The sequence below is a fragment of the Caretta caretta genome, chromosome 1 (assembly GCF_965140235.1).
Source record: "Caretta caretta isolate rCarCar2 chromosome 1, rCarCar1.hap1, whole genome shotgun sequence".
NCBI classification, from domain to species: domain Eukaryota; kingdom Metazoa; phylum Chordata; order Testudines; family Cheloniidae; genus Caretta; species Caretta caretta.
In genome coordinates, this window is record NC_134206.1 from 252,791,716 (window position 1) to 253,299,137 (window position 507,422).

At 42.5% G+C, this 507,422-nt stretch overlaps 4 protein-coding genes and 1 long non-coding RNA gene across 6 annotated transcripts; 2 read left to right on the forward strand and 3 right to left on the reverse strand.

Moving 5' to 3' along the window:
- Positions 1–12,641: 12,641 nt before the first annotated feature.
- LOC125627430 (tyrosine 3-monooxygenase-like) lies at positions 12,642–59,050 on the reverse strand. Its single transcript, XM_048831527.2, has 12 exons — positions 58,609–59,050; positions 57,933–58,107; positions 56,851–56,939; positions 53,910–53,977; positions 52,671–52,721; positions 44,915–45,060; positions 40,282–40,417; positions 37,509–37,578; positions 32,331–32,387; positions 27,338–27,433; positions 18,063–18,196; positions 12,642–14,696 (listed from the first exon to the last, which is right to left on the reverse strand). Exons 1-12 carry the CDS (start codon positions 58,864–58,866, stop codon positions 14,534–14,536), a joined length of 1,443 nt encoding a protein of 480 aa, XP_048687484.1. The 5' UTR covers positions 58,867–59,050; the 3' UTR covers positions 12,642–14,533.
- Positions 59,051–66,382: 7,332 nt separating this feature from the next.
- On the reverse strand, positions 66,383–130,050 carry PAH (phenylalanine hydroxylase). Its single transcript, XM_048845378.2, has 13 exons — positions 129,963–130,050; positions 116,155–116,262; positions 98,995–99,178; positions 89,022–89,110; positions 86,850–86,917; positions 83,644–83,840; positions 82,989–83,124; positions 80,377–80,446; positions 76,892–76,948; positions 75,248–75,343; positions 73,478–73,611; positions 69,433–69,548; positions 66,383–68,757 (listed from the first exon to the last, which is right to left on the reverse strand). The coding sequence occupies exons 1-13, from the start codon at positions 129,981–129,983 to the stop codon at positions 68,714–68,716; spliced, it is 1,320 nt and encodes a 439-aa protein (XP_048701335.1). The 5' UTR covers positions 129,984–130,050; the 3' UTR covers positions 66,383–68,713.
- A 13,052-nt stretch (positions 130,051–143,102) lies between these two features.
- On the forward strand, positions 143,103–145,441 carry ASCL1 (achaete-scute family bHLH transcription factor 1). The gene is made up of 2 exons (XM_048831540.2): positions 143,103–143,989; positions 144,254–145,441. The coding sequence occupies exon 1, from the start codon at positions 143,356–143,358 to the stop codon at positions 143,971–143,973; it is 618 nt and encodes a 205-aa protein (XP_048687497.2). The 5' UTR covers positions 143,103–143,355; the 3' UTR covers positions 143,974–143,989; positions 144,254–145,441.
- Positions 145,442–190,276: 44,835 nt separating this feature from the next.
- Positions 190,277–443,648, reverse strand: C1H12orf42 (chromosome 1 C12orf42 homolog). 2 transcript variants are annotated; one of them, XM_048831554.2, is made up of 16 exons: positions 443,296–443,648; positions 426,981–427,049; positions 385,884–386,067; positions 346,626–347,030; positions 344,737–345,006; positions 317,783–317,947; positions 310,931–311,149; positions 306,541–306,641; positions 286,843–286,993; positions 276,993–277,073; positions 267,997–268,263; positions 243,932–244,002; positions 233,990–234,100; positions 230,209–230,306; positions 217,842–217,911; positions 190,277–191,797 (listed from the first exon to the last, which is right to left on the reverse strand). In XM_048831554.2, the coding sequence occupies exons 1-16, from the start codon at positions 443,533–443,535 to the stop codon at positions 191,567–191,569; spliced, it is 2,733 nt and encodes a 910-aa protein (XP_048687511.2). In that variant the 5' UTR covers positions 443,536–443,648; the 3' UTR covers positions 190,277–191,566. The 2 variants fall into 2 exon arrangements, 1 of the variants encoding a protein (XP_048687511.2); XR_007354013.2 differs by lacking the exons at positions 190,277–191,797; positions 217,842–217,911; positions 230,209–230,306; ... (10 more) ...; positions 385,884–386,067; positions 443,296–443,648 and adding an exon at positions 405,832–407,448 and having other exon boundaries at positions 426,981–427,183.
- A 21,402-nt stretch (positions 443,649–465,050) lies between these two features.
- LOC125630487 (uncharacterized) lies at positions 465,051–472,976 on the forward strand. The gene is made up of 3 exons (XR_007354683.2): positions 465,051–465,139; positions 471,020–471,200; positions 471,479–472,976. It is a non-coding gene; the product is annotated as an uncharacterized LOC125630487 (long non-coding RNA).
- Positions 472,977–507,422: the final 34,446 nt, after the last annotated feature.

The following is a 507,422-nucleotide window of genomic DNA, read 5'->3' on the forward strand; positions in this document are numbered from 1 at the left end:
TATTGAACCTCATCAGATTTCTTTTGGCCCAATCCTCCAATTTGTCTAGGTCCTTCTGTATCCTATCCCTCCCCTCCAGCGTATCTACCACTCCTCCCAGTTTAGTATCATCCGCAAATTTGCTGAGAGTGCAATCCACACCATCCTCCAGATCATTTATGAAGATATTGAACAAAACCGGCCCCAGGACCGACCCTTGGGGCACTCCACTTGATACCTTTGGCATTGAAAAAACCCACAAGGGAAAGTCCTGAAGAATTTAATGGGATGAATCCAATAGATTTCCAGAGAAATTACTTTAAAACTATATAGAATTTAATAGAGTGATATTCTTTCTCTAGTTTTTTTAAAAAACAATTTAATAGAATTCTGTAACAGGGATATAATTTTTCAATAAATTCTATTGGATTGTTCAAAAAACCTACAGTACACTTTTCATGTTCTATTACCTTCTATACAACTTTCCTATAAGGGAAGGACCATTGGGTATTTTCAGCACAGTTAGGGCTGTATTTGAGGGTCTCACCAAAAATCAGGTGAGTCATTCACTTGATTCCTGACCTTATTGAGGGATGATGGTTTTGGGACTGCTTTTGCTCGGCCTTCTTAACAACAGCCATTGCTCTGATGGATTCAGCTGAAGAAGTAGCTCTTCCTCTGTTCATAACCTGCACTGACAGCAGTGACACCCCGTTACTGCTTCTTCAGTAGGACTACTTTCATGAGTGAGTGCTCACCAGCCTAAGTAAGAGTTGCACAAGGATATGTCAGAGCTTAGGTCCACCCCCTACAATGGCTGTCAAGACCCCAGCTACTATTTTGCCTACCCAAGCAACGTATCCCTTTTACTCACCCCTTTTCCTCTAGGTCACACCCTTGGCTCAACTCTTTTAATATTGATACCTGTGAGACTCATTGTAGCTGGGGATATTGGTGGCAATTTCCTATACAGATATAGTCAATGCTTCACTTCTAGGTTCATGACCCACAAAAGTTTCACTAGAAACCCCAGCTAATTTAGTTTCCATGTGATTTAAAGATGGGCAGAGAAGTCCGCCTAAGGAAATTCAGTTTGACATGCCATTTAAGGTGCTGTAAAAGAGGACACCATCTTTATTCCACTTAGAAGCTTACACATAAATAATTACAGCATTGAGCTCTAGGATTTATGTGTGTGGGGGGGACTTGTAGACTAACAGGGACCCCTGTTTCTTTTGCTGTATTATGCTATACTTATAATCTGCTTAGCAAACAAGTAACACTCTAGTTCCCCCACACGGCTATTTATGGTACAACTCAAAATCAGCTGAGTGTCTCAACAAAAGGCTAACCTAGCTCTCTATTGGTCAGTCCAGGAATACAAGATAAACATTCCATGGACCAGCGGTGCTCTCCATCTTCCAAGAAACCTGCTATCTGAAGGTTATTATGGTACCTCTGCTAGAATGACTTTTCTTCATCAATGACCATTCCCTGCAAAGTTTTCAGTCATGCTGTGCAGTAACTCAGACAACCACCCCTTCCCCCTCACCAGCATGAAAGTTTCTGTGCTGATAGCATTGCTACCGAGAACAAATCCATGCAGTTCCACATTTTCATGATAGCTACTCATGTCCTCTTAGCAGACCTAAAAGATGGTCTTTGGCAGCTCTGCTCTGGAGGAGAGTTCAACACTCTGTTGCTGGCAGAATTTTCTTTCTTCAGCATTCACCTTCATACTTTTTTTAAGAAAGGGAAAGGAGAAGATAACTTCTGAGCTGGGATGGCCGAAATATTTGAAAAGATCCATTTCATATCTTAAAATTATGCGCAAAGTTAGATTTCCAGGAGTTTTCAAGTTAAGGCAAGGGGTTGGTGCAGAGCCAAATATATATGCAGGCCCCAGTAACCCCAGTTGTTACGTGATTCAACCTGCACGTCTTTGTTTGCTTATTTACTCTGAGTGACTACAAGGGCACTTGATGTGATAAAACATGGTCAATGTCCTGGGTTCAGTTGGAGAGTTAGGTTAGGATGTTATCTTTCTGGAGATTTTCCCTGCAGCAGTGATGATACATGTTCTGGGGTTAACTTTCTGTTGAATAAGCAGGGCAAGTTTTAAGGCACGGGTCCAGATGGTAAACAAGTCTGTCTATTTGGAGCCTGCATTGGCAACTGTGCTGAGGTTGTTTGTATTAAAATATTTGCCAAGCAATTCTGTATAAAGCGAGGTATGTTTCTGTGAAAAGGAGAGATAACGCTGGTGCTTTGTCCCATTTCCAGCAGCAGTACTCTTGCTCCCTTTGTTACCACTGATTACTCGCAGCAGCTCCAGTGCGCTGAATTCGGTGCTGCTGCAAGCCTGGAACTGGTCTGGCTGCACTTTCTGATTGGCTGTCTGCCCAAGAGGCAGGAGCAGAATCAACTCAGTTGCAGAATTCCAGTGGCATCAAATTCAGTTCACCCGTGCTGCTGAAGCCAATCAGTGATAGGGAAACTAGTGAGGGTCTATCAGAATAGGGGAAAATCAGGATGTAGCACATATAAGTTCAGCTCATCCCATTCTCACGCATAAGCTCTATACAGCAGGGATTGTCTTTGTGTTCTGTGTTTGTACAGTGCTGCGAACAATGGGGCTGTGGCCAATGACTCGGGCTTCTACGAGCAAAATAAGTAATAATAATAATTTACAATACTTCTGTTCCTATCTGGAGAAAAATTGAACAGTCGGAACAAGACTTAGTGCAATGTAAAACTACTACAACTATTTTTGAGACAAGGCAGGTGAGGTAATATATTTTATTGGCCCAACTTCTGTTTGTGGAAGGTACAGACTTGTGAGCTACACAGCTCTCTTCTTCAGATCTGGGGAAGGAAGCAGAGTGTCTGAACTAAATACAAGCTGGGACCTATAGTTTGAGCAGAAAGGGTGAGGTAGTCCCTTGACGTGGGCAATTGGGGGTTAGATGATAATGCATAAAGGGTTTGAAATGGCCAATTAAAGGTTAGCCAGTGGTAAGGTTTGTTAAAATTGTTTTAAAGAGTGTAAGACCAGTGTCCCTATTAAGTCCATGGTTATTCATAGCAGAGTTATGAATTTAAGTTCCCAGCCTCACCTTTTGAAGGGATTGTGTAGATTTCCCACGAGGACGAGTATTAAAAGATCAAGTCTGGAGTGATCGCTTTGTGAGAAGTGTTCGCTCCTGGCTGCTAGGGTGGTTTTGTCTTTTTAAATTTTTCTGTGTGAGTTCATTTGAGAGCAGAGTGTTGGCTGGTTTTACCCATATCATTATTTTATTTTATTTATTTGGCTATGTTGTTTTTATTAGTTATGTATTATTCTTCATGTGGGACAGATCAACCTAAAGGTGCACAGCACTTTTCAAACAAGTAAAAGGCATAGTCCTGGCCTCAGATCTGGGTCCTGTCCTGCATTCCTCAAACACTCAAGCTTCCATTGCCTTCAGTGAGTCATGCAAAAATGTAAGGTTGTTCCTTATATTTTGATATTAGATTATGAGTGATAACAAGGGAAACGAAGGAGGGTATTGGAGAAAGGGGGATGACTGTTGCCGAGGCTGGTGTGCGCTTCCTGAAGACTCTGGTTTTGTTGTCTTTTGTTCATTTTGTTTGCAGTGGGTTAGGATAAAGCTGTTAGTGATAGCTGCAGTCCTTTTAGCTTCTCCTCATTTTATTCTCCATTTTCCCGGACTTGGGTCATGGGACTTACATTCAAGTTTCTGGCAAAGAAAAATGTGGAAGGACAGGGGCAGGGGCAGGGAGAACAAGGAACAGAGGTCACTGATAAATTAGATTCAGGGTCTTTTCAGTGGGTGGAGGATCATACCTAGGATGATACCTAGGTGCACCATACTCTATCATGGATGTTAGAAAGAACCTGTATATAGACATTTAAATGGTCTGTTTACAGTGCAGCTGTTCTCTCGGGGTAGAAAAGGAGCATGAGAAAAGGTAGCTATTGATTTAGCTGTAGGGAAAAGATCAGAGGACATGGAAGTTCCTTAAATCTCCAGTACATACCCATGTCTAATCCCTGGCAGGGAGCAATGGAAAGGCATTTGCTGTGCTGCTGACATGGTGGGAAGAAAGAGGGAGGAAAAAGAAATGCAAAGTAACAGGATGAATTTGCTGGACAATTTGAATCTCAGATCTAAGTGAGAGTGAAGAAGAGGGAGCCTGGGGTTCTTCTCCAGGAAAAAAAATAAATAAATTGAGGTTTACATGCAAGGTGGGATATTGAAATGGTAAAAATGGTAAAACTTCCCATAGACCAACAATGAGCACTTCTGAGAGCATGTTACTGTCAAGGAAATTAGGGATTATGCACTCTGGTGGCCAGATCCTCAGCTGATTTATCAGCTGATAAAAATCAGCATAGCTTCATCAAAGCCAGCTGCGGGTCTAGCCCTCTGGGGTGGAAATTCCTGCAAGTTATTCTTATCTTTATCCCAAAGGACAATGAGGATGCCTCTTTATCACAACTTCTTGCTGGGTGTCTCCTCCTCTGATTGTAGCCCTCTCTCTTACCATTTTTCATTCCTTTTCCCTTCTTTCCTTTCCTCCCTCTTCCTTTCCTTTATGATCCCTTTCTTGTCATCCCCACACTCAGCTAGCATATAATTTTTTTCCCTTTTATGGTGGCGTAGATGTGCATGCTGCACAAAAAACAAATAACTCTGCAATATCTTATTGTGTTTTGACATTTTTTTATTAGCATGTAATTATAGAATGAATTCCTTTGGTATTGGCCTGCTCCAACATTTTGTATTTTATTGCTTTGCTTACTGTCATAATTAACAATGATTTTTTTTAAGTGACAAACTTCACTTTTTTTCCTGCCAATTTCTCCTCCTTGTTTTCATTAATTTTTCTCTGCTGCAGGTCAGGTTAGGTAGTTTTGCCATCCCCTGGAGTTTCAGTTATCTCCTAATGTCTGAACAGGCTTTCTCAGAGGCAGCTTTTCTTATGTGTGATCTATGTTTTCATGTGGGGTGGGTTTTTATTCTGTCTGTCTTCTCTGTCTCTGCGTCGTGTCTTTTGGTTTGTCTTTGGCCTTGTGTCTTTCTGTTTTTTTGGCTCAACTCTGTAGTAGCGGAGGCAAAGCTATTGTTAGTTCTGGCTGAGAGTATATTACAAGATGGAGTGATGCTTGTTTCTTCCATAGTTAAGATCGATGCAAAGCCTTCCATTATAAGCCTGACTTTGAATTCCTCACTAATTTTGTCAGGATGAAATCAATCCACCTGAAATTTCACAGGCATGTTCCTACAGCTGGCTAGAATTGTCTTGGAAAGTTTGAGAAAAATAAGGCAAGGCATTTTGGAGATATTTAAAAATGGGAGTGATCTCACTTTTTTTACTTTTTCCTAATGTGTGTGTTTTGTTAAAGGAGTGTCATAACTAAAAACTGCCTTGACCTGGAAACTCCAAATTTGGTTATTTTGTTGCGTCTGGCAAGGACTGGTGCCATGGACTAGTCTTGGAAGGTTTCATGGTTATCATTTAAATATTAGTAACATCAATGTCTATGTACTTTTGGAACACAGAGATATTCTATATATAGCATGCTGGCTTTGTACTTTGTTTGGAAATTGCTATCAGCCAGTTATGTGCTCCTTAAGCAATGTATCAACAGCATGCACTTTTTAGGAATAATGTAGCCAAAGGCTACCAGGTGCCTAAATAGCTGCTGTCATGTGTCATGTGACTGGGAAGCACTCTACTTGTTCATCTTGTGTTCGCCACAGGAATTCTTGCAGAGCCTGTCAACTTTGCTATTGTTCCTCTGGACTTTACAAGCTGCACAGGGCCTCTCTTCCCCTTTAGTGCCTCCCTGAAGTCTCAGAAATTTCCTCTACTAGGCTCCCCCTTAGTGCCTTTCAGTGACCTGGGGGACATTAGGGATCCTTGAATGGACTATGGCAGAGTTGGCTTCAAGTTGATCCTAGTTTTTTTAAAATTTAATAAATACTGAAACATCAAACTTTGCTAACCTGGAGGTGAGGCCAAGAAAATAAAGTATGGAAATTCTGGTAAGCTGCCCATATGATGTCGTAGTTATGCCTGAATCTCAATACACAGAATGCCATTACTATGAAAACTCAATAAACCCTTTAAATGTCCAGATCCAGACTCCCTGGAGGCTCAAGGATGGCTCCTGGGTTCTCCGACCTTAGGAAAAACTGAAGTAAACTGAGAACATACATTGTAAAGATCTCCAGGTGGCCTTTTCAAGAGTGCTCATCATTGGCCTAACTCTGCTCCCATTAAAGTCTTTGGTAAAGCTCCAGTGAGTTCAAAGGGAACAGAGTCCGTCCAACTCTGAGCCCTTTTGAAAATTCCACTTTACACTAATAATTCATGTATTTATAATGTTCTCAGGCTGCTGTACCACATGATAAATACACAGTCAAAACATAAAAAGAAAAGGAGTACTAGTGGCACCTTAGAGACTAACCAATTTATTTGAGCATAAGCTATCGTGAGCTACAGCTCACTTCATTGGATGCATCCGATGAAGTGAGCTGTAGCTCACGAAAGCTTATGCTCAAATAAATTGGTTAGTCTCTAAGGTGCCACAAGTCCTCCTTTTCTTTTTGCGAATACAGACTAACACGGCTGCTACTCTGAAACCAGTCAAAACATAGTGAAAGCTTAATTGAAAAACCACCCACAATAATACAGTAAAACAAACAATACACAACACAAAAAGGAGCAGATAAATATGAGACCAAATATGTCGCCCGGTTGCTGGAAGCCTGCGGGGGGCCTCGCATGCTGCAACTCTGCTTCTTCCCCTGCCACCAGCCCTGCCTCTCTCCTGCGGGGGGCTGGCATCTTCACTCACCCCCTCTGCACCCCACCCCACTTTTTTTTTTTCAAAAAATTGGCATTTGTCCTGTTTGCTCTTGCCAATTGAGCAAGTCAGCAAGAGCAAACAGGACAAATGCCTCCTTTCGGAAAAAAAGTCGGGATGGCCAGGACAGGGCTTAAAAAAGGGACTGTCCCGGCCAAAACGGGACGTAGGGTTGCCCCAGTCTAGGAGAATGCAAAGCAGGTATTAGACTGAAGAATGGAGAATCTGGCAGTAATGTCCACAGTGAGGGTGCTGGCAGGCTAGAGCTCTACAGGTGCAAAGGTTCCACAATTAATGTCCAGGCAGAAATGAGCGTGAATGTGACAAGCCTAAACAAGAGTATGTGCTGAGAGCACATTAGCTACTGTCAGTGCTCAGCCTAGTTTGGGAAGGTGAAAATCTTTGCAGAGTTAGATTTCCCCTAGCCTTAAGTGTTCAGGTTTTCACATTTGGAAATTGTGCCTATGGTGACTGTTTTCACTAAGATGCCTGGTACAGGAAATCTGTTTTGTGACATGTGTTGGTGCATGGTGAGAGAATCCACATACTGTCATTTTGGTTGAGTTAGTGTATTTTTATAGCATTTTTTAATTTTGTGTTGGTTTTAAAGAATACCCTCACCCTGGCATAGGGCAGCCTACTATACTGGGGCAGAGGACACTTTTGCACTGCCCACTTCTGATGCTGATACTCTCCTGTAAAGATTGATCACTCTCTGTAATAGGCAGGAGGAGTTTGTTTGAAACACTGCATTGTGTTAGCAGATGTTGATCCTGCTGGGGAAGGGTTAAATGGATTGTATTGATTCACTGAAGCAAGCAGGTGATTCATTACCCGCACCTGAATATAAAGGGTGAAGGTGAAGAAAAGAAATGGTTTGAGGATGGAATCCAAGTAGTCCTGGCCGTCCTAAAAAGGCAGCTTATGCTGATTTTATAGGCCTAATCCAAAATCCACTAAAGTCAGTGGAAGTACTTCTGAACACCTTGCAGAGGTCATGAGTATCTCCAGGAACGGGGTAATTAAAAATCTGGAGGCCTACATTTCCAAAAGTGACTAGCAATTTTGATTCCTCAGTTCTTAGGTGCCCAACTTGAGACAATTTAAGGGAATCAAACACAAGTTATGGGGCTCAGTACAGGGGTAACTGGGTGAAATTTAAGGGCCTATGATATACAGGAGATCAGACTAGATGATCTAATGATCGCTTTTGGCCTTAAACTCTATGAATCAATAAAACTGAGGAAAATCAAAATGAAAGGGGCCTGACTTTGAGTGTGGGTGCTCTGTAGTTTTTGAAACCCAGATCTCTTTAAAACTGATTTATTAGATGAAATGTAGAAAAGATTGGGGGGTCATGGTGAATAATTAGCTGAACATGAGTTCCCAGTGTGATGTGGCCAAAAGTGTGAGGTGCTGATGTGATGCTTGGATGGATAAACAGGGGACTCTTGAGTAGAAGTAGAGAAGGTGTTTTACCTCTGTATTTGGCACTGATGTGACCACTGCCAGAAGCAAGAAAGATGTTAATAAATTGGAGAGGGTTCAGAGAGGAGCTATGAGAATGATTAAAAGATTAGAAAACATGCCTTATAATGATACACTTGAGAAGCTCAATCTATTTAGCTTAACAAAGAGAAGGTTAAAGTGTGACTTGATTACAGGCTATCATTACATATGTGGGGAACAAATATTTCATAATGGGCTCTTCAGCATAGCAAAGAAAAGTATAGCATGATCCAATGTCTGGAAGTTAAAGCTAGACAAAGTCAGACTACAAATAAGGTGTAATTTTTTAAAATTGTGAGTAATTAACCATTAGAACAATTTACCTTGGACTCTACGTATCTATAAATTTGGCACCCCAAAATTAAGGCACCTAGAATCAATAGTCACTTTAGAAATTTTAGGCTTACGGATTTTTTCCCCCTTTTCCATTATAATGTTTTAAAGATGAAATTCTGATCTTATTACAGTTTATAACAAAACTCCTATTGATTTCCATATGATCAAGATTTGGCCCTACAAGTAAGATGATATATGATATGTCCGGTTTCCTCAACTGATCTACAGAAAGATTTATGTTTACTCCAAATGTGCAATAAAAAATGGGCTCACACTATTTGATCACACCCAGATTTTTGCTCTTAACTTCATTAATGATGATTTGCTAAACAACAGTTTATTGTAATCACGTTCCACCCTCATTATGCTGTGTGGTTTGGAAACAGAAATATAATTAAGACCTCCTTTTAAATGATTTTCTTTTATGTCATTGCTTCTACAAATAAAAGCCTTTTAAGGGGTTCCAAGCTATATGTTTTTATCTCCAAACTCAGTACACTAGCCATGGATGAAGAATTATGGTCACACAGAAATAGCACCTACAGAATATAGAGATGCCATTGGGAAGCTAAGAAATTACATGGTTTTATTCAGTATTTATAATCTGCAGCATGCTCACCCTCATTATGGGCCGTATCCTGCAAACCCTTATTCATGTACATAACCATTACACATGCAGGTAGTTCCAGTAACGCCAAGAAGTTCAAGATTCGGCTTTCTGGTTTTGATAACTGTTAAAGAAAGTAAATCTCCAGCTGCTATGGGAGAGGAAATGTTAATGCTCTAGTTAACTGGGACAGCACCAGAATCTCTCAGACGCTGTAGTGGTCTGTGAAAAAACTTGATTAGTTTTCACGTATTCAAACATAGTGATATCAACAGTATATAAATCCCAGTGTAGAAGACTATCAGTTGGGTAAGAGGGACAAGCTAGGTGATTTCAGTGAACAGTAAACTCTTATTTCGGGTGGATTAGAAGATTGACTCTTCCAAATCAATTGGCTCTAACCTTGTGAACCAAGAAAGTTAAGTGAACTATGGGAAATCATGGGTCATCATGAGATGTTCACTATGCTCACTATATTACATAGCAGATTAATGGTGTTAAGTACTAATGTCCATACTTAATTATCTGATGACTTATGATGCCATGATCTCCATACTATCTGGATGCATTGCACATTTTAAAAGAACACTTTAATCTGTACTACCACGGAAGACTGCAGAAATAGCCATGATCCCTGGTAAGCAATCCAACCGACTTTAGGGAAACCAAGCGAGCCTTAGTCAAGCGACTGCTTAGCTAAAGGAATGGATCTTGCATACTGTCTTGAAAGTCGGTGAATTTAGGCTCTGGTGGAGGACAGCAGGAACAAGTTCCACAACTCAGGACCCTCTACCAACATCTTCCTCCCTCCAGTCTTCTGGAGTTTGATTCTAAGCATGATCAGCTACTGCCCCTCAGCTGATTTCAACCGTCATGAGCAACAGTTAGTAATATTTGCCCCCTTACTTCTCAAACCAAATCAAAATAGCAAACCCAAGCTGATTCATTTCAGTTACATGTTTTTAGTCCATGTTGTTCATGCTTCTCACGTAGCCTTCTTCTTAGGCTTGGAGTGGGATTTAGTATGCTTGTTTGTTTAGAAATATTTACTTGCTTTGGGATACTCTTGTTTGAACTTCACTTTTTCCCCTTACGTTATTTGATTATTAAAGTCTGACACTATCCCACAAAGCTTCTGGGGGGGTGCTGGACTGGAATTAAGAAACGTTCTGTCTTTACATTAAATATTAATGTTATGCTACCACCTTGTGGGCAAAATATAAATAACACTGAACTACTGTACACAGGTATACTGCAGTAAGGGTGGAAGTCACACCACCCAGGGAAAAAATGGCTGCATATGAGTGACCTAACTGGAAGTATATCAGAGACTGAATCCTCTCCTCTAACTAAGACAATACAGACTACCAGTGTGGCCAAACTCTGGTGTAGCCTATGGACTGTAAAAGCTGTTCCAGGCCACCCCCAAAGTCAGTGATCCTCAAACTTTTGTACTGGTGATGCCTTTCACATAGCAAGCCTTTGAGTGCGACCCCCTTATAAATTAAAAACACTTTTTATATATTTAACAACATTATAAATTCTGGTGGCAAAGCGGGGTTTAGGATGGAGGCTGACACTTAAAAACAACATAGTTTACAAAATATGGTTGAGAAAGTTTTTAATACTCTTGTTGTGCAAAAGAGAAAGTTGCTTAACTGTGTCATCTCAAGACATTCTTGAAACACAACACTGTTTAATTGCCACCTTAACTGATACTTGCTCTCTATGAGTTCGTTCGCTGTCTATTTCAGTGTATTTAAAGTGGGTCTATCCATAGCGCTTGATGAACCTCAATTAAATCCATGCAACTGAGTTATTATCTATTAATAAATAAAGGAACATGTCACTAAATGTTGTGATTTGACGTTACTGTAAATGACTTCTTTATGGAATTCTGATCCTGATTATGCACCACTGCAGTCAATGGGAATTTTTCTATTGACGCAGCACCACATGTGCTATAAATCAGTGTAACGTTACTAAAGTCAAAGGTCCCCACTGCTTTATGTCAGCTGAAGTGCTGGCCTCATGACTTCAGTGGTAGCAGGCTCAGGTCCTTTAATTTCCAGTGGTATCCCAAACTGATTTAAACCAGCTAGTTCAGCTTCAGTTTTAGCTTCTAAACTGGAAGAGCTTTTTCCTCACTTTACCTTGCCTGGTCTTTGCAGTCCTTTGTGGTATGTTACATGTGATGCGTGCTTCTACAATAACATCCCAATGAACAGTGCTGTAGAAGTGGGCTGCAGCAATGGAAGGGAGGGAGGGGCTTGTTTTGCTACTTAAAGGAGCACTTCCGACCACTTAGTTAAATGTATATTGTGAAAGTGTTTCCTCCTCTTTTATCCAAGAGTAATATAAATTTAATAGCAATATTGATCAGAAAACACCCACAGACACCAGCTGGGGACTGCTAATGCACATTGTGCTCCAGTCATCCCCTGCCCCACCCCCTTACCTGTGACATGCCCCTTGTGCTGGTAATGTGGTGAGGGAGGTGTATAGCTTGCCTCTATGCCTGCTGGGGACTCCCCCATGAATCCCCAGAAGGGGACTTAAGTGAAGTTTTCACTCCCTTTGTCCATCCTGAGTAGTGCAAGGCTACTGGACTGAGGGCTGAGAATCTGGCCCTTTATCTTTGCTTCCTGTCTTAACTTGCTGTGTAGTGCTTCAGTTAGCTATTAAACAGTTATAAAGATTCACTCTTGAGGGGAATCTTGGAGGTGGCTGCATTTCAGTGGTGGGTTAAGTGACCCCTTTGTATGTGTATAGACATCCGTTCATTACCAGTTTTAGGATCCTTTGGGAATTTATCATGTGAGTTTGCTTCTTTCCTCCTGGGTCAGTAGGGAGTGGGACTGTTGAGGATGTGATACTTTCTACTCATGGGGAAAGGGTCATAATTTTCTCCTGCACCTTGTTTGATTTTATTGGTCATGTCAGGATGGAGGTTCAGTCCATAACACATCTTCGCCCCAGTGTAAAGAATGAAGACGTCTCAGAGGGAAGTGGTTGAGAAATAGTGGTGTCCCACTGGACTGTGAGAGCTTTGCCTTGCAATGAAATACAGATCCTCAATGGAGGAAAGAGGAGGTGAGGTGAGAAATGGGGAGAAACATGGCCCAATTTCATGAAGACTTGAGGATACTTAGGACTCGTCTCCCTGCCTTGTCAAGTCCACAAAATCCTAAGAAGTGACCATGCTGGGAACTCCTTGTAAGTCCACAACGCAGCAATCAGGCACCTGGAGACTTCAGAGGGGTCAAAATGGGTAAGGGATGGAGTTGGCTAAGAGAAAAAAAAGTAATGCGTTCCCAAGAATTCTCCCACATATCACAGAAAAACACAATACAGATTTAATAAAATACACTGTTTTGTTTTACATGCAACCAATCTAGGAAAAATAAGTTTATCACGATAAGCAAAATATCCACCACAGGGAGTTCATCAGTAGTTCAGTTTCAAGTCACAAGACATGTTTTACTTGGCTTTCAAGTCACCCTATGAGAGATTAACATGAAACAACTCAAATGTGAACTATATATAGTTTTTTTCTGTTTGATTTGGTCTGCTGCTAGCCTCTATCACCCTCATCTGGCACCATGTGCTCGCCTTTTCATGGTTATTTTATGATGATGAAACAACAGCTATTGTAAGAGCAATGCAATTGGTCCACGTCATTTTGGGTCAAACCCTGCAGTTCTTGCTCTGTCCTTACACCAAATAAGGGTTAAAGAATTTAGTCCTTAAGGAAGTGTGATGACTGCTGCTTTTGGAACAGCCTTTGCTGGATCACATGAGACCCTGACCTAGGACTGCAGGTTTTGCCTCTTATGGAAAGAGCAATTTACCCCTGAAATCATGAGTCACATTAATCACTGTTGTAACTCCATAGGAGTTGATGAAGTTACACCAGGGATGAATCTGGCCAATTGCCATTAAGTCTGCAGTTTGTCAAAATAGTGTGTTGTTAAAAACACCAAAATCAGCTCAGGACTAGATTCTGCCACTGTTATTCCACTGCAATGAATGGCCTTATTCGAGAAGTAAGGCACTAATAAGCATGTGTAAGGGCAGGAGAAGCTGGCCCTAAGTTATTTCTTTTTCTCTCACTGCTCCAGGAACTGGAAAAGACAAGGGTGTGTGGGCGGCCCTGGAGTCCCTCCAAGGCAAGTGTGAGGCCTTGGACAAAACAAAGCCATTTCTTCCAAATATAGGTCTACTCTGAGCTCCAGCCAAACTCAAGACTAAAATCCAAATTCAGTCTCTCAGAGGGAATTCACGAACGAGACCCTATGGCCTGCAGAGTCCATCTATAGAAAATATTTTGATAGCTCTTCCTCTCTGGCATTATTCTCCACCTATTTTTTCTTGAGCACATGGTTCAGCCTACAAAGCAAAATAAGCAGCTTGATGAACATAATATTTGGTTTTTTTAAAAAAACTTGATTTATTCAAAAATGATTTATTATTAGTCATCAAACATTTTTGCCTTTGCCCCAATTGGCAAGAAGCAGACAGATATATTACTACAAGATGCAATGAAAAAAATGTCTCTAAAGAAAAATTGTGTGTGTGAGAGAGAAATACAGGAAAGTAAATCCATAGCAAACTTTGGGCCCCAGTGACTGGCACTAAATTATCTACCAGTATATGAAGGCTGTTAAATGAAGTGGCAGTCTCAAATAAATACCATGTACAAGTTCAAGGCCTGATCCTACAAACATTTTCTACAGGGCATATTGAGGGAACTATGCATGGTAACTCGTATTAGACGTCTTAGTAACTGTTTGCAGAACTGAGCTCCAAAAATTTATAGATGATGTTTTCAAGCAGTTATCAGCCCAGATAGTTTGAGGTCATTTAATTGGCAAACAAAAGTCGCGTGTCTGAAAGGTGGTGTCATTCAATGAGATAGTCCTAGAAAAGTGGCATGGGTTTCTATATATCAGTATAATGCAATAAAGGGTACAACAGTAGATAAATATACTCCACTCAATGCTAGCTTACATTGCCTATCAAAAGTAGAAGATTTTGTTGTTTGTCACTGAAACATACTATAACAAGTCATGAATGTGGCTAAGATTGTGTAGCTTGACCCACTGAGGTGATTAGACTGACTCAGCTACTCATGAGTTAGGCTTTTCCGACACACAGTTTCACCACTAGAAATCAGTAAGTTCTAGAGTTATTTGTACACATTTCAGCACAGCTAAGACGGGTTTTTAAGAAGGGTTTTGTTCAAGGGCAAAGCAGAGGTTTTTCAGCTCCTCTTTCATTTGACTGAGCGTGTTCTTGACTTTCTGAGGTGTATTCAGAACCTCTATGCTGCAGGTGAATGGATCATAGTGAAGATAAAAAGGCTTCTTGATCTTCAGAGCATATTTTCTATTGGGGGGGTGGGGGCGGGGGAAAATATAAGAGATAGGTAAATGACATTTGACTCTGCAGACAAAATTCTAAATATAAAACCTATAAGGCCTTATTTACCACTATGTTACTCCTGTTTTACACCATCAATGAGCTGGAGCAAGGCAGAAGTGTAGCACACCCTTTCAATTTTCATTTATTTCTATTTAGAATAAGAGGTAACCATTCTGACACAGAAGTAAAACACTCACAGAGACACATGTTGTGGGCCCTCTTCCCTTATCTTTGAATGAAGGGACTATCAGTAGCAGTCATTTATGTCAATGTTTCCATTTGGAATTTATATAATTGTACGGGGAGCTGGAAGCAATCCCTACATTTAGGTTACCTAACACTTTCCACCATGAAGGATTCTTGTGAAGCTTTTCTTTTTATTGAGAAGCTGCAAAACCTCCATTGCAGTCGGCTTTTGAAATTTGGCATGGATAAAGCCCTGAAGCCGGAAAATTGCCTTTTCATTGTTCCATGACATTCTCTTCAGGTTTAACTGAGATTTACACTTTTGAAAAATCACCATTTTTCTTCAGTCGGGTGAGTTGTCAGCAACATTTTGGCAGAGTGCGAAAATAACTGAACACTGTAACCTAAGGCGAGGCCTACATTGCTGCTACTCCGCAATAGCAGACTGTACACTGGGAGCCCTGGGAAAAGGCAGCCTCTCCAGGAGGTGGGGGAAAAGAGATTTGGATTGGGCTCACCTTTATAAATTCCCCACCCTGACCCAGCACATGGCCCCAGCAGCCTCTTCCCCACTACTACAACCAATAGCTGCCTTCTCCTACTGCCACTTATGTGCTGATGGTTCAGTGTTCAAACACTGCTGGGAGCAGGGGAAGGCATTGTTACACAATAGGATTTTTTTATTACCTTTTTTAAAATATCTAGGAAATTATCTCCCCCGCACACACTCTGATGAAGTGAGCTGTAGCTCACGAAAGCTTATGCTCAAATAAATTTGTTAGTCTCTAAGGTGCCACAAGTCCTCCTTTTCTTCTTGTTTTAAAAGAGCTACCAGCACTCCCAGCTATCTTCGAGATACCACTGACTTCCTGAGGAAACTACAATCCATTGGTGATCTTCCTGAAAACACCATCCTGGCCACTATGGATGTAGAAGCCCTCTACACCAACATTCCACACAAAGATGGACTACAAGCCGTCAAGAACACTATCCCCGATAATATCACGGCTAACCTGGTGGCTGAACTTTGTGACTGTGTCCTCACGCAAAACTATTTCACATTTGGGGACAATGTATACCTTCAAATCAGCAGCACTGCTATGGGTACCCGCATGGCCCCACAGTATGCCAACATTTTTATGGCTGACTTAGAACAACACTTCCTCAGCTCTCCTCCCCTAATGCCCCTACTCTACTTGTGCTATATTGATGACATCTTCATCATCTGGACCCATGGAAAAGAAGCCCTTGAGGAATTCCACCATGATTTCAACAATTTCCATCCCACCATCAACCTCAGCCTGGACCAGTCCACACAAGAGATCCACTTCCTGGACACTACAGTGCTAATAAGCTAATAAGCACATAAACACCACCCTATACCGGAAACCTACTGACTGCTATTCTTACCTACATGCCTCCAGCTTTCACCCTGACCACACCACATGATCCATCATCTACAGCCAAGCTCTATGTTACAGCTGCATTTGCTCCAACCCCTCAGACAGAGACAAACACCTACAAGATCTCTATCAAGCATTCTTACAACTACAGTACCCACCTGCTGAAGTGACGAAACAAATTGACAGAGCCAGAAGAGTACCCAGAAGTCACCTACTACAGGACAGGCCCAACAAAGATAATAACAGAAGGCCACTAGCCATCACCTTCAGCCCCCAACTAAAACCTCTCCAACGCATCATCAAGGATCTACAACCTATCCTGAAGGACGACCCATCACTCTCACAGATCTTGGGAGACAGACCAGTCCTTGCCTACAGACAGCCCCGCAACCTGAAGCAAATACTCACCAGCAACCACACACCACACAACAGAGCCACTAATCCAGGAACCTATCCTTGCAACAAAGCCCGTTGCCAACTGTCTCCACATATCTATTCAGGGGACACCATCATAGGGCCTAATCACATCAGCCACACTATCAGAGGCTCGTTCACCTGCACATCCACCAATGTGATATATGCCATCATGTGCCAGCAATGCCCCTCTGCCATATACATTGGTGAAACTGGACAGTCTCTACGTAAAAGAATAAATGGACACAAATCAGATGTCAAGAATTATAACATTCAAAAACCAGTCGGAGAACACTTCAATCTCTCTGGTCACTCGATTACAGACCTAAAGGTCGTAATATTACAACAAAAAGACTTCAAAAACAGACTCCAATGAGAGACTGCTGAATTGGAATTAATTTGCAAACTGGATACAATTAACTTAGGCTTGAATAGAGACTGGGATTGGATGTGTCATTACACAAAATAAAACTATTTCCCCATGTTTACCCCCCCCCCCACTGCTCCTCAGACGTTCCTGTTAACTGCTGGCAATGTTTCAGAGTAGCAGCCGTGTTAGTCTGTATTCGCAAAAAGAAAAGGAGTACTTGTGGCACCTTAGAGACGAACCAATTTATTTTAGCATAAGCTTTCGTGAGCTACAGCTTACTCACGAAAGCTTATGCTCAAATAAATTGGTTCGTCTCTAAGGTGCCACAAGTACTCCTTTTCTTTTTGCGAATACAGACTAACACGGCTGCTACTCTGAAACCTGTTACCTAGGTTGCACTCTGATGTTATGCCAGAACCTATGTTGACTGTGAATTTTAATTCTGTTCCCTTGTGCTTACATATTTGGGATAGAAGGATGGCCTTATGGTAAAGCCCCTTGACGGGGCTACAAGAGATCTAACTTTAATTCCTGATTGCCACAAACTTTCTGTGTGACTTTGGGAAAGTCATTTAATCTCTCTACCTTTCAGAAACAGAACCTACCTCAGAGAGATGTTGCGAGGACAAACGTGAGTAAGGCATCTTTTGGATGTTGGGTCTGGGGGCTGGATAGGTATGTAGATGGCGTCTTATTTGCAACTATTGCTTTTCAAAAGCAGTATTTACTTTTATTTATTAAACAAATGTGCAGATTGTGTGTGCTCTGAGTCAGCCATCATGTTTTATGGAATGAGGCTGGATCTATCTTGACACTGTGAAGGGAGCCCAGCTTCTAACCTTAGCTCAGCTGCCAGATTGGGCAGGGGTGTAGTAGTGCCTCCTATGACTTGGAGATTAGCATCTGGCCCAAGGTATTTGGCTCAATGAAAAGAATGGGCATTGGTGACATACTCACTGGAGTTTGGCCTTGGCATCTTCAAAATTTTCTGCGACAAAATAGACAGGTTGGAAGGTCTGATCCTGATATGGATGAACTGCAGTCAGTTCGGGATCAAACGGTTTGTGCTCAGGCTTATTTGATAACGCATACTTTAAAAACAAATAACACAAAAGGTTAGAATTTGTGCATAAAGACTTAACAAAATAAAGATCCATTGTACTGATTAAGATTCTAAGGTGCATTTGGGACAGGGCAAGATAAATTACGATTAGGATTCTACATTTACAGTTTAAAGTTTATTTTCATAACTTTTCACTAACACAACACACATGGAAAAGAAGATGTTTCATCCATTGCAACAATCCAGGGTGGGCATATCATAGCCCTTTTCTAGAATCAAATTCAGGGTGTGACGCTAATTAAACATTTATTCTGAAAGGTTAATAAAGAAGGCAAATGCAATTCATAGATATAAATACCAGGTAGGGAGTTGACAGAAAAAATGTCATAACAATAATCCCTTTTACCAAGGTGGGTAAGGATGGCAGGATCTGGCTCTCTAGCATTCAGAGATTGATGGTATCTCTGATTTTGAGCTAACCATCTAGTTTTGAATCACTTGCCTCTTATCAGATAATGATTTGAAATTTATTTCTAAATACGAGAGTTGGATGAAGGCTTTGACTATGCAGGTCTCTCCCAAGCAAATGAGCTGTGGGTGAAGCTCCTGGTTTCAGTAACACAGCTGTCCCTTCACCCCACAATCCTCTTTAGTTTTATTTTAAAAGTCCCATCAACTTATTTAATTAGCAATAAATTATGCAACAAGCTCATGGAGATGAAAGAAACAAAGCTCTATTAAACATATTGAGAGGCAATTTACGTTCTGAGGCATGACTTGTTTGTCTTCAAGCCACGCCCAGGTACAATCCTCATGCCTGCATTCCTGAGCCTCTAGTCTCACACCAGTGTATGGTCTTCCTGACATCTTATCCTCTTTCTCCAGTTCCACTTAGCCTGTTGCACAACCAACCTGTAGCAAAGAGGTGTGGCCATCCTTGGAGATTGACAGCAAGGGACAGCCAGATGCCCCCTAGTGGGCAGAACCAGGAAAGCCACACTCACCACACCAGAAGCAGAGGCGTGGGAGAGGAACAGGAAGTATAAAAGGTGGACCCTGTAGCTCAGTTGGGTTGCAGCCACAAAGGGAGATTAACATGTTCTCCTCACTGCTGATGCAGGAGACCGCAGAAGACTTCTTTTGCTTTGAGGACTCTCCCGAGCTACCCCCAGCTGATACTGAGAAGCTGCTGGGCTTGCCACTGGCAGTGTACCCTGGGGAGACGGAGGATGACCCCAGGGTTCAGGTAGTAGCCCAGGAGCAGTCGACTACTATCTGGCTATGTTGCTGGCTGACTCTAGGTCAGCATGTTGTGGCTGGATCACCCTGCCACTGTTAGGGCCCTGGGCTGGGACGTGGTGGAGTCAGGTGGGCCTGCGTCCCCGTACTCCCACCATCTCACCCCTGGGGTGGCAGCCTTCCCATCATAGGCCAGGAGGCCTGTGTTGCTCTACCGTCCACTGAGCTAGGATGCTAGACTGTGTGGGGCTCACCCCCCTCCTGAGCCCTAGACTGTGTGGTGCCCCACCCTGCTTGAGGGCCTGGGCTCATAGACTGTTCACAGCTCTGCCCTGCGTGAGGGTTTGAGATCTAGAGGCAGCTAAATTCTCCTTTGTATGACTGTCGTTCCAGGTGCGTGACAGCAAAGAGGTGTAGCCACCCTCTGAGATTGACAGTGAGGGACAGCCACACATGCCTACCCACTTACATAGCCATTTTATAAAGGATCAGAAATGTTTGGAGGTGTGTTTTACACTGCTGATTTCAGTCAGTATTGCTATAGGAAGTACCCAAATCCCATGAGAAAGGCTCTGTGTGCTCTGTTTCTGACTATGACTAGAAGCATCTAGAAACTTTCATTTAAAAAAAAAGCAGCTGAGAGTCTCGTTAATTCATATGCTGTGGCTTGAAGAACACCACCAAATATCATGACACTAGTGATAAAATTTCAAGAGGTAGTGATACTGTGTGAGATTTCCAGCCCAATGTGCTGACTTGAGAAAGTCAAACAAGTTCATTAAGTAAATTTTTAGAATCTTATCTGAACCAAACCAGAACTCTGAATATTTTGAGGTTCACCCTAACTTGTTCAGTAATGTAGCTTGCTGGGGGGAATGGTACAGAACTTGCCTAATTGTGTGGCCAAAAGAAATAAAAATAAAATGCAGACATAGCTATGGAGCTCAGGGGTAGTTATGCAGACTTAACCCCCATGTAGATGCAGCTAGGTAGACAGATGAATACCTCCATCGACTGAGGTACTGTTGCTTGGGGAGGTGAAGTTCCTACAGTGACGGAAAATACCCTTCCAGTGCGATAAGAAGCATCTGCACTACAGCAGCATAGTTATGGCACCATAACTGTGTTACTGTAGCACTTGTAATGTAGACATGGCCTGAGATACGTGTGTTAGTAATGGGCAATCAAAAGGCTGCATATAGATATTGCTAGCTTTGTGAAACAATGAGGACAGGTTTTAGAAATTCAAAAACAGTGGGAACACACTGTGCCATCAGTGTTTACACAGAACTCCCCACTGATTTTAGTGGGAAGTTCTGCTTAACCCGGATGGGCTGATATAACTCATAGAAGGTAAGGGCTCACTGTGCTACAAATGAAGCGTGTACAGTATTGAATTCTGCCGAACCAGTGTCTGGGCCTTTACAGTTTACTGTGTGTAGGAACAGAGCCCAGCCTGGATGTTTATTTTTTATCTTTTTTCTGGTGAGATTGCAAGTTTTGTTGATAAAGGGAATAGTGTTGATGTAATAGATTTAGACTTCTGTAAAGCATTTGCCTTGGTACTGCACAATATTTTGATTAAAAATTAGAAAGATATAATATTAACAATGCACACAAAAAAGCTGGCCAGCTGATAGGTCTCAACTGTAGGTCTGTCGGTCTGTAATTGTAAGTGGGGAATCATCTTTGAATAGAAATGTTTATAGTGGGGTCCAGCAGGGACTGGTTCTTGGTCCTTCGCTATGTAACATTTTTATTAATGATATGGAAGAAAACATAAAATCACTGATCAAGTTTGCAGATGACACAAAAATCGAGGAAGTGATAAATAAGAAAGAAGACATGTCCCTGCTACAGAGTGATCAAGATTGCTTGGTAAGCTGGACACAGGCAAACAATATGCATTTTAATATGGCTAAATGTAACTGTATATATCTAGGAACACAGAATGTAGGGCATACTTACACGATAGGAGATTCTATCCTGGAAAGCAGTGACTCTGAAAAAGATTTGGGAGTTGTGGTGCATAATCAGCAGAACATGAGCTCCCAGTGCGATTCTGTGGCCAAAAGGGGTAATGCAATTCTTGGATGCATAAATAAAGGAATATTGAGTTGGAGAAGAGGTTATTTTGCCTCTGTATTTGGCACTGGTCTAACCACTGCTGGAATACAGTGTCCAGTTCTGGTATCCACAATTCAGGAAGGATGTTGATAAAATGGAGAAGTTCAGAGAAGAGCCACAAGAATGATTAAAGGATTAGAAAATAGTGATAAGAGTCATGGAGCTCATTCTACTTAGCTTAATGAAGAGAAGGTTAAGGGGTGATTTGATTAGTCTGTGAGTACCTATATGGGGAACAAATATTTAATAATGGGCTCTTCAATTTAGAAGAGAAAGGTATAACATGATCCAATATCAGGAAGTTGAAGCTAGACAAATTCAGACTTAAAATAGGGCATAAACTTTTAAAAGTGAGAGTAATTAACCGTTGGAACAATTTACCGAGGGTCTTGGTGGATACTCAGATCAAAACTGGATGTTTTTCTAAAAGATATGCTCTTGGAATTATTAGTTCTATGGCCTGTGTTATACAGGAGGTGAGACTCACTATATGATCAAAATGGTCCATTTTGGCCTTGGAATCTATGAATTTTTGAACACAAGGACGAGGAGCACCTATATAATAAGATTCCATAAACGTCATTCTGAAGCCTAAAAAGTCTGAGTCTGTGTGAAGCAACAGAAGCAGCTACGAGCATGGCTGAGAGCTCTTTTTGTTCAGAATATCACCAGGTTGAGTCGTCACTGAGTTTCACAGTCTGTTACCATCCAATTTTTAAGTTTTAAGCCATTTTAACTTTATGAATTACACCCATGTTATACAGTTACAGTAAGGCATTTATCTATGCGATGAGATGAGCCCTAGGTCATTGTGATATCAGAGGTAACTCAACCAATCAGCACCAATACTCTACTGCTAATTTGCATGCAACATTTTCATTGGTTGTATGAGAGAGACTACACAGATGGTGGATTACTTGGTTCAGTTGCCACACCCATGCACCCAGCTACCAACTACATAAATCAACTCAAATCTCTCAGCACAACCTGCCACAAATCAACACAGACATCTACACAACCAACATACACAATAACCCTGAACACACATAGATCCTCATGGCAGTACATACCCTTCATTAGTCACCCAAGCAGATTATCACATCTCTCCCAGCACAACACAACCTAGCCCAAATCAACACAACCATGCAAATAACACCACAACCAGCACATACAATAACCCCAAACATCACTCAGAAGTCTAGATGATCTGTAGAGTCAATGTGAAGCAATGAGAACAGCTACAAACATGACAGAAAGCTCTTTTTGTTTAGAATATCACCACAATATTACACACATGACTTGATGAATTACAGCTGTCTCACAGCATGGGCTGTCAGCTACTAGTTTTACACAATGCTGAATGGCTGACAGTTATGGTATAGTGAACTTACAGTACAATACTGAAAGCTGATTTGTGATTATCCATACAGTTCGGGGAAGGCAAGTTTGGTTAGCAGACTCACCACAACTGCTACGCTTAGAGTCAGACATGGTTCTCTGGTCCCGTTCAACACCTACATGCAGCCACTAGGTCAGCTAGTCAGATAGCATGGACTCACATACAACAACATGCAGATGACACAGAACTCTAGCTATCCTTCACCACATAGGATCATACCACTACCATCAAGATGGCCCAGTGCTTGGATGAGATCAGCTCATGGAATAAGAACAATTGGCTGAAGCTGAACCTGAGCAAAGTTGAGGTGATGCTGGTGGGCAGAAGAAAACATTCGGAAGAGTGTACTGCTACAGTGAAGTCTCCATTAGATCCATTGATAACTGAATAATTCAATCCATAGTTTAGGAGGACTCTTGGATTCTTCACTGACACCAAGCTTTCATATAGCAGTATCCAGGAATAATGCTTTCTATCAGCTCTGATGGCTGAGAGACTCTGTCCCATCCTGGTGGACAGTGACCTGGACTCATTTATTCACACCTCATGTAAACTACAGCACTGTGATGTATCTGGACATGAAGCCTTCAGCACCTAGGAAGACCTAACTAGTTCAGTATGGCACAGCACCTCTCCTCCTGCAACATAGGCTACTGTGAGCACATCACATCTAGCTTCTGCTCTCCACACTAGTTTCCAATAGAATTTCAATTCAGGTACAAGGTCTCAGTCTGTACCTTTATGGCGCTCTGTAACCTGGGCCCAGGATACCTAAAAGGCCACCTAGTACTCTGAGATATAAATCAGGGTCAATAACTCCGCTTCTTTGACACAACGGAACTCTCTACAATAAGGCAGAGGTGAAATTAAGCTGGTACGCTCCGGTGCGGTGTACCAGCAAGAGCCGGTGCACCATCCTGGACCAGCTTCGCCAGGTGGCAATTTAAAGGGCCTGGGGCTCCCAGCAGCAGCTGGAGCCCCTGGCTCTTTAAATTGCTGCCAGAGCCCCGTTGCCCCCGGGTAACAGAGGTGGCCAGGACCCTTGGGGCTCCAGCGGCGATTTAATGGGCCCGGGGCGCCGCTGCGGTAGCAGTGGCTGGGAGCTCCTGGCCCTTTAAATCACTGCTGGAGCCCCGCCACCGCTACCCCAAGGCTCCGGCAGCGGGGTTCTGGTGGTGATTTAAAGGGCCCAGGGCTCCGCTGCGGAAGTGGTGGCCGGAGCCCCAGGCCCCCTTTAAATGGTCCCCGAGCCCCGGGGCTCCCAGCCACCTCTGCAGCTGATAGCCCCGGCAGTGATTTAAAGGGCCTGGGGCTCCCAGCCGCCACTACTGCAGCCGGAGCCCAGGGCCCTTTAAATCTTGATTTAAAGGGCCCGGGGCTCTAAAGGCCCAGTGCCTTCCAGTTGAGGCCCTGCCCCCAGCTCAGGAGTCCGGCGTACTGGTAAGTCCTTTAAGTTACTTTCACCCCTGCAATAAGGGTAAAGATTGCTGGAGCTAGAACTTTCGCCGGGGCTGGTCTGAGACTGTGGAATGAATCCCTCCATGCCAGGTATTAAGGGCCATCACAAACCTCACCACCTTTTACCCCAAGAGCAAAGTGCATCCCTTTGACCTTGCCTTCTGTAACATAAGTACACAACAACGTGTATATTTTAAAAAATATCCCCCGGGGATAGAGAATGAGAGAACACATGGGGATGTTAGTCGAGTTACTTAATGAGGTATTGGAAGGCATTCAGACTGCTGTGATGAGCACAGTATGGGAACCTTGATAATATGGAATAGAGTGGTTGATTTTAAAATGAAGTAGCAGCAGTTAGCAGGGAAGAGTTAAAACGTCTCCGACTGATTCTGCAGTTCTTAATGAGAAAATTAGGCAGCCCCAAGAGCAATACAAAGCACTTGCCTTCTACATTCAGTTAAACGGCAGATGTAACTTTAGCCTTTACAACCAAGGTCGTACACTCACTCAGTTTCTCTCACCACAGACCTAGCCTTAGGACTTGACTGGATTCCTCTATTGTGATTAATCACTTAAAGGGGAGATTTAAAGCTCTGTCAAAATCTCTAGAGGCCATGCTGAAAAACAACTAGTTAACCTTTACTGAGCTTCTGAACTTTAACCTAGGTGCCTCAAAACATATATATTTGGAGACATGAGCACCAGTATCCTTTATTACCCTGCTTAATGCTGAAATAAATTAGATTTAAAGCTATAAAGTATTCAGACAGATCTAGGGTGACCAGATGTTCCGATTTTATAGGGACAGTCCTGATATTTGAGGCTTTTTCTTATATAGAAGCCTATTACCTCCCACCCCCTGCCCTGATTTTGCTGTCTGGTCACCTAGATAGATAAGGGGATAAAACAAATGTTGATCCTTGCCTCATATTCAGTTTGGATAATGGATCTGACAGGTTTTAAAAGATAAATAAAATCCGCTATAACCTTATATTTGTTGACAGTGCATATGGTGAAGACAGAGGGACGTTTAAGAAAATATCAGTAGCCTGCAGACTTTATCCTAGAACAGGTATAAGTCTAAACCAACTGTATGGTAATTGAGCATAATTTGTGGAGATGGACGCTGATTTTTTGGTTCAACGTGAGAAAGTCCAGTATTATATATATATATAGGTGCTGTACCTCTATAATACAGGTTTTAAAAATGGTCATGCACAAGATCGCAATACCACATTGTAACAAAGACACACATACTTCTATACGGGTGTTAACGAGGGAAGCTTTCCCTGCATACCATAAAGGAAAGCTCTGCAAACTGTGCACCATTCAGTTTGGAAACTGAACCCTGCAGTTTGGTTTGCAGGAGTTAGGAGCACACCAATCCCAGAAGACTCACTGCCCTCTGTATGGGGAGATTTTGGCAAACCAGTAAAGTGCCTGAAACCACTATGGCTTGTTGCTAAAAGCAGCCAAGTCAGCAGACTGTAAAGTGGCCATGCAGCTTGACCAAGGCAGGAGGGGAGGGGGTTTTGGGTGCCACAGAAAGGGCAACTTGACTCCGTATCCTTCCTGATAAGATTTATGTTGAAGTTGCTGATACATGCATTTTCAAAGAGCAGGATGTTCCCCAGGAATGCCTACTGGGGCCTCAAGGCTCCAAACTCTGGAAAAACCCACACGTGGTTAATCAATAATCAGAAGGAACCTCTTGCTTGACCATTGAAACTGCTTATTTAACAAGTTTTCTTTAAGGGACATGTCATTCTATTACTAATGTATAAATAAGGGGGAAAAGTTTGAGGTAGTTGGACTCTTTTTGGCCTCTCCCTCTGGATACATCTTGCAGTCCCCACCGGCAGACAGAAGATTTGGCCACCGGAAGCCTGCCACTGTGTCACTCGAGAGCCACTCAGCTTCGGTAATTATCAAGGGTTGGGGGTGTTTTACTAACCTGTTGCGGATGTGTGTAAGTGCTTGAGACTAAGTAAAGTTTAGCTTTAATTGAAAGCACTCTTGTGTTGTCCTATTTGTGCCAGCCATCTATTGGTCGGACAGCCGTGTCTCCCCTGATTTATTTCCTGACACCACCTTGTACAGAGTAAAAGTTACCAAGAGCTTCGGGTTGAAAGAACCCCGGATAACACCCTCTAGTGAACAACAAGCAGCTACACTAGCTTAATGTCAGACAACCGTGCTTCTGTCTGCCAGGTTTTGATCTACCAAGGCATCTGTGGTCATCTCTACCAAATTCAGGGTCCATTATGGTCAATTTCATGGCCATAGGATTTGAAAATTGGTAAATTTCATGTTTTCAGATGTCTAAACCCAAAATTTCATGATGTTGTAACCGTGGGGGTCCCAACCCAAAAGGGGATTGTGGGGGTGGGGGTTGCATCCCTGAACCAGTTTTGAACAGGACAGGGCAACTGTGCAGCTAATCTTTTTAAATAGTGTTTTTCTAATGACCTGCCATGCAGCTGTGGTCAACTTCAGACTGTCGCATATCCTTGACAAGTCCTCACTGACTTATTTTGACAGCAGGCTACCGGCTCTCTACCTGGTTACTGCTGATGCCATCAAAGAGCTGGGTACATTGTGCATATGCTGAGAGAGACCAAGCTTGTACTGGTGAAGGTACCATGAGGAGACAGTCTATTAGTTCACAAGTATGGTTAGTTTTCAAGGCTATGTTGATTATTTAGTTGGAAGACAGACAAAGCTATAACTTTTCTATTCATATTTGTAATGTCTGTTGTAGGAGAGAAGGGAATATCTGAATTTCTCTAGGGTAGAAGGAGTAAGGTTCTAAATGTGATGATCAAGTGTTTTTTAAAATGATCCTCAGAATATTTTTATGTCAGAAAACATTCATTAACTTTCCCCACAAACGTTAGAAAATGGATCATAGGAATCCCTCAATAATAAATACATTTTACTTACCACAAGCTCCCCGTATGATGAAAGGAGTCCTGCCCCATAAGCTTTGATGGATCCATTTTGTTTGCAGAGACCAAACTCAATAGTAAACCAATAGAGCTGATAACCAAGAACAACTAATCAGTTTGTGAGAACCATAAACTAAACTCATAATCACCTCCCTTTTTGTTTCCTTGACTTGTTCCCTCTCTTTCTTTTGTTTCTTTTCTCCCTATTGCTTTTCTTAATTTCTGTTATCTTTAAGCATTAAGTTTGTATATTTTAAGAAAATATCCTTACATATTTATATATTTAAATTTTAAAGTAAATTATCCAAATCTACTGCCATTCTGCCCCTCCAAAAAGGAAACTCAATTTTAAAAAATGCTAACCACGTGGAGGAAACAAAAAAGTTTTGCCTGCTCCATTATCATTTGATTTGAAAGATGCTACAAATTGTATTGTGCCCTGTGAACTGTCAGTTACATTTTAGTCAATGGAGACGTAGAGATGTCTGTGGGGCCTCCACACAGGTGCAGCGAGCACCCGTATGTTCCACTGTGTAGGATCCATGCCTGAGATTGTAACACAAGTTATCTACTACTTGAGCAAAGTGAAATAGGAAAGGTCCCCTCCCCTCCATTCTATGTATGGCACTATTAGCAGAAATTTGAAATGATCCATCCCTTAGCTTCAACATCCACTTTAAAATGAAGGCAATTCCATCTTTTATCGCATTACAACAGACAACAAGGACAAATATCTTTTGGCTGCCCTTGCAAATTGAAGTAGTTCCACATTAAGTGCTGGATTGTGACAGAGCCCTACAGACCTGCTCTGGAGAGTTGGGGAATTAGGACACTTTCCCCCTCCGCACCCCTGTTAACCCTTCCCACATTGCAGTTTCAGACATGGGGAAGCTGGGGGAAGGAGGAAGCAGGGCCTATACACTCAGTACCTTTCCCCAGCAGAAGGACAGGGAGGGGTAGAACCTATACCTGCTCCAAGAACAAGAGAGAAACAATAGGGAAGGAAGGAATCATATTCCCAATGTGGCTCCGTGTCACAATTCATCTCAGGCCTCCTTCTGGGGCATTCAGCTATGCACTGCCCCTTACACAGAGCTAAGCCCTAAGTTTCAATCAAACCCTAAGTGATTTGTTTACAACACTCCACTTAAAGAGTTGGTGATACCTCACAGAATAGTATGAGACTATTCTACCTATATATCTTGGTTTCTTTGATGTATAGCATCATAGTTCTCTGACTTGTTATTAGCAAGGACGTATACAATTAAAACAACCCAAAAGCCAAACAGTCAAACAAAGAAACAAACACCCAGGATTGTTGTTCCTTTGGGGTTTTCTCTTCTAACTACTTTACCCACATTTCAAATGATAATACTCCATTTGTGATGTTCTAATCATCTAGGTCCTTTTTATTTTCTAATGGGGATCTTTTCCAATTCCTCATCTTTTTAGTATAGGATCTCTTTGGTTGGATCCTGAGGGACAGGAAGGTGGAATGGGGTGCCCCATTCTTTCTGAAAGTACCCCATGTGTCACTTCTGTGATGCTAAGTGAGTGAGGATCTTGGATCTTGACACTCACAGCTATAGTGTGATACATGCTATGATGCCACCTGGGCAGTCAGTTGAAGCATGAATGCTGACACCTTTCAATCTGTCCTGCTCTCACACAGTTGTGTAGAACTGGACACATGTTCAATCTAAATATTAAGAACGGAATAGACGAAGGAATCAATGGTGGTTCAGCGTTAGATTTAGTAAAATCAATCTCATAACACTTAGCAGCACACTTTAATTACATTAACTAGCTCGTCCTCACAATGGTCCTATGACATAGGTATTAATACCCCTATTACAGGTGGAGAGACTGAAGCAGCCAACTAAATGAGTTAACCAAGATCACAGAGAGAGAGAGAGAGAGAAAGAGAGGGTGGGGGAGGGAATGCAGATATTCCTGGCTCCCAAGACCTGTGCTCTGGCCACTAGACTTGAGAGGCATTAAGAACTAGATTGTGACAGCAGCACTCATGCATCAGCATGAGTCTGATTCCATAAGTGGTCTCACTGACTTCAGGAAACGTCTCATGGAGTAAGGTCAGCAGGAGGAGTCGGAATGTGTCTCTATGTGATTTGGTAATTTAGAGCCAGCTTGTGGACCCCATTCTTCCACTGATGAGCCAGGAATCTCAGGAGTTGTCCCATTGACGTTAATGGGACCACTTGGATGAGTCATACCAGGGGTTCGCAGTCTGACCCGTAGTTTGCATCACTTCGTTGGACAACCATAAAAAACTAAAGATAATTCATTTCCTCCCCCCCCTACCCCCCCCGAGCTGAATTCCCAAGTACTGGCGCAGATGGGATCTAGGGACAACGTAGCTCTTTTCCTCCTGTTTTTGCTCACCCATGAAGAGTCTTTCTCACGTGTGCCGTAGACTCCTGAGGAGTTTGGACGGGGGGGAGTGTGACTCCTGCCATGGCATTTTATGGGATACCTGGGCTCCTGCCTTTCACAGTAGGTGCCACAGAAGTGTTAAAAGGTTCATGGGGAACTTTGCGCTCAATCTGCATCCTGGCACACGTGGTTGAGCAAATCTTCTCCAATGGGTGACTGGAGAAAGGGAACATTAGACAGGCTCACAACCCCTGGGCTGTTACTGGCGACCCCCTCCTGGCCTGCAACAAAGAGACTGAGAACTGCAGGGTTTGCAAAGATATATGTGGGCTCATCAGGGAGGGGCTGCAGGAGCTGCTTGTATGTGGGGGGGCATTGGAAGGATTCCTTTGCCTCTGGCAGAGCTCTCCGTAGATGGATAATTCACCCCGACACAGCTGATTTACTCCTGGCACTCAAAAATCATCCTGATGAGCAAGCATGTACCTTTGGAATAGGCCAGGTTGCATGAAATGGTAGGTGTTCCCGAAAGCCTTTCACCCGGAGAATGACCCAGGGTACAGCTATACTGCAAAAATAGACCCACAGAAGCAAGTCTCAGAGCTTGGGTCAGCTGAGTCAGGCTCAGGGGGCTTGTGTGACTGGGCCAAAAATAGCAGTGAAGATGTTTGGGCTTGGGCTGGAGTCCAGGCTCTGAGACCCTCCCTCCTCACTGGGTTTCACAGCCCCAGCTTCAACCCGAGCCCAGACATCTACACTGCTATTTTTAACTCTGTAGCATGAGCCCTGTGAACCCAAGTTATTTGGCCCGGGCTCTGAGACTCGTTGCCGTGGGTATTGTTTTGCAATAAAGATGTACCCCCAGGGTGTTTCATTAGGGGTCAGAACTCCATTCAAGTCAGTGGAGTTATCCCCATTTATACCAGCTTGCTCCAGGTCTTCACACCACCTCACTATCCTCAAATTACACAGGTCAGTGTGAGGTGACAGTATGTTATCATATCAATATACTCAGAGTTTGCAGGCTCAAATTGCAAACATCTCCGGCCAGTGTAATTTAAAATGTGTGTTCACTAAGTGGTGATTCTCATAACCAAGGAAGGAGGAAACTATTTGTGATTAAATAGGAGAGCGAGTTAATAGGATCCTCACACAGTCCCCTACCCATTCTCTCCCAGAGGTGCTGGAACTAGGGGTCCTGGGGGGGTGCGACAGCACCCCCTGGCTTGTAGTGGTTTCCATCATATCCAGGGTTTACAGTTCGGTTCAATGGCTCTCAGCCACCCCACTATACACATTGTTCCAGCACCCCTGTTCTCTCCATGGGAACTTGCACTCCTGGTGCACAGATTTGATCACAGGAGAGCAGGGGATACCTTTTGTGGGCTCTCTTAAAGTATTGTCCATCCCAGGGCTAAGTGATGTAGTGTATGATAGTCCAGTCTTCCTTACAGTGGTCATACACAACTTCCACAGGCTGACATTTAGGGCCGTTGGCTTTGGGGGCCAGTAACTATTTTTGGATGGCAAGAAGCCAGGCGATCACGTTGCACTTTCTGTTCTGTGGGCCCTGCTCTACTCAGATTGCAGGACAGTTGTGAGCTGCTCGGACTGGGCAGCCTGGTAAAGTGAGGCCAGCTGTGAATTTGTATTGTGGTTTAGCCTTGGAGCTCGATTCTCCAATGACTGGGGCAGCTGGCTAGGGGGCAGCCACAAGAAAGACTTCGTGGAGCAGATCCTCAGCTGCTGAAAAGCTCCATTGACGTCAGTGGTGGTGATGTTGTCTTATTCCAGCTGAGGATCTGGTCATGTAAATGACGATAACTTCCACTGTCTGAAATGAACAGTGATGAAATAAAAACACCAGTTCTTATATCGCACTTTTCATCCATGGATTGCAAAGAACTTTAGGTAGTACATCAGTATCATTATCCCCTTTTCACAGAAGGGGAAACTGAAGTTCAGGGAGGTGAAGTGACTTGCCTGAGGTCACCCAGCGGCAGAGCCAGACTAGAACCCAGGTTTTTTTAGTCCTAGTATGGGTTCTATCTGCAAAGCCAGGCCGTCTACAGAGTAATAGCTACCCTGAGATTGCTTATGATAGTTCTAGTGTTTGCAACTGTAGTGACTATGTGGATCATCACAGCTAGTGGCTGGTTTATGCTCACACAAAAATAAACCTTTTTTCAACGCTGGTTTAGTTTAATAGTAGGATGCAGGTAATCTGACCTCGTAGCTGGTGTGACGTGAAGCTGGAAGTGACTGATGACTTTTCTGTGACTGAAACTGAATGAGGACCCTGATTCAGGAAGACATTCAGGTTCAGGAAAATAATTAAGCACTTGCTTAAAGTTACGCATGTGTTTATCTGCTTTCCTGAAGAAGGACGTATTTGAGCACATGCTTCTGCCCTTTCTTGATCTGGAGATTGTTCTGCCCTTTCTTGATCTGGAGATTCAGTTCAGAGGCAACATTTGTGATGCCTCCATTTTCGGTACCCAACTTGAGGCACCTGAAAGCGAACGCTCAGCATTTTTCTCAAAATCAGGGCCCTTGTATTTTCTCTCTGATGTTAAAGTATAATCTATACTTACTGTTGCCAGTTTTTCAATCTCAGCATCAGATGAGCCAAGAGAAGCCAGTCCAATAGCCTAAAGCAAGTAGACAATGTTATACTTGTGTTATTGTTTAGCCAACAGGAGAAAGACAGAGATAGAGGAGTACTATCTCATTTCTAACATGAAATAGTCATTGCTGTTTGTCAGCCGACATGTCCTACAGGGGTTTCCAGGATACCTTTGTCTCTCTGGCCCCATCTACACAGCACAAGGAACCAGATTTGTTGATCCTTAAAACTGTTTAATCACATGTAGTTCTTGGCCTCATGTTGACCAGTTCTTAGCCTAGTTTTGACCCAAGGCATATGCCCTCTCGCCCCAAACAACAAAGAAATCTTGTTATGAGACCAAGGTTTATATGGCTGGATGACACCTCCGGCTTCTCCCATTACATGGCCTGGCAACATACAAATAGTCTCTTTCTCACCTGCCAGACCCCTTTCTAGCTCCTATGCCAGCTCCACTCACTGTCCTTGATGCCTATCTGCCAGCCTACCCACCTAGCCTTGTCTTTTCAATTGCTTCCCCCTTGCCCTCTCTGCCTCCCTATCTACATTTCTGGATTCCCTCATACTTTCATGTTTTCTGGTACTCTTCCTGCCTCCTTACTGTCTCCCCTATTCTTTCCTTCTCCTCTCTTCCTAACTGTTCCTCTTTCCCCCTCTGCTACCATGCCCATCCTGGAACTCTCCATCTTCAACCCTGACTGTACAGAAAAGAATTCAGAAGCAGGTTACAGGTGAGAATGAGTGAAGTGGTTTGGATAAAGAAAGAACCACCATCCTCAGCACCAGAAAAATAACCAGAAACTTGAATCAAACCTTATCTGAGATTGAAAAAGTTCACTCCTTCTGTCCTGTATCGATGACGTGACCCTGCAAACTCAACTGTGTTTTCTGACTAAAGGAGAGAGAGCGGCAGAAATGGCTCTCACTACAAAGAATCTGTGTGAGTAAGGAAGTAACATGCCTCATGCCAGGCATGCCGCACAGTCAGAACTCCAATGGGCAAGGAAGCTCCTCTGCTGCTTCTTTCATGTCAAATTTACATGCAGCCACTCGGTAAATGGGTCAGATGGTGTGGACCCAAGATCCAGCAATATGCAAATGAGACACAGCTCTACCTATCCTTCCCCACATATGTCATAAACATAAAGGGAAGGGTAAACATCTTTAAATCCCTCCTGGCCAGAGGAAAAACCCTTTCACCTGTAAAGGGTTAAGAAGCGAAGATAACCTCGCTGGCACCTGACCCAAATGACCAATGAGGAGACAAGATACTTTCAAAGCTGGAGGTGGTGGTGGTGGGGAACAAAGGGTCCTGTCTGTCTGTGTGATGCTTTTCCCGGGACCAGAGCAGGAATGCAGGTCAGAACTCCTGTAAAGAGTTAGTAAGCAATCTAGTTAGATATGCGTTAGATTCGGTTTTGTTTAAATGGCTGATAAAATAAGTTGTGCTGAATGAAATGTATATTCCTGTTTTTGTGTCTTTTTGTAACTTAAGGTTTTGTATAGAGGGATTCCCTATGTTCTGAATCTGATTACCCTGTAAGGTATCTACCATCCTGATTTTACAGAGGTGATTCTTTTTTACTTTTTCTTCTATTAAAATTCTTCTTTTAAGAAACTGAATGCTTTTTTCATTGTTCTTAAGATCCAAGGGTTTGGGTCTGTGTTCATCTATGCAAATTGGTGAGGATTTTTATCAAGCCTTCCCCGGAAAGAGGGTGTAGGGCTTGGGGGGATATTTGGGGTGGGAGGGAGGAGACGTTTCCAAGTGGGCACTTCCCCTGTTATTTTTATAGACACTTTGGTGGTGGCATCGTTTAACCTAAGCTGGTAAGAATAAGTTTAGGGGGTCTTTCATGAAGGTCCCCACATCTGTACCCTAGAGTTCACAGTGGGGAAGGAACCTTGACAACATATGACCACACTACTGCCATCAAGAGATCCCAGGGCTTGGATGAGCTCATCTCTTGGATGGAGAATAGCTGGTCGAAGCTGAACCTGAGCAAGATGAAGGTGATGTTTGTGGGCAGAGGAAAGTATTTTGAAGAGCTTATAGCTATGGTGCAGTCCCTGTTGGTGGGAAGATATACAGCCATAATTGGTCAATTCAGTTGTAGTCTAGGACTACTCTTGGATGCCTCACTGACACTGAGCTCTCGTATAGCAGCATCCATGAGGAATGCTTTCTATCAGCTCCACTTGGTTAGGAAACTCCATCCCATTCTAGTGAGCGAAGACCTGCTCTTAGTTATTCATGCCTTCGTCCCCTCTCAGCTGGACTACGGCACTGCGATATACCCGGCCATGAAGCCTTTCTATGTTTAAGAAGCTCCATCTAGTTTAGAATGTAGCAGCGCCTCTCCTCAGCAACGCAGGCTACCATGAGCACATTACACCTCTCCTTCCCTCTGTCAGGAATCAGGACAGCAGCATTGCCAGTATGGAGGCAGGGCCTGCAGCACAGCCAGTCTCTGGGCAACCTAACGAGCGCGGCTTGCCGGTGGTAGGCTGACTGACTACACTGCCCAACTGGTTTGCAGAGTCAGCGGGCCGGCTCTTAAGCCCAGCTGCAGCAGCAGTTCAATGGCGCTCAAAGCATTTGCCTTGCCCACGGCTGTCATAGCTCCTACTTGTCCCGAGCCCTGGTCCTGCCTTGACTCCAGCCTTGCCCATGCTTTTCCTCACTCCAGGTAATCCAGTTCTGACCCTTGACTCCAATTCCTGACCTCTGACTCCGGCTCTGACATTTGGCTCTGATCCCTGACCCTAGGCTCTGGCTACTGACTCTGGCTGCGACCCTTGGGTCTGGCCCTGGACTCTGATCCTTGGCAATAGACATCTGTTCTAATTACTAGACCTGACTCTTGCTCTGATCATTGGGCATGACTCCTGCTTTGACCACTGGCTATGTCCCTATCACATGACACCCTCTTTACATTAGGTTCCCATAGAATTTTGAATCAAATTTATGGTCTCAGTCCTTATCTTCAAGGTGCTCTGTGGCCTGGGCCCAGGATATGTAAGAGACCATCTAAAAGTCTGCGGGCAACAACTAGGCTCCTCTGGTGCAGTGGAATTCTGGACAATCAGTGTCAAGCTCATCTGTGCGGGAGACATCTTTCTCCAGGGCAATCCCAATCTGTGGAATCAACTCCCTCAAGAGCAAAGGATCATCACAAACCTCACTACTTTCCGATCCCAGGGCATGGTGCCTTTCTTTGTCCTGTCTTCTCGAACAAACATCGAGTAACAGGTGTGTATATATATATATATATATATATATTTTTAAAGACATATGCTATCCAGAAAAGACACTCCACTACCCATGCATCTCCCTCTGGGGAGAGGAGGAGAGAAAAAACAACATATAACAGATGTGTAGTCACATGGCTTGCTGGAAGACTCTCAGATACTATAGTGGTGAACATGGGTATAAAAACGTGAATAGAATTGAATAGACCTTGGTAATAGGAGCATAATACACCTCCAGAATTGCATGAGACACAAGGTCCTTTATAGGTTTACCAGCCCAATGGAAATTTGAGCCTGTTAAAACTGCCATTAAAGACAATGGAAAGACTCCCATCAACTTCAGTGAGACCTCGATTGGGCCTATTGTCACTTCAAAAGAGCACTACTGAACTTTTCAGCAGCAGTGGTTGACTGCAAGAATCTGTCTCCTCCCTTGTATGCTCCCCATTAAGCTAATTGCATTATTTTTAATTCTCTGGAGCCTCCTTACAATTCAAGCCCTGGATACAGTGTCATAGTAACAGAAACAAAACAAGGGCATTTTTACCATTAATTTTCACATAGTGGATGAAATCAAGAAGAATTTCCATGACGGGAATTCAGCCATAAAAAACACTTGATGTCATTCACTTAAATTAGTGAGCAACAACAAAACCTGGTGGTTCTGAACTTACTAAAGGCCCCCATTTTTACATCTTTTAATGGTTTTTTATTTCTAGTATCAAGCAAAAGGGAGTGTTTCCCCTCCCCCCCCCCCGACCCCCACAGTGCAGGGCAGTCACAGGGCATTAGAATATTATATGATCCACTGGTTCGAATATGGTAATGACCAAAACTCATGACCCGGTGATAGCTCCTGCATGTTCCCAGCCCTGGTCCTGCCTTGACTCCAGACTTGCCCAAGCCTTTCTTCACTCCAGGTAATCCGGTTCTGACCCTTGGCTCTGTTCTCTGACCCTAGGCTCCATGTCATGAAACCAACCGGTGGTCTCTTTCCAGAACTACTGGACAAGTGTCTACATCACAGAAACACTGGCACTTTTGTTGACCGTGTCAGTAGAGGAAAAAGACTGATGGGGCTAGTGCATGAGGAACCTTTTAATCCCTGAGAGCATCCCACCAGCTCAAGTTTGAGGCATGTTAACAATGCAGGGTAGGGGAAGTTTGTGCTGCTTTTTCCTGTGCTGTACCTGTTCTGTGTTTAATTAGAGAACAGACTGGCAATCCCTAGAGATTGCAGTTCCCTAATTAGCCACAGAACGCAGTTTTTCAGAAGCGCTAAATCCACTATGGGACAGATTCTGATACTCTTACATGGAGTAGCGGCTTACTCCACATGTAAGTACCATTTACTTTAAGGAGACTGCTCATGAAGTAAGGCTCTAATCAATATGAGTAATGGTGTCAGAATATGGCCATTTATAAACAAGATAAAACTCTACTGAATGCCACAGTGAAGGACATAATAGAAGTACCCTGTCAGATTGAAATCAAAATGCTGGGACAGGATCAGCCTAAATTATGATGGCTCCTGTCTGTGAAACCCAGAGATGTGAGTTCCCATGCAGTATGATGGGTACCTAAAAGAAGAGCCTATTCATTCTCAGGCAGGCAGTTCTTAGGGGGGTCTCATTGCAGTAATGGCTGTAAACTGAAGCTTCCCTCTTCTTATTTCTGCCTTGGTTCTTATCTCCCCTAGGTGACACTGCCTGCCTGTCCTCAGGTATATTTTCTCTAGGGTGTAGCTGGCACCCCCCAGTGCAGGAGAGTACAAGTAACACCATCACCTATACAGGCATAAATGGGGGAGAATCAAACCCTCAAAATGAAAATAGCAAATCACATCTAGTCCCTTGAATTCATTGCTACTGGAATTACAGACAAGGTTCCTTACCTGTGAGAACTGTGCAAATTCTTTGTCTGCCAACATGGGAACATGGCCCAACAATTCGTGGCAGCAGTCCCTGGAAAACAAATCACTTTTCTCATGTAATAAAGCTTGTTTTATGTGAAAGTCCACACACCCCCTCCCCCGCAGTACAATTCTAAGCGGAGCATATCAGCTGTTTCACTGCTATTCTTTCCCTCCCAAATCTTTGCACAGAAATTTCACACGGGCTAGATTCTCAACTGGCCTAATCCAGTGAAGCTCCATTGGGGACATGTATAAGAATACCACTGGAGTCAGATAGACACCAGCTGAGTATTTGGCTCTAGGTCTCTGCCTTCATTTTCTCCTATCCAGCTGTCTGTGCTCTTTCCAAGCCTCCTACCTGTCCAGCTCTGTGTTATCTTCCTACTCTTGTCTTTAAGCCTTCTTCCATGCTTTGACTTAGAACTCCCCAGATCCAGTAATTTGCTCAGATACCTCCTTCTTTACATGGACATCTCTCCCCAAAATTTACTTCTTCCATGCAGCCTTTCATTGATAACCTTGCCAAGCTCTGAACACACATCATGAAAACAGAATTCAAATGGCCACAGCTGCCATTGACTTCATTCATACCTGTGGGTGCTCAGCAGCTCCTCCAAAAACCAGGCCACAACTACAGCAAAGGCCAGTCTTTTATCCAGTGCCTCTTGTACATATAATCTGTGTATGAACTTGATTTCGAACTGTACACCATGAGCCCAACTGAGAAGTGGTGTGAATGCTGGTGTGGAAGAGGATGTGCAACTGGTGTGGGACTTGGAGAGGCAGAAGCGTGGACTCATAGCAAGCAAAGCAACCAAGAAGAGGATGTAAGATAAGGCAGGGCAGGCCCTGCTGTCCCACTTACTCAATGTATAAGTTATACTCACTTTCATCCACTCTTACCGATGTGTAACTTACCCCCTAATCTTCCTCCCCAATTATGTCAACTCTGAATTTGGTCCTTGAGGACTCATCTTCAAAGGTGCTTAGGAATGCAGTTCCCAGTAACTTCAGTGGGATTGATGGGTGTTCAAAATCAAGCCAAGAGGCTGTGTCTAATTTACATTGTATGCTTCTCATGGCTGGGATCACATTTCCTGTGTTGTGGATGCAGCCAAGCATCTTTTCAGAATTCAACAAATGGTCAACATAATAAGTATGAACAGATTAAACCAGCTGCTCCCCAGTCTTTTCCTTCTCCAGACATCTTTGCAAAAGAAACAGGCTCTCTCTCGTGGATCACTTCCACCTCTGCTTGCTTCTCAAATTATTTCATTCTGTGGCCCATGTTGTGGTAATTGAGTCTACAAATTTATCCTAATTGCGAGCTCAACTGTAAAAAGTGACTGAAAGGTCTTAAAAATGTCACAATAGCTGAAGATAACACATGTTGATGGGCAAAAGGTAACCAAAGTCCAACTCAGACTGTTGCATAAGCTTGTTTATAAAAATTAGCACAAGTGAAAAAAAACAGAACTGAATTAGTCCAAGCAAAAAGAGCATCCTGACAGAACTCAAGGACTATGTTAAAATCACGCCTGGTAAACAAGAAAGGCCTGGGACTGAAAATTCATGAATCAAAATTGGTGTTGGAAATTAGGCCTAATTTGTAGACCAAATAATGAGGGAGTGGGCTCATTCTGTCCATCACTCCCTTTTGGGCTCCTTAAAAAGACAGAGAGACAGACCCTGGGGGAAAAACTAATGGACTGCGACACTGGCTGATATAAGATGAGAGAAAAGGAAGGAACAAGGTTTGTCATCATGGCTGCCACCCCCACCAGCTCCTGGAACCTTGGGCCACTTTCATCCTTATCCTAAGAGGTGTCCTGACCAGACTGGGCCAGAGAGAAGGGGGCATACCTTATCCCCTCCTCCACTAGCTCTGGCTGAATCCCAAACACCACCTGCCATGTGAGACTTGGTTTCCCCTGCACACCCCCTTTGTTCTTTTCCTTCCCTACCTTATTTCTTCTCTTTCCTATCTCTCTCCTTTTTCCTTTTGTTTGAGAAGAATCTGTCTTAGCCAGGCAAGACTGCATTTTTTTTAAACACTGCTATAAGCCTGTGACCAGACAGGGAGATAAAAACAATGCTCTGAACAGCCTGGTGATGATATGAGTTTGTCAGGTCTCAGAGTTGCTGGTAAGACTGTGTGCTGTGCCTGTGTTTTTCCAGCAATGAGGTTGCAAGCGATAATCAACCTCAGAGACAGAAGCTGCTATTTTCCATCTTTGCTGTTCTCTTCTGTCCCCTTTTGTGCATGTGCATCTTGTTTTGCCTTTTAAGAAATGGGATTGTACTTTAACAACAGCTCCAACCCATCTCAACTAACTTCTCTTCTCCCCAAAAGAACAGTTATTACCATCTCAAAACCTGCCAAACAAAGGGACTTTTCCTTCTAGAAACTCTCTTCAGCCAGAGGGAAAGGGAACGAGGGAGGGATGTTGTTAAAGTGAAAGCCTTACTTAATACTTTACATTTCAAATGCTTTAACTTTTTCCTTCTTTTCTGTATCTTTAATAAAAGGTTTAAAGAATGTTTAATGGTGTTTTTGCCATGGTAATAAGCAGACTGAGGTCTCTGTATAACAAAGACCTTGTCTAACACTGCTGAATGTTGGACAATGACTGGGTTACATTGACACCTTTGACTCTTTGAGCCCCTGTATTCCATCTAAATGAATACAACCACCGCGACGAAAGGCTCACAGACTGAGAACCGCTGGATTATGCCATATCATCCTACTTACGGTTCTGGGGAATGCATAGGGGAAGAGGAATGCCTTATATACTGTGTGCTCTGAAAGACACGAAATGCCAGGCTGGCAAGGAAGTCACGAGGAGATAGCAGCCCTGCAGCTGGCCTCAGCTGAAAGCCTGTTCTTTCTGCAAAACAAAACAGCCCAGCAGGAAAATCTACTGTGAACATGACAACTCTACACCATCCAAGCAGTTTGAAATTTCCTTTGCATTTAGTCCCAGAACTTTCTGGTACAGATGGAGAAGGAAAATGTCTGTCTATTTTAGGTACTAATATGGGCTCTATTACTGTGGTATCTGAATGCCTCACAATCCTTTGTGTATTTATCTCTCTAACACCTCTGTGAAGAAGGGCAGGGGTATAGTCCACACTTTATGGATGGGAACTGAAGCACAGAGGGGTTAAGTGACTTGTCCACAGAGCGGAACTGTGGCACAGCAGGAAATTCAAGCTGGATCTCCCAAATCCCACCTACTGCCCTAGCCACTGGCAGCCTTCTTCTCTTGTAATCATAAATATCAGAAATAAACAAGAGTTTTGGATGGGAAGCTCACCCTCTTGATTCAGGGCACAAGGTAACTTCCAGCCACTGGCAGCTCAGGAGGTATATTCCCTGGTTATACATTAGCCTGTAACTTCCTACTGCAAGATTCTTACCCCTTCCTCTGAAGGAGCTGGCATAGGCTTCTGCCGGAGACCAGGCACTGAACTAGATGGACCTCAGGTCTAAGCTAGCCTGGCAATACCTATGGTCCTGCATGGGCCTTTTATGACACAATCAACTTCAAGTAGTCGAGTTACCATATGGTGTTATGTTGTGTTTCATTTAGTTTGTATGCATGATTCAAAAGCAGGAACTGGAGTTACACTGGCAGGACACTGCCATACATTTTTGGAGAGGGCGTCTCTGTTTTTTGCAGTCTGTTGAAATCATTGGGGTGCAACAGCAATTGAATTTACATGGGATCCCTACAAGGTATGTAATAGGTAGGGTTACTCCTTATGGATAATTTGGCCCTTAGCCTTTCTACATTTTTATTTGATCATTCTTTCCAGAGCTGTCAACTCCCATTTTTCCATCTGCTCTTGCACCTTTGTGTTTTATTTGTCTAAGTTTAAACTATAAGCCCCCTTTGGCAAGGCCCATGTTTTCTATGTATTCAGAAAGCATCATGTAAAACTGCCGTGCTTTAAGAAGAGTAGATAATCTATTTGAAGTCCCGTATTCCAAATCTGTGTTGCATTCCTTGCTTTCATAAATACCGTTTCATCTCTTATTTTAATTACTTTTATTGTGCACAACTAAAAAATAAAAGGACAGAAATGGCTTTGTGCTTGCGTTCCTAATTTGTTTAAACAGAAATGTTTCCCACAGAAACCAAGCTGTTCACATGAAATGTTTTATGTTTCTTCCAGCACATTTGGTTTCGGTCTGTTTGGTCACTAGTTCTCTTTCTCATATAAAGACGATCTTTCAGGGGAAGAGGTAGAAGCCCCATACCTAGACACATTTGAAGTCAGACTAGACAAAGCAGGGAACACTCTTTCCCTGGCAGGCTGATGACCTGGAGGAAAGGTCCTTTCCATCTTGAATTTCTATGATTCATTGAGCCAAATCCAAAGACGATGTGTAAGAGGCAGCATGTAAGCTGCACTGTAGTAAGTACATGTGAATCTAAGAGTTTAGATTGTACTTGGGCTACATGCCTGTGCAGGGGTATCAGGAGGAACTGGGAGAACCTACACTGGCTAGTCAGAGGCCTGTCATGGCATTTAGGCCCTGGCTGTAGCACTCAGGACTAGCATTGCACATGACCACAGCTCCACCTACATCTGGCCAGCGATGGAAGAAACTGCACACTGCCTCCCATTATAGGATATAGTGGCTGGCATGTCCCCACCACATGCTGTGGAATTCTGGGAGACACAATGCCACCCAGAGTTCCTCTGGGACGGTGCAGCTCTTCACCACCCACAACATGGGTTGGATTTCACCCAAGATATTTGTAAATAAGAGGTATGCCTCATGCACCCTAAATCTCACAAGGTGGCTCACTGACATGGGACTGGCTGTTGCGGCTTCTGCAGATCTTGCAATGACACCATTAGCCTCTGACTTAGAGTGAGTTTGTGCCAAAGGGATCTGACAGTAACTGCAACTCTCACAATGCCCTATGAGGAATGCTGTGTGATAAGGAGAATCTAATGTTAGACCTATTGGTGACAAGGAGGTATCGATGAATATTGATTCAGACTGGACCCAAGTATCTTATCCACCACTATATGAGTCCAGCCACAAACAACACTGGTTTGTGGAACACTCTGAATTTCCCTCCCCCAGTAGATATTTGCAGAGTTTTCTAACTGATTTTTTTTGTCATACGTTTGCCCAGAACAACTTGCATGATGACACATGGAAATAACGTAGGACACAATCTAGAGCAGATGTGGATAGCCACAGACATCAGTAAACAAAATCTGACAGTTCCCATACAAACAGTGAACACCAGTAGATCCTTACTTTGCCCTAATCTCCCTGCTTCTGTTATCCCTTCTGACGTTAGCTAGGACTGATAAAAAATATCAATATCAGTCACATTCAGAGCAGTATCCCAAGACTTATTGACAAAGATTACTTCTAGAGCTCCCTGCTGGCAGTAAAACACACAGAGAAGACACCTACCCAATTCCTCGCCACCATCCAGAGATGCCCCGATATTCTAGTGAGTGCAGGAGGCAGGGTTGAATAGACAGGAAGGGGGGAGGGAGAATACTAAAACAAGCCCTAAACTGGTCAGAGTAGCTTGCCCAAATGGTCAGTGCAGTTATGGTTGCCATGTACACCAAGGAGAGGCTCAGTGGAGCAGAAAAGGAAGAGAGAGCAGAGAAGGAACTGGGTGATGGGTGAAGCCTGGAGGTTTGGCTCAGGGAGTTGAGGAAAGACATGGTTGAATCCACTGTGTAGGGTTTTCCAAAATGAACAGTAATCAATAAAACAAAATGTCATTTTACCTACACAGTGAGGTATGATGTTCCCTTAGTTGGGCTCAGGAGTGTTGTGATCCACTATTATTTTAAATGATTCTCTTTTTTCCTATATTAAATAAACTTCCCTTAGCTAAGGCACTTTCAAGTCTTACGCTTTTTTTTCAGGAAAATTTCACTCTGGCACGTTCTCAAAGGGAAACAGCCTCCGACCGCTGGTGAGAGGCAAATGATAGGAAAAAGACAAGTGACCTGGTCCAAGACATCTTCCAGACACTGGCTGGGATCAGTAGGGGTCTGGAAGAAGCCAGCTGAGCAGAGGCAGTGGCAGGCATAGGACATGACAGTAGCAACAACAGTGTGTTACGAAAAACAATGTGTATTATGAGCCCAGTTCTGACCACATGTTCACTAGTGTAAATCAGGAATAACCCCCATTGAAGTCAATGGAGTTATACTTGTGTATCACCAGTGTTAGTGATATCAGAATGAGGCCATTGTCCCCATGATCCACTGAGGAACTCAAAGGAAACCTACAATATTCCTAGTTATTTCTCACTTTCTGTTAGTGAGCAAGCTAAAATGGGCCAGATCCATAGGCCAAGCTGAGTAGTGTTCAGCTCATGCACAGGTGTGTGAGATGTCGGAAGTTGCCTCTCAGCCATCTTTCCACTCTCCTTATCCTTAACACACCCACGAGCTCCCAGCATAACGTAGAGCAGCCTAAAGGCAGCTCTACATTATATCAGCAACAGCAGCTCTCTAGGATTGCTTTGCCATCATGGAATCACTGGAGGGTATTGTTCTCCAGTTCCACCTCCTCCTAGCCCTGGCAATGCCTTCAATCCACCCAGGAATGCCTATTATGCCTGAGGTTCGGGGGGAGAGGGGATGGATGACATACTCCTGGTCATTCCCATTTACACCACTGAAGGATGTCTCTACATCTGGGGACTCCCTGGCTGCACTAGTAATGCAGCTGTCCAGTCTCTTTTTGCTGCTGGATCAACACAAGGACCTGGCCCAATATATGTTAGTCTCTAGTTAAAATGACAATGTACTGGAAATCTCTTCAGCAGTAGGTTAAGCCAATTTGTCTTGCATTTGTTTATTGGTAGATGGAGTGGATCACTTGACTGGATAAACATCCAATTTAAACTTTATTTGAAGTTAAATCTACAATTTATCTATTTATTTTGCCCTACTTTAGCAACTGTCTTTGGCCTGCATCTGGCACCCTTCCTATTGCTGGGAGAGCAGCAAGGAGGGTGTTTTCTTTTATTGCAGCCATTCCTTGGCTACTCCAGATTACAGTGATTTTGGCAAGCCGATTTGTCGAAAAGGCACACCCTGCCTTGGAACTGAATCTGGCCTGGGGGTTAGCAATACAGGATCTCAATCTCCACTGTCCTCTGTCACTCAAACGTCTGCTGACAGACTAACTTGAGCTTGCAGCCTCTCAACAGTGTATCTATTCCTAACCCCCCTCTCCTTGTTATTAGCAAACAGATCTTCACGGCCTGTGCAGTCACAGTTCCTTCAGAATGGGGGTCTACCATCAACTCCTCTTTCCAGCACACAGCATTGTAGATTCCCACCTTGGGAGTGCTAAAATACAATGGGCTGTAATGTCTTGCCTTTTAAAAATCTGGAGACATCCTGAAGCTGAGGTATACTATCCTCTTGGTATCCACAGCATTTCTCCAGCTGCTGAAAGGCATCCAGGTACTGCTTACAGGCGTGGGTGGGATAGAGGCTGCTCAGCTTCCTGTAGACTTCTCTCCTGAAAGAACAACAACCCTTAGTTCGTCTCCTTTACTAGGAGCAGCACCTCTTCTCCCTGGCTTCAGAACCACGGCTGTTCACACAGGCAGCGCAGAGAGGATATCTAAAGCCGAGCTGAGCTCAGAAAAAATGATGCTCTGAAGCCGAAGCCTGGATGGAGGCTGCAGGGTAGGATTTTTCCAGGAGATGGGCACAAAATGAGGAACCAGATATGGGCCTCGATCTTGTACTTGGCTCTGCTCAGGCAGATCTTGGTGCCTGTGTGGAACCCCGTGAACTGTTCAACTGTGAAGAGGCACCCAGAGTTTCCCTATTCAGGAAAGCACTAAGTATGTGCATAAAGTGAAGCATATGCTTCAGTGCTTTCTTGCATCAGGGTCATTGTGCAAGTGCAAGATACCACCCAGGCAGATCCAAATGCAAGATGGAGATTTCCATCATCTCAAATTTTGGAGGTGTTTAGCTTATTGTAAGGAAAGGTGCTATACGCTACTATATAAAAATATTTGGCAGTACTTGGAATCTAGGGCTTTGGTTTGGGCCCTTCTCTTATATTTTATTATTTCATTTTAAAGGCTTCACTTTTTAACTATATTTAGCTGTTGCAAAATAAACAAGCACTAAAGTGATGGCAGGGAAGCTTATAGAAAGAGTTATATTTATTCACACCCGGCTCTGGGGTTCTAACAAGTGTATAAACATTGTTTTATGAAAATTGAGCTCATTCTTGGAAATGCTGACTAAAGAAAATGACCTTCTCTTGTTTTTGTATTGTAGTTTTTTTGCTGCTATTGTTGCTATGGAGGTGATAGCCAGTATCTTGTAATGGTTTGTCATTCCATCACATAAACTTCTTATGTTAGCGTGGGTGTAATTGGGAAAAAAAGAAACAGCCTTAGACAGTGGCTGTTGTCAGTATTGTAAAAGCTGCATGAGCCTGGACCATCTCCATGGAGCAGTTAGGAAAAGTTCAGGAGAATGAGAGGCCAGATTTTGCCCTAACTTATTCCCATAGATTACCCCTGACTTTAATGGGATTGTATAGGGTATAAAGCAGGGCATGAGTCCAAGATTGCTCTCTGGACAGTCTTAGCTAGACTTGTGTGAAGAATCTGGACATACTTACTTCAAAGAGTGACTTTACTGTTAATACTAGTACCAAAGCTTAGGCAGGTTAGGAGACTAGAAATGAGTGTGACCCAAAACTCCAGGCCAAATATTCTTCTTCAGCTTTGGGAAAGTTTGTATTCTGATAAGAAGCTGGATGCCCTGTCCCTTATCTCTATGGAACTAATCTTGGTCATTTTGTTTTAAAACAAAACAAACTTTAAAGTCCAGGGGCCAGAGCCTCAGGCAGTGTAAATAGACACAGTCCATGAGTTTTATCTAATTGTCTGGATGAGGCTTTGGCCCACAGTGTATTTTGTAATCATGTCTCTTTCAGCACCATTTGTCTGCATAATTATCACCATCAGCATATAAGAGGAGAAGCCACTAGATACTGGCCTTCTACTATAGGGCTTGGAGGAGGAGACATGGAGGACAGAAGCCCCACAGAGAAACAAGTTGTTGCCAGGATACTCTGCCATTGGAGGAGCCATTTTTTGGCCCATTTCTCCTCCACATGGTGGTGTTCTGACTCCCTGGTTGGATGACAGAAATGGGGACTAACATAAAAGGAATGGGGACTAATGGATAATGAACACCAAATATCTTGTGTGGGCATAAATACCTCAGTTCACATGTGAATGCAGCTATTTGTACAAGGAACAGGCGTTCTCCAAACCATTGTACAGAGCACATGAATAAGAATGAACTGAGCAGCTGGAAATTCAAATGAATATTTGCAAACCCTGTATTCAGCCTGCTCTAGCTGTAGGGACCAATGGCGCTGAAGGGCCAGTGCTGGCCATCCCCACACTAACAAGAAGGGTGGAAAGGGCAGAGTGGGGTGGAGGAGTTAAGCCGAGGAACCTGATCCCATAGCAGCCCCTCAGACTGCAGTCCACACTCTGAGAAGACTAGGTGAATCCCCGCAGAAGAGTTTGTGATCCGGCCTTGGGATGCCTATGATCACCAGCAAAGGGACATTCCCTGTGTTGAGGCTGCTTTACCTCTAGTTGTCACAAGGGGGTGGGACTTCTGGGCACCCGTGTTCAAGAAAGATTAATTCACACTGGAACTGGTACAGAGAAGAACTGCTAGGACGATCAGGGGAATGGAGAGCCTATCTTTTGAGAGGAGAAGACAAGGAGAACTTGGCTTCTTTAGCCTAGCAAAACAAAGGCTGAGGGGGAATCTGACTGCTCTCTATAAATGCATTGGGAGTAAACCCCAGGGAAGGAGAACAGCTATTGAAGCTAAAGGACAATGTTGGCACAAGAACAACTGTGTATGAACTGACCATGAACAACAGGCTGGAAATTAAATGAAAGTTTTTAACCGTCAGAGGAGTGAGGCTCTGGAACAGCCTCCCAGTGGCAGTTGTGGGGCCAAACACTGTAACGCGTTTTAAGGTGGAGCTTGATAAATTTATGAATGGAATTATATGTTGTGGTTTCCTGTGATAGCACGGAACTGGACTTGACCCAGCAGATCCCTTCAAGGCCTATGTTCCTATGAATTCTGTTTACAAATCAAGTAGAAAGGAGCTGAGTTAGAAAACAGAAATTACAGACTTTTAAATATACTTACTTATACTTTACAAAACTTTTAAAATATTTTTAATAGACCAATACTTCCCTGTTAGAAAATGTAAAATTGTGCTTACACTTACAATAGAGACAACTTTAAAATTAATTTTACAGGTTGCTCTAAAACAAAGTTCAGTATTACATATGCTTTTACTGCAAACGGTTTATTTTTTTTAGAAAATTATAAGCACTGCAAATTTAAAAAAAATATATTTTATTCTTAGAAAATAGAAGAAACAGTGGTCTTTATTTAGTATTCTCAGCTGCTGTGCACTATTAAGCTGCACTGTTAAGCAGCTGCAGTGTTCCAGCCCAGAGGTGGCTACAATTCAGTCACAGGAAAACAGAACTGTGTACACACAGGATTCAATTCTGCAGTCCTTATACAGGGAAAATGCCCACTGCTTCAGTGAACAGCTTTTCTAGGTATGAAAGCCTTGGAAGGCAGCTCCATAGTAAGCTGTCTGAAGCAGAGGAAAAGTTAATCTGCTTTGAAGGCAGAACCTCCTTACGCCAAACTTCTCCACAGAGAGTTTCAGAGCTTCTCAGGAGGAGCAGATGGTGAGCTCAGGAACATGTGCTCCTCTCCTTCCTTCTGCACTGAACCTCTTCTCATTCTTTGGATTGCCTTCAAAGTACCCAGGCCATGAGGGGGAAAGCAGAGGCAGTCCATCCTGAGCAAGGCTGCAGTCACTTCCCTGTGTGATCAATGGTTTGTGGAAAGATGCACCATCCTTAGATGACTGGGATTGGTTTTTAAAATTACCTGGGACACAGAAGAGTGATGTAGTTGCTAGAGAAAGTAGAAAATGTTCCTTCAAAACATTTTTTCCACAGAAAATGGCTTTTTGAATCAATGAAAATGTTTGAAAAAATCTGTTTTTCTCAAAATTTGAAGGGATTTTGTTAAAAAACCTGAAAAACAATTTTTTATAAAACAAAAAAACCCTACTTTTTTTAATTATAAGCTGAACAATTCAATTGCTGAGAAAGAGAAATATATATCTATACACACTCAGTACAGACAAAATCCTAAAAAATGTACCATTTGTCTGACCCAGTATGGCCATTCTTATGTTCTCATGCTAGCTGCATTCAAAAAAGAATTTGATAAGTTCATGGAGGATAGGTCCTTCAATGGCTATTAGCCGAGATGGTCAGGGACAGAACCCCGTGCTCTGTTTGTCCCTAAACCTCTGACTGCCAGAAGCTGGAACTGGGTGACAGGGGATGGATCACTTGATAATTGCCCTGTTCTGTTCATTCCCTCTGAAGCATCTGGCGCTGGCCACTATCAGAAGACAGGATATTGGGCTAAACAGACCAGTGGCCTGACCTCATGTGGCCATTCTTTCGACCTTAATTTTTTTAAAAAATCAATGAAAATTTGATTTTCATCAAAAACATTTTGTGAGAAGAAAATTATTTCCTGACCATCTCTAGTATCATAGAATATCAGGGTTGGAAGGGACCTCAGGAGGTCATCTAGTCCAACCCTCTGCTCAAAGCAGGACTAATCCCTAATTTTTGCCCCAGATCCCTAAATGGCCTCCCTCAAGGATTAAGCTCACAACCCTGGGTTTAGCAGGCCAATGCTCAAACCACTGAGCTATCCCTCCCCCCATATAGCCCCTAGATAAAATTTATTCAGAACACTGAGGATAATACACCTGAGAAATTTAGGATCTGATCCAACTCCCATTACACGCAGTGCAATTATTCTTATTGACTTCCGAGGAGTAGGATCAGACCCCTATTTGGTGTGGAAGGAGGAAGGTAATAAATATTTTAAAAGGGAATATTCATTGTAAATACTAAAAGCTAGTAAAAATCTGGATTTCTAAAACTGAACCTTGATCTGAATAGTGTGGTAAATTAAGCGCATTGTAAAATGCACACATGCTGAGAGCATATGTGTGCTGTTTCTTTAAAATGACAGGTGAGGGCTGTGAAAGATTCTAGGCAGACTCTTGACAGTGAAGCAGAGGGAAAGAGCTGGGACAGCTTTAGGGCTAATACTATTTCCTTATTCTAATCAAGTTCCTTGTTCTCTGTTAGAAGAAGGTGACTGTCAGCCTTTAGTATTGTCACATGACGTATGTCTCAATATCTTTGTCCTCTGTTCTCCCTTTTCCAGGACTATTCAGTTTATGGCTCTGCAATAACTATGCCTGACAAAGTAGACTCAGATTGTCCAAACCCTGTTTTTGGAAGCTGAGATTTCTGTTCTTGTTTTCATTTTTATACACATGTTGCTACAAACTAATGGAATCCAACAGCTCTTCAGAGCTAACATCAAGGGAATTTACAGCATGTTAAAAAAATTCCCCTTTGGTTTCCCTGTATCCATATGAAGTTGTGCTGTAATGCAGCTGACCTCAGCACACAGCCCGAGGGAGCTACGGTAACAACTGTGAGATCTAAATTTGGAATTTGATGTTCACAACCAGGGACTTGGGTTGCTGGGGCTAACTGTGTTGAGGAGACAAATAGATACTCCCAAAAGGCCTGTTCCATTTACCACTATGGGAATAGTTCTAGGTGGAGAATGGCTTCCGTGACGGAGGTTGGCAGAAAAAGGGGAAAAACAGGAAAGAACACAAAATTTAATTTTCTTAAATACAACATTCCCACACACCAGAACATGCCAATATTGTTGGCTGGTGGGAGCTGTCATGAACATGACGCTAAGGACTTAACAGGCATGTTACTACTTTTCAAAGGTTATTTGAAAATCTAGCATTTGAGCTTCTGAAAATAATAGAAGCTGGATAAGTGGGATATGATGTTCCTTGGTGATTATCTGGTGCTCATTTTGCAAATTCTAAGGCCCGATGGATTTTATTTAAAATAAAACATTTCTTCAGAGAGGAAGGATGACCTTGTTGCTGAGGTGCTGGGTGGGGACTTGGGAGATCTAGGTTCAATTCCTGGCTGTGCCCCTTAAGACCTTGGGCTAATCATCTAATCTCTCACTTTCCCATCTGTAAAATGGGGATAATCATTTTTCCTTTCTCCCACCTTTTGTCCGTCTTGTCAATTTAGATTGTACACTCTTCAGGGCAGTGACTATCTTCAACTATGTGTACATGCAGTACTTAGCACAGTGGGGCCCTGATCTCAAGTAGGACATTCTTTAAAATTTTACATTCTTGTAAAACCAGTAACCCATAGCAATAATTATTGCTATATACTGTGATTTTTGAAAGGCAGCTAGGGATGATGGAAGGAGGTGGACAAGGAAATAAGAATTCCCCTTTCCTCCAAAACCTTCACCCATTTCTGAAGTTGGCAAACGTCTTCTAGGTTTAATGAATTTCTTGCATCATTTTTTTGTTGCAAACCCCACTGGGGTTTTTGCACAGGGATAGCTACAATGGGGAAAACACCGGGGAAAATGTGCTGCACCAGTGTGAAAAGTGACTTTCTCTAGTGTGGCTTGCCCTGGGTTCAGCTGAGATCATGAAGCTTTTATAGTGTAAGTTGAGACCATGTTTATTCAGAGAGTGAGTCAACTTAAAAAGGAACATTTTTAACGTAACGGGAAACCTGTGCTGTGCACTGGGGTTAGAAACTTCCCGCACCCCATAAATTGCTAGATAGATGCATTCCCTTGCACCTACTATCTGTCTCAGCATGTATATATTAAGAGCACACCTTTGCATCAGTTCTAGCATATAAAGGGGAGGAAAGAGGAGAAGAGAAAAATTCAAATGGAAAAATACACTCTGTGTGTGTGTATATACATTTGACTACACTGCTTTTTCTCTTCCCTCCCACTTTCACATAGTTTTTCACTCTTTTTGCTCCATTTTCACCCTTTTTTTCCACTGGATTATTCTTTCTCCCCTTCTCGCTTCTTTTTCACACTATCCCCTAAGTAGAACATGAACCAGATAATGTTCAATTTCAAGTTAAGAACATAGGAATTGCCATGCTGGACTGACCAGTGGTTCAAATAGTCCAGCATCCTTTCTCTGGTAGAGACCAGTAACAGATGATTCCAGGCCCCTATGTTTATAAGGACCAAACAAAAACCACAGACTCAAATCCAGATCTGGATAGAGATCTGAATTTTCTGGCGTGGGACCAATCTCTTTTAAAGATTCTGAAATGCTCAGTTAACATTTATTTGATCATTTTTCAGTCTTACACACTTCCAGGTTCTGGCCAAGCCAGGAGCTGCCAAAATATCTTGCAAGAAACTGTTTCATTTTATTTCCACCCAAACAGAAGCAAAAGAAATCTTAATAAAGCACTTGTTCTTATGAGTTTTCAAGACAAATTTAGCAGATTTTCAAGAGTTCTGGATAGTATGGTTAAGTAGCCAGACTTCTTAGTGTCTTTTAACTGAACCAGAACTCTGAGGGCTAGATCCACAGCCCTACTAAGTCTACTTCATGCTGCTTTGGTCCTAAGCTCCACACCTCCTACCAACATCACAGGGCATGTGACAGCCCCTTAGCGAGTGCAATTTAGAGCAGCCCCGAGGTTGTTCCAACCTGCCAGGGATCAAATTTGCCTCTGCTATCTTGGAAACTGGGTGGGGGCAGAAAGAGGGGCCACAAATGTAGCAGAAAGCCTTCCCTCACTTAGATGCACCAACCCTGAGCCTTCTGATGTATTCTCACCACTTAATGTAACCTGGAAGTAGACTCAGAAGTCTATTCACCCCTCAGTGCAGGTATGTAACTCCTCTTAGCAACACCAGGAGTTACACTTGCGTGGGGAGAATAGAATTCTGCAAAATGAACAAGAAGGGATCATTAAGACATCAATTAAAACTAGAGATGTCCAATATTATTTGAAAATGTAGGGCACCATTGTGCACTTCTTGCGCCTCCAAAATTTCCCTGGGTTTCAGTAGAATTGCCCCATGACCTGTCATGGGGCAGGATATGAAAAATATACTCACCAAGTAGAGGTCTCCTGGGCAGTGTACTCAACTCTAGGCAAAGGGTCTCCTCTTTAAGGAGAGAGAGAGAAAAAAATTATGTAGCTGATTTGAGTTCTAGTTTCAAATATAATTTTCTTTATATGCGTCAGGATTATTTGGCATACTAAAATAAATACAAATAAGAAATAATCATCCCAAAGGATTCTAAAGGGTTTTATGACCCAGGTGTCCTAGGCTCTACCGAATCCCCAGGGGTGGTGCAAACAGTGAAATACTGTAAAGGAAGGACCACTTGATGGAATGTAGAGGAAGCAGTGCTGTATTGTCACCTGTTCCCATTGCTTAGCTGCTGGCAGACCATCAACAACATAGCTGGCTAGCCAGAAGGTGGGATGGAGCTAGGAACAACTGCTCCACGTGACATAGTCACAGGGGAAAGAGCCCTAAATTATACAGCAAGTGGGTGCATAGGTATATTGTGCATATTTCAGCATTAACTTCCCCTCTGTAGTTGTATCTACCATCCGAGAAGGCGATCATTCACACTACTAGTGAGGGAGCAGGCTGACTAGCCACCATGTATGGAGGCTGTCATTAAGCAGAAATCTCCCAAGGTTCAGGGTTTCTCCTGAGTTCTTGGGCACCATGTGGCTCACAGCTCAAGGTCATTATGCATCTTGCTAATGCCACCTACAAGTGGGTAGAATGAATTTCAGTGTCCACAAGGACAACCCCCCAGACTTCTCTTCCACTCCCATGTGTTTTTACACAGAAAGGCAAGAAAGTGTAAATTGTTCATCTGAGGATAAGTCCATCTTTTTTTTTTATTATTATTATTTTCTCCATTTTCTGTAGGACATGCACAAGTCCTTGTCTACCTGACAGGTTTATTGAGGTACATGCCAAATCCTAGAAGGAAGATAGCCTCATCCTATAATTTAAATGAAAGAGTCATATAGAGACCATTTTCCCCCTAGAGTTACATGAAATTATGCAGAGCTCAGTGAGGCAGCCCTAAAGTTAAATATTAAATTAATTTTCATTGTATTCTGAAATGTTCCTGATTTGCCTGGGATGTGTGTTTCTGTGATTAACTCAGTTTTCCAACAGATGGCACCACAGACCATTGGCCTAGGATTAAGTTACATCAACCATAAAGCTGCTTACAGGTGAACAAAATCAGACTACTTACTGTGAGAGCACACAAAATGTGAAACTGACTTAGAACAAGTAGTTTTCCAGTGGTGATGCACTTACTCTCTGTAGCTGAAGGCCAGGTCTGTAAAGAAGGCTCTCCGTTTCCTGTACTCTGGGTCAGTGTAGCCCTAAATTGGGAAATAATTTAGCATCACTCTTACATCAGGACATATTGATGGGCTTGGATGGATTTGCTGACAGAAACATTCAAAACTAACAGGCCTGAATTTGGTTGTTTCTTCTATTGCAGTCTCTCTGTGGCAAGGCATCATGGGAATATTACAGAGTAAGCCAAATTCTGCACTTAGTTACACCCATGAAATCTCACTGACTTTGGACCTGTTCCTACAAAGGAATGTAAATTGTACTTAGGTCACAGCTAAGCATGAAGATAGAGTAGGCTTGAGTAGTGAGCATTATACAGAATGAAAGTCACAATTTAAGTGGGAGAGTTAGAAACTAAGCTCACTCCATTGATTTTCTGCTTAGCCATTGTGAAAAGGGACTATGTTAATATGGAATTGTATGCTAGGAGACGTTGCTATAGGATAAGAGTTGTTAAGTGAAATTGTAAGATGAGATGTGTCTCTGGGCAAAGACCAAAAGAACATATGCTACTGGGTGACCTGAAAGACAGGATTCCTGGATGGAAGTGTCGTTAGCCTGCTCATTTGGAACTTTGGGGGGTTCGCTGCTATGGGGAGAGGGAGCAGGATCACAGAGGAGGGTGGGCAACGGGACTGTGGTCAGGAAGGGAAGCACCACCAGGATCTTATAAGCTCAGGCTTTCCCTCTGGAGTTAGTAGGAGGGTTACTGAAAGCTACTGTTATCTTTAATTTGGTTAAATAAAAGTTGAGTAGTTTTTCACACGTAAAAGTCAGCAGTGTCGTTAGTCGGTGGGTTTTGAAGAGATCTACAAGGCCCACAAAAGAGAGTTAGGAAAAAGCAGACAGGATCTTCTGCTTTTCACTGGCAAGGGTCGTGAGAGTTAGGCAAAAGCAGACAGGATCTTCTGCTTTTCACTGGCAAGGGTCGTGACAGGAAGCTGAGGGATTGGGGGGGGGGGGGAAGGCTGTAGTAACAACACACAAACACCAGTGCTGAACAAAGTGTGCACCTAGGAAGGGAAAGGTCATGACAGCCATTTTAAAATATGAGACATTTAGAGCTAGACATATGATATTTTGCTCAAAAGGGAGCAAATTGAAATTTTGAGTTTCTTTTTTCTTATGTTTTACTAGAAATTCAGCTCTTCCAGTCAGGTCTTTCCAATTCTTCAATAAACATTAAAAACATGTGGAATCAAATCCCTTTAAGGTTTACATCACTTTTGATATAATAAGAATAATATCTGAATTCCAGCTCCATATTAACACAACTAATAAAGCATAGCTGATCGGTATCACTGTGCAAATATTTATTATTGTAAAATATTCAACATTTATTGGAACCATTTTTCATGTTAAGGGTCAAACTTTTCCTTTACGGTTATGATCATGAATACTACTGTAGTCCATGAGAGTTGTGCACATTTAGCGGAGGGAAGAATTTGACTCTGAGAGTATGTTATAATCTCTGTGAGCCAGGGAAGTATTATTATCTCCTTCAATGGGACTGCTCACATGTGTAAAGTTACCCAGGGGCTTAAAGACCATAGGATCAAGACCTAAGATAAGGCAAGATGCAGAAGGTTGGGGAACAGGAACACATTGTTATGTCAGACCAGCCAAGCACATGATTAATATGTTGTAATTTGGGGGTGGCAAATGAACAAGAGGTTTCTTGTCTAGAAAGTGAGATCTGATCATGTGCTAAAGGGCTTTTCTGAATAGGGATGCACGTAAGAGTGAGCTTTATCATCAGGGCTGCCGTCCCCACTGTCTCTTGGGACCCTGGATCTCCTGTAATATCTTTGGGCCTTCCTTGTACTGATCCTGAGAGATGGTTCTTACCAGACTGGGCCAGAGAGAGGGACCCAGATGACATCACCACCTCCACTGACAGTGGCTGAATCCCAAACCCCACCTGGGATGTGAGACTGTTCTCCCCCTTACCTCTTCTTGTGTCTTTTTCCTTCCCCACTTTATGTCTTCTCTTGCCTTTCCCTCTCCTTTTTCCTTCTGTCTAAGAAGAGTCTGACATAGCTGGCCAAGACTGTATATTGTGCACACTACTGTAAGCCTGTGATCAAAAAGGCAGCTAAAAGCAATGCCTTAAATAGCCTGATGCTGTACAGGTTTGCCACACCTCAGAGGGCCCAATAAGACCATGTGCTGCAAGTAAGAGTCAACGCCATGGACAAACGTTGCATTTTCTAGCTTTGCTAATCTCTACTTGCCCCTTTTGTGCATGCTTGTCTTCTTGTGTCTTCTAGGAAACAGCATCAGAGTTCAACAACAATGGCAATAACAACAGCTCCAGCCCAGCTCAACTAACCTTTTCCCTTTCCCCGCAGAAGGACAATTATTACCATCTAAGACACTGTCAGACAAGGGGGCTTTTCCTTCTAAAGACACTCAACAGCTAAAAGGAAAGGGAACAAGGGATGCTGTTAAAAGGAAAGGCTTACTTAATACTTTACCTTTCAAATGTTTTAACTGTTTTTCCTTCTTTTTCTGGATCTTTACTAAAGGGTTAAAATTATTTTAATGGTGTGTTTGCCATGGTAGTAAGCAGAGTGAGATCTCTGTATGCTAAACACCAGACCTTGTTTGACACTGTTTAATGTTGGACAGCGACAGGATCATGTTAACACTTAGCTCTTTGGGCCCATTTATTCCATATAAATTAATACAACAGGTCTCTATGATTTTTTATTATTAGGTTCCTTCATTCATTCCTAGTTCACTGATGTCCATTGTAAATCTCCTCTTTAAAAGACAAACGTTGGGCACAGAATTGTTTTGGAGGCTAGTTTTACAGAGAATTCATCTGGACAGCAGAAATAGCCAACGTATTTAAATAGTTTCAAAGGTAAACTAATGATGACCTCAAACTTACAGGATGATCGTGGTCCAAATCAGGTTCATACTTGGAGATCAGATGGTGGCACTTGTCAAGGTCTCGTATTTTCTTTGGAAACCATGGGACTGTTGGAGATAGCAAAAAAATGGTACATTTAAATGATATAGGCTTGGAAAGGGACAGAAAAAAACCAAGCCACTGAGAATAACAACCTCTGCTTTATAGGAGGAATATTTTACACCTCCACATTACAAATGGTGAATTAAAAATGAGTTGAAAAATGACAAACTTACTGTCACTGATCCAGTAATGCACTTATACATGCGTTTAAGTCTATTCCTATTCATACGTGAACTAAAAAATGTAGCTCGCATTAGCATAAATGAGTGTTATGCACATGCATGAAGCCCATATACCATTATGCTCTATCATTTCCTCAAGTTTTGATCACAAATCATTCACTCTTCACCAGCCAATGAACGTAAGAATTACCAGAATAGGCTGAGCCCCTGTTCTCTGGCAAAGGATATTTAGATCTCAGACCACTGTTAATTTCAGACTGGCTGGTGAGAAGGCTGTTTTTCTTCTAAGGGAACAAGTAATATTACAGGAGGAATATCCTGTCCTTTAGAAATTTAAAAAGAAGAGAACACTCTGTATTCTAATAAATAATAATAATAGCACTTCTTATTTATAGAACATCAGTTTTCCAGAATATTTTCTATTGCATAGAAAATATAATTACTACATATTGACACCCAGAGACAAAATGCATGGAAGTACTATGGAAAATATGAAATATTGATAAAATCAATTGCATATTTTATGTGCATTATTTTCAGAATCATCTAGAAACAGAAGATGTATGAAAAACATGTGGAACGCAATGCCGCAATGTGCTTTAGGAAGGCTGACCTCTGTGAGGTCATTGGAGCTATGCTTGAATGTGGGGTCTGCTCAGGAACATCACATTGCAGGATAGGGGGCCTAACGTCGCATACACAAAATGGAAACTCTGGACCTAATGAATAATTTAAATACAATTAGACACAAGCTAGTGCTCATTTGTGGGAGGAGGGGACTTAGCCATTAGGATACAGGTTCCACACATTGCATACCTCTCTCTTCTCTGATAGTTTTCACATCTTCTGCCACTTTCTTTAAGGAGTTTATAAGGACACTGACATCAGAATTATGAACTTCACATTTGACAAAAAATTCGAGGTCATCGGTAGTGTTCTTGGATATTTTGGCTTGCCTGGTTTCAAGGTGTTGGATTCCAGCTTCAGAAGCCTGCAAAAGACAAATGTCCACCTGGTGAGAAATCTAAAATCACTGAAAGACGGCTGGCTTTGACTGCAGCTGTTATATGTCTTTGAAAAGATAACTGGATAAAGCTTTACAAGAAATGCCAACCCCGATTTTTCTTAGGCCTAAAATGAACTATCCATACAGCAAGATGGTTCCTCTGAACAGCTGTTCCCATCCCTGTAACCCTCCATCCTCATTTCAAAGTGCCCCTGGCATCCCCCTTCAGCCAGGAAAGTCCCAGCTAACCCCCCTGAGCAGCGAGGTGGTGCTAACATAGAGGGGAGCAGCTGGGCCATAAGGTGGGGACAGGTGCAGAGGCTAGAGGGGGTCAGGCCCAGCAGGGTCCGAGAAGGGAGGGGAAGATTAGGGGACAGAGGCAGGGGGCTGCAATGGAGCACGGAAGGGGATGAGGCCAGAGGTAGGGCAGGAGGCTGCTGTGGAGGGCGAGGATTAGGCGAGAGGCTGGGATGAGGAGGTTTGTACCTCGAAGACTTTGGCTGTCTTGGACAGCCCGACCTTTCCAGCATTCCGGAGGGTGAAGGTCAGGCTCAGGGTGGCTCTTCCTTCCTCTTCCTCCCAGACCAGGCCCTCTCCCTTGTCCACGGGCTCTGGGGCCGGAGTTTCCTTCTCCGCATCTTCTCTGAGGCTTGCTCTCCTGCCTGGGGCGCCCGCAGCGTCGGTCTTCATCGCAAACCGGCTCAGGAAATCCAGATCCCCGCCAGGGGCGACACCTGTGCCCATGGGGGCGCAGCTCACCCCGCCCGCAGGCGCCGAGTTTCCGAGAGCCAGCCCTCGTCCTCGCCTTGCTTAGAGCCAGCCCCGGCGGAGATCTGCCATAGGCAGCGAAAGGGGTCTATGCAGGGCTGTGGGGCAAAACCCTCCCCGGCGTCCTTACAGTGCGAGGTGGGCTTGGGGTGGATGTAGGCTTCCCTGTGGGTCTGACAGCGCGGGAGACCAGCAGTGAGTGGGGACCCTTTATGGTGCCCGCCTCGGGGAGATCAATGGAAGGGCGCTGCCTACAATCTGCGCAGGAGACTAAAATAACCCCCCTTCTCATGGTAATTTCAAAGCAGGACCCTCCTGCTCTATTTCAAAGTGTCTTTATTTTCCGCCGCGTTGCATCTTTTACCGTTTTAGAAATAGGGGTCTTTTGTTAAGAGGCCCGTTGAAATCTGGATTCAGTTTACATCTCTGAATCTGAGCTTCTGTGCTTCGTGTGTGAAAAAAAGCCTCCCCCCACCCTCTGTGTGTGTGTGTATGTCTTTCTTTGCTTTTATTGTCTAACTGGACAGATCTTATTTCCATAGCTGAATTCCCTCTATTGGACTGGTCCGTATTCTACCTAATGCGGTCAATTACACAGGTAATTCAGAAGGTGGAAGTAGAATTTCTCTTCTCGAAGTCTTCGATCTGGGGAACAGGTGATCCTAAAGAAACCTCTACATTTTATTTCCCGGAGCCACAGTCCCGGCCAGGAGCAGGGAGGAGATGGGAGGAAATTAGAATGACCTGGAAAGGGGCAACTCTTCAATCTGGTAACTCTCGATGGGTTTCCAGCCCTGCTTAAACCCCGCTGCAAAGCCAGCTGTGAGTGTTAAGCGCTATTTTAAATACTGTCACGTAGAGATTTTTATTAGCTATGACTAAACCTATGTCGTGCAATATGATTATTTCTAACCGGTTAGTTTAAGAAGGTTATAAACCGGTGATTGATTTTTTAAAGCAATAAAGTAGAGGAGATACCAGTCAAGAACACCCTGTGATTTTTGCAAGGTGTCCGGAATCTTGCAGTCCCCTTTAAACTTTGCTTCAGACTCATATTTTACTTTCAATAGCCTTTTCTCCCAACCTGCCACTCAGGGGCTCTTTGCATACTTCCCTCTGGGGATAAATCCTGTTGTTCCAAGGGGCTGATTTCTGTTGCAGTGTTGTATGTTGTAACAGTATTTTGAACTTCACTCAGATTAATGCTACCTAGCAAACGAATTCAGCTCTGGTAGATAATTCAAGCCCCATCTCTTGGGAACACATGGCTCCGGATTAATGATGGACATTTACTAGATGACCAATGGCTCTAAAGCGCATGCAACTTCAGAGGAGCAGGACACTTGTTCCATTTTATTGATTTCGGTGAACGATTATCAACAATCTGTATGCGCATTTTATATACAGTGCTAGGGTTTCTAGAAAAACATTGCCCCTGGTGTATCTGTGTTTATGGATCCTGAATTAAATCCTGCCAGCATTTCCACTAATACAGTTCGTGATTTTTAAACCAATTTCAAGTCCGTGGCGTTTAATGTTTTGTTTTCATGCTTTGGGTTGTTGTTGTGGGTTTTTTGTTTTTGTTTTGTCTTCTTCCTCCCAGCACTCTGCAGTGTGGGACACGGTGTGGGACCTTTGTGTTGCTGTCCGTTCATTTCCCAGCTTTTAAAGCTGTATTTCGATTGCCCGAGTTACGTCAAGCTGCTACGTGTTAGCACAGAGAAATGTAACATAATCAGACACACCCATGACCAGCTGGACTATCATTTTCTTTAGCAGTCTAGGCTAACGTCTCAGCGATACAATTTTACTGGACAAACCTTTGGGCCAAACTGTCACTTAATAACAAGAGTAAATAATTCAACATGGTTGTATAGAAATTATTCCATACAAATGTACCACCAAATGCTCCACAGCTTTATAAAATCATCCTCCCCTGATTCCAGGGAGAACGCTACAAGGACACATGATCTACTGTGAGCCCCCTGAATTCCCCTTCTTCCCTGTGGGTCAGAGGAGGGCAGGGATGGGCGCTGTCCCAGGTGCTGAAACTCTCCTTGACCAGAAGCAGCAACCCCAGCTGCTTTCCCTGCTCCTGGATCCCTTGTAACGTCCTATCCTCTTAGTGCCTGGATTTCTAGGATAATCCAGTTTGTTGGCTGGCTCGGTTAGTTTGGTTCTGATTTTGGCTGGTCGCTTGGGAATAAGGATCCAGAGTGAAACACCTTCCAGCAAAAGCAATAACTAGGACAGAAATTTAGCGCCGAGATACCTATTTGTAATTAACACGAGTCTTCTGAGCTTGGATTGTTTCTGAGCTAGCCACGAGGGAAAAGCGAGTTCTCTGCAGTTCGAAGTGTTAGCGAAGGAGATCCGAGGTTGTCAGCTGATTTGCTTTCAGTGGGAGTACAGTAGGAATCCGCATTCCTTCGGCATTATTTACACCCACAGTGAAATTAAGACCAGGTATTTAATAAAGAACAAGATTCCCAGAATCCACATTTTCTGGAACTGACATTCCTTGGTGAGCTTTTGTAACCGATAACTGAAAGTGTGATTAGATGGTAATATAAACTAGAATGCCATCGATATAAACCTGTATTATTTCGCTCTGTAATCTATTATCTAGCTCTCTATAGCTATACCTATATAATCTAATCAGCAAAGCACCTCAGACACGAACCTATCACACCCAAATCTGCTGTGACACAGTGCAGAAGTTCACAACGAGATACCAAAGAATACAAGTTTATAGGGGTAAACCCAATAAAAATCTTCCCAGAGTGAAAAGCCAGTCAAGACAGCCTGGGGCTTGATTCTCTCTGAAGATAACGACCTCCTCATATGTACTTTTAAATCTGGACAGTAAAAGGTGTAAATATTAATAGTTTCCATACAACCACCTGTACTCCCAGTCAAAATCATTGGATCAAAATGTCCGGCAACATCCATTTTCTTGATGTTTTTTTTTCCTTCTGCAAAATAAAATAAAACCATGCTAAGAAATACAAAGTTGCCAGCGAATGGATACTTGACCTCCAGCTTCAGACTCAGATAATGCAGGGTTGAAATTAGCAAGGCCAATCTCCTTCGCGCGTTGTGTTCGAAGCCAGCTTCGGAGTTATAAAGTAGTAACAGCATCAGTCACCCTAACAGGGACAAACCACTTCTCCTTTTGTTCGTTCTGCTGCCATTTTGTTGAGCTGAATGAGAAAGCCTGTAGGCCGCGGTTCACCAGCTCATTCCCCTTTTTGAGATCCAGCAGGCGAGGCTAAAAGCTAGCAATAGAAACTACCAACAGAAGGGTTAGTGACACATAGAGGAAAAACCAGCCAAGTGTTTACTGGAGTGAAGGCACCTCTGATTTGCTTGAGGGGCAAAAGAACAGATTCACACCGCTTCCGTGGATTTCTGGCTGACAGCCTCATCAATTTTGAAGCGCGTTAAGCACAGGAATAATACCCTATAATGCCTTATTAAATGCAAAGTTATGCAAGGAAGTCTGATACAAATGTCATAACTGCAAAAAGTACATCAGGTAAATTAATTTGCAATCGTAATGCCATAAACTGCCAGCATTAAAACATAGCTGATGAAAAATGTGGTCAGGTAAATGCTTCTTTTTATACCATAAACTTCTATTATTTGCCCGCTGTAAATGAATATTTAAAATATGGCCCATATGTTTAATTGTAACCATTACGGGCCTGTTCTAAAGCCCACTGACTTATGTGAGAGTCTTTACACTGATTTCAGTGGGCTTTGGACTAGGCTAGGCGTGAAATCAGTGCCAAGATGAATTACATTATTTAAGTCTGCCTATACTATGAATATTGCCTGCAGTGGTTTTGTATGTGTTGGTCCCAGGATATTAGAGAGACAAGGTGGGTGAGGTAATCGCTTTTATTGGACCAATTTCTGTTGGTGAGCAAGGCGAGCTTTCTAGCTTCCCAGAGCTCTTCTTCAGATATTAAAAGACATTACCTCACCCACATTGTCTCTATACCATAAATACAGACCTTATACATTTTATCTATATAGCTACAGATATAGTTAAGTATTTGATCAAATAATTTTAAGGGCACAGAGTTACTGACTATAAGGCTAGTGTGAACATTGCCATCCATGCTCTGAACCCAGCTTCCCCAAAAATCACTCTCCGGAGTATTAAAAGAAAGCGCCACTGCATTAAAAGTGACGTTTGTGACATTTCAGAGAAGAATGGCTGAACTTTTGTAACACATGTCTGTGTTTTAGGGGTGCACCAGTGTAAGAACTGGGCAAGAAATAATTCCATGGACTTGATTCCATGCTGTCGTATGTAACATTAATTCCAGGTGGTTAGACAGTAAGCTCTTAATGGCAGGATGTATGTCTTACACTGTATTTATAGCTGCCTACCACAACTGGACTAGTCATGTGACAAACATTCTAGTTCCAGGTCTCCTTACCGGGACAAAATGTACCAGATCTTAATAAATTATTATACAGACAGACTTGCAGCAGCTTACAGCTAAGAGGGAAATAACTTCTAACCTCAGTGGTCAATATTTGAAGCTATAACTCCCCAAATAAGCTACATTTTCTAAAAGGTCTGGTCCTGCAGTCCTCGCCTAGACTCCCCCTGAGTCTCACATGCATAGGCACTCACATACCTGCACATAGTAGAGTGATCCATTGCTCACTGAAGTCAATGGGCGCCGTTCCCTTGACCAAAGCTGGGCTTTGACTCAGGTCCAGCTTGCACATTTGAATACATATTTTGTGTATGCAGTCACCAGTTGGCTGCTTGTGATTACATGTGATTGTACCTGCATCCAACTGCTCATTTGAACATGAACGGTTTATGTGCATCTAGGAAATCTGTCTGGCTATCTCCATTTTAGGGCACTCGCAGACACTCTATGAGGAGTCAAGAAGCAGTAGTAATGCATCAGGTGCCATAGATAAAGGTCAATATCCAGAGTCAGAAAGTAGAAATTAGGTGCCAAGGAGACCAAGATCGAGTATCCTGTGCCAAGAATTAAGTTTCATATTTCCCCGAATATAGAATTTGTCAATCATAGGTTATTTTTGGAAAACCTATTTCCCCTGCCCTCCAATTACTCTCCCTTTAAATGGGTATATTTAATTGGTTAGGTCCCTACTGAATGCAACAAGAACTGGGCCAAACTATGTGAACCTATTTCAGCCCTGGAGGCAATTCCATTGACATCAATGGAGCTGCGTCTGCTTACAACAGGACTGAATTGGCCTTCGTCTCTGTGTGTGTGTGTGTGTGTGTGTGTGTGTGTGTCCACATTTAATAAGGAGGATTAATTAAGGAGGATCCCCCCCTCTTCCTGCTCCAACTAACAGCGTAGGAGTATATGATTCCTACTTTGAATCGCCATCATCTCACTTTACTTGCAAAAGCAATTTGGTTTACTTTCATTATAGTGCTGGCCAGAGATATTGTAGACACTCCCATTTCCCTCTCCCTCCAGTATATCAGATTGCAAATTTCTTTTCTTTAACTAATTCTCAGTATGCGTTCAAGCAAATCTCTGGGTTGCTCTTGCTGGAGGAGATGAATTTTTGGTCTAAGCTAGTTATTTTCTTTATTTCCTGAAGCAGCAGTTATACAGCATTGTGAGGGCCCCTTGCTGAAGAATCTATGATAAGTAAGACTTATGTTTCTGTGTCAACCAGGCTTGGCAGCTTTAACTCAAACACAGGTCAAGGTTTCCATTGGACTCAGCTTTTAGTGGTGCTGACAGAGTCTTTAATAAGCCCCTTCTTTGAATACCTCAGTTTCAACTTATAAGGAAACTTAGGTCTCAGACACATAGGCTCAGATCCTCTAAGGCAGATAGGTGCCTAACTCCGACTCAAATCCCTTTGAGGACCTGGGCCATAGTCCTTTTGCAGGAAAATTCCCTTGGAAGTCAGCGAAAGTTGGCCTGTATAAAAGACTATAAGACTGAGCCCTAAATTAGTTTCCATAGTAAAAGAAAGTCAGGTCACAAAAGAGCTATGCCCATGCTTTATATTTTAAAGGGCACATATTAAACCAACAGGAAGGTCCTGTTGGTTTAATGGAAAGTTGTGGCATAGCCTTGGCTATGGAATGGCTAGCATGTCTCCATAGTAGTAAACCAGGTTACACAAATCCCATCTGGTTAATGGGTTTTATTGTTAGCAATTTTATTTGCATACAACAAAACAAAACTGTTACCTATTGCTTTTAAGACATATACAAGGATCAGTGTCTCAATCACTACATTGCCCAATACTGCTGAAATACACACTTAATATGTACTACACACTATATTTATTTAGCTCTGCAAGAACATGATAATCTGTTGACATAAATACTAACAGTGAATATATGCAATGTAATGAAAGTAAATGGTAAGGAAGTTAAATGGTTTGCATGCAGTGAGGCACCAAAGTAAGTGTTTGCTCAGCTGTGCATTTGTGCAGACAGCAAAACCTGCTAAAGAGATGCTACTCAACGAAGATGTATAATTACATCGCCCCATACTGAAGATGAAAAGTAAATGCTTCAAAATATAGAATATCACAATGCACTATATATGGCATCTTGTCACTACTTGATGTGCCCATGTAACTCATTATTAGTGTTACTTTATGGAGCCATAATGGCCTATGTGCTTAGAAGAATCTGGGTTTGCGGAAGAATGAAAAGCCACACCAATCGTATTAGCTATTGGCACTTTTAGGGAAAACAAACAAATCAACCTAAACCAACTAACTAATTTCAGCAGAAATCCTTTTCATACAGTGGCTTTTACATTGTATTTATTGTTGAGGCTTTGTTAATAATGGATTTATATGGTATTACTATTATTCATTTAGATTCATTTAAATGCTAACCAGGTCTTCCACCTATACACCTTTGACATAACTTAAAAATACAGTATATGCTAAGTGCAGCAGTATACTTTAAGATTAAACCATCAGCAGAAAGCAAGGTAAAATCTCAAGTCTCCCTCCCACTCTATTTCCGCATCTTTACAATAATAAACACCCTCATGATCAACTCTATTAAAGGCAGCTACCAAGACTAATAGTATCAGCATGGGCAGCTGACCTTCTGTCAATGCAACTAAGGTGGACTCTGTTTCGTAACCAGGTTGGTATCCAAGCTGAAAAAGGTCAAAGAGATCTGAGGCGACTAGATACTGCAAGAGCTGTTTCACCGCAACTTTTTGATCACCTTAGTCAGGAATGAAGGCACCATGGATATTTTAGCTTATTCTACAAGAAGCACTGAAGGAAGAAGCATGGAGGAAGAGGTTATAGCATGGGACTGGGGGTCAGAAGTTTAGTCATAGTTGAAAGAAGAAAAGGAGTACTTGTGGCACCTTAGAGACTAACAAATTTATTTGAGCATAAGCTTTCGTGAGCTACAGCTCACTTCATCGGATGCACATCGGATGCTGTAGCTCACGAAAGCTTATGTTCAAATAAACTGGTTAGTCTCTAAGGTGCCACAAGTACTCCTTTTCTTTTTGCGAATACAGACTAACACGGCTGTTACTCTGAAACCAGTCATAGTTGAGCATCCTAAGTACTTGGATAGCACTATGATGGGAACACTATAAAAGCCTAAATTGACAGAGCCGGAATGTTTATCTCAGGCTCGATAGCAGATCCTGGACATGCCAAGTAACCTATGCCTCTGTTTCCCTGATTGTAAAATACAGGTACTACTTCATGGATCTGAGACTTCTTAGTTAATGTTTTTAAAGCTTGCTGTTTTTTGATGTTCTTGCATGAATGATGCTGCAGAAGTGTAAAATAATATTGAGTATTTTTGTTTAATTTAGTCTTTCCAACACACCACTTAAAAGTACTATATATATATGTAACTATCTGTTTTAATACTGGCTTACTAAACATTTACATTTATTTAGTTTACATAGCAGAATGATATGTTTACCAGACAGAAGAGAAATTAAAAGATTTTTTACAAATTTTAATTTCTTTCTTGAGCTATCCACTAAAAATAGTATTCTAAACGCAACTAACTTAAAATATTTAAAAATAAATGCATAAGCTTATTTTTTAGTAAGAAAATCTAGTTGCTTTTTGTTTCATCCACTTCTAAAATCCCAAGGGGGCTAGTGCTCTCACTTCACTTAACAGTAGTTTGACACCAGTGTAATTCCATTGACTTAACTGGAGTCATTCCAGACTACACCTGTGTAAATGAGACAGAATCAGACCCTAAATGTGAAAGTTGTTTAATAATTCCACTTAAGTATAAAGGAAACCATGTATCCTGTGTTCCCAACAGCACCATGGATGCTGCTCTACTGTTATTCATAGCAGCAGTCACAAGAAGATTTGAAAGCCAGCAGGAGATTATTTTGAAAGACTTCAAACTTGTGGTGGAATCATCCTTTTGTGAACACAATCACCTTAGCGGTATCACTATACTAGAAGAGAAGGAACATGGGCTACTTTCACTTTTGAAATAAGTGCCAGGGATTAAAGGTTTGCACAGACATTACCACACAATAAAAGACCCAGTAATAAAAAAGGCATACTTCAAAGCACCAAAATGATGCCATTTTGTATAAAAATACTTCTGTTCAAAAAGGTCCCAGCTGGTATCCTTAGATTAGATTAATGTTATTATACTCTATAAATATAATAGAGGCAGTTGTAGTTTGGATCTCCTTAAAGGGCAATGTTTGAATGAAAGATCCATTGCTTTTTGAGAAGTAAATATAAAAGTGGTGCAAGACTAGATATTACAAAACTGATTTAAAAGTCCATAAAATGTAAAGCCCACAGTAGCTTTAGAACCTCTCATCACATGTTGAAACTTGTGTATGGGAAAGTTGTTAATGAGAAACACTGATTTGCTCTGCTTAGCTCTGGGTGGTTCAAATGTCCAATCTGTGACCTAGCAAATTTAGTCCCTGGACTATGAGCTGTGGGAACACATTGCACATGGTGTGAACACAATATTTTAACACTGAAGGAGAAATCTTCACTAATGAGTCAGAAACATACTGAAAACACAGTCTCCACTAGTAACATCAGAGCATCTACTCTTTGACTAAATTTGAAGTCACTTTTGCAGAACAAAAACTTTTACAGCAAAATTCACCCCAGTGCAGAGGACCCACACAAGGTACTACTTAAGCCCCATGTTAAGGTGGCAAACTGTGGCCTCTTCTCCGTGCAGCGTGCCCAGCGTGTAGTGGAAGAGGTGCAGATTTGCTATGTAGGGGACAGGGTTTGTGAGGACATGTAGATCCTAGGGATACAGAGCTAGGGATACAGAGCTTAGCTCTCCAGGGGAACCTGGCATGGCTTCAGGCTGGGGCAGATGGGAGTGTAGGAGGGATATGGCAGGGTGGGTGAATCTGCTGCTAGTCATTGCCACGTTGTCACCAGGACATGGGGGCAATACAGTATCAGGGCTGCAGTAACTCTGCAGGCTGGTGAATGGAGAAGGATTCCCTCTTCTGCCAGCTTCCAGGATTCAGACAGAAAAGATGTACAGGCCATGGACAGTCACCCAGGGCTGGGGTGAATTCTAAACAGAATTATGATATGCAACCAAAGAGAGCACAGAGTCACCCACAGAAGCCCCTTTTGTTGCTAAGCTATAGGGATTAAGTAATATATATGTGTATGTGTATGTGTGTGTATATATATATATATATACATATATATATATATATCATAAACATTCACACATTCAATAGAGTGATAATGTGAAATAGCTAGAATATTATTGGCATTTGCATATAGTCACTTCAGCAAGTTGCTCTTGGAAGAGAGGACTCTGAGAAAACCTTCATTCTATCTTCTTGAGGGCACTGCAAAGAGTTCCCATCTCACCTGCACATGAAATAGCAAAAATCAGTGTTTGTCCTGTTAGTCTTACAGCCTGTTCTATACATTTCAGTGGAACTTCAGCACAGCCATATTTTCATTCCCTGAAAGAATGAGACCAAAGAGGTGGGTGATAGACTGGGCACATTAACTTAAATGGATGTTTTGTATGAGCACAGACAGCAGGATCAGCCCTTATATCTGGAGTTTTATCAGCCATAGATGCTGTGTAAGATCAGGGATGCTGGCTCTGAGCAGTCCAGCCAGTCAATTGGAAAGAACTGCTCATCCTGGAACGATGAAAGAAAATCCAAATGGTCTAAGGCTGTGAATATCCCCTTTTCCTCACTGGGGGCAGAGAGAGCCACAACTTTGGTTTCATCCTCCTGCGTTATCACCAACCAGTCCTCCAAACTTTGCCAAAGCCCTCCAGCAAAAGGAATAACATCAAGATGTGATATTTCCAATATAAAAAGCAAACAATAAAGTGGGCAAACTTCTTTGGGGGACGGGTGAAATTAGGAAGCAGTTTTTATACACCATAAAGGAAATATTTAGGACCTGATCAAATTCCCACTGGAGTGAGAATCAGGTCTTTAATGGAGACAGGAGAAAAACACTTCTCCCCATTCAAGTCCTAGCTTTTGAGGAATCTAATATAACAAAACTGCAATTGCTTACTGCTGATGGACTCAGCTAAATTCTTCAACTGCTTTGCATTGTCCAAGACTTCAATTCTCTGGGTGTATGGATTGTAGCGAACCGAGAAAGGTCGAGGGATTGTTGAAGCAAATCTCCTGAAGGAGAAAAGACAAACACTTTTATGAAAACAACTGTTTCTTTTTAAGTAACCTGCTCCTTTGAGTTGGGAGGAGCTTTTATTGATGTGAAGGATAGGGAAGCCAATGTGGTAAAGTAACTAAAGACCTACTCCGTGACTAGGCAGCAACAGTATTCTCCAATGCTTTAGCAATATCCTTGAGGCTGACCTGGGAGGCTTTCCTATAGGTGTGTCATTTATTAACCACCCTTCATTTTTTCAAACAGACCCCATTATGCAGTATTTACCATGCTATTATAGGAGTAATACTGGCTGCTGCTGATTTAACCCAGTGAGCAGGTGTCAGCATTTCCCAGACTTTAAATCCCCGTTTTCCTATTACTAATGCAGAATGTGATTCACTTTTGCAGAATGTGATCCACTTTTGCAGTCCTTGGGGTTGCAGAGCTTGACATGCATTAGAGCAATCTCAGAGCTTGTCTAACTTCTGATAGCTGGTAGCAGCCTCCAAGGTGCTGGAAAGCCGGTCAGAGATCACTGGAGCGCAGTTTCATTCTGGCCACACTTTTTTCTCAGCCTTGCCAGGGGAGTCCTCAGCTGTGGGATTAGGGTTGCTTTACAGCCTCTTGGTCTGGCACTTATATACTGGAGCTGAAGATCTGGTCCAATAATTGTGGCAGAACACCTGTCATTTGCCAAAGCTCTCTCACTGAAGTTATACCAGATTAATAACTTGCCTTGGAAAATGGCTGTGCTTCTCAAGTCACCTACAGCTCTGTTACTTCAAAAAGTTTGAGAGACAAAGAATGGGAGACTCAAGGGCTAGGTAATAGGCTACCAAGACCGAGGGCCTCATGTACTCTGTGGTAAAGCTGGACCAAATTCTACAGCAGCAACTCCTGTGTAAATTTATTCTATCAAATTTATTCTATAAATAAAGTCCTTCATTCCCACCCCCCACAAATGCACACAGTTATGGCTCATAGTTGAATATTGACATAAAATTTGTTGATGATTATGTTCAGCCATGCATATTTCTGGGCATAGGTGTTTTCCTCTATCCTTTCCAGGTGGCCAGCTCCACTCTTTGGGCCGTGGCTTCCACAATGTCCAGGCAACCCAACTCCAGAGGCAAACACCTGCATGCGGCTGTGGTAAACGGGCACAAACAATGGAGCATGTCATATCTGAATGTCCCCGGGGGGTCTGAAGGACATTCACCAGCTCATTGCTGTGGCAATGTATTGGCAATCAAATCTAGATATAAATTTGTAGTCATTGCTACCTATCCAAGCCATAAAAAGAAGAAGAAACTCCAGATTGAATTCAGGCCACGTTAGTAGTGACTGAAGCCACAATCCCACCCGAAGTCTTTATGGGTTGCCCCCCTGTGTTCATGTGGAGCTCTGCACAGAACCGTGGCCTAAACATATTATTGTGTGATGGCTAGTCAGTGGTCTATAAGACAAAGGTTGGTGGTCCTTCTGGGCAAGTGTCAACATTCTAGGAAAAAGAATGTTCCTTCCAGATCTCAGTAAGAGGCCCAAGGGCTTCACTAGAAGTAGGAAACCTTAGCTCAGACACAGAATGCTGACTAAAAAAACAAGTCATTATGCAAGGTAGCCTGTTTCCTCTTGTTTTTTCCTACCCCCCCCCCCCCCCAGATGTTCTGGTTTAACTTGGATTTAAACTTGGAGAGTGGTCAGTTTAGATGAGCTATTACCAGCAGGAGAGTGAGTTTGTGTGTGTATGGGGGTGGGGGGGATGTGAGAAAACCTGGATCTATGCAGGAAATAGCCCGACTTGATTATGTAAAGAGTTGTCACTTTGGATGGGCTAGCACCAGCAGGAGAGTGAATTTGTGTGGGGGGATGGAGGGTGAGAAAACCTGGATTTGTGCTGGAAATGGCCCACCTGTTGATCACTTTAGATAAGCTATTACCAGCAGGACAGTGGGGTGGGAGGAGGTATTGTTTCATATTCTCTGTGTGTATATAAAGTCTGCTGCAGTTTCCACGGTAAACATCTGATGAAGTGAGCTGTAGCTCATGAAAGCTCATGCTCAAATAAATTGGTTAGTCTCTAAGGTGCCACAAGTACTCCTTTTCTTTTTGCGAATACAGACTAACACGGCTGTTCCTCTGAAACCTAAAAAAACAAAGGCAGTCTGTGACCACAGTCTCCCTTGTATTCACACTGTTCTAATTATTTTTGTACAAAATATGCCTTGTGAGGTACCATTTGAAAACTAAGAACTCACTGATCAATAATATCATGGGGAAAAGGCATGTAGCAACATGATATGTAAAGTTATGAAATTCCCCTGAATAAAATTATTGGCACATGTTCTAAAACACACAGCTCTGCCCAGGCAGAAGTATACTGAATAAAAGAAATGTGTGTTTACCTCAGTAATACATATAAGTATTAAATAAGGTCCTCAACACAGCAGGGGGAGGAGATGGCAGGCAACAAAGCAAATTAGCATTTCAGCAAACACGTTTGAGAAGAAAGTACATGGAGCCTCCTTCACCACCAGACTTAATGTCACCTTTTTTACTGTTTGAATAAACTTTGCCTTGAGGAGTAACTCTCAGAAGAATCCACTTCAAAGGTTAACTGGACTATGAAAGAAAGGGGCAGAAAACCCCAAGGTATCTCTCTCTTTCTCACCTAAGATGACAAAAGAACCAGACCATTGACATTGAGGGGAGATTCCGACCTGAGATTTTGGTCATCCATATTGCTGGGAATGTGTGTGAGGATTTTACTTTGAATGAAGTGTAGCTTGTTAAGTTTTAGCTACTAAGAAAGAGTTTTATTTTTATTTCTCTTCTAACCATAGTACTTGATACTTGAATTCACTTAAAATCCTATCTTGTTTTGTTAATAAACTTGTTTTATTTTTAATCTGAACCAATTCAGTGCTGTGTTTAAATTGAACTGTTTGGTAACTCCAGTTAAAGTAGCAAACTGTTGAATACTGACCCTTTACAGGGGCAATGGACCTTTAATATCTGAACTGTCCAGGAGAGGGCTGGACAGTGCAGAATACATGCTTTTGGGAAAATTTGGAACTGGGAGTGTGTTGGGGTCACCCTGAAAGTAGTAACCCAGACTGGCGGAAGCCACAGTGTGACTGGGGTGTTGCTGACAGGTTGCTGGGGTCAGAGCTGTTGGATCAAGGCTGTAGCTATGCACACACACACTCTGCGTGAGACCTTCATGCTGGCAGGCTGTTTGTAAGTGGCCTACTTTTGAAGCTACAACAGTAAAGTATTGTAAGGCACCCATGGTTACAGGGCAGGCAGTGACACAATCTCTCTCTGGTCTGGATTGTACCCCAGATGTGACACAGTCCCATGAAGGAAATAGGCAATTATCTTATTTCGGTGTAAAGCCCAATTTTGAAATATATACATGAGGCGTAAGATAAATAATAAACAATAATAGTTATTTTTATTATTAAGGGTTTCCATTGTGGAATAAAAGGGGAAAAGATTTGAGCAGCAGATGAAGCTACTGAGCAGAACCAGAAAAGAATAGCTGTTGTGAAAGGAGAACATGGCCCAGGGATTTTGTTGTTAGCCTCAACTACAAGAAGCCAAGGCTTGACAGGGCATTGAGACTGAACTATTCTCTCATCCCTAGAAGGGATTTTCCCAGGATGTGATTGGTAGAGTAGCATCACTGCCTACGTCACACTCTTCTGAGAAAAACTGAAGACTTCAGCCTTCAGGGCTATCAAGCTGACTACAGAACACATTCAAACAGTCCTCTTATGCAGAGCAAAAGCTGAAAGAAGCTTTTAAAAGCCAGACCAGAAGTCTTAAACTTCAAGACTTCAGAGAACATGCTCCTCAGCTGCAGGGGTCCACAAAGGCCTCAGGGAGGTATGTGTGTGTGTGTAAGATATTGCCTATAATGGCGAAATGATTATTTTACCTTACTTTTTCCTTGGCATTTTTAAAACTTTCAGCAACATAGTAAACAGGCTGGAACTCAGTGACTGGGTATTTCTGGACTGCAGTCTTCTCCAGGTTAAGGGATTGAATTTCAGGTTTATCTGATAAACAGTACTGTATGGAAAGAGTGAGAGATTTCTTTCCATTAAAAAGTGGTTTTGTTTGAATAACGAAGGAGGACAATGTTACTTAGATATGCACATGTTCAGTTATTCAGGACCTGCTCTTCCTCCCATTGAAGTCAAAAGGAATTTGACCATTGAGTTCAAAGTGAGGCAGAACAGGCCCTAAATGAAGATAATGATCCATTTATGAAATATGACTTCTATGCAATATAACAGATTCACAGATTCTAAGGCCAGTCCTCCTGTTTAACACAGGCCATGGAACTTCCCCAAATCTGTTTGAATTAGAGCCGATTTTTTAGCAAAAACATCCAATCTTGATATACTAATTGCTAATGATGGTGAATCCATCACTATCCTTGGTGAGTTGTTCCAATGGTTAACTATCTTCACTGTTCAGTTCTGTGCCTTATTCCAGTCTGAATTTGTCTAACTTCAATTTCCAGGCATTGGTTCGTGTTACACCTTTCTCTGCTAGATTGAACAGCCCACTATCAAATATTTGTTCTCCCCATAAATACTTAAAGACTGTCAACTCACCCCTTAACTGTCTCTTTGATAAGCTAAATAGATTGAGTTTCTTGAGTCTATCACTATAAAGCTGTGGTCCCCAAACTTTTGAGAGTCATGTCCACCTTTGCCCCTGTCTGCACCTGCCCCAGGGCAGGGAGCGGGGCAACGGCTCCAGGAGGGAGGACACACGGATGGGGTAAGGGGACCGAGGCTGGGGCTGAAGCTGGGGGTGGGTCTGGGGCTGGGAGTGGGGCCATGGACAGGGGTCGAGGCTGGTGGAGGTAGTGGGAGTAGAGCCGCAGACTGGCTGCGGTGGGGGCTGGCAGCCAGGCCCATAACTAGGTGCAGCTCTACTCCCAGCCTTGCCCCCAGCCTTGGCCCCAGACCGGGAATGGAGCCAGGGCCAACAGCTCACACTGGGGGCTGGCACGGGGCTGGGAGCACAACCATAGTAAGGTTGGGGATGGGGCCAAGTGCAGAGCCGGGAGCCAGGGATGTGGCTGGGGGTGGGACCAGAGGAGAGCTGGGGGCGGGGAGGGGCTGAGTGGTACTCCCTCCCATGTGGGGTGGCCCGGACCCTGCTGCACTCCCAGACATTTCTCCATGCCCCCCTGGGGATCCTGTCCCCCCTTTGAGACCCTCTGCTATAAAGCACATTTTACAATACTTTAATCATTCTCATAACTCTTCTCTGAATCCTCTCCAATTTATTGACTTCCTTCTTTAATTGAACTGAATACAGCATTTCAGTAACAGTTGCACCAGTGCCTAACACAGAGGTAATATAACCTCCTTACTCCTATTCAAGACTCCAAGCATTACTTTAGCCTTTTCGTTCACAGCATCACACTGGGAGCTCATGTTCAGCTGATTGTCCACCATGACCCCCAGTCTTTTTCAGAGTCATTTCCCAGTCCTCCACCCTGTAAGTATGGCCTGCGTTCTTTCTTTCTAGATGTATGGCTTCACATTTGGCTGTATTGAATTATAGTACTCCATTTAATTCAATCTGGATGCACAGCACTGGAAGATACAGTAACATTTACATAAGAAACACGTAATCAAAAAAACCCATGAATCATGTAGCTATTATGACGTTATTGGGAACAAACCTGCAACTCTCCAAATGAAGACAGCAGCCCAGCACCATAGGCCTTTATTGCATCACCTTCTTTACAGAGTCCAAATTCCACCGTAAACCAATAGACCTAACATGAATATTAGACAGAAATAGATGATTCTCTAAGCAAACACTATCTGACCATGAGGCACTGATTTTTAAGTATTTGGAACTTACATTTGCTAGATAAAGTTAGTATTTAAACCATAGCTACATAGATAAAGTTTTAAAATAAAGACTGTTTTAAAATGGTTCATTTTTACTGAACAGATCTGCTCTTCTTTCAGTGAAATTCACCCCTTTGAAGAGGGTCAGCACTAGGTCTACGTTTCACTTACATCCTACTTAAGCCATCCAAATAGCCATGTGTGTATCCAGATCTGCTTACTTTCCTGACAGAATAAGTTATTTTTTACAGCCTTTATATTTGTTGGCAGAACAGAGCCAGAGAGAGAAATGGATTGTAATATGGATTGTCAATCATTGACAAATGTTGAGTTTTGTTCCCTTAGTGAAACAAATTGTTTCCTGTTTCACATGTAGGGCACCAAGATATTACAGAGACAGGGGAGAGCAAAAGAGACTAAATTGTTAGCAGAACCCTGACAATTGCTTATGGTTCGGCTTGGAAGGAGCAGATTTTTATCAGTAAATGTTGGTAAACATCAATTTCACTGTACATGCACAAGGCAAAGAAAAAATATTTCCAAAGATAACAATTGAAATTTACAGATCGGTGGAGTAAGAAAAATGCTGCCTGAGAACTTACTAGAGTTTGATTTAAGAATATTTACTTTGTATATTTTGACATGTGATGTTAACACTTTGCATTTTTCAATCTTAATGTCTACTACTGTCATTAAATAATTGTCCCCCCCCCCATTATTTCCCACTTCTGTGAAAATTTAAATAGACAAAAAATGAAAAAGTTTAAAAAACAGAATTTTGTGCAACTGTGAAAATTTAAATGTTTAAAATGCTTAAAAATCAATATCAATATTAGCAGTCAAATTTATAAAAGAAACAAATAAAAGTGGAATTCTGCCAAACCTACTTATGCTGCTTAAGCTAGAAAGAACACAGCTTGACTTTCAGCTGGAATTCATAGAGCTCTGGGTCTCAGCTCTCCCACAGTAGGGCATGAGTAACTCCCATTGACATCACAGGGAGTTATTTGTACCATAGGGTGGAAGAGCAGAGTCCTTGGCCAGTAGAACAGCTGTCACAGCTGTCTCCTCCTGCACATTTGCAGGAGAAATGAAGTAACTGCAGTATCTCCTTACCAGAAAGGGTCCAGCTAGAGCAACTATACTCTGGCTTTTCTTGTTTAATCACAACTGTCAAGTCAATAAGGCTCTGATAGGATAAGCTTTCTTATTATCCATTAAAGCAAGTGTTTACCGGTGGGATTTTCCAAAGTGCTTATAATTGGCCTAATTTTGCTTCCATTAAAGTCAGTGGGAATTCCACCACTGACTTCAGTGGAAGCAGAATTAGGCCAGCCCTCCACCCCAGATCTTCAAAAGGTATTGAGGCACTTCACCCATTGAAGTCCATGGGAATCAGGTGCCTAAATAACTTCTGAAGATCTGGGCCTGAGAGCTTTGCAAAATCCCATCCTAATATATTAAATTACCGTAGCAAGTTTCTCAATGTATTCATCTGGCGCTCCCAAGGATGCAAGTCCAATTTCCTGCAATAATAAATCATTGTTCTTCAAGCTGTTTAGTGCAAACATTGCTTCTAATATGCCTTATTTCATTGTTCACTTTTTAATTACCATCTAGCACCACCACACACAAATGTTAACAGGGCACCTTACCCTAGTGCACCAGCAATTGTTAACCAGAAGTCCCTATGGAAGTTAATGAGGGTCTCTGTCTAAATTTCATTTGCATGGTGTGACCCATTGGACCTGGCATGTAGCCCATTTCCACTGACTTCAATAGGCTTTGGATCAGGCCAACAGTAAGCAACCAGCAGAATCTTACAATAAAAAGATGATAAGTCAACCACAAAGTAGATACTTTAAATATTTATCATTGTTCTGGTGGACCCTGGTGGAAAGTGAACATAAGAACATAAGAACGGCCATACTGGGTCAGACCAAAGGTCCATCTAGCCCAGTATCCTGTCTTCTGACAGTGGTCAATGCCAGGTGCCCCAGAGGGAATGAACAGAACAGGTAATCATCAAGTGATTCATCCCCTGTCGCCCATTCCCAGCTTTTGGCAAACAGAGGCTAGGGACACCATCCCTGCCCATCCTGGCTAATAGCCATTGATGGACCTATCCTCCATGAACTTATCTTGTTCTTTTTTGAAACCTGTTATAGACTTGGCCTTCACAACATCCTCTGGCAAGGAGTTCCACAGGTTGACTTTGCGTTGTGTGAAAAAGGAATTCCTTTTGTTTGTTTTAAACCTGCTGCCTATTAATTTCATTTGGTGGCCCCTAGTTCTTGTGTTATGAGAAGGAGTAAATAACACTTCCTTATCTACTTTCCCCAAGCCCGTCATGATTTTATAGACCTCTATCATATCCCCACTTTGTCATCTCTTTTCCAAGCTGAAAAGTCCCAGTCTTATTAATCTCTCCTTACACGGCAGCCATTCCATACCCCTAATCATTTTTGTTGCCCTTTTCTGAACCTTTTCCAATTCCAATATATCTCTTTTGAGATGGGGCAACCACATCTGCACGCAGTATTCAAGATGCGGGCATACCATGGATTTATATAGAGGCAATATGATATTTTCTGTCTTACTATCCATCCCTTTCTTAATGATGCCCAATATTCTGTTCACTTTTTTGACTGCCACTGCACATTGTGTGGATGTTTTCAGAGAACTATCCACAATGACTCCCAGATCTCTTTCTTGAGTAGTAACAGCTAACGTAGACCCCTCATTTCATATGTATAGCTGGGATTATGTTTTCCAATGTGTGTTACTTTGCATTTATCAACATTGAATTTCATCTGCCATGTTGTTGCCCAGTCACCCAGTTTTGACAGATCATTTTGTAGCTCTTTGCAGTCTGCCTGGAACTTAACTATCTTGAGTAGTTTTGTATCATCTGCAAATTTTGTCACCTCACTGTTTACCCCTTTTTCCAGATCACTTATGAATATGCTAAATAGGACTGGGCCCAGAACAGAGCCCTGGGGGATACCACTATTTATCTCTCTCCATTCTGAAAAAACTGACCATTTATTCCTACCCTTTCTTTCCTATCTTTTAACCAGTTACCAATCCATGAGAGGACCTTCCCTCTTATCCCATGACAGCTTATTTTGCTTAAGAGCCTTCAGTGAGGGACCTTGTCAAAGGCTTTCTGGAAATCTAAATACACTATATCCACTGGATCTCCTTTGTCCACATGCTTGTTGACCCCCTCAAAGAAGTCTAGTAGATTGGTGAGGCATGATTTCCCTTTACATAAACCATACTGACTCTTCCACAACAAATTATGTTCATCCAGCTGTCTGACAATATTGTTCTTTACTGTAGTTTCAACCAGTTTGCCCGGTACTAAAGTCAGGCTTACTGGCCTGTAATTGTCAGGGTCACCTCTGGAGCCATTTTTAAAAATTGGCGTCACATTAGCTATCCTCCAGTCATTTGGTACAGAAGCTGATTTAAATGATAGGTCACAAACTACAGTTAGTAGTTCTGCAATTTCACATTTGAGTTCCTTCAGAACTCTTCGGTGAATACCATCTCGTTCTGGTGACCTATTACTGTTTAGCTTATCAATTTGTTCCAGAACCTCCTCTAATGACACCTCAATCTGGGACAGTTCCACAGATTTGTCACCTAAAAAGCGCTTCCCCATAAGCTCATATGAAATGGTTCCAGATGCTAGGGACACAGTGTGAAAAGAACCTACTCTTATCTCAGGAGCTAACTGTGATTTTGAACCACAGAGACATCCACATGGGTGTAAAATACCCAAAGTGCAGAAAAAAATACAAGCCCAACTCAAGAATGTGTATAGCTAACTTGCTCTAAAACACAGACTGCATGCTGCAGAGTCAAAGGCTATGTCCTCACTGCAAAAAAAGAGGGCTATCTTGATGTAAAATCCTAGCAGGAGACAAGGCAGAGGCTGCTTTTGCCTCGATGTAGCTAGTCAAGGTAAACCCCAGGGCTGTGGGAGTGTGTGCACATGTGGGGGTTGGGGGACTTAGGGGTAACAGGGTTGACCTCCACTTACTACACCAAGGTAAAGACTATCTGTGCCTTGTTTCAGCTAGGATTTACACTGACTTAGTTATCTTGATGTACAAACACACCCCTTGTTGCAGTGAAGATATAGCCAAAAGCTCAGTCCCTTCCTGAGGTTTGGTGTGATTAACAGAGAAATTAAAAATTAACAACATACAATACAAAGTAGCAGCTCAAATTTTCTCCACCAGGTTTGACGGCTCTGAGGGTTCCAATCTTACCTCACCTCAGCTACTCTGACGCCCAAGTCACTCCAACTCCTGTATATCAGAGTGGGGTAACAAGTCATCTGACTCAGATACCATTTAACCCTTTCTAAGCAGGATTAACACCTGCTAAGAGGGTGTTAGGCGAACACTATCAGCCTGTTACAAGGGATATGGATTCAAAACCCAAAACTACACAACAATGAAATCTATATTTTGTATACACTCGGGTTTTTTGCGTGAACTAAGTCTAATTTTTTAAACAATAAATAAAACAGGTCCTACTTAAATGTATGTAAAGCAAAATTTTAAATCACATTACATACTTTGCATCACAGATAAGCCTATGTGCTTCAACTCTGACTGAAGGGATCACTTCTGGGAGACAGGGGAGTGCATTTTCTATGCCCATTCAGTTCTTAGCAACTTTGTTGAATCTGCCAATGCAGCTGCCAATTAATATTATGTTTACCTGTCCATAAAGAACTAGACCTTTTCACATAAATTGCTGAACAGCAGACAGACAATAAATATTTGTTTCTACATGGGAAACTGACTCACCTGACCTCAACTAGATTTGAAACAATAAGTTAGAAGTTGAAAGCTCCGTAACCCTTTACTAACTTTCTGAATTATCCAGTTTCTGGCATTGTAAGTTACAATGATAGAGTAATGTATGCACTTACCTGGGAAAACTGAGCAAAGCTAATGTCAGCAAACAGAGGTACATGTCCTAGGAGCTCATGGCAAACATCACTAGAGAAAATAAGCTGTATGAATTAACTTTATTTCAAAAAAAAGTGTAGACACACTAGTGTCAGAGTCTCTCCATGTGTACAGAGAAGAAATCATATTAGAGAGAAATGCCCAAGATCCAGAGGGAAAGGAATTTCTATCTCAGGTACTTCTGGAGCCCACACTACTGTGCTATCTGGGTCTCTCACAATTTATAACAAATTTATGCTCACAACAGCCGTGTGAGGAAGGGAAGTACTATTTCCCATATTTCACAGAAGAGGCGCTAAGGCCTGGGGAAACTAAGTGATTTGCCCAAGGTCACACAGGCACTTTGTGGTGAAGCAGGGAATTGGGAGCAGATCTCCCAAATCCTAGGCTAGTGCCCTAGCCACTGGACCATTCTCCCTTTTCATTTTTTTAACAATAATCACTGCTAACAGCTGAAGAAGGGAACAGTAAAGCAAATCTTGGCCGTAAGTAAAATATACCTTGTATATTCAGCCCTGCACAGAGAAGCAGCTCAAGACCTATGCACCACTTAAATCCCACACAATAAGTGCAGAGGCTTTATGCCAGCTCTTTGCACAGGATGAACATAACTCTCTTTGAATTCCTGGGCCAAGTTCCTGAAGCCAACACCTGTAGGTGTAAACTATACCTTCCTGCACCACCCTGGGCCCCTGCAACCCAGAGGGAATTCTCCCTGCGGGAGGAGATGCTGTGTTGGAGTTTTTACCCTCACATGGACTTTTCAGCCATGGAAGTAGGGGACAGCTTTAGTTTATCATGTGGCCTCACAGGAAGCAAGCTGACTGGGCTGTTGAGGGGATGCACTTTGGAATCTGCCTGGCCAAGCCTGCTTTGACCTTTGCCACTCACTTCTTGTGCTGCTGCAGCCTCCCGCTGGCAGACTTCCCTTCACACTCCTACACATGTGGCGGTTTGCCAAAGCTGCAATTCTTGTGCTTAAAGCTCCCAGATGGCCAGAGCATGTGTTTCAGGGAGAGCGGGACTAGGGGTTGCTGGTAGTTGGAAAGGCAGAGAAGAAGTTGTGTGGGGGTGTGCAGCTTTGCCATATCCCTGGCAGAAAGGATTGGGTGGGAGAGAAAAGTAGAATAGGAAGGAAGAAGGAAAGAGGGAGGAGGAGGAGATTCTCCAGGCAGCACAGGGGCTGTGGAAGACTCTCTATACAACTCTGAATGGACATGCAGGGGAACACGGTAAATTGTGCATAGCAGAGCAGGGCTCCACATAGATCATCATGGAGGGAAGTGGAGTAGTGCAGGCTAGGGACAGGGAGGTGGCCAGTGAGTCTGAGTTATGAGGCATCAGTGGCCCCAAGCCCCTGTGAAAGGAGAGAACAGGGTTCACATCCACTATTGCAGAGCCGGGACTGGAGTAATGGCTCTTGAGGGACTGTGAAGTTGCCTTCAATTTGCAGGTGGGGTTGTGTGGGAGGATAACACCCACTGCACAAAATGGTTGAACTCTGGTTTTGTGCAAGGGAAGGAGACAAATTTAACCTAGACTGAGAAGAAATGAGAGAGGGAAGAAAGAAGAATGAGGTGAGGAAAAATGGAGGGAAAGGAGGAAGTGAAGAGAGGAGTAGGAAGTAAAGAAATAAAGGGGAAAGGAGAAACAGAAAAAAACCCAGATTTTTTTTAAAGAAAAAGAGAAAGAAAATAAACACAAGGTAGAGTTAGCAAGACCAAAGGAAAAATGGAGAGAGAGAGAGAGAGAATTAAAGATGGAGATGAAAGGAGGCGAGAAAGGCATAAAGGAATGTAAATGTGGCAAGAAGGAAGAATAAGAGATCTCTGATAGTCAGTTAGTGATGCTGTTCAGTTCAAGAAGGGCTAGCAGAGGAGGGGACAGCTTGCAGAGACAGAGCTACACTCTCTCGCTAAGGAGACTAGAAATCCCTTCTAAAATGTTCAGCTGAGAGCAACAATATAATGTGGATACCTCAATATGGCACAGGGTCATGCTTTGCCATGAGGATGGTATGTTATTAATAGGGCCCTACCAAATTCATGGCCATGAAAAACGCATCACGGGCCGTGAAATCTGGTCTTTTGTGTGCTTTTACCCTATACTCTACAGATTTCATAGGGGAGACCAGTGTTTCTCAAATTGGGGGTCCTGGCCCAAAAGGGAGTTGCAGGGGTCATGGTTTTGCCACCCTGACTTTTGCGCTGCCTTCAGAGCTGGGTGGCTGGAGAGCAGTGGTTGTTGGCCAGGCGCCCAACTCTGAAGGCAGAGGCAGTAGCAGCACAGAAGTAAGGGTAGCCGTACCGCAACCCCCCCCCACAACTCCTTTTAGGATCAGGACCCCTACAATTACAACACTGTGGAGTTTCAGATTTAAATAGCTGCAACCATGACACTTATGATTTTTAAAATCCTATGACCGTGAAATTGACCAAAATGGACTGTGAATTTGGTAGGGCCCTAATTATTAACATTAGTATTAACTGCAGTTATTATTTACTAACCCAACTGCATAGTTAACCTCTGCAGTTTATGCAGCCCTGTTTACCTTCAGTGCCAAAGTACTTACGGTTCTGGTGTGTACATTGGTTTAGATCCATGGCGGATGTACTGCGTAGAGTGAAACACTCTAAATGCCAAACCAGCCAGGAAATCCCGAGAAGACAGCAGGCCAGCCACAGGGCGTAAGCGGAATCCAGTGCAGGCTTTAGGGAGAAAAAGGGTCCATTTAAAAAAGTCCATTGGACTTGGTTTATGCCTCTCCTTTGGGTCCTGGGAACTGGACAGAGCTTTGCATCAGTTTTCTCTCTTAATTATAAGCTTGGGTACCAAATAGTGGAGAACTCCCTACCTGCCTAAGGAACTTACATGGACACCGTCATCACAGTATCTCTGTGCCTCACAGTCTTTAATAAATTCATCCTCGTCACATGCCTGTAAGGTAGGGGAGTTCTTTTATCCCTACTCTATTATCCCTATATGGTCCTGCTTTGAGCAGGGGGTTGGACTAGCTGACCTCCTGAGGTCCCTTCCAACCCTGATATTCTATGATTCTATTTCACAGGTGAGGCCCTGAGGCAGAGAGTAACTAAATGATTTTCCTAAGGTCACACAAAGTCTGTGGCAGAGCAGGAAATTTAACCTAGGGCTCTCAAGTCTCAGACTAACACCCTAACAGCTGGACCATCCTTCTTCCCTATTGGGCTATTTTAACACAAACATACTTTGCAAGAATCTTGAAACGTCTTCAAGTTGTGGAATATTATCCTCCTGGTAGCCACAGTATTTTTCCAGTAGCGGAAACACGTGGTTGTGTTCATAGCAAGCGTGAGTTGGATAGAGAGTCTTCAGCTCCCTGAAGACTATGCCCCACGTTTTCTTTTCTTCCTCTGTGTAAGTCACTTTAGGAATAGGCTGCCCACTGTAAAGCAAAGAGCATTTTTAATCCACAGTGAAATGGATACACCTTAAACCAGCAATATAAAGAAGTGTGTTGTGTCACCGACATCTGTGCTTGTATTACCACCTGGAGCTGGACAGGAGTTGGTGCGAGTGACGAAAATCCCTCTTCTCATATACAGCAGGAGAGAAAACAATGTGATGGAATAACTCTACTGAATTCAGTTGAGCTACGCTGTCATTTAGATCGTACACTCTTAAGGGCAGAGGTTGTCTCTTCCCCTGTGTTTGTTCACTGCCTGGCACAATGGGGGCCTGATCTCAGTTGCAGCCTTTTGGTTCCAGTGTCGCAAAAATAAACTGTGTTTATTTTGCTGCTGCTGCTGATCTGCTAGCAAAATTCACTGGCTGCTGTCTTTCATTGATTTTCCTTCATTGATGTGCGGAAGGTTGTTGCATTTCATGCCTATTGATTTGTTCTGACGTTCCTACTGTGGTCAGGAAAACATCAGTTCTGAAGATGCACAGCTCTTACTGGTTTAAGTATCTTGGAGATGTTCCTAATCATCACTAAATGCAGATTTTGGTAAATTTGATTTAAAAAAATGAATAACCCCTGGGTCAAATTCTGCCTCAATCACATGTTCATGGAGCTCATGCTGATGTTAACAAGAGTTAGGCACCATGAACCATGAATTTGGCCCTATTGCCTTGGAATTAATCGGGGGGAGGAAGATTCCTTAGCAATAAAGAAAAGGGCCATAGGTGAATCCCCCAGCTTTTAAAATCAAAGAGTTTAAGCAACTTAATACTACTGGAATAATGCGAGGGCTTTCCAAGCCCCGAGATTCATTGTTAAACTCCAGTGATACCCCACCGCCTCCCACTCTCTCATTTTAACTTCGGCCTGGGGGCAGCTCCCCAGTAACTCTGTAATTTTCTGCCTGTGTGCATCAGTCCTCCTTGATCTATGGAGCTTTAAACATGCTCTTGAATTATTAAGATTGCTGGGGGACCACTGCTGTTCCTACAGCACTCATTGTTCCTAATTAATCTTTGGGCCACCTTCACAGGGCTGGAGAAGGAAGCAGAGGCTTAGCGCACTTTCAGATATCAATCAAAAGGTCCCAGAGATCAATAGGGCAGGGACTAGGGAAGGAAGCAAGAGAAAAGGGAGCCAAAAGCAAGGGAGAGGGAAGGCAGGGAAGTAGGAATTCACGCTGGGGAAGGATAAGAATAAAATGAAAAAAGAAAAAGGAGCAAAGGAGAGGAGAAAGTCAAACAAGCAGCAGATATGGGCAGAAAAGACACGCCAGGGGAAAGCAACAGGCTGGGGAGGGGGGGAAGAGATCAAAGGAAAAGAGGACAAGAGAGCGTGAATCCGTTCATTACATGGCTGTCCCACTTCGTGTAGCTGATTTTTAGAGGTAATGGCACCTGGATTTTATAGTTACCCTTTAAAGGCCCATCAACCTTCCCATCAACCCCAACAAGCTCCAAGTTCACAGGGGACCTTCTGTGCCTGGATCTGCCCCTTTTTACACAGATGGGAACTCAGCTGCCTTCATAGCACTGTTTCTCACTCCTCTGCTGAACCTGCAACAGGGCATCTCTGCAGGGCTCAGGGTCTGAGCGTGCGGTTACTGGGTGGCTGGCTGGCTGGCCCAGGGTGGGTCCAGAGGGGTCTACACAGTGTCCCTTCTTCTTTGTGAAGAATCCAAAAAAAGCCAAATTTCTTTGCCATCTTGTCACTGTTCTATTATTATTCTATTATTTAAAAGCATGGAGCTCAAGAACTCCTGATAGAATACGAAGTAAACGCATAAAATCCCAGCCCGGTCTGTCTCCCGATATGGACACATCTTAGTAATACTGTGGGGTCTCATCCTCCAAACTTGTTTCAGGTTTGGTAATAGCTATTTTTGATACTTGTTCTATCATTTTTATATAAAATTTGGCTGAAGTCTGCAAAGTAAGGGACAAATTCTGCTCTCAGTTACAAAGGCTACAATTCCACATATTCCTGTAAGTGGGGATGTATCTCTGTAACTAAGATCAGAACCTGGCCATATAGGCTTACCCAAACTTTCTAGCCAGCAAGCAGGTTCCTCTCTGATTTCTTTGACTCCTTTCAAGTAATTAAACAGAGAGGTTGCATCTTTTGTTTTGTAACTTAGATTGTAAGCGCTTTGGGGCAGGGACTGTCTTTCTGTTCTGTGTTTGTACAACAGCCTGCACAGTGGGACCCTAAGTGAAATTAATACAATAAAATAATAATAATAATAATAATGGTTTAAAAATCATGAAACACGTGGTCTAATCCTTTGAAGTCAAAGAGAGCCTTACCATTGACTGCAAGGGTTGGGCCCACTAGGTATAATATAAAAGCGTGAATGACTTTGGGGGAGAGTTTTAGTTCCTATTGTCATTCAAATTTGACCGTGAACAGAAAAAGAAATAAAAAGCAGAAAACAAAATGAAGTCTATCCTAGGGAAGTGGATCTGCTGGATTTGTTTATTTTGCTTGTGAAATGAGAACCTAAATTGCTCAATGCAGCTGGATCAGACATGATAAAAGTAGAGTAACAAGCACTGGATTAACAAGAGGACCATAAGTTATTCATTATTTTAATAGTGTGTGCAGCTCCTTTAATGTAAAATATATACACTCTCCCCCTCTCCACTGTTTAATATGGAGAATACCAGAAGCTGCATTATTCAGTGCTCAGGTCTTTGTAGTAGCATGTGATACTGTTGTACAATTAGACAACAAAGCTTGGTGCTGGAGTGCGGTGAGGGGACATGTTCTCATTTGAATGTCCGCCTTGAGCAATTTACTTTTGTTTTGCTGTAATTTTGGATAAATGCATTTACAGGAAGATTTAAACACACGCCAAGAAAGAAGGAGCCAACAGCAAAAAGGAAATCCCTGACAAGAATTTGTTGTTGCGGTGACGAAAGGCCAGTGACAGGGTGGGAAGCATTCACTTGTGTGACTGGTGTCTCTCCTGCCCGTGTGGTGCACACTCACTGTCTGTAGTTGTAGGCGATGTCAGCAAACTCCTTTCTCCGGGCCCGGTAAACAGGATCTTTGAAACCCTAGGAGGAAACAATTAAAATGTACTCCTCTTGCTTAGTGGGAACAATGCAGGGTTCAGGCCTTAATCCTGCTCCCCCTGAAGACCCTGGGAGCTTTGACACTGAATTCAGAGGGAGCAGAAAAGCGATCTTAGGCTAAAATCGAGATCCCAGCCCCCAGTGTGGACACCAAGTGCACAAGAGCAAGCAAGGAAGACTGCTTCTTCCCAGGCTGAATGACGGCTTTGCTGAAACAGCATATGCAGGCTGTTTCCACCCTCCCACCAGAGGGTGCGTGGGAGAGAGACAAGAGGATCCATTTAGCTGCAATTTCCCAGCCTTACTCACGTCCCGCCTCCTCCAGTTCTCTGCATGCTGCCAAGCAGGGGGCTCACAAAGAGAAGAACTTCACTTATTACCACACAGGGGGTGTGCACTCGGATGCATGGCTCCCCCACACATTCAAGCTAAAAATCTCACCTTTTATACATTTATTTCTCACAAGGTTCATCTCGCCAGTGAGGATTAGGCCTCACCTGAAGAAGAGCTCTGTGAGAGCTCAAAGCTTGTCTCTCCCACCAACCGAAGTTGGTTCAATAAAAGGGATTCCCTCACCCCCTTGTCTCTCTCATATCCTGGGACTGACACAGCTACAATGCTACATACTCCCGTCTTTGTCTGTCTTGTCTATTTAGAATGTGAGCTCTTCAGGGCAGGGCCTGTCTCGCACTATGTGTATGTACAGTGTTTAGCACAATGGGACCCCTGTTTCAGTTGAGACCTCTAAGTACTACTCCAATATACAAATAATAATGGTCATTTGGTTAACCCCAGCACAGTACAAGATGAAACAGGATCTGGGGACAACTGTGAAACAACCAGGTATCCAATACAGTTGTATTAGACCAAAGTGTGCTCATACACCAAAAGGGACCAGGTGATCTGAAAAGTTATTCGTTATAGAATAGAATGGCATAATAGAACATTTATCCTATTTTTAGCTCCCACGTCTAGCTAAACGATAGCACTTGAGTGACTCCTAGTTTTTCCTCCTGGCTGCATCCTAAATTCTACTATCCTTTCTTACTATACCATATGCCTCGTTGTGCTTTGATTTTATGAGAACATAGAGGAAACTGACCACTAGCTAAGGAGTTCTGCCAGCTAGAACTGAGCGGCTTCATTCACTTTAATACCGGAGTTTTATTTCTTTTTTTTTGCTTTCAAGAGCAACATTGTTTTACGACATGCTCATCTCCCAGTGCAACAAATGAGAAGGCTCTTGATTCAGTTTGCTGAAGTAATTGCATCTTCTTTCCTTCTGGTTTTCATGTGGCCACACTGAATATCATGAATCATTGTACGTGATACACAGCGCGCTTTGAATTAAGCAATAGGTAGGGAATGACTAATCACCCCGTCTCAATTCCACTAATAGCTGCAATTCCTGCTGTGCTGCATGTACCTTGGTATGTTTTGACATGGAAATAAGTTGTTCTTTGGGAGGGGGTGGGAATGAAAAGTATATTTGCATCAAGAAAAATCTTTAAAACACTTAAGGATTCATGTGCTGACTAGCACAAACAAATGTGCTTTCATTATTTAAATTGCAAGCCCCTTGGAGCAGGGACCACTTCTTTTACTGTGCCTTGCATCATAAATGCCATATCGGCATGCAACAAATAATATGCAGGTATCAATCAACTATACATTCATTATAAAAGGAAAAAAAGCTCATCATATCCCCATACTGGAATATGGGGAGTGTCAACTTTCTGCGGTCCATGAAGTACAACATGGCCAAAAAATTGTTCGTCAAGATACCACTTCCCAGAATCCTTTGCATATGTGTAGTTGGGAGAAAGTGAGTGTGCCTGTGATGACTGGGGGCTCTGGAGAGCCCCAGCTGCCATAATGCTTGGGGCTGCTGGTATTTGCATAAGTTAGAGCAGCCTCCAGACTGATCTAATTTATGTCAGGGACCAGCTCTCAAACAACCCTAGTTATGGGAACTGCCTTTGTGCCTCCCTGGACCACTAGAGTTACCCTGGTATAGAACATGTGGACATGAGAATCCCAATACTATAAAGTTGTTCTTTGTTTAAAGGTAGGACTTGTTTCTTACAGGGTGGTCTGCATCCAGTTCAGCTCCATAACTTAGGATCTGATTGGCAAATCTGTCAAGCTCCTGGATAGTTCTCGGGAACCACGGCACTACAAAACAGAAAAGAAAATACAAATGAGCCTCTTTTCAGTTTAGCTTATCTTGGGGATCTCATCTAACTCTTTCCATTTCTTTGATATAAATATAAAGTAGGATAAACACTGGCTAGATTCACTGGTACTTTTCGGAAGTGTTGCATTGCACTAGTGAAGCAATGCAACAGTAAACCCAGCTTCATGAGCCAGTTAAATTAGGTTTATGGCTGTTTTGCATTGTTAGAGCAATGCAAAGCAGCTGGAGTAAATCCAGCTTTTGGCATTGTTTGCTTGTGATGGTTATTATTTATTGTTTTATTATTGATATTTCTCAAATCATCAGAACATAGGAATTACCAGACTGGATCAGACTCAAGTTCCATCTAGTCTAGTATCCTGTCTCTGACAGTAGCCAGAGTCAGCTGCTTCAGGGGAAGCGGGGAAGAAACCCTGCAAGAGGTAGATATGGAATAATCGGCTCCATGAAAGTCTCATCCAATTCCTAATCTCTGCCACTTCAGCTGGTTTAAGCCGTGAAGCAGTATACAAATTAAACAGCACTCTAGTACATCTGATTAGTGTTGTATCAATTAATGGACATTGCAATAACGCACAAGGTGTCATTTCAAACAGCAGGAACAGGTCTGTTTGTCCATTGCCCCGCTACTTTCAAATGCTTTTGCATCAGTGCACAGTAGGTGTAAAACGCTACCAACATTGATTTCAGAGTCTTTTGCATCCAGCTTGTACTCACACTGCATGAGCATGAGAACTACATGAGATGCAGGGCAATAGAGAATCAGGCTCCATTTCTTTTTATTTGTATCAGAGATAGAAAAATGGCACCCAAATCTCTTGAGAGCAATAACTATAATAGGAGAAAAGGAGTACTTGTGGCACCTTAGAGACTAACCAATTTATTTGAACATGAGCTTTCGTGAGCTACAGCTCACTTCATCAGATGCATCTGATGTTGCATCTGATGAAGTGAGCTGTAGCTCACGAAAGCTCATGCTCAAATAAATTGGTTAGTCTCTAAGGTGCCACAAGTACTCCTTTTCTTTTTGCGAATACAGACTAACACGGCTGTTCCTCTGAAACCTATAATAGGAGAGGGGGTCATTACAGCTCTTGTGGTGACAACAGCACTGCCTTCAGCTTGGAAGGCACATGGAGCTCGCACTCTGCATTCGTGTACCTTATTCTCTTCATGCAGGATACAAGTAACGGCCATTGATATCAATGGGGGGTCACTCATCCCAGAGGGCCCCGGAGTTTAAAGTGGAGGGTTCAAGCCCAAGAGCTCTCAGTGTTCTCTCTACCAGCTGAACTGCACCGTGACTTATATGAATTTAGCCTCTTTCATAAAGGTGCATCATTCATCCAAGTGAGTGCCTTAAAATGCTTCCCATGCCCTGCTTTCTGCCCTAAGGAGGACACTGCTGCTGAGTGAATCAATTTTATTTTGTTTAACATTTTGGTTTTTAGTTAATCTCAGCTGCCAGAAAAGCTCTGCACCAACAGCTCTGGAAAGGGAAGTCCTGTATAAATCCTCCAGGGTGCACAGCCAGCTGCAGCGCAATCCCTCCCACAGTGCCCTGCGGATGTTCCCCAACCCTGAGCCGCATGGACCACCTAAGGGATGAGAGGATCATTCCGTCTCCAGGCCTATTCAGTCCTGGGTCTCTCTGCTGAGACTCACAATAAAGAAGGCATTTATGGGGTAGGGTTTAAGTAATGCGGACACCTGCACATCGGAATTGGAGTCAGACCATTAGCTCATTTCACATAGGCCCCAGAAAAGCAGGCTGCATTTATGACTACAGGGTGGCATGCTTCCGTGACATGTCCATCTGTGCCAGGGCAGTGTTATGCACACTAATGTGAGGGTTGTGCTACTGTCTTTGTGCTTTTAGAATTCCTGCCGCAAACAGTTTCTACACATCAAAACAGGCTCTTTTTAGTGCGGTGTTTTGGTTTTTTCCCTTTAATGAAAGTGAATGTGGCTTTGTACTGCAGAAAGAAATGGTCTTTGGAGCCCCATGCTACCAACTTTAAGCAGATCTAAGAAGTTAGTCACTAGATGGCAGCAGCAGTAGCATCAAAATCTTGCCCGACTGAATGTATTTGTTTTTTAGCCATAGCTCCATTGTTTCTCTAGAAATATTCAACTACTTTCTGTCAGTAATTTGCACCCCCTCCGATTAAGTAAGCAAATGGGACTTTGTTATGAAATAACGGTTTTACTTGATACAAAAGTCCCTGTCAGCCGGCACACTAAAAGAAGGCAAACCTCATACAACAATCCTGGAGGATGCCATTATCTTCTACATTGATTGCCTTGGCAACTAAGCTACTGGCTTTATGGTCAGGAAACCTGGGTTCTGTTCCCAGCTCTGCCAGTGACCTTTTGTGTGAATCACATCACCATGCCCTGCCTCATTTTCCCCATCTGTAAAAAATGGGGGTGACAACACTCTGTAAAGTGCTTTGAGATTTTGGGAGGAAAAGTGCTACCATGAAACTACATGTATATTATTAATTATTGCCACCACATATTGCCATTCCCAGGGAAGCTCTAAAATCCATCAGATCTGAACACAGCAGAAAGCCCAGTGGTAACTGTGAAGCCTGCTATGCCCTGTGATGGATTTCAGTGTGTGCAGCTCTGAGACGATGGTCTGTTAGGGATTTTGGAGAGGAACAGGTATTCCTCTGAACTAGAAAGGTTTGGGTTCAAGTAATTGCTGTTCCAAGTGTGGATGAATTAGACAAAAAATAGTATCCAATAAACTTTTATTACCAAAGTTTTTGACAAACTGGTGACTTACAAACTGTGGGGCAGATTCATTCCTGGGCTGGCACCAGCCTAGGAACAGAAGGGAGGTGGTTTGTTTCTCTCTGCTGGTGACCAATATGGAGCGTTGTGAAGATCAGAGCAGCCCTCAGGACTCCCCAAACTTGTACCTTTGCATTAGTGGCCCCCAAGGGGCTCTTGCAGGGACCCAGAATCACCAGGACACAAGTCCACCCTAATCACACCACCTTCAACTACTCCCCTCTCTCCTCTGGCCTCACTTCACCTCACCTCCTGTGTCTGTCCCCCCGCATCCCACCGCCGAACACCCTCTGTGCCTGGGGCTCATGTGGATTCAGCTCAGAGCTGCTGGAGTGGCTCTGTAGTAAGGGAAATCCCTGGTGAGGGAGGCTTTATACCTGCCCTATGGTCCATTTGCACCAACCTCACGGGTACAAAGGGGCTGCAGCAGAAGGCTGAAGAGGGCCCTGTGAGTCTTCTGTCAAGAGCTTAGTATTCTCAGCACCCAAGTCAATGGGAATTGAGGATGCTGAGCACAGCATGGGATTTAGCCCCTCTGCCCTATACATACAGTAGGAATCAGAGCAGTGAGAGAGCTGCTGGGGTATATTGTCCGGCAATGCAGTTCAGAAAGACCTTCCCCAACAATGCTAGCAACAGTTTAAAAATATCAAATCAAATTAGGCTCTCAATGAATTTGTCAAATATTTTGTTTGCTGACATGTTTTTGTGGGGGCTAGCAAACCAGACATGCTGGCTGTCTGCACTGTGGTTAATGAATTGCCAGAGCAAGCTGTTGCAACAGGGAGCCTCTGTGAAGACTTCAAGAGAGAACATGGGCTGATCAGTAATAAATATTGATTTGTCTGTAAGGAAACAGCAGCATTTATGGGCATGTACTGGACACCCAAGTGGTGACCAAATTAACATGGGGTCAAATGCGTAATAGGATGCTAATAAGCTATTTATATGTGGGGCAACAAAACGGAAGCCGTTAGGAGTTTCTGCAGAGCTCCTACATTCTGACCATTGTGAGGAGGGTCAAAGGCAGGTCTATTAAATTTATAGCTGTTCGAGGCACAGGTTTGGCCCTTTTTAAACAGATCCAAATGCTTTGGCCTGCCCCAGGGTTTAGCAAACAAGGCTCTTACAGAACCTCAGCCTCCAGCCAGTCTCAGAAATGCAATAAATTGTCTCTGTTTCCCCCTCACACACACACCCCAAAATAGACTAATATTTAATTCTTTTATTCCTGGGCTCCTAGGGGTCTGCAAATACTCAACTTGTTTCCCAAAAGAGTCATGAAGAGATGCACTGTGTTTTCGCAACAAATAACTCTAATTCCACAAAAGGCATTTGGCCAGATGAAACACTTCAGCGCATCACTCATGTGAAGAGCTAAAGTTACCTTCAGAATAATGACATTTGCTAGCATTTGCTGAGCTACAGTTATATTATTGATCTAAATCTTTTATTCATTGCTTGAACAGGGGAAATATAATATCTTTTGTCGTACAATTCAGAGAGCTTGGGGAAAAAAGAAAGTAAAAATGATAACTGAGCCCAAATGAAAAATCATCAGTACACTAAAGCCCCAGACCAGTAAAGCACTCAAGACTTGCTTCAAGTTAAGCACCGGATTCGTACATTTTCAGGCCAGAAGGGACCATTGTGACCATCTAGTCTGACCTCTGGCATAGCACAGACCATAGAATTTCACCCAGTGATTCCTGTATCAATCCCAGTAACCTGTGGTTGAACTAGAACTTACTTTTTTAGAACGATATCTCGTCTTGATGTAAAGATTTCAAGTGATGGTCAACATTCTCACTGTTCAAAATGTGATCTTATTTCTAGTTTGAATTCACCTAGCTTCAACTTCTAGCCATTCAATCTTGTTATGCCTTCATCTGCTCGATTAAAGACCCCTCTACTATCCAAGGTCTTCTTCCTGTACTTACAAACTATGCTCAATTCACCTCTTAGTCTTTTCTTCAATACACTATGGGTATGTCTACACTACAGCCAGTGGATGCTTCGTACATTGACAAAAGGAGCTTTTAATTCACTCCAACATAATAAATACTGAGAGGCAGTAGCTATGTTGACACAAGAATCCTTCCATCAACCTAGCCATGTTTATACCGGGAGTTAGGTTGACCTAATTACGGTGCTCAGGGCACGAAATTTTTCACAGCCCTGAGTGATATAGCTAGGTTGATCTAATTTTTAAGTGTAGACCTGGCCTAAATAGATCGTGCACTTGCTGTACAGCATGTTTTCCAATCCTTAAATCATTCTTGTGGTTCTTCCTTCTCTTCGTGTGCTCAGGGGCTATACTGGACCAAGTCCTAGAGGCACTCAACAAATGTCAGGCAAAATGAACAAAAACTATTTAAGCGCAAGCTGAAAAAAGCCCAGACTGTCATAATTAGATCAGTTGAGGAAAGAGGATTTCACTACCCTAGATGGCACACTGGTCACCAAGAAGCAACATAGGGAAATACTTCAAAATCACCTTTGCTACCCCTGTGGCCCTGCACTGAATTCATGTGAAGTGCACAGCTGAACTGAACCCATAATCTTTAGCAAGGAAAAATCAATCACATTTGTAGATGTAGATGGTGGATAAGGAATTGGCGCTATTGCCCTCTATTAAGTAAATTGCTTCTTTCTTGACACAGATATGTCTCACAAGGAGAAGATTTTCCTGGACTTTACTTGGCAATGAAAAAGGCCTGTGTCCGCATACAACAAAGGGGAGGTCGGCTTGCATGTGTGTGTGGGTGGATGGGTGTGGGTGTGGTGGCGGGAAGGGGGAAAGAAAGGTGATATTTTGTTTAGTTTTATATTTTTCAAAAAAGAACATCAGCAGATTCTGATGTCAAGATTCCAATGTTAAGATCTATCAGGGATGATTTTAAAGGGCAAGTCAATGTAGACATTGTCATGGCAATGCTTGTTATTTATTAACACTGTCATATATTTGTTTAAGGGACAAATTCAGTCATTATGTCTGCAGCGTGGTCTCTCATTTCACTCTGAACCCGCGTATGCTTTGCTCTCTAATCAGCCTGAGTCCACAGGTGCTGGAGCTAGGGGTGCTATGACACCCTCTGGCTTGAAGTGGTTTCCATCAGATACAGTTCAGTTCAATGGCTCTCAGCACCCCACTATACGAATTGTTCCAGCACCTCTGCCTTAATCTGACTTTTAGGACACAACCCTCCTGAGATTTAAGCTCATGGTGGGCCCTTCCACTAATGGCAAGTATTGAAAGTGAAAAGGGAATCAAGAACAGAAGAAATAAAAATAAAATGATTCATTTGATCTTTTCTCTCTCTGATGATAAATTGTTTCCACTAACAAACAAAAACAGTCATTCCTTCAATCAGAAGGGATCGAATTAATCTCTGCTGCTCTGAAGTCAATAGAGATTAATCTGGCTCAAGAAGACCTTTTGATGAACTTGGAAACATGAAGTGAAATCCTAGCCTTGATAAAATCAATAGGATTTTTGCCACTGACTTCAAGGGAGCCATGATTTCTCCTGTGGTCTTTTTGTTGTTGTTGACGTTTTGAGCTCTACCCTCTGCTTGAATCAGTGCCTACAAAACCTTTAATCACTGCTGCTCAGCAAAAACTTGCCAGGGTCTGTAGCTTTCTTCTGAAAATATAAATTCAGAAAAATGACGTGTGACAAAGAGAGAATATCTGTGATAGCAGGTGTAGCTGAGGTCTGGCTGGAGTAATTAACTCCTGGAGGGAGGCCTCTTTTTTTTTTTTTTTTGGAAGATAAAATTAGGGAAGGAAATGAATCATTAGGTTGAAAACAGAATGTTTGTGCTAAATAAAGTAAGTAAATAGGTCAGTAGGCTAAGAAGACAGAATGTCCCAGACAACTAAGAGGGGAAATACACAGAGGACTGTTTACTATGAACTAGATAAGGGATTGGTTCCTGCAAAGTAACCAGATCGATCCAAAAATGTGTGCTGCAACATATAATAAATGCAATGAGATGTGTAATGTATACAAAGGGAGGAGGTTTCTGTGTAACTTTGGAGCTGTGACGTACCCTGCATCCATCCCCCCTGCATTTGAGACTGATCAGCTCAGCATGGCACTGCTGTGTGCCCAGTAAAGATACCCGAGTGACAAAGGCGGGAGTCGAACTGAGTTCTTGGGAAGCCGAGTGGAAAGAGGACTTGGAGGGAATCTCAACAGTAGTGCTTATAGCTCCCTGTCCAGGCATAACCCTTTGTCTCTTGTCACTTGAATGGAGAGAACTGACCCCAGAGAGTATTTGCTGGAGGCTTCTTTCCCCCAAATGTAATGTCATGGGTCAGGCACAAAGGAGATGGTAAAAGGATTACCAGGATTCATCTTGGGCAGATATTAATGCCCTTTTATGTTGTTCCAAGGAAGGAAGAGGAAGAGCCAGACCAAAAGCATTTGAAGACAATCCTAGCTTAAATCCTATTAAAATCACGTCTGGTATCTGAAGAGGTATTTAGGTATTAATAAAAGTGGGAGTCGTGGTTTCTTTATATGAATCTTCTGGGCCACGTCTTTATCCAGGCCCCAATCCTGTGAGGTGCTGAGCACTCTCAACTCTCACTGATTTTAATAAGAACGGACGATACTCAGCACCTCCCAGGATCATGCCCTACTTCCCTAAAAAGGCAAAACTACCATCAACATTGCTGGGAGTTTTGCCTGCGTGAGGATGGGTTGAGCTTGCGCCCACTGAAATGGGTAGAAAAAACTCTCCCTGATTTCATGGGTGGGGGGAGGGGGGCGATTGGACACAAAAGATTTGAGTGAGATTATGGCGGCAAGATTATGCCTATGAGGGGGAAGATTGTGCCTGACTCTTACATGGGTGCACTGTGGGGGAGGAGATGCAGAAGAAGGCTTCCTCTCCTCTTCCCACCCATCATCCAACCTGCATAAGGGTCAGATAAAGCTGCTGCCCCTGAGCTTGAAGGAGGATACAGCCTGCTCCCTCCATCCACCAAATGGTGCACAGTGCTCCAGCAGGAGATGGAGAGAGATTGGAGGCTGATCAGCCTGTAGAGAAGGACCAGTGTGGAAGAGATGTTGGAATGATTTCCACTCTCTGAAGGGGCACAGTAATAGATCCCTGCCAGGGAAATCAGAGAAGAAATCTACTTCCTTGAAGCAGAATTTCTCCCTCTGCTTGCCCATGGGTTACATTGCTTCACACCAAGCATAGTGCTGGACTGTGCCTCATTGGCCTTAGTCCTTAGTAAGGGCTGCAGGATTTGGTTCGTTGTTATTAACCAAGATTTAAGGGTGTTTTGGGGGTGGTGATGGGGGGTGTTGGAGTTAGCCAGGACAATCAACACTTCATTCGTTATTTTGTTACTTGGTCCTTTATCAGCAACTTTTATGCATTAAACACAATTGAGAATATGGTCACACTTTGCATGAAGGGTCCATTTAACAAAGAGTTCATAAATGACCAACAGATGTTTTAAGAACTGGTAAGTCAATTGTTAGAGAGTCCAGTGGGTCAACTGGTAGCTTATAACCATCTGTCATACTTTCTGCTGATGGGTTTATAACCCATCTATAACTCATCAAACTACTCATATCTGTAAGATGCTGATAATCATAACACCTCTTACGATAATTAACTCTTTATAAACTACTTCTATGTGGATCCTTACTATGAAGGGTGACTAAGAAGGGCTCCGCTCACTTTGTATTGTGGATTCAAACAATGTGCATTATCTTATTTCACTGCACTGCCTGTCTTCACCTGACTGCTTCCCTGTAAGGGTGATCAAGACATGGCAGCTTTGAAAAGTGATGCGAGTTCTTCATCCAGGGAGCATAAAGGGCAGGCAGTTGCAAATGTCTCTAGGCCACTGTTCTAAAACCCGCCTTAGTGACTTAGAGGAGCCAGCCCTCCTTAGGAAGGTGAAAGAGAATCTTTCTCTAGATAGCATTCATTACCAAAAATGCACATTAAGGGCTTGATTCAGTTAGGTGCTGAGCATTCTGGCATTGCTCCAGCAAAGCACTTAAGCACATAATTCATTTTAAACACATGAATAGTCCCATAGATTCCAATAGAATTACTCACATGCTGAAAGTTAGGTATATGCTTAAGTAACTTGCTGAATCTGGGTTTTACGTAACTTGCTGGAGGTTGACAAGACTAAAGACATTGTGCATGTCAAGCACAGGCCACCATTAAAAAAAACAAGTTTGAATGTAGGTAATGTTTATAGGAATAGAGTAATACCCCTTTAAATAGTTTGTGAGCCCTCCAATGGTGTTCGCTGTGTTCTAGAAGCCACCGGAAATCAGTCACAGTGGCAGTGTGCATGTAGCTAGGCTTGGCATGTTTGTGCATCTTTAGCAAACGCAGTCATTTGGAATGCACCTGTGCCCGTGTGGTTTCTTCATATTGTTTGTGTGTGTGAGCAAAAGACAACACTAGATGAATTTGGTAGATTGCTGAAAGCTGTGTATGAAAATACAGCCTTTTTGAACAGCAGGGGCACTGTTCATTTGCAGAAAATGAACATGCCTACAACTTTTTGGAATGGGAGACAGGACTATAAAAATGCTTTAATCAGTAAGTAGCCCCACTGAGGATAAGTGTTTGCAAGGCTGGCCCCTTAATAACCATTCACCTGACTACATATAACTACCGTAGTTACATTAACCAGTTACTACAGCCCTGCTAACTAAATATCAGTGAGTGCCAGCAAACAGAATATTGAAAACCGCTAGGTGATTATGTATTCATATTCCAAAAGATCCAAGAGACCTCAGCCAGAATCAAGGTTGAGCATACTAGGTACTGCATATGCACATAGAGTGTATGGGTATGTACAACACCTAGTATAATCAAGAGCTTGTCCCAAAGAGCTTACACTCCAAATAGACAAGACAGATAAAGGATGGAAAGGGAAACACAGGTACAGAGGTCAACCAGAAAACTGCTTTACTGAAGGGAATGAAAGTAGTTCAAAAAGGCCGAGTGGTTTAGGCAGATAACACACAATTTTATAGTCAATATTATCACAGTCAATATTTTCTTACCAGCATCTTTCTTCTTTTTACGTGAAAGCTCATGAACTGTTGCTCCAATTTCATTTCTCAAAGTTGCGATGATATCCGTGAGAAGAGGAATATTCCTGCTATCCAGGTTTATGAAGAATTCATATTCATCTTTGTTGACTCGGGAAGGTCTGGACTCAATGTGGATCAGGTTTATACTTTTTTCCTATGAGAAAAGGATAATAGGTTGAATGTTGATACTATATGCTATAGGTGGAATCACAGCATGCTGAAATTCACCTGTTGGTGAATGGTCCACACAAGGCCCTCTACACCACAATAATCTCCAGCAGATGGAGCAGTTATATAGGGGTGAATTTCACCTCTATACAACTGAAATTCCCCCCACCCACCCGTGCAGAGTCAATGCAGGGCCTGCGCACAACTAAGTCCCTCAAAATAGGGCTTAAGTTGGATTTAAGTGATGCATAGGCTTTCTACAGAGGTGAATTTCACTCCCGGTACACCAGGAACAAAAGCTGCACGGAGGCTCTGAATATGCCTATGCGGAGAAGAGCATTTACTCAGAATCAACACAGGATTCAAGAATTCTTTCCATGAAGAATAAAGAAGTGAGAATAAACAAATACATTGAAGTTATTTGCAATTACAATGAAATGAGTTTGGAAAAGCCAGAAGCGGGGCATCTTGTGATCCAAATCTCAAGGGGCTGAAAATGAAAAGCCATTATATGCCCTCGCTCTGTGCATGCAGTTTCCTTGCCTCATACCCTACTGCAAGTTTATTGCTGTGATTGCAGGGATAAGCAATGGACAATTCGTTTAAACCTGCCTACCTACTCTCTTTGCTCCTGCATTGCAGCCAGCCAGGGGAGCAGCTCAAGTGCCATCTGCTACAAGCTCAAGTATCTCTGCTCCTGCAACACTCAGCTCAGCCCTGGAAGCACATGTGGCATGGCTCCAAAATGCCACTGCAAGCCACCCAGGGCAGCATGTAGCATTCAGGTGAATGGGGAAACTGGAAGGGGTAACAAAAGTCAAGAGAGAACAGGAAAGAATAAAAGAATAGGAAGCCACTCCCACTAAAAATACATAAATTAAAAAAAAATCACAGAAGAAAAAACAGATGAGAAGGAAAAGAGAAAATGGAAACCGACTAGGACAAGAGCGAAACAAAGGCGAAGAGACAGCAACTGTCATAGGAAACAGCAGAGGAAAGGGCCCCTATTGGCCAATCCGACACTAGGGGAACATCAACAAAAAACTGCACATCAAGAACCACTGACCTAACAAGCTAAATAGATACAATATCTGATTAATAACATCCAAGATACACATTCCAAAGTGTTTTTGAAACACTTCACAGTGTTTCAGTATCTCTGTCCAGTGAGCAGGACTGTTGTCTCTCTCTTAGAGGGGGCTGAATCTTAGGTAGAGCTGGTCAGAAAATGTTTTCTCTCCCATGGAAAAAAGTTTGAAGACAGTTTTTGTTGTGGACCACATTTTTCTCCAAAATTCTTCTGGTTTTCATCAAAAACCCAGAATGTGCAGGGTTTGGTTTCTTGAGAAAAACCAGAAAAACGTAGTCAAAAGCAGAGTTTCTCCCAAGGAAATTTTGATTTACCAAAAAAACAAAACAACAAAAAAAACCCCATGTTTACTTGAGAAAACCCTTGAACAAAAAATGTCAACCAGCTCGAAAAGTAGGATCTAGGCCTGCATTCCTTATCCAGGCATATTCCCACTGCAGCCATTGTTGCTATAGGGTGAGGCCCATAATGAAATTCTGCCTCCCAAAAGGAAGCTGAGACCCATGAAGACAGAGAAAATTCAGGTTTGGGCCTGTCTGCTCCTTGGTTTTGCTCTCCTTTGCTCCCTTTTGTGCTGCATAGTGCAGCGAGGCAGCTGGCCATCAACAACACAGAAATACCTTGCTACAAAAGGCAGTTCAGAATCTGGTAGGAAGAAGCATGCACGGCACTCTTCTGTGTCTGGAGGGTTGAAAGCCGCTGATTACCTTAAGTTGTTTTGCTAAATACCAGTACAGTAAGTTGAAAAGTTCAAAAGCACATTCACCAAAGGCTGCTCATGAAAGATACTCCCCAGTTGTGCTGTCTGAATGCAGAGAATGCGTTTAACTGTGCTAAGCCCCAGGGACAATTTGTTTTAGAGCCATAAAATTCTGTGTAGCACACAGACCTTACTTTGTATTTGCTTTTTAGCTAGATGGTAAGAGATCATTACAGTGCTCAAGACTTAGAAGTTAAAATTACTTGCCACTAGATATATTTTTTGACAGAGACCAGAGACAGTGGGCTATACTCTGCTGTCAGCTGGGCCATGGTAAATCCACAATAACGCCAACGAGGTCAATGCAGCAAATGAGGGTTTACACCAGGGGCAGAATCTGGACCATTAGGCCTTATTCTCCTTTGCCCAGACAACTGTGCAAAATGGCAGTAAAATGCCACCAAACCAGAATGCTCTATTTACACTGAGAGTAACATTTTACGTTCACTGTGCACAGGAGCAAACGATTGCACAAAGATTTATTGTTCTGAGATTGTACAGCACCTAGCACAATAGGTCCATGTCTGGGTGGGGGTCCTAGATACTACCGTAATAAATAACAAAAAAAAGAACAAGGGAGTGCAGAATGAAGCCCACAGCCTGTACTGATTGGCAGGAGGGAGGGACAGAGGAGTATTGTAATAATTGGGACTACAAATTTACCCTCGTTGTAGGCTCAACTGTAAAAAGTATGTAAAAGTTCATAAAATGTCACAACAACCTATAGTAATAAATGTTGATGAAAATAGGTGCAAAAGGGAGACAAAAAACTGAATTAGTCCAATAAAAAGGCCTCCTGCTATAACTCAAGGACTATGTTAAAATCATGCTTGGTAAAAATAGAAGATGTGGAACTGGAAACTAATGAACCAAAATTGGTGTGTCAGATATTAGGCCTGATTGGTGGACAAAAAAAAATGAAGGGATGGGCTATTCCACCCTCCATTCCCTTTGTGGGTCCTTATAGAAAGAGACTTTGAGGGAAAAGAACAGAACAGATGAATGCTACGAGTAAGCTTCATGATCATGGCTGCCTCTCCCACTGTTTCTGGGACTCAGGATCTTCATCATCCTGGTCCTGAGAGATGTCCTGAGCAAACCGGGCCAGAGAGGGAGACCCAGATGACATCACCACCCGTACCAACTCCAGCTGAATCCCAAACGACACTTGAGATGAAATGGGATCAGACTTTAAAAACAGCAGCAGCTTCATCTCACGTCAACTAACTTCTCTTTCCCCCTAAAAGGACAGTCATTACCAGCTTTGATACCATTTAAGAGACTGTCAAACCGAGGGGTGGGCGGGGCGGGGTGTTCCTTCTAAAAAAGGAAAGGGAACAAGCCTTACTTAATGCTTTACATTTCAAACGCTTTAACTCTTTTCCCTTCTTTTCTATATTGTTAATAAAAGGTTAAAAAGGATGTTTAATGGTGGCTTTGCCATGGTGCTAAGCAGACTGACGTCGCTGCATACCAAACCCTGAACCTTGTTAAAACTGTTTAATGTTAGACAGTGACTGTGTTGCGTTAACACCTTTGGCCCATATGTTCCATCTAAATGAATACAACAGGGGCCACATAGCAATGCTTTGTCCAGGAGCCCTGGGAGAACAAACAATGGAGCAGGCAGCCAGCACGCGTGCCACTCTAGTGACAGGTCAGCCCTGCTACACTGGCCTCACTCCCCTTGAAAAGTCTTGAGCCTGGGGTGCAGGGTCTTGAAACCCAAAGGGACCCAGTGCCAAGATGCAGGACTAGGGTGGGAGGGCTGTTTTATACCTTCTCCCTGTTTTATCCACCCACACTGATGCCAGTGCATTCTGGCCTGATGTAAAAAGCAAAAGGAGCTATTTTGCTTATTATAGTAGCCTGTCCTCTCAAGTTCTACTCATCCAGCTGTACCACTAATGCACAAATACAGAGGAAATCCCTATTGATCTGCTATCGTGTTGTACAGCAGATTGTTTCTAGTTCACCAGAGAGGCAGAAGAGGCTCATGCGGGTTTCTTTTGGTCAGACTAAAAGAAGACGTATACTCACCAAATCAAATTTCCACCTCCTTTACACCAATGTAATTCTGGAATAACTCCACTGAAATCAAAGAAGCTATTCTGAATTTGCATCAACATAAGTGAGACCAGGTTCTCTCCCCCTTCTCTGCACTTCTACACTGATCCAGGAGTAGAGGCCAGAAATTGGTCACATTTGGCCATCTGATAATTCTTCAGTCCTTAGCTTGTATAAATCTGGCACAGGCAGCTCCTTCTCCACTCCCATCACCTCTGTACATACTGTATGTCAGGAACAGATGGGAAGGGGAGGGGGGGGACAGTAATTATGCTTGCCTGGCAGAGTTTAAATCAGGCTCTACAATGCCCTAATCTGTACAGGGCCAGCCATGAACCAACCTCAGAAACACAGAGGGGCAGCCAGCTGTCTGGTAGCCCACTCTCCACCAGTCTGCTTCATGCTCAGCAGACACTGGACATAGCAGAGACTCTGGGGCAGAATGCGGTCCAAGTGATCTGAAATTCTGATGCATTAAAGGCCCATGGTGCTTAAATTACTCAGGGTCAAAATTCACCCTGAATTACAATCTGATGTCAGAAAGCAATACCTTTATTTCAAACTATCATCTGAAAAAAACAATGATTGAAGGTGTAGCTTTTGAACTGTATATATCCCATCATGAATTATGTAACTTTGCCTATCCTTAGCAATATATACACACACAATTAGCTGTTCACATTTTATTTACATTTCTATTAAAACCAGTGCTCTTAACTACAAAAACATCTGTTACTGAGTACATTGTAAACAAAACTGATCTGTATTTCTTATGTCCATTTCTCTTACAATCAGTAGTTTGCTCAGAGGAACACAATACAGAAAAACTGTTCTTATAAGACAGTTGCTTGCATAGTTGTTGTAGCCATGTTGGCCCCAGGTTTGAGTAAGAAGAGTTGGGTGAGGTAACATCGTTGACTGGACCAACTTCTGTTGGTGAAAGAGACATGCTTCCTTCAGCTCTGAGGAGGGCATTCTTCACTTCCTGTCCTAAAATCTTATATAATGCAAAACAACAGACTCGAGGGTGTAGTGTTATGTACTCACAAACAATTTTTGACTTTCACTCAAGAGGTGCCTGCGTCTCAGCAATGGGCAAAGAAAATCATGTGTGTATTATATAGATATATATGTTTGCCATTTTGTAAAGAGTGCTTTGGGATTCTTTTGGAGCCATATAAATGTAAGTTACAATCACTGTTGTTTTAGAAACAGAAGTTCAGTCACAGAAATTGACCCCTCCCAATTGGTAGTTTTGCAGAATGATGTTTTGTGTTGGTAATAAACACTTTCACTTCAAAATATTTACAGCAGCTCTGTTACTTGAGTTTCTATTCAGCACCCAACTTCATTTTGGTACAACTTCCCCACCTGGTGTCTCCTGATGGTATTGTAATTATATTTTATAATCAGAGTCAGAACTCAGTAGGACGTAGTCTGTGTTGCCAGTTCTTGCAATTTTATTGTTAGTCTCATGATATTTGATGTTTTACTTAAAGCTCCAGCTCCTGGAGCCAAAAGGAGAATTTGGGGGTTAGTGGTTTTTTAAAAAAGTTGTTTTTAGCCCTCCTGGTTGCAGACAAAAGCTTGTAAACTTGACATGAGTATCCTCTAAAAGCTCAGAAACCAGAAGGCAAATAAAAAATACTCCTCCTCGGGTGTATTATTTCTTTAAAAAAACAAACAAAAACCACCCTCATTATTTTTAAGTCAATCTCATGATTTTGGGGCCCAAGTCATGATTTTTGAACGTTCGGGGTTGACAAGACTGTAGTTCACACCTTAACGCCTAATGCCCCTGGCTCAGATTCACCCTTGTGCCAGTGGTACCACAGGGACAGAGAGGGGACATCTTGCATCTCCCCTATTCAGGAACAACAGGGGCCAATTCAGCACATGGTTCAGACTAACTTGTGCCCTTGTGCTGCAATTGCTCCTCTCTCCGATTGCGGCTGTGCAGAATCCCCCAGGGGTGGGCACACCCTGGCCAGTCCCCCTCCTACCTCAGCAGGCCCTCCTCCTGACTTCAGCCTGCTGTGGAAAACCTGCTGCATGGGGGTCTTCCAGATGTGGGATTTATGGCTCCTTTATGATTATTTGGCCAACTGAAAGGGGCTTCAGCACATGAGTCAGTCCCCTGTCAGAGTTGCTCCGTTGCAGAGATGCTTGTAAGCGTATAGCTGTCTGCCTTGCATTTATTTAAAGGCACAACACTTGTCATTTATAAGTTCAGCATTATCATGTAGTAACCAGTTATAACAGATTTCACTGTTAGGGTCAATGATAGCTCTCACTTTGCGCTATGTAACCCTCCAGTCTTCAGTGGGGTTGCCAGTTCCCATGATTTTAGCCTGAGTCTCACCACAGTTATTGTTTTGCTTAAAGGCCTCACTCCTGGAGCTTAAAATTTTACCTTCCTTACGGGGGGTGCGGGGGGGGGGGGAGGGAGTAAGCATCTAGCCTTCATGGTTGCAGAAAAAAGCCTGAAAACATGATTTTTAAAAGTCTCATGATTTTTAAGACAAAGTCAGGATTTTTTTGTGGGGGGGGAATCAGTCTCATGCTTTTTGAATGACTGGAGTTGGCAATACCGCAGGTGTCACTGGTGGTAGACGTTGGCCCATCCTTCATTGGAGAGGTTCCATTTTCACACATGTTTTTCACAACTCTATTAGGAAGCCTTAAGGGGGAGCGATAGTTCTCGGCTACTGTTTCCAACAGCGCATTTGTGTCTTCCCTCTGTGAGCTACCACACACCCCTGTACTCGATTCTTAAAAACCAAGAACAGCTATCAACATCCATCTGTAGCTTGTTTCCATGACCCTTGTCACTAAGCGACCTCAGACCCATCATGACGTTCCTACAAGGTGGTTGCATAACTACTGAATTTTCACTCAGACACTGAGTAAATACTCCCAGAGGGAACATTTATATAAAGCTGGTAAGAAAGAGCATGTAAAATGACGTGCTGCAGTTTTTAACCCTGACTAGCTGTGGGCTACATTCAAGTCCCATTAAAAGGGAAGGTTTTCAAAAAGCACACATGACAGTTAAGCAGTTGATTCCCACTGAGAGTCAATGAGAGTTAGGAGCCTAATTTCCATTTGTGCCTTTGAATAGCTTCCTCAAAGTCAATGCAGAAACTTTCATTTTGGTCAGGGAGAGTTCGTTTAGGCTCTGTTTGTTTAAGGCAGGGGTTCTCAATTGTCTCCATACTGCAACCCCCTTTCCCCTACTGGGACCCCACCCTCACCCCTCCATGACACCCCTCTTGTCTAGCTGATATCTAGTCAGGAACCCTTCCATTCAGCAGTGGGGAAAGGGCAGAGTGGTCACAACCTCCTGACACTTCTGGGGAGTTGTGACAACCATTCTGAGACCCTCTGTCCTCAGGCACTCATCACAGCAGTGTCTAAGTGCCAAAGCCCATGAGATCAGAGTTTGCTGAATGTATTAAATACAAATTAAACAGCCATGAATCATGCAGCTTTGTACAAAGCACACAGGGCTCTGCCCCTTCTCCCAACTGCCCTGCCCATTTTCGTGTGGCAGCCAGTTAAACTGAGCCAGCATGCCCTGGGAAGTAATCTGCCTTTGGTGTAAGGCTAGTACAGATTTCTCTCCTCCTGGAGCACGGCAGAACCAGGAACCAGATAGTTACTTTGAGTCACAGTCTGTTTCCCTTGTCTGCTCCTGAGAGAAAGGAGCTAGCCACTGCCCCTTGCGCAGGACCAAGGGCAAGGTCACAACTGAGCCTACCTCCTCTTGTGGTTTTGTGAATGGTATTTCTAATTGTCCTTTGCTTTTAATAAAATGAAAAAGCATTCAAAATGCTCAACATTGAAATGAAACATTTCATCTGACCTGAAACTAATAATTTTTTTCATCTTTTGTATCACTGAGAAACGCCTTTTATTTTTGTTTTTTGGGGGGGGAAAACACAATAATTTGCACAGCCCTCGTTAGCATTAACTCAGTATGTCACAGTGCTTTCTGTCTTGAAGTTAAATGCTATGAAATGACCCCTCTGCAGTGTCTAGATCAGAGCAGCAAAGGAAGGGTTGATAGCTGGTGCTTGTTGTAGTGGAAATAGGTATACTGGGAGTTGTATGTGCGCTGAAGTGGGAGAGGTCCCATTTATCCCACTAACGTACTGAGTTAAATTCTAGGGACAGATTGCTTTGCAAAATGTGCCCATGCCTGCGTAACCTGTATGCTTTTCCTCTTGTTTTGGAAACAATCCAAAATTCAGCAAAAGCCCAGTACATTCACGATGGTCAAAGAGATAAACTTCAAAGTGGTCATTGTTTGTTGACCACACAGTTAACTCCCTAAACAGAGAAAAAATTACCAGAGTCATCTTTGTTGGCTCAGAAGGCAAAGGGTCTGACTCAGTGTTACCATTTACCTCTGGGCCAGGTTCCAGTATCTTTACTCACATGATGCAACAACCTACTGCATGAGAACAGCCATGTAAATCAAATGTGCTGCACTGTGCAAGCAAAGCGATCAGAACCTGATCCTGAGGGTGAAATTCTGCTATGTGAAAAGAACATTACTCAACAAAAGCAGGGTGATTTCTATTTGAACGTGAGGTAACAGTTTGCATCATACTGTAACCCACACACCTCTTGGGTGTGGTGTTGTGTCAAGACCACTGAGAGAGAGAGAGAGAGAGAGAGATTGATTGATTGATTAATGAGTCTGCTCTACAGCCTAAGCTAACAGTCATATGGCTTTTAGCTCATGCAGTAGAGGCTCATGCACTAAGTTCCAGTGACCCCAGGTTCAAACCCGACGATGATCAGGTCTGTCAGCATTACAATATTATTCCACCCTATTTTTTTTTTTTACTAGTAAACATTTTAATCCATCTGGCTCTGGGCAGGATTTTCTTTATTTCACATGGCCAGTATTTAATTCAGAGGTGAAAGTAAGCTGGTAGGCCCCGGTACGGCATACTAGTAAGAGCTGGTGCACTGTACCAGGACCGGCTTTCCGAGAGGACAATTTAAAGCCTTGGGGTAGCGGCGGCAGGGCTCTGGCGTGGGATTTAAAGGGCCCCAGAGCTCCAGCCGCTGCTACTGCCCTGGCGCCCTTTAAATCCCGGCCTGAGCCCTGCTTCCTGAGCCCCGCGGTAGTGGCAGCAGGGCTCTGGCAGGGATTAAAAGGGCCCCGGGGCAGTAGCAGCGGCTGGAGCTCCGGGGCCCTTTAAATCCCCACCAGAGCCCCACCACCGCTACCCCAGGGCTCAGGCAGCAGGGCTCAGGCTGGGATTTAAACGGCCCTGGAGCTCCAGGCCCCGCTACCCTCCCGGGGCCCTTTAAATCCCTACCTGAGCTCTGCTGCCAAAGCCTGGGGTAGCAGCAGTGGGGCTCTGGCGGGCATTTAAAGGGCTGGGGCAGTAGCGGTGGCTGGAGCCCCGGGGCCCTTTAAATGCCCGGTGGAGCCCGGCCACTGCTACCCCAGGGCTTTGGCAGCAGGGCTCAGGTGGGGATTTAAAGGGCTTGGGGCTCCGACAGTTGCTACCACAGCGGAGCCCCAGGCCCTTTAAAGCTCTGCCATAGCCCAGAGCCTGGGGGTAGTGGTGGCAGCCGGGAGCCCCCAGGGCTCCTCAGTAATTTAAAGGGCCTGGGGCTCCACTGCGGTAGCGGCAGCTGGAGCCCTGGGCCCTTTAAATCGCCCCCGAGCCCTGGAGCTCCCAGCCGCCTCTGCAGCTGGTAGGTCGGGGGTGATTTAAAGGGCCCTGGGCTCCCAGCCACCACTACCGCAGCTGGAGCCCTGGCCCTTTAAATCAAGATTTAAAGGGCCTGGGGATTTAAGGCCCTGCCTCTTCCGGTTGAGGCCACGCACCCTGCTCAGGACTCCGTACCGGTAAGTCCTCTAACTTACTTTCACCCCTGATTTAATCCAGCCATGATTTTCTGCACAGGGAGATATATATATATATTTTGTCTACCACACTGTAAAATCATTCTTGTGGTCAAAGCCACTAGTGACTTCCTACATGTTTCTTTACAGCATAAAAGCAGATTCTGCCACCCTTACTTACAAGGGGCAGTACCTTGCTTTCTACATAGTCCCATTAAGATCAGTAAGACAGGATGAATACTTTTCACCATGACTAAGGCTGGCAGAACCAGCAGCTATTGATGGTATGTGATTGGTCACCTTAGTCACAAGGTACTGCTTCTGCTACCTGACTGGTTTACTCCCAAACCCACAAAGAGCTTTCAGATCCCAACTTCAGAGAGAGAGAGAGAGAGACAGACATGAGTACTTGAGAACAGACACATGGGTGTCACAGAAGAGGAATGGTCCAATGGTTAGGAGGCTAGCCTAGGACACAGGAAATCTGGACTCTGTTCAGTTCCAGAGATTTCTTATGTGATCTTGGGCAAGTCACTTAGTCAGTCTTTCTGTGCCTCAATTCTTTTCCCCTTCTGCAAAATAAAGAGGACTAGTACTTCCCTAACTTACAGCAGTGTTGTGAAGACATTAAAGATTGTGAGGTGCTCTGATGTTACACTAATGGGAGCCATATCACACTAATGGGAGCCATATCAGTTCCTTAAGATTTGCATGCATATTTGTGCACAGATACACATTTGCAGCACTTCTCTTTCCACAAACATTTTGGCGAATAACAGTTCTCACAGGCATAATGTCATCACCAATCCACTGCTTACTGAAGTTAAGGGAAATACTCCCTTTTACTTTAATGGGGACTAGATTTGGACTGTAGTAAATAAGGACAGGGAAACAGGCTTCCTTTCATCTCCCAAATGGATTGCCATATAGTCTGGTACTCGCCTCTGGGGCAGGGATAGTGGATACATAGAATCTGGCTCAGGTTAGGTTTGTAACCACTTGCTTATAATGGTGGAGCTGGATTCACAGCTCAATTTAAGAATGAGCCTCTGACTCCATGAGGATTTGGCTCACCCTGCAGGGGAGGATGGGTTGGGAGGCTCACTGGGAAACCTTCATAGAATCCCAGGGTTGGAAGGGACCTCAGGAGGTCATCTAGTCCAACCCCCTGCTCAAAGCAGGACCAATCCCCAATTTTTGCCCCAGATCCCAAATGGCCCCCTCAAGGATTAAACTCACAACCCTGGGTTTAGCAGGCCAATGCTCAAACCACCTTCTGGGGGTGGAAGTAGAGCCGGGTAGCAAATGGTGGCAGGACTGGGTACTGAGTGATGCTTGAGGAACAAATGCACTCAGCCAGCCTGCTGCCTGGTTCATCAGCTCAGCTGGTTGATGACTCCTTCAGGGCACCATTCTAGTGTTCCATCTGGCCTGGACGTTTTGTCCCACAACTTATAAAGCATGGACAAAACACTAGGGCTAGATATTCAAGAGAGCTCAGCATCTCAATTTGCACTCCATGTCCTGAGGTCTTCTGAAAATGTGGCCATTTATTTTGCTGCCTAAATGGGAGCGAACTCTCTTGGAAAATCTGGTCCCAGCTGAGCATGCTCAGCACTTCTAAAAACATGGCTCTACGCCTGTTGCTGAAAACAGAGAGATTCCCAGTTTAAAGGGATACATGGTCACCCTGCTCATGCACCCCATCCTTTGTTGGGGACCAGAATGGTTATCCACGTTGGCTGATTGCACTTCTCAGAGTCACAGACCTGGCTCTGAAAACTGATTGAAAGAATATAAATCAGGAATAAACATAAGACAAAAAACAGATCTACCCAAACCTGGTTTGAATTTAAAGCAGTCAGATGCATAGAAGCAGTTACATAGAAATTATTCAAATCTGGTGGTAACATTCTAACAGATAAAATATCAATTCCTATTAATAGGAGGGGTGCAGTGCATGAACACAGGATACCAAAAGATACCACTTCTGGATACAAGTGGGAATTGTACTAAAACAAGAGCTCAGTTTCAAAGCACAAAATTACACAACAGTGCATATGGACAGTCCCTCAGTCACAGACATGACCTTGAGGGCTCTTTGCATACAATAAATACAGTGGACCCCAAAAGGACATTGAGATTCCCTTAAATTTGGTGTCACCGTTGCAGGGCTAGCTGCACCTCTATCCCCTTTTGGGTTGCTCTGAGTGCACCCCCTCAGGTGTCCGGCCTCATGCCCTTACCTCCCCTAGGGTGGAATTCTGCAATATTCCCATTCCTAGACCGGGCCATAGGCTTCAGTTCCCTGTGTATCAACCATGCTTACCAAGCAGGTTCGAATAGGATCGGCCTCTGCAACTCTTCCCTTCAGGATTCTGTGACCAGTGGGGTATATAGTGACTAAGCCAACTTCTTAAAACCAAAATGTCATTTGTTTAACTGTAGGAACAAAGCTTTTTGAGAAAACTGATTTTAAAACAAATATCTACACTAATGCTTGTGTTACACAATTGCTTACTGCCCCCTGCCGGTAACCTAAGCTGGCCTAATTCCTCTGACACCTCCAGCGGGTGCCTGGGTTGCAGTCTGGTTCCCACAAACAACTTTCCCCTCTCTTGACACAATGTTCCTTTTTAAACATGCCAAAGATCTTTTGGTATCCTATGCTCGTGGCTGTAATAGGACAGGCCTACCCTGCCATTCATCCTTCTGGCAAAGTGTGGCTCTGCAGTGTCCCTTCCTCCTCTCCTCCCCATTAGGGACTCTGTAACAGGGTGGCTTGCCCTGTGGGCTAGAAAACCTGGGACCAAGCCAGCCATGATTACAAGATGAATGCCACCTGAGAGAAATCAGGTCATTAAAATATAAAAGGCAGCAGGAAGGGGCAAGGGAAGAGTGTGACTGAGAGTATCTGAGACTACCAGAGGTAGGAGGCCTGCCAGTAAGCTATGGAAGCCTAAGAGAGGCGATTGCATGGCTCTGGAATTGAGGATTGTTTTGGGACTTTGTTTTGTTTTTGACAAGCTTTGTTGCCAGCTTGGTGGAGAGTGAATTAAAGAATTTGGGGCTGAGAAGGTGACTAGCAACTTTGTGAATTCTTAAAGGCCCTAATGAAAGGGAAGTAGAGGCAAGTGGTGGCCATGGAACTACAGACTCCATATAAGAATTACAACAGGCTTACCTGTGTTTGTGCCCATGCCAGCCTTGTTTATTAATAAAAGGTTACATTATCATTCCCCCCCAAAACAGAGAGATTTACCCTATTTATGTCAAGCAACAATAGTGCGCACTCTCTCTCTCTCTCTCTCTCTCCTTACAGTTCTTCCAGTTCATCTATTCCTGGGCTCTTCTTCCTTGAATGGTTTTAAACCATACTGCTCAATGATTAAATATCCCACTTCCCCCACCACCTTTGTGGCCAGGTGATCTCTCGCCAGGTTCTTCTTCTGGAGGACAAATGTCTTGTCTCAGCATATTATGTTCCCTGCCACCTTTCCCCAGATGCTGAGTGCTCCCTCTCCCTGGAGACAAGCTTCTTCTCTAAACCAGGGACATGTGGTTGGATGAAATTACGGTAAAGTGGGTGCCCAACTGGTTGAAAAACCATAATCAAAGAATAGTTATTAATGGTTTGCTGTCAAACTGGGAGGACATATCTAGTTGGGTCCTGCAGGGATCTGTCCTGGGTCCAGTACTAGTCAATATTTTCATTAGGGAGTATACTCATACAATTTGTGGATGACATCAACTGGGAGGGGTTGCAAGCACTTCAGGAGGACAGAATTAGACTCCAAAGTAACCTGGATAAACGGGAGAATTGGTCTGAAATCAACAAGATGACATTCACTAAAGACAAGTGTAAATTACTGCACTTAGGAGGGGAAAAAAATTCAAATGCACAAACTACAAAATGGGAAATAACTGCTTAGCTAGTTGTACTGCAGAAAAGGATCTGGGAGTTATAATGGATCACACATTGAATATGAGCCAACAATGTGAAGCAGTTGCAAAATAGGTTAATGTTCAGGTGTATATTAACAGGTATGTCATGTGTAGAACACAGGAGGTAGTTCTTCTGCTCCACACAACACTGGTGAGGCCTCAGCTGGACTATTGTCTCCAGCTCGGGGCACCACAGTTTACAAAATGTGAACGAATTGGAAAGAATCCAGAGGAAAGCAACAGAAATGATAAAAGGTTGAGAAAACCTGACCTATGAAGAAAGGTTTCAACGTGCCCAGTTTTATTTGTCTTGAGTGGGGATCTGATAATCTTCCAACATTTTAAGGGCTGTTGTAAAGAGGATGGTGATCAGTTCTCCATGTCCATTGAAAGCAGGCAAAGAAATAATTAGCTTTATCTGTAGCAAGGAAGACTTAGGTTAGCTATTAGGAAAAACTGCAGAAGGATAGATAAGCACTGCAACAGGTTACCAAGGGAGGTTGTGCAATCTCCACCATTGGAGGTTAAGAACAGGTTAGACAAAACACCTGTCTGGAATGGTCTAGGTTTATTTCGTCCTGTCTGTCTCAGTGCAGAGGAAAGGGACTAGATGATCTCTCCAGGCGCTTCTAGCCCTACAATTCTATGACTTTCTAGGATTAATATTAAGAACTGTGTTTTTAATATTATACATCCTGCCACCTGTCCCCAGATGCTGCCTTCTCAGAACTCGCCTGGAGACAAGTTTCTCTAGCCCAGGACTCTGGCTACCTCTTGCCGGGTTCACTCTTCTTTTTCTCCCTAATCAATCTCTTTAATGTTATGCCTGAAGGCAGCCCTTTCCTTGCTGGTGTCTTTCCCTTTATAAGGCCCATGTGAATCAAAGTTTAAGACCAGAATGGACCACAAGATCATCTAGTCTGACCTTCTGTATATCACAGGCCACCAGCACCCACACACTAACCTCAACAACCAAAATTAGACCAAAGTATTACAGCCCCCAGGTGCCTTCCCTTAAGCCCAGCTGAGCAGCAGTAATCAGAGATGCACTGAACCCTGCTCCCTCTCAAAGGGGCTAGTCAGCCTGTGACAGCTGGCCTTTTCCTGTCCTGGTCCAAACTAGTTTTGTAGGCTGGCTGAAGAGGAGTCAAAAATTACCACAGCTAATAGAGAAGGGTCAATGCCAAAGCTATCACTCTCCACAAACTCTTGGGAGTTATCAGGAGCTATTCTTTTCCTTTCCTGTTTGTTTCCCCCCGTCCCCCCTCCCCATACACTCTCTCCTGTTGATTTAACCCAATATAGCCACACAGAAAACATGCCAATAGCCAGGCCAACACACAATAGTCATAAATTATTACGGAGCAGCTCCAAATGCATCACACTGGTCCTCGAACCACAATATGAAGATCTCTGTGGGGGACTAGGCTTAGCTTTAGTAGGCAACAGATTCATAGAATGCAGGCTCAGTTCCAAGGAACAATTTCATTTGAACCATATTTTGTAGCCTTTGTGTTGGCTTTCCCCACCCCCTATTTCATGCACAAATGTGGCATGGTTTTAAACAGATTAAGGAGGCTTAAACATGCCCATAGACAACCAGAAATCCATAGATTTCTTCCATGTGCAGTCTCCTTTGAGAAGGGCCCAAGGAATACCACCAAGCCAGACATGGTGCCTGCAGACAGGCTCCCCCAGTAAGAAAAAAAGATGTCCCCTGTACACCCTCAATTGAGTGAAAAAGATGTGACCAACAAAGCTGTTTCTAACCTGAACACTAAAGCCATTTTCATCCCCTCTGCTTCATGCAGTGGAAGGGGTGAAAAAAAAAATGGAAAACCTGCTCCTTTGGCTGAACTCCTATTGAAAGTGAGGGCTGGGTAGGCTGAGTGTAAATGTCATCATGCCCCCCATCTGTCAAATTTCCTCTGTCCAGACTCTGCCTCTCTGGTGTTCCATGGTCATGGCCGTGGTGGGAAGAGGGCGGGGGGCTGGGGGTGGTGTCACAGGGAGAGTGCTGAGTATAGCCTCATCCCCCTCCAGATTCATAAGTCTTTGCTCATATAAGATCATGCCGATCATTCTCTTGTTCCTATTCTTACCACAGGACAGGAATATGGATGGGATCAATAGGAGCATGGCAAATGTGCCGAGACAGGCACCTGGGAGCAGCGCAGAGTCACTGTATCTCTGTGTAAATATCCACACATGGAGTTAGTTAATGAGAAACAACTGTATGTGTAAACAACCCCTCAGGACGTGCATGTCGCTAAAAAGTGGAAATACTGTCAAAGGGCCATACTGCAATTCACAGGCTGACACTAGCTCTGATAGTTATGTACTCCCCTTCCATTTAATGAATTGAAGATGTCCTGGGACATTTTGTTTCCATTTGTACTATGCCTTTCATTTACTAGTCAATTCAATTTTCTAATAGAAAATATGTAGTCTGCAGTTCATTACAGTAATCTGCCTAAACAATTGCGCAAAGAAACAATTGATTAATATTAAAGTTCTAAAAACCTAAGAAACCAGTGGATTTGCTTGGAATTATGTTCACAGCCCTATGTGTCACAACGAAGGCTGTCAAAGGTGTCACGAATTCCATGGGCTTTTTTTAAACATTATCCATGACATTTGGGGAAATGTGTGTGCATGTGCATGGATGACGTTTTAAACAGCAATGCAGCTCCTTTCTTCCCACAGGAGCCCATATCCTGGGCCTGATTCTCAACTGCCTCACATCTTGTGTAGTGCTAAGCACCTCTGCAAAGTGGATGTAAAACGCTGCCATTCTGATCCAATCGCATTTTACACAGAGTATGCACTCACTTTGTACAAGTGTCAGTGACTACACAGGGTGCAAGGAAGTGAAGAATCAGGCCTGATTATAATCTCTATACATTCATAGGTATGAAATATAGGGACACATCCACAGGCACACTCCACAAGCTAGTCAAATGCAACTACTTCTCAGGTACATTTTGTTCGCTAAATCGTTTTTTGAGAATGGGAAAAATTCAGATTTTTTTTTAACCCTTGCACAAGTGACTGAAGAGTTGGTTTTGAGGGGCTTTTTTTTAAAAAAGTCATCTCTCAGCTGAAAGTAATCAAGGAAAATTAGACCCCAGAAAAGAAACACCCCCCAGCCCAGGATCATTTGAAAACAGGGGGGTAGCACTGGAAGTCCTGATATTTTAAAGACACAGAGAAAAGCAAAATATTTACCTCAAATATGCGCAGAGCTTTAGCCAAAGCCCCAACCTTTTCTTTCAGAGAGACAATCAAAGAGATCATATCATTCTTATAGGGGTTTTCTTCAATGTACATAGTCTCCTGAAAGATAAAACAAACTCTTTTAAATTCAGCTATACAGGTAGGGCCCTATTCTGCTCTGCAGTAAGTCCCCTTTGCCCTCCTCCAGCCACTCAAAGTGGACTTACTGCTGCCTTAAACAGACATCTGAGCATTGCCCCAGCACAGGGAGCGCACCAAGGCACAGCCGAAGTGTACTCTTGCCATCCTGGGTTAGCATAGGGAGCTGCTTCTGCTGGTGTAGCTTAGAAAAGTATTACTACTCTGACGTATGCTGGGGATGAGCCACCCGTGCAAGGATGTGTCATGGTTGGTGTCACTAAGCCCCCAACAATGTCCAGCTTCACCTCTCAGACACACCAAGCTCACTTCATGCACACTTGAGGATTTAACATTTGTTTATCTTATATATTGTGAAAAAAGACTTTCTTTTAGATTTTTCTTTCATTAAATCATTGCCTTAGGATTCAGCAGAACTACATACATACATGCATATGCGGTGCAGAGAGCCATCACAAGGTCTAGGCACCACTTACACCCTCAAAATAGCACTTCAGGGATGACTTTCGCTCAGGGTGGTACCAAAAACCAAAAGACACAGTGCAGCAAATGTAAAAAGTCAATGAAAGGCTGAATGACTAGTGATAGACGGTAAGATATGCTTGCGTTTATATTAATTCAAAACATATTACATTTTCTTCCTCAAACAATTAAGCACAATTTCTACCATGCACTAGCTAAGGCGTGCTCTGCCTGCATTACCATGGTGAGATTGCACCTCACAATCTTTAATGTATTTGTCCTCACAAAACGCCTCTGAGGTAGGAAAGTAATATTATCCCTGTTTTACAGAGGGGGAACTGAAGCACAGAGGCCCAGATCCTCAAAAGGTATTTAAATCAATAGGAGTTAGATACTTAACTTGGTTAGGTGCTTTCAAAAAAATCTCACTAAGTGCTTATCTGTATCTTTAGGTGCCTAAATGCCTTTGGAAAAATTTGACCCTAAGTGACATGCCCAAGGGCACACACAAGAAATCTGTGACTGAGCAGGAAAATAAACCCACAAGTCTCAGACTAGCACCCAATTCACTAGACCATCTTTTCCATTTCTCTTGAGGATATTCTTCAGAACTGTATTTTCGGGGTCATCTCCAGAGAGCATTCCTCATGCAGAACTCCTACTAAAATCACTGAGAGTTCGGTGTAAGACAAAAACAATGCCAGGATAGAGGCCTTGCTAAGAGCAAAGGCAGAGTCTGCAGCCTTTGGTTCAGCAAGGGAATCTGGCTTTCCTTGTACCCCCAGTACTGCCCCTGAAGTCAAAAGGGAAGGACTCATTGAGGGACAACATTTTCTGGCGCAGTGATACACAGAACAATGTTCATTTTAAAAATAAATTGTTACTTCTCCAGACCAGCTTTTGTACTTGTGTTAGACTGTGCACTGATCACCAGAGGCTGAGGGAACATTTTCTGCCAGGTGCCACTCCCTTTGGGATGCTCAAATAGCACAAAGAGGATTCTCCCAGTATGGAGAGTCTCCAGAGGGCGTAGGGCTTGTATAGATTATAAGCTATTTGGAGCAGGGACTGTCTTTTTGTTCTGTGTTTGTACGGTGCCTAGCACAGTGGGGTCCTGGTCCAGGACTGGGGCTGCTAGGTGCTACAGTAATACAAATATAGCACCTTTCAGCCGTGGGTTTCAAAACACTGTACAATCATTAACTAACTATAGATTACAACACTATTGCATGGTAGGTAAGGGATATAGAGAGGTCACTTCACCATGCCATTAGGGGGTGTGAAAGTACAATGAATTATATTGAAATTATAATTCATTAAAGAAATGCTACTTGAAGGGTTTGTTGAAATATAGTTGTCAGGAAGAGAAACATTAAGGAGTGTGAGACAATGGGTCCTCAAACTAATTAACTTAGAGCTCCTACTGAGCTAGGAGATTGGTAAACGTTAGTATGCAAATAAGATATGTATGTATATTTGTCAGTTTCTGCTTTCTTTTGTCTCTTATGTTAAATTGGCTTTGGCTTAGCTGTATAAATAAGCTATCTTGAGCCTCAGAGAGGGGCTCACATCTGGGTGCATTAGCAAAGCACTTTGCTAATAAACAGAGTGGTCTGACAAATTATGTGAGTCCTGAATCTGACTTTGACAATTTGGAGGTTCCACCGAGATGGCAACCATCTTCACTGGGGCCGTGTGACTCCTGACTGTTCTTAGGACGGCTGTGGCAAGCCGGCACCTGGGCATTTGGCCCGAGCGGTCCTCCGCCAGAACGGAAGGGTGCATGACCACAGTGAAGTCTACGCCATCGAACCTGTTGGTTCCTACTCTGTTCTGGTAGGGATCCGACATCAGGAATCTGGTCAGGTAATTATTTCTGTGTTTTGACCAGACTGAGGACTGTCTTGTCTCTGTGTCTATCCGTCCTCCCTGTGCTGTGTTTGAGTCTGGGCGCTGTCTCCGTCCGGGGATCGGCTGACCAAAAGGTTCCTGTCCCCACGGTCTGAGTGAGTGAAATATGCACAATCGCAGCCGCACTGCGCCTTGGGTAAAACCCTTGGTGTGAAAGCAAGGGCGATTGAGGCAGTAGCCTGTGGGCTCCTTTTGTGTGTTGCACCGGGCATCGCTCTGACGAACCCGACTTTCCTTCTTGTGTGATTGGTGTGTAAAGTCCTCCTGTATGGGTAACCAGACTTCTAAGTCGGGACAGTTCCCTAAAGGAACGCCGGCTCAGTTTATGTATTTTAGGAAGAGTCCGGACTCCTGTAAATTTCTGGAAAAATGGTCTAGGCTAAGGGGGTCAGGTAGAGTGGCTACTACCACCACTACGCTTCTGTCCCCAGAAGCCTTTACAGCTATTCTGAGGGAAAATGGGCCCTTTTCCCACAGAAATGGTCTATAAGGGACTGCAGCAGGCAGAGAGAGAATCTGATCAAAATTGTTTGACTATTGCGTAATGTAATCAAAATCACTAAAGGATGTAAGGGGTTTCTATTGGAACTTAACTTGGCTGCTCCTGGTTGTGTCTAGTTGTACAAGATGGAAGTGTAATCGGGGTACAGTTGTGTAAAAGAGTAATCACAGTGCAAGGAATGTTAGACAAAAGAGAATTTTGTGTGTGTGTATAGTGCTAAAGTCTGAAGCTGTGTCTCAGCTATTACCTGAGAATAAACTTATAGCTTGGTACAGCAGAGAAACTATTGCAATCATGGTCTGTTGCACAAGAGGGGAAACTGAGGTATACCACCTCATGAATTTCATAGATGATCAGTGAGTGGGGTAATTCACTAGCCTGACTATAGAACAAAATAAGTACAGTCTGGAGGTAATTCTTCTGTTTTTCCTGCAATTAGCAAGGAAATTTGTAAAAGAAAGTGGTATTATTATTAAGCAATAATCTGTCCCCACCAGGGGGGTGGAAATTGTTTCTTTTGTTTTTAGACTTTACAAGCAAGCTGGCACCAGCAGAAGAAAAACTCAAAATACCATGGATCTAGGTTTTGTGTTGTTTGTCTGTGGTGTTTGTCTTGTTGCTAGCATTTTTGTGTTTTAATGAACAGAAAACCTCATGACATGTGTGGGGGATGGCTTCACAAGGCTGACCTGGGAGGGGCGGGGGGGAAAGAGGTGTATGGGAATGCAAAAGGCTAACTCAGGAGAATCCCAAAATTCAGTGGCCACTGTTAGGATCTTGGGACAAAGACCGAGTAGACGTCTTAAAAGACAAACTCAGCCAACCTAAAACTAAATTAGCAAAAGGAGAGGTTGATTGTTTCATGCAGTGGTGGGAAGAGGCAAATCATAGGTGGACAGAATCAAAACTTGCCTCTCTCAAAGATTCTGGCTTCTATCCCACCAGATGCAACTCATTTTACTGTTGTTGGTTTGTGCTCTGCTTTCTTTTCTGTCCAGGTTCACCCTGACTCCCAGTTCCTGTTTGCCTTTTCTTACAAGGGGCAACAGTACACATGGACCACACTGCCCCAGGGGTATACTGAAAGCCCGTCATATTTTTCCCAAGCATTAGCCCGAGACCTTGCTGACCTTGTTTTCCCGTCCAGGTCCACACTAGTCCAATATGTAGATGATCTACTCCTCTGTTCCCCTTCATTGTCTGCCTCTGAAACTGACTCTTCAGTGCTCCTTACTGCCCTAGCAAATAAGGGTCACAAAGCTTCTCGCTCTAAACTACAACTCTGTCAAGCTTCTGTCACATACCTTGGCTTTCTCCTCTCCCAGGGTTCCCGTGCACTTTCTCCCACCCGCGTCCAAGCTATCCTTAGCTTTCCCCGACCTCGCTCCCCACACCAGGTCCGGAAGTTTTTAGGCATGGCTGGATTTTGCAGACAATGGATTCCCCAATATGCCTCCCTTGCAAAACCTCTCCAGGAACTCACTCGATTCTCTGTGCCTGACCCCATGCCGTGGCCTTGAGGCCAATTCTGCCTTTGTTTCCCTCAAACAGGGTTTGGCTTCTGCCCCTGCCTTAGGGCTGCCTGACTATTCTAAGCCTTTTACCCTTTTCTGCCACGAACAATCTGGGTGTGCACTTGGAGTTCTCACTCAGATGCACGGAGAAAAGAACCGCCCAGTGGCTTATTTCTCTGCCACTTTAGACCCTGTTGCCCAAGGCTTACCCCCCTGCCTGCGTGCTGTGGCTGCTGCAGAGCGCCTAGTCGAAATGGCTGATTCCCTTGTTCTCCGCTCTCCTCTTACCCTCCTGGTCCCTCACTGACTTCGCCCTGCTCCAAGACTCTGCCCCAGAAACTGAGAGAGAATCCTGGGTTGCCCAAGGTTGCTCTCTACATCCCGATTCCTTTTGGCACTCGCCTACTGGCACCTTTATAGCCCCCTTTTCACTCTACCCATCTCTGGCCGCCCTGCTACACAGTGTTTCGCATGTAGGAAAGGAGGGGATGGTCTCTGCTGTAACAAAGACAGGATGGTGGGCCCCTCCATTTTAGCTCTTTTACAGCCCGCCACTGTGCAGCCTGTACCATTTGCCAAAGCCATAATATTGGTAAACCTGTAAAAGTGGCCCAGGGGTTCTCTCTCTCAGGCCTCAAGCACCATTCTTGCACAAAATGCCTAAGTGTCAACAATATGAATTTATATTGGTTATGGTATGTTTATTCTCCGGTTGGATTGAAACCTCTCCTTGTCGCAAGGCTGACTCACTGTCTGTTGCCAAATGTTTGTTAAATCATATTATGCCTGCCAAGGGAATTCCTGCTACTCTGTCCAGTGATCGGGGTACACATTTTACTGGACAACTTGTTCAACACCTGGACCGTATATTGCATATCAAACACCTGTTGCACTGTCCCTACCACCCACAGAGTGCAGGTGCAGTTGAAAGACCAAATGGTGTACTTAAGAATAAGCTTGCTAAAATTTGTGACTCTACAGGATTAAGCTGGCCAGTAGCCCTTATGGACATGAGATCCACTCCATCCCAAAGTCATAAATTAAGTCCCTTTTGAAATTGTTATGGGACGCCCTACGCGAGCTATGACTACCATCACTCCCGTTCCAGATTTGCCTCACAGTGCACTCCTTCAGTATTGCAAGGGACTAATGCAAGCTGTATGTCACTTCCATTCATAGGTTCGAGTCGCCTGGCCCACGGAACCCACCTCCGACACGTGCTACAACCTAGAGCCAGGTGACTGGGTCTACGTACGGCGCCATCATCGAAAGCACGCCGTGGAGCCCCGGTGGAAGGGTCCTCATCAGGTACTGCTTACTACACAGACGGCTGTTAAACTATCTGGCATCGCAGCGTGGATACATGCTTCACAGTGTAAGAAGGCACCACCCCCAGAGAACCAATCATCACCTCAGGACAACGCAGAGTCAATTTTGACTCCAAAAGAAGACGTAGAGGAATAGTCTGCAATACCTTACAATCTACGCTCTCGTAAGAGTTGCCAGAAGCAGACGATGAAAAAAAAAAAAAAAAAAGCAGTAGCGAGCCTAGCGCTTGGTGGGCGTAAAACCGTGACTGTGGTTCCCTCAGTTGAGGTTGTCAGAACCAGAAGAGCCTTGCCTCCAACATGCGCCTCTGCCTGTTCCTCGGCTGCTGGTATCTTACGGTCTGGGGAGACCACGATGACAATTCTTTTATCCAGCAGCAGGTGTGGATAGCTCAGACCCTTAATATTTCTAATTGCTGGGTCTGCAGCCACATCCCAGCCCACTCTCAAACTGGTGTTCCTGTCCTGGCTATCCCACTCAAGTCCTCAGACCTCACTGGAGGGCCTCGTCCGTTTAACAAAATATGGAACAGCAATGACACTTGGGAAGCAGTGGGAATAAATGCATCTAAATGGATAAGTGTGGTGGAGGGAAAAGGTCATTGGTGTTGGGTGTGTAATGGGACAGGGCTGGATCTGGGGAAAAGCCGTTGCCTTCAGCATATTGTGGCCAATGGTGTATGGGATTATTCAAACAAAACTAAAAAGTGGCGGGCCGGGTATGGAGATATGAATTTTTTCTCAACCTGGGATCAAACAGAGAAATCAATCTCATGTTCCCCCTACAGTAACCTTAGTGAACACAATACAATCTTTCAATGTCATGCAAATAACACCACTCCTCGTGAGGAGAATTACCCTGTACCCTTTGGGGAATACTACTCCTCCTTTGCAAACACCTATATGACAAATGGGTGCAACCTACCCTTCCCGGCCTTAATAGGCCATCACTGGGTGTGTGGGACCAGAGCTTATACCGCACTACCAGCTAATTGGTCAGGAATCTGTTATCCCGCCTGACTCTTCCCACAATTCCGAGTGCTAGGAACCTTCCCTCGAGAACGCCTCCGCAATTTCAGGCGAAAAAGAAGGGACTTAACAGATGCCCAATGGTATGTAAATAACATAAGCCCCTTAACCTGGGAAGAGGCCATTGGCAGTTCCTTAATATCATTAGGGGGAGTAATACATCATGCAAAAAGGGTCCTAAGGTTACAAGCAGTAGTTGAAATAATGGCAAATGAAACCGGAGAAAGTTTAAGAGCCCTGGCCAAAGAATCAGGGGCAATCTGACAGATGGCCCTCCAAAACTGTCAGGCATTGGACAAAGTGCTGGTGGCAAAAGGAGGGACTTGTGCTCTCATTGGAAAAGACTGCTGTGTGTATACACCAGACAACACCAATGAGGTAATAGCTCGTGCTAGCCACTTAGAACAAATCGCATATCTTCCCCACGAAGAGCCAAGTTCTTTATGGAAGTGGCTAAGTAACCTTTTCAATTTCTCTGGCATAGGAAACTGGTTGTTTTAGGGAGCCCTAACTCTCCTGTTTGGAATCCTAATAATTTTTGTATGTTTTCAGTTACTTTCCTGTTGTATCCAAAATTGTGTCAGGCATGCTACACAGATAGCTGCCCCAAACCAGAGTGCTAATTTGATGATTTCAAATATCACTGATGAACAAAGAGATAAAGAACGATCGATATGTGGAACCCAGTCATTGTTGGTCATTGCGTAGCTTGACCAAAAGGAGGGATTGTGAAAGTAGAATGAATTATATTGAAATTATAATTCATTAAAGAAATGCTACTTGAAGGGTTTGTTGAAATATAGTTGTCAGGAAGAGAAACATTAAGGAGTGCGAGACAATGGGTCCTCAAACTAATTAATTTAGAGCTCCTACTGAGCTAGGAGATTGGTAAACGTTAGTATGCAAATAAGATATGTATGTATATTTGTCAGTTTCTGCTTTCTTTTGTCTCTTATGTTAAATTGGCTTTGGCTTAGCTGTATAAATAAGTTATCTTGAGCCTCAGAGAGGGGCTCACATCTGGGTGCATTAGCAAAGTGCTTTGCTAATAAACAGAGTGGTCTGACAAATTATGTGAGTCCTGAATCTGACTTTGACAGGGTAAACCAGCAGCTGTTTCATAGCATACAAACAACATTAAGTAATAGTTTAGGATGGGATGTGAAAAATAGCAGTACCAGTGCAAACTGTTCCAACTTTAACTCATCTCCCCAGTTGCGCAAAGAAGCATGGGATCAAAGCACAAATAAGCACGTGATTGAGGGGTCTACATGGTTTGGGAAGGGGTGGGTAAAACCCTTGTGTAGAGACAAAGGCTAAAAGACTGCAGCGTAGAGGAAAGATTGCCATCTATTGAATCATCAACACCACTTCCCACAACATGTTTGTTTTCTGGAGGCTTCTCATATGAATACCTCCCCATTCCAACTCTACTTAGCTTGTGAAGCCTGAGGGAAACAGCAGTAGTAGACAGTATGGCAGCAGACTAATGAAAGCCATTCACACAAGAAGCACTTGTGTAAGAAAAAGGTCAATAGTCTGCACGATTTAATGAGGAAAAATTTTAACCAATGAGAAACAATTCTAAAATATTAGCACCAGATGAGTTTGATGTTCTGTATGCAAGTCAGTTTTTTTGGGGAAAAAACAAATCTATTACACAGACGTCAGGCAAGTGGAGAGGGCATTTAACTTTAAAAAGCTGTGTTCTAAAACATATTCAAATCCAGGCAACAGTGCAATTAAAATAATATTTAGAACCCTGTACAGAGCTCCGTAATAGCTCAGATTAATATGTCTGACAAAGGAGGAAGCTGTGAGTTGGCATGGTATATAATCAGAGGTGCAAAACCTGCACAGTAACTATAAAAACTGATCTTTTTAGATCACGTGACTTTAACCATGTACTCAAACCCTAATAAATTCCGTTTGGCCCTTAACTTTAATGTGTTGAATCGAATCATTTTTAAAACAAAACAGGAACAGAGGCTTTTCTACTCTTGGAAATTAGTAACATTGTTTTGCGATGTGCGGTTCTTTATGCCTCAGACATGTTGCAATAGACCAGTGGTTCCCAAACTGTGGTTTATGTAACACTGGTGGTACATGAGCTTGTAGGAAGGAGTATACTGTGAACAGGGCTGTCTGTGCCCTTTTAGGGGTAGTGAAGGCTGGACCAGTCAGCTGCTGTCTAGGACATGGCTCCTTTAAGGAAACAGGTATTCAAGGGAGCAGCAGATTAGCCAGAGGAGTCTCAGTCATCAAGTAGCTACCTTCTTAACTTAATCAAACTCCACTGTTAAGTGACTCCAAGAGAGAGAGGGGAGACAGCCTGAAGAAGAGAATTACAAGGGAGCTGTTGTGTCAAAATTAACTACATTGGCTAACCCAGCAGAATTACCTACCTTGCTGTTTCTGAGCATGTCACTTCTCAAGCAGTTTGAGCATCTCAGTGAATCTCTTGTGCTCATTTTGCCCTTAACGGTCTTCAGAATTTGCTACTTGTTGAAAACGAGGGTACCAGGGTAGGGGAGGGGAAGGAGGCAAATTGGAGAGGACGGAGGGGCAGAATTTGTGCAGCAGCCAAACAAACAGAGGAGGGTAAAGGGGATGGAGAGAGGGGAGGAAGAGGAGCAGAGAGGCAACACTGGGAACAGGATGGGTGAGCCAAGATTTAAGACAGGAGGAGTTGCGTTTTGAAGAAATTGCACACTTAAATACAACTTCTATAAATAGAGTATAATTTGTATTTCTAAGTGTTCATATATGAGAAGACTCAAAAAATGCTGTTGTAGAAGGCACTGGTGAGACCTCATCTGGAATATTATATATAATTCTGGTCAACCAAGTTCACGTGAGATGAATTCAGACTAGAACAGGTGCAGAGAAGGGCAAAGTGCAGATGTTGGCCTGTTATCTGACCTGCTGGGATAATCACAATGAACTGCAGAGGTCTGCAAACCTACACATCCAGCCAAGAGGAAGGGGGAAGAAGTCTCCACCCACAGAGAGGTGCCTTTAAGGAGATTGAGGAGGGGTCAGAAGTGCAGTTAGCCCCAAACTATGACTTTAATGTTTTTAATGAAGTAAATACTAATGGGAATTGTGTGATCATGGGAGACTTTAACTTCACAGATATAGACTGGAGGACAAGTGCTAGTAATAACAATAGGGCTCAGATTTTCCTGGATGCGATAGCTGATGGATTCCTTCATCAAGTAGTTGCTGAACCAACAAGAGGGGATGCCATTTTAGATTTGGTTTTGGTGAGTAGTGAGGACTTCATAGAAGACATGGTTGTAGGGGACAATCTTGGTTCCAGCGATCATGAGCTCATTCAGTTCAAACTAAATGGAAGGATAAACAAAAATAGATCTGTGACTAGGGTTTTTTATTTCAAAAGGGTTAACTTTAAAAAATGAAGGAAATTAGTTAGGGAAGTGGATTGGACTGAAGAGCTAAAGGCGGAGGAGGCCTGGAATTACTTCAAGTCAAGGTTGCAGAAGCTATCAGAAGCCTGCATCCCAAGAAAGGGGAAAAAATCATAGGCGGGAGTTGTAGACCAAGCTGGATGAGCAAGCATCTCAGAGAGGTGATTAAGAAAAAGCAGAAAGCCTACAAGGAGTGGAAGATGGCAGAGATCAGCAAGGAAAGCTACCTTATTGAGGTCAGAACATGTAGGGATAAAGTGAGAAGGTGAAAAGCCATGTAGAGTTGGACCTTGCAAAGGGAATTAAAACCAATAGTAAAAAGTTCTATAGCCATATAAATAAGAAGAAAACAAAGAAAGAAGAAGTGGGACCGCTAAACACTGAGGATGGAGTGGAGGTTAAGGATAATTTAGGCATGACCCAATATCTAAACAAATATTTTGCCTCAGTCTTTAATGAGGCTAACAAGGAGCTTAGGGATAATAGTAGGATGACAAATGGGAATGAGGATATGGAGGTAGATATTACCACATGTGAGGTAGAAGCCAAACTCGAACAGCTTAATGAGACTAAATCGGGGGGCCCAGATAATCTTCATCCAAGAATATTAAAGGAACTGGCACATGAAATTGCAAGCCCATTAGCAAGAATTTTTAATGAATCTGTAAACTCAGGGGCTGTATTGTATGACTGGAGAATTGCGAACATAGTTCCTATTTTTAAGAAAGAGGGAAAACATGATCCAGGAAACTTCAGGCCAGTTAGTTTGACATCTGTAGTATGCATGGTCTTGGAAAAAGTTTTGAAGGAGAAAGTAGTTAAGGACATTGAGGTCAATGGTAATTGGGACAAAATACAACATGGTTTTACAAAAGGTAGATTGTGTCAAACCAACCTGATCTCCTCCTTTTGAGAAGGTAACAGATTTTTTAGACAAAGGAAACGCAGTGGATCTAATTTACCTGAATTTCAGTAAGGCATTTGATACGGTTCCACATGGGGAGTTTTCAGCTAAATTGGAAAAGATGGGGATCAATATGAAAATTGAAAGGTGGATAAGGAACTGGTTAAAGGGGAGACTACAACCAGTCATACTGAAAGGTGAACTGTCAGACTGGAAGGAGGTTACTAGTGGAATTCCTCAGGGATCAGTTTTGGGACCAATCTTATTTAATCTTTTTATTACTGACCTCAGCACAAAAAGTGGGAATGTGCTAATAAAGTTTGCAGATGACACGAAGCTAGGAGGTATTGCCAATACAGAAAGGGAATGGGATATCATACAGGAAGATCTGGATGACTTTGTAAACTGGAGTAATAGGAGGAAATTTAATAGCAAAAAGTGCAAGGTCATGCATTTAGGGATTTTTGTTATAAACTGGGGACGCATCACTTGGAAGTAACAGAGGAGGAGGACGACCTCAGAGTATTGGTTGATCACAGGATGACTGTGAGCCGCCAATGTGATATGGCTGTGAAAAAAGCTAATGCGGTCTTGGGATGCATCAGGCGAGGTATTTCCTGTAGAGATAAGGAGGTGTTAGTACCGTTATACAAGGCACTGGTGAGACCTCACCTGGAATACTGTGTGCAGTTCTGGTCTCCCATGTTTAAGAAGGATAAATTCAATCTGGAACAGGTACAGAGAAGGGCTACTAGGATGATCTTGGGAATGGAAAACCTGTCTTATGAAAGGAGACTCAAAGAACTTGGCTTGTTTAGCCTATCCAAATTCAGGCTGGGGGGGAGATATGATTGCTCTATATAAATATATCAGAACAAAACAAAACAAACACAGGTAACCAGTCCTAATTAATTTGCATCTGGGGAGACTAAGGAAAATCCAAAAGAGCTCAGGAATAAATTGAGTTCAGCAATTTTCTCCCCATTCTGTCCTTTTAAGACACTAAAATAAAAACGAGATGGTTGGCTTAAATACCATTTTGGACCAAAACACCTAATGCAGACAGAATGGGGTTGTTTAGACCCAAGTATTTTGCAAGAAACTGTAATACCAGTAGGTTGAATGTTTTGCATAGAGACTGCTGTTGGCCTTTCAGGCACACATGATGTTCCAAAATTTGGAGATCCACAGTGCACACCTAAGAGGGAAAATATGACTCATTTCAAAATCTGCCATTCATTATCATATATTTTGGAGTTCATTAAATTAAGAATGAAGAGTAAACTCCCAGCCCTACTGAACACAATTGATTTCACCCAATGTTACTAAACTCCAGAGTTGGAATATTTATAAATGGAAATATACTCCTACTTCAAAACCTGACACAAGATCAATTTTTCAAACACACCTAAGTGACTTAGGAGTCTAAGTTTCTTTTTCAAAAGTGATCCAGGCACTTATGAGCCTAAATCCCATTGACTTTCAAGGAGACTTAGGTTTGTCAACACTGCAACTAAACACCCGCGTCTGGCCCGATTCAGATTACTTGGGCTTGTGGGGCTGTACATTTGCAGTGTAGACATTTGAGTTCAGGCTGCAGTCTGAGTTCTGAGACCCCCCACAAACGGAGAGGTTCCCAGAGCTAAGGCTCCAGCCCGAGCCCAAATGTCTACACTGCAATTTTACAGCCCTGCCAGCCCAAGTCAGTTGACACAGGCTGGTCAGAAGTGTTTAATTGCAGTGTAGATACACACTTATGCTCCTCAATCACTTTTGAAAAATGGGAGTTAGACTTCTAGGTCACTTTGGTACTACCGAAAATTTTACCCTTGATCTTCTGTGAATTTCCATTCTTAAATTGCTATACCTTCTCATTTTCTTTGCAGTTCCACTCGGACCTTGATACAGTTGCACTAGGGCAAATGAGTACAGAATTTGGCCCTAATAATTTACCTATACCACTGATCGTGGACTACTTTTCTCATTTGTTCCTACAGTAAAAATATTGCCCACAGCTTAATGGCGTGTACTTCAGCAGATTGTCATCTACTTTCGGAAGCTATGGATTCAAAATAGCCAGAGCAATCAGAACTTTAAAAAAAAAAAAGTAACAAGAGACAATAAAAACCCAGCATTTAACAAAATAATCCCTCAAAACCAGTAAAGAAACTGGCTATCATAATAGGCACTGTCTTCTTCTAACACATATTTTGAAATCTCCAATATCTTTCTGGTCACTTCTTTTTTTATTCTATCTGCCATATATACACAAAAATACATTAGCAGTGGTCTTATGATGTTGCTATAACGTGTCTCCATCTCTGGTTTACTGTTTAATTTTTGTTACTACTGCACACATATAAATATAATTTACAACAGAAAAGTGCATTCACTGTCAAGGAGGGAGCCGACTAAGCACCACAACTGCTGGTTTCCTCACATACCAGAAGTGGATAATAATGTGCTGTGTCTCACAAACACAGTACAAGATCAGAGGAGCAAAAGCCATCCGTCCTCCCCAAAGAGCAGTATCATTTCGCCTGCCATACCAGATACACCTGCATATACCATACTACTTACCTGAAAAGAGTCTACATTCATTTTGCAAACCTCTGTGTCCAGGCTTTAAAGTTAGTAATACTCAGGCTGCAATGCACTCTTCTCTCTGTAGAGAAAGCCTTCTGACCTTACTAGGTTTGACAGATCTGTGCTGTGCAAAGGTATTTAAAGTTCAGCATGAAAGGCAGGTCCAACCCTTCCTCATGCTGTCCTCCTCCCTCTCCTTCTCCAGCTGTGTGTGGTTAGAGGAGGCGTCTTCCCTACACGCCCCTCTCCACCCCCTGTCAAATTCTGGCACCAGAGTCTCAAACAATTCACATGTGTGCAGTGAGAGCAGCAGAATTCAAGCCTCTACAGGAGTGTCCTTTAGCATATAGTCACTCCAGCATATGGTATCTATCTGTGACCGACATGGACAGATGGCATGGTTTAAGATCCTTTCCTTTTGGTTAATATTGTATGCTATTTTCATTTTAGTTGTGCAAAGGGCTTCATCTTTTGTTAAGCAGTTTCTGATCGGTACATTGATGTTCCATGGCTTGTGTGAGCATTAGACACTATTTGACATTATACGGGATTTACAGCATTTTCTGTTTACAGTTGGATCTACTTTAGTAAGCAAGTGTGTCTAGGGAGATACTTGAACATAGAGAAAAGCCACAAGGAGAGGATGTAGGAAGGGAACTGCGAAAGCTGACGTGAGGAGCACAGGAGTATCAGAGTGCTAGGGTGTTGCAGTACTGAGAAGGGGCTATGTGAGATGGGTCAATATGACAAGAGAATCATGGAGGAGGGCTGAGACTGGTAATGGGATCTGCATAGAACAGCACAAGACCAATCTGGGAAAGGACGAGAATGGGGGATGAGGGAATGCTGCAGAGCCAGGGCCCTACACAAGAAAACAGGAGCAATATTCAGGTGCATTTTGATGATGTTGATTTTGACCTATATACCTAAATGATCTGAGGTCCTGATTCTGCAATTTGTTACATGCCCATGCACCCAAAAAGAGCCTCAATGAAGGCAGTGGGACTCCACCAATGTGCTGCAACCTGCAGGATCAGGGTTAAATAGAGTGCCCCTCTCACCATGTGATACCACCACAGCTGTGGTCAGCACAGGCCCAGGGGAAATCCTGAGATGGTGGGGGTAAAGACGTATCCCGGAGGATCCTGAGGGGATTGTCAGGGGAGAAGCGGAAGCCCTGGGGAGGAGGGATCCTGAGGTGATTGTGGAGGGAAAGAAAGAATCCTGGCAGAGCGGGTATCCTAAGGGGATTGTGGGGGAGAGAAAGGGAGTCCCAGAGGAGGATGGATCCTGAGGAAATTGTGGGGGAAGGGGATTCCCACGGAAAGAGGAAGATCCTGCGGGGATTGGGGGTGGGAGGGAGAAGGGGAATCCCATTGAAGGGGGAATGCTTAAGGGATTGTCAGGGAAGAAAAGGGGTATCCTGGGAGGGGGGAGGAGGTTCCTGAGGTGATTTAGAGGACGGAGAGTCCCGGGGAGGGGGTATCCTGAGCGGATTGGGGAGAAGGGGAGTCCCATTGAAGGGGAAAGATCTTGGGGGGATAGTGGGGGGAAGAAGGAGAATCCTGGGGAAGGGGGAGATCCTGAGGGGTTTTGGAGAAGAAGGGGTCCCAGAGAAAGGTGTATCCTGAGGAACCACCTCCAGTGGTGCCAGAGGGAGGAAGGGGGAGTGTCAAGGATGGAAGTATCTGACTGTGCATGGATGCGCGCATCTTCTGAGGCCGTGAGAGCCAACAGGCCCAAGCAAGGAGTCAGTCCTGGCCCATGGGACACAAGCCACCAGTATAGGGTGAGTGAGGGGCAGGCTCAGCCCCAAAATAGAATATTTTCACCAGCCACCTATGATTCTTCCCCTTCTTTTGTCCTGTCCCTTTCCTTCTCTTTTGTGTTCCCATATGCCTTCAGTCTTGTCCTACTTCTATTCTCTTCTCCTATCTTTTCTTCTTTCTGAGGCCTTCCTCTTATGCTACCCATACAGCAGTGGCAAGGCTAAAAATCATTCATGCAGAATCTTTGTAATTACTTTTGTAACCCCTCCCACTCTTTGTCTATTTTGTATATGAATACCCTAAGCTCTTTGAAACAGAGATGCTGCATACGTATATATACCATGTGGTGAAAATGATACTGACCTCCCTTGTAAAACACTTTGAGATCAACTGATGAAAAGCACTGTATAAAAACTAGATATTAATTATTATTTATTATTATTACCTAGAATAAAATGGCCTCTGTGTCTTTTGGGGCCTTTAGTAGCTACCATAATATAAATCATAATATTAGTATCATCAGCCTGTTGCCACAAGCCCTCTGGATCTATCTGTCTGCTAAGTCAGCCAGGACCTTTAAAGGTGATATGGTTGCAAAAAACAATTTCTAGGAGAAAACAGGTAATAGGTATCAAGTGTGTGTGGGGGGGGGGGGTCCCCTTGCCAGTAGTGGATTTCAGACTCCCCCCTTATCTTGGGATAAAGATCCCTCCTAGTGCCTTTGCGGAGGCATGAATTTACCTAGGAATCACACCAACTTGTAGGACCTGGGATATATCTGTCAAAATCTGTACTGTTCCATAATATTCTCCAAGAGTCTACCCCTTTTCTTGCCTATTCAGCACATCCCAGACTGTTTGAAGAATCAGTGGGAAGGAGAGGGAGATTCCCCTAGTGGCAAAAAAATTCTGAAAAGTTCCATTAAGATAAATTAAAATATCTTCCAAGAAAACTAATTCCCTTTCTTGGAGATGTAACAGAACTATCTTCCTGCTGTTCTCTGAGAAGGCTCAGCTGAATTCCTGACATCCTTCACAGAACTACTCCACCCCTTTCCTTAGCTGACTCCCCTCCAAAATGTTCGGACTCCCCTAATTCCCCAAGGCAAATCATCTGTCTGTCTTTACTTGAAAACTCCTTGCCGATTGAGTGTAGCTAAAGACTGTTTCATCATGCATTTGACTGTCCCATCCTCTGCTACCGTCACTATGTGATGGAACAAGCCAAACCAAGTATTTAAAGGTGCTAGAGTTAAACTAAGTAAACACTAAAGAAATACATATAATGTTTCTGAATCAAATTTCAGTCCCAAGATAAGCCCTCTGCAAAAGCAGTGCCTGAGTATATCTCTGTGTCAACGTACCTTTTTACCTCTCACAATGCTACAGCTGGTCGATAGGTGGCGCTCTGGCCTCATAATATCACTGACTTTGCATATTTGTATTTTTTATGCAAGATTTAGAAATCATTACAACTGGAGAGAAGGTGGGGGCTCAAACTCCAGCAACACAATTAATCAATGGAAGGTTAGCAGTTACTACAGGGAATTTCAGTTCCTCTGCACCTGGATCAGCACCTGCCTCTCTCTCCACTCTAGTTAATTGAGTCAATAAAAGGAGAGATTGGAGCATAGCAACGTCTTAGCGCTGTCTCTCTCCAGGTATTTAGTCAATACACAAATTATTCTGTCTTTGCCACTTACTGATGACTCTCTTTTAAAGAGATGTAATCGTTTTTAACAACCTGACTGAGAAGGCGAATCAATGCAATGCTCAGAGCAGGCAAAGATCATTAGCTATTGAGGAAGTTATAAAACACAAGTTCTCTCGGCACATCTGAAATGCGGAGACGATGCCCTCTTCTGGACAACCACAGTACCCTGGGAGCTAAAGGAACCTGTCTGCCTTCCTCCTTCTAGCTTGCATAGGGCTTCGTTTTAACTAAAGAATCAGCCTTTTAAAAGTGAATTAGAACCAGTGAGCCAAAGTGACTCGTGCAAGTCCACTGGCGTCAACGGACCCACTCAAGGGGCAAATGTATTATTTATTCCTCATAATTAACATCATTACTGATTGCTGGGACGGTGCCATAGATGGGCATGGAGTTGGCCCGTTATATCTAAGGTTAAGGGTGGCAATATAACTCCTATTCCATATGAATGTATAATAGGCCATCATCACAAACCATTTTGCACACATACATACAGTGGGGCCGGGCAAAACTCCTCCCTCTGACTTCAAGGGCAGTTTTACCTGAGTACAGGTTGAGACCCAATCGAATCCTGTATCTTGAAATAAACCCTTTCCACCCACTATTCACCTACATCCTGCTGAAAGGGAGTATAGCGTGACCTTCACATACTGAAGGGTTAACGAGCTCTCAGCTGGACTGAACTCAGCCCAAGGTACAGAGGTTAAGTGTTAGTTTGTACACAGTTGCTTCCAACCTGCAGGGAGAGTCAATATTTCCGCATCAGTCGCTGACATCTGGGGAATAACAGGGAGAACCTGGGGGATTGATTGATGCTCCCGTTCCGTGCTGCCGGGAGTCGGGCTGCGCTGGGCTTCGGGAGCTCCTGATGGACACGGGACACGTGGCCACACAATGGAGACACACGACTGACCTCAGCTAATTCGGCAAACTGCCCCTATCCTTTTCCATGTCCTCGGAAATGTGGATCGAGTGTGTGTGTGTGTGAGTGAGTGTGTGTGTGTGTGGTGGGGGCAACCAAATCAGGGGCTGAATATAGACCCCCCCCCCACCCCCAGCTGTTTTGTGCCAGTGACTTCAAGCGTGACTCTGCACCGCAGCCTGGGAACTGACGGATCAAGAAGACGTTGCAATATTTTCAAGCCAGGAGAAAGGAAAACGCACGGGCAATAATATCTAATATCATGTCTCATCCTCACCTCGGTGCCTTCAGTGAGCGGCCTTGCCCTTCATCTCCTTACAGACCACAAATGGTGATGGGGGGGGGAGGGGGAAACTGGATGTTTGTGATATAATAACACGGGTTTATGAACTAAAACCACCCCAAAGTGTGCGGAAATTAAAAGGGAGGGGGGTTGCAAAACTGCAGTGTAGACATCCATAGCGCTTGTGCTTTCACAGGAGGGAAGACTCGAAAAACGTGGTAGTGTCCCCCGCCCCCCCCCCCCCCCCGCCTTATATGCAAGCTGTCACTTCAGGTTAGTATGAGATCCGACGTAGCTCATTAGCATGAGCTGTATCTAATATGCTTAAAACCTCTAATTATTTATTATGCCCTAATGGTTCGAGAAACACGGAGACTTTTTTTAATTGGCAGCCCAAGAAATGTCTGTAGAGTCGAGAAGGGGGCCATTCCAGTGAATATTCCTGGAAGATCCCAGTAACGTCCCTAGACGCAAAGATCATTGTCGGTCTTTACTTTCAGCGAGCAGAGTGCACACACTTTATTCCTTTTCTGGCAGATTTTACAGGAGAGGACTCTTCAGACTTGCAGTATGGGGTATTAGTCTCTAACGTGGTTTGGAATGGCCAGTTCTTCAACACTCAAAGCCAGCAAACCTCCTTCCATAGGGTTAAACTGTTACTAAAGGACACCTCCAAGGTGTATAGAAATAGCCTTAAACATGACCGATCATAAGAAATCTCTCTTTTCTGTGTGATGAGACTAACAATATTTGGAAATTAGATGCACATAGTGTCTGATCCAGAAAACTGTTTCAAAATAAGTTAACCTCTCTGTGTCCCCCCTCCTCCTAATTGTGTTTTTTCTTTCCAGTCTGTTTTATGTTTCTTCGGGTTGTGCCAACTATTTATTTTTCTTTCTTTCTTTCTTTCTTTCTTTCTTTCTTTCTTTCTTTCTTTCTTTCTTTCTTTCTTTCTTTCTTTCTTTCTTTCTTTCTTTCTCTTTTCTCTTTTTGTGTGTGTGGCTTCTCGGTCTGATCTGTAGCTTGTTACCACCCACTGCACGCTCTCTCCTGCAGCCGAGGTGTTTCTATACAAACTTCAGCGTCCAGTTGTCATATTAATTATTACACTGAGTAATGACTGAAATAGTCAAAATAAGGGGAGACTCAAGAGAGCTTTTCTTGCTGCTCAAAGATTCAGCAAAGAAGCCTTGCAACAAAGCACTAATTGGTCCCCAGAAATACTCTGACAAGGCATGGAAGATAGGTTTCATAAAGCCCAGCAATTGTGAAGGGGGAAAAGATCCTTGAATAGACCCCACGCTTCTTTTCTAAACTCTCTTGCTGAGCAAAAAATGGACTGCTTCTTGAATACTGGACTGATCTTGAATGCTATACCCAGCAGAGAAAAAAATGCACCATTTATTGTAAGTTTTTTTCCAGCTATTCATGTGTTCTATGTGGAGAATAAGCTGGTTTTGTTTACCATGAAAGACCTTTTACTTTATTTTCACTCTTTGGGGGAGGGGGAGGAACACATGTGCCCAGACCCAGACGAGCTAGCCTACTGTAACAAAATGGAGTGTAACAAATCCTACAAAAGTTCGGAATATATTGATTCTTTGAAGATCTATATAGATTAACGACTTTCGTTATGCTTATCCAAGACTGTATTTAATCATAACGTAAATGGGCCTTTTTTTAAAAAGCTTAGAAAAGTAAAGAGGGAGGGGGGCTTCAAAAGAACTCCTGAGTGTAGCTGTAATTTAAAAAAAATAAAGAAAAAGAAAAAGAAAAAGAAAAAAGCACGCAACAATAAAATAATGACAGTTCAAGATTTTTTAAAAAACCAGTGAAAGGGATATTTATCATTATGTGAGAAATAAGAACTCTAAGAACTCTTAACTGCAGGTGCGGGGCGACTGCATAACGGGGCGGGGGACACCTTGCAACAAATATTCATTATCTATACATCTAGCATCAATAGATACCTTACGCTGGTAAGTGACTTGATTGGGAAGTAGACAATAGACTATTATACGGCCCAATGTTTGACATAGTATTTTAGAAGTCGGGTTTTGTTTTGGTTTTTTTCCATAGAGACAGCCCGGGACTGGTGTAGTCACGAGATGTGTTCTGATCAAGACCTTTTTCCACTCTCTCGTGGCAAGCGCAAGTTTGTTTTGTGGGTCAGGTGTGCTATTAACTGCGTACACCAGAACCCTTGTCAAGATGGAAACAGTGGGCTTTCCACTGGAGCTCTTCAAAAGTATCTCGTGCACTGCCCATCTTTTCCAGGTACTTTCCCATCCTTATAAAACTGATGGGTGGGGCTCTAATTCGGAGGCTTACAGAAGAGGCTGCGCCCTATTAGTATTACGTTTTTACCATCAAGTTAGTCGGATACCCGGGAGCTAGCTTGCAATATTTCAACAAGGTTTTTGATAGTGCTTCATTTGTACGGAAAGAGATGTAAGGGCTCAAGCAATTGCAATAGGTGCCAGGGCTCAGGAAATGTCTTTACATTCATAACTGATGCAGCCAACCCAGAGGTGTGGGGCTAGGAACTGCCACATCTAGAGGTGCTGGGACAGCCCTGGCACAAATTTGGGACTGCTTTTTGAGGGTTATTCCCCCCCCCCCCACTACCTGGAGATACGGTAGGGCAATCAGCACATTCCATCATCTCTCTGAATAGCAAGGAGACATGAAAAGGGCCCGGGGTCTAATATAACTAGGTGAACTGAAAATGATACCGCGAAACATGCTCCTAGATGTCATTGCGCTGCAACACTGACGCCTGCAGTCCTATCCCAGGCAAAACGCAAAGTGAAGAAAGAATTGAGGAAGGCCCACTGGGTCACCTTTCAAAACCATAAACACTGGAGTAACGGGGTTTTTTTCCTTCTGCTGCTTCAAGACGACTTTGTATCATTTATTTATTTAGGAAACAGGTAGTTATGTTAACCTGGCACTGTAAACATGCAGCCTGGGAAAGCAATATCGGTAACACCAACACCCGCCCCCCCCCCCAGGTGTTTACCTTATGTTGACAGAGTATGTCAGGAATGGAACTCCAGCTCCCAGAGTCTATTGCTGCACACCTGTTTATCCGTCTATATTGCCTCACTAGTTCAACCACTAGGATTTCTAGCTGCCTTCATCAGTGTCGAGATAAAATACTCTGACAATATGTATTTACCTCCACTTCCGCCTCCCAGGCAGGACTGGTCTAAAGCGGGACAAAGGCTACAAGGGTTGCATTTATGATCTGCATCTTTTTAATACAGCTAATTTGACGACCTTCTCTCTCTCTCTCTGAGACTCGTGTAAGATGGGACCTAAGCATTCGTGCCCCGTCCATTTCTGAATAGGTTCACGATTATACATTGTGATGTTTATTGGTCGTTAACATCTTCCATGCTACCTTTTACAATGATCCACTCCAAAAGAATCACTTTTTAGAAGCCGAGTTCATATGTATAGGGCTAACAAGTAGGTATGTGGCTGCTCTTATCATTAAGCTATAGTGAGAAGACAATAGGGTTATCCTTTATTTTCGTTATAGTTTATAGCCTCTAAATAAGTTGATAATACACATTTAAGGAATATATATTTCATTGAACCTCTATTAAACTGTCATTTTGTTTTTTCCTCTATTTCCTGTCCTGTTATTGCTACTTTCCAAAAAGTGTGTGTGTAAGTGGAAGCTCTCTCTTTCACAACCAGAGTTCTCTTCCTTCTGTAATGGCACAATACAGGGCTCCTGATGTCAGGACTTCTTTCCTTGTACTGAATTCTGATATCAGGAACATTGGATTATGACATCATTGAATGAATCAACTGGAAAGCTAATTACTGAAGAGAAAAGTTTCTAATTACACAGAAAATTAAAACCAAAAGAATATAATGCCATTGTATAGGTCATTTGTATATCCTCTGCTTGAACAATGGGTCCAGGTCTGGTTACCCTATTTCATCTTCCATATGTGGAGAGGATGAAAGATTAAGACTAATCAGAGAAAAGATTAATAAGAGTATACATGACCAAGATACATAAAATAATTAATATGACATACAGGAGATCTTTGGGGCAGACCTCTTTATCTTTCTCATAAGGGCAAAGGGACATACAATGAAATTTAAGGCAATAAATTCAGAACTGATCAAAGGATTATTACACTATACATAATTAACATGTGGAATTTACTGTCACAAGATAGCATTCATTATTTATTACTATTAATAATTATTTATTGATGTAACCATGGTAATGCCTAACAGCCCCATTTAGGGAAGACATGAAGAGCTTACACACTGATCCCATGGAATCATTTCCAAAGGGGTCTTCACCTCCATTCAAAAATTTTTAGGAGTTCGCAAATTAACAAATTTTAAAAACCACTGATTTATACAGACAATATGAACACTCACGTAATGATAAAAAAAATAAAGGATATCAACCCTCCTGCTTTTTGGCATAAGCTAACCAGGGGTTTCAGAAGAACTTTCCTCATGGGCAGATTTTTACATAATAGTCCCATTATAGGGCTTTTTGTACCTTTCTCTGAAGCATGTGATGTTTACCTCTATTTGAGGCAGGATACTGGACTAGTCTAATCCAGTGTGAAAATGTCCATGTTTACCCATAAATTGTTCAGCAACAACAACGGGAAAGTATAAATAAAAAGTACATGAAGCTGAACTGAATTTTTAGTTTTAGTTTTGTTTTGTTTTTAATAAAAAGCCTGTCAGAGTGCATCAGAGTCTTTCAAACAATAGAGCTATACTTATTTTCAGTTCAACTTTTTGAGCCATTTCCTCCATTCAGATAACTGGCTTTAGTGTGGGTGTAAAGGTATTGGCTGATATCCTGACCTCACTGAAGTCAATGGGAGTTTTGCCACTGACTTCAATGGAGACAGAATTTCACCCATTGACTTTAGTGGAGTCACGCTAAGGTAAACCGGTGTAAGGGACTGGAGAAAAAAAATCCCTTCATCTATATCCAGTGCTTGCTTTTGCAGCAGATGTACAATCAGAGTTTCACACATAAAATAAGTAGACTATTTACAAAGAGAGGTTTCAGAGTAACAGCCGTGTTAGTCTGTATTCGCGAAAAGGAGTACTTGTGGCACCTCAGAGACTAACCAATTTATTTATGCTCAAATAAATTGGTTAGTCTCTAAGGTGCCACAAGTACTCCTTTTCTTTTTACAAAGAGAGGTGAAGACATAACATAGAGGGGCCATTATTTTGAGAGAGCAGAGATTAAAAACCTAAAACCTGGAGGAAACTAAACCAATAACTTCATGGAAACATCTAGTAGGCACAAAGGCACTGACTAATTTGTCCAAGAAAAGCCATGAAGCCATTATCCTCATGCTGTCTGGGACAGGTGGCAAGAGTCATAGGTGGATCAGAATTCAGGACCATTAAAGACCCAGCTTTTTCAATAATATCCATAGTGATTTCTGTTTAGCTGGGTATTTTCAGTTAAATCAGTGGCAGGCCATGTCTTCATAAACATATGAATGCCTCCAGTGAAACGTCCAAACTGCAGGCAACACTTTTTATTTGGAGTCTGAGCCTGAACCAAAAGCAAACCAGTCTCCACTGCAGTAGCAGTATCCTACCAGAAAACCACTAGACTGGGGTTATGCTCTTCTATACTTTCAACCCATCCAAGTCAGAGTGTGCTCTAGTGGTTGAGGGCAGGGAACAAGGAGATAAGATACAGGAACCTGGCCTACACTGAAAAAATGTCAGTTGAACTATCTCCATCAGCTTAAAGCAATTTAAAATCCAATTGGAGCCACAGAGCAGACCGGGCTCCAGGTAATCTGAACCATGTGGTTTTGAAATTGGATCAACTAAAACCAATTCAGGCTGCTAAAAGCAGGTCTAGGCTATGTCTCCAACTGGTTTCAGAAGAGGGTTAGCTGAACCATTTTTAAAACCAATTACAATCTTGGGGGACATTTCCCCTGTGTAGGACAGGCCTAGGATTTTCTTCCTGGCCACTGACTCTGTCTGGACAAGTCTCCTTATCTACTTCTCAAACTGGTAACGTTATAGCTACTTCACAGAAGTATTATGAAGCTTGCAAAACACTTTGAGATCTGCAAAGGAAAGATGCTATCTGAGTGAAAAGCATAGTATTGCTACTTATATTTATTATTTAGCCAAACATTGCCAGCAGAATGAGGAAAGCTCTTTAGCATATATTTTTCACAAATTGATTAGTCTGATTCATAAACTGATTTTTAAAAATAAATCTTATATGAAAATGTCCCACCATCAACACAAATGCCTGGCACTTTTAAAACTCGGCTGGACAAAACAATAGATAATCTATGGTAGAGAACAATCATGCACTGGAAGGGAAAATGGATTGGATTATTTAATGACTTTTTTCCATGTCTTATTTCTATGATTAACAGTGTTCTGGCTATCAATGAAGTCAGTATCAAAACTCCCATTGACTTCAATGGGAGTTTCAATACGGTAACTATTGGGGAGTAATTTTTCAGGTGCTCTCCTTGCTGGACAGAGCTAATGCTCCTTTCCTGGCTGGTTCCCACCGGCAAACACCCTGGTTCAGAGGGGTATCTTAGAATAACTTCTTTTTAACATGCAAATCTTATTGTTGCAATTTTTTTTAAAAAATCGTAGGTCTTGTACTATCATCATAATAAAATAAGAATTAATAATTAGCACTTATAGCACCTTTCACCCAACCATCTCAAAACAGAGAGAAAGGGTGGTCTTGTACATACCACACTGGACTAGTACATCCAGGAGATCTGGTGCAGTCCCTGGTTTTGGCAGAGACAGGTTCTCTACAAGCCATCTAAATTCTCTGTGCCTCAGTTCCTCATCTGTAAGTTACAGCCAATAAAAAGTTTTGTCTCCAGTCCTTTCTCTCTCCTGTCTATTTATGTCCCAACTCAGGAAAGCACTTATTTTGAGCAATTGCTTAACTCCCATGGACTTTAATGGGATTTATGTATGGGATTAAATGCTGTCCTGAACAGTGATGCTTTCCTGCAATGGGCTTTAAACTGTACGCTCCTCAGGGCAGGTACTCTCTTTGACAATGTGTTTGTACAGCACATAACACAATGGAACCCAGACCTTGTTTGGGGCCTCAGCGTGCTACTGTAATGCAGATATTAATAAATAAACCAAGTGTTTGACAAACATTACTGACTTAAGTCTCACAATACCCTGTAAATTAAAGAAATATAATCAGGCACCTTGACTTTACCCGAAGACCTAAACAAGTCAACCACTTCCTAATCCAGCAGGCTAGGAAGTGTTAACTCTCTCTTTGTGTCTATTCCCCCCCACTCCCACCCCGGGCTCCTCTTCCATCCCCCCCACAATTCTCTAATATCGCTTGCAAGGCCCCCTTTTTTTTTCTGCAGGGACACTATCAGCATCTCTGTGCAGAGCAAAGGACACATCCACGGCAACACTTCCTCCTTATTTCTTTAGCAAAACACTGATAAGTTTCCAGACTGCAGGTCCAACTCCTGAGGTGCTCAGCGACCTTGGACTTTCACTGCGCTCCAGGAAAGTCGCGAGTGCTCAGCATCTCTCGGGATCGGGCTTTCCACCTGCCTTTCTTCTTTCCCCCTCCAAAACCGCCTCTCTCCTAAAGTCTAGTATATTTCAGTGGCGTCCAAAGACGCGCCCCTCTCTCCCTCCCCCAAATGTCTCTATTTATGGGTCCCCGATGCTGCTAGATCTGCCCTGCGTTTTCCCGCCCCCACTGCAGCCGCCGCTTTAACCCTGAGTTTGAACACGGCAATGCGTCCCCTGCTTCGCCAGGAGACCAAGCCTCTGTGCCAGCTCGTAGCTTGGGCACCTTGCCGGGCTGGGTGAGCTCTCCCCGAGCTGCCTGCCTCCCCTTCTGCTCGGGTTTGGGGCTGGTCCCAGAAAGACCTCCCCTGCTGCCTGTGCGCCCTCAACCCCGAGGCTTGGCTACATCCCCCAACCCATCAGCGCTTGCTACAGCCTCTGGGTCTCTTCCCAACCCCCCCGCCGCAGCTCCTTCCCCAGCCCGGTTGTTTATTCAGCGGCTGGGAGAGCGGCACGCGCCTGGCGCACGCACTTGCAACAACAAACCCGGGAGGGGTAGGGCTGGAGGGGAGAGGCGGGTGAATGAATTGGAGGCCTTGCGGAAAGGGGTGGGGGGGGGGGCTGTTTCGAGCGGAGGCGGGGCCGGGCCGGGGCCAGCGCGTGTGTGCGGGGCGCCCCGTGTGTTGTGGGTTTTTTCTCTCCCCCCCCCCATTCCCCACCCCCCGCGTTGAAAAGGCGGCCGCGCTCCCCGGCCCGCGGCCACTCACTGCAAAGCCGGGGAGCGTGGACGGCGCAAGGTGCAGAGCGTGTGGGGAGGGGGTGGGGGGACCCCGCAGGGGGAGTGGGTGGGTGGGTGGGTGTGTTGGGGGGGGGGGAGCGGAGGGGGAGAGGCCGGCAAAGCCCCGGCCGCCCCTTATAAGAGACACAATCCCCAGCCGCTGGCTTGCAAAAGGGGGCTTTGCGAGGCAGGCTGCGCACACGCGAGCGCCACGAGCCTCCCCGCAGCCCGGTGCGCAGGGGGGCAGAGGAGGGGGGCAGAGAGGGAGGAAGCGCCGCGCTCTCTCCGTCCCCCTGCGAGCCCGGCCGCCGCGCGCCCGCCAGCCCCGCGCGCCCCGGCTCGCTCTCCCCTGGCTGCCAATGGCCAGCGCCAGCCCTGCCAAGATGGACAGCGGCGCCAGCCAGTTCCTGCAGCCCGCCTGCTTCTTCGCCGCCGCCCAGAGCGTGCCGCCGCCGCCGCCGCCGCTCAGCCCGGCCGGCGGCCAGCCCTCGCCGGGCAGCAAGGCGGCGGCGCCCAAGCCCCTCAAGCGGCAGCGCTCGTCCTCCCCGGAGCTGATGCGCTGCAAGAGGCGGCTCAACTTCAGCGGCTTCGGCTACAGCCTCCCGCAGCAGCAGCCGGCGGCCGTGGCGCGGCGGAACGAGCGGGAGAGGAACCGGGTGAAGCTGGTGAACCTGGGCTTCGCCACCCTCAGGGAGCACGTCCCCAACGGGGCGGCCAACAAGAAGATGAGCAAAGTGGAGACGCTGCGCTCGGCCGTCGAGTACATCCGAGCCCTGCAGCAGCTGCTGGACGAGCACGACGCCGTCAGCGCCGCCTTCCAGGCCGGGGTGCTGTCCCCCACCATCTCCCCCAGCTACTCCCACGACATGAACTCCATGGCGGGCTCCCCCGTCTCCTCCTATTCCTCCGACGAAGGGTCCTACGACCCGCTGAGCCCCGAAGAGCAGGAGCTGCTGGACTTCACCAACTGGTTCTGAGCTCTGGCTGCAGCAGGTGGGTCTGGCTTCTGCGGGAGCCCTTCTCGGGGCGCTCCCTAGCAGCCGGGGGGATCCTTTATTGCCGGGATCCCCAGCCTGGGGATGGTATTGGGGAAGGGGGGGGGGGCTGTGCAGCCCTGGGAAGGGCTCAGTGAACACTGATGAAGCTGCAGATGAGCAGAATTCCCCCCGCCTAGATCTTGCAGCTGGTTGTACCTAAGAGCTACCTTGACGCTGACTCTGACTCTCTCTCTCTCTCTCTCTCTCTTGTTTGTTCCAGGAGTGTTGCAAAAACAAAAAACAAAACGCATTTCGCCCCCGCCGCGGAAGGGAAAATACATAGCACACGAGGAGTTTGTATCGCCTCTCCAAGAACACCGAAGCACTCACTGCCTTTGCACTCCGGTCAGTTTCACAAGACCAAGATGGATTTGAAAGCTGCGGGGACCACAGCATGATGAAGCATGTGTCCTCAAAAACAAGTGTCATCCTATCCCTCTAGGGAAGAGCACTGCCTAGCCTCAACATAGAGAGGGGCTCTTCCCCACCCCATCCCCTCCTCGTACAGTTTTAGCCCTTAAAGACTGGTGTTCATTACGCTATGGCCACAATTAGTTTCCTAATGTTTGTGGAGATTTTGAAATTAAACTATGCTGTACTCAAAGAACCCTCTAAAGTCACCCCTCCCCCCATCACTTTGACTTTTTTCTACCATTTTCATCATTGAATGCTTCCAGTCCTTTTTTGTGAATTTTTTATTATAAGAAAATCTATTTGTATCTATCCTAACCAGTTTGGGGATATATTAAGCTATTTTTGTACATAAGAGAGAAATTTATAGAGGTTTTTTGTACAAATGGTTTAAAATGTGTATATCTTGAGACTTTTTTTTTAAAAAAAGTAATACTTATTACCTCTTGATATTTAGACATGTAGTCAACGTTACCTTTACCTTACAACTGCCATTTTTTGTATGTGGTTTTGTAAAGGACTTGGAATTCCTCCAGATGTACTTTAGCACCAACGTGTCTTACTTTATAGAAACTTTGTTAATGTATTAATAATGTTATTAAACAATGTTCAAAGTGAACAAAGTTTATGCAGCTATTGTCCAAACCCAAAAATGGTAGCCATTTGTTTTTATATGCTGCCTTTTGAAAAAGGAAAACAAAAAAAAAAAAAGGAAAAAAGCCCTTATACCACTGCCTTTTCTTACTGTTTTATTACAAACTTACAAAAGTCCTGTATAACCATGTTTTATACAAGCTAGTTTCGTAATAAAACCTTTTTTAAAATTAAAGTGATCAGCTGCCTATTGCATGTAATTTTACTTCTGCCATTGATAACTATGAATGTAAAGAGAAAAATGTTGAGTGATAACATGCCAGAGATAAGTTACATATAGAGTATGTGTATGTATCCTGGATGTAACGTATATATGCAAAGATACAGAGGTATTACAATTGTTTTCTTGCCCTTCTATGTTGCAAATGTGTATCTAATCCAAGAGACTCGGGGGTGATTAATGGCTTCATTGTTCCTCGTGAAATCACTGCACATTAAAGAATTTCCTAAAAGAATGAACCCTAAAAAAGAGGGCGCTCCATCCCACATTTTCACTGCTCCGACCATCCTCTCACCGCCTCCAACGAAACAGGGTAGAAGAAAATATGAGGAAACGTATAGTTAGAGCCACCGAAATAGACAGGCTACTCTTTTTTTGCCTTTTAGATGTTTATTTTACACAAGCAATCAATTCAATCATTGGGGGAAAGCGGGATTGTGGGGGCGGGGAATAAAAAAACAAAACAAAAAACAAAGTAGTAGAAATGACACTGATCTTCCTAAACTTGTTATTTTATCCAAATAGCGTGATCTGAGTGTAAAAGTACCCAATTACCAAGATTCAAAAAGATTTTTTTTTTTTTTTTGGCTAGCCTGCTTGTTGTCAGTTAGCAAGGACGTGACCAGAATTCGCTTCCCCCTTTTTTCTCCTCCTGCATTACTTGCAAATTCAGTTTGCGTGCATCAAGCCAAGCGGAAAGCAAAGCGCAAAATGCATCTTAAAAAAAAAAAAAAAAAAAAAAAAAAAAAAACCACAGCCAACAAAGAACTAGGATAGCCAGCATGCCTTACAGAATTAAAAATCTAGCTTGATTTTGTACAGCTTTACCATTTATTTGCAAGGGGCTAATTAAAAAAAACCTTAAAAAGAATAAGTCATTGACTACACCGGAATTTAATGTAATTTTTCCATTTTTGCATTGCTTTAAACATGCATTTCTATACATTCATTTCACCCCCGCCCCCCTCAAAATTATCAATACGTTATTTAAGAGTGGGGCGGGGAGGGAGAGAAGAGAATCACTAAATCCCTCATGACCTCCGTACAAACATTCGTTGTTTTAGCCCATCCTAGAACTAATGTTTAATTATGAAAATAATAACCGTTATAATGTCTCCATCCATTCTCTCGCTACAGGCACCTCCGCTTTTTATTTACCCACTTTTGCAAGTGTGTAGATAAGGTATGCAAAGAAAGTGTAGCGAGTAATTTATGGCTATGAATATAACATTAGGATAATGTTTCATTCTGTTACAAAGGCGAAATTTCTCTTCCTTGTGTAGACAGGTGTTCTTTTTTGCTCACTTCTGAATAGTAAATATCCAGACTCATTAAACTAAAGGCAAAGTTACGCTGTTATTTGCTACAGTGTATGAGGCAGACTCAGAAATTCATCCCTCTTCCCCCTTCCTCCCCCAGGCCTGAAAAAAAAAAAGAGAGAGAGAGAGAGAGAGCGAGAAAGAAAAAAAAAGACACACAAACACACAATTTTACTGAAGATAGGAAAGGCCAAAGCAGGATTGGGGTAAATCTCATTACATCTGCTCTAATCGCTTAGCAACACAAAGCCTGTTCTTGTATGAGGCGGGAGAGCCATTCAGTGCGCCCTGACAAGCAGTATTCAGTTAGCTTTAGTAAACTCCATAAATCAGGGGCTTCTATTGGTCGCTGTATAAGTTTTAAAGCTACAAAGGGCTATCAGAAAAATACAAAATGCAGATGGAGATTGCTGGGTCTTTGTTTTTAAACGCTAGAAAGTGAGTTATTAACAAATTCATGTCACCCAAGTGTTTGATTTTGTTCCCCGGCGTAGCGAACTTCGAGTGTGCCGAAAAAGTGAAACATTTGTTGTAGTGAAGTGAAGTGCAGAGGACTGAATATGCCTGGCTCGGCAAATTTAGATCCTGCTTTAGGCAAGGGTTGAATATCTTCCTACGATGGTTCAAATTAGGACCTGTAACCCTCCTGGAGTGACGGTCCTCTCCCCACCCTTCATACCTGACTGTTCAAAACAAATCGTAGGACTTCTATTGCCGGAGCAAAGGTCAAGCCTGGAGGATCATAACTTTTAAAGTTTGGGTTCCCCCTAGAAAGCCCCATCCTTCTTCCATTGGGAATCTGGATCGTCGCTTTTGAAGATCTACATCTGGTCCTATCCTCATTCCCTGGCCATTCAACATTTCCACTGCAGACAATGGGAATTTGGGGTATAGACAAGGAACGCAGGACTGGTTCAATCTTTTTTAGTTGCTGGTAGGCTCACTTCATCCTGTACGCATGGTGTTGCTGTACCCTTCATTTGCACTTCTCACTTGATTTGAGAAGCGATTCTGGCTATTCATTTTCAGTCTGTTCGCTGTATGCGGCAAGGTATTCAACGTATATCACAGCAAGGTATAGCATAAGGTAAAAGCAATGGCAGAAAAGTCCTCGACCTGGTAGTATTAACTCTAAGATTAATCACATATTCACGTGGACCCATGATCTGAGGCAAACTACAAATGAGTGGAAATCTTCCGCAATACTTTTGTGTTCAGGGCTATGTAATGGAAGCCCCATTGCCCTTTCTCGATGGCTGTTTTCCTGCCTTGCAAACTTTAGCAACAACTTTAGCAACGATATGCTCCAATAGGATCCAAGTGCTAAAAATGAAAGAATACTCAGCATCTCTTTCTCTGTGTGTTGTTTTTAAAATGCTTCTATTACTTTTCACAGTAATCACCCTTTCAGGGTACATCATTAACCTCCGTCCCCTGCATTTATACCCCACAGTAGCAGATTCCCAGGAAAATGAGGGTGGGGAGGAAGAAGACTTTCCTCTTGATGCAGGTTTAAGTTATATTCTGTCTTTTGTATGCAAGATTAGATTGATACAAAAGAGGTTTTGTAGGTTAATGGCAGGAAGCGAGTTGTATTACCGAGCCCAGAGAGTGGGGAGCGCGTGTCAAGCTTAATGATTTATTCAAGCTATATACCATCCCGGCTCGTTCCCAGCGCTGATTGGCTGCAGGCATGCGTCCACTGTCAGATGCGCGCGCCTTCGCCTCACACCGCCCAAGCCTTGCCACTAAGATAACAGCAGTTTAAGGGTCGCTCAGTTACCTGATTATAAAAAAAGAAAAAGGGGGGGGGGGGCGCCGTGTGGAGTGAAGGGTTTTGCAGAATGCACAAAAAGCTGGGATCGTAAACACACCGGTAGTTTGCAGAGCCTTCTCCCATGATACTGTTGCTGCTGTTAGCAGAAGCGGGACAATCAACCTTGCAGAGCGCACCTACGCTAAGCTCTACCCTCACGAATCAGGTTTCAGAGTAGCAGCCCTGTTAGTCTGTATCCGCAAAAAGAAAAGGCGTCGCTAAGGTGCCACAAGTCCGCCTTTTCTTTTTCCCTCATAAATAAGTAACTTGAAAGTGGTGGGAAGGTTCCTGCGGCTTCTGCCTGGGCGTTTCTTATTTATTTCTTTTCTTTTCGGGAAGGGGTGGGGGAAGGAAAGTTCAAGGGGACAGAAAAGAAAGGCCACCTGCCCAATGCAAAAATCACGTCGGGAACACCCTTACTTCACCCTGTGGGCTGCGCTGGAGGGAGGAGCTGTATACTGCAGTGATTATTACTCCGTATATTCATGGATTAGTTTGCCTTGAAATGCAGCGGAGGGTTTCTTGTTCCCCTTTGTATCGTTAAATGTGAAGGTACCATTTACTAGTTCTAATTCCCCAAGCACATCTAAGATCACACAGTTCCAGCGACTTCTTTCTGGAGCAATTAACAAGCCTGCTTTTACTATGTTAGCCAGTACAAATCCTGCTACAAAAGGCAAATGGTAAGTAAGCAGAGTAGCATGCCTTTTATTTTCAAGAGAGGTGGTTTTTTTTTCCCTTTGCCCCCAGACAGTGTATTTGCTGCCACTTTCCAGCATCCTATCCATAACCCCATGCAGGAGATTGCAAACAGAGGTTACCCCATCGTTTCTATGCGCCTGAAGATTAATTTCTCTATGTACAACTCAACGGGCACAGTTATCTCTTTAACAGGGAAAACAGTTTGGCTCCATTGTCCGGTTGCCAGCACCGTCTTTTGAGAAAGGGAGCCTGGCTAGTCTTCTGACCAAACTCAAAGGTTAGTTAAAACACAAAACACAGCTGAAAATCTTCATGAATAATGCTGCTCCCCTGAGCTCAGAGCAGGGCAAGCGCACATTTCAATGCCAGAGCATTTTGTTATGCTGCTCGCCTAAGTCAGAATTTCACAGAAAAGGCAGAGAAGAAAAGCGTCAACAATTAGGGGTCGCCTGTCAGAAAACATTAACGCCTTCCTCTCCCAGCCTGTCAAGCGTGCTGAAAATAAAAAACTGCCATAGCGAATCGCACCTCCACCCTGAGCAGCACTAGGGGGAGAAAAGGGGAGGTAGGGTTTTGTTTTGTTTTTGTTTTTTGTTTTTTTTTTGGTAAGACTTGATAGATGCACAGTTCTACTCAGCTCCAGAGAATAGTCCATCTCAGAAGAAAACACTGAAATACCCTCTCGTTATATTTCTTTCGTACTCTCTCTTTCACACAGATAAATTTACTTTTTTCATAAGCACCTGTATTTCCTACTTTCAAGCTTGTCCTTCCTTGAGTTACTCCTTCAAAGTTCAAGTGACACCCTCAGAGAACTTGCAAACCAGAATGGTGCCAGGTTTCAGAATACCTTCTCCTACTTCTTGAAGCCCCAAACATCATAACCCACTATCCCGCTAGCTTTTATTCGTAAATACATTCCTACTAGTCAGTTTTCCAGTCTATGGACTGACTGATGATAAGGGCCATAGAAGTAGTGGGTTAGGGTCAAATCCTCAGCTAGCATAATTTGGTGTAACATTGAAGTCATCTGAGCTATTCCAATTTACAGCAGCCAAAGATTTGACCCTGTAGATTTTTAACCCTCGAAAGCTACTGCATAAAACGTACTCCCCACCACCGCAAATATAGATGCCTGAGTTTGTCTAAATAGTGGAGTATCCCATTACAATGGCATTCCACCTTTAACATTCAGCCAGACTCTTCACAATAACAGAAACCTAGACAATGATTTTACTGATCAAGACATTGTTTTTTCCAAGCCTGTAAACCACATGGGAGCCCTGTCTGATGAATGATCAAAACAATGCTTGGATCCAATTCTTACAGTGAATTTAGCTTGTTAAAGAAAAAAAAAAAGCTAATATTCTACAGCAATGGTCCCAGACACTACATCCTGCAATCGTCATACCCTAGATTCATGGAGAATATTGTAGTATTTTCATAAGGGTTGGGAACATGAAATTATGGCAAAGTATCAACTAATGGAAGGAGCTGCCATTTCCCCAAATTGCGATAAAATGTTCTAGCTGGCTCATACCAGGACACAGCTCAGACAACATTAAAAACAGGCTAAATTAGACTGTGCCTTTAAGAGATGGGCTGGGGGCAGTATGGATTCATGTTGCCCCAGGAGGACCTCTGGAAAGTGTTGTGTCTTCAGAGAGGCATAGTCCCTCCCTGAGCACCTTGTTGAAACCCAGGAGTATGCAGCCCACTCCCCCAGCACAGAAAGGGCAGCAAAATCATGGCTCCCTACCTCTTTGGGGCAATATGTGTCCCCCAGTACTAGTACACAAAGGGAGCGGTTCTTTTGCTCCCCAGAGCACAGGGATTTTGATTGCCTCTGGACATGGTACAAGGCCTGGGCTCAGGGAAGGCTCTTTGTGCCTTTGGATCCTTCTCCTATGTACCCATGGAAGGACTAGTCACTGTCCAGACGAAAGTTCATAGGATGGATGCTTCTCTGCACCTATGCTGATAGAAGAAAACAAAATCAGATGGCAATATAATGGAGACTTAGGAAAGGCGGTCGTGTAGCCAAGACACTGGACTAGGATCCAGGAGACCTGAATTCTATTCCAGCCTCTTCCGACTCCCTGCCACAAGCTCTGTGTGCTTTAGTTCCCCAGCTGTAAAATGGAGATAATACTACTTCTTGACCTCACAGAGATGTAGTGATAAGATGGCACTGGAGAATATATAAATAGTAGCTAGTGAGGGAGTCAGAGGGCCTTTACAGCAGATAGTCTCTCTGCTTTTGCAAATTTCCTGGTCACAAAAGGAAGTCCAGCATGCCTCAAGCAGCATTAAATCCCATTCTGCATTTCTACCCACCCTCCTCAGAGTGGGAATCATGCACAGATTTTCAAAAGGGCTCAGCTCCCACTGAGGCACCAAATTTGGCCATAATAAGTGGAAGCTGCTGGGAACTGAGCCCTTTCGAAAATCTGGTCCTGGTTGTGGGTGCCAAGAACTTTAACACGTAGCCCAATGGGCCATATTCTTCAGTCCCCGCTGAACCCCCTTTCAAGCAAACTAGGCAGGTGGTGGGTGTGATATGGTGGCTCCTGCTCTGTCAAATTAATACCAAAAAGTCATTTCACGTCTTTGTTTATTTTATAAACTGCAAATGTCAAGTTTCCAATAGCACCAGAGGAAGACAGATAAAGATCATTGAGGCTGCTTACGTCTCCTTGACCGGCTTAGACCAATCTTTTGTGAAACGGAAAGAATAGAAAGTGGCCATGTATATAAAGTTGATTTTCCTTTAAAATCGCACCCCAAATTAATTTAGTCCCTAATGCACATAAGCTTTTTAAAGAGAGATCCCTACTAAGCCACCTTTGGGATGGACTTTTAGTATATTTCTTCCCTCTCTGCTCCCCCCTCATACCACACTTCTCTTTCTCTCTCTTCCTGCAGTTGATTTGAGCTGTGAGCAGTTTTAATTTGCACTGGCTGCACAGGGAGATCTATATTACCTTAGAGCAGGAAAAGGAAAAGCCCCATATTGGTAAAGTGTGAAATGCTGTTTTGATTGAAAAGGGAAACCATTTCGATGGGATTATCCTGTGACAATGTAGATTAAAACCCTGCCATATGGCCTAGATAGGCTTGCTTTTACTTTCAGGTAACAATACTTTGCTAATTAAGTAGTGATGACATTTCTAAATGAAAAAATAAAGCCACCTGTATGTGAAATAAAGGCTGCCAAGGAAGAGAAGTCATTCAATGGTACTAACAACACTGGAAATCAACCCCTCTTTATCTTTGGGGTTTACTTTCAATAGAAGATAACAAATTAAACAAATTCTATCAAGTAAACAATAATTCACGTGTGCGCTTTTAGAAATGAATTTAGTGCTCCAGAAAGGTGACAGTATGGGAAAGCCAAGTGCAGCAACTGAGCCTGATTCCCAGCCAGAAACCCAGGCTCGGACTGAGGAGCAAGATCTTTTCAATGGAACTTCGGCACGTAAGTTCCTATCTTTACAACACTGTACTGTACAATGCTAGTTTTCTGGTCTGGGTGAGCAATGGCCAGAGCCATTTTAGGCAGAAAGGCTCTTAGCTCACATGTGAGTCTCCAGCTCCCCACCTCCCTCCCTTTCGCCCACACTGTCCGTTTGCCCCCTACATGGTGTCCAAATGGCGGCTGCTCTGGCTGGGCAGTCAGCCTCTGTCTGATGCTAAAGCTGACTATCAATTGTTTTCATACCCACACTATGGAGAGCATGTGCCCATCTACCTATTTTCCTTTTCCCTCCCCTCCCTGCATCTGCCCTGTCAGACAACACTCTACTTCTCCCAGCCTCTCAAACCTCATTCACCAGCTCAACATGGTGGCTGGCACCATCATGCAGCGCACACTGTTGTAGATTCAAATACTGGAAGCATGCATTGGTGCAAAATTCAACAGTTTATTGAGACAGTGGTTGCAGGAAAAGTTTGGTTAGAATTCACATGTTATATGAGGTAGACATGGACATTGTAATGCCCTGTAACCCACGTTCCTACAGGAAAAGAGCTTTTCCTTAGGGATAGCAAAGCTCTTAATGGCTTCTCACAGACTTACAAAAAGAAAGACATGGATGCTTCAGACAATCACTGTGGAGCCCTATCTATTTTTCTCTGCACTTTTTGCCAGGTCTGTAGAGGAGATGAAGCAGAATCTAAGACTGAGAAATAGCTCTATTTTGGTCCAGATATTACAGGGAATAATGACAAGGTCCTTCCTTCTATGCAACTCCCTTCTATGGTCCTGCGGGGACCATCTTGGTGAACAAGTTCACAGCATACCTCGATGGTCTGCCCTTTGCCTTTTTGAATAAGTCCATTCTCTACCTCCTAGACTCCTGCCTCAGTGTAATGTCATTGAAAGTCAGGACAGTCCAAAGGGGATGTAGAGATGACTACTATCCAGCTCACCCCCACGTGCCTCCTGCTAACACTTCTGACACCACAGAAGCAAAAATGCAAACCCAAACCGGGGACATAATTCCCATCCCACCAGCCTCCAACGCACAACTGCAAACCCAAACAGCATGTGCTGCACAGACAAAAATCCCAATCCAGCTCTTGTCCTGCACATGCCACTTACCATCTCTGAGGCTCCCCCAGCCTGGGAGGACTCTCAGGGAGGGAAAGTCAGAAATGCATAATAAGACATGCGATCATAGCCTTTTTGGTATATGGACAATAACTGCTTGGGGTTTCTTTCCTTGTTCCCATAGCCAAGCGGCCCCCAAGGAGAAGGCCTTTTCCAACAGCTAAGTGGCTTGCTAACCCGAGGAAATAAAAATAGAAAACTTGTGATGAAACGTTTGTTTTTCTTTGGGACCCTGCAATGAGGTCAGCAAACAGTGGAAAGATGGAGGCAGTACTTGAAGATGGAGGGGAAAAAAAAAAAGAAATGGAGCTCTCCAGGGAGAGGCTCAGAGTGACCAAAGACAGCATCACAGCGACCAGGGCCAGCATTGCCATGGCAGAAGACAGCACTGAAAAAGACAAGGAGATGCTGAGGCAACTCCTGGAGGCAATACAGAGCCAGAATGCTCTGCCGCAGCGCATGCTGCGGTTAGGGCAGCAGGCAATGCTGTGCTGTAAACCAGGACCCAGCTGTGTTGTGCAGCCCCTGGATAATACTGGACACTGTGAACACCAGCAGCTCCAACCCACCACAGTGCTCCCGGTGGCCATTCCCTTCACAAACCCAAACTCAGGGCAGTGACAACAGTTGCACTGGGAAGTCCAGCTCTTTTGAGACATCTAATGGCCCGTATAATTCAAGCCTCACCACTCAATGTCAGAAGGCCCAATAATAAGAAGAGGAAGAGCAAAGCGTACACTCACCTGTGACTTGAGCTCCAGCCCCCCTCTCCTTTGTTGTATTCTGTGCTCCACTATACTGTGCCACTTGAATCTGTGTCTCACTAGTTAGAGGTTTATTTCTGTATTTCTTTGCTATATATTACAGGCTGGAGACTCTCTTTATTCCAGTATGTCACAGTAAATCATAATTCTAAGTTAATATTAGGCACCCAACACTGTTTCTCAGAACAGTGGCCCAATCCAGCAGCCTTCAAATAAAACAGGATTTATACCATTTCATACCGCTCCATGTACACAATGGAATAAAATGAAAGAGAACCCCATCAGTATCATGAGCAGGGCATAGACCGCCAGCCAAGTGATTGGAGCAGGACTCAGGCATCATTGACTGGAGTCAAGGGCTAGAGCCAGAGTCAGAGTCAAACCAAGCATCAGAGCCAGATCCAGAGTCAGGAGCAAGCAGGGAATCAGTAGCTGGAACAGAACAGGAATAAGGCTGGGAACACAGCAGGTACAGGAGTGATCACAGCTGCAGTCATATGTGTTAAGCAGCCAGCAACCTGCTGAGCTTAAAAACACCCATCACCTGCCTCCCTTCAGCCAATCAGGCAGGCTGGCCAATCAGGTGATCCTACGGCAACCCACCTGAGCTCATTAATCTGCCCGGATGCTGGCCTGGCTAGTCTTCAATAGGTGAAGGAGCTCACTCTTGACAATGAGAACCATACCTCTCAAATGTCCCTCATGTCACTTCTGGTAATCCCCAAATTCCCTCTGTCCCGCAGAAAGCCGGTCCCTCCTCACTTTTATGGTTGGAAGTAATTTAAAACAGAAACAAAGAGCCATGAAGCTGAGGTTGTAAAGAGAATTCTGTACACGGAGGGAATGAATCCCACAGTATTTTACATTTCCTTCCTCAAGAATGTCCCACACACCTTCATTTTGGTTCTTGGTCACACTGTGCATCTCATATTAGGGCCAGGGCAAGTTGAGAGTTATGCTCAGAACCATCTTCTCATAGCAGTGGGCCCAATCCAGCACCCTTCCATTAAAACAGGACTTACACCACTTCATACCACTCCACTTACACAATAGAGAAAAATGAAGGAGAACCCTTGTCATCGGTATCACGACAAAGGCATTGATGGTCACGCCTAGTGGCTGGAGCAGAAGTCAGGTGCCAGGAACTGGAGTCAAGGATTGGAGCCAGGCCAAGTATACAGCTGCATAGCTATCTGTCCAGGTACTTATACAATTGACATTGCCACAATATCTGAGCATCTATCTGGGATGAGAGGGGCTAAGGGAGGCAGTGAAAGAGGCCCATTGGTGATGAGAGTGGTCAACTCTTCCTGCATTCAACGGATACCAAGCCAGTAAGTGAGATGGCTGTAAATGCTGACAGCTGCTCATCCCAGCCCTGCACAAAGCGTCACCTACAAAAAGAAACGAGCATGGGGTGGATTTGCAGCGATGTGCCTCTATCATAGGCTGCAATAGGAAACTGTTGTGTCTGAAAGGCAAAACATGCACAGAGAGAGAGGGGGGAGATTCCAGGCTGTCATACCACAATCTGTGGAGCAGAACTGCACCATGCAGGCACATGCTGCTGAAGCACCAAACGGCCATTGACAGTGAAATGGGAGCATATGGGAAAAGCAGTGCTGGGCAGACCTCTCTCCCCCATAATTACATGAGCTAAAGGCCACGACAGATCACTTGTGGTGCCATCAGCTCTGAAATGGCCCCATGCCCCCATATAACAGATCAGAGTAACAGATCTCTCTGCAGGGTCCTTCTTCCTATGCACATCCATACACCAGCAACCAGGCCCTACAGTAAAGATGGGCAAAGAGTGGGGAAAATTATTCATGCACAACACAGTGAGTTAGGAACCAGATTTCAATGTGGCATGTTCACATACCCTTTCCTCATTTTGTGGATGGGTCTTTTGTACTTATATTTGTGCACAAATCAAAACTCCTTTTGTGACCAATTTAAATTAGTCGCAGGTCGAAGTAGTAGCCCCCACACCCTGCAGTTTCTTTGCTGAAGAACAGCAGGTTTTGCCACTAGCCGAGGTGCCAGGCTGTGATGATACACACATATCTGTGGCTGCTGCCTATGTTAGAATTGCCTGCATGAGGCTCAACCCCATGCCATTTTGGCAGACCACTTCCACTTACCACGGCTATGTCTTGTTCACTGTGTGTGGAATGGCTGGGGATCCGTACAAGCTGTTATAAATAGAACAATGTTTAATTAGCACAACAGTAGGACAGACTTGTTGAAATGTTCCCCAGACTGCAGGTAAGTGCCCTGACAAGAAGGCTATTATGGGAATCTTAATGAATCCTTCCTAAGTAGGCCTGCTCAGGTACGCGTAGGCTGCAATTGCTAATTTTGTTTGTGAAAATTATGTTGGTGAACGGTGCTGAGTGACAACAAACTGGTGACCAGTAAATTGAATAAATGTGAAATGTTGCAAACCGTCCAGAATTCGGTGCTTAACAATAGCAAGAGACCCCGGGGGCTGAGTTCCTGTAATCCCAGGCCACAGCCTTAGCACTAATGAAGTTTAAAGAAGAGAGAGAAGGAACCCTGACCCAGAGGCAATTAAACCAAACAAGGATCTAGCTGTAACTGTAATTGCTGAGACATGCACACCCGTACCCCATGCAATTACTTTGTGTGAGTTCAACAACAGAAAATTTAAAATCAGATACCTCAGTAATGGGAGACATATGCGATTCTAGCCTATTATACACTAGTCTACTTTTTCTAATAGTGGTGTCTCAGGCATGAAGTGAGTGGCACAGAAAAAAAACTTTACAGTGTCCACAAACTTCCTTAACATAGTAGCGTCACTCTTCCTAACTCCCACCCCCTACCCGAGACATTTCACTTGTCCCGTCAGGGGACGGAAACAACATAATATGACTAAACGGACCAACCACACAGTGGTGACAATCAATAACGAAGACGCGAGCTAGCAAAGTTTAGGAACTAGCCTATACACGTACACAGCAGTTTATTTGAACAGGCTCTTCCTCAAACAACAAATACATTCCTAAAAGTCAGAGCTTGCAAAGACAAAATGGGCTAAAGTTACTGAATACACTGTTTGCTATGGACGGTTCACGCACCTGTACTGGACAGCACGACACTGCACAGATAGCAGTGAATGAGGAACTGATCGTTTGTGCCTGCTGCTGCAGCTCACCACTACCAGGGCAGCCTCTCCCCAGGCCCAGCTGCTCTATCTTCTCTGTCATTCTGGCTCTGAGGCTGGAAAAACTTGCTCACCCAACTGGAGCAAGATACTGCATGGGGACAGGATGTGTGGCCAGGGAACTTGGCCCAACCACCTTTCCCCTTTGGCCTATCCATTTCCTCTCCCATGCAGGCAAGGCACGTGTCTCCTGTGCGTGAGCTGTGAATGCACAGCGAGCTAATTAACATGGTGCTAGTTTTAGTCCATGCAAAATGGCTTATTGGACCAGGAAGTGATGTGAAGTAGCCCAACTCTGGGCTTGCTAATTACGTAGTCTCAAGTTCTGACCTCGCAAGCCCTGGCTCACGAGCATAGTCAACAGGACTGTTCCTGCGAGTAAAGGCTACTCACAGAGGGCAGGGGGATGGATCACTTGATGATTCACGTGATGATTCTGTTCTGTTCATTCCCTCTGAAGCACATGGCATTGGCCACTGCTGGAAGACAGGATACTGGGCTAGATGAACCTTTGGTCTGATCCAGTATGGCCGTTCTTATGTCCTTATTTTGCCCGTACAATGAAAACATCTTGTGATGTGGCTGCATCTCTCCTTCCTGTTGACTTCTTCATGACATACAACCCTGAGTCTTATTTTGCAGATTTAGATCCTACCCTACCCGCAATGCAACATATTTACTATGAATCCACCTAAACCAGACAGCAACAAGGTATATTGGTAGGTTTTAGCAGAAATCGTTATTAGCATCCTGATTAGATCCAGCTGTTACTGCAGTACTAACGAGTGGTTCTCCACAGGTATGTCTGAACACCATAGTAGTGTTATGTAGAAGTTGTTTAGCACTTTACTGGGCTTGATTTACTGCCTGCTGCCAGCAGATCCCAGCCAGCAGGCCCCAGGTGGTGAAAAGTCATCTGGATGGAGAGTTCAGTGGCACAAGCTGCCCAGAATCTCCACCCTGCTGAGGGGCTTGGAGCTGCTTAGTTCAGCCACCAAAGCAGGCAGGAACGTCTGGGGCATGGATGGGGACAGGGAAGTTTAGCGTGGTGCTGATACAGCCTGTCTTCTAGGCAGGGTCCACATACAGACACCTCTAGAGACCCCATTGTAAATTACAGCTGCTTCGCCCAGCATAGCCCCCCAGGGGAGAGGGTCAGCCGTGCTTGGTGCCTGCCTTCCCCTGAGGGTGAATCTCCAGTGAATCGAGCCAGCGTTTTCACAGTGATTTGCAAGACAAAAATCAATTGTTGTGCATTCTAGGTAATGCTAGGGCTTGAATCTGTTGGCTTAGCTATACCACCACTTCCCTTCTTGTAAAATGACTACCCCGCTCCTTAAAGGCCCATCGTGTTGCATTTAATTTGTAACTATCATACTGAAATCATATTGTACGAGCATACTGCTATATATTAAATGGCTGGTTAAGTGTGGGAGGCCTTTAAAGTACAAGATTGGCAAATGAGGTGATTGGAAGGGCTTGCTAATTATGTACAGTCTCCGAGTTCAGACCTCACAAGCCCTGGCTCACGAGCATAGTCAACAGGACTGTTCCTGAGAGGAAAGGCTACTCACAGAGGGCAGGCTTGTGACAGCCAAGTTCACACCGAACAGAAGTACTATTGTAGCACACAAACTGAAGTCAGTGGGACTATGTGGGGAGTACAGCACCACGCAGTGTGAGTAAGGGTAGCAGAATCTGACCCATGAGGGTTTGAAAGATTGGGGCCTTAAATACCACCGGATTGTTTTATTGTCAGTTGTCTTCCTGGTTTATGTGTGTGTATGCTTGTTTACATATGTGCATATAAATGTGTGTGCACATATCTGTGTGTATTGTATGTTTCTGTGCATAGCCGCTCCCCCCCCACACACACACACGCAACTTGGACCACTTGATATAAGCAGCTCATGAATAGGGTTTAGCACTCTGGAGGTCCACAAAGAATGAGCGCTAGTTTTATGCCTAGTATTTATACTACCAACTTTGTCAGTGCTAACAAAGATCATTCACGCATTTTGTGAGACTTCTCTTTTTGATCTGGGGATGACAGGTGGGGAAGGAAACTCATGTTTAGATAATATAGATTTATATTGGGCTTGGGGTACAACCTTCTTTTCCCACCGTCTAATCACAATTTTTCTTTTCTTGAAACTTTAAAAAAGAATCCATTCTATATTTTTCTTCTTTTTAAAAATACCAATGTAGTGTGTGTGTGTGTGTGTGGGTTTTGGGTGGGCTGTGGAAATTGATTTACGAGTCAACCACTTTTCTCTTTTCTTGCCATCTCTCGCTTGAGTGGTTTGTAGGCCTTGGCCCTTTCTTTCACTCGAGGAGAATAAGGTTGTCTATGGAAGAGGTCAGCGTTTCAAATTGGCGGAGTTCAACTGCACAAATGACATAGAACTGACAAGAAAAGACAGGGGGTTTGGGGGTCATAGACTGTATAGGTCCTGGTTAGGGTCTTTGCTTTGTGATGGGACCTGGCACCAAAATGAATTAAATAACAGGCTTAAGGACTATTGAGGGAGGGCTGAATGCAAATCAAAGATAAGTAGAAGTTTTCTTTCCTAAAAGGGGAATGATTTTTTTTCTTACCTCCCCCTTTCCATATCTGCACAGGCAAGGTCTGCATGTTAAACATGATTTAGCAGGCATTATTCTGGGAGTCTTTTCATCAGGTTTCTGCAGTGATTGCCTATCTTGGCCTATGATTAATGATCTGCTGTGCAATTTGGAGGCTATAATGACTCAACAATCCACACACAAACTATATAGTCACATTCCTTTTGCAGATTTGCCAAGCTGTTACCAAGGGGCCCACAACTGAGCAGGATTGTTAGCGAGATAGCTAAGCATTTCGGCAAATGCCATTCTGCCCTTATCTTGCTGAGAAGTGCGTCGGGCAGCAGGCTCATTTACAAAATTCAAAGCCCAGATTTCAGTGGTTCCTTTTTAAAAAAAAATCTGGACTGAAATAATCATTAAAAAGGCTGGTAAGAAAAGAGCCCGGTATATGGCCTTGCAGTGATTATGCAGACAAAATACTTTCTTTGTTTCCAAATTTTGAATCTGATTAATTGAGGCCTAATGCTATTAATACAATTTGAAAGAGAAAAGTTAAGCTTCAGCAACCCTTGGCATAAACAAAATCTGAAAAACTAAGCAGATTTTGAAACACAAACCTAATCTTAAATTTAGTTTTGCTATATTAATACGTTAGTATGATTTCATTATACCTTCCACTTGTATCTGCAGCCAGTGAAAAAACTACCTATGAAACAGCCCTGTCACAAGCAGTTTAATTCAAACAGTGATCCTGATGAGGATTACTTTTTAAAAATCCCATTTCACAACAGCAGATCTGTGGTTTGGATGTTGTTTTCTGGGGGGAAGGGGGAATTTAAAAAGGAAAAGAAGAAGTGGAGACAGAGTTGAAGATGAACACCACTTTTCAGGAGGACTTTAGTTACCTTACAAAAAATAATTACAGGTCGATTTACTTTTTATGCATCACTGCTTCAATAAATAATTCCTAAATGCAACCTAAATAACTGAGCAGAAATTCAAACAGTTGTGTTGATAGTCTGTTGCAATGACATTTACTTAAATGATTCATTCCATTTTAATTTTCTTTTTTGCCTGACTTGAGGGGAGGGGAATTGGAAAGTCATATAGCATATCTATCTTGCTACATCATACTATCATTATTATTTATTATGAAAGTGCCTAGAAGCTCTAATCAATTATGGGGCCCCATTGTACTAGGCATTGCACACACAGAGAACACAAAGAGAGGCCTTGCCCCAAAGAGCTGTAATTTCAGGCCCTGATTCTGAAAAGCATCCCTCTTCAGGACAGCATTTAAGCACATGCTTAAATTCCACTGAAATCAACTAGATTTAAGCACATGCGTAAGTGCTGGGGATGGATTTAATCAACACTTAAGTGCTTTTCTCAATCAAGATCTAAGTTAAGTACGTTACACTATGAGGTAGATTGTTCATAGGTAAGGGTGGGACATTTCAAAGTGCTTAGACATTGGCTTAATTCTGCTCTCATTGAAGTCAGTGATGAAACTCTCACTGATTTCAAAGCTAGTGCTTTGGAAAATCCCATCCTTAAAGAAACCTTTTCTGTACAGTAGATTTATTTACTTAGAAGACATTAACAACGAAATTCAATCGTGTCTGTAAATCATCTCAAGTGAAATGTTATCCAAAAAGAGCAAAGGATTATTTTTATTTTGTCGGTAGATTGTTAGCAAACACAAACTGCATCCACATTGCCTCCCTGAACTAATTGTTTCACCAAATGCGTCTAAATAGGAACTTTAAATTAAATTGTCTCCTCTTATTGCTCATTTTTGGAATCTTTTTTGGTGCCATCACAGTTTTAAATGGTGGGAAGAACTGCCATGTCATACATTCATTCATCCAGATACCACTGTGATCAGCACAAAATATAGACTGATTAGATGACTGTTTGCATCCACCTATTTTCTCTTGTCTTATTCTTAGATTGTAAGCTTTTTGGGGCAGGGACCATGTCTTTCTTCTGTGCTGGTACAGCACCTCGTACAATGGGGCCTTGCTCATTGCCCGGGGCTCCTCAGCACTACTGTAATACAAATAATACATAAATAATCATTGATTAGCTAAGAACATTCCTCTTGCAACATTCTCTTGCATTCACGGAGGAAGGAATTGGAAACCCTCCTGTGAAGGGATATACAAGCAAAATATAATTCACTCTTTCTTCCCACAGGGTACATTTTATAGTGGAATTCACCCCGTGCTGAGAGCCAACACAAGGTGTATGCACCTTTGAAGTCCTTACACACACTTTAGCGAGTTCCGCTTCATAATTTTAAGAAAGATTTTTGGAACAAAAAAGCTCTTCTGTGAGATTATTGTTAGGGGAACAGCAATGATAGAGTAGCTGTGCATTTAAATCTAATGGTGTATGAAAAATGCAAATGTACATGCATTTCACATAAACGAAAGGGGAATATGGCAGCTCTGTACAGAGGAAAGATTTTAACTATGAAATACGGTAGAATCTCTGTAGGGTCATAGAAGTTCACAGAAGAATAAATATTAACAAATCCTTCCTTACTTTTGTTTGTCAATGGTGCCAGATCAACATCCCTATATAATATAGTCTTCTATCCCTCGAAATGATACAAATATGGGCAGCAATAGTGCAAAGTTTCCAAACTGCCAGCATTCCTCAATTTTGACCAGCCTTGTGAGAGGGTGATGTAATTCACCTTCCCCATCCATTGGCTTCTCTACTGAGAAAAATTCATGTTGAATGTGGCAGTGGGTTTTGTGATGTGGACAACTGTCTACTAGGCATTGGGCTGAGACCACTAACCTTATTTCACTTAGGACATCAAATGGTCATCACTGATCTGGGGCTAGATTTGAACTGGTGCTTCGAGATGAAAGTTACCAAGATTTTCAAAAGTGATTTTGAATGCCTCCATTTGGGGTGCCCTCCCTGAGACATGATAAAGAGGCCTGATTTTCAGAAAGCAGATGCTCAACACTTTCTGAAAATCAGGCTCTTTTAAGATGTCTCACATTGAGCACCCAAAAATGGAGGCATCCCAGGTCGCTAGTCACTTTTGAAAATCTTGGTTGTAGAGCTCTGTATCTCATTAATGGTCACCTGAACCACTCAGTCCCATACTTGGCTGAAATTTATGGGAACCACATAGATCTTTAGATTGCAATGGAAATTGTATGGGAAAAAGTTGTCATATGAGATTTGTGGGACTTCCTTGGTTCCAGTCAAGCTGGATAGTATAAGAACATGTTATTTTGAAGTATTTTGACATTTTAATCTCTAGCTAAAAATGGAGATTACAAATGGAAATTACAGGGAGGCATACGGGGGGGGGGAGGGGGGAAGTTATCAGGTTCCTCCATACCTCAGAAGAGGTTCAGTTTGGGTTCAATACAAATGTGGTTAGAAATTATTTTATATGGACAGACTGGCCCATCCTTATCAAGAACAATCAGTCCAAAGGGTTGATTATAATACAAGACCTCAAATACAATACCTTGTAGGAAAACTAGATTTAGTGATCTCTGACAAAAGAGGGATTGTGTGTGTATTCTGTGCAATGTTCAAATATAGAGGGATGGCCAACGATGAAACCATTGTGGGGAAGGGCCAGGGGATTCCTGTCTGGGAAAATATTTTGAAAATAATTTAATGTTTTCTGATACATTCTAAAAGCAAAATGATTCCTCTTTGAAACTTGGTGCCTTGACACCAAGGTGTTGGGCTCAGCACAGAGAGAGAGAAATTAGGTAGAAGTACTATATCTTTATGAATGAGGGGTTGTTTGGCAATATTCCTCAGTTGGGAAGGGAGCGAGTGTATGAGTTTCACCATAGGCCGGGAAATCTGCCCCACAACCGGTATAGTCACTGGGGCTTATATAAAGTGGTCGCCATGAAAGGGTCACCATTTGCCAACACTTAGCAGACATTAAATATCTGAGATACCTGAGCATTTCTCTATACTTGGTATAGGAAGTAACTGTACTGACTGTTGGCAAATGTTGACTTCTCAATTGCAACCACTGTTTGACTGAAATAGCTTACAAATAATGAGTATATAATTTCCAAAGAATAAACAGGACTGACTGCCTCCACTTCTAAGAAATCCTGTCCAAAAATCACTGTGTTTATAAGAACGACTCTCCATGGAATCTCCATGGTCTGTACTTTTCAATTGTCATTTGCCCACTTAATCAAAGACTTAGAAAAGGTATTTGGCCAAGATTTGTAAAAACAGGAGCTCAAAGTTAGGCTCCCGAATCCATACTTATGCACCTAAATACACAGAAGTTCTGGAGTGCTCATCCATTTTGGAAATTACGTCACTTATTTAAAAAGAAAGAGGAGTACTTGTGGCACCTTAGAAACTAACAAATTTATTTGAGCATAAGCTTTCGTGAGCTGAAACCCACTTCATCAGATGCATGCCTATTTATTTAGATGCATGCATACTTATTTAGATGCCAAAGCATGGATTTACAACCCTAATTTTAGGTATCCATTTTTAAAACGTTGGCCATTCATTTAAAATTATTTTTGAATTTTTAACCACAAAAAGCACATTATACCTTGCCAGAAGCTGAAGTAGAGTCAACAAGAACCTGCAGGATATTTCTACAGTGGTCTGTATTTTCCACACATGTTGTGGCCTTTCAGAGTGACTTCAGAAGAAATGCTGATTGTACTCTAGGATTTAGGATCTCACACTTATATTGTATTTTACTCTCCATGGTACAATAATGTACTGTAAATATAGGCATGTATGGCAGGTACTACATTCAAATGGCTTTAATAGTGATTGTGTGGCTACCTTCCTATGCTCCAAGTTGTGAATATTCCACTGTGTTTGGTCACTGCTCCTCATTCTTATCATTTGCATCAAGCACCATAACCAAAAGGTTAACAGAATGAACAGCCAGATCTAAATCATACTATTTCTTAGAGTTAACCACAGAAAAATGTCTGGTTTATGACACCTCAACTCAATTGTTTTGTGGAACTCAAGATCTAGGTTTCCAATGATACCAAGTGAGGGATAATGGTCCCACAAATTGTTAATATCTACTCTTCCAGATGTGAACTTCATTAATTTAATCTAACACATCTTGAGAGATAATAATACACATATTTTCAATTACCACAATTATTTAAACAGCCCTGATCTTGCACTTAATAAAACCATTTACATTCACTCTAATGTCAAGCTCCGCAGGATAGTATGTTAATGCCGGAAACATGACATCTTCTAATTACTGCACTTCTATAAAATAGAAGCAAAAATGACTTGGTAAAGGCTGAGCAGAGAGCGGAGCTTACACTAGAAACAGGCAGAGATGCAGACCCATGGAGACAAAGCTGCACACAGGCAGACAGTACACTTACCTGCAGATACACACGCATGCATGATTGAAAACACCCCCACACTTCTATGTATAGGCTATCACATAACATCCTTGTTACCTTTTGGGAGGGTCACACCAGCCTTGACTGAGAGTTAAACAGACACTGATAGCTTCCTGAAGTATAGGTCATAGGAGAGAATTATCATGTCATGGCTCTTATAAGCCTTAGCATCTTTGCAAGACTGAAGCAGCTGAACCAAGAGAGAAAAGGGCTACAGTCCAAAACTGCATATGAAGGGAATGGTGGATGTGCAATGTGTCCAGTGTTTCTGTCAAAACAGGAGACACCTCTGACCTCTGTGATCTATTCTGACAAGAAAGAGAGCAGTATGAAGCAACATCAGTACTTCCTTGTCTAAGAGAAGCCATACTGCACTTGGCACAGACAGACTGCAAAGCATTGGCCAGATTTTGCTTTCAGGTGCTTTACTGAATTTCTGAATTCCCCGATGGTGCTGGAGATTCTGATGCTCAAGGGTTGCATGTTGGTCATGTGTCTTCCACTTTTATTTTGGTGGACAGTTCAACTCCGAGGTTCCCGTGTGGCAGCTTAGAAACAAAGGGAGTGATTTTCAAAAGCACAAGCGGGGGTCAGGCCCCTAACACCCAGTGAAAGCCAATCTGCTCTTTGTGTGTTTGAATACCTCCCCTCAAGTAAATAACAATATAAACACAAACATTTGTTGCCTAATAAACTATAAAATACATAAGTAATGAGTTTTGCCATTGATTTGAATAGGATGAGGATTTGGCTCTGTAGTAATAATAGCAGACTGAGTTGAGATGGGATGAGGTGCCTCAGAATGGGATACACAAAAGCCAGCATGCTAGGGAGTACCTTGCATAAACTAGCTAAGGGGAGGTGTCGAGCTAAACCCCCCACCCTTGGTCAGAGGTAGATGCCTAAATCTAGGCTACAGAGACGTACACTCCTCTGCTTAGGATTCTCAGCTGCAAACCCTCTCTTGGCATTAGGTGCCATTTTAGCAATAAACTGGGGTGGTGGGACAAGGAGTTCCTCCTAACTTTTAGCTCAGTGGTTAGGGTACTCCTGACCCCCAGTTCAAGTCCCCCTTCCCCCTGAGGTGAGAAAGGATTTGAACTGGGCATCGGTACCTTTCAGGTGAGTGTGCTAACCACCAGACTATAGAGCTCTTGAGCATGCACTCTCTCTTCCTCCCTCCCTCTTCCCATCCCAGTGGATAATTAATAAAAGAATCTTTGGGCCAAAGAGAAGCAGGCAGAAACATAGGCACCCGGGGAGCTTTTACCACACAATTTTGGCACCGAGTGACTTCAGGCACCTAGAGGGGTTCGGGGCAGCTGAATGGGGGCTTTGTGAATCCCAGTGGGGCCTGATTATGGGATTTAGGCACCTGTGGCAGTTAGGTGCCTAAGTCTTTTTGTGAATCTAATCCCGAGTCTTTAGTGGAGAATCATTTCCTCACCTTCCATCCGGGCAAAATAACAGCAAATGCCAGCAAAACAGATCTTTAGGATGCAGACAGCCCCCAAAGAAACAGGAAATATTTAGGTGATCTAATCTACTGTTGATATGTTTTAGAGAGCTAGGGCCTTTCTGTCAGGTGGTGGGAACTGAGTTTGGGAGGCCATTCCATACACAGGAACTACATGAAAGAATCAAAAAATCAGGAGTGAGACAGGCAAATTAAAGGGGCGTTGAGGTGAGCAACACTGTCAAAGCTACGTCGGTGTTGAGGGATGCAATCAGAAACATGATCTGAGATACAGGCTGGTGCATAGTTGCACCGGGCCTGGGAGATGATGAAGAGAGTTTTAGATTTGATATAATGGGCAAGGGCAAGCCAGCAGAAGGCCTCAAAATAGAGCGTATCATGGTTTGATTGATAGATGAGGAAGATAGCTTTGGCTGCTGTATTATGGATAGATTGGAGGGAACCGCCTGGGTATCAGCTATGCCAGGGAGGAGGCCATTATAGTCAACAAAGGATGGGATGATGACAAGAGCATGGACAAGTGTTTTAGCCCCTAGGACAGAAGGGCACATTTGAATGTTTGAAATGTGGTGGAGAAAAGATGGGGCGAGATTTAGTAACAACCTGATGCGTGAGGAGTCAGACGATTATCCCAAGGTGGCTGGCCTGAAGGACAGGAAAGATGGCGATGCAATCAACAATAGGGGAGAAGAAGAGAAGCAGAGAGGGTGTGTGAAGAACAAAGGAGAGCTGAGTTTTGCCATATTTAATGTGAGCAGACGGCCTTGGGGATATGATGTCAGACAGATAATTAGACAAAGGGTTGTGGGCAGAAGGGAACAGCACAGCTGTGGAGAGAGAGATTTGCAAGTCACCAGCATAGAGATGACAGTGGAAATTATCATGGGAGAAGGTGTTGGGGACAAAGAGAAGGGGACCAGGGCATAGCCCAGGATTCCCTCAGAGACAGAGTGAGCAGGAGGACTCACCAAAGGAGAAGAGCAGTCAGAGGTAGGAAGAAAACCACAAGAGGAGGATGCCACAACACTGTGATAAACTCTTACAGAGTTCTGCTAGTTTGGGACAGCATCATGTTCCATTATATTAGTGCATCCACTGTTGATGATTAGGTACGTACTGTAGTTTGGTGCTGGATCCTAAAAGGGTAAAGAGGGCAGCTGAGATTTACGCATAGTGACAGACAGGTTATAGGCGGCGATAATGGAGCACAATCATAGAAGATGTATACAGTGTGGAAGATCAGAATACTCTCTGAGTGACGTATTAGCCTTGAAAACTAAAAGATCTTCAGGGAAAATGGGTATCTACATGCAAATACAAAGGTTCAGATTAGCATCCCAAACACATGGCCTGATCCTACACCATTGAAGTGAGTAGGAAATTCACCATTGGCTTCACTGGGATTGAGTTTGGGCCCACAGCCATAACTATTTAGGCTGGGAGTTTAAAGGAGTTAGATGCTTAAGTCCCATGGAAATTAAATGATATTTGAGTGCCTAAGTCCCGTAGGTTTCTTTGAAAATCCCAGCCTTAAGTATATTTTTCTATTATCTCTTGATCACCGACAATTATGTTACGTCCTAGTCATACCAATAAGTAAGTAATATTATGGTAGTTTCCGAAAGCCCCAGTTGGGATTGCCGCCCCATTGTGCTGGCTGCTGTATAAATATAGAAAAGAGACAATTCCTGCCCTGATGGGTTTGCAGTCTGAAGACAATATTTATTTGCTTGTATGTTGCATTCCCATCTCCTAGCTGTAGTAATGTGTGTTTGCCCCTTTGGGGAAGTAATGCTTTAAATTCCACCGTTTGACTTTAAATCACATCCCTCTGCAGCTGCATGCACCTGTCGAATCACAACCACAGAAACATGTCTGTTGCAGAAAGAAAAAAAAAAAGCAAAAATATATTCCCTCTCCCCCCGTAGATTTTGCATCTCCCATCATTCTTCTTAATAGTCATTTGCCATTGGTCAGTCTGCTGATCAGGGCAGTTCATACAACCACTTGGCCAAACTCACAAAAGTCAAAATCAGTCTTAAAATAATGAAGCAATCTCTCATATAAAAAGGGTCCACAATGTAAGGCATTTCCAAAGACTGCTTCACCCAATATTTCCCCCACCCCGCAGCCCAGTATTCAATATGAAGTTATAGAAGGGAATAGGGATGGAAAGAAAAGAAGTGTGTGTGGGGGGGGGGGGGGGGAGGGAGTTGAGACTTTTTAATTGCAATTGTTTGGGTTGCTGCTCCAAGGTAAATGACAAGAAATGGAAAAACACCCCCAACACACATATTTCAACTAAAGCAAACGCTTGGGGTTATTTTTCCCCTGTGTCTGTTTGAAGCGTATTCTCCTGAGTTGACAAGCACGTGTTTTGGAGACCATTGAAAAGTTTCTGCCATAAATAGAGGAGGCAGCTTGGCTTAAGTGTTGCTAGGGAATACCTGGCAACAAGCAACAATAGCCCTTTTAGAGAGCCCAGGGCAAACAGTGAGCGTGGTAATGGGGTGGGCCTTGAAGGAGGCTCCTTGCCCAAAGCCCCTCCACTCACACTGAGCCCTCAGCACTGGGCTGTGTTCCGGAAATTCCCTGCACAAAGCCCCCTATTCAATAGGAGGTGGGCCAATGCATGTGCTTTTTTGAGGGGGGGGCGCTGATGAGGGAGGGTGCTTTCTTGCCAAAAAAAAAAAATCCAAACTTTTTTTTTTTTTTGCAAAGTCTCAGAGAGGCACAGAAAGTGCTAAGTTTGTAAAAGAAGCTGAAAAGGTTCAGAAAAGGAGCATAAAGGAGCCAGGGAATGCCCCGTGAATTTTGAACAGAGAGCAGAAAAGGGACCCTAAAAAGCAATTAGTGATGCTGCTTGTCACTGAAGAGGGAGCATGAAGGGGGGTGGGGGAGATGCAAGAGGAAGAGGGCAGCTCCAATCATTTAGTAAAGTAGTAGAGAGAGAGGCAGAGGCAGAGAGAGCAAGAGATTGACGCCTTCTGGAATTTTTATAGTGAAAGAGGACACACAAATAGCAATGCACAGTGACTAAGAACTGGAGGAATTGTTGAATCTTGAACCTGGAGGCACATGCCAAACTGGGGGGCTCAGCTTCATCAACACCCCCCCCACACACACACACCTCCCCAGTGCATTTCTGCAAAGCTTGTGAAGCAACTAGACCAGACAAGGTTTCAACTGCTTTCCTTCTCAGCCTCTCTCTCTTCTGCCTACCCTCTAGATTGCAAACCCAGTGACTGGGCTGTTCGGTGAAGTGTGGGTGTGTGTGGAGGGACAGGGAGGGAAGGGGAATATAGAAAATGCCCTCCCAATAAAACCTTCATTTCAGTTTCCACTTCTTCTCCCAACATGTCACCCAATTTCGTGAGTCATACATAAAATAGAATTTGGCCATACAGTCTTTGTGAAAAATAATATAATACGGCCTACTCATTAGCTTGAGAGTTGTAAAAATATAGCTGTCTAGATTGGGACTGAATAGCTATCACCTTAATGGATTGTCAGAAATCTGCTGGCAGCGGAAGGAGGTCAGACAGTCCTCCTCTATCTTTTGTTCTAGACATCATTTAAGATCAGCCGTAGTTCATTAGAATTGGACAGTAATATTCTTAATCCCGCAGTGCGGAGGCCCCAGACACACATCTAGCCTGGGTCATCAGTGGTTTAGCTTTTGCTGCTTCGATCCTGATGGATTGTACATTTGTGAACAGTCTGATTTATGTTTCACAGAGTGACAAAAAACTTTTAATGAATGAATTTTTTTGTGAAAAATATTGAATTGCTACAAACAAAAGTAACCACTAAAGGGGGAGGGAAGCAGCTCATATTTACAGAATGCATCCTTGTGTTATTGCTGCTTTACAGAGAGAGAGGAAGGAAGCTGCAGGCATTAGCATTATGTCTTGGAGACCTGCGTGTAAGTCCCTGCTCTGTCACAGACTTCTTGTGTGACCTTGGGCAAGGCACTTGCCTCTCTGGCCTCAAGTTCCCATCTGTCAAAGAGGCATAAAAATCCATTCCTATCTCACAGGGGTTTTGAGAGGATAAATCCATTAAAGATTATGAGATGCTCAAATACTACAGTGGCCGTATAGGGAAATAAAATAGATAGATTAACTTAATTATGGCTTCCTAAAAGATGACTTGAACTTTGGTTTCTAACCTCAAAGACACCTCATCTAAATTACAACCTTGAAATAGTCTTGTAAACCATACCATATTCCAGTGTGCCCTACTAGCTAGCACTTCAGACTGGGAGTCAAGGAAGCTGGGTTCTAGTTCAGGCTCTGCCATGTCAGTGCTCTGGGCCTCAGTTTCCCCATCTGTAAAATGGGGATAATGATAGTGCCAACCTTCATAAAGAATTTTGAGATCTACTGATGAAAAGTGCTCTACAAGAGCTTGCGATTAGTATTATAATATGGAGACACCATATTATATTTTCCTTGGAGCAGATTGTGGCTGTTTATGTAGCTGCACAGAATGGTAATGGGATTAAGACACACTTCTTATCTCTGCACAGCCTTCCAGGACTTTAGGTCCAGTCCTTTAGGGGTAAATAAATGCTACCTGATGCCCCTAATGCAGGACAAATTGTACCAGCACAATCTAGCCCTCTCTAATATATCCTCAATAATGGGTAAAGAAATGTAAAAGAATATTGTATTGAATTGATGATCTGAGAGCAGAACTGGATCATTTTATGGGCTTTCCCATAACTAATCAGAACTTCACATATCTCACTGCTGATCACTTAGTGACAAAGGTAAAATACTTTAACCTTCTGGGAGGTTACACTAGTTTTTATGACTGAGATTTTCAGAGTTTGAGTGAGTTGTGCACTCAGCTGCCTTAGGTTCCTTTGAAAATCCCAGGCTAAATAATTAGCTAGCTACTTATTTTTTTGCAAAAAATTGAGCTAGACGCCTTTTTCCTGAAGAAATAGACTAGCACTCCTTTTTTTAAAAAAAATGCAATAAGAAGGTGGTAAATATACTCAAGTGAATGTAAAAACATTGAAGGATCACAACCAAAAGGCCAGAAAAGTGATCAGAAAAATACATGCCAGAATCTCAGCTAGTGTAAATCATTAGTGCTGCTTAGTTAATGAAGCCATAACTTACACCAGCTCTCAAAGAGCTGCAGCTTGAGAATCATGGAGCCATAAAAGGCCAAGCCTCATAGAATCATAGAAATGTAGGGCTGGAAGGGACCTTGAGAGGTCGTCAAGTTGTGCACCCACCTGATAGTAATTTATTTGAGATAACAGTTCCCTAGTTTGCTTATGAGACTATCCTGTGGAATTGTGTCAAAAGCCGTACTAAAATCAAGACATGTCATGTGTACTGTTCCCCAGCATCCACTAGGCCAGTAACCCTGTCAGAGGAGGAAATAAGGGTGTTGTGGCATGATTTGTTCTTGACAAATCCATTCTGGCCAGTCTTTATATCCTTAATATCCTCTAGGTGCTTACAAATTCATTGTTTTAATAGTGTGTTCCAGTATCTTTCCAAGTATTGAAGTTAGGCTGACTGGTATACAATTCCCACAGTCCTCTTTGTTCCCCTTTTTAAAGATAGGTGCTACATTTGCCCTTTTCCCATCCTCTGGGACCTCACCCATCCTCCATGAGTTCTCAAAGATACTTGCTAACAATTCCAAGATTGCTTCCGCTAGTTTCTTAAGTACCCTGGGATCAGGCCCTGCCAACTTGAATACATCTAACTTATCCAAATATTCTTTAACCTGTTCTTTCCATATTTTGTCTTGTGTCTCTTCCCCCTTGTTAATATTGTGTTGAATACCTAGTCACCATTAACCTTTTTAGTGAAGACTGAAGCAAAATAGGCAAACTCCTCAGCCTTCTTGATGCCATTAGTTATTATGTCTCCTTCCCCATTATGTAGAGGACCTACACTTTCCTTCATCTTTCTCTTGCTCCTAATGTATTTAAAGAACCTCTTCCTATTCCCCTTCAGTTACAGCCATGCAAACCCACCTGTATCAATAAGGTTGGGTGAGTGCAAGTGAGAAAAGATTTGGCCTCCAGTGGGTAAAACACAGAAATTCACTGGAGTGAGTAAAAGGATTATAAAACCTTTCCATAAATTCAAGGTAATTGCCTTGACTTGTGTCTCTCATTGTATCAGGTCGGGGGCAGAAGGTCAAGTCAACCATAACAGACAAACTGGTATCATTTCCCTTATGCTTAGCATAGAAAGTGAGACTTCTCTCATCAACTTTACTAGTTAATAAGGAGCATTGTTTGGATTAGTCAGATTCCTCACATTCCAATCTTGTACACTGTCTGCTTCAAAATTGCATACAGTTGTAATACTCTGAAATGTTTAGTAGCGTATTTTCAGTGCTGATTGCACTAAAGTAAATATAGAATTCCAATTAACACTAATGGAAATAGGGTGTCAAATCTGAAAATAAGCCACATTCTCCTTTCAATTACACCAGTGCAACCCTCATTAACTAAGAGCAGAATCTGATCCACAGAGTTCAGTGAAATGGTACTGGCATGACCTAGATCAGACTTTGTCCTTTTTCATGTGAACAGAGTGGAATAAAAAATGTTTGGTTTAAGATTTACTGTAAAAAAGAAGCTATCATAGAACAGAGAGGATTTTTAAAAAAAATTAATCAAAGAGGGTTGTGCTGGGTTCTAATCCAATGTCCACTGAAGTCAATGGAAAGACTCGCTGGACTTGAATGAATTTTGAACCAGATCCCGAATTCAGAATAAAAGTGGTGGGGTAGAGTCTCTGTTCCTACCCATTCCATGTATGCCACTCAGGCAGTGCAAAGGGAGCCAACACTTCCTGTGACTCCTCTACTGGGTACATCTTGGGTGTAGGGGAGTCCTCAGCAGGCAGAGTGCCCCTGCACCTGACTCCTCTGTCTCCTTCCCCACAGAGCTTGGTTCAGGGGTATATCCCTGGGTAGAATGGTGTGGGGTGAGGGAATAGCCAGTACAATGTGCTCCTGCTGTCCTCCAGTGGCAAATGGTCCCTAAGGGGCTATTAGCCAGCTGGTGAAATTAGAGCAGCCGGTCAGCTGCTCTAACTTGTGTTAGGACTGGGGCAGAGAATCAGGGAGCCTTAATGAACCCCCTGGCAGTCTCCCTGAGAGCAGCAGAGAATCTTCCTCTATGTCCATAAATGTAAGACATCAAGAAGACAACTCTAAGCTGTCACACTGTCGTATGAATAACAGGTGTATGTTTCGGGTTGTGGAGAGCACTGTAATTAAGACAGAGAAGGAAGCTTAGACCAGTTTGCTATTATTTGTTTACAGTTTGTACAGATCATTACTTCAACTTTCTGTGTATATATATTCTTCTAAGTTCTTTTAATCTTAAAAAATGGTTAAATAGGTCTCTTAAAAATCATACTTTCAGTACCATAGACAGCACACTGTACAGTAAATTTATTCAATTACCTTAGTTCCACAGGGGGAAAGTGAAAATATTATGGCAGAACAATAAATCTATCCATTCTGGGGCAGTACCCATATGACTGGAGAATAACTAATACTGTATCTATATTTAAGAAGCAGGAAAAAACGATCCAGGCAATACAAGTATGCAAGACTTCAGAACAAATTGTGATGGAAAGAATAATTAAATTCATGGAAGCAAACGATAATGGGGATGTAATGCAATGTGGGATTACCAAGGGTAGACCATGCCAGACTAATCTGATTTCCTTCATTGAGAAAATAACTGATTTTTTAGTTAAGGGAAGTGTAGTAGATCTAAAGCATTTGACATGGTGTCACATGGGAAATTACTAGTTAAATTAGAGAAAATGGGGATCAGTACAAGAATGATAAGGTGGATAAGGAACTGGCTAAAGGGGAGAAGGCAACACCTTGTGCTGAATGAATTATCAGACTGGAAGGAGGTTACTACTGGAGTCTCAGAGTCTTAGAATTTAAGGCTAGAAGAGAGCACGAGATCTTCCAGTCTGACCTCCTGCATATCATAGGCCATCATCACCACCCAGCACTTGCACACTACACCCAACAATGGAAATTATACCATAGTATCAGCCCAAAGGAGACTAGACTATGATATACCACAGACAGAGAATAGGAGGGACCAATGTGCACCAGTACCCAAGGCCCCTGAAATGTCAGGGAAATGATTAAGTGAGATATACCCAGATGATCCTGGCAGGTGACCCAGATGCTGCAGAGAAAGGCAAAAAAAAAAGAACTCCAACCCCAAACCAAAACCAAGGTCACTGCAAATCTGACCTTCAGGAAAATTTCTTCCCAACCCCACATATGGAGATCAGTTAGACCCTGAGCATGTCAGCAAGAACCAGCCAGCCAAACACCTGAGTGCAAAGGTTGCTGATAAAAATATTGAAATAAGTATTGAAATATATTGAATAAGTTTGGTCCCAAGACTGATCCATGAGGAACTTCGCTAGTTACCTCTTTCCAGTCTGATAATCCCCCCTACAGCAAGCACAATCCCTTGCCTTCTCCCTTTTTGCCAATTCCTTATCCTCCTTACAGTGCTTGTGCTGATCCTCATCTTCCTTAATTGAACTAATATTTTCCTATTTGATACTGCATCAAATGCTTTACTGAAGTCCAGGTGTATTAGGTCTACTGCACTTCCCTTACCTAAAAATCAGTTATTTTCTCAAAATAAATAGATCTACCTTTAGTAAAACCATGTTGCATTAAATCTCCTTCACCATTTACCATTATGAATTTAATTCTTCTTTCCTTCATATTTTACCCTAAAACCTTACCTACTACCTAATAGGTCTGTAATTGCCCAGATTACCTTTTTTCCCTTTCCTAAATACAGGTATGACATCAGCTATTCTCCAGTCAGATGGGTTCTTACCCCCCTCCTCTCCCCAATAAATAGATTTATTAAAAATCCTTGCTATTGGACTAGCAATCTCAAGTGCCAGTTCTTTTAATATTCTGGGATGCCAGTTATCTGGTCCCTCTGATTTGGGTTATTCTCTAAAGTGCCACAAGTACTCCTTTTCTAAGTGCTTTAAGATTTTCTTCCGTCTCCGATGTGATCATTTCCATTTCTAGACACTCATTTCCATCAGTCATACTGCCTTCATGCACATCTTTCATATTATCATCGATATTGAAAACCGAGGCAAAGTATTCATTTTAATTTTTGCGCCAGACCTAGATTATCTTTAATCTCTTTCCCATCCTCACTGTATAGTGGCCCAATCTCATCCTTCCTTGGTCTCTTTTTATTTATAAAACTAAAAAACATCTTATTATTTATTTTAATTTCCTTGGCAAGAACTAATTCAGCTTGACTTTTAGTAATTCTCACTTTATTCCTACATTTTCTAACCCCCATGATGTAGTGTTCTTTGCTGATCAATCTCTTTTTCCATGCCCTCTACCCTCTCTGCTTACTCCTAGTAACCTTTTTGAGGTGATTATTCATCCAGCTGGGTCCCTACAAGATTTTTATCCTTGGGTGGGATGCAAATATAGTTTTTTCTATAGTTGATATGAACAAATTCAAAGACTCCTCCATATTTAAGTCCCCCAGCTCTTCAGTCCAGCTGACTTCTTTAACTAGTTCCCTTAATTTCCCAAAGGCTGCCCTTTGGAAATCAACAACAATGGTCTATGACTTGGTTTTGATTATTCTTCCATTTAAATTAAATGGAGTCAACTTGTGATCACTCTCCCCAGGACAGCATTCTGTGCTGCTTCATCACAGCTGCAGCAGAGGCTAGTGCCAGGGTCAGGGTTACTACCCCATTTCCAGTAGCGATATCCATCGATAGCAAAGCCATCGTACAGGGAACTGGTAAGACCTCATTTGCAATACTGTGTACAATTACGGTCACCTATGTTCAAGAAAGATTTATTTAAACTGGAATGGGTACAGAGAAGAGCTACGAGGATGATTAAGGGAATGAAGGGCCTATCTTATGAGAGGAGACTGGATAATTTGATTTGTGTAGTCTTGCAGAAAGAAGGGTGAGAGGAGATATAGTTGCTCTCTATAAATACATTAAGGGGATAAATAACAGGGAGGGTGAAGAGCTATTTAAGCTAATGGACAATGCTAGGACTAGAGCAAATGGGTATAAACTGGGCATGAACAAATTCAGGCTGGAAATTAGAAAGTTTCGAACCATCATAGAAATGAGGTTCTGGAACAGCTACCGAGTAGAATTTGACACTAGTTCCATCAGAGTTAAGATGCAAGCAAGTTTCTGATTTTAAAGCCAATTTTCAGATTCATACCCACACACCCACCCTCTCTCTGAAATAAAAGAGCCCTCCAATTTTTTTATCACATGAATACTTTCTGATTGCAGTTCTAGTAGTTCTGTTTGAAGCACACTGAAATGTTTGTTGTAACATGACAAAAAATTGCTTGAGAAATGTTATAGATACAATAATTTCCATCTAAAAATACACCATGCATAACCCCTGCTGTTCCCTTTTCGTCTTGCTTCAGATTAAGGCACTTTATAATGCCCTGAAATAGATAGTTAGGAAAATTATTTAGAAAATATTCTTATAACTAGGAACAGTGAGAGAGAAGAGGCTCATTTCTATAATGTACAAAAGGTCAGAAAGTAATAAACCTTCAACTCACCCCACACACCTCGCTGCATGGGAAAGAGACCTCAACATCTCTAAATCAGAAGACAACTGGAAAAAAATAAACTCTGATATTCATTCTAGGAAATGTTAGCAAAGACCTCATTTTGTACTTCCCAGCTAACTCTGCAATATAAGACCAGAGGCCAGACCCTTTCAGTGGCTCTGGTGGTGAACCAGGCCTGAAGGCTAGTGTAATGGGCTAGTTTGGGTTCCCACTACCGTAAGTGAGACAGATATACAAGTTCTAATCCCCTCCCCTCACTTTGCAGCCCATGGTGAAAGGGATGAGGTCAAGGAAAAAGACCTGAATGGAGGGCTGCTGCAATCTCCAGTTTGCATGCTATTACCCATCTCTTGGGGGCCATTACCAGCTGGCACCAGTTAGAGCAGCCTGAAGGCTGCCCTAGTTTATGCTGATGGTCAAACCAGCCCCAGGATTGCAGGGGGATAAAGGCAATGTAAGGCTACCCCCTTTGTTGCCTGTGTTGAGTTCTGCTCAGCTAGATTTGAGTATTGGGGCCCTTCTGGCTAATGAGCAGAGCGCACTACGGAACTTGTATGTAAAGTGGGCAGAGGTGACTGGGGTTGCTGTGACAGGGAGCGTGCACCAAGGTGGGGGATTTTAAGCCCTTGTAATGAAAGTGCCCAAGAGCCAAACTCATCTGTGGAGAAATCTAGTAGAAATAAGCTAACAACATCCCAAATAAAAACACATAAGTGAATACGAGGCACGCTGTCCTTGGACAGAACAGGGAGCCCTCCTTTCCCTTTCTCCACCTGCAAAGAACTGTAGTTCAGATCTCCAGTTGGCTGAATAACACTAGTAATTACACTGCAATCAACCGCAGAGCAGGGTGTCACTGGGAGGCATTTGGCAGTGTGCAAGGGGCCCTGTGAGCTTGAAAGCCCTGCACCTGAGCAGCATTAAACTGAGAGAAAGTTTGAATTATGATCAGAATTTTGTGGCTCAGATTTGAACCAAGTTTAATATCTTTGGAGTCCATTGTATTAAAAACGAAATGATTTATGTGTTGTGAGATTGTATGTAGCTTCTCCAGAAGGGGTGTGCTAACAGTTAGCAGTCGTTTGAAGCTTTGCCCAGGAGAAGAGACCCATTGTTTGGCTGATTACCCCCACAGCTGCCCATCCCCTGCCCAGCAATTAATTCTGCCCAATTCAATCCTGTCCCTGCAGTTCCCACATCAGTTCTGCCTCCACCTCGTCCCCGCAGACTCCACTCAGTTCAGCCCCAATTCAGTGCCCCTCCCCAGCTTCACCTCAGCGTTTCCTGGTGTTCTTCACCTCCTCTCCCAGGCCTGGCAGGCTGCGGTGAGGTCCCCTCCTTGCTTCCAGGCTGGGGGACAGCTCTAGGAGCTTTTCTCCCCGCTCTGTTCCCTCCCAGGCTGGGCAGAAAGACAGTTTCTGGCAGAGCTTGAACTAGAACTCATGCCTCCTGAGGCAGTCAAGGATCTTGCCCACAAGACCACCCTTCCTCTCCCCAGATTCTGGTTTGTGTGACATCTTTGTTGCGCTGTTTCAAACGGAAATGAATGTGCACCAGTTTTCTTCAAGCAGCTTTCTTGTGATCTGATATTTTCTCACAGGGTTTTAAACTTCTTTACACATACCACAACGTTGTGTCTTGAAAGATGTAATACGAAAATATGCAGTCACATGGCTTTGTGACTGGACTTTAATTTCAAACCTTTACGGATATGGTATGACGCTTAGGGCTAGATCACAGAGTTCCTGGGAGCCCTGAGTAAGAGGATTACACAGCTCCAGGAGCACAACAAGGAATGAACTGTGAGACAGTCACTGTCAGGTCCCTGACTCCTCTTTGCATCTGGAGGAAATGAGATAAACCATGGAGCAGCCTCCTGCTCCCTCCATATTGGCTGGCACATTGGGGTGGAGGGTGGCGTCCAGGTTCCATCCCTGTCTGCCCACATGCACAAGCAGAGTAGTGTCCCTGCACAGCCAGCTGCAGCCCAGAAGGCAAGAAGCCTGTGCAAAGGAGAAATGAAGCATCTTATGACCCCTCAGGCACCTGTGCAGGTCACCATTTGGTCCTTACTTAGTAAATATATTCCTGTTCTAATGAATTGGTGTTATAGTTCACGTGTAGAGACTGTGATGAACCCCTGACTAGGCTACCGTGCACCTTAGAGGTTAATCTGTATAACCATACCTCCTTTTTTCAACAGCTTCTTTGGTTGTCTCTCTCCCCAGGGCAGCTGGGTGGCTGCAATTTGTGGCGATCATTACCAGGCAGAAGTCGAGACCGAGGAGTGTGGAGATCTAAGAGGGTGGGTCACAGTGTTGCCAAAGAAAAGCTCTTTCCAGCCAAAGACATTTGGCCTCAGAATCTGGCTACAAAAGAATACACGTAAGAAAGCTTTTCCTGTGCACTACCAAAACACACATGGAAAGTGAACCCTATTAGAATCAATACCCAATAAAGGAATAAGAGAAACTTCTAGTCATAAAATGTACGAGAAGAAAAATATAACTGTAGATAGAGCCCTGTGAAACTAATACACAGATGGGCAGAGATGGGGGTGAAAACTAATAGTGGTAAAAGAAAAAGAAAAACTTTAGTGCATTGAACACCATATCTTTAATAGTCTGCCACGCTACTTCTTCCTTTTTTGGAGTAATTTAGATAATAAAAAAGGCCGTCTTGGTGACCTAGATATACCATAGTAGAGTATTCAAAAACACAGTTTCAAACCCCACTCACAATTAAGGGTGAACTCTTCTTTGATTTTAGCACTCCATTTGGAAGAGAGGTCTGGTCATAATTAGGCGCTCACAGCCATCCACCAGTGTGCCTCTGTAGGAAAATAACTGTCTTTGTTCAATTATGAATCTGCATTTTCATGTGACTCTTCACTGAGTATTCTGAATGGCGAATGCTTTCTGATTAAGACAGCTAGCCCTCTCAAATGTCAAGAAAAAGGATGAATAGTAAATCTGAACCACTAATTCCCTTTGCAGGGCTTAACACATTCTGACAGAGTAAGATGGCTGTCTTATATACAAGTACTATGGGCTCATCATTTATTTAAGTGGGCAAAAATACCCCTTTTCTATCTAAGTACATTATTGAGATTCAAGCCCCACCTCTCTCTCAAAAAATTGCAGGAGATTATTCTGCAATTATATTAGACAGTCTTACTCATCAGTCATCATTTTGTATGAGCTTACCAACTCATCTTCAGTAAGAGTCTCCAAGTGGTGATCAATTGTTATGGGACACATATTCCAGCTCTAATTCTTGATGTACATAATAGAAAATAAAGGAGAATGAGAGGAGCCCACTATTACTGGAAATAGCCAAGCGTCAAAGACACAAACAGGAAAGACCCTTATGCCTCAGTATGACGGTCACATTACATTATATGCATCCGATGAAGTGAGCTGTAGCTCACGAAAGCTTATGCTCAAATAAATTTGTTTGTCTCTAAGGTGCCACAAGTCCTTCTTTTCTTTTTGCGAATACAGACTAACACGTCTGCTACTCTGAAACCTGACATTACATTTAGACTTGGTACAACTTAAATTTAGTTTTTACAATTTTGCCAGGGAATATAGCTGTTTATTATTTACGCTTTTTAAAATATTTTTATCAATTTGAATTTTTACAGTTGTGGGAAATTTGGGCAGGTCAGACAATTATTTAATGACAGTAGATGCTGAGATTCAAAAGGCTAAAGCTTTATAAATCATTGAAACACAAGTTGTCAGCATCACATGTCAAAATATACAAGGTAAATATCAGTCAATCAGCAAATCATACCTGTTTTTACTATTCATTTGCTAGTTCGTTTGTAACAAGACCAACTAAGAAGTCTAAATCATTGGATTTTGACTCTAAATTCTCAAGCAGCATTTTTCTAACTCTGCCAATCTGTAAATTTCAATTATTATCGATGAAAATATAATTTCATTGGCTTGTGTGTATACAAAGAAATCAATGTTTACCAACATTCCCCCTCCCCTCACCCAATCTAATCCTTCCAAACCTAATTATATTCAAAGTTAGTTAATAAAGAGGGTCAATATTGTTCAAATGAAACATTTTTTTAACTGAAAAATGGCAGGTTTTTTTAAATGATTTTTTTTTGTGAAAAATTGATGACGTTCACATGGTTGGGGCATTTTGTGAAAAATAGCATGTCTTTTTCCAATATTTTGGCAACGTTTTTATTGAAAATTTTTATTTGGCAAAGTCTGAGGTTTCGATAAACAAAGTTTGTCCATAGCCATTCCAATAACATTTTGTGCAGCTAAAAACTATTGCAGAAATACAAATAAGGGTGCCCTGTTTCAATCACTTCCAAACAAAAACATGTTTGAATTGTTTTGTGAACTTTTGGATTTTTCAACCAGTGCTGATATTTAGATATGGACGTAACTAATGTTTCTTTGGAAGCTCATAATGGAAACTGATTCTCTTTAATGGACTATGGATCAGGCCCTCAGAGCAGAGAGAGGAAGAGCACACATCAGGGTTCAGAGTGATGTGCGATAGCCCAGACCACTATTCCAGCTTTTTGATAGCCCCCATCAGCTTCTTCAGCATTTAAATTAAGGATCTGACTCTGTTCTCCCTTGTACAACAGTGGAATTTACAAGTCTGTGGAGTTCCGCCTGATTTACACCAATCTTTAAGGAGGCTCAAACCCTAGATTGTGATGTTGTCTTATATTCCCCAGAGTCTGCAGATAGTTTTGAATAATTCATTTTTAAAAGCATGTCATTATATGTGTACCCTAAATACACGTGCTGTGTCAAAAATCTCCCTTCAGTGCATCCTGCTAAGCTCTAACAAAACTTTTCATTTTGGAAACACTAGACAGGTTATTGTAAATCACCGCCTTTGAAGACGTAAGTTAATGCCTTCCCTTTGCTAAGCACATTTGTAAAGCTACACGCAGACATTTTCCAGAGCCTTGAACAATTTAGTCTCACGGCAAGAAGAAAAATGATTTGCTTAAACACCTGTACGGAAAGTGATATCTAATCTTTTGTAGTCACTACTGGAGAGCGCTCAGGTCAATCAACAGTCAATAGAAGGTGGTGGTAACTCTTATTTTATATTTTATTTTACAGTCAAGGCTGAGTATTTGTTTTTGAAAGATTGGAGGGGTTGGTTGGCAGTGCCAGGGAACCGGATTCTTTTTATCTACATGCTTGATATGATGAGGAGGCAGGTGCAAAGCAAGCTTTCCAATACTGTCTGCAGCAATAATCCCCATCTTAGCCTAGACTAACCACCTGCTCTTGAGGCACAGAGATAATTCAGTCACCAAGTTAGTTCAGTCCTAAGTATCTCCTGAGTAAAGACTGATAAATGAGCCAAATTACAGCGTGATTAGGGGTTGTGTCAATACATCAATATTTGATCACTAACAGTGGCCCCTGCTTGGTTCTCCCCAGGACATGGAGTTAAACTTTAAATAGCCTAAACAGATTAATATACCTGTAATTTATGCAGGCTCTGTTCCAAATTTCATTGAAGTCAACAGATAATTTTCCAATAGCCTTTGGACCAGCCCCAAGTTACCCACCTTCTTATTTAAAATATTACTAGAATTTGGACTTTCTAAAGTTTGGTAGATTTTTGTTCTTGTATGTTAGCCTACAGTTTGAAACCTTAATCCAGATTTTGATACCTCAGGCACTATGCAGCTGGTTATTTTCACGACAGAATTATTCATTTTCACAGTAAAATAGTTGCACTCTGTTTAAAAATACTTCCACGCTGAAGCCTGTCAGCTCCACAGTGTTTAACTGGGCTGCTTAAAGATGTTGCAAGCAAAAAATGCAGAGGGGTGCAAAAATGAAAGCTTCCTTTCTTAGAATGGATCTGTACTGCCTTAAATAAAGCTTTACTAAAAGGATGGAACAAGATTTTGCTTCATTTCTTATTTTCTCTAAATTGCTTTACCTATCCCTAATTAATACAAATTGACCACATGGGGCCACCATTCCTTTAGATTCCACCACCTCCGTAGGTAACCTATTCCAGTGCTTCACCACCCTCCTAGGGAAATAGTTTCCTAATATCCAACCTAGACCTCCCACACTGCAACTTGAGACCATTGCTCCTTGTTCTGTCATCTGCCACCACTGAGAACAGCTGAGCTCCATCCTCTTTGGAACCCTCCTTCAGGTAGTTGAAGGCTGCTATCAAATCTCCCTTCACTCTTCTCTTCTGCAGACTAAATAACCCCAGGTCCCTCAGCCTCTCCTCATAAATCATGTGCCCCAACCCCCTAATCATTTTCATCATTTCATGGGCCGTCTGCTGGACTCTCTTCAATTTGTCCACATCCCTTCTGTAATGGGGAGACCAAAACTGGACGCAATACTCCAGGTGTGGCCTCACAAGTGCCGAATAGAGGGGAATAATCACTTGCCTCGATCTGCTGGCAATGTTCCTACTAATACAGCCCAATATGCCATCCTTCTTCTTGGCAACGAGGGCACACTGCTGATTCATATCCAGTTTTTCATCCACTGTAATCCCCAGTCCTTTTCTGCAGAACTGCTGCTTAGCCAGTCGGTCCCCAGCCTGTAGAGGTGCATGGGATTCTTCCTTTCTAAGTGCAAGACCCTGCACTTGTCCTTGTTGAACCTCATCAGATTTCTTTTGGCCCAATCCTCCAACTTATCTAAATTACTCTGGACTCTATCCCTACCCTCCAGTGTATCTATCTCTCCCACCAGCTTTGTGACATCTGCGAACTTGCGGAGGGTGCAATTAATCCCATCATCCAGATCATTGATAAAGATGTTGAACAAAACCGATCCCAGGACCGACCCCTGGGGCACTCCGCTTGATACCAGCTGCCAACTAGACATGAAGCCATTGATTATTACCTGTTGAGCCCAACAATCTAACCAGCTTTCTATCCACCTTCTAGTCCATTCATCCAATCCATACTTTTTTATCTTGCTGGCAAGAATACTGTGGGACACCATATCAAAAGCTTTGCTAAAGTCAAGATATATCACATCCACCATTTTTCCCATATCCACAGAGCCAGTTATCTCATCATAGAAGGCAATCAGGTTGGTCAGGTATGACCTGCCCTTGGTAAATCCATCAGCCAAATCCGTCAGCACCCTTGGATGCATTAGATCTGGACCCATGGACTTGTGCACGTCCAGCTTTTCTAAATAGTCCTTAACCTGTTCTTTCACCACTGAAGGCTGCTCCCCTCCTCCCGATACTGTGTTGCCCAGTGCAGCAGTCTGGGAGCTGCCCTTGTCTGTGAAGACCAAGGCAAAAAAAGCATTGAGTACTTCAGCTTTTTCCACATCATCTGTCACTAGGTTGCCTCCCCCATTCAGTAAGGGTCCCACACTTTCCCTGACCTTCTTCTTGTTGCTAACATACCTGTAGAAACCCTTCTTGTTACTCTTAACATCTCTTGCTAGCTGCAACTCCAATTGTGTCTTGGCCTTCCTGATTACACCCCTGCATGTTCTAGCAATATTTTTATACTCCTCCCTAGTCATCTGTCTAAATTTCCATTTCTTGTAAGCTTCCTTTTTGAGTTTAAGCTTACTGAAGATTTCACTGTTAAGCCAAGCTGGTTGCCTGCCATATTTGCTATTCTTTCTGCACTTCGGGATGGTTTGTCCCTCTAACCTCAATAAGTCTTCTTTAAAATACAGCCAGCTATCCTGGACTCCTTGCCCCCTCATATTAGCTTCCCAGAAGATCCTTCCCATCAGTTCCCTAAGGGAGTCTAAGCCTGCTTTTCTGAAGTCCAGGGTCTGTATTTTGCTACTCTCATTTCTTCCTTTTGTGAAGATCCTGAACTCAACCATCTCATGGTCACTGCTGCCTGCAAGCTTGTGTCTGCAAGGCTCCAACATCCTTGAGAAATTCCTTTAACTCCCTTAAAAATACAATTTTGTTTATGGTTTTTATATGACTTTTGCTTATGAAAAGTCACAGATGTACACCACTGGAAAGTGAAGTACTCTATTTGTCCAGAGACTGGGTCCAGAGGTTCTCTCTAGTATTCATCTGATTTGAAGAGTAGCTTTTTGTCAGCAGAACTTGGGGACCCTTCTCCACCATCCCATGTCTCCAGTCCAACACATTGCCCCAACAGAGACAGGGAATTCCATCAAGTCACTGTGCCCCACAGTCAAATTATAAAAGTCCAAGTTAAAAGAAGCATCTGTCTCGATAACTCCCATGCAAACATATGGCATTCCTAGTCACCATCCTTTATTATTTGCATTACAGTAGCACCTAGGGACTCTAAATGAGAGTGGAGACACGTTGTGTTAGCTGTGGTACAGACACACACAGTAATAGACAATTGTGGAACTAAGAAAGGAAATATTATCATCTCCAGCTGCTTTAATGGAGCTGGTAGATTTCTCTGTCACCTGAGGGGAAAAGAGAAGGTGAATAAAAGGGAGAGGGGTAAGGAGGAAAGTGAATCAGCTTCCGGGCCTATTTGCTGATGGCTTATTTCAACTAAGCACTGATCCTTCAATAAACTTGTGGTGGCAGAGGGGAAAACATTTCCATGAGCCAAGAGCACTAACATTCCCTGGCAGAGCCTGGCTTTGTCTTGCTTGGTGCTATCCCTCTCCATTTGATTGTAACATCAGGATCTATTCTTCTGAGCAACTCCGATGCATATTTTGCAGGGGTTCCACTGAGAATATTGAAGAGCCTCTTTGCTGCAAGGGCAACACTGATGACTACAGGAAGACTGATTAGAAGAGGGTTTCTGTTTCTACCAGCCTTGTTAGCCTGCAGGGGGACATGCCGTGTGTCAATACACTGTATGTGTATTGTCTCCCCTCTTACTACCTGCCGGGTCAAAATCATTCAGCAAGCTGTATGCATATAATTATGGATAGGGTGCTCATCACCATACAGCAGTGCTGGAACCTGGAGCAGATTTGAGGTCCATTCTACAGCTCTTCCATAAAATTGGTGAGCCGCTACTTTGAAGACGATATCTCAAGCATTTCTGATTAAACACATTGCTATTATTAAGCAGAAGTTAAGAAGCAAGGAAAGTTATCTGAGGCCACTTTTGCAACAATTCCCGTACAAACTAAAATAAGGCATTGCCAATTCTGCTGCATCCTTCAGGGAAGCAGCATACCCCACTGCAAATTAAAACACAAAGAACTAGAGTGCCACACATCTACTCCAGCATCAACTCAGCAAGCACAGACTAGTTCCATAAAGTCTTTGGCAGTGGCTCCCAGCTGGACTGTTCCAAAGACTTCAGGAAGCTGGGACTGACCATGTAGGCTGCTATCTCCCGCCCCTAGAAGATACTGCTGGGATCTTAGCTATCTTGCAGTCATGGGGAGCAGCCAGGAGTCACTGCCGGAGGCTGCAGAGGTCAGAGACTGGCTAAGGGGGCTCCTGCCCTTTCCTCCAGGAGACCTTGCCATAAGCCACTTTTCTATCGGGGGAGGGTAGAAAGAGCAGCACAGAGTCCCTGCTAGAAACTACTGGAGACAGGGGGTAGTATGTTGGGCCCCTGCTGGGAGCCACACACCCCTCCAATGGAATGAAGGGACAGGCTGTAGACATATTCGGCCAGTTTGTACTTTTTTCTTTTTAGTCCCAGGCTGAAGTGGAAGCTATATTGGATGGGCAGGAGGAGGAGATGGCACCAGAAGTTGGCTGAAGAATGTAGATAGAGGGGAAAAAAGAGGTTGGTATGTGGAAATTAAAAAATAGGGCAAGGGGAGGAGTGCAACTAGCAGGCCTGGTTGCAAAATGGTCTTATTTGAGAACAATTTTTTTCAGGAAAAATTGCCATCAGGGTTGAATTTTTTGTTTTTTTGCAAAAATATTCCTGCCTCTTTAATATATTTGATTTTTTTCATCAAAATATCATCAAAAATCATTACCAAATTTTATTTAACCCAACCATTTTTTCAGTAAGTGAAAAATGTTGATGACCATTTTGATGACACTGTTGATAACTTTTTAACTGGAAAAAAAAAGTGCAGAGAAAATGTTGACAAAAAGAACAACAAAAACAGGGAGAGGGCCTCTTTTGAGCACTTCAGAATGCAAACAACTTTGATATTTTTCATGTAGGCTTCCATGTTTTGAACCAGCTCTAGAAACTAGTAAGCTCTGTGCTTTTGACGTTTTGCATATTTGTTGTTTGGCTGGGTACTTTTTCTCTCTCTGGGCTTGGCTACATAGAGAGTTACCAGGTGGCAAACTGGGGTGTAAGTCTGTAGCACATTAGCCTTCTGCACACTGGCTGGATGTGTGGACCCTATTCCCACACACTAAATTTTTTGTCATGTGTTTTGATCTTCTCCAGTTTGTAACAACAATAAATCAAAACGCACTACAGATCTTTTTTTTAATGCGTGGTAACAGGGCCCACATGGCCAGTGCCATGGCCAGAAGACTAGTGTGCTGGAGATTTAGACCCCAGCTTGCCACACACTAACTCTCCATGTAGACAAACTCCCTGTTTCTATATGTCTTTCTTTTCTATGCAGATTGTAAGTTCTTTGGGGGCAGGGACCGTCTTTCACTTTCTTTATACAACACTTAGGCCTCACTCCTGTCTGGGACCTCTAGGCAATACTGTAATATAAATAAGAAGGATAATGTTCAAGTGTATGAACAGTCCATAGTTGGAAGACCATAGATGTCTAGGAGTTCACCACACTGAAGCTGTCACTCATATCCTTCTGCAGACAGAACAGATAAATTAGGCCATACATATTTTAGCATTTTCAAAGGCAAAAAACACACACAGAGAACTGAACAACTAAAATGAAACAGGTTTCAGAGTAGCAGCCCTGTTAGTCTGTATTTGCAAAAGAAAAGGAGTACTTGTGGCACCTTAGAGACTAACAAATTTATTTGAGCATAAGCCACAAGTACTCCTTTTCTTTTGTAAAATGAAACAGGTACAGTTGTGTAATGCTGGATTTATTTCAATACACTGTAACAAAGCTTCTCACAAAGTGCTCTGGACTGAATTGCCAGGTGAATTAGTATCATATTTAAATACTGCATGCCTATGATTTATATAAACAGCTGTTATACTCATTAGAAACAAATCTGCTCAACTGGAAGGTATTAACTGTTTCTAAATTGCACAAATAACGTTTACTTGGAATTTGATTCAGTTACATGCTTTTGAATGTCAGTCCACTATCCGTAATCTAATAAGCCCTACCCACAGTTTACAATGATGCAATAAAATATTGATTTAACTGTTTTCACATTGAATTGATCAACCGAACATATAATTAAGTCATCCTATAACTTTCCCTTAGTGCAAGTGCATTATCTTATTATTACTTAAACAGTCTAGATATGTATTTAAAGCCTAAATCAATGAGGATTGCGAATCTCAGGCATGTTTCAAGGCAATAATTATACCAAACTACTGTATGCATTTACTGGATTCTGATTAAGGCTTGGCAGACACTCACAAAAATATGTGTAGGGTCTAAATATATATTGCCAGGACCTCAGCTTAGGGTTGCCAGTTGCCAGGCATCCGTTTTTTAACCGGAACGCCCAGTTGAAAAGGGACCCTGGCGGCTCCGGTCAGCACCGCCGACGGGGCTGTTAATAGTCCAATCGGCGGCACAGCAGGGGTCTGGGGCTAAGCCAGGGGTCTGCTTGCCCTGGCTCTTTGCGGCTCCCGGAAGCGGCTGCTAGGTCCTTGCGGCCCCTAGGCGCATAGGCAGCCAAGGAGGCTCCGCATGCTGCCCCCACCCCTAGTGCCAGCTCTGCAGCTCCCATTGGCCAGGAACTGCAACCAATGGGAGCTGTGGGGGTGGTGCCATCAGGCACGAGGGCAGTGCACAGAGATTACCTGGCCGTCATGCACCTAGGGGCTGCACGGACCTTGTGGCCACTTCCTGGGAGCTGTAGTAAGTGCTACCGGGACCCCACACCTCCTCCTGCACCCCAACCCCCTGCCTCAGCTCGGAGTCCCCTCCCGCACCCAAACTCCCTCCTGGAGCCTGCAACCCCCCCAATACCCTGCCCCAGCCTATAGCCTGCTCTTGCACCCTGAACCCCTCATCCTGAGCCCCACCCCAGAGCCCACAGCCCCAGCTGGAGCCCTCACCCCCTCCTGCACTCTGAACCCCTTGGCCCCAGCCTGGAGCCCCCTCCTTCACCCCAAACCACTCATCCCTGGTCCCACCCCAGAGCCTTCACCCCCAGCTGGAGTCCTCAAATCCCGCATCCCAACACCCTGCACCAGCCTAGAGCCCGCTCCCGCACCCTGAACCCCTCATTTCTGGCCCCACTGGAGCCAGCCCAGCCCAGCCCAGAGCCCATACTCTGACCCCGTACCTCAACTCCCTGCCCCAGTCCTAAGCCCCCTCCTTCACCCCAAATCCCTCATCCCTGGCCCCACCCCAGAGCCCATGCCCTCAGCCGAAGCCCTCACCCCCCTCTCGCACCCCACCTACCATGCCGCAGCCCAGTGAGAGTGAGTGAGGGCGGGGGAGAGTGAGCAACGGAGGGAGGGGGGGAGAGTGAGCAAGAATGGGCCTCCGAGAAGGGGTGGGGCAGGGTTGGGTTGTTCTGTTTTGTGTGATTAGAAAGTTGGCTATCCTACCTCAGATGGTACAATACTTTGATTTCCACCAGCTCAGGATTTGGTCCAGAGTGCTTTGCATTAGGTATCTAAGCAAAATCCTTGTGAAAGACCTGTGACTGCTACAAATACACAGTGAAAATCATTGAACATGCCTAACATTAGTAAAACAAAACTCCCCCTGAAGACAAAGCAAAGGTTCCATAGGAGTCTATTGTAAGGTCTTATAGATTGCCACCTATATACACAATTGCTTTTGCCGTATGTGACATCAACATCCCCCATGAGACAACATCCTTGCAAGCCCGCTGGGATCAGCTTTTGTCTGATACAGTTTCTTACTTTTGACTCTTCTAGGCAGATCCACGTTCCGTCACTGGCTGACTACCCTGAACCAGATGCTGTTTATCTCACTTTACCCAATGATAGTTTAACAATGTAATTTCAAAACGTTTGTGATCAGATTGAAAAGGCAAAATTAATCCTTCGTGCTTTCAGCCTATTTCTCACAACACACTAGAAATAACCTGTTCAATAGTTATAGGCCAGTCACAGTAACCAGACTTAAAAGTGCACTGGCTGAGATAAATGGAGAAAAGGGAATTCCTACACGTTACATTAGTATTTTATAATCATTTTAAAAAATATATTATAAAGGCAGATAACGGGTCAGATTTTCAAAAGAGCTCTGGATCCAACTCTTCCCATTCAAGGCACCTACATGAAGTAGCCAGTCTGAGCACAATTGTGGTTGCTGAGACCTTTTGAAAATGTGGCCCCTCATGTATAAAGGGGGCTACAGCATCACAGAAACCCTGACAGTTTAATTGTTGGGAACATTTCCAGGACTGTGGCTCAGCCACTGTCTCTGTGGGTGCCAAATGTACCCTTAAAATTTACATTTACAAATCTCAGTATTTGAGCCTCTATCTGATTTACTCCTGCAAGGACTACTCAGGTGACTGAGGGCTGCAGATTAGGCCTTGCTGTATTTACATGTACTAGTGTATTGACTGGAATTGCAATTTTTGTTTCTGATCTGTTGTTCCTTACCATCACCGCAATCTGTGGTGTCTGCTGGAAAATGGTAAATCAGAAGCCTTCATAAGACATCAGGTTCCCTTCTGCTAGAGTTAAGGTAGTTGGTCAGATTGTTCTCGAATCATCCAGTGGATTGGCAATGACAGAATTGTGGATAAGAACAAAAAGTGGCAGGTAAGTCAAGAAATCAAGAAGATCTAGTTTCTGGATGTGTCGCAGTTCTCTCTGCACGGCTTTCTCATGCTCTTCACTTATCCCTCCAGCCTTCAGCTCTACCAAAAGTTGGTCCACGGTGATGCTGCCGGAGTGAGAGTCAATATTCCACAGAAATAATTGCTAGAAAACAGTAAGGAGGTTATTGTTCTTATTACCAGTTTTCCTTCATTTCCAGCTTATTTTCCTCACTAACAAAGTCAGCTACCTGTCAGACAGTCTGGATGCAATCTTTGGCTCTTGCTCTGTGTAGCTGAGTATGCTGAGAAAGGCAAAGGTGGCTCTAAACCACTTTTTCCCCTCCCTTAATCCTGTGGGCAGCCAATGGCCAAGCTGTCCCCCAGCACAAACGAGAGCAACCATAGGGCTGTTCTAATTTATGCTGACCTAGAATGATCCTCTAGGGGTCATGCTTTGCCAGCTGGAGATGAGCAGAGCAAATTTTTCTCCTGCCCCACTCCCTTCAGCCTACATCACACCCCCTTCCACTATGGAATGTCCCTGCCCTGCCCACAGCAGGACCTGACACGTTGTCTGCATCAGGTGGGGCTGGTGCAAAGTTGGCTCTACTAGCTGTATGCCAACCCAGGAATCTCCCTTGCCACTGCAATCTTTATCGACTGGTAAATACTTAGAAGCATTTTAGAGATGCATAGAGAATCATAACAGTATCTGGGCAATAAGCCACAAATACCTTGGGCAGGTCACATCATCTCTCTGTGCCTCAGTTTTCCCATCTGTAAAATGGTGATAAATGATACTGGGCCTCTTTGTAATGCACTTTTAGCTCTACTGATGAAATGTGATGTCTGAGAGCTCAGTAATAATAATAATACAGTGCTAAAGGAACACTAGAGGCCAGAGTTTCAAAGGGTATGTCTCCATGGCAGCAGGCAGTGAGCCTCCCAACCTGGGTGGACAGACTCATGCTAGCCTGGATTGAGCTAGGACATTAAAAATGTCAGGGTGGACACTGAAGCTTGGGCAGCAGCTCAGGTTCTCAAGCCCACCTAAACCCCAGGGTCTGAGCTTGGCTGGCTAGCCTGGGCCTCCACCAATGCTGCAACACCTACACTGCTATTTTAAACATGTTAGCTTGAGTTAAGCTAGCACAAGTCTGTCAATCCAGGCTGGGAGGCACATGCCCCGCTGTTGTGGAGATGTACCCAAAGGAGGGGCTTCAATCCAGCCACTAGGTTTGTGCCTGAATATTTGCCTGTGCAATTTTTTTGTGGTTGCCCACCTCTAAGTTTGCACATGAAAATTGCATTTGCTTGTGCAAATCAGGTGGTTAGGTATCCCAGCTACTCAATTTATGTGCTTGAAGTTCTGGGTGAAAACTTGGAGGATATATCCAAGGTCAGGCTTAAAGGGTCCACAGCTGTAATGTGATACTGCCAAGCCTCACGGGCCCCGAACCGGCCCAGCCTAAAACTTGTGGGTTTTTTCAATGTGTTGCCCCCATCTAGAAAATATCCGCCCTCCAGAATGAGAGATGCAACTATCTAAACATCCCAGCTGCTGATCTGAGTGACTCATAATAAACCAAGCCAGGACACGGGGTTTGTTCTGAGCAAGTGGAGTTAATGCATGGATACACATTGCACCACCTCTCTGCTCCTCTACCAGCTCTAGTCTTGTGTCCCAGCAGGGGACTGAAATTGATGAGACTGTTGTACTCAAAAAGAGCACAGGATCGCATAGCTAAGCAGGGACAGGCTTAGTCAATACTTGGTCTGACCTTTCACCCATACAGAGTTTGGTCCCTGCAGATTAAGGCTGAGGTCAGCAGTGAAGCTGTATAAGGAAGTTAACACCGCAGGTGCAGAATTGTATTTGAGATGGATTTAAAAAACAAACAAAAGCATTTCATTTTCCATTTCTGCTGTCTGATCGCTCATGCTGGAAGAGTACAGACACAAACACACATCCAAGAAAAACATTAAAGCAAACTGTGCTTGAGTGGGTTTTTTGTTTGTTTGTTTTTTACATTTAAGGTAATATTTTTGCAAAGGGAATCTGAAACTCTTGCAGTCTGCTCTGGACATACATCCTGAGACAATCTGCGTTACATAATGCATGTTCCATAACTCCTGATCACTCCTTCAGAACCATAATGCACTCCTTCAGAGCCAAATACAAGAACATACATATTTATACCATTTTAAAAATACAGATTGGGAAAAATTCATCCCCGATGTTACTCCCTGGAATCACTAGTCTTCTTCTTCTGCACTTCTGTCAGCACTTTGTACTTTCACTGTCTCCATCTGCATTCTGTAGTGGAGCACAAGCCCACTGTGTTGTTCATTATTTGTATTATGGTATCATTTTGGCCCCAACCAAGATCAGAGCTGCCCTGCCCTGCCCTAGGCAAACACATAGTACAAACACATAGTGAGAGACACTCCCTGTCCCAAAGAGCTGAAAAACTAAACAGAGAAGATAAAGACTGGGAGAAAGGAGGGGGTATAAATAGGGAAAGATAGGGAACTGAGGCACAAAGAGATTAAACAATTTGCCTAAGGTCTCCCAGGGAGCCTGTGGCAGAGGCAGGAATTGAACCAACATGTTCTGAGAGCCAGTGCCTTAGCCCCAAGACCATCCTTCCTCTTAAACAGAGTTACTCATGTGAACTGTAATGACTACCCCTCTTCCCCACATAGGTCATCCCTAAGGTTCCAGGGGGCATTTTCAGTACTGCAGCCCTGACCACCACTACCACGTGTGCTAAATAATAACTACAGGCATTATGCCTCAGTTCCATTACTTTTCAAATAAACAGTGACAAACACCTCCTTACAAAACGCATTGGCGAGAAATCCCCAAAAGCTTTCAAGTGGCCCAAGAAATGCTTTCACGTGCAGAACAGCTTGCCGAGAACCCTCTCGCACAAGCACAGTGCAGTTAAAACCTTACCATGCCCAGTGCTTACAAAACAGAGTGCCTGTAGGCTTGCAACGGTATTCCTGCTACCTGGGGAACAAAGAGTGAGCTGTGGTTCAGAGCAGACCACAGAAATGATAATAACAGCCTTCCGTTTGTCAACTGCACTGGCAGAGTATACCAGCAAGCACTCGCATGTGTCATGGCACATCACAGCTGCATGACTTAGCATTGCCTCTTTCTTCTGTAGTGAATGCAGTGCACACTGCAAGGGGAGTTCAACATAGTGATACCTCCATCTCAGTTTCCAAGCAGCTGTGCCTCCATATGCTTTGTTTCAGAGTAGCAGCCATGTTAGTCTGTATTCGCAAAAAGAAAAGGAGTACTTGTGGCACCTTAGAGACTAACCAATTTATTTGAGCATAAGCTTTCGTGAGCTACAGCTCACTTCATCGGATGCATACTGTGGAAAGTGTAGAAGATCTTTTTATACACACAAAGCATGAAAAAATACCTCCCCCCACCCCACTCTCCTGCTGGTCATAGCTTATCTAAAGTGATCACTCTCCTTACAATGTGTATGGTAATCAAGTTGGGCCATTTCCAGCACAAATCCAGGTTTTCTCCCCCCCCCCCCCCCCCCCCCACACACACACACAAAGCCACTCTCCTGCTGGTAATAGCTTATCTAAAGTGACCACTCTCCTTACAATGTGTATGATAATCAAGGTGGGCCATTTCCAGCACAAATCCAGGGTTTAACAAGAACGTCGGGGGGGGGGGGGGGGGGGGGGGGGGGGGTTAGGAAAAAACAAGGGGAAATAGGTTACGTTGCATAATGACTTAGCCACTCCCAGTCTCTATTCAAGCCTAAGTTAATTGTATCCAATTTGCAAATGAATTCCAATTCAACAGTTTCTCGCTGGAGTCTGGATTTGAAGTTTTTTTGTTGTAATATCGCAACTTTCATGTCTGTAATCGCGTGACCAGAGAGATTGAAGTGTTCTCCGACTGGTTTATGAATGTTATAATTCTTGACATCTGATTTGTGTCCATTTATTCTTTTACGTAGAGACTGTCCAGTTTGACCAATGTACATGGCAGAGGGGCATTGCTGGCACATGATGGCATATATCAAATTGGTGGATGTGCAGGTGAATGAGCCTCTGATAGTGTGGCTGATGTTATTAGGCCCTGTGATGGTGTTCCCTGAATAGATATGTGGGCACAGCTGGCAACGGGCTTTGTTGCAAGGATAGGTTCCTGGGTTAGTGGTTCTGTTGTGTGGTATGTGGTTGCTGGTGAGTATTTGCTTCAGGTTGGGGGGCTGTCTGTAGGCAAGGACTCGCCTGTCTCCCAAGATTTGTGAGAGTGTTGGGTCATCCTTCAGGATAGGTTGTAGATCCTTAATAATGCGTTGGAGGGGTTTTAGTTGGGGGCTGAAGGTGACAGCTAGTGGCATTCTGTTATTTTCTTTGTTAGGCCTGTCCTGTAGTAGGTGACTTCTGGGAACTCTTCTGGCTCTATCAATCTGTTTCTTCACTTCCGCAGGTGGGTATTGTAGTTGTAAGAATGCTTGATAGAGATCTTGTAGGTGTTTGTCTTTGCCTGAGGGGTTGGAGCAAATGCGGTTGTATCGCAGAGCTTGGCTGTAGACAATGGATCGTGTGGTGTGGTCAGGGTGAAAGCTGGAGGCATGCAGGTAGGAATAGCGGTCAGTAGGTTTCTGGTATAGGGTGGTGTTTATGTGACCATCGTTTATTAGCACTGTAGTGTCCAGGAAGTGGATCTCTTGTGTGGACTGGACCAGGCTAACTTAAGCTTGAATAGAGACTGGGAGTGGCTAAGTCATTATGCAAGGTAACCTATTTCCCCTTGTTTTTTCCTACCCTCCCCCCTCCTCAGACGTTCTTGTTAAACCCTGGATTTGTGCTGGAAATGGCCCACCTTGATTATCATACACATTGTAAGGAGGGTGGTCACTTTAGATAAGCTATTACCAGCAGGAGAGTGGGTGTGTATGTCTGTGGAGGGGATGTGGGGGGGAGAAAACCTGGATTTGTGCTGGAAATGGCCCAACTTGATTACCATACACATTGTAAGGAGAGTGATCACTTTAGATAAGCTATTACCAGCAGGAGAGTGGGGTGGGGGGAGGTATTTTTTCATGCTTTGTGTGTATAAAAAGATCTTCTACACTTTCCACAGTATGCATCCGATGAAGTGAGCTGTAGCTCACGAAAGCTTATGCTCAAATAAATTGGTTAGTCTCTAAGGTGCCACAAGTACTCCTTTTCTTTTTGCATATGCTTTGTGTCATACTAAGACAACTCAACAACAACAATTGCTGTTCTCCTGTTTACTCCCTTAGACCTCAGAAATCAACAACTGTTTCTTTTTTCCAAGAATCTTTTTATTAGCTACCTATATTTTCCAGTGTTCCCAGAAACCTCCTGCACATAGTTCCCACTAACAAAAGTGACACGTACTGTACAGCATTAAGTTCTACTCCATGTATTCAGTCCTGTCAAACAAGCACGTCTGATATTTATTTTGTGCTGCAAAAGCAACAGTCAGGATTTACCCCCAACTCTGCTAATCTAAAATAGGGGAAAAAATACTTAAAGGGTCACACTCAACTCAAGGCTGTCAGACCAACCCTGATAGTATGTATTTAGTCGGAAGTTTTCAGTGGTCCAAGTGGACCACTGAGTGTTTACCTCCCGCTGAGATTCAATAGGCAATAGACACCTAACTGCCATTGTGACTTCGAAAATATCCCCCTAGTTTTTTTTTCCACTTGCACTTATCATGTTCTATCAACCAAAATTAAAAACATGCTGCGTGAGTCAAATTCTGAGCTAGTGCAAATCAGTGGTGCTCAAAGGGCTCCTGGTTTACATTGGCTGAGAATCTGGCCAACCAGCATGATTGAAAACATTTTTAAAATACATTGGCGAGCAAAACACCTAACAACCTATTGCATGCACAACAAACTTCACCCCAATCAAATCCTTGCAGAAAAACGCAAGGGAAACAAGTGAATTTTGCCACGTGACCAAAAAGTCATCAAATGCAGGTTCTGGCAGACCAAGGAAGGATGAGAATGCCCTGCCTTCAGCCCCTTTACATTTTAACCAAGACTCATTTATCTTGGGAAGCTCAGTTGATCATGTCTGCTGCAGTGTGGCACAGGGAAAGAAGCAGACTGCCAAAGAAGTGGAACCCAAACCATATAAAAGGCTTTATTAGACTGTAAGCTGCCTTTCTAGTCTATAAAAAGAAAAGGAGTACATGTGGCACTTTAGAAACTAACAAATTTATTTGAGCATAAGCTTTCATGAGCTACAGCTCTAAGGTGCCACAAGTCCTCCTTTTCTTTTTGTGAATACAGACTAACACGGCTGTTACTCTGAAACCTTTCTAGTCTATGTTAATACAGAGAACAATGAGGCTAGAGCTGACCTCAGGTTTTCTGACTGACTGTTCTTCTGGCAAAAAGTGCTGAATTTTGACTAACAATGATCTGAATGACTTGTTTCAATAAAGTCAAAATGTTTCATTTCAATAAAGTTTGTTCTGATTTGGAACAACAAAACAATTCAAAATTTTGGAATTTCCCACAGAATGGAAATTCCAGGTTCTGACCAGCTCTTCAAGAGGGCCTGATCCTGACTGGGATCCTGATTGGAAACACTACTTGAATACAAATGAAATAACAACAACAGTAAATTAATTATAATTATTATTAGGTCAGAGCCACCACTTTAGTCTTCACCGGGAAATCAAAATTAGCCTCACCTTAAAACCTACCATCCATTATTGTACATGTTTCCCTGATGCAGAAGTTAAAAATACCAGCCCTCCTAAACTAAGACTGGAAGAGTCTAAGCATGAAGTAGGATCAAAACAACAATCAGAATGGTGATGGGTTTTGCTGGGGTTGCAGACAGAGCATGCATGCGTACTCTGCTATCCCTAGGCTCCCCTGCTGGCTCGCATTCTTGAGAGTGAGCAGGGGACTGAAATTGCTGAGAGTCTTGACCCAGGCAATTTCAATGCCTTTGCTGGCACACAAGAATGGATCTGGCAGGGGAACGTAGGGATGGGGCATCATAGGGCGGTTGTCATCTGTATACCCATGATGCCACTAACTCAGTGTGGTTTGTTTCGGTCATACAGCTTACCGGCTGGGATTTTAAGACCTTACACTAAGAATCACTTTATCTGTCAGGAACTCTCTTTTCAAGTACTGCCATCCTCTAATTAACAGAGCACAGCCATGCTACAGCACTGAGATGGCCACAGTCTTAGTTGGAAATCCTGTGCATTCTGATTAGTCAGGATAGCCAATAGCACTACTAGGAGTTGTATGCAAGATTAACATTTGGGGGCCCAACAGCTGAATGACGTTTTACTGACTCATTAGGAATTCTGGCCGAAAAGTGCCATCACAGAAGCTCCCCAGACTTCCCTGTCTCTGAGCCAGCAGCTGTTTCGTCATCATTTATACAATGGATTCATATTCTGCTCTGCAGAAACTAGGAATCTGCTCTTCCATGCCACCACCCCTTTATAGCCCTGACTTCCCCAGTGGCCATATATAGAAAAGCCAAATCCGATGACATTAATAGAGATAATTAATGTCCAGAGAAGATTCTCCATCCCTGATAGAGAGCAGACCAGCTGCACACAAACTGCAAAGAAAACAAGAGTTAAGTTCCCATTTCTCATGTAGTCAAGCAATGAGGATTCTTCATTTACGCTCAGGTTTCCTGGTATGACTTGCCAGTTTTGGAAGATGCTGTATTCTAGGCTGAGCCCACAGGACTGTTTCTCCGCACTGCACCTTTCAGTACATTAGAGGTACATAGCCTTATTCTGGAACTGCTGTCTGAATGGAACCCCCCCTGAAGTCAATGGAAATTGCACATGTACAGTGACTATCAAGGTGGCTACGTCATTTGTAATAAAGATAATGGAAGAATGTTAAAGGAAACTGTACAATTAAAACTGAGTTAGGGATGTATTAAGCAATAGTATAAGACTCAAGAAGTCCGTTCAGGTAAGTAACCCTATGAGTTTTTGTTAATGCTAGAGTTGGGACAGAGCCACAAAATTCAGATTCAAGAAAAGAGTCAGGGTCTAGTTTTGTCCAGTATAAAGACTTGCCTTAATAGTAAAATTAGAAGCCTAATTCAAGGAAGATTTTGAACCACCTCCACCACAACCGCCCTCTGGCTTCCAGTTGAAACTAATTATGAAATAGCCCTTTCCTCGGCTAAGGGTTTGATTCCTATCTTAGATATAGCACTGAGTGCTTTGTAATATCATTCATGCAAATGCAAGTGCGGTAGCTGATTTTACAAGATATGCAGAGATCCCTATGTGCTCGGATAGGTTCTTCTGTCTTACACTGTGCTACAAATCACAGGCGACTCATTGGTTGCTCTGCACACCAGACACCCAGGATCATCAGTCCTAAAAACCCAAATACACATGAGAGAATTAGAATGATTCTGACAGAGAAATGGAGAGAACCAGCAAAGCCTTGCAGACCAAGGCAAGAGACTTTGCAAGGGATGGGACAGAGGGGAGGGTGATGGCACTGAGGGATGGTGCATCTTTGGGTTTTCATTCCTGCATCTGTCACTGCCTGCAGCAGAACATCGAACCATACCCAGGCCCAGGGGTAGTATGTGTTGAGGCAAGTGAAGGAAAGGAAGAGGAGAGCGAGGCAGGCCTTGGCTCAGAGATTTCCTTATCCTTCAAACAGAGTCTATGAGCCAAGACTAGTGTAGGTTTTTCTTGACATGACAAAGGTGCAAGCAGCCCAGTATTACTGCATACTCCAAAGGCCAGCATGAACCTATGTGATCAGCTGAGAGGAGATCTGGGAAGAATTATGCAACAGGAGCCATACCTTCTGAGGTCACCATTGCCCTAGGTTTACTAACCCACATGACTTTTCACAGGTCTGTAGGGGACACCATTGCCATCAGCCAATCTGCAGCCTCCCCTTGCCTGGAAGGCTCCCTCAGTGCCATGGGGAGGAGGATAACCAAATACACAGTGCCTTCCCCATAGACAAAAGCCAAGAGCTGGAAATGCAGACATTCTGTCTGACTACCCACTTTCAATTTTGTGGAAGTCCTGCCACACCCAACCTCCACTTGGAAAGTTTCCCTCAAATCCAGAGCATTCTCTGATACATGGGCACAGTGCTCCCTTTGGAAATTTCCCTAAATGCTCACACCTGAGGCCGAAATGGAACCCCTAACACTTACTCCTGGGACATAATGCTTATAATACTACCATGTATATTGTCTTGAAATATACACTCCAAACCCAGTGGGGACAGCAACATGCTTCCCAAGGTTTAATCTCACAAATGAACCATGCAAACGTATGTACTTGTGCTTGAGGTGTGATTTAGAGAAAAATGTCCTGATGGTTGCAAAGTATATAAAAACAACAAATCAACAAAAAGACTACGATGAAAATATCAACAGCAAACAAATATTTTATAACAGCAAAATCATGTTTTGTTTTGTTTTGATTTTAAGGCCTTTTTCTGTTAATTTAGAAGTCTTCTCTCTCTCGCTCTCTCCCTCTGGGTCTGTGCCCAGGGGTCAATCAAAGAGAATTCTCAGTTAGCAGGATACAGTTTGTAAAGGGAAATATTGGCTAGCTGATTTCAGACAGCACTATTATTCTTAGGAGTCACTTTGACTGCTGCAAAATTATTCCAGTGAAAAGGTTTTTTGAGGTAATGCACAATTAAGGGTAGCCCCCTTTGCTTAAATTAAAATAAGAGTGTAATGAAGAATCTGACTCCTTCCTCTAATTTTACAAGTTCAATGGTAATCTAACCATGCCACTCATTTAGAGAAACCATTAATTTTGCTATGTGGCTGAAACTAGAAGGCCTCAGCTTTCTTTCTCTCACTTTTCCCCCCTCTTTTTGTTCTTTGTCTGTGCACCTGTTTGCACCACTTTAGCATCCCATTTAAAAAACTTTGGGTAATCCTCTGGCACTAACCCTGGTGTGATAATACTGCTGTTATTCAGCAGCATAATTACAAAGGGCAACACAGATAAAACATGTCTTTCACTTCTGCTTTGAATATGCCAGTTTTGCCAATCTTCAAGGTGAATGGTTTCCAAAACCTTCCGTATTTAATGTTAATCTAAATTCTTCACACAAATGAAACTTCCAATACCTCAGACAATGAAAAATGGTTAATTCTGATTCATTTGAATGAACAGTAATGATCAAAAGTTTTACAACAATACTTTGCCCTTCTGTAGCCTCTTCTGTGCTAAGGTATCAAAATGCCTTATAAACCTCAATGAATGGATCCAATCAGAGCCCCATGAGACAGTTAATGATTATCCCCATTTTACAGATAGGGAAACTAAGGCAGAGAGAGGCTAAGTGAGTTGCTCAGGTCATGCAGCAAGTCAGTGGCAAAGGCAGGAGGAAAAACTAGGTGTCCTGGAACCTAGTTTTTTGCTTTATCCAGTACACCATGCTCCCTTTGACTTGGAAAATACAGTTAAAATTTACAATACGTATAATTACTTATTAATGGAGAGTTATTCAAAACATTAACTAATGTCTATCCAGGGCTCTTGGCATCTTTGCTATATTTTAAAAATACATTATTCACAAAATAAAACTAAACGCTACATGTTTCCCATAACCAAGGATGCAGAAAATCTCACTCTCCACTCTCAAAACCCAGACCTCGGCTCCCCACTCCCTCTCCAAAAATCTTAGGGGAATGGGACAGTGAATTCTAAAGGTCGAGGCTTTGCATTAAGAATTCCCAATGGCAGCTCACTCTCTTTCAGACCATGGCAGCTCCAGCATGAGTGCCTCAGATGATTGCAGCTGTGGAAGTTATGGCACAATCAGCCCGGTGGTCCCAAGCCATTTATGGCTTTTTAAGGGAAAACTAATTCTTTCAACTCCACCTGGAAATCAACAGAGAGCCTGTGTAGTCCTGGAGCACAGAGATTTGTCATGTGCTCATGGGGAGAGACTGTACCTAAAAAGTGAGCGATTGCATTCGGCACTAGCTTCTGTTTCCAAGTTGATTTAAGATGTAGCCCTATGTGCAATGCCATTATAGTAGTGTAATCTCAAGGAGAAAAAAGCACAGATCATCTCTGGATAATCACAGATTCAACTACTATCTCTATGGGATGATTCATAGATCTATCTCTCTACAGACCTGTATCCTTCCACCCAAACTAAAATCTCAGCCTGTCTGGGTGATATCTCCTCATGAATATCTAGCTGTCAGCTCAAGCTCAAAATGACTAAAACAGAGCTTTTAAATCTCCCTACCCCCTTCAGGCCCTCCCCCACTACTTCCTTTCTCAGTCACTGTGGACAACACCACCTCCCTGCCTGTCGCTCAGCCCCATAACCTGTGCATCGTCTTCAACTCAGATCTCTCTCTAAGTCCTCAAATTCAGGTTCTGTCTAAATCTTGCCAATTCTTTCTGCATAACATCTCTAAGATTCAATCTTTTCTATCCATCCGTGCAGCTAAAACTCTCCTCCAGGCTCTGATCACCTTGTGTCCCCATTACTGTTATCCTTTTCTCTGGCTTGACAAATGCAATTTTGCCCATCTCATATCCATTCAGAATGCTGTCTCAAAGATGATTCTCCTAGTCCACTGCTTTGACCATGCCGCCCCTCTCATTACATCCCTCCACTGGCTCCCCATTCTCTATTGCATCAAACATAAGCTACTTATCTTCACTTTCAAGGCCCTTCATAGCCTATCCCCACACTACCTAGTATTTCTCAGTCCCTACTGAAATATTGACTCAAGCCTCAGGTCAGTCCATGATGCCAGCTTCCCTCACCCACTTGTTAAATTTTCCACCAAGCACCTTTGTGCTTTCTCACATGCTGTCTCTCACCCTTGGGAAGAGCTTCCTGTAAACATTCACAAAACTAACTCATTATCCTACTTCAAACTCTCCTTTTCCATGATGCCTACACAAAAACTTGACAACGCTTAGTCTGCTGATGTCCCTTGACCACTGCCTACCATATTGACTAGTACTGCTTCCTTGTATTCCTCCGTCTAGCTGACTGTTTCCATCTGTTGTCTCTTGTCTTATTTGGGGTCCAAGTGCTCTGGAGCAGGGACCATCTCTTTTGGTCGGTGTTTGCACTGTGTGTAGCATAATGAGGTCCTGGGTCCATGACGGGGGCTCCTAGGTGCTCTGGTAATGCAAATTAATTAATTAATTAATTGATAATGGCAGCCAATTCTGTACCCAAAATAAATGGTCACAACCCTCCTGGACTGACGTAGATGAGAAAAAATCAGTTGGCCTTGTCTCTACTGCTTTAGGATCAACTAGCAGCAGCTGGGGATCTAATAGTTCTTCCCAAACTACAAACTTGAATCACAAATGGTGGGTACAAACCCTCAGTTAAGAGGGCAGATATAATTACTATATTTTCTGATTGCTTCCTTCATCCTACCAACATCACTTCTGTCTTATCTGTATTGAGCTTCAGCCAGCTAGTTGTCATCCATTCCCCAGGCTCTACCAAACCCAACATCTAGCAAACACCGAGTAACACTGGCTGGAGCAAATGAAACAGAGATGTAAAGCTGGATGCCATCAGCATAGTGAAAACAGTGGAGCCCCTGCCTCCTAACTAGCCTTCCTAACAGCCCTATGGACACAAAAAAGGAGGCATGATGGAGTCCTGAAGACCCCATGTCAAGGAACTAACAGGGCAGGAGAGTAATTGTCTAGTGCAGACTCCTGTGACCTCTCAGGAATAAGAATAAAGCCACTGAAAAATGGCCTGGCCTCCTTATCCTCCGGTTCACAGGCAACTTAGCAAAATCTTATGATGATCAAAGGCAGCTGATAGATCTAACAGTATCAGAATGGACACCTTTATCCACCGCAAAGAGGAGATCATCTACCAAAACAATTAGTGCAGTCTCCATACAGAAAGACTCAGGTTTCATTAGCCCGGAAAGACAAACCATGAACATGGAAGATCTGAAAAGATGTATGCCCAACCTTGAATCACAGTCCATGCACGTCATAGGTAAAATTTTCATTTGTCCCACATCCAGTCTCACCCTGACAGCTTGATTAACAGTGAGGCCAGCTGTATGAGTTGAGCGAGACACCATTTAAGATTGCCCCACAGTTGTGAAATTCTAAGGTACTTCAGAGGAAACATCAACACTGAATCCCTGAGCACTAACAGCCTGGGTGCCTCCTATGACATCTCAGCAAGGAACTTTCCACAGCTCATGCAAAAATAACATCTTCTGAATAAAGAGACTAAGAGAAACTTCACAAGATTTTACCACAGAGTCTATTTTTCCCCAGGTAAAAGAGGGGCTTTATTTCTATGGGTGGGCAAATCTTCAAAGGTACAGTTCAACCAGAATAATTATCTAAAGATTTGGCTGCTTCTCAGAGCCTTTGCAGGAGAGAAATTGGAGTGGAAACTGTGGGTTACTGTGAATGTTTAGAGCTGCCATGAGGGGGAAGAGAGCAAGGAGTTAAGAGTCTGTGTAAACAGGAAATGAAGTCAGTCTTGCTCTGTTCACACCAACCACAGTATGCTGGGTCTCTGTAATCTCTCCATAGTGCCAGAGTGGGATTGAATAAAATTCTGACAGATCACGGAAAGGAAAACAGACAAGCAAGCCCTCCAGCCCAGCCAAAACAGCTTCACAGAGGTAGCAGTAGAACAGGCAGAAAAGAGGCCTGAAAAACCCAGCTCAGCGAGAACTGCTATGGTGAGTCCAGATTTTGCAACGGGGAGTGAGGGTAGGAAAGTAGGAGACACTGATGCTAATGCTAGGCCCCCAACAATACCAGTTCGCCAGATGGCCACTCTGATTCCAGATATTCTGTCAGGTTCTGGTTTAGACCAACAATCAGAGAAGAAACCAGTGAATACCTTGCTCTATCCAATGGGACCAGAAGCCTCCCAGCTTCTCAGAGGAAACAGTTCAATACTGTTAAAGAACAACTGGATAAGTATTTCATCCCACGCCACAAGGTAATTTTTGAGCAGGCATGATTTCACTTACACAAGCAAGAGAAGGGGAGTCAGGAAATGATTTCAGAACAACACTGTACAACTTCAATACTGTTGCTTGGGGAAATGAGTAAAGAACTTATCAGAGATAGTGTCATTGTAGGGCTGAGGCACAACCAACTCTCAGAAAGACTCTAAAATGACCTTAACCACACTCTAGAGACAGCCAACAATGTAGTCCTCCAAAGTCATTACATAAATAAGCAACAGACTCTTCCCAGCAATAACTTTGAGGAGGAACCCCCTGTAGAAAGCATAGACATGAGGAGGAAAATGCCTCAGAATGCCCAGAAATAATACCCATGCAGATCAGTACAAGCACAAGAGGGATCCAGAGAGTGCTAGGCTAATAAGGAGTAAAGAAAAGGAATAAAACAAGAGCATGAAAGAACGTGCATGGTTTGGCAAATCCCCTCACAGCAAAGAACTTTGTCCATCAAGGAATAGCGCATATAGGAATTTTCTAAAAAGGGGACATTGTGTCGCACTCTGCCAGGCTAAATGCATAGTAGCAGCTGTCTTTCAAGAAGATGATCCAAAAGACACTGTGATCACACACCTTGGAGCCATAGCAAATGATGAAAAAGAACCACCATGGATCACCACCATCGCCTTGGGAAAGAATGAAATAGACTTCTGATAGACAGGTGCTGATGTAACAATGAATCCAAAATCATTACATAGGAGGATGAAAGCACCAACACTTCAAGAGCCAAGAAAACATATTGAAAGTATCAGGACAACCCCCATTAAATGTGAACGGAAAACATTTGGCCATTTTAAACCTTGGAAAGAAGATTACATCCCAAGACATTTACAATGTAGATGGCCTATGGAATTGTCTACTTGTCTGCCAAGCAATCACATCCCTAGGCCTGGTTATAAGGATAGAACCAGTTACCATGGACCTAGAAACTGACATCAGGAAGATGTTCCCACAAATTATTCCAAGACGGGGAAATCAGAGGGAGAATACCACATTAAACTTCTATAAATGCAAAGCCATTTGCTCTGACGTGTAGGAGAGTCTCCCCCTCTTTAATGCCCAGGATGAAAGCAGAGCTCATACCAGATAGGTGTCATTTTCAGACTAGATACCCCCAAATGAATGGTGTGCTGGCATGGTAGTGGTTCCAAAACCAAATGACAAGGTTTGGATCTGAGTAGACCTCACCAAGGTCAATGAGAATGGCTGTAGAGAGTGACATGTACTCTCCTGTGTTGAACACATCTTTGGACAATTCAGAGAAGGAAAAGTCTTCCCAAAATTAATGTCCAATCTATTTTTTGGCAGATACCCTTGCTGCATAATCTGCATTACTTATGAACTTCATCACACCATTTGGAAAGTTTTGTTTCATTAGGCTAACATTTGGTATATTGTCTGCTCCAGAACACTTCCAGAGCAAAATGTCACAAATCCTGGAGGGTTTGGAAGGGGTTCTCTTCCAAATGGATGATATCCTTATATATGGATCAACTCAAACCCAATGTCTCTTTTGAGTCCTGGAAGGACTAGGGAAAAAAGACTTTATGCTAAGTGACAAGTGTGAATTCCAAGAAGACAGAGTCAAGTTTCTAGATCAGGTCATTGATGGAACAGCGGTCAGACCAGATCCAGAGAAAGTGCAAATGATTATCCAGATGAAAGAGCCGCAGAGTGTTGGTGAAATATGCTGATTCATGGGCCTGGTGATATACCTGGGAAATGGAGAAGTCAAAGCCATTGCAAGATCTCCTGAGTCCACAAAATTCTTGCTATTGGGGAACTAAACAGAGTCGGGCATTCAGAGAACTAAAGCAAAAGCTGAGAACTCCACCAGTTTTGGCCCTATATAAGCCAAATAAATCCATCACAGTTCCAGATGATGCTTCATCTTCTGGGATATGGAATAATCACCTTCACTGTGGTGCCCAGTAGTGTATGTCTCATGAGCAGCCACCAATACAGAGCAGCACTACACACAAATAGAAAAAGAAGCCCCAGCCACTACATGGGTTTCTGAATGTTTCAGAGACTTTCTAGTGGGCATCAAATTTCATGTGGACACTGACCCCAAACTGTTAGTTGCTCTTCTAGGGTCAGAAAACCTAGATGAATTACCACCTAAGATACAACATTTTTGAATGAGACCCGTGAGGTTTCAACAATCAGTTGCTCATGGACCTGTGAAGAATCTTGCCACAGCTGATGTACCCTCCGAGGCCCTGAAATCAAACACACCACAGCAAGTCTAAACAGGAGGGGTTGCTCATAGAAGCTTTTGTAGATGCAATACATACCACTTTACCAAGCACTGAAGAACTCTGGAAATAACTGAAAAAGAGGCAAGAGACAAATGAATTCCTGAGTCAAGTCATGATTTATTGCAAAGAAGGCAGGATAAAACAGGCACATTCAGAAACCTCTATGAAATCATCCCAGGCAGTTTTTCTGGATCTTTCTATAAACCAAGGTCTACGGCTGAAGGGGTCCAGACTGGTTATCCCTACATAAATGCAACCGAAAATCCTTAACACGCTGCATGAGGGACAGCAAGGCATTACAAAATGCAGGGAGAGAGCCTGGGCTGAGCAAAGAACGACAACAGAGAGTTGAGAAATGTAATATTTGCGCTTGCAGGAAAGCCACCAGAACTCTAACACCATCTGCTCTACTAGACTGACCAGGACAGAAAATCAGAATGGATCTTTTTCTGTTTGAATAATAAAACCTATCTTTTGATGACTGATTATTTCTCAAGATTCATTGAAGTCGCCATGTTGCTCAAGACCATCTGAAGTACAGTTGTGGAGAGGAAAAAGCCTGTGTCTCCGCCTGTTTCAGGATTCCCGGGCAAATCATCTCTGACAAGGGTCCTCAGTTCTCCTCAGAGACCTTTAAGAGGTTTTGCAGATACCTGTGGTTTTTTTCATTTCACACAAAGTCCACAGTTCCCTCTGAGTAATGGTGAAGCAGATTGTTCCGTGAAGACAATACAATAACTTCTTTCTAAATCCTCAGATCCTCACCTCCCCCTGTTGGCATACCAGTAAACACCTTTTGCAAATGGATTCAGCCCCGAAGAGCTATTGATGGCAAGAAAGTTGAGGTCCAATACACCCTGATTACTACCCTGAGAATGAACCTGTGAACAACATCCCACCTGCCCGCATAGAACTACCAGCATGTCCTCCAGATCCTCTCCCTGCAAGGAGATATCCAGCAAGAGAAAGACGGCCTCCTGCATTCCTGGAGGCTTACAGAAGATCTTGAGAATCAAGGAAATCAGAGGACTAATAGCCAAATGTCTTAAATGGGGAGAATAAACCCCTGACCAAAGGCTGCAAGTTCAGGCAGCCTACCCTATCCTTCACAGGGCTGTTTGTTCTTGTTTTGTGTTGATATTTCATTCCTGTGATATGCTGTTGTTTAATGTAAAGTTTCAATAAAGGTTTTATGACCCCCCTTCCTTTCTCAGAAAGGGGGATGTGGTCCTATTGTGAATGTTTAGAGCTGCCACAAGGGTGCCTATTGCAGGGAGGTAAGAGTCTGTGTGACCAGGAAATAAAGAGTCTTGCATTCAACCCAGCTATGGTTTGCTGGGTCTCTTTAATCTCTACAGAAACCCCACTAGAACAGGGTTTCTTGTGATATCTCTCACTTCTTTGTCCTGGCCAGATTGCTGGGTTGAAATATTGTGAATAGCCTCTGCAATGATATTTCAGTGGTTCCACTTCTGGATCCAGCTGAAACCAGAAAGTGCAAGGGAGCCGTAAATTCTAATGAAAAACAAAACAAAACAAAAACCGAAAGAGAGAAAGATAAACCAGAGTTCCAAATGTCCAAAAAAAATTTCATTTCAGTCTGGGGCAAAAGCCTGGGCTGGTTTTCCTGAAGCAGTTCATCCACCCCAGTTATTTCCTGTTCCTATAATGTACAAAGTGCATTTGTTTATCTTTTTATTTGTTTATCATGAACATACCATGCAATATATGGCTGAAAAGACTTGTAGGATTGAGGACATGGCAAGAGTCCTTGGCTGGTTTGGCTGAGGATTGCTGGATGGCAGATGCTGGTTCTGGATGCAGAAGGGTTGTGCAGGGATCTTCCCCCATCCCTTCTACTCCCATCCCACACAGCACTATATACATTTAGGACTCAGTTGCTCTAGGCCTCATCCAGCAAAATGTTTAAGTATTGGCTTATTATCCTTTTAATTCAGTAGGACACTCAATGCTTATGGTTAAGTACTGTCACGAATAGGGATGGACTTAAGTTTATTAGCTTTGCTGAAATGGGGCCATCGGCAGTGGTGAAAGTAAGCCGGTCTGGTACGGTTTCGCGTACCGGCAAGAGCCGGTACACAGCTGACTGTACTGGCAGGGGGCAGCTTCCCCAGGCCTCAATTTAAAAAGGGCCCTGGGCTCCCGGCAGTGGCTGGAGCCCCTGGCCCTTTAAATCGCTGCCAGAGCCCCGCTGCTGGAGCCCTGGGGTAGCAGCGGCAGCTGGGAGCCCCAGGGCTCCAGCAGCAATTTAAAAGGCCTGGGACTCCCGGCCACCACTACCATAGCTGGAACCTCAGGGTAGTGGCGGTGATTTAAAGGGCCTAGGGATTTAAAGGCCCTGCCCCTTTCGCCTGAGGCTCCACCCCTTCCAGCTGAGCCTCCCTCCTTGCTCAGGAACCCGGCCCTGTGTACCAGTAAGTCCCTTAAGTTACTTTCACCCCTGGTAAAAGGGCGTGATCCTGTAAGGTGCTGAGCAATTCCTAGAAGTACTGAGTGTCTTCAACTCCCAACCTCAAAGTTCATTTTGATCAAAACTTGTACTGTGTGAAATTGTCACCTAATGTTGATTTTCAACAAGTGTTGGAACACTGGGAACGTTCCAGAAGACTGGGAGAAAGCTAATGTTGTGTCAATTTTTAAAAGGGTGAATGGGGTGATCCATGTAATTACAGGCCTGTCAGCCTGACATCAATCCCAGGGAAGATAATAGAGCAGCTGATACGGGAATCATAAGAATGGTAATGTAATTAATGCAAATCAGCAGGGGCTTACAGAAAACAGATCCTGTCAAACTAACTTGATACCTTTTTATGAGATTACAAGTTTGGTCGATAAAGGTAATAGTGTTGATGTAATATACTTAGATTTATTTAAGGCATTTGACTTAGCACCACATGACATTTTGATTAAAAATCTAGAATAATATAAAATTAACATGGCACACATTCAATGGATTAAAAACTGGCTAACTGATAGGTCTCAAAATGTAACTGTAAACCGGAAATCGTTATCAATTGGCTGTGTTTCCAGAGAGGTCCAACAGAGGTTGGTGTTTGGCCCTCTAACATTTCTATTAATGGCCAGGAAGAAAACATAAAATCATCCCTTTGCGGGTGACACAAAAATTGGGGAAGTGAATACTGAAGACGACAGGTCATTAATTCAGAGCAATCGGGATTGCTTGGTAAACTTGCACAATACGTGTTTTAATACGGCTAAATGTAAATGCATACATACATAGGAACTAAGAATGTAGGCCATACTTACAAGATGGGGGACTCTATCCCGAGCAGCAGTGACTCTGAAAAAGATTTGGGGGCCATGGTGGACAGTCAGTTGAACATGAGCTCTCAATGTGACACAGTGGCCAAAAGAGTGAATGCAGTCCTGGGATGTATGAACAGGGGAATCTTAAGTAGAAGTAGCGGGGTTATTTTACCTCTATAGTTGGCACTGGTGCAACTGCTGTTGGAATACTATGTCCTGTTCTGGTGCCCACAATTCAGGAAGGATGTTGATAAATTGGAGAGGGTTCAGAGAAGAGCCAGGAGAATGATTAAAGGATTAGAAAACCTGCCTTGTAGTGCTAAACTCAACGAGTCTATTTAGCTTAACAAAGAGAAAGTTAAGGGGGTGACTTGATCACAGTCTGTAAATCCACGTGGGGAACAAATATTTAATAATGGGCTCTTTAATCTAGCAGAGAAACTATGGCTGGAAGTTGAAGCTAGACAAATTCAGAGTGTAATTAATGAGTAAATTTTTAAATGTCAGAGTAATTAACCACTGGAAAAATTTACCAAGGCAAGGGTCATTGTGCATTCTCCATCACTTTAAATTTTAAAATCAAGATAGGATGTTTTTATAAAAGATCTGCCCTAGGAATTACTTTGGGGAAGTTCTATGGCCTGTACAGGAGGTCAGACAAGATGGTCACAATGGTACATTCTGGCCTTGGAATCTGTGAATCATCTGAATAGAATAAATCTATTGAATTTAATGTTTGGGCATTAAAGGCTCCTATAAAAATATGGTTCTGCATCATTTCATAGATTTGATATGTTTTGATCATACACCTTGACTGTACCTTATCTTTTCAATAGCTTGCTAGATACATTTTTTCTTTGAATAGTTAGTAGGTTGTAGATGCCAGATAAACTGTGAACAATTGATAAATCAATACAGAATGGAGAGAGACACACATCTGAAATATATCAAAAACAAAAACAACAAAAAAACAAACAAAAAAGCCATTAGAAAACACTAATTTTTCAAAAATTATCCTCACACTATCTATAACTTTTTTCTGAGACAAAAAAGAGAGAGTTCTATGTTTTTAGAAACAGCCATGGCCTTATTCATGCTACAAGCCAAACCACTTAAGAAGCAGAACCTTTGTAGTGCCACAAAGATAATACAAAAAATAAAAAAACACACTTGCTTCCTCTTTTATTTATGAGTATTGACATTCTTGTGCAGTATTAGGAGAGCTCATTTAGCTTCCAGTTCTAAGAATTTCTGAATCTATAGCCAGTAATTATTGGCATTCAGGGGTACAAAAGAGAAAAACAAAGCACACAAATTCTAGCACATTCATGTGGGATTGGGAGTTGAATTAAGATCTTCACACCCCATTGAATTATCAGCCCCCCTATTAGAGCCTTATTAAAATGGTAATGATTATATGCCAACTATAGGCCGGCTCCCGCACCTGTCAAAAATACCCCGATTATCCTGTTCATTCAACTGTCTGGCTCTTGAATCTGTGTCTCAGGTTTACTATTCTGTGAAGTTGGAAGGGTATTTTTAAGAAAAGATACAAGAACAAACACTTCCATAGGGGTGATAGAAAATCCTCTCTGATTTCCTACGCCTAATGCCCTTTTGGTATTATGGTATCTCGGACAGCAATAGGAGGAAACAGATACTATTTCACTAGAATTGAGGAAGAAAACAGAGAGGCAAACTACAAGCTCTTTATCAAAAAGAAAGCACTCTTGCTTTACGATCAAAAAAATAAAACAAAACCTTCACATCATTACTCATCTAGCAACCAGAATCGTGTTATATACAGCAAGAAAGACTGCTCTGAAGTACAAAATAAACTCTAATATTTTTAAAGGAACATCCCTCTTAATTCCAACTTTTGACCAAGTCCACAGCTTTTCCTACTGAAGTGCCATATTCTCCTGGCTTCTCTTTTAAAATTAATGAAAGCATTTTTCATATTGATCTTCAATAACCAAAGCCTAATCCTGCAAATCCTTACTCACATAAGCAAGGGTTTGCAGGACTTGGAAGGATCCCCTATACCTTATATTTTAAATTAGAAGTTTTCACTTCAAAATGATAGAGAGATATTAAGCTTCCTAGAAGGAATTTTGTCCTGTTGCCTAATAAAACAGAACAATGTGCAATAGCTTCTGCTAATATTAATAGACAATCCTGAAGGAAGAAAGTATTTTTCACTGTTTCAAAAATGTCTTTATATTACCACTATTCTATTAGTTTGTCAAATACCAGACTATAAAAGAATGTTGTTATAAGGGCATTTAGGGGTTGAATGCCAGCCACAGAACCTGAGATAGATGCTATGTCAGTAACTGCCCTGAGCACTTTTGAGAGGTGGAACAATCAACAAAGCAGAATTTGGTTTGCTCCCAAAAAGCATTTTTGATTTGAAGCATTTCTTGTGATGAAGTATCAGAAAGACCAGTAAACATTTTTTTAATTTAAATTTTAAATTAAAGAAATTTCTAAGAGCAGCATTTAACGGGTCTAAGCTACCAAAGATATGATTTTATGAACAACAGGCCTGATTCTGCTCACTCTGATGTCAACGGCAAAACTCCTTTTGCCTTGGGAACACAGATACAAATGTGATGGCTGCCATTATAAGAAGACAACTACTGTATACAGAGAGGTAGAACACAGAGGGATCAGGCCCCAAAGTGCCGTAATTGTTAAGCTATGAATTGTGGTTGTAACTTTATTTTCTGTGACTGTATATTCCAATGGCGGGGGTCCTCAGTTTAACAGAACTCAGTTTTTAAGTATGTTTTAGTGGGAGTGGGAATACAAAAATAGATCACAACATCATTACAAATGTATAAATAAATAACAAAAAGATGGAACTAATAATATGTGCTCAATAGTATCACCCAGACTAACTTGTTTGTATGTTTTTTCCTGCTTCCCACCCCTTTGTCTCTGTGTGGCTTTTTGGATTCTAAATTTGTTGCAGCGAGGTCTGTCTCTTACTGTGTATTTATACTGTGGCCTAGCACAAATGTGGTCCCAAGCCTGCTTGGGGGCTTTGAGCTCTACCATAATATGGGGTGGGATATTTAAAAGCACTCAGTGTTACTTCAGTGGGGGTAGGGTTTGGCCAATGCTGAGCACATTTAGAAACCCTACTCATAAAGAATCATAATCCTTTTGGTCAAACTTTTCAAGCATCCACTAATATGAAGTGCCTCACTGCCTGGGTATGCAAATCAAACACTTGAGCCCTCACTTTGAGCAATAACAAATAGGAGGCTTTGCACCCATATTTCTACACCCCTACCCACCCCCAGTCCTAATCCTGATCAGAGGCTGAATCAACTTGTGGATCAAGTTAGTGCAGCTTCTGGGCAGCTCTAACTTGTGCTGATGGAGAACAGCCCTCAAGGAGCCACTCCACTAACCAGGATCACCAAGGACATTAAGTTCTGACCTTGCCCCAACACATCTTTCTTCTCTTCACATCTTCTTTCTTTCATAGCCCACCCTATGCCAGCTCAGGATTCCCCACTTATAGGGGAATTCTCATCTCCTGCCTTAAGGCAGATATTAGTTCCTTTGTGCAGGACTTTGGAAAGCCTGTATAAATGAAGTGATAGACAAGAACAAAAGTATAGGGGCAGGAAGCTGTGGGAAAGATAGAGAGGCCACTGGGGGGAAAGAGGGTACCTAGTAGGGATGGTAAGTGAGAACAGAGAGGTAGGTGGGTGGAACTGAGTAAGAGAAGTGTCGTCTGACTGGATTACTGTGCAGCGGCACTCTGGTGAGAAGTTGTGGGGATCAATTTGGGGAGTGGGAGTATGTAGTATGCACAGCAGGAGAGGAGAGACAATACCAGGAGATGAGCAGGGAGGAAGGAGCTGAGACATTGCTGGGAGGAGGTCCTTCTACCTCCCTTTCTTTGATCAAAGGGCTGCTGCACAATTCTTCAAATTAAAGCTTTAAAAAATTTAAAACAAATGTTTAAAAATTCTAAAATGTTGAAAAACGATGGAGAAAAATACATCTATACAGACTAAGATGACTGTGAACTAAACATCTTTAATTCACCCAGACTGAGTTTGAAAGTAATCAGAATATGAATATTTAGGAAAAAAAAACAAATTACATGTTACTTTTGAGTAATTTTTTTGCCCACGTTTCAAAAAACACAGACATTATTTTGTGTCCCTTTAATCCAAATAAATGTGTTTTGCCATCTTGGTTGAAAATAATGTTTGTAACTAGAGAAAAAAGCTGTTTTTTTCATGATTTTTAAACCACTGATGGGTCACTTACCCATTATTAGTGAGGGTTATGAGTTAAAAACCTATGAAGGGATTCACGCTAATAGAGATCAGTGTTCATGTCATACCAGTTTGAACAAGAGGATAGATGGATAAAAGACAAGGTAATGATTTGTGACAGGGGCCCAAAATTTAATTTAAACAATTAAATTACCCTTCTAAGAGATCCCCAAGGAAATCTATTAACATACCATCTCCCCTCATCCCCAAAGCATACAAAAGCTGCCTAGTAACTGCCCAGCATCACTGCCTTTGTAAGATGTTGGATGATCCCAAGACAAAAACCATATGCTATTAGTTTAATGGTAGAGTGATCAACAAGGGTGGGCTATTCTTTAGGTTTACTTGCCCTACAAACGAGAAAATTAATGCCATGCAACAAAATGTCCCAGCAGAAGTGTAGGGTCTGATTTTTCTCGCATTTCTGCTGGTTTTTCACTTAGATAATTCCATCAGCGTAGTTGGAGTTAGTCCTAAGTTACTCTTACATGAATGAAAATAGAATCAGATCCTTAGAAGGCAAGGCAGGCAAAATGAGCTCCATATTTGTGAGCCACAAAAGCAGCCATAGACACTTCCCCCTGTTTTGAGGAGCATACTGAGGATTTGAACTGAGCTGGCTCAACTGTGGTGAGCAAATGGGTCCTTTTTTCAGCCAGCCACCCTTTTGTACCGGGGCTCACACAGCCTGGCTGCCACTCAGGCTATGTCTACACTTTCGCGGTAAGTCAACCTAAGTTACACAACTCCAGCTACGTGAACAATGTAACCGGAGTCAACGTAGCTTAGGTCGACTTACTGAAGTGTCTACACCGTGCTGGGTCGACTTACCCTACTCTTCTCGTTCGGGATGGAGTATCAGGGTCGACCAGAGAACGATCTGTAGCCTATTTGGCAGGTCTTCACTAGACCCGCTAAATCAACCCCTGGTGCATCGACCGCTGGAGCACTGATCTGGCAGTAGTGTAGACATAGCCTCAGTAAGCATCTTGCCTTGTTGGTGCCTCTGGCCAGTCAGGGTATGCAGCTGGGAGTGAGCCTCCCGGCCTGGGTAGACAGACTTGTGCTAGCAGCATTTGAGCCAGCACACTGAAAATAGCAGTGTGGATGTTGCAGCTTAGGCTGGAGCTTGGGCTCTCAAGCCTAGGGGATTAGGGACCTCAATTCTGACATTTCCTAACTTTGCAGTGTTTGACTTTGCATCCTTAACATCTTTTTAATGTAGTTTTTTGTATATAAGATACATTAAAATTACAGGACTTAGGACTTACAGTGGTTGGGGCACTAGTGGTTAGGGTACTAGCCAAGACTCAGGAGACATGGGTTCAATTCCCTGCTACCTGTGTGACCTTGGGCAAATCACTTAGTCTGTTTCTGTGCCTCAGTTCCCCATCTGTAAAATGGGGATAATAGCACTGCCCTACCTCACAGGGGTGTTGAGAGAATAAGTATGTTAATTACTGTGAGATGTACAGCTGCTACAACAATGAGGGCATATATGACTCTAAGGGTATGTCTATACTACCCGCCGGATCGGTGGGCAGCGATCGATCCAGCGCGGGGGTCGATTTAGTGCATCTAGTCTAGACATTATAAATCAATCCCTGAGCACTCTCCCATCAACTCCTGTACTCCACCAGGCCGAGAAGCACAGGCAGAGTCGACGGGGGACCGTCAGCAATCGACTCACTGCAGTTATTCACATAGCTGAAGTTGCATAACTTAGATCGATCCCCCCTCCCCAGTGTAGACCACAGCTAAGAAATAGATAAGATCCACTTGGCTGTATAACACACCATCCTGCAGGGTTCTTCCCTAGAGGATATGTTCCAATGCTTTTTTCCTAGTATTGTTTTAAACTATTAAAGTGATGGGCTTTCCATCATTTACTGTACTTGGCCAAATACTCTATATCTAGATGTGATTTAAAGCTATGAAACACAAGTAAACTTTCAAAATAATAAGCTAGGAACACACACATTCTGCTGAGTTATCATACCCACTGAGTTATATCTGATTTGCCTTCAATTAGTCCCCAGTCTACATGTGTGTAACTTTGGGCTCAATCCCACAAAATAATAAGTATCCTGGTCCCAATTCAGTAAACACATGCTTAACTTTAACCAAATGAGCAGCCCCACTGAATTCAAGGAGACTACTCGTGGGTGTAAGGTTATGCACGTTTAAATCTTTGTAGGATTGGGCCTCAGAGTGGATCTCAAATCCAGTTACAAAGATCTATAGCAAATCCATAGCTAACAGTGAAAGTGGGGTTTCCTCATTCTAGAAGACTGGGTATTTTTAAAGTACAATAGAAAGGTTCACTTACCCTAGCATTGTACATTTTCAGTTCCAAGGCTTTAAAATCCATGCGGCCAATCAATGCTTTCATAAAATTGCTGCAAAATAGCAACAACAGAAGTAAAAAAGAGGCACTTTTACGTAACATGATTATACTTTTTCTTGATGGTCTCTAAACTCTTTAATGCTCCTTAGAAAAAAAGAAATAAACTACAGATGTCAAATTCCATTTTATTCTCTATCATTTTCTAATTGATTTCTTCACATATCACTACAGATGATCCTGAAGTAAAACTTTTGGATTTGAACAACTGTCCCAGTCGAAGTTGGGTCCAACTCCAGTTAGCATTAAAGTTCAGCGTGTACCACTCGTATTCTGCCCTTGGTTCCTTTGGATATGCTTTCAGTACTTCCATTGAAGTAAATGGAAGCTGGATAGGTTTCTGAGGACAAAATGTGACCCAGAAGGTCAAATTTTATTCTGATCTACTTAATTCAGGGCAGGATTTTGCCCATATACTAAGGTCCAGATCCTCAAAGGTATTTTGGATAACTTCTATTGATATCAATGGTAGCTAGGACCCAAAATACATTTGAGGATCTGGGCCCAAGTTCCTAATTCAACAAAGGACTTAAGTATGTGCTTAAGTGCTTTGCTGAATTGGGGCCTATAGTAACTGAGATTTTTGTATTTATTCTGCTGTACGTCAAAAAAGATTTTCCTGCCAACAACAAAATTCTTGCATATGTCAAAAAAGATTTCACTGCCAACAAAGACTCATCTAACCCTTTCACATAGTAATGACTAGACAAACTGGAAGCTAAACTCACACAAGTGTGCTGACTCCCCTCCCTCTTACAACGATGTAAATCAGAGTAGCTCCACTGAAGACGGTGGCATTCTTTCAGATTTCCCTGTTGTTTCAGAGAAAAATCTGGCCCATGAATTTACAGGGTGACTACAAACTGCTGTGAAGCAAATCATGGACATCGTGCTTCGTGGAGTATTCCTGACTGACAACACTGTAGGAGGAGAAACTTGTCTGGGTGTAACATCAGTTTCCTGTAACTCTGCTGAAATCAGTGAAGATACATCAGCATTAAAGCTAGTGTAACAGAATCAAGAATCAGGCCTATTATCTTCCAATTCCAGGTTGCAACGATATGATAGACAGCAACTCTTTGTACAGTACACCCATCCACCTCTTGTAACTGAGACCCATACTTACTGCCAGGTCTCGATGCAACCAATCCAATAAGTGGTACATTGGCATGTTGTGATTTTTGTTCTTGATTTGCAATTATTACATAAAACTAGCTCTGCAAATATAGGCTAACAAAGTTCTTACCAGCACGGGGGGGGGAAGAAAACAGACCAGGTCTACACTTAAAACTTTTGCTGGTATAGTAATGTCAGTCCGGGATGCAATACTTTTGTGTGTGACGTTTTTAATATCAGCAAAAGTCCTAGTTTGAATCCATTAAACTGGCAAAAAGTGCTTTTGCTGTTATAGCTTATGTTGTTCAGGGAACTGATGTAAGCTGCATCTACACAAAGAAGGTTTGCCGATACAACTATCCCAGCAAACCTTTTCTGTGTAGTCTAGGTGTTTCACATACTGGATCTCTCAGTGCCAGGCAAATTCACCTTTGTCTTTATTCTGAACAAGTCAGGTCCATTCTTAATTTCTTGTTTTGTGAGAGCAAAATACAGAGACGGTGACATATCTGAAGAAACTTCCCCATGTGCCTAAATAACCAAAATCTCATTTCCCTCTTGTAGGGCCATATCCTGAAGTCCTAGGGAAAGGCCATATCCTTTACACCTAGGGAAGGAAGGATGGTCTTGCAGTAAAGACATTGCACTAGGACACAAGAGATCTGATGTCAATCTTGACTCTGCCACGGGGGTGACCACCCATCCATTATTTTAAGGGAGCATCCTTTATTTGTCCCTTAGGGTGACCACCCATCACTTATTTTAAGATGTATTGAAATGTATTAAAACTGATAAACATTTTAAACATTAAATGAAGCTTATGATAATTTCACTGTATATTTGAGGGCAGGAGAAATGTACACTTGAGAGAAAATCACGATATGCTAAGGGAAATGATGTTTCCCTACACTGTCCCTTAAAATAAAGCGTTGTCCCTTATTTTTCATAGGGTTTTCCCTTATTTCCACCCAACAAAGGTGGTTACTCTATCTGCCACAGACTATGTGACCTTGGACAAGTCACTTAATCTTTGTGCCTCAATTTCCCATGTTGAAAATGAGGATACTAATACTCCCCATTTCCCTCTCTTGTCTATTTCGGCACCTTTGGGCAGGGGCTGTCCTAATACATATTTGTACAATGTCTACCTCAATGGGGCCCCTAAGTCCTGCCATAATACAAAAACATAAAAAACAGTGATAGATTTCTGAATATGCCTTTTACCAGCCAAGTTTCCAATAAATACAAATGAAATGTTAACTATTACCATGACTGGAAATAAGGGAAAGCATCTGAGGAGCCTGTGAAAGGAGACTGTACTCCTGGAGTCCTGCTACCTGGGAGCTATCTGTGCTTCCTCATGCAACAGGCAAGTCATAAGAGAATTCTCAGCCAAAAGCACGATGAGACCTTCCCCCACTTACGCTTACCCCTGTGTCATTTATTTCTGAGAGATTGGACCACTCCTCATTACACCTCACATTCCAATTGCTCTGACCTTGTTTCATATCCGGCTTCTACAGAATCTTATTTTCCTTTTAGCCAGAGCTATGTCAGGGTTCCCTTCCCCCCCCCTTTCCCCCGCCCCCCTCCATGCATTTGAAACAAAAGTGTAAACTACAGAAACTATTTGCATTTCACGGGTATTCACACATTGTGCCAACACGATGGCCCAAAAGTTTGGCGGGTAACCTTGCCCAGAGCATTCGTGAGCTGATGATGAACGGCTGTGAAGCCTTTGTGATTGCTCAGGCTCCATTGTTGGTCAAACAATGAAGGAGGACACAAGTCTGGCTCAGGAGAGCAACGGATAAAATTGTTGGGCAGAATGGCGGGCTCCTGCCGACATGACCACTTGTTGACATTGAAAGGATTCAACAACAAGTGAGCAGAAACAGAAACGATTCTGTTCGGCAGGGCTATTAGCTGCAACGTGTGGCACAGGCGCGGTCACTCCTGATGTGTTTCCTCACTAATGAGCTCTGAATGCCCTATTAAACTGGGAGGCTATAGGCCCAGAGCCACTAGGACAATGGTATGCATGAATGACTCCCCCAGTTCCTATTGGCTGGTCAGATGAAGGAAGCAACTGGCAACACTCAGATTTAAACAGGGCTGACAGTACAGTTAAATGATCATTAATTAGAGTTGGTGAACAGATAGTGACTCAAAGCAATTCTTAATGACAAGATAACAGTCTAACATTACTCAGCTTTGAGCAAGTTCAAGCTTGCACCATGTCTCGTTCTTTGTATTATACAGATTGTCATCACACTGATTTTAGGCTCTTTCACATATTCACCAACAAAAACACTTTGTTAAAAGTGTGTCAAGGTTCAGAATGTGAATCCATTTTAAAAATAAATAAATACACTCTTTTTATAAAAAAAAAACTAGGTAAAAAAAAAAACCTGCTAACCAACTAAAGTCTGCAAATGGACAGATGAGGAATCCAGCCAGTTCATCTTCTGCCATATAATTCTTCATCACCCACTATAACCCTCCCTGACATAACATTGCCCATCCAACCTTAGTTTTGCCCTTTGGTTTGCTTTGTCTTTGGACATTTCAATGAATAATGAGAACATTCAGCATTACAGCAGTAAGGATTCACAAGCAAGAGTTTGGAAGGGAGATAAATCATCATGATCCAGGGCATAAACCAACCTCTATCTGATGGGGTTAGTGAGAATTTTTTTACTGGGGCAAGTTATTTCGTAACTGCCGACTACTGGATTTCTTGAATTTCTTTCTGAAGCATGAGGTACTGAGCATTACTGGAGACAGGGCACTGGCTCAGCAGGACCGTAGGTTCGGTATGGCAGGTCCTATGTCATGGAAATATGCTATTGGATATTTATACTGTTAATTTTATATATTGCTTAGTAAATGCATAAGAAAGTTTTCTAAAGAAATATAGTACCGGGCAAATGAAATTATGTCAGAGCACTGCAAGTTCTCTCACTGTGTGATGTGTTGGTAACGCAGAAGACTAGAGTTATGATTAGCATTGGAAAGACTGATGTGTTTGGTATTTTGAAATGTGTTGACTGTATGGCTTTGGAGTTTTCTGGGACTGTATGCAGATCTTGCAAATTTGTATTTTAACTATGTTAATTAAATTCTGTAGCAACTAATTTATGTAATTTTTCCACAGGAGGTAATGATGTAGTATATGTTAGTGATACTGCATACTGGAAATGGATTCCTTGAATGAGAGATTATACAATCTCCTGGCAACTGGGTTGTTCTGAAATGCACCCATATTTTTGCAAATGTTAGGGGGCAAAGTTAAAGTTGGGTGGGCGATGTTAGTTGGGTGTGACAAGAGTGACCGATGAAGGGTTGTATTGCAAGGAACTGGCTGCATCCACTATTTAGACTGTAAACTCCCCAAAGCAGGGATCATTGTTTTGCTCTGGGTTTCTACCTTGCTGAGCACAATGGGGTCCTGGTCCATGACTGGGGCTCCTAGGGGCTACCACAACATAAATAATAGATTAACTCTTTGTTTCCAGCCTCCTTTTGGGGGGCAGGAGGTTTGAAGGAGCAGATTTTTTTTTGAAAGAAACTAATTTTTGGTGGGTGTTAGCTTGCTCTGTAGAAACACTTTCACCTTTAATGTCCTTTCAATGAATAATTTTTATTGTGAATTTCCCTGTTTGATGTTTTGTCTTTTTTTTAAAGAGTTCTGAAAGTTTAAACTGGGAACCCTTGCTCTGAATGATCTTATTTTTCTGACCAAAGTGGTGCTCCAAACAGCAGCTCCATAGGTAGTATGTGGCTGTTTGTGAGACTTCTACACAGAAGGAAAAGGAGAGGGAACCAGATGGAAAATTTTAATCATGCAAAGATTTCCATCTAGAAAATTATAAGCATTTTAGGTTTCTAATGTGCATAAAAGTCTCTGCTTTCCCCTGTGGCCATACACCTCTCTCCAACCCAGTTGCAGGGGGGAAGTTCATAGGGGCTGGGAATTGGGCTTTTAGTGGGAAGCCAGTGTCAAACTTAACAATGGGGTAGCTCCCACTGTGCCATAATCAATTCTTGCATGAAAAATAATTTCTCAGTTTCCATGTAGGCTAGTAGGTCCCAAATGTCATTCTGTTCCCTAGATGCAGAGAAACGGTGTGATTCTGCTGCACAGGGGTGGGCAGGAGCTGATAATCCTACAGAGCCCAGATAATGTGAGGCATCCCCACACTGCCCTACGTAATGTGGCCTTAGAGGCAACAAGGATGGCGCAGAATGGAATTGGGGGAAATGGAAAATAAACCTATATTTATTCCCTAAAACCCCACAAAAAGGAGGTTTATCTATCTCTTGGAGCACCCTCTTCACCAAGTCCACCTGCTGAGGCAAGTCAGAAGAAGTTGGTGGGCTTAGAGGATTTGGTTCATAATACAATGATTCATTATGTGATGAACCCATTTTATTACCACAGTTAATGTTAGGTTCAATTTTACACTTAAAGCAGGAGCTCAACCTCTTTGTCTTGTATGAAAAAAACAGGGTATCTGCTCTGAGTATTCAGCACATAATATCTTAGCAAAGCTTGAATTTTCTGAGTTTCAAGAAATTGTTTTCCAATTTTTCCACATCCTTCTTGTAGTGTGGGGCCCAAAACTGGACACAGTACTCCAGATGAGGCCTCACCAATGTCGAATAGAGGGGAACGATCACGTCCCTCGATCTGCTGGCAATGCCCCTACTTATACATCCCAAAATGCCATTGGCCTTCTTGGCAACAAGGGCACACTGTTGACTCATATCCAGCTTCTCATCCACTGTAACCCCTAGATCCTTTTCTGCAGAACTGCTGCCTAGCCATTCGGTCCCTAGTCTTTAACGGTGCATGGGATTCTTCCGTCCTAAGTGCAGGACTCTGCACTTGTCCTTGTTGAACCTCATCAGATTTCTTTTGGCCCAATCCTCTAATTTGTCTAGGGCCCTCTGTATCCTATCCCTACTCTCCAGCGTATCTACCTTTCCTCCCAGTTTAGTGTCATCTGCAAACTTGCTGAGGGTGCAATCCACACCATCCTCCAGATCATTAATGAAGATATTGAATAAAACCGGCCCGAGGACCGACCCTTGGGGCACTCCTCTTGATACCAGCTGCCAACTAGACATGGAGCCATTGATCACTACCCATTGAGCCCAACAATCTAGCCAGCTTTCTATCCACCTTATCGTCCATTCATCCAGCCCATACTTCTTTACCTTGCTGGCAAGAATACTGTGGGAGACCGTGTCAAAAGCTTTGCTAAAGTCAAGGAACAACACATCCACTGCTTTCCCCTCATCCACAGAGCCAGTTATCTCATCATAGAAGGCAATTAGATTAGTCAGGCACGACTTGCCCTTGGTGAATCCATGCTGATTGTTCCTGATCACTTTCCTCTCCTCTAAGTGCTTCAGAATTGATTCCTTGAGGACCTGCTCCATGATTTTTCCAGGGACTGAGGTGAGACTGACTGGCCTGTAGTTCCCAGGACCCTCCTTCTTCCCTTTTTTAAAGACGGGCACTACATTAGCCTTTTTCCAGTCGTATGGGACCTCCCCCGATCGCCATGAGTTTTCTCTGCAATCACATCCGCCAGCTCCTTTAGCACTCGGATGCAGCGCATCCAGCCCCATGGACTTGTGCTCGTCCAGCTTTTCTAAATAGTCCTGAACCACTTCTTTCTTCACAGAGGGCTGGTAACCTCCTCCCCATGCTGGGCTGGCCAGCACAGCAGTCTGGGAGCTGACCTTGTTTGTGAAGACAGAGGCAAAAAAAGCATTGAGTACATTAGCTTTTTCCACATCCTCTGTCACTAGGTTGCCTCCCTCATTCAGTAAGGGGCCCACACTTTCCTTGACTTTCTTCATGTTGCTAACATACCTGAAGAAACCCTTCTTGTTACTTTTAACATCTCTTGCTAGCTGCACCTCCAGGTGTGATTTGGCCTTCCTGATTTCACCCCTGCATGCCCGAGCAATATTTTTATACTCTTCCCTGGTCATTTGTCCAATCTTCCACTTCTTGTAAGCTTCTTTTTTGTGTTTAAGATCAGCAAGGATTTCACTGTTAAGCCAAGCTGGTCGCCTGCCATATTTACTATTCTTTCCACACATCGGGATGGTTTGTCCCTGTAACCTCAATATTATTATTCATTGTAATGGAATCCTCTTACATTTCTAGAGAACCCTATTGTTTTCATTCATGAAAAATTCTATAGTTTTCCCTATAGGAGGAATATAAAAATGCAAGGGAAGTACAATTGTGACGCTCAGGAGCATAGTGATGTAGCAGTTCTGGATTTAACTTCTGTAAGGTGGGTTTGTTGCCTGTCCACACTGTTGGGGTCTGAATGCATTGTTTTGTATCATTATTATTTTAAATCAATAAAGACATTGAAATATTAACAAACCCTTGTACCCATACATTTTTTAAAATTGGTTTGCTATTTTAACCATTGTATAAATATACCAGCTTTGATTTTCCGATAATTACTTCCATTATGAACTGATTAATCTTAGTTAACATTTTTATTTCAGTAGTGCCTAGCCTAGGGTGTTCCATCAAGATAGGAGCCCAACAATGCTGGACACTGTATGAACATATAGTAAATGATGAGTTATGTTAAAGCCTCTCTAATAATTACCTGTTCCTCCTAGTAAAAGGATAATTGAAAAGAAGAACTGTATACTCACTATGCATTGTTGCCTAGGCTGATCTCTCATTAGGACTAAGTGGAGTTTTGAACGTGCACTGAGTGGAGAATATACCTGTATGCTCCACATATGAAAAGAATGTTTGTTGTGATTAAATAGGGAAGTTGGGGCACTGCTTAAGCTATGCTGTCTGGCAGTGGCCCCCAAAGGAACTGTTTTCCATCTTGGAATAGCCAGAATGGACCAAACTCTGGCCATATCCCCTCCATGCAACGGACGGCATAGGAGCTGGCTACACTGCCTTGGGACTCCACCATACCAGGGGAATCCTCAGCTAGGGCGATCCACAGGCTTTCTAGCCTCCTTTGCACCACCCCAGCAGTTCAAATGGTCGGGGGGAAGAGGGAGAACATTAAGCCCACAGTTCTGTGTCCTCCAGATGATACATTTCCTTCACTTAGTAGCACATAATGACGGTATTCAGATTAGACGCATCACATATAATGGTAAATAGGGTTACTAGCAGACTAACACTATTTTTAAATCCTCAGTGTGATGATATCTGTTTTCTTTCTCAAGACATACATTAATGTAAAATGATATTTCATGGCATTTAAAGACAGGCAGGTAATATACAGCCAGCCTCCCTCCTTACGGTCTGTAATCCATTGTTAGATACCCTGTTGATGTAAACTTAGTTAAAAATGCAAAAAAAAACTCTTTCAAAAAAGCATTCAGAGGAATGCCATCTCTGTGAAGATTCAATGAAAGCAAAGAACATTCAGATGCATCAAACTGTAATGTCTCCCGTCTCAGATATTTCTATACCATATGGCCAGAGAGAAGCAGATGGACTAGGTCACAGCAAAGGGAAGAGAGAGAAAGTCTGCATTGTTATCTGACCCACTGGGCCAACACTAACAGACTGTCCCTAGTGATCAGGCTATTATCATCAGAAAGATCTGATAAGAACCTGATACTTGCATTTATTTGCCCTCAAGTAGTTCTCAGATGTGGCATTTATTTTGCAGATCTATTTATTTTGAAGTTGGAACATTTGAATCATAGAGGAGCAAATGACTAGGCTGCACTTGTCTTTTATTGATTTTAGAAATCAGGTTATTCCTACCTGATCACTTGCCTAAAGTTCACAAAACAGCTTGTCTAAACACAATAAATTCAACAACAAATAAAGAAAAACAGGATTTTTGTTTTATTGCTGCTCGCACTTCCACTGACAAACGTTAGCCAGCCAACTAAAGCGGTACAGTATAGTGCCTTCCAGAAAACTCCTATGATTTTTGTCAGGATGTTAATACAGCAACATAGCAATCTTCAGTTAACACTAAATTAATTGCCTTGCATTAACAGCTACTAAAGTCCCTCAACATATTAGATCATACTGTCCTGGCTTCTAGTAGCTTCAAAGTCAAATGGAAATCATTTTAATGGATATTATTTTGGGGGATGGGGGGATTTCATGAATTAGTTCTTATGAAAAATGCCAGAATAACAGTCCTAGAGGCAGAAGACTATTTTTTCATTGGGAGTGGATGTTAAGCACCTCACAGAAAACACAGACCCGAGATAGCAGGAGCAGTTACAGTGCAAGGATTATTTACTGATAGGGTTTTCTTTAATGGCACTTATTACTGTAGTTTCTGAGCACCTCACAAATATGAATGGATTTATCCCACAACTCCCTCATAAGTATCATTATTCCCAGTTTTACAGATGGGAAACTGAGGCAGAGAGAGCTTACATGACTTGTCCAAGATCCCACAAGAAATCTTTGGTAGATCCAGGAATAGAACCCAGATGGCCTGAGTCCAGGGTCTTTAACCACAAAACTATCTTTGCTCACAACACGTGACCAATGTGCCTCAGCCACGCCACTGAGGGAATGACTGTTACTCAGCTTTCGGTCCCCACGTCCTTTCAGTTCTTGGTTTCTTATGGCTCTACCAATCAGAGTGGCAGCTGTGCTGGTAGATTTTGTGAAACGGGGCTGTCCTCCAGGACTGGGCTGAGACCAACTCATTTTATACAGCCCATCCAATAGCCGTAAAAAAACCCCCAAACCCTGGCTTTTGATCAACGGTGACTGTGTCAGATTCAAATTGGTGACATGGAAGTGAAAGGAACACTGTTCCATTACCTGTCCTCTGAGATGCTGTTGAATACTGGGCTGTAAACAAGAAACGTATGGAGTTAAATTGTGGCTCCAGAGCCATGCCCATGGGTGAAGGGGCAGAGATGCATTGCCCCAGCAGGAACTCATAGGGTATGTCTGCACCACAGTTAAACGCCCATGGCTGGCCTGGGTCAGCTGAGTTGGGCTCGCAGGACTAGGGGCCATAAAACTGAAGTGTCGGCATCCGGGCTAGAATTGGAACCCAAGGTCTGGAACCGTCCTCCCTCGCAGGGACCCAGAGACTAGGCTCCAATCTGAGCTTGAAAGTCTACACTGAAGTTTTAGAGCCCTGCAGTCCAAGTCCCATGAGCCCTAACTCAAGCACAATGCCACCTGAAGCACCAGAGAAAGGGAGACCAAAACTAACCCCTGTGAAAGAGTGCCATGTGTACTCCCTCTAGCCCTACAAGCTCTGCTGGCCAGTGCTAATGCAGAGTGCTCATAGTATTTGTGTTTGCCCTTCCCCATTTGGGGATGCCAGTGTCGCCATCAGCTATAGCCTGGAGCAGTCCTTGTGCTCAGGTTGTGTATGGGCTGTGATTGTGAGCACAGGCTAGCAGAGTCACTGTGCAGGTGAGCAAGGTGGAGTAAGGTTGTTGGCATCCTCTGCCCCCACCCCCACACGGTGCAGTGCACAGGGCCAGGCACCAATCTAACTTAGGAATGAAACTTGACTTTCTAATTATTGAAAAGTCTTGTCTACAGTCTTTTCTGTACAAAATAAAATTAACAAAATAATTGTGTCACTATTTGTCTGTCCAACCAAGTGTAACCCTTGCCCTGGCTCCCCCGGTTTCTACCGCAGACTGAATACACAAGTTTCTTTTCAGGAGTTATTTCATAGCCCTGACACTTGGGCATACAACTGACAGAGATGGAGATGCCAATTTTACAATGAACAATGGTGCTGAGTTCTCATCCCAAATGGAAGCTATTTTGTAAAGGCAGATTCTGCTGACCAGACAGTGCTGTTTGACCTTAAGCACAACTACAAAAAGCAGGGAAATTCTGAGCTTAGAATTTCCAACCCTTATCAAAGTGATAATTTCAACCCTGTCACTCAAATGAAAACACAGCAATTTAATGTTACTAAGAGACATTATTAGGACACTCTGAACCTAAGCAATTCTTTACTGATTTTGGAATCATTGGCTAGTGTCCTTGAGTTGCATTCCCCTATTGTTACACTGTACATTTAACTCATTTAACACTTGCATGGAGAGGAGGAGATTGTGGGGGAGTCTGTGCCCCAAAGTGCTATAGAGGTGCCCTGGGGGTTCCCTGCCACTCAACATGGAAAGTAATTTTGGAGATGGACTGGAGGAAGGACAATGCATGCATGTGTCTGTCTGTGCGTGAATTGTGGGTGGTGGGCATGGGAACTAGAGAACCCTTAAGGGGAGAATTTTGGCCCTATAGCATTACATACAGTACACATGGGCCACTACACCACCTGTTTTCTAGACCTGTATGTTGAGTCTGAGATTTGGCCCAGTGCAGATTTTGTGTGCGCATAGAACTGCCCTCTGCTACCAGACTCATACTTTAACAGCAACAGCAGAGTTCCCTGAAACGAGACATTTCACACAAGAACATACATGGAAAAAGAAAGTGCCTGTGTGTGTTTCTTTTTTTTTTTTCAAGAGGCTTGAAGTTCTGCTCCTGTATCCATATTGAGTGGTCTGAACAAGTGGCCCAGAATACAGAAATGTCAAGCACTCAGCAACTCCCACTGCAGTCAGAAGGAGCTGCTAGGAACTTTTCAGCACCTATGAAAAACGGGCCACGCATCTGGACAGCTTCATACACTTTAAGGGCTAGGGGTGAGATCTGCAAAATTGCCCAAGTGATTTAGAAGAACAAGTCCCATTGACTTTCAGTGGGACTTCCGCTCGTAAATCAATTAGGTGCTTTTGAAAAGCTTGCTCCAGTAACTAGAAATGGACTAAAAATGAAAGTCAAAAGTGAACTCTGTCACAATATTCTCATTACTTTCCCATGTATTGTCTTGGCTTGACGCCGCGGTATACTTTTTATTAAAAGCCACACAAACAGCACTGTCTGAAGCTTGTTGGAATGTATCAATTTCTGGATTAAGCTGTCCCATTGTTTTGACGAGAAGTTATAGTTTAGAGATCAAATAGGACATGGCCTAGCCTAATCTAATATCAACAGCCTGTAATAGTGAAGGGACACTCTGCACTAGAGAGCAATCTAAGTCTTTAATTACTTTAGCTACTGATAGATCGGCTCTCGCCCCCTCAAATTCCTTTGTCAGCGAGGAGTTAAAATTCATGAGCATCTAGGCCTCTGAATACTTACTCCAGTGCTGCTATTTTCTGTGCCAAGCTAGCCATCACTGCGAAGAGTCGGAGGTCTGTCAGGCCATCTGTTACATAATAGTCAACAATCTCTAAGATCTGGGGAAACAGAGATGGAGAAAGCAAAGATGATGAAGGGTTTAGAAAGAACAGATTGCTGCCTTGCTTTAGCAAAAAAAAAAAAAAAAAAAAAAAGATAATAAGCTCTGATTGAAGCAGAGACAAGATTTATTAGCATAGCCAGCAAAACAAACAAAGCAATTTCAGCACAAAACCTGACAATGAGCCTGATAAACACTACATTGCATTGTAGGTCTGTAGGATCCCCTCAAAACATTATGGACCTGATTCACATAGAGTCACCTGCACATATGTACACCAGAGTGGTAGGTGTTTTAAGAGAATTCACTTTAAGACAGTGTATAGAAGACCACACAAAAACCTTCTACCTAATGCACAAACATTCTCTGCCACACAACTGGAAAGTCAGTGTGACTTCCTCTCCCTAACAACAAATTAAAACCAAAAAGTTCTGTACAGTATATTCATCAAGTAAGATTTTAGAATATTTTTCAAGTATGCCCATGATACCACATGTTTGCAACATGCCCACATTTTAAACAGTAACTGCATCCTTAGCTAAATACTCGCAAAGCAAATTATTATTGTGTTAACTGTCTCTTAGGGCACTGCTGTAACACTAGCAATAATAATAATAGGGAGAACCATCCATGATTAATTTATATTATATTGAAATGCGCTTTCTTTGTCCTCTCTCCCCTCTGCTCATATTGTCTTCTATTTGCTCCAATACCCTATTGTTGCAGAACTTCCCATAAATATAAACACAACCTAGCTGCCTCGACTGTACTGACATCATGGAAGTAGCTACTTTGAAACATTCCAACATAATAAAATTTGTTACCAGACTGTAGAGAATTCCCCGCGCCCCCCAAATCTATATAAAGAGTCAACTTTTGCCTCTAAAGCCTTTTAGCATGGAGGGGAAAGGACAGTGGAAGTTGAATCCACTCCTGTGTTTGCTCACATCCTGATCAAAATTAGGTTTTAAAGAATAAACAAACCACACCTACTTCTCTGTCCCTCTTTGGATAGTATAGCTTTCACTAAGGACAACAGTCTTATAACACATGTGCCCAATGAGAACCCACAGGTAATCTTTTGTACAAAGCACCTTAAAGCAATAAGAACTATTATGCTCTCTCTAATTACAAGGCCCCTTTGACTGTTCCGCACTCTGAATGCATAATTTCTATCTAGAAACTTGTGGCTGTGATCTAAATACCTATCACATGAAACTAGAGGAGGAGGGGTGCTGGTGTGTGTATATGTGTGCTTTCCATTTGTCTTTGTGTTTCAGGCACTGAATGCTGTCCAAAGACTTGTTCCTGGATCCTCCCTTTTTAGCCTTTCATGACAAAAACCACGAATAATAAAGTATTCCTTTAATGTTCCCATTGTGCAAAGCTGGTCTTGTACAAAATGTTGGCATAGTACATATAGGCCTGCTCAGGTACCCTGCTCTTATCTTCTGTCTTAGCTTTGCAAATGATGTTTAATGTTAACAGGGAACAAAATGCATGAACACTGAGGGAGAAAAAAGGGGATGTTTACTGAAGGCACATGCACAAACAACAAAAATTGCTGGGCTAACTTTGCAGTTTAATTTTTCATAGACTAGAAACCACTGACAAAGCAAACATGGTATAATGGAAGTAATTAAAGTCTGTACTCATTTTTATTATTGCTATAAAAGAAGGCCACTCGTTAAATAAGGTCTGAGTGTATAGTGTAATGCAGCCTTTTTAGATTTATTTGTGGATCATGCACAATAATGCTGACAGATGGAAAAGATGAGCTTTCTAGAGTCAGTAAAAGTAAACAATAAATGTAGGCATCACCAAACTGGATTGTCATCATGCAATATGAGTTGTATAATGATGTTAGCATTGGCGTCTGCCATGGGGCCATTGCTTTGGAATACTAAAATTAAGCCATTTGATATGTGTTTGATGTCTCAACAAGTCACATCATTTGCCACCATGAACAAATTGCAACTGGGCCTGGCTGGGTAGTTCCAAGTTTTAGCTAAAAATGTGTTCAGATCAATCCAAGGTCACTGTCATTTATCTAAATGGGCTCTCCTCTTTTTATCATATGAAATTCGTCCCCGCTCTAGTGTTAAAGTCTTATCTAACATTTCGTGCTGAGAATGTAAAGCAGGGAACCAAATACAGTAGTACAAATAACACTTTATTTACAGTTTCATGGCTTTCAGATTTCCTGTCTCCATAATCACTTCCTACTAATTTCCCTCTGTTTTTGTTTGAAGTGGTAGTCTTTTCAAAGAAAGTGTCCAAAGAAACAAAGCCTTTGTAAGGTTCAGATTAAATCATAGAGGATTTTATACTTTTCTTTATTTCTGTGTTTCCTGGTACCGGTTTTCTGTTAACCAAGTTTATGCTCTTTGTCAAATGAGTTTCTATGTTTCAAACAGGATCATGATAGAAAGACTGCAAAAAGGCAAACAACGGAGGGCCTGATTCTCAACTGGGGTAAGCTGGCACAGCTAAGGACTGGATCACTGAGTTTGCTTTTAGAAGGAAAGCAAAACTGAATGTTTATATGTTGGACATCAACAGACTTTCATACTGTACCATAATTCTTACATAGCATGCTATAAAACTGAACATTTAAGCAAAATTTAAAGTAATACATTATTTAATATCTGTGCCTTTCAAAAAATACAAAGTAACCAAGGGGCTGTGCTTGGAGACCAATGTGTGTGTTTTGGTCGAAAGTTCAGATAAAGGCCTACATTTTCAACAGTGACTAGTGATTTTGGGTGCCCAGATAGAAACAACTTAGCTTAGCTCTTTATGAAAACCAGTCCCCTTTATATAAGTCTCAAATTAGGCACCCAAAAATGTTGTCTCAAATTAGACACCCCAATCATTAGTCACTGTTGAAAATGTAAGCCACCAATTTAAAAAAAAAAAATCTATGCAAGAGCAAAATTTAGCCTCTGAGCAGCTTTCATGCTTCCTATTGGCTCTGTTCACACCTGCAAGGCCAAAAGTTATGTGGATCAATTTGAAAATGATTACTGCTATGTTTAAAAAAAAATCAAAATTTCATGGGTGGCCTCCTGCCCACCATCTCTTAACTAGGCCTGGAGCCCACCCCCATCTACCCCTAATGTTTTCTGGCTTACTTGGGCCTTGCAGGTCTTTCATCCCTCCTACTACTGTAGTACAATACAAGGACTAGCCTATCATCACTCCTAACATGCTCATTCGTTCTTGTGGTATCTTGTTGGCCATCAGTGTCCCAAGAAGGAGCTGACTGATTTGTGGTCAGAAACTAGGGTGGTAGGCTTCAATGATGATAACGTAAGTTTAAACCAAGGGTAACACAAGACAACCATGGAACATTAAAAACCCCGCACATTTTGCGGTAGGTGTGGCCTTGTAATAGCCCATTAGGTCATCAAGTGAGTTAGAGCGGCTCTTAGAATTAAAGGCCGTTTTGTGGCCTTCACACATCTCTGTGCAGCTTCCCCAATGGTAAAGTGAGTATTATCCAGATTACCTACCTCACATGGATGTTATGAGGCAGAGCTTGTTTTGAGATCCTTGGATGGGATGTGTTATAGATGCATAAAATATTGCATGAAGAATAGTGTGCATATCTGTTACATTTGCTCCCTACTCCCATATCATTCAAAGCATAAACAGAGAGACTGCTTTGGATCTGATTACCCTATATACATAAAGTTCTTCGGCATCAGTTAGTGCATCTGAAGGGACAATTTCTTTCAGAGCCATCAAAACTTGCAGGCAGTTCAAGTATCCATCTCCATCAGTATCCACCTATAAAAATATCCACAATGTTAATGGTCAGCATGCTAACCATCCTTTGGGTGGGATTTAAATTTTCTAGAGTTTATTTGCATTTCCCTTCTTAGGGAAGGTCCCTGAAGACTCCTAACTCCCTTTTTCTCTAGCTTTAAAACTTTTCAGCTATAAGATTCTGTGTCATGACCATGGTCTTCCTGTTTGAGGAGTAGGAGGGACACTTTTCAGATCCATCCCAAGTTTCCTTACCTCCCCACCAGGCACCTCTCACTCAGTCACTTTTCAACAGGTAATATGACTTTTAGCATGACAGGAACTTCAAGAGTGCAAATATCATGTGAATGTAAGTAGCCCCTGAAAGCAAATAAGGTAGCCATTGTATTCTAGGACTTGAAGAATGACTGTACGCTCCGATTTTCCGCATTTATCAATGGACAGAACTGAGTATTTAAGTTTCTTGAGGAGATAATGTGTTGTGCACACGTACCTCAGAAATCTAGGCTGATCCTCTCTGGGTTAGTACTAGCCCTAGAACTTGCAGTGAATGGGAGCGTCACAGGGGATTACAGGCTCCTGGGGGGAGTGGGGGAAGAAAGAGAGATAGACAGACAAAGAGATAGCTAAACCAGTTTGGTTAAGCAAGAACTGATCTGAGCTTCAACTTTCTACCCCAAACAAACATTTTTTTAAAACTCCAAGAACATTCGTATGAGGAGCTCTTCCTTCTCATCCTCTCAACTAAAGCTCCATCTCTCCCAGCCCTCATAGGCTCCCTTCCAACCTGCAACCTCAAACAGTACCCTTGTGCTGCCTTCCAGGTCTTCCTCGCCTTGACTCCCTTCTTCTCTCCCTACAACCAGAACAGGCTTCCCTGGCCCTCATCAGGTGCACCTCCCCACCCCCCTTCATAGGACCTTTGAAGATCCTTGCTGTATCTGAAAGGTCTAATAGTGGGCCTACTGAACTGCCAGAATGCTGTTGCAGTGAAATGCAGGACACGCTGGGGATTCTCCTACTAGGTACACTCCAAAGTGCATTGTGCATGACTTAGGAAGCCCCAAAGTGCCCGTTACACCACATTACAAATCCTCAGTGCTTACCAACCTAATAATATGAACTTCAAATCTTTGAGTACTCACAGACATTGAATTGCTCTTCAATGAACATGCAAGTTAGCCAAAGTCCCACTAAAACTCAATTGAAGTTAATAGGATATACTCATATGCTTAAAGTTAAGTAAGTCTTTCTATTTTGGAATTTTATACTGCCTATCTCTGTAGTATCTGAATGTCTTCCACCTAAAATCAACAGCAATAGTGATGGTCTTAGGACCTTTCAGAAGTCTGTCACTTCTTAGGGTCAAAACTCTGCTTGGGGTAGTTTTCTGTTATTTTGTTTTTTAAGAGTTTAATAATTTCATTTGGCAGGGGGAACTGGAAGGGGTAGAAGGGAGAGCCAAGTGTTGTGAATGTCACTCTTATGACAAAGAAGACTGCATGCTTAAGTATTAGCAGGATCTAGGTCTCAATGGCAGGAGAGGTTGCTGGCCTTTTCTGCCACAGAACTAGTGTCTAGAAGTCTCTGAAATCATTTGATGAGGACGTCTGGCAAAAAAAAAAATGCATTTTTGTTTTTTTGTGGGAAAAAAAGTGAAAACCTCAAGGGTGAAATACTAAGATATTTTTTGTTTCATGTAATCATCCAAACCTTGATTTCCCTCCCAAGAAATTCAACAGCTGTGCAAATTTTTATCCACAGTTAAATTAGTGCCATAATGTAGCAAGTACACTAAAGAGGGAATGAAGTAATAGCAACCTAAAAATGAAAAAAAGGGACATCCTGAAATTTGAATACGCTACTTCAATCAACTTCATAGCCCAAGTCACTGATTTGTAAGAGTAGCAGCTTAGTAAACCCCTTAAAATATGCCTTTGGTCTAGACAGATGCTTAAGAATGGAAGACTTCTCAGAAATATGGGATTTAAGAGGTCCATGAATGAAGAAGGATGTGCTCCCCGATTCTATAATGCACAAGAACACTGGCAAGGTATGGGATGCATTCAAGCTGTGAAGAGATGCAAACATTTAGTTTGTTTCCTAATGTTTGGCATCTTAGTCCATGATGCAAGACAAAAAAAAATCCCAAATGTCTAATTTGACATGGCCTAACATGACAAGGACTGAAAGAAAACCTTACCCCCCGATTGAGCTGTCACTGCCTGCACAGAAAGTGACTGTTCTGTTGAAAACACTTTGCAAGCAAATGCAAACTGAACAGTCTTGAAAAGTAGAATTTTCTTTTGTGCTTCAATTTCAAGAAGAGTAAAAAGAGGCAAGAAGAGAGGCAGAAGGGAGGGAGCCGACCATTTTGCACTATCAGCACTCCCTGCTGTCTGCTCCACAGACCATCGTTGGCAGACAGCCTCAAAGGCAGCAGCTTGTTGGCCTTCCCAGCTGGGTGAACCGTACTGTGATTGCAATGACAGATATGCACAGGGGAAACACATTTGGAGGGAGCTGGAGGACCGTGATGGAGTCTCAAAAATGGAGCTTTCCTAAGCCATGGGTCAGAATCTTTAGTTCAAGTTTATCTTAAAGAGTTTGGTAACTTAGAAACTACTATTTATGTGTGTGTGTGTGTGTGTGTCTGTACACACTCACACACAAACACACACACACTCAGATACACACACACTCACACATTCAGAATAACTAGCATCAGCATATCACAGTACAGCTGTTGAATGCACTGGATATAAATTGTGTTCAGTACTGCACTGTGATTTTATGCATTCCATGGACTAGAGCTGTACAAGACTATCTATTTCAATTAATACACTTTGCTAATTCTCACACTAGAGAATTGAAAATGTCGTGAAATTTCAAGGAATTTTCAAATTCAGCTCAGGGTGAAATTTCTCCTATACAGTTTTACTTGCAAAAATGAAAACAATTTGTACACAAACATAGAACATGTTTTCATGAAGTTTCCCCAATGTGAAATATTCCAGTTTTTGAGCAGAAACATTTGTAATGGGGAAAATCATGGTTTTCCAACTTCAAACACCTACCTTTCTTTCTGTGGAGAACAGCTTATAACTTGAGATATTAGAAAATATTCAAGCTTTATATGAAAGTAGCAAATCTATGATTTGACACCCTCTCAACTGGTGATTTGACACATTTTTAACTTTTAGAGCAGAGCTGAACTTTTGACCTTTACAGCCTCTCTAGCCTGTGGTTTATACTTTAGCTTCAATCCTGGAAAGTTATAAGCGGTGGAGCTGTCACATTACATTCACCTGATTCATTGCTTTCAGCACCTGCCTGCATGGTAGCTCCCTTTTGCTGTAAAAAAAATTACTTTAATGATTGCCTACCAATGAACTGCATAAACTGTTAACAAAAATAAGTATGGCATCATAGTGAACAGTGTTCCATTACTACCTCAGAAACACTGCATGTTCACGTCTTTACAGCACTGAACAAGTGCACATCAACTACTACTGGTAACGAATTCACCTTTTAGTAAGTGGTACATATGCCATTATAAATGACATATGTGACACAGTAAAACATAGCCAGGGCTTATGTGGTGCATGGATCTTGTGCTGGCCCCTCTGCTTAGAGGTGAGTTTTATCCTAAATGAGGCAGGTCTTTAAAAGTCCCTGCTTTGTTCACTGTGCAGTACAGTGGCAAACAGCAAATGAAGCCGAAAAGCTCGACCTCCCTGAATGCAATCAAGGAATGCACCGTGAATGAGGCAGGATTCAGTTCGGACCCTACTTACATACTGTGCAGCAAAATGCTCATTTAAAGAGCTGGGCTCCACCGAAAAAAGGGGACAACCTGGTCAAAATGAGGTTTTGAAAACCTCATCGAAAATTTGAAAACTATGCACATGGGCTGAAAGCTGCCCCCAAATAAGTTTTTAACTCGTGCAAACAGTCCCCGTACAGCAGGCTGACATGGGTCTCACTGAGGCTGGCAATGCTACAGGGGTCAGAATTTCCCCTACACTGTTTCAAGCTGTGCTGGAATAAGTTTTGGCAACGTATTAGGAACAAAGGCTTTTGTCAGACTCAGACATTGTGATCTCATTGATAGGCAGTGCATCTCAGTGAGCTTAACTGTAAGTGTGGGAGCCAGTATGACAGTGTGCTGGGAGACCGTCACCACTTGTTACCTAGGAGTCAATTCCAAGTACTTGCATTTTGCAACCTACTGGAGGAAGCCGCCTCTTATGGCAAAAATCTAATGGAAAAAGTGCACAGGAATGTAGGAAAAGGCCAAGCTTGGTATTGCCAACCTTAAATGCTCAAAAATCATGAATCAGGCTCCAAAATCAGGAGATTGGCCCAAAAAGTATGGTTTAGCTTTTAAAAAAAGATCAGATCCAGGTTTTGGTCTGTTTTCTGATTTTTGAACTCCTCCTGCCTCTGAGAGAGAGAGAGAGATTACAGTGTAGCCAACTCATACATTTATCATGAGTAATGCAATTTTGGCTTCTGCTGCAGGAGCACTCACTAGAGTAGTGGTTCTCAATCAGGGGTACAAGTACCCCTGGTGGTATGCAGAGGTCTTCCAGGGGGTACAGCAACTCATCTCGTTATTTGCCCAGTTTTACAACAGGCTACATAAAAAGCACTAGTGAAGTCAGTACAAACTAAAATTTCATATACTGCTCTATATACACTATATACCGAAATGTAAGTACAATATTTATATTTCAATTGATCTATTTTATAGTTATATAGTAAAAATGAGAAAGTCAGCAATTTGTCAGTAATAGTGTGCTGTGAGTCTTTTTATATCTGATTTTGTAAGCAAGTGGTTATTAAGTGAGGTGAAACTTGGGATACACATGACAAATCAGACTCCTGAAAGGGGTACAGTAGTCTGGAAAGGTTGAGAGCCACTGCACTAGAGGATCCACCGGAGACCTGGGCTCTATTGTGCTAGGCACTGTCCAAAAACTCTGTACTCCAAAGAACTTGCAATCTAGTGCACTTAACAGTGGTGGTTTATGTTGAGGGACTTGGAACTGGAGCGTACCAAGCATCCATTATTTAGGAACAATTTTTAAACCCTGATGAGCTACTCTGGAGTCAAACTGGTGACCTACAGATGAAAGGCTCTGTAGCACATTACGAACACCCTGAGTTAGTCCCCTGCTAAGAGCTAACGTTGCATCTTTAAGAATGAGTCTTGCTTTCTGGAAAGATAAGTTTATTAAATCTAATTCTGATGTTTTTGGAGCAGGATCTTCCAATCTCTGCATACAGGCAAAATCTTCTTCACATTGCTCTCAGTCTCTCAAGCATACTACAACACAGGCTCCCACCCTGTTCTTAAGGGGACAGTTCTCATTAACCAAAATACAAACACTAAAAATACAAAATGAATATTAACAAGGCATTCAAAGTCAATTAACTACGAAGTTTTGCAACAAAAAATCATTCCAACAATTACAATTATTTCAGAGCTCTTACTCTAATTTTATACATGTATATTTTCACGCCCAGAAGGGTAAAAAAAAGGGAGAGAAAGAGGGGAAAGGAGGGAGAAAAGGAAAGGGAAGGAGAGAAGAGGAGGAAGGGGGAGCTCTGGTGCCACACCTCCTTACAGATTGGCAGCAGTGGATGCAGCTGGGGAAAGTGGGGGGCCCTTGTGTTCATTTTCCCTCCCAACTGGTACCACCAGAGGCAGATGAGGGAAAAATCTAGTGGAAGACAGATCCTCCAGGCAGCAGGCACACATCTGTGTGTAGTACAGCAAGGGCATGGCAATTCATGCACACCATTCGGGGGGAACCTGACAGGACTTCTTTTTAATTGATACCTGTTTAGTTAATTTACCCTCTTGTAACTTTCCCTTTAACCATACTGTTTATTTCTTGTCTTCCTGCTTCCTTAGGGGCATGAATGCGTTTCTGACTCTATCATGGTAGCTTTCATACTGAGTCTAAGGATTTAAATTTCTCCATTTGCCTTTTTGATAAGCTTCCTCCTTGTTTTAAATCCCCTTTTCTAATGTTTAGTGCCACGGTGCTAGTGTTTGGTATGATCCCCCTACCCTTCTCTGAGAATGTTGAACATATTTACATTTTGCACACTATTCTTTAGTGGCTCATTTATACTTAATATACATCTTATGCTGTTCCCTTACATGGTGAGCTAGAGAGTTTCTGTGTCCATATTTAAAATCCTCCTTCCACTACGCCTTCAGCCAAACTCTTCAATAGTTTGAGCACAACTTTGTATTTTGAAGTTCTTTTGGCAAAGACACGTAAAATTGCTCATCATCTTTTTTTGCATTTGACTATGGGTTATTTCTGTCAAGGTTTTTCCTAAGGTGGGCTGGAATGGTACAGAGAAGGACCTGTTTTCGCTATCCACAGTGTGGGATTTAACTTAAGGTGGTGTGTTGCTAGCTGAAAATATATATTAAATACCCAGAGTCAAAGGTGCTGGGTGCATAAAACAGTAAAATAAATACAGGACTTTGGCTCATTTATTCTGACAACTGATTTCACAGACCTGAAACATTCAGGATTCACTGCTTGCCCTTATTTTGTGTGTCACTGATTTGGCTAGGATCTAAACACAGAGCTTCACAGTTATTGAACCACTGTCCCAGACTCAGCCAAGGATTGGAACACAAAGCAGGACTGAACAAACCAGCAGGCAGACTACAAAGGAAAAGCAATTGTTCTGCTTTAGCAGCAGCACTGTTTCTGCTATGCTTAGCATCAGAACAAGTTAATTTGGGAGCACAATCTTCTTAAAGGAAATGTTGCTCAGCACAGCATCCTAAGAGTTCATGTGGTGAGATGCCCTTTTCACTAAGTACAAATTGGGAATTCTACTTGAAATTTATTTTTATGCTATTAAAATCTGTATTTCCAAATCTCTTGCTGGCATCTTGCTGAAAACTGACATGTCTGACTGTTTATAATTGGTTCAATCACATCTTGGGTTAATATTAGCTTAATAAGCAGAGGAAGAATTTTACTGTTGGAAGATGAAATTTCCCGTGAAGTATCAAACTCTTTTCCTTCCAGTGTCCTTGGTAAAAGATGCTGCTCTCAACTGCCACTTCACACAGGTAAAAATATACAATTGTTAATAAAAGTATTGCTTAAAAACAAAGAGTCAGATTCTCAACTGGTGTAGGATGGCAAAGCTCTGTTGAAGTCAGTAGAGCTACACAGATATATACTGCCTGAAGATCTGGCCAAACATTTATAAATGGCATATTGAAATATGATAATAACTAAGCAGGAAGACTTTCAGAACTGATAGGGCTGCAGCTTTGTTGAGGCCACTTTGAATCACAGCAGCAGTGCAAAGCAGCCCTAAAATTGGATTAACTGGCCATGGGAGGATCACCTCAATGTAGGGGTCTCCTCCCATGACACAGAACCAACATAATGGTTCACATGCCCCAACCCTCCCTGCAGCCAATGTAAGGGACAAGAGTACAAGAAAACAGGTATGGCCAGGGTTTCCCTGTGACTCAACAATCCTCAGTTACCTTAACAGCTCTTTGGGACAATTGGTAGTCCACATAAACTAGATCAACCTTTAGGCTGCTCTAACTTATGCCAGGGGACCACCCTGGGGCATAGCTGGTCTAGGATAAAGGTTCTGCAAAGGTGGCTTAAAGCCACCTTTACATGCAGTGCTGACTTTCACTGTGCACTTCTCAGCTGCATGGGCCTTAGCTTCTCTCTTCATGGTGAGTAATTCCTGAGCTGGATGAAACGGTATTTTGATGTCACATTTCTTTTGTGAATGCTTGAAAATTTCACAAAAAAAACAGAACAAACATAAACACAAACAAACAAACATGAGCTGCTCCCCCAGGGCTCGGCTCACTCTCTTACCTGCCCACACAGCAGCAATCCAGGTGAACTTCTCAAGAGAACACGTGTGGGGGAGCTTTTATGCCTCTTTACTCCCCTGTGTAGCTGCAGAGGGCTAGCTACAATCTTGCCCTCAGTCCTTATTCACTGATGTAGTGGGCATAGTAAAAGTTGAATAAAGACTCAGAATTTGGCCCTTAGAATATTTGAGGGGAGAAAGGGTATTGCGCAGTACATTGAAGGCGACCCTTCAGCATTCTCAGTTCCAGAGGGGACTGAAAGGAACAGTATTACAACAGGGACAGTAATGCCAAGCCCCTCATGTTAAACACTGAACGCAAGAACAAACTCAGAGCCAGATTCTACCACGCTGACTCAAGTTGTACAGTTCCTTAACTCCACCAGTAGTCTTATTTTCTTCAACGAGGATACTCGCAGAAAAAGGGACAACTCCGCATGCTAATGGGTTTCACTATCAGGGCCTAAATGAATGACTGTCCAGCATAGTGGTCTCTTTACCCCCATCTACCTAGATCTACTTAAAATATTAAGGCAAAACCCTGCCGTGAAGATCAAAGGATTTTCACCCTTAGTGAGAAAGGTAAAAGCAGTATCACAGGCTCTAATACTTGGATTCTGCTTCTATTACACTCTCTTATTTCGTATAAAGGTAGCTACCTGATCTTGACCTCAGACTAACACTGAAGTCTGTAAGGGAAGATGGCTAAAGAACTAAAGCAGAGGGCCTCATCCTCCCTGACTGAACTAACCTCGTTATCCCTCGCTTGATTCTTGCTTGCATATTTATACCTGACTCTGGAAATTTCCACTACATGCATCCGACGAAGTGGGTATTCACCCACGAAAGCTTATGCTCCAATACGTCTGTTAGTCTGTAAGGTACCACAGGACTCTGCCGCTAAAGCAGACATAGTCATTAAGCTCAGGCAATAAAACAAATGTGATATTTTGAAGAATGTATTTCATTGCTCTGTTTATATAGATACTTTGAATTTACAACCATTCACTAGGCATTCAGCATATGCTAAACGGACAGTGAAGTGAGTGAGTGAGAGGATAGAAAGAAATATGAGGTCTCAGAATATATTAAAGTCATGAATGAAGATGGTAAAGGTGTATATGTCTGCATTCAAATGATGTATCATCAGACAATGGTGAAAAGCACAGTGAAGTTATACAATTTTAAAATGAAAATATCAACCAGGAGACAAAACACAATCATTTTATTTTAGTCCTAGCTCTCTGAGTAGAGCGGTAAAAGGGTTATCATGCCCTGTCATATCAAACACAGTGGAATAACCATAAGAGCCATCATTCTCCAATCACAAATGAATTTAAATAGGGAGAGGCATGCAAAAAAAAAAAAAAAAAAGGAGTTGTTAAAGCATAAAACTACTGTATGTCTCCTGATAGCTGGACTCAAGAAGCCTGGTTAAATACTGACTTTCTTTCACAGTCAATCAGATAATAAGACCCCTTTAGAAGCACAGAATAGTTAAATTCATCACCATAATTTAATTGTGGAAGGTTATTAAAGAGCACTTCGACTCCCCTCCTGCTTCGGCGCTGCTTTTGTGTATTAAACTCAGACTAATCAAATTGCAGATTCCAAGAGTACTGTATTAGTCATCCCCATCCCTTTTAATTTGTTTAATGGCCTCCCTTCTTTGTGTGTGTGTGTGCGTGTGTGTATGTGTGTTCGTTCTGACTGGCTGTGCAGCACTAAGGCTCACGACATGTAAATAAAGAACGGACAGGGGAACAGTTCGCCGAAGAGAATAAAGCGTGCCTCCATTCTAAAGTTACATTTGATGTCAGAGTAATTCATGGGACGTGTACTGCAAGCAATGGTGCTTATTATTTCTGCTTAACTGTCTACTGACACAGGAGGAGAGGGGAGAGGGGTATTAAAAAAAAAGGAAGAAAGAAAAGAAAAGAAGTCTGAATTTACACTTACCGCTTCAAAAGACCTTTTGTACTTAGCCAACTTCTCCTGGCTGAAGATGCAGTATTTTGCCAAAAAGTCGACTGAAAAAGAAGACAAAAAAAAAAAAAGATAAAATAGGACCATAAAAGAACTCTTTCCCCCTCTTTTTTTCTTTTAGCTTTTTTTAAAAAAATGAACATAACAAACACTGTTTTTTAAAGGCACAATAATGCTGACCTCCTATAAAACCTCAGAACCATCTTCCTGGTAGAAATTTCAATTTCAGATATACTTTTTAATTTTTTTTTTTGGAAAAGTCTTTTCACCTGGCCCAGGGCACAAAGTCAGAGTCAGCTCTGAATAGGACATGTTTAACATGTATAACACATAGGAGCTCCATCCTGGGGAAGCTGCAGTCTGGGAGCGTGTTGAGGTTTTGTTGTTGATCGTTTTTAACTGGCCCAGAAAGACTATTTTCAGACTTTAGTTAGATGGATAGGGTCCATCACTTTTCTCAAAATCCAACAAATACCAACACGCCCTTTTGTTTAATTTTATTGTCCAGAAAAAAAATAGAAATAGGACAAAGATATCAACACTCCCTCTTTTATGTCTAGGGCAGAAAAGGATATATCTCATGCTATTGTCCATCTGGCTGAAATCAGGAAGGAAATATTACACTATGGCCAAATCTATCCTCACTTGGAATTTTTCCTCTGCTTGATTTTGTTGTTGCCTGTGTCCTGACCTATCATTTCTGGAAGGCGAGAAGGGGGAGGTATTGGATTGTATGAAGGTGGCCTCATTTCCTCACACGAACAGAAGCAGAAGACACTGCTCAAAGTAGGATGAGAAAATTTGAAGGGAAATTTTTTCTGTTATGCTAAAAGTGCAGATCTGAGGTCTGAAGTGGTGGAGCCAATGAGTCCCATATAGAGTAAAGAGTAAGTAACTACCGCAGTCAGACTCCTCAAATCAGTTATTTTTTCTTTTCTTCCTTCCTCAAGTCTCTAGATCAGATTAATCATTTTGGGCCACATATGCGGCCCACAATGTGCTACCTGAGCCACAGGTTGAGAACCACAGCACCTCCCACACCCCACTATACCCAGTGCCCCCAGCCCAAAGACCTCTCCACAGAGTGGGGCCAGGAGCGGAGCCCTGGTGGTGGGGCTGGGCAGCAGGGACCCCGTACCCTGTTGTGCGGGGCCAAGTGGCAGCTCCAACCCGACCCTGCTGCCAACCCCGACCCCTGCTCCGTGGGGGCTAGGCGGCAGCCAGACCCCAAAGCTGGACCCCGTTGTGCAGGGCTGGTCGGCAGCCCCGACCCTGGTCCCTGCTGCAGGGGGACAGGTGGCAGCCCCAGCCTTGGACCCTGCCGCCCTTTAGCACACAGGTGGGCCACATGCAGCCTGCAGGTTGAGAACCACTGCTCTAGATCATTGTTTCCATAACTGTATAATAGTTTTGTTCTTCAAATGAAGCAGTTAGATACTATTTTTAGTTCAAGAAAAGTGCTGTCAACTGAGGTCCTGCAGAGAAAAAGGGCTGGATCTCAGCTCCTGTAATTTCTTTTTCATTTAGAGTGACCACAGGCAAGCAGAGCTATTTAGCTTGTGAAAGGGGCCAGGGAACCCAAGAAGAACTAAGTGATGCACTGGCTGTTAAAGAAACAACCCTGAAACGTTACTATTCGCATGTAAGTGTCATTGCTCATTTGGGGCTGTGTCCCAGATGGAACTACAGGAAAAACAAGAGTGTCTCAGTGTCATAGTCACTCATTCTCCACACACCAGATGAATCAAATCTCTATAAGAGAAGCAAAAGTCTCATTGATTTCTACAACAAAACAACAAAGGAGATTTCTGTGAAAATAAAGATATAATCATAATTTGACAGTTGCTGTTAAATCCATGTTGTTGTGGCACGTGTATCTGCATCCTAAAGAAAACTACATTACCTAAAGACACAATGAGAAAACTATGTTTTGAAAACATGTAGTGTTTGCTTGTTATGTATCTATACTGTAGGCAGCTGCTTTGTATCGAAGAAAGAGTCCTGTCAGAGAGAATCAACATTTCTAGTGACATACTCCGCTTCTAAAAAAGAAGTGCATCACCACAAAAAATTAGCATTTCTCCAAGATCTAACTACCTATACTTTCAGGGTGGAATTTTCATACGTGCTCAGCGTTGGCCTAGCTCTGTCCATAATGTCAATCTGAGGGCTTTACAACATCCCACCCTCTGTTAAATAGAATTTGTATGACTATCTGTATTGGCGCCACCTGGTGATTCCCAAAAATATAACACCACCCTTTTAATACAAGAAATGTTATCAAGTTTACTTAATGACAGGTTTCAGAGTAACAGCCGTGTTAGTCTGTATTTACAAAAAGAAAAGGAGTACTTGTGGCACCTTAGAGACTAACCAATTTATTTGAGCATGAGCTTTCGTGAGCTACAGCTCACTTCATCAGATGCATCCGATGAAGTGAGCTGTAGCTCACGAAAGCTCATGCTCAAATAAATTGGTTAGTCTCTAAGGTGCCACAAGTACTCCTTTTCTTTTTATCAAGTTTACTGTTAGTCTTGAAATTTTCTCTCACCAAGTATTTCAGAATACTGCTATTTAACTTCAAGCCACATTATTCAAATATTAACTTCATAACAAATGTTTCTAACTTCACTCTCCAGAGTATAATACATCACTGACTGAAGCAGGTTTTAGGAGAACTTATTTAATTAGATTCAAAGTTTTTAAGACTGGAAAAGTCTGTCAGTTCACATAGGCTGACCTCGTGCACAGTAAAGGCCATAGAATTTAATAAAGTTACTCCTATATTGAGCCCAATAACTTGCATTTGGCTAAAGCATATTTTCTAGAGAGACATCCAATCTTGATCTGAAGACTTCAAGAGATGGAGAATCCAACACTTCCCTTAGTAGTTTGTTCCAATAGTTAATCACCCTCCTTGTTAAAAATGTGTGCCTTATTTGTAATTGGAATTTTTCTGGCTTTAGCTTCCACTCATTGGTTCTTGTTATGTCTTTCTTTGCTAGATTAAAGAGTCTTTTAGAACCCACCATTTTCTCCCTGAGAGGTACTTATAGACTGTAATCAAGTCACCACTCAATTATATTTTTTTAAAAACTAAGTAGATTGAGCTCTAAGTCTCTCACCATAAGGCATTTCCTTCATCCCTAGAATAATTTTGTGGCTCATTTCTACGCCCTCTTAAATTTTTCAACACTCTTAAAATGTGGACAACAGACCTGGACCTACTATTCCAATATTGGTCTCAACAATGCTGTATCCAGAGGTAAAATCTCCTCCCTACTCCCACTCACTAGTCCCCTCTTCATGCGTTCAATGAACTATGGCTCCTACATGCTTTTCAGAGTCACTGCTTTCCAGGATAGTTCACCCCATTACATAGGTAGGGCCTGCATTCTTTGTTCCTACATATATGACCTTGCTTTTGACTGTATAAAGTACATTTCATTCAAATGGGACCAAGTGATCCAGATCGCTCTGTATGGCTATCCTAGCCTCATAGTTATCAATCTTTGTGTCATTCACAAATTTTATCAGCAGAGATTTTATATTAACTTCCAGATCATTGCTAAAAATATTGAACAACATTGGGGCAAGTTTTTATAAACAGCTGCCTTAGACAAATCCTCAACATCAAATGGCCAGAAAAAATGATAAATGAAGCACTTTAGAGGAGGATGAAACAGAAACTCATAGGACAGGATATGATGGGATGAAAATAGAGATGGCAAGGGCAGATAGAGAATAGAACCGAACAACATAACAAGAAGGTGTTGGACTGGAATCCCCAGTGTAAGAAGTGACTGGACAATTTGGAAACACAACAGAAGCAGAACTGAAAGCTATTCAAATGACATGGGAAGATGCTAAAGCAGTAGCAAGACACTTTTTTTTTTTTGGCTCACTTTTTTTTCCACCATTTTTGCTCATTTCACCAAGGCCTTGTTTCCCCATAATTCCTTCCCTGACAGTATTGTTGCTCCTCACTTTAGCATTCATGTCTGCAGTTACTAGGAGGACATCCCTTTTTGGGACCTTGTCTACTATGCTACATAACTGATTGTAGAAGTTTTCTTTTCCTCTTGGCTAGCTTGATTTGCTAGATCATAGCATCGAATAATGTACACCTGCTGGAAATGTAATGTAAATAATGCTATTACAATTCTTTCTGAAACTGGTGCCCATTCTATCAGGCTTTTAGCAGCTCTTCTTGCTAATATCAGACCCATGCCTCTCTCTGTACATCACTGGCATTTGGTAGCCCAAAATATAGTAGGATGTGCCCATCTGACAATTATTTGTCCTGATGTTACCCATTTCACTTCATTTAGGCCTAGTTTATCTACTTTATATTTGTCCATACTTGAGCTGTGTCCATTAGCTACTTCTTAATCCCTTTAGCATCCGCTTTATATTGTATAGTGCTAATTTTTAATCAGGATGCAGTATAGAATCAAGTCAAACACCTTACAGCAGTCTAAGTATTCCCACTAAATATTCCATCTACTTAGTTACCTTTATCAACAAAAAGAAAAGGAGTACTTGTGGCACGTAGAGCTAGCTCACGAAAGCTTATGCTCAAATAAATTGGTTAGTCTCTAAGGTGCCACATGTACTCCTTTTCTTTTTGCGAATACAGACTAACATGGCTGTTACTCTGAAATTTATCAACAAAATTTGTAATCTCATAAAAAATGAAACCATGTTTATTCAACAAGACCTATTTTCTATAAAGCCATGTTGACAGGCATCAATTTTATTCCCATCCTTTAATTCTTTATTGATTGAATCCCATAATAGCTTTTCCATTATTTTGCCCGGGACTGACGTCAGCCTAACCTGCCTCTAAGTACCCAGGTCATCCTGATTGTCCTTTTCAATAGTGGCAGGAAGTTAGTGCTCTTCCATTCTCATGAAATTGCCCTGGCATTCTGAGATTTATTAAAAATTAATATTAGTGTATCAGATCTCCTCATCCAACTCTTTTATGGCTCTTATATGTAAGTTATCCAGACCTGATGATTTTAAAATGTTTATCCCAAGGAAAGGTTATCTAACAACCTCCTTAGTTACTAATGGATTGGAAAGTAGTTTATTATCTAGATAATATTATTATCTAGATAATATTTCTGTTCTGTGTTTAGAGAGAAACAGGATGGGTATCCTCATATCCTCACATGATATGAGGATACCCATCCTGTTTCTCTCCAAACACAGAACAGAAATATTTATGGAATACTTCTGCCTTTTCTGCATCCATATCAACAATTTTACCATCTCCATCTAGTAATGGGCCTATACATTGGTCAGATTTCTTTTGTCCCTGATACATTTAAAAAACTACTTCATATTGTCTTTAGCCCTACCAGACATGGATTTTTCCTTCATATATTTAGCTTCCCTTATCAATTTTCTATGCTTCAAAACTTCTAATTTTATTGACTGCTATCTATTTCCCATTTTTACAAATGATATGTAGAATTTTTATTGCTGCTTTCATTTCCACACTGAACCAGGCTTTTACCAAACTAACTCAAAAAAACAATTTATAAAGTAAACAGTACTGATTCTGCTGCTTTCTATTTTAAGTACTTATATGGCCCCATTGCTGTAATAATTAGGTGCCTCACTATCTTTAATGTATTTACTCTTACAGAACCCTTGTGAGTGTAGAGAGGTATTATCCCACTTTACAGATGGGGATCTGAGAAACAAAGCAATTAAGGGTGAAATCCTGGCCCCAGTAAAGTCATGGGAAGTTTTGCCATGGACTTCAGTGAGGTCAAGGGTTCATCTTAAACTGAAGCTTAATCTCAGACTTGCCCAAGGCGATGCAGGACTTCTATAACACAGGAGGGAATTGAACCTGTATCTCCTGATTCCCAAGATAGCACCCTAACCACTGAACCATCAATTTTCTCTAATCTAGCCTGCCTGTATTCTCTTTCTCAATCTCTGTAACTGGCTCCTGTCTCTATGTACGAGTCTGAGAGAGCCAAAAGGAAGTGTAACAACTTCAAACTTCCTATCAAAGCTTAATCCTTTATAGCAGCTAGGTAGATTTGTACTATGGACCCGTCAGATAACATAAGGCTGGATTGTGGCTGGATAGTCACCCAAGGGCGTAAAGAGGCCTCCCCGTATCTCTACTGCAGGTGCAGAGGCAGTAACTAGGAGCTGTGCACCTGGTACTCCCTCCCCTTTGTGTAGGTGGGCAGAGAGTGGGCGGTGAGAGGTGGAGTCCATAATATTATCTTGTTGCTTGGGATTGGAAATGAGGAGGCAAATCATCAGCCAGCAGCAGTCATAACAAAGAAGAAGGGTTGAGAATTAATATTAATAAGAATTAATAATATTAGTACCTAGTTGGTGAGAGGATCCACACATACCTGCAATGGGGTTGCCAGAAAAGCCCATAGTTTACCAAAAGTAGAGCCATTAGCCCCAAAGTTTCCAGTATAAGTTTGGTTGTGCTCTAGCCACCATATAGTGAAACCATTTTTTTAAACATTATATGTTTAGATCCAACAGATACAAAATGAGTTTGGGCTATAAATGTGAGGCCAGATGTAGATGGGCTAGGCTCCACTGAAGTCAATGGAGCTGCACCCAGGTACGCTAACTGAGGATCTGGCCCATGAACTTTTAGGCATTTGTTAAAATCAAAGTGAACCTGAATAAGGTTCAATTTACAAGGAACTTAAACAATTGACAGTATGGCAAGCCATCCATTCTGGGTAAGAGAGAAATACAGTCATAGAGCACAAACTCCAGAATGTTTAGATAATGGCTATAAGAGAAGATGATACTGATTTAGAGGAAGCTGAACACAGCTGCATAATTGGAGGCCAGATTAGATTCTGTTGGAATCACACTGCAGAACAAAACTGGAAAAAGAGATCTCTCGGGGTATTCCAGCAGTACTATCAGGAATATGCCTACAGCAATATAGACAGGAGGGGGGACACCAAAACAACGGTAATGCAAGTCACAACTCCAGCACATACATTTCCCCTGATTGCTACTGTTGCAGCTTGGTGGGCCATAGTAGAACACTGCATTTTTCATCAGTGCAGTCGTAACTGTCTCAGTCCTTTTATCCTACAGCGGCTACGCCACCACATAGTTGGGGAAAGGGTCATACACTACTAACAAATACAGATTTCCAACTGGTGTTTCTGGGAGTGGGCATTTTAAGTCAATCTGTATGAACTCCCAGGGCTTACTAGGCTGGGTCATTCCCCTAAAAGTGGTCTGCCTCTCTTGGCTGGCACTTTCCTTTCTTGACATGCAAGACAGAAAAGTATCCAAAGTCCTTAAAATCTGTAATCCAAAAAAATCTGTTTGATACCAGGTTCAGTGCCTTTTCATATCCTAGGTGGCCTGCTGCGCTGTTTTCATGGAGGCATCCCTGTATTATTCTCTGCAAACTTGCTGGCAAGACAACCTTGCTACCTTCATACACCAGCAAGTTGGTAGTCGGATCAATGGATAATTTTTCCTGAACTGTGTTGAACCTCCCCAGTCTGGGTCTCTTTTGGTAGACCTGTTGGTGCACTGAAAGTAAATCAGGATCCTTAGACTGTTCTTGCCAGATATCCTCTCAAGAGCACGCTGAGTCCATTCTCACTACTTCCACCCGGCTGTGAGCATCCACAACTGCATTGTGCTTTCCAGATTTATGGTGAACTGTGAATGTATAATCTACAGTTTGTGAATCTCACTCATCTGCCGAAGCAATGGGAGAATCCATCCCCTGTGAATCCACCTTCACAGGAATCCTTCTGGGTTGTGGAGATGGATTCAGAAACTGTCTGAATATACAAATTTGCGGTTAGCCTACAACTATATTTGGAGCTGGGGGTGTGATTCCCAGCTTCAGCAGACACATTTGCACTAGCTCTTAGGAAGCTAGCACACTAAAAACCGAATCATACCTGCAGAAACATGGCAGCTTAGACTAATCACCCCAAGTACAAACCCACCCCGATGCCGTGGTATGAACGGGTCGCTAGCCCATGGGGTAGCTAGCCCATGCCGACGCTCACCCTTGACTGTGCTACCACAAGTACACTACTATTTTTGGTGTGCTAGCTCAATGAGAATTAGTGCAGGCATGTCTACTAAGGCTGGGACCCAGGCCCCCAGTTCCAAGTCTAGACATAGCCTTACTAAACTGGTATAATGGCACTGCACATTTTTACAAATCTCCTACAGAATCTGCAGAGGCCTACAAACCTCTGTACCTCTTCCTCCAGGTTTTTAGGAACCTTCCAGTCCTTTATAATGTTCAGTTTCTGGGGGTTAGGGCTCCAAGACATTCTCACTGACCATATATCCCAAAAAGGTGATGCAACTCTTCGCAAACTGACATTTGTTTCCTGCAAGTTTAAACCCTGTTTCCTTACAAAGTTTTGGAATTCTTTCCGCTCCTACCAGATATTCCTCCCATATTCTGTGGAAACAAATTAAGTAATCTAAACAGGTGAGAATGTCTTCAGTTCTCAAAATTTGGGTTAGATCACTAACCACCCTCTGAAATGTCCCTGGTGAATTTGAAAGGCATTCCACCAAACTGAAAAAACCCATTAGGGTGTCACAGAGGCTGTTTTTCTCAATCCTCAGGTGCTACTTTAATCTGATGGTATCTGGATACCAAATCAAAACTACGAACATATTTAGCTCCTGACATTTTATCCAGGGTTTCTGCTATGTGGGAAAGTGGGTAACTATCTTGAACTATCCCTCCACTTATGGCACAGCTTACAGTTAAGGTTGCCTGACACTTTCCATTATAAGGACCTGTTTTCCGTTGCTTATAACTTTGCCAAACTTAAACCATTCTGGCTGAAATTTTCCACATGGGGTGTCTGTCTAATGGTAAATTTTGGACAATATTAGGGGGAAATGCATCGTTTTGCCTGTGTTAAATTAATCCCACAAAAGTTTGCCAGCAGGGACTTGAAATTTGTCAAGGTATTGAGCTGGTATCAGGGATATGACTTTTACTATCCTTCTCAAAATCCACCTAAATTTGGCCAAGTTATATCACTCTGAAAATCTTAGTTTGCACATGCTCAGTAGAGACTTGTTAGAGTTTGGCAGCTAAATTCTCCTAATGTTCCATCTGTTCCGAGCATTCTGCACTCCAGGGCTGCAGGGGCAGAGACAGACTTTCTCTGCAATTGCTCCTCCTAGTAGCTAAGGCCCACTATGGTGCTGGGCAGTAGAGCTGAGTGCAGAGAAACTGTCTGAACTTGTGCTCTCAGTGCTCTCCCTGCTGACTGCCAGTATCTTTGAAACCCAGGGGTAACATGTGTGCCTCATCTCCCTCTAGAGGGTGGCCTACTATTGCTATAATTTACTCTGTTAGTTCAAGCAGCAGAAGACTGTGCTGTAGATTTAAAGATTCTAATGCCACTGATGAACCATGTGGAAGTCAATGTAGTTCCACATGATGGAACTTCTGTTTTTTCAGTTTGCTTTTTAAAAAACCTCAGAAATTATGTACAAAAAACTACATTACAAGAACATGAAGCACTCAAGCTTTTGTCCCAAGCACTCAAAAGTTAGGAAATCCATAATTAAGTAATTAAGAAAATATAATATGTGATCATGTAAAGAAATACATCATAATGCATATGTACAAAGGGGCTGAATTAAGGTTGCACAGACAACCTTATGAAAGCAACGATGGAAACAAGCTCAAGTGGAAACTCACTAGTAACCTTTATTACTACTTCTCTCAATAATACACTCTAAGAATGTTTTTTACATTTACTCTGTATTTTTAAAATTATAATAAAGATCTTGTAGCACGTTACCAACATCAATAAATTAAGTATCACAACATCCCTCTGAATTATACATTGTCCTTATTTTACAGATGGGGAAACTAGGGTGCAGAGAGATAAGTAATTTTTCCAAAGTTGGTGGTAGAGTTGAAAATCCTCAGCTATTCTTTATTGTGCTTTAACTACTGGACCATGCTCTCCTCTGGGAGATCTGTGTCAGAGTTCTGAAGGACATTAAAATACTCCCACACTGTCAACAGTGCTAATAGAATAATTGGCAATTTGGTCTATGGAACTTTTCCTTTTTCGAAGGAGGGATTAGAATCTTCAGCCAATTAAGTGATGAGGCTGACTGAACAATCTTAGATGTTTATGAGACAGAGAGGAAGGAAAATACAAGTGAAGGGATAATCAGGGACTCAGGTAAATACTAAACCTGGTGGACTATTAATAGACAGCTAAGGAGCAGATGTGCACACTCTAGCTTTGCTACGGAGTAGAAACTACCTCGTGCCTGCATCTGGGCATTCAAAAAGAGGGTTGGGGACCCAGATGCTAAGGTTCACATCAATAATTTTGAAGCAACAGTACACAAAACTGTCTATATTTGCTTGTACAATTAACACAACTGCTCTCAAGAACCAAGCATCTTGCATGTGCAAATTGTTCTCTAGCATAGCTGTTCTCTATCTGATGCCTATCTGAATGTGTAAATACCCAATTTGCATGTGTAATTTTGATAATTGCATACATCAATGTAGGCATGCAAATTATTCATATGCAAAAATGTAGGGGGACCCAAGGTTTTGCTTCTGAAAAATCATGTCCATCCTGACAAATACTGTCCCCATAAACATTTAATTGTCTGACACTCCCAGAAAATCTGCCAATACACTGTAAGTTAATTATAAATGGACAACTTTCTATTTTCAGTTTGAAGTGGATGTAATGCCCTTCTGTTGTGTTTCACAGACAATCATTTTATATTTACCCTGCCACAAGTAACATAGTAAAAAAGACTACAACACATCTCTAGACAATGCTTCCTAGCCGGGTGTCTTCCCATGTGCATCGTATTTGTCACAAAAATACTGAAACTGTATATTGAGACTAGATTTGACTCAACACCACCATTGTGAATCAGATTCAGAACTCCCAGAGAGAGAGAGAGAGAGAGTCTCTGTACTCCAGTGTAATATACATGGAATCACAAGGAACACTGTTTAAGATGAAACAGGACAACTTTTCACTAGCTCTTTGCCTTTACTAGGCTGACTCTTTAATCCATCCATCTAAACTGTTCTTACATACCTGACTTCTACCATACCAAGTTTAATCTTCATTTTTGTCAAATGTCAGATAAGCTTGAATCTTTTACCTGCTGCTAGCATTTATCTAGCCGCTCAAAACATCTCCTGACACTGTAGCATAAAGCAATATGTGAACCAGACAAAGCTGAAAAACAGACGCTGCTTCTGATTCACACTTTCCTGGATAAACAAAAAATGAAAATAAGAATTTATAGAAAATTACTATGTTCTACGTTACAAATGCCTTAGTTTTTTCAGAATACGTCACAGCTCTCCAGCACCAAGCAGACCTGGCTCTGTTAGCTTGCTTCCTTCCAAATTTTTAAGATGCTCTATTCAAGAGCATAAGTCATTAAATAATTTTCAGTTAAAGTCTTCTTATCTTAAAAGCATTACTAGACAAGGCCTCTGAGTGCTTCAAAGATCTTGCTCTATCAAAACAAACAAGTAAACAAACCTCATGGTAGATATTTTCATCCCTGGCACTGATATGCAAGCTTATTAGAGGGTGATAGAAAGCTTGTGGGCTTAATTCTTCACTTGCTTGAACTACCATAGACAGCTGGCAAAAACTTGATCAAATCAAATCAATTCAAAGGCAGTGACTGACGTGTCAGAACAAAATGGAAAGCCTTTTGTTTCTGTAGAATCCAGGCCTTATCAGCTCATTCTATCACTCATGCGTCTTCAGGCCACTTGCAAATCCTCCTGGATTTATTGCAGATGTATCAAGCTTGCTGGAAACAATGGTACAAGCGAAGAGGCTAGTCCGCTATCGACTCCAAGCTCTGGATAATACCAATGGGAAATTATTCACACAAAAGGTGCGCTGGGGTGACAACTGAAGAGAACGCTTTGGCCCATTGAAGATGCTAGCAACTTGAACAAAGCTAACACCCTAATACCAAACAGCTAGCTTTATCTGATTACATTCTTAGTGCTTGATGGCTCCTTCACCCGCCCCAATTCCAATACCCTCCCCCGCCCCACACACTTGCACTAAAAGGACACAGGTTGCTTTCTTGCACCATGAAATGGTAATCTGAAGAACTACCACATTTAAAAAAAGAAACAAAGCAATTTATCCCAAACAAAGAAAAATACATTTTTAATCTGCAATAATTTGTTTTTAATTGATCATTGAGATAGTTTGAGGGAAAAGAGCACAGAGACATGATTTACGTTTACCACATTCTCATGTGCTTTTGAGATTAACAGATTATTCTTTTGCCCATTTTCTTACATTTGGGAGATTAGCTTTTTTTTCTTTTCCTCTGGGCCACCAGTCCATTTCTACATGTTAGATCATTGACAATTGATATGGAAAAAGACCTATTGGGTCATCTAGTACACCCTGCGAGTGAAGAAACAACCCCTAGATAAATGATGTATCAGACAGGCCTTGGGTGCTGCTGGACTGAGTTATTAGACAGGGAGTCTGGCTTGCTACTTGGCTTTGCAAGTCACACAATATCTCAGTTTCCATCCCTGTTAGACACCCATCTCACGCTTGTGTTGTGAAAGCCCTTGGGAACTGCTGGGTGCCGAGTACGTTTGAAAATCTGCCCAGTTCACTAAATGGGAGTTGAGTTCTTTAAAAATCTGGCCCCAGTGGTAAGTGCTCAGTGCCTTTGAAAATCTGGCCCTAACATTTGCAAAGCACTCTGAGCAGGTAAAAAGTCCTACATAGTGCTAAGTATGATCATATTTACCTGATAGCAAACATTATATTTCATCTTAGCCACAAGACTAAGCTAGGTTTCAGAGGAACAGCCGTGTTAGTCTGTATTCGCAAAAAGAAAAGGAGTACTTGTGGCACCTTAGAGACTAACCAATTTATTTGAGCATGAGCTTTCGTGAGCTACAGCTCACTTCATCAGATGTTTACCGTGGAAACTGCAGCAGACTTTATATACACACAGAGAATATGAAACAATACCTCCTCCCACCCCACTGTCCTGCTGGTAATAGCTTATCTAAAGTGATCAACAGGTGGGCCATTTACAGCACAAATCCAGGTTTTCTCACCCTCCACCCCCCCACACAAATTCACTCTCCTGCTGGTGCTAGCCCATCCAAAGTGACAACTCTTTACATAGTCAAGTCGGGCTATTTCCTGCATAGATCCAGGTTTTCTCACATCCCCCCCACCCCCATACACACACAAACTCACTCTCCTGCTAGTAATAGCTCATCTAAACTGACCACTCTCCAAGTTTAAATCCAAGTTAAACCAGAACATCTGGGGGGGGGGGGGGTAGGAAAAAACAAGAGGAAACAGGCTACCTTGCATAATGACTTAGCCACTCCCAGTCTCTATTTAAGCCTAAATTAATAGTATCCAATTTGCAAATGAATTCCAATTCAGCAGTTTCTCGCTGGAGTCTGGATTTGAAGTTTTTTTGTTTTAAGATAGCGACCTTCATGTCTGTGATTGCGTGACCAGAGAGATTGAAGTGTTCTCCGACTGGTTTATGAATGTTATAATTCTTGACATCTGATTTGTGTCCATTTATTCTTTTACGTAGAGACTGTCCAGTTTGACCAATGTACATGGCAGAGGGGCATTGCTGGCACATGATGGCATATATCACATTGGTGGATGTGCAGGTGAACGAGCCTCTGATAGTGTGGCTGATGTTATTAGGCCCTGTGATGGTGTCCCCTGAATAGATATGTGGGCACAATTGGCAACGGGCTTTGTTGCAAGGATAAGTTCCTGGGTTAGTGGTTCTGTTGTGTGGTATGTGGTTGTTGGTGAGTATTTGCTTCAGGTTGCGGGGCTGTCTGTAGGCAAGGACTGGCCTGTCTCCCAAGACTTGTGAGAGTGTTGGGTCATCCTTTAGGATAGGTTGTAGATCCTTAATAATGCGTTGGAGGGGTTTTAGTTGGGGGCTGAAGGTGACCGCTAGTGGCGTTCTGTTATTTTCTTTGTTAGGCCTGTCCTGTAGTAGGTAACTTCTGGGAACTCTTCTGGCTCTATCAATCTGTTTCTTTACTTCTGCAGGTGGGTATTGTAGTTGTAAGAAAGCTTGACAGAGATCTTGTAGGTGTTTGTCTCTGTCTGAGGGGTTGGAGCAAATGCGGTTGTATCGCAGAGCTTGGCTGTAGACGATGGATCGTGTGGTGTGGTCAGGGTGAAAGCTGAAGGCGTGTAGGTAGGAATAGCGGTCAGTAGGTTTCCGGTATAGGGTGGTGTTTATGTGACCATTGTTTATTAGCACTGTAGTGTCCAGGAAGTGGATCTCTTGTGTGGACTGGACCAGGCTGAGGTTGGTGGTGGGATGGAAATTGTTGAAATCATGGTGGAATTCCTCAAGGGCTTCTTTTCCATGGGTCCAGATGATGAAGATGTCATCAATATAGCGCAAGTAGAGTAGGGGCTTTAGGGGACGAGAGCTGAGGAAGCGTTGTTCTAAATCAGCCATAAAAATATTGGCATACTGTGGGGCCATGTGGGTACCCATAGCAGTGCCGCTGATCTGAAGGTATACATTGTCCCCAAATGTGAAATAGTTATGGGTAAGGACAAAGTCACAAAGTTCAGCCACCAGGTTAGCCGTGACATTATCGGGGATAGTGTTCTTGACGGCTTGTAGTCCATCTTTGTGTGGAATGTTGGTGTAGAGGGCTTCTACATCCATAGTGGCCAGGATGGTGTTATCAGGAAGATCACCGATGGATTGAAGTTTCCTCAGGAAGTCAGTGGTGTCTTGAAGGTAGCTGGGAGTGCTGGTAGCGTAGGGCCTGAGGAGGGAGTCTACATAGCCAGACAATCCTGTAAGCTAGGAACTCCTGTAATGCTGGTTTGATTGAAATATTACTAGATACATTCACAAACTGACCAAAGCCAAAGACATCACTTCACCTCAAACATTGGTGGGATTCTTATAACAAATCTGACTCTCTGATCAATATGACTAGAGACTAAGCCAATAAAACATTTCAGGGAGGGACAACTTTTGAGGGTTTTTTGTTTGTTTGTTTAGAAAGAAGAGGAAGTGTTATTAAAAATAATCTTGGTGGCTGTTCTAAAAGAGACTTGTAATAACACCTTTGCTCCCCATAATCTGGCAATGCAAAATTATGATCTTTGTTGAATACCTCTTTAGTCATTCAAGCTCTTCCTCCATGGGGAGTGTGCCTGATCACCTGGATGACCCCTGTATACATTTAAAGAAACAGTAAAATCTCTCCACTACACTTTAAACCCTTAGATTTAAGCTGAATCTCAGCTGGATTTTGACCTTTGAGGTCAATGTCACCAAACCAGTTCATTAGGTGAATGCTTGCTGGAAAAGTGCTGTCTTGCATCACACCCCGAGAGTGACAAGAATCTGGCTCAGGCTGTTCTCAGCTCAGACTGCATCCCATTTGCTAAGAATATCCTGCTCACAGCCTGGAGAGTCTGAACCTCGCTTTTGTCACCCTTAGAAATTCACATCCATGGCAGTTGTTGTGGCTGGGAATCACAAGTGAGAGACACTCCACTTTCAGTCCAACTTCTAAAAATAATTACCAGTACCATGAAACGGACTTAGGAGTGGATAAGCATTTCTATAGAGTGTAGGGGTAACATGGTTGTGATGGTTTGCCCCACTTAGCAAGCAGGCCTGCTGTCATTTCTGCTTGGTCTTCACTGTCAGTCCCCGGTGAAATGTGGATGGGACTAAAGTATGGATTGCTGTGGCCAGGTCTGCATCTGAGACATGAGAGGGCACTCTCCCATCTAGCCAAAGTAGTTAGAATATGATTCTGGCCACTGCTGCTATCTGGGCTTCCATGCAGTGAGGAGTCAAAGGTTTCTCCATTGAGAAACTAATGAAATCCAGATGAGAGAAATCCAGCTTGGAGAACAAGACATAATTTACCATGACACATAATTTACCCTTTCTAATGAGACACACAGACCTACTGCCCCAACTCCACTCATTCACTAGGGGATAAAGCTTCCTTATTAGGAGAGGGGACAGAATAGGAGGAGGGAGAAGATTAAAATTTTGTGGCTGTTTTGAGTTTTTCCTTCTGGGGCTTGGAGGTGAGTGTGTAGTTTGCCAGAGGGAGTAGGAAACAATGGAGGATTTTGTTGTGTGTTTCATTCCAACTTTTGAAATCTCCTTTCAGTCACACTGTCCAGGCCTCTGTTCCCCTGTTACTTGAGGGCATGCACTGAAAGACCTAGGTACTAGAGAGAGGAGGGCTTTACACATAACTTAGATATATAGAGAGACACCAGCCCCCTACCTCTAAGGGTATATCTACACTGCAGCTAGGAGTGTGCTTCCCAGCATGGGTAAACAGACATGCACTAGCTCTGCTCTAGCTCAGGTGCTAAAAGTGTAGCCAGGGTAGCACTGATGGCAGCTCGGGCTAGATGCCTGAGTATAAACCCTCCTGGAACACCTGTTATTTTTAGTGCAGTAGCTCAAGCAGAGCTAGCGCATGTCTGTCTACCCGTGTTGGGAAGCACACTCCCACACGCAGTATAGACATACCCGAAGAGCAGGATACTAGCCTGAAATGCATCCAGCCCCTGTCTCTCAGGGTTAATTAGACAGTTGCTCCAGCCCATCGGTTAATGGGGACTGAGGCAGCACCATCCAGTCTCTAGGGCTGAGGTTGGGATGAGAAACACCATCACACAGAAATACACCCTCCCTCCCAGAGAGAAAAGGGGAGGCTGGATAAGTGACAACATCTGAGTTGACATCTCTGAATGTGCTGCCCCAAACAGAACTGTCTTCAGTTCAGCCCAGACTGTGATTTACTTTTGGTGTAAGGGAGGGACCTGCAGCTAACCATGCAGAAGTAAGGAGTGTCCCACACTGCAGTTATTGTTGTAACTCATGTGCAATGTCCTAGATACCATGTGATGGGGATTAATAAACAAATAGATACTAAATGTCTGAATTCTACCCTATAAAAGATCTACCCTCTACAGAAAGAATCGGCCTCATTTTTTATTTTATTTTGGGGTCCACAATTTTATGTTTGACATTTTAAGAGTTCCTCTTTTTACTCCTATTTTCCAAGAGAAAACTTTCCATTTCTTTTAATTTTATGTGGCTTGTTTTTTTTTTTAAACAAAACAAAAAGAAAAACATTTTGATGCACATTCTTGTGGTTGGTCTGAGTCCCCGTTGCTCACTTTATCAAAAGCAGATGGTGTTTGCTGAATTTTGTTTGTTCCAAAAATAAGCAACATCCAACTGTTAGCTACAGGAGTGTGAAAAAAGGCCTGACATGCAAACAAATTTTCTCCCTCCTTATTCTAACACAGAAAGAGTGTGACTATTTCTGTATATGCAATTCATCAAACCCTTTCCGTTACACAGAAAGTGATTTTCCCTTCTAACCTACCATTGGCACACATCACTCTAAAACAGGTCGTGTCAAACAATAAGTGTAGACAAAACTTAACCAAAGGGTACCCAATACTCTTTGTAATGAGGATTATCATCCAATGTTTAAACTGATGCAACCCACAGATGAGGGAAGACACCTGCTACCTCCCTAGATTCCTGGATTGGAACTAAGCTGCTAGTGAATTCACAGCCTGCGACTGTTCTTAGAACCCCTCTGTAAGGTATAGAGACAGAAGGCCTCTGTGGAGGTTGCATTGTCTCTCCAGGGGATATAAGCAGTTCCCAGGGGAACCACAGGTTTTAGGAGCTGGACTCCTGCTTCTACTGCTAGAGTTGCGGGGAAGACAAACCTGCTCCCCTCTAGCAGAAAAGTTCAAAGCATACTCAAGGAGAAGAATCTCAGAGTTTTCCTGCCATGGTACTCTCTTCTATGGGCTTTTCCACAGTGGGGGACAATCTAAGTCAGGGGTGGGCAACCTGTGGCCTGTGGGCCACACGCGGCCCATCAGGGTAATCTGCTGGTGGGACTCCAGACCATTTGTTTATATTTGCACGGCCACCCGCAGCTCCCAGTGGCCGTGGACCACAGGTTGCCCACCACTGATCTAGGCCCTGGGAAATGGGCCTGCCCTCGATTACCATTTTCACAGGGTTAAACAATGTATGGTTCAAAACAGTTTATAAGAAATTTAAGCAGGAACAAAACCTTGTGTTATGTTTTGGCTCTGAATTTCAAATGTAAGATTCTGAGACATAGATTCCCAGGCCTGGAATTCCACAGTTGCAAGGTGTTTACTGCCTCCCGTGAGCAGCCGAGCATCTTGTGTAGACTAGGCAAAAAGATGCTTTTCTTTCAATCAATGTTGCTTAACTCAGCTGAAAACCCAACTGAATAACTACGTTGGACACTGTTTAACACCTCTAGCTCAATTTTAGCAGGTCAGGTTATACCTGCCCCGCCCTCAGGCTTTGGCATAAGCTAAAGTACAATGGCTTTGTCTTGACTTGAGTTTTAGAAATAAATTAAGCTATCTAGCAAGAAACCTTTAAATCTAGTCCAGTCTATGCAAGCCCTAGTGACCTCATTGGGAACTGAGGGCATTCAACTGCAAGCAGAAGACACTTAGCAGGACCTTAGTCTTGACATGCCAGTCCCTGCATAAATACAGGAGCATGAAGCTTCTGGAAACATCTTTTCTGAATAAAGTAAAAAAAAAATATATATATATATATATATATATACCAAACCACCATCATCCCTGCAACATGCCCTATTATGTTTTTAAACTACTCCCAGTTTGCTTAGCATTTATCCAGAAAAGTCCAATTACACTTGTCACTTAATGCAAATTGCTGGATAAATAAACAGAAACAGGAGCTTAGTGACTGTTAGGTTTTCTTTAAAATTTGGTCTAAAGGTTCATTATACTACACACAAAAGAGAAGGGAACTTCTTACAATGAACTTATTAAAGGCACATTTTCCACAGAAATGATCATAGTGTAGTTGTATAATAGCATATCATTTGCTTTGTTGGCATTTCCAGCATGAAGCTTCCAGATAGTAGGCACGAATAGTGAAAGGAGCTGCAGGGATGCCACTTGTGCTGTGAGAGGTGTCAACAATTATTTCATGGAGGAGGATTCTTTACCCAACAAGGGGAGCATATTACAGCATTAGCAGAATATACACATTTAGACGGAAGAAAAAATGTAGCACAGTTCAGCAGTCAATAAAACAAAGCAACTTATTTCAGTACATACATCCTATAAGTTGTGGAGCCCCCTGACTTCCTATGGATTCAAAACCTTGAAGGAGATAATGGTACTTTGTCTGAGCAGCCACTGAGTAAAGACTAAGGGTTTATTCTACCCCACAGCAGCTGTGAGTCAGGCTCTGCAGGTCTTGAAGCTGGGTCCACGTGAGTCCTGGGAGTCATCACACTCCAATCCTCTACCCAGCAGCTGGGACTGGGGTCCATAAAGCCCAGCAGGGGCATGATCCCTGCCGTTATGCTCTCACTGGGAGAGCTCCAAGGCTCCTAACTGAGCCACACCTCTAATCAAGCCCGAGGAGGAAATGAAAAGTTGTCCATACAGCTAAGCTCCACCCTGCCTCTCTGGTATTTACCTATACATGCCTTCCGAGCCTGACCTCCTGGGAGCCTGACTCGGCCTGGTTCCTGGTAACTGACTCTTGATTCCTGCCCTCTGATTTGTCTTTCAGTTCTGATCTCCTGGTATCCCAACCCAGCCTAATTCCTGGTAATTGGTTCCTGGGCCCAGGACTCTCAGCCCACACCTGACACTAACCCGTAGGCCAGGCCACCCACACCCCGGCCCTGACACTGTACTGCTGCAGCGACATAGCATAGACACTTCCTACATTGATCAAAGGGGTTTTTCCATCCATGTAACTAATCCACTTCTCCAGCTAAGTCGCCGGAAGGATCCTTCTGTCAACTTAGCCATGTCTACACTTAGGGTTAGGTCGACCTACCTAAGGCGCTCAAGGTGCAAAATTTTTCACAGCCCTAAGCAATGTATCTAAGTCAATCTAATGTTTAAGTGGAGACCAAGCCTAAGAACAGACCTCAGCATTTTGCCCTGGGCTATTATAATGTAATAAGTTAAAGGGAACAGCTATAAAACTGGGTATATTCAATGGCATTAAACCTGACTTTGCCCCTGCACCACAGGCGATGCTCCATAGGGTTGAACAGGGTGCACAGCTGGGCATGGCATTTAAATTACTTTTAGTATCCAACCTGACCCAGAAGATACTGTCTCCATGCATGGTGCCAAAACAACCCAAAGGTGAGCTCTGCATTACCTGCCATCTGTCATACCCAGAGCTGGAGTCTGGCTACTGATGACATCGCTCCAGGGGACTTTTCGCGTAAGAACACTTCTTTCAATTTGGTTGTAGCCAGGTTCTAGGTGTGTGGGTGGGTCAGGGCATTAATGAATGCACATAAAGGAGTTTTTTTCTTCCTCCTCTTTGTGCTCTCAAGAGACTTTTACTTGCTAGGGCTGATAGCTGTTTTAACCTTGTCAGTCCATTCCCAGGAGTTCTGTAGTATCCTGTGCTGCTTTGGGAAATTTTGTTGTTATCCTGAAAGGGCAATTATTAGGGAAGTGGGGATTAACTCCATTATACATTGTTTGGACAACTTTCTTTTCACTGAGGGTTGTGACTCAGAAACTTGCCAGCACATTTCAGCCTCTTTTCAGGAACTGGCAGCAAAACTAGGAGCGCTGCTGGCTGAGGACCTGGCATTTGTGCTGACTTTCATGTTGTGGAGCTGGATATTCTAGTGGGCAAATCAAGGATAGCAGAGGCAGAAGTGTCATCTCTAGGACACTGGTACAAGCTGTATTGGGAGCAACCAAAGCCATGTCCTTCCAGCTGGCCACTGCTATGTCTGGAGAGCACAAACCTAAGCACTTGATTCAAATCATAAAAGGTGACTGCCTAGCATTACAGTAATTTCTAAGAGCTTTGTTATTATTATCTGTGCTGTGCTGGATGCTTTACAGAATCCTTGGAACAGTCCAAATGAACAGGGAAAGAGGGCCAGTGGGTGTGGTCCGATATAGCTCATGGCTCAGATACTATAATGAGGGGTGTGTAAAAAGAATCGAGATACACAGATGCTCAGCTTGCAGGCTGAGTTTCCCTGGAAATGTGGAGCCTATGATGGTGACCTTATGGCCAATGACCCCAGTGATTTCATAGATAATGGCTGGTGTGAGGGGGTCAGCCCAGACGGCTACAGGAGAGTGCTCATATTGGGTTCCGGGAAGTGCTAAAGGACGCTCCCCCAGCCTTTGGGGAAGATCTATAAGGTCCAGGAACTCAAATAATTATTGGGGTCAACCAAAAAAGTAACAGGGGCAGGTGTGAAGGTCAAAGGGTCAAAGAAAGGGAACCTGAAGGGGACATTGAGCAGAGAACCCCGGACAGTGCACACTGCTCCTCGAAGGTATCAAGGGAGCCAGTGGATGCCGCTCAAAGGAACTCTGCCCGGATACATGAGCGAAGGCAGGATTGGAAATAGGCCCCACAGTCGAAGGAAACCCCCTCAGCCAACCTCCTGTCCCTGGTCTTATAGATGGCCACTTTGGCCAGCGCTAGGAGGAGGTTGACAAGGACGTCCCGTGACTTTGTGAGGCCATGGATAGGGTGTGTGTATATGAAAAGGTGAGGGGGAAAGTGCAGCCAGAAACGTAAAAGGATGGTCAGGAGGAGCCGGAACAGGGCACTTCAGGTATACATGCACCAGGGTCTCCCTCACACTGCAAAAAGTCTAGGTGTCAGGGACGGGGGTGAACTGCACCAAGTACACGCCCGTGCTCACGGCTCCATGGAAGAGCCACCAACTAATATCCCTGGCGGGCCTTGGGACTAGGGAGACAGGTATATTAGCTCCAGGATAAGCAGGACCTTTTCCCTTGGTAGCTGAACAGAGGTTATTCTAGCTTAATTAGGACAGCTGGGGCCAATCAAGAGCCTGCCAGAACCTGTTGAAAGCCTCCCCTCCAGCCAGATAGGAGCGTGTGATAGGAGCTGAGGGAGGAAGGTGAGCTACTAGAGAGCTGCACAGTGCGGTGCGGTGCGGTGCAGTGCAGTTGCTGACAAGCATTAGGAGAGAAGCCACATAGGTACAGCAGTGAAGGATGGGAGAATCCCTGCCCAACAGGGCGGATGGCCCTTCTGGGCCCCGGAGGTCTGAGAGAAGAGACCCTGCCAGAGGGCAGAGACTGAACCAGGTGTCTTGTCTGTTGCCACCATGCCTGGAGTGGCTCCCAGAGACTGAGACGCTCCCCTCCCCCCATCAGGGAGGCTGGGAAGAATCCTGCTCCGACAGGCAGGGCCGGCTCTAGGCACCAGCAAAACAAGCAGGTGCTTGGGGCAGCACATTTCTAGGGGCGGCATTCCGGTGCCAGCCATGCCACCCCTAGAAATATGCCCCCACTGCCCCAGCTTGCCTCCACTCCGCCTCTGCCTGCTGCCCTGAGTGCACCACCGCTGCCGCTCCACTTCTCCCCCCTCCCTCCCAGGCTTGCAGGCACCAAACAGATGTTTCGCACAGCAAGCCTGGGAGGGAGGGAGGAGAAGCCGAGCGGCGGCACGCTCGGGGGAGGCAGAGGAGGTGAGCTGGGGCGGGGAGCGGTTCTTGGTTCTACCCCCCCCATTACTTCCTGTGCTACCCCCAACCCTCGCTCACTTCCGCTCCGCCTGCACCCCTGAACGCGCTGCATCTCCCTCGCCTGAGAGGGCGAGGGGAGAAGCGGAGAGGCGGCGTGTTCAGTGGAGCAGGCGGAATGGAGGTAAGCTAGGGGGAGAGGTTGCAGGGCAGGGGAGCCGCAAGAAGCAACTGGGGCGGGGGATGCGGCATGCCCGGGGGAGGAGACGGGGCTGGGGATTTGGGGAAGGGGTTGGGAAGGGGTGGAGTTGGGGTGGAGCACACAAAAAAGCAGGAAGAAGAGTACTTGTGGCACCTTAGAGACTAACCAATTTATTTGAGCATAAGCTTTCGTGTAGCTCACAAAAGCTTATGCTCAAATAAATTGGTTAGTCTCTAAGGTGCCACAAGTACTCCTTTTCTTTTTGCGAATACAGACTAACATGGCTGTTACTCTGAAACAAAAAAGCAGGGGCGGCCAAAAAATGTTTTGCTTGGGGCGGCAAAAATCCTAGAGCCGGCCCTGCCGACAGGGTGTGGACAGTAAACCCAGGGGCGTGGGGAAAATTCTGAGGGAAAAGAGGAATACCCCAGCCCGCCACTAAATGGAAGCATGGGACCCACTGAGGTGGAGAGGAAGCTTTGTCACACTAGGCTTAGAATTTTTAGCCAGGGCACCATTTTGGTTAATTGTTACCTGAATTTATAAAGCTGTGGCCTATTACTTGAGCCTGAGCAGACCTCTATGTGCTTTATTTGCCAATCACATGGTGGCATGAACATTCAGTTACAATCAGCTGAAGTAATGCATGTTAAACAAGCTCTCTGGGCCAAGGTTTTTTAACATGGCTGTCTAAATTTCATATGCAAAATTTTTGCATGTACCCGTTATCTGTACAAATCCCATATCTGAGTAATTGCCCATGCACAAATAGGCATATATGATGACAGTTTGTTTTACATGTACAAATGTGGACTCTGAACTGTGGATAAACACAGAGATTTCACATTTACATGTATCAATGTGGACTCTGTGTGTGCATTATGGATAAATGCAGAAATTTTGCAAGTGTAATTCAAGCAGGTAGTTCTGAAAATATGGCCCTTTGTGTTTCTACTGCTAGGAACAAGACATACCTTTTTACAGAGGAAAGAAATGGTAAAAGTGCATTCTTGTCTATCTGAATAACAGCAGGAGTAAGTTATTTTATAGTAGTGCTAATGCCTGAACTATAGCAACACAATGAAAAGTGTGGGTGCACTGGATTTATAAGGTGCTTTGTAAGCAAGAATTTTGGAAGGCTACTGTTCTCTCCCCTTTTTGATCTCTGTATTTTTACTGAGTAAACAACTTCAAATGAACTCAAACATAAGAACTCACAATCTTCAAAGTTGGAGATAGTCCTAGTCTCAGGTGCTCGGAATGCAGGAATTTGAGTCTCCTGAAGTTTTGAGTAAATGTGTAAGACTTGAGCTTGTCTTCCTTCAGCTTTTCGTTGTTGCTCCATTCGCAGCAGAATGGTGTGGTCCAGTTTGGAAGGTCTTCCTCTATTTTCATGACTGGGTCTTCTGGACTCTCCAGGCCTCTTATCTCCAATCCAACAGCCATCCATATCCTTATGTGAATCTTCAACTGGTTCTTTAAGGACTGGAAGATATTTAACACAAACCACACATGAAGGTAATAGTATTAAGAATTGTTCCGAATAGGAAAACAGATGAGGAACCAGGTGTATCTCCTTTGGCCATTTCCTAAAAGATTCAAAGCACAAGATTTGGAGTCAGCTCTGCCATCAATTTGCTGGGTGAACTTAGGGAAATCGCAACCATGTGACTCAGAGTGGGAGAATACCTGCTTCACAAATTGATGTGAGTCTTTGGTAGCTAAGGTTTGTAAGGCACTTTGAGATCCTCAGAGAGTACATATTATAGAAGTGCAAAGGGAACTTTGGAAGAAAACCAAATCCTATGGGTGCATGTTATTGTGGAGCGTTATACAAGTTGACACAAACATTTTTATTTTACATTACCTACACAGCACTATATATGAGTCACCAAGTCTCAAGAATAATTGTTAATACAGGCATCAACAGCTACAGGTTTTGTTCTGCTCCCAGTCTAGTTTACCCTTACTGATACTCTGAGTGTTAGTTCAGTGGTTCTCAAACTTTTGTACCGGTGACCCCTTTCACACAGCAAGCCTCTGAGTGCAACCCCCGCCCCCAAATAAATTAACACTTTTTTATATATTCAACACTGTTATAAATGCTGGAGGCAAAGTGGGGTTTAGGGATGGAGGCTGACAGCTTCTGACCCCCCCCCCCATGTAATAACCTTGCAACCCTCTGAGGGGTCCTGACCCCTAGTTTGAGAACCCTGTGTTAGTGTCTAAAACAGGTAAAACTTCAAAATCTGGTTTACCAAATAACAGTACCATGCCAAACCCACTCCTGCTCTGCTTTCATAAAAAATGTCATCTTAAGAGACTAAAAGTATATTATTTCTTCCCATTTATAAACATATCGATGGTGCTGTCATAAATATAAAGGGAAGGGTAAACACCTTTAAATCCCTCCTGGCCAGAGGAAAAACCCTTTCACCTGTAAAGGGTTAAGAAGCTAGGATAACCTCTCTGGCACCTGACCAAAATGACCAATGAGGAGACAAGATACTTTCAAAGCTGGAGGGGGGAGAAACAAAGGTTCTCTCTGTCTGTGTGTTGCTTTTGCCGGGACCAGAGCAGGAATGCAGGTCAGAACTCCTGTAAAGGGCTAATAAGCATTCTAGTTAGATATGCATTAGATTATGTTTTGTTTAAATGGCTGATAAAATAAGTTGTGCTGAATGGAATGTATTTTTTTTCTGTTTTTGTGTCTTTTTGTAACTTAAGATTTTACCTAGAGGGATTCTCTGTGTTTTGAATCTGATTACCCTGTAAGTTATTTACCATCCTGATTTTACAGAGATGATTCTTTTACTTTTTCTTTAATTAAAATTCTTCTTTTAAGAACCTGATTGCTTTTTCATTGTTCTTAAGATCCAAGGGTTTGGGTCTGTGTTCACCTATGCAAATTGGTGAGGATTTTTATCAAGCCTTCCCCAGGACAAGGGGTATATGGTTTGGGAGGATTCTGGGGGGGAAAGACATTTCCAAGCGGGCTCTTTCCCTGTTATATATTTGTTAGACTCTTGGTGGTGGCAGCAATAAAGTCCAAGGGCAAAAGCTAAAATAGTTTGTACCTTGGTGAGTTTTTAACCTAAGCTGGTAAAAATAAGCTTAGGGGGTTTTTCATGCAGGTCCCCACATCTATACCCTTGAGTTCAGAGTGGGGAAGGAACCTTGACAGGTTGCCCACCCTACATTCTAGATTCTGGGAATGATGCCACTTCACCTCTTTTCTTGGAAACCCTGTGAATAAAACGATTACTAACCTTCTCATAACTGTTGTTCTTCGAGATGTGTTGATCTTGTCCATTCCAATTAGGTGTGCATGCGATTCATGCATGGCAGCTGGAAAATTTTCCTCCTAGCAGTATCCATTGGGTCTGCCTGGGTGACCCCTGGGGTTGCGCTTTCATGGTGCTCAATATAGAGCCCTGCTGACCCCCCACGTCCTCAGTTCCTTCTTGCCAGCTACTCCAACAGAGAGGTAGGATGGTGGGTATTGGAATGGATGTGAGCAACACATCTCAAAGAACAACAGTTACGAGAAGATGAGTAACCGTTTTTTCTTCTTCGAGTGATTGCTCATGTCAATTCCAATTAGGTGACACCCAAGCCTAAATTTTGGAGGTGGGGCCAGGGCTTAAATGTTCGCTGACTGGAGCACTGCTCTACTAAAGGTTGCCTCATCTCTGGCCCGCTGGGTAATTGCATAATGCGATGTGAAAGTATGAATGGAGGACCACGTTGCTGCTCTGCATATTTCCTGCGTCAGAACATGTGCCAGGTACGCTGCTCACAAAACCTGCACCCTGATGGAGTGCGCTGTAAGCGGAGGGGATGGTACCTTTGCCAGGTCATAGGGGTCCCGGATGCAGGATTTGATCCATGACTAAATCCTTTGGTAGGAGATTGGAAGCCCTTTCATTCTGTCCGCTACTGTGACAAACAGCTGAATGGACTTACGGAATGGTTTTGGTTCACACTGATGCCCGGCAAACGTCCAACGAGTGAAGTTTTTGCTCCCTGCTGCTTAAGAGCGGCTTAGGATAGAAAACGAGGAAAAAGTTGTTTTCACTGACATTAAACTGGGAAACAACCTTAGGAAGGAAAGGTGGCCCCAATAGCCTGGAAAGGACCAGATTGAGGTTCCAGGCTGCGACCGGCTGTCGGACATGCGGATATAACCCGTCAAGACCTTTCAGGAAACGGCTGACCATAGGGTAAGCAAAGACTGACCAGCCCTCTGAGCCTGGATGGAAGGCAGAAATGGCATCCAAGTGAACCTCTATTGATGACATGGACAGCCCCTGCTGCTCAAGGTGGAGAAGGTAGGCCAGGATAAGGGGTATGGACACAAGCATCGGAGACGGGTGGTCTGCGCCGACCAGATTGAAAATCTCTTCCATTTGGCCAGGTAGGTAGCCTTGGTGGAAGGTTTCCTACTGCCCAGGAGAACTTGCCTGACTGGGTCCGAACAAGCGAGTTCCGTCAGGTTCAGCCATGCAGCCATGAGGTGCAGCAACTCAAGGTTTGGGTGCTGGAGATGGCTGTGATCCTGAGTTATCACATTTGGGAAGAGCAACAAGGTGATTGGGGCTTCCACAGACATTTTGAGGAGAGATGTGTACCAGTGTTGATGGGACCAGGCTGGAACTATCAATATCTCTGTGGCCTTGTCCCTCCAAACTTTGAGGAGCACCGTGTGAACAAGAGCAATGGGAGGGAATGCATAGAAGACGTGGCCCCCCAAAGAAGGAGGAATGCATCTGCGTTGGAGCCTGGGCTGTGATTCAGGAAGGAGCAAAACTGCTGGTACTTCCTGTTGTGTCGCATGGCGAACACGTTTATCTATGGAAAGCCCCACTGTTGGAAGATGAAGTTTGCGACGTCCAGGCACAGGGACCACTCGTGGCTGTGGAATGACCTGCTGAGATAGTCCGCCAATTCATTCTGTACTCCAGAAAGGTATGATGCTTCCAGGTGTATCAAACGAGTACACAAAAGTCCCACAGCATGAGGGCTTCCGGGCAAAGGGGAGAGGAGCGTGCACCCCCTGTTTGTTTATATAAAACATTGCTGTGGTGTTGTCCGTCATAACCGATACACACTTCCTTGCGAGGTGGACATGGAAGGTCTGGAATGCTAGGTGGACCACTCTCACCTCTCTGACGTTGATGTGGAGAGCAAGCTCTGCCTGAGACCAGAGATCTTGCATCCTGAGGTCTTCCAGATGTGCACCCCACCTCAAGGCTGATGCATCCATCACCAGCGAGAGGGGTGGCCAAGGTGTGGTGAAGAACTCATGCACACACCATCTGCAGGTCGAACCACCACAGGAGGGAGTTGAGGACCATACAAGGCAGAGTGACAACCCTGTCCAAATTGTCCCGAACTGGCCGATATACCGAGGCTAGCTATGAGTGGAGCGGCCGGAGTCTGAGCTTGGTGTGCTGCACCACATAGGTACAAGCAGCCATGCGTCCAAGGAACTTCAGGCAATTCCTTGCTGTGGTGGTAGGGAACTGCCTGAGACTTCAAATAATATTGCCCAGGGCCTGGAACTGCGCTTCTGGAGGTATGCCCTGGCCTGCGTGGAGTCCAATACTGCCCCTATAAATTCTATCTGCTGAACAGGGGACAGAGTTGATCAGTAAAGGACACTGAAAAAAGATGCTTGCTGAGGCAAGAGCTAAAGGCGTTCCAGCTAACCATTACTGGCAGTAAGAAGGAACTGAGGGGACGGCAGGTCGGCAGGGCTCTATATTCAGTGCCATGAAGGCATGACACCGGGGAGGCCCAGGCTGACCTGATGGATACTGCTAGAGGAAAAGTTTTCTGGCTGGCATGCACGCAGCGCATGCACACCTAATTGGAATTCATATGAACAATCACTCAAAGAAGAATTATTTTTGCCCATGCTCTTGGACCGACATGTCTCATTATTAATGTTATTTTAAATGACACAATAGCTATAAACATTATCAGCTGCAGATACTGAGAATCACAATTAAACCCCTCAATATGGCAACAAGAATATGCCAAATCCCTGTAACAATTTTAGAGTTTCTACTTTTGAGGACACAGCCATAGTGGCATTCTCCTGTATTCTTCCAATATTCAGGTTTTTTCCACTGAAGACATATCCAATTTCTTTACTAAGATAGCTCTGCTCAACACAGTTTGATGAGCTAAACAGAAGAGAGACCAGCCACAAGACTTGAATGGTGAACTGTGACAGGATGTACTGTCCCACAGAGGCCCTGGGGGGTCATTCTTCTGGACCTATCGTACCCCCTCCCCAAAATGGATGCTGGGGAAAAACCCAACTATCTCGTCCTCTATTTCAGGATTTTATCCTGAACCAGTGAGGGTTAAACAAGTAGGTTATTTGGCAATTAGATATTGTTAATATGCCAATTAGGAACCATATAATCTGCTGACTTTTGCTGGGTATGCAGAAGGGAGCTCAGAGATCAGCCAAACAGCCCACAAGTAAGGATTCTGACCCATGTAGCTGGCCTGAGTGATTTTTTTCCCCCGTGCTTTGAAATATTTATGTTTCTTTATTATAATTGCTGCCGTTAACAAATGATAAAGAAACAGTGGGGATAGAGAGGCCCATGTTTAGTTTGTTCTACTAACAGTATAAAATAAACACATAAGTGCAAGAAGTAGGGAAGACAAGATATTTTTCCTGCTGGACCTGTTACTGATGGGGAAATCTGGGGTCCATTTGGGTGAACTCAATAGGTTATACATAGAACACCAATGGAGACCAAATCCTGCTAACCTTACTCACATAAGTAGTTCCCTTTATTTCAATGGTGCTATACATGTGAATAGGGTGAGGTGGGTTTGGCCCCAGCTGGAGCTAAGTTAAATGAAGAGGAGACCAACAGCTCAGAATGACAGAAGAGTTAGTAATGCTATAGAGCCCATTTATGCCTGCCAGTGCGGTTGTGACAATGGGCGGAAGACAGCCATGATGCCTTTCTGGTAGGAAAAAGAGAGAAAGAGAGAGAGAAAGAAAATTGCCAGTGAAAGAAAAATTCATTCACAGGAGGGCCATCAATAGGAGGGAGATTCCTAGTTGGTGAGGAACCTCCTTTGACAGAAAGTTCCCTACATGTGTTGATTCTAATCCAGCTGGCTTGATTTGAATTTGTAACCACCAGATGCAATTCAAGCAAATATGGATATTCAAAAGAAAATCAAATAAAACCTTTTTAAACCAATAAGTAGCATTCTTGTACACAGATGAAAAGTCAAGAAATGGATAAAATTGTTCCCCCCGCACCCTTCCCCCCAAAAAAACTATCGAAAGACCTCTGGTATCAAGCTGCCTTTCATTTGTATACATATCAGATTATGGAAGATCTCTCTTTATACATTTTTTAGAAAGGATGGCAGCCTCAGTTCAATAGAGTTAGTGAGACAATCCTTTAAGCTGTGTCAAAATGCCAGTTATTCTCAGATGCCACCCAGATTTGAATAATTTTGAGAAAGACAAAACCACAGAAAGGCGGAATTGTTCTTTGACTGCTGCTGCCTTTGACACGGCTGCCTCCCTCTCCTTTTTACCAAAGCATCTTCCTCTCTCTATCAGCCATGACAAGTGCCAATCAAACCTTCTGTTTTCTAAGGTTCTTTTTTGGGGGGGAGAAGAAACATGAAACATTTTCTAACAATCACTGAAGGCAGGTCTACTATCAGTGTGTGGTCCAGGGGAATCCAGCCTTTTCCTTTTTCACTTCTAATCTCTGACCCACTGTTTACTTCTTTTTTTATATACACTTTAATCTCTCTGTTGCTCCAAAGGATCCTAAACAAATTGTAGGTCAGCATGGATTAGGCTGCTTTGTTACCAATGATTAGTACATTTACTTTTGCTTTAACATCTTCCGCAACAGCTTAATGTCAAAAAGACCCAGCAGAAGTTTGTTTTATCTCAACTGAAACTATATCCACACTGCAGTAGAAATGCATTTTCTGGTTCAGAAAAAGAATAGAACACAATGGGTCCACACTGCTAATATCTCAACTCTTTTAAGCAACCCCCTTAGTAATTCCAGAGCTCAGAGAAGTCTGTATTAAGCAAGCATATCACCACATTCTATGCTGTTTTTACCATGGGACAAGTTAAAAATTAAGCTTCAGAAAATTTTCTTAAGAGACCAAATTGTGCTCTGATTTTCACAGGTGGAACTGAGGAGCAACTCGACCGGCTTCAGCAACAATTAATAAAACAATGCTGTAGACGATTTTGCTAAAAGGGGATAGCCAGTTGCTAAGAAAATACATTGAAGTAGGTGGCCAGGGTTTAATGAGCAGTATTATTAGATATACTGGGCTAAATTCAGAGGTGATGTTTAAGGTGGTTGAAATCAGACCTCCATAAACAATGCTATACTCAGGACAACTCCCTTAAGCCTACTTATACCTGCTCTGCTAATGCTTAATGGAGTCGACGTTCGTGTAACTTACACACTGAGGGGCTATAGGGACGTATAAATGAAAGTACAGTAAAGTGCTTTCACTTATACCTCCTTACAGCTCCTTGACATCTAAGGCTATGTCCACACTATGAGCAAGGCATGTGATTGCCAACTCTCAGACATACTCGTGCTAGCTTGCTCAAACAGTAGTGTAGCCATGGCAGCAGGGTAGCATGGGCTAGGTGTGCCAAGTAAAAAGCTGCTTGAACCTCCTGGGCGCGTACTCAGCATGGCTAACCCGGGCTGCCACCGGACACTTCCTGTGCTACCCTAGCTACACTACTACTTTTATCACCTTAGCTCACTGAGAGCTAGCACAAGTGTGTCTCTGGGCAGGTCTACATTGAAAACTCTGCTGCGGTGCAGTTGTACCACTCTAGTGCTTCAGTGAAGACGCTACTATGCCGACGGGGGTTAAGTCAGTATAACTGCGTCACTCGGGGGGAAGGGGGGATTTTTCATGCCCCTGAGCGACACAGTCATACTGATGTAAGTTTATAGGGTAGACCTGGTCTCCGTGAGCTGGGAATCATACCCGCAGCTTGCAGCATAGACATAGTCTTAGTGACACCAACTTGCACTTCCTTATACATCAGCAAAGCAGATGTAAGCAAGTCTAAAAACTTTAAGACCTTACCAGCTGCTAGGATCATCTTCCTTTCCCATTGTTCTGGCCAGGTCAGACCTTGTTTTAATCTTTCCTCTGGCACCCCCATTTCCACCACACCAAGTTCAAGGTTTGTGTCATCACCTTCAGGGCCCTCTTAATCTCTCCGATTCCCTGCTTGTTTCCTCTCCTCTCTACTTGTGTCACTCCCCTGCCCTCAGTTCTACCAACAATGCCAGCCTTGGTCTCTATTTGTCTGCACTTTGTTCTTTCTTCCACATCTTCCCTACGTATGTATGGAATGGCATCCCTGAACTGAGTTATACACTCTCCTCCTTCTGATCCCCCCTCAAAAACCTCTTCTACTGTGATGTCTACAGGAAATTACCTATCTAATAACAGCTAGGCAGAGAAGAAGTTGAAGACAGCTGATATTTTTGTCAGTTTAACAAAGTTGTACGTTGATCTTTATTTTAGAACTTATTTTTCTGGTTTCCATGTCTGGAATAAAATGGTGAGACAAAAGGCCATGTATAATACAGTCTTTTACTGTCTCTGCTTTACAGAAAAATATATGCTTTTAAGCTGTTATCCAATAATATTTTTGAAGTTTTAGAAGCTTTAGGAACACACTCGCACACATACACATACACAGAGAAAGAGATTTACATATCACTTCTGAATCTGGCCCATAATATTGTTTGTGAAGTGTAATATATACACAGCCAGAGTTAAAATCAGAATGAGAGGGAGAGAGATCATGCACACAAATGCATATACTCCTACAGAAAAAAAAATTAATTACAAACTAACTAAGGTGACAAGTTCAACCAACCACCTTAAAAGCTAGTGTTATCTGGGAATTTATGGTGCTCAGCAGCTCCCAGGATCAGATTCTTTATGTGGACTAATGGCAGAACTGGGAGATCCAGAAAACAAATACACAAGCCAAAAGATCCTATAAACTGAGGGACTAGAAACTTACATATCATTTTATTTGGGGACAAGTCTGTGATTTGATAATGAATCACTATACTGTATTAATACATGGTAGGCTATGCACAATAATAAGAAAACAAATACAATTGTTCAAAAGTTCACAAGCTTACCTGTATCATGCTGAGCCTTGTGAATGTGTCCAACAGAGAGAGGGTCCCTACTCTCCAGCTTGGATTCAGTTTCATTCAAGCCTGTCAGACATCATTAATATAAGCAAGACTGAAGAAATACCAAAAATTTTTCTAAGATTCTAAATATGAAAGAGCTTATAAATATAATTCATAAGCCAGTACAAAGGCATTTTTCACCACATTATTCCAGTCAAAGCAACCAAAAAAAACCCAATTCTAAACTAAAGTTCAATATAAAACTTTGTTAGATTAATGGAATCATGAGTACATATTTTTCTGTCAATCAGAGGAAGTAAAAGTCTTAATTATCAAATATTGTGATAAACACGCACTGCCTCTGGAATGCGTTTATTTCATAGTTTTTAATATGATATCCTAGTTTATCTGGCAAAGTCAATGTGCAGATTCATCAAGATGTATGGCAAACATCCTCTCAATCACTTTGCTTTTATGTTTGCATACCTTCCCCATTTTCGGTCTATCTTTTTATTGTGGGCAGGGGGTTCCTTCTTATGTCTAATCCAGCATTGGTCCCACAAATGCAGACCTTTGCAGACCTGCATAGAGTCCTTTTGCATTTAATGGGACCCTGTGTGGAAAGAAGGTACTGTCTAGTAGATTCTTACAGTACAAGCTATTCACGGCAGATATCCAACTTGACTTTGCAAATGTGAGGACCCTAGAAAATAGTTAGGTGCTCTATACATAAATCACTACCATCATCACAGGTAAAAGCCCTGTAGATTAAGTCAACTCATTCAGGTAAAAAACACAAGGATCTTAAAGCACTCTATTTCTGAATTAATGCTGTAGCCCAAGAACTCTCTAGAATGTAAAACTGTAAAAGTATAATTAGCCAGGCCAAAAAAGACTTTGAAGAGCAACTAGCAAAAGACTCAAAAATTAACAGCAAACATTTTTTTTAAGTACATCAGAAGCAGGAAGCCTGCCAAACAATCAGTGGGGCTACTGGATGTCGAGGTACTAAAGGAGCACTCAAGGATGATAAGACTACTGTGAATAAGCTAAATGAATTATTTGCACTGGTCTTGACTAAAGAGGATGTGAGGGAGATTCCCACACCTGAGCCATTCTTTTTAGGTGACAAATCTGAGGCACTGTCCCAGATTGAGGTGTCAATAGAAGAGGGTTTGGAAAACTGGTAAATTAAACAGTAATAAGTCACCAGGACCAGATGGTATTCACCCAAGAGTTCTGAAGGAACTCAAATATGGAATTGCAGAACTACTAACTGTGGTATGTAACCAATCATTTAAATCAATTTCTATACCAGATGACTGGAGGGTAGCTAATGTGACATCGATTTTAAAAAAAGGCTCCAGAAGCAATCCTGGCAATTATAGGCCAGTAAGGCTAACTTCAGAACCAGGCAAATTAATTGAAACTCTAGTGAAGAACAGAATTATCAGACACTTAGATGAATACCATTTGTTGGGGAAGAGTCAACTTGGCTTTTGTAAGGGGAAATCATGCCTCACCAATCTATTAGAATTCTTCGAGAGTGTCAACAAACATGTGGACTTGGGTGAACCAGTGGATCTAGTGTACTTGGACTTTCAGAAAGCCTTTAAAGAGGACTGTCATAAAAATAAAGGGGAGGGTAACCACCTGTCTGTATACAGTACTATAAAATCCCTCCTGGCCAGAGGTACAAAAATCTCTTACCTGTAAAGGGTTAAGAAGCTCAAGTAACCTGGCTGGCACCTGACCAAAAGGACCAATAATGGGACAAGATACTTTCAAATCTGGAGGGGAGGGCTTTGTCTGTTCCATGTGGCTTTTGCCGGAGACAAAACAAGAAAGCAAGCACTCCAGCTTCTTGGTAAGTATTTAGCAAGGAAATGCATTAGATTATCTTTTGTTTTGGCTTGTGATTTTCTCTGTGCTGAGAGGAAGATGTATTCCTGGTTTTCCTTTTTGTAACTTTAAGGCTTTGCCTAAAGGGAAATTCTCTGTGTTTTGAGTCTAATTGCCCTGTGAGATTATCTCCCATTCTAATTTCACAGAGGTGCTTCTTTTACCTTTTTTTTTCTAATAAAGTTCTAGGTTTTTTTTAAGAATCTGATTGGTTTTTTTAGTGTCCAAAAAAACCCAAGGCTGGTCTGTGCTCATCTTGTTTCTTCTCAAGCCTCCCCAGGAAAGGGGGAGTGTAGGGCTTGGGGGCATACTTTGGGGGAATAGGACTCCAAGTGGTCCTTTCCCTGATTCTTTGTTAAATCACTTGGTGGTGGCAGCATTTACCTAATCCAAGGTACAAGGGAGAATTTGTGCCTTGGAGAAGTTTTAACCTAAGCTGGTAGAAATAAGCTTAGGGTGTCTTTCATGCGGGTCCCCACATCTGTACCCTAAAGTTCAGAGTGGGGAGGGAACCCTGACAAGGACCTTCACCAAAGGCTTTTAAGCAAAGTAAGCTGTCATGGGATAAGAAGGAAAGTCTTCTCATGGATCAGTAACTGGTTAAAAGACAGAAAGTAAAGGGTAGCAATAAATGATCAGTTTTCAGAATGGAGAGAGGTAAATAGTGGTGTCCCCCAAGGGTCTGTACTGGGCCCAGTCCTATTTAACATATTTATAAATGATCTGGAAAAGAGGGTAAACCATGAGGTGGTAAAATCTGTAGATAATACACAATTACTCAAGATAGTTAGATACAAAGCAGACTGCAAAGAGTTACAAAGGGATCACATAAAACTGGGTGACTGAGTAACTAAATGGCAGATGAAATTCAATATTGATAAATGCAAAGTAATGCACATTTGGAAAACATAATCCCAATTATTAATACAAAATGATGGGATCTAAATTAACTGTTACCACTCGAAAGAAATTTTGGAATCATTGTGGCTAGTTTTCTGAAAACATCTGCTCAATATACAGCGGCAGTCAAAAAAGCTAACAGAATGTTCGGAATCATTAGGAGAGTGATAGATAATAAGACAGAAAATATCATAATGCCACTATATAAATCCATGATATGCCCACACCTTGAATACTTCATTCAGTTTTGGTCACCCCATCTCAAAAAAGATACATTAGAATTGGAAAGGGTACAGAGAAGGGCAACAAACATGATTAAGGGTATGGAACAGCTTTGGTATGAGGAGAGATTAAAAAGAGTGGGATTCTTCATCTTGGAAAGGAGACGACTAAGAGGGGATATGATAGAGGTCTATCAAATCATGAATGGTGTGAAGAAAGTGAATAAGTGTTATTACTCCTTCACATAACACAAGAACCAGGGGTCACCCAATGAAATTGATAGGCAGCAGGCTGAAAACAAACCAGTGCAAGTACTTCTTCACAGAATGCACTGTCAACCTGTGGAACTCACTGCCAGGGGATGTTGTGAAAGCCAAAACTATAACATGGTTCAAAAAAGAATTAAATAAGTTCATGGCTATTAGCCAAGAGGATCAGCAATGCAACCCCATGGTCTAGGTTCTCCTCACCTCTGATTGCCAGAAGCTGGGAGTGGGTGGCAGTGGATGTATCACTCTATGATTGCCTGTTCTGTTCATTCCCTCTGAAGCATCTGACATTGGCCACCATTGGAAGACAGGATACTGGGCTAGATGGACCATTGGTCTGACCCAATATGCAACTTTTATGTTCTAGATAACGTAGGAAATATGTCATAATCTGCTTCTTGATCGATTATGTATTCTCCCATACAAGACGCTTGTGACTAAGTCATAACTGACCCCTCTATTGACTATAATGGGAATTTATTTATCCCTCTATTGACCATAATGGGAATTTTGTCTGAATAAAGATTGAGTAACGTTAGCAAGAACTAAGTAGGGACCTCTAGATTTGGTCCATGGTATAAAAATCCTATGATTGAAAATGTATATTTAAAATAACACTGTCCTAACTACAAAATATTTACAGGCAAAGTTAATTACAAAAAACAATTATTAAAATAATTTGAGAATAGGCTTTCCCAATGCTGCACCTCATAAATGATCCTGGGTGGATCAGACTAATTACAGTACATGCACAAATCTTTCATAAATAAAATACCATTGATGTTTTCACACTAATTGTTCAGTAACTCTCACCCCAGATGTCCAGGAGTGGTTGTACTAAAACACTGTAAATCAATTTAGCAGTTCAATTCACACACAGTGACAGATTTTGTGACAAACCAGATCATATTTCCTATATAGATAGACTCAGCTAAGCAGTCTGTTGGAACAGAGTAATTTGAACGGGTTCATTCTAAAAATATCTATCTATCTCTATCTATCTACATATGATTCTAGACGGCGGAAACTGTCATGTTCTCCTTTTTACCCAAATCCCAGTAACAACATTCTCCTCTGTTGTACTAAAAATGTTACCTCTCCAGGCAAGTCCATTATATAAATTGCAAAGAGCAACAGGAAAACATTAACCAATTAACAAAAATAATTGATTGTATCATTCTGTGAAGGGGATATTTCCACATGTTATACATGTCAACTGTTTAAGAACACTTTACTAGAAGCCCAAAAAGCCACAATCCCACAACTGAGGAAGAAGGTCTTATTGGTTAAAAAAAATAACCTTTTTTGAAGAGGAAGTGAAGGCAGCTATATATTTTAAAAAAAAGAGTAAGAAAGGAGAAATTGACAGTAATGAATATAAATCAGAAGCTAAGAAGAGTAGAAAAGTGATAAGGGAAGCAAAGAGACACAAGGAGATATCTCTGGCCCGCAGAATTAAAGAATTTTTAAAGTATATTAGGAACAAAAAGAATCCTAACAATGGTGCTGATCCATTACAAGATGGAAATATTAGAATTATGAATAATAATGCAGAAAAGGCAGAAGTGTTCAATAAATATTTCTGTTCTGTATTTGGGAAAAATAGATGATTTAGTCATATCATATAAGTCTTTCCATTCTACTTGTATCTCAGAAAGATGTAAAACAGCAGCTCTGAAGTTAGACATTTTTAAATCAGCAGGTCTGGACAGCTTGCATCCAAAACTTTCAAAAGAGATGGCTGAGGACCTTGCTGGACCGCTAATGTTGATTTTCAATGACTGTTGGAACACATAGGAAGTTCCTGAGGACTGGAAAAAAGCTAATGTGCAATATTTAAAAATGATTAATGGGATGACTAGGGTAATTATAGGCTTATCAGTCTGACATTGATCCCAGGCAAAATAACTGGGCGGCTGATATGAGACTCAATTAATAAAGAATTAAAGAAGGATAATATAACTAATGCCAATCAGCATGGGTTTTATGGAAAATAGATTCTGTCAAACTAATGATATTTTTATGAGATTTCCAATTTGGCTGATAAGGAATAGGGTTGATGTAATATTCTTAAACTTCTGTGTAAATATAATATAAATATATAATTAACAGGGCACACATTAAATGGCTTAAAAACTGGCTAATTGATAGGTTTCAAAATGTAATTGTAAATGGGGAATTTGTCATTGAGTGGGTGTGTTTCTAGTGTGCTCCCACAGGGATTGGTGCTTGGCCCTAGGCTATATAACATTTTTATCAATGACCTGGAAAAAAAAAACATAAAATCAACATTGACAATGTTTGCAGGTGACACAAAAATTGGGGGTGTGGTAAATAATGAAGAGCAGTCACTTCTATAGCGAAATATGGATCCCTTGTGAAACTGGGCAAAGCAAACACCATGTGTTTTAATATGGCTAAATGTAAACGTATACCTCCTAGGAACAAAGAATGTAGGCCATACTTACATGATGGGGGACTTTGTCCCGAGAAGCAGTGATTCTGAAAAAGTCTTAGGGTCATGGAGGATAATCAGCTGAACATGAGCTCCCAGTGTGACTCTGTGGCCCACAGAACTAATGTTACTCTTGGATGTATAAACAGGGGAATCTCAAGTAGGAATAGAGAGATTATTTTACCTCAGTATTTGGGACTGGTCTAACCATTATGTAATACTGTGTCTGGTTCTGCTGTCCACAATTCAGAAAGGATGCTGATAAATTTGAGAGGGTTCACAGAAGAGCCATGAGAATGATTAAAAGATTAGAAAACATGCCTTACAGTGATAGACTTTAAAGAGCTCAATCTATTTAACTTAACAAATAGAAGGTTAAGGGGTGACTTTATTACAGTCTATAAGTACCTATATGGGGAACAAATATTTAATAATGGGCTCTTCAGGTATAACATGATCCAATAGTGGGAAGTTGAAGCTAGAAAAATTCAGAGTGGAATTCAGTTGCCTGCTCCCACACCCCAATTGCTCCCACAAATCCCTTTCCACCCCTCTTTTCTCCTACTTCAACCCCTATGCCCTAAAACAAAGTCTCTATAATATAAATAAAACAAATATATGATCATATATTAAAATTAAACACAATGGAACTATTGAGAGAGTCTGGCCTATCATCACACTGACCACTCCGTATTTTGTACCCTTTTCCCTCACCTTTTGTTTTCTGTCCTTTAGACCATAAGTTCTTCAGACAGGGACCTTGTTTTCCTATATGATTCCATAGCAACGAGTACATATTTGGCATTACTGCACAGTAAATAATAAATAAAATGGGGAAGCTTAAGGGAAAGCTTTGCACCATTTATTTAGTCACTCTGATTCCTTCTATTTCTGTCCATCCTCCTGGACTGGTGTCACTCTGAACTTGATCAAGGAACATCTTTAAGTTAGAGCCAAATCCTTGCGGGGGGGGGGGGGGGTGCTATGTATGTTCAACTCTTCAAAGGAAGTCAAGAGTGCTCAGCCCCTGGAAGGGTAGGGTTTCAGTTTTCAGTTCCATCAAGATCTTCAATCCCTATTAAAAGTATTTCCCATAGAGCATCCTAAGGCCCTAATCCAGCACAGCACTTAAGCACATGTCACATGTTTAACTTCAAGCATGTGTCCCACTGAAATTAATGAGACTACTCAAGTACTTAAAAATCAAGCATGTGCTTCAGTGTTTTACTGGTTCAGGGCCTAAATTCTCAATTGCCCCCTTAGTTCCTTACAAAAAAAGGGCTTTGCTTGGTTGGTGAACTAATGTAATCTTTCCTTTTATTTTAGATTTATTTTCCTTTTTGCATTTTGAAATTGATAGAAAAAATTATCCTAAATGTCCTACATAACCTAGAACAGAGGTTCTCAAACTGTGGTCTGTGGACCACCAGTGGTCCACAAGCTCCATTCAGGTGATCCGCGGATAGCTCCCTCTAAGGTGCGCACCTGGGCAGCCGCACATGAGAGAATGAAGGGCCACCCACCTAATTAGTGGAGCGGTGCAAGCGGGGCTCCACTAATTAGGTGCCTGGACCCTGGAGAAGACGCACATGTAAGGTGAGGTGGTGGCCTTGGGGGAAATAGGGGGTAGGTGGGAGGGGGCAGTGGGGTGAGAAGAAGGGGTGGGGGGGATTTGGGACATGCAGGGCTGCAGCGACCAGAGAAAGAGATGACTTTCCCCAGCTCCAGGGCTGCGGCTGCCAAGGAGAGATGGCCCTCCTTCCCAGCCTCAGCTCTGTGGCTGCTGTGGTGGGGAGATGCCTTCCCTCCTTCCCAGCCCCAGCTCAGGGGCTGCAGTGATGTGGGAGAGAGGGCACATCCATCACATTAGAAAGGTAAGGCTACTGATATTAAAATATGAGTTGTGTGCTTTTATTTGTAGAACAAAAGAAGTAAATTATTATTAAAGGTTTTTTTATATAGTGCTTTTATCCAAAGTGTTTTACAATAGTTAGCTAATGGTACAAACAACATTTGGAAAGATCATTAAGTGGTCTGCCGAGACCCTCAGCAATTTTCAAGTGGTCTGCAAAAAAAAAATCTTTGAGAACCACTGACCTAGAACAGTACTGAAAGAAAAGTATCTCTTATAGTAAAGTAACACTAAAGATTTACATTGTAATGAAATAATACAAAATAATGATTTTCCCATAGTATTGGAGCAGTATTGCTTTTTGATAAAGTGATATTAATTTTACCACAGATTTCCCTTTGTTTGATAAGCTCTTGCTCCTGATTTTAGCTGACTCAGGTATAGATTAGTTCATTAAAATAATCTGGCCCTCCCATACTCTGCAAGTTGACAGGGTCTCAGTTCCACAGAAGGCTGAGCTATTCATCATCAAAATCATTTATGCCACAAAAGCAAGGCATGTGGATTCAACCAGTGCTGGTCCTTCAGAGGATACCTAATGCTAATGAGTTATCTGCTCCCTGAAGATCACTATGCTTAATTCATCAGATGGTTTAAGCAGTAAAACTTGACTATGCTTTTATTTCAGTAGCCTTGAGAGAAACTCTAATTCCTACTTTATTAAGAAATGGAGGTTAAAAAAATTAAAAATATACCACTAATGTAATTCCATTGATTCCAATTGATTTACTCCTGATTTAAACCCACATAACCAAGAGCAAGAATCAATCTATGGTATTTACTTAGCAGGGCGTTAGTCACCATCCATCAGAGAGCTTCATGCCTTTGGTGGCTTTAGTTTCTTAATCCTCTTCCCTCGCTAGCTAATGTCCTTTGTTGGGGAAAGACACATACCCAACATGTGTCTCAACCGCCTCAACAATACTAGGTAAAGGTAGAAGCTATTTCTGGCATAAACAGTTGTCACTAGCTGATATCTAGGGTGACCATACATCCTGTTTTGGCTGGGACAGTCCCCTTTTTAAACCCTGTCCCAGACAGCCTGTCTTTTTTGGCAAAACTGGGTATTTGTCCCATTTGCTCTTGATCTAAGAAAGTGGTATGGGGTAGGCAGAGGTCTTCCAGGGGATACATCCACTCATCTAGATATTTGCCTAGTTTTACAACAGGCTACATAAAAAGCCCCAGCGAAGTCAGTACAAACTAAAATTTCATACAATGACTTGTTTATACTGCTCTATGTACTACACCAGGGGTTCTCAAACTTTTGTACTGGTGACCCCTTTCACGCAGCAAGCCTCTGAGTGTGACCCCCCTTATAAATTAAAAACATTTTTATATTTAACATTATTATAAATGCTGGAAACAGTGCAGGGTTTGGGGAGGCTCACAGCTCGTGACCCGCTGCTGGGTCCCAACCCCAAGTTTGAGAACCCCTGCTATACACTGAAATGCAAGTACAGTATTTCTATTCCAATTGATTTATTTTATAGTTATATGGTAAACATGAGAAAGTCAGCAATTTTTCCGTAACAGTGGCTGTGGCACTTTCGTATTTTTACGTCTGATTTTGTAAGCAAGTAGTGAAACTTGGGGGTAAACAAGACAAATCAGACTCCTGAAAGGGGTACAGTAGTCTTAAAAGGGAGAGAGCCACTGCCCTAGGCGGGCACAGAGGAACGTCTGGGCAAAAGCAAACAGGACAAATGCCAAGTTTTGTCAAAATACTCTGATGCCCGTGACGTTGGCATGGGTGAGCAGTGGCGGCGGGGCTCAGGCTGCCAGCTCTGCACGGGGGTAGGGCGAGCGGTGTGTGTCTTGGGCGATCAGCCTTGCGCGGAGCGCTTGGGCAAGTGGTGATGCCCAGCAGCTCTGGCCAGTCCTGTGCCAGAGGGGGACCTTCGGGCCAGCCCCACGAGGTGTCCCATTTTCACTTTGGGGAATATGATCACCCTACTGATATCAGGAAAAAATCGTGTCAGTCAAGCACAGAATAGCATATTTCCCTGTTAGGGCTTCCCTCAGCATGCTCAATTACATGCCTTTTAAGGCATTGGCGTATCCAGGAATCCCATCACACCTTCAACTATTTCTTCATCAAGGATCAATCGCTATCACCTCTCTCCATGTTCCTTGAGAACAGAGAAGTAGCACATTAACATGTTGAATGTTATCACTTTTAAGAAGAAATACCTGTTAATTGGGGGAACAAACAACAGTCTTCAACCAAAGAAGCTCCAGCTATAGATGATTTTATTTCCAAGTCTGTATTTGTATGTAGTTCACTAGTAGATAAAGAATTTTCTTCATTCTTCAGAGTATTTGGTGATTTCATTCCAACAGTCTGCAAACAAAAGAATGATCAAAAAGAAAACTTAATCATTGAGTTACCATCATGAACATATAAAGCTATATAAGACCTGATCCTGCACAATTGAAGTGAATGAGAGTTTTGCCATTGACTTCAGTAAAGCAAGATCAGACTCACAATGGAAATATATATAGTACCCTTAATAAAGGCCACAGAACATTTCACAAAGAAAACATTAGGCCACCCAGTTACTACAGTGATTTGTTGCATTAGGGCAGGGGTTCTCAAACTAGGGGTCAGGACCCCTCAGGGGTCACGAGGCTATTACATGGGGAGTCGTGAGCTGTCAGCCTCCACCCCAAACCCTGCTTTGCCTCCAGCATTTATAATGGTGTTAAATATACAAAAACGTGTTTTTAATTTATAAGGGGGGGGAGGTTGCATTCAGAGGCTTTCTGTGTGAAAAAAAAAGTTTGAGAACCACTGCATTAGGGGCTCAATCCTGCATCATTCTGAGCACTCTGACCACAATCCAACAATGCACTTACACACATGAGCAGTATTGACTTCAATGGAGCTATACACGTGCTTTAAGTTAAGCACTCACTTTGTTGGAGTGAGGCCAGAGTGATCAGCACAATGCAGGACTGAGCTCTAGGAATGTGTAAGCAGACAGACAGTTGGATAGGCCAATTAGTTTAGAAGGTAAGAATCAAGGCCAAGATTTTCAAAGTGGGGCTGTGTGACAAAGTTCCTCCTCTACTTTGGTGGGTCTTGCACTTATTGGTGGATTTGTTCGCCTTGGAGCTTCATGGCAGCCCTCAGTTTGGCCGTTTTTTGTGAATCCACAGTCCAGGTCAATGCCTCCTGTGTCTGACCAGGAGTTGGGAGGATTGGGGGGAACCTGGGCCCGCCCTCTACTCCGGGTTCCAGCCCAGGGCCCTGTGGAATGCAGCTGTCTAAAGTGCCTCCTGGAATAGCTGTGTGACAGCTACAACTCCCTGGGCTACTTCCCCATGGCCTCCTCCCAACACCTTCTTTATTCTCACCATAGGACCTTCCTCCCGGTGTCTGATAATGTTTGTACACCTCAGTCCTCCAAAAGTCCATGTTCTCACTCTCAGCTCCTAGTGCCTCTTGCTCCCAGCTCCTCACACGCACACCACAAACTGAAGTGAGCTTCTTTTTAAACCCAGGTGCCCTGATTAGCCTGCATTAATTGATTCTAGCAGTTCCTTGATTGGCTGCAGGTGTTCTAATCAGCCTGTCTGTCTTAATTGTCTCCAGAAGGTTCCTGATTGTTCTGGAACCTTCCCTGTTACCTTACCCAGGGAAAAGGGACCTACTTAACCTGGGGCTAATATATCTGTCGTCTATCACTCTCCTGTAGCCATGTGGCCCAACTCTGTCACAGGCTGTTACAAACCCATGTAAATCAGAGCAGGCCCAAACAGAGGTTGAATTGGTGTACTCTGTTGACCAAAACAGCCCCATGGGTCAGGGATCACCAAGATGGTTTACATTCACTTTTATCCCTCCCCATATACTCAGATGCGCTGAGTAGAGCTCTACTCTACTCCTGAGATTCGGGACCATAATATTGATAAAAAGTAGCCACATAGGAAGGGTGTTAACTATTGAAATGGTCAAATTGGAAAAAAAAAAAAAAAAGCTACAACTTACCCTAACATAGTTTCCCCATAAATCCTCACCACAAGAACTCTGAACTTGGAAACCAAGCTGGCCTTAATTACTTCTTGTTAATTGAGCGTATAAATAGCAAACCCATTTTAAAAGTGGTTGGTTTTGTAGCTATTACAAGTTTATTTGGTTGAAGTGTTTTTTGTTGTTTATAAAATATCGCTGTAATTGAGAGGAAACAGTAAAAACTCATTCTTAAATACTTACAAGAAAAACACCCACATGCTCAGAGAGTTAGCTCAACCTTTTACACCTAAGGCTATGTCTACACTACGGAATAAGGTCGAATTTATAGAAGTCGGTTTTTTAGAAATCGGTTTTATATATTCGAGTGTGTGTGTCCCCACAGAAAATGCTCTAAGTGCATTAAGTGCATTAACTCGGCGGAGCGCTTCCACAGTACCGAGGCTAGAGTCGACTTCCGGAGCATTGCACTGTGGGTAGCTATCCCACAGTTCCCGCAGTCTCCGCTGCCCATTGGAATTCTGGGTTGAGATCCCAATGCCTGATGGGGCTAAAACATTGTCGCGGGTGGTTCTGGGTACATATCGTCAGGCCCCCCTTCCCTCCCTCCCTCCGTGAAAGCAAGGGCAGACAATCATTTCGCACCTTTTTTCCTGAGCTACCTGTGCAGACGCCATACCACGGCAAGCATGGAGCCCGCTCAGGTAACCGTCACCATATGTCTCCTGGGTGCTGGCAGACGCGGTACGGCATTGCTACACAGTAGCAGCAACCCCTTGCCTTGTGGCAGCAGACGGAACAGTACGACTGGTAGCCGTCATCGTCATGTCCGAGGTGCTCCTGGCCACGTCGGCTGGGAGCGCCTGGGCAGACATGGGCGCAGGGACTAAATTTGGAGTGACTTGACCAGGTCATTTTCTTTAGTCCTGCAGTCAGTCCTATTGAACTGTCTTATGGTGAGCGGGCAGGCGATACGGACTGCTAGCAGTCGTACTGTACCATCTTCTGCCGAGCAGCCATGAGATGTGGATGGCATGCAGTCCTTCTGCACCGTCTGCTGCCAGCCAAAGATGTAAAAGATAGATGGAGTGGATCAAAACAAGAAATAGACCAGATTTGTTTTGTACTCATTTGCTTCCCCCCCTCCCCTGTCTAGGGGACTCATTCTTCTAGGTCACACTGCAGTCACTCACACAGAAGGTGCAGCGAGGTAAATCTAGCCATGTATCAATCAGAGGCCAGGCTAACCTTCTTGTTCCAATAAGAACGATAACTTAGGTGCACCATTTCTTATTGGAACCCTCCGTGAAGTCCTGCCTGAAATACTCCTAGATGTAAAGACACCCCCTTTGTTGATTTTAGCTCCCTGAAGCCAACCCTGTAAGCCATGTCCTCAGTCGCCCCTCCCGGCATCAGAGCAACGGCAAACAATCGGGCATCTGAGAGTGCTGTCCAGAGCAGTCACAATGGAGCACTCTGATGGGGCTAAAACATTGTTGCGGGTGGTTCTGGGTACGTATCGTCAGGCCCCCGTTCCCTCCCTCCCTCCGTGAAAGCAAGGGCAGACAATCATTTCGCGCCTTTTTTCCTGAGTTACCTGTGCAGACGCCATACCATGGCAAGCATGGAGCCCGCTCAGGTAACCGTCACCATATGTCTCCTGGGTGCTGGCAGATGTGGTATGGCATTGCTACACAGTAGCAGCAACCCATTGCCTTCTGGCAGCAGACGGTGCAGTACGACTGGTAGCCGTCCTCGTCGTGTCCGAGGTGCTCCTGGCCACGTCGGCTGGGAGCGCCTGGGCAGACATGGGCGCAGGGACTAAATTTGGAGTGACTTGACCAGGTCATTCTCTTTAGTCCTGCAGTCAGTCCTATTGAACCATCTTATGGTGAGCAGGCAGGCGATACGGATTGCTAGCAGTCGTACTGTACCATCTTCTGCCGGGCAGGCAAGAGATGAGGATGCCTAGCAGTCCTATTGCATCATCTTCTGCTGAGCAGCCAAGAGATGTGGATGGCATGCAGTCCTTCTGCACCGTCTGCTGCCAGCCAAAGATGTAAAAGATAGATGGAGTGGATCAAAACAAGAAATAGACCAGATTTGTTTTGTACTCATTTGCCTCCTCCCCCGTCTAGGAGACTCATTCCTCTAGGTCACACTGCAGTCACTCACACAGAAGGTGCAGCGAGGTAAATCTAGCCATGTATCAATCAGAGGCCAGGCTAACCTCCTTGTTCCAATAAGAATGATAACTTAGGTGCACCATTTCTTATTGGAACCCTCCGTGAAGTCCTGCCTGAAATACTCCTTGATGTAAAGACACCCCCTTTGTTGATTTTAGCTCCCTGAAGCCAACCCTGTAAGCCGTGTCATCAGTCGCCCCTCCCTCCGTCAGAGCAACGGCAGACAATCGTTCCGCGCCTTTTTTCTGTGCGGACGCCATACCAAGGCAAGCATGGAGGCCGCTCAGCTCACTTTGGCAATTAGGAGCACATTAAACACCACACGCATTATCCAGCAGTATATGCAGCACCAGAACCTGGCAAAGCGATACCAGGCGAGGAGGCGACGTCAGCGTGGTCACGTGAGTGATCAGGACATGGACACAGATTTCTCTGAAAGCATGGGCCCTGCCAATGCATGCATCATGCTGCTAATGGGGCAGGTTCATGCTGTGGAACGCCGATTCTGGGCTCGGGAAACAAGCACAGACTGGTGGGACAGCATAGTGTTGCAGGTCTGGGACGATTCCCAGTGGCTGCGAAACTTTCGCATGCGTAAGGGCACTTTCATGGAACTTTGTGACTTGCTTTCCCCTGCCCTGAGGTGCATGAATACCAAGATGAGAGCAGCCCTCACAGTTGAGAAGCGAGTGGCGATAGCCCTGTGGAAGCTTGCAACGCCAGACAGCTACCGGTCAGTTGGGAATCAATTTGGAGTGGGCAAATCTACTGTGGGGGCTGCTGTGATGCAAGTAGCCCACGCAATCAAAAATCTGCTGATATCAAGGGTAGTGACCCTGGGAAATGTGCAGGTCATAGTGGATGGCTTTGCTGCAATGGGACTCCCTAACTGTGGTGGGGCTATAGACGGAACCCATATCCCTATCTTGGCACCGGAGCACCAAGCCGCCGAGTACATAAACCGCAAGGGGTACTTTTCGATAGTGCTGCAAGCTCTGGTGGATCACAAGGGACGTTTCACCAACATCAACGTGGGATGGCCGGGAAAGGTGCATGATGCTCGCATCTTCAGGAACTCTGGTCTGTTTCAAAAGCTGCAGAAAGGGACTTTATTCCCAGAACAGAAAATAACCAGAAAATAATCTACAACCTCCTCCTCATCATCATCTTCTTCGTCCCCAAAACCTGGTTCCGTATTGCCTCCATCTCCATTGAAGGAGTCAAACAACACGGCTGGGGAAGTGGTGGCTGAACCCCCTAAAATGGCATGCAGCTCATCATAGAAGCGGCATGTTTGGGGCTCTGACCCAGAGCGGCTGTTCACCTCTCTGGTTTTCTGGTAGGCTTGCCTCAGCTCCTTCAGTTTCACGCGGCACTGCTTCGGGTCCCTGTTATGGCCTCTGTCCTTCATGCCCTGGGAGATTTTGACAAAGGTTTTGGCATTTCGAAAACTGGAACGGAGTTCTGATAGCACGGATTCCTCTCCCCAAACAGCGATCAGATCCCGTACCTCCCGTTCGGTCCATGCTGGAGCTCTTTTGCGATTCTGGGACTCCATCATGGTAACCTGTGCTGATGAGCTCTGCATGGTCACCTGCAGCTTGCCACGCTGGCCAAACAGGAAATGAGATTCAAAAGTTCGCAGTTCTTTTCCTGTCTACCTGGCCAGTGCATCTGAGTTGAGAGTGCTGTCCAGAGCGGTCATAATGAAGCACTCTGGGATAGCTCCCGGAGGCCAATACCATCGAATTGTGTCCACAGTACCCCAAATTCGAGCCAGTAACGTCGATTTAAGCGCTAATCCACTTGTCAGGGGTGGAGTAAGGAAATCGATTTTAAGACCCCTTTAAGTTAAACTAAAGGGCTTCATCGTGTGGACGGGTGCAGGTTTACATCGATTTAACGCTGCTAAATTCGACCTAAAGTCCTAGTGTAGACTAGGGCTAAGAAAGACATTGAAGTCCCAATTCACTGTTGCTCTGCACCTGGTATAGTCATTTGCAGCACTATAAAGTGGATGTAAAAATATTATTTATTTGTATCACTGTAGTGCCCAGAAGCCCTAGTCAGGACCGCATTGTGCTAGGCAATGTGCAAACACAGAAAATGCTCACCATTCTGATTCAGTAGCATTTTACAATCATCTTGCACTTATTCTGAATTGGGGTAAGTGATGACACATGATGCAGGACAATGGTGAATAAGGCCTCAGAGCTCTTCTTTTTCTAACTTAGCCTTTTTCATTTTTTTTTTTGGCTCAGATATGGATTCCTGAGTTTATATATATATTTTTAATGTAGACATTTCATAACTCTCTCTCTGTGTATAGTTACACTGGTGGGAACAATAACAGAAATATGAATTTAAAAAATACCCTTAAAAAGTTTGAAACTGACTTCTTTGTAATAAGAAGCAGACTTTCTATCAACTAAACTGCAAAATCTATGGTTATAATATGTATTAGCATTTAGAGGTATTGTTTTGACCACCGGAGGGCTCCTGTATTTTCCATTTATTAAATAAAAGCATTAAACAACAGCTGGCACCATCTAGGACTGAATAATTTGTAACTAACAATCTATTTGATGAATATCATCTTTCCTTCTGTCTATACTGTCTGCAGACAGATTGTGAAACTACCAGATGTATTAATTATTCAAAATTATTCACAAATGTCTTCATCAAATGTTTCCTAATTTGTAAAACACTCAAATTTTGACATTACAATTAAATATACACCTCACAATTTGCACTGTACCTAACAAACCTTAAGTAGTGAGCATAAACTTTGAATTTTATATTCACTTGTACCAGTTGCAGTTTTCAGTGGCCTAATCCAAAGCCCATTTAAGTCAATGGAAAGGCTCCCATTGACTATATAAGGTTTTGGGTTAGGACAAGTTTGCACACTATTCATTAGTTGCACAATTACATCAGGAGGGAATAGAAACAAATCCCGATAGCTTACATCAATAGCGAATGCAGCTAGAATTTTCAAATTTTACATTCAAATTCACAATTCAGATTTTCCTTTTAGTGAATCTTTGAGCTAAAATTCTGCTTTTTATGTGTTTTTGAGCTAGGAAAGCTTGAGTGCTCAATTGTTTGTAGAAGCAAACACAGCCAAATAGTCTTTCACTTTCAAATTCAAACACACAGCTCTCAGCTCATTGATCCTCACTGGGTAAACAAGTGACAATCAAAGAAAATTGCAGGCTATTTATTGGACCAACTTCTGTACTCAGAGTACCTTTCTCAGACCTGGGGAAGAGCTCTGTGTGGTGTCTCTCTCACTAACAGAAGTAGGTTCAATAAAAGATATTACCTCACCTGCCTTGTCGCTCTAATATCCTGGGACCGAAATGCTATGACAACACTGCATAGGCTAATTACAGTCTATTTAATAATGGGCCAGATCCCCTGATGGGGCAAATCAGTGGACCTTTGCTGAAATCAATGGAGCTGTACCAATTCACCCTGAGGATGTGGTCCTATATAGCTAGTTATAATCTTTAACTCTCTAACTTGTGGGACCACCAAAGCCCTTCAGATCCCAGAGGGCCTGTGCCTCCACATCGGCTCTATGGCTTTGACAACTCTGGCCTTTGTAATAAGCTTCAATAAGTCTGTGTTAACAGGACTCCTCTGGCTGCAGCTGCCCCTGAAACCCCATCAAAGGTATATCCCTGCCACAGTGCTCTTCATGTAGGCAGTGCTCTACATGAAGGACCCAGACTGGTTACCTTTCCTGGCCACAAGGGGGATGTTGTCAAACCTCCTGGCCTACCCTGGATTACCTACTCCTCCCCTGCCTGGCCCTCTTCCTACACATGGGTCCTCAGACCAGCAAAGCAGCCTTCACAGGATCTGGAGGAAGGTGACATGGAGATGACTTCCCAGATTTCTTGCAGGATAGCGACAGAGAGAGAGAGATCCTTCCTATGCAGAGATTTGGGGACCCCATTCATTTCCCCACATAGGTAAGTGTCACTTCTTATATGAGACTTTTTCTCCCTCCCCACCACTTGCAAGTCCTAATCATCGTGAGGATATTCCGGGCAGACAATACAAACCTGGCATAATTTCCATTAGAAAGCCAAATTAAACATGTCATGTTGACAAAAATCTCCTAATGCAAATTAAAAAAAACGACTTTATGCAATCCTGATGAAAGATTAATGTTTCATATGCACTTTAAAATGAGGAGGTTGCTGGGAGCCCGAGAAACTAAAAACCCAGAACTCTCTGGTCTGCCATAAAAGACTTACTAAAGTAAATATTTATTTTCTAAAATGATAGGCTAAGCTCATGAAGTAATTGCTTTCTAGTTTTTTTTACAGCAATGACCAAATGTCCTCTTTCACAACTCCACCATCCACACAAACAAATTCTTATTTTTACAGATTTTAACTTTATTTTTAAAAAAAATTCTGAAGGAACTTTAGTGTGAGGCCTTCATTCCCTTAGGCTTTTAGTTTTTTGGTAAACATTTTTTAAGTGCCACCAAGTGCAATTTCTGCATGATTGCATTTTCACATAAGACCCACTGCATTTATGTGTACATTTACCTCTTGAGTTACTGCTGGATAGACAGACGTTGGTTTTGATTTGCAGTACACTGCTATTGTGCTCACTTTACTGCTCCCTAGTGTGCTACATTATCTATTTTTTTCGGGGGGGGGGGATGTACTGTTGCCTATCACCGTGGTATCTGAGCATATTCAACATAAAATTGATTGACATTAGCAAAATCCTTAATCGGCTTCATGGAGTCTGTGGGTTGTCTTCTCCTTTTTGAGTTACAGAAAGCTCTCCTTCGGGTATTTTTGTTTGTTTTTGTCTGGGTTTCTTTTCACTAGGGGAGGGGAAGAAAGGTTGAATGTCATTCTCACGGAAAACCTTTATCTAATAGGAACATTCAGCAGTAACTTGCTAAAGGTGCTCAGAATCTGGATCTGCCTATTCCCCTCTGGAAGTGTGTCCCACAGTTACAGCCCCTCATCTGAGAATGATTTTTGTGCCCAGTTCTCCCATACTTCATGCTGGGCTTTGTGATCTGCATTGTTCCAAAGGACACAATTGTATGGAAGGTGCATAGATAGAGATGTGGACACAAAAACGTAGCAGAAAAATCTCTAAAGTAAAACTCCAGAGTCAAATTTCTTTACTAAAGCTTTATAGAGAAAGCTAGAGTTAAGGTTACATTACAATACAGACTTCCATTTTTATGTGGTCGCTACCAGAGGTGGATTAATGTATTGCAATGCATAATTTATCCAATGAATGTAGCCACTTTTTCTGTTGATGGAAAATCATCAAGCAGCTTGCAAGTCCCTTGAATTTATTTGATATTCAATGACATATTTTTGCAAATTGAATTTTTCTCTGCAAGTATTTGATATTCAATATTGGTTATTTGAGAGGTGTAAATTAGTTGTGATTGGTCAGATGAGCCACATGGGTATTAGGTGAGACTTGCATTGGAGTGGCTGAGGAGCATCCAGAGGAAGAAGCGTTCCCATTCCCTGTATGTTTCAAATATGCTGCAGCCATTGTACCATGACAAGGCATGCATGCCAGCCAAGGCCAAAGTGGTGATGAAGTCCTTCATGAGTGATCTCTACAGGCAGAGGAAGCACAACTGCATTCACACCACTAACTCCTCCAAAATGCAACCTATCTTATCGTGGGTGATGCCGGAGGAAGTGGCCAAGCATTCAGCCACACAAATGATGGCTCTCCCCCTAGAGAAACATCTCTACCTTTCCCCCTAGGGCACATATCAGGCGGGAAAAAGAGAGAGAACAAGAAAGGAGCCATGTGACTCCCATGATGCACCATGAGGCTCAGTCAGAGGAGAGATTGTGTTGCATTATGGGAGATGTAGTTCACCCAGGTAGCCCAGTCCATAGGTGAGAATGGGGGAATCAAGCATCTGAACTATAGCTCCTATACCCACAGGAAAATGCAGTTTAATGTTGATCTGACTTGAAATGAAATATTTCAGGTCAGTTTAACAAAATCTTGTTTCCTTTTTCCTGACAGAAAATGGAAACTTTCTGACAAAATGAAAATCTTCCTGCAGAAAATTTGAATTCAGCAGAAACTGAATTTTTCACTGAAAATGATTCAGATGGAAAATTTCCAATCAGCTCTATTCTTCAGTCTTTTTACATTTCCTTAAAAATTATACCCAGTCCAAAATGGCAAAAATCCATCAAGGCTACCACTGCTGCCTGGGAATTTAGGATCAGTAAAGGTTCCAGGAAGAACACAATATTTTAAACATCTCAGCCAAAGAGTAGGCATATCCTCTCCACAGAGGAACAGTCTCAGTCCCCTCCAGTTCAGTAGGATGTATTCCCCTTCCTATCAACGTGACCTAGGTCTAGTTTGGATTGAGCTGCAGCCACTCGGTTTCTTCCAGATTGCTATCTCTCCTAGATACTGAGAGCACAAGCTCTTTTGAGAGGGCTTTAGAGGGGCATTTTGCAGGTGGCTGGGTAACATTTAGCCAGAACCCTAAGACCATTCTGCTGTAGCGCTCTGGGAGATAGTGTGAAAACTGATGTGACTTCTTTCAACAACACAGCCACAGTTCTTATCTTTTAATGTAGGAATTTTGACCCTGGAAGATTTGTTGTTTAGAGCTATTGGTCACATTTCATTATGAAAACCTGAAACACAACTTAATGGGCTCCGATTACAGAGTGAAAATAATTCTATACCACAAAGTGTACCAATGGAGGAAGGGCAGCCTTGTGGTTAAGGCACATGATAGGGACTCATGAGAGCTGGGTTCAGTTCTCAGACTCTGGCATAGACTTTCTGGATCCCCTTAAGGGAATCACATAAGCTCTCCATTCCCAGCTAATCATACTACTTCCTTTCTCCCACTTTTTTCTGTCTTGGCCATTTAGAATGTAACCTCTCTGTGGCAGGGACTGTCTCTCACTATGTTTGTACAAGTGAATAGTTCAAGAAGACCCTGCTCCCAGTTGGAGCTTCTAGGCACTACTATAATATAAATAATAATTATTAAGGTGCTGAGTAAATAAAAACAAATGAGTGTTATGGCACACCCATACTTTTTGTGATTTTTTTTTTCAGTTTGATCATAAAAATTTGACAAAACAAAATCCAGACTTTCCTTAGTGTGAACTGCTGGATAGTAAGACTAATTTTCAGAGAAATACTATGTTTTATCGTATCTACTACACTGCACAAATAGCCTCCTCCTTTGTACCTTGCACACTGTAAGCTTCCATTTGACTTCACAAGGAATACAGGATTGGGATCAAAATACCCAATCCTAAGGATGGGAAAAGGACCCGTCACCTAAGGACCTCCCAGCTGTGTCACTATGATGCATACAAATACAGCTCAGATATTCACAGTGACAGCAGGAAGAAGACTCGGTCATGCTCCAAAATAACAGGCATCTACAACTCAAGCTTAAGGAGAATCACTGTTGGCAGAACTGAACCTATGACGCAGAGTGGACAGTTTTGATTCCATCCAGTAGAAGGCAATGGTCTAACCAGCCCTTCACACTGTTAAACATATTTCTCTCCTGGAAAACAGTCTCTTATTTCACTCGTACCTTTAGCTGTGCTAATAAAGATTTACCCCGTGAATTAAATGCAATTAAGTTGACTTTTAACCCCCTGAAAATGAATCCCTTAATGTTTTTAATCTTTAATGTAGCTAATTTACAGAGGTCCCTTTAAGAGTGCTTGTTAGGTGTGTACATCATGAATGAATAAAACACAAAAGAGAGGCATGAAAGCTGTTTGTTATGGGCTCTGCTGACATAGCATACTGTTTCAATCTAATATAAGAAAAATAAGGTGCAATTTGAGCAATGTGACACCAGCTGTTAACTTTATAGGCTACACTTTTTAAAAAAAAAACAAACCAAACATGCATAATGTATTTTCAAAAAGCTTCTTAGTCAGGTGCAAAGAAAGACACAGGTGATCAGCAAGTCCTTCTGAAGGAACATCTGTTGTAAAAAAGACGAGAGAGAGATGGGGAAGGTGCCATTTTCTATCACTATAGTAAACACCTAATGCACCGTAAACAGAACAGGTCATGCGGTAAAACATGAAGAAGCTCTTTTTAATCATCTGAATAGAAATTTAATATCTTTGCATTTGCTAAGCAAGGCGACTTGCCCAAGCAACCAGATACACAAAGCTCTATATATTTGTTCTGCTTTTGTTGCTACTGAGTGAAGCTTCTAAGTCACAAGCATTAAGGCTGGTTTTTATTAAGTAGTTTTGCCATTGAGTAGACAATAGGAAAATTAGGGTATCTGAACATGTAATAGTGGAATGTAAGGAAACCTGATAGATCAAAGGAAAATAGCCACATATACAATATAACAAACACCTACAACCTCCTTTTTATTATTATTTTGTTTTTTTGCTGTTGAGTTTCTGGGTCCAATTCTAGGCCTGATTCACCAGTTCATTACCCCTGTTGTATATCAGTGTAATGCAGCAGAATTACAGCATCATAAAAATGGAGTCATGCAGTGGTGAATCAGGACCTCTGGCTAGTGCTGAATGACATGAGGAAAAAACATTGGCAACCAGCCTACATTAATGTCTCCACCCATTGCTCTCACAAGTAGCGCTACACCAGGGCTGGGGTAACAGCAGGAGAACCTGAACAAATCATCATCCACACGAGGCCCATCGACTCATGATGACGTTTAAGCAGTATATCAGTGCAGTCATTTTGCAACACGTGAATGGAAAATCAGCCTGCCTCCAGGCATATGCAAAAATGTGGCCCTGATGTTCAAAAGGGAGACCTTGCAATAGAGCAACATTGATATTCCAGTTAGTATGTTTTAGCTTTGGCCGTGTTTCCTGATGCATTACCTCCATGAAGGATGATCTCTGCCAAAAGCATGAGTCTCCTGAGCGCACTAGGAAAGCAAAATTTTCAGTTGGGGGGGGGGAATGAGGGGGAGAGGTGAGCACACAGTTGCAGTCCAAAACATATTAGTAATAGAAGTGGGCTGCATTCAAAATGCCAGCAAAGCCACCACAGTGACATTAGAGCAGCAGTTTACCAGATTTCCTGGCACTGCAAGGTTATTCCTTGAAGTATTGCTTTTGAGGGTGGTCTTCCAGGAATTATGCCAGATATATAGGGCACCCACTGCTATTCACACCAGATGTGTTAATACCGACTATACTAGCCAGACCGTCAAGCCTTAACAGAGCATGTTACATTTTTCTGAAGCTGTTCAGCCCATGCTAAGTTAGCCAAGTTATCCTACATAGCAAAGTGACTATCAGGGTATGTCTACACTACGGAATATGGTCGAATTTATAGAAGTCGGTTTTTTAGAAATCGGTTTTATATATTTGAGTGTGTGTGTCCCCACAGAAAATGCTCTAAGTGCATTAACTCGGCGGAGTGCTTCCACAGTACCGAGGCAAGCGTCGACTTCCAGAGCGTTGCACTGTGGATAGCTATCCCACAGTTCCCGCAGTCTCCGCTGCCCATTGGAATTCTGGGTTGAGATCCCAATGCCTGATGGGGCTAAAACATTGTCGCGGGTGGTTCTGGGTACATATCGTCAGGCCCCCCTTCCCTCCCTCCCTCCGTGAAAGCAAGGGCAGACAATCGTTTTGCGCCTTTTTTCCTGAGTTACCTGTGCAGATGCCATACCACGGCAAGCATGGAGCCCGCTCAGGTAACCGTCACCCTATGTCTCCTGGGTGCTGGCAGATGCAGTACTGCATTGCTACACAGTAGCAGCAACCCATTGCCTTCTGGCAGCAGACGGTGCAATACGACTGGTAGCCATCATCATCATGTCCGAGGTGCTCCTGGCCAAGTCGGCCAGGAGCGCCTGGGCAGACATGGGTGCAGGGACTACATTAGAAGTGACTTGACCAGGTCATTCTCTTTAGTCCTGCAGTCAGTCCTATTGAACCGTCTTATGGTGAGCAGGCAGGCGGTACGGATTCCTAGCAGTCCTATTGCATCATCTTCTGGTGGCAGCCATGAGATGTGGATGGCATGCAGTCCTTCTGCACCGTCTGCTGCCAGCCAAAGATGTAAAAGATAGATAGAGTGGATCAAAACAAGAAATAGACCAGATTTGTTTTGTACTCATTTGCTTCCCCTCCCTCCCCTGTCTAGGGGACTCATTCCTCTAGGTCACACTGCAGTCACTCACAGAGAAGGTGCAGCGAGGTAAATCTAGCCATGTATCAATCAGAGGCCAGGCTAACCTCCTTGTTCCAATAAGAACAATAACTTAGGTGCACCATTTCTTATTGGAACCCTCCGTGAAGTCTTGCCTGAAATACTCCTTGATGTAAAGCCACCCCCTTTGTTGATTTTAGCTTCCTGAAGCCAACCCTGTAAGCCATGTCGTCAGTCGCCCCTCCCTCTGTCAGAGCAACAGCAGACAATCGTTCCGCGCCTTTTTTCTCTGTGGATGCCATACCAAGGCAAGCATGGAGGCCGCTCAGCTCACTTTGGCAATTAGGAGCACATTAAACACCACACGCATTATCCAGCAGTATATGCAGCACCAGAACCTGGCAGAGCGATACCGGGCGAGGAGGCGACGTCAGCGCGGTCACGTGAGTGATCAGGACATGGACACAGATTTCTCTGAAAGCATGGGCCCTGCCAATGCATGCATCATGCTGCTAATGGGGCAGGTTCATGCTGTGGAACGCCGATTCTGGGCTCGGGAAACAAGCACAGACTGGTGGGACCGCATAGTGTTGCAGGTCTGGGACGATTCCCAGTGGCTGCAAAACTTTCGCATGCGTAAGGGCACTTTCATGGAACTTTGTGACTTGCTTTCCCCTGCCCTGAAGCGCATGAATACCAAGATGAGAGCAGCCCTCACAGTTGAGAAGTGAGTGGCGATAGCCCTGTGGAAGCTTGCAACGCCAGATAGCTACCAGTCAGTTGGGAATCAATTTGGAGTGGGCAAGTCTACTGTGGGGGCTGCTGTGATGCAAGTAGCCCACGCAATCAAAGATCTGCTGATATCAAGGGGGTAGTGACCCTGGGAAATGTGCAGGTCATAGTGGATGGCTTTGCTGCAATGGGATTCCCTAACTGTGGTGGGGCCATAGACGGAACCCATATCCCTATCTTGGCACCAGAGCACCAAGCCGACGAGTACATAAACCGCAAGGGGTACTTTTCAATAGTGCTGCAAGCCCAGGTGGATCACAAGGGATGTTTCACCAACATCAACGTGGGATGGCCGGGAAAGGTACATGACGCTCGCATCTGCAGGAACTCTGGTCTGTTTCAAAAGCTGCAGGAAGGGACTTTATTCCCAGACCAGAAAATAACTGTTGGGGACGTTGAAATGCCTATATGTATCCTTGGGGACCCAGCCTGCCCCTTAATGCCATGGCTCATGAAGCCGTACACAGGCAGCCTGGACAGTAGTCAGGAGCTGTTCAACTACAGGCTGAGCAAGTGCAGAATGGTGGTAGAATGTGCATTTGGACGTTTAAAGGTGCGCTGGCGCAGTTTACTGACTCACTTAGACCTCAGCGAAACCAATATTCCCACTGTTATTACTGCTTGCTGTGTGCTCCACAATATCTGTGAGAGTAAGGGGGAGATGTTTTTGGTGGGGTGGGAGGTTGAGGCAAATCGCCTGGCTGCTGGTTACGTGCAGCCAGACACCAGGACGGTTAGAAGAGCACAGGAGGGTGCGGTACGCATCAGAGAAGCTTTGAAAACAAGTTTCATGACTGGCCAGGCTACGGTGTGAAAGTTCGCTTTGTTTCTCCTTGATGAAACCCCCCGCCCCTTGGTTCACTCTACTTCCCTGCAAGCTAACCACCCTCCCCTCCTCCCTTTAATCATTGCTTGCAGAGGCAATAAGGTCATTGTTGCTTCACATTTATGCATTCTCTATTCATTCATCACACAAATAGGGGGATGACTACCAAGGTAGCCCAGGAGGGGTGGTGGAGAAGGGAAGGAAAATGCCACACAGCACTTTAAAAGTTTACAACTTTAAAATTTATTGAATGCCAGCCTTCTTTTTTTTTTGGCAATCCTCTGTGGTGGAGTGGCTGGTTGGCGGTGGCCCCCCCACCGCGTTCTTGGGCGTCTGGGTGTGGAGGCTATGGAACTTGAGGAGGAGGGTGGTTGGTTACACAGCGGCTGTAGTGGCAGTCTGTGCTCCAGCTGCCTTTGCTGCAGCTCAATCATACACTGGAGCATACTGGTTTGGTCCTCCAGCCGCCTCAGTATTGAATCCTGCCTCCTCTCATCACGCTGCCACCACATTTGAGCTTAAGCCCTGTCTTCAGCCCACCACTTACTCTCTTCAGCCTGCCACCTCTCCTCCCAGTCATTTTGTGCTTTCCTGCACTCTGACATTATTTGCCTCCACGCATTCGTCTGTGCTTTGTCAGTGTGGGAGGACAGCAGGAGCTCAGAGAACATTTCATCACGAGTGCGTTTTTTTTTCTTTCTAATCTTCACTAGCCTCTGGGAAGGAGAAGATCCTGTGATCATTGAAACACATTTAGCTGGTGTAGAAAAAAAAGGGACAGCGGTATTTAAAAAGACACATTTTATAAAACAGTGGCTACAGTCTTTCAGGGTAAACCTTGCTGTTAACATTACATACATAGCACATGTGCTTTCGTTACAAGGTCGCATTTTGCCTCCCCCCACCATGTGGCTACCCCCTCAACCCTCCTCCCTCCCCGTGGCTAACAGCGGGGAACATTTCTGTTCAGCCACAGGGAAACAGCTCAGCAGGAGCGGGCTCCTCTGAATGTCCCCTGAAGAAAAGCACTCTATTTCAACCAAGTGACCATGAATGATATCTCACTCTCCTGAGGATAACACAGAGAGATAAAGAACGGACGTTGTTTGAACGCCAGCAAACATACACTGCAATGCTTTGTTGTACAATGATTCCCGAGTACGTGTTACTGGCCTGGAGTGGTAAAGTGTCCTACCATGAAGGACGCAATAAGGCTGCCCTCCCCAGAAACCTTTTGCAAAGGCTTTGGGAGTACATCCAGGAGAGCCGCGAATGCCAGGGCAAAGTAATCTTTTCACATGCTTGCTTTTAAACCATGTATAGTATTTTAAAAGGTACACTCACCGGAGGTCCCTTCTCCACCTGCCGGGTCCAGGAGGCAGCCTTGGGTGGGTTCGGGGGGTACTGGCTCCAGGTCCAGGGTGAGAAACAGTTCCTGGCTGTCGGGAAAACCAGTTTCTCTGCTTGCTTGCTGTGAGCTATCTACAACCTCCTCCTCATCATCATCATCATCTTCTTCGTCCCCAAAACCTGCTTCCGTGTTGCCTCCATCTCCATTGAAGGAGTCAAACAACACGGCTGGGGAAGTGGTGGCTGAACCCCCTAAAATGGCATGCAGCTCATCATAGAAGCGGCATGTTTTGGGCTCTGACCCGGAGCGGCCGTTCGCCCCTCTGGTTTTCTGGTAGGCTTGCCTCAGCTCCTTAAGTTTCATGTGGCACTGCTTCGGGTCCCTGTTATGGCCTCTGTCCTTCATGCCCTGGGAGATTTTGACAAAGGTTTTGGCATTTCGAAAACTGGAATGGAGTTCTGATAGCACGGATTCCTCTCCCCATACAGCGATCAGATCTCGTACCCCCCGTTCAGTCTATGCTGGAGCTCTTTTGCGATTCTGGGACTCCATCATGGTCACCTGTGCTGATGAGCTCTGCATGGTCACCTGCAGCATGCCACGCTGGCCAAACAGGAAATGAGATTCAAAAGTTCGCAGTTCTTTTCCTGTCTACCTGGCCAGTGCATCTGAGTTGAGAGTGCTGTCCAGAGCGGTCACAATGGAGCACTCTGGGATTGCTCCCGGAGGCCAGTTCCGTCAAATTGTGTCCACAGTACCCCAAATTCGAGCCGGCAAGGCTGATTTAAGCGCTAATCCACTTGTCAGGGGTGGAGTACGGAAATCGATTTTAAGACCCCTTTAAGTCAAACTAAAGGGCTTCATCGTGTGGACGGGTGCAGGTTTACATCGATTTAACGCTGCTAAATTCGACCTAAAGTCCTAGTGTAGACCAGGGCTCAGTTTTGCAGAAAGCTGAGATATCCTGCCTTTCCAAAGGCAGAAAATAAAATGTGACCATAGGTGAAAACTGGGAAGAATATAAATGAGGATAAATGCCAACTCAGAATATTGGTCTAAAGAATACTTTCTGAAGCAAAAGAAGCAAGGAGAAGTTAATATATATTCAAAGAGAAGGGCTCTATATTTGAAACAAATTTTGTCCCTACTCCTTTGAGCCAAGAGCTACATACAAGCACTATTTCACACACACCAGACTTGACCAAATTAACTTTATGTCTTTTGTTCATGTGTTTGTTTAGATTTTGTGAAAGGTGCCAGACAGAGCCCCAGAAACTGACATTCTCTGTTTAATAACAGAACAGCTACCCCGCAGGCAGCTGCAGGGCAAGCTTCCCCCACACTGCCTGATCAAAACACCTCAACACTTATCTGGAGGGGCCCTCTTTATCGTGAGAGTATAGGTCGGCCCTTGGCCACTGTGATGAGACTGCCAGTGGGGCTGCCAGTTAGTGCCAGTTGTGGTGATGGTAACTGTGGTGTGTACACTTATCCCTGGGCACTAGACTGAAACCATCAAACAGCCTCAGGTGTATAAGCAACAACTTTAGGCCACTGGTAGCCTTGGCCACAATCCAAACAACAATTGAGAAGCTAGGCTTTGTTTAAAAAAACTATGTATTTTTCCTTACATGGTTGTTTTTATAGTTAGCAGATCAGACTATCATTATATGGCTGCATTGTTCTTACTCTTAAGATATGAAATGTTTTGGATCAGATACAGGAACCTAGCTAGAGACTTTATCCACCTAAGGAACTTTTACTGAGTCTTTAATGTATTTCTCCTCACAACATACCAGTGAGCTAAGGAAGCACTATTTTACAGGTGGAAAATGAGGCACAGTAGAGCTAAATGACTTGCCCAAAGCACCTATGCTTGAGGTAGAACTAGAATCCAGCTCTCTCATACTCCAGGCTAGGGCCCTAACAATCAGACCATCCATTTCTCTTGAAGCATAGCTTTTGCTGCTCCATATTAGCATTGTATTCCGCTCCAATCATGGCTAACAGTCTGCATTTGTTTTTAGATATTTTTGGTAGCCCCATATAACTTCTCATTCGATGTTTGTGAATAAGAATTCCATATGATCTGTTAATGAATAGCTCCCACCATTTTCTTCATATACAGACTCATGGTTTGATTAGTTTTTCTTTTTTTTTTTTCTTTATTTGTGTGTTGGCTATATAATACATGTCCCAATAAACATAATGCATATATGAATGTGTCATACTGGATCAACCTCAAATGAATATTTGATTTTGTTTTAATTTGCTTCCACATTGTTTGCTTGGATCCCCAGGGCCTATGAGTGAGATGCAGTTGCATAATGGTTTGAGAGATGAGAATTTGATATTGATATTCCTACATTTATGCAGAAGGTGCAGGTGTTTTAAAGTATTTAAAGAAATTGCTTGATTGACTCTCATATAGAAGCCTATTGATGATAAATTTAAGCTTTGCAGCTAGGGTGTAAAATTATTATATTAACATTACTACCGGTCATGGATGTCATAAATCTTAAGAGAAAGGATGCATATGTCACATACAATGCATGAAAAAGTTGTTCTTTTACCATGGATAACTTACCATGGTGTAGATACTCTGCTGATCAGCTATTCCATTATTTGAATAAGTATCTGATGTCTTGTTTTCTTTCAAGAAGGCAGGTGCCAGATGAAGCAGGAAACCTGCCAAGAAAGATGATAAATTGCAATTTGGTGCTGAGGACCAATGCTTAACATTAATGCAATGCTGCTAGCAATTAAAGGGGCTAGTATAGTAATAAGAAACTGGGAAGAAAATAATTTCTAATCCCAAGTGTAAGAGGTTCATTTCTTTAATTGTCATCATCTTTAGTACATATAAAATATTTGTTGGGATTGTCTGATTGCAGACAAAATGAAACGAATAAAAAACCTATAATGCACAAGCCATTAATATGTTACAATATGATCAATTGCTATTCCAATGGAGAGGAATCTTACAGACTGAAGCAAACAAAATTATAACAAAATTAAACAGGAAAATAATGGGAAAAAATTAAAGGCCATACACACATTGGGGAGCAATTATCCACTTGAATAATCCAACTGCCTTTTATGTGCTTCACAATCTAGACTAAAGCAAGAGAGGTCTCAGAAAGAACAGCCAGAGTTTCCCTATGTACTGTATTCACCTTTGCAATATTAAACTTGGGTTTGTTTAAACTAACTTCAAAAAGGATCCCATGCAATTTCAGTATTTTATTTGGTTCAACAAAGAGTGGCAAATCCAACATGTTGTTCAAAACTTTTAAGTTCAGTATTGCAAGAACCAAAAGCTACGGAGGTGGAGCTGCCAGGCTTTTTGTTTGATCAGCTATAACCACCCATGTCCTAAGAGATTCTGGATCCAGGTGGCTTTCTGAAAGAAACATGATTCCGTCGATTTTATAAATTGTGTTAAAATTCATTAAACAAATTAAAATAAAAATCAAGAAAACATATAATCAAACCTAAGCCATTGTTAATACTAAGCTAAACTAAAATAATACTATACAACCATCAACTCAATATCAAACCAAGGTCAAATTAAAAAAATCAGCAAGTTAGTCTCAGTGCTGGAATGGAATTAAATCATCAAATTAATTCTAAAAATAATCAATCCTTACAAATTCTAAAGGGGATTCCAAGTGGGCAGTTGTCCATTTGGTTATAAATCCCAGATGAAGAATATTACAAAAATCCATCATATTTGTAACTTGGAGCTGGTTAAATGTCTTAATACTGAAACCAAATTATTATCTAATGTCTGAACCACAACCTCAGAGCTAATTATAAAGCTTCCTACTTAGAATTCTATTCTTAGGTGTTGACTAATAGCCCCTCCACCCCCCACCCTACATCCAACAAAGAAATAATACAGACTTTAACACAATACTCTCAATAAGCAGAAGTTTAACAAGTCTTATCTACCAGATGTTACAGGTAACGATTTCAGGACTATTAAACGACCCAGGACTATTAAACACAGACCACACTTTAATAAGTATCTTTATGAGATGATATTTAGGGATTTCTAAACCTGGGAGCTTTCCTATGTGAACTCTATGGGTTTTTATAGACACACATGCATACACTTTCAGACCTTAAAATTAAAAGACTATAAAAAAGCTGGGATGTCTCCCAGCTAATCAAAACAAAAGACGAACATAGAAAAAAGGAAAACTAAGACACCAAACTGGGGGTTCTCAAACTCTTCAGCTCTCACAATCTTCTGGACACTTGTAGAGTAGGACCTGGAATTGTGGTCAAGGAGTCAGACAGTGACATTCTGCTGACACAGTGCTTCTTGCTAGCAGCTCTCCTTTGGGTGCAGGGAGACGGGTCAAAGGCTGCTGTTTATGTCTTCGCAAAAAGAAAAGGAGTACTTGTGGCACCTTAGAGACTAACCAATTTATTTGAGCATGAGCTTTCATGAGCTACAGCGAGCTCAAATAAATTGGTTAGTCTCTAAGGTGCCACAAGTACTCCTTTTCTTTTTGCGAATACAGACTAACACGGCTGTTACTCTGAAACCTGTTTATGTCTTGATTTCCTCTCCCCAACGTGGCTGGAATTCTGGAATGTTGGGTGGGTTGTTGCCAGACAGGAAAGACTTCTTGGCTTAAAATCTTTATTTCTGTGTTGGATGTGGGGTGGGGGAGGGGCTATTAGCCAGCACCCAAAAACAGAACTCTAAGTAGGAAACTTTGTAATTAACTCTCAGGTTGTGGTTCAGACATGTATGGTTTGCTATCTTTGCTTACTTCTTCTTGCAGCACTTTCCTCCAAGGCCATCAGACAAATCAATAAACTTCTGTTTGAAACAGCAATTTTAAAAAATATTCTGTGTTTACATACCACAGGTATAGTAAGTCTGTGACATTTATTTTGTGGAAAGGAGGGAATTGCTAGGGTTCTTTTTCAACAACTAGTCACTGAACATTCATCCATCAGCAAAATTAAAAATAATTTGACTTATGATCAATGTCATCACTCTTCTCACAAACAAGAAAATTTACAGCAATCTTTCTATTTTGGAACTGGGCTGTGTGTCAAACAGCTTATCTTGTGGAATATTCATCTTGATAGAGAAGAGTGGCTTTAAGACCTATCAAGATGAAATCCATTTAAGAAATATAATTTTTAAAATTTATAAAAGGTCTTTTATTCCCCTATATGCTATTTCTCTCACAGTACACACAGAGTAATGCAAGTCTTTTAGAATTAATGAGGGAAAGTTGTGTCCTTTTTAATCTTCTCCACAGCTACTTCAGAACTACAAGCCAGATCACAGAGGCAAAGGAAGGCTGTGAGATAGGAAGTTGGCTCAAGATTTAATTGTTGATTTTCCATGTTTTATATCCTTCTGCAAGTTCTAACCTTAAAAAATTCTTTTTGCAAATGTGGATGACTTCTCAGCTTTATTAATAATGTGTGCAATGTTTGTGCCCATGTCTCAGGTTATCTTTACTATAACAAATTTCCTCTTTGCAGCTGTGACTTTGTCAGGATTATTTTGTTTTATCACACAGAGTGGACAATAAGAAACCAAAGCCAGCAAAAAAATTCAAAATACATATCAAACCAGTGACATAAGACACCTTTTAGAGCAGATGCCCTAAGGGAGAAAATAAGAGTAGGAAGAGATGTCAGAGAAGACATGCCACTGTGCTAGCTACTGTAATTATCTGGGGCATGTGTAATGTGCACTGAAAACGATAACATAGATGAGGTAATTTATCAGTGTGGAGGAGGTGCAAATTCTAGTATTTTTGTGTTACACTCACACAACTCACATAACCTCACTAGGATTGTACAAGTAACTGAGGGAAGAATCTAGCCCTAATATAGGTTACCATTTTTCAGTTCTCAGTGTTGCAAACTTAAAGAGAAAATTGTAAATATTCTGCCATTATAAAAAATACATGTTCCTTAATATTACTACTGCCTTTGTATTGATAAAGGCATTAACAGCCTCATCCCACAAAGTCTTATTACTAAGTGTAGTGACTACACATGGTAATTAGGAAGTTTTTGTGGGATTGGGCCTTTAATGGGGTTATTGATAGGAAGTCAGGTTACGAGCCTAAACATGGCAGGTAAACCATGCACTCAGAAAAAAGACACTTCCTCTGCCCTGTCTCTCCACCTTGCACCATTCCTCACCCCTGTCTCTGGCTGGAGGAAAATGGGAACAACTAGGACACGCTTGCAGCTGCAGGTTTGGCCACTTGGGGCCCTCAGATTGCTCTAACAATGCAGGTGACCTGGCCTATTCCAGAGGCTCTACCACAATTGGGGAAGTACAAAGTTGAGATTTACACAACCTTAGTACACTGCTCCCTGAGCAGCACTCCCCTCCCATCGCCCTCCCACGCCCAACATATGGCTCTTTGTCATCTGTCCTTTATTAATTTTCTAATCCATAAGAATACTTTACTTCTCACTTCATGACTACTTAGTACTGTCCGATAAGAGACTTTTCCTTTGGCCTTTAGAAAGTCCATACAAATTATTCAAACGGTCCTCTTCTATTCACCACTTTGCTGACATGCTCAAAGGATTCAAACAGATAAGAGAGGCATGATTTTCTTTTGCCGAAGTCATAACCACACTTTGTTTTCATTTCTCTTTTTTCCTTTTGCGGTATACTTCTGTGATTCTAAATAGTTTCCATATTGAGCCCAAGGTTTTTAATTTCTCTCTTTCTCTCTTTTTTGTTTAATGTTTGCCTTTAGGGTCTCCTTGATTAGCTTATTCATTTTCATTTAAGTCTCTTTTCTAAAATTTAGTTTGCACAAGGGGAATATTCAGGGAAACTGTTGAGCCAGTTTTCCCACTGCTTTGTGCTGCTAGAGATTTTGTGTTCAGGGGTTTCTTTGGAAAATATACTAGTGACTGGGTTGAACTAATTATTTGCTATAAAGCCCGTTTTAATTTAAATTTCTCCTTACCATTGGCATCCAGGGCTGCAGATCCAATATTATTTTTCATCTGATATCCCGAAATGTCTTCTGAGGCATTGTAGCATTCTTCCACATCATTCTGAATACCTTCATCTTGGCCTGTCTTTTCCCAACTCTGGTGATCCAACAAGGAAAGCCTGATTTCAGCGAGTGATTCATCTTCACTTACACATCCAATGTTCAAAGATGCAGTCCTTTTAGAAAGTTCTGTTGCAACACAAGAAAACATTACTCTTATAAATTCCACTAACTAGGTCTGAAAGGGGTATGTGAAGCATCTGATTAAAGTGAATTCACTTGAAAAATCACAGTAGCATTAGGGAGAAGTAAAATCTGGGAATAGTTAATATAATTATGAATAATATCAATTCTGTCCTTGATTCCTAAGATTGAAAGACCAAGAAATATGTGATGAAGCACATTCTCAATACTCCCTTATATGAAAAGGAAATATGAAAATTAAATATCATGAGTCTGATTCTTCATTGCTTTGCACGTCCGTGTAGTCATTTGTGATGTATGGGAAGTAGGTGTAAGAAGCTACCAAATCAAAAATCCTCCACTCAATCACAATAATGGCAGCACAAACAGTGGTAAAGTTAGCACCACTTTTCACAGGGGAAAGTCATGACCCAAGCTACAAGTCAGTGGAGAATCATCAGGCCCCAGGACTGCTTTAATTATACTGTATATTTTACAGATTTATGTTGTTGATGTTGTTGAATTAAAAAATATGTTACACTTTTGGAAAATATTTGAAACAAATATTTGAAACATTCATCTTGCAACCAATGTCCAGATTTTCTGCTGTGGTCCTAGTCTTCCAGCATCTACATAAATGTATTTCAAACTAAAGTTAGGCTCAGTTAGAATGATTATTGGACCTGATTCTGCATTCATTGAAGTAAATGGCAAAATTCTTATTAGACCTCAGTGAGAACAGAATCAAGTCTGCTTTCTGTATGAGTTAGATCCAGTTTCCCAAACTTGGGACACTGCTTGTTCAGGGAAAGCCCCTGGAGGGCTGGGCCGGTTTGTTTACCTGCCGCGTTCGTAGGTTCGGCCGATCACGGTTCCCACTGGCTGTGGTTCGCCGCTGCAGGCCAATGGGGGCTGTGGGAAGTGGCGGCCAGTATGTCCCTCGGCCCGCGCCTGGTTCGCTGCTCCAGGCCAATGGGGGCTGTGGGAAGTGGCGGCCGGTATGTCCCACGGCCCACACCGCTTCCTGCAACCCCCATTGGCCTGCAGCGGCGAACCGCAGCCAGTGGGAGCTGCGATTGGCCAAACCTGCAGATGCGGCAGGTAAACAAACTAGCCCGGCCCACCAGGGGCTTTCCCTGAACAAGCAGTGTCCCAAGTTTGGGAAACACTGACTCAGAGAATAAGGAACTTATCCATCAGTCTGTACTTATCCATCAGTGCGTAAGCAGCCTCTCTATATCAGTGAGCTACTTCCAATAGTACAGACTGGGAATTAGATTCTAAGGTGTGAACTCTTTTCTGTGTTTTAACATCAAGATCATAACACCTTGAACCAGAATTGTTACCCCTTTTGAACCTGAAGTTCAGGGCCCTTAGGATGTCTTTGTTTGGAGCAGAAATTGATGATAGACTAGTATATTTTCTTTGATGCAGCCTTCTTTATTTACAAAGAACATACAAAGTCCTGCTTCTCTGAATGCAAGAGGGGCCAAAAGCAAAAGGAGCCATTTCTTAGTTTACAGCTTCGTTCAGCCAGCACCCTTGACCCTAACCTCTCTCTAGACTTCTCCAGTGACAAACTGTGCTTATAGGCTGACACACACACACACACACCCTTACCCAAACAGTACGCATTTGACTATCTCCACCCACTCAGTCCAAAATTTCAGGGCAGGTTCATAACTGCTTTTGTTTTAGGTGGGGGCTTGTGATAAATTTATCGTGACAGTTATGTTAACTGAAGTGTGTTTTCATACCCAGTCTCAAAGAGGTTCGTGATCCATGCAGTCACCAGTACCTCTCAGCATAACAATATGCTTAAATTTGGCTCCAAATGTGGGCTAACTGGGTAGTAATCATGGGGTGTTTTATATTTCATACCTAAATATGTCAGAAATGGAACAGACAAAAATTTATACAGAAAACTACTGAAAAGAAGGAGGACTGGTCGGAACCCAAAATTCCTGCTGAAGTGGAAAGAAAATTCAAATTTTTCTGTGGAACAGGGAATCTGAATTTTTGTTTTGGAATAACTGAAAGGTTTAATTTCAACTTTACAGTTTTGACTTCTATGTTATATTATACATTAAAATATAAATCATATAATAAAAGTAAAAACAGTATTGTCAAAATGAAATATTATGACCTTATTCAAATGAATAATTTCAATACTTTTTGGTCAAAATTTTTGGCTAAGTTGATACTTCTCATGGAAGATTTTGATTTTGCTAAATCAGGTTTCTGATGAGAAAACATTCTGTCACAAAAATGTTGACTGGCTTTCATAATACATGGAATTCATCTCAGTGAAGAGGGCCTGTGGCATTCAGCACCACTTAAGCTCCACATTAAGGTTTTACATGGGATTCAAAGTGGTGCAGAGGGCTTTGCATGGCCCTCTGCACTGAGGTAAATTCTTCCAAGAAGAATATATCAGTAGCTGTGACATTATAATCAAGTGACAGGTTTCAGAGTGGTAGCTGTGTTAGTCTGTATCAGCAGAAACAACGAGGACTCCTTGTGACACCTTAGAGACTAACAATTTTATTTGGGCATAAGCTTTTGTGGGCTAGAACCCACTTCATCAGATGCATGGAGTGGAAAATACAGGAGCAGGTATAAATACATGAAAAAATGGGAGTTGCCTTACCAAGTGTGAGGTCAGTCTAACGAGACAATTCAATTAACAGTAGGATACCAAAGGAGGAAAAATAACTTTTGTATTGGTAATGAGAGTGGCCCATTTTACACAGCTGACAAGAAGGTGTGAGTAACAGTAGGGGGATCTTAATATGGGGGAAATTAGGTTTAGGTTTTGTAATGACCCAACCACTCCCAGTCTTTATTCAGGCCTAATGTGATGGTGTCCAGTTTGCAAATTAATTCCAGTTCTGCAGTTCCACGTTGGAGTCTGTTTTTGAAGGTTTTTTGTTGAAGAATTGCTACTTTTAGGTCTTTTATTGAGTGACCAGGGAGACTGAAGTGCTTTCCTACTGGTTGTTGAATGTTATGATTCCTGATGTTAGATTTGTGTCCATTTATTCTTTTGTGTAGAGACTGTCCGGTTTGGCCAATGTACATGGCAGAGGGGCATTGCTGGCACATGGTGGCATATATCACATTGGTAGATGTGCAGGTGAACAAGACCCTGATGGTGTGGCTGATGTTGTTAGGTCCTATGATGGTGTCCCTTGAATAGATATGTGGACAGAGTTGGCACCAGGGTTTGTTGCAGGGTTTGGTTCCTGAGTTGGTTTTTTTGTTGTGTGGTGTGTAGTTGCTGGTGAGTATTTGCTTCAGGTTGGGGGGCTGTCTGTAAACGAGGACTAGCCTGACTCCGAAGGTCTGTGAGAGTGAGGGATCATCCTTCAGGATAGGCTGTAGATCCTTGATGATGTGCTGGAGAGGTTTTAGTTGGGGGTTGTAGGTGACAGCTAGTGGCGTTCTGTTACTTTCTTTGTTGGGCCTGTCTTGTTGTAGGTGACTTCTGGGTACCCTTCTGGCTCTGTCAATCTGTTTCTTCATTTCACCAGGTGGGTATTGTAGTTTTAAGAATGCTTGAGATCCTGTAGGTGTTTGCCTCTGTCTGAGGAATCGGCGCAAATGCGGTTGTATCTTAGAGCTTGGATGTAGACAATGGACCATGTGATGTGGTCTGGATGAAAGCTGGAGGCATAGAGGTAAGTATAACCGTCAGTAGGTTTCCGGTATAGGGTGATGTTTATGTGACCATCGATTATTAGCACTGTAGTGTCTAGGAAGTGGACCTCTTGTGTGGACTGGTCCAGGCTGAGGTTGATGGTGGGGTGGAAATTGTTGAAATCCTCGTGGAATTCCTCAAGTGCCTCCTTCCCATGGGTCCAGATGATGAAGATGTCATCAATGTAGCGCAAGTAGAGTAGGGACATTAGGGGATGAGAGCTGAGAAAACTTTGTTCTAAGTCAGCCATAAAAATGTTGGTATACTGTGGGGCCATGCGGGTACACATAGCAGTCCCGCTGACTTGAAGGTATAAATTGTCCCCAAATCTGAAATAGTTGTGGGTGAGGACAAAGTCACAAAGTTCAGCCACCAGGTTTGCTGTGATAGTCTTGGGGATGGTATTCCTGACGGCTTGTAGTCCATCTTTGTGTGGAATGTTCGTGTAGAGAGATTCTACATCCATAGTGGCTAGGATGGTGTTTTCTGGAAGATCACCAAAGGACTGTAGTTTCCTCAGAAAGTCAGTGGTGTCTCAAAGATAGCTGGGAGTGCTGGTAGCATAGGGCCTGAGGAGAGAGTCTACATAGCTAGATAATCCTACTGTCAGGGTGCCAATGCCTGAGATGATGGGGCATCCAGGATTCCCGGGTTTATGGATTATGGGTAGTAGATAGAATACCCCTGATCGGGGCTCTAGGGGTGTGTCAGTGTAGTTTTGTTCCTGTGCTTCTTTAGGGAGTTTCTTGAGCAGATGGTGTAGTTTCTTTTGGTAATCATCAGTGGGGTCAGATGGTAATGGCCTGTAGAATGTAGCGTCAGAGAGTTGTCTCGCAGCCTCTTGTTCATATTCCAACCTATTCATGATGACGACAGCACCTCCTTTGTCAGCCTTTTTGATTATAATGTCAGAGTTGCTTCTGAGGCTGTGGATGGCGTTGTGTTCTGCACAGCTGAGGTTATGGGCCAAGTGATGCTGCTTTTCCTCAATTTCAGCCCGTGCATGCTGGCAGAAGCACTCTATGTAGAAGTCCAGTTTATTGTTTCAACCTTCAGGAGGAGTCCACGCAGAATCCTTCTTTTTGTAGTGTTGATAGGAAGCTTTCTGTAGGTTAGTGTGCTGTTCAGTGGTGTGTTGGAAATATTCCTTGAGTCGGAGACATCAAAAGTAGGATTCTTGTTCATCGCAGAACTGTATCATGTTTGTGGGGGTGGTGGGGCAGGAGGACACTTCAGTCTCCCTGGTCACTCAATAACAGACCTAAAAGTGGCAATTCTTCAACAAAAAACCTTCAAAAACAGACTCCAATGTGAAACGGGAGAACTGGAATTAATTTGCAAACTGGAAACCATCACATTAGGCCTGAATAAAGACTGGGAGTGGTTGGGTCATTACAAAACCTAAACCTAATTTCCCCCATACTAAGTCCCCCCTACTGTTACTCACACCTTCTTGTCAGCTGTTTGAAATGGGCCACTCTCATTACCACTACAAAAGTTATTTTTCCTTGCTTGGTATCCTACTGTTAATTGAATTGTCTCATTAGACTGACCTCACACTTGGTAAGGCAACTCCCATCTTTTCATGTATTTACACCTGCTCCCGTATTTTCTACTCCGTGCATCTGATAAAGTGGGTTCTAGCCCACGAAAGCTTATGCCCAAATAAATTTGTTAGTCTCTAAGGTGCCACTAGGACTCCTCGTTGTTTTTATTATAATGAAGTGGGTCTCTAGAAATATTTGAGATAGGCAGACATTAGTATTGGAGGCAATTTCACTCTCAGACTACACTTCACAAAGTTCACCACTAAGCAGGCAATGCAGCCAAGTGCATATTAAACAGATAAGGAAATCAAGTTTTAAATGTGTGTGGAACAGATTTACAAGACAACTATACCAATATTAAATAACACATTTCAACCAGTTTACACATTTTAAATACATCTAAAAACCCATATTTATAGGCTGCTTACAGTGTTGTTGCAGCTGTGATGGTCCCAGCATATTAGAGAAAAAAGGTGGGTGAGGTAATATCTTTTATTGGACCAACCAGAGATATTGCCTCACCCACCTTCTCTCTCTAATTGACAGGCTGCAATATACGAGATTAATCTCACTGAGAGAGAGATTCACTTTCAAATGAGTCCATTTGGATATAGGGGCAGGGAGAGATCTTACAGCTGGACACTCTATTAGAAGTCTGGTTTGCTGAAGGAGGATAGATTTAATCACGTGCTAAAGTTAAGCTTGTGCTTAAGTGCTCTGCTGAACTGGGGTCACAAGTATGAGTCTCAGGAGCTGTAATTTCTGTAATTATTTTGACAGACATTATAAATGAGATTAAAAATGTTTGGGTCCATCCTCTTTGTCATGTAGCAATGAGTTATGCTAGCTACCTGCTTTGTTAAATACAGTATCTGAATACATGCATTCATATTCTGAAGCCTTCTTTTAGTGGATTTTATTATTAAGTATTATTATTACAGAACATTGACATCCTTAGAGAAAGCAGAACCATACTTTGGGTAATTCTGAACATAACTGAATATTCTGAGTTCAAAATTCCCAGAAAAGATCTAGATTGTCAATGGTCTGCTCACATGCTTACCATTCAGCAAATGCTTAAGCGCTTTGCTGGATAGGGTTTAAGTTGTGGTCTCAATTAAAACAAACATTCCCAGCAATTTGGAAAATCATGCTATATAGGGCCTGATCCAAAGCTCATTAAAGTGAGTTATAAGATGCTTATCAACTTCATTGGGCTTTGAATCAGCCCCGTATTTAGCTACGTAAAAATGGAGTTATGAGCCTAACTTTATGCTCTCATTTTTAAAAGTTTTAGCCAAAATGTTTTGTCATAAGCATTTGTAGAGTGCTATATACATTTATGTTATTACACAAAAGGGGAAAAAATCAGGAATCAGATAGGAAATCAACCTGAGAGATCTGATATGTCTTCCTCAGAGGAGTTCCCTTCATCGCACTGAGACAAAGAACAGCTTGTTCGTGGATTAATTCCTTCAAGTTCATTGAATGCATCTTGTGTACCACAACTAAGTTTGGATGTCTGAGATCTGACATCAGATGTAGTATCCGAGCATGCTAAAATATACAGGAAAATGAAAGTAGATTAAAGAATATTTCAAGAAAAGCTTGTTTCATTTCTTTTTAATCAAGACATTTGTATTCATTCGACTTCACAATCTTTTAAAAAATCAAAATTTTGGGTCTGAAAGTAGCTGACAGGGTCCAAACTGATCCTGCAGCCTTTCTGCACACGCAACTCCAGACAATGGCACCGGCCTAACAAATTGCTCCTCCCAAGGGAGGGGAAGTTAGTTTTCAAAACGTACTCTTGCCCTCCTCTCTCCACCTTGACTGGCTCATTCTCTCTTCTTTGGGCCTGGAGGTGCTCCCATACACAGGCAGCAACAAGTTAGTGGCTTCTGATATGATGTCAGGACAAAATAATCTTGCAGCAATCCATTCCCTTGGATCATTTTGCATCCTGGCTGGCTGCAGTGACCCTTAGGGAGTGCATTGCCCTGGAGTTCGTTCTCCTCATTGGGCCAGTGACTTATCATAAGATCTTCTTCCCCTCTTGGAACCGCAGAAAGAAATCTGCTGTATGTGGCCAGCAGAACAAGGATATCATTTGTCTGGTGGGAAGGACTGGACAACATTTTTGCCCCATTTACTTTTTCTTGGCCTTTTGCCTATTCCCTCGTCATGGCGATCTGCAATGCTAGGGGCAAAGAAGAGAGCCACATTTCAAAACCAGAGCCACAGATTCTGCACTCCTGCTCTCCTGGAGAGAATGTCAGGCCTACTCAAGTATTGTCTCTATGGGCCTCATCTGAAGCCTAGGGAAGGCAATGGAAAGGCTCCCATTGATTTTAATGGGTTTTGGATTATATTCTATGTCATCTCTTCTAGTCACTTCCTCAAAGATGATATAAAGCTTAGTATTTATCAGGCTAATGGAGATCCTTTGGGTATCCTTTAGGGGTAGGTGTAAGCACTCAGGAATTAGGTTAGCTGGAGCGAAGGCAAGGCACTTTTAACAGCTGGAATAGTTGCTCAGTCTGAATCTGCTCAGGATTCTGGAACCATCAAGTTCACGGTGGACATGCTCAAAGGATTAACATGCACATTACCATAGTCAACTCCCACATTAGCAGCTTTACATTCTCCAGTTTGCATTGTGTCCCACATGATAGTAACATGCTATCAATCCTTACACTTAGGGGCCTGCGCTTTTGGAACAGAAGGTACAGAGTTCTATCTCCACTGACAACCGTGAAGTCTATATGGCTAGGGCAAGCAAAATGGTTGACAGCCATGAAGTTTATACAGCCAGTGAATTGTTACCATGAACATATTATGATGCATCAGTAGGCTGTGAAAAATCTTTGCAGATTTTGTGAGTAGGTCTGCACTAAAAGGGCAGTTGCTTTTATTTTACTGAAGATAGCCCTATTGAAATTTCAGATGCTGATCATGTAATAATAGCTAGCTCTTTCATGACTATAAGGGGGCTGCTGCTATGTGTATACTGCACTCCTGTGAAAAAGGCATTGGCTCCCCTTCAAATTGTTCAGCTATGAGTGTCTTCAAACAATGAAAGGAAAGCCCTAAGACATAACATGATGCATGTTGTCCCAATAAATTCTTGTTCTGCATGTCCCTTGGTCTCATTATCTCAACTACCAAAATAGCCTATAAGTTTGGTTATGTAAAACCTTGTGAAGTAAATTCTCAGCACTTCATTTTGTCCTTAGTTGAAAAATGTCAAAGATCTTAAGATCAGATTATCACATGATACCTACTGATTATAGTTGGCACTGGTAGCTACACCTGCAGTTAAGATTGCCCAGCAAACTGTACTGCAAGACCCTGTTTTCAGTTGCTTACAGCTTTATCAAATTGTAACAGTTTGGTCTGGAATTCAGCCATTTCCAAGAACAAAGTTAAAGGAAAATATGTTGTTTTGTGCATGTAAAGAAAACATCTTATGACCATTTCTTTGAGTTCTAGCACCTCCAAGCACTGGAGCAGGGACTTGAAACTTGGAAAGAGGTGGCCTTTTTGTCATAATTGTGTCTTACTATTCCTGTGGAGAAACTGCACACAAGTTGCCAAGTGATAAGCCTTTGAAAATGTAAGTTTGCATACGCTCAGTAGAGGCTTGCTGGAGATTGTCAGCTAAATTCTCTGAAGATTCCATCTGTGCTGAGCATGCTCCAGCCCAGGAGGGCATGGGGAGGGGCAGGACTTTCCCTGCAATTGCTTCTCCAAGCATCTGGGGGCCACTTTGGCACCAGGCACCAGAATTGAGAGCATGAAGATGCTCTTTCTTGTAGTCTCAATGCTGCCCCTGCTGGCTCCTAGATAGCATGGAGGAGGAAGACAACAGCCTACTTCACAACACAACCCTAATTCAGCCCCAGAGTAGATCTATTCTGTTCACTGAATGAGGTATAGGTCCTGTGGAAAAAACAGTATGTGATCATGTAATTAAAGACTGTTCATAATGCATACACACAAGGGGGCTGGATTAAGCAAATTTAATTTTGGCATTTCCTACTTTTTGAGTGCTTGACTTTGCAACCTTAATATTCTTTTAATGTTTTTTTATCTGTAATATAGAGTCACAGTATATGGGTATGTCTACACTACGGAATAAGGTCGAATTTATAGAAGTCGTTTTTTTAGAAATCGGTTTTATATATTTGAGTGTGTGTGTCCCCACAGAAAATGCTCTAAGTGCATTAACTCGGCAGAGTGCTTCCACAGTACCGAGGCTAGAGTCGACTTCCGGAGCGTTGCACTGTGGATAGCTATCCCACAGTTCCCGCAGTCTCCGCTGCCCATTGGAATTCTGGGTTGAGATCCCAATGCCTGATGGGGCTAAAACATTGTCGCGGGTGGTTCTGGATACATATCGTCAGGCCCCCCTTCCCTCCCTCCCTCCGTGAAAGCAAGGGCAGACAATCGTTTCGCGCCTTTTTTCCTGAGTTACCTGTGCAGACGTCATACCACGGCAAGCATGGAGCCCGCTCAGCTAACTGTCACCATATGTCTCCTGGGTGCTGGCAGATGTGGTATGGCATTGCTACACAGTAGCAGCAACCCATTGCCTTCTGGCAGCAGACGGTGCAGTACGACTGGTAGCCGTCCTCGTCGTGTCCGAGGTGCTCCTGGCCACGTCGGCTGGGAGCGCCTGGGCAGACATGGGTGCAGGGACTAAATTTGGAGTGACTTGACCAGGTCATTCTCTTTAGTCCTGCAGTCAGTCCTATTGAACCGTCTTATGGTGAGCAGGCAGGCGATACGGATTGCTAGCAGTCGTACTGTACCATCTTCTGCCGGGCAGGCAAGAGATGAGGATTGCTAGCAGTCCTATTGCATCATCTTCTGCCGGGCAGGCAAGAGATGAGGATGCCTAGCAGTCCTACTGCACCATCTTCTGCTGAGCAGCCAAGAGATGTGGATGGCATGCAGTCCTTCTGCACCGTCTGCTGCCAGCCAAAGATGTAAAAGATAGATGGAGTGGATCAAAACAAGAAATAGACCAGATTTGTTTTGTACTCATTTGCCACCTCCCCCGTCTAGGAGACTCATTCCTCTAGGTCACACTGCAGTCACTCACAGAGAAGGTGCAGCGAGGTAAATCTAGCCATGTATCAATCAGAGGCCAGGCTAACCTCCTTGTTCCAATAAGAACAATAACTTAGGTGCACCATTTCTTATTGGAACCCTCCGTGAAGTCCTGCCTGAAATACTCCTTGATGAAAAGCCACCCCCTATGTTGATTTTAGCTCCCTGAAGCCAACCCTGTAAGCCGTGTCGTCAGTCGCCCCTCCCTCCGTCAGAGCAACGGCAGACAATCGTTCCGCGCCTTTTTTCTGTGCGGACACCATACCAAGGCAAGCATGGAGGCCGCTCAGCTCACTTTGGCAATTAGGAGCACATTAAACACCACACACATTATCCAGCAGTATATGCAGCACCAGAACCTGGCAAAGCAATACTGGGCGAGGAAGCGACGTCAGCGCGGTCACGTGAGTGATCAGGACATGGACACAGATTTCTCTGAAAGCATGGGCCCTGCCAATGCATGCATCATGCTGCTAATGGGGCAGGTTCATGCTGTGGAATGCCGATTCTGGGCTCGGGAAACAAGCACAGACTGGTGGGACCGCATAGTGTTGCAGGTCTGGGACGATTCCCAGTGGCTGCGAAACTTTCGCATGCGTAAGGACACTTTCATGGAACTTTGTGACTTCCTTTCCCCTGCCCTGAGGCGCATGAATACCAAGATGAGAGCAGCCCTCACAGTTGAGAAGTGAGTGGCGATAGCCCTGTGGAAACTTGCAACATCAGACAGCTACCAGTCAGTTGGGAATCAATTTGGAGTGGGCAAATCTACTGTTGGGGCTGCTGTGATGCAAGTAACCCACGCAATCAAAGATCTGCTTATATCAAGGGGGTAGTGACCCTGGGAAATGTGCAGGTCATAGTGGATAGCTTTGCTGCAATGGGATTTCCTAACTGTGGTGGGGCCATAGACAGAACCCATATCCCTATCTTGGCACCAGAGCACCAAGCCGACGAGTACATAAACCGCAAGGGGTACTTTTCGATAGTGCTGCAAGCTCTGGTGGATCACAAGGGATGTTTCACCAACATCAACGTGGGATGGCCGGGAAAGATACATGACGCTCGCATCTGCAGGAACTCTGGTCTGTTTCAAAAGCTGCAGGAAGGGACTTTATTCCCAGGCCAGAAAATAACTGTTGGGGATGTTGAAATGCCTATATGTATCCTTGGGGACCCAGCCTACCCCTTAATGCCATGGCTCATGAAGCCGTACACAGGCAGCCTGGACAGTAGTCAGGAGCTGTTCAACTACAGGCTGAGCAAGTGCAAAATGGTGGTAGAATGTGCATTTGGATGTTTAAAGGCGCGCTGGTGCAGTTTACTGACTCACTTAGACCGCAGCGAAACCAATATTCCCACTGTTATTACCGCTTGCTGTGTGCTCCACAATATCTGTGAGAGTAAGGGGGAGACGTTTATGGCGGGGTGGGAGGTTGAGGCAAATCGCCTGGCTGCTGGTTACGCGCAGCCAGACACCAGGGTGGTTAGAAGAGCACAGGAGGGTGCGGTACGCATCAGAGAAGCTTTTAAAACTAGTTTCATGACTGGCCAGGCTATGGTGTGAAAGTTCTCTTTGTTTCTCCTTGATGAAACTCCCCGCCCCTTGGTTCACTCTACTTCCCTGTAAGCTAACCTCCCTCCCCTCCTCCCTTCGATCACCGCTTGCAGAGGGAATAAAGTCATTGTTGCTTCACATTAATGCATTCTTTATTCATTCATCACACAAATAGGGGGATGACTACCAAGGTAGCCCAGGAGGGGTGGTGGAGGAGGGAAGGAAAATGCCACACAGCACTTTAAAAGTTTACAACTTTAAAATTTATTGAATGCCAGCCTTCTTTTTTTTGGGCAATCCTCTGTGGTGGAGTGGCTGGTTGGCCGGTGGCCCCCCCACCGCATTCTTGGGCATCTGGGTGTGGAGGCTATGGAACTTGGGGAGGAGGGCGGTTGGTTACACAGGGGCTGTAGTGGCAGTCTGTGCTCCAGCTGCCTTTGCTGCAGCTCAACCATACACTGGAGCATACTGGTTTGGTCCTCCAGCCGCCTCAGCATTGAATCCTGCCTCCTCTCATCACGCTGCCGCCACATTTGAGCTTCAGCCCTGTCTTCAGCCCACCACTTACTCTCTTCAGCCCGCCACTTACTCTCTTCAGCCCGCCACTTACTCTCTTCAGCCCGCCACCTCTCCTCCCGGTCATTTTGTGCTTTCCTGCACTCTGACATTATTTGCCTCCACACATTCGTCTGTGCTCTGTCAGAGTGGGAGGACAGCATGAGCTCGGAGAACATTTCATCTCAAGTGCATTTTTTTTTCTTTCTAAGCTTCACTGGCCTCTGAGAAGGAGAAGATCCTGTGATCATTGAAACACATTTAGCTGGTGTAGAAACAAAAAGGGACAGCGGTATTTAAAAAGACACATTTTATAAAGCAGTGGCTACAGTCTTTCAGGGTAAACCTTGCTGTTAACATTACATACATAGCACATGTGCTTTCGTTACAAGGTCACATTTTGCCTCCCCCCACCGCGTGGCTACCCCCTCAACCCTCCTCCCTCCCTGTGGCTAACAGCGGGGAACATTTCTGTTTAGCCACAGGCAAACAGCCCAACAGGAATGGGCTCCTCTGAGTGTCCCCTGAAAAAAAGCACTCTATTTCAACCAAGTGACCATGAATTATATCTCACTCTCCTGAGGATAACACAGAGAGATAAAGAACGGATGTTGTTTGAACGCCAGCAAACATACACTGCAATGCTTTGTTGTACAATGATTCCCGAGTACGTGTTACTGGCCTGGAGTGGTAAAGTGTCCTACCATGAAGGACGCAATAAGGCTGCCCTCCCCAGAAACCTTTTGCAAAGGCTTTGGGAGTACATCCAGGAAAGCCGCGAATGCCAGGGCAAAGTAATCCTTTCACATGCTTGCTTTTAAACCATGTATAGTATTTTAAAAGGTACACTCACCAGAGGTCCCTTCTCCGCCTGCTGGGTCCAGGAGGCAGCCTTGGGTGGGTTCGGGGGGTACTGGCTCCAGGTCCAGGGTGAGAAACAGTTCCTGGCTGTCGGGAAAACCGGTTTCTCCGCTTGCTTGCTGTGAGCTATCTACAACCTCCTCATCATCATCATCTTCTTCGTCCCCAAAACCTGCTTCCGTATTGCCTCCATCTCCATTGAAGGAGTCAAACAACACGGCTGGGGAAGTGGTGGCTGAACCCCCTAAAATGGCATGCAGCTCATCATAGAAGCAGCATGTTTGGGGCTCTGACTTGGAGCGGCCGTTCGCCTCTCTGGTTTTCTGGTAGGCTTGCCTCAGCTCCTTCAGTTTCACGCGGCACTGCTTCGGGTCCCTGTTATGGCCTCTGTCCCTTCATGCCCTGGGAGATTTAGACAAAGTTTTTGGCATTTCGAAAACTGGAACGGAGTTCTGATAGCACGGATTCCTCTCCCCATACAGCGATCAGATCCCGTACCTCCCGTTCGGTCCATGCTGGAGCTCTTTTGCAATTCTGGGACTCCATCATGGTCACCTGTGCTGATGAGCTCTGCATGGTCACCTGCAGCTTGTCACGCTGGCCAAACAGGAAATGAGATTCAAAAGTTCGCGGTTCTTTTCCTGTCTACCTGGCCAGTGCGTCTGAGTTGAGAGTGCTGTCCAGAGCGGTCATAATGGAGCACTCTGGGATAGCTCCCGGAGGCCAATACCGTCGAATTGTGTCCACAATACCCCAAATTCGAGCCGGCAAGGCTGATTTAAGCGTTAATCCACTTGTCAGGGGTGGAGTACGGAAATCGATTTTAAGAGCCCTTTAAGTCAAAATAAAGGGCTTCATCGTGTGGACGGGTGCAGGTTTACATCGATTTAATGTTGCTAAATTCGACCTAAAGTCCCAGTGTAGACCAGGGCTATGAGTCATACTCACTGCAGGTCAAATTCATCCTTGGATAATTTATCCAAGCATAAATTTTGCTCTATATAGGTGTGATATTCTTAAAGGGACATATATTAAAATCATTTGAAAAGATATCCCTACTTCTGTTACAAATAACATCTTTCGTTATCAAAACAAAGACATTTACAAATCTTATTTATACAGAATCTAAATTTGGGGCAAGTTTGACAAGTCTTTTTGTATATATGTTATCTCTCTGTACTTTGTTTCTAAATCTGGAATTTATCTTCGGCCATAAGTTTTAAAGTCAATGAAGGGCGTGACAAGATGGCTGATGTTAGTCTGGGGGGTCCTGCGCTTTTCTTGGCGGGAGCTAAGATGCCACCCCTTGCTCCTGTTCTTGGGGTGTTGATGGCCCCGCTAGTGGCCCAGGAAGGTGGTAAAGGAGGGAAGTGGAGGAGGGGTCTGGGTTTGCTCCTCACTCTGAGCCCCAGCCCCTCTTGACCTCTGCGGGTTTTTACCCTCTTTCCCCTTGGGTGGGGTACCTTCAGTCCTTAGATGCTGGGGAAGGGCGTCTCCCTCCCCTACTGGGGCAGGTTCCCCCTTACTTTGGTTTTCTGATTTTCCAAGTCTCACAGCACACCTCCAAGCTCCAGTCCTTCCTCCTCCTCCTCTGTCTGCCTGAAGCAGGGGGGTTTTATTAGGTTCCTAGCAGGGCCTTAATTGACTGCAGGTGCTCCAATTAACCTGCAGCCACCTTCCCTAGTCTACAGGGAACCACACCTTAATTAGCCTTGAGCTTATATATTTCCCCTCTAGCAGTCTCCCACTGTTCCCTGGCTCTCCTGTATCACAAGGGTTAAAACATATTATAAAACCTCCATGCACATTGGCGGAGGGGCATTCATGGTTGATAATGGTTGTGTTCTGACACAATTTAAATATATATGATCAGAAATAAAAAGCAAGAAACATGTTCTATATTATCATTACACTGATGGGCTTCACCTAATTATCAGCCAGTACCTGAATAGATTTGCTGTCAAGATCAGCAGAAACATGTAGGCAGAGAAGATGAACTGCATGAACTATAGTACTTTTAGAATAACAGAGTTACTAAAAAATGAGACATGTTGCACCTTGTTTTTCATGACTTACTTTCAAAAGCTGGATTTCCCATATAAAATTTAATTAATAAAGGAAGTTACTGAATGGGGACAAAATGGCCAGCTATTCCAAGGAATCATTTACTAAAAACTAACCTAAATTCTGTTGGGACTATTCTGTGACTCTGATGCAGGACAGTAGTTAAGCATATGCTCAACTTTAAGCCAGTACTTTAGTTCCTTTTACGTCATGTTTGGATGTTTTTCTTCAAGATTGGATTTTTTTTCTAAACAATATACTCTAGGAGTTATTTGGGGGAAAATAGCCTGTGCTATACAGGAGGTCAGACTAGATGATCACAGTGGTCCCTTCTGGCCTTGGAATCCGTGTTTAAGCGCTATCCTGGATAAGGAATGCTTTTCTGAATTGTAGCCTACGTTAGTAAACTGCAACAAGTATCTTGTGACCATTTTCATGATCAAAACCACAAATGAAAAAACAAATTTCATCAAATCAGATGAAGTAAAATGGTTTCTAATGTAATAAATGCTCTGTTCATTACATACCATCATGCTAGATACATCTTTTTTTCTATCAACATTTTTTAAAATGTTTCATATGAGTGTACTTATGTATGTTGAGATATTATGACAAAGATTTTTTACAAAATGAACTCTGAAAGTAAGTCTCCAAAATCCATATTTAAGACACTAAATAATTGGCCTGATTTCCAAAGATATTGAGCACCCAGAAATTTCCACTGAAGCCAACGGCAGCTGTTAGAGGCTCACACTTTTGTAAATCAGCCCATTTATTTAGTCACCTAGTATGGATTTTGGAGAATTAACTTTAGGCATCCATTTTTGAAAATCTTGGCTAGACCTTTTAAATCACAATGCACAGGCCAAAAAGAGCAAAATTTAGCCCTAAAAATTAAACAACATAAAATGTCAAATTGGTAAAGCCACAGAAAACACAAATATATGGGTAATAGAATAAGACAGAAAGCATATTAACATGCATGAGTCCCAATGTCATCTCTGGATCACCAGTGTAACACAGCATTATTATTTGTTATTTGTACTGAGGTAGTGGCTAGCAGACCCCTGCCCCATTGCACTAGTAATATATAAATACATGTGTAACGTGGCAAGACACCTGTTGTGACTAAGATAAATAATAATAATGAAACAAAATCTCTTTGCAAGGGAAAAAAAGCCATATAAAGCTTTAGATTCGGAATAGCTTCTTACTTAGTCTATAATCAGTTTTGATTTAGTGATGGCACTGTTAATTTTAGCCCACATATTGTTACTAATCTGAAGATGTGGAAAGCTAAAACTTTTCTGCTCTAAAGAGCACTGAATCTGTCTTTTCTAATTAGATATAGTTAGTTCAAGCCACAGATGAGGTTATGAAATGGTTTTATTTAAGGTCACGCTTTTTGAACGTATGCTAACTCTTCCTCTATTAACATTATCATTTTTCTGAATTATAACTCTTGGGATCATTATCAAAAGGTCAGGAGAGAGGTCTGTGGCACTGCTGTTTGCCTTTACATCTGGGTTAGTGACATGTATGCGAAGGACCTTTAGAAAAAGTGAGATAGTGAGATAGAAAGAAGGAACGGAAGGCATCACCACACTAAATGAAAAGCAAACAATATGCATATCAGCATCCTAAGGAGCCATACCACTCTGCTGGGAAAAGCCAAGACAAAAGAATTATCTGACACAACAGTTCAAAGCATATTGCACCTGTCAAAATGTCTGTCATCTTCTATAGAAATGCACCATTCTAAAGGAGAAAAGGGAAACTCTAGCAAAGTCATTCAGAAACAACAGACCACTTTGTCTCTTTCCTTCCAGCCAACTCCTTCATCTGAAAGCCATTTAACTCAGTGCTAAAGATTGCCTGGAAGGACCAGACAATAGGAAGTTCTCTTTCATTGTCAAGGACAGTTACACTTTGAAGATGATGCTCAAAAGGGGTTAAAATGGGTCAACAAGCAATTGTTGGTCCTATCCAAGGAAATGTGAACAGAACATTGTTAAAGCCACCAAAAAAAAATCTATCTAAAAGAACACATCTTTAAACTAGGGAAGGTGGGGGGGGGACCCAACACATGATATTGATTTAATCACAAAGAGAAATAAAGATAAAAAAGCAGTAGCACAAATGGATTAATGGGGAGTTTGGGTCTAGGCATTGCAGTTGCTAGCTATATGCATCCAAGTTGCAGAAAAGGTGAGAAAAACAGGAGGCAAACAACGGGAAAAGAGGAAAAACTAATTATAAACTAACAATGTTTTTACCTTGGTGACGTGAATCTTCAGGAGAGCCTCATTTTATATTGCATGTTAGTTAACTACATGGAACCAGGATTTCATTAGCAATGTATTTGATTTTACCAATTACTTAATCTAAAAACAAAACAGAAAGCCAGCTCCATGCCTACATACATACATATCTTGGTTAATATTTTTATAGCTTTAGTGAGGTGAACCTCAATGTTTTTGATTTCAAGCCTATGGGGAAATAATAAATGCTTCTCATGTAAAGAGGTTTTAGAGGTAACTCATGACTTTAAATCCTAAATTAAATCTTTTGTAAGGCAATAGAGTAACTTTATGCTATCCCGCTTACCTAAAAACAATTATTATTTAGGATTATTTGTTGTTATTAATGGAACCCTTGTTCTCTGCTCCTCTCTTCTAGTCTATTTCTAGCATTTACTTGGGGCATCATGTGTGAATAGAGGCACTGATCCTGCAAACACTTTAGTTCAATGCTACTATGAACTGTAAAGTTACTCACCTGTATCAATCTTTGCAGCACTGGGCTTTAGATTATAAATTCCTTAGGGAGGGGAACATGTGTGAAATCTTGGCTCCATTGAAGTCAATGGTAAAACTCCCATTGACTTCAATGGGACCCCATGTATTTAGATGTTTCTATAAAGAACCTAACACAACTGTAAGTTCTCAAAATGTTTATCGCCATGACAGTTTCACATACATTTTTCATAAAGTAACATTTCTCCTCTTTTACTTAATTTCCGTACTGCAGGCATAATGACAACAAGAATAGAACATACGTGTAGCTGAATTAGAGGGCACATAAATTGAAACAGCAGATCAAGCCCCCCCGAGTGCTGGAATGTGAACTCCCTAAGGATTTTGGAGAGTGCACAGGTATGGAGCCAGATTCTCAGGTAGTGTAAATTGCACTAGCTCCTAAAGGCCATGGAGCTATGTCAATTTCAAGAAGGCAGACTTTAGTAAACTCAGGGAGTTGATAGGTATGATCCCATGGGCAGCACGTCTAAGGGAAAAAACAGTTCAAGAGCACTGGCAGTTTGTCAAAAAGACGTTTTTAAGGGCACAAGAGCAAAACTATCTCACTGCATCGGAAACATATGAAGTATGGTAAGAGACCACCCTGGCTTAACCAAAAGACCTTTAATGATCTGAAACACAAAAAAGAGTCCTACAAAAAGTGGAAAACAGGTAAAATTATGAAGGATGAATACAAACAAACAACACAAGCATGTAGGGACAGAGTTAGAAAGGCCAAGGCACAACATGAGATTATCTAGCTAGAGACATAAAGGGTAGCAAGAAAACATTCTACAAATAGAAGCAAGAGGAAGACCAAAGACAGGGTAGGCCCATTAATCAATGAGGGGGGAAAAACAATAACAGAAAATGTGGAAATGGCGGACGTGCTAAGCAGCACCATCCCTACCCATACGCAAAGTACGCAGCTGCGTAGGGCACCAGAAAATTTGGTGCCCCAAATTTCCTGGTGCCCTGTGCAGCTGTGTGCTGCTCCAGCCCCGGCCCCAGTCCAACCCAGCCCCGCCTCTTCCCATCCCTGGTCCACCCCAGCCCCTCCCCCGCTCCCCCGCTTCCCCAAAGCCCCCTCCATGCTCCGCACCCGCCCCTTCCCACCCCCACTCCACCCCTTCCCCAAAGCCTCTGCCCTGCCCATTCCTGCCCCTGCTCCACTCCAGCCCTGCCCCCACTCCCCTGAGGACTGCAGCAGCATCAGGCCTGCACTCACTGGCGGCGGGAAGTGCAGTAACCCAGCCCCAGCTGCGCCACAGGTGAGTGCTGGGGGGTGGTTCCCCCTGCCCCACAAGCCAGCCCCACCCCACCCCCACAGAGGCCTGAGGCCCCACACATCCCTCCCCCATGAGTGGGGGGGCGCTGTGTAGGGCCCCAGAATAGCTAGGGACAGCCCTGGTGCTAAGTGCCTTTTTTGTTTCAGTTTTCACCAAAAAGGTTAGTAGCGATCAGATGTCTAACACAGTGAACGCGGGGGTAGGGGTATGTATGTGGGGTAGGATCTGAGGCTAAAATAGGGAAAGAACAAGTTAAAAATTACACTGACAGATTAAATGTCTTCAAGTTGGCACGGCCTGATGAAATGGATCCTAGAATACTTAAGGAGCTGATTGAGGAGATATCTGAGCCATTAGCAATTATCTTTGAAAACTCATAGAAGACAGAAGAAATTCCAGAGGACTGGAAGAGGGCAAATACAGTGCAAAATTATAAAAAGGGAAATAAGGACAACCCAGGGGAATTACCGACCGATCAGCATAACTTCAGTACCCGGAAAGATAATGGAGCAAATAATCAAGCAATCAATTTGCAAACATCTAGAAGACAATAAGGTGATAAGTAACAGTCAACATGGATTTATCTAGAACAAATCATGTCAAATCAAGCTAATAGCTTTCTTTGACAGGGTAACAAAGAAGGGGTGGAGTGGGGGGGAAGTGGCAGATGTGGTATATATTGACTTTAATAAGGCTTTTGATATTGCCTCGCATAACATTTTCATAAACTAAGGAAAGATACCTTAGATGGAGCTACTATAAGTTGAGTGCATAACTCGTTGGAAAACCATTCCCAGAGAGTAGTTATCAGTGATTCAATCAAACTTGAAGGGCATATCGAGTGGCAACCCGCAGGGACTGGTTCTAGGTCTAGGTATGTTCAATATCTTCATCAATGATTTAGATAATGGCATAGAGAATACACTTATAATATTTTCAGACAATACCAACTTGGGAGGGGTTGCAAGTGCTCTGGATGATAAGATTAACATTCAAAATGATCTGGACAAACTGGAGAAATGATCTAAGGTAAATAGGATGAAATTCAATACAGACAAATGCAAAGTACTCCACTTAGGAAGAATCAATTGCACGCATACACAAAATGGGAAATGACTGCCTAGGAAGGAGTACTGTGGAAAGGGATCTGGGGTCATAGTAGATCACAAGCTAAATATGACTCAACAGTGTGACACTGTTGCAAAAAAAGTGAACATCATTCTGAAATGCATCAGCAGCAGTATTGTAAGCAAGACAAGTGAAGTAATTCTTCCACTCTACTCCATGCTGATAAGGCCTCAACTGGAGTATTGTGTCCAATTCTGGACACCACATTTCAGGACAGATGTGAATAAATTGGAGAAGAGGCAAGCAACAAAAATTATTAAAAGTCTAGAAAACATGACCTATGAGGGAAGATTGAAAAAATTGGGCTTGTTTAGTCTGGAGAAGAGAAGACTGAGGGGAAGGGGGGACATGATAATAGTTTTCATGTACATAAAAGATTTTTACAAGGAGGAGGGAGATATATTTTTCTTCTTAACCTCTGAGGATAGGACAAGAAGCAATGGGCTTAAATTCCAGCAAGGGAGGTTTAGGTTGGACATTAGGAACTGTAAGGGTAGTTAAGCACTAGAACAAATTGCCTAGGGAAGTTGTGGAATCTCCATTATTGCAGGTTTTTAACAGCAGGTTAAACAAACACCCACCAGGAATTATCTAATTAATATTTAGTCCTGCCTTGAATGCAGGGGATTGGACTAGATGATCGAGGGTGGTCCCTTCCAGTCCTACTCATCTATGATTCTATGATTCTATAATTTACAACAGCTGAGAATCTAACCCCTTGTGTTCCGTTTAAGCCATCATAGAGTGATCAGAGTCATGAAGCTCATGTATATAATGGCCTAACAGAACAACGAATCTGCAAACACTTGAAATTAGGGGAAGTTCAGATTCAAATCTGATCCCAGAACCAAGATTTACAATTTGGACGCACCTCTAACAAGAGTTATAGATGGCAAGCATAACAATATATAGAATATAGATACCTATAGATAAGTTAACCTTACAACTCTCTCAATATTTTGATTTTTAGGCTGAAATTTGCTATGCTTGCTCTAAATCAGAGTGAACTTTTCCTGAAAGATTAATCAAAAATGGTAGCACCAATGCCAAATATTTGCAAGACCGTTTTTTAGTTAAGAAATATTTCGTGACTTTTTTTTGACCAGTTCAGATCAGTAGAAGCCACTTGAAATGTAAAATTTAGCAGGGTTATAGGTTTTCCTAGGTTTGGTGACAATCCGGTTTTATTTGGCCAAGTTATTTTCTTCACAAACATGAACCAGATTATATTAAACAATTAAAAAGAATGATCTCCCAACGTTACACTGGCACTTAGCATATCTACGTATAAAAACTGAGTGAAAAGTTCCACTGAACATGCCTCGTATATTGCACACTCTTCAAATACTGCTTGGAATACAGTATTATTTATTTCTTCAGGGACTTTTTATGGCAATCATCACTATAGGATCTGAGTACTTCACAAACATTCATTAATTTATCTTCATAACACCCTTGTGAGATAGAGTGGCATTTTCATCTCCATTTTACAGATGAACTGAATCACAGAAAGATTAAGCTAAAAATATTCAAAGATTTGTGGATGCCCAATCTGAGATGCCTAGGGCTTAATTTTTCATACTATACATTATTTTGTAGCACATTCAGCGCATGCCTCCTACAGATTTCAGTTGCAGCTGTGAGTGCTCACAACACGTCTGCAAACAAGGTCTCAAGCAGGGCACCCAAAAAATAAGGAACCCACCATTAATGACCACCTGTAAAAAGTCTGGCTTTTGTGATATGCCCTGCATCACACAGGAACTCTTTGGCAGAGGCAGGGATAGAAGCCACTTCTCCAGGGCGGCATTCAACTCCTTTAACCCTGAGACTTGTCCTGTCTCTTTGTACAATCCTCTGCCTCGTTCTCCCTACTTCTGCAATAAATGGGGCTGGGGTTCTGCAGACAACAGCTTCCTTCACTTCACAGACTTCACTTATACCCAGAACACAGCCTCCCCTAAGGACTGAATTAAGAGGGGGTCCTGTGGAAAAACAGTATGTGATCATATAATTAAAGACTATAGCATAATACATGCATACAAGGGGGCTGAATTAAGGTTGTACAGACAACTATAATTCTGGCATTTCCTAAATTTTAAATGCACAATTTTGTAACCTTAACATTCTTTCAATTTAGTTTTTGTCTGTAATTACATAGATGTTGGTTTAAAAAGCAAACAAAAAAACAGAAATTTCATTATGTGGAATCATATTGACTCCCACCTGCATTATCAACAGGGTTAGAACTGTCAGATCCATAGCGTGGGCCTCTACCACTTGAGCTATCAGGATAGGCAATAGCAATAGTACATTGTAAGCTTCTATGTGGATCAGCCACCAGAGGGAAATGAGAAACATTTTACCAGTGGGTTTCAAAGGTACATGCTGACAGCACAGGAATGTTGAACCTTGGGAATCCTAGGTTCATTTCCATTTTCTTAGGGATGGGTGTTCTAGTGTTTACAAACATCTCTTCACTTCTCTCTCTATTTAGTTCTCCAATCCCCACTAGCCTCTTCCTGTCCTAGTCTTCTTCCCTAGACAACCCTGTCCCTGTCCCAGCCTTCCTCTTTCATCTTTTGTCTCAGTCTTGCCTTGCCGCAAGCTCCTCACCCCTCTGCATTCCAGTCAGGCTACTTCCTTCTCCTCCATGCAATCTGGGCATCAGCAGTGGGGGCACTTAGCCCACAGGACACACAGTCTCCATGTTTTTAGTTTTGGTGCCTGGTGCCACGGTGGCCTTTGGCAGCCAAAAGGCACTACTGTAAGGAAAGTTTTGCTCATACCTGGAGCTCCTGGGATGGAGCATGCTAAGTCACCATGTCAGGACAGCACATGCACAGTCTCATCAGCACATAGACACTGCCTAGGGATACAGCATGCTCAGTGCAGATGGAATCTCTGGAGAATTTAGATGATGAAGTCTAACAAATCTCTACTGAATGTGTGGAAAGTATGGTTTTCATAGTTTATAATTTGTCAGAAGTTGGGCATATTTTCACGAGACTAGCAAAGGGCACTTTCTTGATACCAGGGTGGCACCCTCTGCTAAATTTCATATCCATGCTCCAAAGTAGAAACACTAGAACTTCTCAGTGCAACACCTGTATGGATTTTTAACATAGGCAAAACAGCATATTTTGTTCCCTCCTTCTGTTCTCAGAAACTGCCAGAACATATTTGCTGAAACTTTCCAAAAAATTCAGCCTGAGGCAGACACCCAGAAGGAAAATTTCAGCCTTAATCGTTAAAACTTGGCTAAATTATAAGCAACTGAAAAGAGGGTTTTAAAATGGAAAGTGTTAGGCAACCTTAACTATAGACATAGCTACCAGCACTGTAACTGGCATAAACTGAAAATATACTGACATGTACAAACACTACATTTCTGAATAATTTTTAAATGCATTAAGGTGTGGTTAGCAATTAGATCTTGCTGTGATTGCTAGAGCTGTTTGAATATTGCAAAACTTTTGAGCCAACTTTTCCATTGGTATAACTCCATTGAAGACAAGCAGAAAATTCAGCTCATTGTTTGCAAAAATTCATTTGAAATATTAGTGGCTATTCACTTTGACCATGATGATGCCCCACTTTCATTCACTATTCATATATAAGTCTGCACAAATGTTAGGAAGGACAGCCATGCTCCAGTGAATACCTGTATTCACATATGAATAAGTGCACAAGCATGAATAATGAATAGCTAAGGGTCAGAGTGAACAATTCATAGACAATACAGACTGAGGTTTGTTTGCGCAAACTATTAGAATACTTTTCAGTAATGAATAAATTCATAAAAAGCACAAGTCTGTTCATGAATGACTCATGAAAAGAAATGCTAAATTCATCTGACAATTTATCTGCAATAAATCATTTAACCAGCTATAGTGATTGTGCACTTCATAAATACCTCAACAGAATTGTTTTTTAAAAGTGTTTACATAAACATGGCTCTGTTAAGAGTAGGTTTTTTTAGTACTGTTGCTCTATCAGGGTCCCCACCCCCCACCATAATGAATCAATTTCCTGAGTGACCTCACAGTCATAACTGCTACCTTATTGACCAAACAAAGTTTGCTTATTACTATTAGCATGGCAGAACCAATATAGTTGGGAGATTAAGCAGGCTTCATCCTGTTTCATGAATCAATAAAATGGCTAGCTAAATTCTAATTTCAGAATCTCTATAAAGAGGATAATCTAATAGGCAATGAGAACACAGCTTGACTTGCAAACCTCAGTCCAAGTTAGCTCTGATGACAGTCAGAAAAATAATCTTTTAACTTACAAACTGACCACATTTTATGAGGGAGCAAGAAGAGGCAGAGAGAGAATATGCATGGATGTAACTTTTTGCAGAACTTTTTTTTTTTTTTTAGTGTAAGTGTTCTCTCTACAATTAGTGATAGGCAAATTGGTCTGATTAAGAAAGAGATTCCCCTAGTTCAGGCTGATTGATGTAGTTGAGGTGATCATGGATATATTCACCTTAACTTGAAACAATTGAGTGGATGGCACAGATTCAAAGAGCAAAAGCCATATCTTCTTGAGCATTAAGACTCCAAGGAGCCAATACCTACTTGATCTTTGGCCTGAGGCTACAGTTCACCTTGAAAAATCTAGTAATAAAGAGAAAGAGGCCTTATGGGACAACTTATTTTTCTCCAGTCCCTATGGCTGAAGTAGATACTTTTTTGAGCCCTAGCTATTTTCTCTAATCCCTCTGTAAAAATCTATACAGTGTAACTGAGGGTTTCTAGGGAATTGCCCCCTTTCTCATCACAGTAGCGGAAAATCTCTTCCTATATCTTGTAATAGGCACTAGATATCATGCAGAGCCTTTATATGCCAATTACAAATACTTCCAGGCACTAGTTCCTCTCATATACTAAGTACTGAAACTTCGCAGGAAGCATAGGATCAGAGAAAATGTTACTGGCAACATACTTTAGGAGGCTAGCAAGAACAGGCAAGGGAGCTTAGAGAACAAACTAGATGCTACTTAATACACTACTGGAAGGCACTCAGATACTACTGTATTAGGGAGGTATAAGAATCTATATAGAATAGAAATGTATAAGTTTCTCTTGGCTTCTCCTAGAGGCTTTGACACTTTGGAGAGAGGAATAAATAAATACCATGAGTGGACATTGTCCAGAGAAGGAGCAAACAGCTATCACCAAGGCCTTCAGTTTCTAAACCCTTCTTGATATTTAGATGATCTTTTATGGCCAACTTTGTGTTAGCGGTTTCTACAAATTCAAGCCCATTAGTGGTTTAATAAAAAAAATTCTGATTCATGTAAAATCATTTAAATGTAGGCAAAAATAAATCCTTCACAAACAAATGATGAAATTTTCCTGAAAAAAAAAAAATTTCACCTGAAGGAAAATTTGGGGATATTTATTATTTTGACCATGGAAAAATGCTACCTAGTTCACAGCTGAAATGGAAAAAATTCTAGCCTGGATCAAGATTTTGTATATACCTTGCTGTTAAGCAATTAAAAAAATTAATTGTGATTAATCACACAATTAATCGCACTGTTAAACAATAATAGAATACCATTTATTTAAATATTTTTGGATGTTTTCTACATGTTCAAATATATTGATTTCAATTATAACACAGAATACAAAGTGTACAGTGCTCCCTTTATATTTATTTTTATTACAAATATTTGCACTGAAAAAACAAAAGAAATTGTATTTTTCAATTCACCTAAGTACTGTAGTGCAATCTCTTTATCATGAAAGTTGAACTTATAAATGTAGAGTTATGTACAAAAAAACTGCATTCAAAAATACAACCATATAAAACTTTGGAGCCTCCAAGTCCACTCAGTCCACTACTTCTTGTTCAGCCAATTGCTCAGACAAACAAAGTTTGTTTACATTTGCAGGAGATAATGCTGCCCGCTTCTTGTTCACAATGTCACCTGAAAGGGAGAACAGGCATTCATATAGCACTGTTGCAGCCGGCGTCGCAAGATATTTACCTGCCAGATGCGCTAAAGATTCATATGTCCCTTCATGCTTCAACCACCATTCCAGAGGACATGCATCCATGCTGATGACGGATTCTGCTTGATAACAATCCAAAGCAGTGCAGACCAAAGCATGTTCATTTTCATCATCTGAGGCAGATGCCACCAGCTGAAGGTTGATTTTCTTTTTTGGTGGTTTGGGTTCTGTAGTTTCCACATCTAAGTGTTGCTCTTTTAAGACTTCTGAAAGCATTCTCCACACCTCGTCCCTCTCAGATTTTGGAAGGCACTTCAGATTCTTAAATCTTGGGTTGAATGCTGTAGCTATCTTTAGAAATTTCACATTGGTACCTTCTTTGCATTTTATCAAATCTGCAGCGAAAGTGTTCTTAAAATGAACCACATGTGCTGGGTCATCATCTGAGATTACTATAACATGAAATATATGGCAGAATGCCAGTAAAATAGAGCTGGAGACATACCATTCTCCCCCAAGGTGTTCAGTCACAAATTTAATTAATGCATTATTTTTTTAATGAGCATCATCAGCATGGAAGCATGTCTTCTGGAATGGTGGCCAAAGTATGAAGAGGCATATGAATGTTTAGCATATCCGGCACATAAATACCTTGCAATGCCAGCCACAAAAGTCCCATGTGAACACCTGTTCTTACTGTCTGATGACATTGTAAATAAGAAGTGGACAGCATTATCTCCTGCAAATGTAAACAAACTTTGTTTGTCTGAGCGACTGGCGGAACAAGAAATAGGACTGAGTGGACTTGGAGGCTCTAAAGTTTTGCATTGTTTTGTTTTTGAGTGCAGTTTTGTAACCAAAAAAAAAATCTACATTTGTAAGTTGCACTTTCATGATAAAGATATTGCACTACAGTACTTGTATGAGGTGAATTGTAAAATACTGTTTCTTTTGTTTATAATTTTTACAGTGCAAATATTTGTAATAAAAAATAATAATATAAAGTGAGCACTGTACACTTTGTAATTGAGATCAATATTTGAAAATGTGGAAAAACATCCAAAAATATTTAATAAATTTCAATTGGTATTCTATTGTTTAACAGTGTGATTAAAACTGCGATTAAACACAATTAATTTTTTAATCGCAATTAATTTTTTTGAGTTAATCGAGTGAGTTAACTGCAATTAATCAACAGCCCTAATATAAAAATATATATCCAACTCAGCAGGTGATTTTAAAGCACTTAGAATAACCCCCCTTTAAAGAGAAAGTGATGTTCAACCTTAACTATAGAATATCTGATATGCTGTTATAATCTTCATGATGAAAATGAACAGTTTCACATAATTCTATTTGTACTGTTTCCCGTCAGTTGAAGATATGATAGAAGAATTATTAGCTGATTTCCCAGTCCTCTAAATGTTCTCTCTCTCCTGGTCATGCAATTGGCCTACATGTTTTGAATTACTGAGAGACAGAGCACTTTTCATATTCTCTTACAGGTCTCTGCATGGTCTTGTCATTAGGCATGGTCTTGTCATTATCATCAAATCCAATGGGACTTTTATTTGAGTATAAAAATATTGGGGTGTGGTCTATTATTTTGGCTATAGAGGAGCAGACAATGTACAGCTCCAAGTTTCTTTGACAAACTGACCGGACTACAAAACCTACTAGTGGTTCTTTCCAATCCAAATAACTTTATTATTAATTTGTGACCAAAACAGATGTTGCTGTCTATTCTAATTAACTAGGATGCCCAAGAGTGTGTGTCATTTCCCCTGTATACACAAGGTGCCAAAGGAAAATCAAGGATAGTTTAAATCCAGATATACAACTTAATCTGCATATGCACCCAAGACTACACAATAGGCATGTTTTATAAATCTAACATAAGGTACTGATATGAACTTCTAAGAAGAGCAAGCATCTTTATCAGAATGACTTTGACTACTGGTGTTATCTTCAGTGTGGATCACATTGTCCTTGGTTAATATTCTGAAAAGAAATAATTGAAGATAATTTTATAAATGGAAACTTACATGAAATTTTGTAAAAATCTCAAATTTTGATGAAAGGTCAAGATTTTCGAGAAAAAATAATCCATTCTTCCCCCCGCCCACATACACACAGTCTCCTTTTTCAACTAGCTCTTGAAGTAACTGAGTCACGATGGAGCTGGAAAAACACGTGGCTGCTACTGATGCTCTTGTTCAAGCAATGGAACAACAAGTCAAGAGAGACTTAAGATAATAGAATCATAGAAACGTAAGACTGAAAGAGACCTCAGCTGGTCACCTATTCCAGCCCCATCTCCTGCCATGCTGAGACAGGTTTATGTATACCTTGACAATCCCTGACAGATTTTTGTCTAACCTGTTCTTAAATGTTCTTTAGTGACAAAGATTCCCCAACTAGAAAGAGAAAGGAAAATCCTGAAGGTTATATAGCCAGGGATACGTTTAGCACAAGGCCTCTAACTACTTGAACTGTGGGATCAGATGTAGATTGTAGTTAGATTATTATTTAATATTTGTATTGCTGTAGCATCTAGAGTTCACAACTGAGATCAGGGCCCCATTGTGTCAGCACTATATAAATGCATAATAAGAGAGTGTCTCTGTCCCGAAGAATTTACAAGGGTGGGAGGGGAAACAGACACACAGAGGCTTGTCAAAGACAGATGAGGAGCAGAACTGGGAAGAGAACCCAGGTTTCCTGCATCATAATCCAGCACTTAAATCAGTGGACCATGATATCATCTATGGCTATAAATATTTGCACACATAGTTACAGTGCAAATTGAGCACACAAACTAAAGATGATGGTTTTTAAAAATCAAGTCCTAAAGGTAGCAGTAGGAACTCATTATTAGGAAGTAATCTAAAAAGGCGGCTGCAAACTGGCTGCAGAATTTCAGGAGATCCCATGGAAGCCATAAGTCTCCCATATTTTAAAAGTGATGGCACTGAACTCTGGATACTGTGGTTAATAATCAGTGTTTTTTAAGCTGCTGACTAGTCCCATTTCAAAGAGGAGTAGATCAACGTCCATTAACTGTTAATATGCATCAGCAGGGTCCATATGGACAATTCGTGCACGGCAGATTTACACCCTAGCTTGGCGTGAACTAATTATGATTTTGCAAACTAATTTTTGTGATATTACAGTGTGCATTTTGATAGGCATATCTGACTCAGAAAACACATAAATGTGTTGGTGGATGTATTAAACATATTTGTTTTGTTTGGCTTTAATGTATTTTGGCATCATTAATGTAATGCAGAGGTGGCCAAACCGTGGCTTGCAAGCCGCATGCAGCTCTTTTACAGTTTAAGTGTGGCTCATGGAGCTCCCCCCATATCCCACCGCATTCTCCACCTACGAGACTGGGGTTGGGGAAGCTCAGGGCTTCTGCCCTGCAGCAGTGTGGTGAGTATAAGGGCTTCTGCCCTGCAGAGAGGGGAGTCTTGGGCCTTCAGCCCTGTGGGAGGTCTTGCTGGAACTCGGGGCTTTAGCAGGAGTGGGGCTGAAGTCCTGAGACCTGGCTGGCACACCCCACAGGGCTGAAACCCCAAATTCTGGCTGACGTGCCCTGCAGGGCTGAAGCCCAGGCTGACACACTCAGCTCTCGAACTTCTGAAGATTATCGTATGTGGCTCAGAGGGTCAGTAAGTTTGGCCACCCCAATGTAATGCATTAGAAAATTATTTTTTCTACTGTAATTATAGAAGTGTACCAACGGCAGCATTCATATGGCGGGTTAGGGGATCCTGTCTCTCCCATCATTTTCAGCAATGATGGTCCTGCCTTTATCTGGTTTTTTTCTTTTATATTCTGTGAAAACTGGAAGGTATAGAAGGATTTAAATGAATTATTATTAATTATTATTATTATTATTAATAATAATAAAATAAATTTCTAAAATATTTTGTGAAGTGGAAGAAATCTTGAGAAATGTCTAAAATTTTCATGAAAACATAGAATTTCTCCATGTTCTCTGATTCCTAATTTCTGTCACTTACAATCACATTGTGAATTTTCAAATGTTAGGAATCATTTTAAATAAGATGTTTTCCCCCCCTGAGGGTTTTAGTAGCATACCAAAAGAAAAGAAAAGAAAAGAAAAGAAAAGAAAAGAGAAGAAAAGAAAAGAAAAGAAAAAGTCAGAAGCAGGACTATTTTATGTACATTACTCAACAGATATGCTCCCTCTGTGTAATCCAGTCACATTTGTTTAATTATAAAAATAAGTTTTTAAGACTTCTTACTTCCATCAGCTTTACAGAGCTAATACCTGCACTGCGTCTTTAAGCCGGGGTGGGGGGTGGCTGTTGTCCAGCTTGTTGAGGGAGAAGGAACAGTGTTACGGGTGGGACGGGGGAGAGGTGCTCAGAAGCTGCTGCAAAAGGGAATGAGTCAGCATGGGGATGCTGATTCATGGGACTGGAAGGGCTGAGGAGTTTAAAAGGCGCAAGCCTGGCTGGGAGAACCCCTTTTGCCCGGAGCAGGGGAAGCAGCACCCACCTTCCTGCCCCTTGATGTGGCAAAGTACCAGGTTTGGTCAGGACCTGCTGTGAGCATCACACTAGCCGCTCCTTTTTAGGGGGCTGGGAAGGAATTTTTCCCTCATCACCCGTTTGGCCTAGGTGGAGTGGGGTGGGTTTCGCCTTCCCCACAGTGGGTTCAGGAAGGGCTTTGTTATGGTGAGTAGGGAAGGGACTTAGGCAACAATGTCATAACTCATGATGTAAGTGTGGAGCGGATGTCCAGTGCAGGTACTCCATAGGAAGGATATATAGCGACCGGATAAATGGCTTCGTAAAGGACTTAAAACAGCAGAACAGGAGGGTTCAGGGCTCCTATGACTAATACGGCAGGGAGTCAACCCCATTTCTTATAGCCCACCTTAACCCTTGTTCGAAGGGGGGATGATAAGGTCCCAGCAATGTATTGGCTGGGAGACCTGGACAGAAAAAGTGGGGGCTGGCGGAACCCCCCCTCCCCTTCAGATAGATATTGAATGAACATGGAGTACCTGCACTGTACACTTTTATCTACTGGATAGTCCCAGACATCTAATAAAATAGCTGCAGCCTGATTAAAACGTATCAAGGGTTTCCTGTCCTTCTTTCCATATAGCTGGACAGTGCTGGCTTTTTTCTGGCTCACACATCAACAAAACAGTTAACTAAGTTCTGATTGCAGAACCTTAATTTTGGGTGGTAATGCATTAGCCAGAAAGAACACTGCTTGACTTCGAGACTGCAGGTTACATTTGGAAGGTGGCAGTTAGAAAAGATCATCCTTTTACTCATCTTGATATGGAACATTCAGAGGCAAACCTGGAATTCTAGTGTAAATTTTGAAGTGTTTTTCTGTACTTTAAATTTGTGACTTTAATAACTGATTGAAAGATATGCTGTAAAGATATGCAGTTAATGTGACACTCATTTTTCTTCCCAACAAAAAGGATATGATGTTCAATCTTGCACACCATGTCATATCAACTCACAGTTACTGGAAGCCATTGTTTCCTTAGGAAACCAGGGCAACCAGCATTTACAATATGTACCTCCTGTTGTAACAATTGACAAAGCTCAGGGCCTAACAATGGTGCATGGATGTGCAGTGACATTTTGTAAATGTGGACTACACAGGAAAATGAACACCAACAAAAATCAGCTGAACTATAGTGCAGAATATTAGAGGCTTAAATGTATCAGTGCCAATGCCTAGAATGATACGCTGTAATACAGTTGCAGTGACTTAAATTTTATTTTGGGCCTCGTCTTGTTCCCTGCTAACATAGAAGGTAGCCTGTCTATATATCATATAATATATATTACTACTGTAGCCATAAAACATGTCAAAATGCAATCTCCATTGCCAGATAGAAACAGTCTATGAATAAATCATAGCCTAGAAGTAAGGGACTACTTACAATATGAAGTAACCTTAGTACCATACTGGACTTAGACAAGCACATGTAAGTCTTTCTACTTTCCCCCAAATATCAAGATCCCAACAGATCCAAAAAAAGCAAGTACAATGCACAGAAATCAAATACATCTCGTAAATGTTCTCCATAGTGCTAGGTTGATTTAATAGGGGCTACTGTATCCTAGAAATGGTGACATTACCTACAAATTAAACTGCTGTTTACGGACAATCTGAGTTTGTTGCTATTACATACTACACAGCATATAATGAACTGTAGTGAGTCTCCAATTAATTAGAGTTTCTTTCACCATAAATTGTCATCAGGATTTAGATTCAAGGATTTTAAGGCCGGTAAGGACCAATGCGATCATCTTTGACCGTAGTGATCATTGTTTCTCAGTGCATAAAGCAAAAGGCTTTAGACTTAATTTAATTATGAGTTACGCAACAACACACAGAGGAAACTCACTGAAATAGCATCTAATTGAATTCAATATTTCATTTTCCTTCACTTCATTCCTGCATCATTAACATTTGATCATACTGTATTTTGTGGCATTTAGCTTCATTTAAAACAGTAACCTTCAAAATGAAGATGATTATTTAAAAAAAGAAACATTTAAGTTAAAAGATGGGAGTTCTCCTTGGCAAAAGAAAAAGGCTTTATATTAAAAAAAACAAAAAACCCACGTAGCAAAGTGGCACGCGATACACCAGATTCCCATTGTGAAGCTCAAATTCTTCACAACACTGGGAGACATCACAGAACAAAAAAATACTATTAGAGCTGTTTCAAAAGGAACATTTTTGGCTAGGATAGAGACTTTTGACATTATTTATTAGGTTTAAAAATGCTTCACAAAAGCCTAACAATGGTCCTGTGGAAACCACTACATCTGAGGCACTTTCTGTTGTTATGTGCAGGCATTGATTTGAAGATGGCCGGCATTCGTGGAACAATTCCCTCACAGCAGTCAATGCAAGTGAGCATTCATACACATACAAGCAAAAGCCTGTGAACAAACCATATGGAAACAGGAGAAAAAAATAAACATTTATTAACCTCTTTGTGGGGAGATCGGTGGAAGAACAGGCCAGTGGTGCAGGAGACGGTCATGCCAAATTTCTACGAAAGAAGGTGCTTGCCCTGAGCATTTTTTCACAGAATATGATGAAGCCTGGAGAATGTTTGCAGTGCCATGGTAACTGGAGCTGTTCAGACTGGGGCTCAGAAAGCCACTGCAGTAACCACTTGCCACCAACAGAGAGCCTGGATGTAGAATGGGTTGGTTGGAGGTTTGGCTACTGCTACTGGCTGCTTCAAGTTCTGTGTCTGAGGAAGCCATTGCAGACATGGAAAAAGAGGAAGAGTGAACCTGAGAAAGAGGTGTGCTGGTTGCACTGGAAAGTTTTCTAGAAAAATCTGTAAAATAGATATTTTGTTAAGTACCTGTGCAAATATATACAGAAACACACTGCTATTTTCTCGGTGCACATGTAGTTTATATAACTCTCACTATATATACATAAAATATATATAGAATAAATTGTATCAGCAAGGGACACATCACTCATGAGTCAGGCTACGTTTTAGTCATGGGTATTTTCAGTAAAAGTCATGGACAGGTCACGGGCAGTAAACAAAAATTCACCGCCCGTGACCTGTCCATGACTTGCACTATATACCCCTGACTAAATCTTGGGGGGGGGGCAGCCCAGGGTGTGCCACGGGTGCTCATGGGGGAAGCCAGGAGCACCACAAATGCTCTGGGGGGAGCAGCCCAGAACCCCTGCTGGTGCTGAGGGGTGAGGGGTTGGCAGGGTTGGCAGGCAACTTACCCTAACCAGGCTCAGTGTGGCTTCCTGGAAGCGGTGATATGTGTCCCTCCCTCAGCTCTTGGGTGGTCTTCACGCTGCCTCCGCCCCAAGCACCAGCTCCACAGCTCCCATTGGCCGGGAACCGTGGCCAATGGGGGCTGCGGGAGTGGTGCCTGCAGGCAGAGGCAGCGCGTGGCCTCCACCTAGGAACTGAGGGAAAGAAATGTCACCACTTTTTTTTTTGTGGTGCTTACCTGAGGTAAGCACCACAAAAGCCCTCACCCCCTCCCGTGCCTCAGCCCTGAAACCCCTCCCACACCCAAACTCCCGCTGCTGCTGGCGGGGAGGGGCAGCGGAACAAGTCTGCCCCAGCAGCAGCTGGTGTGGCTGGCCCAGAGGCTGCCCGAGCTGCTCAGGCAGCCTCCGGGTCTGCCGCTCTGGCTGCTGCAAAAGTCCCAGAAGACCCGGAAAGTCACAGAATCCGTGACTTCTGTGACCTCCGTGACAAACTCGCAGCCTTACTCATGAGTGACAAAGACACAAATAATCTCTGCAAGTCATCCAAAGTGAGTGCTGATAATGTCTTTGTACCATGTGAGCCCTAAAATGGTTTATCCATCCTCAGCAAGGTTTGAAACACCATCCCCCTTACATTGCACATGTTCATCAGTGACTCAGTGGGGTTACTTTAGTGAATAAGCATTCTTCACTGGGAGTCAGGGTTGTAGAATCAAGCCCTTTATTTTTGCAGTTTGATTTCTTTTCCTTGTCATTAGTCCTAACATGCAGAGAACATGAGTATCCTTAAGAATTGAATTTGATTCCTTATCAGGTTTCAAAGACAGGAGCGTTTAGCACTCCAAAGGCTCTTGGAAGGGGGAGAGGGGGGAGTGGAAAATCAAAGAAGTTGAATATTGAATTATTTAATTTGCAACAGAAAATATGGTGACTCTTCAACTGGTTTTGGAAGCATGTTACACAGGATAGTTGATTCAAACATTTCTTAATATATCATCTATCCACCTACAGTACTAGTCCCTATCTTGCTGAAGATTAGGCTAAAAGTAAAATGGAGTAAATGAATACTGGTAGAAAAATATGAGAGAGACAGGAATTTATATATATAGTACATACCTGACCAGTCAGTTTCTCTGTCAAAGCTGAACAGTGTCTGGTTGCTCTTTATACTTGAAGTCGGCCTACCGAAATCTGAGGGAGTGTGTTCTGTTTCAGAAAGTAATGGAGAAACACTGTCCCAAAGCTTGTCTAACTCATCTAACTCTATATCTTTGTCCATTTCTGTGTTAGTCCATAAGAGCTCAGGTTCTTTGGGTTCTTTTTTCTTTTCTTCTGTTCCAATAGTCTGTGTTAAAGGGGTCTCCTGGTTTCTAACTGATGGAGTAGGTGGGTGGTTAATTGCTTCAGCCAGATCTTCCTCGCTGGAAGCCAAACTTGGTGGAGGTAATTTTGGAACTTTATATTCATGGTGAATGGGTATATTCGTTTGCACAACCTGTTTCTGTCCTCTTCTAAAACAGACTGAAATGGAGAAAAAATAAGTTAAAATACACACTTTAGTATTACATTTACCAAGCTGCAGCAGAATTAAGCCAGATGGATAATTAACTGTTTCATGAGAGTGTTACCAGCTCTCATGCTATTTGGTGATTTTCTTAAAGACACAGCTACTGGGATCAGGCTGCTGCCCGAGAATCTCAGATTTCATTTTAAATAAAAAGTATGTTTCTAGCTTGCAGTTGTGGAGAAAAGCCTCAAAACATGAATCTTGAACTCTCTAACACCAGAAGGCAAATAAAAAGAACACAAAATGTATTATTTTGAAAACTTTCATTATTTTTAAGCCAAGCTCATAATTTTGGGAGGGCCTGGCCTGACTCATGATTTCTTAATTCCTGGAGTTGGCCATGCTTTGGTTCTGAGGATCAAATTTTCAAAAACAGCCTCTAAATTTGTGATGCCAATTTTCAGCATGCAATCAAGTTGCATACATCAAATTCTGTGCGGTGTGCACCAAGAGCACCTGCATACATAAATCAAGCAGTTGGATTTCTAGCTGTCTTGAGTTTTTGCATGGTTGCAGGTTGTTTTTTTTTTTTTTTTCACATGAATTTGGTTGTTATTGACTTGACCCAAAGCCCAAAGAATTTAACTAGAGTCTTTCCATCAACTTTAACAGGCACTGGATCATGCCCTAAGTGAGACAGAGAATTGACAGCTCAGGAAACTGCAGTCTTTTTATCCAGAGCGTAAGTACAACCCACCCAATGGCAATGTAAGTTTTTGCACACTGCCTCAACACTGAGTTGGAGGAAGACCCCCCCCCCACCCTCAGTCAAAATCTTTAATAGATTAAATACCTAGCTAATTTTAATATGGCAGTATCATAATTACAATACTTAGGAGAAAACACTAAGTCATAAATATTAATGCTTATATTTAGAACTGCAAAAATTAAATATATTCTTGATGCATTCAAAAGTTATATATTTTATAACCCCGATACATCAATGTATTTACACATGTACTTAAGTACCTTATTGAATCAGGACCTAAAGCATTTAAACATGCACTTAAAGTTAAACATGTGCTGAAGCATGTCCATTCCTATTCAGGACAACACTTAGACCAGGGGTGCACAAAATACGGCCTGCGGGCTGGATACGGCCCATCTAACATTTCTGTCCGGCCCGCCATGACTCTGGTGGTGCAGCGGGGCACTCAGGCAGGCTGCATGCATGCCGTGGCCCCATGCTGCTCCCGGAAGTGGATGGCTGCTGCTGGCATGTCTCTGCATGCCCCTTGGGGTAGCGGGGCAGCAGGCCTCCATGCGCTGCCCTCGCCCCCAGCACTGTCCTCACAGCTCCCATTGGCTAGAGCTGTGGGGGTGGTACTTATGGGCGGGGACAGAAATGTGGGCGCCTAGAGGCTGAATTTGAACAGCCAGAGATCAGGGCTATTAGAGGGGCGCAGTGCGGGGCCATAAGGATCAGGGATGCCTTGAGGCAGCAATCTGAAGCTGAAAGCCACTAATATTTGTTGCTATGCTCGGGAGTGCAGTGCTTGTAATGCTAGGAGGTGGTTTTGATTGGTGCAGATGATGCACTATGAAGGTTTAAGAAAATTGCCTGTAGCTTTGCAGGGCTCTGTTTGCTTTCAGTTAATGGAATAAAGATCGCTTTCAAACCAACACAACACTTTTATTAAAAAACAACAACCGGAGAAGAGAGGCAAACAAAAAAACACATCAGCACTGAGGGGGATGGAGGAAGGGAGGGTCCAAGTAGGAGGTGGGGTCTCAGGACGGTTAAAGATTTGTGTATGTCCAGGTATTATATCCAACCTTCTCCTTTGGAGTAGAGTGCAGGGGGTGCTGTACTTCAGCAGGGATAAACTGCAGAGGGATGGGTGTTCAGTGCAGTGGGTACTGGAAGTCCGCAGGGCTGGACTGTGATGGGGCAGAGCGGAATGCAGCGGGTACAGACTGGAGCTAGGAGATTGATAAGACTGTGTTGGCAGTATCTTGGGGGCACATGGGAGCGTTTTGTGACAGCAGCTGTAGGGGAGGGGGGGTTCAGAGCTGCTCAGTTTGCAGTGCTAGTAGCACCTGGAATGTGTCCACTTGGCAGTCCATAACTTTTAAGAACTGCTCCGTGGCTTTGTTTTGGCGCGCTGCATTCTCCTTTCAGTCCCTCTTCTCGCTGTCATGCCACTCCTTCAATTTCTGTTTTTCGGCCGCAGAGTGCATCATGACAGCACACAGAAAGTCCTCTTTAGTACTTCATGGCCGCTTTCTAATTCTGCACAGCTGTGCAGCCAATGATAATGAAGAGGGAGGTGGGGCTCCCAAGGTCATAGCTGTGAAGCCTTATAATCATTACTGTCCCCACATTTTCCACAGGCTGTGCTCATTATGGAAGATATCTTGCTGCTGAGCATGAGCAGAGAATTAAGGGAGGGTCTTCTCCAAGACTGCAGCTTTCTCCCTGGCCCTTATGCAGCTCACCTGTGTGCAACAATGGTCCCTGCCAAGTGATGGCAGAGTGGCATGGGAAAGTTACCCTTAATGGGGCAAGAAACAAAGAAGCTCTGCAAAAGAACCTGCAGCAGCAGATTGCCCAGTATCTCCATGAGAGTTTTGTGGAGATCTCTGAGGCAAATTCCCATGAAATGGCAGAGTCAACACCCTGTTCCGCCACTCAGACAACCAGGCATGTGGCAGTACATGCATCATACAGACAAGCCTGCTTTCTGCAACCCTCCTGCCCCCAACAACTTGCTTTAGCGATTCCCAAAATCAAAGCCACTTACCAGGGGTCTCCTGTCCTGTTTGTGCTTCACCAAGCTCTGACAGCTGTGACTGGCTAGCCTCCTCTGGAGTAGAAAAGAGCTCCCGGCTGTGTGCATCTCTGACCTCTGAGTCATCCACTGCCTCTGGGTCCACCTCCCGCTTCACATCCTCATCCAATATTTCCTTCTCCTGGCTCAGTCCACTCTCAGCTGGCACATGAGCCACTGAAGTATCCACAGGGGCCTCCGCAGTGGAGGTGGGGTTGCCGCTGAGTATCGCGTCCAGCTCTTTGTAGAACCAGCAGCTCGTGGGCACAGTACCGGAGCAGTGGTTTGCTTCCCACACCTTGTGCTAGGCATTCCACAGCTCATTCGCTTTGACCCTGCACTGCAGAGTCATGGCTCCTTTCTGTCATACATCGTGAAATCTGCCTGTAGGTATCATCATTCCTACGGCTGGAGTGCAGCTGGGACTGGACAGCCTCCTCTCCCCAAAAGCTGATGAGGTCCAGCAGCTCGGCATTGCTCCAAGTGGGGGAGCAGGCCTGGTCACCTGGAAAGATGCGCTGAGACCACTGTACGCATCAGCAAGCAAACAGGAAGGGGACTTTCAAAATTCCCAAGGAACTTAAGGGGTGGGGCTCACAGTTGGTCACCTGAGGGCAGGGCAGCAGAGTTCAAACTGATGACCAGAGAGGCGAGAACAGGCATTGGGGGACACCTCCTGGAGGCCAATTGCAGCACTGTAATCGCCAATGTATCTACACTGGCACAGCGTCATTGTAGCCCCCAGCGCAGAAAGCCATATGCCTATTGTCATGGTGGTTTTTTTACAGCACTGCAACTGTGCAGTTTCTGCACACTAAGTGGCTTGGCAGTGTGTGCACCTTGGGAGTTACAGCACAGAAAGCTGTTTTACTGCACAGAAACTTGTCAGTGTAGACAGGACCTATGTCACTAATAGAAAAACACCTTCTAAAAGCAATAGATATTTCTCTAATTAAATTATTAATTGCTATCAGCAGCCCAGAAGTCTTCAGCCTTTTGGCACCCTACACTTTTTTTAATTGTTAGAGCATTTGTTAAGACAATAGTTATCTGTATGTTGATGTGCCAGACTTTGGAAACTAGTGGCAACCTGGATATTAAGAGTCTAATCTTGCAAAGAACTGAATGCCCTCAACTCCCATTCAATTCAACAGGAGTTGAAGGAATGTGGGAATTTACTGGAATTTTTCAGCACTTTCCAGGATGCGGCTGTATTTATCTGACAGATTTTAGATTGAAACTGTACAGCTTGCTTGCAGCATTACTCATTAATACTAAAGCGGGTTTAAAATACTTATCTGGAGGAGCTGTCAAAAATGTTCCTTCTGCAAATTAAAAATAACAAGAACAAAGCTCTAAAAATGGTGTGTCATAGCCCAAGAGAAATATAAACATAAAAATGGAAACAAACACAAACACTTGGAAGCATATTAATTGTTAGCAATATGTCATGGATCTGTTTGTAATGTATTTTTGGAATTAGAATCACAATTGGTGTAAAATGTATGTTCAAACTAAGCTTTTGGATGCAAGCACCTGTGAAGTGGTCAGCAAAATAAATGTGACAGCCCTATTCTTACACTAAAATAATTCACTGTGTATAGAGCGAACATAATCATCTACGCTTGATTAATTAGGTTTGTAAGTATTGTTCAAAAACTAAACAATATTTCTAAAGATTTCAGTAGTTCAAAGATTGCCCTGTGGCCATCTGACTAATACATCTTCCAGCACACACAGTTTACAAGCATTTTTCTTCCCAATATGTTGTCTTTGGTTGGTGCGACATTGTTTGAGTGCAGGTCTATTTGGGTCAAAGTGGTTTTCTTCACATCACAGCAGTGGTGCTGAGTACAGCACTTTGACCAAACATCTTCCATGTCATTTCAATCAAAGGCACATGATGCTTCCTGGTGACCAATCAGGAATGGTCCAGCATTCTAACAGAGGGTCATATTGGCAATCCACGCTTTCTTAATGACAGGCATTGTTCAAGACAAACAAAAGCATGGTCCTGAATATTAACATGTGGCCTTGTGTAAAGGTCAGCTGTATGTTACATTTATCATATTTCAAAAACAGGGGGGAAAGCATTTTACAAATTCTGTCAAAACCCACTAGTGTAAGAATAAATTTACAAACTGACAGCTGATGCAAACATAGCAAACTATTTTGAATGATTTGCTTTATGAAAACAACTTTGCAATCCTTTGAAGCTGCAGTAACAATTCTGAGAGTGAACTTAAGACAATGCATATGGTTCCTTGCTTCTCTCTGGTGGGGGGGTTATTTTAATTATGTTGTCCAATTAAAAAAATAATGTAATAATCTGTAATAATTAGACTGAAAATGGTTCCCTTTAACAGGAAGGACTTCCATAAAAATCCCTGTAGATTAGTATTTGCTGAATATTAACCAAGATCATGTAGTCACAATAAGTGCTCTGTTTCATGAGGAATAAATAAATATATATATGCTTCTCACTTGTAAAGCTGTTAGAAATTTTACATGACTGGAACACAGTACATCGTGGTAAAATCTTAGATGTGATCCTGGAATAGAGCCTTGTAAATGTCAGTGGCATTACTCAGATGAATAACTGTTTGTCAGTGAAAGAGGTTCATAGTTTAGCCCTTAGAAGGCATGGAAGGAACAAATTCTTTTCAAGCAATTTACTGAACTTTTAAGTAAAATTAACATAGTACAAAAAGATGCTATCAATAATATTGGTGTTCATTTAATTTATCAAATTAAATGGTTTGATTCATTTATTCAATATACAGATTTCTCTTTAATTTTATGGTGCCCCAAGCTAGTTAAGAGCCTGTATGGGATTATTTATTTAATATTTATAAACCCTTCTTTATCCAGGTTTTCAATTTATAATACAGTAGAAACACAAAGTCACTTTTAAAGTGAAATTTTGCACGCAACATGTCGTTTTAAATTCAAATTATTTTTTAAAAATTGGCTTTAGTTGGTGTGGTTACTTTTTCTGGCAGTCATGAGATGGAGAAGAAAGGGACTGTGATGCTTCCAGATCATTTTTACATGCTTAGCTTAAAACCACCAGTTTTTGTAAATAATTTTGTTTCACAGGTGAAGGGCTAAAGTCTGGCTTTGCCCAAAGCTCTGGGTATGGTGCAGTATGTTGTGCTACCCTAGAAGCAGTGGGGAAAATATTGTAACTGAAACTGCCATAGATTCACAGATTTTAAGGCCAGAGAGGCTCCTGATCAGCTACTTTGACATTCTGCTTAATACAGGCTGCAAAATTTCACTAAGTGGTCCCTGCATCAAGTCCATACCTTCTAGTGAAACTAGAGTGCACCTTTTAGAAAGATATTCAGTCTTGATTTAAAGACTTTGGGTGATGAAGAATCTACCACATCCCTAGTTAAGGTGCTTCCATGGCCAATGATCCTCACTGTTGAAAATGTCCTCCTTATTTCCAATCTGAATTCGTCTAGCTTCAGCTTCCAGCCTTCGGAACTTATTATTCCCAATCACAACCCTTCCTCCCAGTTTCTCCCTGCGCTGATGGAGACATACCAAACCCATACCTGTCAAAGGGAGTCCAGCCTCTGCTCAATTCCTGTCCCTTCCCAACCATGTTGTGTGGGAGCTGGGAGCTCTATACACACTGCTGCTTCATGGTGCTACCTACAATATAGGCAGTCAGTGCAGGACTTACTTCTATTATATACGTCTGGGGCACAGAAGACGTCGAAAATCCACAGCCAAAGACAAAATATTCAGAATTTGAGGGGGTTGCTTTTAGCACATTTTGTTACAAACACAAATATAAGCTCATTTCAGCCTCACACGGACATATTTCATGAATTTATGGCTAGATAATAGGCGCATTCTGAGCCCATTTTTGTGAAGCAAACCTACAGCCAAACCAGGGCCGCTCAAGCAGCTGCACTGACTCATGTGGGGCCTATTTCCAATCGTCCCTTAAGTCAGGTCTCCAGGCAGAGTTCCTCTAGGCCACATCCATTGGCTTCCTAGATGCCTTTGAGGAGCAGTGGCACTGACCGGGGTTCTCTGCTCAGTGTCCCACTCTGGATCCCTGCTTTTGACCCTCTGACCCTCACTCCTGCCCCTGTTTTTTCATTTGTTGTCCCCCATGATCATTTGATGCCTGGGTCCAGTGGCTCCTCCCATTAGGCAGGGGGGGAGTGGGTGGCCTTTAGAGCCTCAGTAGGTGCACTGACTCATCTGTGAAGCAGAACCTGCTGTGACTCATCCCTCAGGCCTGCGGCTGCAGACTATTCTTGGGCAGGGCCAGGGTCAGATGACCCACCCAGGCACAAGTATTCCATTCTCACTGACATACCCACAAGTTCGTCTCTGCAACAGCTTCACACAGCTAGGAACCCTCTTCGTGCCTTACGATGTTACAGACTCCCCAGGCTTCCAGTCTGCCCCCCAATCCTGTCCCTGTTCTTGCCCCAGCCTTGTTCCAACACACTTCAGCCTTGTCCGTACCCTATTCCAACCCCTCTCCAGCCCTGTTCCTGACCCACTCTAGCACTGCACCCACCTCCTGACACCCAGACCCTTGGACTGACTTCAACCCAGCTTTGACCTTTGGCCTGCATCCAGACTCCAACTACAATCATTATTTGGCTTGTCTACAGACTCTGAGCCTGGTTCTGACCCATGGCCTGTCCCTGGACCACAGTTTCAGAGCTGCCGTTGGCTCGGTCCCAACTCTACTTCTGGCTTCGACCCTTGGTACCTCTTCTCCACCACCACTCCAACCACCAGGTCTGACCACCTAGACCCAGAGCCCGACAATTTTTCAAGTGAAACTGGAATTCACAGTAAGTGAATGGTGGCTTTGAAATTGGAATTTTGGCAGGCTTTCATTCTGAAGTTAGCTATTGCATCAAATTTCACAGGAAAGCAAAGGCTGAAGAGTGCAAAGTTGCCCAAAACAGAGTGACAAATAATTCCCTTTGAAATATTGCAGAAAATCTTACACCAGCTCTGTGGTTTTATTTCAAAAAGAGACACTATGGCCATGTCTACACTACGAAATTAGGTTTTGTAGAAAGCATTTTTATACAGTAGATTGTGTTTCAGAGTAACAGCCGTGTTAGTCTGTCTTTGCAAAAAGAAAAGGAGTACTTGTGGCACCTTAGAGACTAACCAATTTATTTGAGCATGAGCTTTCGTGAGCTACAGCTCACTTCATCGGATGCATACCGTGGAAACTGCAGAAGACATTATATACACACAGAGACCATGAAACAATACCCCCTCTCACCCCACTGTCCTGCTGGTAATAGCTTATCTAAAGTGATCATCAAGTTGGGCCATTTCCAGCACAAATCCAGGTTTTCTCACCCTCCGCCCGCCCCCACACAAACTCACTCTCCTGCTGGTAATAGCCCATCCAAAGTGACCACTCTCTTCACAATGTGTATGATAATCAAGGTGGGTCATTTCCAGCACAAATCCAGGTTCTCTCACTCCCTCACCCCCCTCCAAAAAACCACACACACAAACTCACTCTCCTGCTGGTAATAGCTTATCAAAAGTGACCACTCTCCCTACAATGTGCATGATCATCAAGGTGGGCCATTTCCAGCACAAATCCAGGTTTTCTCACCCCCCCCCCCCCCCATACACACACAAACTCACTCTCCTGCTGGTAATAGCTTATCTAAAGTGATCATTAAGTTGGGCCATTTCCAGCACAAATCCAGGTTTTCTCACCCTCCGCCCCCCCCCCCCCCACACACACACACACACACAAACTCACTCTCCTGCTGGTAATAGCCCATCCAAAGTGACCACTCTCTTCACAATGTGTATGATAATCAAGGTGGGTCATTTCCAGCACAAATCCAGGTTCTCTCACTCCCTCACCCCCCTCCAAAAAACCACACACACAAACTCACTCTCCTGCTGGTAATAGCTTATCAAAAGTGACCACTCTCCCTACAATGTGCATGATCATCAAGGTGGGCCATTTCCAGCACAAATCCAGGTTTTCTCACCCCCCACCACCCCCATACACACACAAACTCACTCTCCTGCTGGTAATAGCTTATCTAAAGTGATCATTAAGTTGGGCCATTTCCAGCACAAATCCAGGTTTTCTCACCCTCCGCCCCCCCCCCCCCCCCACACACACACACAAACTCACTCTCCTGCTGGTAATAGCCCATCCAAAGTGACCACTCTCTTCACAATGTGTATGATAATCAAGGTGGGCCATTTCCTGCACAAATCCAGGTTCTCTCACCCCCTCACCCCCCTCCAAAAACCACACACACAAACTCAATCTCCTGCTGGTAATAGATTGTGTGTGTCCCCACATAAATGCTCTAAGTGCATTTAGTCGGTGGAGTGCATCCACAGTATCGAGGCAACCGTCAACTTCTGGAGCGTTGCACTGTGGGTAGCTATCCCACAGTTCCTGCAGTCTCTGCCGCCCATTTGAATTCTGGGTAGAAATCCCAATGCCTGATGGGGCAAAAACATTGTCACGGGTAGTTCTGAGTACATATCATCAGGCCCCCCTTCCCTCCCTCCTTCCATGAAAGCAAGGGGAGACAATCGTTTTGCGCCTTTTTTCTTGAGTTACCTGTGCAGACGCCATACCATGGCAAGCATGGAGCCCGCTCAGCGAACTGTCACCGTATGTCTCCTGGGTGCTGGCAGACGTGGTACTGCATTGGTACACAGCAGCAGTTTATTGCCTTTTGTCAGCAGACAGTGCAGTATGACTGGTATCCGTCGTCGACGTAGTCCTGGGTGCTCTTTTAACCGACCTCGATGAGGTCAGGGGTGCCTGGGCAAACATGGGAATGACTCAGCCAGGTCATTTCCCTTTTAAGTTTCGTCTCATGGCGATTGAGTCCTACTGGCAGTGCACTGTCTTTTAATCAGCAGCCAGGAGACGATGATGGCCAGCAGTCATACTGCGCCGTCTTCTGCCGAGCACCCAGGACATGACGATGGCCAGCCATCGTACTGCACAGTCTGCTGACAGCAAGATGTATAAAGATAGATGAAGTGGATCAAAACAAGAAATACACCAGATTTTTTTTGTATTCATTTTCTCCTCCCTCCCTTTGTGAAATCAACAGTCTGCTAAACCCAGGGTTTTGAGTTCTATCCTTGAGGGGGCCATTCTGTTTCTCCTTGATGCAAAGCCACTCCCTTTGTTGATTGTAATTCCCTGTAAGCCAACCCTGTAAGCCATGTTGTCAGTTGCCCCCCCTCCATCAGAGCAACAGCAGACAATCGTTTCACGCCCTTTTCCCTGGATTGCCCGAGCAGATGCCATAGCACAACAAGCAAGGAGCCTGTTCAGCTCACCGCAGCCTTTATGACCATTGTAAACACCTCACGCATTATCATGCAGTTTATGGAGGACCAGCACCTGAGAAACCAGGCGAGGAGGCAACGGCAGTGCGGTGATCAGGACATGAACACAGATTTCTCTAAAACCGCGGTCCCCAGCAATTTGGAGATCATGGTGTCACTGGGGCAGACTCATGCCATGGAACGCCGATTTTGGGCCCGGGAAACAAGCACAGAGTGGTGGGACCGCATAGTGTTGCAGGTTTGGGATGATTTCCTGTGGCTCCAAAACTTTCACATGCATATGGGCATTTTCATGGAACTTTGTGACTTGCTTTTCCCCTGCCCTGAAGCACAAGAATACCAAGATGAGAGCAGCCCTCACAGTTCACAAACGAGTGGTGATAGCCCTGTGGAAGCTTGCAACACCAGACAGCTACCAGTCAGTCGGTAATCAATTTGGAGTGGGGAAATCTACTGTGGGGGTTGCTGTGATGCAAGTAGCCAACGCAATCATTGAGCTGCTGCTATCAAAGGTAGTGACTCTGGGAAATGTGCAGGTCATACTAGTGGCTTTGCTGCAATGGGATTCCCTAACTGTGGTGGGGCTATAGACGGAACACATATCCCTATCTTGGGACCAGACCACCAGGGCAGCCAGTACATAAACCGCAAGGGGTACTTTTCAGTGGTGCTGCAAGCACTGGTGGATCACAAGGGACATTTCACCGACATCAATGTGGGATGGCCGGGAAAGGTTCATGACGCTCGCGTCTTCAGGAACTCTGGTCTGTTTAAACGACTGCAGGAAGGGATTTACTTCCCAGACCAGAAAATAACTGTTGGGGATGTTGAAATGCCTATAGTTATCCTTGGGGACCCAGCCTACCCCTTAATGCCCTGGCTCAAGAAGCCGTACACAGGCACCCTGGACAGTAGTCAGGAGCTGTTCAACTATAGGCTGAGCAAGTGCAGAATGCTGGTAGAGTGTGCATTTGGACATTTAAAGGGTCGCTGGTGCAGTTTACTGACTCAGTCAGACCTCAGCAAAACCAATATTCCCATTGTTATTGCTGCTTGCTGTGTGCTCCACAATCTCTGTGAGAGTAAGGGGGAGACATTTATGGCGGAGTGGGAGGTTGATGCAAATCGCCTGGCCGCTGAATACGCACAGCCAAACACCAGGACGGTTAGAAGAGCACAGCAGGAAGAGCTGAGCATCAGAGAAGCTTTGAAAACCAGTTTCATGACTGGCCAGGGTACTGTGTGACACTTCTGTTTGTTTCTCCTTGATTGCCTCTAAATTCCCTGTAAGCCACCTGCCCTCCCCCCTTCGATCACAGCTTGCTTGCAAAGGAAATAAAGTCACTATCGTTTCAAAAGCATGTATTCTTTATTAATTGATTATAAAAATAGGGAGATAACTCACAAGGTAGCCCGGGTGGAGTGTGGGAGGAGGGTAGGAGGGAAGGAAAAGGCCACTTTAAAACTTCTTGAATGACAGCCTTCTGTTGCTTGGGCTGTCCACTGGGGTGGAGTGGTTGGGTGCCCGGAGCCTCCCCTTCTGCATTCCTGGGCATCTGGGTGAGGAGGCTATGGAACTTGGAGAGGAGAGAAGGCGGTTAAACAGGGGCTGCAGCAGCAGTCTGTGATCCTGCTGCCATTCATGAACCTCCACCAGATGCCGGAGCATGTCCATTTGATCCTGCAGTAGCCCCAGCATTTCCTCATACCTCCTCTGATCTTCCTGCCGCCACCTTGCCTCACGTTCATCAGCCACTTTCCTGTACTCTGCTATTGTGTCCCTCCACACAGCTCTGTCAGTGCTGGACGACTGCATGAGCTCAGAGAACATTTCATCGCGTGTGCGTTTTTTTTGCAACCTTATCTGAGGTAGACTTTGGGACGGAGGAGGGAGGCTTGAAACATTTGCAGCTGCTGGAGGGAAAAAAAGGGAGTGAAGTATTTTAAAAGATACATTTTACAGAACAATGGCTATACTCTTTCACGGTGAACAACACTATTCACATTACATAGCACATGTGATTTTGGTACAAGGTCGCATTTTGCATCTTATATTGAGTGCCTGCAGCTTTGGTGTTAGAAATCACACATGCAGTGCCAGGCAACAGAATTCGGCTTGCAGGCAGCCATGGTAAGCCATAGTCTTTTGGCTTCTGCAACCTTCATAACAGCCCTCCTCTCCCATACCAAGCAAAGCACGTTGAGTTGGCCATTTAGTGCTGTGATTTTCCTGTTAACGTGCAGCACCAGAAACCAAACTAACTCCCCCCATCCAATTCTCTGGGATGATCGCTTTACCCCTCCCCACACCGCGTGGCTGGTATCAGGGAAGATTCCTGCTAGCCAAATGCGAACAGCTCAGCGCCAATGCCCCCCTCCCCCACTGCGTGGCTAACTGCAGGGAGGATTTCTTTTCAGGCACAGGCAAACAGCCAAGTAGGAACGGCCACCTCTGAACGGCCAAGTAGGAACGGCCACCTCTTAATTAAATTCCCCTATTTTAACCAGGTTACCATGAACGATATCACTCTCCTGAGGATAACACAGAGAGATAAAGAACGGATGTTGCTTGAATGCCAGCAAACACCAGGACCATACGCTGCCAGGCTTTGTCATGGAATGATACCAGATTACTTGCTACTAGCATGGCGTGGTAAAGTGTCCTACCATGGAGGACAGAATACCGCTGCTCTCCCCAGAAACCTTCTGCAAAGGCTTTTAGAGTACCTCCAGGAGAGCTTCATGGAGATGTCCCTGGAGGATTTCTGCTCCATCCCCAGACATGTTAACAGACTTTTCCAGTAGCTATACTGGCCACGAATGCATCCCAAGTCCTCAGGGCTACTTAACCATTAAAAAACACTTGCTTTTATAACGTGTATTATATTTAAAAAGGTACACTCACCAGAGGTCCCTTCTCTGGCTCTGTTGGGTTGGGAGGGTATTTCAGTCAGGGTGAGAAAAGATCCTGGCTGTCAGGGAGAACGTTGTGCTGTGTGCTCTCCTCAAGCTCATCCTCCTCCTCCTCATCTTCCCCATCCGCAAAATTCTCAGGCATGGCGGAGAGTACCCCATCATCGGAGTCCACGGATAGGGGTGCGGTAGTGGTGGCAGCCCCCCCTAGAATTGCAATGCAACTCAGCGTAGAAGCGGCATGTCTGGGGTTCTGTCCCAGAGCGTCCGTTTGATTCTTTGGTTTTCTGGTACACTTGTCTGAGATCCTTAAGTTTCACACAGCACTGTGTTGCATCCCTGCTATAGCCTCTGTTCCTCATGGCCTCGGAGATTTTTTGAAATGTTTTGGCATTTTGTCTTTTGGAACATAGTTCTGATAGCACAGATTCCTCTCCCCATACAGCAATCAGATCCAGTACCTCCCGTTCAGTCCATGCTGGAGCTCTTTTTCGATTCTGGGACTGCACAGTCACCTGTGCTGATGACCTCTGCATGGTCACCTGTGCTGATGAGCTCGCCTGGCCAAACAGGAAATGAGATTCAAAAGCTCCCGGGGCTTTTCCTGTACACCTGGCCAGTGCATCCGAGTTCAGAGTGCTGTCCAGAGAGGTCACAATGGTGCACTGTGGGATAGCTCCTGGAGGCCAATACCTTCGAATTGCGTCCACACTAACCCTAATTCGAAACAGTGATGTCAATTTCAGCGCTAATCCCCTTGTTGGGGAGGAGTACAGAAATCGGTTTTAAATGCCCTTTATGTCGAAAAAAATGGCTTCGTTGTGTGGATGGGTGCAGGGTTAATTCAATGTAACACTGTTAAATCTGACATAAACTCATAGTGTAGACCAGGCCTATGAATATAGTCTCCTGGGGTTTCAGGTCTCTGTCTGTCAGGGCTCAATCACATAAGGTGTTGAACACTCTGGCTTCCGTTCAGCAAAGCATTTAAGCACATTTGTAACTTTATACACTAGGACTGAAGTCAACAGGACTCAATCCCATTGCACCCTTAATACCAATTTATCAAATCTGTTCTGGTTAAAAGTCAAAATACATTTCTCCTAATTAGAGAGGGAAGGTGGTGAGATAATATCTTGGGACTGACACAGCTGCAACAACACTGCCTACATTTCTTCAAACTGACAGCCTGGTGGAGTCAATATAGGATCTCAACATTCAGTAGTAGTATTTCTGGATCACCCTTCACCACCAATAAAAAAAATATTCTACAATCAGAATTTAGTTAAGAATTCCATTGATGATGCCTGAATTACGCAGACACACTTGGAATAATGACAATAATCTATAAGAGTATAATGAACTAATAAATCTAGACAGGAGCAGCAGCCAGCTTCAGTAGATGGCCTAGTCTGATCCCTAACCAGGATCCTTTCCCACTCTTGTAAATTTGGCACCATAACACTACTGAATCTGACAGTCATGTGCACTGAGCCACTCTGAGTATACATTCAGAGTACATGTTGGGGGATAGGCCATGTATCTATTCCAGCAAGCTATTTCTGTTAGCATTGGCAGCTCACCGATATTTTTCTGCTCATTTGTGAATCTCATACAGAAATAATAATCATCGATTCCTCTTTAAACAGTTTTCATAACTACGACTACAAGAGAATAAAATAAAAAACATGCAAACCCCAGCTTTAGCACAGCCAAGCTCCACATAAGAGCATACAGTACACAAGTGTCACCATTGCAAAGCAGCATAGACTAAATAAGCTCCCACATAGCAAAAGTATGTATAAATCTAGTGATGGTGGAATCTCAAAAGATTGAAAGTGCAGTTCAAACATCCAAAAGCTTACCTGACCTAACTAAGCTTAGAACAGCTTCCCTAGGTACCACAGTTCTGTGTTCCCAAATAATTGTGCTCTGCTTAAAAGCTTTACAGAAAACCCACCCTCTGATGACCCTTATCATTCCAACCTGACTAGTTGTCTTTTTTAGGTGAATGACTGGTCTGGTCATCAGCTACTTCACTTTGCTGTCCTTGGAAGATGACAGGTGACTTCCACTCTCTGATGCCTTGGGTGGGTGTCAACAGGCAAAGCCACAGCTCCCTCTGAATCCAGAATAGTCTTTGGTGGAGGCTGAAGTTTGGTAAGTAGCCCTCCCATCACACTACAGCAGGCAGGCATATTGAGATGCTTTTCTGTGGCTGCCACTGTGGGAATGGGGACCTGGGGTTGTGGTGGCTAAAGAAACTCCAGACCTTAAATTCAACTGCAAGCTCCTGGGGCAGAAGACCAGTGTCATCAAATGTGCTTGCAAAGTGCCTAGCACAAAGAGGCCCTGATGCTCACTGTAGCCTCTTGCTACTATCATGGTACAAATATTGAACAACAGATAATAACAACCAGGCCCATGGGAAAATAACAGATGCTATTTTTTTTCTGATTGGCAGTAGCTCAGAAAGAGCACACAAAATACAGCCCTTCCCTTTGAAAAAAAGTGTGTCATTCTTCAGAACTAAGGACAAGGGCTGGTCAAAACAAATTTGACAAAAAATTTATTAATTGAAAAATGGGGTTAATTAATTATATTCGATTAAATTGACTTTAGTGGGAGCAGAGTTAGGAAGGCCAATGCTGAGCACTTTTGAAAATCCCATTGTAACACTCTCCAGACCAAATCATAGCCCTATTTCCTACATGACATAGAGCTTGGCCAGATCTGTATAACCCATTCTAATTAGACTCCACACTCACAGGATGGTACTGGTATCTAGAGGGGAAGATTTTTCCTTTGGCACAAGTATGTACCATAACAGCACATCCCAGATTGGGATGCATGAATCCCACGGAGGTTATCATCTGGGTGTCCCTTTGACTCAATAGCATTAGAGCTGTCAGTCAGTTCAGGTCACCCTTAAAAAGGCTGTATGCACCTCTTAACTACATTTCTGGCAGACAGCCACTCCCCAAGGGAATTAGTCCCACATTACCATGGGCAAAGATTTGGCTTTAACTCAGGTTATTATTAATACAAATCAATTTGGCATAATGTAACATCCTATAGTCACTTCTGTGTTGGGATGGGGTAATTATTGCTCAGACAAAAGGACAGGCTCCTGTGTTGGCTACAAAGTAGCATTTGTGCAAAGTTTGAGGGAGCAGCCAAACAGACAAATACGCATGAAAATTAAATTTAGGCATAGGGAACTTTCCTTTTCGAACCATAGAAGAACTGATTACATGTTCACAGCTGGAATTTGTGTTGGCAGTGAGACTTTATTCACTGAAGTAGTAAGTATCCGAATTTGTGCAACACTCTCCCAGCAAAGATAAAATGCCAACATAAAAGAGTTACAAACACAGGCATTTTTCAGCTATCAGAGCCAACAAGCCCCTCCCCTTTATATCCTTTTCTTTAAAAAAAATATAAATAGCTCTTTCAAGAAAAAAATAATTGAGTATTCTGTGAAAACAAAAACACTTTCTTAACATACATATCTATATAACATTGAGAACAAATGTTTTCTCATCACAAAACACTGAAATGTTTGACTTTAACCCAGAGAGACAGCTAATATCATGGGACCAACACTGCAAACAAGTTTTTAATCACGCTTTTTTGTTCCATCTTAGTGTGTGTGAGGGTTTCTTTAGCAGGCACTAGGTACTTCAGAGACAGCTTTTGTGTCATGGGAAACAGTTGTTGCTCCGGTTAGTGTCTGTGCTAGGTGGCTACAGCAAAATACGGTCCTGACCTTGCGACTGGATCCATGTGGGCAAAGTCTCACATCTAAGGCAATGGGACTCAGTACAGGGGCAGCATTCCACCTGCAAGCATATGATTGCAGAAATGAGACCCAAAATCTCTTGGAAGAGAGCCAAGACACATGACAAAAGATGACTGGACAAGATTAATTTATGTCTTGAATGAATTACAGATGGACCTAACCTGGAGCATTTAATCTGCAAATATAGTGGACAAGGTATATTGGCATTCTAACCCACTGCGGCATGGATTTGGCTCTACTTCAAAGCAGCCACCTATCAAAACACGCATCTCCTCCATTGCATTAGTGTGGCCACTGAGAAGTGTCAAAGTCTGCTGTGCCATCATGTGATTTTTGGATCTTTGTGCCTCTATTGTGCCATTGACTGTCATGGCTCACTCAATGAGGTGCAACAAAGCAATTCATTTAAGGAGCCAGAGTAATACATGTGATATTTTTGCTCATCTAACTGACATAGGGTTGCCCTGTCTAGAGAGTGTAAAAACCACCCTATTCCCAAGGTGCTAATTATTTCTATTCCAATTTGCAAGGAAGAGTTTCCTTTAGCTACTTTTGGTCTGTCTCTTTCTGTGACCGCGGGTCCATTCCTCAAAGGGTCAGCAGCATCTTGCTGTATCCATTGTGTTCTTAGCGGTCCTAGAGTTGCAAGCAGGATCACCCAGAGTAGGAGAATATTGGTTAATTCCATCAGAACACTGAGGATAAAACATTTGAAGCACAAGGAACCATGTCATGTACAACTTTCAATAAGTAACAATACAATCCATACAAAATCCCAGTGTCACACAGCGAAACCATAAATTTTTGTTAGGTAAGGTCATTTACTCACTTAAAGTCAACCTGCTGCTAACTTTTACTCTGATTTAAGTATATGCCTATATATGGTCCTAGCCTGTGCCATATATGTGATTGTAGAGAATGTCCCCTTGCATCCCTTATTGTTGTCACAAGTAAACTACTGCTACTTTGCTGTGCCCTATTAGCTGTTTCTTGCATAGTATCACTAAAATTGAAGTGCACAGCCCGAGATGATCTTACAAGTTCATGCGGTCCAGTATTCATACAGCATATATAACACAGTACTTGTGAAAGGAAATTAAAAGATCAAAAGTGGAACAACATTAAACACACTATTATAAAGAAAGTTTATCTAGATATTAAAATAATTAATAAGAAATATTTACAGGGGATCTTTCTTATGTAAAATTTTGCAGTACAAAAAAGCTGAGGCTGACAGATGTTGAATGATGTGTATGTAAGGTGGCCAGAAGATCAAATAAAAAATAGGACTTTATATAGCAACAGGAAGAGGACAAGGTTATGAGATCACAGGAATGTAGACAGCATTGTAATAAGATTAACCCTATTAGTGTCAATGAGAAATACCTACACGTCAAGCTATTTGTAGCTAATTTGAACTAACTCACTTTAATAAGTGAAATAACTGAAATAACTGGACATTCTGGCCTGCAAAATTGAAGAATTTCAGGGGCCCAAGCTAAATAGTTAGCAAGTTCAGTGATGGTCCTATCACAAACATCAAACCCAGTTCCATGAGAAAAGAGGGATCCAGCATTACTGACTCCATAACAAAGATGAAGTGAAACACCTGAGTTTATTACAAAGTTTAACAAAAGTCACTGGGGAAAAAAATCACTGCATAATTTCATTCATTACATTTGTAGTGTAAAGGAAAAAGGTGCTCTAGATTTCTGATCAGGATTTGGACAGCCAAAGAAGAGACAGTGGGATAATACTTTAAGTTCACCCACTAACTGACTACTCATAACTATACAAACATCAATAAAGCTCTAGTCATCAGATAAGCATTAAACCCCAGAGTCTTAATACTTTGCTCTAAGGAGCTTTCAATAACCATGGATACTTGCTGCTCCTTTTTGGTTTTAATCAGTGACACTTGTAAGAGACTTGAGGAAGAGAACTCGTTCAATTTATTTTTTGTACTATAATGTAGGATGAGAACTAAAAGTGCTTCCCGCCACTTAAAATGCCTGCATTTTGTTACGTGTGTGTGTGTGCATAGATAGATAGATAGATCGATCTATATGTATGACCTTCCAAAAGTGTTTATATAGTTTTAATTGTCTAACTTTGAAGTGAACCTCACAGAACTAATCTTGCCTAAAGTGATTTAATAAAATGTTACAAAAGCAAATATTCTTTACGGATGACAAATTAATAGCTTGTTTAAGTTCAGAGCAGTGTTTTATGTCTGAGTTATGGACCCCCTAAAATATGAGATCATAATAGTGTAATGCAGACAAACCCATCGTGATATCAAAAAGCAAAGCATTGCTTCATTTCTATTTGAGGTGTTATACAAATATTATTCTTTTGCAATAACTGTTGTCCTAGGATTCAAAAAGAAGAGGACTGAAACAAAATTAAAGATACTCTAATGTATACAGTATAGTCAAGAAAAAAGCTAAAAACACAGTGAAGGCATTCACAATACACTATACTGTTACAGTGAGTGTCACTGGGTGGAATGATTACACATAATTTTACTAGCATTTTTAGCAACTTTTTCTTAGCCTGTTCAGTCTTTGAAGAGATGTTGTATTGTTGTTAGTTTTATGATGTATTTTCTTTCGAGGGGAGTTGTTGCAAACAGCTGAAAAGTTTGCACTTGGCCTTAATCTCTCTAACTACAGTCAACTGCTGGGGCAGGGTTGCTTCCTGGGAACCAGGCATTAGTGCTTTAGCTGAGATTCGTGAAAGAGGAGATTGCCTGTGTGCTGTTTGACCACATCTTTTGAAAGCATTATGTATATTGTGTAAATAAAACACGTTACACTAAGAAAATACCCAAAGGCCATATCACTGATTTCTCCTCCAATGGAAAATTGATTTGCAAGGTCCTGAAAACTACTACTGCATGACAAAAGAATGACAATATAGAATTTCCAAAGATATACTGAATTAATGACATGATGACCAGTTTCAGCACAGGATAGATGGTAGCAAAGCAGAAGGTTATAAAAAAGTATAATAAATGTTTGGTTCACAAACAAGGTTGCTGAAGTAGAAACAAGGATCATCCAGGAAACATTAGGACATTACTCCTGGAAAAATCTATATTCATATTTTTATTGCTCTGTATATTGGCGAATATAAAGAATACATACAGTGAAAGTTTAAATAACAGCACTAACACTTGGAAACTTGTAAGTACCATCTGTCCCCTTACTTAATCCGCCATTTAAACTAATTTAATTTATATCATCTACAAAAGATGAGTATTAATTAAGGGGAGAGTAATTAAGTTCAGCTGTTCTTAGGGTAAAATGCATTTTAGCCTACCAACAGAATAAACAACATATTCTATCCAAATGGATGAGTCCATCAGTTCAACAAAGTGACTTTAAAGGTCTGTGCAATGATTTAGGGGTGTGGACAAATTAGCAAACTCTGGATACCAGGCCTGAGCTGTAGCCCTCAAATTTGTCATTCCAGCATGTACTCCAGAATTTGACAGTACTGCAGTCAGCCATTTTGTATGTTCAGCCACTGCCAGCTGAAACCCAAACATCACACCAGTAGGCATAATCTTTTTAGGACCCTGAGAAGGCAAGGCCATGCAGCTGCATGTTTGCAGCTCTGCTAATCAGAATCGGAGGCTGGGACAGGGACTTAAGGTTCCATGAAAATGGAAGGAATGTTTGGATAGCCTTGGTTTTAGGTGCCTCTGACATGTAAGTTTCATTGTTGTTATGACTAGAAATGTTTTGCTAATAAGGAAAATAATGAATTATTACTGGTTGTTGCTAGGGAAATTGTTAGCCTATTTGGGGCTGTTATGAGTTATGTGCTTTGTTTGGAGAGAATTTATAAAAAGTTTAGTTAGAAACTGTGCTTTTGGAGCAGTCCAAGGAAGTTTTCTTTGGGTGAGGATCTGATACCTAAGTTCCCCAGCAGCTAGACGGAAGGCGGGGACTCCCTGAAGTCTGGCTGATGATTCTTCAAAACCATCTCTTAATTTTTGGTAAATATAAATATTTTTGAGATACTCTGAACCTACTGCGACAGCATGTGTATATGTGTTTAAGATCTAATAAAAAGTAGTTTTAGGTAAAAGCATTCTGGTTTGTATTGATCACATAACAGTTGGAGCAACTGTGTCCCCATTGATTTATTCCTGACCATCTGGAGAAAAACAGTAAAGTTACCATTGCTTTGGGTTCTGAAAACCCTGGGTAACAGAGCCAGATAAGGCTGGACTGACGCATCCCCAAAATTTATGCCAATTCATACAGATATGGATGTTTTTCCCAGTCAGGCATTTACCCAACTTCCCAGATGAAGGATGTAGACACTCTTATGACCCAACATATAAAAAGAAAAGATTTCCTTAGAATTTAGGGCTATGTAAATAAGAATGTGATGTGGTCAGTTTGCTGGTAACTTGGGTAGGACCTGAGGTAGAAACAAATCATCTATACATAGCAGAAAGGAGAGACTTCCTTGGGAAAATGTTTTGAAAAAAAAATAAAGCTTAATACAAAATAATAGAAAAACTTAAGATTTCTTGTCACCCTAATTGTAAATGTTTTAATACCTGACTTTTTTGTTCACTAACTATTTTTATCTAGAATGTTTGCATTTTTCCTACACAACTTCTTTTATAAAACTGACAGTTATTAAAACAAACACAGCTATCACCTTTTTAAAAAGCTACATCAGAATGTTAAGGTCATCATCAAATGAACATTTTTAAAAAGCAAAAAGCTCAAAGCAAAGTTGCTATACACACCTAATGGAAAACTAAGAAAAAAACCTTCGGTTTAGAATCAGTTTTGCTGATCTTTAGCATATATTATCCTATTTCCCCCTCTTTTATTACTAAAGATATTTAGAAAAACGTAGGGTCTTTCCATCCTAGGAATTCTTCTGCTCCTATTGCTCATCTCTTACCTGAAATCATAGTATTCAAAAGCAACTTTCACATCCCTCCTCATCTAGCGTTCCATCTCCAGCCATTGGCGGGCCATACACTGTTGTAGGCAATCTCATCATACCACCCTCTCCATAAACTTATTAAGTTCAGTCTTGAAACAAGTTAGGTATTGTCATAAATATAAAGGGAAGGGTAACCACCTTCTGTATACAGAACTATAAAATCCCTCCTGGCCAAAGGCAAAACGCTTTCACCTGTAAAGGGTTAAGAAGCTAAGATAACCTCGCTGGCACATGACCAAAATGAGCAATGAGGAGACAAGATACTTTCAAAGCTGGTGGGGGGGGAACAAAGGGTCTGTCTGTCTGTATGATGCTTTTGCCGGGAACAGATCAGGAATGCTCTTCAGAACTTCTGTTAAGTTAGTAAGTAATCTAGTTAGAAATGTGTTAGATTTCCTTTTGTTAAATGGCTGGTAAAATAGGTTATGCTGAATGAAATGTATATTCCTGTTTTTGTGTCTTTTTGTAACTTAAGGTTTTGCCTAGAGGGATTCTCTATGTTTTGAATCTGATTACCCTGTAAGGTATTTATCATCCTGATTTTACAGAGGTGATTCTTTTACTTTTTCTTTAATTAAAATTCTTCTTTTAAGAACCTGATTGCTTTTTCATTGTTCTTAAGATCCAAGGGTTTGGGTCTGTGTTCCCTTATGCAAATTGGTGAGGATTTTTATCAAGCCTTCCTCAGGAAAGGGGGTGTAGGGCTTGGGGGGATATTCTGGGGGGGAAAGACGTCTCCAAGTGGGCTCTTTCCCTGTTCTTTGTTTAACACGCTTGGTGGTGGCAGCATAGGGTTCAAGGACAAGGCAAAATTTGTACTTTGAGGAAGTTTTTAACCTAAGCTGGTAAGAATAAGCTTAGGGGGTCTGTCATGCAGGTCCCCACATCTATACCCTAGAGTTCAGAGTGGGGAAGGAACCTTGACAGGTATTTTGCACCCCCTCCAACCCCCCCCACACTACTCAATACTAGAATTCTTACAATCAGTAGTACTTACTCCTGCAAATAGTCCCAATTCAGTTCAGTAGAATTATCTGAGGCCTGGTCTACACTAGCGTTGGGGATTGATCTAAGTTACGCAACTTCAGCTACGTGAATAACGTAGCTGAAGTTGACGTACTTAGACATACTTACCGTGGTATCTTCACTGTGGTGAGTCAGCTGCTGCCACTCCCCCATCAACTCTGCCTGCACCTCTCACGGTGTTGGAGTACAGGAGACGACGGGAGAGCACTCAGGGGTCGATTTATTTCATCTAGACACGATAAATCAACCCCCGCTGGATCGATCACTGCTCACTGATACAGTGGGTAGTATAGACATACCCTGAGAGTAATTGGTACTCATTGAGAGTCAGGCCCCTAAAGAAGCAGAGATATTTTTAAGTTCCAGGAATGCCAAAAAGAGTTTGAATTAGAGCTGGACAAATTATCCATTGCAAATAATACTTGTGAATTTAACCCTTCTTTATGCATGTGAATCAAACCTTATTTTTACAAACGTCTTCATTATTCTTAAAATTTCATCAACTAATTTATGTGAGCAAATGTAAACCTCTGTGTGTGTGGGTGTGTGTCTAGCGTATGGGCTGTGAAAGGTGACTCCACTTTACCTGTGTGTGCCTTTCAGAAGTTACATGATATTGCTTCTTGTCTTTGACTGGATGATAAACTTTCTAAATAGAAGAATCATTAACACATGAGAGATCATACTTTTCAGATAAAAGCTGTTCATGCTAAAACTTGTGAAACTTTTAGGATTAACAAACACTTACATTCATGCCCAGCAGCCACCTGAAAACTTATGAACAATAAATAATGTCACTCCACAACAAAAATATTCACTTCATTATTTATTTTGTATTGTTTGAACCTCGAGTTTGAAACTATAAGAGACTGTCTTTTCTGTAATGCTATCATTTAAACATGATTAGAGAATTTTGTGGTTCACACACACAGGGTGAAAAAAAGGAGGGTCCTGAGCCCAGGCCTTGGATACTACCTTTCCGTTTGGAAGCCATTTTTTTTTAAAGAGACAGGCTCAAACTACAAAATTTAGGTGTAGATACAAACTTTTTGGATATTTAGTTTGGGGCCACTTTCTCATTTTATAACCAAGGTAAATGATACTCATCATGACCAGCATCAGAGTGGTAACTCTGAATAAATACAGTACAAGAATGGCACTGTAAATACCTGTATTGCACACTCACTTTTCCTTTGTTAAGAACAGTCATGTAGGAAGAGATAGAAGAAAGTTCTGATCTGAGCTGCCATGATCTACCACAGTTAATTAAAATTTAATTTGCTTATAATCAATGGTTCAAGGTAATCTGATTGTTATTTTAGAAGGCATAAAAATCCTAGAAAATCTCCTGTTGGCAACTTTCACCTTCTTCCCCATTTTTTACGTCTTTGGAACAATGTAAAATCCAGAAAGCACACAAGTTGCAAGTGCAGCATGTTCAAATTAATCTTACCCTCCCTTCCTAAGCTCCTCTGGAATAAAACACTAACTCATTTCAGGTTTGAGTATTCTGAATCGAAAACAGCTCTTATCTTAACTTGCCTATGTGAGATTTACAAATGAGAAGAGAACAAATAAGCAGTAATTTAAATTTTAATTTAAACCCCCTCCATTTTCTTATCCCTTATCAAACTGCCAGCATTTTTCCTGCTAACAATGAGCTGAGTGTCATTGCCATAGCACAAGCCCCTACCACAAACCAAGTAATCTCTTTCATCTAAAACCCTGATCCCTTTAATAAACAAAATACGAAAAGGCAGTCAAAATTACACTCTGGCTTTATGAAAGAAGCAGGGAAATCCTTAGAGTACAATCCTCTGCTTGTTATTTTCACAGACCATGTGACCCAAAGTCATTCTGAAGGATAAAAAGACAGAGGCTGCCACCAGATCTCTGCCATGATTTTTCCACAGTTCCCAGCCTTAGCCCATCTGTTATTCAGAGGCCACATGAATGGCATGTGTCAAGAGAGTCATCGCTGTGCAAACTGCCCAAAGAAATCAACCAGCCAACTTCCTTTTGCTTCCATGGCTTCAGCAATTGTTGCTGAGCCAGCCACCATATGGTGAATAATTAGTTTTTCGACCCCACTCCAGAAAAATGTTCGCCCCATTGCCAGGCATTAGCAATATGTGTGTTAATGAACAGCAGATGATGAATGCCTATACATTAACAAAAGTTTAGATTTTTGTGCTGCGAGCTGTATCCCTTTTCAAGAATCTTGACATTCCTAATACACGGTACATTGTATAGCATTTTACTTTGTTTGAAAAGTACAGACACATTGAATTTTACAATCTTTTAACAGTAAAACAACTTATTCTTAATAAACTAATACACTTCTTTAATCTCACCACCAATACCGCACCCCCTTTCATAAAATGATTAATTCAGTGCACATAAAAGATTAGCAAATTAGAGCTTTAAAACAGACCTCTTCTGTTCTTGTGCAAGTGAGGTGCATTGTATAAATACCCAGAATGCAGGCTGCACTACACTTCTCTCTGTCTGAGTGCTTGATTTATATGAATTTATATTGAAAACCTCCAGTGTGCATTCTCCTTGAAGATTTAGTCTTGGGCCTCTGAGTAAACACTCACCTCCTAAGATCACTGATGGTAAGCTATTGTGCAAAAGGTCCCATCAAATGGACTTAAAAGCTCAGCAGAGACCACTAAGCATATTTCACTTGGGGAAGGAATGTTTTTTAGGCATCTAATTAGAAAAGAAATCTAGACTAATTTTTTCCATAGAATGAAATATCTTTTTATTACACAAAAATTTGGATTCTTGATCATATAAAGAGTATATGGTGGTATCAGGCAATTGTCAGTCATTATTAAGCTTCTCAAATGCACAGTGGTGGGAATTTTCAAGTTAAAAATAATTTATAAAGAGGCATGCATATAATTAGATAGAACTGATGAAAATATAGACATCTTAGTGTGTATATGGGTACAGCCCATAAATCCACACTTCATGTGTCGCAATTAGGTACAATATTATTGGAGAAAGATGATCCAATAGAAAGGGAATGAGATAAGAAATCAGGAGGAGACCTCAGTCTCCTTCACTAAAAATCTGTGATGGTGAGCATGGTATGAAAACCTAGGTAGACAGATGGACTTGGGTTCAGTTTCTGGCTCTGCTGCTGACTAACTGTGTGACATAGGACAAATCACTTAACCTCTCTGCAGCAGTTTCCCCTTCTATAAAATGGGGAGTTAATGCTAATTACCCACCTTTGTGAAGCACCCTGATTTATGTATGAATAACACTGAGACAAGAACACTGAGACAAGCAAAGATGCTTACTGAAACATACAAGTCAGCAAGACCTCAATGACCACATATTTGGCCAAATCCTGAAATTTTCACTCAGTCATTTATATTAGAGTGAGTCTTACCTAGGTAAAGACCAAACTAAATTGAGAAAAGACCTCAGGATTTGTCCCATAGCATTTAAAGCTCTGAGAGCATTTTGTGTTGAAACAAAACTATGGATACATCTACATGGCAAGCAGAAACTCATAGCAGCGAGTCTCTATAGACTTGGGCTTGTGCTACAGCACTAAAAACAGCAATGTAGCTGTTTGGGCTTGGTCTGGAGCTCAGGCTCTGAAATTCAGGGAGGGGGGTGGTCTTCAGAGCCCAAGCATGACTATCTACACAGCTATTTTCAGCACCATAGCGCAAACCTGATTCTGTAGATCCAGGCTCTGAGAATTGCTGCGGTGGGTTTCTGCTTGCCGTGTAGACATACCCTAAAAGGTCTTCAATGACCATATTGTTACCAAGCCAGGGTGAACTCCCAATGGGATTGTTTATCATCTCAATGATGTTCCCTTTAGTTTACTCAGAGGTCCTTTTGACTATAGGCTATGATAAAATAAAAGGACTCTTCAAGAAAGTTATAGGAATTGACTGACTTTGATTGTGGTTGAAAGATGAATATTTCAAGGGAATCTCTTGCCTTCCACAGGCAAAAATCACTGTTCCCATGCTTATAGGATTTAAGAGAAACAAAGAAAGTCTTCCACCTCACCTGGATTTCTCAAAGAGACACCATTTCACAAGGGCTGATATCACATTGCTTAATCATGACAGCCCATAATAGATATTTTAACATTGCAAACAAGCCACTAGGTTGTGCTTTTCCCTTTCTCAGACAAGCAATGTCACAAACGCAGAACACTAATAAAATAATAGACCGTACCATCTGTCCATTTTTATGGAAGAAAAAAATCCTGACCAGCTAAGAAATCTTGATGGAGAACAACTTCAGAGACTACAAAAATGAAATATATTGTGCAAAACAATAAACCACTTTTACCAATAATACTTACAAGATTATATCCATTTGTGAAGGTCAGAATGGGTATCTATATGAAAAATTGACCACCAAATAACCATAAGACAGAGCTCCACCCTGTGTGGCTCCACCGCTGTTTGCAGAACTGGTCACCCCATCACAAAAATGATACTGTTAAATTAGAGGGGGTTCAGAGGAGGGCAGAAAGAATGATAAAGAGCCTCAAAACACTCTCCTATGAAGAGAAACTGAAGATTGGTATTGTTTACCTTAACAAGGAAACTAATAAGAGGGGACATCATATAAGTATATAAAGAAGGCATATCAGGGACTTTTATTCTTATTGTCTCAACCCAAAACAACAAGGGGATATTGAATTGCAATTGCTATATTGCTTCAATTACAAATTATAAAGTGTATTTACCAAGGAATGCCACTATAAGGCCAGTGATCACATGGTTGCCAAAAGTTTCAGTGGCACGATAAGATCACCAATGATGGACATATACTGAATATCCAGCCAGACCATGTTAAGGACCTAGATGGAGACTGTGCCGATCCAGGTGGCACTCCATCTGCAAAGGTCTCGCTGGGATATGCCATGATGCTACTGCTATTTTTCATTTTCTATATTGCAAATATAGCAATATTTTTTCTAACTGCCAGCCCACAAACTAACTCTAGGTTCTGATAGTCCATCTAGGATCTTTTTGTCTTGTATCTCATGAGCAGACATAAAGGTTCTCTAGGCAAAATTCAATAATTTCACCTGTGCAACCCCAGTGTCTTCAGACTATGACTTTGATAGTACTGTATCTGTGCAACCTCATTAGCCACCAGAGGGTTTGTGGACATGTTAACTGAGGACATAATCTGAAGGCAATGTGTTTGCACAGGTGTAGCCAAGGGCCTAACTGAGCTCACTGAACTTTTACTGCTAGTGATGACGTGAAGTATGGGAAGTATACATCTTGACTCTAAGAAGCAAGGGAGAATTCGTGGGGCTCATAGCTAGAAAGAAAACATCTTTTTATTTGCAGCCTGAGCAAATTGGATGTGGAAATCAGTGCAACACAATGACCTTAGAATCCCAAAATCCCATTTCTACAGAGTCACTTTTCAAGGCAGAACCAGAATTCAGATAATGGGTTCCAAAGAGTTTGCAAATCTGTGAATGTACTCACATAGAAATGAATGCAACTAAGTAGCTGTATTAGTTTTAAAGACAAAAATGTATCAAATGTGATTTTGAAAACAAAAAATGTATGTGTCCAGAATAAAATGCAAAATGAAAGAATACATGCCTATGATTTTCTTGCCAGTTGATTTATAGTGATGTTTAATTTAAAATCATTCTTAGTAAATAAAAGATACAGGAAACACAGAAACACAAAACCATAGTTCAATTTAACTATTTTTGAAAAAATCATTCAGAGTAATGAAATTAAGATGTTCCTAAAATCTTGCATTGAAAATCCATGAATATCTTTTGCAGCTAGCCTGTGAACAAAGTTTTTCCACTTCAAAAAGAATATCTTTAAAAGTCATTATGTAGTTGAATGATCTTAAAAGAAGGCATATAGGCAGCCAAGGAAAATTCCTGACATGCATTTTAATGGCATTTGTGAAGTAGCATTTATAGTAATGTTTCAGTAGGAACAAGAACGGATTCCATTATTTTCTTTATTTGTTGATTGTTCATTTAACTGAAGCACTACTCGCGATTCATCATAGTAAATAAAGAAAGACATCGCTTTAAGAGATTTTAAAAAAATATTTGTCCATAAAATGCTGAAAACATTTTGACGAAATAAAGGTCTTTGAAGCAAAGGGGTTAATGCTTTAACCCAGATGAATCAAAATTTAGCCAAAGAGGGCCACACTGGCACCCTGCCAGGAGCTTTAGGGCTGAAGCTAAATTGCATGTAATGGAGGAAATTGCAGCTGCCCTCATCTTTGATATGGAGGTGCAGCCAGCCCCAACCAAGATAGAGCATCACACATTGAGAATTGCAAATATGACGTGCCACACTTCCTTATTAAAGATGAAGGTAGCCATAGGCAACACTGTAGGACTCCATGGAACCCACGTAATTACCTCTTCCCTCACCTTTCACCTCCACAGACATCATTTCAAATCCAGGTGTAGGTCATAAGTAGAAATGAAGTGAGGCCCTGGGAATCATTCCTTTTCAGGAAGGGTGCTTAAGCATGTGTAAATGCCATTGAAGTGCTTTCCTGAAAATGGATGGACAGGCTTACGTGCTTGCCTGAATCAGGGCCCTGATGACCTCCTCCTTCTCCTGGTAGTTTCCACTTCCTAGTGGTCATTGTCCACATTGGAAAAAGCACCACAATGCCAGAGAAACCCATGAGTGGAATATCTGTAGTTTTGGTGAATAGAGTTGTGGGTGTGGGATGCTTGCACATGTCTATCATACAAATGGGGGCAGCCACCCTTTTAAAACTACCTTTCTCAGGGGTTTTATTAAAAAAACACCACACCAATGTTAGTTCACATTATTAGGGTCAAATGTCTGTTTAACATTATTTTGAGTGGTAGCTGGCACTTAATTATTATATCTCTCAATGGAGGGAGAAAATATTGCATTAGGTTTTTATTATCCCTGCCATCCTATTCCCATGCAATGTTGAGTTGGCCCTTTAAAAAAAGTTATGTTTTATTGGCCAGTTCTGTAAGATACAAACAAGCATAGATCATGATAAAGGATGTGCAGGCAGCCTGGGTTGCAGAATAGAAGCACTTGTCGCCATAATGGTACATTCTGATACACCCCAGAACAGCAGTCCAAAAACACACACACCCCCCAAAAAAACCCTGAAGCCAGACACACAGGTAGGTTGTCAATCAAAACATATAATAACCTGAACCAGGGTCAGCAACAGTCTGAACAAAACATGGCAACAGTCCAAACAGAAGATATGTTGCACCTGACCCTGAGTAGCTGCACCACACCCAACACTATGCACACACAGAGAGCCTTAAACAGGAACACTGAGTTCAGGGAGCAAGAACCAAGAAACAAAACAAAAATAAAACAAGCAGGAAGCAGAGAGGCAACATATGCACCAGTCATCACACTATCGTATCCCCTTACACCTTGAGTATAATGAAGAGCACTTCTGTACAGAAATTACTGGACATACCCACCATGTTGGAATGGATCCTGTAAGAGCCATTGCAATCTATCCAGCAGGGTGTGAGCGGCTTCCACTTTGGGACTGATCAGATGATGTTTTGATGGATAGCTGAGTCCTTTCATCACAGCCACTCAAGACTGCTTCTGGGATGAAACTATGGGAGGAAACCATCTTGTGCAGTGAACAAAAAACTGGTTATGTTGGAAGCCATGACAGTACCACTGTGGGCATTACAACTGTGAGAGGCAAGTGGGCATCTCACCATGTGTGGGTTCCCCCAAGGCTGATGCTTGGGCCCATGTTTGAGACCTACGATCCCTCACATCTTCACCTCCAAAATTCAGTCTGATTGCCTGGGAGGATAAAAATCATCTGACCTGTCCCCAGATCACAACAGCTTAGCACCCCTGTTTGAAAGGCAATAACAGCCCTTATAGGGCCTATTACAAGATATTGGTGTGTGTGTCTTTCTCCTCCAGTCATAGCTTCCTCAGAGCTCAGGTGAGTGATGTATGTTGAAATGCCATTATTATCACCCCCACTCAAATATCATGAAGCTCCAAAAATGCATCAGATTGGCTTAAAAACTATAAGATTTCTTAGAAAAATCATAAATTTTAGGTTCCTTTTATTTCCTTATGGTTTATTAGCCTTTAGTTTGTATTCAGGTATCCTTTTCAAGCTTTGCTCTGCAACCATAAGGGCTAGCAAGTTAATTTCTCCTTTAATGAAAGCTGAGATTCTCTTGTAGTTAATTGCATCCAGTAGCTGGAGCTTTAAGCAAAATATCAACTACAGCGAGACTCATGCTAACATTGCAAGAGCTGGCAACACAAACTCCTACAGAAACAGAGGAACCACTTTGCTATAATTCTCTTAGGCTACAATGACCTGTCAAGTCAGTATATCAACAGAAATAAAGCAAAAATGGCTGGGGGCTTGTTTGTTTGTTCGTTCAAAATGGGTTTTGCTATGTCATAATAAATACCAATGGTTTAAATATGGAACAAGTTCTCTTACAGGTCAGACAGTCAGTTAATAATTATAGTAGATATTAAAGGTACAATTCCAGGACCACAATGGCCTTCAGGCCTTTGACTGCAAATAGGGCTGTACTGCACACACAAGAAATGCTGTATTTAGAGAAGGATTTTTAGCATCTGGAGGATGGAACTCACCAATTCTAGTAACCTAAAATTTGACTACATAAACAAGTGAAGATAATGGAAGCTGTTGGGTGTTCAGCACTTGAGAATCATCAGGTGCCTCAATATAGACTTAGGAGCCTAACTTAAGGCACCCATTTTTTAAAACTCTTGGCCTTACACGAGGGGTGCCCACAAGAACGGAGGACCCAATCTCCAGGAAAGTACTTAAACATGGGTTTAAGTGTTTTTCTAGTTTGGAGTCAGAATCCCTAACTCATTATTAAAGGGGAACACAAAGAGCTCATAAATAGAAACTTACTATGCTACAACACAGACTGAGTTGTGATGGCACCTACATCCCCTCGGAAGGAACTTCACGTACTGAGGAGATAACCTAAAGTCAGATACCAGGATACACCTTTTTGTGGTATCCAGGGGACTGAAGGCGTGGATTTCCTATTCATATGCATGTCAGACTGCTATATCAGACCAAGTTACTTTCCATAAGGGCTTGGTCCGCTCAGCTTAACCTAGTGATCCCCACAGGTGGAGTTTCCATAGGCTAAAAGACGATGGGCAAGATTTTTCAGCTACACCAGTGCAAACCCACTGAAGTCAGTGGGTAAATAGAATGCTGATAAAAATCTTTATATTACAACCCACATTCTGTGTATGCTACACATTATACAGAAGAGCTATTTTAGAGAGTGTTTAATTTGGACTATTTTTTATTCCTCTGACTTCAAACCATGCATCATAGTTAACATGTATCCATTGTACAGAGTTCAGAATGACAAACATTAAAACTGAAATCTAAAACACCTCTAAAATAGTTTTTCTGTACATAAAAGTGTCACAACTTTTGAGCCACATATATCAGGATAGCCAAGACAAGAAGCAAGTTCTGTGTGTGTCCTACGGGTTGCTGGGGAACTTCCTTTTCCAAATGATATAAGGGCTCCAGCTTTTATCTCTCATGGGTAATGATATAGACATTTAACCTATCATCACCGGTGAGAGACTGAATATTGCCCATATTGGGCCTTGGGCCAGTATAATGGGAGGGAGAAGTGAATTCCACATTTGAGAAACAGAAGGGAATACTTTTGTGGAGGTTGGCTTCTGTAAAAAGTAAGGGGAGATGAAGACAGAGTACAGGTGAAGCGATCAAAGGTACATGACAGTTGCAGTTTATCACATGGTTTCACAATTTGTTACATTTATAGAACTAGGATATATTTTAAGTGTACATATTTTTTATATAAAATGCATGAATATGTAGAATGAGAATTTTAAAAAAAATCTATATTGGAAGGGCAGCACCTCCCAGCCTAAAGGCCTCAATGTATAGCAAGTTGCACCATGGGTCTGAAAGTCATTAGAGTTGAGCATTTCTCTGAAAGGACCCCTGACAACAACCTCCATCCACTCTTTTGCAAGTGACTGAAATGACATGTAGTTTTTTGCACCACAAGACACAGTTTAAATTATGAGTCTTCCAATGCATGGTTTTAATTGCATCACTCTCTTAAAGCAGGACCAAACAAAAAAATCCACAGTACATAGATTTTGAAGCTCAAGATGATCAATATAAATATTAAAACAAACCAAGGGCTTAGCACATAGAAAAATTCGAGACACATATTGGTATGCAGAAAAATTTAGGAAACATACCTTATACCGGGGGAGTTTTATCAGAGACCCAGTGCCTATGGTACGCATATAAATTCTCTTTCTTTTGTTCCTGCAGGGTTCCAAAGGCTAAAAAAAGAAAATACAAAGCAGAGGAGGCACCACTGAGTGAATTCAACAGTGTTTTATTAATCCATGTGATTCATCCAGCATGCTGAGGAAGATTCTTTACAGAATCAAAACGTTCATGTTTTTGATCCACATGGATTAAGGAAACAGTGTTGCATTCACTCAGTGGTGCCTCCTCCGCTTTGTGTTTTGGTTTTATTCTTTGGAGTCCTGCAGGAACAAAAGAGGGAGCATTTATATGTGTACAGCAGCATGGGGACTTTGATGACACCCCTTCCTGAAGGATGCTTCCTGAATGTTTCTGAGAGTTAAGCCTCCTGTTTGTATTTGCATCATTCCGCCAGATAAACCGAACTACTACCAAATAATAAAAGGCTCTCTCTGCCGGCTCGTGAAAGGCAGTTGTGCTGCTGTGTGGGTGGACTGTAAATCAGCCTGTTGATGCCTGCATAAAGTAATCAGACAATTATCTGGGATAACTAACTCAAAAATTTATTTTGGAAAAACAGCATCTTCCACTAAGAGCAAGACTGCAGACTTCTTTCTGACTGAGCAAAAGGCTTCAGGCATCAAGGACATGGAAATGTTTCAGGCCTCATGGCAAAGCATGAGCTTCCATTCAACCTTGCTCAGCAATGTTCTAACACACGTGCTTACCTTTTTATGTGCTTAAATGCTTCACTGTATAGGGGCCTGAGCTCTCTCTTGTGAAGCACAAAACTGAGTGGGTGAGACAGCAAGTTTCCCTGGTTCTTTGTAGCTAATTTTAATCTGATTCAGAACCCAGTTGAATCAACTATCACCATAAATAATAAAGCATAAGATCTGCCTTTGCTTGAGCCAAAGACATATGTCCAGGGAACCTTTTTTTTTTCTCCTCTCCACTTTACCAGGAATCAGGAAATAAGCATGCCATATCCAACAAACTAACTCCAAAAACGTGGGAGATCATTTCCTCATATGTGTCTGACAGCAGGAACACTTTGCTGCATTCTCAACAGCTATCAGCTGACTCCACCTCTGTTTCAGAATCTTATATAAAGCCTTCCAACTAGTCTTCATGATTCTCCACTGATTTGTTCCCTTCACACATCTCTTTGACCTAATTTCTTCTTATTTTTCATCTTATTGCTACTTTTATCAAAATATACCATCATAAGAATTTGGCTGAATTTTATGCTCCCTAGACTTGGAATGTGGAATAGAAATGTATAGTTTTGAATAAAAAGACTAACTCCATCAGTTGATGGCAAACTAAATGACTGTATGAACTCTAGAATGCATTGATGTAGCAACATATCTCATGTCAAAACACATACACATACATACACATTAATACCTTCTTTCTTTTCTGTATCCTCCTGCATCCACAGATTCATAGAGAGTCCACCAATTTCCATCATTTATTTTGGTCTTGTGCTGGTCCGTTCAGGTTTCTGAGTGCCACGTTGGTGAATTTGGCTTCTTTCTCTGTTGTTCTGCGTTTCGCTAGGTTGCCCTCTCTGATTCTTTCCAGGTCATATCCACATTATCACTTGCCATGGAAGTCTTGGTGGTGGCATCCTTAAAGTGTGTTCTAAATACATGCAACATTGTCTCCTTACCGTATTTGATGCTTTGCTCTACGTACAATTTCTGATATTGCAAGAAATTCTAATGGACTCGGACAAACTTCTGCAGGCATTTATTTTGGAATGAATTGAGCTTACCAATTTCTGTTGTAGATGTCCATGACTCTGCTTTATAAAGGAGGACAGACATGATGCCAGTATTAAAAATCTGTACATATGTGTCAGTGCCAATTATGCTACTTTCAACTATTTTCAAGTGTATGAAAGTTGTTTGGTGCTTTTGCTATTCGTTGCTTGACATCTAGCATGATGTTACCCTCATTGCACTCCAAATAGGTAAAATGACTTCTAGTGTTTTGTCATCCACTCTGATAATTACTTTTGGGACAGTAATGGCCATATCATTTGTCTTCCCCTTGTTGATAAAAAAACTTGTTTTGCTGTAAACAAAAGTTGGGTCTTTTCTTCCATTAAGTGATATGTTAAACTCCACAGGACAATGTCATCACCACAAACGAAGTTATCCTTTATCATTTGCTCATCATGCTTTATCATTTGTCCATAAAATTCCTCGGTTGCCGTCTGCAGTTACTTTCCTCATGGCTAGTCAATAACCAGTGCAAACAAAAATTTGGACATAATACGCCCCTGTGTTACTCCAGTTGTAACTGCAAACCATGTGCTGGTGATGTCACTATCTCTGACTGCACATTCAGCTTTATCATATAGATCCTTGATTATTCTAATTATTTTTGCTGGTGTTCCACAGTACACCATAATTTTCCTCCCCTGTTGTCCACTAAAGTCAGGTAGCTTCTTCCCTCTAATCCTCATAGCCTGGAAGTCAGCAGGGGGAGCACTGAGAGCCCAGGGGAAACTTTCTCCATGCTCTCAACTCCTGTGCCTGCGGCCACAGTAACCCTGGGCAGCTGAGAAGAGCAGTTGCAGAGCAGAGCTCAGTCCCTCCACTCTTGGGCTGAAGCATGTTCAGTCTAGGGATGGAGCATGTAAAGTCTAGGTTGCCACCCAGCTGGTTTTTATAGTGCCTTGCCAGTCAATGATGAAAACATGCTAGGGGTTTTTTTTTCCACTGCACCAACATTCCCTTGTAAGCTGGCCAGTCATGCAGTGATCTTGTAAATTACCAGCAAGCACACATTGCATGGCTAGGAGCAGAGCATGACCAGCCCAGCACCTAGGTCCTGCTCTGAGTTCCAGGCCCTCAACCTGCTGAAGCTGCAGTGCCTCCTTCCAGCACTGGGGACCAGGAATTGGGATGGGCCGAGGCTCGCCGGCAAGTTTGCGTTGGAAACAGGGATTGGGGTCGGGGAGGTAGGGGTTCCTGAGAGGGGGTTGGTGTAGGGGGTAGTGGGAAGGTAAGAGGAAAAGAGAACTTGAACCGCCCCCAGTCCCCCACCGGCACTCCTGCTTGAATGAGCGGGGCAGAGGAGTAGAGGAGGGTAAGGCTGGTGGGGACAAGCAGTGCATCTCAGAGATGGCAACCCTACAATCTGGCCACATGTAGGAGCTGTAAGTGGAAGGGGCATGCTTTGTGAAGGCAGAATTTAGCTGCCAAATTCCAACAAGTCTCCACTGAGCACATGTGAACTGAGATTTTTCAGACATCTACAACTGCCAAATGGGGGTGAGTTTTTCACGAAGACAACAAAAGGCACATTCTTGTCACCAGCATGACCCCCCCACACACGCACCAAATTCTAAGTCCCTATTACAATAAATTGCTTTTTAACATGGGCAAAAACATATTTCCCCTAACATCTTTTTCAGAAACAGCCGAACCATTTGAACATACACTTCAAAAACAAAACACAAACAGGAAACAAACAAACAAAATGGCCTGAGACAGACACCCAACATAAAACATTTCAGTCCAAACCATTAAAGTTTGGCAGTGTTCTAAGACCCTGTTTTCAGTTGCTTACAATGGGAAGTGTTGGGCAAACTTTACCGTAGGCATTGCTACCTGTGCTGCCCATAATGAAAGAGCATAAAAATTGCAGCAACAATATTCAGTAATTTAACCTTGATTTTGCATTACATCAGCCTCCATACGTGACTTGCACATTAATCAAGAAAAGATGCATAAGCATATTCCTCTAAGAATTTACAAAAAGAACTGTATACACTTTTTAACTCACATATTTTCCAAAAGCATTCCTAGCCACCCCTGTGGATCAACTGATTTGTATAGCTCACTGGTTATACCCAGGGCTTTCCCTTCTGATGCACTATTATTTTGGAATATGTTTACAGACAGTATGGGAGCATTTTGGTCAATTAATTCTCTGCTATAGAACACATACTAGCTAATTATCTACAAACACAAAAGCATATTCTGATTTTTCATGTATATTACTGTGGTGGCTAGGCTTATGTAATGTTTGGTCTATAATCTTCAAAATACTTTCCAGAAAAATCTCAAAGATCGCTCCATCTGGGAAATGTAACAATTAAACTTCATTTCCTATTCAGACCAAATAGCCTTAATGTAGAAACCCTCATATTCTTCATGCATTTTCCAGACACCTGTTGTTAAATAGTTTCCACTCAGATTTGAAGAATTTGAGACAGGTCCTAAATTTGAGCCTCTTAAATTGAGACTTCCTGGGGTGAACCTGTGCCCTTTCTAAGCAGTCATTTGAGATAAACTGTAGCCCTTAGTATATCAGGAGGAATTTCCACAGCACTTGGCATTTGGAATTCACACCAATTCTCCTTTGAAGCTGAAGACTATAGAGAAAATGTCTGACACCTGCTGAGTAAACATTTGACCCTAGACTACTGGGAAGAGACTAACTAGAGCTTCTGCTTTTCAGAGACAGCTAAAAGGTTACACAACGCCTCCTGCAGAGTCCTAACAACTCAAGGCAATATTCTTAAGTAGGTTTTGTAGGCTGAGGTGTTGTCATGGCTCTTTCAAAGACATAGGACATAGTATTCATGAAAATCAATATGACATGTTTCTGGTGCACTTGCACCCACTCCTGAAGTCAGTGAGATTTTATGCCAAACCATACAAACATACCACGAAAACATTAAGAACACAAAGTCTACTGGCAGACTGACCTGATACAATATAGGACAACAACAACAGTTCAAAAGGCAGATATGTACACCTGAAAAAAATAAACTGGCAATTGGGTCAATCAGTGCTGTATTTTTGTTGTATAATGAGATCCACTGGCTGAGAGTTGAAGTTAGACACATTTAAGCTGAAAATATAGCACCGATTTTTAACAGTAAGAGTGGTTTAACCATGGGAACAGATTACCAAGGAGAGATTCTCTGTCACTTTAAATCTTCAGATCATGACTCCATGTCTTTCTAAAAGTTAGGCTCTAGTTCAATCACAAGTGATTGGTTTAATTCAGGAGTTGTTGGGTGAAAATTAATGGACTGTGCAAGAGGCTAAACCAGATTATCACAATAGCCCCATTTAGCCTGAAATTTTATTAATCTATTTGGGATGATGGTTACAGTGATCACCATTATAAAGTTAACAGCTCCTCAAAAGTGGTATCCTATGTACACTCAGATCTTTAATGGTAAGAAGTAAGTGTGTGAATTAGTTGTCAATTCTAATTTTGGATACATCTACAATTGTTGCCATTTAGAAATAATACAGTCTACATTTTTGTTTTGAATATACAGGACTGGTGTTGATTACTGAAATACTATACCATTGAATTGTACTGCCACCATGTACAGTACCAGAATTAAATGACAAAAAGTGTGGTTATTGCAAATAATGCTCTTCTCGGGTATACTGTGGGCCTGCAAGATAGTATTTTTTTCAAAGTTAATGTACTTAAGAGTATATACTCTGTGTGGGTGTGCAATACAACAGAATGCACAAAGTAGTCATAGGTCTTTATTTTCTCTATTACATTCTCCATTATACTTTTGGAAACAAAGTGAGATGACAACAGAGGTTCACATTTGTATTGCTGACAGTTTTATAAGACTATTATTTAAAGCACAAATATTTTACCTGAATCTCTCCAGGTGTTTCTCTGAGTTGTGAAATTTTTCTTGTTTTGACTCATCTGTTTGACTGGAAAGCCCCGGAACTTGGTGCTGAGCATCTGGGGAGACGCAAGGATACCAGGTGAAATTTTCATATGAGCTGTAAACCTGGGGCATAGTAATGAAGGTCTCTCATGGTGACGATTGTGCTGGGGAAAGAAAAACAAGAATGAGAATCCACCAGTCTTCTGTGTGTGCAGAAAAAGCCACCACTCTGCTATTCAATGGATTAAGCCAACAGCAACAATTGAAAGGGTAGAGGAATCACCAGTATTTTCTAGCTCATTTTCCATTCTTTAAATTCTAAAAACTTGAAGTTGAGATCCTCTACATACAGGAAATACATCCTCTACATATTAATGAATATCATTAATTGTCATGTACGAGAATTCATTTTCTGTTAAAGATTTGTTTTTAAAGTACCTTAGGCTGGACCATTTAACATTCTCACTCGGTTAAGCAGGAGAGCCCAGGTTATGAGCCTAGAACACACTCCTGCACCGATTAAATGAGACTCCATGTTTGAACAGGGGGGTCTAATTAATGCTTTTGCTTACAGGCTTGGGGACCAAACAAGAGCAAACAGCAGCAGAACAGAGGAGTCTATAGTTCACTAGCAATTGGGGTAATTGTTTTGGAAGTTAAATGTTGCCCCATCTCAATAGTTGTGTAGATTTTAGGAGCTGAGGTTTTTATGGAATACAGGCATAAGGACTAGGTTTTGTCTAATTCCCCTTTATATTGTTTGCTATTGGAGAATGTGTTTCGGCTTTTGCTGGACTAACATTTATCAGATTTACTGACCCAGAGTCATAATCCTGCAACTAACTTTGTGCGTGGGCCACTGCAACCACACAAAGCCTCATTCACTTCCTGTAGCGGAGTCGACACCCACTCAGGCCCAGAGGGGTTTAAGATAGCCCTAGAAGAGGGCTGGGGCAGGGGAAGAGCTGGGCTGATTGGCAGAGCAGCTGCAGCTGGGGGCCATGCCCCAAACAGACCCAGCAGGCCTTATAAAAGCCAGGAGCAGACAAGCATTCTCTCTTTAGCTCTGAGAGGGAGGGACCTGGCTGCAGAGACCTGAATAGAGGACCTCATTTGGAGCAGGGGTGGGGAAAGGCCAAGGAAGCTGGGGAGTTCTGGCCTAGGAAAGCCTCAGGCTACAGGCCTGGAAAGGCCTATTGGGTATGGGGGTTGCAGGGACAGCCACAGGTAGGCAGAGGCAGCAGGTCCAAACCCAACCTTGCCTGTGATGAGTGGCTCATACTGCAGTCTGGCCCAGGGTGCGGGGGCTAGCTGGTGACTGGCAGGAGCCTACAACTGAGGTGAGGTAGGGATATTAGGTGGGGGCTCCCCTGGGAGTGGGAGACCCAGAACTGTGGGGTACCGCCAGGTGGTAGCACCCAGTGAAAGGGGCACCGGGGTCCTGGGAGGGACATGGGAGCCAGCAGCAAAGTGAGACACCGGCCTGAAGAGGGCACTCTGGAGGTTGGAACACTAATTCCCTGAGATGACCAGCAGGAGGCGCCGCCGGTGAGTCTGCACCTGGTTACACTTCCATTACTTGCAGATTCAGGATGCTGGTTACCGATTTGGTAACCTCACCCATACACAGATGCACTCCAGACTAGAGCTCTCCTCCTATTTCAAATGGACTCCATCTACCCAGGATTGAGTGGAATGAGATCTTGTATCTTTACTGTTCCTTAATGGCGAATTGTCAGGATAAAAATCCTATGGTCCTAATTGTTCTCTCGGTTTTCTTCTGTGCTGCCCCTCACACTTGGGAAGAGTTCCACATAAACATCCACAAAACTACCTCCTTGTCCTCCTTCACACTCTCCATTGCTGTGATGCCTACAAAAAATTATCAGCTGGGCAACTGGTATACAAAGATCAAAGCCTATGGTACTGACCAATATTGTCTCATTGTTTCCTTGTCCCCTTTCCCCCATCTGTTTGTTGTATCTTGCCTTATACTTAGATTGTAAACTCTTTGGGGCTGGGACCAGCTTTTTGTTTTTTATATGTATATCACATAGGACAACAGGGCTCTGGTCCATGCCTAGGACTCATAGGTCTTCCCACAATACAAATAAACAATAATAATCATAATTTTAGACAATGAAGTAGACTAGCAAGTTTCTAGTCAACTTCACTTTCATGTTCTCATGTACTAACACAATGCTGAAATGTAAGGGCTGTGAACTCTGCAGGACAATATTTGCTTCTTTAAAAGAAGTATTACATATTTCTTCACCTCCTCAATTTCCTTTATGGCTTAAAGGTTATAATGTTGTCTATAGACAAATGCTACCTATGTTTAACTGATATCCTCAAGATCAGCACATGTGAAGCAACAATGTGGACAATGCAGAGATTCCAGAGTATTGTAGCTTTCTTGCTAAAGGGGTCCAAAAAATTGAGGACATCCAGTGAAAAAGGAGTGATTTACGAACTTTTACTATTCTTTCTGTGTCACTCCAATTTTCCACAAACCACAATGAAAAATTACAATAGTACTCAAACTTTATATTTCACATTTGGGGTTTTTTTGCCAATGCATTGATATTTTTACAAAATACAGGTTTAAAGCCCCTGTTAAACTGTAATCTGAAATACAAGTTAATCTATGGAATCATGAACTGAGACTTCATAATAAATGAGACAGTGATAGAAGAGTGAGAACTGTAAACCTAAACAAGGCAGTTAACAATTGACAAGAATTTGCATTCCCTGCATTGAAAGCAATTTGTCACTTTCATGCATCTGAAGAAGTGAGGTTTTTTACCCACGAAAGCTTATGCCCAACTAAATCTGTTAGTCTTTAAGGTGCCACCGGACTCCTTGTTGTTTTTGTCACTTCCAGTTTCACATAACTTGCCTACATTCAGCATATGGAAATTGTGAACAGTATGGACTATCTCTAGCTTTCTTTTCCTTGTTGATACATTTTCCCCTAAAATCTAAAATGATAAATTCCAGTTGAAAGCCTTAGACTAGAAAAAGGTCACATAAGAAGTTACAATTGATCAGTTCATAGCCAAAAAAAAAAAATTTTCAAAGCAAAATGGAGTTCTGAACTTTTTCAATGAAGGGTAGTCTCAAAATTGATGTATAGAGTATTAAACCATTATTGCTATAAGTCTAGTTATGCAACTTTTTATTTTATTATTCAATAAAACTGTGTTTCCTTGAGGTCAAAAGTTTTTTCCTTGAGACCCATATTTCAGTTCTTATTGTTGTGATCCTTTTGATGTGTACAAAGTAGACTCTAGCTGGGAATCAGGGGTTAGAACTGCTGTGCTAGCAAGGCTCAGTGTTTAGAGGTTCCCACATTTTTACAAAGCACTCACATTTTCAGCAGGTATAGAAACAGAGTTTTTACCATCCCACACAAAGCACATTATTTAGCTTAAGTATATTTGAAAAAGAAATATGACTGCAATCAGATTTCAAATTTAACAATTCCATTATTTTTCAGTGTGTTTTATGCAAAATTTATAAGCAGACTAGAAAGAAATATGGAACTTCTAGGGGTTAAATGTGACTCATTGTAAAGAATGCGCCCTTTTCAATAACACTTCTCTCTTGATTAACTAAAAGCCAGGCCTTGTATATTATACACAATCCTCTTTTTAAACAAGGCAGACTCCCACACCACAAAGATACTAGAACAGTAAATATTGATTTTCTTGACTGATGGTACATCTCATGCTACCCAGACCATTCAAGCATCTGCTTGTTACCACAAGCTATTCCCTTTGTCAAGGAATAAAGCAAAGTGGCGTTACGTGCTATCGGTTGTGGATTGCAAATACTTAAATACATTTCTCAGAATGAAAGGCACCTTCTTTTGATTTTTTTTTTAAGTGTTTGCTTTAGCCCCATACACACTCCTAGCACCTGTACTTTTCAATGGTTAGTTTGCCAAGATCACTGTGGTTTTCTTGCTGGCTTCTTTATAACTGTTTATTATAAGTAAAGCACCTAGTGAAGCCATAAATTATTGATTTTATTTATTTATTTATTGCTAGGAAAGAAAGAAAGAAACGAAAACAAAACCTCCAGATCCTGGTGCAAGTTTTGCATGTACCCTGATACATTAACAAATGCTAAATATGAGATTATAAAACAAGTGTGATGTATTGGGGAAAAGGGTTGGCTTGTTCACTTGTATTTAATTATTATTTGGGACGTCTTTTTCTCTTGATTTTTTGGGGTGGCTCCAAAACCATGCCCTGCTGAAAGATCACCACAACAGCGTAAACTGGGCAGGCATTTATGCCTGCTAAATACTTCAGAAGTGAGAGTGAGGAGGCTTTAAAGCACTGAGCACACTTTTACTGCTCTACAGATGCTAAATTACCAGCACTGCAAAGTAAGAGAGGCTATTCAATGGGAAAATGTATTTTTTTCATTGAAAAATTGTCTCTTTTTTGACCAAACTAGAAAAGAAGAAAAAATCCCCTCTCTCCCCCCAATTTTTCAGTTTATAATTTTTCCACACCAGCACCTGATGGGAGGAGAATCACCTAGGCTGCAAGTCGACTATTTGCCTTTCTCTGCAGGATGATCGGCTTCCCCCCACCCGCCGCTGGTTCCTCTTCCCTAGTGGGAGGGTAAAGTCATCTTCCTCTCCTCATCTTCCTCCCATCCAGAGGAAAACGGAAATGTTTCCACCTGCTTCTTCTTCCTCAGCCAGAATATTTAGTCAACAGAATGGGCTGGTCAGTTCCCTCTCCCCTTCTGGCTTTCCATAGTGGGGACAGAGGTTGGAAACACAAGGGTGGTCCCCTGTTGTACTAAATTTAGATAGCAGATAGATTCTAATGGTGTTAACACAACCCAGTCACTGTCCAACATTAAACAGTGTTAAACAAGGTTCAGGATTTGGTATTCAGAGACCTTAACCTGCTTAGTACCATGGCAAGGACACCATTAAACAGCCTTTTAACTTTTTATTAAAGATACAGAAAAGAAGGGGAAAACAGTTAAAGCATTTGAAATGCAAAGTATTAAGAAAGGATTTCATTTTAACAGCATCCCCCCTTTCCCTTTAGCTGGAGCGAATCTTTGGAAGAAAAATACCTCTGGCTTGACAGTCTTTTAGCTGGTGTCAAAGATAACTGTTCATTTGAAGGAAAAGCGAAGTCGTCAGTTGAGATGGGCTGGAGCTGTCATTGTTGCTGCTGTTAAAGTCAGATCCTGTTTCCTAAAAAGACTCTCTTTGGCCTGGTTGGTCAGGACATCTTTTAGGATCAGGATGAAGAAAGTCTGACATCCCATGAGATGACTGGGGTGGCAGCCATGATGAAAACTTGTTCCAGTAGCCAATTTTTCTCCCCAAAGTCTCCTTCCTCAAGGACCCACAAAGGGGTGTGCTGAACAGAATTGCCCATCCCATCATTATTTTGTCCACCAGTTAGGCCTAGTTTCTGACCAATTTTGGTTCACCGATTTCTGGTTCCACAGTTTTCTTGCTTACTAGGCATGATCACAACACAGTCTGTGTTATATCAGGAGGACTTTTTGTTTAGACTAATTCAGTCTGTTGCCATTTTGGACCTTTTCCCGTCAACGTTTGTTGTTATAGGTTATCATGAGAATTTATGAACTTTACAACTGAGATCACAATTGGGGTAAATTTGTAGGCCCAATTATTATAATGCCCCTATTGTGCATACATACACACACTTATTTGGCTGGCTATTGGCCTGCTTTCAGACATGAAGTCCTTTCAGGTACATTTATCCTCCTTGTTACTATTCTCTTCCCACAAGATGATGCTATCACTTCCCTATAGAACATCAGTACCCGGCCTTGATGCTAATCAACAAAACCAGTGGGCTTCCTTTCCTGTTTTGCTGCACCTTACCACTGCATTTAAGACTTCATTTAGCAAAACCCAGCCAGAGGAGATGACACATTTAAAAACCTCCTATTTTCTTATTGTACTAACAGATCTGATTACTTTTTTCATCAAAATGGATAGAAAAGTATTCACTGTGCAAGGAACATGAACCTGAAACAGTAAGTGAGATTTGGGGAGGAATTGGTTAATCTAGGAGTAATGATATTCAATCAAATAACTGAGCAAATGACTTATTAGGCTGAAAGAACTATATATATATATATATATATATATATATATATATATATATATATATTAATGGTGAAATTTATTAGACTGCATTCATTAAAACGAGTGTGTACCCAACAATTGAGAATCTGCTGTAACAAACATTATTGAAATGAAAGACACAATGTGGACATATAAATCAAGTCTTGTCCACTCCTGAGAAGGTATCCTCTGAGGAAGGCATCATTTGGTAATGGTTAGAGTACAGGACTTGGAATCAGACTTGGGCTCTATTCTTATCTTTGCCGCTGGCTTCTTGTATGCCATTGGGCAAATCACTTAATGGGCCCGTACCTCAATTTTCCTATCAGTAAAAGGAGGATAATACTACTTGGCTAACATTGTAAACTGCTCCAAGTCCCTAGCCTCACAAACCCCAAATGCATATATCTCCCATGCCCATGTCCAAAGAATAATGATTTAGTAATTGTCCTTATGTGCTTTGAAAATAAGGAACCAATACATGCAAGTGGGGTTTTAAAAAAAGGAAATACGAAAGACACATGGGAGAAAAGAGACATCCTCAAAATGCAATAAAGCTATCTTCAAAGTCTGACATAGTGAGTAAAAAATAAACTATGCCATGAACACAGTCTTCTTGCTTGTAAAATAGGTCCACATATTAAAGATCTGAACTGTGGTACAGAACTTCCTAAGATGCTGATTTTCTGGTTTTATTTTTTTGGGTGAAGTAATCATAATTCAATTACTTAAAGATTTATTACGAAACACTTTGCCCACACAAGATTTTTCAGTATGTAAACACCATACTATTACAGGCCTAGTATTTCAGATTTCATTAGTCAATAAAGCCAGGTTTATTTGTAATAAAGTTAAGCCCTTCCAACCACTGACCATGGAAACCAGATTTTGAAATAATTCAGATTTGTGTTTCTGTTCTTTCTAATTAAGGGTAATATCAGGAAGGACAGACAGTGGGTAGCATTGTTCAAGCACCATGGATTTAAGCAAGAAAATCTGATTATCAGCTCATGTCAGAAGCCAAGCGATAATGCAGCTTAGCATTTGTTTGGGCTTTTTCTTTAGCCAAAAGATAATTACTGTTCGTTAAGTCTTACGTAAGTGTATCTAATATCTGTGGTCCTAAAAATTATGAATAGTAGAAGCACACAATAGGCAAAGAAGAATTACTGTATTTATTATTTACTTGGGCTGTTCCATCAAGATAATTTCATTAGCCAGGAAAGTTAAACTTAATGTCAAAGTATAATTTCTTAGAGGCCAAAAAGTTAAATATCAATTCTCATGCAACTTGTATGAGAAGTTGCATTTTTATCAACACACAAAAGCCATATTAAAGTAACACTAAGATCCCAGTCTTGCCATTCTTACTTAAACAAAACTCACAATGACCTTAATGGGAGTCATCTTGCCGTAGTATTGACTGCAGAACTTGCCTTTAAGATCCATTTTTTTTGCTGTGCTGAATGCCTTCAGCGTCCATTGACTTCACTATGTTCCCCATCGTGCAGAATTGGACCCTACGTTTTTTTAACAAACTGACAAAATCATATTTCAGACCAAAAGTTGCAGCTCTGTTTCTAGGTATTGGAAACTAATATGATGACATGTTCATTAAACAATGCAGGAGCATTGTTACCCTGACAAATGTTATGTTTTATAAAAAGACGTTTTATGAAGTAGTTAATAGGGATATGAGAGAGGTTCGTTCACACTTATGGCCTTAACAACCCTTCTGCTTATAGGAGCAGATAGAATTGGCAAATGTTGGTCAATAGGAACCAGAAAGCATGACACTGAAATGAGCAAAGAGGATCCTAAGTAACAGAAGCAGCAGCATCCTCAAATTGAACCTCTTGTGAACACCATGTGCTTAGGTCCCTGTAGGCTTTGGTGGGGTACTATAGAGTCATGGCTACTCCACAGGGAAATACCTGATGGAATTTAACCTAGTGGCTAGTTGAAAATTTACATGCACATTTTCACTGAAATTTCAAACTTCAATGAAAAACAGAAACAATGTCAACTAACTTTTCTTCACTATTTGGTGTACAGTCTTGACTGGGAAGAAGGGAGGAGAGAGTGTGTATGTGTAAAAGTGGGCAAGGGGAGTGAGCTCATGTCACTGACAGTTATTGCAACCTTAACTACACTTAAACACATTTTTGTATGTGTGAGAATTTCCTTAGTTTTAAAATAATCATAACACAATTCTGGGTAGTGAATAAAACTGGGGGAGGGGGCAATTCTCCCCCTTCCTCCTGATGTCCTAAGATCTGCAGAAGAAGAATCTCACTAATGCGTATCTTCTACACTCTTAGGAGGGGAGCCAGTCTCCTGTAGACTTTAGGAGATACACAAAGTAGAGATCCGCCTAGGTATATGAATCAACCACCTGGCGAGCCTTATGACAAATTAATTTGACAAAGTCAACTCTGACCATCTGTATTTGTCCACAAGCCAAATACTTCCACAAACCAAATACTGCCTTTAAAAGAATTGACATTTACACAACCACCTCTCTATGCAAATTCTATATAGCACTTTACAACAGGCAAAATGGTCGATTAGGTGAAATGCACAGTAGAGATGAAAGCTAAACAGCTACATGTAGAGAGAAAAAAAGCAATCTGAAAAAGACATTTGGAGCCATCTGCAATAGGAAATAATTCACAGCTTAGAACACAAACAGATGAATACATGTGTGAAGTAAAGGTGATGAACTTGTTTTGACTTTCAATGAAAGTTTTTGTGAAAAAATGTGTGGAAAGTTTCTGCTCTTTTTCCATCAGCTATATTACCAAGTAAAATACAGTGTTGGGGCCTGTTTGTTAGCAGTCATCCATTCTAACACTTAGAATCACAGGCGCTGAGCATCTCACAGGATAGGACCCTAGTTTACTAATATTTAATAGTAAGAGATGGAACCTACACATGAAATGAAAATACAATATCAGTAGCTGAGAACTGGTCTCTGAACTGGTACTCAGAAGATTTTCACTCAGGCCCTGATTCAGCAAAACGCTCGTGCACATGTTTAAATTTAACCATGTGAACCGTCCCATACTACTCACATGCTTGAAGGTTAAGCACATGCTTATGGATTTTGTAGAATATGGGCTTCAATAAGTATTATCCAAAAAGTCAAATACAATTTTTGGATAATAAATTATTAGCCAATCAAAAGTAGAGGACAAAACTAAAGGGAAATAAAAGCTTTTTTATTCAAGTTATGCAATACAAGCATACTGTGAACTAAAGAAGATGAACTACAGATGAAAAAATAATCCGCCTTTTGTGCACCATTTATATAACAATTCCAGGCTATAAACCAATGATATACAAAAATGATTATGAAATTAAGATCTCTTTTGCAGGAAGGAATTCAGAAATACCTTGTCACCGTGACTTTATTGAATGTAATTATAACATTTGGATTAGTGCAAATGTGTGTGTCTACTGGAAATTAGCAATAAACAGGGAAGGTAGTATTAAGGTGTAACCTAAGTTAGTTACTTCAAAGAGACAGTTTTTATAAGTAATACAATACCACACAAGAATTAAGAAAAACCTGCAGATGAGAAGCGAAAAAAGAGAAATAATCATTAAATACTGCCTTGTGTTTATTTTTTATTCACAGATTTTAAGGCCAGAATGATCTATTATGATTATTAGTCTACACTAGGGCTGTCAAACTATTTAAAAAATTAATCGCGATTAATCACAAGATTTAAAAAAAAAATTAGTTTTAATCATACTGTTAAACAAGAGTACAATACCATTTATTTAAATATTTTGATCGTTTTTCTACATTTTCAAATAATTGATTTCCATTACAACACAGAATACAAAGTGTACAGTGCTCATTTTATATTATTTTTATTACAAATATTTGCACAGTAAAAAATTAAAAAATCATATTTTTCAATTCACCTCATACAAGTACGATAGTGCAATCTCTTTATCGTGAAAGTGCAACTCGCAACTGTAGGGTTTTTTTTACATAACTGCACTCAAAAATAAAACAATGTAAAACTTTAGATTCCACAAGTCCACTCTACCCTACTTTTTGTTCAGCCAATCGCTATGACAAGCAAGTTTGTTTACATTTACGGGAGATAATGCTGCCCGCTTCTTATTTACAATGTCATCTGAAAGTGAGAACATGTGTTCATGTGGCACTTTTGTAGCCAGTGTTGCAAGGTATTTACTTGGGCTGTCAAGCAATTAAAAAAATTAATCATGATTAATTGTGCAATTAATCGCACTGTTAAACAACAATAATAGAATACCATTTATTTAAATATTTTTGGATGTTTTCTAAATTTTCAAAATATTAATTTCAATTACAACACATAATACAAAGTATATAGTGCTCATTTAATATTTATTTTTGATACAAGTATTTGCCCTGTAAAAAAACAAAATAAATAGTATTTCGCAATTCACCTAATAGAAGTACTGCAGTACAATCTCTTTATCATGAAAGTTGAACTTACAAATATAGAATTATGTACAAAATAAACTGCATTCAAAAATAAAACAATTTAAAATTTTAGAGCCTGCAAATCCACTCCGTCCTACTTCTTGTTCAGCCAATCGTTCAGCAAAGAAGTTTGTTTACATTTACAGGAGATTATGCTACCCTCTTCTTAGAATCATAGACAATTAGGGTTGGAAGAGACCTCAGGAGGTCATCTAGTCCAACCCCCTGCTCAAAGCAGGACCAACCCTGACTAAATCATCCCAGCCAGGGCTTTGTCAAGCTGGGTCTTAAAAACCTCTAAGGATGGAGTTTCCACCACCTCCCTAGGTGACCCATTCCACCCTCCTAATGAAATAGTTTTTCCTAATATCCAACCTGGACCTCCCCACTGCAACTTGAAACCATTGATCCTTGTTCTGTCATCTGCCACCACTGAGAACAGCCTAGCTCCATCCTCTTTGGAACCCTCCTTCAGGTAGCTGAAGGCTGCTATCAAATCCCCCCTCACTCTTCTCTTCTGCAGACTAAATAAGCCCATTTCCCTCAGCCTCTCCTCATAAATCATGTACCCCAGCCCCCTAATCATTTTCATTGCCCTCCGCTGGACTCTCTCCAATTTGTCCACATCCTTTCTGCAGTGGGGGGCCCAAAACCGGACACAATACTCCAGATTTGGCCTCAGCAGTGCCGAATAGAGGGGAATAATCACTTCTCTCAATCTGCTGGCAATGCTCCTACTTTTGTAGCCGGCATTGCAAGGTATTTACGTGCCAGATATGCTAAACATTCGTTTGTCCCTTTGTGCTTCAGACATCATTCCAGAGGACATGCTTCCACGCTGATGACCCTCATTAAAAAAATAATGTGTTAATTAAATTTGTGACTGAACTCCTTGGGGGAGAATTGTATGTCCCCTGCTGTTTTACCCACATTCTGCCATATATTTCATGTTATAGCAATCTCAGATGATGACCCAGCACATGTGGTTCATTTTAAGAACACTTTCACTGCAGATCTGACAAAACGCAGAGAAGGTACCAATGTGAGATTTCTAAAGATAGCTACAGCACTTGACCCAAGATTTAAGAATCTCAAGTGCCTTCCAAAATCTGATTGGGACGGGGTGTGGAGCATGCTTTCAGAAGTCTTAAAAGAGCAACACTCCAATGCGAAAACTACAGAACTTGAACCACCAAAAAAGAAAACCAACCTTCTGCTAGTGGCCTCTGACTCAGATAATGAAAATGAACATGCATCGGTCCACACTGCTTTGGATTGTTATCAAGCAGAACCTGTCATCAGCACGGACACATGTGCCCTGGAATGGAGGTTGAAGCACGAAGGGACAGATGAATCTTTAGCACATCTGGCACCTAAATATCTTGTGACACCAGCTACAACAGGGCCATGCGAATGCCTACTCTCACTTGCAGGTGACATTGTAAACAAGAAGCTGGTAGCATTACCTCCTGCAAATGTAAATAAACTTCTTTGTCTTAGCAATTGACTGAACAAAAAGGAGGACTGAGTGGACTTGTAGGCTCTGAAGTTTTAAATTGCTTTGTTTTTGTACACTTATTTCAGTTACAACATAGAATACAATATATATGAAAATGTAGAAAAACATTCAAAGTATTTAATAAATTTCAATTGGTATGCTATTGTTGAACAGTACAATTAAAACTGCGATTAATTGTGATTAATTTTTTTAGTTAATCGCGAGTTAACTGCGACTAACTGACAACCTTAGTATTTACGTGCCAGATATGGTAAATATTTCTATGCCCCCTCATGTTTCAACTACCATTCCAGAGGACATGCTTCCATGCTATTAACGGGTTCTGCTCGATAATGATTCAAAGCAGTGCAGACTGATGCACATTCATTTTCATCATCTGAGTCAGATGCCACCAACAGAAGGTTGATTTTCTTTTTGTGGTGCTTCAGGTTCTGTAGTTTTTGCATTGTAGTGTTGCTTTTTTAAGACTTCTGACAGCATGTTCAACACCTCATCCATCTTAGATTTTGGAAGGCACTTCAGATTCTTAAATCTTGGGTCGAGTGCTGTAGCTATCTTTAGAAATCTCACATTGGTACCTTCTTTGTATTTTGACAAATCTGCAGTGAAAGTGTTCTTAAATTGAACAACATGTGCTGGGCCATCATCAGAGACTGCCATAACACAAAATACATGGCAGAATGTGGATAAAACCACAGAGAAGGAGACATACAGTTCTCCCCCAAGGAGTTCAGTCTCAAATTTAATTAACACTTTTTTTTAATGAGTCATATAGAAAGAGATGTACAGAAAAAAAATATTTTTTTAGTTTAAATAAAGTTGATAATAACCCTCCCCAAAATAATCACACTATGACTGTTAATAATAATTAAGGCTAAGATTTAGTCATGGGTATTTTTGGTAAGAGTCATGGACAGGCCACGGGCAATAAATAAAAATTCAAGGCCCCGATGTGTCCATGACTCTTACCAAAAATACCCCTGACTAAATCTCTACTTCCAGGGCCCTGCTGCTCCGGGGCGCCCCTGCTGGTCAGGGGTCCTGCTCCAGTGCTAGGGGTTGACTGCCCCCCAGCCACTGCTCCTTGGGGACTGCTCTCTGGACGTCCTCCAGGTTCCCTGGATTGCTGCTCAGGCCCTCGCCAGAGCCAGCCACATCGGCCACTTTTCCAGCAGTCCCAAGAGCTAGATGCCTGGAGCTCCTGAGCAGCAGCCGGTGCAACTACCCCCAGGGTCACCCCCAGGACTGTTGCTTGGGCAGTCCCCGGGACCTGCCACACTGGCCGCTGCTTGTATGGTCCCTAGAGCCAGCTGCCAGGGACCGCCCGAGCAGTGGCCGGTGCAGCTGGCTCCCAGGACTGCTGCTAGGGTGCTCCCAGGAACTGCAGCCAATGGGAGCTGCGGGGTCGGTACCTGTGTGCAGCAGTGCACAGAGAGCCCCTGTCCCCGCACCCACCTAGGAGACATTGCCAGAGGGGCGTGCCAATCGCTTTGGGAGACATGCCACCCAAGGTAAGTGCTGCCCCCCTGACCCCTCCTGCACCCCAACCCCCTGCCCCAGCCCAGAGCCCGCACCCCACACCTAAACTTCCTCTCAGATCCTGCCCCCCTCACCCCCTCCCACATGCCCACACCCTGCCCCAGCCCAGAGCCTGCACCCAGCACCCAAACTCCCTCCCAGAGCCTGACCCCCACACCCCCACCCCCTTCCGCAATTGAAGTACCTCACTTTATTTTCATTTACTTCCTATTACTTATAATATAGGAGAAGGATGAAGAAAAAAATGAAAAACAGGGTTGGGGGGAAGAGAAGAGAGAATATTCTTTTTCTTGGCTGGGTCCTGGGTTGGGGGGGAGCCCCAAAAATGAAGCTGCACACAGCTGCCCACTTACTCTAAATCCACCACTGACTCCTTCCCTCCCTGGATACCATCACTGCTAGTCAAACCTATTCATTCATAATGATGTTGCTCTATCACAAAAAAGCAGATGCTTTTCTCTTCCCTAATTGTGTTCTGTGATGGAACAATACCAGAATGAACACCTTACCAGGATATCATTGTAGGCAGGCAGGATCAAGCAAAGTAACTAGGAAATATAGGCCAAATACAGTTTTTAAATCTGGATCTGGAAGTTCTCAAGAGGGAAACATACCTACACACAGAGAAGGAGGAGAGACTAGACATAAGAACCCTGTTTCTGGATTGGTTACTACTTTGTCTATAGAAAGATGAGGACTTGCACATTGGTCCATAGCACTGTTGCCACATCACAGAAATAATTACCTGCATAAGTTAAAAAAATTTTCTTTTTACTCTTAGGCATTTGTAACACAATTATCAGCATACTCCTAATGGCCCTGATCTTTCGAACATTTATGCACCCAATTAACTTTGCTCATGTGAGTAGTCCCACAACATTCAATTAAACTATTTGTGTGAGACAAGTTACTTGTGCTTAAAGGTTTGCAGGTCAGTAGAACATCTGGGTATTAGAGGACTGGAATGATATTTGGCACAGCCTGTCAATCAGTCATTCTGAGAGAAATTTATTTGGTAACTAAACACCACATTGTCCTTTTTCAAGTTACAAGTTATTTAGTTATACTGATGGCCAAAGGTATGTTGTAGGTATAAAGTCCATCTGAGTATCGCAATTCCTGACTATCTATAAGTCTAACATACATTCCTCCCTTTTCTCTTGATGTAAATATTACTATTATAAAAACATCCTTGTTAATTTTTTTTAAAGTGATCTAAAAATTAACTAAATATCTACCATATGGAGGGTTTTTTAAGCAAACACTTACCATTGTGCAGTGCCCCATTGTTTTCACTCCTTCAATAGATGTCTTTTAAAAGTACACATAAAGAGAATGAGACGCTGTGTCAAACCTACTGGCACTGCATGTTTAAACACCTGCTTCTCTTCATCAGCCCTTCATAATATTGTTAAACGATAATTATACATACTGATGAGTAACGAATCAAAATACTGTAATCTGTCTTGAAAGGGTTTGTACTAATATTACAAGTACAGCATTAATAGGCTATTTAGCCTGTTCTTTTGAAAGAAAATATACCTTCATATACAGATATCTCAAGTGAAAAAAACTTGGAAAAACTTACTGCATGTTTCTCCCTGTGCTACATCACTGTATGTTATATGGTTCACTACTTCAGATATATGTGTAGTCATTTGTTTTATGTATATATTTTACTATTTTTGAACTTTACCTAATAAATTAGGCCACATCCATAATTAATGCTGCTATTTTGTCCATTTATTTTCTTGGAAAAATTGAGTCACGTACCTGAGCCATTTTTAGAATGTTTGTTGTAGACACTGTGTTAAGGCTGAGTTCCATTTTTTAGTCTAACCACCCTTTTTATTTCCTCATAACTTTAAAGAAAAAAAGATTTTTTGGAGATGAAATGTTCTATACTTGGTCTGAGCTTAGTCTCAACAAGTCAAATATTGTGTGTGTGGGGGGGGGGAGACCACAAATACTCACCAAAGATTTATTTGAATTTTAAAAAAAACACCATGTTTCACCGGTGGTTGCTAAGCCCTTTTATTCACTTTCAACAAATATCCGTGCAAGTGAATGCCTGTGCACGAGAATGTTTGCAGAGAGTATTCCAAATATTCATGTGAATGGATGAACTTATGATGGTAGGCACTGAACGTGTTAATATTGGAGGTCTCTCTGCACCCAGAAGTGGTTCTGACACTGATGTCACATGTCCCGGATAGCACAAATAAATCACTTACTCTTACTGAACCCGCATGTGCTTCTGTGTGTTCCTTGTTCCTGCCTGCACCACACCATGACACGGTGTGAAATCTGGGATTCAAATCCAAACCTCTGGGCCTATCAACACAGCACACGCACAAATATTTGTGCCAGCAATGATCACATCCCGACAACTCCTAGTGGGTTTGGGAGACAAATCACTGACAGTGAACACTCAGCACAAGTCATGGTGATGAGCTCGTAGGCAATCTATAAATTGAAATACAGCTACGTGGAACCATCTGTCAAATGGTTTGGAATAACAAACGCATTTGTTAAATTAAAATCAATGACTATTGATAATTTAATCAATAGAAAAAGGGGCCAAATTCAAATTCTGGTGTGACTAGTTCACTTGATAGTCTCAGCCCAAAAGTTGGTTTGTTTTTTTAAAGTTTTAGCAAAATTGGCTCAGCAGTTTGACTAATGCACTGCGGCAGTGGGGGAAGAAGGGGAAATACCCTTCCCATATCTTATGTTCCAGGTGCTATTTTTCACTCTCATGTGGCTCAAAAATAACTGAAGCTAGACACTCCACGCTGGTTGTGTTTCATAATTCTCAGTGAAGCAGGGGTGAAAAATTCATGTTTGGGAAAAAAACTGGTTGCAACTACAGTAAAGAACAAAATTGTCAGACACACAGATGAACATAATTAGTTGGGGAATAGTCAACATGGTTTCTGTAAAGGGAAATCATGCCTCACCAATCTACTAGAATTCTTTGAGGGGGTCAACAAGCATGTGGACAAGGGGGATCCAGTGGATATAGTGTATTTAGATTTTCAGAAAGCCTTTGACAAGGTCCCTCAACAGAGGCTCTTAAGCAAAGTAAGCAAAGTTAAAAGATAGGAAACAAAGTGTAGGAATAAATAGTCAGTTTTCAGAATGGAGAGAAGTAAATATTAGTGTTCCCCAGGGGTCTGTACTGGGCCCAGTCCTATTTAACATATTCATAAATGATCTGGGGAAAGGGGTAAACACTGAGGTGGCAAAAATTGCAGATGTGGAACTCCTTGCCAGAGAATGTTATGAAGGCCACACTATAACAGGGTTCAAAAAAGAACTTTTAGATAAATTCATGGAGGATAGATCCATCAGTGGCTATTAGCCAGGATGAGCAGGGATGGTGTCCCTAGCCTCTGTTTGCCAGAAGCTGGGAATGGGCAACAGGGGTTAGATCACTTGATGATTACCTGCTCTGTTCATTCCCTCTGGGGCACCTGGCATTAGCCACTGTCGGAAGACAGGATACTGAGCTACATGGACCTTTGGTTTGATCCAGTAGGGCCGTTCTTATGACTCATGGTCTCCATCACCATAGAAGCTAAGCACCTCCCAAAAGTAAACACAACACAGAAACCTCTTCTTTTCCTGCCTACAAAAATCAGGCTTGGTGATCTTTTTATTTTTAAATGTTGGTTTTTAACTGGATGGAAGTGAGACAGTCAACAGCAGCACCCTGGTGATACCAAATTTAATATGGACAAAAAGGAGAATCAGGGTCAGAAACACGTTAGGCTGTGACCAGCATGAACCAGCCAATGCCTGTTAATGGAACACACCTAAACAAGATATGTAGGATTTTATCAGTTAAAACTGAAAAACACAAATAATACACCCTCAATACCAAAAAGAAATCAGTGTTTATCCAATAAACACCGGTAAAGCACCCAAAATGGTTACTTGTATTTAAGGGCTAGTCTACCTAGTGCAGTAACAGACTACAGGGTGTGATTTATAAAGCTAACTACCATGTTGTGCATTAATTGGTCTGTGGAGACCGTGCTGGTGTGCAATGAAGGTTCTCTAATATGCTTTAATGTAGAGCTGTTTGAAACAATACTACATTAAAATGCACTTCGGAACTATAAGGCAGTATACTCGTCACCCGTCACGCCCTCTTGTGTCGGGGACTGTGATGCCCTTATTTCCATCACCTGCTGCAGGCCATCTGCCTCTCACCAGGTCTTCCATAGCTCAACCCTCCCACAGAGTCACATAAAGTTCATTCCTCATCGGGGGTAATGAAAAGGTCCAATGTGAAACTTCACAAAATATCCCAACATGAAAGAGCCTTCAGCTTCTATCCCAACTTTTGGCGATGCTTCAGACCATCTTTTGGGGTCAGTCTTCAGCCCTACCCTGGGTTCAATATTCTTTCTGTTGGGCTTGCATGTCAGGATTGGTAAGGGAACCTAGGCCCACCCTCTACTCTGGATTCCAGCCAATGGACCCTGTATTAAGCAGCTAGGTCCGCTTCTTCAAACATGCTGCTGTTTCCCTGAGTTGCTTCCTACCTCCAAGAACCTTTGTGCTGCTTATCCCCAGCTTGTACTTAACACAGCCTCCCTTTGGTTCTCAGGCCTTTGGCTTCTCCTTTCTCTACTGAACTAACTACTCTTCTGCCCTGACCTGCTCTCTGTGGGTTTCTCACCTGTCTCCTCTGCAGTTTGTCCCTCCACCCCCACCAAGTTCCCTCAGCTTCTTTATATGGGCCAAGTGTCTATTGATTATCTAGCCCCACCCCCTCTGGCCATGAGGCAATCTATCAATCACAGCGCACTACCTGGCTCTTAACCCCTTGACTAACAAGTGATGGGAGTAAGCACCGTCAGAGGAACATTCCAGAGATTACATTAATTACCAGTATATGCAAAAAGAATAGCCCTGAAAAACCCTGATTTTGGAACATCTACAGAAACCTCAGAATTTGCTAAAAATGAACTCCAAAAAATGAAATTAATAAAACCTGAAAAACAAAAGCCCTAAAGATGTGGCTTTCTTAAGTCAACTGTCCACAGGAGTTCAGTCAGTCTGGCTCTGAAAGCCTTCCACGTGCCCCTGTGGGTAGGGTCAAGAGCATCACCGTCTATTATCTATTCCGTAGACTCCAGACACTGGAGTCATCTGTTTTCAAAATCTGAAATCTCTGATTGCCTCTTGATCTAAAGCCTTAATTTCTACTGTAAAGATTCAGAACTCACTAACATATCACTGATTATCAATCCAAAAAATGCACTCCTGCTGCTGCTGCTGGGGGCTTGTCCACACTGCGCCGCCGTGCAGACAACGGAGGTGTGAACTGCAGAGTGCACCAAAGCTATGCCGCTAACTGCCCCATGGGAACACTGCTGGAGCAAACCAAAAGGTGCCCAGTTCGTGGCAATGCAGTCCTGTTTCAAAGAGGACTATGCTAATAGCCTTTTAATTCTGTGCCTCAGTTTCCCCATCTGTAAAACTGGGATAAACGATTTCTACCCCTCCTTTGTACAGTGCTTTGAGAGCTATGGATGTGGGGGGGGAGCATAGAGCTGTTAAGTATTATTATTATCTAGATGTGTAAAAAAGTAAAATTAGAACCCCAGGGACTCCTGGGTGTTTAAGTCTGGTTACATCCCTCCCTTACTAGTATGCTGTTATACTGTTTATCAAGGATGGTTGTAATATTAAACCATTATACTTTTAGAGTCTTAACAGATCAACCCTGTAAGACTGCACAGAAGCTTAACAGAAAGTGGGGTTGGCACCAGACTATCTGATTTAGCCGCAGGGGTTGTTCACATGCTGTTACCGCTACATGTTTGGAGATAAGCTAGTGCATACTGCCTACCCTTCAGACCCCAGCTGAGATGAAAATACTTTATATGAGAGAAATTTCTGAAAGGGAGCATTCTCAAAGGACCTGCCTCTTATCTGAATTGAAGTCACTTATACCTGGAGGGAAGATTATGCTTTTTTTTTTTTTCGGTCCACACATCTCGTTCCCTGTTGTATATTTCTTTCACATCATATGATATGGAGTAAACTCACATAACCCTATATGATAATGTCCTATTATTTTATGTTTATAATGTATGATTCATTCCCTTGAAGAGAAACAGTCCATAGACAATTAAACTATGAGTAGCTGGTAACTAGACCAGTTTTCCAACAATTTTCTTTCATCTTATTCAACATATTTTTTACTGTCACAATCATTTAGACCACTGTTTAGAAAGCAATCTTTAATGATGCTTCTAATATTTGTGTTTCATTTTGTTTCTCTCAGAACAAGTTAAGGTAATACAATGTGCAATATCCAGATACAACTACACAAAATTAACATTACAAACTAATTGTTCAGTACAGTTGGGAGTTTCAAAGCTGCCATTTGATTTCAGTGGACTCTACCTTTATGGACAAGGTGGGACGTTATTCCTACCAAATATTGTTACAAATGGAGTCACTGTCCTCATTGTTATTCCACAAGCCCCCTTTTGCCAGGGCTTATGAAACTGTACTCTGATCACAGAGAGCTTGAAATAAAAGAAGGATCAACTACCTGTACAGAAGCTGTTGGACAGTGATGGTATGTGCATTGGGGCAGATTGAAATCTCTACCTTCCAAACCATTTGGATGCCAGCTGCATTTTTGTGGCCTACTTTGCGCTGCACAATGTCTGTGAGGACAAAAGTGAGCCATTTTCCTAGGAGTGGACTCAAGACACTGATGGATTGCTGGACCAGTATACTCAACCAGAAAGTGCACCAATCATTTACCAGGGCAGGATTCACACGTGCAACAGAAGTCAGGTATATGTGCGCCCTCATAATGGGACTTCACAATGCAATGGAGAGAGGGAATGACATAGTATTTGTAATTATGCCACACTCATTCCACTATTCCTGGGGCTGCAATAGCTTGGAAGACTTTATTTTTATGAAATTTTATTATGCATTTCAGGCACTATTTATGTGCCTCACTGCACAGTTTCTGGATTACAGTGATGAAATTTTATACATTTTGTTATGCATGTTTAAGGCTAAGATTTTGTCATGGATATTTTTAGTAAAAGTCAGGGGCAACTCACAGACAATAAAGAAAAATTCACGGAAGCCTGTGACTTGTCCCTGATTTTTACTAAAAATATCCATGACCAAATGGAGAGCTCAGCTGCCGGGTCCCCACACTTTTCTGTAGTGGCTAGGCAGCTGTTAGGGCCCACTCTGAACTCTGGGGGCTTGGAACTCCATGTTCCCCCCACCACCCCTGCCAGCTGCCATGGGCTGAAGTCACGGAGGTCGCGGGAAGTCACGGATTCTGTGACTTCCCGCAACATCCATGAAAAAATCATAGCCTTATGCACATTACAGAAACTGGTCACGTACCTCAACACACAGTTTATGGATACCATGGTGTTGCATTTTATAAAATTAATGAAACCTGCTCGTGCAACCTCGTGTGCAAACTGAGCACAAGAATTGCCCAAAGGCTGCAGACATTGTAGGACAAGATAGTGTGGAGGGGATTCAGTGTGTGGCACTAGCTCTGGAGCTTGAGCCTGCAGTCTGGTGGCCAGGAGACTGAGCGACCTCTCAAAAAGCTCCTTCTGCTGTGCTGTCTCTTCCTCCCCCAACTTGTGATCATGGTCCAGGAACTGAACAGCCCCTTGTGCTGCACAGCCTCTCTTTCCAGCTCTCTTTTCCTCTCCGATACTCAGTGCTGATAGGCTTTGACCAAATGTCTGCCATCGGTTCATCAGAGACTTTCTTCCTTCTTGTGCATTGGTTGAGAGTCCGCACCCCCATGCTCCTGATCCCTTGCCTCTGCCCCACAGAGGCAGGACCTGACAAGGCAAGTGAAAGAGCACATTATTGTCTGACTATGGGGAAAAAATAAATTTCTACTAAGATCAAAGGATGATAACTTTTGTCATTTGGTTTTATTTTATTCACACACACACACACACACACACCCCATTGGCCAGTGTAGGTCCTGCAAGCTAAACTGAAAGCCAACACACATCCTGGGAAGATGCACATAGCAAAATCAATTAAAATAATGTATATGTCCCCACAATTTTTCCTGGGGAGTGAGGATTTCCTATCACAAATGTCGTTATGAGCTATGGTTTTACAATCCTTTCAGGCAGGGCAAGCTCTGGAGAATATTGTTGTTCTGGAGGTGTTAGAGTGTAAATCTGACCTTCTGTTCCAGGCCAGCGGAGGAGAACTATCCATCTATGGCAAGAAGACTTTTAGGTGGCTGATAACCAACTAGCACAACTACAAAGGGAGGGGGATCATGAGATACAGAGGCGGCCCTAACAAATATGCCCTGCCCCGGAATTTAACCAACTGTCTAGAGTTCCTACATCATGAAAAGTTCACATGTATCATCAGCTAGGAATGGGTGGAATTCATGGTAAAAATCAATAAGGTGCTGAATTCGGCTGGAGACACGTTACATGCTCCTTATAAGCACCCTGCATACCCACACAGATCTGATTGGCAGCCCAGGACTATATACATTCTCTGCTACCATTTGGACCCCTTATACAGGCAGATGTAGAGTAAATACAGCCTCGGGTACTATTTGGATTCAAAATACAGGAAGTCAGGATAGTCCCGCATGGCCAACCTTTAAGTTCCCTTTCTTGCAAGTAAAATGTAATATAAGGCTCATAAATCTAATACCCCAACCCATCTTTCTAACAGTAGGCATGATCTAGTAAAAATTCATCAGAGTTGTTTGTTTAATCTCCCCCGCCATTTTCTGGTATCTATTTTGAATCTCACGTGGTGTCTGGGGGAGGAGGGCATTAGGGAAGTGGCATGGATTTCACCCTCAGGAGAAGCACACTATGACCCTGGCTTGTATGGACAATGTAATTTGGCATAGCCCAGAAATCCATCCAATTCCTACATGAACAACAACAAATCCAGCGGACAAAACATACCAGGCTCTGGCACTTCTTCTGCTGCTGCTTCAGATGCAGGCTGATCTTCAATGCCATCCCCAAACAGGTCCTCTGAACACAGACCTACCACATGTTGTCACTGCTCAGGTGGCACAGCCTGATCAAGGACCAGTGTCAGCACCAGGGTTACCTTGGGTGCTTGATCTGGCAGCTACAGGTTCTCCCCCAGTGGTGCCTGTGATTGTGGAGTTATAAGAGTGCCATCCCTGCTCAGCAGATTGTATACACCACTGCAGGATCAGTGCTTGGTGTAGCTCCCAGCACCTGACTGAATTCCTCATCGAAGGCGCAGGTAGACACGGAGTTCCCTGAGGTCTGGTAATCATCCCTGGTTTAGCAGTAGTCAGTCTTGAGGCGCTGGACTCGCTCTCCACATTGATCGGTGCTCCAGATGATCCCCAACGCTGCAAGCCTCTCCGAGAGGATCATGTGTACAAAGTTATTTCTTGCACTCTTGTTGAAGTCAAATGTCTTGCTCGCCTCACACCAGAGATTTACTAGAATCCAGCTATGTTCCTCTGGCCAGCAAGCACTGCACAGGATGTAGGGGTTCTTCATAGTTCTGGCCATAGCTAACACACAATAGGGTTAACTGTTTTCAGTTGAGGAGTCCACATGAAAAGAAGGGGCTAAATGCCAAGCCGTTGTATGGGAACCAGGAGGTTGCTTCTGGTTACAGGGAATCAAGTGGGAAGTATGGGCATAGAAGGGCCAGGAGACACAGGCCTAGGGGATTGTGGGATAGCATTGGCAGACTCTCTGGACACAAGCATGGTGACCCCAGACTGGAGCAGCAGCCACACTATGAAATGACAGGTTTCAGAGGAGCAGCCGTGTTAGTCTGTATTCGCAAAAAGAAAAGGAGTACTTGTGGCACCTTAGAGACTAACCAATGAGCTGTAGCTCACGAAAGCTCATGCTCAAATAAATTGGTTAGTCTCTAAGGTGCCACAAGTACTCCTTTTCTTTTTACTATGAAATGAGTGGGCTTGGATCTGTGCCACAGTGGAACTCAGCCCAAAGGGAGTTCACAGGCCTGAGTCCTGAGAGGATTCTGGCTTGAGTCAGAAGGCCTTGTGTTTGAACGGCAGTAGGGTTTGGGCTTAAAACTGAGTCTCGGCCAGAGGTTAATATGCAGTGCAGACATACCCTAACAGGTAGCTTGAAAATCTGAGCCCAAAGGAACAAGTAACATACTGGGGGCTAATTGGGGCACTTGTGTAAATCCAAAGCAGCTCCATTGAGTTCCACAGAGTTACTTCAGATTTCAATTGAATATCAACTGCATTGTCGGTGCTCATCTCCTGTGAAAGTCAGCCCCTCGATGTCTAAAGTGAACCTAAAATTTGAGGCATTCAAAATTAGAGGTCACTTCTGAAAATGTGGGCCTAACTTTCCAGTCTTCCAGGTTGTGAGGAAAACCCTGACATTGTAAACTGAACTAAATGGTGGTCCAAAACCAAAAGTAATGCAAACTTTCCGCACTGATCTTAATGAGGTGCTTAATTCTAAAGGCTATTTGCACGTTCTTAAATATCAACATTGTTAGCCTTTTTTCCCCTGTTGGCCATCACACTAGAAACATTCAACTAATATAGCTTGTCTCAATTTGATATTCCACATGTTTGTAAGGACAATCTCATCTGCAAATAGCTAAATATTATGTTACTTGTGTATCCGAGGCATTTCCTACAAGCCTTAAAGGAAACATAAAAGTGATGTCAGTGGTGTCATTAGACAAATATTAGATTTGGGATGCAGCTTTTCAGAATGTGAGGGTTTATGTATAAAACTTGGTCCAGCAACAGTAAAGGCGCTTAAGTCAATAAATATCTTTGAATATCCCTAGCTAATATATTCTAAGTTTCAATTATATACTTAGATTTAATAAGTTACCTAGACTGTAAACTCTTTGGGGCAGGAGCTATCTTTTTGTTCTGCGTTTGTACAGCACCTAGCATAATGAGGTCTTGGTCCATGGTCGGGGCTCCTTGGTGCTACCACATTGCAAATCAATCATAATATCTCATAATGAAATACAGAAGTTAGGACATAGAGAGCAGAAACAGATTCCAGTCCTGTTCCTCTAAAATCAATAGCAACTTCAATAGCGTAGGAGTGGTCCCCAGATTAATGATCATTGCAAGAAATTCAAGGATTTTTAATTAAAAAGCCCACATAAATTCTGACAAAACACCTTGCAGATTTCTACGGACTGTGCAAATGACAAGGAAAGAAAAGTTTAGGTTAATTTTATTCATTCATTAGGTTTGCTTCCTCCATTTCATTATACTTCAGCAGCAGAAACTTCAAGCACCATAAAGTTTTGGGGTGGGTCAAGGAATGGCAGAATATATAGTACTATACAGTGGTAACATTTTAAAAATTTCCACCAGTTTCAAATTATTACCAGTGTTATCTGTGCTCCCCAGTATATATACAGGAAAACCTCAGACAGCTAAAAATGTGCATATTGGTAGAAAAAGGCTTGGCCTGAATCTTGGGTAGTAGTTTACATCAACGCAAAATGAGCCTCAAACGTGAACAAGTGTAATGTTTTACACCCACGTTGCACTCACATTGCACTGGTGCAAATAACTACATTAAGGAGAAGGTAACAAAGAGTCAGGCCCTTTAACTGAAACCACCTATGTATGCATTGGGCTTTTCATGTACAAATCAAGATTTTCCATTGTGAAGCCTAAATTGAGACAACACAATCAATAACAGCAAGAGACCACGAGGAGCAGTAGGGCCAGACTTGACACGCTGCACAACCTGAAGTCACAGAGGGACCCCACCGGGGAAACTTGTATAGGGCAAATTTGCAGAGGGCACAAAGATTTTGTGCATGCTTGCTACTTCCAAATATACCATCTTGGTCCTAAGTGCTAGAGTGCCAAGCCAAACCTCTTACTCTATGCATCTTAGACCCACAGCCTTCAGGCCTGGCCCAGTGTTTGGAGCTTCCCAGAGCTACAAGCCCAACCCAAAACCCAACCAAAACCAAGCAAGACAAATGGGGATTCTGGGCCAGGAGATACATAAGAGGGAAAGTGTATCAATATCCTCTTTCTTCCCTAGCTTCCAAATTCTATTCCTGACATGGGCTGAAATTTCTCTCCCACCCCCAACTTCCATGGACTCTTCTCATTGAGATTCCTTCAAGGCCCTTGTTCCCTGACACTGCTCCTCCCCGCTCAGCTGTGGCCTAGCAGAGCTTCCTTTGCAGTCCCTCTTACTGGTGCTATGAAACTCTAAGTGGAACAGCCTCTCTGCCTCCATGAGGCAACTCCTGTCCCAAGCAAAGATTCCTCCAAGGCCCGCCTCCTGCCCAAAGACACATCTTCTTCTCTACCCTCTATGAGTTTTCTGTCACAAGCACAAATTCCTTTGGGCCCACCTTCCTAGGGTCTGTTCCTGTTCCTCCTCCCCACAGTTGCTTCATGCTACCCCAATGGGGCACATCCTCTACCACCACCTCTTCCTTGCTGCTACCTGTCCCTACATGCCCTTTTCACTCAGCCATCTTCCCACCCAGCCTGCCCATCTCTACATTCCCAGTCCTCTCAGCCCACCCCCATCAAGCCTGCCCTGTCCTCCTATCCCACACTCATCTGTGAGTAATGGGAAAATTTACAGTTCAAGTTTTTGCTAATTGTATATGTTTATAATGTATGAAGGATGGAATGATTTCTTAGGAAGGGCACCAAGCTAAGCAAGTCCTCATGGGGCCTAGCTGTTCTTGAATCGATCCTGGTGAGTACCAGGTTAGGGAAATAGAGACAAGGGCTGGCTGGAAAACAATCATTCCGTTTTGCAAAAAAAATTGAGGTTTTTACTTTTGTTTTCATTCTGCATCAAAATGAAACTGAGACCTTCCAAAATTTTCCACAACAAAGCCCAGAGACAGATCCACCTAAAAACAGCCAATAGCCAGGACACTCACCTGGGATGTCCCAATCAGGCATAGCAGTGACTTGAACCCAGGCTTCCCTAACCATTAGCCATTCTCAGGTGGGGCTTTTTCTCTCTCCCCAGAAAATTCTATCTTGGACCTGAGAAATCTTCCCCACTAAAATTTTGTTGCAATGTTTCCTCAGAAACTTCCATTTTCTACAAATTAGCATTTTCCAATGCAAAAATGTTTCACTGAAAAATTCCTAACCATCTCTAGTGGAGACAGCCTGCTTGGGTGTGAACCACATAGCTATTAAGTCCAAGGCATTCACTCCAATTAGAGAGTAGGTATTGTAATTCTGCAAACAGCACGCCACAGCAGATAGCATTTCTTCTCCCTAACCTTAGTTGAACCGTGATGCAGCACAATGCTAGGAGCAGGGTTTGTCAGCTCCCTCTGCCGGGTGGCCAGCTCTACAGCTGTGGAGCCAACAAACTGTAAGCTCATGTCTGAACAATGGGTAGTGTTTGTTATTTTTAAAGTCTTAGTGGAAGAGTGCAAATTATTTTTTACAAGAGATATTTAGTATCCACTGGCAGAGTGAGAACACACTTCTATGGACAGTCTGTACAAAGAAATGCCCACTGGCTCTTGACAGTCATACTTTCTGGGTCACATGACCTCCTTTGACTCAAAGACACGGATGAGGAAAAATTAATCACAAAACTCTGAATTTAAACTCACATGGTGAGACTCATTCTTCCTGCAAAGAGAAGGAGTCAGCACCAATTGGCAGGGGGCAAGACCTCTCCCTCAGACAGAACCACAAAGAAGTCCAGGCCCTAAGGCAGCCATGCTCAGTGAAAGCCCCTCTGCGCTAGTATCCAGGCTCTGACTCTGCACAGACAACACCGCCAGCTCAGTGGCAATGCTGCCATGGAGTTTCCCTTCTGTAATGGTACTCTGTGAGGTCTCCTGGGGGCTCAGAGAGAGCAAAGTGCCAGCTAATGCTGCCCTTGCCCATTCTTTCTGTATAACATCTCTATGACAAGTAAGGTTAAGAGTTTGTCACAGAACGAAAGATAGCGCTCCATTTAGTCCCAAAACTCCGCTACGTGGTTTGCACTGAAGGCCTTCCACAGACCCTGGAGAATGGGGAGATTGTGCCACAGGAGCGCCATTTACCCCCTTTATGCACATACATCTCATTCAGCCAGGATTTACTGAGTTTGCTCCCCAGCAGAGAGCATCATGTGGGAGCATCCAGGGCTTTAGCTGGCCACCATGCACTGCCCATGTCAGACCCTGGATTCCAAAGCTTTAAAAAAAAATGTAGCACCCTCTACAGGGGAGCATCTTCCCGAGCTTCTAACTACGGAGGCAGGATGAGTCCCAGAAGGGAGTTTTGTTTTCAGACTTACTGTGTGAGTTCCAGTATTTCCAACTCCAAGGGTCACAATTCCAAACTTGTGAGATTTAAAGGATAAATCATGATTTTTGGCCTGTTGTTTGGTTTTGATCTCCTCCTGATTTTGCCTGACAATTACAAGTCAAAAATTGACCCTTAAATGAATACAAAATGTGCACCCAAATTTACAGGCCCCAACTCCCCTGTGCACCATCACCCTGCACTCCTCCCAACTGCCCAGAGCCCCTCCCTGCTCCTCACTGGCAGATTCCTGCATCCCCCCATTATCCCAGCACGATTCTGTAGCCCCCCATTTCCACAGCCACCAACTTCCTCAGCCCCCAATCCCTGGCAAGCACCAGCAGCCACCCCCTCTCCAACCTACAGGAGAGGGTCTTCTCCTGGGCTACCTCCTTTAACTCCTTCTTCCTGGACTAACACTGCTGAAGAGGCACTGCTATGCAAAACCTGCTCCAGAGTCCTGCTCAGGGGCACCCCAATATAGCAGGCAACTGCTAAGGCTGCCAGCAGCACAAGTGGCACAGTGGCCTCTAGTGGCCATAAGGGAATCTTCAGGTAGTTCAGGCAAAAGTCCTGAACTGTTGCATTTCTTCGCAAGATGGCAAGCACCGCACAAAATTGGCCCACCATCAGAATGCTCACAAGATTGTGGACATTGATGACATCCGAATTCTGTTCAGGTGAATCCAACCTGCAGCATTCAAAGTGCTCATTTCCTTTTAAAGATAATTTTGCAGCAGGTGCTATTCAAATAAAAAAGTTTAACTAAACTAGAAGGTCAATTTGTTGCTTCTGTAGGCTATGCGCACTGCACACATGAAGGCCTCCTCGCATCCCTCCATTCCCTCCCTCCCCCCAGTTCCCTATTTGCCACCCTCTCTACCCCTTCTATTTCAGGGACTCCCTCTAACCACGCTTCCTCCCTTACACCAGAAGCTGTGTGTGTCCCCCATTGACCCCTTCCCCAGGTCCTCAAAAACCTGTAGGAGAACACTTCAACCACCCTGGATACACAATGGCAGATTTAAAGGTAGCCATCCTGCAGCAAAAAAACTTCAGGACCAGACTTCAAAGAGAAACTGCTGAGCTTCAGTTCATTTGCAAATTTGACACCATCAGCTCAGGATTAAACAAAGACTGTGAATGGCTAGCCAACGACAAAAGCAGTTTCTTCTCCCTTGGTGTTCACACCTCAACTTCTAGAAGAGGGCCTCGTCCTCCCTGATTGAACTAACCTCGTTATCCCTAGCCTGATTCTTGCTTGCATATTTATACCTGCCTCTGGAAATTTCCACTACATGCATCCAATGCATCCGTATGCTCCAACACGTCTGTTAGTCTATAAGGTGCACACGACTCTTCGTTACTTGGCTCTAGTTACTTTAATCGGGGATCAGATGGTGGGGAGTTAAATCATGGGGATGGATGGGCCTGCAGCCCTTTCATGTACAGCTGTCATTAACTTTATGCAAACCTAAGGGCTGTAGGATCACATCTGTTGACTTCAGTGTTGCATGCAGTACCTCTGCAGGACGGAAGGGAAAAGGAGAACAAGCAAATGTGTCTTCTAATAGCAAGGCAACCTTTAGAAAAAAAAGCTATAGTAGGGCAGGAAGTGAACTCAGTGTGTTTAACTCCTTGATTATATTTATTACAGAGGAAAGAAAGATGAGCCACTGGTAGAAAAGTAGTACGTTTCCCTCCCAGAAGTTGATAATATAAGGGGTAAAACCACTTGTCTCTTTGTCTTCCACACCACCTTGCAGTGAATTTGTTTGGCAAAAGCACATATACTTTGGACATTGCTGTATACTTCCATTGATAAATCCTGTTCTTTCTTTAGACTCCCACTCAGACGATCTATTGTTACAGCAGTGCCCACTGGCCAACAACTAATAGGGCCCATTGTGCTAGGCACTGTACAAAGATAGAAAAAGATGCTCATGCCCCAAAGAGGTTATTACCTAAATGAACAAGGCAGATGCAGTGGAAGGGAAGGAGTATAACACAAGCAGAGTGAACAATACAATGACAGCAAATGTCATGTTAGTTCAGTGATTTTTTTATTCGTTTTTAAATCCTTTCAGTGGGGTAATGTTAGGAGGGATTAGCTTGATAGAAAGACAAAGGAAGGCACAAAAGTGACAAGTGGGTGAAGATCACATGAGGGAGGGAACAAACAGCCAGTCTCACAGGAGAGACAATGTTCAGAGTGAAAACTGCCAAAAGCAGTCTGATGACATCATCTGCATCCTTAGGTGCCAGTTTGAACTGCTTTCTGTATCTGCTCTGCCTACTTTCCGCTTTGGCTGGCTCCTCTTCACAGCGTCTTTCTCAAACACCACATGGGTGAGGGGAGGAGAGGAGGCTGCATGGGTTCAAGTGACCCTGAAGGGTGTGTGCCCTGCGCAGTTCTGGATCATCCAGAGTTGCAGCAGGGGAGGGGTGTGTGTGGCCCAGTTCTCTTCCCCTTCACTCACCTCCCCCTTACACACACATGTGCGCAGTACCTGCCTGAACTGTTTTCTGCAGCTACTCTGATACATTCACATCATACTAGTGACTGTGGAAAGTAAAAATGTAAGATGTGACCTAAATTATTATTACTGGACTGGACGTATTATGTTTTGCACACAACCACCAGCAAGATTTACCTGAACAAAATGAAAGAAGGGAGGAAACAAACAAAAGTTGGAACTTTCTACCTAGTTCATGTAGAACTTTAATACATGGTCAGGCTGCTGGCGTGCAGAGAACACTTCCTACTCATGCAAGGTTCATGCACTTGGCAACATTCAGGGCACACCCGGAGTGTTGTGTAGGAGCAGTGCACACACGGCTCCTCTCAAGGGCATGAACCTTGGAATCTCGCCCAGATGACATGAACCATGGGAAGCCTCCCAGGACTGGGCTCAAGGCCTGAGAGCAAGGAATGCGGTAGATAGATATTAGTAAATAAGAATATTAAACAAAGCCAGTGTATTCCTTTTATCTGTTGGAGTATGTAATGCGTGGGGGGAGAGAAAGAATAAAAGAGAGGGTGGAAAGCTGACAGGAGACCAGCCCGTCGGCAGACCAGCCTGCTTGCTTGCTTAAAGCCTTGTTCTGTCTTGTATTTGGACCGCAACAACTGGCGCCCAAACGTGGGACCCTCAGCACTCACCTCGCCCGGCAAGGGTTTCAGACGCGTCACTCATCCGCTTCATGGATCCTGGTGAGTATTTTTTGTTGTGGTAAGTATGGGAAGCTCCCTCTCTCCTTTGCAAGTGCAACACCGCAATGAGCTACAGTATTTGCTGCGTAAGGCTCAGCATAACTGCCCCACTCGAGAACTCACTCTCCTGCTACAGGAGGTGAGTGCCCAATGCCCGTGGTACCCTGAAGCCGGAACCCTTAAGCTAGCGGACTGGGAGCGGTTGGGCCAGACATTGCAAAAGGAGCCTCGGGCGCCCGTGCAGGCTTTACATGCCTGGCACCTCTGCCACGACACGATACAGTGTGTCGCCTCGGAAAGGCCCTCCCTTGCGCCAATAGAGAGGCTGGTGATCTCGCCACTCCTGTCCACTCCTGCAGCCATCCCCCCTCCTGGCAATGCGACACAGCGTGTCGCCTCGGAAAGACCCTCTCCCGCGCCAATAGAGGGGCTGCTGATCTCGCCACCCCCGTCCGCTCCTGCAGCCATCCCTCCCCCTGCTTCGCCCCCAGTGCCTCAATTACTGCCGCCTCCTTTGTCTTCCCCTTCGGAGCCGGTGAGTGGTCACCATCCCCCCATGGGGCCCCATGCTCCGGGGCCCCCCGGGGGGTCATCCGCGTCTGCTCAGGGGCGTTCGCTGGTGCAACAAATGGCTCACACAGCGAAGACTCGCCCAGATCTTACAGCAGAGGAATTAGCTGATCTGGTCTCAGTTTGCCCAGTGACCTGGCAGGATGATGGCCAGGGCAACCAGCTTGCAAACTGGGTCAGTTTGCCTTACTCAGTGATCAGAGAGGTAAAGAAAGCGATTCGCGAGTTCGGCCTCACTAGCACGTATGTACGTGGTCTCCTTGAAGGGCTAGGTACTGGGTACACCCTGGTCCCTGAAGATTGGAAGGCGCTGTTGCGCATGATGCTGACGCCCAGTCAGTATGTTATTTGGCTTAGTGAGTATCGGCAGATGGCGGAACGCCAAGCCCAGGTATATATAGCGCAAGGTGTCACTTGTTAGCAGGGGAGGGCCCATTTGCTACCGTTCAGATGCAGTCTCAACTCCAGCAGGCTGTCTTCCCCATTATTTCTGCCTGCGCCCAGCATGCTTTCCGGAAGGTCCCGGATTCAGGCAAGCCTACCAAAAGCTTTGCCAGTATCCGTCAGGGTGCATCAGAGTCCTTTATGGATTTTACCAACAGATTGCAGGAGGCTATCCTCCGACAGGTGGATAACCCTGCGGCAGCTCAGGAGATTCTGTTAAAAATGGCGGTTAAAAATGCGAAAGAGGATTGCCGCCGTGCTCTCCAGGCGGCACAAGCTGCTGGCATTCTAGAGCTGTCAGACATGCTGCGGGCATGCCAAAACATCGGCACACAAGCCCATAAAGCTGGGGTTCTGGCCGCCGCCCTGCGGAAAAGCGGGAAGGAGGGGAAGCGTTGTTATCGCTGTAGTAAGGAGGGTCACTTTCAGCGGGAGTGCCGCTCATCGATGGTGCCCGCCCGCCCCTCAAAGAAGTGCCCCAAGTGACGGAAGGGCTATCACTGAGCTAATCAGTGTCATAGCGGGTCGGGAAACCGCACGACGGGTCCCCCCCGAACCCAGGGCCAAACGGGGGTGTTCCCCACTCAGACAACTGTTCCTCTGACTTAAAATCCATAGACTCCATGAGGGCGGCAACTGCTGGAAGTGCAGGGCTTGATTTGATTATGCAGGAGGACGCTGATTTTCAGTTGCCGGGGGAGGTTTGCACCATACCTACACAGGTGATGGGACCTCTCCCTGCCAGATTTGTGGGTCTGGTTCTCCCTCGCTCACACGCTGGGAAACAGGGTTTTTTTGTCATCCCAGGGGTCATTGACGCCGATTACACCGGCGTTATTAAGGTTCAGGTGTGGACCTATCTTCCGCAGTCGCTCCCATGTGGACGGTCAATTGCACAATTGATTTTAGTCCCCTATCAGGTGCCAGCCGCAGAGGATCGAGCCCGGGGCGGAGGCGGCTTTGGATCGACGCTGTCTCAGTAGCCGCCTCACGACATGTCCTCTCAACTTGTTGCTCTAACAATGTCGCGCCGCCCCTCGAAACCTCAGTTAACACTTCTTTTAAATAATTTTCCTTTTACAGGGCTGGTGGACACTGGAGCTGATGTTACGGTGATTCGTGATCAGGACTGGCCGGTCAGTTGGCCAACAGTTCCTTCTAAAGAGTTGTGGGGGATCAGGGGTAGCAAACCCGGGTGCCAAAGTTTGTCTTGGGTCACGGTCTCTAAACCAGGAGGTCGTGCCCTTGCTACAATCTGCCCTTTTGTGCTCCCTGTCCACCTCAATATTTGGGGCCGTGACTTACTTGTAAAGCTAGACACCACCCTCGATATTAATATATAATGGCCCAAAACCCTCCCCCACCCACCTTGCCCTCCGCATTACCATTGGTATGGCAACCCTTAGAGCCCGTATGGATTGACCAGTGGCCCCTCCCCCTAGAAAAGCTGAAAGCACTTCATTCGCTTGTGCAACAACATTTGCATGCACAGCGCTTGGAGAGCTCCACTAGTCCCTGGAACACCCCAGTGTTCGTTATTAAGAAAAAATCTGGTGCATGGCGGCTGTTACATGATTTAAGGGAAATAAATAAACGCATCCAACCCATGGGCCCCTTGCAGTTTGAGTTGCCAAACCCGAATTTAATTCCTCAAACCAATCAGCTTTGTGTGTTAGATTTAAAAGATTGTTTTTTCACAATCCCCCTTTGCCCACAAGATCGCGAAAAATTCGCGTTTACGGTGCCAGAATATAATAATCAGCGACCCTCTCAAAGGTATCAGTGGAAGGTCTTGCCCTAGGGAATGCAAAATAATCCAACCTTGTGTCAATTTTTTGTGGATCGGGCCCTCGCCCCTTTTCGTGCCCGATACCCCACACTAAAGGTCTACCATTTTTGGATGATATTTTGCTTAGCGGTCCCCAGGTCATGGCACAACAGCTTGAATATTTGTCCCAGATTCTCGGCCAAAATGGCCTGTTAGTGGCACCAGAAAAAATTCAACGCTCTTATCCGTACCAATATGTCAGGCATAAGGTATTACAAACCTATGCTGCCCCTGTTCGCCCAGAAGTGGTTCTACCCCAACCCCTAACCCTCGTTAAATTACAGCAAATTTTGGGTCATTTAAATTGGATTCGACCCTACTTCCGTCTCCCCACATCGATGCTGCAGCCATTGTTCGAGCTCCTACGTGGAGCTCGGGCACCAGGCGCAGTTATTGCCATCACTGAGGAGCACATTGCCTGCATTCGACAGATCAATGCAGTGTTGAGTCAGCAGTTTGTGGATAGACTCACTGAGGTTCGTCCTCTGCGGTTGGTTCTCCTTGCCACCCCTCATACGCCTACTGCGGCTCTGTTTGTACCTCGTACAGACACAGCCGTCTCTATTATAGAGTGGATATATTTGTCTTCCACTCCTCCTCAGAACATTTATTCTTATTTAGACGCCCTGTCCAACCTTGTTCGTAAAGCCCGCCATCGTGCAGTGCAACTCACGGGCACTGATTTAGTTGCCATTGTTTTCCCCTTATCATGTAGTGAATTTGATTCCTTGTACCACACCTCCTTGGCCTGGCAGGTTGCTCTTTGTGATTATGTGGGAGAGATTTCTTATAATCCCCCAAAAGATCCTCGGTTGGTGATCACACAAAAGGTGCCACGAATCGTACATCGTCTTAGCCGCTCTCGACCTATTGTTTCAGCTATCACTCTTTTTACTGATGGCTCTCCACATCGCAGTGTTGTCACCTATCAATTAGGTGACCCCCCTCGTTGGCATTCTCGTTTTACGCTGCCTCAGCGTTCCGCGCAGCACTCAGAACTGGCTGCTGTTATTTTGGCCTTTCAACTTTTTGCTGATTGTCCCTTTAATTTAATTGTGGACACCCATTATGTTTATCAGGTAATTGATCATTTACCCCTTGCCCTCATTACCCCTCAGGTCAATGTGGACCTTCTTCGCCTGTTTTTGTCCTTACAGTATCTTATCACCACTCGTAATTTTCCTTATTTTGTTGCTCGTATTCGCAGTCATACCCCTCTGCCTGGGCTGCTCACTGAAGGCAATGCGCGCGCTGATCGCACGTTACGTGGTCAGGTAAATTCCCTTTTTTCTGACCCCATTGAAAGCCATTCCTTTTTTCATCAGTCTGCCTCTGTTTTGGCCTGACAGTTTCACATTCCTGCTGATCATGCACGTTCTATTGTTCGTTCCTGCCCCCACTGTGCCGCTGCTGCCCCTACCTTTTCTTATGCCGTTAACCCCAGAGGTACGCAGCGAATCAGCTGTGGCAAATGAATGTCACTCATGTGCCACAATTCCACCCCTATTTGTTTTTACATGTTTCCATTGATACCTATTCGGGATTCCTCTGGGCGACCCCACAGCGTGGGGAAGCCACTCCCAAAGTTATTCACCATTTGCTAGCCTGTTTTGCTGTTATGGGTCGCCCGAGCCAGATAAAAATGGATAATGCCCCAGCCTATTGCTCCACAGCCCTCTCCACCTTTTGTGCCCAATGGAACGTCCATCTCAAACACAGGTTTCAGAGGAACAGCCGTGTTAGTCTGTATTCGCAAAAAGAAAAGGAGTACTTGTGGCACCTTAGAGACTAACCAATTTATTTGAGCATGAGCTTTCGTAGCTCACGAAAGCTCATGCTCAAATAAATTGGTTCATCTCAAACACAGGATCCCTTATAATTCCACAGGTCAAGCTATTGTTGAATGTGCAAATCGCACGCTAAAAACCTTGCTTGACAAAAAATTAAAACAAGGGGAGCTGCGTCTCTGAACCTTAGGAGACATTCAGCAACAATTGCATGTCCTTTTGTTTACTTTAAATAATTTAACACTGAATACAGATCAGCAGACCCCCGCGGATTGGCATTTTCATAAGTCCGAGGTACTGGAAAGACCGAGTGTCTATTACCGTCAGCTGCCCGATCTGCAGTGGTTGGGCCCAGTACCTTTAATTACCGTTACCGTTATGGGTTCCGTTGTGGGTTCCAGCCCAGTGTGTGCGACCGGCACTGAAACAGCATGGCGTGGCACCAGGGGCTGTCGAACCCCATACCGGAGTTTCAGCTGACCTTGGAGGAGAACGCGGTGCCTCCCGGGTCGACAATGGCGGGACGGAGACTGAGGAGACGTAGCGTCCCAAGCCAGCCCGTGACATGGGGAACAGTGAAAGCATTGGTCGCCGCGGCTCAACGAAGACTGGCAGCAAACCAACAGCCGGAGACTCCTGAGACTCTGTTTGTGGCCATTCTCGCCCAAATCACTGCTAATTCTGTATTAATTGTGTGCCTTATGTACCTGCTATTTCCTGTAGGGGTTGACTCGGGAGCGCCTCCTCCGTTACGGGCCCGAATGACATATAACCTATGGGAAAGATTGGCTTCAATAGCAGATGTTACCCACTTTTGTTTATCTGATTTTGTAGCAGCTGAAGAATTGTTAGGTACGTGCCTTATTCCAGTATGTCATCACCCTGAGGAAATAGGGAATGAGATGATGCTCGCTGCTTATGCGAGCCTCTCTTCCCAGTAGTCTAGCATGGCTAATTGGGGCCCGGCCAATTACACTTTACCTTTTTGGGCTTATTTTTTGCTGTTGCTGTGTGCAATGTATTTCCTTTTTGTTAAGGCTTTGTCGAGAACTGCCCTGGCAGGCTCCACGAGTTATGACCTTGTCTGTCCGGGAGTTAATGGCTTGCAAAAGCAAATTAATGGCTACCATGAGATGGCCGAGCACAAATAAACAAAAAAGGAGGGGATGTAGCATTCATGCAAGGTTCATGCACTTGGCAACATTCAGGGCACACCCGGAGTGTTGTGTAGGAGCAGTGCACACACGGCTCCTCTCAAGGGCATGAACCTTGGAATCTCGCCCAGATGACATGAACCATGGGAAGCCTCCCAGGACTGGGCTCAAGGCCTGAGAGCAAGGAATGCAGTAGATAGATATTGGTAAATAAGAATATTAAACAAAGCCAGTGTATTCCTTTTATCTGTTGGAGTATGTAATGCGCGGGGGGAGAGAAAGAATAAAAGAGAGGGTGGAAAGCTGACAGGAGACCAGCCCGTCGGCAGACCAGCCTGCTTGCTTGCTTAAAGCCTTGTTCTGTCTTGTATTTGGACCGCAACACTGCCCAATATTGTCTCATTGTTTCCCTGGACTCCCTCATCCATCTGTATCTATCTGTTGTCTCTTGTCTTAGATTGTAAGCTCTTTAGGGCAGGGACCACCTTTTTGTTCTGTATTTGTACAGAGCCTTGACAAGGGAATTTTAGTCCATGATTAGGGCTCCAAGGTGCTACCACCATACAAATAAATTATTAATAATAATACAAATAACGTGGCATATCAGACGCCACAAACATAGGCTATATTTCTTTATTAATTAATGTGTATTTGTGATAGTGAATCAGAGGTAATTTATTTCAGTTATAGCACTTAATGTGGTCTTTGACTCAGACAGTCTGGAACAATTGTAAACATAACTAGCCAAATTCAGGTTAAAGGTGTTCATCACCAGAATGGAAAACAACAACAACAACAAAACAATCCACTTAGCATATTTAGAAACACACAGGGACAGATTCTCATTTATCCTAATGTTCCTTTACACCACTTTATTCATGTAAAGGGACCTTAAAGTAGGCAGAAATTATATTGACACCTTTACATCCCCTTAAGGCCCTTTTATACTGCCAGAGTGGTGGCAGAATAAGGTCCAATCTGTCTATAGATATACAGTAGCTATCTATATCTAGAAAGAGAAAGTGAGGGAGATGAAGTGTGTGAATTCCTACTAGGACACAAATACAGCCAGGAAACACGGAGAGATTTCTGCAGATCCTTTAGTGCAGGTAACTATAGGACCAGCAAAAGGTAATGTATCATAATACTGGTTCCTCAGTTCCCTGCAGGATTTCACACACTTCATTATCTTCATGGCAGGCCCTACAAGCAGGCAATATAGATGGTACTGTTCTAGACAGTCATTTTCTCTCTATACATTAATCTAAACCAGTAGCCTACAATGCTAGACTTTCAGGGTCATTGTTTGGATGAGCTATTGCCAGCAGGAGAGTGAGTTTGTATGTGGGGGGGAGGGGGTGAGAAAACCTGGATTTGTGCTGGAAATGGCCCACCTTGATTATCATGCACATTGTAGGGAGAGTGGTCACTTTGGATGAGCTATTACCAGCAGGAGAGTGAGTTTGTGTGTGTATGGGGGTGGGGGGGTGAGAAAACCTGGATTTGTGCTGGAAATGGCCCATCTTGATTATCATGCACATTGTAGGGAGAGTGGTCGCTTTGGATAAGCTATTACCAGCAGGAGAGTGAGTTTGTGTGTGTGTGTGTTTTTGAAAAAAGGGGGTGGGGGTGGTGAGAAAACCTGTATTTGTGCTGGAAATGGCCCACCTTGATTTTCATACACATTGTGAGGAGAGTGGTCACTTTGGATAAGCTATTACCAGCAGGAGAGTGAGTTCGTGTGTGTGGTTTTTGGAGGGGGGTGAGGGAGTGAGAAAACCTGCATTTGTGCTGGAAATGGCCCACCTTGATTATCATACACATTGTGAAGAGAGTGGTCACTTTGGATGGGCTATTACCAGCAGGAGAGTGAGCTTGGGGGGGGGGGTGAGAAAACCTGGATTTGTGCTGGAAATGGCCCAACTTGAGGATCACTTTAGATAAGCTATTACCAGCAGGACAGTGGGGTGGGAGGGGGTATTGTTTCATGGTCTCTGTGTGTATATAATGTCTTCTGCAGTTTCCACGGTATGCATCCGATGAAGTGAGCTGTAGCTCACGAAAGCTCATGCTCAAATAAATTGGTTAGTCTCTAAGGTGCCACAAGTACTCCTTTTCTTTTTGCGAATACAGACTAACACGGCTGTTACTCTGAAATGTGTCCCTATGACTCCCTCCCACAGTAGTGCCAGTGGCACTAGCTCAGCTACTTGTGCTGCAAGGGTTTGACACCTGACTGGTAGTCACAGAAGCCTCAAAGTTTTCTCAGAAATAAACCAAACACTTAACACAAACATGAACAGAGTATTTTGAAAGAAACAATCGGGATTTATTTTGGGGACGGGGCGGGGGGGGTCAGATCCCTGGCAAAAATCTACCAAGCATCATAGGTAATGAAGTCAGGGAGAAAATAAAATTCAAGTGATTGTTTTGTAATCTTCACACTAAAGGAACATGTTTGTAGACGACCTTCTAGATGGATGCAATGAGTCTAAGATAAAGTAAATTGCCAGGTCTATTTATTCCACACAAAGAGACTTTCAGGGCTAAATTTCTATCATAAGTTACAACTCCTTAATCCCAAGGTTACACAGGAAAAAAAATGACGGCAGAGCATAGCCCTTTGGCTTGAGCTTTAAAAACCATGGGGTCATCACTGAAGGTTACTGTCCTTACCATTCACACTAAATAGGAAGGAAATTAGTACAATTAGAACTGTTAAAATGTAAATTACAAAAATAGCTGAAAACCATTTTTCCTCAGTTCCTACTTGTATAAACAAAGCCCTGACAAGCTACAATCAGAGAGGCCTGCAATGGATCCATGGCAACGAAAAGCACTAGCCTATGGCTACCATCTTCATAGGCATACTTACATTAATTTACTAGATGTACGTGTACACATTTCAGAAAAATCAGTTGGCTCAAGCTTAATTCACTGAAAAGGGGGATCATTAGCAAATGAAAGAAAAAACAGGTCAGCAATTTCCTTGATGAACTCAGCTATTTATTTTTATTTGAAAGAGAAAGATGAAATTATTCTTGTAATTTTTGTGCTTTGTAGCTCTACTGAAGAGAAAATTACACCTATACTGCTGATTTTGATTCTTAGCAAGCAGATGAATAATAAAATCAATATCACAATGTCTATACAATCTAAAATACTCTGTATATAGACATTTGAATAGTGCATTAAATGGTAAAGGTGATAATACTAGAGAACACTGAGGAAGACTACATAGAGCGAGCACTTCAAGGTTTTATTTGTTCAGGGGGGGAGATTTGTATTGTTTTATAATCCTTTTTGGGGGAGGGGATTTAAGGGATTGGAAGTTTGAGAGCTATCCAATAATGTGACCAAGAGCAGCTCATAATCTGATCAGAACATAAATGCCCCAAAACACATCAAGAAATGAAACAAGCACAAAAACAAAAACAAAAAATCCCAGACAGTTGTAGTGTGAGTTTCAGGTATGCTGGTGTGGTATTGATGTTGCAGTCATACTGTTCAGCTAATAAGGAGTTAAAGAGTTAGGTAGTATAGGTAAGGGGGAGAAGGTAAGATTATGTTTCCTGATAAATATTTTCTTGTTGCAGATTGATAGGTCCAGCTAGTCTAGTAACGAGACACATTATAAAAAGAATCCCTGCAATACCTAGGCTGAGTCCTGTCTGTCTACAATATCCATCACCCTGGTAACCAACACTTGTCTTTCCAGTTGCAGACACTTATTTACTTGGATGGTGTTAATGCTATTGAGTTATCTACCTAGGTATTTTTGACATGTCCATGGCTGTGGTTTCTGAGTTATATCTTTGTGTCTCATTGATTTCAGAATTAATACACACATCATTTTGTTCAATGCAAGGAGAGGAAATAGCTCAAGCAGAGACTATTCTCTGAGTCAGATACTGAGCCATTGTCAGTGGCCCTGGACAAGGCCCCTTCAGCACAGAGCACTTAAAGACAAAGTATCCCTGCAGGAATGGAGAATTGGTGTGGGTAGAGCAGCCATGCACAGGATACAAAACAACAATTAATGCAATACAGTGGTACTGAGATAGTACTTACAGCAGGATGGTAAATGCCTCTATCCCACAAAGTTGCGCCACTCACAAAGGTTGTGTAGTAAGGGACCACCTGTAAGTATAAATATAAGTAGTTCAGTTTATCATAATCTAGTTTCTCAGGTTAAAACACACCATTTCTAAGAGCAATGTTTAAAAATGTCAATAGTATGGTAGGTCTAAAGTGACTTTCACAACATTGCTGTAAATATCAGATCAGACTAAAAATATAAAATTTAACTGTTGAGTTAATTATTTGCTTGTATGGGGTTGTTTTACTCTCTCCTCTCTATTTTTCTCCAGCCCATTTTCTTTAGGAAGTTTCTGGACTGTGTAGTTGTGACTCACTAGCAAACAGCTTCTGGAAATGCTTAACTGATATCTTATTACAAATTAAACCATTTGGCTAGACATGACCCTCTTGCCTAGGGTCTCTCTTCTCTGAGCAGGATGTGAAGAAAGACATATTTTCTCCAGCATATCCTGGTTGACCTTCTTAACGTGACCAAAGCAATAGGAAATAAATAAAATTCAATATCTGAGTCCTTGTCCAAATATCGTTCTTATGCTTTGTCAAAGTAGCATTCTGATACTAACTGGAGAAATTTCCCTCTCCATTCTAGGCTCTGGGACCCAGCCTCTGTACTTTCTACAACCAGATAAAGCTTCCAGCATAAAAGATATTACAACAATCTGTCTTGTGCCCCCTTTCAGCAGTCAATCCCTATTCAGCACAGCACTTAAGTATGTGCTTAACTTCAGGCACATGCTTAAGTGCTTTGAGATTCCGTCCTGCAAAGTGCTAATCATTCTGGCTCCAATCCAGCAAACCATTAACGTTAAGCACATCAACAGTGTCATTGAAGTCATTCTGGCTATTCACGTGCTTAAAATTAAGCATTTGCTTAAGTGTTTTGCTGGAGATCAAGGGCTAGTTGAATAGGGATGGACTTAAATGTATACCTAAGTGTTTTGCTGAATTGGGGCCCTAATCCTGAGTATGTGATCTTGATTACTACCAAACTGTAGGTTTCAGAGTTGCAGCCGTGTTAGTCTGTATCTGCAAAAAGAAAAGGAGTACTTGTGGCACCTTAGAGACTAACAAATTTGCTCAAATAAATTTGTTAGTCTCTAAGGTGCCACAAGTACTCCTTTTCTTTTTACCAAACTGTACTGGGCAGCATTAACTAGAAACAGTTATGCCCTTTGTAAAGAGTAAAGGTAGTTGAATACTTTTCACTAAGTATTAAACAAATTTTGCTACTTTGGACTTGAATAACTTCTACCAATATTCCTGGCAGTACTATTTCATCTCACAATTTATTTGATGAGAACGTTATAATCAGGCAACTAAATTTTTCAACTTTTTTTTTTAAATAGTCTACCCGTTCAAGTAAACAATGGCAGTCAGAGCAGAAACTCACAATATTCCTTTTCCAAACAGTTTACCATTTGTAATTAGGGTAAAACTGGGCCTCTACATTTTAATTAGCAATGATGAATAATTACTGAGTTACCTCCAGGACCATTCTGTATGTAGTCCCACAGGGACCATGTTTACCACCTTTGTAATTCAAATGATCTCCTGCATGGAGAACTTGTGGATGCTCCAAGGCCCCAGAGCCAACCGAGCCTCAGATTCAATGACTTGAAAACTTTCAACATCCACATCACAAACTAGGAAGATGCAGCTAGCAACATGCTACACTGGAAGGCAGTGCTGCACCAGGGAGTAAAAGAGGCAAGAGAGGTGGTTGTGAGACAGGAAAGCAAAGAGACTGAAGGGGAAAGCACAGCAGGCCTCAAGCGCTAGGAATGCACCAGCTTCATTTTCTGGCTCCATGCTTTTTTGCCTGCATTACCTGTGGCAAGGACTGTTGCTTGAGAATTGGACTTTTCAGCCACTTGTGATGGTGTGGCACACCATATAATAACCGAACTGCTTTGGCATCTGTAGCATTGTCTTAAGGCAAACAGTTGTCACTCATTAGTTCAATGTGCATCTGAAGCCACTCCAAGATCCAATAAGGTGACACAGTGAGGTATCACAAGTCGATCTGAGTGAATTATTGGATTTTGCAGTTCAGTGGCTGAAAAATGGGGAAAAAAATCAGTTTGTTTCAAATTGAGACTGCAATTTTATTTATCTTGGTGAAACAAAACAAAAATATCATCTTGTTATATGTGGGGGGGGTTACCCTTTAAAAAATGTTTTTAAAAATCTCACTAAATTTCTAAACAAAACACTGTTTCAGAAGGAAGTCAAAACACTTCCTTTTGAAAATGCAAAAAGAACTATTTTGCCTTTTTCAATGTTTTCCCTTTTTTATTCAGCCAAAACTATTTGCCAAATTCAGCCCAAATTTGGGAATAGTGTTGGTTGCCCTGAAGCTTCATTTTTCAGCAAATTTACTATTTGACCAAAAAAAATTCATGCAACTCTAATCACAAGTGTGCTGACGAAATGCATGATTGTCAATGTATCCATTGATGGATGTGCTCTTTCCTGAACCTAGGAAGAACAGCAGTTTCAGCTCAAGCTCCAGTAGGATTTCTAGGCTTTGATGTGACTATGGAAGAAGCTAAGCTCAGTGAACTAAGACAAGCCAGTTATTTACAAAAGAGAAAATATGAAATATCCTTATAGCCTAGCTGTAATTTTCTAAACTGCAAGGTCATTTTGGATGAAAGAGGCTCACATGTACTTCAAAAGGCAAAAGATACTATGCAAGGTTGCTTACTTTTAAAGAACTTGTGTAAACTGCAGGGGCAGTCTCCATCCAGGAAAAATTAGTAATTTGAACAAATAATAAGAGCCACATTTTCAAAGAGCACACATAACAAAGCCTTCCAAATTTGCAGGTAAAACCATTTGCATGTCAAATACAAATGTTGTGTGACCAAGAGAAACATTTTCAAAAGCATTTAAGTGACACAGAAGCCCAAGTCAGATTTTCAGACGTGAATAAGACCATGTCTACACTAGCACTTATGTCGGCAAAACTTTGAAAAAAACACAGACCTGTGTGACATACGGTTTGATAGCATAGGCGCTCATGTGCACAGCACTATGTCAGCGGGAGATGCTCTCCCACCAACATAGCTACCACCGCTTGTTGGGCTGGTTTTATTATGTCGATGGGAGAGCTTTCTCCCATCAGCACAATGCAACTACACGAGTGCTCTTATAGCGGAACAGCTGTATCAGTACCGCTGTGCCCCTATAAGCTTCTATTGTAGACATGGCGTAAGCCCTGGTCTACACTAGGACTTTAGGTCGAATTTAGCAGCGTTAAATCAATGTAAACCTGCACCCGTCCACACGATGAAGCCCTTTAGTTCGACTTAAAGGGCTCTTAAAATCGATTTCCTTACTCCACCCCGACAAATGGATTAGCGCTTAAATCGGCCTTGCCGGGTCGAATTTGGGGTACTGTGGACACAATTCGACGGTATTGGCCTCCGGGAGCTATCCTAGAGTGCTCCATTGTGACTTTTCTGGACAGCACTCTCAACTCAGAGGCATGATTGTTTGCCATTGCTCTGACGCAGGGAGGGGTGACTGACGACACGGCTTACAGGGTTGGCTTACAGGGAGTTAAAATCAACAAAGGGGGTGGCTTTACATCAAGGAGTATTTCAGGCAGGACTTCACAGAGGGTTCCAATAAGAAATGGTGCACCTAAGTTATTGTTCTTATTGGAACAAGGAGGTTAGCCTGGCCTCTGACATGGCTAGATTTACCTCGCTGCACCTTCTCTGTGAGTGACTGCAGTGTGACCTAGAGGAATGAGTCCCCTAGACAGGGGAGGGAGGGGAAGCAAATGAGTACAAAACAAATCTGGTCTATTTCTTGTTTTGATCCACTCCATCTATCTTTTACATCTTTGGCTGGCAGCAGACGGTGCAGAAGGACTGCATGCCATCCACATCTCATGGCTGCTCAGCAGAAGATGGTACAATAGGACTGCTAGCCATCCTCATCTCTTGCCTGCCTGGCAGAAGATGATGCAATAGGACAGCTAGCAATCTGTATCACCTGCCTGCTCACCATAAGATGGTTCAATAGGACTGACTGCAGGACTAAAGAGAATGACCTGATCAAGTCACTCCAAATTTAGTCCCTGCACCCATGTCTGCCCAGGCGCTCCTGATCGACCTCACAGAGGCGACCAGGAGCACCTCAGACATGACGATGACGGCTACCAGTCCTATTGCACCGTCTGCTGCCACAAGGCAATGGGTTGCTGCTGCTGTGTAGCAATGCAGTACCGCGTCTGCCAGCACCCAGGAGACATATGGTGACAGTGAGCTGAGCAGGCTCCATGCTTGCCATGGTATGGCATCTGCACAGGTAACTCAGGAAAAAAGGCACGAAACGATTGTCTGCCCTTGCTTTCACGGAGGGAGGGAGGGAACGGGGGCCTGACGATATGTACCCAGAACCACCCGCGACAATGTTTTAGCCCCATCAGGCATTGGGATCTCAACCCAGAATTCCAATGGGCAGCAGAGACTGCGGGAACTGTGGGACAGCTACCCACAGTGCAACACTCCAGAAGTCGACTCTAGCCTCGGTACTGTGGAAGCACTCTGCCGAGTTAATGCACTTAGAGCATTTTCTGTGGGGACACACACACTCAAATATATAAAACCGATTTCTAAAAAACTGACTTCTATAAATTCGACCTAATTTCGTAGTGTAGACATACCCTTAGACACATAGAAACCCACGTCCCATTGACTTTCACACCTTTAAGTTCCCAAGTCAATTAGCTGCTTTTAAAAATGTTACCCCAAGCCTTGATTTTTGAATGTCAGTGAGGGAGGCCATTTGAACATTTGGCCTGAAATATGATTTATATCTGAAAAAAAGTGCCAGATATCTTTTACTGATCAACGTAATACCTTAAATGTCAAAACTCTTTATATGGATACATAATTTATATTTCAGTTTCCAAACTCTTGTGCATACATATATTTGCATGTGTGATATATAGTCACACTATATACATATATATACACACATGCAATCATAGAAGTGTAGGATGGGAAGGGATCTTGAGAGGTCATCTAGTCCAGTCCCCTGCAATCAGGGCAGGACTACGTAATAACTAGACCATGCCCGACAGGTGTTTGTCCAACTGTTCTTTAAAACCTTCAATGATGGAGATTCCACAAACCTCCCTGGCCGTGTTCCCTCTATTTTTTTACATCCATGTGCGGAATGAATTTTGTTAGGTGCACCAATATGGAGGTGATGTGTGGCAGAGATGGGGCTGAGGGGTTCGGAGTGGGGAGGAGGTTCAGGGCTGGAGCAGAGGATTGGGTGCGGGGAGCTGGGGGTAAGGGATCTGGAGTGGGGCCAGGGATGAGGGGTTTCGGGTACAGCTGCCCCATGGCTATGGCGGGGAGAGAGGACTTCCCCTCAGCCCTCTATCACTGCAAGAGCCCAGGGCCAGGGGAGAGCGCCTCTCCCCGCTGAGGCAGCTCTGGGGCCGGGGCCAGGGGAGCGGTGTCTCTCCCTGCCTGTGCGGCCCTTGATAGCCTGCTGTGAGGCCGTGCAGCTTATAGGGAACTTAGTCCCTAAGCAATTTGTCCCCGTGCTTAACTTACTCTGACAGTTAGGAAGCTTTTTCCAATGACCAGCCTAAATCTTCTTTGTTGCAATTTAAGCCCATTACTTCTTGTCCTATTCTCAGAGATTAAGAAGAAAAATTTTTCATCTTCCTCCTTGTAACAGCCTTTTATGTACTTAAAAACTGTTATGTACCCCCTCACTGTTCTCCTCACCAGATTAAACAAACCCAATTTTTTCAATCTTTCCTTAGAGTTCATTTTCTAGACCTCAGAGCTGGCAGTAGGGATAAGCAAACTAAGCAATTGCTTAGGGCCCCAAGCAGCTCAATGGGGCCCCCTATTAATTATTAGAATGTGTTGGGGGGGGCAAAATATTCCTGTGTACGGCCCCCAGTGGGCTAGCAACAGCACTGCTAGACCGTTAATCATTTTTGTTGCTTTTATCTGGACTTTCTCCAATTTTCCACATCCTTCTTGAAATGTGGCATCCAGAACTGGACACAATTCTCCAGCTGAGGCTTTATCAGCATGGAGTAAAGCAGAAGAATTACTTCTCGTATCTTGCTTATAACACTGCTGCTAATACATCCCAGAATGATGTTTGCTTTTTTTTTTTTTTTTTTGGAACAGTGTTACACTGTTGACTCATATTTAGCCTGTGATCCACTATGACCCCCAGATCCCTTTCCACAGTACTCCTTCCTAGGCAGTCATTTCCCATTTTGTATGTGTGCAACTGATTGTTCTTTCCTAAGTGGAGTACTTTGCATTTGTCCTTATTGAATTTCATCCCATTTACTTCAGACCATTTCTCCAGTTTGTCCAGATAATTTTTAATTTTAATCCTATCCTCTAAAACACCCGCAACCCCTCCCAGCTTGGTATTGTCCGCAAACTTTAAAAGTATACTCTCTATGTCATTACCTAAATCATTTATGAAGATACTGAACAGAACCCAGGACCAATCCCTGTAACACCCCACTCGCTATGCCCTTCCAGCTTGACTGTGAACCACTGGTAACTACTCTCTGAGAATGGTTTTCCAACCAATTATGCACCCACTGTATAGTAGCTCCATCTAGGTTGTATTTCGCTAGTTGTTTATAAAAAGGTCATGGAGGACAGTATCAAAAGCCTTACTAAAGTCAAGATATACCACATCGACTGCTTCCCCCCATCCACAAGGCTTGTTACCCTGTCAAAGAAAACTATTAGCTCGGTTTGACATGATATGTTTTTGACAAATCCATGCTGACTGTAACTTAGCACCTTATTATCTTCTAGGTGTTTGCAAATTGATTGTTAGATTATTTGCTCTATTATCTTCCAAAGTACTGAAGTTAAGCTGACTAGTCTGTAATTCCCTGGGTTGTCCTTATTCCTATTTTATAGATGGGAAAATATAGTGCCATTTTCCAGTCCTCTGGAATCTTTCCCGTCTACCATAAGTTTTCAAAGATAATCGCTAATGGCTCAGATATCACCTCTGTCAGCTCCTTGAGTATTTTAGGATGTATTTCATCAGGCCCTGCTGACTTGAAGACATCTAACTTGTGTCAGTAATTTTATTCTTTCCCAGCCTCAGATCCTACCTCATTTTCACTGGCTTCCACTATGTTAGACGTCCAATCGCTACTAACCTTTTTTGGTGAAAACTGAAACAAAAAATTCTCTTAGCACTTCTCCCATTTCCACATTTTCTGTTATTGTCTCCCCAGCCCCCCTCCCATTGAGAAATGGGCTTACCTTGTGCTTAGTCTTATTCTGTATTTTTAGGATGTTTTCTTGTTACCCTTTATGTCCCTAGCTAGTTTAATCTCGTTTTGTGCCTTGGGCTTTCTAATTTTGTCCCTACATACTTGTGTTATTTGTTTATTTTCATCCTTTGCAACTTGACCTAGTTTCCACTTTTTGTAGGACTCTTTTGTGTGTGTGTGTTTCAGATCATTGAAGATCTCCTAGTTAAGCCAGCGCAGTCTCTTGCCATACCTCCTATTTTTCCTGTGCAGTGGGATAGTTTGCTCGTGTCCTGAATAATGTCTCTTTCAAAAACTGCCAACTGACTCAAAGCGTTTTTCCCCACAGACATGCTTTGCACGGGATTTTACCTACCAACTCCCTGAGTTTGCTAAATAGTCTGACTTCTTGAAATCCCTTATTTTTATTGCGCTTTTTTCCCCTCCTACTGTTTGTTAGAATCAGGAACTCTATCTTTTCAGGATCGCTTTCACCTGAGCTGCCTTCCACTTTCAAATTCTCAACCAATTCCTCCCTAGTTGTCAAAATCAAGTCTAGAACAGCTGCTCCCCTAGTAGCTTTCTCCACCTTCTGAAATAAAAAATGGTCTCCAGTGCATTCCAAGCACTTGCTGGAGAATCTGTGCCTTGCCGTATTACTTTCCCAACAGATGTCTGGGTAGTTGAAGTCCCCCATCACCACCAAGTCCGGTGCTTTGGATGATTTTGTTAGTTGTTTAAAAAAAGCCTCATCCACCTCTTCTTCTTGGTTAGATGGTCTGTAGTAGACCCCTACCATGATATCACCCTTGGTTTTTACCCCTTTTATCCTTATCCAGAGACTTTTGACAAATCTGACTCCTATTTCCACCTCCATCTCAGTCCAAGTGTATACAACTTTGATATACAAGGCTTACACATTGTGACAGGGTCGGGCCAGATGGCTACAGGAGAGTAATAGAAGGCAGATATATTAGCCCCAGATTAAGTAGGTCCCTTTTCCCTGGGTAAGGTAACAGGGAAGGTTTTTGAACAATCAGGAACCTTCTGGAGACAATTAAGACAGACAGACTGATTAGAACACCTGCAGCCAATCAAGAAGCTGTTAGAATCAATTAAGACAGGCTAATCAGGGCACCTGGGTTTAAAAAGGAGCTCACTTCAGTTTGTGGTGCATGTCTGAGGAGCTGGGAGCAAGAAGCACTAGGAGCTGAGAGTGAGAACGTGGACTGTTGGAGAACTGAGGAGTACAAGCATTATCAGACACCAGGAGGAAGGTCCTATGGTGAGAATAAAGAAGGGTGTTGGGAGGAGGCCATGGGGAAGTAGCCCAGGGAGTTGTAGCTGTCGCACAGCTGTTCCAGGAGGCACTCTAGACAGCTGCATTCCACAGGGCCCTGGGCTGGAACCCAGAGAAAAGGGCAGGCCCGGGTTCCCCCCAAACCTCCCAACTCCTAGTCAGACACAGGAGAAGTCGACCTGGACTGTGGGTTCAGAAAAACAGCCAAACTGAGGGCTGCCATGAAGCTCCAAAGTGAGCAAATCCGCCAATAAGCACAAGACCCACCAAGGTAGAGGAGGAATTTTGTCACAACATGCACATGTATGTATGATGTATGCTTGGAAAGTAGTCATGTAAATTATGCCTACCAAGCTTCAGTAAGTTAAAATACAAAATTTGAAAAACAATACATAATATTACACACATAAGAATTACTTCACCCATCAGGAAAATGCAGCCACCTTTGCGGTGGAATGCAGCAACCATGAAAATATCACTAACATAACTACACTATCGTGTTAGACAGGAAGCTAAGACGCATTATCCTGCGGCAGAAGCAAGGGAATTTGGGTAGGCAGAATGTAATTTGATCAGGATACCAAGGCAAATTCTTTTACCTATTATTGTGATAAGTATATTGGGGTCTTTACATGACCAAACATGGTCAAGACCTCAGTTTTATGTCTAGTCTCAGACTGGTCCTTCCCACAGAACACAACGTTGAAAGCCTAATGCCTTTCCCATGCCTTCAAAGCAGAACTGCATTTCTTGTGTCTCAAATGACATCAGACTCGGCTTCCTGCTAGGAAGTGTCAATAAATGCCAGCTTTCAATGCTATATACACACCACAGCATCTGGGGTTATGCAGATATTAAAACAGTGACTCATTTTTTCCCCAAAAGTTGCTTTGTAAATTCATAAGGGCAGATGCTCTGCTGATATAAATTGTCACAGCTTCATTGACAGACCTGTGACAATTTACACCAGCTGAAGATCTACACCATGGTGTGTATAGACGCGCACACACACTCATTTATTTATAAACTATATATAGAAATAGAAAATATTATTGGTACATACACATTCGGTAACCTACAACTAATTACTTCATTTTCCTTTAGTGTCTCCTGCTCCTTCTCCCTCAGCAGTGAAAGTGACAGTATATATAGTTTTTAATGTTTATGTTGCCATACTCCCACAAAGGGAACTGTTGTCCTACATATCTGAAACTCCCATATGTACCAGCAGGATAGGCAGAAGCCTATCAAAGAAAATAATCTCCTCTTCTCCAAATTTCTAATGATTGTTCAGAAGCAACATGTAGTGCTTCCTGGGGCTCTTACTAAAATAAAATAGCTTTAAATGTATGAAACCAATTATGAGGAGCCCCCTTACTATGTTAAACATACACTAATAACAAATTGGCTGCCACAAATTTAGATTTGTTTATTAATTCGTATCTAGCGCTCCTTTTAAAGTCAAAGCACCTGCCGTGCAGCAGGGAAGCAGTTATAGGGTGTTCACAAAGGTTTGATCTCAAAATGTTTTAGTCAGATTAAAAGACACGTAAGATTTCTTTATAAATAAAAGGGTATTGTAATTAACAAGAAAAAACACACTGGAAAGTACCAAGTAGCTCAGATATTCATTGCTAGCCATTAACCTGATTTTCTAATTAATCTGACATTAGGAATTCATTAACAATCATTTGTGTTTACGTGGCTGTATAATGAAGGTTGATAAATGAATGCAAATGAAACAAGGGAGTTTTGGACACTTATAAAGCAATGAACGTGTTTGGCAGTAATTACATATTGAAAGCTAAATCAAGTACATTTGGAAAGCCGCAAAGGTAGAGCCACAAACTAAATGTACATAGATATAAAGGAATAGAAAAGCTTTAGATCTTTTAAAATACCTTATAAGAGAGAGACAGCCTAAGTAAGATATTAATGGCAAACAGTCCATGTCTAGCAAAAAGAAATAGGACTGCAGCCTACATGTTAATAAAGAACAAAGTTAACAAAAAGCAAAACAACTTAGCTAATAAAAAACCCTCACAGTTAACAATAAAGTGCAAACAGGTGGTGTACTAGAGGGTTAATGTTTTTGTTTCTTTAAGAAAGACCAACAAGTGTTCATATACTTGAATGTACACTAATAAATGAAACCACCTAGCAAATTGGATGCAAGAGATGAATGAATGTTGAAGCTTGTTTTACCATTATCAGGGTGCATTCCCTCTAATGAGTTGGGAACATGATCTTTCCAATCAGTTTTTGACCACTTTATTTCCGCTCCCTGTGGCCCCAATCCTGCCCCTGGACAGAGAGCTATTAACTACACTGGAATTCTGTACAGGTTCAGGTGTCTGCCCCAGCGTTTTTGTTTGCAGGATCAGGATCTATGTTTATGTTAATGATCAGAGGTGAGTGAATCATTAATAGCAAAGATGATGAAACTTTTGCTTGAGTGGCTACAGGCCTGCTTGGGGACATGTATCTGAAAGGAATCTATTTATTCCTTAGTCTCCATGTCATGCCCCATCACACATGATGATGCAGTGTCATTTCACCACATGACATCAACACGCTTAACCATATATAGACACCGAAGTGACTCCCTCCTCCTATTTTGATCTACTTTGACCATTGGTTCCAGTGCCTATGGGCTGGGTGGCATAGTTCTTCCTCTGCCCTAAGTGGGGAAGGACTCTCACCTGAGTCAGTCTTTCTGCTACCACTGGTGTTGTAGAGTTTACAACAGTGGTGGGCAACCTGCTTCCTGCAGCTCTCATTGGCCAGGAAACTGCAGGCAGCCGTGCAAATGTAAACAAACGGTCTAGTGGCCCGCCAACAGATTATCCTGATGGGCCGTGTGCAGCCCGCAGGTTGCCCACCACTGGCTTACAAGCATGGCAGAGTAACACTTGCCAGCAAGGTGCATTCCTGCAACCTTAGAGCCTCGTCATCCACAGCAGCATCCAGAAACAGATGCAGGTTGCCCCTCAATCACAAGTTCACACCCTATGTAAGACTTCTGACCCACCCCAAGTGGGTAGGTGCCGGTGCCAGTGATCTGGCTGGTTCAAATCCTCACCCAGACATTTCAGGGGTGGGAAAGAACCTACCCATGATGCCTTGGACATAGGGGTATACCTTAGTGAAGTATATATGTGGTTTAAATTTTCTCTCCCTTAAACACACACACACACACACATACACACACACACACACTTCAAATCAGGAGACCTTTCAATAAGGTTTACTATTTCGAAAACATCCAATAAACAAGCTGGGCAGAACTTAGCTCCTTCAAAACTAATCGCACTCTTCAGTCTGGATCAAAAATGTTTTGTTTCTGAGAATCAATAACAGCCTTTGTCAGGAATCAAATATTTAGATTTAGACAAAGTCAAGCATAAGCAAACTCAAGACCTGAAAGAGATAATCTATCTCCAGGTGTTTAAAATTAATCAACAATCCATATAAATACAGTGTACCATAACAAGGAATTTAATATTTTCTCCTGCGTAGAAAATAAATTTGCATGGCATAGGAAAATTAAATAAATCATGTCTATTTTCAATTATTCTTGTTCAATAAATAATAAAAAATGTTATTGGATGGTCAACATCAAAGTTACTGCCGGTCACAAATCTATGCATAACCAAGATCACGTAACACAGTTTCATTTAGACTATACCAAATTACCTCCAAAAAAGTATGATTAGCCTAATTTGAAATTTATAAAAATCTGTTTTAAATTGTTTGAGCATAGTTCTACTCCATAGTTTTGATACTTCTACATTATGAGAGAACCCTGTGGAATGTTAGGGAGGAACCAATACATCTAAAGGAAATCACAAATACTGAACTAACATATGCTAACTTTTCTTCTGGGAACAAAAGGAGCATCTTTGTTTTCCCCTCACCAGCAAACACCAAGCAATCAAAGAAGAACCTTTTCAGCAACAAACATTAGCAGGGAAATTCAGTTGTATTTAATTAAGTTCTTCCGAAAGAAACTGCACGCTGTCACACTGAAGAGGTTATCAGAGGTCAGATGCCTGCATTGACTTTGTGACCTCTAAAAGGCAAAATAAAAGGTAGTGGCATCCCTGCTGGTAAGATGGGCTTCCACGTTTGTTTCTCTCCCTTTCTGCTTTAATTTAATAGCAATCAGCACAATATGGCTGCTTTTCTTTTAACAATAGGATGGGCAGAAGTTAGATTTACAACACCACAAGGGGTAAGATAGGACACAAGTGCAGCTCACTATGACTCTTGATCTACAATAGGAGCATCACTTTGATACACATAAATAACATGCAAATCTACTTAAGATTCATTGTTGTCAAAACTAGACAGATGTGCACTTCTTAAAATTTTGTATTACCTTCTGGAACTTCTCACATATGCAATTTATCTTAGATAAAATAGGTCTCTCTAAAATTAAAGATAATCAGATTTATAAATTAGGGCTGTGCAAAGAACGTATTGTCAGTATTTCTTTGATCATTTATAGCGGAGCTGTTATGACAATATTTGCGTGCGCATATCAAAAATATAAAAAAAAACCAGTCGGTACAGTAAATATAACTGCAAGGTATTCTAAAAGAACCCTGGCAATATCATTACTCAGAGAAAATTCCCATTGTTGGCAGTTGGGCTACACAAGTAGGGTGACCAGATAGCAAGTGTGAAAAATTGGAACAGTTTTTTTTCGGGGGAGGGGGATAGTTGCCTACATAAGATAAAACCTGTAATACCAGGATGTCTGGTCACCCTATACACAAATGAGTAAGGGGAGCAGAATTTATCCCAAAGTTGTAAAATTGCACTTATTAATAAAGCTGCATGATTTCTGAGCAGCTATTCTTACATTGATGTCCTAATAATGAATAAAAAGCATTCGCCATCCACATTAACTCTATTGCATCAAAAATCCAGTCTCTCTTTTTAGTAACCTGAAGCTAAAAACGGATCTGGTTATCCTCTAAGCTTCCTTTAAGTGCTTTATATTAAGACAACTTTAGACATGCATGTTATCTTCATGAGGAAACAACTCTTCCTTTCCTTAATTAAGATATTTGCATAATAGTTACCATGAGTTTTTAAAACTATTTCTCCCTACTTCATTTGTCAGCTATCGTGCTTCATCCCCTTGACTATTTCCCTATTTCATCCCCTCAGTGTGAGATGCCTTCCACTGGACTTCTCAAACTCACCAACACAAATCTTCAGGTGGTGGAAATGTAGAGTTCCTCCTGTATAGGATAACACTCTCCACTATCAATGCAGTTAATAATTAGATGACATCCTGGTCCCATTGACTTCCGTGAGGCTAGGGTAGCACCTATTATCTCTTTCAAGCCCAAACTCATACTCCATACAGGGCCAAATCCTGCCTGCCCACCTTCACAAGTGGGGAAGACCCTACATACAATGGAACTACTTCAGTTCCATTATGGAGGTGAGATGGGAGGGGGATTAAAACAACCTGTGAAGGGGCAGCGGCAACTCAGAGAGGGAATTTAAGGGCACTGTAAGGGAACAATCAGTAGATCTCCAGAGTGGGTACAGGGAAGCTCTACCTACTACTACAGCCCATGAGTTGTAATAAAGACGTTGGAGCAGCTGTGCCAAGTCACTAGCCTGGAGGAGAGCAGTTTACTTGGGTCTGGGGGGAACTAGGGTGGAGGAATGAAGGCAGTATTTTGTTTTCAGTCTTTATTATGGCAAAGCTCCTATTAAAATCAGTGGGAGTTTTGTTTGCATCACACCCCTCAAATGACACATCAGACTATATACTTTAAAATATATATATATTATTAAATGTAGGAAATATTTGAATTTTTTTAATTAACTACAGGTTTCAGAGTAACAGCCGTGTTAGTCTGTATTTGCAAAAAGAAAAGGAGTACTTGTGGCACCTTAGAGACTAACCAATTTATTTGAGCATGAGCTTTCGTGAGCTACAGCTCACTTCATCGGATGCATACTGTGGAAACTGCAGAAGACATTATATACACAGAGACCATGAAACAATACCTCCTCCCACCCCACTCTTCTGCTGGTAATAGCTTATCTAAAGTGATCATCATCTAAAGTGATCATCTAAAGTTGGCCCAACTTGATGATCACTTTAGATAAGCTATTACCAGCAGGAGAGTGGGGTGGGAGGAGGTATTGTTTCATGGTCTCTGTGTATATAATGTCTTCTGCAGTTTCTACAGTATGCATCCAATGAAGTGAGCTGTAGCTCACGAAAGCTCATGCTCAAATAAATTGGTTAGTCTCTAAGGTGCCACAAGTACTCCTTTTCTTTTTTTAAATAACTACAGTATTTTATCTCAGTTCATCACAGTATTAAATCCCACAGACCAGCAATAGTTAGATTATTTACAGCAGGGAAGACATCTTTTCTAAATCATCCACTTAGCAGTGCCGTATCGACACTTTTGCCTGTCAGATTTATCCATCAGGAAATGTAGCTGCTCCCCCAAAACGTAGTTACACTATAATAGTTGACACAAAGCCTTTGAAAATGCCAATCTCAACAACTGCATCACTTCTAGTAACTACAGCTATACAGTACAACAGTATAAACTTGAAAGTGACTGAAAATAAATTAGAAAACAGATCTTGAGATGAAAGATATCAAAGGATAACAAGGGGGGAAAAAACTACTGTTAATTTTCTTCAACCCCAAACAAGCCTTTTCTTCCCTGTGCTTTAAATTTTCTCTCTTGCTGAAACTAGTTGCAGTCATGATGCTTTAGTCAATACACAAAGCAATTACTTTCTAAAGTAAAACAACCTTAGGTCAACGAAAGATAAGGGCAATCATACAGTGTGTCTTGGTGATATCTAAATGCCAAGCTTCTGGTTTTCCTTCCAGCCAAATCCAAGTTACTTGAAGGAGCACAATATTTATTTTCCCTGGTAACGTGCTGGGATACCAGATTGTACACTTTAGCTAACTATAGTCTGCTGTGTTTATCCTCATCTTGTTCCACATAATTCAGTAAAATACACAGACAAGTGCCACATCTGGATTTGTTACCTAGGCAGCAAATAAACTTAGTCTGAAACCTCACAGCAAAACATACTGTTTTAAATTTTAACTAGTGTGGAGGGCTACTCATTTATCAAACTCTGCAAAAATAAAAACAAATTCCAGGTTTCCAACTTTGTCTCAATTAAAAGTTAGGTTACTTGGGGGTGGGAGTGTCTTAAATGTCAAGGCTCTTATTTTCTCTGTAGGATTTAATATTGAATTGAGCAGCAGTGTCTCAACAATGCAGTAATTCTGTACATTGGGACAAACTCAGAGCCCTGTTTAGAAAAGGCAAACAACTAAAATCATCTTCATAATAGCATAATTAAATTAATAACAAAAATGCAAAAGGGTACCTGTATGTAATTTTTGTTTTGTTTTTACAAACATTACAGCTTCAAAAAATTAAGCATGAGAACAACCACAGTTCACTTAAGTGAGGAAAAAATACTTAACAAAAAGTCCAGTCAGTGCTTTTACATTTCACTAAAATTCAAGATAAAGGCTATCAAAAGCAGCTTTCATGTGTGTTCATAATTAGCATTTGATTTGTTTCAACACTATTTTCAAGAACCTTACAAAGTTTTGGCCTTTGTCTTGAATCCATTAGAAGCCTTATGAAATAGTAAGTTAATGAAATATTGGACCTCACACTCACCTTACACATAGCAGAGTTTTTTAACATAAATTTCTTGAAAACATTTTCCTGGGAAGATAGGCAAGGCTGCCATGATGGAGAGCTGGTCAATTTAAAATTTTTCCTGCTGTCATGAAAATAAAGTGTCCTTTGCCTTCTGTTGCATGTGAAGTCATTTACACCTTTTGTGGCAGAGTAACTGGTCTGGTTTGTTTGACAAAGAAGAACAGGTGTCTTTGCCTTCACTTCAAAGTGCTTCATATTTGCATTTTATCCTTCTCCACTTTGGTTCAAGACAGAAAGTTCAAAATCTGAAGAGAAGAGGGAGAGTGCAATGGGGGAAAAATGATAGCCTGAAAATGATCTACACACAGTGCCTATGGTAGCCAAGAGAGTTTTTAGAAGTATTTTCACAAGGGTATGAGCTCATCCTGTAAATGATAAACTAAAGGAGGAATGTAAACTCTTGAGGCCTGAAAAAGTATAGGAGGGTAGTCAAATACATCCAAGCTAGTTACCTTAAGGCTAAGCAACATAAAAAAAACCTAAATTAAGTATCACAATTTTTAGAAAAAGAGATTAAAATTGTTCAGTGTAAGAAAAATCAAGTTTATACTACTGTTCATGGTTAACACTTAAAGACAGAAAATGTAATGGCATTGATCAGAAGTGACAGTGAAAATTTACAGTTCTTGTGACTTTATGGTCTTACCACTATTTTTGATGATTTCTACAGAATCCAAGCTTTCATTTAAAACCAAATCAAATTTCAAGCCTTTTCATAGGGAAGGTAATCAGCCCTAGAACAAATTTTCTTTTTAGCAATACAACTCAAGTTATCTCAAATCACTTTGGTAAGTGGTGGATTTGACTGTGTAAGCAAATATAGCAGCAGTAATTATGTACTTGTCCAACAGGGTACTCAAAGCCTTTGGCCGCGATCCTGTGAAGCTTATGCTTACCATTAATGAGACCAGTCCCATTGACTTCAATGTGACTACTCAACATGCCTAAAGTTAAGCACATACATAAGCCTTTCTAGGATTGTGCCTTGGACGTTACAGACCATTTTATTGAAAGAGAGAATATTGCTGAGCATACCATCTTAACTCCCTAACCCTAACAAACAAACAAGCAGATCCATGGGATGATTTAGTCCTACCTGACCAGCGAAGTTGAGCAGAAGGATCCTTTGTTTAACATCTTAGTCATAGATCCGCATCGTTAAGAGCGCCACAATCCTCAGCGTCAACATTATACAAATGATTTGGACAGATTATCCCCTCCCCTGTGAAAAGCCATGGGAAGGGACTTTTTACTTGAAAATCTCTATGAGGAATCCCTCACTGAGATTAACCTAAATTGTGGATACCCACACCCTCACCCTCCCCCTGCCAATCCTCCAAAGCCTCCTCCAGGCCTGAAGGATCATTTGGGACCCACAGAAGGCAAGGGTCATCCACACAGACACCCTGCACCCTCTGCTGTGGTTCTAGACACTGCTGTTGCTCTCACACACACACTCCACTGGATGCAGTGGATCCCAAGGAAAGAGGTGTGTAGAGATATTCATGAAAGAGATAGTACTTTACTATGCCAATACAGTCCCAAATTGTATCTTCCACAGGCCTGGAGGAGGAACGCTGTGCTCTCCCTGACCATGCCCTCACCTCACCCACTCCTCCCCTGGCCTACCTTAACTCCAGCCTCCTCTGCCCCCATACAGACTGTGAATCAAATGAAGAGGTCTGTACAGAGTCTGTAGCTGTAGGGGAGAGACAAAGGAGGAAGGACAGTGCCATGAAGCCACCTAAGTTCAAAATCTACACAGGGGGGTGGTGGAGGGCAAGAGGAGGAACAATCTGTGTTTGGGGGGAGGGGTTGTTTTGAGGGACAGTGGTCTTGTTATCCCCCATTGAGGAGGGCACTGTAAAGCAGAGATCAGCAACCTCTGGCTTGTGGCCCACTAGGATAAGCCACCTGGCAGGCTGGGCTGGTTTGTTTACCTTCCGCATCCGCAGGTTCGGCCAATTGTGGCTCCCACTAGCCGCGGTTCGCCTCTCCAGACCAATGGGGGCTGCAGGAAGTGCGGAGAGCACATCCCTCGGCCCGTGCCGCTTCCCGCAGCCCCCATTGGCCTTGAGCGGCGAACCGTGGCCAGTGGGAGCCGCGATCGGCCGAACCTGCAGACGCGGCAGGTAAACAAACTGGCCCAGCCCACCAGTGGGCTTACCCTGGCGGGCCGCGGGCCAAAAGTTGCCGATCCCTGCACTATGGCTTTTGGTGTCAATTAGTTTTCTGCTTTGCTCTGCATGGGCCTTTTGGAATTAACTCCAGCTACTTTTAGTCTTTATGAATCATCATTTAGAATAAGAAATAGCAACCCTAGAATTTATAATTATTTTCTGTTAAAACTACCTCTGCAACAAAAAGCTTGATTTGAATGAAAAACTATAGCTTTGTGTACTGGAAAATATGGTTGCCTTGTATGCTAATTTAACAGCAAACCACTCAAAACCTTTCACCAGAAGAATTCTTTTACATTAATAATATTGAATACAAATAATAATTAAAAAAATAAAACCAAAACAGCCTTTCTTCCTGCAATTGAACTAGAACTGTTATAAAAGAAGAAAGAGTAAAAATAGCTGGAGTTAATTCCAAAAGGCCTAAACAGAGCACAGCAGATAACAAATCCAGACAAAACAATATATTACAGAGAACCCACAGCTGAATAGTCAATTCCATAATCATTTTAAAAGCAGTTATTTATTACATGCACTAAAGGTGGGATTTTCAGAAGTGTTCTCCCATTAGAGCAGGATTAGGCCAACACTGGGCACTTTTGAAAATCCCATCCTAAAGACCCAAAGCCTGATCCAAAACTCATTAAAATCAAACAAAAGACATCAGGTTGCCCTCACTGGATATGAGGTGGGGCCCTGATCCTTCAACTCCTCAGTCATGTGAATAGTCCTTACTCCTCCTGATTTCAGTAGAAATGCTTGTAAATAAGTAAGGGTTGCTTATATGAGAGCTGCAGGATCAGGGCTCATACTTCCACCTTGATTAGCCAGCCTAGAAACGATGTTTGGTAAAAGATCTGTTTAGCATGCAACTTGAAGAACCAAATCTAAGAAAGAGTTTGGGGATCATCCTATCCTCTCCCATAGAGAAACAGAGGAAAAGCTCTTCAAATGGAAAGGGTTAGAAGGGAAGGCATCAATCTTTCTTCTCCCCACCTCTCATCCCCATGTGCTTACCAGCCACTTCTGGGAAGTCTTCCCACAGCTTTTACTCCCCTCTATGCCTAAAAGTGAAGAGGATGATCTGGGCCTTTGGTTTTGCTCTTCATTCCAGGCTGGCAAAGTTCATTCAAATCCCTTTAAACTCACTGAACCTGTTTCCGTACTGAAAAGGTAGAGCTTTAAAAGCAAAGGAAAGAAATCTCTGAAATGCTAATTAAATGGAGCATTTTCGGTCATTTCAAGAAATAATCTAATCTTTAACAAAATCTGCAAAGAGCTCGTTTTAATGAACCATATTTGGTATATGATAAGCAGTTACAGTTCAACTAAAACAATATCACAGCCATGTTTTCCTGAGCTGAGAAAATAAAAACACCATCAGAGGGGGGAAAGGACACATTTTTTTAAGAACACACAATCTGTTTCATTACCATTTCTGTAGATCACACTGCAGTAAGCTATACTTAGTCATTTGTGCAGGACTGGTTTATTTTGGAGCAACATATCAATTTATTTTAATGCACTCTGAAGCAAGAAAACACTTAGCTTGCATCTGTCAGAAGAAGTCTCATGGAATGGGAATTAAAAATATATAGATAAAAATACAAACACAGAAGTATTTAATATGACGCCAGCAACTGAGTGCTTGGGTGATTAAAAGACTAGGCAGGGCACTACACGCTATCTGGAAACATAGAAAAGACACTATGTTCCAATATTACTAGCTGAACTAAATTACAGATCTGGGAACATAAAAAACACCTTCAAAAGAAAAATAAAACAATGCTACTAAAATAGGCCTGATTATGTGGGTCACTAAGTACTGTGTATTTCCCCTGTAGCATTTCATAGTAGTTACTGTTGCCAAGGGAAGCTTGATCCTCTCATTATGTATGTTTGTCTTTCACATCGGAGCTAGCCTCTTTCTTTCTATACCCCAGAACTGTAACAGAAATAAAAATAAGGAATGAACCCCCATTATTACACAAATACCTACAAAGCAGAGGGAGTGACCCTTGCAGGTCAGAGGGTCAGCCCCCTAATCATTGATGCACTTGCTCCAGCAGACCCCTGCCTTTTGTAGAAGGGTCAAAGCCAAGACCTCTGCTGAGTGTCCCCAGTGAAGAATTAACAAGTGTGACAATTTGTGGTCCCTCCCCCTAAGGCCCCTAGTCCTGTCTGTTTGAATGCTGTAAATAGAGACATCTGGATGGAGCCCTTTCACTGCAGTAATTGAAAATGAACATGGATCAAGTTCTGGCCTGTTGTATTCATAAATCTTGAGGCTTAATTACATTAAAGGGAAATCTAGGGCCTAGCTCTATGGAAACGGCAGATTCTATCAGGCTCTCTGATCTTGAATCTTTAGGATAAGTGTTTTTGCTCTATTTTAGCACAGTCAGATGAGAATTTTTTGATCAGACGTTACAGCATTAGAACACCAATAAGACTTTTAAAGATTTTTGTTGTCATTCTATTTGCATATACATTTCAGTTACATTTTCATTATCTGACAGTTGAAAGAGTTATATATTAAAGGAATTAAATTATTATATTTTTGTGATTAATTATGAGGGGCCACATAGATTTCCAAAATGTATTTTTCAGAAGGAGAGAAAAAAATGCAGCTAATTAAATATAATGATTTATAAGAAAAATATGATTTGGCCTACAAACCTCTTGTTCCTATTCAAAAATAAGAAAAAGAGAAAACAACCAGCCAGAGTTTATAATCCCAATTTAATAATATACACAGTAGAGCTGGTCAAAAAATTTCCCTTTTTTTTTTTAAATCAGGGTTTAAATCAACTTTTTGTTGAAGGAGTGAACATCCAAAGACCAATTTTCTAAAACTTTTCAGCTTTCAGCAGTTTTTGGCTGAAAATATTCACAGAAAATTATGAGTTTGCAGGGTTCTCTTTTTTTGAAAAAAAGTAAAAATTTTCAGCAGAATTTTTTTTCAGACCAGCTACATCACATTGTGGACTTTGCAATTACATTTTCAATTCACAGAGTAAAACATCTTTGCTAAAAAGAGCACTGTGATTGCAAGAAAAATTCAGAAGAGCTGAGAAATTTAATGTGGGAAAAAATGATTTATTAGGCTCCTGAACCCCCTCACTCCTTCTGACTGTATTTGCATGACCAGGGTCTGTGGCCCTAACCCTGAATATGAGAGCATGTGGGCAGACTGCTGTGCTCACACATAGCTCCAATGGGTTTCTGTGTGGGCAGAGCAGTCTGCTTTCATGCTGTTAATTACAGGATCAGAGCCTTAGTGAACACATACTAAGATTATATCTACATTAGGAGTGCTTTATTGGTATAGGAATGCTGGTATGCTATACTAGCAAGGAGTTCCTAGGGTGAACACAATTTATTTCAGCAAAGCTGTGTTTTGTATCTGTACAGTAAAACCACTCCCCATGAGTGAAATGAATTATACTGGGGAAACCACAGCTTTGCCAATATAACTGTGTTTATACAAGGGACTTCTGCCGACACAGCCAGGGAATCACACTTCTTCGTGCCCCTGACCCACACAGCTACAGTGGCAGAACTCTATAGCGTAGATCTGGCCGATAGTCTGTGATAGATGCAAGCCTTTAAAAGAGAAATTCTGAACTAATTACTTTTAAATTGTGTCTTCTTTTTATTTCTAAACATTTTTAAGTTAAAGGAACATTAATATACATCCAAAAAATCCTATCTTTTCCCTCCCTTTTTAACAATTACAAACAGAAAAAAGCTTGATATTTTGAGAACATTTCCCAAACAGTGGTTTTACTTCCATCAAATTTCAGCCTGGAGTGAATTGTATGTATGTCATAGAAACAACGTAGTCATTCACTAGGGGGAAGGGTTACAGATATACCACTAACAGTACATGTTTCTCACCATCCCATGCAGCTACCTAAACAATCAACAACAGAGAAATCACTTGTCTTGCCTTCTCACTTCAAGGCATGCTGCAATAAATGCAGTCACTGAAACCTCTCTCAAGAAAAAATGAAGGGAAAACCCACGACATTATCCCTGCCCAAGTCTGAATCCTATTATATGAGTTGGTAGAACCTGCTGTGGCAGAAAAACTTCTATATTGTTTGCCTGTGCTCTGCGGTATAAGTGGAGTTACTTTTACCCATTACTGGTGTTGACTTTGGCTGTCTTATTGGTAAAAGGGGACAGCAATCAGGCCCTAATTATGTATTTGAAACTCCAAACCAATCGCATTGCAGATTTTTGAAAGAGGATGAAATCACAAAGCAGCTGTACTATATCCAGACTGAAAGAGATGAATGGGGAGGGGGGCTATAGCTGCTGAATTAAACTCTTCACATGTGAATGCATAGAGAAGTTTTTCACCAAAGGAGAAGAGGGGTAAAAATTCTAATATATTTTTAAATGAAAACAGTCTTCTGCTCAGCAACACAATATTTATCTAAAAAGTTTACCTGTGATTGCACTCCTGAGACATTTCACTCTGAGTTCTAGGTAAATGTGTAATTAAAGTGCAGTCTACTTTATGTCAGTCCATTTATCATACACGTAGGAAATATGTTAACAGGGCACTTTAAATTATGGGTCAGATTCTGAAACCTATACTCATGTTGAGTAGCACTTTACACCAGTGGGCAAAGTCTGGGAGTAAAGTACTCCTCCATATGAGCAAGAATGGCAGAATGTAATGCTTTTAAAAAATTAATATTGATATTAATAATCACCTGAGACTCAAAACAAATTTATTTTCAAATCCAAACTCTAAGCATGCGCCAGTGTCCAGACTAATCCCTGTTCTATATTTTCACCTTACTTTTCCTGACATATGTCATTCCACTCCCCCACCATATCACCTGGTTCCCCCACAAGCTGATTTTGCCCACATCCCTCTCCCCTGCTGTATAGTTTTCTCTCTGGTATCTTCCAGTATCTGCCTCGGCCCACACACTCAATTAGCAGGTCAGAATTAAGGTCATACACTACAGTGTGATTTTCAGATCTTTGTATGTGCACACAGGGTGATGGTATTCTAGAACTGAAAGTTAATGTGTTAGGCTCCAGTCCTGGAAACACACACGTGTTTAACTTCAAACAAATGAATCATGCTTTTGGCTTCAGTAGAACTAGTCCCATACTTAAAGTTAAGCACATGTCCATTTGCAGGATGAGGGCTCAAAGAAGTACATCAACATGAGCTCGTGCTTGGAGATAGGTATTGTGCTAGATGTGAAGGTAGCTTTAACTTTTGAAAATCCCACCCTTTAATAATATCTGTGTGTGATTTTGTAGTGTATATTGAATAGTTGATTTGATTGTCATTATGTAAATATGGAAGAGTCTGTCTTTATGATGAGGTAAGAAATGCTGAGTATGTCATCAACTTTGCATTCTCTTTTTTGCTTGGCATATAGTATATGACAATACTGCATTAGTAATATTAAGATTAATTAAGATCTTATTTATCTAAATCTTATTTATCTAATTAAGATAAAATAAAATTAAGATCATGGTAGGCCCAGCTCTGTGACTAGCTCGATGTTGGTAAACAAGTGTACCTGCAGAGTCCCATTAAAGTAAATGGGCCTGTATACAGGTGCAAGAGCCACCTACATGAGCCAGGTGCAAGACCCAGATCTACATTATTAAATGTAGGATTTAAAAGCTGGCATTGTGGTTGTGCTGTGCACTGTCCTGCAATGACTGCATTGAAGTTCATAGTGTTGCTGAATTAAAGTGTGTTTGTGTTAAAGAAGGTTGGCTAATGCTTGGTGATTAAAAATAATATATTTTGGCAGGAACGTTCACAGAACAAAGTTTGGTCATTTCAAAGGAGCCTAGGGAAGTTAAACACCTAAATTCTATAGGAGTTAGGAGCCTAACTTCCTTAGGCACCTTTGAAATGACCAAACTTTGTTATATTTTTATATAGATCATATGCCATACACTTCTCAAAATGTATATGAGAACATAATCTTCAGAAGTCTGGATGTAAATATTTTGTGAAGTCAGTTATGGTACGGTTAACTTTATATTTTCCTGTAAAAAAGCCAAATAGGCAACGATAGAGCTTTATTTCCATTAGACATATGTTTTTCTTCCTCCGTCATCAATTTATGATGTTAGTGGGTATGACCCTAGAAGTATCTAAGCCAAAAGGCAAGGGGATCCCTTGTGTCAAGCAGTGAGTTTCAGCTGGCCTGACCAGCGCAGTGTACCCCAACACACTACTGTTATCATCTGTATCTAAAAGGTGTCATGTAACATGTCACTGGAAAATAACTCATTAATGTTCGTGCGTGATGTATGTATGGTCAACTCACAAAGGATTAGGCAGATTAAATTATAATTAAAATGTGTTTAAACCAGCAATGTCAGAGGAAGTTCATTTAAACAGGTTTTTCTCCAAACAAAGACCAGAGGCCAACACCTCAAACCAGGTGTGGCCAAATTCAACCAGCTATTCATTTGTATGGGAGATTGTGTGAAGAAATCATATGCATTGTAAAAAATCACCAGCAGGGAACAGCATGGAATCTATACCGGACAGCATGGTGTCCACACCCAGCAGGGAAAAGGAACTTTATCTGGGGATGCTTTTCAGAATATGTTTCAAAGGATTACTGAACTATAATGAGAGGTGGAACAAACCCCTAAATTATTCTTCATCTGAGAAGGAAAGGAAAACTAGCACCTTGGACTGTGTGGGGAGCCTGACTAAAAGTTAGCCCATGGCTGGAAAAGAAAGCTGGGTAAGGAAACTACCTGGAAAACAGCCCATAGCTTGTTAAATTAGAAAGTGTATTTTTTACTTCTGATTATTTGTAAACCTTTCTATCTTTATCCCTTATACTAGAATTCACTTAAAACCTCTCCTTTTAATTAAATAAACTTGATTTATTTATCTAAACCAATCCAGTGCTTTGATTGAATTGAAGTGTTAACTGCAGTCAAGATAACAAGCTGTTGTTTCTGTCTCTTTAAAGGAACAGCAAACTTAACATCTTCTGTGAATGTATAGTGACAGGGACAGTGCACTGCAGAGAGACATCACTGAGGGGTGGGGTTCACTGATTGTTACCTCCAATCAAGGTTTGGGCTGGGAGAGCCCTGAGAGTTTGCTGGCAAGGCAGACAAGCTTGTGTAGCAGGATGCTCTCACATAGCTTAGCTGCAGCAAAGCTCCCACTTGCTGAGGCTGAGGGGTAGCACAGCGGGTCACACTAACTATACCTTAAGTGAAGAGTAGCAGTTTCATCTTGAACAGATGCTAATGGGATCCTGCTGGTTGCTCAGCAGCAGTATTGCCACACTCTATCCAGCTGAAAGCCTCCCGCAAAAACTGATCCCAGTTTCCTTTGCCCAAAGTCTTGTATAAAGGAATGTGTTTCAGATAGATCTATCCCCGTTATTGGTGTAGAGTCCTACTGCTGCATCAGCTAACTCACCTAAGAGGGTCTTTAAGCTGCTGGTTAAGACAAAATCATTTAAGCCCTAATCATAAAACCATTTACACACCTTTAAATTTATGCATACGACTAGCCCCACTGAAGTAATCAGAACTACCCACATTCTAAGCACATGGGTAAATTTTTGCACAATCAGGACTAAATTGTAACTCTACAATCTGCCCTGAATCAGGGGTGGCATATAGGTGGACTGCCCCAGGTGCAGCACAGTAGAGAACGAATTGTGACTCACTCACCATTTCTCCCTTGCTTTCCCATTGCTGTGGGGGAGGATGTGAATTATTTCACCTATTCCATGGAGCAGTTTACTCCTCCCCTGAACTCCCAGCCAGCTACTCTGGCCAGAGGATGGTAAGGAGGTGAGCTAGAGCTCTTCCCCATTCCTCTCTGCCCACTTGTTTGCAGGACAACGGGCAGTAGGGGCCTCCCCTGCTCTACCCCAGAGAACTGGTTTCATAATCTGAGCAAGGAGGGCTTTCTCCCTTGCACAGCTAAGCAAAGGTTGTGCCAAGCTCAGTCTGTGATTTTAAAGTGTAATGCAACTTTCCAACAACCTTAAAGCAAAGAGTAAATCAAGTGTTTGAGCCCCAAAATAAGTGTTTGAGCCCCTCTGCACAAGAGCCGAATGGACTAGTTACACCTAAGCACTCCAAGTAGATTTAAGTGACACAGATTTGCGCTGGCTCGTTGCATTGCAGTGAATTGCACCCTGACAGCATACAAGATGTAAATCTCAATATTTCAGAAGAAGAGTTTAAAAAATAAACTGATAGGATTTGTTACCTGCACAGCCATGATTTCAATATATCACTTGCATGAGCTAGTGGCTTGTCTAACCCCTAAAATAGAGTGTTTCCTGCATTGACTCAGAAGTCAACATCATCAACTCTTCAAGAAAAAGAAGTTTCACTCTGAACTTGGTGGTTGGCAAGCGAGTAAAAGAAAAAAATACTGATTTTCAGCTTCTATCTTCAAATATGTTTGGGTCAAATCTTCAGCCCACAGAAAGCAAATGAGCTCTACAGATTTACACCAGCCAAGGATGTGGCCCATATTTACAGTGTTACATATCTACAGTGAAATTAAACACTGGAAAACTTGCTCCTTTTTGAGTTTGTAGGTCTTCAGAGAATTTTTGCACGGATTTTTTTTTTTTTATGTAAGACAAGTCTTTGGAGGCAAGCATGATATTTCCCTTTCCCACCTACCATCTCTCTCTCTCTCACACACACACACACAATCTGTACACCTGTGGAAGTGTCACAGCATATTTTGCTTTCCATTTTTGAATTTTGGGTTGGGATTGGTCCCAAGTGTACCATACTCAGTTCCTTGTTTGGCTGAGCCCACTTCATGAGGCGAGTGCAGTAAGAAGCCAGTGATTTTTGAGGAAAAGGCAATAACTTATGCTGCTCTATGAGCTATAAAAGGAAAACAAAAAAACATTGTGCCTGTACAGCTTTTCCAAATTATTTTTACAGTCAGAATGAGTTAAGAACTGATCAGTTATATTATGACATTTTCAGAATATTTCCTTCAGATAACACTATAGTAATGTACCAATTCCTAAAGGCAAAGATCCTTTAATATGCTGTTCTGTCATGCTTATGGTGTTAATACAGGCCTAGTATGCCTATTACATAATTGAGCCCAGATTCCTTGAAATACAAACAACATAAATTTAGGCCACTGCCTTGTTTAATTCCCCATGACCATATCTCCTGGAACAGACTGGATACATTTTCCCTTAGAGTTAGGCTTACATTTAAACTGAACTGCAATATAACATCCCAAGAAACATCAAATGTGTCTTCCATTGCACAGATGCTTCCAAGTGATCCTGCACACACTGAAAAGGAGAGGACCATTGACATCAGTTACTGGTTACTAGCTCCTTCAGTGATTCTATTTAAGAAAAAAAAAATATTTAGGGCCAAATCCACTGATGCTCTGCAATTGCATTGATGCAAAGTTAATGGAACACCTTACCAAATTAGAATAATGGTAATTTATGCCCATTCTGAGCAATGGTGAATTGGACCCCTACAGAGGAAGAATTGCCTTCTCCCTCTTATTTGGGAGTTTATACTCCACACTTTGGTGCTTAATTAGGAAATAATTGCTTTCGCACAGAGGGTTGTTTCTTCCATAGATATTAGCAGTGCTGGGAGTTACACACGGGCTTTGAATAGACTAGCTGTCTGTACAGTCAGAAAAATGATAGTGAGTCTATTGAATTCCTAACAAGTGTATTATAGAGAAACATTCCTCCCTTTTTCCATATAGAGTAGAAATCATACTGGAGAGAGATAAAACACATTCTATAAACACAACCTTTGAGGGTACATTTCTGCCATGTGGGGCTGGCACTCATGGTAATTGGTCAACGTTCTTATATATCTAAGTTTTGCTAGAATAAAATCCTTTCTAATAGCCCAGTGGAAAGTTTAGACCTTCCTCCAGGAAGACTTACTTACACTTATATAGGTTTCAGAGTAGTTCACAGCAGAAATTTGGTCAACATTTTGTTGTGGTTAGACACAGAAGGGGGCTCTCTTTCTCCCTGGGGTTCATGGAGGCCCTATTTATCTATGAAGTCAATGGAGGAACGACTGTCCAGCCGTCAAGACACTGGACCAGGATACAGGAGCTCTGGGTTAAAAACTCACCTCTGCCACAGACTCACTGTGTAACCTTTAGAAATCACTTAATCTTTTTTAGACTCATTTTCCCATCTATGAAATGGGAATAATAATACTCCCGGTGACAGGTTTCAGAGAGGTAGCTGTGTTAGTCTGTATCAGTAAAAATAACGAGAAGTCCTTGTGGCACCTTAGAGACTAACAAATTTATTTGGGCATAAGCTTTCATGGGATATAACCCACTTCATCAGATGCATGGAGTGGAAAATACAGTAAGCAAGGTATAAATATACTCCTGGTGTTTGTCTTGCCTAGCTTGTAAACTCCTTAGGGCAGGAACTGTGTCTTACTGTGCATTTTTACAGCATCTAACACACTAGGGACCTGAACGCAGATGTGGCATTTAGGTGCTGCTAATATTAATAAAAACAGTTATATCAGGGATGAATTTGGCCTCCGCATTTTTTAACTTGAAATTTATAATAATTTTCTTATAATAAAGAAACAAAAAATCAATTAAGACTCTCTGCAGTTCTCCTTTTCTTCTAAAACTAGGCAAGTAAAATCAATAACTGAATCAGAAAAGTCATTATGTATGAACCTACACTCTCATTCATGAAGAACAGTAGGTAGAGGGCACTTAGGCTATGTCTACACTGCCCTGGCGTTTGGACTATGGGGGAGTAAATAGCAATATGCACCAGAGTGTTGCGCTGTAACTTCCCCGTGTGGACACCGCATAAATGAACAAAAGGGTTCCTAGTTTGCATTAAGGCAATCCTTTTTGAAGCGGGCTATGTTAACACAAACTAGGAACCTTTTAGTTTGCACCCACCAGAACATTACATCCACACCAGGACATTACACACAGCATCTTTGCGCACACTATTGTTTACGCCCCGGTAGTCTGAACTGCAAGGCAATACAGACAAGCCCTTATTGCCTTCTACTATGGTATAGCTGTATTTTTAGTAAGCACCCTGGGAGTACAAATGCTTCCTTACCAGAAGAGCCACGTAGCTTCAAAAAGCTGTCTTCCATTGAGAGGACAATTGTTTTCTATAGAGATGAGAAACAAATACCCCTGACCCAGGTCACCTTGCCCCAGCAGGCTTTTGCAACAGCTTCCTCTGTGCAAATACAACAAAGTCTGGCAGCAGTCAATCCTGCGAGCCCACACTGAGTCACCACAGAGTGCACTGCTATTTACCCTTTCTATTAATCTGTCAGTGTTCTAGTTAAACACGTAAAACAATATGGTGTGTGCATATCTTGATTAGTCATTGCTAAGTTACTGAGGGGAAACGTGAATGAGTGGGAAAACAATCCCACAAACTATAAAACAACGTTGTAGGTATGAAATATTTGAGTACACAGCTGTCAAATTACAGGAAGCATCTATGTTATTAGTAACATGGAAGCAATCATGTGAAATCTATGCATAGGATCCAGGTTGCCTCTTTCAACATGTGATGGACTAGAATTCATTAAAAGTTATGGTATACGTTTGCTAAAATAGTATATTTAATCTTGATTTCTTTATAGGCTCCCGGTCCTATGGAAGGGAGAAAATTATTAGGAAATTTGGGCTTCAAGGTATTCCACACAAGCAGATTGCTGAACCAGTGTGGAGCCCCACTGAAGTCAACGTGGTAACTTTGAGAATCAGGGTATAGGTTGGAGAGGGACGGCCTAGATGTTGATGCAGACTTGGAATATTCTACTAGCCATTGGTGAGTAATCCAGTTGAATCAAAAACCCACCCCTACTGGATAATCTTTACGGTCCAATCTAATAATCCTCACTCACAAAATTCTACTGAATCTTAGTGCATAAGGGCTACAAGAACAGGCCCTTATAGGCTTTTCTCAAGCCTTTCACCTCAGAAAGAATAAACATTAGATGATGCTCCTGGCAAGCAGTGAAAGTCACACTGTCTGCTATTTGTGGGAAGAGATTTGGGAAGGCACATTTGTGTGACTTGGAAATATTACAAAACCCCTTTGAAAAATAAAATACAGTTCATGATAATCAGCAATGTTTACTGGGTTTGATTTAATGCTTGCTTTATACTTAAGAAGGAAAAGTTTCATTTTGGTATTACTGGGAAAGAAGAATTTTTTTTCAAAGGTAGCTCATATATGCCAAACGAACCTTGTCACTTCATGATGAAAAATAAATACAGATTAAAGACCCAATCTTGCAACCACTTCTTCACATGCTTAACTTTACATATATGAGTGATCTATCTGCGTGTGAAGTTAAGCATGTGAGGAAGTGGTTGCCGCTTCAGGGTCTATGATCCCAAGCCTGCAAAACCTTCAACGAGACTACCCAGAAAGAATGATTCTGTAGTCCAGTAGTGAGGGCACCTAGATGGTAAGATCCTTAGTCCGGATCCTTTACTCCAATCACTCTTTTCATTATTTATCCAAAGTGGAACAGCTTCAGCAGGAGAGATGGGAGCCCCACAACAGAATATCCCATAGCCTAGTGGTTAGAGCACTCTGAGAGGAGGGAGACCCCTGTTCAAATCCATTCTCTCCCCTCTGGCAGGGATGAGGGAGTTGAACCTGGATTTCCCACATCGCAGGTGAGAGCTCTAACCACTGGGCTAAAAGTTATAAGGTGGGCAGCACCACTTCTTCCTCTGGTTGGATTTTGAATAGAACCCAGTAGGGTTCCAGTAGTTACGCTTAGAGGCTACCTACAGGATCAGGCCCCACATACAAATTAGGCAGCTGAACACCTATCTTCCCTGGTTCACAAATCATTCTGGAGCTTAGATGGGAGATAGGCATCTGGATGCCTAGAGGGAGGTAGCAGTGCGCATGCCCCAGTGTATGAAACTTTGGCACTTAGGGAACTTTTACAGTGGAAAATTACATGCCAAGTGAGTTTAGGTGCCTACAGGGTTAGGCAGTGGTCATGCAGGTGATGCATGGATCACAGTAGTGCTGCACTTGGGGATTTAGGTGCCTAACTCTGGACACCTAGACACCTAAGTTGCTTTGTGTTTCTCATCCATAATACACTTAAAATCATTATGGCAATAAATAAAAATCAATAAGCTATGCAAAAAAAGTTAATATAAAGCTTACTTAAAAGACTCATTGTCTGATCAGTCTCAGGTTGAAAGGGACGTCATCCAGCACTGTTAGCCTGTTGCACTTGGGACTTTGTCTTGGACCCTTGAAAGGTGGGTGGTACTGGGGCAGCACTGAAGGATATCTGAAATTCATCCCAAAGACAAAACCCAACTATTAATCTCAGTCCATGCTCATGCAAGCATCAAGAGAAGTGCAAACGGCAGGAGTTATCCAGATCCTATCCAACCAATAACCAAACTGTCCCAATCTCAAGGTACCTACAAGTGTAAGATCACTCTATTTGGTAACCACAGCTGATCATATTACATCAGTCTAACCTCAGTGATACAAAGGCAGGTATGCAACAGCATCATCAAGTGAGAGATGTAATCATAATCTGGGGGTGACATTTTAATGGTGGTAAAAATCTCTGACCACAGCTGACATACTGTCTTCTAAAGTCAGACCCAAATAAACAGCTATGACTAGATGTCAACCCACACTATCTCTTTATGTTACTTCATAAAAACTTGCAAGGAAATGCTCTCTACTCCCAATTCTCTTCTGGTTCAACCAATATAATTTAGGATTAATCTTAGCAGTTCTAAGCCACGGGATCATGGAGTGTCTCGACACCGACGCCAAGATACCTAACAACCACCCAGAGTCTGAAGAGGCAGAAACATACAGTGACTGTGTACAGGGCCAGCTCTAAGTTTTTTGCCACCCCAAGCAAAAAATTTTTTGCTTCCCTCATCCCTTTTTTTTTGGCTTTTACACAAGTTTGCATTTTGCAATTTCTTTTTTTGTTTTGTTTTGTTTTTCTGTTTAAAATTTTTTAAAAAATGAAAACAGAGAATTTGTAGTTAGTGAAATAAAACAATTTCCTACTAGTGTGCTCATTTAATTTTAAGCATTGAGAAATGTTTGAGAAATGCTTGTCTTGGTCTAATCAACTGTGAATAATTTACGTCCTGAGTCCAACTTTTCAGTATAAGTGAATCTGACTTTTCTCAAAGCTGTATGTGTGTTTGAAAGAATAATTTCCCCCATTTTCTAAATATATTCTCCTGTTTAGCACTTTCTTTACCGAAGTGACAGAATCTGCCAATCCTATTGCTGTTTCAGTGCCACATTTCCATGCTATGCTAAGCCAGTCCTTCTGCAGGGAGTATTTCTTGTTAGTATGGCACAGGAAAAAAGGTAAAGCACACGCACAAAATCTGTGGAGGTTCCTTTGCTCTGGCAGGAGAGGGAAAAAATAACTGGCAAATCTGGTTCACAACTGAGATCAGACTGACTGACTGCAGTAACAAAGCCAAGTAAAGTTTAAAATGGATTTAAAGTTAACAGCGTGGCCTTGTAAAAGACCATTTGAGATTTTTTGACTACAGTCTCTGGCTTTTGTCCTTTGGGGGCACAACCTGAAAGTTACTTGTTATCTGTATGTATTTTTTGGAGTTCTGATCTCAGAGCATAACTTTTTGAAGAATATGTTGGTACATCTGTAAAACAATTTACAGCTAGAGTGGAGGAGCTGGCAGCAGCAGCTGTGCAAAAGGCTGCTCAGCATGGGCAATTATTGCTCCAGCTGTTTGGACAAAGACACAAAATCCTAAGAGGGGAAAGGGTGGCGGATTTGGCAGCCCAGGAGCGGCGGCTGCATTGCCTGCCTGGAGCCGGGCTCGTGTGGACTGAGCTGGCAGGCTCAGAGTGACTGGGATTTCCACCCTCTCCCTCCCACGGGAGGCTGGCACTGGGGAGAGGCATCAGGCACCTGCCCGGAGATGCCGCCAGAGAGCAGGTGGACCGTGCAGCCGGGGAGGGGGGCTGCCACGGCCGCCAGAGTGCCTGCCAGTGCCCTCTGCGCTCACCAACATGTTTTACTTCGAGATGGTGATCATGGCAGGGACCATGATGCTGACCTATTACTTCGAGTACACAAGACACCTTAACGGTCAATGTGCAGGTCTTCTTCCGCTACAAGGGCTCCTACCCAGGGCCGTCTCTAGGCTGCCGCCTCTGGAAATGTGCCGCCCCAAGCACATGCTTGCTTTGCTGGGGCCTAGAGCCGGTCCTGACTGTGTATTATCTGCATAATAGTAATAACCTAACCTAGGTTTCTCACCAAGTTCTCCAGGGCTCATCCACACTAGAGCTTCTGGTTGTGCTGTAACTCAAGTGAATTGATAACCAATTAGTTAAAGGTAACTGACATTACTGTAGACAAACACTTGTAAATACTAACGTAGACACCAGCCACAAATATTTGTTACTTGTTATGGTTCATCCTAGGTCTTATCCCAGAAACAAAGCCTTTTGTAGATAGTCTATAACAACTGTATTAGTTAACTCAAGTCAATTGGCAGTCAGTCAATCAGCTTGAGTTCCAGCACAATCAAAAACTCTAGTGTGGACTTACTCTTGTGTTATATCCAAAAACTGAAGAGCATCAAAGCCAACTCCAGTCCCTTGGTGACAGACTGTTTCAACAGAAAAGAAGGGTGTGGGGAATTCTAGAAAAACAAAATGTAAAAGAGAAAACTTCAGTCAATCGTGTTAGGGAAGTTCTACCACTAATCCAATTTCCTGCATATAACATATTGGCAAAGGGTGTATCTTCATGGTAAAACACTTAACAAAATTAGCATTCAGTATTATGGGCCACCTCCTAAGCTGGTGGAATATAGACCCATTGAAACGAATGTAACTATTGTGATTTACACCAGCTGGTGATCTAACCCTAAATGACGTACTGTCTATTAAATAGGGCCCCTTGTGCTCATATTTGATATGAAATTCACAGTCAAATTTTCTTTAATTCTTTCCTCAGAGCCTGGGGTTGCAGCCAAATGTTTTGAACATTGTCCAGCCTAAGCACTGTGCAGCAATTGTGACAATCAGTAAACACTTACTGTACAGAGACTTTAAGTTACTGAACTAGCAGGATCTATTCTAACTCAATTGCACATTTCGGGCCTGATCCAAAGCCCACAGAACTCAATAGTGTCTCATGGACTTCAACGGACTTTGGATCAGGTCCATAGAGAGGATCTATCTAAGGGTATAAAAACTCTTCTTTCTGTGACCTTAATAAGCTGATGGCCCTCCTGCTACAGAATCTCCGAAACAGCAGGAATTTTACTCCAGGAACTGATGCCTTGAACTACAACGTTTGAAAAAGACTTAATAGTCCAAGCTAGCCCCCTACTAGGTTAAATTACAACATAAGAGCTTCCATGCTCAATTCTTCTTTCCTCATTGAAATGCTAGTGCTAATGTCCTCAAATTGCTTAGATAAAAACAAAAAAAAACAAAAAAACCTAATACGTCTTGGAAGAAAAGGACAAAACTTCCCTTATGAAAACGTATTCAGGTTGTGCAAAGAATGGAGAAAAGACATTTACAATTTAAACTACTAAAAAAATGAGCAACCTGATACTGCTCTAATTTTTCCTTTATCATAGTGGTATCTTCTATGATCTAAACTAAAAGTTTTGTTATTGTTTCAAATAGCCTGTTCCGATTTAATTGTTAATGGTTGCAATGGCAAGGCATGTGGTAAACAACTGATGATCTTACAATAATAAACCTATGCATAACTTATGTCTGTGATAACAGGGATACATAGAAAGATAACATTTTTCCTGACTGTTTCATCTTCTCCAATCCTATATGGAGGCAGTGTACTTATTTTTTATAATTATTTTATTATATTAGTGCCTAGAAGCTTCAATTGAGATCAGGACCCCATTGTGTTAGGCACTGTACAAACACCTAGTAAGAGACAATACCTGCCCTCAAAGAGATTATAGTCTAAATAGACAAAACAGGAAAATGGTGGGAAGGGAAAGTGACTTGCCCAAAGTCACACATGAGTTCAGTGGCAGTCCTAGGATAGGCAGCTTGGTCTTCTGATTCCTAGTCCAGCATCCTAACCAATGTGCCACGGTGGTTTTCAGGTGAAGTTTGTACAAATCTACTCCATCAGTGCTTCATCAAGGCACATAAAATCGACAGTATTTAGGAAAACAAGATAAACACTAATGTGCACAGACATTAAGGTTACAGGCATGCCCACAAGATAATCGAGACAAGACAACAGCCAACAGTTCAGATAAGGAAGGGAGTGGGGCAAAGTATGTAGGAAAAATTCCTGGAAGAACTGGATTTTAAAGGAGAGATTGGCCTGGTTTTTTACCTTGAAACTCTAGTTGCCCAGTGTATAAACTAATCTTACTCTTAAACATAAAACACGCTTTTAAACATTTGTTGCAAACATTTACAACAAATCTCAGCTCAGACTTTTCAAAGGGAGCTTTCTGATGCTTTTGCATGAAAATTCGCCTCTCAGGCTGTTATATAGGAGGCTTTTCACTATACACATTCTATTGATATCATGTCAAATTCTGAATGTCTGTCTTGGCTCACTGAAGACCTCAGGGTACTTTTTGATCAGTTTAAGATAACTGAAGTTTAAATATAGATAGTGAGAGGATGGCCAAATCAGAAAAGCACCTTGAAGAAACAGGTCTAGACTGAAAAATGGTAACTCTGAAGAGAAAAAGAGGAAGAAGGAAACATTGCAAAGGGGGCAGTATGTTTTTTTAAAAAATAATTAAAGAAAGTTTGCTTTACATAGCATTTTGATTTTATGAAATACTCTGAAAGTGTGGCCAGTTTTGGATGGGGAAATGGCGAAGGCTTCTCCCTAGACCCAACTCCTTCGGACACTATCAATCACCCTCAATTTGTTTTTGAAAGGCTAATGACTGCGAAAAGGAACCTTCCCAGAGCTGATTAATATTCTGAGGTGGGTGAGGGAGTACTTACCTCACGACTCTTTCTGTGAGGTTGCTCTGTTGAGTGACCTCTCTCACAAAATACTTGCCAAGTAGGAAATCCATGACTGCAGGGACAGACACGTCACCAATCAAGAGAAGAAAGGAAAATGTAAAAACTTCTAGTTATATTTTATTACTAACTGGGAGTAGGGACTTTATGTTGTTTTTAATGCAATTGCCTTTAATTTACCTGACTGCCTAGCTACCATAAGAATCTGAGGTTCAAGAATATGATGTTACGCACTGTTAGGCCAGATCCTTAACTGGTGTAAATCAGCCTAGCTCCATTGACTTCAGAGCTACACTGGTTTACATCTGCTGAGGATCTGGCCCCGTTGCCTCTACTCTCCTCTGTATTCTCAAAGTTGTGTTAGAAACGTGCCTCAGAAGGCATGAGAAAGACTCATCGCCTGCAACATCTTCACACAATGGCACAGGCTTTAAGCCAGAACTCTCTATTTCTTTTGTCTGCTTTTTTTCTGCCCCAACCTTAACATTCCTTAAATGTTGGTATTTGTATCAAATAGCATTTCTGAGGCTTTATTAGACTCCATAGCCTCTGACAAGTTAAAGGAAAACTATTGTGCCCACTTGGTACATGGGGTGTAACTCAAAAACAATAGCTCCGCTCCTTTATTTATATATTTAGTCTATTGCAACCCCCTCTTAGTAAACCCCAGGTGTTTGTGGGCATAATGCTCCCAATGCAGCAGAAAAGAGTTTATTGTGAGGAGTCTTTTCTTCGCCACTTGTCCTAAACCTGTTCGCAAAGTGCTACATGGGTTCTACCGATCACCATAAAAATCAAGAAACAAGAAGTCCTCTGTAAGCCTGCCCAGCAGTGTCACTATGACATTAGTTGTGACAGCTTTGTGACCCTGTATTGTCTGGGCTTCATTCACAAGCCTCTTTCTTTTCTTTTTGCTCTCTGTCTGTCTCTCTCTCTCTCTCCTTGTTGTGAGGCGGGGGGGGGAAGGAGTGGGGGGGAAAAAAGAAGAGAGCCTTTATAGGCATTTCTATTTACTGTAAAAAAAAAAAAAGCAGTGGGCAAAGGGAAGAGTTGATTTTTTTTTAAACTACAGGGCAGCTACATTAGAAAACATTGGATGGAGTTACTGTAGTTATGGTTTCAAAAACCATCTGCAAACAAGTACAGATACCGTAGCAAACTGTGCCCTTAGGAATTCTTTCTTTTTAAGTTCCCTCTTGCTATTATAAGCCCAAGTTTGGCAACGAATTTATGTGACAGCTATGAAGGTAGTATTAAAATTGTGAATAGTGGCTAACAGTTTTCATGCCTCAATGCTAGCATCTTCACAATTTGCTACACAGCAGTGAATGCTAGACTGAGGTTGATGAATGAGATGGGAGGGGGCTGCAGACTGAAAGGCCCTGGTTCTTGTTCTTATTATCAGCGTATGTTATGGGGAGGGCTGTGGAAAGGGAGAGACGTGACCTGTGGGGCCCTTTCTTTCTTCCTTTCTCATGTTTCTGTGAGTGTGTGTTTGAGAAGGGGTGAGAATGAATGGAGGGGGACAGCCCGGGGGTTCCCTTTTTGTGACCCTCTGTTTTGAAGGTAAGGAGAGTGCAAATGGGAGGGAAGAAATGGGGGTGCAGACTGAAGGGCAATGGATTTCTCTCTCATTTAACACCAAGTCTGAGGAAAGTGGATGGGGGGGGGGCTTACAGACTCTTGGCCCTTTCTAATGTGTGTGAGAGAGAGATGAGAGTGAGGTGTGAATGCAAGTGGACAGCTGAGAGGGAGGCAGGCTGTGGAATGCTCACTCTCTCCTGAGCATACATATAGCTGTGTTTGATGGGCTTTGGGGGAGCTAATTCTGAGGTGCCTCAGTCTCTTTCTCCCATTTCTGTTCAGCTGGTAAAGGGGGGTGAGGGAGTGGGGATGCAGGGTGTGTGCAGATGAGGGTGAAGGGCTTTAGAAAGGGGAACAGGCTGTGGAAGTTCGGGTATGTCAGTGTGTACTGAAATAGTGGGAGAGGGAAGTTGAGAAGGGCGGGGTGTGCCTAAGGGGAAGAGAAGCCTGGGGTTTCTGAATAGCATGACAAAGGGGAAAACAGACTGTCTTCTATTTTTTATGTGTGTGATTGTTGGGTCAGGTTGTGGATAGGCAGGAGCAGCTGAAGGGATGACAGAATACAGGGCCCTCCTTTTCTCCTCTGCACTTGTGCTGAATTTGAGGGAGAGAGGGTTGAAGAGGAGGAGGAGGTGGTTGGAGGAGTGTGGGGTGAGCTGGATGAAGTGGCAGTGTTGGGGGTTAAGGATGGGCGTGCAACCGTAGAGGAGAGACAGTGTGTGGTCCCCTTTCTTCCTCCTTTTTGTAAAGGGTCTTGCAGGGGAGTGGGGGCAAGTCAGAGTGTTTGAGCTCTCTACCTCCCCCACATCATGAACTACCCTTGGGGTGGGTGGGAGGAGGAGAAGCCATAATGATAAGTGTTTGAGAGTGGCACAGGGGAGCAGGTTAGTAGTGGAAAAGACTCAAGACTAAAGTTGAAGCTGAAGAAGAGAAAAGGAGCAATATGATCAATATGGTTTCATTGTTGGGCCCCGCTTACCTCCGCGGGAGACCATCTGCTCCCTGTCAATGCATCACCTGCTTGTCTGGCCTGTTGGCTGGGCAACCAGTGGGCGGAGGGATTAAGGAGATGGAGTGAGTTTGTGTTGCAGAGGGAGGCTTGTTTTGTTCCCTCATGCTGATCTGGAAGGTGGGGGGAGGTGGCTGGGATGAATGTGGGGAAAAGGGGCTGGACTAGATGGGAAGCAAGCTACTCACTTCTTTGGGAGGCCTTGAAACAGAAGGAAAAACAGCTACTTAGAACTGAGGCGAGGATGCTGCTGTTGCTCACATTTCTCAGAGATGCCGCAAGGAAGCCCCCCCCCCCCCTTTCCCTCAACCTTTGCTGAAGGACAAACTGGCTCTCCACCATCAGGGACAACAACAACCTGTTGCAGTAACTAAAATAGGCAAAGAAATTTGTTTCAGATTGCAGAGGTTTCAGAATCCTTTTCCTGCTCCCTGGAGTATTTATGTCGCACAGGGGTTCTCAAACTTAATTGCACCACACCCTCCGTCTGACAACAAAAATTACTACACGACCTCAGGCAGGGGGACATGAGCCTGCCCGAGCCCTGCTGCCCCAAGCAGGGGGGCTGAAACCAAAGGGCTTCAGCCCCAGGCAGGGGGCCTGTAACCTGAGCCCCACCACCCAGTGCTAACGCCCTGGGGCTTTGGCTTTAGTCCCAGGCAGTGGGGTTCGGGCTTCAGCTTTGGTGATGGGCCCTAGCAAGTCTAATGCCAGCCCTGGCAACCCCATTAAAATTGGGTCACAGCCCACTTTGGGGTCCCAACCCACAGTTTGAGAACTGCTGATTATCACTATAAAAATCACTCCTGATGGATGTAGGCAGAGTGCAGGCCTGGATTATGCCTGGCCTAGACTAAGCAGCACATTTCTAACTACAATATACTGCTTTATTTCTCCGATCTGTACTGACAGTTTGGTACAGAGAACAGATCATGATGGTGGAAGAGTGTGCACAGCACCACTGCTCATCTCATTGAGCAGTGGCCTATCTGCAACTAAAGTTATACAGAAGAGAATGGAAGTAAAAATTGATACCATCACCTCACAACTACTTAACTGAAAACATTTTTTCCAGGTTTTACAAGGGACTTTTCAAACTGCAACTAATCAAAAGGAAGGGTTAAAAATTGAAATTGAGGTTTAAAGCAGTATAGTTTGGCCTTGTAAAGAAGCACATTGTTATCCAGAAAGCTGGGGATATTATTGGAAAAGCAGAAGCCTTCAGGTGTTACACACCAGTGGAAGCACCGAGGGTGATAAGTCTGCAAATGGGATCCAAAATTACTGAACATTTATTGTAAATAAAATTTGATCCATTTTACAGATGGTTAAGAGTACAGCATATTAAATCCCAGACCCATCCATGCTAGGGTATTCAAGATACCACTGAGAAATTACTATGTGCTAATTCTGGGGAAGTAAAATCATAAAAACATAGATCTGAAAGTCCCACCTCCCCATCCCAACACACACACACTGAGGCAGGACCAAATCTACCTAGATCATCCCTGACAAAGTGTTTGTCCAACCTATTCTTTAAAATCTCCAGAGATGGAAATTACACATCTTCCTTGGAAGCCTATTCCAGTGATTAACAATCTGTACAGTTGGAAAGTTTTTCCTAGTACCTAACTCAGGGGTTGGCAACCTTTGGCACGCGGCCCATCAGAGTAATCCACTGGTGGGCAGTGAGACATTTTGTTTACATTGACCGTCCGCAGACACGCCCCCCCCCCGCCCCCCGCAGCTCCCAGTGGCCATGGTTTGCCGTTTGTAGCCAATGGGAGCTGCGGGAAGCAGCAGCCAGCCCGGCCACGTGCTGAAGGTTGCCGACCCCTGATCTAACCTAAACCTCCCTTGCTGTGGATTAAGCCAATTATTTCTAGTCCTACCTTCAGTGGACATGGAGAATGATTGATCACCATCCTTTTTATAATGGTCTTTTAATATATTTGAAGACTTATCAGGACCCCTCTCAGTCTCCTTTTCTCAAACCTAAACCAGTATTTTTTTAACCTTTCCTCCACAGGTCCGATTTTCTAAATCTTTCTGCGCTGCTCTGCACTGGGCTCCCTCCACTTTATCCACATTTTCCCTAAAGTGTGATGCCCAGAACTGGGCACAGTACTGCATCTGAGGTCTCACCAGTTCTGAGTAGAGCAGGGCAATTACATCCCCTATCTTACATATGACACATATTAATACAGCCCTGAATGACAGCCTTTTTTGCAACTGCATCATATTGTCAGCTCATATTCAATTTGTCATCCACTAGAAGCCATAGATCCTTTTCAGCAGTACTGCCACTAGCCAGTTATTCCCCATTTTGTAGTGGTGCATTTGATTTTTCCTTCCTAAATGTAGTACTTTGCACTTAACTTTATTGAATTTCATTTTGTTGACTTCAGACCAATTCTCTAATTTGTCAACATTGTTTGGAATTCTAATCCTGTCTTCCAAAGTGCTTGAAATCCCTCCCAGCTTCGTATCATCTGCAAATTTTAGAAGTATACTCTCTACTCAATTATCCAAGTCATTAATGAAAGTATTGAATAGTACTGGACTCAGGACTGCCCCCTGCAGGACTCACTGGATAACTACTTTTTGAATATGGTGTTTCAACTAGTTGTACACCAACCTTATAGTAATTTCACCTAGACCACATTTTCCTAGTTTACTTATTAGACTGTCATGTGGAACTGTGTCAAAAGCCTTACTAAAAACAGCAAGGTATAGCATGTCTACTGCTTCCCCCACATCTACTAGGCCAATAATCCTGTCAAAAAAGGAAATTAGATTGGTTTGGTATGATTTGTTTTTGAAAAATCCATACTGACTATTCCCTATAACCCCATAATCCCCTAGGTGTCTACAAGCTGATTGTTTAATAATTTGTACCTGTATCTTTCCAGGTATCAAAGCTCGGCTGACTGATCTATAATTCCCTGGAGCCTCTTTATTCCCCTTTTTTAAAAATAGGTACTATGTTGGCCTTCTCCATTTCTGTGGGACTTCTTTTATCTTCAAGAACTGATGGAGGATGGTTCAGCCAGTTCCTTAAGCACCTTAGGATGAATTTCATCAGGCACTGTGGACTTGAATACATCTAACTTACCTAAATATTCTTTAGCCTTTTCTGTTTTTTGCATATGTGGAAATCCACTCTTTATGGACTCTTACTCTGCACTCCCACAGAGCAGAGTCAATAATACTAATGTGCTGAACATAGTGGAGCTGTGAAAAATGTTTGCACTGAAACACCAACATTTGTCTTTCAGGGCATTTGATTACAAACTCAAAATTTAAGCCAGAGGCTTCCAAAGTAATGCTAAGTGTCACAGATCTTTCAAATGAACATAGACTGATTTTGTGCATTGCATCTAAATCAGACACCAGGAATTTTGCAGACAAAATCAGTACAAAATGGTGGCTTTGACCGAGTTTCCCTTTAGGTTTTAGATCTTTTCAATCTCAATGTAAAACTTGGAGACAGGGGAGAGGGATACACAAGCACAGGTGGAGTGAAGCCAAAGTTTCATGCAAACCCCTGTAAAGTGAAACCACAGAGATTTCCACACCTCTAGTACATACCAAAGATAATATATACACACAGGCAAACCTGTTTGTACATAAATCATTCCAAACAGAATGTTTCTCAAAAGAGAAACTGTCAACTATAGCAACTGCAAAAAATTTATTACTGTGGGGGTTTTATGCTGCAGAAGGCTATGCACGCAGTCTTAGTTTTACAATGAATCCTATCAAACAGAATCAGTGTAGTCTAGGGCAGTGCTTCTCAAGCTATCTGATGTGGGGGACCAGCAATTTTTTTTCCCAATGTGCGCGCAGACCGGCATCCGATGGCTCGCGGACCGGCACCGATCCGCGGACCACCACTTTGAGTAGCACTGGTCTAGAGATATGAGCACAGAACTGGGATTCAGGAAGTCCTCATCACAGTTCTGATGTGAACTCCCTTCTCTGGCCTTCAGAAGGTCACACTTCAACTCTCTGCCTCCGTTTTTCCCGTAAAAAGAATGAGAATATATATAGCTTGCAGTCAGGAGCATGGTGAGGATTCACTAGTTAATGTATGTAAAGTTTTGAACATGCAAAGTGAATGTTATTAAAATCTGTTTCTGTAGAAGTGACAATTGAATGTATCTCTAAGTAGACCTTGCTAAAGAACAGCAACAAAAATCTTCCAGGTAGACCTATCAAAACACCTACTGTATCTGGCCCACCAAGATAGAAAAGGAAGTTTGTTAGTATTTAATCTCGCTTCAAGTAGCTTTTTATGTGCTCCATTTGATCCTCAGATATATTAATGGAGTTTTCCATTGGCATTCAGTACCCAATAAGAGGTAGGTGCTTTTAAGCGTCCCAACTCACCATCCTCACTCGTTGCTTGAGCCAATATGGAGAAATCAGCCTCTTACAGTGGACAGATTTTTACTGGTAATGTTATTCTTTCATAGTCTATTGTAACTTCAGAGCAATGCATGTAGAAGGCGCTTGGAATATTTGAATTCTGGATTTGTCTTGCATTTTAAGAAGCATTTCATAAACCAATAAAAGGTTCTCACACCAGTTATACAGTAAATGTGGAAGGAAGAACAAAAGTCGCTTTTAAAATGCTTAAATCAAATAGACAACTAATTCTGAGAAACTGTAGCAGAGCACATAGCTCATCAAAGTACAAAATACAGCTTCTATACTCTCCTTAAACAACCTACTGGCAAAGTTGTCTGTATCTCAAGTACAGGTTTGTGCGTACATTTTTCTAAATAGTAAACTTCTATGAATAAGAAATTCCAGCTATAATTACCATTAATGTTATTAACAAATTCCAGATGAGAGAGGTTCAGGACATGAAGACAAAGAATGAGTTTACCATAAACAAACAAACACATTCCAAGTTGATTTCTTCTCTCCTCCATCCATTTGGACTTGGTGTCTAAGCAGTGACAAGTACAATGGACAGAAGAATGCAGATGTAACATTTCTGAACCTTTGAGGAAATATACCAATCAGGTAAATTAATATCATTGCAGCGTGTTTTGTTAGACAGTGTTTCTCAAACTTTTTCATAGCATGCACCACATGTTAACAGAGAGATTGACTTTTGGATCACCTCCCCTCCCTTTAGAGATTGCATAACATTGCTGTTACAGGTGCAACAATCGCTTGTGTGGAAAACATCATATAAAGAAGGAATTATATATTTAATTGACTTGAGTGTTTTGAAAAGTTAATCACACTGTCTATTTTTGGCTCATTTTATCACTGCTCCTCTCTTCTGTTGTTCCCAGTTGGAAACAAGGAGAAGCAACCAGCACCATGTGACCAGCCAGCTCTCTGCAAACCATTAGTCTGTGTTCTGTAGACCAGCAGCAATCCATGGACAGAAACATGGTTCCATTTGGGATTAGTGGGTGAGAAGGTTCCCCACATTTAATATAGTTGGTACTGAAATAATTAACTGCTTTGCAGTGTAGAAATAACCTTGAGGATTACTTCCTGAGATGTTTTTGCAAAATGTGTTGTATAACTGACAAAAACACAATTATGCTTAAGTCTGTGTTGTACAGTCACTTTCAAGACTCATGAATGGAAGTTGAGTGTTAAATAAACCCATGACATTCCAGACTTCTGATATCACAGGCATAAAAATAAATGCTTAGCATTCAGGCAGCAAATTCACTAAATAAACCTCACATTACAATAACAGGTGACCAATGGTGAAAAAGCTTTTAAGTCATCATACATGAACTAGACATAGAGATACAGTTAGAACATAAGAACCGTCAGAGCGGGTCAGACAAATGGTGCATCTAACCCAGTATTCTGTCTGACAGTGGCCTGTACCAGAGCTTTAGAGAGAGTGTACAGAACAGGGCAGTTGTAATACATCACTTTCTCCAGCTTTCTGGCAGTCAGAGGTTTAGGGTTACCCCAGACATGGGGTTACAGCCCTGTCCATCCTGGCTAAAAGCCATTGATGGGCCTATCCTCCATGAACTTCTCTAATTCTTTCTGGAACCAGTTATTGTCATGGGATATTGTGATGGTCAAAAGTATGAGTTCCACAGGCTAATTGTGTGCTATGTGAAAATGTACTTCCTCTTTTTAGTCTTAAATCCACTGTCTATTAATTTCACCAGGTGACCCCTGGTATTTGTATTGTGGGAAAGGGGTAAACACCACTTCTCTACTCACTTTCTCCACTATGATGTTTTATAGACCTCTATCATATCCCCCTTTAGTTGACTTTTTCTAAACTGAGCAGTCCTAATCTTTTAGTTTCTCCTTGTATGGAAGCTATTCCACACACTTGATCATCTTTGTTGCCCTTCTCTGAACCTTTTCCAGTTCCACTATATCCTTTTGGAGATGAGGCAACAGGAACTGGACACAGTATCAAGGTGTGGGTGTATTATGGATTTATATAGTGGCATTATGGCATTTTCTGTCTTATTTTCTATTCCTTTCCTAATAGTTCCTAACATTGTTTGCCTTTTTGACCGTTACTGTGCACTGCACTGAAGTTTTCAGAGAACTATCCACTGTGTCTCCAAGATCTCTTTCTTGATGGGTTCTAAATTGGGTGTTACCACTTATTACATATGTGTAGTTGGGATTATCTTTCCAATGTGCATTACTTTGCTTTTATCAACATTTAATTTCATCTGCCATTTTGTTGCCTAGTCACCCAGTTTTCTGAGATCTCCCTGTTCTTCTGCAGTCAGCTTTGGACGTAACTATCTTGAATAATTTTGTATCATCTGCAAGCTTTGCCACTTCACTGTTCACTCCCCGTTCCAGATCATTAATAAATGTTGAACAGCACTGGTCTCAGTACAGATCTTTGGAGGACATACTTGGGAGTTGCAGATGTATTGATACAATATGCATTTATTTATAAGCTAGACATTGTATTGTTTGTATAAGTGATGGATTATACATCCCTGGGGCCTCAGCCAATTTAGGGGCCCCTGGAAAAAGCTCCCCCCGCTGCAGCCCCAGGGCTGGAGGAACTCTCGCTCCCCGCCATGGCCCTGGGACCATGGCAGGGGCACAGAGCTTCTCTGGTCTTGGGGCTGCAGTGGTGGGGAGGGGCAGAAAGGAGCAAGCAGGGGGCAGGGCCACAGGGGAAGGAGCAGAACAAGGGCGGGGCCACAAGCGGAAAAAGGGTGGAACAGGATGGGGCCACGGGCAGAAAGGGACAGGGCCACGAGCAGAAAGGATGGGGCAGGGCCTTGGTTCCAGTGCCAGGGCCCCTTCCACTTGCTCCAGCCCAGGGCCACAGGAGACCTTGATCTGCCTCTGGTTTGTATTTTGTATTCAAAAAACTTACATTCTTTTTCCTGCCTGGCCTGCACCAACTGTAGGGACAATTACAGCAAGTTCTGGACCCTCCCAGTGAAGCAGGAATTGCAGGAGCCTTCCATCACTGCAGCCCTGGTAGGAAGACTTTCTGCAAAGGGCAGCTCAAAAAACCAAACTGAACTAAGCTCTTGGGGTTAGTCCTACTCTGGGATAGACCCATGCAACTCTCCCTGAAGTTTTGCTTGCACTTTAACATCAGATTTAGACCGTTCACTAATATATGCTGGCTAGCATATACATATACATCATATTATTAATGTGTCTTATCCTCATCATATGCATATTAATGTTATTGGTACTTAATGCATACTAAGTACAAATATTGTAACAGTGATATAGCCTAAATTAGCCTATTCCATAATCCTGTTTGCTGATGCTAAGTATCCCATAACACCATGCATTTGCTGAAGCAAGCATTTGGCACAGGCAGATAGGAAACTTGTCAAAAATCAAGACACTTTCATTCTCTGTCGTAGTACAAGCCACGGAAGTACCTTCACAGATCAGCACCTGGAATACTAATATCCCCAAAACAAAGATAAGGTTGGAAGAGAACAACAAGTTAGGGAACTGGAATAAACTGATGGGTTGTTGTCAAGGTTCCTCCCCCACTCTGAACTCTAGGGTACAGATGTGGGGACCTGCATGAAAAAACCTCCTAAGCTTATCTTTACCAGCTTAGGTCAAAACTTCCCCAAGGTACAAAATATTCCCCCCGTTGTCCTTGGAATGGCCGCTACCACCACCAAACTAATACTGGTTACTGGGGAAGAGCTGTTTGGACGCGTCTTTCCCCCCAAAATACTTCCCAAAACCCTGCACCCCACTTCCTGGACAAGGTTTGGTAAAAAGCCTCACCAATTTGCCTAGGTGACTACAGACCCAGACCCTTGGATCTTAAGAACAATGAACAATCCTCCCAACACTTGCACCCCCCTTTCCTGGGAAATGTTGGGTAAAAAGCCTCACCAATTTGCATAGGTGACCACAGACCCAAACCCTTGGATCTGAGAACAATGAAAAAGCATTCAGTTTTTTACAAGAAGACTTTTAATAAAAAATAGAAGTAAATAAAATAAAGAAATCCCCCCTGTAAAATCAGGATGGTAGATATCTTACAGGGTAATTAGATTCAAAAACATAGAGAACCCCTCTAGGCAAAACCTTAAGTTACAAAAAAGATACATAGACAGAAATAGTTATTCTATTCAGCACAATTCTTTTCTCAGCGATTTAAAGAAATCATAATCTAACACATACCTAGCTAGATTACTTACTAAAAGTTCTAAGACTCCATTCCTGTTCTGTCCCTGGCAAAAGCAGCATACAGACAGACACAGACCCTTTGTTTCTCTCCCTCCTCCCAGCTTTTGAAAGTATCTTGTCTCCTCATTGGTCATTTTGGTCAGGTGCCAGCGAGGTACCTTTAGCTTCTTAACCCTTTACAGGTGAGAGGAGCTTTCCCCTGGCCAGGAGGGATTTCAAAGGGGTTTACCCTTCCCTTTATATTTATGACAGTTGTATTTTAGTGACACGTAAAGAAATGTGTAACTTGTAAAGTATCATAAATAATACCAGCTGAAATGTGTCTCTTGGGGAGCACATCTTCCACATAAGGTGACTGTAACATCGCTGCACGGGACTATTCTTTGGAGACTGCTACCATATAGAACCTTTTCTTCCTGTACCCTATGAATAATCCAGACTGACATTGGTTATTTGGTCTCTTGAGCATATTTCATAATACACCAAATTGTGGTAAAGCAATTGACTATACAATTTATCAACAAGACCCACTGTGAGTAGTGTTAATCAAATGACATTTAGAAAATTGGTTTAGCAACATAGTCTGGCACATAAAACATATTCTGCACCACGGCTTACAAGCAACTCTCTTAGTCTCTTTTGTAGCTAACATGTTAATGACAATCAGCAGGGACTATAATAACAATGATAGAGACTGCCACTGAACCATCAATATTACTCCTGAAGAAAAACAATGTATGAAAGATAGATCAGATTGTCTTCTTACTTGACTTTGTCTCCTGAGGCTTTTCATAGCACAATACTAACCCTCATCCCTGGCACACATTGCCTAATCATACTATTCAATGCAATGCAGGTGGCTGTTTGTTTGTTTTTTTTTAATGTACATTATATCCTACACTGAGCCACAGAACTGGTAATTTTGCACATACTGCATAATACCTATAGTATTTCTTATGAAAGAGGGGAAAAAAGTCATCTTAGATTGTTACAGAAAATGATAATGCCAGGAAAATGTAACAGATCTAATTATCACACACTTCTGTTTACCTTGAAGTCTGCAACTAAATGCTTTGCATTTCAATGAAAAGTGTAGGAAGATTCATGTGTATTATGTATTGTTTGTATTACAGCAATGCCTAGGGCCGCTGCGAGATCAGGGTTCCATTGTGCTGGGAGCTGCACAAACACATTGTAAGTTTTGGGAGGCAGGGACTCTCTCTTACTACTTCACTAGGCAAGACAAATGATAAGGGAAACAGAAGCAGCAAATGGTGAAGTGACTTACCCAAGGTCACAGAGGAAGTCAGTGGCAGAGCTTTTAAGAAAACCCAAGTCTCCTGAGTCCCAGTGCAGTGACTTAGCCATTGGACACACTGCGTCCCCACACTGTAAATGTAATTTCTAAAGTATTACTACAACTACTAATTAATAATAAACCACCAGTCAAAGTGGTAGAGAAAGTAAGTTAATTTGGGGCACATTGTACTGATTACCAATTGGAAATATAATGGTATGTTCCACATCATCTCATTATATAGTATAACTCCACTGCTTTCTGCTCATTACTACTACTTGAGAGTTTAACAATAAATTCAGGAAAGGCGTTGAACCATGGAACCATGATCAGAACTCAACCATCATCACTTTGTGTTTTCAATGAGGAAGAGAGAAGCAGAAGAGAAACTGTCCGTCATTTAAAACAAGATTGCCTATACTGGTCCCATCATACTGTAACCACTACAAAGAGTAATAATAAAAGAACTTATGAGAATACAAACCTAGTGATAAATCACTAGTGGCTTCAATATTCAAATTAATTCCTTCGATTAATTAAGTTATTTCCAATAACACTTTTGACCAGCCATATGATTGGGGATTGTTTCTTTCTAGGGAGTAATGAATGTATTTTGTTTCATTGCCCAGCCCTTACTAACAACATACACAGAAAGAAGTACCAAGACATCCTTCTGATCCTTTCCTAGCACCAACCTGCAAGCAGAATGTATCCTGTATTCTTGCTGGAAATATACAAGAATTGTTCACATTTATAATGACCATTCATTATTTATACTGAGGTAGTGCTCAAAGGCCCAATCCAGATCAGGGCCCCATTTTTCTGGGCGCTGTATAAGTACATAAAAATACCACAGTTCCTGCTCCAAAGAGCTTACAATGTAATTAAAGACCATATGCACCAAGTGAGTTTGTAAAAAAAAAAAAAAAAAACACAATAGAGAAGAGAATAAGGGTAACAATCATCAGATATCACACACAGTTACACAGGCTAACTACATGCACAGCTTGATGACTCTGAATCATTTTAACGGTTCTTTTCTCTGCTTGGGATTATTTGCCTTGAGTTTGTTCCCTGGCTCCCTGTAGAAATCACAGCGGAAGTGGGGCTTGAGGAGGGATTTGAAGGAGGAGATGGTACTGGGGGTGAGAGTTCCACATGTAAGGGGCAGCATGAAAAGCAAGCACATTTGGAGACACAGACATACCGCTAATAGAATGGCTGAAATGTGGGGGTAAGGTGATCAGAGAGAAGGCAAGATTATTTAAACTTGAGGCAGTGAAATATGGGTAGCCAGTGGAAGAATTCAGAAAGGAGGCTGATAACTTCAAAGCCATGGGAAAGGAGGATGATATGAGCAGCTACATTCTGTGTTTGAGGGGAATGGTCTCAGCACTTGGGAAAACCAGAGAAGTGAAGGTTAAATCAATCAAGCTATGAGATGATGCGGGCCTGGGTGAGAGTTCTGGCAGTGTGAAACCAAAGAAAAGGTCTCATCTGAAGAGATGCTATAGATACAGCAGGATATGGATACAGCATGGATGTGTGGGGCAAGAGGGAGGATTCAAAGATGACCCCCAACGTAATGAGCTTAAATAATAGAGAGGCTGCTGTTTCTAAATGTCTTGTACTGCCTTGAAAACCTCATCCCCTGTTAGGCATAGTTATGTTTTCCTTATTCTAATGAACTTCCTTGTTCAGAGTTAGGAGAAAGCTATGGTTCTTCACCCTCATCACATGACAGAAACAATTTTAGCTAGATTTTTTTAATCGAAGTGTTGCTTTTATCTAGCCAGAGAGAATTCTGGGAAATGCTGCTATTCGATTTTGATGTAAAATGAGAGGTAGAGCTGTCTTGTCTGCATAATGCTTTCTCCTGCTCTCCCACAAGCTTCACATAGATGTTGAATAATATGGGGCAAGAGGACTGAGCCATATGGAACTCAGCAGGGGAGGCTTCTAGAGTTGGAGGAATAGTTGTTTATAATGCCTTTCTGGGTTCAGTCTGAGAGGAAAGATCTGAACTATTTCAGCACATTCCCATTTGCCCCTGCAGCCACTTGGAGGAATGACCATGGTATTTGGTGGACATTGGCATCACTATCTGGAGATAAGTCCAGCAGGATGAGTATGAATGTGCTTCACTTGTGTAAGGCAATAAGTACTGTCCCCTACAATGCCCTGGAGTCGTAAAGACAGGATCCAGGGTATATCGGTCACTAACAATGGCACTGGAGACTGAGGAGCTAGTATAAAACAATTCACTTGCTTTGAAAGTGCAAGTTAGACACTGGGTGGTGGCTTGTGAGGCCACTAGCAAGGAGTGATGAGAGAAGCACGGGTTGGATCACTGAGCGCTTCATGGTGGGTGATAGTTTTGTTTAATCAAAAGAGGCTTTGATGGTTCTTTGTTGTTCCCGATGGCCCATGAAGCCACCCTGGAAGTGGTAAATAAGATAGTTCCTCCAGAGAAGAGATGTCCAGTTCTGGGTTTAAGCAGAGCCAATCTGGGTTTAACAAAGCAATTTACAGTCCAGAAAATATCTGTCAGGTGTATCTGTGTTGCTCTCTGACAAAGGAGATGCAGGCTATTTGTTTCATTCATGGCACTGGCATAGATTTGCAGAAATTCCTTATGGCTGAAGCTGTCTGGATTAGCCTCCATTTTCCCACCACCAATTCTTGAGTTATCTTCCTTCCTTTTTTTTTTTTTTCCGTCACCAGTCATCCAGAAACCATGATGATCTCTGTGGGATGGGAGAGGACATTTGTACTTAGATCTGTAGCAGTAGTCAGGTTGTAGTGCTTCATTAATTCTTCTACTCATTGGCCTCTTAGGTGAGTAGATTACTATGGATCATATAATTCATTGATGAGTTATGGTCAGTGGATCACAGACCTAGACCAGCAAAGCTCTTAATGTATTAAACATCACTATTTCAAAAACTGCCTCTAAATTATGGTTCATCAAAAGCTTAGTCCAATCCAAAATTCTGAGAGTTCAACAACCCTTTATAAAGTTACCCAGGAAAGAAGATGGAAATATTTGGAACATGTGCCAAGAATGAAGCCAGAGCATCTACCATGGCAAGCCTGCCATTGGGCAGCTGGAGGAACATGTAAAAGGGACCACCTAAAAGAATCCCTCTGTCAGACACTACTCAAAGAGGGGAAATTTATGGGACTTACCACCACAGAGGACTTGCAAAGAGCGGCTCAGGACAGACAGGCATGGTAGAGCCTTGTTTGTGCCATAAGTGATGTCTGACAGTGCAGGATGGATTTAGATTCAGGAAGCTTAGTAAGTTCAATGCAAGTACCTTAAAAATGAGTGGTGAAGACTTGGAATACAGCAAAACTTAATTTAGCCCATACCTTCACCATATGAATTTGGGTTATATCATCATTTGCACCAAGAATCCCCATTTATCCAATAAATTCAATGTTCACCATTGTATGAGGTAAATGGACTTTTAACCATATATAATATTGCAGAACAAGGTTCTTCTTGTAATAGTTTTCATTCCAGTAGACTAAGTACTGGCAAGTTACCACAGCAACCCTGGTGCCTGTTCAGAAGATGAAACAGTTCCTGCAGTACAGTTGCCCAGTTACCATCTGTGATGGGTGCACTCACCTCCTGAGTGCCTCCTAGCAGCTGGGTGTGGTAGTGCAATCTTTTTCCTGCTCCTGGCACCCCCAGTAGGTTGCTAACTTTGCTAGGCAGATCTTCAGGGGGTTTAGGGGACTTTGCTAGTAGCCAGTGGGGGAACTCAGGCCCACCCACTACTCCAGGCCCCAACCCAGGACCATATAAACAGCAACCCTATACTGCTTCCTCCAGTTCATTGCTTCTGTTCTCTGGGCCTTTTCCCACATAGTCCCTTTCTCCTTACTCTTACCTCAGGGCTGAAGTTCTCAGACTCTCTGTGATAGGTTCGCCCCAGGGTGCCACCTGGAACTGGGGTACCACTGAGCCCTCTGACATCCCAAGATGGAGTTCAGAGTCATGTGGTCCGGTTACATGCCCTTGCCTACCTTACTGAGTCATAGCAGCCATTACTTACAGGCTGTCTGGAACGTTCAGAGGAAGGTTCTTCCAGGGTCCATTGTCTTTGCTGATCAGCATTGTCTGGCTTCTTCACTGTTGTACCTGAAAGGCTGGCTGTCGGTGTTTTCCAGAGTAAGCCTATTTGAAATACAGATCCCTAGTCAATATTCATAACTTAAGATACAAAAATGATACATGCGTAAAAATAGGATAATCATATTCAGAAAATCATAACTTTTCCAATGACACCTCACATGACTTATCTTGTACAAAATGCCATAATTATATCATAATATTACAGTAAAAGCCATGTTATCTGGCACTTTACCAACCGGAAAGTTCTAGAAACAAGTATCCCTGCTGCTTCTAGGTGGAAGAACAGCCACGGAGGCTCCATGCGCTGCCCCGCCTCGCCTTGCCCCGCCCCGAGCACTGGCTCCACAGCTCCCATTGGCCAGGAACCACAGCCAATGGGAGCTGCAAGGATGGTGCCTGCGGGTGGAGGCAGCAGGCCGAGCAGCCTGGCTGCACCTTGACCTAGGAGATGAGGGACATGTCCCCGCTTGCAGGGAGCAGCCCGAGGTGAGCACCGCCCGGATCTGGCACCCCAAACCTCTCCCATGCCCCAACCCTCTGCCAAGAGCCCCTTCCACACCCAAACTCCCTCCCTCCATTGGTATGTATAACTCTTAGTTAACCAGAATTTGACTAACTGGCACACCCCCCCCCCATTCTCCCAACATGCTGGATAACAAACCTTTTACTGTACTATGACAAATATGGGGTGCAGTATCACACCCTCTTCCTGCTCATTGAATGCAAATGCCCCCAGAAACCACTCAAGCTCCTATGACCAGTAAGGAACACCCTTTCTTACTCCTCTGGTCCCAGACAGGAACTGACTAGCTCATATCCTACAGCTCCTTTTTTCTGAGCCTGATAGGCTCTGATTGGTTGTTTCTTTGCAGCCTCTCTAGGCAGGCTTGGAGGACCCACCTTCACTGCTCTTTTCCTGGGGTGGGGCGTGGTAGGACCGGGGGCCTCCAGCAGGGTGCCTCAAAAGGCTAGGTATACCCCATCACACCATCCCACTGAATTTATGCTGTGGCCTATGATTCCCTCTCATTAATTTGTTAATTTGGGAATAAGAGAAGGAATATTCATTTTATGTATCTGACAGCTCAGATGGCAATAAGATATAACTCCCCACCACCACCATAAACTCTGCGTTTTATTATGGCTTTCTTTGCAAAACTACTTATGCTTGTCAAGCAGATAGCATAGCTTCTTTGTATGAGAACAATGTATATTTACTAAATCAGTGGCAGCTTATTCTGTGAATCAAGCAATGATTGTGCAAAGGAGAGATGACATCAAATTCTTTTAAATATGAGAATCTGTCAGCACAGCTAAATAAAAATATTTGGCCCAAATGTAATGATAGCGGGAAATGACTTTCAAACACATTTAGGTGAATAATTAAGAGGTAATGAATGCAGAGATGTGCTCTGTATTCCATTCCAGCACATTGGAGGTGAGCCTGGGCATGATGTGAAGCTCAGTCCCAAAACTGCTCCTGCCATGCATCAGTGAAATACAAAGCATTGCTTCAAGTTGATTATTGCCCCTTTTTAAGAGATTGTCAAAACATGTAAACTGCCAGTCAGAGATATAATTTTAATAAAACTCCCTATTTTCATGTATAAAAACTGCATGCTTTGATACAACTTTTTCATGTGAGCAAGAGAGCATGTAATCAATGCAGCAGTGTTCACAGAAAGCAGTATTTCATCACGAGTAAGCAAACCAGGCATTTATTTAGATATGCTAAATGTTCTCTATGCACTCTGTTGCATGACAATGAGTTGATTTATTGTGAACTGATGCAGCAATGCAAACCGGGGGATGTAAATTGTAGAATGCTCTAAAGGGCTGTGCATTAACAGCCCTGGATAGGTCCTACTGATTCACTCTAAAAGGCAACTTGTGTACGCTGATGAAGTCCCATTTGAAACAGCACTAAATACAGATCATTTAATTTAGTGAATGGCACTACAAATGACAAAATTAAAAACTTTACTATAATTAGTTAAGCAAACAAGGCATTACAATATGACCATACACTGCATTTATAGTCTGATTCTACGATGAAATGATGCATTTTGGGTGAATCAGTCCCCAGTCTCTCATGGTACCTCAATGGTGGATGGGTTCAACTAATCTAAAATTTGCGTGTTACCCTTTTTATAATCAATTATAATAACACCCCTTAATTAATTAGCATTAAATTCATCTTTTTTACCGTGATTAAATATTTTCTCATTTCTCATTGGCTATTTAACATTAAGCTCATCTTTAATTAACGTCTGAGTAAATTACATACCAGTTAGAACCAACACATGTTTACAACATGACCTGGGGTTATGTTCAAACTTATCTTCAATGTGCCTCTGAATTATCTCATTTCACTCTATTCATATTTTACTAGGCCTCGCTCAACTATTGTCAAGTCTATTTTTATTAAATAGATTTTTGGTCCTACTTACATTTCTATAAACTTAAGCATTTCTACAGGCTACAGTATCAGCAGGTGGTGAGTATAAATGCAGGTGAGCACCTATATGCTGTTGTGACTGGCACTCTAAGTTACTACAGTTGGTCCAGGGAGGTGAATGAATCAGAGAAAATTAGGGTTGGAAGAGACCTCAGGAGATCACCTAATCCAACCCCCGGCTCAAAGCAGGACCAACCCCAACTAAATCATCCCAGCTAGGGATGGAATGGAATGGAATGCTTTGTGAGGGAATCCATGAGAGGTGATGCAAAGTCCATTGAGATCAGTGGAAAGACTGCCATTAACTTAAATTAGTTCAGAATCAAGTTCTTCAGAAGGCAAGAAAAAAAGTACTTGAAAGCTGTTTTAATGGCCTACTACATCCAGAAGCCACCCAGCCAATAAAGGAATAAGGTTTCTTTCACAAACCAACATTACAATGAGTTTTACATTTGAACCATATTCTCTACTTATGATGTATGTTTTATTAATCAGCTTCTAAATGTTTAAATACATCAATGCTACCTTGCCTCTACAATCAACGACTATGGCTTTCATATGCATGCACTCCTGCATCGAACTATTGCAAGCCCAATGAAAGTGCCATTGCTCATTTTGAAAAGTAGGGCCTGCTGCCTATCTAGTTTTAGCTGTAACTTTTTAATTTTCTAATAAGCCCTATTCAAATAGAGCTTCTCCACCATACCAGCATAGATCTTTGGGGAAAAAATACAGGAGACTTCCCAGAAAAACAACCACACACCTTAAAAAAAATCATTCCTCAAAAGTGCATCTTCTGCAAATCCACTTCAATTATTTTGCACTGCAGGATTGGTCTTTCAACCCAGCTTAGGCAGGGTTGAAGATTTAACAGAATCCTTGCCTCCTCCATTATCATCTTTCCTCCACCCTTTTACTCTCACTTTTTACATCGCTTTTCTCTACAGCTCTTTGTTCTCCGCCCCTCAGTCTGTTCATTCAATGACGTTCCTGGGTTTTCCCCCTTGTTGTGCAGGTGAGCTGGACGCATCATCACCTGTTTGATTTTTCTGTGCTATGGGAGAGCTTTTAAGCCTCATAGAAAAATAAAAAGGCAGCAGGAAGGTAACCCCCTTCATTTAAAAGGGGATCTTCTTCCAAAGTAGCACTGCATAATAGCAAGATGAAAAAAAGTCACAGTTTTCCATGTGTCCTCTTTTGTTCATAAAGCCAGAAATATACTCCCTGTGCCCCAGCTTACTACAAGCAGCACCAGAATCAAAGGCCAAAACAAAACTGGCAATAACTGTTTCTGTATGGTATATTTCCTAATGAAAGCCAGCTCCATGTCAGCAGTACTGGACTACTCAATCTCTGTTTATTTAAATGTATAATTTGCAAAGTACATTTGGCTTTCTTTTTGGTGTTATCTGTCACAACGCTTTGGGCAATTTCCTGTCAGGGTGCCTCATGATTAATAACTCTTAACAAGCAGGGCTAACATGAGTAACACACTTGATTTCATCAGATGAGAGAAATGTTTGCAAACATGGCAGCAAAAAACCTGTTTTGCACTGTCATAGGTTATTAGATGGCTAGGAAACTCAAAACAAATATTTAAAGAACAGTCAAGTAGGCACTGATGGATAGGGGACCAGCTCTTGCACTCCCTTCCTCAGCCAACTTGAATCAGGAGGAGGAAGAATCCATTATAAATTTTTCCTTAATTAATGTTGATCAGGGAACTGCTAGACAAATCAATAGACCATGTCGATCACTGCTCTGCCCTGATTAACATTAACAAAAAACAGTTCTCTTGGTATAGGAAGAACTGCTTATTACATGATAATCGGAGCTGTGTCACTTGTGCTCTGTCCATCTGCTTGTCATGCCTGTTTGTTGCTGTCTCCCATCTTAGCCTTAGGTAGTGGACAGTTTGGGGGGGGGGGAACCAATCTTTTCATATGTACAATGCCTAGCACAGTGGGGGCCCCAATCCCTGATTGCAGTCTCTCAGCACTATCGTAACGCAAATTGTCAACAAACTAAAACCTAACAAAGCAGACTTAGTGATACAGGTTTTGTGTACCTTGAGCTTCAGTGAGAACTGCATCTGTCTTCCAAGTGTACATTGAACCTGCAGTGTCAGGTTTTAAGGAAAGATAAAAAATATTGGTAAACTTTTTAAATGCCCTGTTCATTATCTACTACCAATCCTGTCCTCTGATGGCCCAGATGTGCTCTCAAAGACACCATTATAAATTAGGATTTACACCAGGGAAGTTCAAATAGAATTTAGAGAAAAATAAAGGAGAGATCCACAGAAGACCCACCTTGCTTACTATATATCCCATCCTCCTTCTCTGTTCTGTGGCAAAAACAGGACATAATCATGCACTAAAACTGTATGATAGTGCAATCACACAAAGGAGTAGAATTAAGGTTAACTTCAATATTTCCTGATTTGAGTTTTCTACTTAATATTCTTAGTCTAGAGTTTTATATGGAATTTTAATATGGTTTATGTTAAATTAATAGTGAAGTTATAAAACAATACAAATGCAGTGGCAGATTTATCTGAGTGTTCATATCTTAGAAGACAATAACATAAAACTTGTCTATCGAAACTTTACAGACATCGTACTGAATGTTCTGAATGTAGCACAGACAGGAATCTTACTTCCATCATCATTCAATAATAGTTTCATATTAATGGACTTTGGGCCTCAAGCCTGCTCCCACTAAAGTCAATTAAAGTTTTGCCATTGGACTTCAGTAGAACCTAGATTGGGCCATAGGACATTTAATTAACATAAATGATTGTGTGGTAAGGAATGACATTTGTCTGCCTGATGTTTGCCTTTGTAAATGAGGTTTTCCTCCCCAGACATGCTAGTGTTCTTACTCAAAGATTTCAGAGGAACAGCCGTGTTAGTCTGTATTCGCAAAAAGAAAAGGAGTACTTGTGGCACCTTAGAGACTAACCAATTTATTTGAGCATGAGCTTTCGTGAGCCACAGCTCACTCACGAAAGCTCATGCTCAAATAAATTGGTTAGTCTCTAAGGTGCCACAAGTACTCCTTTTCTTTTTACTCAAAGATGTTACTGATATGTGTATGTGTGTTTTGTTTGATTTTGCTTGGTTTATAGCCATAAGCCAGTTCATACTTGCCAAATCATTCTTAGTTCCCTTTTGTGCTAATAATGGTATGACTCAGTACTAATAATGCATCAGAATGAGTTCATGAATACAAATGTATTGAATATATTGATTTCCAGTCTAAGGCAAGATAATAAAGGACCAGTTTTGCATTCACTTGTTTCCATGCAACTGCAGCAAACTCAGTGGGGTTGCATAGTTGTAAATAAGGGCAGAATTTTGGCCTAAATTATCAAAGGCCAGAGCACTTAAGAAATGCATTGCACATATCCATTTAAATTAAGCTAGCACAATGAATTTTGTAACATAATTAACAAGTAGTTCCCCCAACAAAGCATATATTCAGATGACCATTAATTATAGCTAATTTTGTTTTTTAAATTAGATTGATATATATCACTCTATATGAAGAACATATTTAAATTTTCAAAGTTGAACCAGGTCAAACTTATTTGAAGAGTGCTATACTTCCAACTATCGTGGCTAATAAAATCTATGGCCAATGCTAGTTACTAGAACATTATTTATAAAAATGCCACTCATCAAACAAGCTTTGCCAATGCAGGAATCCTGATCTGATACATTATTAGACTTTTCCTCTATGTTTCATCCTTCTAATAGTAACTTAATTTTGTGTGTAATGTATATCACGTATGTGATAAATATTTAACAAGAGAAAGTGTACATAACGTATATTTGAGACAATTGCAGTCTTTAACCATTTGCACCATACATTCTTATTCAAAGTATACAGTCTTTTAAAAATGCTAATGACAATAGTTGAGACTGGAATCAGGCCCACTTAGCCTGGGAGTAAGTCAGGAGTAAAACTGAAGCCAATGGGATTATACTGATGTCGAGCCAGTTTGAATTAAGCCCCTGTACTTTTCTTTCTCTACTTTTTTGCCTTTATAAACACTGATAGTATTTACATTTTGCTCATCTTGGATGATTAAATTAAACCAGAGAGAGAAGGTGGATGAGGTAATATCCTTTTCTGGACCAACTTCTGTTGGTGCAAGAGTCAATTTGTCAAGCTACACAGAGCTCTTCTTCGGACCTGAAGAAGCTTGTGTCTTTCACCAACAGAAGCTGGTCCAATAAAAGATATTACCTCCCCCACTTTGACTAATATCCTGGGACCAACATGGCTATAACAACACTACAAACAGAAATTAAACTAGTGATTTTCATGTGTTCTAAGTAAGCTTTCTGACTGTCATTCGCTAATGGGGTAGCTTAAAAATTTAAGCAAAATCATTTACATTTAAGTTAAATGGTTCCATCCGTGTGGTAAATCAGCTGAGTACTAAATTGTTTCCTGCCCTGGCATCTCCCATGCCATCTCTACTAATAATAAAATGGGTTATTAAAACTGTTGCCTGTAGCTTTTGCTGTAGATTTCAAACTTCCCAACATGACCATAAAAATTCCTCCACCAGTCCTTCATTCATTGCATGGTAAGCCTACAGGGTTTCTCCAGTTAGTAGTGGCATCAGGGACAGAGTTTATTCTGCCTGTGGACAGCTGCACAATATGGTCACCATCTCCACAAGAGAGTTATGGGCAATGAACACAAAGAACATGAAACTGGCAGTATCACCCAGAGTTTGGAACTGGTGACACGAGGCCAAGGGAACAGAGTAACTCAGGGGATGCTCTATGACCCAGAAAGGTAGAAGAAGAAGGGGGAAAAAACAACCCACTTTTGAATTCACCACGTACTGAGATCTGAAGATCAGGAACATCTGTGTATTTTTCAGGAGCTCAAGAGAGTGGGTTAGGTTTTATGTGCTATATACTGGGAAAACATATTCATGGAAGTTTAAACAAATGCATGTACTTAATCTATTTAATTTTTGTTTTGATGTTGAAAAAAATCTGTATAAAATCTTTAGCTACAGTGCCATTTATTTCTCCATTTCATCCAAGCTGTAGCAAAGAAAAGGGGTTTATCTGGATATTTCACATCCAGCTGAACAATGTGCACTTTAAATGTGTAACTTTCCCCTCTTCAGTTTATTTGAGATAAAAATCATTAATATGAAAGGCGGTCAGGATTCACGTTGGAAAATTAAGGCCTAATTTGAAGCCCATTGTAGTCAGTGGTTATCTTTCTATTGATTTCAGTGGGCTTTGGATCAGGTCCTTACAATCAGTTATGTACATTCTTGAATCCAAAGAATAGACGCTCCTCCACCTATCAGGACCATAATCACAGAATAAAATATGTTTAACATATTTCACTGTAGTAAGTTCAACACTGTCACTTTATTTTTTAAGATCTCATTAGAGCTGGTCTATGCACCAATTTAAATCAGTGCAGTGTCAGCCTGAAGGCCGGAAGTTAGAATAATATTATTAGAACGTGTCTCCAAAGAACAGTCCTGGATACATTAGCCAAATTCATCCCAGGTGTAACTCCACTGAAGTCAGCGGCACTATATCAGCAATGAATTTGGCCCCTCATGTTTTGGAATCTGACCTGTCACTGCCACATGAACCCTGGACTGACTTATTAAGGGTTTGATGAGCAGCACTGGGTGTTCCACAAGGAAGATAGCGTTTGCCTGTGTTTGGGAATGAAGGCAATATGGCATTTCTATGGGTCCTGCAAGCGTTTTCTTTCATTCAGATTTCCTTTGCTGCACAGCATGAACTGACTGAGTCTCAGGAAAGGTTAACTAGCACAACAGCCATCATTTGTGAGGAGTGGGAAAGTGCCATGTGCTGCACCAGCTCCTTTTCAACAGTCCTGGGGTTTTTTTTCTTTACAGTGGCATAGGGCAAGTACCCAACACAGCTCGTCTTGAGGAACTTGGCAGCACTTTTTGTCCTGGCAAATTTTATGAAGCCAAATAAAGAAATCTAGACATTATCTATTCCTATAAAAGACATAATGAAAGAAAAGAGTACCATTCCTAGGGACTTTATCATATATCATTGGAAACATCTAAGTTTGGGCCTAATTCTTTAATAAAATCCCACCCATTCATTGGAAATTATTTTTGGAGACAGCTCCATTTCCCCCCTTTTGAAATCATAATTGCACAGGCTTATTCTATTCAGGACTCACATTAGCAGAAGTGAATGAAGGAATCTGACTGAGCTGTCATGGCAAAGAAAGCCATGAAAGAACGGACAGAAGAAACATTACATGACTATAATGGAGGCCACAATGGAAATATGCTGGCGTGAAAACAATTATTGAAATCAGTGTTTTAAGTTCATGAGCTCATTTTGGAGACAGGCAGCCTGGAAGCATTAACTCCTGTCTGTTGATGCTGGTCTCAGTAGGAGGACAAATCCTGAACCACAGAGGAAAATCCAAGTAAAAAGACTTTGCTCTGCATACAAAGCTGGTCTAACACTAAAGTTTAAGGGTTATCCTTTAGCTGGCAAGCAGCAGGGTCTTGGCTGCTGCTTCAGAGCATAGAGGAAGTAGCAGACATGGCCTAGTGCCAATGTGGGATTTTGGCTCATCGAGGCATGTGATACCATTAACTACATTACCCACATACTCACTTTCCAATTCTTCAGTCCATTTGAGAGATCGTCTCCACAGCACACAGTGGGATGCAGAATCCCCAGGTAGGTTTCATGCACCTTAAGACACCTGCACAGAAGAAATACTCCTTTTCCACTGCTCACAGCATTAGTGGTCCATGGATGTAGGAGCAAAATTTGGACCAAAAAAGTAAAGACAGACCACAGAGTGATCTACTGCATACCAACCAGCATAACAGCAGATCTAAACTGGCATTAAGATTCCTGGTCCAATTTAAATATTTATTTATTTTGTCTCACAATCTTATTGTGAACAAGGCCAAGGTAGGGAAGGGGAGAAGAGAAGCAGAAGGTTTTCTCCCTGAGGCGCTATAATATAGAAACAGATACTGAGACATGGTGTACATTACCATATAGATGGATTTACATCACTAATCATAGCACTGGCATCGGGCACAGGGACTGGGCATACTAAAAGAAGGACAAAGTGGGCCTCACTCAACAGCTGAGGATTCAGCCTATTAACCATCTCTGTCGCTACATAGGAGTGAATAGCTTGGGTGAGGGCACAAGTCACAACGAATTCTAGTCTTTGTAGCAACCACAGCCCAGACTCTCAAAAGTATTTAGTGCCCATGGGAGAGAGGCATCCAAATACCTTTGAGAATCTGGGCACAGGAGCCCTGAATCCAGTGGCTTCTCCAGGGGCCTCAGATTTGAAGGTCTGATGCTCCTTGTGCTAGATGCACAGCTACACTTCCAACCAGCTACCACTGGATCTGGCCCAGTATAGGTATATAAATATAATGATTGAACAGGACATACCAAGGAATTTACCCACTAATTGTTAGCTTTTTCCATGCCAATTTTTTTTTTTTTGGAGGGGGAGGTCTTTTCTTCTCTCTTTTTTGAAGGATTATTTGCATTAAAAGATTATTTGCCTAAATCTGATTCAGATTATTTACCAAGGAACTCATTTTGATAACATCCTCTTAAATTACATTTGCAAGAACGCTACCACATGTTTATAAACCTAACTATACTTTTTCCTATTTGATTTTCAACTGATTTCCTCTGAGCGCAGTAACAAGAGGGATCGCTCAGTGGTTTGAGCATTGGCCTGCTAAACCCAGAGTAGTGAGTTCAATCCTTGAGGGGGCCATTCAGGGATCTGGGGCAAAAATTGGGGATTGGTCCTGCTTTGAGCAAGGGGGGTGAACTAACTGAGCTCCCTTCCAACCCTGATATCCTATGATACTATGCACAGTTTATCAAAATATGACTTGGGTGTGGGAGGTTGCTCAGTGGTTTGAGCATTGGCCTGCTAAACCCAGGGTTATGAGTCCAATCCTTGAGGGGGCTATTTAGGGATCTGGGGCAAAAATTGAGGATTGGCCCTGCTTTGAGCAGGGGGTTGGACTAGATGACTTCCTGAGGTCCCTTCCCACCCTGATATTCTATGAAGAGTGTGGTCCATGTGCTGTGATTCTATTTATAACCGAGTTCCTTGGTGATAAGGATGAATGATCCCCTGAAATGCTGGGGTATTTCTTTTTTAGAGTTATCTCAGTCTTTCATACTTATACACAAGATATTAATGATTTTTATCTCAAATAAGCTGAAAAGGGGAAAGTTAAGGCCTATCTTGTCTTCTTGGCTAAGTGCAGGGTATCTGTAAGTCATTGCTGTGGGACCAAAACTTGTTGCACATGAAGGTGATAAATCACCATCACCTGCTGCACATGTACATGAGACTCTGTCTCCCAATAGCCCAGTTCTACATACAAGTGGACTTGCAATGTTAAACTTTAACTGAAAAACCAAAAGTGAAAATTTCAATCCTTTGCTGACAATTCTGAGAAGTGAAACTTCTTGATAGATTCTCCTACAGTACCTTTTCCAACAAGGTGAGCACCTGCATTTCCTCACTGAACTATGGGTGCTCAGTCTCTCTCTGGATCAGACTCAGTCTATGTATTGGTTGGTATTCTGCAGGGCAGTTTGCCACTCCAGTAATAGAGGGATACCTTATCTCAAGAAGTGATAGATAAATAGTGGGAGAGGGGGAAAGAAATTGTAGATAATACACAATCTGTCCCTAAAAGGCAGGGTTGGACAATAGTTTCATTGTTACAGAAAATAAATGAGTAGCAAATCAGTACAAACATCCAAAGCTATAAAAAAAAAATCAGTTTGGAAAATATTTACTGAATGCCTAAAAATAAATCAGACATCAAGTACTGCACATCAGCCTTCAAGTCTCACTTCAAGTCATAGACGTGCTTACTGAAATAAATGTATTGTCATTTAAAATTGAAAATATAATTAAATTAATGATTTAGTTCACATGCTATACATACCTAAAATACTTGCAAGTGACCTTATTTTTTTCTGTTTTTTTATTTATAGTCAAAAAATGGTCAACCTACACTGTACCACATTCAGATGGCATCATCTGTTAAGTATGAAACACTAATTAGACTGCTATTAGAATATGAGACTGCTGACTATTTGACAAAAATACAGAGAAAATTAGGATAGCTACAGCAGCCATTAAAACCATCTATGTTTGCCAGCTCCCTATTATGACAGGGTATAAATAGGGGTTAGACTCATGCTTCAGTCTTCAAGGAGGTCACATCAAACCTCTTTCACCCCACAGGCAAGGTGAAAACAAGACAACACATACAAAGAGGAATTGTGCTTCAGCTGGCATGACTGGAACCAATGCCAGTCAAAGAGTTCACTGAACAGTTCAATCATTTATATGATTTTTTTCAGTCTCTGTCTATCTCTCAAGCACAGTCAGCTCCTTAACATGCTCAGACTGTATTTAATAGCTCTAATGAACCAAATGAATATTTAGTCTAGAAAATTAACTTTTTATAGCTGTAATAGATGTATTCTCTAACCCAGTAGTAATAGAATGGGTTACCGTGTGTACAGAATGCTATGGCAACTTATCGTTGTGGAAAACAGAGCTAATTTCTTGAGGGGCCTCCATTTTTTAAATTAGATTTTCAGAGGGAGATTTGTAATGTTGTAATGACTGCCTCAACAAGGTATGAACCTAAGATCTTCATCACCAAAATACACACTTCTATGACTTAAGCTAAAGTAACACCACCATTATTTGGCAGCAGTAGTAATCAATATGGACCAGACACTACAGGGGGATATGAAACACTTATTCTGGATTTACTGGATTTATGATGAGATAACTGGCTCTGTTGGTGAGGGGAAAGCGGTGGACGTGACTTTAGCAAAGCTTTTGACACGGTCTCCCACAGTATTCTTGCCAGTAAGTTAAAGAAGTATGGGCTGGATGAATGGACGATAGGGTGGACAGAAAGCTGGCTAGATTGTCTGGCTCAACAGGTAGTGATCAATGGCTCCATGTCTAGTTGGCAGCTGGTATCAAGTGGATGCCCCAAGGGTCGGTCCTCGGGCCGGTTTTGTTCAATATCTACATTAAAGATCTGGAGGATGGTGTGGATTGCACCCTCAGCAAGTTTGCAGATGATACTAAGATAAGGGGAGAGATAGATACCCTGGAGGAGAAATCTGATGAGGTTCAACAAGGACAAGTGCAGAGTCCTGCACTTGGGACAGAAGAATCCCGTGCACCGCTACAGGCTGGGAACCAACTGGCTAAGCGGTAGTTCTGCAGAAAAGGACCTGGGGATTACAGTGGATGAGAAGCTGGATATGAGTCAACAGTATGCCCTTGTTGCCAAGAAGGCTAATGGCATATTGGGCTGCATTAGTAGAAGCATTGCCAGCAGATTGAGGGAAGTGATTATTCCCCTCTATTGGACAATGGTGAGGCCACATCTGGAGTATTGCATCCAGTTTTGGGACCCCACTACAGAAAGGATGTGGACAAATTGGAGAGAATCCAGCAGAGGGCAACGAAAATGATTAGGGGGCTGGGGCACATGACTTATGAGGAGAGGCAGATGGAACTGGGCTTATTTACTGTTCAGAAGAAAAGAGTGAGGGGGGATTTGATAACAGCCTTTAGCTACCTGAAGGGGGATTCCAAAGAGGATGGAGCTAGGCTGTTCTCAGTGGTGGCAGATGACAGAACAAAGAGCAATGGTCTCAAGTTTCAGTGGGGGAGCTCTAGGTTGGATATTAGGAAAAATTATTTCACTAGAAGGGTGGTGCAGCACTGGAATGGGTTACCTAGGGAGGTGGTGGAATCTCCATCCTTAGAGGTTTTTAAGGCCTGGCTTGACAAAGCCCTGGCTTGACAAAGTCCTGGCTGGGATGGTTTAGTTAAGGTTTGTTCTGCTTTGAGCAGGGGGTTGGACTGTTTGACCTCCTGAGGTCTCTTCCAACCCCAATCTTCTAAGTTTCTATGATTCTTCTATGATTTTATGATTTATTGTATGCTTTACATTAGCCCAATAGTTATCTCTTCCTGAAAAGAATATTTTATTGAAGATTAAACCAGAGCTTGAATTAGAATGAAAAAGGGCTGGGCTGTCAGTCCTTTTGGTGAAGGCCCCACTTCTCCCAGCCAAGTATTTCCAGGATTCATGAACAATCTTGACTTTTTCATAATGGCGATAGAAGGGCAAAATACTGTACCATGCTATTAGAGGTTTGATTCCCTAGTCCAATATCTGTTCCATATTCCCCTCATGACATAGCCAGAAACCTTCAGTGGCTGTCCAAGGCTACACCACTGTGATGCATACTGCCTGGTTTATGAGTTTTACTTATTAATTTCCATGACAGCAGAGTTAGGCTAACATTGAGTGCTTTTGAAAATCCTACCCATTGCATCTGTGGTCCTATGGGACAGAAAGCCAGTAAGCATATGAGTTATTCCTATTTAAACTTTTTTCAGTACATTTCATCAAATGTATGTACAAGACATCAAATTAATGTCTGCTTGCCCCTCTTTCAGCTACTTGATAGAAGGGTTTTAGAATTACCTCACTAACTCACCCATAGTTTCTCCCCTTGTTTGCTGTGTGACTTTTAATTAAATTCAGTGGCAATTTCTCTGCTATCTGCTGGGAGTCAAACTGCCCCCTGAGTTTATGAGCTGCAATGCTTCTGCATCTTTGTTGGATTCAACTCTCATATAACTAACATTGCCTTGCTCACCACTTGACTTTAAATGATTGCCACAAAATGTGCTGGGCCGTCATACCTTGGTCAGCTAAATCTTTCAAATTCAAAAGGTTTAGAAATTCTTTCACTTGTTCTTGTTGTGCTGCAGAGATGCTATAAGAACACCCCTGGTGTGAATCAAAGAGTCTAGGATGAATTATGCTATAATTGAAGCTGCCATGGAAGACCACCTGGAAAGTCTGGGACAATATATATATATGTTGCATTGTATTATCCGATGGATGGATGGATGGATGGATAGATAGATAGATTATGCCAATCTTTACAGGTGATCTCCCACAGTAGCCTCAACTGTAGCCTAGTGGGGAAAAAATCAGTCTAGACTCTTTGATTCACACCATGATACTGTCCACAAGTTTTGTAGGGATCTTCAACTACTGAGTGATCTTGAGCAATGATTTTATAATGATAGTGCTGCCTATAGGTAGGGTTACTCAACACTTGCCATTATAAGACTCTGTTTTCAGTTGTTTATAACTTTGACAAATTTTAAACATTTGGCTTGAAATTTGCTATGCTGGTTGTCTGCCTCAGGCTGGTTTTGGGGTTTTTCTGTTTTGTTTTTTTAAGTTTTAGCTAAAATGTTTCTGCCATTTCCAGGAACAAGATTAGAGGAAAATACATTGTTTTGCCCACATTAAAAACATTCTAATAATTGTTTCATTGAGAAACTCTAGTGCCTCTATTTTTTGGAGCACAGACTTGAAATTTGGCCGGGAGGGTCAGCCGGGTGTCAGGCATGTGCCTTTTGCCCTCCTTGTGAAAATTCATTTAAATTTGGCCAAGTTATAAACCTCAGAAAAAAAATCTCACTTCTCACCTGCTTAGTAGAGACTTGTTGGAGCTTGGCAGCTAAATTCTCTGAAGATTCCCTCTGCACTGGGCATACTCCATTCACTCACAGCTACTACATGTTAACCAGACGGCCCATACGCCATCTCCACAGAGGAACCAAGTATGCACCATCGCAGGGTTGCTTGAGCTGAGCAGGACTCTTTTTACTATTGCTCTTCCCAACAGTCAGAAACCATCTCCATCTGCCCAGCTCTGAAGCCAATGCTTCCATCAGCAGCAGCACAGAAGTAAAGGTGACAATACCGTGCCCCCCCCCCCCCACAATAGCTTTTTGCAACACCACCAGCCCAACCCTCTTTTGGGTCGGGACTTCTATGGTTATAACACCATGAAATTTCAGATCTAAATATCTGAAACTGTGAAACTGACCATTTTTTAAAGCCTATGACCGTAAAATTGACCAAAATGGATCCTGATTTTGGTAGGGCCCTCATTATGATATAGTCTTTAACTGCATGATCACAACTATTTTTTCCACAGAAGCCCTGCCTCATTTCAGTGCCCAGGATTGATAGTGCTCTAGAAATTAATCAGGGTTTTGTAGTGAAGGAGACTTATCTGTAGGATCCCTTCCTCATTTGTTCCAGAAGTTGGAAGGTGTGTAGAGAGTGAGGTAGAGTACTGCAGGAAGAGAAAAGATGATCTACTGGTTAGGGAAGCTGAACACCAATCTTGAGAGCTGGAGTCTATCCCTGCCTCTGCCACACAGTTCCTGTGTGATGCTGGACAAGTCACTTGAGCCAACATTTTCATAGTTTGGCCACTAATTGTTTGTTCCAGGATCGGCTGGTATTCACCCAAGAGTTCTGAAGAAACTCATATATGAAATTGCAGACCTGCTAACTGTGGTAGGTCACCTATCATTTAAATCAGCCTCTGTCCTGGATGACTGGAGGATAGCTAATGTAACGCTGATTTTTTTTAAAAGGTTCCAGAGGTGATTCTGGCAATTACAGGCTGATAAGCCCAACTTGAGTACCATCAAATTGATTGAAACTGTAATAAAGAATAAAATTATTAGACACATAGATAAACTCAATATGTTGGGGAAGAGTCAACATGGTTTTTGTACAGGGAAATCATGCCTCACCAATCTACTATAATTGTTTGAGGAAGTCAACAAGCATATAGAAAAGGGTGATCCAGTGGATATAGTGTACTTGGACTTTCAGAAATCCTTTGAATAGGTCCCTCACCAAAGGCTCTTAAACAAAGTAAGTGGTCATGGGGTAAGAGAGAAGGTCCTCTCATGGATCAATAACTGGTTAAAAGATAGGGAAAAAGGGTAGGAATAAATGGTCAGCTTTCACAATGGAAAGAGGTAAACAGCGGGGTCTTCCAAGGATCTGTCCTGGGACCTGTGCTGTTCAACACAGTCATAAATTATCTGAAAAAAGGGTGAACAATGAGGTGGCCAGATTTGGAGATGATACAAAATTACTCAAAATAGCTCAATCCAAAACTGACTACTAAGAGCTACAAAGGGATCTCACTAAACTGGGCGACTAGGCAACAAAATGGCAGATTAGATTCCGTGTTGATAAGTGCAAAGTAACGCACATAGGAAAAATAATCCCAACTATACATACAAAATGATGGGATCTAAATTAGCTGTTACCACTCAAGAAAGAGATCTTGGAGTCATTGTGTATAGTTATCTGAAAACATCTGCTCAGTGTGCAGCAGCAGTCAAAAAAACTAATGGAATGTTAGGAAGCATTAGGAAAGGGACAGATAATAAAACAGAAAATACCATAATGCCACAATATAAATCCATGATACGCCCACACCTTGAATACTGTATGCAGTTCTGGTCGCCCCATCTCAAAAAGGATATATTAGAATTGGAAAAGATGCAGAGAAGGGCAAAAGAAATAATTAGGGTATGGAATAGCTTCCGTTTGAGGAGAGATTAAAAAGACGGGGACTGTTCATCTTAGAAAAGAAACAACTAAGGAGGGATATGATAGAGGTCTATAAAATCATGAATGGTATGGAAAAAGTGAACAGGGAAGTGTTATTTACCCTTTCACATAATACAAGAACTAGGGGTCACCTGATGAAATTCACAGGCAGCAGGTTTAAAACAAACAAAAGGAAGTACTTCTTCACACAGTCAGCCTGTGGAACTCATTGCCATGGTATATTGTGAAAGTCAAAAGTATAACTGGGTTCAAAAAAGAATTAGATAAGTTCAGGGAGGATAGGCCCATCAATGGCTATTAGCCAAGATGGTCAGGGATGCAACCCTGTGCTCTGGGTGTCCCTAACTGTCTGACTGCCAAAAACTGGGACTGGATGACAGAGGATGGACCACTCGAAATCGCCCTGTTCTGTTCCTTCCCTCTGAAGCATCTGGCACTGGCCACTGTCAGAGATAGGTAACAGGACTAGAGGGACCATTGGTCTGACCCAGTATGGCTATTCTTATGTTCTTATGTTCCTCTTTTTCTGGATGCCCAACCTGAGACACCTGGGGCCAAATTTGGTAAGTGCTGAATGCTTACAACTGCAACTTAAGTTGATTGGCACTTGCTTTGTACATATGAAGTGCTCTAAAAAGGCTAGAGTACTCTGCAAAATCAAGGCCTCAAATTGCACACTCAAAATTAGTGGACATTTGACCACTTGGCCTTAACCCCGCTGTACCTGAGCTACCCTTCTGTAAAATGAGGATAATATCCACACCTGAACTTATGGGGTGTTGTAAAGATAAACTGATTAATGTTTATGACGCTCTCATGTACTAGTGACACCCATGAGGAAATGGATAGTTTTGTATTCAGAGCCAGGGTTTGGCTAGTGTATTTAAATAAGGCCTGGGGGCACATATCGAATGTGTAAAATAAAAAGAATTATTGAATAACTATCCATTCTCTGAATGAGGCCGGGGGCCTGTGGGAAAAATAGCACATGATCATGTCATTAAAGACTGTATCATAATGCATATGTATAAGGGCGCCAAATTAAGGTTGCACAGCCAAACTTAATTCTGGCATTTCCTAACTTCTGAGTGCTTGACTTTGCAGTCTTACATTCTTTTAACATAATTCTTTTTTTTTAATGTGACATATATAAAACGTGCCTAGATTTGAATGTGAGGCGACTCCCGTACCCTAAATAAGTATGTTACCATTGTGATACAGAGATACAACACTTAACCAAGTAAAACATCAACAACTGAACTATTGCTCTTAGAGGTTTCATCACAGTTCTGTGCTCAAGGTATTTTCATCACCAGTTGCACTTGTTTATCCCTCTATGTCTACAAAGGCTTTTAGTTTTTTTAACTCAACAATCATAATTTTTAGTGTCTTTTGTATGACTAGGTAGGGGATAAGTCGTTACAAAAGAAGGTGTTTCATCACAAAAAAGAACACTGAACCTTCTAAAGGGAGTTTGAATGGACTGGTCTTTAATGTGTGAGGTTAAGCAGCATCCCTCACACATGGCTTCAGTAGAAGTAGATATCTCTTCTCCCCATATTGGGAATTACTCAGATCTTTTGATCATACTGGATATTTAACATTAATTTATTCCCTGAGAAAGGAATGACTTCTGGAGTGATATCTCAACCTATAAAATATAATGTGTCCATACATGTATACAGATCTCTCGCTCTCTCTCTGTCTCTCTCTCTCTCTCTCTCTCTCCCTTTCTCACACACACACAGGAGCTGGATGAATTCTGCAAAAACTCATTCATGTTCATCCAATCAAATAGCGAGCATGTTTTCTTAGTCATGTTCCACACACTTTTGCATAAGCAAACATATGTTTCTAGGAATGTTCACAGAAAATGAATGCTTCAGATATTAATTCAAATATGTTTGCACAGGTATACTCTTATTTGCCTCTTCCTGTCAATAACAGTCTCAGCCATGTGATCAATGAGCAGAAGAATATCATGCAGTTTGGGTAACTTCACACTGCGCAGACAGCTAATGGTTCCTGAGAAATGCTACTGTGCCGCAGTCAAACAAACAGGTGATTCTGACCAAATATTTTAAACATTTCATCGCTGATTGTCATTTTGTGTAGTCTGATGTTTCAAAGTTGGCTTTCATGTGGGGGTGACAGGACATAGGTAAAAACAGTTGAATTTTGGTCTAATCTGTTTGAGATGGGCAGCTGGAGAGAAAACAGGAGGAACTATTTCCTTGATGAGTACATAGCAAGATTTTTACAGCACTTATGGGCAGAGGAAACTAATGAGTGTAAGTCAGTGTTAGGCAGCCAGAGCAAGCAATCTTAAAGCCAAGAGGGTATATGTCTTTATACCCCAGGGGTGTAGGCATTAATTGAACACTGGCTATATTCAGAGGGAGCATACCTCTCCCAAGCCCTCCCACATGGAAATCTGCAGCACACAAATTAATTCAAGAAGTAGTTAGAGATTATTCTTTATTTGGACTGAGAGTCTAAAACTGGCATTTTCAGTCTAAGGCTTTGGTTTATATTCTGCTGCCCTCTGGTGGTACTGTAATGAGTTACTGATTTGTACACTGTTTATGACATTCCATTGAATTTGGTCTATTTGGACTCATACGATTCAGAAAACAGTGAGAGCAAAGGAAGACTTCTGTAGACCCTGAGTGCTGGAAGACAGTAATCTCGGATTGCTGAAATCAACTCATTATAGACATAAACATGCACATTTGGACAATGTTATCAGGGCTGGGGGAGGGAAGGCTTAAAGCTGAGTGAAAGTTGATTGCTTTACATCTTGATATGCATTTTAATTTTATTACTAGCAAATTATTAACTATACTAAACTAGCTTTAAGTCTGGCTTTTCAAAATGAAGAAGTTTACTATGTAAGAATACAAGCAATATGTCCACTAAACATTGTAGCGAACACTCTTCACAGTCTAGCACGAGAAGAGAATTCAGCTGGATGTGCTGTTTACTAATACATGCAATGGGGCATAATACTTCAACTTTTGCTGCCCCTGGCATCCGCAGTAACTATAGTACTAAGGATAGAAAACACACCATACCGCAATCACTACAGATTGGCAAAATTGGAGTTTTAATGGCATTCATTATATTACTGTTCTACCCTGGAATTATATAGATATGAGTGCAAAGTAATTACATCACAGTTATGGTCATATGTACAGCATTATTGATTCAATATCCATACAGAGTATAGGAATCTCATCCTACCTCATCCTAGACAGAACCAAGAAGTGCAAAAAGCATGCAAACAAAAACCCCTATCCTGAACTTTAATAAACCTCAAAGAAAATTTGCTTCAGGCTTTGGTCTTAGTGAGTTGAGTTCTTTATTTTGTTTAAATGCACTGTTCATTCCCTAGTTTCAAAATGGCTCTGGCATTTACCAAACCAGGGGTTCTTACATTCCTACACTACACCAAGAGGAAGAAGTTGGTTCAAACAAAGTTTACTTAAATTACCAAGTTACTTTGGTCACATGTATCAGGTGATTCATGATCTCAACACATTTTAACTCTCATTCAAAATTCTGTGCAAAGTGCGTTCTCCCATGCTATTATGCTATCAATCAAATATAAGTTTCAATAATTCCAATAAATATTATTGATACAAAATCACATGGTTTAAACCGTCAAGATTTGTTGGCGTTGTGATATCTCCCCCGTTTAAAGCTCCTATCAGGATGTGCTGAAGGGCCAGATTCTGTTGTGAATCTCCTGAGAGATGCAGCCCAGAAGGTGAAGAGCAGAGGGAGGAGGGACAAAGGTGGATTTATGCCATCTGGACTCCAGAGTCTAGCTTGTACCACCCTTCCCGCTGCTGTCTATGGGCTGCATTGCAGCCCAGAATTCCTGTAGCCCCATGCCTTACAGATACTCCCATTTCTATCCTAACACACTCTGCACTTGCCCTCAATACTAGGACTTGCAATGGCAGGCCAGGCAGCAAAGATCTGCTTATGCTCTTGGGCTGGGGAAATTCTCTCCAGATCCTATTTACAGCTGCTATATGCTCCTGTAGTGAGGTATAATAGCCAGAGCTAGGAGTGGGTTCAGCCCTTAAGTCTTTTAAATAACCAGAAAGGCCAATATTACAAGGCAGTAAAGTATAAGAGCCTGTGCTCTGGGTTGATTCATGGCGCTGATTGTACATGGAGTTTTTGCTGCTTGTCCTCACTGGCATAGATTCTCTTAACATGCCTCCTAGCAAAGCCCTCTCTGCTGTTGTCTCAGATAGAACTGCCTTTTGTTTACAATTTCACCAGCTGAGACTCTTGAGAACAAAACAGAAAGAATGAAAGAAAGAAAGCTGGAGAGGCCTCTATGAGGATCTAATCTATGGCTAAGACCACCCCTTGACTGGCAGTCTGCATTGCTATCAGCTGTATGCATCATGAACACATTCTAGTTTAGATCAGCTGTCTGTGCCTTCTCCCTCATTAACATTGATAAAAGTGATGGCTTCTGTCAGACATGCAGCATTGCTCAGCATACCAGCTGCAGCTGTGTCGTAATGCGTCGTATGGGCTTAGAGAATTAATTCGTTCTCATAGTCACAAAGTTTCAAAATGATACTGTCATAACCGCACAATAAAAATTACACACCTCCTGAAATTCTCAGTAATACAAGCTCAGATCTTCTATAAGCTCATCAGCTAAAGCTTAGGTTTTTGAGAGGTATGACATTGGAAGGATTTAACCTATCTTTATTGCAAAATATATTCAATTAATTCTGCTTTAATGTAAGCGGAACCAGAGAACACAATGGCAGTCAGAGTGCCATAGCAAGAAATATGGAGGTCCCCCTGTAAGAGAATCTGTAAGGGCCCATTTCCATAAATAATATTCCATTACCAATTTAAACAAATAATGATGTGGAGAAATCCACAACTAGGAACTGGCTGCAAATACCTTCAAAGCTAAACAAATAAATAAATAATGTCCCTATCGTGTTTTACTCTAGCCAGTGAATAACTACTGAAAAAAAAGTATTATAAGTTTTCTTACCTTATTTATGCTGAGTAATGGAGTGCTCAGTTGACGAATTCTTCTGTTATGCCCTTGAAGTCCAGCGTCTTGCAAATGTTACTTTCTATGGACAATGTAGCCAGTCCTACCAACGTTCTTGAGATGTGGTAGACCATATATACGTCTTTATTAACCTGAACTTAGAGAAACTTCTTTTTGCAGGTGCCATGGAGATTGGAGCTGTGAGAAACACTCGTAGAGCAATACACATTTGGGCACAATCATGGACAAACCTCTCCTGAAAATGAGTCAAAGCCTCTCAAATGCATCCACAGGCTTCAGCAAAACACTAGAAAGACTCTGGAGTTCATGTACCAAGTCATACCTGGCTACTGCCATCAGAACACATCGGACCTGCTTCCAGGTTACTGCGCAATTTTTCCAATTCACGTGTCGGAAAAAGGTTTGTGGTGTTTTTCCCATCACACAGGAATCCAAACACAGTCATGTGCTCTCTCAATAATTTGAAATGTTCTCCCAGCTTCATGAGAGCAGCATCTATAGCAATATTGAAGAAGTCAAATTTAAATCTCTTTTTTGCATCGCCAATGACTTGATCCTCCGCTTCATAGCTGAACAATTTATTTTTTTCTGGGGACTTATGTTTCAGTTAGTTCCACAGGCACTGACATTTTTTCTGCTACCTGTTTAACAGTGAACAATCCCTCTTCAAATCCATTTTCACAATAACTCTGTATTTCGGTCCGAGTGGCTGCAATTAATTTGAGGGTGTTGTCAAGACCAAGCATTTTGTTTACAATATTAATTTTTAACGGTAAGTTGTGCCAAGTCACAAGTGCAGCAATGAACCAAAATGAGGAGAGTTCATTCGCCAGTGATCTGGCTTCTGCATATACCCCATTATTTTTTGTCGTTTATCTCAATTTCAGTAGTGCTGACTGTACACTCCGTGTCTGAAGCCACAGAGCTTTGACACTTTCAGTTTCTCTCTCTCAACTTTTATTGGAGAGAGGCTTTAACGTTGTTTTCACACAGGATTTCAAAACTGTCCACCTACTTGCTGAAGCTGAAAATATAGCATACATTTGTAGAAGAACACTGAAAAAAGTTTTTGACCTGTTCGAGGAATTTGCTGCATCACTCAACACCAGATTTAAGGAATGGCAGCCACAAGGAACAAAAAAATGCCTTTTTGTTCTTTTCAATGAAATGATCTTGCATACCTTGATGCTGTCCTCTCATATTAGCTCCATTTTCATCTCCATGTCCCCTGCAATTATCAAATGTCATACCATATCTGGATAACTCGTGAAGTATCTCATCTGACAGAGACTTTCTGGTAGTTTCCTGCACATTCACAAATGATAGGAAGTGCTCTTCAATGTTGACTTCTGTCTTTGGATCTTAACATATTTCAAATGATAGACATTTGTTCCTTGTGACTGATATTAGATATGCAATCCAAAATAATGGAGTAATATTTCATCTTGTTTATGTTGTTAATAATTGTACCTGTTACCATTTGAAATAACTTCAAAATTATATCATTTTGTATTGTAGGGCTTAAGTAATGTCTTTCTTCTTTAGTGAAGAACCTTCTTACATGTTCCTTCATCACAGACTTAAATTTAGCATGTAACTCGACTTTCCATTTCCACACTCATTAAGTTTTTTCATGAATCCATGAAATCTTAGGTTCCATTCAGCTAAGTGAAGAACAATGGCCACAATTTTTTCAAATACACCTCACAAGTTTTGTCTCTCAGTTTTGAGCAATGATTGTGAAGTCTAGTCAATTGTAGATTCAGTTTTCAGTCATAGTTGCAATTATCTTCACTTCACCATATTTCCAGTGTGAACATGGCTTTTCTCATGCGTTTCAGGAGTTTTGCATATATATTCATATTCCCAAAAACCACCGTCAGTGAGACTGTGCTTATCAACACCAAATAATTTGCAGCAAAAAAAGAACACTGCATTCACATTACCTGAATATGACACACCGTTGTATATTTTCTTCATTTTTCAATTTTCTTACATCATTTTCTTCTGTAAACGGTCTTCTGTTGTGACTTGGGAAACTTTTACCTTTAACTTGCAATGGTCCCTGTTTCACTATGGTGATTCTTGTTTTGTCATCGATGAATCTGGGCCATGTTGAAGGATCACTGATGTTAAAAAGAGATATTGGAACTGGTGGAATGTCTTCTGAGTTGTGGCAATTCTCTTCCACTTCTTGTGATATAGTGGTATAACTGTCAGACATTTCTTGCTCCTTATTTTCTTAATTCACCTCTAAGCTTTCTTCTTGATCAGTTTCCTGGACTGATTCTACATTCAAAGGGGTGCCAGGAGTCAAAAACCTCTCAAGTGCACATTTATATCTCTTAATCTGCTCCTCTCTTTTTCTTTTTTCCTTACTTTTCGATATAACATTATTTCTGGGGGAATTCTGTGCAAAAAAATAAAAAATTCTGAACCAAAAATTAAAAAATTCTGCACACAATATTTTAAAATTCTGCAAAATTCTGCATATTTTATTTGTCAAATTAACACAGTATAATTATACCACTTTCATTTATTTTTGGTAATTAATTTCAAAATACCTGTCAGCAAGTATGTCTGCAACAATACAGACAACAAAATAAGATTCAAGAAATGGGTTTTTTTTACAAATAGATTCCTTATTAGGCATATTAATACAGAACTCTGAGTAATAATTCATTTAAACTGCAACACAGAACCGTATTTCCCACACACCTCAGAAGTAGTGCAAAAGCTTGGGGGAGTCAGGGGTAATGGAGGAACTGAGGGAGAGGGAAGTAATTGCTGGGAAGGAGCCTGGGTGTGAACTTGGAGGGTTGTTGGTTAGGGGTGGGAAAAGTATGGAACAGGGGTTTTTTTGGTTGGGGGGGGCAGGAAGGGATTGTTAGGAAGCTTCCCCCATGCAGACCCTGGCTGATCCTTAGCATCTTCCATTCAGTCAGGCTCATCTGCCCCTGTCCCCATGTGTCACTGCACTACCATTTGTCCTTGCACTACCTGTCCCCATGTGTCCCTCCATCCCCACTCAGTCACCCACTCCCCCCATCCCCATGTGGCCCTGCACCCTCTCCCCTGTCCCCATGTAGTCCTGCTCCCCCTCCTCCTGTCCCCATATGTCCCTGTGCCCCCACTCAGCCACCTCCCTTCCCCATGTGGCCCTGCACCTCCTCCCCTCTGTGGCCCTTCACCTCCACTCCCATTCAGCCCCTGACCCAGTCTGTCCTTTCCCACTAGCCTTTATGAACCCATCTGTGACCCTGAGGACCCCCATGTGCCCCATGCTGTCTCCCCATATCCCATCTCCAGCCACTGCGAAGAAGGAACTACAGGATCTTTCTCTTCCCTAGCTGGCCAGGGAGCAGCTGCTCTGTTCTAGCACCACAGTACCCTCTGGTGGACAAAAGGTGGAGCTGCAGCAAATTTCCAGCAGAAGCTATTTTCTATGCAAAAAATTAAAAATATTCATGGCACATTAATTATGTGTACATGCGGTGGTGCAGAATTCCCCCTGGAGTAACCTTATGTAAATTTTCTAAGCCTCCTGGCATCTTGTGGAACAAAGCCTGGCTGTAAACATTTTTAGAGCTAGAGGCCAAAAATGGGAGTGAGGTGATGGTTAGAGGCCACATCCAGCCTTCTCTCACATATACTCGTGTACTCTCTTGATTACTCTTTCCCATAATAATACAATAACAAGAAGACTTTCAACTAAATTGAAAGGCAATACATATATTGAGTTGACCGTCCATTTTTTTAGGCTTCCCGGGGCAAGGGCTATGAAGCCCTCACCCTCCCTGATCTAGTGATCTTGGCTGCATCTAATTTTAAACATGGCTACCACCATGTAACAGGTACCTGCAACTGTAAAGCAGAAAAGCAAAAGTTCACCCCCAGCCCTCCCAGCAAGGAATATACCATCTCTAAGGAACAGCATTTGGAAGGGGGCAGGGTGTTTCCCAACCAGTCATGGCTAGGGAATTTGCCATCTGTGTAGGAAACTCAGTGTATTTGTCTGAGGAGTTCAAGTAGGGTGTATCCTCTCTTATTTTGTTTACTTTACATCTGCAGTATCAGTTTCAGTGTGCAAAGGGCCATATAAATACCAAGTATCCCATAATTGCACTACAGTTAGTCTGCTCTCCACTAATCAAAATAACCATGAAACTGCTGATTGGATCTGAGGGCCTCTGCAGCTGCAGGGTGCACAGTGTGGGTTGCTACAGCACTGGGCAGCCAAATGACATGCTGTGGAACCTTAAAGCCAGAGCCAATGGAATCCTGTTAAAGCAGGTTCCTCACCTGACCTGCACTAAAACAAAGTCCACACACAGCACAGCTAGACACTCATTCCCTTCCTGAAGGTCAGCTTTATTTACAAAAAAGCTGTTACAAATAGGATAAACACAAAGTTCAGCTCAAGTGGGCCTTACTCCCACCCTCAACCTTGGTTCCTCAGGTTCCTACTGAAGGACTGCTCAGCCCACACTCTACGTCCTTTCTAAAATGGCCACTCCCACCACCATCATATCTGAATGGGGTGATGAGCCAGTTACCACAGTGAGTCAGAGGAACTTTTTCTCAGCACAATTAACACCTGCTGACAGGATGGTGTGTTTCAGGCAAATATTGCCAGTTTATTACACAGTGGTCATGAACATTCATTCCAGTTTTTAACGGTTGTTCAGCAAGACTACATCTGTGCCCATTTTCATTCATTTTCACATGGAGTTTTGTTCACATACTTGTTTGGGGAGTGGCTGTTCTTTGTATGGACATGTGTGTTTGCACACAAAGTAGGGTATTTGTAAATAAATGAGAGTAGTCATTATTTGCTATTCATCACTCTCTGGTTTAAAAAGTTCCTGTTGCAAAAAGTTCAGGGAGCAAAACCAACATGCAAGGTACATAACCAATCAGACACCCCAAATAATTCCACTCTGTATTTATTTTAGTTGCTTATCAAAGCTTCCTGCAGGTAGGTGAGTGCAGTTAGCAGAACTATATGTGTCTCATCTCCACCATTTTTCATTCTCTCTTGGCCTTGTATAAAGTTTCTAGT

What these genes read in the sequence shown, in the direction of transcription:
- PAH (XM_048845378.2), bottom strand. Translation starts at nt 129,983, where the DNA reads ATGAATGTAGACTCTTTTCAG. An exon ending in AACTGGATGCAGACCACCCT is followed by an intron (nt 86,918 to 89,021) that starts GTAAGAAACAAG and finishes GTTTCCTCCTAG; the next exon opens with GGTTTCAAAGATCCTGTTTA. An exon ending in CTTCATTTGGAGAGTTGCAG is followed by an intron (nt 73,612 to 75,247) that starts GTTTGTTCCCAA and finishes CTTTCCATACAG; the next exon opens with TACTGTTTATCAGATAAACC.
- ASCL1 (XM_048831540.2), top strand. Translation starts at nt 143,356, where the DNA reads ATGGCCAGCGCCAGCCCTGCCAAGATGGACAGCGGCGCCAGCCAGTTC.
- LOC125627430 (XM_048831527.2), bottom strand. Translation starts at nt 58,866, where the DNA reads ATGGGCACAGGTGTCGCCCCTGGCGGGGATCTGGATTTCCTGAGCCGG. An exon ending in AATTTGCACAGTTCTCACAG is followed by an intron (nt 32,388 to 37,508) that starts GTAAGGAACCTT and finishes TACTTGCTTTAG; the next exon opens with GCTATTGGACTGGCTTCTCT. An exon ending in CATCATACGGGGAGCTTGTG is followed by an intron (nt 18,197 to 27,337) that starts GTAAGTAAAATG and finishes TTGTTTTTAAAG; the next exon opens with TATGCGTTATCAAATAAGCC.
- C1H12orf42 (XM_048831554.2), bottom strand. Translation starts at nt 443,535, where the DNA reads ATGAAGCACTTTGAAGTGAAGGCAAAGACACCTGTTCTTCTTTGTCAA. An exon ending in GAGGCATTTACCATCCTGCT is followed by an intron (nt 386,068 to 426,980) that starts GTAAGTACTATC and finishes TTCTTTCCCCAG; the next exon opens with CACAATCGTCACCATGAGAG. An exon ending in CAAGGCTCAGCATGATACAG is followed by an intron (nt 268,264 to 276,992) that starts GTAAGCTTGTGA and finishes AATATCTTCCAG; the next exon opens with TCCTTAAAGAACCAGTTGAA.